The following is a 569,624-nucleotide window of genomic DNA, read 5'->3' on the forward strand; positions in this document are numbered from 1 at the left end:
TATTTTCATTGTCATTGTGGCTTATGAATTCGTTGATTTCATCTTTAATTTGGTCTGTGGCCCAAGTGTTGGATAACAGTGTGGGGTTTAGCCTCCAAGAATGTGTATAGCCTCTGTGGTAACCGTTGTTATTGAGGGTTACCTTTAATTCACTGTGGTCAGATATAAATACATGGGAAGACTTCAATACTTTTGTATTTGCTGAGGTTCTTTGTGTGGGCTATGACATGATCTATTTTGGAGTATGTTCCATGGGCTGCTGAGAAGAATGTGTATTGTGTCTCTGTAGGGTGAAAGACTCTGTACAGATCTATCAGATCTATTTGGGATATGGTGTTACTTAGGTCTTTGGCTCCCTTGCTAATCCTCTGGGTGTTGGATCTGTCTCTTGGAAAGAGTGCAGTATTAAAGTCTCCCACTGTGATTGTGTTTGGGTCTATCTTGTTCTGTAGTTCTGTGAGACTTTGCTTGACATATGTAGGGCCTCTTTTGTTTGGTGAGTATAAATTTATCATAGTGATCTCTTGATTCTGGATTTTTCCTTGTATTAAAATGTAGTGTCCTTCTTTGTCTTTTTGAGTTGATTTTAATGAGAAGTCCAGCTTGTCTGAGATCAGGATGAATACTCCTGCCGTTTTGGTAGGTGCGTTTTCTTGGAAGATCTTGCTCCATCCTTTCATTCGGAGCTGTTTTTGTCTCTTGCTGTAAGATGGGTCTCTTGAAGACAACAGATGGCAACTTTTTGTTTGTGGATCCACTCAGTCAGTCTGTTCCTCTTTATTGGAGAGTTTATCCTGTTTATATTCAAAGAGATCATGGATAAGAGTGTTTTTTCCCCTTCCATTTTCCTGTTAGGCTGTTTTTCCTCTCCTTTTTTTCTTGTCTTTATTAAGCTGCTCTTTCTGTTGGGCTCTGGCTATTGTAGTTTCTTTCTGTTTCTGTCTGGGGGTCCTGTACGTTTTCTGTTGGGTGGGGTTCCCCTCTTAGAATTTGCTGTAAGCCTGGTTTTTTATTCACATACTCCTTTAGATCCTCTTTGCTCTGGAAAGATCTGGTTTTTCCCTCGAAGTTGAATTCTAGTTTTGCTGGATATCTAATTGTGGGTTGGCAATTGTTGGCCTGGAGGACTTGGATTGTGTTCTTCCACGCTCTTTGTGCATTGTAGGTTTGTGTGGAGAGGTCTGCTGTGATTCGGATCCTTTTTCCATTGTAATATAGATCTTTCTTCATTTTGGCTGCATTCAAAATTTGCTCTTTATTCTTGAGATCTGAGGTCTTGATTATTATGTGCCTGGGTGAGGATTTTCTAGGGTCTGGTCTGCCAGGCGTCTTATAGGCTTCGGTTACTTGGGTGAGGTCCCTTGTGAGATTGGGGAAGTTTTCTGCAATAACTTTATTGAAAATATGTTGGAGCCCTCTGCTCTGGTATTCAGCTCCTTCATCTATTCCAATTATGTGCAGATTATATCTCTTGTCTTTGTCCACTAACTCCTGGATTAGTCTGCCCTGGAGTTTAACCGTTTCTTGGAGTGTGGTAATTTTCTGGTCCTTATCAGCTGCATTGTCATCCAAAAGAGAGATTCGGGATTCGATATGATCAATTCTTTGTGATGTGGCTGACAGCAAACTGTTTATGATTGCCAGATCAGCTCTCATCATAGTGAATTCTTCTTTTAAAGAGTTGTATTTTGAGTCTATTTTTTCATGCATCTCGTTTCTCAGGATGTTAAGATCTTCTTTAACGGAGAAGTGCACTTGTATCCATTTTTGCTTCCATTTCTTTCTTGATTTCCTGTAGATTTTTCGAGACTTCCATTCTAACCTCTGTATCTGTTTTCTGAATTTGGTCCTGAGGCTTTTGATCATGTCTTCTATCTTATTCTCATTTGTTCTTTTATTCTCCATCTCCTCTTTAGTCATACTACTTTTTGGAGCTGGCGAGCTGGCATGACCTTTCATGAAATTTGTAATATTTCTTTGTGATTTGTGCATCTGGAGATCTGTAGGTGGCAACCTTGGCTTGGCTTTGTGCTGGTTCCTGCTGGTCCATCAGTGGAGACTTGTTTGTGTCCTGGCTCTGGGTTTGAGTTTGGCTGTTGAACCTTACTGCCCAATGGGTGAGCGTGACCATCTCAGTTGTTGCTGATGCAATGCCCCTCACTGCACTTGGGGGTGGGTAGGTTCTGTGTCTTTCTCTGCAGGACTGTGCCCTGCCACTGTGTTGTGCTGACCCTAGTGTGTCCCTTAAGGGAGTTTGCAGGTTGCTGATTCAGCGTGACATGGAGACTTTTCTCTTCTTTGATTCTTTTCCCACTAGGTGCCGTGTTCAAAAGAGCTCACCTCTCAGATTGAGAATTGCCGCTGAGAGGCGGCTTGCCCACCTGTGCAGAGTGCTCCTGTCAGAGCAGGTATTGCTGTTGAGGGGTGGCCCACCCACCTGTGTGTAGCACACCTATCAGAGCGGGGGGCCCTGCCCACCTGTGTGGAGTGCACCTATTAGAGTGGGTGTTGCTGCTGAGGGGGCAGCTTGCTCACTAGTGTGCTCCCGCAGGGGGGTTGGGCAGGGGCTTCTCCTGCTGGGGGGCTAGCATGCTGACCCATGCTGGACCTCCGGGGGGCGCGCGTGTGTGCACTCTAGTGCTTCCTTTGGGGGTGTGCTGCCCTGCGTTGTTGGAGGGTGCTTGTGCCCTCGCGAGTCTGCTGTGGGGGGGCGGTATGCGTGGGCCCCAGCTGGTTCAAGTGTCTGGGCGCGGGTTGGTGCACACAGACTCTCTGTGCCTCTGCTGTGAGAGGGGGGGTGTTCGGGCCCAGGCATCCCTGCTGGGCTGGTATTGCACACCAGCAAGCCTGTGACTGTTGTTCAAAAAGTCCACGTGGACCAGGTGCCTCAGGTGGCATTCCAATGCCTACCAGTCCCCGGGTCCCTGCTGGGGGGGGCTGGTGTGGACAGGTTCGGGCCCCCCAGCTGGGGCTTTGGGGGACGCCTGTCTAAGGTGTTTCCCAGTCACTTTGTTGGGCACTGCTCCACCTCTGCTAGCTCCCGTGTCCCCCAGAGGCTGTAGGGTCCTAGAGCCACAAGATATGGGGCTCCTTTGTTCCCTCGGGGTAGGGAGGGGGAGGGAGGGAGCTCTAGCTTCTTTGTAGGGTTTGGGTCTCTGCTAGAGCTGGTCTCTTGTTTGTGGGGAGCAATGGGGAACTTACTGGTCCTGGATTGTGTGTGTGTCCCACGCTGCTGTGGGCTTTTCGGGGCTGGGGTGCTGGGGTGTGGCGATTGGTCATTTGGTGGTGGCGGTCCCGGCTTTCCCCGTCCTGCTCCCCCAATCTGCGCCGCCCCATTCCCCTGCTGTTGTTATCTGTTCCTGGCCATTCGGTCCCACACCTCTGGTCCCGCACTGCCGTCTGTCTCGGTTGGTCTGCGCTCTGTCTGGGGCCCGTGGAGCTCCTGCTGTCTGGACTCTGCACTCCTGGCATGACTTTTTGGCTGTTGCTTCTCTGGTCGCTGACAGTCTGCGGTCCCATTTACCAGTGCCCGGTCCCCTTTCCCAGCCTGGCCCTGTTTGGGCCGGCATTGGCGGAGGAGCGGGGGAGGGGGGTGTACCCCAGAGATTTTCCGACTCCGTGCAGGTTATAAGCTCTTCTTTTTTTCTTCTTTTTTTGTTTCCTGTGTTTCTCTGTTGCTTCTGGTTGTTGGGTTTGCTGGGTTCTTGATGGGGTGTTGGGTGTTGGAGTTCCCAGCTCACTATTCGGTTGGAGCGAGTTGGGGTGCCTCCCTATTGTGACGGCGCCATCTTCCTCCCTTCTCCTAAATGTTTAAAAGTTAATTTATGTCCAAAATGTCATCTGTCTTACAGAAAGTTCTATGAACTTCTGGGAAGAAGATATATTAATGACTGTTGGGTAGAATAGACTCTTAATTCCATTTATCTACAGGATCATTTAATTCTGAAGTTCCTTTGTTGATTTTCTTAATCTGGATGATCTATCTGTTTGGTAAGAGTCGGGTATTGAAGGCACTCACTATCCTTATATTAGGATCTATGATTTTATGTCCAACAGTATTTGTTTTATGAAATAAGATATGCCAATGCTTGATGTATATATGTTTACAATCATTGTGGATTCTTCTCTTTGCCAACATGAGTTGGCCTTTGTCTCCTATCACTAATATTTGTGTAAAGCTTATTCTTCCAATAATGAGTTCAGCTATCTTACTTATTTTGGGGGCTCCACTTGCAAGGAATATATTTTTAACAACCTTCACCTTAAAGCTGTATTCGCCTTTGCCAGTGAGGTTCATTTCTTGTAGGCAACAAACAGTTGAGTTTCATTTTTTTAATCCAATGTACCAGTCTGTGTCTTTTAACTGCAGAAGTTGGACTATTACAATTATTGATAGGATTGTAATTCCTATCATTTGGGAGCAATGTTTGATTCTTAAGTCTAATTAGCTTATCTACTCTTCTAGTGAAATTTCTTCTTTCCCATATATTTTTGTGTGTGTGCATACCAATCCTGGGACTTGAACTCAGGGCCCAGGCATTTTCCCTGAGCTTTTTTGCTCAAGGGTTGCATTCTACCACTTGAGCCACAGCTTCAGTTCTAGCCTTTTGAGTAGTCAGTTGGTGATGAGTCTCACGGGCCTTCCCACATGGGGTAGCTTCAAATGGGGATGCTCAGATCTCAGCCTCCTGTGTAGCTAGGATGACAAGTATGGGCTACTGGTACCTGACCTCTTTCCAATATTTTTTATAATTGGAATTTATCTTCCTATTCTGTATATAGGATTCGTTAAATATGTGCTGTGGTGCTAGTTTATACATCATGAGTTCCTTTAGGGTTTTTTTTTTTTTTTTAATCATAGAAGGTTTTTCTTTTTCCTTTAGTCATGAAGGATAGCTTTGATGAGTGGAGTTATTTGGGTTAGCTTTTATTTTCTCTAAGGTTTTCAAACATGATCATTTCATAGCCTCCTGGGTTTTAGAGTTTCATGTGAGAAATCTGTTACTCTGCTGAGTTTGCCTTCACGCCTGACTTGGTCCTTCATCCCTCTCTGTCAGTCGAATAGTATGTGATATGGCTAACCTGGGGAATCCAGCTCAGTACAAATGTGTGCTGTGCTCTTGTATGCCTGTGTCTCTCTTGTCTTCCTTTTGGCACTAGGTTAGCTCTTTCCTATTATTAATGAATCCCTTCATTAGAGGCCTTGGGAGGGCTGTGGAACAGGGAGAGGAAGCAGAACACCCACTCTCCTGTGGGTAAGAGGCAGGGCTTCATAATACAGGCAGAATGACTTCAGCCATTTGCAGGTCAGAAGAATATTATTCACAAAACAGGAAACTGGGGAAGAAACTCCAGCTTCATCACCACCCAGCATCCAGGCCAGTGCACCACTGCTGAGCCCTTCCTGGATTTCTAAGGCTGGCCTCATTGCTCCTTCTCTTTGTGTCTTTCCCACATATATGAACCGGCTCCTGTTCCTGATGCTCCCAGGAATCCTCCTGGTTTTGTGTCAGCCTCACATGGAAGGTGAGTTCTGTGATCGAAAAGCAAAAATGGATTGGGACAATGGGATCTGGAAGAAATGAACCAATTAGGAAGGGCAAGAGCAGTGGGAGCAACGCTTGTGGAAGCCATGTCCCCGAGCCTCAGCTGGCACAAATACCCTTTCCCCACCAGAGCTCTTCCTGGGACCCTTCTGTCTAATAACTCCACCAAACTCCAGCTTTAGGTTCCACAGCATTATCAACAGGGTTCTTGATGAGAAAGGTAATGAGAATAATTGAGGGAGGAGGTCTAGAAATGGGTTGATAAAAGAATAATAGCACCATTCTCCCCCAATTAAATCCTCAGCTTTGGTTTAAAAAAACAACAACTCAGAAGGGAGATCTTCATTCCTTGTCTCTGTTGGACCCTCAATCTCCTCTCCTCCTTGCCCTGCAAGGACAAAGAAAGGAGCAATGATAATCCCACACTGGCAGCCCCTTCAGGAACTAGAGCTACAAGCTGAGCCTGTGGAGAGAACACAGCTTCCGAGAAGTCTTAAGACTCCTAAAAACACACTCCCCCAAAAGCTGGGCCTCTCCAGGAGACACACCTAGAATCGACAGACTCTTGGCAGCCCAGGGACACAGCCTCCAGTCAGACACCTGTATTAGCAACTCTCCCATCATCCCTCTCACTGGTTTGCCTGCCCTGTTCTTTCTCGATGGTTCTGATGTATATCTAGATCCTCTGAAGAATTCCATCATGTGCACCTCCTGTGATGAATTTGATAAAAATGTCTGCAAAAAGAATTTAGGTCACTGTGAAGCCCGACATCCTGACTTTGCATGTCAGTCTAAAGAAGTGTATACCCAGCATTTGACTGGAGGTAAGGAGACTGGAAGAAGGGAGGGAAGGGTGCTTGACTTTATGATTTGGCCTGGAGAGGAAAAGAACCCTGGATTCAAAATCAGAAGTCTCCCATCCCACAAGCTCTGGCATTCACTTAGCCAAATTCTCATCTGTATAGGAATTTTGGCTTTTACTTTTGAATCCAGAACTCTCATTATTTGTATGTGCATGTATGTGTATGTATGTGTGATGTGTGTATGTGTGCCTACGTATGTCAGCACTGATGTGTGAACTCATTTTTCACTCAAAGCTATTATGTTAAAAACAAACAAAAAAAAGCATTTGGTTTCAATAAGCAGCCTCCAAATTCCTACCCATCTCTGATATTCAATGGTTTAAGTCCTAATAGATAATCAACCCTGCTATAAATGAGTGTGTGGGACACAGGATGAGTTGCCCTGGACGGCCTGCTTTTTGTGGAAAGGTTTTCAGGTCTCAAGCTCTTCTTCAGAGAATGAGAGAAGGGAAGTGAAAGGAATGACAGGTTAGCCACTTTCTCTGTCACTGATCTAATCTGGGCTCTCTCTGTTACTCCTCTACTCTCTACAGAATATGAGTACAAATATTCCATCCTGGGCTGCCCAGAAAGATGTATGGAATATGTGCGCATCTCTAACTGGGAGAAAATTATCTTCAACTGTTGTCATGACAACTACTGCAACAGCTTGCCGATACAAGATACTGTCCAGAAAAATCCCTTCTGGTTAAAATATTTTCCCAGCATTACCAACTGATTTGCAAGGCCCTCTTCTTGGCCTGGTGCTACTCTTCCTTCTTCATAATCTTGAGGTTTGGAAATGTCTTCACCCCCAGCCTCTGCCCCCCTCCTGTCTCCTCTCCTGAAAGTAGTGGACAAAGAACTTGGTGGATCATTGAAACACCATCTAGGCCTACATCCGATTCACCAGACCCAGAGTCTGGGTCTGCTGTTCTGGCTGGGGACCAAACTCTGGGTCTAGATGGGAGTGGGAAGGGTTAGGCTGTGCTAGGACATTTGTAAGACCACAAATGCTTTACAAAGAAGCTGTAGTTAATAAAATAATAATAATAACAACCACATGGAGAGGATTCATGGGCAGTTTCTACAATGACTCAGAAAAAGAAGATATTCTGTCCAGAGAATTGTCTGACAAGTCTCTGAGCTAGCTAGAAGCCAATGGCTCACACCTGTAATCCTAACTACTTGGGAGACTGAGAGCTGAGGACCTTGCTTTCCACAGGGCTCTTCTGACTTCTGGTTGGGATAGAGAAGTGTGATGAGGGCAGAGGAAAGGAAAAATTTCTGGCAACTGTAGGGTGTAACTATTAAAGAGAAGAGTTTTTTTTGTTTTTATTTTTCCAGTCCTGGGGCTTGAACTCAGGGTCTGAGCACTGTCCCTGAGCTTCTTTTGCTCAAGGCTAGCACTCTACTATGTTAGCCCCTTCCCTTTTTTTTTTTCTGTTTATGTGGTACTGAAGAATCAAACCCAGGGCTTCATGCATGCTAGGCATGCACTCTACTACTAAGCCACATTCCCAGCCCCCTCCATGTGACTTTTGTACGTACATCTGCCGTGCCTTGTTTGAATCCATCCTCCTTAGCGTCCTCTCTTTTCTTCTCTTCACTCCTCTCTCCCTGGTGCCTTTCTCTCCTTATTAGCCCCTCTTCCATTTTCAAATTTTACATTCTATGTCAGAAAACATAAAAATGTCTTTCTGAGTCTGACTACTTTCTTGTAACATGATCAAGAATTCTGTTCATTTTCTTTTGAATCACATGTTCCCAATATTCTTTGGGTGGAGCCAGGATTGGCACTCAGAGCCCTGTGATTGCTGGGCAGCCACTCTACTACTGAGCCATGCCTCTGGTGATTCTATCCTTCCTTATGGCTGAACATTGTTGCGTATGCATAAACAGAAAATAAATATAGCATATTTTCTTTCCCTTTATTTATATTTTATGGTACTGGGGTGGAACTGCTATGGGGTTCAAGGGAGGAGATTCCCTCTCCCTCCAAGAGTCCACCACTCAGAGACAGTCTCAAGCAAAAAGATGGATTTATTGGGGAAGCATAAAGTGAACTGACCAGCCAGGGATGCAGCACAGACTCAGGAGCTGAAACTGCGACCCCTAACAGTCAGTCCTTGAGCTGGGGTTTATAAAGGAAAAAGCGTAGCACAAATGTGGGAGGTTGACACACAGGGTAGAGCAAGCAACAAACAAGTTAAGCAAGCTATTTACAGAAGCAGAATTTTGTGGTCAAGTTGAACTAATATTTAACTTCATTTTAACATTTGCTACCATGTTTCCCTAGTCAAGATGGAGTCAGCTCTACTCCCTCCAACATTTGCTACCACGTTTCCCTAATCAAGATGGAGTCAGCTCTGCTTCCTACAGCAGAACCCAAGGCTTTCTGCTAACTAGACAAAGGCTCTACCACTTGAGCCTTGTCTCAGTCCTTTTGTCTTTAGTTTGTTTTTCATAGAGGGTCTTTATTGTGTTCACTTTGCCCAGGCTGGCCTCTAACAATGAGCCTCCTACCTCTGCCTCACAAGTTGCTGAAACCACAGTTATGTACCACCATGCCTTGCTTGTTTCTGAAATAGGATCTTGCTAACTTTTGCCCTGTGTAGCCATGATTTTCTGATCTCTGCCTCCTGAGTAGCTGGAATTATATTCATGTACCTCCATGCCTGACCTCATGATTTTTCTTTATTTATCTGAGGACAAGTACCTAGACTGATTTCATAACTTAACACTAGTGAATAGAGCCATAAAAAATAAACATGGATGTGGATATATCAAATAGGACAAATTCTAGAAGAGATTGCCTGAATATGGAGCCTATGTCTCCCTCTTACGAGTCCTAATGAACAAGTTTTTTTTTTTTTTTTCATGATTAGGGATCTCTTAGTTTTGTTCAGGTACTATGAGACCAGCACATCAGGATACAGTTGCCATTGGAAGCATAGCTACTTAGTTTTCCAAGAGGAGAAAAATCCCCACACCAGGTAATCCCACACGTGGTAACTAACACCAGGGTAGGCCGTGGAGACAATGTAGGCAGGCTCTGGGGTCAGCAACAGGGTAGATGGGAGCAATACCAAGTCTACTCTCAAGGACTAGGTAGAAAGGAATGACAGGTGATTAGAATGCAGTGTGATTGGTGAAACGAGATGGACATGGAAGTGAGACTTGGGAGTACCAAGGGGAGTCCTGTAGACAAGGACTTTTCCAGAGTAGCTGGAAGAAGCAGACACAAGTCTGATTGCCATTGAACAAGTTGAGTAGATGTCAGCTGGGTGGAGGATCAGAAATACCATGTTTATAGACCCAAGGGTTCAGAGCCTTTCAACTCTGAACAGCAAGGTTGTTGGAGGTCAGGAGACTCGTGAAGGGGGTCTGTACAATGGTGGAGAATTGCTAGCATGCATTCAATTTCCTGTTTGATCATAGAATTCTTCAATCAAGATGACATTGTGACAAGCCTCACAGCTGGTCCTCAATGGACTCATTTCCTATCTTAAAGGGAGGACTTGGTTTGAGTCCTAGAAGAGAAGTGGGAAATTCCACAGCTCTCACCAGAGTGCTGGGTGTACTGGACAGAAAACCCCAGCTTCGAGTGATCGTACAAGATTCGCCCTCCTTAGCCAAGCATTCTGTCATCTCCTTCTCACAGACCAGATTTCTGTATACATCACATTGTCTACACAGGAGAGCTGAGGCTGCATGGAGAACAAAACTGTGCTGAGAGAAGAAGAGATGCGTTCCTGTCACTTCTCATGGGGTACCTAGATTACCTGAGCTCCCTCACGGTGTAACTACACCAGAACTTTGTCTTAGGGCTAAGCTCCCAGAAACAGTGACTTGAAACAATATACTGAGCTAGAAGAAGTAGGGAGATTAGCTAATTTTTTCTCAACAGTAGTCAAGGGAGCAATTGACCAGCAAGGAAAGAAGATGGGCCATTCTACACAATCATATTATTCAGAGTTCATTTTCTAGCTCACCCCAGAAATTACACACAGAATGGAGAGCACAGAACACTTCTTGGGTTATCAGATCTTGAGGTGTGTTTAGAGTGGATGATCCTCGGGCAGACTGGGAGTCCCTGACTCCTCATTCCACAGAGAAACTATGGTTTAAGGAGTATAGAAAGCATTCCATATCCCAAGGGAAGCCAAGATAAAAGCAGCACCGAGGAAAGCAACAAAATGGAAGAAGTCAGGTGGCCAAGTATAGAGTCTTTTCATGTACGGCATTGGATTCCATTCCTCAGAAGCCCAGATGTGTTTCACAGACCCAAGGAAGTGGGGGAGATGCAATAGGCTAAGCCAGTGCTCCTACCTTTACTATCATCAACCACTACCAAAGGGTTTACCCATTTGTATGTAGAGAAGAAAGATAGGCGGCTTCCATAGGTTCTTCATTGCATCTCAGCCCACTCCTGAAAGCAGGTGGTGTCAGAGACCAGGAACATTTGAGATGGATGATGGTGGAACAGGACAACCACTGCTGTGACCTGCCCCAGTCTTTTAACAATAACACTCAGACCATGGTGTTTGTCAGTAGGTAGGAGAAGCCAGATGCAGGTTGTTGGGGACAGCTGTGCCTTTAAGAGGCCACAGCTGGCTTTAGTCTGTCCCCTCCCCTTCCACCTTTAACAGGAAGAGAAGCCCCCATCCCTGGGGGGCGAACATGTGCGTGCCATCATGGCAGGGACTTCTACAGAGACCTGGCCCTTGGTGGATTGTGATCCCCGCCCACAGAGGAAGTTTCATGACATCACCTGATGGGCAGCCCAGTTCAGCCAATTAGCTAGTCACCCCAAGTCCCTCCCCTTCCACCTTTGTCACCGTAATAAATTCTTCTGCCCGCCCCCTGGGCGGGCGAGACCCGTTCAACCATCAGGCTGTCTCCCCAGAATTTCCTTCCTGCGTCGGACATGTGAGGGGGGCTGATGGGGAAGAGGATTTCGGCATTTCTCCTCAACTCAGCAAAGTCCACAAAGATACGCCTTACTCCTTCTGCCAGTGGGAGGGGGTAGGGCTGAGTGTCTTTCATAGTTTGGGTTCAGGCATTTCCCCCTGGAGATAGGGGAAAAGGGGGCCCAGAGCCCACCAACAGCAGGTCTCAATCTAGACCCTTGCACCGATGGCAAGGCTCCAGGGGCCCTTTCCCATTGCCCATTTCTTACTGCATTCTTCCCTCAGATTGCCTTGCCCTAGGTAGCTCCAGATAGAGATAACAGAATGGGTTATCTCACCATCAGAAAATCTGATACATAGCACGTGAAGTAGGTTCCATGTGAAGTAGGTTCTTCACTGGCCCATGAAGCCTATGGGCTCCAGAAGAGAAATGCAAATCAATTCTCTTCTCAATCATGCAACAGAATGGTCACAAGGAAACAAAATGAAAGATCAGGTGAGAATCAAGCATCAACATGAGGGGCATCCATGAGTCTCTTTCTTGTTGTCCTAGGGATGTGCTGAACTATTAGGGTGGTCAAGTTAAAAGAGGAGAAGACAGTGTTTCCAGTGAGATTCAGCTATCACTGGATACCAAGCAGGAGTGGAGCTTATATCAACTATATGATAGACCTCGGAAGCCATAGAATCATCTGCTATGTGTTTCTTTTTTATGTGAAAAATGCTACAGTGGGATCAGATGATTTTGAACTTGCAATCAGCCTAAAAACACACTCTTGTTCTTGCTCCTTGCCAACCACACATCCATTCTCAAAGAATTGAGAACAAGCTATCCCAAAACCTTTCTCACTTTGCTGAATCTAAGATTAGGTTGACCCTCAGTGTGAGTCAGGAATGAATGAAGAGATTTCATCCATTTATACCCATCCTGGTATCTCTGTGGATCGTCAATAGTCTGTAATTCTCTCATTTACTACTCTTCCCTAGTTCGGTCAAATCCTGAGGTCACTTGTCTTGTCCTCCAGTTATCCTCTGTCTATGCTTCTTCATCATCTGAGGGGAACTAGATAGCCTGACACTTATCCCCTAAGGCCCTTAGAACAACTCCACGTCCCAGATCAAGTAAACTACTCAGGAAAGTGGTTGACACTTTCCCAAGTCTGAATGTTCTTTGCAGTTGTACAATCATAAGAGGAGGTGATAAGCAGGTCTTTCTACGGTGAAAGTGCTCCATCCCCATCAACTTATACCTTATAGCTGAACCACTCTAGGAAAATCAAGGTTAAGGTTCATGGATGTAGCAGACACTCCATAGGTTACGTGACCAAATGTAGAGAATAATGCCATGAGAATAAAGAGGCAGACAGATCCAGGACTGCACAGTTTATTAAGGATTTGAGGGACAGAAACATATCTTGGATGGAAGCCAGATTGGAGGCTGGAGGTAGGAACTGTTTGTTAGTTGGATAAATGTGGGCTGTGATTAACTGCCATGCAACTGCCCCTAAGATCAGTTACTAACAGGCCGGGCAGCAGAGACCAGCATGCCACGTACCGATGCTTATCTTAATCATTTTGTTTGCTCATGACCAAGATGACCAGAAGCCCTGAGCTCCTTATAATCCAGTGTCTCCAACCTATAGCTAAAACCAAACAACCGGTACCCTGATTCCTTAGTTCTAGAGACTAGTGCAACCAAGGCTTTGCCAGACTCTTGGCAGACCTCATAAACACACTATTTGTGAACTCTCTGAGGATCTGATTTTGGAGTGGACCCTGGTGGCACAAACGTGGTCTTAGGTCTGGAACTTGATGGAGCACCATGATCATGAGTTACACTGCCTCACAAGGAGAGACAGGATATCCTGAGCTATATGCAACCCATTGATGTAGGGTCACTGCAGGTTTTAGGTTCCAGGGAGTTCATGCACATGTAGCCCTCATCAGTGCTCTTCATGCCAGCAATGGACACAGCGTGGGAAGTGGGAAGTCTTCCCATGGCAGCCTTTTGCCTCAAGAGACCGGAGCTGGGTGTGCAAAGGATCCTCCGAAGGGAGGATCTGGTTCTGAAGGGAGATTGATCTAACCAGGTTGTGATCTGAGTCTGTGTGGAAGTCAATGATCTGATTTCATTCTTGCCTGGTTTGCTTAAACCATCCACAGGCTGGAAGGTTCTTAGACAATTCAATGTGGCTTTCCAATATGGTTTCAGTCATAAATCCTCTATGGGTGATGGAGTAGGTTGGTAGAATTCCCTTAGCAGTGGTTTAGAATATCTCTACTAGAAAATCTTGCATGAAAAACTGTCATGGAGATGAAAATGTGATAGACACACACCTATGCACATGATGTATATTTATATGTGAATGTATCACATTTTCCTTCCTATGGGAAAACATTGACATAAACATATATACACATATATGTACATATATGTGTATATATGTGTGAGTATGTATCACATTTTCTTTAGGCATGTGCCTAGGCAGATTTCACAATATGACTATTGTGAATAATGCTACTGTCAGCAGGTATCAGGTCTCTCCATAGTAAGCAACTTTGACTCTTTGGGGTATATACCCAGAACTGGTACACTGAACAACATGGTAGCTCTACTCTCTGTATCTCTTTCTTTCTCTTTTTTTTTTTCTCTTTCCTTCCTTCCTTACTTTCTTCTTTGTTTTTCCTGGTCTTGGGGCTTGAATTCAGGGCCTGCATGCTATCCTTGAGCCTTTCTGTGTTCAAGACTAGTGCTCTACCACTTAAGCCACAGTGCCACTCCCAGATTTTTCTGAGTAGTTTATTGGAACTAAGACTCTCACGGACTTTACTGCCCTTGGCTGGCTTTGAATTTCAGTCCCCAGATCTCAGCCGCCTGAGTAGCTAGGATTACAGGTGTGAGCCACCAGTACCTGGCTACTTTCAATTTTTTTTAAAGAACTTCCATAGTGCTTTTCATAGTGGCTAGACAAGGTTACATTCCTACTGACCACGTATAAGAGTTCCTTCTTTCTGACACACATTCTCATCAGCATTTGTTGTTTGCTTTCTTGAAAATAGCAATTCTGAATTAATCATCCACACTAAGGTAGTTCCCGTATATTTAAACACAGAATAATACATATACTAGTTAAATCAGGCTAATAGCAATCTCCCTCTCCTTAGCATTTGTTCATGTTGTGGTCCTGTGTTAGTCATGGCTAAGAGAAACCATTTAAAAGGAAGAAGATTACTTTGGCTCATAGTTTCAGAGGCTTGGTGGTGGCTTCATTCCAGGCCTCATGAACAGTGTAATCGATAGAACCATCATCACCCAATGCACCGTAACTTCCAGCCATAGGCCTCTATTTAGATCTTACTGTTTACAACTGAATTCATGTTTCTCTGTACTTCCATTATGATTTTCAGTTAGTAATCAGCCAATTTTAGAGGTGGAGGCTTGCCAACGGCTCCGGAGCGCACAAGGCTGGCCGCGCGAGCGGGGCTATTCCTCTCTAAAAACAGGCTTTATTTTCAATATTATTTTCATCTTCTCTGAGGCTGACAATAGTCTATTCCATATGATAAGGACACATTCATCATCTGATATTTTTAACAAGTCATGTATTTTATTTTTTGTGCTGCTACTAGCTATTGAACTCAGGGCCTGGGCACTCTCCCTTAGTAGCTGTTTTTGTTTTTGTTTTTGCTCAAGATTGGGGTTCTATCACTTGAGCCAAAGTACTATTCTGGGTTTTAGGTGGTTAATTAGAGATAAGAATCTCACAGACTTTCCTGCGTGGGCTGGCTTTGAGCTACAATCCTCAGATCTCAGACTCTTGAATAGCTAGGAATTACAGACCTGAGCTACTGGTGTCTGCCATTGACCCCAATTCTTTTTTTTTTAATGTTTTTAAAAAAAATTTTATTATCAAACTGATGTACAGAGAGGTTACAGTTTCATACGTTAGGCCTTGGATACATTTCTTATACTGTTTGTTACCTCGTCCCTCATTCCCTCCTCCCCCCTCCCCCTTTCCCTTTCCCCCCATAAGTTGTTCAGTTCATTTACACCAAACAGTTTTGCAAGTATTGCTTTTGTAGTTGTTTGTCTTTTTTTACCCTGTGTCTCTCGATTTTTGTATTCCCTTTCAATTTCCTAGTTCTAATACCAGTATACACGGTTTCCAATATACTCAGATAAGATACAGAGATAGTGTAGGTACAACCACAGGAAGGGGATACAAGAAGATCATCAATAATAGAAGCTACAGTTACACATAGCCCGTTGAAAGTAGTTACAACAGTGATATAACAATCGTTTCCATAACATGGAGTTCATTTCACTTAGCATCATCTTATGTGTTCATAAGAGTATAGCTATTGGGCTCTTGTAATCCTCTGCTGTGACTTGCCTAAACCTGTGCTAATTATTCCCTATAAGGGAGACCATAGAGTCCATGTTTCTTTGGGTCTGGCTCACTTCACTTAGTATAATTTTTTCCAAGTCCTTCCATTTCCTTACAAATGGTATTAACCCCAATTCTTTGTGATTCTCTCAACTCTGATGATTTCTCTGAAGAATAGTAGTGATGATGTTCTATTGAAATACATTGGAAGTAGCAGCTCAAATACAAAGCACATTACTCAAGAGGTGAGACAGTACATATACACAAGACATTTCTTGAAGCCCAGATCATTCTATTCAGTCTTGTCTCACTCCCCTTGACACAAATCTTTGAGGCAGGGGCTGGGAATATGGCCTAGTGGCAAGAGTGCCTGCCTTGTATACATGAAGCCCTAGGTTTGATTCCTTAGCATCACATATATAGAAAAGGCCAGAAGTGGCACTGTGGCTCAAGTGGTAGAGTGCTAGCCTTGAGCAAAAAGAAGCCAGAGACAGTGCTCAGGCCCTGAGTTAATGCCCCAGGACTGGCCAAACAAAAACAACTTTGAGACAAATATTGCCTGACCTACTCACCTGTGGTTGCTGCACTTCTCTGGCTTCCTCCCTGGAGTGTCACTGGGATTTGGGATACAAGACCTGAAGACTGCTGTGAAAGTAAGGGACTCACAAGGGCTCTGCTCTGAGGACTGTGAAATTAATTAGCAAAAGAAGTAAAATCATGAAATATGAATTGTTAGAACAATGGTAAATCATGAACAAGTGAATTTCTTCACATTTGGGAGGACCCTTCATTTGGGGCATGCCTTTGGATTATTCTCTGTTCTGAGCAAATAGAGCTGGCCATTGAATACTTCCCTGATAACTATTCTGGGAAAGCATGGGATAATTAGATAAAGATCCTAGCTCACACTAGATACTCAACAGTTCAGGAATGTGAAGTATCATAATGTCTTATCATCAAACATACCTATCAGCTGTAGAAATTTATGTGTATTTTGGCAGTTGTTAGATATGAGGAAGTTGAAACCCATAGACAAGCTCTTCTGAGACGGATCTCAAGCTGCCTCGCAGTCTCATCTTCTTCACTTGCTTTGGCATTTATATCTAATTTACATTCGAATGTAACTCTTGCCATTCAATGCACTGGTGGTTATTCGCTATGACATGGTGCCACAGTACTTATCATGGAAAGTATACAATAATTCTTTTGGATTTCTCCAAAAGAACTCTCCAATTTCACAGATTACAGTGATACATTTGTGCATTAGGCATGCCACTACCTCTCTTATAAGTCATGAAAGTACTGATTGAAAACAGGAGCCACCCAAGTGCATGTTTTTTGGGGAAAGACAACAGATAGGAGACCACGGGCTGTGTGGGCATTGATTGTGGCCTAAGACAAAGGAAGTTTCTGAATCAGGCCCCATGACTCCAGGAGCTCAGTTGCTTGGAAAATAATCTTCTCCAGGAAGTAAAAGTGACTCAAGTGATAGATAACCAGCCTTGAGTGAAAAAGCCAAGGGAGAATGTGAAGAACCTGACTTTAAGCCCCAGTACTGGTACAAAAAAAATCTTCTCTTAGCATAGTTTTTAATGTATGCGTAAACCCTCTGTTCAGCCATGTTTTGTTATGTCATTATGCAGCGGATTCCACGAGTCCCTTTTGAACTCTGACAGGTATTTCAGATCATGATCTCAACGGTTTTCTTCAATATGGCACACATATTATATAAAAAGAACTTGAAATGTAACTACTGTGTTTGTGCTGTAAAAGTTACACCTTTCAAAAACGGAAGTCTCACAAAAAGTTAAAAAAAAATCTTCTCCAGAATGAAATTGGAATTGGGCAGGATTCCATGGACTAACTAGGGATGTTAAGTGTTCTTTATTGAAGCTTCGTAATTATTAAATGTCTCAGAGGGCTCATTGCAAAAATCATGAGAATCACAGCAGAAGAGCAGCATTGCAGCGTTATTCCATGTATCATAAATAGGATCACAATTCTCAGTACAGTCACTATGTCCCAAGGTTGGGTAAGACCCTGTGAAAGATAGAAGGGGGAAAATGATACCATTTGAGATGAAAGCAACTAAACCCAAAAACTATTCTAGGGTAATTGGGTGCCAGTGACTCGTGCTTGTGATCCTAGCCTCTCAAGAGATCTGAGGATCCCATTTCACAGGCAACCAACTAATGAGCAAAACCTGGAGATGTAGTTTGAGTGAAATGGCATCGCCTTGAATGAGAAAACTGAACAAGAGCTCAATATCCTGAGTTTAAGGTCCAGTACCAGCACAGAGGGGGGAAGAGAGAGAGGCAGGGAGGGAAGGAGGGAGAAAGGAAGAGGGAGAGAGAGAGGGGGAGAGGGAAAGAGAGAGGGAAGCAGGGAGGAGAAAAAGAGGAGGGGGGAAGGGGAAGGAGGAGGAGGAGGAGGAGGAGGAGGAGGAGGGTGGGCTCTCTCTCTCTCGACTTCCCCTCCCTTGGGGGGGGGGGAAGGGGCTTGTCCGCCCCTTCCTGGGTGGTCCTTTATCGCTCTCACGTGGGAGCGATGGCCACAGGTAGCCTCGGTGGTGTGTGGTTGCAGGGTGCCCCAAAACCGCCAAGAACGACATGGATGAGTGGGCCCCTGGAGAAAAACCTCTAGGGCTTCTGTTTATTCAAATGAGGAGCCTCCCAGATATACTCCAAAGGCGGGCACAAGAGAGGGGCCCCTGATTGGTCCCAAGGAGCTGTCCCTCAAATGATGTCAGGAGACTTTCTTTGTTGGCAGAGGTCCAGCCCCCTATGGATGGGCCCCCTGGGGTACCCCTCCGCCATAGCACACGTGCTAGCCCCAGGGACAGGGGCTTCTCTTCCTGTTAAAGACAGGAAGGGGAGGGACAGGCTGAGGTCAGCTGTGGCCCCTTAAAGGTGCAGCTGACCCCAACAGAGGAAGAGGAGGAGGACAAGGAGGACTAAGAGGAAGAGGAACAGGAGGAAAAGAAAGAGAAGGAGGAGAAGATGGAGATGAAGGAGGAAAAGAGGAGGAAGAACATTTTTTTCTAGGGCAATTCAAGGATATTTTAAGAGAAAAGAGATCTCTATATCCCACTACAAACTCCAATTTAGCTCTGTTAACATGTCCCGGGAAGGAGAGCATAGTTCCCAATCAGGCAGTCACAGAACACTTACTGAAAACCTGCTGAGCTTTGGACCATATTAGGGACCAGACTAGAGTTTTGAGCAACAGAGTCCCCCATTCACATTGACCAAAAGAATGTTAGGGAAATGACAGGAAATTAGAACCTGCCATGATGGAAGAAATGAGATGGGCCTGTGAGGGAGCTAATGGGAACACTGAAGAGGTGCATGTGGCCATGAAAGGTCAAAGAAAGGCAAGCAGCCCTAGACTGAGACTGAGTTTGATCAGAGTTACACAAGCAGAGAAGACAACAGAATGGAGTGTGAGAAATGGGACCCTATATTTAAGATCCTTTAGATTCTAAACCCTCAGTGGGGGTTCTCAGAATATTGTTATGTTATAAAAGGAAAACTTAGGTCATTGAATCCTTCTCTGTTCTTAAGGTTCTCAATCAGTACAACCCTCTTCTAGGTTCATCCTCCATAGAGTCCTTGCAATCAAACAGGATGGTTTAGAAGATGCTTTGAGCCCTGAAGGAACAGGGGAGAGATGCATTTAATTCATCACTACAAATACTTGCGTAAGGAACTTACAGTTATTTAGATGAGACATTATGTGACTCCTACAGACTTGGCCCTGTTCAGCAGTGCATATTGTGGCCTCCTCCACACAAACTCCATGAAAGTATTCACTACATCTCTTACACTGGAGGGCTAAGGCATCAGGAAGAAAACCTGTGGAGAGAAGGAAATTAATATGGCCATTTTCCAAGGACAGCAGAGATCACCCAAACTGCCTGGGGAGCAGGCAAGTGTTTCAACTATGAGGACTTAATGTATGCAAATGGGTATGGCTAGAACCTGAGACTAAGAAGAAGGAAATAAGAGACATGACCTAATTTCCCCCATGTTAGAAGACTAGCCACCCAAAACCATGACTTCTGTCCTAAAAGCATCTGCCCACTGCAGTGAGCAGCAAGCATCCAAATTGCAGATAGTACTGGGGTAGCAGAGCCCAGGCAGAGGTGAGAGGGATGTTTTCATAGCAGATGGTTCTCAGGCTAGCCAAGAATACCTCATCTTTACTCTACAGCCTAGCCACAGTCAAAGAAGGCCATGAAGTTAAGAAGTCAGAACCTGTTCCCAGTAGAGGTCAAGAAGGACCCAGAGACTAAGGATGAACCCAGCAGGATGACTAGGAATGAAGTCTTAACTTATTTGAGAGAGAGAGGAGAGAGACAGACAGACAGACAGGCACCAAGAAGGGCTCCCACACATCCTGTAATGGAGCCCTGTCTAACTCTATGTCCATGTTAATCAAAATCATGTTAAGCGAAAGAAGCCAGGCTGAGAACAGCAAATTATCAAGGTATTTTCTCCTGTGCAGATGTAAAAGAGGTTCTTTTGGAGGTGGATACCAGCAGGAAGGGGAAAGGGAAGGGAGAGGGTATAGGTTGAAATACATTATACACATGTATGAAAACAGAGCAATGAAACTTAGTGAAATTGTTTTAAGAAGAGGAAGAGAAACAAGAGGAAATGAGAATGGAAGACTTAATTGGGGTATGTCATATACATAGTTGGAAAGACCAAAATGATAACCCTTTGTGTAACTAATATTCAAGTTAAAAATAAACCAATTAAAATATATAAATGGATAATACAGACCAGCATCTGTGGCCAAAGGATTTACCAATTCCTATGCAGAGCAGAAAGACACCCAGCCTCAGTACTTGTCCCATCCTGCTTGGACTGACTCTTGCTGAGGATCTGTTAGAGGCCATGGGGCTCTTGATCAAACTGGTATGGAGCACTGAGCTTCATTTAACCTTCAGCCAATTTATAAAATCATCAGCCAAGTATACTGACCAGTCAGGACTGGAGAGACAGCTGCACACACTTGTCTAAGCCAATCCTCCACATCAACGCTAAGATCCCTCCTCTCCTGCCCATTCCTCTTCCTCCCTCCTGCACAGGATTCTAATGATCAGGAATCTAAAGATCATCTTGTGTCACCAAAGTCTGATGATTAGCACCTTGAGTGTTCAACTCCCCAACCCAGGTGAGGCTGAAACATACCAGATGAAAAATATTCCCTATGGATGAGTGGATCCAAAAAGCTATGGCAGCTGGGGATTTAGCTCAGTGGAAGAGCGCCTGCCTGGCGAGTGCAAGGCCCTGAGTTCGGTCCTCAGCTCTGGGGGAAAAAAACCCAAAAACTACAAAAAGCCATGGTACCTACACACAATGGAATCTTACATAGCCATTAGAAAGAATAGTATCATGTCCTGCACAGGGAAATGGATGGACCTGTTAAGTGAGGTAAGCCAAACTCAGAGAGACAAATAGCACCTGTTTTCTCTCATATGCAGAAGCCAGACCTAAAATACACTGAGACATGGTAAATTATACAGGACTGTAGGCATTCACACACAGTGGGACCAAAGGAAGATATTCCTAGGCAAGGAACACAGAGGTGCAATGCCTATGTGCCTCTCATCATACAAGACAATATTTAATGAAATAAACTCCAGGAAAAGGCAACAAGAGGTTTTGTTCCCTCAATACTGGTTTTGTTTGCTTTTCTTTGGGTCTTGATTGTTCATTTATCTGTCTTTGGGAGGGTATGGGGAGGTACAGAAATGGACTCTTTGTTTTCAAAGAGTGAAAAATAATGCAGCGGTAACACTCACTAGACGCTATATTGAAAATGAACCACACAACTTTTGAGTGGGGAAAACTGGGAGAGAGTAAGGGAAGAGGTGATATTGCCCCCCCCCAAAAAAATATTCTTTACACGACTAACGTAACTGTGACCCCTCTGTACATCACCTTTATTTATTTATTTATTTATTTTATTTATTTTTGGCCAGTCCTGGGCCTTGGACTCAGGGCCTGAGCAAGGTCCCTGGCTTCTTTTTGCTCAAGGCTAGCACTCTGCCACCTGAGCCACAGCGCCCCTTCTGGCCATTTTCCGTATATGTGGTGCTGGGGAATCGAACCGAGAGCTTCATGTGCAGGAGGCAAGCACTCTTGCCACTAGGCCATATTCCCAGCCCATGTACATCACCTTTATTATAACAATAAAACAATTTTAAAAACACTTTACTCCCTGAAAGCAACTCATGTGAACCCTGGGAGGAAGATTACAGATTGACCAATCACTGCAGTCCCCACTGTGTTTGAAGTCTTTGTCTATCTTTTCTATCTTCATTTACACCTGCTCTGACTCAGCCCAATCCCCAAGTCCTTTCTGCTCCACTTCAGGAACAGTGATAATAGAAACGAATCACCCTTTTGAGAGGAACTAGATGTTCTGAACAGATACCATCTCATCCCATGCCCCGAGTGCAACTCTTTATCAACCTGAAAAAACGGTTTCTGTAAAGGGTTAACCCTTTCCTGAAATCCTAGGCCTTCTCTGCAGTTTAAAGGATAGTATAGGCTAAGTGCATGACAGAAGTAAGACCATATATGGGTTGGTCTCAGATCAGAGGTCCTGAGAGCAATCAAATCCAAAGAGAGACCCAGGTGGTGACATCCCTGGCCAATCACAGATCCCTCAAGAAACCTCAAACACCGCTGGCTAGTCATTCATCAAGACCTTCTTGCTTTTCATCATCACGGAGGAAGAGACTCCTTCAAGTGTCCCACTCACTGTGATAACACAGCCAGCACTGAAACGAAGGTATACAAATGAGGTCAAATGTGGAGGACAGGTGGTAGTGGTCAAGCTTGTGATCTTAGCTATTCAGGAAGCTGAGGTCTGAGGATTATGATTTGAAGCCAGCAGGGGCATGATAGTAAGACTCTTACCTTCAATTAACTAACAAAAGCTGGAAGTGGATCTGTGGCTCAAGTGGTTGAGTGAAAAAGCCAAGCCAGAGGATGAGGCCCTGAGTTTAAACTCCAGTACTAGAATCAAAAGAGAAGCAGAGAAGCTTTTATTCTTACTGTAATAGTATTCATGCATTGTCAAAGTGTAGAATTCAGTTAGACATTAAAAATACCATATGCACAGCACTGAGAAATCCATTAATGGATACATATACAATTAATGCCTAGATGATTTGAGCAATGTAAGCCAAGGTCAACAAGGAGAACATTCTGTTTATTTTTCTGTTGTCAATGATAATTTCTTTGTGAAATATTCTCATTGCCAAGTAACAAATTCTATCCATTCAAACTTAGAATCAATATTCAAAATTCTTCAATTACTCCCAATTTGTCTCTAAAACCAACTGTGCAAACCGGGAACCAATGAGTTCCAGCATTGCCTCTGATTATAACGTCCTTACATTATCTCCAATAGAGTAGACTCCTGTTTTCTCCTGACAGAAAGCTCTATAGCCTTGAACTATCTGGATGCTCGTGGTATTTCTTCCTCCATCTTCTATTTCTTTTTAAATAAATAGCTATAGGAATGTTTGTGTCAAGTTCATTCTTCTTTTTTGGCCAGTCCTGGGCCTTGGACTCAGGGCCTGAGCACTGTCCCTGCTTCTTCCCGCTCAAGGCTAGCACTCTGCCACCTGAGCCACAGCGCCCCTTCTGGCCGTTTTCCATATATGTGGTGCTGGGGAATCGAACCCAGAGCTTCACGTGTAGGAGGCAAGCACTCTTGCCACTAGGCCATATTCCCAGTCCCAAGTTCATTCTTCTTGACTGAAGTGGGTGATATGCATTTCATATTGCATAACATAAATTCCCGCCTCATTTGGGGACAAAGATTTGACACTAAGATTAGAACCATCTCTGACTGAGAACAATCCTTAAAGGAGCCAATATTGCTTCCTCCAGAGGCAACTTTCATAAAGACAGCCAATCAAAGAGGGGTAGCCTCTGCCAACAGAATATTCCATGCATGGCCTCTGACATTAAGAAAATTGAGCAGGTGAGTGGGGTTGGGAGGGATAATATTCATCAAGATGCATTATACGCATAAACTGACATGTTAAATGGTCACCCCTACTTAAGGATAATAAAAAATGTAATTTATAAAAAGAAGGGGTATCCAGAGGAGAATCTTCCCAGAACTTAGGGAAGTAACACAATGCAGTACAGAATTCTGAGGAGACTCATTCTGAGTTCTCAATTCAAATGGGAAACCACAGTAATACCAGGCAAATACACAGAGAGCAGCCACATCAAGATCAAATGTGTGCCAGCAGGTGGCAGAACTTGCTACTGCTGCCCTCTACTAGAATCAGCATGGAAAGCAAGAATAGATCTCTGGTGCTGTGTCATGCCATTGTGAAGCAAAACAACTGGGCTTGCTGGACCAATGGTTTTCTTTACAGTGTTTTGCTATTATTCAGATTTGCAGATACCAACAGAGCAGGAGGCTATTGCCATTGCAAATAGTTTGTTATTCCGTTTCCAACAGGAGAAAACTTGCCATACTATGCAAACCCACATGGAATGTCACTAGATGAAGTGAGAAAAATAATACAGTGTTTCCCATGGGTAGGCTGATCAAAGCAGGTAAGCAGGTTTAGGAATGACTAGTTTGAAGTTTTTCAGGAAACACAATAGCCCTGGAGAAATTAAAGCAAGAAAACAGAGGCTTAGGATGTAAAAATTTGGGGGTGGGATGTAAGGGCTCCAGACTGGTTGTTTTGCAGATGAGAGAGGCATGCTTGGAGATGAGTTCTATGCTATTTCTGGAAATCTGTCACCCCTATGAGGTGCAGTCTCTCCAGGGAATCAAACTATAAGGTTAAAGCCAGGTGCTAGCGGCTCACGCCTGTAATCCTAGCTACTCAGGGAGATCTTAGGATCATGGTTTGAAGCCAGCCTAGGCAGGAAAGTCCATGAGACCCTGATCTCCCATTAACCACCAGAAAACCTGAAGAGGTGCCGTGGCTCAAAGTAGTAGAATGTTAGCTTTAAGGGAAAAAAAAAAAAAAAGCTTAGCTAAGGCTCTCAGGCCCTGAGTTCAAAAGAAAAAAGAAAACTCTAAGGAGTCTAGATATCAATAGGGAAGGAAATCACTGTTTACAAATAAAGTGTCCAGTTTATAATATAAAGGGCTATGGATGAAATTTCTTTTGATCAAACAGGAGTCAAAATTGCTCCAAAAATAACAGCCTTTACCAACCAGATTAAGCATTCAGTGAATGTATTGTCTATTAACAATGGTATCATAAACAATTGATGGAGGTCTTCCTGATTGGATGAATCTTGAAACACCAACCTAGTACCTGTGATTTCTCAGTCCCATTTTCACTCATGACAAAGTCTTCCAGATGTCTTAATTTCATTCATGGTAATAAAACAGCTGTAGCAGTTCCAGGTCTCTAATGTAAAAATCTCTCTTTCCATGGTGAGAAAGTGTATATTTGGGAAAGATGACTCTTGCAAATTTTGATAATTTGATCTATCAGTAAGTAGAATTACTATACTGATATCCAGTGGAACTTCTACACAAAGCCTTTAGCTGGATATCAGCTGTAAGTCTCAATTGTGCTGGAAGCCCTGGTATCTGACTTGAACTAATCTCTCTGGTATCACGCAGGACCTTTGAGGAGGGAGAAGGGGAATGAATGCTATCTAAACAATGGCTAGTTATCTAGTAGAACTATGTTCTTAGCGCTATCTTAGCACTTTTGCAGAAGAAAAGTGTCATGTAACCAAGAGTTTTTCAAAGTACGGCAGTATAATTACCAAATGAATATCTTTACAGTCAGCCTTGACTCTCCTTCTGGCAATGATGTTAGGCTACTCCTGTAAGTAGCAAACACTTCTTTCTTCTCAATTATAGTCTAATATACATACCATCACAGGTGTGACTCATTGCTAGTTTTAGGGAAAGGCATCTTAATGTCTGTCAAGACTCCTGGTGGGAAATTCCTCACAGCTGTGTGTGCGATGGGAGCAGAAACCATTAGAAAGAAAAGAACAGGAAGATGGGACATACACAGCATCTCCTTTGTGGTATGATTCCAATAGAAGGAGATTCATTCCTATTAGCCATCTTATTTTCACTTCTTTTTACCTCTTCCCATGCAATGGATGCATATGACTTAAAATACCAACGTACCTATTATGGTTCTGATACAAGTTGCTCCTAAAAGGAGGCTTTATCCTCAGCTGGTAGAGCCAATCACTGGAAAGTGATTGGATAATGAGTGCTCCGGCATAACCAATGAGTTAGTCTATTGATCAATTCAAAAGTTGATGGAAATAGGAGGAGGTAGTGGAAATTTTCAGAGAAAAAGTCAAGGGATGTTACTCATTATGGGTGTGTCTTTGGGGCCTAGTTCTTGTATTTGGCCCTCTCTCTTTCTGGTTCCTGGCCATTAAAAGATGAATAACTTTGATCCATCACATATTCTTGTTGCCATGATGTTTTATCACACTACTGGCCTATAACATTAGTGCAAGTCACAGAATCGTACGGAATCATGAGCCAAAATAAATCATTTATTTTTCCCTTCCCTTACATTGTTTTTCTAGGTATTTTTCAAACAATGAAAATCTAGCCAGGTGCTAGTGGTTCACACCTGTAATCCTACGGAGCTGAGGATACCAGTTTGAAGCCAGCCCAGGAAGAAAAGTCCAGGAGAGTCTCATCTCCAATTAATGAGCAAAAGCTGGAAGCAGATAGAGCTCAAGTGGTAGAGCACCAGCCTTGAGCAAGAAAGCCAAACAAGAGTACAAGGCCTTGAGTTCAATCTCTGTTCCCGCACCTCCCCCCATAACACACACACACACACACACACACACACACACACACAACCTAACAATGAAAATCTAACAGTTTCTAAGAACATGTTGTATGTGAATTCTAGTTATCTTGTTCATAACTTGATCTCCTCTTTATAAGGTGTGATAGTTTTTGTCTTTTTCAACTTTTGAAATGACCGTTGCTATCATTTCTTATTGAAGTAATAAAAGCACTGATGGAAACTATGGATCAGCTCTCCATGTTGATCAGGGTAAAACGATAATCATCAGAAGTAGGTTAGATGACCACTAGACTAGCAAAAGATCTAGGAATTCTCCCCCACTTCCCCATCCCTCATCATGTTCCATGACACATTGATTTCTGATGCCTGGGAAAACCTAGAGTTCAGAGTTAAAATGCAACTTGAGGGAGGTTCAGATATGAGATGAGAGGGAAAGGAGGGAAGTGGTGAGGGCATCTGAAGCTAACTCACACTAAGACATAATCGGTGGTATAGTGATGTCATTGCAAAAGTCCTGCTTGCAGCAGTAAGTGAGCACTGTTCCAGAAGCATTAGAGCGCTCACTATTTTGGCAATCTTTCATGCACTTGGTCTCTCCATAGTGAAACTCATTCCCTGTGGAAAAGAAAAGCAGAAACAAGATGTTATTGGTGGGGCTGGGAATGTGGCTTCACAGTACAGTGATTGCCTAGTATGCCCAAAGCCCTGGGTTCGAGTCCTCAGCACCACATAAACAGAAAAGGCACTGTGGCTCAAAAGGTAGAGTGCTAGCCTTGAGCAAAAAGAATCCAGAGACAGTGCTCAGGCCATGAATTCAAACCCCAGGACTGGCAGAGAGAGAGAGAGAGAGAGAGAGAGAGAGAGAGAGAGAGAGAGAGAGAGAGAGAGAGAGAGAGAGAGAGTATGCGCTTAATTGGAGATAAAAGTTCCACAAACATCCCTTCCTGGACTGGCTTTGAACTACAATTCTCAGATCTCAGACTCCTGAGCAGCTAGGATTACAGGCACCGGTCTTACCACCAGCTCCTGGTACAAGATGTTTTGTGTTTGTTTTTTTTTTAATATATATATATATCCAAGATATAAGCTCCAAATCTAAGTATAGATGAACCAAAAATATATGAAGTGAAAGAATACTCTAAAGCAGTAGTCCTGACACAGACTCCTAAGCCATATTTAGCACAGTTCCCTTTCCCAGGAAACTTTAGACTTAGGCTATACACACTTGATGGTGAGCAGAAGTTCTAGGTATTGAAACACCCAGCATTTCCTCCGTGTCAGGCAAACAGGCACAAAGAACTTGCTGAACATCTGCTGGCTTTCCAGGCTGTGGTGTAAGTTCCCAAGGTGGATGGAGAGCAATACCAAGTCTGTTCTCAAGGACCAGGTCCTGGGGAATGGCAGATAGTTAAAAGGCAGTAGGATAGATTTATTGAGCTGGCCATGGCAGGTATGCTTGGGGAACAAAGAGGGAGGTTGTATGGATGAAGAAAATGATTACTGGGAAGGTAACTAAGCCAAGACCAATGATGAGCATTAGAAACAAGCAGCAAAGATCCACTGGATAGAGTCTCTGAAATGGCATATTTGTAGAGATTCAATGGTTTAAAACATTTGGAACTTGACCAGCAGGGATGTTGGAGTTTAGGAGATGGATAAAGTCATCAGTACAACGGTCGGGGAACAGACCTAGTCCACTCAATATAGTCCTTAGCTTTAGAATTCTCCAATCAAGTTTTAGAATTCTCTGATTGCCAATCCTATTACAAGGTCCAGGGTCTCATCCTTGGATACTGACTGACTCTTTACATATGGGCACTACATCTTAAAGGCATTTTATTTGACTCCTTATGAATAGAGATTTCCAGGCACCAGGTGCTCACATCTGTAATCCTAGCTATTCAGGAAGCTGAGAGCTGAGTGGGGATTACAGTTCAAAACCAGCTGAGGAAAGAAAGTGTACCAAACCAACCAACCAACCAACCCAGAAGTGGATCTTTGGCTCAAATAGTAGAGCACTAGCCTTGAGCAAAAAAGCTCAGTTACAGTGCCCAGGCCCTGAGTTCAGGCTCCACGACCTGCACACATAATAGGGATTTCCACAGACTTCAGCTGGTCATTGAACATACTTACGGTCTTGTACAGGGAGGTTTCTACGGATCATACAAGATTCATTAGTTCCTGCATAGCACGTTTTTATATCATGCTCACAGACAAGATCCACGAAGTGAGAGCATTGTGTACACAGGAGAGCTGAGACTGCAAGGAAGAGAAAAAGAAAACTGTGCCGAGAGAAGGGAAACGTCACTGCCCAAAGCGAGCAGAGATCATCCACACTCCCTGACAACTTGGCTACTTAAGGTTATACTCCAATCAGTGAAGTTTTAATACCTTATACTCCACAGGAAGGAGGGAGATGGTCTACTTTTCTTCCTACAGTAGACAAGGATAATAACTGACTGGCATTCTATACAACCATATTGTCCATAGTTTATTTTCCAGCTGACTACAATAATCCATATAGAATGGAGAGTCCAGAGCATTTCCTGGGTTACCAGTTCTTGGGGTGTCATCAAGGAGGGGGAAAATCCTGGGCTTGACTGAGAGTCCCTTGATTCTCCATTCAACAGGAAAGCCATCTACAGTATGAGTATTTGAAGGTTAGAGGTCATGCCAGACCTTCAGTGGGGGACAGGACAAGGAGGAGGTTGGGAACCCAGGAAAGAAGAATTTGTGCAGCCAGGGGTGGAACCTCTCTATGTGTAATACTGGACTTTATTCCTCAGCAGCCCAGTTGGAGCTCACAGACCTATGGGGATAGAGGAAACACAGGCCCAGCTTAACCCTACGGCAGGAACAAGCTTACACTTTCACCATTACCATCATCAAATCACTGCCCAAGGATATACCAGTTTCCATGCAGAGGATGAAGAGAGTCATCTTCAGTAGGTTTTCCTTTTCTTTGGTCATATTCTTGCAGGGAGCACTTAAGCTGGACGATGGTGTAGCACCGACTGCTAAGATCAGCCTGCGATGATTTTAATTCAGTCACTACACTGACCAGAAGAGATCCCAATGCAAGCCCTTCCAACACTAGCAATATTCCAGATCTCTTTTTTGAGACACATTTATTTTCTAATCCCTCCCACAGACTTCCTGTTCTAGTGTTCCCCAATGAGACATTACACAACAGGTAATCTTGCCATCAGAAAAATTTCATGTACAACTTGCTGAGTGGCTATCTCATTGAACTAAGGATGTGTGTGGGTTTGGAAGAAATACATGAATAATTAAAGAAGACCTCAAAATCAAGGTTAAAAACCCTGTATATACAGGCAAAGCCAGAATGGTCTTGATATAGCAGGGGTGAACTGGGCCTTGGAGGTGGATGGCTTTAAAGAAGGGAAGTCAGTATTCCTGAGATTTCAGTGGGGATCAAGAAGGGGTAGAGATTACTCCATAGGAACATGTGATGTCCTTAGAAGGCCAAAGAATTGGTTGCCTTCAAATATATACCTCTCTTGTACTTGAAACATACCACTACTGGTATCAATTTATTTTTAAAGAAACATTCACGTTCCTGTTCCTGCCACTTTCACATCTATTTTCAAATTTGAAAGCATCTCTACTCCTGTCCCGTTGTCAGGAGTACATGGGATTGTGCCAAGAAGCACTGGAAGACAGAATTGAGCTAAGAAATTTCACATGTGGATACCACCTGTCCTAATGTCTAGGATTCCACAGCCTCCAATTATTTTTCTTTATCTCCCGCTCAGAATTGTATTAGGAACTTAGCTCTCAAGAAAAGATTTTCTAAGAAGATGCCCACATATCACTCAGGAAGCGATGTCTATCCCAAAAGATGAACAAATCTCATCTTAAAAAACACAAGAAGCCGGATGCTGATGCCTCACATCTATAATCCTAGCTACTTAGGAACCTGAAGTCTGAGGAAAGTGATTCACAGCCAGCAGGGGAAGAAAAGTCTATGAGACCCTTATCTCCAATTAACCAACAGAAAGCCCAAAGTGGAGGCATGGCTCAAGTGGTAGCGTGCCGGCCTTGAGTAAAAAGGCCAAGCAAGAGCATGGGACCCTGACTTCTAGCCCAGTACTGCAGAAAAACACCCACCAAACAATAACAACAGCAAAAACAAACCAAAACCAAAACACCAGAAGCATAAAAAAAGAAAATATCCCCATTTCAAAAGTATACAATTTTTTAATAATAATTGAATCCAAAGATTGAAATGCCAAATTATTCAGAAGGCAGATCTACCATATAATCTAACTATATCATGATCCTAAATCTGAAACCAAAAAGCTCAAGCCCTCAAGTTGATGCCAATTTACAAATAAGAGCAAGGTTTAGGGAAAAGGGAATTTAAGAGTTATTACTTTGGCAGGCAGATAAAAGAAGTAGTAACTCAAATTTCAAAAGCTGCCATTCTGCTCCTAGGAAGAAAATGTCTTTCAAGAAGAGGATTTTTAGAGCTTTTGAGAAGAGGCATAAGAATTTGTTCTAAGGTCTGTAACACAGGACATGCCTACAGGGCAAATAGCACAGGTACAAAGCAGGGGCTGGGTGTCCAGTCCAGCTTTTGCTCTTAGTTAATTCATAAGTTCCCACACACCAAACAGAGCAGCTTTTAAGTTGCCTCTTACGAAAGCAAATTATATCCATGTATGAGAGTGTCATACTGCAACCCATTAACAAAAGTTCAAATTACAAACCTCCAGGTCTCAGCCTCCTGAGTAGCCAGGATTACAGACATGAGCCACTGGCACCCAGTTTGTATTTTGTCTTCTAAGAACAGCCTAACAGCCTAAGTCTCAGGGCAAGGAAAAGGAAGTTCTAGGCTACCCTAGCTGTCATGTTCAAGGGCAGTGGGGTAAGTTCCTATGAAACTGAAGAAAATACCCAGAGGCAGCATGAGGGACGTAATGTTTATTGAAACTTAAAACAGAGAGGATCCTGTGGCAGTTGGTTCACAAGCAGTGCTCCTTTCCTGTCTACAGCACTCTGTTTATGGCCACCACTGAAGGAAGAGTTTTCAAGAAGAAACGACAGGAAGTAGAGGCATGGCTCAAGCAGTACAGGCCCAGCTTTGAGTGAAACAAGCCAAGTGAGAGCAGGAGGCCCTAAGTTCAAGCCTCACTACAAGCACAAGATGAAAAGGCAAAAGCATTGGTGGTGTTGTCCTTCTTCCTCTTGTGATCAGTGTTCCCAGGAACAGCTGCCGTGGGTGTACATGCAGGAAAGCAGGTTCTGGGTTTCTTCTTTCAGAAAGCACTTGCCCACACAGTATCTGATGTACATGTGGAGAAGTCATGCTTCTGTGGATTAACACCCCCAGGACAGCCCAGCCCTACATCTCTCACATCCTTTGACTTGGCCAGAGTTGTGGCCATCGAACACAGGGGGTTTGCAGAGACATGGTATTGAACATTGTACACATCCCTTCCCCTTTTTATCTTCTTGCAGCTTTGGGGATTGAACCTCAAAGGCCTTGTGTATACTAGGCAAGGGGCTATGCTACTGGGCTACACCACCAGCCACCCTAGCCCTCCATCTTTTATAGGAACCATACACCAGTCCTGGTTATTAATTCATCTCTTAGCCAATGCCAATCACAACCCCTTTCTTGTTTACTCTGGCCAGCTCCTCCCACAGGCAATCTCTAAGTCATTCTTCACATTCTCATTACCACAGACAGAGACACAAAGGAATGCCTGAAGTTTGGATGGACCTCTTTCCTCAAGGGTCCCAGTGATAGAAATTCATCAGGAATTCAATCACATCCCAAGGTCACAGCATGGTGACCCTTGGGGAAGGGAACCAGAGCATTCTCTGCTAACCTAGGACAAAGAATGCAGATGTTTATGCAGAGCAGCTAAGTGCTCCTGGCGTCTCCTCAATCCACTATAGAGCTGAAGCATCGGGGGCTTGCTTCTGGAGGTTGGCTTACATGGGGGAGCTCAGCTCCTTAGGGCCCTGGACATATCCAAAGGCAGGTAGCTAACCTGCTCTGCTAAGTCTTGGGGAGTGGAGATGCCCTCCAAATTCTCCTCTCTCTGAGAGAAAGGTGGATTTTGGCAATATCTAAGTTCATCTAAGACAAATCCGGGTCTTGCAGCCTTGTCACAGGCCCTAAAAGAACAGTTGACCCTCAGTAGGCACATTTTGTGTCAGCCTAAGTATGTATTCCATTTATATGTGTGTTTATATGTACATATGTTTATATGTGTGCTTATATAGTTATGATGAAAAAGATGGAAGGCATATGTCACAATAGAACTGTTTCTTTCCAATGATTATTGTCAGAAGTTTTTGCAATATGGTTTAGTTTTATACTTTTTTTTTTTGGTGCCAGTCCTTGGGCTTGAACTCAGGGCCTGAGCTTTTGTGCTCAAAGCTAGCATTACTACTTGGGCCACAGCTCCACTTCTGGGTTTTTGGTGTTAGCTAAAGTCTCAGTCTTTTCTGCCTGGGCAGGTTTTGATGCTCTGATCTCAGCCTCTTGAATAGCTAGGATTATAGGCATGCGCCACCAGTGCCTGGCTGGGATTTCATACCTTTCTAAGACTGAAAGGAATCACACTGTAGATCTATACTGCCTTGTTTTTTTCATTTATTTGTTGATCGATATTTGGACTGCTGCTACCTCCTAACTATTGTGAATAATGTTACTGTGACCACTGAGGTATGAATACCTCTTTGAGATTCTGCTTCCAACGCTTTCAGGTATTGAAGTAGGATTGCTGGATTATACAGTAACCAGATTTTAATGATCTCAGGAACTATCCTGCTGTTTTTCAGAGCTGTCCAGTCATTTTCCACTCCCACCAGAAGTTTACAGTGTTTCTACTTCTCCACCTCCTCACCCACCCTGTTTCCTGTCTTCTTTGTAGTGGCCATTTAATGACAGTCAGGTGGTAACAGGGGGATTAAAAAATAACTTAAAGCCTTCTCATTGGTCCTGCCTCCATCATTATGATCCAGCCACAAATCTTTCAGGTAAGACCAGACCTAACTCTACATAATTTAAACCTGGGCTTGAATATTTAGGTTATTATTTTTTTAAATCACTACTGATGGAAGTTTCATGGTTGCTGCTGCTTTAGCATTTACTAACAAGGTTAAGGGGAAAATCTATAAAAGAAATTTAAAGTTGACATTCAGGAAAAAAATACTTAGAATTTTTTCTAATAAGTTGGAGAAAGTTTGCTACTGCAATTCACAGAAATTAATTTATTTTGTTAGGGTTTTTTTTCAACAGAACTACAATGTTCCCTTTACTATGTTTTAAAGTATAAGTGGGAATGAGTCAATAGATGATTCAAAAGAGTAAACAATAATGTACATTTTCCATAGTAGACTACAGCAATAAAAAGTAGGAAATAATTGGGTAAAGATAGATGACAGAAGTGAACATAAGGAGCCACACATATAAATATAGAAGAGGAAAAGGTGTCTAAATATATCTTGAGAAAGATAATAAGATGATGACAGATTTGAACACACATAGTTCAAAAAAAGTTAGACTTTTTTTGTTTTGGTGCCAGTCTTGGGGCTTAAACTCAGGGCCTGGGTGCTATTCCTGAGCTTCATGTTACTCAAGGCTAGCGCTCTACCACTTGAGCCACAGCACCATTTTTTGCCTTTTTCTGAGTAATTTATTGGAGATAAGGGTTTCACAGGCTTTCCTGCCTGGGCTAGCTCCAAACTGAGATCCTCAGATCTCAGCCTCCTGAGTAGCTAGGATTACAGGCATATGCAACCAGCATCAAGCCGAGTTCACACATTTTTAAAAGGTGAAAAACAAAAAGAAATAAATGTCTCTTGGTGTAAAGAATTAAAACTCTCTTCTTGAAAATAACAGCAACCAAAAAACAACAAACTCCTCTCATCCATTCTTCCTAATTTTCCCAAAGAGCCACGCAAGCCATCATCTCCTTATCTCAGTCCACTCCTTTTTCCGATGGTAGCATGACTTCCATCCCAGCTCTCCAATAAAGCTGCTTTGCCCTTAACCTCCACCTTGTCCCAGAAAAGTGATGCAGTTCCCTCTCAGATCCTTTCCTACTGCTCCAATCAACATCCGTCAATTTTCTTCAGAGTGACCTTCACCCACACTATGGTCAACACCTGTGACTCATCTGCTTGTGGTCTCTCTCTCTCAACCAACTGGTTGAGGCACTCTTTTGAGTGTCATAACTCAGCTACCAGCAGGTTCTAGCTATGTGTCCAATGCTGCTGATCCAACTTGCCTACCTCAGGCCTTCACAGCTTCTTGAGCATTAGGATTGCTCTGTCTCTCTGTCTGTCTGTCTGTCTGTCTGTCTGTCTGCCAGCCAATTGGACATGTTTTCCACTGAGCCCTGCAAAACTGCTGCTGTATAAAGTGAAATCTATATTTTGGCTGGGCACTGGATAGTCACTTCTAGGTTGGGGGAACTAGAAGTTAGACAGTCACCCAGAATAACTTTGACTGTGAAGGATGGGGAAAGGCAAACAAAGGAAGAGTAATGGAGATTTTAAGATGACAGTAAAGAAGGGAGTGAAAACAAGGGTGAACTGAGAACAGGTGGTGTCAGGAAGGAAGGAGCCAGTGGCCAGGAGAGAGATAAAGAGGGAAAGGTGGGAGTTGTGTGATGAATAGAATACACTGCAAGGGGAAATGGACTAGAGATGCCAGAGACAGATAACCTATAGAGGAATGGATCACCACTGCCACAGGAACTGGCAATTAGTGAGTATTCTTCTCCACTAGTCTTCCTTGAAATTTGTTACAGAAATTTCTGTTTTTACAGCAACTGGTCAGTATCTTCAAGCCTGAATAGAATGTATGTTTGGGTATACATTCAGAGTAGCAGTCCAATTCAGTGTAGGTGTGCATCCACTCACCTACAAAACAAGATCATTTATACTTAGTATCAGAAACAAGATGTGGTGTGCACATTCACAGTGAGGAAAAACTTCCACCAACACCAAGCCTGTTGTCCAGAGCAGAAACATACCAAGCTCCCTACAAGGAGAAGCCACAGACTGGCTCAAAGCATTACCTCTCCCTGTGAGAATGAAGACACTGCTGGTTCTACATTCAAGACCGGAGCCCACAGTGCAGTTGCCGTTGCCTCTCAGACAACGGCCTTTCTTAAATGATTTGCAGACTATGCACCTCAGGGCTTCAGCTATGGAGAGTAGAGAGGTAGAGTAAGTCAAGGGTGGAGGAGCTAGTCCCAAGACAGCTAAGCATCCGTGAGGTCCCAGGAGGTCAAACACAAAGCATGACTCAAAGGAAGTCCATCAGTATAATCCTAGGTGCTGGAACAGTCCCTCAGATTGAGTCTATGGACTCAACGGGGAACTAAGGAGTTGACAATGAAAATTGGATTACACTGATAATTAAAGATAGCCCCTTAGATATGATGCTGCGTACAATGCACAATAAAGGATCTACATACAGCTAACCTAATGCCACAGCACCTTAAAAATGGATAGGACACTATATCTATATCTATATACCAATAAAATTTTCTACTATACACATCCTCCAAAAAAGGAACCTCATATCCAAACCTATCTAAGTGAAAATGGTATCTTTGCTATGAAACACTAGTTTACCCTTTAGTTATCTCTTGCTGCTAGATGATTGCCCTAGGTAGCTTCCATATAGAAGGCTGGAGGATTATTGGCTGCCACTTGGGGTCAGCCAGGCAGACTCAAAGCCCTAACTAGCAACTGAAACCCAATAGTTCCTAAGAAGTCACTGACTCAGTTTAATGTGGGAAGAGAGCTGAGATCTTACCCTAGAAGGGAGACAGAGTGGGCTCAGAACAGAGCCTTCCAAAATCCTATTTGTCAGATCATCCTAAAACCCTAACCTAAACCTCGCATGCTAATTCACATAATCATCTCAGGTCTGCTCGCCAACAAACTCTAGCCTCTGAGTTTCCCTCCAAGTTCTCACCATCACCTTGGAAGAATACAAGAGGAAACGCCACAAGCAGCAGGAACACAAGCCAGAACTTGTCCATCTCGGACTAGGACGGCAGATGATGCGGCAGGGGCAGCTGAAAAGGCCAGGATAAGGTGCTCTCGCTAGGGATGAGTAGGCTGGAGAATCTGTTCAATGCTGCTCCCAGAGTGTGGACAGGAACTTCCTTTTACATATTTGCCAGTGGGTATTTCTCTACTAGCTAGGTTCAGCAACACTTCTCACAGAGCAACCCACTTTGGCGCTCCTAAAGACAGAAGAACTCCCCAGGGCCTGTCCTATTCCTCATGAATGCAGCCCAGGATGTTGTTTTTCCCTTTCTAACCCCTTTAAGGTTGAGCTCATAGTCAGGATCATGGCTCTCCCACTCCTTCTTGGGCTTAGCAATGCATAAGGGAAGTTATAACAGCAGACATCAGATCAGTGTCTCCTATAAACCAAAATCTTCATCTGCTATACCATACAATGTTTCATTTATTCATGCTGGATCTTCAGCTTGTCAGAAACACATCAAGTATGTGGCAAGGACCATCCAAAGAACAAATACACGCCTGGGTTGTTATCTCATAGCAGAATATCATGTATCATGCCTAGATTTCTGATGGACTTGCTTTATCTCCATAATGCTTTCTGAACACATTTCTAAACTTTTCTATATCAGCTTATACAGAATAATTTTAAATGCAAGAGCTATGATTCATGGTCATGAATAAGAGATTTTACAAGATGTGTAGATAGTCAGAAATAAAGAAATTCCATGAAGAACTGAGAGCATGATAAATTCTGTATACTGAATTTGTCATGGGCTCATGAGGGTATTTCTTCAGACTTCCAGATTTGGGATATTAACAGTTCTATTTCATGATACCATTCCTTTTGCTCCACCCAGACAAAAACCATAAATAGGCCAAGGAAAGCTCTTCTAGTTGGAACCCTTAGTTGGCACCCTTGGGCTCTTAAATTCCCAAGGACTAGGGGATTGAATTGGCATACTCAAAATTTTATGTCTTGGGCTGGGAATGTGGCCTAGTGGTAGAGTGCTTGCCTAGCATGCATGAAGCCCTGGGTTTGATTCCTCAGTACCACATACACAGAAAAAGCCAGAAGTGGCACTGTGGCTCAAGTGGTAGAGTGCTAATCTTGAGCAAAAGAAGCTCAGGGACAGTGCCTAGGCCCTGAGTTCAAGCCCCAGGACTGGCAAAAAAAAAAAAAAAAGTTTATGTCTCTAAACTCTAAGAGTGCCAATAGGCTTAGAAGCCAGAGACTTAGGGCTCTAGTTACCCAGATTAGAGGCCTATTGCTCTGGGCTTTAGCCACCAGTAGCTCTATAATCTTGCAGCTATTGTAACCTTGCTTCTAGCAGCAGTGAGAAGCAGTAAACGGCAGTATGTTCTATAGTTTCAGCTCCTTAGATAGGACTCTGGTAGAACACCCAACTCCACAGTGGCTAATGATGTAGCCTTCCGGTCTAGAGTGTTAAGACCTTTGGCCTCTGGCAGTAGCAAGTATTACTAGTTCTTGGCCCCAGGGTGTTAAGACCTTTTATTCCTTACGACTTGACAGCTCCTTGGAATTCTCTCAGCAACTGGATCTCAGAGCTTCTCATCTGTGCTCATTGCTTCAGTTCCTCATCGTTTTCTCCCTTGGGCCCTTCCCTGGAACACTTCGACTGCCCTCTCATCACTCTACTACTGCTGCTCCCAACCTCATCAGCACTATACAGCATTTCCTCTGTCTCCTCTTCAGGTTACCAGGTCATCCCAGTGTAGTAAAGACAAAAAAGTATTCAGGAAAGATAACTCAAGAGAAGGTTTTTAATGGAGCTAATGCTTCAACACGAGGGGGCAGTATAAGAGAATGTATCTTGGTTGACTTGGAAAGTGAGCCAACCTACTTATATAACTAGAGGTGTGGCAAGGGTATTTGTACCAATCATGGCACAGCTCTTCATGTCAATGAAGAGTTATGCTTGCACCAATCACAGGCCTTCTGTCTAGTCACCAGGAGAAGTGCTCTCCCTCTTGGCATGGGTGAAAATTACTACTACCGTTCACCAAGGCTTATATGGTAAAAGGCCTGATAAAACTGTTTGAAACAACATGGCTGAAATAACACCTTAGGTGATAAGGGCCATGGACAAGCTGCCAGTGCTGGGAGCCATTTTATTATTCCTGCAGGGTGAGTTTTGAATGCTAGAAGCATGCATGTAGGTTCCCTAGAAAAGTATATGGGCTTGCTTTATCTACCATAACAAAATACAACAGATCTGTCTATATTTTTGTACAGTTCTAGAGAGTGGAAGTCTATGATCAAGGTGCTAAAGGGGTTGTTCCTAGTAAAGCTGTTCTTCCTGCTGTGTAGGTACACTTTCCTTCCACATCCTCACATGATCTCTTCTTGGTGCACAGGCAAAGGAGACAAGTCTACTGTTTCTTCCTCTTCTTATAAGGACATTAGTCAAATAGAATTAGGGACCTACCTTGACGGCTTTGCTTCACTTCTTCCTGGCTCTCTCCTGCCTTAACTGCTCCTGGTCTCTTTCGCTCATCCCATGAACACTGATGTTCTCTGATGTTTTTCTTTCAGTGCACAGCTTTTCTCATATAGTTCACTGAAGAAAAGAAACATTAACTCTTGTAATGATACTATTGGGATATTTTTGTAACTATCTATTATATGGGTGATAGCCCCAAATCCATAGTTCTGACATCTTTGTGGATCCTTAGACTCCTCTATTCCAACTCCTTGCTGGCATTCCCCTCTGGATTTTGCTCTGGCTCACTACATTCATCATGTCTAAAAGAAAACCAACCCACCATACCTCTAAGAAATCTATTCCCCTATGTAAATTCCCCAGCCTAAATGCTTCCAATGGCCATAGAGACAGAAATCTAGGAGTTCTGCCACTTCCATATCCAATCCAATTAACTAAGGGGGAAGACCTGCCCTAAATATGGGTAGTAACAACCCAGGGGGCTGGATGGAATCAAGGGGAAAAAAGGAGAGCCAGCATTCTGTCTTTCTTTCCTGGTCACCATGATGTAAGCTGCTCTGTTCACATCTGGGAAGAGTGATAACACAGGTATTGAGATGCCCTTCATCTTGAAACAGAAAGGGGTGCCTAAGATAAGATTTTGCAAGAAAACAAGCAAGGAGACAATGTGAACTCGCATTTGTGGTCTCTCTCTAACACTAGAAAATGAGGATGTTGGCATTTTTGGGTTATGTGTGAGAACTGCAGGCTTTCTGGCTTTCACAGGAAGTGCATCACTGTAAATACCATGTGCTGCCAAGACAGAGACTTCTGCGTTGAGTTTCAGAATTAGGCTTCAGCTCCCTCCTGGCATGAGGGTTCCATGCTCTGTGTATGCTCTCTGTATAGTGGGGTGAAGTGGAGTCGTTCTTCTACCGTGGGTCCTTTGAGATGACAGGGCTTTATTGCAAATTTCTTCTCTGGTCGTCAGATAGAGCCACTTGATCTCTTTCCTTCCCCCTTACACATCCCTTCTTCTTCTTTTACTTTCCTTAATAAAACTCCTGGATAGCAAATGCCATAGGTTTATTTTGATTTACTAATTGCCCTCCAGTCTGAGTCATTGTGTATCTAGCCTGTCTGCTTTAGGCTCCAACTGGAAAGAATAGGTAATAAATAATAATAATAATAATAATAATAATAATAATAGAGAGGAAGAGGTATGCTAATAAAGAAGTTTGTAACAAAAGAAATAAGGACGCCATGGAGATACGACGATGGGCTGAAGTTTTCACAAAGTATGGGGAGAGTCAGCTGAGAGTCATCAAAGATCCAGTGGATGAAGAGAAATGAGCATGGCTCAAAATGTCTAGGTTTGCTGGTATGGGATTTGGTAAGGGTAGAAATCCTAGCGCTCTCAAAAGAATAGATGTCTATTAGGATCCTAAAAAGGATAATTATTGACATGGGATGCTTACCCAGCAACCAGCCTAAGTCATGACAGGAAGAACTGATTCTGAGACCTGCTCCCTCAAACACTTAAGTCTTCTCTAAGAAGCAGATGTTATAACCAGAAACGTTTCATCAGGGACTCTCATACATCAGGGAAGCACTGAGAGGTACAGGCTCCTCTAACAGAAATGAAGATTCTCCTCAGTCTTGCCCTAGATGCCTTCACAGATTTGGCTTTAGTAAAGCTGAGTATGAAAAGAGCCTTAGTGTTGGGCAAGCTGTTGAAGTCCAATGAATAGGCCAAGATCCAGAAGGGACAGTAGGGCTTACCATAGCAGTGGGGCCTTAGGAGGCATCCTCTCTCTTAGAGAAAAGAATTTCCTTGATCAAACATATAATAAGCCTAGCACAGCCATTACTGTTTAACAACTATTAATATTCTCCACCAGGGATAGGTACAGCTGTAGTCTCACAGTTCTGTCATTCACAGGCTCCTATGCCCTAGCTTTTCTTTCTGCTGGTCACACAGCCAGTTGACTGAAGCCTCTTGTTGGTCTCCTATAAAGGAAGAGGTTCTATTTCACATGGGGGGGGGGGAGAATAACAACCTGCCTAGGGAAATGAGGGTCTCTTCATAGTTCCCATGTACCATGGATCTGTCTCTTCTCTTTCTGCATCTCCACAGGGAGGCTTGCTCACATTTCACCTTCTGGAGTTGGTATTATGAAAGTAAATGGCTTGTTTTATTTTTTCAAAAGAATAAGTTTTGCAAATCACATTAAGTGAGGCAAGCCAAGCTCAGAGAGACAAATGGCACGTTCTTTCTGATATGCAGAAATTAGTTCTAACATACACTGGGATGGGATAAATTATATAGGATTCTAGATACTCACATACAGTGAGACCAAAAGGATACCTTAGGAAACATAGGCACAATGCCTAAGTGCCCCTTCATATTTATATAAAATAATATACATACTAAAACTACAAGATATGGAGACTTATTTTTCCGTTCTTACTTTTTTTTGAGTTTTTGATGATTTTGTCTTCTTTACCTATGTATGGTGTAATTAAGTGTACATCTTTGGAAGGGTTGAGGGGAGGGTGCAGAATTTGAAGGAAACGGTGAAAAAGTGCAGCAATGGAGGGCACCGGACATTGATGAAAGTGAACTATACCACTCATGGGTGGAGACAGGAGGGAGGGACTGAGAGAGAATGAGGGAACAGAAGACACTGTATAAAAGGAAATATAGGGGCTGGGCCTATGGCCTAGTGGCAAGAGTGCTTGTCTCATGTACATGAAGCTCTGAGTTCGATTCCTCAGCACCACATATATAGAAAAGGCCAGATGTGGCACTGTGACTCAAGAGGCACAGCGCTACCCTTGAGCAAAAAAGAAGCCAGGGACAGTGCTCAAGCCCTGAGACCAAGCCCAAGGACTGGCCAAAAAAACCCAAAAAAACAAAAAGGAAATATGTTCATTACCTGACTCATGTGATTATAATGCCCCTTACATTACCTCTATAATAATAATTAATAATAATAATGTTCTAATGGTGGACTTTGATCTAGAGGTTCAGCCCTTTACACTCATTTGTACCCATATTCTCAGCTTTGCTACCATATTGGTAAGTTACGAATCAAGACATCCCTCACTGATATATTTACTCTGCCCCTTTCTGTGTCGATTCATCTGCTACCCATCTGAATTTACCATCTGAATTTAATCATGACTGATATAAGTCTACATGAAAAAGATTAGACATAAGTAGGAGAGGCTGGGGAATTTCCTGGGGTCTGAACTCGGGGCCTGAGCATTGTCCTTGGCTTCTTTTTTGCTCAAGGTTAGCACTCTACCACTTGAGCCACAGTGCCACTTCTGGCTTTTTCTCTATATGTGGTGCTGAGGAATCAAACCCAAGGCTTCATGTATGTGAGCCACTAGGCCATATTCCCAGCCCAGGGTTGGGGAAATTTTAAAAGGGAATTTGGGGCACCCAAGTTTTAGCAACAGCAGAGACAATTATTATTCCTAAGTTAAACAGGGGAAAGAAAACTTCATTGAAAGTCAGAGTCACAGGAGAAAGGTCACTTTACGTAAGCTCTGTAATGTAAAAACCCAACCAGTGCAGCAAGAATGAAATAGGAAGATTAAGAACAATGGAAGGGTAACCTGTATTCATAAATTGACACATTGAACTGAAACCCCTTTATACAACTGCTTACAATTAAAAATTTTTAAATAAAAATAAATTTTAAAGAGAATAACCCCCCCCCCCCCCCAAAGTCAATCTGAAGCCAAACCTAACCATTCAGGTGATGTCAGCAGAGATCAGCCCGGGATTATAGACTGGCCATGGAAGGCTGGTTTAGAGAGCCAAATAGAAAATAACCAGTCTATTACACCTCACTATTAAGAATATTCTAAAATGAAGTGATGTCCTTTCAATTTTGCTACAAAGAACACAGGTTTTGGAGTAATAATTATCTTAAGATAGAGCAAACAGTCCCACACTATCCTACACAAATACTCTTCGCCTTCAACAGTGGCACCGGTCATGGGTTGTTAAAGGCCAATCTGCCTGAACAGGCCTCATTAGGGCCTCAGAGTACAACCCATTGTGAGGAAATATGGGTCGGTGTTCCTCAAGTTCTAGAATTCCCAGAGGCTCTGATTCAACATTGGGAGCTGCTGCCTAGTTTCTTCCCAGCTCTTGGGTGCTCCACACTAGAGATCCTTCTTTTCCTAAATCCAGATGAAGGAGTTAATCTTACTAATAAGTCTTTATCTGCTTGGATTGGCCAGAGGTGAGTCTTCTTTCTAGACATCTAGACTCTTGGATGATAGCAGAGGGGCCTCCTTTAAGGTGTTCCTGCACTTGAAGGAGGAAGACCAGGCTCCTTGTGGTAACCAAACCAAACCAAGATAATTCATTAATCAAGAATAACCAGGGGCTGGGGATATAGCCTAGTGGCAAGAGTGCCTGCCTCAGATACACGAGGCCCTAGGTTCGATTCCCCAGCACCACATATACAGAAAACGGCCAGAAGCGGCGCTGTGGCTCAAGTGGCAGAGTGCTAGCCTTGAGCGGGAAGAAGCCAGGGACAGTGCTCAGGCCCTGAGTCCAAGGCCCAGGACTGGCCAAAAAAAAAAAAAAGAATAACCAAACAGTAAGCCAAGCTCAGAGACACAAATGTTTTCTCTCATATGCAGAAGCTAGATCTAAAATATAACTGGACATGATAAATTATACAGGACTCTAGGCATTCACACACAGCGAGACCAGAGGAGGATATTCTTAGGAGAGGAACACAAAGGTACAATGCCTGTATGCATTCGATCGTATGAAATACTTATCAAAATGAACTCAAGGAAATGGAATCAAGTGCGTTTTTTCTTTGCTGTTGCATTTGTTCTTTTTCTCGTATTTGGTTATCTGTCTTTGAGAGGGTAAGTGTGGGGCACAGAAAAGGAGGGACAAAGGGTGAGCAAATGCAACAGTGGTACCCACTAGACACTATATTGAAAATGAAATATACAATTTGTAGGTGAGAATGGGAGGGGAAAACTGGGAATGAGGGAAAGAGTGACACTGTCCAAAAAAGAAATGCACTTTATCTGATTTATGTAACTGTAACCCCCTTGTATATCACCATTATAATAACAATAACTTTTAAAAATAACAAGACCAGTTCAGAGAGCTCCTGAACAAGTTGGTTTCCCCACGTTATGGCTTTGCAGAGGGCCTAATGGACTCGCATTCTTTCTGATTTTAGCCACTTAATATTTAAAGCTGGTGTTCTGTAAGGTAGGGTAGGACTAGGGGTTCATGCTAGCCCAGGAGTTTGTCTTCAGCAACTGAATAAAAGGGATCTTTAGGAAGTTAATGTGACAAGAAAAGACAGAAGCAGATGAGTGATGTGCCTAGAAACTCATGTCAGAACACAGTAAGGCTATGATGTAGAGAACTGATAACCCTCCTTCATGGATGTGTTCGCCCAATTTTTGTTATGTTGCTTTTGGGGCTCCCTATTCATGGAAAACTTTGTTTCCTCTGGCCTCCTACAAAAAAAGAAGCCATGGGTTCTGAGCTATTGGTGAAATGACGAATACTTTTTGGCAATGCTGGCTTACAGTGGTTTTGCTTTTTGATTTTGTTAAGATACACAGTGATTAGATGTGTTAGTGGTATAGTGAGTGGACTGCAAACTCTAGAAATTAGCATTCTTTTGTTCAAGCCTTTTTTGTATCAGAAACATCTCATTTTAAAATTAACTGTTAAAGTCAGGCAAACAGGTATTTGTATAACAAGTTTCCTAAAATCTTATCAGATCTTACCATTGTTTTAGCAACATATTCTAACTCTAGTTTCGTAGACTGTTGTTAGTAATTACCTCTTGCAGGATTCTTAAAGCTAATTGTGTGTGCGCACGAGCACATACTAGTCCTAGTCCTTGAACTCAGGGCCTAGGCACTGTCCCTGAGCTGCTTTTGCTCAAGGCTAGCACTCTACCACTTAAGCCATAGCTCTATTTCTGGCTTTTTTTGGTAGTTTAGTGGAGATAAGAATCTTACAGCCTTTTTGGCTGGGGCTAGCTTCAAACTGTGATCCTTAGACCTCAGCTAGGATTACAGTTGTGAGCCACTGGCACCTGGCTGAGCTAAAGTATACCTCAGCCTAAAGATCTGGCAGTTCCTTGCAACTTGGGGCTAGGTTTAACAACTCAGTGGCTCTAGGCTGCTCAGAATAATAATCAAGTGGTTTATTTGGTGCTCCTATTTAACTAAACCTGGTCGTACATAAAGAATATCTGATAGTCCTTAATGAGATGGATTAAAGGGAGAATAGTGGCCAGAGAAGGACGATCATCTACAGATTGTATAATTTCTAATGTAAGGCAGAGAGGAATTTGAAAATTAAGTGAGCACATAGGCCATGACAACTCCTAATAACTCCATGAAGTGTTGCATAAATGGTATGTCACAGAAACCTCAATCCAGAGATATATAAGAGCAATTTTTATTTTATTTTATTCTTTACACCAGGACTGAACGTCTCAGCTGAGTTCTTTGGAGTTTTTGTTTAGTTTTGTTTTGCCCAAGGCCAACAAACTTTCCTGCCCAGGCTGGCTTTAAACCACAATCCACAGATCTCAGCCTCCTGAGTTGCTTACAAAGAGCTTACATGACAGGAATTTTTTAATCTAATAATTTATAGCAACTCTGCTGAGTCCCCAAGTCACATGGGTTAGAGTGTAGAAAAAAACATGGCCTTACCAAATAAAGGTGACTAATCCCTTGTAACTTTTATAGGCTCATTAGGTACCCATCATTTAGTACAAAGGTTAAAACAGCCCACCGATTGTCCATTTTTTTTGTTTAAGGCCCTGAGTTATACACTTACACTTACTTACACACACACACACACACACACACACACACACACACACACACACACACACACACACACCCCCCGTCAGTTTAGCTGAGATTACTCAGTTATTATAAACTGTTTTGCCTTCTCTCTCTCTTCTTCCCTTTCTGGAGGTAAGGTAGATGGCAGATTTTTGATGGCGTAAGTGAAGGTCCATTTATTCCTGATGCTGGATTGTCAGGAAGTTAATTCATTTCCCTCAGGTGCTTTTGGTACCCAGATGACTGAATCTCCTTGTACAGTTTTTAATATTATGCACCTTCAAATCCTTCTCTTCCATCCCAGATGTAATCCCCCACTTTTCACATCTTCCCTGATCTCTTGGAATAGTTAGTTGACTTCAGCCAACATTTGTGCTATTTTTTCAAATGCCTGCTCTAGAACCCCAAGAAATCCAAGAGTCTCAATTTAACTCACTTCAGGTGAGAGAATAAGGTGTCAGTCTTCACCTCATTCTTTCTCACCTTCCCCATCTCTTTTCTTCATCCCAGAAGCATCAGGCAAGCCTGATGTGTCTCTCGGTTCTATGGCTCACCAAGCTTCAATTCAGCAACTTTCAGGTGAGTACTTCTCACTTGGCAACCCTTCACACGTTGATGCATTATATGAGACTTCAGGCAAGAATGCTTTGAGTGAGCACGGCTCCACTGAGCATGCTACAATTGAGCATGGTTCCACTGAGCATGCTACAATCGAGCACGCGTTTACTGAGCGCGCTACAATCGAGCACGCGTCTACGGAGCACGCTTCAAGTGACCAACCTTCAGGTGATAAGTCTTCAGTTGAACACATTTCAAGTGACCAGTCTTCAGGTGAACACACTTCAGTAGACCAGTCTTCAGGTGAACACACTTCAGTAGACCAATCTTCAGGTGAACACACTTCAGGAGACCAGTCTTCAGGTGAACACACTTCAGGAGAACAGTCTTCAGGTGACCAATCTTCAAGTGACCAATCTTCGGGTGAACATTCTTCAGAACAATCTTTAGGTGAACAGGTAGAACAGGTTACAGGAGAAAAGGTTACAGGTGAACATGGCTCCGGTGAACAGTCTTCAGGTGAGCAGTCGGGTGAACAGTCTTCGGGTGACAAGTCTTCGAGTGAACAGCTTTTGAGTGAACCACCTGCAAGTACACCACTTCCAAGCACTTCAGGTGAGCCACAGTGGGTAGTCATTGAGGTACCAGTCGTTGACTTCAGGTGGGAAGTGGGGAACACATCAGGAAAATCTAATTCTAGAAAAGAATTTTAGAAGGAATCATTAACATGTCACAAATAACTCTCCAGGTTTCTTTACAATAGTACCAAGAGGCATATTCCATGTTTTATGGGGCCCTAAAGACTACCTAATTTAGAGACACTCTTTTTAAGTAACACAAATACAGACTGCCAATAGCTCCCTTCAATTCCAGAGGGGTTGTCTAGCATGCATGATGCCCTGCGTTAGATTCCTCAGTATCACATAAACAGAAAAAGCCAGAAGCAGCACTGTGGCTCAAGTGGTAGAATGCTAGCCTTGAGCAAAAGCAGCTCAGGAACAGCACACAGGCCCTGACTTAAAAAAAAAAAAAAAAAAAAAGTATGCAGACTCTTTTGCCTGCTCTATACAAAGTTCCCGGGGCTGCTGTGATTCTGAGACTCTTCATTAAAAGGGACTGAGGAAGGGAGGAAAATGAAAATGAAACCCAAAGTTTGATGTCACAAGGTATTATTCTAACTGGTCAAATGCGAGGAAGAAGTGAGGCAAAAGTAAAACCCTCAATGTCCGTCACAGATGTATAAAGTAGAAAGCCTAGGATTCTGTCTAAAGCATGTATTCTTTTTGTCACCACCACCCACCACTTCTCTTATGTTTCCTGACAAGGGATCAGCACTATAGACATATAAAACAGCAATATCAAGAATGCCATAAGTGACCTTCAATAAGGTCAAGTTGAAAATGGAAAATAACTCAACATGGAAATGTTCCAACATGATTATCAGCCAAATTTGACCCCAAGTGTTTTTTGCCTGGTGGGTGAGAGTAGGACAGGAAATAGGAAAGGGAAAGGGGCACTTTGCTTCTATGGAGTAAGATATGGCAGAAGGACATCTACTCATCAAAGTCTAGGAAGCCAAGAAAGCCAAGAAAGAATAAAAGTATTAGATAAATTCAGAATTAGCAATGAATTCATAAAGTATAACTATGCTCTGTCACACAGAAGGCTTTCAGATACCCCAACAAGAACTAAGAAGTGTGTTGTATACAGTCTATTTACTAAACATCATCCCTCCCCCGGGGTGTCCATATGGGAGCTCATCAGGGTTCTCTTAAAATTTCAGGCTCAGTGTTAAATTGCCACACATGTGCTTATATGAATGAGCAAGGAAAATGTCTTCGTGGAGAAGGAATATGTACCACTCAGAATTCCCAGCAGTGCATGTTAAAGAAGATCTATGAAGGTATGTAAGAACTTCCTGGAGCAATCTTTGCCAGAGAACATGTCAACTAAATTCTAAGTATTAATGAGCAGTTGGGAGGATAAAAGAACTTGGAGATTCAGAACCTCATTCTTTCAAATATTATGAAAACAATTCTAGCTGAGGGCCAGTAGCTCACACCTATAATACTAACGACTCAAGAGGCTAAAGATCTGAGGATCACATTAAAAGTCAGCCCAGGCAGCAAAGTCTGTGAGACTCTTACCTCCAATTAACCATCAAACAGAGCCAGGAGTAGACCTGTGACTCAAGTGGTAGAGTGCTAGTCTTGAGCAAAAAAGCTCAGGGATAACACCCAGACCCTGAGTTCAAGCTGTAGGACTGGCATACATGCATGCACAAGTGTATGTGCACACACATATGTACACACACCAAATACATACAAGAATATAATGTCAGGTCCTGATGGAGAAGGCCTTCCCAGCAGGCCTGAAGACTTCTAAAAAGAAGGCAAGGAAACTGGTTGTCTCTTCTTACTAAAGAAACATGTGAGTTGGTTGGCTCATGCCTGTAATCCAAGTGTCAGGCTGAGATCTGAGGATTAAGGTTTGAAGCTAGCCCAGGCAAGAAAGTTTGTGAGACTCTTATCTCCAATTAACCACTAAAAAGCCAGAAACAGAGCTGTGGCTCAAATGTTAGAGTGCTTGCCTTGAAAAAGCTAAGCGATGGGCTTAGCAGTAGAGTACTTGCCTAGCATGCAATGAAGCCCTAGGCTCAATTCCTCAGCACCACATAAACAGAAAAAGCCAGAAGCAGTACTATGGCTCAAGTGGCAGAGTGCTAGCCTTGAGCAAAAAGAAGCCAGGAACTGTGCTCAGGCCCAAGCACCAGGACTGGCAAAAAACAAAAACAACTAGGTTTTGAGGGGGAGAAGACCAAACTGAAGATAAATAAGAGAAGTGGCCAAGGGAGGAGGGAAATCTCCGGGAGGGCAGACAGAATGGAAATAGAAAATATATAGACATGGAAGTCTTAGCCATCCCTGCCTGGGTACACAGTAGATCAAGGATAATGGCTAATGTTGGGGGAGGAAGCTTTCTGCTAACTCCAGGTCTGTCTCTGCTCCTTTCAGCTGGAAAACTCCAATTCATGGTTCAGGGGTGTGAGAACATGTGCCCATCTATGAACCTCTTTTCCCATGGAACAAGGATGCAAATTATATGCTGTCGGAACCAGCCTTTCTGCAACAAGATCTAGAAGCCTGTGCCCTGCTTCTTGCTCTCACTCAGGCAGCAAAAAGCCTCCATCACCCTACACAGCTCAATTGATATTCAGCTTCTATAATTAACTATATCTGCCTCTGCCTGAGCATTAGACAGGATGCTCAAATATATTCCCTCTATTAGCCATTCTCTGCCCCCTCCCTTCCCTCACCTTCTCCCTTTCCTTCTCTCCCACCTTCCTTTCTTCTTGCCTCTCTCTTCTCCCTCCCTCCCTCTCTCTCAAAGATTTTTTCAATAAATTCCTCATGGTTAAACAACACAAGATAAACTTCTTTTCCCATCAGTCCGACTGCAGTCAGCCCTGTTTCCTTTACCCCCACTACAACAAACACTTTCTATAACCACTCCATGATCATGAAAATGAAGAGTGGCCCAAGGCAGACAGAACAAAGAGGCATGCAAAGTAGGTACCAATCTTTCATAGTGTCAATCTTATGTTGTAGTATACTGTACTCAACACTTACTGAGAGTTTTCAATAGTCCACTACGATAATAGAATGATTTTTTATTTGCTGTATAAATATGTGTAAATATGCATTACTGAACTTGAATGTTTCCTTTGCCCTTTAGAAGCTTTTTAGTTTGAACCCATCCCATTTGTCAATTCTTGCTTTGATTTGGTAGCCTACTGGAAACATTGCCTGCATCTATGTATTACTCTTTCCTGTTTTCTGTTAGTAGTTTCAAAGTTTCAGGTCATATATAAAAATCCCTGATCCATACTGGTACTGGTCAGAGCTGATCTATCCAAATCTAAAAGCTGAGGTTTTCCCCCACCATTCTAATACAAATTCCAGCTGCTGAGTTTTCTATCCACTCATTCCCCTCCCTACTTACAATGGTGCTTTTCTCATCTAATATTTAATTATATTCATCTACTTTTTGAATATTTTACACATACTATATTCCATTTGCTGTTTTACACATGGGATATACAAGAGTAAACACTGAAGTTTAAGCTTACATTTTAGTTGGGAAGGCAGGCTATAAAAAGGTCACTTCAGATAGTGACTAGTTCCATGAAGCAAAGAGATGACAATAATACAATATGGGCCAGGTATGATAAAAACATTTGAACTGAGATTTGAATAGCCAGTCATGGAATCTACTGGGAGGGATTCCAGGTAGAGGGAACAGTAAGCATCAAGGCTCTTAAGAAGGGAAAGTACCTAGGTATATTCAATGCACAAAAAGAAAGCAACTGTCTGGAATGCTATAAGCAGAGGCCAGGGGATGAACCATGAAGGGCTAAGTAGGTCAAAGTAAGAGTTTATGGTCCAGTTTTAATGTAATAGGAGGAAAGAGAGGGCCATAGTACAATTTATATTTAAAAAGGAATAATTTAGGGCAATATAAAAGGATTAAGGCTTTAGAAAAGGGCTAGGCAATGATCAAATCCAGGATTGAAAGAGCTTGAACTAGAATGGCAGTAGAAGAAATAAAGATGAACAACTCCCACACTTATTTTAGAGTAGGTAAGATCAACCCAAGGGTGATTTCTTTGTTGAACAGATGTTTATTGTATGCCATAATTTATTGAGCACTATTCTAGGTACTAGACATACAAAAAACTGATCACACAGGAACCATGACCTCAAGGAGCTTCCATACTATATATTCTGAGAGAAATAGATATTTAATAAACAAAAATATCCCACATCATGGGCTGGGGATATAGCCTAGTGGCAAGAGTGCCTGCCTCGGATACACGAGGCCCTAGGTTCGATTCCCCAGCACCACATATACAGAAAACGGCCAGAAGCGGCGCTGTGGCTCAAGTGGCAGAGTGCTAGCCTTGAGCGGGAAGAAGCCAGGGACAGTGCTCAGGCCCTGAGTCCAAGGCCCAGGACTGGCCAAAAAAAAAAACAAAGAAAAAAAAAAAATATCCCACATCATGACTGGGGATGTGGTTCAGAAGTAAAGTGAGAAGTCTCGGGTTTGCTCCCTAGCACTGAAGGAAATAATAAAGTATTATGCTTATACTAAAAAGTAAAGAGAAGGGGCTGGGAATATGGCCTAGTAGTAAAGTGCTAGTCCTGCATGATGCCCTGGGTTCGATTCCTCAGTACCACATAAACAGAAAAGGCCAGAAATGGCGCTGTGGCTCAAGAAGTAGAGTGCTAGCCTTGAGCAAAAAGAAGCCAGGGACAGTGCTCAGACCCTTAAAAAAAAAGCAAGCTCAGGGAAAAAAGACAGAGTAAGGGCTGGGGATATGGCTTAGTAGCAAGAGTGCTTGCCTCGTATACATGAGGCCCTGGGTTCAATTCCCCAGCACCACATATACAGAAAATGGCCAAAGTGGCGCTGTGGGTCAAGTGGCAGAGTGCTAGCCTTGAGCAAAAAGAAGCCAGGGACAGTGCTCAGGCCCTGAGTCCAAGCCCCAGGACTGGAAAAAAAAAAAAAAAAAAAAAGACAGAGTAAGATAACTTTAGTGTTGACAGATTGATAATGGCTGCCACAAAATTCTCAACAATTTTCTCCCCCTTTCTTAAGAATTTTTTAATTCAATTACTGGAAACCCTCTAAATAAACAGAGAGGTCATTATTATTCTCCTGTGCAGATTATAGTAATACAATGTGTCAGTATACACTAAGATGGGATAAACACTGTAAATGTATTTTACTTCAGACTAAAATAACTGATTAAATTCATAATTTATCTAGAAATAGATATAGATTCAAATTTAATATGAACTTGTTAGAAAAGGTTTTTAGTAAGGCTAGTGAGTAAAGGAATGAGGAATCAGACCTATCTTTATGATACCTTCCTTACTCCTCTCTCCCCTTTCATTCCTTAATTCCTAAAAGTTTGGTCACCAATAAGATCACAGAGCTAGATATTCATTTTCAAAACAGAATTTATTTCTACAGTAAAGAATTAAAATATGGCCATGGAAGTAGAAAATAATATAGAAAAATATTTAAGATGTGCAACAGTAATTTTTAGAGTAAAGTCAGTTAAGCCCTAGAATATGCTCATCATCTTGAGGATTAACCAGTATTTTATATTTAACTAGAAAGAAAAAATACCTACTTGTAGTTTTAATCATTCTAATAGTTTTATATTCCTGGTCATATGCTTTTGAAAATGTAAGCACAGGGCCTGCTTGAGAGCACATTTACTAAAATTGAAAATCTGGGATATTATGTTGTCACAAAAGCTGGTTAACTCAAGTAGGTAGCTGATGATAGATACATGAGTTTCAGCCAGATGGGTTTCAAATTCATACACTACACACACTGTTCTAATGAATTTGATCCAGTATTATAGATATTATTTATATGGAAAATGTGCAAACAATTGAGTTTTGGACAGAGGGAATGAAAACTCTTCGGGAGCTACTGTTTGCAGTCGGCATAATAGAATGATCTTCTCTAGGAAGAATAATGTCAACAAAGCAGCACTATATTCACCAGGAATCCCCACAGCAAATGGATCACGTGACAGGAAGCCAAACCTTCTGGCTGCTCACAACATCACTCAGCTTCCCTTTTATCTTCAGGAAGTGTCTCTTGAACTCCAATCCATCACCCTGTATAAGGAATAATATATTAAAACAGGTGTCAAAACAAACTGTGCCTTACTAGTAAGTAGAAACAAAGATCCCAGATATGTCCAGCTATAATACCCTTCTGATTCTCTTATTCTTTGGGTGTAACTGGCATTTGAACTTCAACCCTTGTGTCAGCTAGAAAGGCACTCTACCGATTGAGCCATACTTCGGTACTTTTTTTTTTTTTGCCAGTTGTGGGGCTTGAACTCAGAGCCTGGGTGCTATCCTGAGGAGCTTTTATTCAAAGCTAGCATTCTACCACTTGAGCCATGGTGCCAATTCCAGATTTTTCTGAGTAACTGATTAGAGACAAGAGTCTCATGGGCTTTCCTGACTGGATTGATTTAGAATCGCCATCCTCATATCTCAGCCCCCTGAGTAGCTAGGATTATAGATGTAAGCCATCAGCAGCCAGCTAATACTTTTTTTTTTTTTGAGGCAGTCTTCACTATGCAGCTCATGCTAGCCTCAAATTTAAAATCTAGCCATCTCAACCTCTCAGATGCTAGGATTATAGGTTTGGGTCACCACTAGATTCATGTCTTTTTATAAGGATCAGATATTCTGATATAGGAAATAGCTACATAAATAATTGTGGTAAGTCTTTGAGTTCAAACTCTACAAATACTAAACAACAAAAAACCCCAAAGAAACAAAACCAATCGACCTTTTTTCATTGTTCTCACCATTCTGAATTCAGAGAGCAGGGAAAAAAAAGGCATCCTGTTTCAAGGTTAATATCCCTAGACCTAAATCATTTTTTAAAATAAGTGGTAGGAGGAGGCTAGCTATAATCGGCAACAAAGCCAAAAGATTCAGTTATGAGAAGTATTTCATTGCAGTAGGATCCTCCACAATCTAATTTCATAGCAGCATCTGCAAAACAATACTGTTTTCAATCAAATATTCAATCTAAAAACACCATAATTAGTCCTTCAATCTTTAGAGCCACATATACAATTTCTCAGAAAATACAGAAAACATTATTTAGTCTCAACTATCAAGAATTAAAGAAACAGGGCTGGGAATATGGCCTAGTGGCTAGAGTGCTTGCCTCATATACATGAAGCCCTGGGTTCAATTCCCCAGCTCCACATACACAGAAAATGGCCAGAAGTGGCGCTGTGGCTCAAGTGGCAGAGTGCTGGCTGCCTTGAGCAAAAAGAAGCCAGGGACAGTGCTCAGGCCGAGTCCAAGGCCCAGGACTGGCAAAGGAAAAAAAAATAAATTAAAGAAACAGAAATGTGAAGAAAAATTATTAACGATAAAATTAATATAAACTAAGGTCAGATTATAATGTATGGACATTCTTATAAATCTTAATTTTTATTTCAAAGACATACATTTGTATGAACCAAGAAAATAAGCAAAATGTTTGAAAATATTAAGGGTGCCAGGCACAATGGCTCACATCTATAATTCAAGCTACTTGGGAGATGAAGACTGAGAGGGTCATGGGCTCAGGCCAGCCTGAACAGAAAGTTATCAAGACTGTACCTAGACACAAAAGCTGGTGCTGTGGTGCATGCCTGTCATTTCAGCGGCACAGGAGCAGGGGGCTAAGTAAAAAGATCCCGAACCAAGGCTAGCCCAGGCAAAAAACAAAAACATGGAATCCTACCCCCACAAAAAAACTGAAAAAGGGCTGGGAGCTCAAGCACTGGTTCAAGTATGAGACTCTCAGTTCAAGCCCCAGTACTGTATAGTAAGAAATTAACAATGGCGAATAATAAAACAGTAAGTTTTACTTGAACATATAGTATGATATTGTAACACTCAATCTGAGAAGCAAATCAGCAGACAAGTACTACATAACAGAAATCTACATGTAAGATTTTTATGCTTAGACAGGATGAAGTGCAGCAGTATAAGAGTTCGTCATGCTACTCAGAACTATAATCAACTGAAAACTAATGAGTTATTTCTGGAACTTTAATATTCTTAGACTATATATAGATGACCTTAGTAACTGAAACTATACAAAGTGAAAGTGCAGATGGAGAACTCTGCACAAAATATAATGACATTTTAAAAATCTAGCTGGGGGCTGGGAATATGGCCTAGTGGCAAAAGCGCTTGTCTCGTATACATGAAGCCCTGGGTTCGATTCCCCAGCACCACATATATAGAAAATGGCCAGAAGTGGCGCTGTGGCTCAAGTGGCAGAGTCCTAGCCTTGAGCAAAAAAGAAGCCAGGGACAGTGCTCAGGCCCTGAGTCCAAGGTCCAGGACTGGCAAAAAAAAAAAAAAAAAAAAAAAAAAAATCTAGCTGAAAGCATGGCTCAAGCACTAAAGCAGCTGCTAACCAAGTGTGAAGCCCCAAGACGAAATCATGATACTGCCAGAAAAAAAAATTAAAACAAAAGAATCCATAAAGAAATATATATATATATTGCCATTCCTGGGGCTTGAACTCAGAGCCTGGGAGCCCCTCTGTGCTCAAGACTCACATTCAACCACTTGAGCCACAGTGCCACTTCCGGCTTTTTCTGTTTATATGGTCTGAGGAATGGAACCCAGGGCTTTATGCATGCTAGGCAAGCACTCTAACACCCCACGTTCCCAGCTCCATAAAGAACTAGTTCAGTAAAAAGAATATTAAAAAATACCTTAGAAAGCCGGAAGTCAACCAATATCTTCTCATCCATTTCTACCAAATTTATTTTGAAAATCAGTTTATTGTTTCTTCTATCAGTTGTTGATACAGTAACCTAAGACAAAAATAAGGTCAAACTACATTTGTAAGGAAAAAAATATTCTAAATAAAATCCATATCTCAGGATAACAATACTTCTTAAATAAAATTTTACAGAATACTTCGAGTAGGCTGAAAATCTCATTCAATGTGCATATCCAGCCCAAATTAATCTGTAAGAATATGAAATCGTGGAAGAGAACCAAGTAGATGTGGGATGATAAAGGTGCGATAATGATAAAAGGGTGTCTCTGATCAAAAAGCACTGGACAATTATACCAACATGTTAAACTGAAATCAAGGATAGAAGCCAACCACATGGCAGAAAGTTCATGAGATGCTCATCTCCAATTAACTATCAAAAAGCAGTAAGTGGAGCTGCTGCTCAAGTAGTAGAATGTCATCCTTGAGCACTAAAGCTCAGTGAAGCACCCAGACTCTGAGTTCAAGTCCCACAACGGACAAAAAGACTGAATTGTATGAGCAGACTTTAGTTTCCTTTAGTACATAATAATCCCCAGCATGTCTTCATGACATTAATGTTTTTTAAAAGCCTAATTAGACTGTCAATGAATGTAACTATACTATAATAACAGAAACAACGAAAATTAATAAGGATCAGGAGAGACAAACCCCAGTACTGGCAAAAAAAAAAAAAACCACCACCAAAAAACAGAAAACCAGCATACTGAAGTTAGGTTGTTTTTTGGTTGGGGGTTTTGGGGGATTTTTTTTTTCCAGTCCATGGTCTTGAACTCAGGGCCTGGGCTCTGTCTCTGAGCCTCTCTGTGCTCAAGGCTAGTGTTCTACCACTTGAGCCACAGCACCACTTTCAGCTTTTTGTTTATGTGGTACAGAGGAACAGAACCAAGGGCTCATGCATGCTAGGAAAGCCTCTACCACGCAGCCACATTCCCAGCCCCACACAGCTAGTTTTTGAAAAAGGTTATTTCTTAAGATAAAAATCTTATTTAGCTGGGTACCAGTGGCTCACGTGAGGAGTTCTAGCTACTGAGAAGCTGAGATCTGAGGATTGTGTTTCAAAATCAGTCAAGGCAGGAAAGTCTGTGAGATTCTCATTTCCAATTAACTGTCCAAAAGCCAGAAGTAAGCTGTGCAAGCCTTAAACAAAAAGCTAAGGGACTGTGATCAGACCCTCAGTTCAAGTCCAAGTACTAGCAGAAAAAAAACAACCCCTCAAAAGACCATATCCCTTATTCAATGCTAGTTTTTACTCAGAGTTAATATTCTTCCCAATGACATAATTTTCTTCAAAAAGACACAATGACAATCAATGCAACATACCTGGTTCATACAACTCTTCTTCCAATGATAGCCCAACTTCTCACAAGTCTCTTTCAGGCACTGATAAGATTTGTCTGCATCCAATTTGGTAAAGAAACGTGTCATTCTTTTCACCAAGCGCTGCCAGGGATTCTAAAGCCAAACAAGAAAGCTAAATGAATCCACTATAACAAAAAAATAGTCCTACCATGGCTATTTACTCTGGAATTTCCCTGTTGTGACTTAGGATTATTTTTCATGAAGGCTTCTTAATGCTTCCTTATAAAAAAAAAAACCTTATAAATTAAAAGTATTAATGCTGTATACTTAGTTTCCACATAAAAAACAAAAAATAAAGAGAAAAGACTTGAAATAATAAAAAGCATCAGGGCTGGGGATATAGCCTAGTGGCAAGAGTGCCTGCCTCGGATACATGAGGCCCTAGGTTCGGTTCCCCAGCACCACATATACAGAAAACGGCCAGAAGCGGCGCTGTGGCTCAAGTGGCAGAGTGCTAGCCTTGAGCGGGAAGAAGCCAGGGACAGTGCTCAGGCCCTGAGTCCAAGGCCCAGGACTGGCCAAAAAAAAATATAAATAAATAAATAAAATAAAATAAAATAAAAAGCATCAGCAACCACTATTAATTTGGAAAATTAAATTTGGTTACCTGTGAGGATCCTGGAGTACCAAGCAACTGACTATTCAGAAGCATATGATCAGGACATGCGGGCTGGGAGAAACTGATCCCTTGTACCAATTTATCGATGTTTGAGGGACTGGAATCCCATAAGGAAAGACCTGTCCGTGGTTCTGGCTGGGAACTAGAATACTTCACATTTTCTTCACTAAAACATTAACATAAGGAAAAAGGTGTTATTAAATATGTTTTTAGTTTTTGGCTTCATTTTTTAAAAATTATCTTGAAGAAGTTGTACAAAGGATGTTGTTTTCTGAGTACACATCTTGATCAATGTCACCCTTCCACTGTTCTCCCAACCTTTACCCACCCTACCTATTCCCTCAAGTTATCTGGTCGCATTATCACCCTATGTACATTGACTACTGGCTTTTTTTTTTTTTAACTATTTATTTCTTTTGTTTTTTGAGGCAAGGCCTTGAGCTCACAATTCTTCCACCTTGGCCTTCTAAATGGTTGAGACTAGAAACATACACCACTGTATAGGGTTGAAAATATATCATGAAGTAAAGCCAATCAGACCTTTCTCATACCACACAATCATTCTCAGTGATAAAACTATGTTCATTATGAAGAAAAATATATGCTATGTTAGTATTTGTGGGGACTATTACATTCAATAACGACTTCATCTTTATCAGTCTTACCTGGAAGCATTGTGTGCTGGAGAGAAGTCCAAATTAGAGTGAATGTGCTTGGAAAGTCCACTAGGGGACTCTGGCACACCTCCTGAAGTGACTCGGGGCCTCTTTGCCCCTGAAAAATAGAACAAATACAAATGGCTTATGCAGATATGTTCTGACTAGCCCCACTGACAACTTGAATTCATAAACAACATCCAAGTCTAAATATTAAACATGGAATAGTTACATAAAACAGAGTTGCTCTTTGTACACAATTTTATAACAAATGTGGTCCAGTAATAAATCAAGATTCACTTGTCAATTATAACACCCCAAACTTGTTAATTACTCCATAAATCATGGCTTGTGTGGTTCAAGTGTAGGGTTATAATGCTAAGGCCAATGTTTTTTTGGTGTTGGTCCTAGGGCTTGAACTCAGAAATTGGGTCCTTTCCCTTTCCCTGAGCTTTCAGCTTTTACGCTAGCACTCTATAACCTGAACCACAGTGCCACTTCTGGCTGTGTGTGTGTGTTAGAAATAAAGAGTCTCATAGATTTTCCTGTACAAGCTGGCCTTGAGCCATGATCCTCAGATCTCAGCCTCATGACTAGCTAGGATTACAGGTGCAAGTCACCAGTGCTTGGCAAGGTTATGATTTTAATGGCATCTTTTACAGGTAACACAACAATGTTCTATAATGACAAAGATCTAGCTATAAATAACCAGACTTTTTTTTAAGAATGTCATTACCTTGGCTTGAAGGCCTGAGGTACCTTGGCTTTCTCATTCAAGCTAGCTATCTACCACTTGAGCCACAGCTCCACTTTTGGCTTTTTGATAGTTAACTAGAGTTAAGAGTCTCACATACTTTCGGCCGAGGCAGACTAGCACAAAAGCTCAAGAACAGTGCCTAGACCTTGAGGTCAAGGTGCAAGCCCCAGGACTGGCATAAAAAAGGAAAAAAAAAAAGAGGAATGCAAAAAAAGTCATTCAGAATGACTGGTCTTGGAATTTTAGATAGGTAAGGATGAAACCAATGGGTGGAGGGGTGGATAAAAAAGAGAAAAGATAGTAAAACTAATGGATTTACATCCACATAGTTCAAAGGATTAGTGAAATCATTAGAGAAAGAAAGTAAAAAATAAGATATACTGGCAATCTGAGCACAAAGGAGAGAGAGAAGTCAAAAAATTATGAATTCAGAATGTAGAAAGGATCAGAGAAATAAATATTTAAATTGTCAAGAACCAAGGCAGGGGCTGGGAATATGGCCTAGTGGCAAGAGTGCTTGCCTCGTATACATGAAGCCGTGGGTTAGATTCCTCAGCACCATATATATACAAAAGGCCAGAAGAGACGCTGTGGCTCAAGTGGCAGAGTGCTAGCCTTGAGCAAAAAGAAGCCGGGGACAGTGCTCAGGCTCTGAGTCCAAGCCCCAGGACTGGCAAAAAAAAAAAAAGAAAAAAAAAGAACCAAGGCAAAGTGGACATGTGGTACATGTCTATACTCCCAGCACTCCACTTTCCAGTTGAGGCAGGAAGATAGCAAATTTGAGGTCAGCCTGGGCTACATAATGAGAACCTCAAAATTAAATAAGAAATAAAAGACAAAATTGTAAGTCATGTTGGGAAGAATGATCATTTTAATTCCCTAATTCATTCAGTAGGTGATCATAAGAAGAGAGTATGAGTGATAGAGTCTGCTCTATTAGGTTTTAAATGGAAGAGGGATGAATGCAGGAAGACAAGATAAAGTGACAAAGAAGAACAAAGAAGATATCAGCCCTGCCTCCAGACCCAAGGACTAGAAGAAAGAAAACACTATAGCTTAGAGCAAGTGTCCTCTGGGGGGAAGGGGCCTTCAAAGAGAACAAAACGATAAAAGAAACAGAGAAGAGTTAAAAGTTCCTCACTGTCTCTAAAATCCCATTCTCCCATTTGCAGTCCTCACATTTCACATACACTTCAGTGTGCTCCAGAATTAACTACTTTCACTAAAACTGTTCCTAAGATCATTAACAAACCACCAAATATGGAATCCAATGGAAAATATTCTCCAGATGTTCTTCCCCCACCACTTTTAAATACTTCCTCATTCTCAATTTCATTTACTATGATTTAAAAGTCCTAGAGCTTGCCTCTTGAATTCACATATACACACAAACACACACACACACGCACACACGTGCACTCATGCCCAGTTCTAATGAGTAGTTTTTACTCAGGTTCTCAAATTTAAGATGTCTAAAAACAAACAAAATTTCCCCTTACATATGTTTCTCCTCCTAGTTATCAGGAACAGGAAGTGTAAAGGATAAACCAGTCCTAGCAATTCAAGTTCTTAAAATTGCTTTGGAAGAATCCACCTTTTCTTCAATGCCAGTATTAACCATGCACTACCAGCTCCCATCTTCTCACATCTAAGCCACTACTGTAATACTATAAAAGTACCATTCATTCTCTTCCTATGCATTAAGAAACAAAAAGCAAATCCTGGCACTAAATTTGTTTGTGGCTTATGCTGTAATTCTAGCTTCTTAAGGAAGCTGAAATCTGAAGCTAAAGGTTCACAGCCAGCCTGGCTAGACTCATCTCCAATTAATTATCAAAAAGCCAGAAGTGCGGGGCTGGGGATATGGCCTAGTGGCAAGAGTGCCTGCCTCGGATACACGAGGCCCTAGGTTCGATGCCCCAGCACCACATATACAGAAAAACGGCCAGAAGCGGTGCTGTGTGGCTCAAGTGGCAGAGTGCTAGCCTTGAGCGAGAAGAAGCCAGGGACAGTGCTCAGGCCCTGAGTCCAAGGCCCAGGACTGGCCAAAAAAAAAAAAAAAAAAAAAAAAAGCCAGAAGTGGAGGTGTGGCTCAAGTGCCAGCCTTGAAAAAAAACCTAGCAATAATGCAAGGCCCTAAGATTGCACACACTCCACAATGATGATAATGATGATAAAAGATTAGCAGCCAAAAAGATCTTTTGGTCAGCCCACAGGGTTTGAACTCTGGGTCTGGGTGCTGTCCCTGAGCTGTTTTGCTCAAGGCCAGTTATCTACCACTTTGAGCCACAGCACCACTTTCAGTTTTCTGGTAGTTAATGGGAGGTAAGAGTCTCACAGACTTTCCTGCACCGCTTGGCTTTGGTTTTGAACAGCAATCCAGAAATCTCAGCCTCCTGAGTAGTTAGGATTACCACCAGTGCTTGGCTTCCAAAAGACCTTTTAAAACGAAATATATGACCATGTCATTTTTAATCTTCCAATCTCATATTTCCTATCATTTTCTCAAGAAGGAAAGTCTTTTTCCCTTAACACTTGGTCACACCTTTAGCTTTAGTATGGTAACTTTCTCCTTTATAGTTATTAATAAAATTACTTTTTCTATTTGTTTACCCTACCAGAAATTGTACTTTCATCATCATCTTTTTTTTTTGCCAGTCCTGGGGCTTGGACTCAGGACCTGAGCACTGACTGTCCCTGGCTTTCTTTTTGCTCAAAGCTATCACTCTTTAACACTTGAGCCACAGTTCCACTTCCACACTTTTTTGTGTATGTGGTGCTGAGGAATTGAACCCAGGGCTTCATGCATGCAAGGTGAGCACTCTACCACTAAGCCATATTCCCAGCCCCCAGAAATTATACTTTCCATGAAAACAAAGACCACTGTTACCATAGCTTGAGAAAAATGTTTTTAAGAATATTACCTTTCTTAAAAAAAAAAAAAAAGGAATATTACCTTTCTTAAGTGACTTGTTGTACCATCTATCTTTTTTGATGTCCAGGATGGTAATTCTTGCTGTTGGATTCTCCACTAGGATTTTATGAAGCAGAGCTGAAAATGAAACATAAGACAAAATTTACAAGAGTGAGCTAATTAGGAAGGTCTATGGCTTATAGTAAGGAATGCATTCTTTGTATATGTATATTGTCATGGGACCTGAATCAAGGCTAGTGCTCTACCACTTTAAGCCACAGCAACAGTTCTGGTTTTCTGGTTGTTAAATAGAGATAAGAGTCTTAAAGATTTTCCTGCCCCAGCTGGCTCTGAACTGTGATCCTCAGATCTCAGCCTCTTGAGTAGGTAGGATTACAGGCATGAAGCACCAGTGCCCAGGTGGAATACATTCTTTGTTGGCCTAAGTCTACATATGATTTCTGGAGAAGGGAAAGAATAAAGTTACCATATTGTTTTAATTTCATGGAGTTGTTTATTGCTGCTGTCTCTACTTTCAATAAAAATTTAATATAGGGTGGGCATGCTGGCCCACACCTTTAATCTCAGTACGTAGGAAGTAAAAACAGAAAGGTCAATTTGAGGCCAGCTTGTATTACACAGCAAGTTCAATGCCAGCCTGGGACTCATAGTAAGACTCTGTCTCAAAAATAAAATTAAATTTAAAAATTCATACCCTCCCTGAAGGACTTGCCTCTCCCCTCTGGGCTCATTCTTTCTATGTATTCAAAGATAGAATATGAAGGATTGACCCCCACCCAGTTTTCCCAGGCCCATATAGGTATCAGGCAAAACCCCAGGTATTAGCTGACCTGTGCTTTGATGTGCAGGCAGAACAATTCACCTAAGCCCAGCTGTAACCAATCCATTGTGGGCCCAAGGAAAAGCCACCAACTTCCTAGACCTAGTGGTGCTTTCACTAACCTGTGCTTCCTTGCTCAGACCCCTTATAAGCCTGGTCCCAAATTCACCCCCTCACACAACCTCCAATCCCACTGGAAGGTCTGTGCCCCTCACTGTGCCTCAATAAACAGTCCTCGACTATTGATGATCGAGTCCGGCCTATTCCTTTTCCATTCTCTTCCATTTTCCCAACACTCCCCCAAACCAAAATTATTTTCTTTCTTTTTTTTTTGCCAGTCCTGGGCCTTGAAACTCAGGGCCTGAGCACTGTCCCTGGCTTCTTTTTGCTCAAGGATAGCACTCTGCCACTTGAGCCACAGCGCCATCTCTGGCCATTTTCTATATATGTGGTGCTGGGGAATCGAACCCAGGGCTTCATGTATACGAGGCAAGCTCTCTTGCCACTAGGCCATATCCCCAGCCCAAAATTATTTTCTAATACACTAAAATTTTTAAATTTAAAAATACTACATTAAAACAAAAGAAAACGTTTTTTACGTATAATATTAGAAGTAGAAAACAGGATAATATAGTTAGAAAAGGATAATGTAGTCAGAAACCAAAAATTACACAATTATTAATTTGAAAAATACGGTACTTCTTCAATAACAAATAAAATGAAAATAAGTTATACATTTTAGAAAATATTTTATAACAAATGCTGAGGTCAAAAGATACAAGCCCTCAAAGGAAAAACAAACCTTCTTGCTGAAATTAAGAAAAACTAGCCAAAAAAGAAAAAAGGGAGAATGCAACTTCATTAGTATTAACTTTAAAGTAAAATACAAAAACAGTACCATTTAAAGCCTAGTAGACAGTAAACCTTTTTTTTTAAATGTAAACTGGTAGATGCATGAAATAATACACATTTTTAGAACATAATTTAGTAAGGTAAGCCAAAATACTTAAAAACTACATATACCTTTTATCCTACAGTTTTGCTTCTGAAGACTCAGATTAATGGATGCCTATCAAGTCTCTTTTCTAAATGAAAATTTGGGGGGAAAAATCTAAATCTCCAACAGAATCAACTGGAAAAGTAAGGCATATATATACATGCCAGAATGATGCCTTTAAAAACAATGGATACCTATAATTAAAGACATAGGAAAATAGTCACAGCATTAAAATAAAAAAATATAGTTTATAAAATACATTCAGTAAGATTTTTTTTCTAAAACACATGTACTTACAAATACATATTTAACACACAGTTGTTATATGTACTTACAATGAAGTAGCAGAACACATCAGAATATTCTTAAAAAGCTATTATTTCTGAGTGCTAGAATTATGGGGTCTTCTTAATTTTTATTTACATTTTCTAAAAATTTTAGGTACAAAAACAGGTTATTTTTCTAACTATCTAGAAGTTAAAACAGAAAAGGAATGTTAAAAAAAATTCAAATTGCATAAGGCTTCATTATCTAAGACACCAATAATTTCAATAAAGATAACCCAGTTACCCAGAGGAGCAGAATCGATTTTTTTCCAAGGGTTGAGGTATGTCTTTTTTTCTTTCCAATCAGAATATTCCTGACAACTGTCACTGGGCTGGTCCCATGGAAGTTCTGAAAAAGAAACAAGTGTGTAAGTGTACAGTAAACATATCAAGGAAAAACAATTATACAAATTCATAAAAGGTTGCTTCCAACCAAATTCAGTATGTTTTTTGCAATTAAGAAGCTCTATTTCGGGCTGGGGATATAGCCTAGTGGCAAGAGTGCCTGCCTCGGATACACGAGGCCCTAGGTTCGATTCCCCAGCACCACATATACAGAAAACGGCCAGAAGCTGCGCTGTGGCTCAAGTGGCAGAGTGCTAGCCTTGAGCGGGAAGAAGCCAGGGACAGTGCTCAGGCCCTGAGTCCAAGGCCCAGGACTGGCCAAAAAAAAAAAAAAGCAGCTCTATTTCACAAAACCTTGGTGACACTCCAAAGACAGATGATTCACTCCTCACCCTACTGTTTCTAAAGTGTTTACATGGAGCCCTGGGGAGTAGTAAGTGGTAGCTCAGTAGCAGTGTTTGCCTAGCATGTGCAAGACCTTAGGTTTGGTCTCCAGAGGGCTTGAGGGGGATGTTACCTTAAAAGAAATAGCCATTGTAATATTCATTTCATAACTATACCTCACTAAAAAAACTATTAGGAGGGGAAGATAAAGGAGACTGATAGAAAAGATAATGGTGAAGGGTTGCATTGTATACATGCATGGAAATATAATGAAACCTTCTGTACAGCTAAAGTATGTTAACTTTTTTTTTTTTTTTGGCCAGTCCTGGGCCTTGAACTCAGGGCCTGAGCACTGTCCCTGGCTTCTTTTTGCTCAAGGCTAGCACTCTGCCACTTGAGCCACAGCGCCACTTCTGGCTGTTTTCTGTATATGTGGTGCTGGGGAATCGAACCCAGGGCCTCATGAATACAAGGCAAACACTCTTGCCACTAGGCCATATCCCCAGCCCGTATGTAAACTTTTTAATCTCGATTAAAAGCAAGTAAATAAACAAAAACCCCTGGGAGTTATGTTTCCCTCCCCTCCTTCAACTTGTGGTGTTGAAATTTTAAAACACAATGGGATATGTGGAGGTATCTCTGGGAGATGATTAGGTGATAAGGTCCAGGGTGTCTTCATAGATGGGATCTGTTCTCTTATGAAAAAACACTACAGAGCTTCCCTCTACTCACTCTGCTCTATGTCATATGAGGACCCAGTAAGATGGCCTTCTGCAGCCAAGAAGAAAGTTACTAGAACATGACCATGATAGCAACTTCATCCCAGATTCCAGCCTCCAGAATTTGTAAAAGACAAATCTATTTCTTACAAACCATTCAGTCTGTGATATCTTGTTCTAGCACCAAGGTGATTAAAACACTATTCAAATACTATTACATAAATATGGATTTATTTTGGTATAGTAAGTCCAACTTTTCTTAGAAGTTTAGCAATAATTAAATAGCACTTACCTCCAGCCAACATTGCAGTAAGTACTATTCCACAGGACCAAACATCAACTGGTTCTGCATGAAATTCTTTTCTTTTCAGAAGTTCTGGAGCAACATAAGGTAATGTACCACACATCTTTGTCAATAAACGCTCACGATTATTATGCCGAAATACTGTGGCCAAGCCAAAGTCAGAGATTTTGAGGTTATCTAAACAAAAACAAAACAAACAAAAAAGGATATAATAGTGGGTAAACTGATTTACAAATACATACTTTACAAGATTGTTTTGTTTGAAGAACTTCTCTACCTGAAAATGACCAAACTTAAAAAAAGAAAAGAACAGTCTGGTGCTGGTGGTTCATGCCTGTAATCCTAGCTACTCAGGAGGTTGAGATGTGAGGACTGTGATTCAAAGTCAACTGAGGTAAAAAAAATACAGACTCTTTTCTGCAATTAATCAGCAAAAAGACAGAAGTGGAGGTGGTAGAATCTCAGCCTTGAGCAAAAAAGCCAAATGTGAGCTTGAGTTCAAGCCCTAGCAGTGGCAAAAAAAAAAAAAACAACAAAACAAAAACCGAGGAAACAACTTGTTTGATCTTTCCTTAGTCATCTAAATTCTTTCATCCAATAGATATAGCTACCTGTGTGTCTGTATAGAAATGTAGCAATGACAAAATGCTACAACTTACCCCTGTCATCTAAGAGGAGATTTTCTGGCTTAATATCTCTATGAGTTATCCCAATACCGTGCAGATAAACCTAAGGAGAAAGTAGAAAGACATACTAGAATTTGGCAACTTGCTTTATTTATACTAATGTTAAGGAAAAGAGGCAACTGTACCTACCACCCCTGCCATGAGCTGATGGAAGAATCTCTGGGCATCTTGTTCAGGCATGCCTATGTCGGGCTCTGCAGGAATTTTGAAAGTTAGCTTACTGGAAAAATATAATCAACCACAGCTTCTTAATCTATATCTAGACATTTATGATTGTACTTTTGCAACAAGTTATACTAAAAAAATGACTCCAGCAACTTAACTCATATTTTCCTGTCAAACAGGGGAAAAAAACTAACACCATGGGAAAATTCTTAACAAACTACCATTCAAGTCAAGAATATAAGGCATATTTTGTAAGCTATTTTGTAAGCTCTTAGGACTGCACTGCTCTACTTAGTAACATTCTTGTTATCTTTCAACCCTTATGCTACTATGTTTCTCAATCTTGAAATATAATTGCCAATGTGGCACAGAATGAAAGTTCATTTTTAAGAGAAAGCCATGAATGCCTGTGAAGTCCTTTTAAGAAAGTTTTATTCAGAAATGTTCTGTGAGTTACTGGGGTTTTTTTTTTTGTGCTTGTCTTGGGACTTGTCAGTCTTTGAGCTTTTTTTTGTTCAAGGCTAGTAGCACTCTACTACTTGAACCATAGCTCTACTTCTGGCTTTTTTTGGTAATTTATTGGATATAAGATTTTCCTGCCCAGGCTGGCTTTGAACTGCCATCCTCAGATCTCGGCCTCCTGAGTAGCTAAGCATTATAGGTATGAGTCACTAGTGCCTGGCTTATCAGTTACTTTATAATCTCGAATTAACTCTTGATCACTTTTACCTCTCAACTGTCTCCTGAAATTCACATTAGATTCTAACAGTATTTATTTATTAATTAATACAAATAGAAGCTTTAAATACTTAAAGCTAGGCAGGGTCATACTCATTGGTTCTGTGGTAATCCAGTGATCAGGTGGCTATAGCTAATGAACTATGAGTTTGGGTTCAGCCTAATCTACAAAGGGAAGCTATGTCTTACAACATAGTAACTTTTGACTGGAAACATGGCTCAAGTGTTAGACTGTTTGGCCATCAAGCACAAAGATCTGAGTTCAAAATGGTAACATCTATAACTGCCATCAAGCACAAGGATCTGAGTTCAAAATGGCAACATCTATAACTACTATTGTTATTATTATACAATATTGTATTTAAATCCACAAAATGTGTACTATGTACGTCTCAATACTGTTTAATTAATTTTTAAATCTTTAAGCAGCACAATAAAATGTTCTTAAAGCAATCCTAGAAAAGTCTCAATTATTTTGCTTAACCAAATAAAAGGAAAATATAAGAACATGCTATTTTTTTCTGTAAACACAATTTCATGAAACTAGAAAGTCTAAAAAGAAAAATATTACTCAGACAAATGATGTTTTTAATATATCACCATGAAGCTAGTTTATCATTCTTAAACTCCATAAAACTGTAATCTGGAACAAAATCATTAAAGTTATACATAACTTGAGAAAAGTTTTCTTTATGTGCCTATTTTCTTTCATACTAGTACAAGTTGCAAAAGCAAAAAAAAAAAAGAATTTATCTCAATTTTACTGTTAGCTAAGTATTTCTAAACTGACCATCTAGCTACCTAAGATTAAAAATACAAATTCAGAAATTTTGGTTTAACAGAAAATTTACTGAAGTAAATATTTAAATCTCTTATATCTTATTTAAATTCAAAAAAATTCCATACCTATTCTATCAAAAAGCTCTCCACCACTACAGTACTCCAAAAATAGATACTGGATATTGCCTTCTCTCCTGTGACCATAGAATTTTACAACATTCTCATGGTTTAACATTTTATTAATGCAGATCTCTTTCTTAATATTTTCCGGACAGTCTACGGCCCTCTTCATGTCTACAATCTTCACTGCAACAGCTTCTTCAGTTATTCTATTCACAGCAAGCTGAACTCTACAAAAAGAAAAGGAAAAGTTATAACATTTCAACATGTGAATTCTACTTCCTTTAACATTTCAAATAATTAGTGATGCAGGCTTATAACCCCAACTTCAAAAGATTAAATGGGGTTCCCCTGTAACCTCCAACACTCAAAAGTTAAGATGATCCAGGTCAGTGAGCTACAAAGTGATAAGCTACCAAAACAACAACAACAAATGCTTTAAAAGACTAACTGTGACACATCCCAAACTATTTTATCTGTACTATACTACTTTGTTAGGAAAATGGAAGATAACTGAAAAGGAATAGGCCAGACTCCATCATCAGCAGGGGAGGGAAGAGAACTGAAAAGGAATAGGCCAAATAGGCCAGATTCCATCGAGGGGCACAGGGGCACAAACCTTCTGGCAGGATTGGAGGTTGTGTGAGGGGGTGAATTGGGGACCAGGTTTATAGGGGGTCTGAGCAAGGAAGCAGAGGTTAATGAAAGCACCACTAGGTCTAGGAAGTTGGGGATTTTCTGGCCCACAAAGGATTGTTTACAGCTGGGCCTAAGTGAATTGCCCTGCCCGCACATCAAAGCAGGTTCTCAAATTGAGGTTTTGCCTGGTGTCAGTATGGGCCTGAGGCAATAAGGTGGAGGTCAATCCTTCATTGTCCACCAAAAAAAACCCAAACAAACAAACTAGGAAATTATTTCTGTCATGTTCTTAACAGATACTATTCCTTTCTCAAGTAATAACTTTATACCTAAAACTCGAAAAACTATACACTCAAGTCATTTATCTCTGATAAGAGATTACACATGTATGTATACATTACATATATACATGTTCTCATCCAGCAGCATCACTTAATACTAATTTCATGCTACAGATGGGTGGGTTAACTATTCTAAGCACCTCAGGCACAAGGTACTATTTTCCATACATGAGGAAATAGAAGCACACAATGACATCAGAAACTTTGTGGAGCATTACAAAACAGGAGACAGTGAGGGAAATCAAGGCAGGTCTTCTCTAGAGTCTGTTCATTTAACCACCAACACCACAAAACAATGCTATCAGAAAAACCATAGCTTCAACAGACCTTTGGCTTTTTTAACAAGGACTATGAAAACAAACACAAGAGCGGAGGAGTAAAAAAGGAAGAAAAAGTAGGAATCCTCAACGAAAATTGTGTAACTTCACAAGCCAAGTCAACTTCCAAGAGTAAATATCTTTCCCTTATGTTACCATTATGTAATCTACAACTACAAAACAAATACATAGGGAGACAGTAGGCTGGAAAAGCAAGCATAAAGGCAGGATAGAATCAGGACTCAAACTTACTCTCCATAGGCACCTTCTCCCAGGGTTTGCACCAAGTCCCAGTCTTCCACAAAGGGCACTGCCATGACTCCACCAATCAGCCCGGCTATAAAAGGCAGCAATCCAGAAAAGAGGAAGGCGTGTAAGTGCCTACCACCTGTAAAGCCACTACTCTGGGTCTCAACACGGGATCCTCCACAGCTGCTCTAGGTTTGTATTTACACCTCCTATCCATTTTATTCAAATCCAAGCGGCATTTTTTGTCGTGTAAATCTTAATCCTCATTCGCCCACAGCTAAACTCGTCCTTCCCGAGGGCTCCAGGGAAAATGAGTAGCTTGGCCGGGGGCAGTGGACGAGGCGAGTCTGGCCTCAGGGCAGGAAGGGGAAAGACTCCGGCTGCTGCCGCCCCTCCACCCACCGGGTCCTTTCTCATCCTCACCCCAGTGCACCAGTCCCGGGGCCCTCAGGGACCCTAGGCGGGGCCAAACTGCAATGAGAATCAGTAGAGAAGGTCGGGGCTAGAAAACTAACGCCCACACCCCGGAGGTGCTCAGCCGGCCGAGGCCCGGCGGCCTCCACTCCACAATGGGGACCCTCCCCTCTGTCACGCCCATTCCTCTCCGAAACTGCCCCCTCCGCCGGAGCCTCCCATCCCCGGCTGCCATCACGCCGACACTCTCGCGTGCCCTTCCGCGCGAATCCGGACCTTTCACTAGCTCTCCAAGGGCCCTGAGGACCCCACCGGCCGCCCATTCTTACCAGACTTGTCCTGGGCGCGCCACCGCGCAAATCCAACAGCAGCGATTTCCCCGCCAAAACCCGCTGGCGTCACGCTGCCGCAAAGGCGCGCGCTCTTGCCGTAAAGCAGGCCGGGGCGGCCGTCGCGCTGAGCCCGCGCCGCCGCCGGGGAACGTGCTGACTGCGGCGGCCGGAGAGCTGCCGTCCGCGCAGGGTCCCGGCACGGAGGGCGGCGCCGAAGCCTCCACCCGAGGCAGTGCTCCCAGCTGCCTGGGAGCTGGGAAAGCTGCCTTTAGAGCCTGGCAAGGCGGCCCGCCGGTGGCCGGAGCTCCAGGCCTGGCCGCCGGGCAGCCCAGACCACGGCCGGAGCATCCCGGAAGGTTGGGGCGCTCCGCACGGCACTGGTGCTGGGGACACTGAGTGACGCGCCCCAGAGGGTTTGAATCAGTTCCAAGTCGTGCCGGGTCGGTACTTTTGCCTTGTGTGTGCACAAAACGCCCTATACTTCCTTCAACCTCGTCTTTCTGTAGTTGGACCGTTTGCCCTGGTTCCTAAAGTGCAAGCAGCGGGCCAGTGCTCGTGTGGCTCAGTGTGCTCGTGCGGCACAGCGCCTCCGCACAGCCTGTATCTAATCAAGCCAAGAAAGCCGACAGGCAGCCAGACCCCGCGTCACTTTATAATGCAAATTTTCAACTAACCAACTTAAATGTTAGCGAAAAGGACCTAAGTATGGGGGAAACTGGCAGAGGTATTCCCAACAGCTAACACTGAGAACTCACAGGTAAGACCATCCCCATTAAAATTTTACCATCCTCAAAACTGTGCTACTGTGCTGTTAGTAATAAAGCTTGTAACACGCACAAACACATCTGTCTAAAAGAAAAACGCTGGGGACAAAAATCAAGATTGAGGGCGAGAACGTGGCTTAGTTGTAGAGTGCCTGCCTTGCATGCATGAAGCCCTAAGGTTCGATTCCTCAGCACCACATAAACTGAAAAAAGCCTGACGTGTTGCTGTGGCTCAGGTGGCAGAGTGCTAGCCTTAAGCAAAAAGAAGCCAGGGACAGTGCTCAGGCCCTGAGTCCCAAGACCCCAGGATTGGCCAACAAAACAAAACAAAAATCAATATTGAAACGTCTATAAATGCTTATTATGTATGAGGTTTCCTTTTAGAATTTGTGTAATAAAACAAGATATTTTAAATAACTACTTCTGTTATTTTCTACTTCCCTGGGTGGTGAAAAAAATATGAAGACTTGCACAGTTCCTAGATAGCACATTTAAGAATATATACTCTTGTGTTTCTGAAACGTTTTGTGCCAGTCCTGGGGCTTTAAACTCAGGGCCTTGACAATGTCCCTAAGTGTTTTTGCTCATGGTTAGTGCTTTACCATTTTTGGTGCTTTACCAGAGTCTCAAGGACTTTCCTGCCACGGCTTTTAACTGTGATCCTCAGATCTCAGCTAGTATTACAGACTAGCTTTTCTTTTTCTAAATTGTAAAAGGTCAGGTGTTAAAAGACAGTTATCTTCCAAGAATAGAGTGGGGAAAAGTGTGGTCTTTAGATGAAAACTACATGAAATTATTTAAAGATGAAACACAAAACAATGAGAAAGCCGAAAACTTAATTTATATCAACAGGTTGAAATTGATCTGGTGATACCAAACAACTCTAAATAGGATATTAAAGGGGGGAAAAATAGAGGGTGAGAGAGGGTAAAAGACTATAAGAAGCAAAATGCCAATAGGGGCACTGATGGCTCACACCTGTAATTCTAGGTACTTAGGAGGCTGAGATTTTAAGATCAAGGTTCAATGCCAGTTCAGACAGGTATCAATGAGACTCCAGTTAACCACCAAAAGCAGGAAGTGAAGCTGTGGCTCAAGTGGTAGAATGCTAGCCTTGAATGAAAAAGCTAGGGGATAGTGCCCAGGACCTGAGTTCAAGTCCCAGTACACACACACACACACACACACACACACACACACACACACACAAAGTAATACGATAGTATAACCCATTGGTGCCATTAACACACATTAAGAAAAAAAAAAGACAAAGTAAAAAGGCTGAGATGGAAGATGAGCACAAGAGGGCAGCAACAAAAGTATAAATGTGGATGAATATGGCCCATCTACTTTAGTTGGCACGTGTGACTGTCTTAAAGGGAGAGAGAAATGGGAAAGAGAGATAAGTTTACTGGAATACATTGTTTACACTTATGATCAAAATGAATTCTCCTCCCCCAGTACAACTAGAATATGGGAACATTAAAAAAAACAAAAACAGTAAATTTAGCGAAGAAATGCTCCTTCCCAAAGCTGGTATAGATTGAGAAGGTAAATACCTACCTGTACTGGAGAAAACAGGCAGTTAAAAGCTTGGATACCTGATGTCAAATGGAACTGAATTTATGCATATGCACTGAAGGTTGAGCCCGTAGACCTTCTTTCCCTACTCTACTTACAGAAAGTAAAAGCCTTGCTAGTACCTGTTATAGCTATGTAAACCCTGAGGGGATCTTACCTGTGTAAGAGAAAAAACTTAGATACCAGTACCAAAGACTTTATAATAGTCCACCAGATTATAAGAGACTGAAAAGCACAACAAGCCCCTACCCCATAGCTCCCCTTTTTGCCCACTCTTTAAAAAGTGAGCAATCAAGCCATTTGAGAAATTGTAAAGATGTGAAAACAAAGCAATATTCAATAAAAACTTTTGGGCATTAAAAACAGGAGGGGGGGAACCCTATCTTAGAAGATTGGGCTGGAGGTATGCCTTAAGTGGCAAAGCACCTGCTTAGCAAGGAGGAGGACCTGAGCTCAAACCCCAGTACTAGCAAAAAAACAAAAACAAAAAAAACACCAAAATCACCCAGCAGAAGGAAAAAGTTGGAAAATAAAAGTAAATATAAGAATATTAAGAATACTGACTCAGAAAATCTAATATCCAAACATCTGAACCTATCAGAAAGACAAGAGATGGTTGGGGGAGGGGAGGAGTGTCTACACATCCACAGGAAATACAATGGATCAGTGCTCTCACAGTCCTAAGGAGAAAACAGTCTGGAATCCAAGTATACTTTTCAATTAACGGTGACAAGATAAAGTCTATACAACTTTATCTTCAAGACACACTCTCCAGAAGGTTCTTAGAGGTGACAAAACAAGATGTCAAAAGAATACCACAAACATAATTACAAGGATACAACTCAGAAAACTTGGGAGAGCAAATTGACTAGAACCAGAAGATCCCAAAACAGAAAGCATCAAATGTGTCTGAACATAAGAGAAAGGTTGGCATAAATGAAGGAGAACTGAAGAGCCAAATTAGTGATAAATACATGGAAAAAAATAAAACAAAATGTTCTAAAAAGTTATGCATTAAAATAATAGTATAGGGCTGGGAATATGGCCTAGTGGCAAGAGTGCTTGCCTCCTGTACGTGAAGCCAAGGGTTTGATTCCCCAGCACCACATATATAGAAAACGGCCAGATGTGGCGCTGTGGCTCAAGTGGCAGAGTGCTAGCCTTGAGCAAAAAGAAGCCAGGGACAGTGCTCAGGCCCTGAGTCAAGGCCCAGGACTGGCAAAAAAAAATAATAATAATAATAATAATAATAGTAGTATATAACACATATCTTAGTTGCAAATAGTTAGAAGGTAATTGGTAATTATAGAATATAACTAGGATTAGAACTGCAATAGAAGGTAGTAAAAATAGTTGTCCATAAATGAAAAACAATGGTGAAAATGTGCTAAACCCTGTTTCTGCACCAAAGGTCAACAATGATACCTACCATTGAAACACCAAAACACAGTAAGGTAAAGTCATTTTAATGATATGGAGGGAATATGAGAAGCAGCAGAGTTGGAAAGTGGTTGTAGCTGGAAAGTGAAGAAAGGAAAACTATTGTTGCTGTTTAGAATTGATTTTTTTATATTAAATGTACTATAACAGTGAAAACAAAACTAGATTTTATAAAAAGATAGCTCTGTGTAGAACTAGAAAGTAACAAATTCCTAAGAGAATTATGTAACAAAGGTAATCTCATTGATACTACAGAGGAAGCTTATTAATGATCTCTAGTATTGACTGCATTGAAAAAAAGTCAGAATAACCTTTCACTAGGGAATAATTCTGTATATAAATCAAGTAATGTATTTACATAGAGGAAATCAAATCTATTAAATCTAAATGTCAATTACAATTGAAGTACATCGTACATAAATTAGCTTGGAGGGGAAAACCCTTAGATATACCCAAGTATGCCCAAATATATCCATTATGAATACCACTGTGACTTACCTAAAAGCCACACAATTCCTCCCTGCTTTCTTAGGTATGTTGAACTAAACAGGTACCGTATATTTTTTAAGACTTAAGGTTTATGTACACCAGTCTTGCAGTCAGGTTGGCAGTGCTCTTAAGATGACTGTTAATGTCAATGCTTCTAATGCATCTCCTCTTCTAATTAGCTTATTTGGCAAGGCCTTCAAAACCAGGCAATCAAACTAGAAGAGGTCATGTAAAAACAGAGAGCCCGAGACTAAGAATAAGAAGCTCCCTTTAAATAACTGGTTTTTGAGAAGTCTAAAGCCAATAAGCAAAGAGCCAGCTATTTACTGACAGTATTGAAAAGCTAAATTTCAAACTAATATGTATAGTTATATTTAAGCCAAGTCAGTAACATCTGCTGACCATCAAGCTCTATGTACAATGTTGGAGGAGTTTCTTCCTCCCAACTGATAATAATTTCACTGTTTGAGTCTTTAACATTGCTGGCTTAGTCACATTTTATTCCTCCTCTTAAAAACTCACCCTCATCCAAAGAGTTCTGGTGAGATCAGGTCTTGCTAGCTATTTTCTGTCCTATAAAGTCAATGAGCCACTAAGGAACAAGAGACACTGAGAATAAAAACATAATAATAAGGAAACTAACTTTCCTGCCCAGAAATAGCACTCCTCTGGTCCCACAAACATTTATTCATCATTCAATAAAAATTTATTAAGCACCCACGATGTGCAAGCATTGTGCTGGGTGCTACAATACAGAAAGTATGACAAAGTTGTTTATATATGTAGAGTCAGAGCTAGTCCTTGGTATTTTTCCTGATATAAGAAAGAATGCCCCTACTTGGTTCATTTAAGGAGCTAAAGGCATTGAGAAGGTATGTTGCATGTCCTTCTATCAGCCCAGCATAAATGTTTCCCTTCCTCAAATCAGCCATAAGTCAAAACAAATAAGGCACATTTAAAAAAAAAAAAAAGTCCCCCCTTTCATTGACCAAAGTAAAGCCATGACATTTCATTTGGTAACTTGCTCAGAATTATAAAAATCATTCCATTGGCCCAGCCCATACTGTCCAGGGCAAGACTTCAAGATAATTCTAATCCCATTCGGCTCTGTTCTTATAAACTGCATATAAAAAAATCTTCAATGTCCTAAATATGACGTGCTCAGTACAAAGTATATCAGAACTGGATGTGACATTTATGTCCTTGACAAGCCTCGGTTATCCAGGTCCTTTACCTGCAACATAAAAATGTCAGTTTAATATTTATAATCAGACCAACTTTGGAAAACGCTTCTACTGAAATGGGTTCACCCAAACTATGACGCATTATACTAGTTTCTGTTGCCTCATTTTGTATTTCGAATAAATAAACCGAGTATGAATCAGAGACTAGCTACTCTCTGCTAGCCTTTTGAAATGAATAACTCTGTGAGGAGCAGTGAAAAATCTTTCACTTGCATCAGGAGTTCTCAACCTTTTGTTTTGGGGACAGTGTCACTATGTAGCCTAGAATTTGAAATCCCCAGGCCCCTGCCTTCCAAGTACTGGAGATGTAGTGGTGCAAAACCATAATCTTCTCTTACAAAAGAACTTATGTAATCCATCCCTATGTGAGGCCATGTAACTCTCCTAAGTTCTTCAGTAAGAAAGAAGAATGTAGTTCAGAAAAACAAACTTTCTCTTCTTCCTCAAGCCCGACAATCACTACATACTGCAGCCCCAGCTACAAAAGGATTACTGCAATAACTGCCAACATGACAGGCAACGAAGATGTGTCCTTATAACAATCCAAAATAGAAGAGTAAAATTTAAAAAGTGAGTTGCAAGCTACTTTTCAGATACAAATGTCATTACAAATGCCACTATTTGAAAAACACGTGGCCTATTTTATTAACTACTGGAACTAATATGCAACTATGTGAATTGCTTTGTGAGACATGTAAGATCTACTTACCTTATATATCCTCACCAGCCAATGTTCTGTGGTATAAGCTTCTTCCAGGACATCAAGCTCAAAATCTTTATTCCCAATCTCAGCATTTCGAACACGGTCAAAGCCTGGTGGACGCTCTAAAGGGAGAAAAAGAAAGAAGAACACTTTTTACAATGCTGATTTCTTAAAGTGACAGTAAGTAAATGCTGTACATTATTATTTGTGTTATTATCTAGCTTGTATTTTGGTTCATCTTAAAAAAAAAAAAGGCGTTGGGTAGTAAGAACAAACCAAATGTTACCCTAAATGAAGTTTTGTCCAAAATAATGCTTAGTTGAGTCCATGAAGCTGATCTCTCCTAAGAGATAGGAACTGACAAGCCTCTGAGGATTGCCATCCAGAGGCCTCTGTAACACACTAGAAACCCTTCCATGGATCAAAGAAGAGAAGGTCCTGCATCTGCTTCAAAATCTCTCCCTAACACAGAACCCTGAGAGTGAAAGCCAAAGTGAAGACTTCACCTGATTAAATCCCTTTCAACGTATTCATCTGAAGAAATGAAGTCCTTTGCTTCACTCTATCTCTTTATTCCTTTCCTCACTACGCCCTTCTATACTGAAACACAAAATAAGGGAGTATTTTAAAGCACAGAACCTGGAGCCAGACTGCCTAAGTTTGAATCCTAACTCTAGCACTGGTGGTGTAAATGTTGGCCAGTGTAACATCTCATTGATAACTCAATTTCTTCATCTATAAAATGATGCTAATATATATTAGTTCTTTCTTTTAAGTTGCTCTAAGTTAACTGAGTTAACAAAAGTAAAGCAGTTAAAGCAGTGCCTGCACAACAGTATCAACTGTAACAGTTATTACTATGTTTTGAAAATTATAAAACACTCACTGGCTTCTGTGTAGACCTGACCAAAGCGGTAGTAACACATCTTGTACATGAGGCAGTTGAGCAGTACTGGAGACCCCTCTCGGTCCACACGGAATTCTCCAGTTGGAGTATAATAGTCATTCTCCTTGATATGTTTGCCTGTATCTGTGCTCCCTCCAATCCGCACCATCCAAAGAAACTTGTTGATATCTAGAGGAAAAAAAGGAAAGAGTAATATATAGGAAAGGTTACTGGAGCTAAGTAACCTAAGGAAAAAGGTCAGTATTTCCAAGAAAATTTCCCATATGTTTTCTACTTGGGACTGATATTACTTAATTAAAATGAAGGGAAAATGGTCTGAGTAAAAGATTTTTCCTCAAAAACTGTTCTTAAGAATTATCAGGGGGGCTGGGGATATAGCCTAGTGGCAAGAGTGCCTGCCTCGGATACACGAGGCCCTAGGTTCGATTCCCCAGCACCACATATACAGAAAACGGCCAGAAGCGGCGCTGTGGCTCAAGTGGCAGAGTGCTAGCCTTGAGCGGGAAGAAGCCAGAGACAGTGCTCAGGCCCTGAGTCCAAGGCCCAGGACTGGCCAAAAAAAAAAAGAATTATCAGACTCCTTAGCTGGGTGTGATGGTGCATCTCCTACAGTATTTCCAACTACTCAGTAGGAAGAGGCAAGAGGGTTGCAAGTTTGAGACCAGCCCAAGCACATGATTTTGAAAACACTTATCTAAATTTAACCAAGAGTTGTAAAATATATAACTCTTGGAGGAAAAAAGGAGAAATAACAAACAAAACTATTTACCTAAGAAGTTGATAGAGTATACCTAAAACTGATCACTACTAAATAGCAAAACATGAGGGGTTAGTGTTACTGCATAGCTTAGCAGTAAAGCACTTAGGGGCCCTCAAATCAAAGCCAGTAGCCCCAAAGAAAGAACCTAAGCACTAAAAGATAAAATGAAGAAATTACTGCTGGAATTTACTGGAAATTGTAGAGTCTTAACAGGAGGAGATCACCATTTTTTTTTATTATAAACCTTCAGAATGGTCGAACTTTTAAAAATATAAATAGGTATTGCTTTAATTTTGTACAAGCTTTTTATATATTAATAGGATTTATATTGTATTTTCACATGAGAAAAATATAAGTACATTAAGAAAAATATAAGATGACTTCATAAGTATGTAAACATATGTGTGTGAGAAAGATGTGCTTTTTTCTTCTTTATTGTCAGAGTGTGATACAGAGGGGCTACAGATTCATATGAAAGGCAGTGAGTACATTTCTTGTTCTACTTGTTACCTCCTTCCTCATTTCCCCTCTCCCATGTACAAGCTATTTTTAAGGCAATGAAATTCTACCTGGATGTTTCTTCTACAATTATCTTTTTGCCAGTAATCACAGAGAACATGGTAACATATGCCTCTTTATACACTCAGTTGTCCTGCTATATCCATGGGGAATTGGTTCCAAGACACCCCCTATAGACACCAAAATCTACAGATGCTCAAGTCCCTTTAAATAAAATGGAGCTGTATTTGGATATAACGTAATTTAAGGGCTGGGGATATGGCCTAGTGGCAAGAGTGCTTGCCTCGTATAGATGAGGCCCTGGGTTCAATTCCCCAGCACCACATATACAGAAAATGGCCAGAAGTGGCAGTGTGGCTCAAGTGGCAGAGTGCTAGCCTTGAGCAAAAAGAAGCCAGGGACAGTGCTCAGGCCCTGAGTCCAAGCCCCAGGACTGGCCAAAAAAATAAAAAAATAAAAAAATAACGTAATTTAAATCTTCCTATATATTTTAAGACATCTTTAGATTGCATATAATACAAGCTAAGTGCTATAGAAATAGTTTTATGATGTACTACACTGAGGTAATAGTGACAAGGAAAAAATTTACATTTTTAATACAGACAATTTTTTCCCCAGAGTATTTTCAATCTACAGTTGGTTGAATCCATAGATGCAAACCTATGGACAGAGAGACAGATGACAGATGTACACATGTACATACATACATACATATATTATATGTTGTAAGATGGCAGATTATATGGCCAGAATCCAGTAAACAATGCTAATTCTTAGCTGGGAATGTGACTTAGTGGTAGAGTGCTTGCCTAGCATGTATGAAACCTTGGATTCGATTCCTCAGTATCACATAAATAGAAAAAAGCCAGAAGTGGCGCGGTAGCTCAAGTGGTAGAGTGCTAGCCTTGAGCACAGAGAGGCTCAGGGACAGCGCCTAAAGCCCTGAGTTCAAGTCCCAGGACTGGCAAAAACAAAACAAAACAAAACAAAAAAAACACCCAAAAAACAAAGCTAATTCTTAAGTTCACTTTCCTAAGCCTTAGGTTCCCTGCTTTACTACTTGTGGCACTACTATGTCCTTAAGACAATCATTTATGTCAACCTATGTGAAAATTATTCACGCTGTTTTCCTGTTTAATGCAAAAACATCAAAGTATCAAAACCTCAGGCTACAAATACTTACGAGCTTCCCAAATAAGAATAATATATCTTGGTAAGCTTAAAGGACAACAAAATAGGAAACTCATTTAGTTTGCTCACAATCTATGCCCTAAACTGAGAAATAAAATTAAGTATATTACCATCAGAAGAATATCCAGTAAGGCCTCCAAAAATGACTAGCACATAGCTGACATCAAGTTCCCTCATGATCTCATAGGCTTTTTCTTCTGTGGACGCCATTGCCTAGAAAAATAAATGGACATTTCTCAAAGCATAATCTCAAATCCTATGTTTCTCTCATAGACTTTACATTACCAAACACTCTGAGAATTCCTCCACCTTACCTGCCCTACTCGAGAAATATGGGTATTATTCCATGTATTATTGTCCACTAAAATTGTCCGATTTGCCATAGCTGTAATCTGGTAGCCATAATCCCACCATGACATGACTTTTGCATCCTGAAACAAAAATAAAAAATGAACAACACTCTTCTAACTGCCCCTAAAATTAACTGCAAGAGTGTATGGGAATCTTTGATCTTACAGGAAGGCCTAGATAATCAATGCATTCACAAAGTTATAAAGTTATTCACACTTAACAAGAAAAAAATTTCTTTTTAAACTGAAGGAGTTAAGTTTTATATTTTTGGACTTAGATCAGAAGCAATTTTATCTGTATGTTCTTGTTTAATCTTTTTGTAGAAGGTTTTAATTCAACCTATCAGATTCTGAGTAAAGAAAAAATCTGACAGCTACTCCACCATTTATATAGTCAGAAAACTGCAGCATAATTCATACACAATCTCTATATTTTAACCCCTCTACCTTTATCTAAAGAACTATAATAAAGTGAGAACTATACAGACTGTATATTTAAACAAATGTACAGTATCATTGGGTGATTTTATTGAATGACCTCTAACAAAATTCTTTCTCATGAAAATGGAAGAGGAAATGAAATTCACAAACATTATAGACAAAGATTAAGATATCCTAAGTTTGGGAGCTACAGACAGACATAGCTCAGTTGTAGAGAACTTGCCTAGTAAGTGCAAAGTCTTGGGTTCAATCACTGCACTACAAGATTTAGAAGATTCTTACTTCAGATACTAAACAGATCTGACTCCAAAATACTATCCCCAATAGGAACTGCAAGAAATCACTTCAGAGCTCTGGAGTACTACAATGTTAGCAACTAGAGGTGTGGCTCAAAAAGCAGAGCACCAGCCAGCCATAAACAAAAAGCTGAGCAAGAGCCCTGATTTCAAAGTAAATAAAATACAAAAATAAACTATAATGTTAAAATAATGAAATATCTCTAAGTAACTAATGTAAGCTAATTAAAAACAAAACAAGTCGTTATCATAACTACCAAGTGCAAGGCTGAGTTCAAACTCTAGTATCATGAAAAAAAAAAAAAGTACAGTCATCCCTTGCTAGATCATGGTTCACATATTGAGGCTTCACTGTACCACAGATTTAAAAATACAATTAGGGGATAACTTAATGAAAAGATTTGTATTTTCTGATTTTCCTCTAATAAATGTATACTACTTATTTGTATCTTTTTTCTTCTTATAAAACTGAAATGTTCTCGGATGAAAACTACCATCATTACAAATGCAAATGTCTAAACAAACCTTAAAATACTTCAGTAAGTCCCTATTAAAGAAATCTCAAAACTGAACAAAAGCAGATTCTTTAAAGCTTATTTAAAACTAGGTGCCTAAAATACTAATTTCTCAGACTAGGGGTGCAGATCAAGTGATAGGTTGCCTGCCTAGTGAGTACTAAGGCACTGAGTTCAAAACCATAGTACAAAAAAAAAAAAAAAAGTACCAACCCCCCCACACACAAAAAAATGGTAAGAAAACAAAATTGCAATTTTCTTATCCATCTGAAAGCTACAAGATTCACTAGCATATCAAATGCCTCCCCTTTCGCTCCTACCCACAAACCCTCTACTCCCAAATTTCACCTCTGGAGTATTGTGACGAAGCCAGTAATATGCTTCTCGGAAGTCATCAAAAATGATCCTACTGCCATCTCCACCACGGGCAGACAGTACAATGGAGGGAGAAGAGTAAGCCTCACTGGTCACCCAGGTTGAATGGAAAGTGTAAGTGATGAGAAAGAAAGCCATGACCAGTATCATCCCACTTGCCACCTATAAAAGAATTGTGCATTAAGCCACACTGAATTTATACCACATACAAAAGCTTCTTATAGTCAATTACACAAACTGGATGAATTAGTCAGAGTACATCAGTTAACACCACTGACTTCCTATGACACTGCTGTTTTACACCCTCACTAAACATATATGCACACATGCACACACATTCACACAGTTCCCAAAGCCTGTTAGGATTGCTTAGTTCTCACTTCATTCTTAATGGGGTAGGTGGAATCCTGTTGCTTCTTGCTCTTCTTGTCTGGGCGACTTATGTCCAGATTCTTCATATATGTGGAAAGCACCTGGGAAACTCCAATGCCAGAAAGAATGCACATAACAGGTGCCAACACTAGCATTAAACGCACCTAAAAGAGACAGTAATCGTGATCAGTGTTTAACAAATTACAGATTTATTAATGGACTATGATGTCAAGTTAGCCTTTCAAACATGATTTTTCTAGAACAGAAAATACTTAGTATGGCTATAATAGCATATATGTCTTAAACTTTGTTGCATTCTACGTGGGTACATATGTATGTGTGTCCAGAATAATGGAGCAAAATATTTCTTGGCCCTGTGGTGGCATATGCCTGTAATCTTAGCATATGGGAGGCTGAAGCCTAAAGACCTGAAGACTGAGCTAAATGTGTGCTATATAGGGGGCACCCCAGGGTATACAGTGATACTGCCTCAAAAAAAGTATTAATATACATATATACATATATATGCACACACATACACACACATATATTTTTTATCTGTGAGAATCAAGAGTCTCTAATGAGATAATCTTCCTCTGTGGTCCAAGCTAACCTCAAACTGGAGACCTCTCCACCTCTACCACCCAAGTGCTGGGATTACAGGAATGATCTAGCCTATTAGACTAAGATGTATTTCTTAATAGTGGCTTAGAATCAAAATAATATGACTATCTTTTTTTTGGCCAGTCCTGGGGCTTGGACTCAGGGCCTGAGCGCTGTCCCTGGCTTCTTTTTGCTCAAGGCTAGCACTCTGCCACTTGAGCCACAGCGCCCCTTCTGGCCATTTTCTGTATATGTGGTGCTGGGGAATCGAACCCAGGGCCTCATGTATATGAGGCAGGCACTCTTGCCACTAGGCCATACCCCCAGCCCTATGACTATCTTAATACATCATATAAAGTCCCTCCTCTCTTAAGAATCTAGCAATCTACTCCCAGGCCTTCAAGAATAAAATTAAAAATCACCTCTTCCTCTGGGAGCAATGGCAAGTGAGTTGAACTCAAAAACCTAGTGCTTGCTAGGCAGGCAGTCATGGCACCTGAGCATCAGCCCCCCTTTTCCCAGGCTGACTTCAAGTTGTGATTCTCACCAAGTGCCAGTGGCTCACACCTATAATCCTAGTTACTCACGAGGCTGAGATTTTAGAATCACGGTTCGAACCCAGTCAGAGCAGACAAATTGAAAGTCTCTTATCTCCAATTAGCCAACAAAAAGCCAGAGGCTGAGGCATAGCTCAAGTGATAAGAATGCCAGCCATCATCAAAAAGGTAAAAAACATAAGCCCTGAGTTCAAGCCCCAGTATTGACACACAAAACAACAGCAAGCAGCTTCACAAATCTACGTACTCACAAATCTACGTACTCAGAAGGAAATAGCTACATAGTCATCCTTCCACGTAGAAACAAATAAAAAGGCACCTCAAAGGGAGGGGTGGAAAGTTTTGCCAGGACCAAGAACATGCCTCACCATTACAGCTGAAAAGTACATGCTGGTCACACCATACATGATGATAAAAATCCGGGCATCAGACAAGTTGCTGAAGCAGTAATAGAGGCCAACTGCAAAAGAGGAAAGAAGTAGAAAGCAGCGAAGCCCATTAGACCCTTGTCTCTTTCTTGTATGACTGGATGACTTCACAAATTTAATCCAACAATTCCACTTCATAGAATTTATCCTAAAACAACAATCTAAGTAATGTGCAAAATGCTTACTACAATCTTCTATATACTAACAAACACATGTCTACAGCAAAGAAAAAATTGAATGATCTATCTTAACTATTTCTATAAAACACAAAATAACAGAATTTTTTTCTTTTTTAAAAAAATAGTGCTGAACCCAGGCATAATGCAAGCTAGGCCGGCAATCTGCTCTGACTATCAAGCTGCAATCCCAGCCCTATTATAATTCTTTATGCACAGGGAAAAAAACTGTATGCCTAAATCATATAAAACAAGTGGATGAATACATATATTAAAATGCTAAGAGTGGCTAAATATAGGTGGTAGAAGTTCCTGTAACGTTTACCTTTTTCACTTTACTGAGCTTTGCTACTTTTATAATATGTACTTACTTTCACAATAAAAATAAATTTTAAAAAAGTTATTTTTTTTAAATCCCTAAAACTGGAAAATTCTAAGGTTATTATCTAGACTGACCAGAAGACAATAAAGAAACTTCACTTGCAGCATGCCATTATAAAACTCCAATAGTGCCAAAAAGAAGTCATGGGGCTAAGCAGGGGGAAATACAGTACAAGTACTAAATAAAAATTGGAATTAAAACTTATATTGAGTTCTATCAACAAAAACGAAGAGAAAATTGTGAGCTAAGACTGTAACCTCAACTTCTATACGGCTTCACACATTAAAAAATTATGCTTAGCCACCTTCTGTCCTGCACAGCAAGAAGAGGCAAACAAAAACAAGGATGAAGGCAGTTGATACATTTGGAATCAAAAGGTGATTCTGACATAGGCGGCCTCTTCAGAACACAAGGCAAACAGACCTGGAAACATGAAGACGAGGAGCTGTAGATCAAAATAGTAGGATGACCAGGTTGTGGGCTGATGCTCAGACACAGAAGCAATGATGGGGATGTTGTTCTTGGCATAAGAAGGATCAAGCAGTGAGTAGAAACGCCCCGTCCAGGGAGATATTTTTCCTGGCAACCAAGAGGTAGTATATATGTCACAAATATTCCCAATACAAGCATGTTATTATCTTAACTAATCACAACAGTCCATTTTGGTGATTCCCAAAGATCAAAACGAATCTGTTTGCTTTAACGGCAGTAACTCTTATATTCACGCCTTCCCTTTTAAACTTGGGAGTACTCTTATCAACACAGCTACAATACAAGTGAAATGTAGAGGGAGACTCAAAATAGAGGGAGAAAAACTTTCTGGAACGTTTTAGGCCTGATTTTGTTGAATAAAGGCCAATTTTAGACATTAAGAACATTTTCTCGTCTTAAAGTAAGCAATACATTATTTCTACAAAAAAAAACCACAACAAAAAACAGACTAGGAAACAAAACGGAGAAAGAAAATGTGGCACTCAGATCAAACTATAAATAGCCATAATTTAGTTTCTACAGGATTAAACCAGTGTCATGACATAATGGTACAACAAGGAATTTAAGGATTTCTATAATCCAATATGCAGGAAAAGAAAAAAGTAAGTAAAAAGATTATCAAGGTGAGATACAGTCTTTTCACTGGGTATGATTTAAGAACAGCTCTAATATACAATCTGCTACTGAATCTAAATCTTGGGTTGACAAGCAGATTAAGTGTAATTTTAAAAGAAAGAATTCAATGATTGAAATAAAAAAGAGAAACTGAAAGAAAATACAGTTTTCTGTGGCCAGGACATATCATCAATATCCACTTTGTATTTAATCCTAAAAGCTGTGATTGTTCTCACCTGTCAGCATCAGGAGAGCTCCCACAGTCAGTAGGACAAAGCCTACCAAAGAGATAACACTTCGGAAAAGAACTTCAAATTGCTGTGGATTCAACTTGCTACGCAGGTAATCCACGAAAGCATGGATTTGGCAGAGACCAAAGACTCCAAAGGCTGCCATGTGCTCTGATGAAAGCACAGGCTGTAGAGGAGAAAAAATGCATTATGTATAGCAATACTTTAAACAATAAAATATAATGAGTTTATCTGAGACCTGCATTATCCTGATCTAGTGCAGACTAAGGTGTCACATGAGCACTGAGGTTCCTGTAGAAGTCAGGACCAATACAGAAGACATGGAGTCCCCCAAAGCAAACCATATGCCACCATAATCACCTTTCGGTCAGGCTATGCATTAACTTAGACTACAATATCCACCAAATTCCATATACTGAAGACATATCTGACAAACCATATGCTACTCCATGTGCCAGGCACTCTGGATCTCTTCCAGAACTTGAACCAGATGTTCTCCAACTCTAGTAGGAATTGTTGTCAGTGGAACTGGGAGTGTTGCAACAGGTTGCTGAGCCTACTGCATGGGTTATTGATTGGGTAGCTGTGTTAGGGATCTACAATCTGTATTTCTAACAAGTTTCCAGACAATTCATGTCTGTAAACTACTTTTCAGAATGACAATAATTTAACAGAGGTTACAGACAACTGTATTTATTTCTTTCCTCCAAACAAGACTAACTTCTTTAAGGGCTATGGAATATTTTCATTCTACATTTCCCAGTAGTTAGCAATTACATACAATCAGCAAAGAAATAATCTCTGAATATTCTACTTTCATTAGCATTTTAAAATGAGATATCAAATATACCATATGATTCTCTAACTTAATAGTTGTCTGCTTAAAAGATATTTGTTCTGCTTCTTGAAGAACTTCCACATTAGGTCCCATTAAGATCAGGATTTACTGTCATTAATGGTATCATTAGCATTAGAAAGGACTAGAAATTATAATACTTTTGTAAAGTTGTAATTTTGTTAAATTATCAATTTTTTTAGTAACTGGGACAACACCCATCAAAACATCCTCCTTATCCCTCTAACCTAAGCCATTTAGGTAAGAGCCATTAAACATCTTCAAGCAAATATGAACACATTCCTGGAAGCAGGTTTTAACAACCAATGATTCTATTGCTGCTTCTGTTGACATAAGCAGTCCAGGATCAAAGATCTAAGACTTATTCTTCTAAGATAAATCAATCTAGTCAGAACTGCTTAGGAAAAAAAGAAGAAACTGAAAACCCTACTCAGTCTAGGGCTCACCTGAAAACCCACAAAGGAGATCTGCATGGAAAGAATGGTGCCCAGGCAGTAAACAGTGCAGTAGGCCACATAGATGCGATGGGAGAAACGGCCTGTTAGCATAAGCACCAGGACATGGAGAGGGATCAAGTTTATCAGGAACACATAACCTCCCCATGAAGAGACCTATGAGAGGAAAGAAAAAAAAATTAATATATAGAGGGACTGGAAGTAAAGCTCAGCGGCAAATTAATTGCCTAACAAACATGAGACCCTGGGCTCCAAGAAAAGTACTAGGAAAAAAAAAAAGACTTGGGGGAGGGAGGGAGGGAGGGAATTCACACACAAATATAGTTACCATGTAGAAATATGCAAGGGCGCACTTGGCAGCCCAATAGATGGAACCAGTCTTTACTGCCTTGATCCACATGTAATAGGTGAGCAGCATACAAAAGATGGCAATCCCTGCCAGGGAGGAAAAAAGCACACCAAAAATTAAGAAGAGACCATGTTAGCATAATGGCTGGTAACACTATCCTGAAACAGACTGCCTGGATATGTATTCTTAGCAGTACTATTAAGTAAAAGTGTAATTTTAGGCAGATTACTTTACTTCCCATTGTCTGTTTCCTGCCAAAAGTCTAATTGTATCTGCTTCATAAAACCACTGTGGAGACAATTGTCATTAATGTACATCAAACAGATGGAACACTAGCATATAGTAAGCATTTAGCCAACTATTATTATTTCCAGGTATTAAACTTCCTGCTAAGTCCTACATGCAGCACATACTATCAGGTACCATCCCATCTATAAATGTTAACAAAGCTAGCCCACAGTCTCTGGTTGTTACTTTCTTTAAATATTTATTTAATGATGTTCAAACATCAGGGCCCACCTCAACTCCAATCACTTCCAAAAGGTCTTCCTCAACTCAAAACTTAACTCTCCTTACACTGTATTTCCCAAGTACTCCAATGACAATTCTATCATGGTAACAGATCAATATTTGCCTTTTATTGAAAGAAGGGAAGGGTTGTTTAGGTAGTTTTTGGAATTTCTTTGTTTTTACCAGGAAGTGGTTGTCAAATCAGGATCTTTGTCCTACACTTGGCTTAACATAGGCTTAAAATTATGATCCTTCTGCCTCACCCTTCAAGACTCTGAAATTACAGATACACAACTTTGCACCTACATTTATAGGTTTATTTTTATATCCCATAATAGAATATGTGCAATGTAAATTTTATTTACTAGCAATCCCTTCAACTTAAATATGAGCTAAAAGGAGTTTATTATCTGTATGACACTGTTTTCTCAGTAATATTCCCAAATATATGTTGAACTGAAAATAAAGCATGGTGGCGCATGCCTATAATACCAGCTACTAAGGAGGAAGAGACTGGGAGGATCCAATTTCAAGGGAAGCCCAGGCAAAATGTTAGGCAGATCCCATCTTAACCAGCTGAATACTGCAGAGCACATCTGTGGTCCCAGTGACACAGGAAAGGTAGGGTAGCAGGATATTGGGCCAAGGCTACCCAAGACAATAATGTAAGAGTCTACCTACTTAAAATAACTAACCGTCAGGGTGCACTGCACTTACAAACTCATTTGTTGAATGGTAACCCCTTTGTATACTACTTAAAGATGAAAAAATGATAACTAAAATAAAGTAAAAGAACCGCCAGACACCCATGGGTCACATCTAGATAATGTCTATTCAGAAAGCTAAGATTTGACAATCAAGGTTTGAAGCCAGTCCATACAGAAAAATCCTCAAGATTCTTATCTCCAATTAACCAACAAAAACACAGAACTGGAGATGTGGCTTAAGTGTACAGTACCATCAGTCAGGAAAAGAAAAGGGCTAGGAGCATGGCTCAAGAGTGGAGCACCTGGGCTGGGGATATAGCCTAGTGGCAAGAGTGCCTGCCTCATATACACGAGGCCCTAGGTTCGATTCCCCAGCACCACATATACAGAAAACGGCCAGAAGCGGCGCTGTGGCTCAAGTGGCAGAGTGCTAGCCTTGAGCGGGAAGAAGCCAGGGACAGTGCTCAGGCCCTGAGTCCAAGGCCCAGGACTGGCCAAAAAAAAAAAAAAAAAAAGAGTGGAGCACCTGCCTAGAAGTTCAAGGTTAAGATCAAGCCCCAGTACCACAAAACAAATGAAATATAAAGTAAAATATCAAGAAAAGTAATAACTTTAAAGATATTTATACTCCTTATCTGGGAAATTCTTATTTTATAGTTTTTATATTTTCAGTGCTTTGTGCTTGCTAATAAGGCATTCTACCACTTAAACTATACCCAAAGCCCTTAACTAGGAAAATAAAGCAAATGATCAACCTTACTCTAGAGATGAAACAAAAGCTGTTAAGGAAAGTTCTCACAGTTAGGTACCAGAGCACAAGTGGCATATGCCTGTAATCCTAGCTACTCAGAGGTCTGAGATCGGAGGATCACAGTTCGAAGGCAGCCCATGCAGACAAATCTGGGAGACTCATCACCAGTTAAGCAACAAAAAGTCAAAATGGAATTGTGGCTAAAGTGTTAAAGAAATCCAGCATTCTGTGAGAAAAAAAAAATAACAGAGCAAAAGGCTCGGTCACAAAATTCTCACTATGTTCCTAGAAGAGATGACAGAAGGTGAATAAAACATTCCTGAGAACTCTTCCTGTCCATTTCAGTTCTACCCATCAGGTACCATTTTTATTATTACTAAGGATTATTATTATTGCCAAATACTACTGTACTTTAAGAAGTTCCATTAGATAGTAACAGATTTCCTTCAGCAACTTAAATCTTACCTTCATTATCATATGATCCAGCTACAGATCTAGAAATATATCCAGGAACTACAGCAATCATGGCAGCTGCAAGAAGCCCAGCCCCTGCATCCTGTAAGGAAAGAGCAGTACTAAGGAGTTAACTCCAACACACCTATGAAAGAACAGAACACCTAGACTGATCAGTTTATAATGGACCTAGAGGGAGTCCAACAACTTCCCAGGTAGATGTGACAAATGCTTACAGAAAAAAACAACCAAAAAAACCCCACCAAAAAAACCACAAAAATTTCACAATCAAGTCTCCATTGTGACACTAAATCTAAATTGAGTACACATACATTTAGGATAGACAAATAATGTGAGCTTGTGGGAATGAGGGTACATGCCCACAATCCTAGCAGGCTGATGCACAAACTCAAAGCCAGGCTGAACTACATCCTAAGATCCTGTCTGAAACAAAGAGAGAGATGGATACAGATACACACAGACACAAACATACACACACAGAGACGCTGAAAACATCAGAATTTGCTCCAGAATGGGCTACTGGTCCACAAAAACTCCCAGGCTTATCAGTCCTTTCCTTTAATATTGATGTACAGCACAAGAACACCAGTCACCAGCAAGGCATCAAAAAGGCAACATATCAAAGGAAGAAAATAATTATCTAAGTTAAAAAGCTAACAAAGATAGCTGGGCATGATGGCATAAGCCTGTAATGCCAGCATTCAAGAGGCTAAGAGAAAGACTTTGCATTCAAAGCTACATACATCCCTTGAGTTCAAGGAATACAAAGCAAGACTCTATCTCACTTGGACTGAAAATGCAAAGAGCTTAGGTAACCTTTGAGCTCAGCAAAGAAACAAAATATAACCCAGACTCCAAAAGACTTATTAGGTAGGCACTGGGGAGGCTGAGGCCAACCAGAGCTATATGGCAAGTGAGAGTACACGCACGCACACACACACACACACACACACACACGTTTGTCTACTGATAAAGAGTTAAATTCAGGACAAAGGCAACAAACAAGGAAGAGGACAAAAATTTTTCCAAATTAAACCCAGATTTCCCAAACACTCCTACTAGTCTTGTCTCCTGTATTTCCATAACACTATAGCCAAAGATGCAAAATAGCTTTCAGGAAACCAGGATCAGCAAAGCTGAAACCTGGGTGGAAAAAAGCATGATCAAGTCAATTACAAACCTTGAGTGGCTTATGAATTTTGAATGAATGTTTTTAAAAAAATGAATAAATAATTGTTAAGTGATTCTTTTCTATAGAAATAACCACTTTGCAAAGCTTCATGCAGTTTTTCCCCTTTTCCTTACATTAATAAAGGTTTCAAAATCTAAACCTACTTTGAATTTCAAATGATTTTTTTCTTTATAAAGAAATTAACTTGATTTTCAAATACCTTTCCTAAGGGAAAAAAGTTGATAATGATTTTTTTTAAAAAGCATACATGCTAGGGAGGAAGAGGAGAATGAAATTAATTCAGCCCAGTAGATGCTGTCATTAGCCTCTATCTTTCTGCCCTTCTAAGCCTCTCAGTCCCCCATCTTCCAGCATCTACTAGGGAAGTTCAATGACACTCATTCCCAAGCTTCTTGTCACCCCAAGTCCTTCACCTTGAGTTCTTTGGTAAGGTGGTATGTTACAATGGTGGTAAACGAGGAGAAAAGAGGAGCCAGGAACACACAGACATTCCGGATGTCAATAGTGATGTGGAAAAAATGGAGCACATGGTAGATTGCAGCAGACGTGATCATTAGGCCTGTAATAGAAAGAAGAAACTCATTAGGTTGTCCTGGTAAGACAAAGAACTTGAGAGAAAGGGCCAATCCAAGAACCCAAAGAGTGACTAGAAGGTCTTGACAAACCACCAGGGAAATACTAGCACAACAAATGTAGTCAGTAATCTTCTAAATATCTCTCCTAGGAATTTAATCACAAGTTCAGAAGGTATGAAAAACCACCCATCTCCATTTCTTCCACATACATTCTCCTGTCTTATGTAAGATACACTTTGGAAATCTATAATCAGGATAAAACTACTGGTGTTACAAAATGAAACTATGAAAAATAAACTATTCTCTATCATTTACATACTATATTTACTTTTTCATAATCCTTTTCTCCTCACCTGGATATATTGTTCCTCCAATAATTCGTCCCAATGGATACCAGGCTCTGTCATCAAACCAGTTATGGAATTTATAAAATCCCTCCTCAGCCAGGAAGCGAGTCGTCCGGTAATTAAAATATCTAGAGGAAGAAAAAAAATATAACTGTCTCCTCTTCTTCCTATTTAGTTACTTTCACTAATGTGTAGTGAATATTTCTCCTTATTGAGAAATTTACCATTACTTGGATAAAAGTAAGTTTGGCATCCAAAATTATCCCGTGTTAGAACATTAACATAAATCTCCTACTTATTTCTACTTCGTGCTTGTCTCAAAGTGGGACACTGTTTTTCTCAGAAGGAAGTGAGATCTTAGTATTATCAGAAAGCACTCAAGTGTGATATTTTCCCAGGCTGGGATGTGGCAGGCAAAAGAACCAGTAAAAAAAGCTCAAGGAATCAAAAGATAAGACCACTGAAATGTAAACTCTGGTAGATTTTGGGTCTTTTCAAGTGACAGAAACACATTTTTTAAAAAAATTCTGTACTACATACAAGAACCCATAGATAACACCAAGTACTGAACATCTTCACACTACTTGTATAAAACCATATGCAGGATGAAAAAATTCCAACCCACACTGTAACAAAAACTTAATGAGTCTTAAAACCTCTAACAAGGCCTCCTCATATTATTTCAAATAATCCACTGACATTGTAGCTTAAAATTATAGATTACACAAAAAATATGTGACATGAAATGCTTAGGGCCACTGTTCTAGGTTTAAGCAATCCAAGTCCTTCTTTCCTGTTTCTCATTTAAAAAGAAACCGGGTGGGGGGGGGGGTAGGAATGTGGCTTAATGGTAGATTGCTCACATTGCATGCATGAAACCCTGGGTTTGATTCCTCAGCACCACATACACAGAAAAAGCCCGGAAGTGGCGCTGCATCTCCAGTGGTAGAGTGCTAGCCTTAAGCAAAAAGAAGCTCAGGGACAGCACCCAGGCCCTGAGTCCAAGCCCCAGGACTGGCAAAAAAAAAAAAAGAAAGAAAGAAAATAAATGGGGGTGGGGGGCGGGGGGTGGAGCGTGGAGGCAAAAATAAAGCAATATATAAATGGGTATCAAACTAGGATGGTTTAATTAGCTCAGATAGTCAATTAATCATCCTCTGTGCCTGCCTCCCTAACCCTGTTTTCTCCTTGGTCAGTCAAGTTTTGGTAGCTGAAGTAAGGAGAAGCAGCAGATGGCAGAAATCTCTACTCATCACAGATGAGTGTTATTTTGAGAACTGTCAGAGACAGAGGGATACGGAGAAAGGGCAGTCAACATGTGTATAAATGATGCCCTACCAGTACAAGGCACAGTGAGACAAAGGAAGGATAAGTAGGTCTGATGGGACTTATGCTCCAGGGCCCATTTCCTATTCTACAAAAGGAAAAGACAGGACACATAATCTCTACGATCCCTTCCAGTTCTATGATTACACAACAGATACCTTTGGTTTGCTAACCACTTCATCTCAGTATTTCTCATCTAGAGAGTCTAAGAAAGAATCCCTAAACAGTCGGATTAAAAAAAAAAAAAAGGAGAGGGGATTGGGATTGTGGATCAAATGGTAGTGCACTTGCCACAGCATGCATGAAGCCATGGGGTCAATGAAAAAGGGAGGAAGAGATATAGACAAAGGGTGAGAAAGAAGAAAGGAGGTAGGGAAGAAAAGGAAAAGAGGAAGGGAGGAAGGAAGGGAGAAAGAAAGGGAAGAAGGGAGGGATGGGAAGAAAAGAATATGCGTAATACTTCAAAATCCTTTAATATAAGTACATAAAGCCAGGCACTAGTGACTCATGCCTGCAGTCCTAGCTACTCAGAAGGCTGAGATCTGAAGATCACAGTTTGAAGCCAGCCAGAGCAGAAAAGTCGATGAGATTCTCTATTTCTAATAAACTACTCTGAAAAAGGCAGAAGTAGTGCTGTGGCTCAAGTGGTAGAATGAAGCCTTGAGAAAAAGAATCTCATTAACAGCGCCCAGGACTGATGTGTGTGCTCACATACACACATCTACATAACAATATTAACATACCAGGCACGTACCTTAAACTTTTTAGTCAATGCTCTAAAAAGTAAAAGTGTATTTTTTTTTCATTTTTAGAACTACTGGAATTTGAACTTAGGGCCTCATACTTGCTAGCTAGGCAAGCACTTTACTACTGAGCCACGCATTCACCCCAGATAGGATTTTTAAAAATCACTAACCCCTCTGAATAATAATAATTAAAAATTTTAAGCTAAATAAGCCTTTAATATTTCCAAATACAAATGTACAGAATCGAATAGGCTATTCTTTATAGTACAATAGGCTAGGCGCAGAGGCTTATGCCTGTAATCCAGCTACTCTGGAGACAGGGATTGGAGGATCACATTCAAAACTAGCTCAGGCATAAAGTTAGCAAGACCTCAACTCAACAACAACAAAAAATGCTACGTGTGATTCATGCCTGTCATCTCAGCTACACAGGAGGAATATGTAGGAAAGTGTAAGCCCAGGCCAACCTGACAAAACAAATGCAAAACCCTTTGTGAAAAATAAGCATAAAGGGTTGTGGACATGGCTCAAGGGGTAGAGTGCCTGCCTTGCAAGAACAAAGTCCTGAGTTCAAGCCATAGGACCATCAAAAAGAAAAATGGTATAGATTAAAAAATCATGATTCTAGGAGGAATCTAGGAGGATTCTAGGGAGGAAGGAAGAGTGACAGGTTGAGACTAATTGGAGTAGAACACATTGTATACATGATTGGAAATGTCAAAATGAAATTCTGCCATCATCCTCCCATAACTGCCAAAAAACAAATAAACAAACAAAAAACCTCCCCAAACTCTTCCTAAGCCTCAACTTCAGGCAATATAACAGTGAAACCAGCCTTGAAGTTAAGACAATATTACAATCAAATCTTGGCTCCTCTACTTAAATGTCTAACAACTCCTGAGTCTCCTCATTAGTAAAAAGAAGTAACAGTAAGTATATCTCATACAGTTGCTGCAAGGATTTAGACATCATCTGTAAAATAGTGCTTGGAGCAAACTGAATGCTTAATAAATGTTAGTTATTAATACTGAGGATCCATATCATTTTTAATCTAATAAACAGAATCCTTAACCAAACTCATAGGTTTTATTTCTTATTGTTAAGACAGGGTTTCACTACTTAGCCATAGCTAATCTCACACAATCCTCCTGACTAATTCTGCAGTGCTGGGATTACAGGAGCACACCAACACATACCCAGCTCTTAGTTTTATTATTTCACACCACCTTAGGACTTAATAAGCTAACTTTCTATAAATGATCAAATCAAACTTTAAAGTCCTGGATCTCTAATTCATAACTCTGTGATTCCCTTTAGAGTCCTGAATATTCTTCTCCTTCCCTCACTCTGAAACACTATTCTTGACCAAAGGGAAGCCAGACTACTCTCAAGTCTTGCCAGACCTTAAGGGATAGGCAGGCCTAATAGCAATAATCTGTCACATTTTATGAGTGCACAAGACTCATTTGTTTAATTCCAACAAAGAGGAGATAATCATCCCCTTTGGAAATCTCAAAGGGTTTTCCTAAATGTACTGACAATACATTATCACTGAGAATTGACTGGAAATAGAATCTGAAACCGGTGAACTTAAATGACTCCCAAAGGAAAATGCAGTAAACGCTTATGCTTGGTACCGTGGGCATCCAGTTCCAAGGAGACTGCTGCTAAGGAAGAACTTCTAAAGCTCAGGCCATGGAGAATTCAATACTGTACTGGAGACATATGACTCTTTTTTTCCTATACCTATACCCAACTTCAATTTCCACTAAAAGCCTTCAGCCTTTCAGCAAATCTAAAACATTCACTTTGTCTTTTAAAATATATTATGTGTTTGGCTTGGGAGAGTTATCCTAACTTTTACCTTGCTTTTTAGGCAGCAGTTTGTTTGGGGGAGGTATATTTTCACAAAATTAAGAACAAAGAAACAAACACTCAGATCACACAACAATTTATAAACTCATGATAACATAGAACTAAGGGCTTGCTTACATCAACTGAGTTTTTGAAAAAAAAAATTTTTTTTTTTTGGCCAGTCCTGGGGCTTGGACTCAGGGCCTGAGCACTGTCCCTGGCTTCTTCTTGCTCAAGGCTAGCTAGCACTCTGCCACTTGAGCCACAGCGCCACTTCTGGCCATTTTCTGTATATGTGGTGCTGGGGAATCGAACCTAGGGCCTAATGTATACGAGGCAAGCACTCTAGCCACTAGGCCATATCCCCAGCCTGAAAATATTTTTGAGAAACTTTTTTTCCTTATGGAATTGTTAACTCTTTGTACAACTACTTAGTAATAGGAATAATTTTTTAAGAAGAAGCCAGGCACTGATGGCTCATGCCCGTAATCCCAACTACTCAGGAGGCAGGGTTGGAAGCCAGTCTAGGCAAGAAAAATCCATGAGACTCTTATCCCCATTAACCACAAAATGCTGGAAGTGGAGCTGAGGCTCAATTGGTAAAGTGCTATCCTTGAGCAAAAGACCTCAGGGACAGTGCCCAGGCCCTGAATTCAAGCCCCAGTACCAGCACACATATACACATACAAAAGAATTAGAGCAAAGAAAAAAAGCTGTTTTTTTTTTAAACTGCATTTTCTCAAAGACACATGAAATAAATCTAGAAATAAGGCGAGCTTATTCTAATAGTAGGCCAAGCAAAGGTACTTACGGATCAAACTCATGGATAACACTTTCAAATCTCAGGACAGCAAAGAGACGAGTGGAGAAAGCTGCAAAAACCAGAGAATTAATATTTTAGTGACAATGTGCCATGAAAGAACAACAGAAGAACAGTAAATAGCCTTATAGAAAAAAATGGATTCTCCAACACACCAATCTCAGGAAATGCTGGCTAAAGTCTTTTTCTAGCTCCTCAAACATAGAAGAAACAAAGTTAGACTACAGCATCTATATTTCCAACTATATAGCACATATATATGTGTGTGTGTGTAGCCTATAGCATCACATCTGCTTACACCGTACTGAACTTGGGTTATCTTCTTCATAAACTGACCACACAAACTAACCATAATCTTAGAGCAAACTAAGAGGTATGTCAACCTGTATTTACAACTCATTAAGAGCTAGAAAATCTGAAAAACGGTAACTTCTCAAGAGAATTTCAAAAATACTAAAGTTACAAAAAAAAAGTCACTGAGGTAAGTACTGAGTCCTTTATAAAATTTAGTATCCAATGGTCATCATTTCTGTTTCAGCCCTGAGGAAAGGAACTGGTATAGTACACTTCCTATTTTCCTCCTATGATCACTAGCCTTGATTCTTACATGCTTTTGTGTCTTATTTTGTCTTCACCAAACTACAGTGAAGAATACCAACCTGCTAAAATAAGGCATTTTAAGAAAAGTATTTTCAAGGTTTGTTCCTTCCCATCCCCAAAGGAAGAGGGCCATGTGAATACTCACATAACACAGCAGCCATTGACAGAATGAGAAGTTTTAGAAGTGTGTCCTGCTTCTCATAGGACAACCGCAAAAATCCAAGTTTAGTCATCTTGACACCAATGGGTCACACCCGATAATACTTTAAATAACTAAAACACAAAAATCAACACCATAGGATAATGAATACCCTCAATTTAGTTAAATTAACTTTAATCTTCCACAATGAGAAAGAATCTGAATATACATATGAGTTAATAAAAATACCAGGTAATACCAAGACCCAAGCTTTGCCAAAAGCAAAGCAAAGAAGCAGACACAATCAGCTCTACAAGTTAGGACTAAAAAAGGTAACCAAAATTTAATAGCAAACATGCTGTAATCCCTGCGAAACTAACGCAGGAGGATTACAAATTCTAGGTCAGCCTGGTTATCTTGGTGAGACCATGACTCAAAATAACATTTTTTCAAAGGGGCTGGAAAAGGTCAAATGTCAGTGGCTCAGGAGACTGAGAGCTGAGGAAATAGGTACAAAAACCAACCCAGGCAGACAAATCCAAGACTCTTTAATTCAATTAACCAGAAAAAAAAGCCAAAATTGGAGGTATGGTTCAAGCATAGAGCACTACCCAGGAGTAAAGAAGGGAAATGAGAGTTCAAGGCCCCGAGTTCAAGTCCCAGTACTGGCACTTGTCTAGCACACAAGATGCACTTGGTTCCACCCTCCAGAACCGTATTGAAAAAAAAGAAAAAATGCTACTCATAATTCTATTTCCCACTCATTCCTTCACAACCAGCAATATTATTGTACAATAGGAGTAAAGCAGAAACATAAAACTAAAAAACATGGTGGAGGGAAGAGATACAACTAAGATGGCAAACAACAACAACAAAATTAATAAAATGAAGAAAGAAAGAGTTTGGGAAAAGGCATGAATGTATAAAAACAAGTAGAGAATGAACATTAAGTAGAGAAGTGAAAATTGAAAGAGGAAAAATAGAAATCATGACTGAATACACACAATTTCCAGTTCTAAACTGAAGTTTCAACTGACTGCCTATGAGCTTCTATTTCAAATTCCAGCAGAGGTTGTATTAAGTAAACTGGATGAGCAATCACCAATTTGGGTGCAATCGTGCAATCATGAAGATTCACATACAGAGACCACTGTACACTAAATCCCATAATTCACACTCTCAACTGCTATATATGTATTTCCCTTTCAAAGCAGATTTCAAGGCATCCTATCTTCATAATCGACCCTGCTGACTTAAATGATTCCATGATACAGAGACAATTCATGGCACCAGATGATAATCTAAAAAGAAAAAAAAAATGCTTCCTACTGAACCAGAAAAAAGGCCAGAGGAAAAAAACTGGATTAAAATGTCCAAGGAAGCAGTTGGTGCACTGTTTGTTCTGAGTGGTGTTCACTTGATGAACAGTTACATGTACCAATTTACCACAGCAGCTGCTGGTGAAGGACGAAGGGATAAAGAACAAAAGCTATGTTAAAATTATTCAAAACTATACAGAAATAAATTAAAAGCCAGCAATGTTCTTCATCTTTTTCCTACTTTTATTGCAAAGGGGGAAAAAAGTAACATGGAACTAGGTGGAAAGGTTGAAGAATCATACATTCCTCATTCCAACACCACTAAGTCTAACAGGTCCAAAAGGACATTTTTAGATGTGTGTGTCTAATTACAATTCCAAAAGGAATTCTTATCTTGCACTGAAGACCTAAGAAGTCAGTCCTTTCTCTCAGGTTTGCAGCTCTTTTTTTTCTAGAATGACTAAAATAGAAACAAATTTAACACCACTGAGTTTGATATGATCCACACCACGCACTTGAGTAAGTAAGAGAAAATACGCATGAGGGATCTGGGCTTGAAACCTGAGTAACGGCGGTAATTTAATCTGATGGAGTTTTTATGTCCCGGGCCATTTTCTCACACCGCCAAAGCAAATAAGGGCAAAAACCATTTTCTTCAAAATATCAGCCTCAAGCCGAGTGACAGTGGCTCACACCTGTAAATCCTCGGGAGGCTGAGATCCCAGGATACAGGTTCAAAGCCTGTTCGGATCCGGTAAGACCTTTTATCTCAACTCAGCCACCAGAAAAGCCAGAAGTGAAGTTGTGGCTCAAATGGGTAGAGCCGTCAGCCCCGAGTGAGGAGCTCAGAGACAGCGCCTAGGACCTGAGTTCAAACCCCAGTACATGCACATGCACATACACGCGCGCGCGCGCGCACACACACACACACACACACACACACACGTTCAGCATCTGCTTTTTCACATTAACTGTGTCCGGCAGGCATCGCCATGCTGTCCCACCCTAGCTAGCTTCTGAGGCTGCCCTCGTTTTCAAACCACACATTTTTACACCCTCTCTCACCACTCCACTCTGAACACCCCTCATCCCCACCCCGCAACCCACGTCGGCCCTGGCCTCGCGTCCCAACCCCTCTCCTTCCCTCCCCACCCCCAGGGCTGACCACCAGCGACCCCACCCGCCGCGGAACCCCCAGCTTCACCTGGGACCTCGGCATCCGACGTCGTTTCCGCTCCGAACTCGTCCCAGGACCGCTCCGTTCCCACGCCCCCCATCCACGCCGCTCCCAGCACCGCTCCGCCGACCCTCCCAAGCTTTCTTTCCATTCTGGGAGGCCCCCCCACACCACACCCCACGCCCCCCTCCACGGCAAAGCCCCACGCTCCGCTCCCCACCACCTCTCAGAACCCTGCCTCCTGCACTTCGTTCACACCCGCCATACTCCTGAACTGCACCGGCCGCTAATTCTCAAGTTTTTCCCTAAGGCCTTCTCACCTGGCCACGGTTCCTTGAGAAGCCGCTCCTCTCCCTCGGCCATCCGTTCAGATGGCGCACCCAACCCTGGCAACAGCCGGGTCCCGCCTCTCAGGTCGCTCCACATTGGTTGGCTCTGAACCAAGACGACACTTCCGGAGAACGATAGGCCTATAGCGCTATCCGTCAAGTTGGGAGGCGTGGACCCAGCCGCGCTCCCACTTCTTAATTGGTAGTTACAGCTATCACTAAAGAGGTTAGAGGCGGGACTACGCGCTCTCAACGAGCTGTCATAGGTGGGCGCATGAGAGCGACGAGCGCGGAAAGAACGTGCTCCGAGGGGTTTGGTTGAGCGCCGAGGAGTGACGTGTCGGTCTGCGGACCGGAAGGAGACTCGGTGGGGAGGCGTGGCCAGTTTACCATAGACACGTGACCAGAAGCGGAAACTGCTCAGAGAAACTGGCCCAACGTACATATCCTAAACTACGGGTACTGGAGACTGCTCGTGGGCGAGTTTTTAAGGTACTACGGACCTTTCTCTGATAAAAAGCTTAAAGGGGAGGAGGGAAGGATATCCTACCTGTTTTCAGTGAGAACCCATCTTGCTAAGGATTTGTCTGCTAATTTGTTCAAGAAATAGCTTAAAAAGCTCTGATGACTACTATTAAGGGATCCCTGACAGATTTCACGAGGCATTTGCCGTGGCTTGTGGAAGTGTGCCTAGGCCTCGAAGGGTTGTTACGGTTGTGCTGGCAGAATCGGCATTGCATGGCGGTCACCCGGCAGTAGACCAGGAGGGCTGCCGCGCCCTGCTTCGCCAACTCACGCCTGGAATCTTAGCTACTCATTAGGTTGAGAGCTGACAATCTAGGTTCAAAGCCAGCTCGGGCAGGAAAGTTTGAGACTTTTATGGCTAATGCCCGTACACCCCAGCTACCTGGAAGGCTGAGGCAAGAAAACCACAAGTTGGAGACTAGCCTGACAACTTAGACCCCATCACAAAACATAACAGGGCTGGCTGTAGCTCTAGAGGGAAGCAATTGAGTAGCAAGCACGTGACCCTAGCCTCCGTTAAGAAGGGTGTGGGGGTGACCTACGAGACTGATTAAATAAGTAGCCTCATTTCTATAACTTAAAGCATTTGCTTTTCAGTTCCAAGTTGAAGAAATACTGTGATCTTTTTCAAACCATCCTCATAACTACCAGGAAGTAGTTCTCTGTGGTACTACTATTAAAAGGCAAGAGGCACTAGGCTACGGTGGCACACATGTAAGAGGTTAACCAGGGATACATAGCAAGACCCTGTCTCAAAAAAAAAAAAAAAAAGCACATAAAAGGCAGTCATTCCGCATTTAGAAATGCTGGTAGTAAAACTTAATTTTTTTTTTTTTAGTGGTACTAGAGTTTGAAGTCGGCTCCATACTCCTTCTGCTTGCTTGTTCAGCTCATGCTCTACCACTGGAGCCATGGTACCAGCCTTTGTTATTTTGGAAATGGAGTTTCCAAGACTTGTCTTCCCCGGGTGGTTTTGAACCTTGATCCACCTCATTTTAGCCTCCTGAGTAGCCAGGGTATTATAGGTATGAACCAACAGCACCTGGCTCAATCTTTCAGTTTTTTTGTACAGTCTTCAATAGTGCTCATTTCCAAGATAGCGACGTGTGTGTATCTCTGTGGCAGTTAGTGAGACTCCGAATCTTGCAAGGCTAGTGGCTTGTGGCTCTACCATTTGAGCCACACCTCCACTTCTGGCTTTTTGCTGTTTAATTGGAGATAGTCTCTTGAATTTGTGTGTCCAAGCTGTCTGCAAACCTTGATCCTCAGCTGTCAGCCTCTTGAGTAGCTAGCACTACAAGTGTGAGCTGCCCACTCCCCCAGCTCCAAGATGCCCACTATTAAAAATCACCACTAGCTGGGCATGGTGATTCACGTGTAATCTCAGCACTCAAGAGGTGGAGACTTGGAGACTATACGTGTAATCTCAGCACTCAGGAGGTGGAGACTTGGAGACTATAAATTCAAGGGAAACATGGGCTATGAGACCCTGCCTGAAAAAATAATCCTCTTCTATCACCTTCATAAGCACTTCAAATTTAGATGCAAGTCCCTAGCAATAATTTTTAATTCCTATTTTGTTTTAGAAATAGGAAAGGTAATAGAACATTAGAGCCTGCTAAGATTATTTTGGGAAGCAAGAAAGAGGTGGTGAGAGTGATTGGAATACTTGTAAACATGTGGAAGTGGAACAATGAAATCCTCTTATGTATAACTAATCTAAGATTTAAAAAATAAAGGTTTCTGTAAACCAGATGTCTAATTTCTTCCTTAGACTTAACAAATGATATGTTTAATACCCTGAAACTTAGGATCTTCCTCCCTCCCTAAATACAAAGCACAGATGTATATACACACTTTAAAAGAATTCAGCAATCCCAGTCTTTCATAAGACATATATATGATTATAATCATGTAACAAAAACATTCTCACAAAACTTTTCCCAGAGTGCATCTCTCAAAATTATAATTCAAGACCACGTCTTGTGCTCTAAGAATACATAAATCTTGAGATCATGATTTGTAAATTCAACCATTACACACTTGTGGGAAACCAGCTCACATTTAATTGTGACACTTTAAAATTGTACAAGTTTTGACATCTGCCCTCCCACCCCATATTTAGTCTCCTAAAATGACAGGAAAACATCACCAGTCACAGGCTTAATGGGTTTAATAAGTTTACCTCTTCAGTTCCTATTTGCAGCACCCATAATCCTTTGAAATACCAGTCTGACCTGGCAGTGGCCAACAGTAAATTTCCATTCTCTAGAGGAAAAGTTCAGTTTCTCTGAGCATTCTGTGTTGCAGTGGCACTTGTCCAGAATTGGTACTTCTCCATAGTTAGGGAACTTTAAGTACCAGTGGAAAAAAAAGCTTTTTCCCCTTCAAGGGGAAGAAAGAAAGGTATTCCTCAAAAACAGCTGATCTGGCTGTGAGGTCTTTCCTTCTGTCCCATCTCTTCACGCTCTTTTGTTTTTTCTTTCTTTTTTGCAGTAGAGCAAGAGAGACCAAAACCTAACCTGAGTTACAAGAAACAAGACAGTGATGGCTATAAAAGAAGTATCTAGGAGCAACTGAGATGCTCCTATACCTCCCACATCCAATATATGTGCTTCACAGAAAAACAACAAAAACAACAAATCCACAAAATACAACAGCTAGAATTACAAAACCCATTCATCCAAGGGTGCTGGAAGGCAGGAAGGAAAGGTGGGAGGGTAAATGGCACAGACAGGAAAATGAAGTATTCAAATCATCCAGGCACAGGGGCTGGCAAATGCTAGAAAATAGCTGTGGTCCTTTCAGACTCACGATGGTGGTAAAAATCCACATACTGGTGTCAAGAAGATTCTGCCCTATATGCACCAGAGACAAAAATTCAAACTCCACAAACAGAAGAGACTATGCAGAGGGCCCTTGGCAGAGTGGGTCCTGCCTTCCCTGGCAGGGGGAGGAGAACAGAGAAAAAAGAGCTGCCACGGCTTCCATCCAATCCCACCCATCCCTTCTGAACAGCAGGTGACTCAGTGGCCTACAGCAGCCTTCAGTTTGGCAGGAGATGGATGAGGTGAAGGAAACTTCTCTGCAGAGGTTGAGCTGCTCAGGGCAGACTGCAGGTAGACTGTCTTGTGGAAGAGTCTGTTGCTTAAGAAGACCACCAAGGAGAAAAGGCGCAACTGGAAAAGGCTAAGGCAAGAGACATAACTTGTTAGCTCCCCAGCTAATCAAAATTAATGTTTCAATTATGCCATCAGTTATTTGACATGTATAACTATACTAGAAAAAAGTAACTGAACCTTGATAAGTAAGTACAGATAGCAGACACAGCAAAGGAAATGAACAGGCAACTAAAGAATGCACTTAAGCAGGTGATGTAACTCATGGGCCAAGCACTTGCCTAGCACTCAAAAAACCCTGGGCTCAGTCTCCACCAAGGCAAAAACAGAAAAAGAATGGCACTTAGTTTTGCCACTTCCATGAACATAATGGATTCTAATTTGAAAGGTATTCTCTATGTGGCTATATCTTATATACCCATTTTATTTTTTTTCTATAATTCTGGTACTGGGGATTGAGTCCAAAGACTCCATTGGTCCCAGCCCTTTTGTTTGTTATGCGGCGCTAGGGCTTGAACTCAGGGCCATGCACTTTCCAGGCAAGTGCTTTGAACCATTCTCTAGCCCTTTTTGTATATATTATTTTTCAAATAGGGTCTTGTATTTATGCCTAGACCAGTCTGGACCACAATCCTGTTTATGTTTCCCAGGTACGTAGGATGACAGACATGCACCACCAAGCCCTTGTTTGTGTTGGTTGAAACTCGGTAGGAAGGGAGGTACAATGTGAGCCAGTGGACCCAGCTTTTATTTTCTTTTTGAGATAGGTACTTACTTTGTTCAGACTGGCCTCAATATCATGATCCTCCTACTTCTGCCTCCAGAGTAGGTAGAATTACAGATATTTTTCTCTTTTTTAATAATTGGCCATTGTTTTCTTTAAAAAAAAAAGCTTTATTCATTTACAAGTGCTTGTATCCAGTGAATTCTCTGTGTATGTGTCCATATTGGGGCTTGAACCAAGGAGCTTATGCTCTCACATTTTCTGCTCAAGGCTGGAACTGTGCCACATTAAGCCACACCTCCAACTTGCAGCTTTTTACTGGTTAACTGGAATTAAGAGTTTCAGACTTTCCTGTTTAGTCCGGCTTCAAACTGCAATCTTCAGATCTCAGCCTCCTGAGTAGCTAAGATTTACAGCTGTGAGCCACCAGCACCCAGCTATTGAGTGAGTTAAGTATTAAGAATATGTTTTTTTTGTTTGTTTGTTTGTTTTTTGTCCTGGTCTACTGCTTAGAACATGGCAAAGAATATGTTTTAAGAGTACGTATGGGCTGGGAATATGGCCTAGTGATAGAGTGCGTGCGTTGTATATATGAAGCCCTGGGTTTGATTCCTCAGCACCACATATATAGAAAAAGCCAGAGGTGGTGCTGCGGCTCAAGCGGTAGAGTACTAGCCTTGAGCAGAAAGAAGCCAGAGACAGTGCTCAGGCCCTGAGTTCAAGCCCCAGGACTGGCCAAAAAAAAAAAAGAGTATGTATAATAGGCCAATCTGTAATCCCAGCATTGAAGAGATCAAAGCTCCTCAATAAGGAGGGGAAAAAAGTATGTGTAATATTGTCTATTGAGAAATATATACTAATATAAGTGTACACTTAGGCAAAAAGGTTTGGGATATGTCCCAGAAGTGTTTCTCTCTTTATAGGTTGTTTGGATTTTTTCTGCAATGTAAGAGATTACTTAAAAACAGAAACAAAACCACACACACAATCATCTTACTGACATAATTGTAGGGTTATGGCTCTCTTTTACAGAGAAAGAACTGCATTGCTAACTGATACTTACTATGCTTTTCCAGGGGTCTTTGCTTCATTGGCGCTGATAATGAATAAAGGAAAGAGGATAGAGAAGAGGCAGCCACTGTTTAAAAAAAGAAAGGAAAAACATAGTCACATTCCTCTCAGCTATAACTTTAGAGAAGATATTAGAAGCCCAAAGTTCTTTTTCCTACAGTGCAAACACTGATTTGATGAAATCTTAAAATAATCAAACTTTTTTTTTAATCAGCACTGAGATTTGAACTCAGGGCCTTTTGCTTCCTAGACAGATGTTGTACTACTTGAACCATTTATCTGGTCCACAAGCACAGCGTTTCTGAAGGCCAGAAGACTTTCCTAAGCACTGAATACATTTAACACTGCTCCAAGAGGCAACACGGAAGAATATGGAATGTGGAGGGCCAGGCAGACTAGATTTTAATGCTAACCAATGTCAATAACCATTAAAAAGAAAAGCCTTTCCATGTCATATCTGCTAATGGACAAGTAATATCTGCAAATGGACAAGTAATATAGAATAATTGGCATAAAACCAAGCAAATAAAAAATGCTTGCTCTATGACATTTTATTTCTACTAGTCTCTTTAAAATCTCTAGCCTAGTTACCTAATAATGTATGAGGACTGCATTGCTGTGAGGAAAGCCAAGGGCAAACCAAATCCAAAGTAGTAAGGCCAGTTCCGTTCTATGTTTGACAATCGCTGGTGCATTTCAATTCCTAAAACAAGAAAAACAGTATAATTAGGTTACAAATTTTATTTTAGTCAAGTGACTTATCATGGAGGATATATTATCTGAGGCTTAGGTACATGTCAGCCATTGAGGACTACAACATGTTCAATAGAGTTGTATAAATCTGATATAAAGCTTGTATGCAGAGCTTTAACAATTCAATAACCTCAATTTCAAGGCTGACAGGCTAAATAAATCATGAATTTTAGCACCAATACCCTTGCCAGGACTTCTAGACTATCTAGAAGAACCAAATAAAAAGAATGTCCTCCTATAGAAACCATTTAACATCTTTCAACTAGACACTGATGTGAATATAACTGTCAAAACTTCAAATTGTTATAGAAAGGGATTACACTTTAACATGTCCATTTAGAAAGTGATTTCTTGATCAGTCACTCCTTCGTTCTCTTCCATATCATCTCTGCCCCTTACCAATGTCTAAATATACTGTCATCTATGATGTGGGAAACCATGAACGCAAAGTCGGCCTTAGAGAATTGGAATGCCATTCTCTGTCCCTCAAGGCTGAGGGTAGCCTTGTCAAGACTGTGCTTAACATTACAACGGCCACAGTCTTCACCCTCCTGTTAATCCCAAACATCAGAAGACCTTGGAGGCAGGAGGTGGCCTATGCAAATTGGTTGTTTTCTTGTTTACGGGTAATTGCCAATCCTAGAATTTATTCCCCCGCAACAGATACCCTTATCTCTTTGATGTAGCCACCTTCCTGTGTGTACTTTTGTCTGATAATGAATAAAAACCCTGTCCATTGGACCAGTGGCATCTGATGATGGAGAGAGGCAGCAGGTCCCCTGGCACCCCAAAACCAATTCCATGGTCCAGTCTCCATCATTGCTTTGCTCCTGGCCTTGCTCCTGGATGCAGCAGGACAAGGTGTTTCTCTAAAATAATTTATGCTCATTTACTATATCACTGACAAAGTACAGAGACACATTAACCACAAACATTCCACAAACCCATTTGCCCCAGCCTCATAGTTAAGTGTTAAATTCACTAAGCGGTCCCCCTTGCCAACAAAGCTACTTCTTTTCAAAGATCATTTGCCAAGCATTTGAAATTTTCCAAACTGTGCCTCAACATTCTTAGTTCTTTAAATGGACTTACCTTTATTGAACCAACGATATTCAAAGCAGTACAGTGAGTAGAGAAGGGACATATGCAGCAGACTAACCAGCTGACCAACAAGATGAATGGGAAAGAGACTCACAAACATCCCCTGAAGAGCAAATATGGCAAATTTTAATTCCAACGCTCCAGAGACCTAGCACACTAATTCACCCAGACCTCCCAATCATTACTGCCTGTACAGTTTCGGAGCTGTGTCTTGAATTTCTAAGTTGGAGGAGTAGAGAATACTCAGGGTGGTGGGAAAGATCAGATTAACTCATGCTTATAACTTCATAGATAAATTCCCTAGCTGTTTCTGTGAAAAAAATTAGTATTACCTTTCACAAGGCATAAATACATGTACTTGTGTTTGTGAAGCTCCCTGTAGGTAAGCGTTTTGTTTTTTAATTTCCCCACTAGTGTAGATAACCAGCCTCACCTGAATAAGGAAGAGAGCCTGCAGCAAAAGGTTGAAGAGCATATCAGCGATGATTTTGCTGACACTAGGGAATGGATGAGGCTTCCTCCCTGATACCTCAAATGCCAGGTCAGCAATATCCTGAAACAGAGAAAGTAGCACCAAATATGAATTAAATAGCCTCAATACCCACCCCCAAATCTAAGGCCACTGGTCTACTACTAAAACTGCCAATTAAGAAAATCCCTTGGGGCTGGGAATATGGCCTACTGGCAAGAGAACTTGCCTTCTATACATGAAGCCCTGGATTTGATTCCCCAGCACCACATATATAGAAAACGGCCAGAAGTGGCGCTGTGGCTCAAGTGGCAGTGCTAGCCTTGAGCAAAAAGAAGCCAGGGACAGTGCTCAGGCCCTGAGTCCAAGGCCCAAGACTGTCCAAAAAAACAAAAAACAAAAAAATCCCTGATACATCTATCAATAAGATGCTTCAGTGATTTCAGATAATGTTAGAGCACAAAGATCACCCATTGGCAGCTTTGGCCAAGAAGTTAAGCATGAGATATAACAGGGCCCTATATGGCCACTAAGTTCACAAGCTGAAACTTGTCACTTGCCAAACCATGCTATAGGACCCAGACTCAATTCAGCCCTGGACCTACCTGAAACCAAATGGCATTCACAACTTTGCTAAGCACAAACAGGGGGAGCACCCAAAGAGCACTGAAGATTGATGTGAGGAAGAACTCCAGCCATGACCAAACATCTCCATGTAGTGATGGATCACCTAAGGAAAGGGAATAAGAGTTACTAGTTTGGGAAGATGGAAAACCAGAAGACTCCTTCCTATTTGTGACTATATGTTTTCCCCCTACATAACTATTTCTTACCAGTATATATTACACCTAGTTTCCAACAAGGCTTTGTTTATAGACACACCATAATTCCAGAGTAACTACAGATAGGTGCTGCTTATTTGGAAACCTGGTTACAAGGGTGGCTGAGATGCCCCAGTGATGAGCACTGCACAATTAGCGTGAAACCACTTGGGTTTAAATCGCAGCTCTGCCATTTACTAATGGTTTAACCGTGGTAACCAGTTTCCATTTCCTCATGCACAACATGGATAGAACAAGAATGCCTATCTCAAAGGGCTACTGAGGAGTCTGAAAATTCCTGTCTACAGGAAATATTCAATAAACTGATGATCTCTCATCTCAATCCCAGAGGTTAGCAAGGAGCTAGTATGTACTTACCAATAATTCGGGCTGTTACTGACTGGAGCACAGGAATAAAGACTCGATAAAACAAGAGAAGACTGAACTAAGGGGGAAAAAGCAGTAAGATAAATGTCAAAAAACCCCTCTTTAAAACAACTTCAAGTTTGTTTTATGATTTTAAAGATTGGGTGGCCATTACAAAATAAGATCCCCTTTTTTTCTTTTCTTTTTAAGTACTAGGGTTTGAACTCAGGGCCTCACACTTGCTAGGCATAGGATGTACCACTGTAGTCATGCTCCCAGCCCCCAGGTCTATTTCATTTTCCCAGTACTCCAGTGGTGCAAACCTGATGCTACCAAACAGAGAAATTTGCAGAGCATAGAAGAATATTTCAAATAGTATTCAAGCAAAAATAACATTTACCAATTAAATCCTAAATCTGACAACATGAAATGTTCAGATTAACACAAATTGAATGACATTGATTCCAAGTCAAAGGAAATATTTGCCCATTCTTCAAAGGTCTCAAATTTCATTAAAAACAGTGCTAGTTCCAGTTGTAAAACCTCTTCTCTGAAAAGGTTTCCAGAATGACCAATTCTAGTCAACCACTATGACTTATCCAACCATATATATCTGTCCTCTCTTTGGATCCCTATAGATCTTATAACCAAAATGTCTATCTAAGAAGTACCAAGAGGTACTACTATCTAGATTAATACTAAACCCCATGACTGACTAATAGGTCATTGAAAAAAAAAAAGAGCTACTGTATATTTAGGACCATCCCTAACTACTGTTTATATGCAAATGTTCTTTCTTTTTTTTTTTTGGCCAGTCCTGGGGCTTGGACTCAGGGCCTGAGCACTGTCCCTGGCTTCTTTTTGCTCAAGGCTAGCACTCTGCCACTTGAGCCACAGCGCCACTTCTGGCCGTTTTCTGTATATGTGGTGCTGGGGAATCGAACCCAGGGCTTCATGTATAGGAGGCAAGCACTCTAGCCACTAGGCCATATCCCTAGCCCCCAAATGTTCTTTCTTGAATCACCAGAAGTGCACAGAACCTGAGTGGTAATCTTAAGTGTACATAAGCAGCAAAAAGCTGTCTTCATAGCAAGACATTGAAGACCCTTAACATGGCAACTGGAATTTGATGGGACAGAACTCACCCAGAACACTCCACCATTCCAAGCACAGCATTGGAAAATTCTACTGACAATGCGTGGCTCACTGGAAAAGACCATATATATTTAGCTGATCACAAATACAGAGTTTTTCGTAAATTGTCACCCAGTAGCTCTCCATTTTGTATCTTTTTATTGATGCCATATTTATTATTTTCAAGTATGTAATGTTCTCCCAATGTTCTAACTCAATGAGAAAAGGCTAAAAATATGACTCAACTTTTTTTTTCATCTATTTTCTGAAATTTGAGACTGATAATTCAAAGTAAAAAGCTAGAGTTGAAACTGTTCTATCAGATAAATCCACATAGGCTTTCTTACAAATACTCATCATTTTTTCTGGTTCACTGCTTGCATTCTGACTTTTTTTTTAACATCACAACATGATGAGCAAGGAAGGGTCTTAGGTTACAGCAATGTGTCTGGGGAAATCACCTATAATATTTTTGTAAGAGAAAACAACAACACATAATGTAGAGAATTTACACCAAGAACCAGTTACTTCCTATGCCCCTCCTGGGGAATTGGGTGCCTTGGGACTGCACTCCTTACCTCTCTTGCTTCCGCTCTATACTCTGGGCTCTCCTCTGGGCCAGGACACTACTTGCCCTTCTTCGCCGCTGTTCCTCTCTCTTCTGTTGGATTCGCGCATCTAGCTTTGAGATGGTACAAATACCCCAGATGGAGTCTTTGATTCCCTATAAACAAGGATTTTTTTTTGCTTATTTTTTCTTCCAGGTGAAGGGCATTTTGAAGAACAAAGGTTAGAGACTTTCCAAAGTTATGCACAACAAAGTGAAGTAACAATGGAAACCATAGTAGTGTTCTCCAGAGCTTAAAGAGCCTTCTGATTTTTCCCCTAATGCTGGTGATCAAAACCAGGGCTTCATGAATTCTAGACAATTGTTCTACTACAGAGCTATACCCTGAGCCTTAAACTTCTTTATCTGTTTAGTGTGTGTGCATGTGTTTATGCACACACCCACGCACATGCACACATGCACAGGTCCTAGGGTTTGAACTCAGGGCCTGGGCACTGTCCCTGAGCTTTATTCTGACACTACTACTTGAGCCACAGCTCCATTTCCTGTTTTTTGGTGGTTAACTGGAGAATGACCACTATTTAAAAGTCTCATTAGCTTCCCTGCCCAGGCTAGCTTCCAAACATGAGCCATGACTTCTGAGTAGCCAATATTACAGGCATAAGCCACTAGTGCCCAGAAATTCCTACAAGGGCTGGGAATGTGGCCTAGTGGTAGAGTGCTTGCCTAGCACTCATGCAGCCCTAGGTTTGATTCTTCTACCACATAAACAGAAAAGGCTGGAAGTAGTGCTGTAGCTCAAGTGATAGAGCACTAGCCTTGAGCACAGAGAGGCTTTGGGACCAAGCCCAGGCCCTGAATTCAAGCACCAGGAATGGCAAAAAAATAATAAAATTATTTCTACCCGCCCCCCTCCCTCGCAACAAAACCCCACTTCCTAACTTACAGGATGAATTACAGGCATAATGGAGAAATTCCAAATATCTTTCATCAAGATTTACCAGTTTAATATCTTGCCACACTAAGGTTTTTGAGTAGGTTGCTTGTTTTCTATTTTTAACTTTGTATGTCCTAAGAACAATTTTTTACAAAACCACATGATAATTATCAATTCAAGTATTTAATACTGAAGTGGTGCAGTGCCCTGGCCCAGAATTCAAGCCCCACAACTGACAAAAAAAAAAAAAATCACCCAAATGCTTGAGGCAAATCAAATTACTATTTTTACTCTTTATGGGGCTGGGAATATGGCCTAGTGGCAGAGTGCTTGCCTCACATACATGAGGCCCTGGGTTCAATTCCTCAGCACCACATATATAGAAAAAGCCAGAAGTAGCACTGTGGCTCAAATGGTAGAGTGCTAGCCTTCAGTAAAAAGAAGCCAGGGACAGTGCTCAAGCCCTGAGTACAAGCCCCAGGACTGGGGAGGGGTGGGGAACAAGCTGGGCACGCTGGCTCAGTCCTGTAATCCTAGCTTCTCAGGAGACTGAGATCTGAGGATCATGTTCGAAGCCAGCTCAAGAAAGTCTGGGAGACAGTTAATCACAGAAAAAGCTGGAAGTGGTGTTGTAGCTTAACAGCCTTGAGTTGTTGAGTACCAGCCTTGAGCAAAAGGAACTCAGGGACAGTGCATAGGCCCAGAATAAAAGCCCCAGGACTGGCACCAAATGAGGTGCCAGACTTTGAAGTCAGGCCCCACCACGTGAACCCCATTTTAGAATCGAACCCTGAGCCAATCAGATTGGTACCTGTGTTCTAATCTTGCTTGCACAGCTGATTGTTGTAACCTTGTTCTTTGCCTTTATAAGCCCTGTGTAATCACAGCTCGGGGCTCCCTCCTAACCTCCGCTGTGTCGGTGGGTAGGACGAGGCCCGAGTTGGCAGCTCGTTAAATAAACCCTTGCCTTGCTTTTGCATTTCGGAGTGTCTGAATCTCGGTGGTCTTCTTGGGGGTGGTCTTGCAACTTGGCACAACATTTGGGGTTTCGTCCGGGATAGCCCCAGAGACCCCGAGATCCCAGACTCCGAAGGTAAGAAAACAGCGCTGTTCATTTGTCTTGTCCTGTAATGTGCCTGTTTGTTTGTCTTGCTTTTGCTTATTTCTTGAAGGGGTTGTCGAAGCAGATGTACTTACTTGACAATCCTGGTGAGACCGGGGGATGTCCCAGACTCTTCACCCTTAAAGGGGGATCTCTGGAGCCCCGCTTTCAACTTGAATTCACTCTTTCTGCATCCTTGCAGGGGGATGTGTGGGCCAACTTGGGAAATCTCCAGTTTTTCTTGTTCTTGATCTTGCCTATGTTTTTTTCCTTCTGTATTAATTGTTTTGGTTTCTTTTCTTTTGTAGCCTTTTGGACTAAACATCTGATCAGAGCTATGGGTAACGTTCTATCTTGGGGTCCTCCATCTAGCCCCCTAGATTTGACTCTAGTTCACTGGAAGGAGATCAAGGAGATAGCTCAGAACCGAGGTGTGGCCCTTAAGAAGGAAAAGTGGATTACCCTGTGCAAGTCAGAATGGCCCACCCTTGAGAGAGTTAATTGGCCACCTGAGGGAAGCTTTGACATCATTAAGATCAGTACCTTACAAAGCCTAATCGAAGCCCCTCGTTCAGGCTATATAGACCAGATTCCTTATATAGACACCTGGAAAGAACTAGTTGACAGGGACACTCCAGCTTGGGTTCGGCCTTTCTTACCAACTCCCTCCTCCACTCCTTCCCCTACCCCAATATTCACTCAAAAAACACGGGGTGCCAAGAGAGAACCTAAGAGGGGAGAAAAGAAATTATATCCACCTGTCCTCCAGGGAGGAAGCACAGAGGAGGAAATGCTTCCCCCTCCATACGCCCCACCCCAGTTAACTCTCCAAGAGGAGGACTCTGAGGAAGATGTTTCAGCTGTGCCCTCCGCCCCGGAGGGCCCCGCTCAATCAACTCGCCGGCGCCAAAGAATTACATCTCTTCACAAATCTACTACCCTTCCCCTACGCCCTATAAGTCCTGTGGATGCGGACGGTCGACAACAATTCCAATACTGGCCATTTGCTACTAGTGATCTTTACAATTGGCGTGCCCAAAATGCCCCCTTTTCTGAGAAACCTCGGGACTTAATTCGCTTGTTTGAAACTATACTTTTCACTCACCAGCCCACTTGGGATGATTGTAGCCAGCTTTTACAGGTACTTTTCACCAATGAGGAGAGAGGTCGTATTCAAGAAGCGGCCCGGAGACTTATCCCTGGCCCCAACGGAGCACCCATCACGGATCCTGCCTTGATTGATACCTATTTTCCCCAGACCCGACCAGCATGGGACTACAATACGGCTGAAGGTAGGGAGCGACTCCTTGTCTATCGCCAGGCTCTGCTGGCAGGTCTCAAGGCGGCGGCTCGCCGACCTACAAATATGGCCAAAGTTTATGATATCAGACAGGGAGAAAGTGAAAGTCCGGCAGCATACCTTGAGCGTCTTATGGAAGCCTTTAGTCAATACACCCCATATGATCTTGAGACCCAGGAATCTGCTCAGATGATTATGTTTGCCTACGTAAATCAAGCCGCACCGGATATAAAGCGGAAATTGCAGGCTCTAGACAGGCTTGGGGAAAAATCTATTAGGGATCTAGTAGCAGTGGCGGAAAAGGTTCATAATAAGAGAGAAACAGGAGAACGAAGACAGGAAAGGAGTCTGGCTAGGATTTTGGAACAACAACAGAAGGAACTCAGGGAAATCCTGACCTCTATGCAGGCAGGAAACTTTAGACAGTCCTCCTCTCCAAGTAAGGAGCAAAAGCCCAAACCCCAACCAAGGATGGGGAAGAATCAATGTGCTTATTGCAAGAAGGAGGGGCATTGGATCAGAAACTGCCCAGAGCTAGCCCAGAAAAAGGAGGAAAAACATAAAGTAGGATCAAGAGTGTTGTCAACCTTAGAGATGGCTGAGGACAGTGACTGAGGGAGTCGGGGTTCAGATCCCCTCCCTGAGCCCAGGATAACATTAAAAGTGGAGGGGAATCCAGTCATGTTCATGGTAGATACGGGAGCAGAAAATTCAGTATTACTAGCCCCGAGAGGGCCGATGTCCACTAAAACAACATGGGTCCAAGGTGCAACGGGCACTAAACCCTATAAATGGACTACTCAAAGAACAGTGGACTTGGGAGCGGGCCAGGTAACCCACTCGTTTTTAGTCATCCCTGACTGCCCCTATCCATTGCTTGGACGTGATCTCTTAACGAAAATGAAAGCTCAGATACAGTTCACAGACAGTGGGATTTCTGTGACGAACTCAAGAGAAAAGCCTGTTAGTATACTAATAACTAGCAAGTTAGAAGAAGAGTATAGGCTATACCAGCATCTCAAGCCCGAGTCTCCAGAAAATGAGTGGCTACGGGCGTTTCCCCAAGCATGGGCAGAAACTGGGGGAATGGGACTGGCAAAACATCGTCCTCCAATTTTTGTGGAACTTAAAGCCGGAGCTGACCCAGTAAGAGTTTGCCAGTACCCTATGTCACTAGAAGCAAAGAAAGGGATCACTCCTCACATCAGAAAATTATTAGATTTAGGAGTTCTGAAGCCCACCCAGTCAGCCTGGAATACTCCATTATTGCCTATAAAAAAGTCTAATTCCAATGATTATAGACCAGTGCAAGACTTGAGAGAAGTTAACAAGAGAGTAATGGACATTCATCCAACAGTCCCAAACCCATATACCCTGCTGAGCTCCCTGTCACCGAGCCATGTGTGGTATACTGTGTTGGATCTAAAGGATGCTTTCTTTAGCCTGCCCTTAGCCTCACAGAGCCAAAGCTACTTTGCATTTACTTGGCACGATCCTGAAATCGGGATAAGCGGTCAATTGACCTGGACCAGGCTGCCTCAAGGATTTAAGAATTCGCCTACAATCTTTGATGAGGCGTTACATGAAGACCTAAGTGAGTACCGCTCCCAAAATACTGAAATAAGTCTATTGCAATATGTAGATGATTTGTTAATAGCTGCTCCAGACAAGGATAGTTGTTTAAAGGGAACAGCTAGGCTCTTAAAGACTCTTGGCAATTTGGGCTATAGGGCCTCCACTAAAAAGGCACAAATTTGTAAACCTGAAGTCACCTATCTGGGCTTCATATTAAAAGAGGGCAAGCGTTGGCTGTCAGATGCACGTAAAGAGACTGTGCTAAAAATTCCTGTGCCTAAGTCAGCGAGACAAGTCAGAGAATTCCTGGGAACGGCGGGTTTTTGCCGGCTGTGGATACCTGGGTTCGCTGAGATGGCCAAGCCTTTATATGAAGCCACCAAAAACCTCCCAGAATTTCATTGGACTGAGCAGATGCAAAAAGCCTTTGAGGCAATCAAGAAAAGCCTTCTAGAAGCCCCAGCCTTAGGCCTACCTGACGTGAATAAACCATTCACATTGTTTGTGGCCGAAAAGAAAGGAATAGCAAAAGGGGTGCTCACCCAGCCAATTGGGCCCTGGAGACGACCGGTCGCCTATTTGTCAAAGAAATTGGATCCTGTCGCCGCTGGGTGGCCTCCGTGCTTAAGAATAATAGCTGCAGTAGCCCTCTTGGTAAAAGATGCAGATAAGTTGACTCTGGGACAGAATCTGACTGTAGCCACTCCACATGCTCTAGAGGGGGTGCTAAAACAACCACCTGACCGATGGATGAGCAATGCCCGCATGGTCCATTACCAAACGTTGTTACTTAACCCGGCACGTATCAGCTTCTGTGTACCAACAGCATTAAACCCAGCAACTCTGCTGCCGGATCCGGATCTGGAAGCGCCCCTGCATGATTGTGACCAGATCCTGGCCCAAACACATAGCCTCCGGCCAGACTTGCTGGATTTGCCGCTATCACATGCCGAGCACACCTGGTTCACCGATGGCAGCAGCTTCATTCGAGATGGAAAAAGGTATGCGGGTGCGGCGGTTACTACGGACACTGAGATATTGTGGGCAGAGGCACTCCCTCAGGGGACTTCTGCACAAAGAGCAGAACTAGTGGCACTAACAAAAGCTTTACAGATGGGAAAAGGAATGAGACTAAATATCTATACGGACAGCCGGTACGCTTTTGCCACTGTACACATCCATGGAGCCATTTACCAAGAAAGGGGGCTACTGACAGCTGAAGGAAAGGCCATTAAAAACAGACAGGAGATTTTAAGCCTCATCCGGGCCCTATGGGAACCAGCAAAGATTGCCATTATGCATTGCCCGAGTCATCAAAAGGGAGTTGATTCGGTGACTAGAGGGAATAATCTGGCTGACCAGGCAGCTAAGGAAGCAGCCCTCCATCCCAGAGCAGAAGTATTGACTGTAGTAGACCCAGGACCACGAGCTTTGCCTCCTGTACCCCAGTATTCCCAGGAAGACTTGGAGTGGATAAAAAAAATTCCCATGACCCACAAAACCCTGGACAGAGAAGGAAACGATGACTGGTGGAAAACTGGTGAAGGGAAACTTATCTTGCCACAAAGGCTAGGTAAGGGGATCCTTAAAAGAATCCACCGAGCTTCTCACATGGGAACCCGAAGAATGCAGGACTTGCTCCGACATTCCAAAGTAAAAATTAGACAAGGAGATCAACTTATTGAAAATATTGTTAAAAATTGCAAGGCCTGTCAGCTTACCAATGCCCCCAATCAACAAGTTACTAAAGGAGCTCGCTTCCGTGGGGATAGGCCAGGCGTGTATTGGGAAGTAGATTTCACAAAAATCAAACCTGGAAAATTTGGATACAAATATTTGCTAGTTTTTGTAGACACCTTTTCAGGATGGGTGGAAGCCTATCCAACAAAGCATGAAACTGCGAATATAGTGGCTAAGAAGATCCTGGAAGAAATCCTACCCAGGTATGGCTTCCCATCCACCATTGGGTCGGACAACGGACCGGCTTTCGTTTCAAAAGTAAGTCAGGGAATAGCCGCTGCACTGGGGACAGATTGGAAATTGCATTGTGCTTGTAGACCCCAGAGTTCAGGACAGGTAGAGAGAATGAATCGGACTCTAAAAGAGACCTTAACTAAATTGGCCTTAGAGACTGGCGCAGACTGGGTGTCACTCCTTCCATTTGCTCTATTTAGGGTAAGAAATTCTCCCTATCAACTTGGCTTTACTCCTTTTGAAATAATGTACGGGTACCCTCCGCCCATTATCCCTAGCCTTCAGACTGAATTGCTCACTGATTTGGATGATATTGAATTTTTGTGTAAACTTGATTATTTGCAGCTCGTGCACAAGAAAATGTGGCCCCAACTCAAGGCATTATATGATTCTGCTTCTGTCCCTATCCCCCATTTATTCAGGCCAGGAGATTGGGTGTTCGTCCGGAGGCATAACTCCAAATCCTTAGAACCACGATGGAAGGGACCCTACGTGGTGCTACTGACTACTCCCACGGCCCTTAAAGTAGATGGCGTCACCACTTGGGTCCATTGCTCCCACGCCAGGCCAGCTGACCCCTTTGCCCTGGATGACAACTACCGTGATGGAACATGGGAGGTCTCCAAGCACCCAACTCAGCCGCTTCGCCTTCGCCTCAAGAAAAGAAAGTTAGACTGAATATTGTTATAATTTTCTTTTTGCCTTCTTTCCTTACTACCCTGGCTAGTGTTGATGTCATTTTGGCAGCTCACTCCAAAGTGAGGTGACCCCCTTATTTTAGGTAGTTTTGGGCTTGCTCAGGAGTACGGCTATAGCCACCCGACCCTTAGAGCACAGTTGAGAAGTTTATGTATTATTTTGTTGCTTACATTTGGATACTAAACACTATAGAGCTAATGGTAAGTCTGTATAGCTGAAAGTTAATTTTCAGTTTGCAGTAATCCTGCAGTCCCTTGGAAAAGTAGACTAAGGTTATAGGTTCCTGGCTAGGTAAGGTCAACGCCCCTGAGTCAGCCTGAAGAAGTTACAGAAGATGGATGATCTTCACCCATCAGCCCCCCTTTAAAATCAAGGGACCAGAGTTGTTTTTGGGAAGATGAGGCAGGATAAACTAGAGACATGCAGAACAGAGGTACAGAGAATATTCTTGTAAGAAATGGTGACAGGCCCTTTGGTTACTACATTGGGCCCTACTGGCCCATGCCTTACCTCTATATCATCCCCTAGACATGCAAGCCATTGAAATGGACAGAATGGAGCCATGATTGGCTCCCAAGGTACCAAAAAGAAAAAGGGGGAAATGAGGTGCCAGACTTTGAAGTCAGGCCCCACCACGTGAACCCCATTTTAGAATCGAACCCTGAGCCAATCAGATTGGTACCTGTGTTCTAATCTTGCTTGCACAGCTGATTGTTGTAACCTTGTTCTTTGCCTTTATAAGCCCTGTGTAATCACAGCTCGGGGCTCCCTCCTAACCTCCGCTGTGTCGGTGGGTAGGACGAGGCCCGAGTTGGCAGCTCGTTAAATAAACCCTTGCCTTGCTTTTGCATTTCGGAGTGTCTGAATCTCGGTGGTCTTCTTGGGGGTGGTCTTGCAACTTGGCACAACACAATAAAGAAAAAAAGGAAAAGCTGGGCACTGATGGCTCACGCCTGTAATCCTTATTACTCAGGAGGCTGAGATCTGAGGACTGTGGTTCAAGCCAGCCTGGTCAGGAAAATTTTCTGAGACTCTTATCTCCAAATAACCACCAGAAAACCAGAAGTGAAGCTGTAGCTCAAAGTGGTAGAGTGCTAGCCTTGAGTAGAAAAACTCAGGGACATTGCCTGGGCCTTGTTTAAGCCCTAGGAGCAGCATGTGCACCCACACATGCCAAAACAACAAAAACAGAGGCAGATAGTATCTTTTGCACCTGTAATGATGTTTTTACATGCCCAGCCAATGTACTATCCAGCTTCTGCCAATTTGTTTTCCTATGGCAACTAATCAACATTGTGAAACCATGCAAATGTCCTGCCCATCAAGTTCTAAGTTCTCCTCTCAAGATTTAGAATCCATTTTGACAATTCTTGCCTGAGTCAATCTTGAATAACTTGGTCACATGGTAGTATTCTAATATCTCCATACTTCTTAGTACTGTAAAGCCAAGCTAGTGTCTTCTAAAGCAATTAAATACATGCCTACAGTGATATCCAGTACTAAATACCTACCTATATCCTGTACTAAGAGATAAAGGATAAATAAAACACTGATTTCTAAAAAGGATTAAGGGTTGGGAATGTGGTAGAGTGCTTCCTTACATACATGAAGCGCCGGTTCTATTCCTCAATACCACATAAGCAGAAAAGGCCAGAAGTGGCACCGTGGCTCAAGTGGCTGAGTGCTAGCCTTGAGCAAAAGAAGCTCAGGGACAGTGCCCAGGCCCTGGGTTCAAGCCCCAGGATTGGCAAAATAAGTAGGATTAAAGCTAAACCAAGGTAGGAGAAAGACACATAAAAAATAATTACTGAGCTGGGCACAGTGGCACACCTGTAATCCCAGCATTCCTGAGGCTGAGACAAAGGCTGCAGAGGCAGGCTAGTTTTGAGGTCAGCCTGCGCTATAAACCAGATCCTGTCAAGGAAAGAAAGGAAGGAAAGGAGCAAGGGAAGGAAGGAAGAGGGGAAGAAAAAAGGAAGAAGGGAGGGAAGAAAATACTGTAAAGAGACAGAATTATTCTGAGATATGGCATTCTAGTATAAGAGAACTCTACATACGGTAAAAGCTACTTGGTAGTGTAACTGGAAAACAATATACGTAATGGATGTATGAATTGGAAGAATGGTTGAATCTATAAAGACAGTGGCAAAGCTGTAAACACCAGAATTACTTCTCACATAGTTCAAGGAACTACATTCACTTATCTGACCAGTCACTCACCCATCTACCCAACCAACCTCACATTGACTAATGTTCAGGGAACTAATCACTAGTCACATGGAAGCACTCAACAAATTTACAACTGAACAAAAAAATACACAAGACTCAAAAAATTGCATTACAGTTTAATAAGTGCCACAACAAATTTACATCCAAAGCAGAATGGTCAGCTTTTATGAAAGGCAAAATATGGCAAAGAAAGGAACAGCCAAACTAGATTCAAGGATGGCTTTCTCTGGGCTGGGAATATGGCCTAGTGGAAAGAGTGCTTGCCTTGTATACATGAAGCCCTGTACCACAAATATAGAAAAAACAAAACAAACAAACAAACAAAAAACGGCCAGAAGTGGTGCTGTGGCTCAAGTGGCAAGGTGCTAGCCCTGAGCAAAAACGAAGCCAGGGACAGTGCTCAGGCCCTGAGTCCAAGCCCAGAACTGGCAAAAAAAAAAAAAAAAGGATGGCTTTCTCACTGCCTGCTATTAGCCAAAATAAATTTTAGAAGTAATAGCCAAGAAGGCTCAGCAAGGTGCCCTACACCTATAGCTTCAGCTACTCAGAAGGCAGCAATCAGAAAAAGTTGCCATTCAAAGCCCAATCCAGGCAATAAAGTTAAGACTCCTTCTCAATCAGCAAGTCAGGACTAGCGGCACATACCTGACATCCTAGTGCTTGACTACCCACCTCTATACAGGAGGACACAGTTGGAAGGACCACCACCCAAGGTCAGCCGTAGGCAAAAAGCAAAACACTTTATCCAGAAAAACAACTGAAAGTATAAAGGGCTGGAGGTTTTGATCAAGTGACTGTGAGCTTGTCTAGCAAGCCCAAGGCTATAACTCCAGTGCCATCAACAAAAAAAAGAAGGAAAGCAGTAATAGCTAGAGGAGACAGAGAAGTGGCTACATTAATATATGGCCCACTAAGTAGAGCATAAATTGGCGCTGTGCAACTGACCTGTTTTGTTTTAGTAATTTGGTCTTAATTTAATTTTAACTTTATTTTTGGCTTGGTTTAATTTGTGGTAAGGTCTCACTACACAAGGGAAGCTAGCCTCACTCTCACTACTTACGATTCTCCAGTCTCCAGCCTCGGTGCTGGGATTACAAGAATGTACTACCATGCCTACCACAAAATAGAAAGGTAAATTAAAAAAAATAGTTCCTTCAGCAGAAAGGTCAAGAAGGCTTCAACTCAGGGGCTTGTGCTTGGTGCTTATACTTGGTGCTTACACTTGGCTTTTTCAATTAAGGTTGGTCTTGTTTTTTGCTGGCTTATGGGATAGGAATCCCATGGACTTTTCTGTATGGGCTGGTTTTCTAACTTCAATCCTCAGGTCTCAGCCTCCTGATATCTAGGATTACAGGTGTGAGCCATCAGAGCCCAGTTAAGAAACAAATTATACTTACCCTGCCAAGGTCCTGGAGAAAGGTTTTGACACTGTCAGCCATCTCCTCACCACCCAGACTATCAGCTACACAGAGAGAGAAGTACCTCAAAATCTCTCATCATGAAGGACCTGGAAACAGATGGTAGTATAATGGAAGAAAACATTACTGTAATGGTAAGTCACTTCAGACACATTTCTAATGATGGCACATTCTTATACTTCTAATTGGAGAACAATAAGCTTCTAGAACACAATGAAATAAGTAAAGCTATCCTTGTAACTGCTGAAATATAAATGCCTTAATGGGCTGAGGATATGGCCTAGTGGCAAGAGTGCTTGCCTCATATACAGGAAGCCCTGGGTTCGATTCCCCAGCACCACATATATAGAAAACGGCCAGAAGTGGCTCTGTGGCAGAGTGCTAGCCTTAAGCAAAAGGAAGCCAGGGACAGTGCTCAGGCCCTGAGTCCAAGGCCCAGGACTGGCAATAAAATAAAAATAAATGCCTTAAAATTTTGCTTGTTTTTTGTTGTTTTCCTAGTATGGTTTGAACTCAGAGCCTGGAACTCTCACTCAAATTTTCTTGTTCACAGCTGGTGCCCTACTTGAGCCAAACCTCCAGCTTAGCAATTTGTTGGTTAACTGTAAATGAAGTCTTATATACTTTGCTGCCCAAGATGGCTTCAAACCACAATCTTGCAGGTCTCAGCCTCCTGAATAGCTAGTATTGTAAGTATGGGACACTGGGGACTGACTGGCTTTTTAAATTTATTTTTATTTATTTTGCCAGTCCTGGGGCTTGAACTCAGGGCCTGAGCACTGTCCCTGGCTTCTTTTTGCTCAAGGCTAGCACTCTGCCACTTGAGCCACAGCGCCACTTCTGGCCATTTTCTGTATATGTGGTGCTAGGGAATTGAACCCAGGGATTCATGTATGGGAGGCAAGCACTCTTGCCACTAGGCCATATTCCCAGCCCCTGACTGGCTTTTTGTTTTGAGAAATTCTTGCTATGTTGCCCAGGCTGGTCCCCCATATTCCTAGACTCATCTTACCTTTCCTGCCTCAGTCTCTTGGAAAAACTGGGGAAGGGCTAAGCCTATAGGCACATTTACCTGGCCTGTTATATTTTTTCATTTTTTGTTTTTTTACAACCATTCACCACACTTTCACTAAATATGCTCTTGGACAAGTGTCCCCTCTGTGCTTTGGCACTCCTATCCCTCACACATTCCAAGTACTTTTGAGGATCTGAGACAGGTGACAGTAACATTTCAATATTCTCTTAAGCACATTGTTTCCTTACCTATACATACTCAAACATTTGAATGAAAATATGAGAGCAAGATAAGAGTTCTTCAGAAATTACTGAATATGCTCAGTCATTTATTTATTTACTGCCAGTACTGGGGCTTGAACACAGCCTCTTGCTCTCACTTGGCTTTTTCACTCAAGGCTAGTACTCTACCAACAACTTTTTGCTGATTACTGGAGATAAAAGTCCCTGGCATTTGTCTGTCCAGACTGGCTCTGAACCTTGATCCTCAGATCCCAACCTTATGAGTAGCTAGGATTCTAGGCAAAATAGTGAATTTTAAAGTAGGCCAAGACTGGAAGCATAACTCAATGGTATACAGTCCATACTTAGTATGCATAAGGCCCTGGGGTTGATAGAGACAAACACAAGCAGTTGGACTCTTCAAATATGTAAGTTGTTTTGGTTTGTATTGGGAGAGGGAGGGAGGTACTAGGTTTCAGCTCAAATTTTGTGCTTACTAGGCAGGCACTCTCACTGCTTGAAACCCCACCTCCAGCCCTTTTCTGCTCTAGTTAATTTGGAAACACGGTTTTGTCTTTTGCCTAGACTGGCCTGGACCTCAACAGATGTGTTCTACTCAGCCCAGTTATAGGTTGAAATAGAGTAGTCTCCCAAACTTTTTTTATGGGCTGGCTCCAAAACACATCCCCATCAGCTTTCAAAACAGTAAGACTTTCTCAAATTTTTATTTCATATGAATGGGAAATCTAGACTCTAAAATTAAGAACTTGAAAGTTCAAGTGTATGAATCTCCCCTAAAATATTAGTCTCATTTAATTCGTTCAAAGTGAATTCTAAACATGGTGTCCGTTGGCTCATGCCAACAATCTGCTTCTCAGGAGGCTGAGATCTGAGGCTCACAGTTTGAAGCCAGCCAGGGCAAGAAAATCTGTGAGACGCTTATCTCCAATTAGCCACCCAAAAGTGGGAAGTAGGGCTGTAGTTCAAGTGGTAGAGTAAAGCCCTGAGCAGAAAAACTAAGAGAGGGCTGGGGATATGGCCTATTGGCTAGAGTGCCTGCCTCGTATTCATGAGGCCCTGGGTTCAATTCCCCAGCACCACATATACAGAAAATGGCCAGAAGTGGCACTGTGGCTCAAGTGGCAGAGTGCTAGCCTTGAGCAAAAAGAAGCCAGGGACAGTGCTCAGGCCCTGAGTCCAAGCCCCAGGACTAGCCAAAAAAGAAAGAAAGAAAGAAACAAACAAACAAAAACTAAGAGACAGCATCCACACCCTGAGTTCAGACCTAGCACACCCATAAGAACTAAACTGCAAGACACTTAACAAGAGACATTACCTTAATATGACAACCTCATAAGCAGCTTGTATAAACCTCAAACTTCAAAAAATAAGCACACTTCCTTTGACCTTTAACCACTTAACCAAACAGCACCTCAATGACCCAACTGGAAGAATGCCACTGCAAACTGGAAAATCAGGGAGTGCAGGAGACAGAAGGCAACCTACATAACACCCTATGTACCAACTGCTCCTCTGTAGGTCAAATCCCATCCAATTGTGTCCACTTCAGGTAGAGTTTCTATGTTAAGAAACATCTGTTAATACTCCCACTCTTGCCTCCTAAAAACAAACACTTCAGAGTTACAATAATCACATGAGGACAGGTACAGACACTGTTCTGAAGGCTGCATTGAAGACAGCCCAGAGACAGAATAAGTGCCCTATGATAAGCAAGAGACTAGTTTCAAGGACTATGATTATCACACATCAATTTTTTTTTCTAACTAGCTACTACTTGATCATCTACAAATTAGAGCACTAACATTTTTCACACACTTTTGAGCATAGAATGTCTAATAGAATAAAAGCAAAAACTTGACCACTCTGTATAAATACAATCCCACTAAAGAAGGGGCAGTTTGGAGATTAAGGAAACATATTAGTCTGGATCTCACAGGACACTGACAGCAGGCCCTGTCTATCCATCCCAGGCCACAATGGCTGTGGTGTTTTATTTGAATCTTAGTGTGATTAATACCTGGCTTCTGCATGTACCCACCTGCAGGGCACCTACGGACCAACAGTGGCCTTTGAAGGGCAAGTCACTTTAATTTCATACTGAGATCTTAACAGCTTCTTGCAGGAATACTTAGCATGAATTACTATCCAGTTTGAAAAGTCATGAGAGCTTGGATTAAAAACAAGTTGCCACAATTTGAGACCACACAGTCAATGCCATAAACAAGCCCATCCACCGAAGGAACTCAGAAGCATCTGACTTACAACAGGGTACCAGTTGAGAAACTTGAATCTCCAAAGTTAAAAGACTTAAACCAAAGTCACAGCAAGCAAAACGCAGCCAGGGAAAATTTAAGAACCCTAAAGTTCTAACCCTTGAATAGGGGCTTTTATTTTTCCAATTAAGCTTTGCAATGAAGATTTTCCTTGAACCTCTGCATCCCATAGACAAATAAATATTGTAACCTTTTTTTAAGCCTTAAAATAACAGCCATTAAATTGCTGAGGGGTTAAGCATCTACTAAGGCACAGTCTCAGGCTTTCATTTCTAAGCCACTAAGCCCAAGTCTTGGAAATCAGGAGCCTGGCATCCCCCATCCAGGTGCGGAGATGGTAAATATCCTCCCTTCTCACCTGGGCTCCACCAGCTGCCCGAATTCTGGGCTGAACTCGGACCCAGTCTCCTCCACAGCGCTCGGGCAATGGGCAGAACACTGGTCTCCCTCCCCAACCCCAGCGGCGCACGAGGTGCGGACCTTGCTCACCTCGGGTCACAGGGGCGGCTAAAGATAGCCACGCCGCCCGCACCTGAGAGGGAAGGATCTCCGCTGCGACCCTCGCCGCGGCCTGGCCGGGCTCCCCGGGTCTCCCCGCTCGGAGCCCCTTCCTGTCACAGTCCCGGCCCGGCTCCCCGGGTCTCCCCGCCCAAGACCCCTTCTGTCACGGTCCCCGGGCTCTCCGGCCTTCACCCCCAGGATCCCTCCAGTCTCGGTTCCCCGGCCGGGTTCCCCGGGTCTCTCCGCCCCAAACCCCTTCCAGGCTCGGTCCCCGGCCCGGTTCCCATAGTCTCCCCGCCTGGAACCCCTTCCCGTCACGGTCCCCGGCCTGGCTCCCCGGGTCTCCGGCCCGGACCCTTCCCGTCACGGTCCTCCCCGAAAATCTCACAGACCCACTCTCCGGCCCTGCCTGTCCTCACACGCCCTCGCGGCCCCCGCCGCCCAGATCCACGCCGCGACCGCCCCGAGGCCCGGCTCACCGCACCCCAAACCTACCCCCGCAGCCCCGCTGCCGCGGATCCGGCCCCGGCGCTCGTCCACTCCGGGGGGCCCGCTTGGTTCCCCTCCGCGCCCGGCCGGCCGCCCGCTCCGCCGGGGCGCTCCCAGGGCCGGGGCCGCTGCGCCCGCACTGGGCATGCCCGGGCCGCACGGGGCCGCTGGGAAGTCAGGCGGGCACCCAGCCGGGCCGCCAGCGGGGGCGGGGCCGGATGGGAGGGGGCGGGGCTCTCCGGGAGGGGTGGGACCTGCGGACGAGGGCGGGGCCGGGGAGCCTGGGAAATGTAGTTGGCGCTGGGCGAGCGAAGAGGGAGGTTCGGCTCCCGGCTCCGCCTCCTGGCGGGGATGACCGCATTTCCCGCCTGCTCTCCTGCTTCCTGGTAATCAATTTCATTCTGCTCTTTGCTTTTCCCTCACCCCTGCAGCCATGCTGGACTTTGTAAAACCTTGTGAGGCCTATCAACAGAACAGTAAAATAGGAGTCACCTTGATTATTTGGAGTCTTTTGTAATTAACAACTACTAAGCAGTGCTGAGTCTAGGTCGTCCGAGTCTGTTAGCATTGTTATGTAGTAAATTACCTGTGAAGCCACATTTTGAAGGATGGAATCTTGGAGCCTTTATTAGAGCATTAGCAGTGTGCGGGCAGCCAGTTGTGACAAAGGCCTGCAGCCCACAAATACCCTTAGCACTGTTAGGAAACAGGCCAGGAAGGAAAGATAGAATATAAACAATACCAACAAACCAATTCATTTCCAGTGGGGGGGGGAGGGGGTTGACTTAGGACGCCACGGTGACCAGAGACGAGACAGGACACAGGGCACAGACATGGAGACACGTGACATGGCATGATGGCGCCTGAGCTGGAATAGGGTCAGGTGGGGGGGGGGGTGTTTCACAGGAAGCTCCCAGTTCCAAGCACTTGACAGACAGGTCCAGTAACCTATAAGCCATGTGCCCACCCTGTTTCTTGGGAATCAGAAACACCCAACACCTGGGGATGGGACTTCCTTTCCTCTAGGAATCCAGGCACACTCATCAAGATAAGATGTCAGATAGTGCAACTCACCTTGTGGCCAGATCTGACCTCTACCCTACACCCTTCCCTCCACATCAGGCCCTCAGCTCCTCCCCCACTTCATTTCCTGGGGCAATGTATAGCCCCCCAGTTGCATCAGCAGAATGTCCCCCACACACATTTGAACTCCATCCTGCCCTAGGACTCCCCCCAGGATTGGTGGGCACTCCCACTCTCCACCCAGACCTAGCTGCACCCGCAGAGTACCTCACACCACTAGCTACCCATGTTATAAGGACCTACCTGGATAGGAAGCAGGAGCTGTAAGTCTACCTCTCTCCTGGGGAAGATGGCCCCACCAGTAAACCTTATAAACCTCCTTCTCCTGTACGGTGACTATCTTGGTGACTGTCTTGGAGTGGTCTCTAGGGATGACGTGGTTGCACCAAGTGTGTGTTCTGGATAATCCTAGCTATTTAGGAGGCTGAGATGGGAGGAGACCGACTGAAAGCCAGCCCCTGGGCAGGAAAATACTGGATGGAGATTCTTTTTTTTTTTTTTGGGGGGGGGGGGCCAGTCCTGGGCCTTGGACTCAGGGCCTGAGCACCATCCCTGGCTTCTTCCCGCTCAAGGCTAGCACTCTGCCACCTGAGCCACAGCGCCCCTTCTGGCCGTTTTCCATATATGTGGTGCTGGGGAATCGAACCGAGAGCTTCATGTGTAGGAGGCAAGCACTCTTGCCACTAGGCCATATTCCCAGCCCTGGATGGAGATTCTAATCTACAATTAACCACCCAGAAGCAGGAAGTGGAGATGTGGCTCAAGTAGTAGAACCAAGCTTTGAGTGGATAACTATTTTCTTCTGCACCCATCCAGTTCAGTAGTATGAAAGGGAAGGCAAATTCTTGCCATGAAACTCTTAAGGAAAGCAAAATTTTACCTCCACGCTGAAATAACAGGCTAACACCAGAAAAAATGCAAATTATTCAATAGTTTTTATGCAACAGAGGACCCCTGAGTAGATGAAAGGAATGTAGCCATCCAGTAGAGCATGCCTAACATGTCTACATGTGCAATCCCCCCACCCCCACCCCAGCTCCCACACCCCCACCCCAGCTCCCAAACACTATAAACCTTAAAAGTAAAATAACAAGGAAATGAACATCGAAACCCAACTTCTTTTGTGTCATATTGAGCAAGAGTCAATTATGAGCCTGACACAGATAGCTCATTCCTGTAATCCTATCTACTCAGGAGGCTAAGATCTGGGGATCACAGGATTTGAAGCCTGGGCAGCAAAGTCCTTGAGACTGTTATCTCCACTTAACTACCAAAACAGCTATAAGGAGCTATGGCTTAAAGTGGTAGAGTGCTAACCTTGAGCTCAGGGACAGTGCCCAGGCCCCCAGTTCAAGCCCCAGGAGCCACACTGAGTAGCTAAAGAAAACAACTATTTGTATACATATACAAACTATTTTAAACTATTTGTACATACATACAAACTATCTTAAATGTTTGTATGTATCTGTCAACTTTCTCTTCTTGATGTTATTTTCCTCCTAGTTAGACACAACTCCTCGTTTTCAGGAAGAAAAAGAGAAGGGTAAGAACACTTTTCTCATTTGCTGGTACCAGACCTTGAAATCAGGACCTAGTCCCCCCCATCCCCAAGTCGTACTCTACCACTTAAATAACACCTCACTTCCATCCCTTCCCACCCACCCAAAACCTTGATCCTCAGATCTCAGCCTCATGAGTAGCTAGGTTTACAGGTGTAAGCCACCACTAGTATCTGGCTTCTAACTCTGGTTTTATGATTCAACGAATCCGCATTCCCTAGCTTCCAGACTAGATGCTTCCAAGGAGAAACTATTACAATTTACTAAACATCTATGTGCCAGGGATTTCATATTTGTTATTTCACAACCTTTAAAAAACAAGCCATTGTAAGGTCCATGTAGATGCTCCCACCTCATTAAGTCTACACCCAGTTACCTGGGTAACCAGCAGACCTGGAGACAGTTACCTCCCCTTTCCCTGAGGTCACATCCTAATCCACCTGGCCATACCCCTTGCCCCTGCCCTAGATAAGGCAGGGCTGGGTGGGGGTCATCCCTTCTCTCCCTTCTCTCCAGCCATGGATCATCTCTGCCACAGGCTAGCAGTTCGGTAATAAACTTTCTCTCCTGCCTGAATACCTCATGGTTTTCTCCTTTACCGGCTACCTACTTTAAAAAACCTAACAGTCATAATTGATTTTTAAAATCCAGATAGTATTATCTGATAGCCAGTATCATGTTTCTTTTTCTTTACTACATCTGTCTTCTTTTCCAGATTACCACTAAGCTATATAATCAATAAAACAGTGCTCCTTTGACTATAGTACAAGAGTGAATCACCTGGAGACCTTGCTCAATAGACATTCTGATTCTGTTGATCTGGGCTAAGGGCTAAGATTCTGTAGTTCTAACAAATTCCCAAAAGATTCTAATAAACATTTGCTGAAGGCCTGTTATCTATCTTGACTAGGTATTTGGAGCCCAAGATGCTTTCAACTTCCAATGGGAAAACAAAGTAAGGAAAGGTACTAAAACAAAACCTTGAGTGACAATGAAGTTAGCACAAAGGAGAGAGAACAGGAAGGGAGTTCTATGCTGAGGGAACAGCACAAACAAAAACTAGCTATTTAAAGCACTATAATTTGTTTGGCAGACTTAAAATTTGGAATTGCAGGAGAACTGGCATGAAATAGACTTCCTATTAATTGCCAGGCCCTGCTTGCCAGGTTCTTTTCAAATAATAGGCTTTAGTGGTAAGCAAGACAGACAAGATGTTTGCCTGACTGGAGTTCACATCCAAGTAGGATGATAAAGATAAAGTGAGATAGAATAACATAAAATGGGACAAAACAGCCAGGTGCTGGTGGCTCACACCTGTAAACCTAGCTACTCTGGAGGCTGAGATCTGAGGATTTGTTTTGGTTTTAAGCCAGCTTGGGATGGGAAGTCTGTGAGACTCTTCAATTTACTACCAGAAAACCAGTGTGTGTGTGTGTGTGTGTGTGTGTGTGTGTGTGTGTGTGAATGTTGGGTGGGTGGGTAATGGAAGTAAAGCTGTGGCTCAAAGTCGTAAAGCACTATTCTTGAGCACAAAAACTCAGGGACAGGGGCTGGGAATATGGCCTAGTGGTAGAGTGCATACATGAAGCCCTGGGTTCGATTCCTTAGCACCACATATATAGAAAAAGTCAGAAGTAGCACTGTGGCTCAAGAGGTAGAGTGCTAGCCTTGAGCACAAAGAAACCAGGGACAGTGCTCAGGCCCTGAGGACAAGTCCCAGGACTGGCAAAAAAATACCCAAAAGCCTCAGGGGCAGTGTTCAGGCCCTGAGTTCAAGCCCTATAACCGACCAAAAAAAAAAAATAACATAAGATAATTTTCAATGGTGATAAATGTTGAAAAATAAAACATGGCTGACCAAGTGGTTGCTAATTGGCTACCAGAAGAACAGGAAAGGAAAGCATGTTTTGAACAGCTGAGTTTGTGTTGAAATCTGAATGAGCTAGGCACATAAAGATCTGGGAATAGAAGGTGGATATAAGCTTATAAGCCTCAAGGCAAAAACTTCCATGTGTTATGCCAAGTGGCAAAAAGACCACCAAGAAGGCCACTGAGACTCAAACATTCCAAAATGCAAAAGCAAGGCTTTATTCAGGCAAGCTGCAACTTGGGCCTTGTCCTACCCACCGACACAGCGGAGGTTAGGAGGAAGCCCCAAGCTGCGATTGCACAGGGCTTATAAAGGCAAAAAAAACAAAGTTACAGCCATCAAGTGTTCAAGCAAGACAAAAAACAGTTACAGCAATCAGGTGTTCAAGCAAGACAAAAAACAAAGTTACACCAATCAGGTGTTCAAGCAAGCAAGATTAGGACACGGATACAAATCTGATTGACTCAGGGCTTGAGGCATTCTGGGGGCGGTTAGAGTTCTTGACCAGCTGGGCCCTAATAAGCTTGCCCTGGGTTTTCTCATAGTTTAAACAGACAACAAAACGGGGGCTGCCTGAAAATGGGGTTTACTTTAACTCTTCATTCCCCCCTGCACATGGTGTATACCAGGCGCAGAAACAAGGACAGTCCAGTTACAAATGTGACTCATTCAAGTTAGGCTTCCTCCTTTTCTCTCACATCAAATCACCAAGTAGTTTTGACCTCATAACCTGAAAAGAAAATAAGCCAGACACTGGTGGCTCATCCTGTAATCCTAGTGACTCAAGAAGTTAAGATCTGGGGGATCTTGGTTCCAAGTCAGCCCAGGCAAAAAAGTTTGAGAGACTAAACTCCAATGGAGATGCACATGCTAGACGAGCGGATGTGACTCACAGCCAGATGTGAACAAGAAAGCTGACCGAGAGCTCAAGGTCCGGAGTTCAAGCCCTGGTAGCAGAAAATAGTAAACATAAGTAAAAAAAAAAATCTCAAATTCCTCCCATGTGTTTGTCTTCAATTAATTAATTATTTTAGAGACCTGGAGCTTTCTATCTATCCTAAAGCTCATCTAAAGCTCAAGAACCTCCTGCTTCACCTACTCCCCCCAAGGGGTGGGAGTCACCAAATTAGTTCCCATCAATGCCTTTCTCTTAAATTATTGAAAGTCTTCCTGCTCCCACCAAGACATCTTTAACCCATTACCTACATAATCGACACAGCTTTAAGAAAATATGGTCTTTTTTTCTGTGTTAAACCCTTCTGTGGCTCCCATCACTCTATAAGAGTAGTCTAAACTCATCCCTATTATATTTCTCAATGGCTCTTGAGGGTCTTTATCCATATACCCCTCTACACCACTCTATATCTCAGTCATACTTTTCTAAAATGTGCCAATGTTACTTTCTCGTAGTGTTCTTGTGGTATTCCCTTTGCCCCCTTCCACCTCTCCCTCTCATACACCTATCTCTTGATCAAGTTCTACTCTTCCATCACATGCCCTGTGAAGCCCTTAACTACCTCCCCATTCTTCCTTTGAACTGCAAGAATATGTGGAATGTTCATAGAATGTTCTGTAACTAACTGGGCACTAACTCGGCAGTCAATGAGTGAATTGCTTACCTGTGCTGATCAGCTTTAAGCTCTGGAACCAGGACTGCAGATACACAATACTACGTCTGGCCACAGTCAACTTTAGAAGACTTATATAGTCTAAGAAGGAATCCCCTACTCATTGTCACTCCTTCCCTTCCTATTTCTCCCAAACCCCTCCTACCACCATGACCATCATTGGAGGATGGATGAAGGTTTATCTCATGTAAAATCACAAGTCCTTAAGATCCACTCTCAGAAAGCATTTCAAGGCATTTCATAAAAAAGGAGTAGCTCCTAAAGTGAAAGTTTTAGTAATGATCTATTTTAGTATAAAAAAGTTAAAGCAGGAAGAAATTATGAAGAGAAAGTCTTCCTCCTCTTCATGCAGGAAAGGGAGTTAAAGGCTCAAAGCTTCAGTCCTTACATAGCTTTTTGTTTATTTGTTTTGTTTTTGTTGCCAGTCCTGGGGTATGGGCTCACGGCCTGAGCACTGTCCCTGGCTTCTTTTTGCTCAAGGCTTTATGTATACGAGGCAAGCACTTTACCACTAGGCCATATTCCCAGCCCCCTTTACATAGCTTTTATACTTTCTGAGCTGGGAGAATACAAGTGGTCCTGTCTTCTAGCAACTCCTAATCCTTAGACCAGGTTCTGGATAGATGAGAAAGGTGAGGTGCGCCCAAAATACAGGTAACCTTCAGGACTTCCCTTTTGGAGACAAGCCTTAGATCCTTTTTCATCCCTCATCCTATGAAGAGTTTCCACATTTTTTTCCTCTCAGAAGGGAGATTTAGACAGTCCTACTAAATCTTTTTATCCTCAACACTGAGAAGTAGGTGTGGTGGGAGGGGAGCTTAACTGCCTTCCCAAATGCTTCTTGCCTGCCCCCCCCCACCACCCCAGCCTTTTTGCCAGTCATGGGGGCTTAGACTCAGGGCCTGAGCTCTGTCCCTGGCTTGTTTTTGCTCAAGGCTAGCACGCTACCACTTGAGCCACAGCGCCACTTCAGGCCTGCTTGCTATTTATGTGGTACTGAGGAATCGAACCCAGGGCTTCATGCATGCAAGGCAAGCATTCTACCACGAAGCCATATTCCCAGCCCCCTGGCCTTTTTGATTTTTATTAAAAATACATAATTTCTCAATCTTCTCATCCATCTATCCTGTCTCAATCTGACACTTAAAGATTCAAACCACCTGTATTTCCAACCTATCAGCTATAGACTGGGAGTTCCCATGACACTCTAGTCAGGTTTGGTCATTGCAAAAATGGCTTGAAGAACTCAGGGGAACCCTTACTTGTGTCCGCTGGCTTATGATAAAAGATACACCTTAATAAACGGAAGAGATGTCTAAGGTTGCTTGAGTTTCTATACCACTTCTAGGGCGCCACCTACTGGTACACAGATGTATTCGCCACTTAGAAGCTCTCCAAACCGTGAAGGTTTCATTATATGGGGTTAGTTGATTAAATCATTGGTCACAAGTAATTAACTCAATCCTAGACCCTCTCCCCTTCCCTAAGGACAAAGAGTACTGTTTGGTTGAAAAGTTCCAGTCCTGTAATCATGATTTAGTCTTTTTGGAGTAATTACACTATATATCTTGTTATGCTATGTTAAATTTATGCCTCCTTTCTTCTCTCCCTGCATTTTTCCCTCTCTCTCCCACTCCTTCCTTTCCTTTGCCTTCCTTTTGACAGAGTCAAACTTGTCATCCTCCTGTCTCAGCTTGTACTGGGATTTCAGGCAATTTGCCACCAAGCTTAGATGCCTCATTATAGTCCGTGTGTGTATGTGTGTGCACACCAATATTGAAACTTGAACTCAGGGCCTCTTCTGCCCTTTTCTGCTAGAACTAGAAATAAAAGTCTCCCAAGGATTTTTGTCTTCCTTGGCTGGATTCAAATGAACTATGATTCTTAGATCTTAGCATCCTGTGTAGCTAGGATCACAGGTGTGAGCCACTAGCACTCACCAGGACCTGGCTATTTCATGTGTATGTGTGTGCATGTGTGTGTGAGTGTATGTGTGCAAGCATTCTTGAGCAATGATCCTAGGGCTTGAACTCCGGGTGTGGGCACTGTCCCTGAGCTTTTTTGCCCAAAGTTCGCGCTCTAACACTTGAACCACAGCTCCACACTTCCAGCTTTTGAGCGATTAATTGGAGATGAGTCTCATGGACCTTCCTGCCCTGGCTGACTTCAAATTAAGATCCTCAGATCTCAGCCTCCTGAGTAGCTAGGATTGTAGGTACATGCCACAAACGTTGGGCTTTTTTTAAAAAAACTCTTAAAACAAAACAAACCCATCACTAGGTTTCTTAGGTCCTCCCCTGGAGGGCTCCCTGCAGATGCCCCCCCCCCCACACACACCTGTTTAAGTCTCCACCCAGTTACCCAGGTAACTGGCACACCTGGAGGCGCTTACCTCCCACTTCTCTGAGGTCATGTTGGTATCTACCTGGCCACACCTCCCTGCCCCTGCCCTTGATAAGGCACCACCTGGGGTCCACCACAGGCCTGCAGTTCAGGAATAAACTTTTCTCTTCTGCCTGAACTGTGCATAGTGTTCTGTTCATCGGATACCTACTTTAATAACTCTTACAGTGTCAAATTCAGTTAAGTGCTTGTTCACTGAGATACATGCCAGCCTTTACTGATAAGGAGCAACTAGCCAGCCTAGAGTGAAGGGGAAATGTAAAGGAAACTAAAAATAGAAGATGGGATTGATTATAAGGCCTATAAGAGAATATTGTAATTAAGCTCTTTTTTGTTGTTGTTGTAATTAAGTTTTTCAACGAGCCTTGTTGGTTCACCAAGGCCATGGAATGGCTCAAGATTTTTTTTTTTTTAATTGAGCACTCTACCCACTCTAAGGTGGTATTCTATCTTTGAACCAACCATTCCTCCAGCCAATATGCTACCCACTCTAAAGATTACTTTAGGCTTCATTATTCTAGCTTAAAGAGGGACAAAGATTAGTTTCTAAAAGAACAGATCTTACAACCCAAGTCTCTAAATGCAAACTTTAGAGGTCTAATGTAATTCAGTAAATGCACCCTCCCCCACACCCTGGGAAACAGAAATTCTGCCCCTTGGGCTGATCATGGAGAGAGGCTTAAGCTCCAAATCCCTTACACTTCAACAAAAACTTGTCCTGGGGTAAAAATCATTGTCATTTTCCCCCCTAGAGATGAAACACTTTCGGTACTTTCCTCATTAACTTTCCTATCACTTTCACTATGTCTGTGTATTGCTTGAATTCTTTTGTTGGACTCACACACTGGGAATGATTAAACTACAATGACTTTTAGGTTACATTTGCCAGACCTTATATTTTACAAAGTACTAGAAGAAAGGAGTTTGAAGATTCCCAACACAAAGAAACAATAAATGATTAAAGAGGTGGAAAAGCTAATTACTGGATTTGATTACTGTATATGTACTTACATAAATATCACACTGTATTGTGCAAATATGTATAATTATTCTGTCCATTTAAAATAGAAAAGAAAAATGTAAAAACTGTGGGATTTTTAAAGAGATAAATATTTAGATTTTGGAACTGTGACTTTTTTCTTATTTTTTATTTTTACATTGAAATTATTTATATTTTAATAAAACAAACTTTGGGAGGTAGGGGAAGAAAAGCCACAGTACAGACTAAGGTAGTCTATGGAATACCACAGAATATCAGATGGTGAAAGGCAGGTTCTATAACAAGATCATCAGCTGAGGACAAAATGCATGCTTGCATTTTGTCAGTTTCCTGGCGAGATAAAGAGCCCAGATGTATTAGTTATTTACATATTAACATGATCCTTACAATGTGGTGTCTATTTGGACCCCACACTAGGCAAAACAATGTACTTGAACGAGTGCCAGGCGCCTCTTTCTCTAGGTTTAGGGAAAAGATGACTTATGCAGAGACAGCAAGATTTGATCCAAGGTCCAGCCTGGAGATTTGAGAGCTCGACTAGATTCCCTCTCCAACAGCCTCTGTCCCTCCTGTCTTTGTTTATGTGTTTTCTTTACCCTAGGAGCAATAATGGTCTCCCTTCTCCTTGGGTAGATGGGGGCTGCCTATGGGAATGCACAGCCCTTCCCAGTAACCATGGGAACCTTATTGGCATGGCAACTGCAGGCAGCCCTGAGAAAGGCAGCCAGGGGGGTGGAGGGGAGGAGAGCAGTGGGAAGTACTGTAGTCCTGGGGAAGAGAGGTGATGTCGTTTTTCATCCTGCTGAGAGAAAGAAGAGGAGGAAAGGCAGCCAGCTGGACCTTGAGCTCTTCGACTGGCACAAGCCAGAAGTCCTGCAAGACTTGAAATCTCAGGGCGATAACCCGATCTGGGCACAGAGACCTAAAGCTGTCAAGGTTTTTGGGTTTTCACTTTTGTTTGTTTGTGTTTTTGATCCAGCTACACCAGGAAAGGTCTGGGGGAGGGGGGGGGCTAAAAGATAACGATCTCACAACGAAGGAGCAAATTCTGGCACTAAGTTTGAATTCCAGGCAAAACACCACTCTGAGCTTTTGGGGAAGCTCTGGGAACCAGAACATGGCAAAGTGCTGGAGTCATGATAAGATACTATCTTTTCATAACTTTTCTTTTGTCATGCTGAGATGAAATATACCCTCAGTGTATTTCATACTTCTGTTGACAAATAAAAGGCACCTTTTTATAAAAGATGTCTAGCAATGAGGACATTACCAATTAACATTTCCAAATAAAAGGTATCTTCTATTAGAGATGCCTAGCAATGAGGAAATTCCCCATTAAAATTTGCAGAGCTTAGAGCAAGAAATAAATCTTTGCAATAAGTTCAAGAGTGGCTGAGGCTGGCTGGGAATGTGGCTTAGTGGTAGAGTGCACGCATGCATGAAGCCCTGGGTTCGATTCCTCAGTACCACATAAACAGGAAAGGCTAGAAGTAGCGCTGTGGTTCAAAGGGTAGAGTGCTAGTCTTGAGCAAAAAGAGCCCAGGCACTGTGCCCAGGCCCTGAGTTCAAGTCCCAGGACTGGAAAAAAAAACAACAGCTAATGATATACAAATAACAAAAATATAATGGGACCAAAAACCCATCAGCATAATATAAACAGTACACTGTAAACATTTAAGCCATAGTAGATAAGAAAGAAATCTTACTTGAACATACACAGAGCCTTCAATCTTCTGCAAAGAAATGTCCTGATTGATAGAAGGTTGACCCAGATTGCACAAAAGCACCTTAGGGAACTCTATCCAGAAAAGAGATTGATCTGGGGGCATCAGATTAGAATTCTCCATTCTTTCCTACAAAAGCCTTAATCACTATCCCTTTTACTATAAACAGTGAGATAAAACATTTTTTAAGGGGCTGGGGATATAGACTAGTGGCAAGAGTGCCTGCCTCGGATACACGAGGCCCTAGGTTCGATTCCCCAGCACCACATATACAGAAAACGGCCAGAAGCGGCGCTGTGGCTCAAGTGGCAGAGTGCTAGCCTTGAGCGGGAAGAAGCCAGGGACAGTGCTCAGGCCCTGAGTCCAAGGCCCAGGACTGGCCAAAAAAAAAAACAAAAAAAACATTTTTTAAAAACAGTGGTATTAGGTGAAGTTCTTTTCATAGTAAGTGTACAGTGAGTCATTCTCTTTAATTTGGAGGTGTCTTTTGAAAGGCTTCATTTAAGTAGTTATATAGTAACACCTTTTTGTTTTCATTTGTATTCTTGTTTATTTCTACTACCAGTGCTGGGCTTGTACTTAGGGCCTGATTCTCTCTTGCTCAGCTTTTTCTGTTCACAAATGCTGCTTTGTCTTGAGCCACTCCTCCAACCTGATCTTTTGCTGATACGTTGGAGAGAAAAGCCTCACAAAGGCTTGAGGTCCTCAGCCACGGTCCTGACCATGTGGGTTGTGTACTGTGGCACTGGAGGCTACAAGCCCAAGTATCTCCATCTTATGAAGAAACTGGAAGATGAGTTCCCCAGGCGCCTGGACATCTGTGGCGAGGGCACACCACACCACAGGTCACATTGGCTTCTTCCAGGTCATGGTAGCCGGGAAGTTGGTTACCTCCAAGAAGAGAGGAGATGGCTACGTGGACACTGAGGTGAAGTTTCTGAGGCTGGTGGCAGCCATCAAAGCTGCCTTGGCCCAGGCCCCTCTGCCCTGCCCCTCCCTGCACGCTTGATGACAGGAAGGACTGAAATGTCCACAGACCCCTGGTCCTTCCTCGATGTTCTTGCAGCCTCCGGGTGGGGCCAGAGATGGATGTTCCTGGGCTTTGCCACTGCGTGGGAGAGTGAGGACTCCTGGTCACCTTTGCCTGCAGCCCCTCTTCTGACCCCCCAGTCCCATTTCCCCCATCACCCTCTTCTCCCCTTCTTCCACCCCCCACCCCACCCCCATTTTGTCTGATGGGAAGCCTGTGGCTCCTTCTCCATCTGCTACCATAAGCAACAGGGCAAGCGTTCAATAAAAAGGCTCACAGACTTTTTTTTCCTGGTCTAGCTTTAAACTGTGGTCTGAAGAGCTCAGCTTTTTGAGCAGCTAGGATTATAGGTGTGAGCCACTCCTACCTGGCCTGCATTGATATTTTTTAAATGGCACTCCTTTGGGGGGAGGAGGGAGGGAGGCAGGATTTGACCTTGAGCTGTACTGGCCTTGAACTTGAAAGTCCCTGCTTCATCCTCTCAAATGCTGAGATGGCAGATTTGTGCCCTCAAACCAGGCCAAAATATCATCATACGATCATACATCATACCTTTTAGAGTGGGGGGGTGATGAAGTTTGAACTCAGGACCAGGTAAGCAAGGATTGTACCACTCAAGCCACAGCTCCAGCTAAATTCACACCTTCAAACTGTAAAATCCAGTGGCTTTTAGTATAGTCCTCATGGTTGTATAGATATTTTTACCATCTATCACTCTCTAATTTTAGTACTCTTACATTATCCTCCAAAAAAAACTCTAAGGAATACACATACATTAGCAGTCACTTGCCTTAGCTCTTGGCAACCACTAATCTACTTTCTGCATCTATAGGTTGGCCTATTCTGGACATTTATTTTTTATTATTATTTATTTTTTATTTTTTTGCCAGTCCTGGGCCATGGACTCAGGGCCTGAGCACTGTCCCTGGCTTCTTTTTTTGCTCAAGACTAGCACTCTGCCACTTGAGCCATAGTGCCACTTCTGGCCATTTTTTCTATATATGTGGTGCTGGGGAATCGAACCCAGGGCTTCATGTGTACGAGGCAAGCACTCTTGCCACTAGGCCATATTCCCAGCCCTATTCTGGACATTTGTATATGTAAATAGAATCATATATGTCTTTCTGTGTCTGGCTTCTTTCACTTGGTATGTTTTCAAGGCTCATCTATGTCCTAGCATGTGTCAGTTCTTCATTCTGTTTATGAATAAATAGTCTATTTCACAATTTGTTTATCCATATGTCCCTCAAGGCCCTTTCCACCTTTTTTTTTCTGGCCTGGGGCTTTTGAACTCAGGGCCTAGGCACTGTCCCTGAGGTGTTTTTTGTTGTTGTTGTTTTGCCAGTCCTAGGGCATGGACTCAGGGCCTGAGCACTGTCCCTGACTTCTTTTTGCTCAAGGCTAACACTGCCACTTGAGCCACAGCATCACTTCTGGCCGTTTTCTATTTATGTGGTGCTGGGGGATCGAACTCAGGGCTTCATGCGTGCTATGCAAGCACTCTACCACTAAGCCACATTTCCAGCCCTCCACTTTTTTTTCTTCTATACTGGTACTAGGGCTTGAACTCAGGGCCTGGGTGCTGTCCTTTAGTTTTTTTCACTCAAGGCTAGCACTCTATGGCTAGCATCACCTAAGCTACATCTCTCCAGCATTTTCTTGGTTAATTGGAAGAGAAGAATCATTTGTGTTTGTCTGCCAGTGCTAGCTTCAATCCTCCATCTTGCTCTTTGTTTCTTAGCCTCCTGGGTAGCTAGGATTATAGGCATGAACCACCAGTGCCTTGTCACCTTGTTTTTACTTTTTAATATCCTAAATAAAGTTGTTATTAACATTTAAGTACAGATTTTTGTGTGCATATACTGATCAGGTCTTATTTATAACATAATAAGCCCTATGGTTTATATGATAGGATCTGGTAAACCTGGGAAATAGAAGGATTTTAAATTTCCTACTTACCATACCTTCCTGTATTCCCACAACTCTTCTTCTTTCTCCTCAGAATAGTCTGGTCAGTATCATGTAATATCCAGGTATGGTAGTGTAAAATGCTGTTCCCATTAAACAAAATCTTATCCTTTCGTGTGTGTGTGTGTGTGTGTGTGTGTGTGTGTGTGTGTGTGTGTGTGTGTACCAGAGATTGAACCCAAGGTCTCTAGCATCCTAGGCAAATGCTCTGCCACTTGAACCACACTCCCAGCCCTTTTATTTTTATTTGTTGGGATAGAATCCCACTAATTTTATCCAGGCTGGCACTGAACTCAGATTCTCCTTCCTGTACCTCCTTAGAAACTAGGATTACAAGCATATACCAACCACTCCTGGCTTTAAATTTTTCTTAAAGTTTACAAGCCCTGGTGGCTCACTCCTGTAGTCCTAGGAGGTTGCCATCTGAGGACTGTAGTTTAAAACCAGTTTGGGCAGGAAAGTCCATGAGACTCTTATCTCCAATTAATTACCAGAAAAACAAGTTGCATTTTAGCTCAAAGTGGTAGAGACTAGCCTTGAGCAAAAAGAGCTCAGGAGTAGCACCCAGATCTGGAGTTCAAGCCCCATGACTGACCAAAAAAAAAAAAAAAGATATTGGAGTGTGGAAGGAAGAAAGGAAGAGGATAGACAATGCCTCATACACGCAAATAAACTACTTTGACCATATTCATGTTTATTCACTCTCTTCCTACCCCCTTCCCCTGCACTGATACCAACTTTCCCAACAGAACCTACCAATGAACACATTTTTAACCTGAAAAGAATCTGGATTTATTTGAATATGCAGATTTTGAACAATCCTGGATTGCCAAGCTTTTCAATGCTTCTAGTTTCTTATTCATCCCATGCCCGGCTGTTTTCTGTGTTTCTAAGACAGCAGTCAGTACTCCGTCTCACCAACTTTTCTCACACCCAGACAGTTGATCAATAGCCAAGAGGGAGGATTTTTTTCCTCTTATAATTCTCCAAAAACCAGTTGCCAGCATCATGCCATGTCATGAAATTGGTAGGATATCAAGTGATATTAAGTGAATGATCTAAGAAAATATTATTGAATGATACTTGTAAGGCATAGCAAGGCAGGCTTTATTCAGAACCATTATAATAAGTGGACCATTGCAGTGAGATTTTTGTAGTGGGGGAAAGAAGTTGAGATCAACTCCAAATACAGCATTACACTATTTAGAATTTCTAGCTGATGAGCATGGTAGAGATAGTGGGTGGGAAACCATTGAGAAGAAACATTAGGAATAAGGGGATTCTGAATAAACTCACCTAAAGGAGGATTTGTGGCATGTGTGTTTACACACATGCATATGTATGTGTGTGTGTGTGTGTGTGTGTGTGTGTGTGTGTGTGTGCCAATATTGGAGCTTAAACTTAAGGCCTGAGCACTGTAGTTTAGCATCTTTTTGCTCAAGGCTAGTGCTCTACCATGTGAGTCAATACCTCTACTTCTGGCTTCTTGGAGGTTAATTGAGAGACAAGAGTCTCATAGACTTCTCTGTCTGGGATGGCCTTTAAACCTCAACCCTCAGATCTCAGCCTCCTGAGTAGCTAGGATTATAGGCATGAGCTATGGATCTCAAAGTCCCAACAGGATTCTTGCTGAAGACAAGTCAAGGTGCTCTGATACCAACTGAGGCATAGTAGGGATAAGAACCTTGATTAGTTATCATAGTTGATCAGATATTAAGGATTGAGGGGGTTGTCAATAAACTGACTTAACAGGATTCTTGCTAAGAGTGGATTTTACAAGGAAGTGCACAATAGGGGTAAGAAAAGGTTTAGGAACCTTACATATCACCCACACAGTACACCTCTTTTAGAATGTTTGGAATTGAGTATTATGGACTTCTCACCTTGTAGAATGTGGTATCCTGAAGAAGTTGGCCCATTCAAATCTTGGCTCACGTGACTTTCTGAGTAACTGAAATTGGGACTTTGGTAAGTCACAAGGATGAAAATGGTGTCACATTTCAGAACTGAAGCCTCAGATGGGACAGCCTGGCCTAAAGCAGCATGTGCAAAGCATGCTGGGCTCTGAGAGTTTGTTGGTTTTGAAGTGACAGTTATTTAGCTTGACTGGTTCAGTGAAATGACAGTGTTCTTTAGCATTATCCTTTCCTCAAGTTGTTTTCTGAATTACCACATTTTCTAGTTCCTGGGGATGCTAAAGATAGCACACATAGAGATTTGAGGTTGAGGGGAGTGGGAGTTTATGTAATGAAGTCCCTATGTGAACTGGAGGTCTTGAGAAGGACCCAAATGCAACCTGAAAGTGAGATGGCAGAGCTGAATCACCTGCTAAGCATCCCTCCTCCCATGGCACTGTTGTCTGGTCTTCCTATGGATAATAAGAGATGACAATCACAGCCTAACTGGTCCCTTATTCACACAGGGCATAGACTAATAAATCATTCCCTGGACACAAGAATGGGAGGTTGATTTCTCTCTTGTTTGATCAGTCTAGATCCAAAAACTTCCCACACAATAGAAAACTCATTTTCCATTTCCAGTTAAAAATGAATGGTTCTCCTTTCTTTCTTCTCTCCTTTCTTCCCTTCTTCTCTCCTTTTTCTCCTTTCCTTCCTCCTTCCCTCTTTTCCTACCTTCATCCTTCCCTCTCTCCTCTTTCCTTCCTTCCTCTCTCTCTATCTCCCACCTCCCTTTCTTCTTCCTAATTTGTGGTTCTCCTTTATTCCTTCCCTCCCTTCTTCCTTCCTACCCTTTCTCCCTTTCTCCTTTCCTCTTCCCTCTTTCTTCCTTCCTTCCCTCCCTTCCTTCCTTCCTCCTTTTGATTCTTTTTCTTTCTTGAAATATCCAATTGTCTTCCTGTATAGGAATGATTTTATTGCCTTTGCACTTCTGGGGATTTTCACTTCATTAGGGGATCTCATTCTTTTACTTCATTTGCCAACTAGTTCATGTATTTCATTTTTTAATCAGGAAACAACATGGGTATTCTGGTATTTGTTCTCAATTTTTATATTATTACCTATTCTTATTGAAGGTTAAATGGTCTTGTTGCTAGTATGTGTGCTTTGTGAAAGGGAGAAATTACCTGCTGGCTAGGAGGCTATAAATAGATTCTGAATCTTGGGGAATATTCCATTTCCCTTGTGATAGCAAATCAGGGAATTTAATCAACATGGGAGATTAAGAATGGCAATGAATATAGACTCAAATTAGATGTTAGAATCAAAACCAGAGATGGAAAAATCAAATAGTCTGACAATGTTAGCAAGTATGAGCTCATTTTTATTTTCTTGGCTGTGATTCATGTAGGCTTTCAACAAAGACTTCCAGAAGGTCATGGAAAACTAGCTTCCTCAAAAAGAATCCTTCCAAGGAAAGTAAAATATAATGTTGACCATATATATGCTGTGATCATTGAATCTCTCATCTTAAAAATCCATTTCCAGCCTGATGCTGGTATCTCACACCTGTAATTCTAGTTATGCAGGAAGCTGAGATCTAAGGATGGCTGTTTGAAGACAGCCTGGACAGAAAAGTCCCTGAGAGTCTTATCTCCAATTAAGCACCAAAAAAGCCAGAAGTGGAGTTGTGGCTGAAGTCATAGAATACTAGCCTTGAGCAAAAAGGTCAAGAACAGCAATCAACCCCTGATTAAATCCCCAGGACCCTCCTCAAAATTTCCAGCTTTGAAAGCCATTTTTTGGAGGTAATGAGACAGATGTGTAAGTAATATAAGGCAGCATTGTCTAGGAGGGACATTGATCATCAGGTTGGTGGTTAGACATTTTCTCTATATTCTCATTTGACTCTTTTAGAGTAAATCAAGATTCATTGAAATCAACTTCTAGAATTATGTGTGACTCCAGGATCTATTATTTACTCTTGTTCCTATGCCCAGCCTCTTCCTTCCTTCCCTCCCTCCCTTCCTCACTCCCTCCTTCTCTCCTTCTCCTTTCTTTCTTCTCTTTATTGCTTTGTTGTCAGCCTCAGCTTTTCTTAACAGTATCTTGGCTTATTATTAGGTAGTAACTGGATATTAAGCACTCTGTTAAGGGATTTAACCTTCACAAAAACCCTAACAAATAGAAAATATTTGCGAGATTAAGAAACATAGCTAACTACCTGCAGAGTCAAGGTTTAAACCTGGTCATTCAGAGCCACCGTCTAACTTTCCTTTTGTTATGTCTTGTATCATTCACTTAAGACTTCTTTGAATGCCTACTATCTTCTGTTTCAATATTTCAACCATTGTTTCAGATAACTAGCTTCTCTGTAGAAGATACATTCTTTCTTTCCTCCTTCTCTCTCTCTCTCTTTTTGGCCGGTCCTGGGGCTTGGACTCAGGGCCTGAGCACTGTCCCTGGCTTCTTTTTGCTCAAGGCTAGCACTCTGCCACTTGAGCCACAGCACCACTTCTGGCCGTTTTCTGTGGTGCTGGGGAATCGAACCCAGGGCCTCATGTGTACGAGGCAAGCTCTGTTGCCACTAGGCCATATCCCCAGCCCTCCTCCTTCTCTTTACTCTTCCCTCCCTCTTTCCTTTTATTCTTTTTATTTTCAGTACTAGCATCTGAACTCAAGACTTTGTGTTTGCTAGGCAGGTGCTCTATCATTTGATATCATTTGCTCTATCATTTGACTCCTTTCCTTCCATTCATTCTTGTAGAGGTCTCTGGGACTGCAGGTGCATTTAACATGTGTACACTTTTCCTTAGGATATATTCTCTCTTAACCAAGACTATAGTATTTAAGCCTATTAGAATAAAAGCACTGGGTCTTTTTAGTTATAATTTGTTTTATTTATTTTGAGGCTGAACTTGTTCTAAACAGTTTTGCATGCATTGCATTATTTAAGCTATATAATTCTTTGTGGTATATCTATCTATCTATCTATCTATCTATCTATCTATCTACCCATTGTATGTACAAGGGAATATGCCCAGAGAGAGTGACCTGCACAAGGTCACCAGAACACTAGGCTCTGAATGGGAGTTTTCTCACAGACCAAGTTATTTATCATTTGCAATAAGTCCTCACAATCCTCTCTCAAGATGGACTCTCAAGATCTCTGAAGACCCAGAGGAGAAATCATCTCTTGTCCTTGTTCGCGTCTGCTAAGGAAGAGAATTAGCATAAACACTAGTACATGTAAGCACTTTACATATATTAATTCCCTGACTATCACAGCCCCAGAATCGGCTGATTATCCTCATACTGCAGATGAGGAAATGAGGAAAGGATAACTTACAAGGTAACAAAACCAGGTATGATGGCAGAATAGTAGACTTACAATCTTTTGACCACCTACTGGTCTTCCTTTCTGACAAGAAGCAATCCTCTGGTTAATACCATCAAAAGGACAAAATGGTGAAGTCTTCCTCATAGTTCAATATTTCCTTGCTTCTTCACATCCTCTTAAGGATTTTTGATATGGTCTCAGAAAGAGTGCCTAGATGAGCAAGGAGAGGCCATCTTCTTCCCCTTTCAGTTCAGCTGAGAGGTACTCTGCCATCAGACAAAATTGGAGTACTCCAGATTCTTTCTTTATGCCTTCTTTTCCCTTTATTGGGAGGGGGCAGTACTGAGGTTTGAACTCAGGACAGGGCTTTAGTGTGTGTGTGTGTGTGTGCGCGCACACACCAGGACTGGGGCTTGAATTTAGGGCCTGATACTGTAGTTAAGCTTTTTCACGCCATGTTGGTGCTTGACCACTTGAACCACAACTCCACTTCCAGCTTTTTGGTAGTTAATTGGAGATAAGAGTCTTGTGGACTTGCCTTCTCCAGGCTGGCTTCAAACTGCAATCCTCAGATTTCAGCCTCCTGATGTGAGCCACTGGCATTCCATTTAGGTCCTTCCTTCCTTCCTTCCTTCCTTCCTTCCTTCCTTCCTTCCTTCCTTCCTTCCTTCCTTCCTTCCTTCTTTCCTTAGTCTTTTTTTTTTTTAACCAATCCTGGGGCTTGAACTCAGGGCCTGAGCACTGCCCTGGCTTCTTTTTGCTAAAAAAAAAAAAAAAAAAAGTTAGCACTCTGCCACTTGAGCTACACCACCACTTCCTGCTTTTTCTGTACATGTGGTTCTGAGGAATCGAACCCAGGTCTTTATGTATATGAGGCAAACACTTTACCACTAGACCATATTCCCAGCCAGGTCAGGCACTCTTAACACTCTTAATGAACCTCCCCAGCGCTTTTTTTTTTCTTTCTTGAATTAATTTTCAGGCAGGGTCTCAGGTGTTTTACTAGGGCTCACCCTGGGATCATAGAAATCCTACCTATGCCTCTCTAGGGATTATGGGAATGAGCCACCATGCCCAGCCTTGTGCCTTGTTTTCCTGTATTCTGTCTTCATTGTCCGCATTATTAGGATTATTAGAACTATTAGACGTCAATGGGCAGCATGTATAAACACAGACTTAGGCACAGTACACCAATGAAAGACCTGAACTTGCACAAAGGCCCCCGGGGAGCCTTTTCCCGTACTACCTGAAGTCCCCCGGGCCTGAAACTTTCACTCAGATGCCTCAGCTTCATCCAGCTCTCATCCTGCAGGTTGGGGTAGAAAACAAGCCTCGCTGTCCCCCTCACCTCTGTCTCGAAGTCTGAAGCCTTTTGGGGGTGGGAGATGGCCTTGCCCATCCAACCCCAGTAGAATGGAAAGGGGGGAGTCCAGAAAATACCAGAAGCTCTTTTGAATGTGTCTGCGGGGCATCTGGGCAAAACCGCCTACCCACGCAAGCCATCTGCTTACATCTTGTGGGGAACCTCAAGTGTCAGGCCCTGGGAGTGAGATATCCACATTGGTAGTCGCCGCACGCGCACACGCGCCCATCTCGGGCCTCCTGAATATTCATGAGTTGGAGCAGAAGGGCCGGTGTCCAAAGAGGGGTGGGGGAAGAAACAACCATCCATGAATATGAATGCGGGCCGGCGCACGTGCTGCCTCCCCGGGAAGGCGATGACGTCCAGGCCCCACGCGCGTGGCCGCGGAGGGGGTGCGCGAGCGCGGGCGCGTCCCCGGGAGCCCGGGCGCGAGCGCGGGGAGGGCGGCGGGGTGGAGGCGGAGAGCGGAGCCGCGGAGCCGCGGAGCAGCGGAGCCGGGCGCCGCGGGAGCCGCGGAGGGGAGGGGAGCGCTCGCTGCTCGCCGCCCGCCGCTCGCTGGCTCGCTGGCCGCCGCGCTCCCGTCCCCCGCTCGCCCGGGCCCCGTGGATGGGGGTGTCCGGCTGAACCCCGAGATCCGCCTCCCTCCGCCAGGACCCGCACAGGTGCTGTCGCCTCTTCGCGCCGCTCGGGGGACGGTCGGGCCGGGGTGGGTGACGGAGGCCCCGTGGATCTCCGACAGGACAGTTTTGGGGGTGCCGTAGCACCTTCCCCCCTCCCCACCCCATCGCCCGGGTGCCCGTCGTCTTCCTGCCCTTCTCTTTATGGGGGGCCGGGGAGATGTCAGACCTCACCTCCAGCCAGGCCTGGCGATCGTGCATGTGTGAGTGTGCACGGGTGTGCGTGAGTGTGCATCTGTACACGTGTGAGTGTGTGTGTGCGCGTGAAGGGAGGTGGCGGGGCCCGGGGGCGGGGGAGAGCCTGGGGATGCTCCCCCAGTGGAGCCGTGCGGGACCCCGACCTCCCTCCAGGACCGTTATCTGGTCGGGCTCCGAGAACCCGGCCCGGAATCATGGCTGTGCGGAGGATCGGGACCCCGCGGCGGGCCGGGCCCCTCCCCAGGGCGTGGAGCCTCGCCCGAACCGGGCCCGGTGCCTTCCGCCGGGGTCGGAACCGCTGGCCGCGGCTGCCGTCTCTCCGCTACGGGGCAGGGCGGAGAAAGGACGAGAGTGGCCGTGTAGTGGTGGTGGTGTGTGGATGTGTGTGAGCGTGTGTGTAAGTGTGCACACTCGGAACCGGTTGTCCACCGGGCCCAGGGCTCCGGAGATTGCCAGCTTGATTGACCCTCGCTGCTTCCCTCTTGCGGTTCCCTGCCTCCTCGCCGCTGGACACACGCTTGTCCTCCAGTGTCCCCCTCTTATTTGTCCCAAAGGGGCTGCGGGAGTGGCGTGGGGCCTGCCTGGGATTAGCAAGGCTTCCTTGGAAGCGCCAGCTATTGTGCTGCTTGGAGGAACCCTTTCTTCACCCCAGCCGAAGGGGGAGAGGAAGAGAAGGGGGTGCATATGAGATGGAGGTGAATGCAAGAGCAGGAGTGGAAAGGAGGGGGGGTGGGGAGGGACTCAGAATCACAAAGGGGTGGCGGATTCAGAAATGACAATGAAATACTATTTCGTCCCAGACGGGAAAGCTGCTGCAAACGCCTGGGTTTTTGCTGAAGGTGGATGAGTGGAGGACAGGCTGAATATGGAAGCGGAGGAGGAGCAGGTCATAATTGACCCTGGAGCAAATAGTAGGGAGACCCAAGGAGATGCAATGGGGCTTGCATGGTGGTGCAGAGGCCCAGCAAGTGGGGGGGGGCAGGGTGACATTCCCACAGCTTCCATCCGGGATTCACTGGGCTCTGATCAGCAAAGCAGGGACCACTAATGTTTACTGCAGTCCCAGGCTGCAGATCCTGCATCATTTGTGCAGCAGGGAGAGGCTTATGTGTTTCCTACTGGGTCTCTGTTAAGCCCTTTTCTTTTCCAAACCACACCATCTATTGGGAGCCCAAGTGAATGGAATAAATTATAGGACAGTCACACTATAGTCCTGCACTTGGTTCCACCATAAAGAGGAAAAGAAAGCATGGGGCTTTGGGGCTCACTCCTGTGATCCTAGCTGTCCAAGAGGTGGAGATGTGAGGATCATGGTTCAAAGCTAGCCCATGCGGGAAAGACTGATAATCCTATCTCCAAAAAGTAGGAAGTGGAGCTGTAGCTAAAGTGGGCAGAGCATCAGCCTTGAGCGAAGACAAGGCCCCGAGTTCAAGCTTCACTACTAGCACCAAAAAAGCTTTCCACGATTCCTTCTTTCTGCCATTTCTTCAACTTATTTATTTAAAGTGTGGACAGAGTAGCTCTTGTATTGACATTGGCATTTGGGGTGGGGTGCATGAGCTTGGGGATAGAATCTAGGGCCTCACACATTTAATGCATCACTTACCCTAAGTGTGTGTGTGTGTGTGTGTGTGTGTGTGTGTGTGTGTGTGTTGGAGCTTGAATTTAGGGTTTAGTCACCATCCCTTAGTTTTTTTACTCAAGGCTAGTGCTGTACCACTTGAACCACAGCTCCACTTGCAGGTTTTTGGTGGTTAATTGGAGATAGGAATTGCAGACTTTTCTGCCCAGTCTGGATTTGAACATGGATCTTTAGATCTCAGCCTCCTGAGTAGCTAAGATTACAGTCATGAGCCACCTAGTGCAGGCTTTTGCCTTAACTTTTAAGGGGAGAAGGCTCTGAGAGGAGCTAGGATAAGGACAGTAGCAAGCTTGCCAGGATGGAAAAGTAGAAAATTATTTTCAGTATTTTTGTTGTGAAATGATCACACCCTAGGAAATGAAGGCACTCAGGAAAAAGGAGAGCAAAAGAATGGGGGCTAATGAGACCTAATTAAAAAAATATCATGGGGTAAAGGAGGAATTATGTGATATTATTTCAAGACATGTGCCAATCCTAACTAAAGACCCCATCTTGAGGCTGTGATTGGGCCAATTAGAATGCCGGAAAGTCCTTTCTCTGCCACAGTCTTTCTACAAATGAAGTTGAGTACCCTGTAATTTCAGACTCCCAATTTGGCAATTTGGGTTTTTAGTTTTGACTTCATGTCTATCTGATCCTTTATACAGTGCTTCTTGATTCCTGAGGAGTGAGTGAACAAAAACCAATCAGCATATATTATGGGTTGTTTTGAATAACCATATGTCTGGACTGTAGCTTGATATTGACTTCTTCTTTTTAGATGAATCTGTTTTCTCTAGAGCCTTCCTGAACTTTCAGCATCTTTTCCTTTTGATGCAGTAAAAACTCAACTTCAGTCCTAGATTCTGACTGAATTGGTCCTTGTTGCTGGTTAGTGGGGTAGACTGTGCGGTTTCAAATCAGCATCCTTGCTAGTGATGCCTTCCCATTCCAGCTCCCAGTGATCCAGGAACCTTAGCCAAATGAATTGAAAAAGGCTTTAGAAAAAACAAAACAAAGGGGCTGGGAATATGGTCTAGTGGCAAGAGTGCTTGCCTCCTATACATGAAGCCCTGGGTTCGATTCCTCAGCACGACATATATAGAAAATGGCCAGAAGTGGCGCGGTGGGTCAAGTGGCAGAGTGCTAGCCTTGAGCAAAAAAGAAGCCAGGGACAGTGCTCAGGCCCTGAGTCCAAGGCCCAGGACTGGCAAAAACAAAAACAAAAAAAACACAAACAAACAAACAAAAAAGATGTCGACCTTTTTTGGGTAATAGTTCTTTCATTTGATAAGCATTTGAAAGTATCACACATGGACTGTTATGGCAGAGATAATTTTTCTTTTGCTTGAAACATGCTCATACCATACATCTATGTAAGTTATTCTGATTTTTTTTTAGCCTCATTGGATTTATCAAACACTTTCTGAATTTTTTTTTTTTTCTTGCTGATCCTGGGGCTTGAACTCTGGGCCTGGGCACTGCCCTTCACCTCTTTTTGCTCAAGGCTAGCACTCTACCACATGAACCACAATGTCACTTCTGGCTTTTTCTGTGAATAATTGGACATAAGAGCCTCATGAACTTTCCTGTTCAGACTGGCTTTGAACTGTGATCTTCAGATCTCAGCCTCCTGAGTAACTAGGATTACAGGCACGAGCCACTAAAGATGTCATTGGGTTCACAAAATGACCTTCAAGGTAAGCACTATTTGAAACCCCATTTTATAAATGAGAAAGTTGAAGAACAAGGAAGCAGATAATTTGTCCACAGCCTTTCAGCTAGGAGTGATAGAACCAAGACTGGAACCCTGACCCTGGGCCCTTAGCTAGCTCAGTACTGCCTCAATGAACAAATCCCTTGGCTACCTTTCCCTACTCTCAGTTGCCCCTTAAGAGCTCTTCTTCCTTGCATTCCTTCATTTTCTCTTTCCCTACTTCCTTCCCTTCTTCCTCCCCTTTCTTCCTTTCCTTTCCTTTTCATCTTTTTTTTTTTTTTTTTTTGGCCAGTCCTGGGCCTTGGACTCAGGGCCTGCGCACTGTCCCTGGCTTCTTCCCGCTCAAGGCTAGCACTCTGCCACTTGAGCCACAGCGCCGCTTCTGGCCGTTTTCTGTATATGTGGTGCTGGGGAATTGAACCTAGGGCCTCGTGTATCCGAGGCAGGCACTCTTGCCACTAGGCTATATCCCCAGCCCTCATCTTTTATTTTCTTGAGATGGGGTCTTACTATGTATCAAAGGCAGACTTTAAACTCTCTATCCTCCCAAAAATAGCTCACTTTTTTGGTGCTGATGTCCTTCTCTAAAATGAATTTCTCCTCTACTTCCTTCTTCTCCTTTTTTCTCTTCCTCCTCCTCTTCCTCTTCTTCCTTTTCTTCCTTGTTTCCCTTTTCCTCTTCTCTCCTCTTTTCCTCCTCTTCTTCTTCTCCTTCTCATCTTCCTCGGTGCTCTTGTCCTCTTCCTCTTCATTTTCGTTTCCTCTTCCTTTTGTGCTATGAATTCCTTTGGTAGTATGAGAAGACCTAGGATATTTATTCTCTGAATAATGTTTTAAAACCTATTAAAATACTTAGGTTTACAAAGGAAACTAATTTCATTGAAATATAGATATAAGGGGGTGCACTGGGCACTGGTTGCTCATATCTGTAATCCTAGCTACTCAGGAGGCTGAGATCTGAGGACAGAGGTTTAAAGCCAGCCCAGGCAGGAAAGTCCATGAGACTCTTATCTCCAATTAACCACCAGAAAACTGGAAGTGGTGCTGTGGCTCAAGTGGTAGAGCACTTGCCTTGAGCTGAAGAGCTCAGGGACAGCACCCAGGCCCAGAGTTCAAGTCCCACTACCAACCAAAAAAAAGATTGTTATTACCTTTTTTTTTTTTTTAACTAGTCTTGGGGCTTGAACTCAGGGCTTGAGCACTGTCCCTAGCTTCCTTTTGCTCAAAGCTAGCACTCTACCACTTGAGCCATAGAGTCATTTCTGGTCTTTTCTGTTTATGTGGTGTTGAGGAATTGAACCCAGGGCTTCATGCCTACTAGGCAAGCACTCTACCGCTAAGCCACATTCCCTGCCCCTTGTGCATTGCTTTTAAGCTGTGTTGAACAAAGGAGTGGTGACTAGCCATGTGTGCCTGTTGGATACTTGAAAGGAGACTAATTTGAAGATAGACTGTATATGTAAATTACACACTGGATTTCCAATGTAAATTATCTCATTAATATTTTAATATGAATTACATTGACATATTAATACTTTATACTGGATTAAATAAGTATATAATGAAAATATATCTTATCATTGAAATTATTAAATGAACTTGAATTGAAATGATTAAAATGAGCTTCCCAGAGTTTAAGCTCTATATGTAACAAAGAAGCTCTTCATATAACAAATGAGGAAATACCCAGAATACCAGCAATAACAGGACCGATGGCTTCTTCTCCTTCTCCTTTTTTTGTGGGGAGGACTGATTTTTCTAAGATATGGGTCTGCCTTCATATCTGTTTGTATATCAAGATTCTATCATATTGTTTTTGCAAACTGTAAATGCTCAAAATGTGTGTTGCGTGCATGTGTGTGTGTGCGTGTGTGTGTGTATTTTTTGTGCTACTACAATAGCTTGGACTTAGGACTTGTACTCTGTCTTTCTTGCTCACAGCTGTTGTTTTTACCACTGGAGCCACACCTCCAATCTATCATTTTGCTGGTTAATTGGAGATAAAGTCTAGTAAGCTTTTCTGCCCAGAATGGCTTTGATAATTATGATTCTCCAGATCTCAGCCTCCTGAGTAACTAGGATTACAGACAAGTGTGATATGAGTCATCAGTGCTCAACTATTTGTTGATGCAAGGGTAAATTACTTTCTCATAGCTTAACCCAAGTATGAATTGTCCCACTTTCCATACTCAATATGCCCTGTGGCTTGCTTAGGGTTTCAGTTTTGTGAAGGAGTGGGCTCTGGTAGGGCAAACCCTATAGCTCTTGCTGTCTGTTTGGCTTTTCTCAGCTTGTGGTTCCAACTTAAGCGCGTAACTAGATCCACGATCCTACAGATTGGGAGAGAAAAGTTGGGTTGCCTTTTTCTGTGTTACAAGGAAGGAGGCTGAGCACGTGTAGAAGAGTGTGACAGACATTATTGCTTAAGGGAAACTGTAAGTGGAGGCAGAAGGGAATTTTTCAATGAACACACATTGATTGATTGCTGGCCACAGGGAAGTTGGCATGCTTGAAACCATGGAGGACATCCAGAGGCTGCTAATGTCCTTGAGGAATTAAAATTATAATTGAGAAGGAACCTGGATATAGGCACAGATGGATAAACCATTATTGAAGGTGGTATATGAAGAGAGATGGATGATGTGTGTGTGCACATATGTGTGTAAGAGGTTCCCAGAGTTGCTGGAAAATGGGAGGCATCCCGAGTATGCACTGCACAAGATGGAAGTGGAGTTTGGCTTTGTAGCATTTAAGTGATCGGTTATTTCATACAAGGTAACAGGTCATTTAGTACATTCGAAGGCATATGTCCTGCATTTAAGTAAAACTCAGGTGTTAATGGGAAAGTCTGTTTGTCTGTCTGTCTCTGAGAAAGTCTTTCCATGTCGTCCGGGCTGGCCCCAAGTGCCTAGGCTCAGGCAATCCTCCTGCCTCAGCCTCCTGTGTAACTGGGACATCATTACAAACAACACTGAGCCTGGCTGAAGTTTCTATTAGTGTTCTGCTATCTTATTTATGCATTTATTGCCAGTACTGCAGCTTAAACTCAGGTACTTTCCCTTAGCTCTTTTGCTCAAGGCTGGTGGCTCTACTGTTTGAGCCAAAGCTCTACTTCTGGCATTTTGGTGGTTAAGTGGAGCTCAGAGTCGCATGGACTTTCTTGCCTAGGCTGGTTTCCTACCATGATCCTCAGATCTCATCCACTTGAATAGCTAGGACTATAGGTGTGAGCCACCAGCACCTGGTTTCTATTATTTATTAATGAGAGGATAAGGACTGTGATGCATTATCTAAAATAGTTAGGGCTGAATTTGTTTCAGAATTTATATTATTTAAAATTTTGTTTATTTGTTTTGTTTTTGTTGCCAGTCCTGGGGCATGGACTCAGGGCCTGAGCACTGTCCCTGGCTTCTTTTTGCTCAAGGCTAGCACTCTGCCACTTGAGCCACAGCGCCACTTCCAGCTTTTTCTGTGTATGTGGTGCTGAGGAATCGAACTCTGGGCTTCATGTATACGAGGCAAGCAAGCACTCTTGCCACTAGGCCATATTCCCAGTCCTTATTTCAAATTTTCTAAGGCATTAACAGAGCACCTATTTTGCATTCTGTTCACTGTGGTCTGGGGTAGCAATCGCTTTCCTTATTTATTTATTTAATTTATGCTATAGATGGAACCCAGGGCCTCATGCATCTCAGGAACGTGGTCTACCACTCTATCACTCAGCTACACCACAGTCTCTTCTATTAAGAGAAAACTACAGGAAAACACAATAAGTGCAAACAATTAAAATTACAAGCAACTTTATATTCAGTTTGGGTTTATTTATTTATTTAGAGATAGGGTCTCTGTGCAGCCCAGGCTGGATTTGAACTTGAGAGATCCTGCTTAACCTTTCAAATGCTGGCTTCATAGGTGTGCATCACCATGCCTAGGCTCTGCCAGGTTTTATTGGTAAAGAACTTTAGGTCATGTCAATTTTTCTGCAAAACAAGTTATAAAATTTATAGCTTTTGGAGCACCTAGTTAGGGCCTGCGGGGTACAATAGTAGTAGTGAGAGAAAATGTTGAACAATATTGACTTTTGTGATCTTCTAAACTTTGACTTAAGCACTTATCTGCTTATAGCTTTAATCTTGTAAAGTGCCTTTGAAGTAGTCCTGCTGCTATTGTGTGTGTGTGCACGCGTGTGTGTGTGTGTTTGTGCCTGCCAGTTCTAGGGCTTGAACTCAGGGCCTGAGCTCTGCCCCTCAGCTTATGTTCAAGGTTAGCACTCTCACTTAAGCCACAACTTCACTTTTTCAGCTTTTTGGGGTAAATTGGAGATAAGAACCTTACAGACTTTCCTGCCCAGGCCTGTGATCCTCATCTCTCAGCTTCCTGAGTAGCTAGGATTACAAGTGTGACCCACCAGCACCTATCTTACTATTGCTTTCTTGAGAAGAATAAAAGGAAGTACAACTGGACGTTGCTGGCTCATGCTTATAATCCTAGCTACTCAAGAGGCTGAGATCTGAGGATGGCAGTTCAAAGCCAGCCTGGGCAGGAAAGTCCATGAGATTCTTATTTCCAATTAACCACCAGGAAACTAGAAATGGTGCTGTGGCTCAAGTGGTAGAGTGCTAGCCTTGAGCTGAAGAGCTCAGGGATAACACCCAGGCCCAGAGTCCAAGCCACATGACTGACAGAAAGAGAGAGGAGGTGGGGTGGGAGGGAGGGAGGAAGGAAGGAAGGAAGGAAGGAAGGAAGGAAGGAAGGAAGGAAGGAAGGAAGGAAGAAAGAAAGGAAGGAAGGAAGGAAGGAAGGAAGGAAGGAAAAAAGAAAGAAGGAAGTACAGCTGAGTTAAAAATACTTGCTTAAGGTCATAGGAGGCAGGATCTGAATAGGATTGGCAATCTGGCTCAGAAGCTGCCTACTTTACCACTATACTTTGGTTTTGGGGGCAGGGAATTAGAAAGCAGGCATGTCTCCAAAGTTCACGTTATTTAGATAATTTATTAGCATACACCACAATATTTTGAAGTCCTTAAGTGCATAGTAGAGGGGAAGTACAGACACAACTGATGCCAAGAAAAAGAGAATTTTTATTTCCAAGGGATAGTGAGTAATGGAATATGTGATTAAAGTTTCTCAGGAGAGCAAGCACAAAAACCCAGCCCCAGCTCACACTGTCCTATGTATTTCTTCCAGGGAGACAAACCCTGAGAATTGCAGTTGTATCTCAGTGCCAGGATGGAGGCCCCACTGGTGAGTCTGGATGAAGAGTTTGAGGACCTGAGGCCCTGCTGCTCGGAGGACCAGGAGGAGACGCCCCGGTGTCTCTATGGCTCATCTCCCCACCATCTGGAAGACCCCTCCCTCTCTGAGCTTGAGAATTTTTCCTCTGAAATCATCAGCTTTAAGTCCATGGAGGACCTCGTGAATGAATTTGATGAGAAGCTCAATGTCTGCTTTCGGAACTACAACGCCAAGACCGAGAACCTGGCGCCTGTGAAGAACCAGTTACAGATCCAAGAGGAAGAGGAGACCCTACAGGATGAGGAGTAAGGAGTCTCTCTTGCCCTCACCTGCCTCAGTCCTGTAGTCTGACCTCCTTGACTTAGAACTCGTTTCTGTCTAGCACAAGGTTTATGGTAATTGTTGGCATTGTTCTCTGGTTGTCCCTACTGTCACCTGCAGAATGCTTTCTTAGATTGAAAACTTAGGGAAACGGAGGATTTAGCTTTTCCTCATCTCAAAAGAGAATTCAAGGGGCTGGGGATATAGCCTAGTGGCAAGAGTGCCTGCCTCGGATACATGAGGCCCTAGGTTCGATTCCCCAGCACCACATACACAGAAAACGGCCAGAAGCAGCGCTGTGGCTCAAGTGGCAGAGTGCTAGCCTTGAGCAAAAAGAAGCCAGGGACAGTGCTCAGGCCCTGAGTCCAAGGCCCAGGACTGGCCAAAAAAAAAAAAAAAAAAAAAAGAGAATTCAACACTTCTTAAAATTGCTATTATAAAGTGATGTACAGAGGGGTTACAGTTGCATAAGTCAGGTAAAGAGTACATTTCCTTTTGAACAATGTCAACCCTTACAAAATAGAATTTCAGGAGCACAGAAAATGTGAAGATCTTGCCACTTTTGTGTCAATGTAATATATTCAAAATAGAAAATAATCAACTGTGATGGAGAGATCAGTCATTGATCAGTTTGCTCTCAAGAAACACCAGAAATCTGAAAAATTAAGAATTAAAAAATTATTTCCTGGGCTGGGATGTAGCTCAGTGGCAAAGCGCTTGCCTAGCAAGTGCAACGTCCTGGGTTCGATCCCCAGTACCAAGGAAGAAAAGACAAAAAAAATTATTTCCCATCTCCCCATTTCTGGAAAATTATGTACAACTGGTTACTCAAATAAGAAAGTTTTCATCTAGCTCGATGCCAATGGCTCCTGCATGTAAGCCTAGCTACTCAGGAGGCTGAGATCTGAGGATCACAGTTCAAAGCCAGTTTGGTCAGACAAGAGATTTGTCCCAAATTAACCAACAAAAATCCAGAATTGAGCTGGGCACTGGTGGCTCATGCCTGTAATTCTAGTTATTCAGGAGGTTGAGATCTAAGAATCACAATTCAAAGCCAGACCAGGCAGAAAGTCCATGAGACCTTCCTTCCTTCCTTCCTTCCTTCCTTCCTTCCTTCCTTCCTTCCTTCCTTCCTTCCTTTCTTTCTTTTTCTTTTCTTTTCTTTTTTTTTTTGTCAGTCGAGCGCTGTCCCTGGCTTCTTTTTTGCTCAAGGCTAGTGCTCTACCTCTTGAGCCACAGTGCAGTTTCTGGCTTTTTCTATATATGTGGTGCTGAGGAATCGAACCCAGTGCTTCATGTATGCGAGGCAAACATTCTACCAGTAGGCCATATTCCCAGCCCGAGACTTTTATTTCTAATTAGATACCTCCAAACCTGAAGTGGAGCTGTGGCTAAAAGTGGTAGAACACTAACCTTGAGGACAAAAGCTCAGGGACAGTGCCCAAGCCCCGAGTTCAAGCCCCATGACCACCACCACCACCACCACCACCAAATCCAAAAGTGGAGCTGTAGCTCAAGTGATAGTGCACCAGCTTTGAGTTAAACTCAATAAGACAGTGGGCTTCAGTACCAACAGAAAGAGAGAGAAAAAGAGACAAAGAAAGAGAGAAGGAAGGAAAGAAAGAAAGAGAGAGAGGAAGGAGAAAGGGAGAGGAAGGAAGGGAGGGAAGGAAGGAGCAAGAAAGGAAGGAAGCAAGCAAGCAGGCTGGGAAAGATGGCTTCAAATTGAACTGAGAACTACCCTGAACAAAGTAAAAGTAGAAACTAAATGATATGGTTTTAGGGTTTCACTTATTAGCTACCTTCTAGGGTCTTAGCAGAGATTAAGACAACAAAAATCTGAGGAAAAAATACTGTTCAAGGAGGGGCTAGAAAGAGAAGTGGGAGTAATTGTATAAATTAAACAGGAGTGTTATAGGCATTTAGAAAAGTATTCATGAATGCCTCAAATATGTATCAACTCTTCTTTAGGAAACACACAAATAATATCCAGTACTGGTCATGAAATACTGGAGCAACTGTGCTTTTGGTTTTTGTTGTTTTGTTTTTCTCGGACCATGCCGGGGTTGGAACACAGGGCCTTGTGCATGGTAGACAGCTGTCTATCACTGAGATCTGCCCTCAGTTCCCTTTCACTTTTCATGAAGTTGAGTTGGTAAGGTTGCCCATAAGTAGCTAGGTAAGGGGCTGGGGATATGGCCTAGTGGCAAGAGTGCTTGCTTGCCTTGTTGTATACATGAGGCCCTGGGTTCAATTCCCCAGCACCACATATACAGAAAATGACCAGAAGTGGCGCTGTGGCTCAAGTGGCAGAGTGCTAGCCTTGAGCAAAAAGAAGCCAGGGACAGTGCTCAGGCCCTGAGTTCAAGGCCCAGGACTGGCCAAAATAAATAAATAAATAAAAATAAATAAAAAATAAATAGCTAGGTAAGAGGTGTGTCCTAGAGGATCTGACTGGATTTGATGTCGTCTAAGGCTATGAGTGTAGAACCCATACGTCTACTGTCTTACATTACATTCCTACGATTTCATTCCGTATAGTAATACACTGTTTAATACAATGTGTAGTAAGTGATCAAGTAATGTTTTAGGATGAAAATATGCATTGGATGAGTGGTAATCACAGCCTTTCAGGTCCATGTCATGGATTTCTAGGCTCACAACATTTCCTTCTTTGTCTTTAATTAATACTAGCCTTGAGGGCATGACTATAGAGAGCATGTCAGCTTGGTGACCGGTGCCCAACCATGTTTCCATTCAATTTCAAATTTCCAACTGATTCTTTTCAAATCCTAAACTGGTTGTCATTTGCTCAACCTCTGTAAGTCAGAAAAGAATGGCTCTAGGGCTACATTATACGGAGTATTGTTTTTCACTCCAGTTCAACAGGCAATGAGCTAGAAACACAAAGATGATGAATTCTAGTTTTCCTACTCCTCTCACTAACTCACTGGGTGAACCTTGGGCAAGTCACTTAACTCTAGCTGATGGCATGGGTCCTCATCTTTGAAATCTCACGAGCTCCATCATGGTGAAATAGGGCTAAGGACTCACAAAGAACCCGTTTTTTTTCCCAGTCCCAGGATATACTCTGCAAATGACCTTTTAAAGATGCACCCCATTTCCTTGGCTTTTAACAAGTCATCTCTCCTCCCCATCTAAGCACTCCCTGTGCCTCATTAAGGGTTAAGGCTCAATGAGCAGCTTCTTCATCTCTCCAAATACATTCGCTGAGGCCACTTAATGTTAATTACTGTCACAAAGCATTACCAGGCTTCTCCGCCTCATTTTCCTGCTTCATTGACTGCCTTGGCTAAGAGACTGAAGGCTAGATCATTTCCTAGAGTCAGAGTAAGGACCTTGTATAGGGAAGCGAGAAATAGGTACCATACTTTCTAGATACTTGGTGTCTCTAAAGGCACTGTACATCTTTTTCGTTTTATTTCATTTCATGTCATTGGCTTATCAGTTATACAGGGGGAGGGATTTCATTGTTATATCTTGATACATGGTGATGCTATATTCCAATCAATTTCACCCTCCCATCACACACTCGACACCCTTCCCTTCCCTAAGACATTGAATATCTTCAAGTGAAACTTACATCACACACTAATCCAGACCTTTCAGCTGTGAAATTATGACTCAGTAAAGGAAAAGGGTCATTTGAGATCTAACTTGGTTGCAAATATCCTTTAGTGTTATTATGATAAACCTGCTCAGATTCAGTATCCAGAGAGATGTTTCATCCACAAAATGAATTGAAAATGTTTTTTTGGTGTTTTTTTTTTTTTTTTTTTTTGCCAGTCCTGGGCCTTGGACTCAGGGCCTGAGCACCATCCCTGGCTTCTTCTCGCTCACTAGCACTCTGCCACCTGAGCCATAGCGCCCCTTCTGGCCATTTTCCATATATGTGGTGCTGGGGATTTGAACCGAGAGCTTCATGTGTAGGAGGCAAGCACTCTTGCCACTAGGCCATATTCCCAGCCCCTTGAAAATGTTTTGACTGGGGTTAGAATTAAATGATAGAAACATAAAAGAAAAGTGGGGGAATTATTGGCTCTGTAAAGATAGCAGAAATCCTAAGGTAAAGGCAATGATTCCTTTGGAAGGTTTTGGTTTTTTTTTCTCCATCCTTATTTGGAACTATTTGGCCAATTGGGAGTTGACTGGGATGTTAGCTTATCTCTGATTTCAGGGCATAAAGGCTGTAAGATGTTGAAGGGCAGTCAGATTGGAATACCATATTTACTTTCTGGTTTTGAATTCAGGATCTCTTTGTGTATGAGTGGTCACCTTTCTTCCTTGTGATAAATGATAGGACCTGACATGCCAAAAATGGGGAATAGATAATCCTCGCTCTTCCTCCCTCACCATGGGAGGAAGCCCTCTTGCAGGTACCCTGCAAATGGACGGGCCAGACATTTGGGACTCATGGCTATTTCAAATAGAAAGAATGGATTAAAGATGATGTTAAAGGCTACACGATAAACAAACATGATCATCAGACATACTTTACTTACTTTTGAGACAGAGTCTTGCTATGTAGCCCAGGCTGGCTTAGAATTTGCCATCGGCCCTGCCTCAGCCTTACCACCATAGCCAGCTATAACAGTGCTTTCTAAGAGAATTTAATTCCCTTCTTAGAGGTTCATTTTCATCATAGGAGGCAGAAATAGTGTTGAATCTTTTTCTTTGGAGTGTGTGTGTAGGGAGGAGGGAGAGTTGAATTCAAGGTCTTATATTGGCCAAGCAAGTGAGCCAGTTCTTGAGCCATGATGCCAGTTTCATATTTTTTGCCTGGACCGGCGTTGGTCTTTCATTTACCTACCTGTGCCCATATCAAGCTGGGATTACATCGGTAATCCACTATGGATTGGGCAGTACTATGCCCAAAAAGTTAATTGAGATGCCCAGGCTAGCCTTGAACCAGGATCTTCCTGATCTCCACTTCCCAAGTAAGAGGATTATAGGCATAGACCACCAACTCCTGGAAAGATAATGTGATTTCATTTGGAAACTATCTGTAAAAACTTCGACAAGGGCATTCACATGCTAATTATTGCTAATTTCTAAACATGAAGTGCAATGAAAAGAAAGAAAGAAATAGGGTTGGTATGGTATGCCAACCCAGGAGCAAAAGCAATCATCAGATAGCAAGTTTAATTCTGGATCTTGGACAATTAAAAAAAAAAAGAAGGAATCAAGAAGATGCAAAAGTGTGTGCATGCTACTTAAATAAAGAAGTGCAGACATTGGCATGACTGCACATAAAGTACTGGGCCAGGGAAGAAGCCACCTGAAGGAGAATGAAGGGAAATGTTTCAAGTTGGAACTTAATTAGCCCTTTCAACTGCTTACTATAATTGTCAGAAATAGATGCTCAGGTGTGTGTGTGTTCCTGAAGCCTGTATGCTTGTCTTGGCACAGTCCATTCTGTTGGTTTTGCTCACACTCCAGCATCCTTTTTCCAATGCCCAGCCCCTCTGTGGCAAAAGACAGTTTTGTTTGCATAGCAAGAAAGCCTATGCTACAAAATATGCAGTCCCATTGCCTTTGCTATGATCATGGAGACTAAGACCCCAAAGCAAATCTCAGATGTCATGGTAGGAATGGAGGCAACTCCTTTAATCTTGCTTCTTTGATAAATGACAGCATGGATCACTTACAAAGTCTTTCTGCAAGACAAGAGTAAATAGCATAGCTAGGTTCCCATGGCTCTTGTCTGTAATCCTAGCTACTCAGGAGGCTGAGATCTAAGGATCTTGGATAAAAGGCAGACAAATCTATAAGACTCTTATTGCCAGTTACTTGCGAAAGCCAGAAGTGGAGGTATGGCTCAAGTGAGAGCACCACCAACGTCGGCCAAGCAAGAGGAAAAGGCAATGCCTATGTGTGTATATACATGTATGTGTGTATTTATTTGTTCATTTGTTTGCAGCTCTAGAGGATCACACCCAGACCTTGCACATGCTGGCAAGTGCTCCTATCACTGAACCCATCTCCAAGAAGTGAGATTTTAGAATTCCTCTCCAGAGTACTTAAAAAAGGAATACATCTCTGGGTGCTGGTGGCTCATGCCTGTGATCCTGGTTATTCGGGAGGCTGAGAGATGAGGATCATAGTTCGAAACCAGCCCGAGAAGGAACATTTGTGAGACTCTTATCTCCAATTAATCACAGAAAAATCCAGAAATGGAACTGCGACTCAAGTGGTAGAGCACTAGCCTTGAGCAAAAGGAGCTCTCAGGGACAGTGCTCAGGCCCTGAGTTTAAGCCCTGGATTGGCTTCCAAAAAAAAAAAAAAAAAAAAGAATTTATCCACTCCCAAGATAGACTGAGAACAAAGCCTTTCCCATTCTCTTCCAAACAAAAACCTTTGTTTCCCCACCACTGGCTCCTGAGTCCCTGTGGCTGCCTTTACCTTCCTGGGCTGGAAACCTAGAGAAAAAGACACTCCGTGCCCTGTTACCCCTACAAGCCTTCCTTCTACAGTCTGATGAAAGCACAAAGGCTAGAATAATGTGGGGTTTGCACATAGAGCCATTGTCTAAATCGCTGTTCTAGGCTGTGATTTGGATCTTGGTATATTATTCAGATGCTTATGCTAATGGAAGATGTGGAGCAAATCATAAAGAGTTGGAACCTTGCCTGGGTTCAAAGCCACCTCTGCCATCCTTGGCTGTGTGAATTTAGGCAACTGATTAACGTCACTGTTTTAGATGTGTTTCATAAGCACCCACTTTGTGAGTTGTTGTTGTGATGACTGCATCAGAAGACATAAAGAGCTTCGAAGAGCATTTGGTTCCGTAAGCAAGCGTCCACTCTTGTTGTGATTGTTAAATGGCTACTGAGTAGACATGGGAAGGGTATAGAAATGAGGAATGCGGCTTGAGTTCCATGATGAAATTCAGTCCACAGCAGTAAATCTCAGATGAGAAAAGTAGGTGTTCACTCCCTAAACAATGGGAGAGAATCCTCAGTTGTTACTTGAAGCAGTCTCAAGGTCATTGCAAAGTGTACGGTCCATTAACGTCTCAGCTTCCGTCCAACTTTAAGGAGGTACCAAAGACTCCAGCCTATTTTGGTCTCTGCTGAGTCTCTCTTTTTCAGGAGGCAGGGACACATCTGAAGGTCAGTTCCTGCACGAATGTCCACAGTCAAAGCAGTCAGTGAATGTCGTGTCATACGGTGTTGTGAAGAGTCCCCACGAGCCTTCCGGTGGGCACAGTGGAGGAGGGAGCAGTGAGTTAGACATAGCAAACTGCATTTGCCTCTTGGCTCCAGAAAGTGAATGGATCTTACATTTAGAATTAGCCAGGACAGATGCAGTTTTAATAGTGCCCAGTGGAGATGGAGATATCACTATTTCCAAAATAGGCTATGATCACTAGCACCAGTGGCTCACGCCTGTAATCCTAGCTACTTGGGAGGCTGAGATCTGAGGATCATAGTTTGAAGCTGGCCTGGGCAGGAAAGTCTGGGAGACTCTTATCTCTAATTAACCAGCCAAAATCTGCAAGTGCAGCTGTGACTTATGTGGTAAAGCACCAGTCTTGAGTAAAAAAGCTAAGGAAGAGATCCAGGCCTGAGTTCAAGCCCCAATATGCATGTGTGCAGATTGCACAGACACAAGATTCTGGGCACTTGGTGAGTTAGTTCTCTCAAAGTGTTTCCTTGTAATTATAGAAAAGTTACAAGCAGACGCCAATAAATCATGCTTTCGTGGGCTCCTTTTATTTGTTTTATCACTATTCACATTCATTGGAAAATCTCTTTGCTTATATGCATTTATCATATATATGCATATATTGTACACTGACTTTATGTTGATAGCACCTCCTACATTATTGCTATATATCTGATCTCAAGTTTGTATTCTGAGATATCTAAGTAGTTTATACTTGTCTATCTAAATTTTACACTTACCTTTCAGCATCTTACAAGGTAAAATTGGTCTGTATCTATACTTGTTTGCTCATTAAAAATAATTTTATTCTTACTATTAATGTGTTGTACAGAGGGGCTACCATTACATACATGTCAGGCAATGAGTACATCTCTCTTTTATTTTTGGACAATGTCAGCCCTTCATTTACTTTCTCCCCCAGTTTTCCCCTCCCATCTCTACCCACAAGTTACATAGGATATTTTCCCACATAGTGTATGCTGAATAGCATGATTGCGTTTGTTCATCCTCCCTCCCTCCTTTTCTGTGCTTCCTCTTTAACCTTCCTCAGAAGAGCAAAAAAATAAACAAAACAAAAACAAACACCACCACCAACAATAATAACGATAAATGATTTGCTTATTTTTAAATGATTCTTTTATTAGATTCATATATTTAAATTAAATGTACCTTCTCATATCTCAGTATTATGAGTGTCAGTCATGTTGACAGACACCTGCTTTGTCCTATAGAATATCTGTCTTTAACTACTATGAACTCTAGCATTCCTGGCTTTCACCTGTAACATTATTACAAGCCTGGATCACTGATTTACATGAATATCTTGGTGTCTACTAATTTATGCATTTTCTTGATTTGTAATTGTGATTTCAGAATATTTCCCAATCCTGCTTTTTTTTTAAATGGTGGTAGAGATCTAACCCATGGCCTTGCTCATGCTATACAAGTGCTCTACCATTGTCCAGTCTTTCTGAGATACATGAGGCATGTGGTAGCATTTGTAGGAAACTCTTAATATTTTTATTTTATTAATTTTCTATTATTACTTTTTTTGGTGGTACCAGGAATTGAACTCGAGACTGTATTTTCTGGGCTTGCTTGGCTGGTACTCTACCACTTGAACCATACCTCCACCCACATATCAGTATTTAAAGAAATGTTAACCAAAGTAATCTCATTTTCCCCAACTAAGAGCTAACTATATAGACAGAGATTTATCTTAGAGTGTCCAGGGAGACAGGGCACACTCAAACTCAACATTACTGGAGGATTTCATTATGTTTTCTACAACCTCCCCAGCAACATTTTGGGTAATAATAGTGGTCATGCATGACATTGGCAACTTCCGCTTGCCTACATTACAGGTCAATGAATTAATTTGTGATTGTGCACTGCAGGCCTTTGGAGTTGAGAATGTGTATAGATTGGATGATGACTCTAATCTTTTTGGGTTTTTTTTTGGTGCCAGTCCAGCGGCTTGAACTCAGGGCGTGGGTGCTGTCACCGAGCTTCTTAATGCTCAAGACTGGTGCACTACCACTTAAGCCACAGATCCACTTCTAACTTTTTTGTTTTTTTGGTAGTTAGTTGGAGATAAGGGTCTCACAGGCCATCCTGCCTGGGCTGGCTTTGAATCTCAATCCTTAGATCTCAGGCTCATGAGTAACTAGGATTACAAGTGTGAGCCACTGATGACAGGCTCAATAACCCTCTCAAAGGGGTTCATCCAGGAAAAACTATCCGAAAACTCTCCCTCCCCATAGGAATAGGAACAAGGGTACTTCTTAGGTTCCGAGAATGAATTATTTGGTTGGAGTGCAGATTCATTTCTTGTCCTGCTGGAGCGGGGCAAGGCTCCATGCCCTTGGCACTTTCTCCCTCTGGCACGCCTCTAATTCCATTTTCCAACTGCTACGCCTCTGCATGCTGGAAGGCAGATGATCTCAGCCCAACACACACAACAGCCTCTCTCCTGCCCCGGCCCCAGCTCTTCCTTCCTCCAGGCAGAGCCAGGCCACAGATGTGTGCTAATGAGAGCTTCTCTTTGTTTCCAGGGTTTGGGATGCTCTGACAGACAATTACATCCCTTCACTCTCAGAAGACTGGAGGGACCCAAACATCGAGGCTCTGAATGGCAACAGCTCTGACACTGAGGTATCTTTTTGCCATCACCACCCCCCTCCTTGATTTGGAAGGGTTGGGGAAGATGTGGACTCCAATTAGAAAAATATCCAGTAGCTCAGCAGTCCTCTGCTGCAGTAGCTCAAAGTCATTATTGGGAAAGTAGAATCACCCAGAGCTCAATGGGTCTGAAGAGTTGTGTGGAGCAGGATGAGAAATAAGGTAAGAGGGACCTCCACAGTATTGAAGGTGATTGGGATGGTTACCTGTAAAAAGTAAAAATGTAAGCACAGATAACTTCCAATTTTTTTTAATGCTAGGGATTGAACCATTGTACATGCTAAGTACACACTCTACCCCTGAGCTGTAGCTCTTGTCCCCTAGATAACTTTTTGTTGTTGTTTGTTTGTTCTTCTGGTCCTGGTGCTTGAACTCAGGGTCTGGGCACGGTCCCTGAGCTTCTTTTGTTCAAGGCTAGTACTCTATCACTTGAGCCACAGTGCCACTTCTGGCTTTTTCTGTTTATGTGGTACTGAGGAATTGAACCCAGGGCTTCATGCATGCTAGGAAAGCACTCTACCACCAAGCCACATTCCCAGCCCACCCTAGATAACTTTTATAGCTGATCTAGACAACACACCTCCCAAGTATGATGATTTGAAATAAGAGTCAGAATCAGAGAGTGACCACTACAGACTTTGTTTGCTTGTTTTGCGCTGGGACTGGGGCTTGAACTCAGGGCCTGTGTGCTGTTGCTTAGCTTTTTTACTCAAAGCTGATGCTCTACCACTTGAGCCTCCTCTGCACTTCTGGCTCTTTGTAGATAATTGGAGATAAGTCTCACAGACTTTCTTGTATGGGCTGACTTTGAACTATGATCCTCAAATTAGCCTCCTGAGTAGCTAGGATTACAGGCGTGAGCCATAGCTTCCTGGATCAAAGGTTTCTTTGTGCTCAGATAATAGCAAATGGTTTTGTTTTCCCCCACTAAGTGCTGGGGTTGAACCCAGGGCTTCATTCATACTTAAACAAATGTTCTCCTTGCAGCTATATCCAGGCCCAAAAATTCTTCATGAAACTTGACCAATGGGACATGTTTATATCTAAACTAGAGTTATAATCTGAGGGTATTTTTGCCAAGAGACCAAGTAGTCCAAGGACTTCCTATAAATAAGGAAAATACTTATTTTTCATTGATTTGCATACCCTATAAGGGGGTAGCTTTTCAGAAGGCTCAGATTGTCCCTTCTGGTTGAAACAACATATTGAATGGATGGTGTCTTAGAATAACAGAATATCTCAGACATTTGCTTTCCACAGTACTGCAGATTGCAAGATCAAGATCAAGGCTGATTTGAGTCTGGTGAGGGTCCAATTCTTGCTGCATAAATGGCACTTTTTACTCTGTGTGTGTGTGTGTGTGTGTGTGTGTGTGTGTGTGTCCTCACATGATCAAAGGCACAATTGAGCCGCCTTTGGTTTATTTCATAAGAGTACTAATCCAGTCCTTGTCATCTTAACAACATCCCACAGGCACTACCTCCACCATCATTTTGGAGGCCAGGATTTCAGCCTAAGGATTTGGTGGCAAAACACACGTTCAGCCCATACCAAAAGAGAAAATCATGTAATAATGTCTCTGCTAAAAAGCCAATTTCTGCCTTGGTTAGTTTTCTTGTTTTAGCTGTTAAGGAAATTTGACAATTTAGTATCCGGAAGGGCTAGAAAGCCCTGTGGAGTCAGCAAATGATGAAGGGGAGATGGCTGGAAAGCCATTTGTGAGGTGTTCCAGAATTGAATCCAAGTAGAAGAGCAGAAAATAGATTCTCCTGACTGCGCAGCACATCTGCAGATTATTGCCCAAGACAGAATAGCATAGAGATCAGTGTTTGGCTGACTTGCTGGAGAGTGTCAATATGTCCGTCTTGTCTTCTAAAACTCAGACCCTCAAAGCTTCATTGACTGGGGCATTCAGGCTTGGAGACTTCAGATTTTCTGCAAACCTCAACAGAGACACAGGAGATTGAATCTCAGGCCCTATTTTGAACTTGTCTGTTCATTTTCTTTGTTGTGTGGTGCTGAGTACTTAGCAAAATGCAAAGGAGGAGGAGGCAAGAATGGAATAAATGTAGTTATAGAATTTAAAAAAAGACCCATCATGGTGCAAAGGGCAGTTTTGGCTTTGTTATGTCTTTGGCTTCTTTGTGGGTGGGAACCAAGGGCATGTAGGATAGCTTGTCCTTCCACACAATTCTAACTTATCTTCATTTGCAGATTTTCCCACAGAGGACTGATATTTCAGGGAGAACCCAGTGACTCTAGGAAGAATGATCTCGAGCTGTTCTATCTAACCCCTGGGGAGAGATCAGGGAAGCAATAGTGGATGGAGGAAGGCTATTTCATTTCATCCTCCTTTATTATCTCAATTAATTACAGTAGAAGCTCTTTAATCGACCTCAGTTTCAATGACTTAGTAGGTTAAGCAGTGCCCTGGATTTTTGCTATAAAATATACCAACTGAGCAGCCTTGGCATGCTGAAGGCTGATTCTACTTGGCACAAGCCCCCACCCATATCATCACTTCACTGTGTTCCATCGTCAAGATCAGTGGTCTGTTCCCCAACCTGGTTGTGCTTGTCTTTATGACTATAACTGAGTAAGTCAAGGAAATATTGTACACACTGTTGAACTGCAACTGCAGTACGAGTCATTCTTGCTTTGTCAAAATTAAAGTAACACACATATACAATTTTCAGAAAAATCAAATGATACTATTCATTTGACATATAATAGCTCCATGATGAGCTGATAGTTGTGCTTTGTTTTGTTTTTTGCCAGTTCTGAGGCTTGAACTCAGGGCCTGAGCACTGTCCCTGACTTCTTTTTTTTTTGCTCAAGGCTAGTGTTCTACCTTGTGAGTCACAGCGCCACTTCTGGCTTTTTCTATATATGTGGTGCTGAGGAATTGAATCCAGGGCTTCATATATACGAGGCGAGCACTTTACCACTAGGCCATATTCCCGGCCCCGAGCTGACACTTTAATCATTATGTAGTATCAGAATTCTCCTTCTCTTAAAAATCTATGGATTTTGTTTATTTGTATGGTGTTGCTGGAGTTTGAAGTCAGGGCCTAGTGCTAGCTAACCAGGCATTTTACCACTTAAGCCACTTTTTTGTATGAATTTAGCCACTCTAGTTTCCTTCTTTCTTTCCTTCCTTCCTTCCCCTCTCCCTCCCTGTCTCCTCTCTCTCTCTTTCTTCTTTCTTCTGGCAATACTGGGGTTTGAACACTCCAGTTTTTTGGAGGTTTTGTTGTTGTTGTTTTTTGTCAGTCCTGGGGCTTGGACTCAGGACCTAAGCACTATTCCTGGCTTTTTTTTGTTGTTGTTGTTGTTCAAGGCTAGTACTACCACTTGAGCCACAGCGCCACTTCTGGCTTTTTCTGTTTATGTGGTACTGAGGAATTGAACCCAGGGCTTCATGCATGCTAGGCAAGCACTCTACCACTAATGTACATTCCCAGCCAAACTCCAACTTTCTTATGCATACTATTTATGCATAGTTTCTTTCTCATGCGTACTTTTTTATGCATACTATATATTTTGGTTTCTCATTCCTTATGTAGATCTGTTGTATTTTCTTTGTGAGACAGTGTTTTACTAGGTATCACAGGCTGGCCTTGAACTCACCATCCTCCTGTCTCAGCTTCCCTAGTGCTGGGATTATAGGCATGAACCATTATACCCAGCTTTAGATCTAAACAACTTTTATTTTTCTTTTTTTGTGTGGATCTTGGGGCTTGAACTCAGGGCCTGGGTGCTGTCCCTGAGCTTTTGTGATCAGGCTAGTGCTCTAACACTTGAGCCATATCCCCCCTTCTGACTTTCTGCAGGTTTATTGGAGATAAGAGTCTCATGGACTCTCCTGCCTAGATTGGCTTTGAACTGTGATCTTCAGATCTCAGCCTCCTGAGTGCTGGTTATGATAGGCACCTAAATGACTTTTTACATTTCTCTTCAGCCTCCAAAACTTTTTTTTTTCTTACAGGATTTCTTTTTTTTTTTTTTTTTCTTTTGGCTAGTCCTGGGCCTTGGACTCAGAGCCTGAGCACTGTCCCTGGCTTCCTTTTTGCTCAAGGCTAGCACTCTGCCACTTGAGCCACAGCGCCACTGCTGGCCATTTTCTGTATATGTGGTGCTGGGGAATTGAACCCAGGGCCTCATGTATACAAGGCAAGCTCTCTCGCCACTAGGCCATATCCCCAGCCCCTACAGGATTTCTTATAGGGCTACAGGTGACAGATTCTGCTTTCATATAATTTGTGGGGTTTCCCCTTTTTTCAAGGATCACAGCCTTGCACTGCCTGTATCAGTGCCTGAAAACAATTGGCTCATAGATTTTGTCCAGATGTATAGTTGCTAGGGCAGGAGGGATGTCTAACTATTATTCTGAAATGCCTTGAAGATTCTGTCTCTTCTTCCTTCCTTGCTTGCTTCTTTTGTGCCAGTGATGGGGCTTGAACTCAGGGCCTAGGCACTATCCCTTAGATTAGATTTTTTTTTTAACTCAAGGCAAGTGCTCTACCACTTGAGCAACACTTAAACTTCTGGCTTTTTGGTAGGTAATTGGAGATAAGAGTCTTATGGACCTTCCTGCCTGGGCTGGTTTTGAACAACCATCCCCAGACTTCAGCTTCCTGAGTAGCTAGGACTACTGGCATGAGCCACTGGTGCCCATCTAGTAGGTGTGTTCTAAGGGTGGTTGGTGTTGGGCTCTCCTAGCAGGCTGTAGATGGAGAGCAGGACAGTCCTGACATCATATAGGGAGGATCACTTCTCCTTGAGGATGTCCAGGAAGATGTCGCCTTGGGTGTCCACACTAGGGTGGCCGCTGGGAATGAGGAACTAAAGTACCTCAGGGCTACCACGTATCATGCCAGCTTTCAGTGGAAGGTTCTCATCCATTTCAAAAACTTGTCTGATTCAAGAAAGGCAGGCATTCCTTTGCCATCAGACATCCAAGGGCCATCAGCTCCTGCTGTAGCTTCTTGCTAAGTGTGTGTGGTAGTGGTGGGGGAAGCACTGTCAAGTAGACAGGAACTCAGAGAATGGCACTGGCACTGCCTCTGCATTCATTGGAAGCTTTGAGCTACCAGGTGACACCTCTGAGGCTCATCCTTGCCCCAAAGCAGGAGAAGCATGCAGCTTGCTCACCTATGTGGTCAGACCCCTTTCTGGATCCAGTTCCTCTCCATCCTGGCAAGTAGGGACTGGAAAAAGAGGATTTTTTCTTAGAAAAGACTAGTAGTTCACTTTAACCATATGGAAACAATGAGCAGGCTTAGTCCACCAAGGAACTTGGTCCCAGCGAAGTGCTGGTGGCTCATGCCTGCAATCCTAACTACTGTGTGGACTAGAATTCAAAAACAGCCCAAGAGAAAAGTCTGAGAGACTCTTATCTTTAATTAACCAGAAAAAAAAGCTGGATATGGTAGGGAAAAAAGTTCAAGTGGTAGAGTGCCACCCTTAAGTAAAAAAGCAGAGCAAGTAAGTAGGTAAATAAATAAATAAATAAGGAACTTAGCTCCACATGACCTGGCCTGAGAATTGTGTTCTGTATCCAGCTTTCCCTTAAGCACACACAGGCCAAGGAAACTCTCAATGGCACTTTTCATTTTTATGTCACATTCTAGGAATAAAGCACTCATCTGCAGAAGCACTTTGCTGTTTTCAAAGTCCTTCCTGTCTGTGGTTCTTTTTTTTTTCTTTCCCAAGACTGGGATTCAAACTTGGTGCCTGATTCTCTTTGCTCATTGGCTATTGCTCTACCAACTGAGCCATGTCTTGAACCTCGTGTCTGTGGTTGTTAGTTCTCCTTCCGCTTTCTACTCTGCTCAAGATCCTGTCCTGGTAGAGCGGGGAAAGTCTGGGCATCCTCTGTAAAAGGAAGAAAGGTTTCTGAGAAATGACAAAAACAAATGGATGAGAGCAGCATCTGGTAGGATTGAGAGAATATACAGGAGCCAGAAAACCAGGATTAGGTAGACCTCTTTACCTTATCCTGACAATTCTGACCTGTAGGCATTGTGCCTATGAGGCGGATGGGAGAGAAAGCTCCTGCAGCCGCAGCCCATGCTCTTAACCTTTGAACAACAGGAAGAACTTTTCCCTAAAAGCCTCCTTCATGCCTGGACTTTGAGGAAGAAACTTAGGAAGGGAGGTGATGAAGTTGAAAGGTGCATTATTAACAGTCAGTGAAGTAAACCCACTAAAATTAGCCACATTTCAGACAATGCAACCATTCATTTGTTTTTTGTTTTCCTTTTTTGGTAGAGTTAGGGATCAAACCCAGGACTTTTTACTTTGTCACTGAGCTACATCCCTACCTCTTGATTCTTTGAGATAGGGTTTCACTCTTAGCCCAGGATGGTCTTGATCTTCTGATCCTCCTGCTTCTACTTCCTGGGTCCTGGTATTATAGGCCTGCATCATCAGGCCCAGATAAACTTTCTTTTTTGTTTTGGTGCTGGTCCTGGAGCTTAAACTCAGGCCCTGGGTTTTGTCTTTGAACATCCCCCCCTCCCCCTCAGGTCTAGCATACTACCACCTGAACCATAGCTCCACTTGCAGCTTTTTGGAGGTAGAGTCTCATGGACTTTCCTGCCCAGGCTGGCTTTGTACCATGATCCTTAGATCTCAGCCTCCTGAGTAGCTAGGATTACAGGAGGAGCCACCAATGCCCAGCAAACATCCTGTATTAAAAGAGCCCAATAGCTATACCCTTATGATCACATAAGATGATGCTAAGTGAAATGAACTCCATGTTATGGAAACGATTGTTATATCACAGTTGTAACTACTTTCAACTTCCCATGTGTATCTGTAGCTTCTACTATTGATGATGTTCTTGTATCACCTTCCTGTGGTTGTATCTACACTATCTCTGTAATCTTATCTGAGTATATTGGAAACCATGTATACTGGTATTAGAACTAGGAAATTGAAAGGAAATACCAAAATTGAGAGACACAGGGTAAAAAAAGAAAAACAACTATAAAAGCAATACTTGCAAAACTGTTTGGTGTAAGTGAACTGAACATCGCATGGGGGGAAAGGGAAAGGGGGAGGAGGGAGGTGGGGTATGAGGGAGGAGGTAACAAACAGTACAAGTAATGTATCCAATGCCTAACATATGAAACTGTAACCTCTCTGTACATCAATTTGATAATAAAAATTTGGAAAAAACAACAACAACAGTATTGTTATTATAAAGGTGATATACAGAGGGGTTACAGTTACCTAAGTCAGATAAAGAGTACATTTCTTTTTGGACAATGTCACCCAACATTCTATATTTTATAGACAACACCAACCTCCCATTCTCCTAAATTCTGATGAAATCTAATAGCTGCTGCCAGAGGCTTCTTTTCATATAGCAATCCAGAAAACCAAAATCTCCAATTCCTAGTAAGAGCCATATTCCTACCCCAGGATCGTCTGTCCCGTGGGAAGTTGTGACACTTGGGTATAGTTATGAACAAAGTGTGACAGCAAGAGTTTTGTTCTGCCTGCTGGGGAGCCGTGGAAACCAGGTGTCTACGGCAGGTGGCAGACTTGGCAGAGATGTAAGCATATGGGTTCCACAGCAGAAATAGATGTCACCAGCTGGCACCCTGGCCCCTCGAATGACTCCTTCACCTCCCCGTCTCACCCCTTCTCCAGGGTGAACCCAGATGGCATTTAAGACACATTTTTTTTTTTTTAATGTCTCAGTTCTGGTTTTACACAGCAATAAGAAGGGGATTGTCAGGGCTATCTGCCAAGGTAAGACTTCAAGGAAGGAAGTCATTTTTGAGGATAAACTTCCATGGACCTGACTGCTGGCATGGAGTCTGAGCTGTTTCCTGATAGAAAGGGAAAAATGTGAATCCCCAGGGAGGCTAAGCAGCAGGCTAGCTCTTGGAGAGCAAGCAAAATGGATTCCTCCATGAGAGATGGCTGTGCAGACACGTTTTCTGAAATCTTTTTTGTTGTTATTGTTTTACTTTTCAGTTGAACTCAGGCCTTGTTTGCTAGGTAGGCACTCTATCACTTGAGTACTGGTAGTCCTTCCTAGCCTGTATATGACTTTTTTTTTTTTTTTTGTCAGTCCTGGGGCTTCAACTCAGGGCCTGAGAACTGTCCCTGGCTTCTTTTTGCTCAAGGCTAGCACTCTACCACTTGAGCCACAGTGCTACTTCTGGCATTTTCTATATATGTGGTGCTGAGGAATTGAACCCAGGGCTTCATGTATACAAGGCAAGCACTAGGCCACATTCCCAGCTCCCATATACGACTTTTAATTCAGACTTATGGAAATAAAGTGTCAAGTGGTTAGGTGATTAAATTTGCAAGATCTGAATGTAAACACAAGACTGACTGTCACAGTTTGGGATAAGGCCAAGAATATTTTGTTGAACTTAAATATTGAGTCTCAATGGTTGTGGATTTCTAGACTTTTAGAAATATGAATTTAGAGAACACAGAGCAAGTGGACTAAATGCATTCTCTTTTCATCTTATTTATTTATTCATTCATTTACTTATTTATTATTGTGTGGGTACTGGGACTTGAACTCAGGCTCTGAGAACTATCCCTTAGCTTTTTCATTTAAGGCTGCTACTCTGCCACTTGAGCCACATTTCCATTTCTGACATTTTGCTGGTTAACTGGAGGTAAGAGTCTCCCAGATTTGTCTGCCTGGGCTGCCTTTGAGCCAGTATCCTCAGATGTCAGCTTCCTGAGTAGCTAGGATTGCAGGCGTGAGCCAGAGGCACCTGGCTCTTTCACTTTTTCTTGTTGCTTAGTTATGCTTCAGTCCATGTGGCCTGCTTGTTCAGTGGTATGCCACACGAATCATCACATCACATCACATTACATCACATCACATCACATCACATCACATCACATCACATCACATCACATCACATCAACAGCCCTGACACCATGCATGGATTCCAACTACAGGGTTGTCTTTCATCCAATTCATAAAGCTGTGCCTGTTTGAACTGGAACATCTCACCCCTTAAGTGTCTAGTACGATAAAATCTGGATCCTTTCCTACCTCACCCCATACTGAATGTGTCTTTGCTGCAGGAATTGGCTGCTTTGTTGCTAGCCTCACAAAGGGTGCTGGTTTGCACAGGGATGCGTGGTTACAGAATTCAGATCCACTGATCCTTTCCAGCCAGAATGATGCTAGCTGCTCTTTTCCCATCATCCCTTTCTGGCCGTGCTGGGCTTGATGATATCTTCTGTGCCACAGGGGCACATTTGGAACTAGATGGAACTCAGACTCCTCTAGCTTCTCTCTGAAGACAGTGGGCTGGGCTGGCCTCTTGGTATCAGAGTCCTAGTCCTGCTGGTGGTCAATGTCCCATCTTCCTCTCCTCTCCTCCAGATCCATGAGAAAGAGGAGGAAGAGTTCAATGAAAAGAGTGAAAATGATTCTGGTATCAACGAAGAGCCCCTGCTCACAGCAGATCAGGTAAGAGTATCGCTTTCAATTCTTGGGAATTAAAAAAAAATTATCTTTAGTTGTACAAAGGATCTGTCATTTAACAAAGCAGTTTATGAATACAATATATCTTGATCAATGTCACCCTTTTCAAAGTTCCCACCCTTCCCCCCTTCCCACCCTTCCCTCCCCTTCCCTCACTCTTCTTAATTTTGTGGGATAGCCATTGGATTCTTGACTGTATTCTCCTCTTCTTCTGTTCATTCATCCACCCCTTTTCCCTTGACCCCACCTTGGTGTTTTATTTGCTGAACTTTGCCTTTCTAAGGAATTATCCTATTTGAATTCTCCTTTGAACCTAGCATATTTCAGTTAATACATTTCTACACACTTGCATACCACCCAACGTATTTCCTTATAAGTTTATAAGCTAAATCTAGCTAGTTCTTGGGAAATTTTATTGTTCTGATAAAGAGAAAACTGTAAGAGGACATATGTCAATGGCTACATCGCCTAAGACAGAAAGTGCATGCTCTTTTGGTTGCTGAGTTGATGCCTCAAAATATCTTTCTTTTGGGGGCAGTGTGGTATATGGGGCTTGAACATAGGGCCTTAGACTTTTGCTTGGCCTTTTCATGGCCAGCACTCTACCATTTGAGCCACACCTCTACCTCTGGCCTTTTGTTGGTTAATTGGAGAGAAGAGTCTTGAAGATTTGTCTGGTTTCAAACCTTGATCCTCAGATCTCAATCTCTTGAGTAGCTAGGATTACAGAGGTGAGCCATGGGTTCCAGAAGCAACTTATCTTTTGATAAAGGGTTTAATTTTCTTTATGCTTCTGTTTACCCACCTGTAGAGAACATGAAGGTACTTCTTGATGCTTGGATTGGTTGATAACTGAGACAGGCCTTGTCTTTACTAGCTTCAGCTCCTGCTAAGTCTCCCATAATTCCTTGTACATGGAGTTAGAACACTTAAAGGAACATCCCAAATACCCTTTCTTCCAAAACTAGAAGTGATGGTAATTATACTTCTGTGTGTGTGTGTGTGTGTGTGTGTGTGTGAGAGAGAGAGAGAGAGAGAGACGCATGTTTTCTCACATATTCATGGAACAATGAAAACTTTTAGCCTTCCAAAGGCAATCTCAGAGTTACTTTTCTCCTTGAGAATATATAGTGTTTCACTTTTAGGATTAAATTAATTTAAATATTAGTTTGAATCATTTGTTACTTAGTACAGATGTTGAGTCTCTGGATTTCTGATTCAACTTTGTGTGTGTGTGTATGTGTGTGTGTGTAGGTACGTCTGTGTTTGTAATGTGGCTTGAATTTCTTTGTTCTAAATTGGAGCTCTACCACTTGAGTCACAGCTCCACTTCTGGCTCTTTGTTTGTTAATTGGAGGTAAGAGTCTAACCGACTTTTCTTCCTGGGATGGATTTGAACTGTGATCCTTAGGTCTTAGTCTCCAGAGTAGCTAAAATTGCAGGCCTAAGCTACTAGTACCCAGTACACTCTCATTATTTATGCAGAGGCTTGATTTCTGTCTTTTCTTTGTGTGTAAGCAGGTAACATGTCCTTAACCTTTCTGGCAGTTGCCAATCAATGTGCCGGAGCTGTGCCCACTCCATCATTAAGATGAGAGCTGAGGCTTTCTCCCCTCTCTCCGCTCTCCAGACCCCTCTCCTCTTTTAATATTTTACAGTACTTATTTTTACTTCTGGCCCAGCACCACTCATTTCTGTCTAGGTGAATTCTGAAGAAACAGTCTTCTTCTGCCGCATTTTGACTTGTTTTGGGAATGCTTTCTTTTTTGCTTTTGTTTTTTCCAGTCACATGTTTTGTGATAACTAATGGAGTTTGTTTTGGGGATGTCATCAAGCAGATAAAATATTTTCCCACTTAGAAATAAAATGCTCAGCAAATTGAAGTAAATGCTCTCTTCCAAACAGCCCTGCCTCCATTTCCTGAAAGAGTAGTTTATTTCCAATAAAACATTCATCTAAATGGAGCTCTTGGAAGAGATTTCACATGAAGAGTGCTTTACATTAAAGAAAGAGTATGTGTAAGCCTTTGCTAAGGTCTATTTTTATTATTATTCAATATCTATTAAGAAATGGGCTTGGTGGGGTCAAGGGCGGGGAATAAATGACGAGAAGGGAGGAGAATGCAATAAAGAATTTTGTATATCTGGGCTGGGAATGGGGCTTAGTGGTAGAGTGCTTGCCTAGCATGTATGAAGCCCTAGGTTCAATTCCTCAGTACCACATAAACAGAAAAAGCCGGAAGTGGTGCTGTGGCTCACGTGGTAGAGCACTAGCTTTGAGCACAGAAAAGCTCAGGGACCGAGCCCAGGCCCCGAGTTCAAGCCCCAGGACCAGCAAAAATACATAAATAAATAAATAAAAACAAATTTTAAAAAGGAATTTTGTATATCCTACAAAATGAAGAAAAGTGAGGGAAGGGGTGGGTTGTGTGGGATGAGTGAGAATGTTGAAAGGGGTGACATTGATCAAGAAGCATTGTAGGGGTTGGAGGCATGGCTCACTTGGTAGAGTGCTAGCCAGTGAGCAAAAACATCAAGTACATAGTCTGAGTCCTGGCCTCAGATCTGAAAAAAGAAAGGATGCATTATATTCATAAACTGCTTTGTTGAATAGCAACTGTTTTATATGACAACTAATAGATAATAAAAACATTTTTTAAAAAAGAAATGGACCAGGTGCTGGTGGCTTACTCCTGTAACTCTAGCTATTCAGGGGGCTGAGATCTGAGGATCGCAGTTTGCAATCTGCCCAGGCAAAAAAGTTCATGAGACTCTTATCTCAATAAACAACTCTGAAAAAGCTAGAAGTGGTGCTGTGGCTCGTTTGATAGCATGCTAGCCTTGAACACAAAGAAGCTCAAGGACAGTGTCCAAGCCCTGAGTTCAAGCCCCAGGACTGGCCAAGAAAGGAAGGAAGGAAGGAAGGAAGGAAGGAAGGAAGGAAGGAAGGAAGGAAGGAAGGAAGGAAGGAAGGAAGGAAGGAAGGAAGGGGAGGGAGGGAGGGAGAAAGGAAGGAAGGAAGTAAAGTAGGAAGGAAGGGAGGAAGGAAGGGAGGAAGGAAAGAAGGAAGGAAGGAAGGAAGGAAGGAAGGAAGGAAGGAAGGAAGGAAGGAAGGAAGGAAGGGTATTGATGCAGGAATTTTACAGACAGTAACATGAGACTCGTCCTTATCTGACTAAAACACACGCTGGTACTACTCCCCCTCTAGCAAGAAACAGTTCCACATTTTCTTGTGCACTTTCCTCAGGTAATTGAGGAGATAGAGGAAATGATGCAGAATTCCCCAGACCCTGAGGAGGAAGAGGAGGTCCTGGAAGAGGAGGATGGAGGAGAAACCTCATCCCAAGCAGACTCGGTCCTGCTGCAGGAGATGCAGGCCCTAACACAGACCTTCAACAACAACTGGTCCTATGAAGGTGAGGGTCCTTGAGTGGGCAGGGCTCTCCAAAGATGGTGTACTTATCCAATGCCAGGCAACTTACAAAAGGCCCACTGTGGGCTGGGAATATGGCCTAGTGGTAAAGTGCTCGCCTCGTATACATGAAGCCCTGAGTTTGATTCCTCAGCACCACATATACAGAAAAAAAGCCAGAAGTGGAGCTGTGGCTCAAGAGGTAGAGTACTAGCCTTGAGCAAAAAGAAGCCAGGGACAGTGCTCAGGCCCTGAGTCCACACCCCAGGACTGGCAACAAAAACAAAACAAATAAAACAAAAGGCCCACTGCCCTGGAGCAGAGGTTTATAGATCCAGCTCATGGACAACACCTTCCCTACTTGGTATCTGCAGAGAAGTTATCAGCCCCCCCCCCTTTTTTTTTGATGGTCCTGGGGCTTGAATTCGGAGTCTGAGCATTGTTCCCAAGGTTTTGTGCTCAAGGCTATCACTCCCTCACTTGAACCACAGCTCCACTTACAGCTTTCTGGTGATTAGTTGGAGATACAAGTCTTGAGGACTTTCCTGCCCAGGCTGGCTTCAAACAATCCTCGGCTCTTGGCCTCCTGAGTAGCTAGGATTACAGGGGTGATCCATGGGCACCCAGCAAGAAGTTATCATTTTTGGCAAACAGACAAACAAAAATCAGACAAAACACGCACACACACGCGCGCGCACACACACACACACACACAGAGGAAAATTTAAATGACAAAACCAACTAAACCAAAGGAAAAAGACTAAAACAAAATAAATGGGAGAATCTGAGGGCCACTATCCAAAAGCAATGAGGGATACCACCATAAAATCAATGAAACAAACAAACAGACTGTAACGATGATAGTTCATCATTCTAGAATGATCTGTCTTTGTCAGATCCTATCCTATGTATCATCTCCCAACAACCACACACCAGCCCCACTAGGATGGCGTTAATTGTCTTCCAGAGGTTAAAGGACTGGTCCAAAGCCACTGTTGGAGAAATTGAATAGAAAACAAAATCTCATCCCCACCCAGAAAAGCCTTACCACCAAGGTATTAGAGGAAGAAAGCAGCTTTATTATTAAGTAAACATTAAAGGGGGTGGGGGTGGGGGTGAGTGTGTGTCCCAAGCAGAGGAAATCTCATTCTCCCATAGCCAAGGGGATGGAGCCCATCATGCTGAAGTAGCTTAGCGATTGGGAGCCAGGTGGCTGACTTAAGCCCCTCTGCTTCTAGAACAGTGGGAGTTTAGGCCTCATCTTCTTGGATGATTGTATTTCGAAGCAGGGAGTCCCAGGCCTCTAAGGAAACTTTCCTGAACCATGGAGACCCTAGGAGGCTTCTTTATCCATTAAAAGACCAGACAGACATTTGAAAAAGGACAAAGAAATTCTGAAAGAAAAAGGAAGTGGAGGATAGGCAAGAGCTCCCCTTCCCTTTCTTCCCCTCCCTCCTCTCTCTTCCACCTCTCCCTTTCCCTTCGCCCCTCTCCTCCCCTCCCCTTTCCCCTCCTCTCCTTTCTTACTGACCCTTCCTCCCTCCCTCCCTCCCTTCTTTCTTTCTACAGTGCTGGAGATCAAACCCAGGTCCTCACACAAATTCTGCCCTTGAGCTACTGCTCCCCTCACCCCAGCCCTCTTCCTGTATTTTCAGTGGGGAGAGGCTAAATTCTCATTTTAAATCTGTATTTGCCCTTGAACCAGTATCTCATGAACCCTCCCGAAACCCCCGAACCCTCTCTTTTGACAGAGAGGTTAACTCCATCATCCAGTCTCTTTATCTCTGAAGCATAATAACTCTGAGCACAGGTTTCAAAGGAAGGGCTGGCTGGAGGGTGAAATGAAAAAAAGAAAAAGAAAAGAATCACAGCAAAAGCAAACTAAAAGGAGTAGGTCCATCCATCTGCAGGAGGGTCTCTTCCTGGAAGGGGTCCCCACATGTGGGGATGGAGAAAAGATAGGTGGGTCAGGGGGCTGGGGATATAGCCTAGTGGCAAGAGTGCCTGCCTCGGATACACGAGGCACTAGGTTCGATTCCCCAGCACCACATATACAGAAAACGGCCAGAAGTGGCGCTGTGGCTCAAGTGGCAGAGTGCTAGCCTTGAGCGGGAAGAAGCCAGGGACAGTGCTCAGGCCCTGAGTCCAAGGCCCAGGACTGGCCAAAAAAAAACAAAACAAAAAAAAAAAAGATAGGTGGGTCAGAGTAAACAGGTTGAAGGGCAGGTAAGAAGTAGCCAGACTCTTGCCTGGCATCCTGAGGACAACCTCTAAAGGGCAGAGAGAGACGGGGAGGTGGATGGTGCAGAAAGCCGCCGAGGTGATTGCCTGGCTGAGTTCACTGCCACCCCAATCGGGCCATTCTTGGCCACACAAAGGCCCCACACATAGAAGTGTTTGCTGGGAAGCAGAGTGAAATGGCAAAATAAAAACCCCACAAAAAAACCGAAGGAGGAGGAGGAGGGCGCCAAGGAGCAAGACAAAGGGGAAGGTTGAACTGAGTCAGCAAGCACCCAGGCAACACAGGAATGGGGTGGGGTGGGGAGGGAGTGGGAGGGGAGGGTAACAGATTCTAAGGTTAAAAAGGAAAGGCACCATTAATCAAAGGTGAACTTTCAAAGATGGTCTCTAAATCTCTTTTATTTAGTTCACTAATACTTTAAGTGGCTCATACTAATGGAACATATTTATACAGTCTAGCATGGCATTTCAATATCTAACTGTGTGTAAATGATCAGATCAGGGTAAGTGGGGCCACTGTTACCTCAGACATAACATTTCTTTATCTTGGGAACTTTATTCCCCCTCCACACCACCCAGAGGATTATAGACACAATCATCGTAGCTAGCTTGTTAGTTGAGATGGGATCTAACCAACTTTTAGTCTGAAGCATGACCCTCTGATCTTTGACTCTCAAGTAGCTGGAACCATAGGTGTAAGCCACCATGCTTGCCTGTCAGCTGCATGTTGTTTAGTTCTTGGGGGAGGGTTTGAACACAGGCTGTTCACCCAATTAAAACATATTAGGGTTTACACTTCTCTACTGCTTGAGCCATGCCTCCGGCCCTTTTTGCCCTGGTTATGTTTTAGATAGGGTCTTGCTTTTTGCAAGGACTGGCTTGGATCCTGATCTCCCTATTTAGACTTCCCACTGTAGCTGACGTGACAGGTGTATACCGCCATACCAAGCATTTTCAGATGAGATGGAGTCTTATGATTTTTTTTTTTTTGGTCCAAGTTGGTCTAGTGTTGGGGACAGCTGTGCCTTTAAGAGTCCACAGCTGGCTTTAGCCCGTCCTCTCTTCTTCAGCCTTTAACAGGAAGAGAAGCACCCACCCCTGGGGGGCGAACATGTGTGTGCCATCATGGCGGGAACTTCTACAGAGACCCAGCTCTTGGGGGGCTGTAGTCCCCACCCATAGAGGAAGTTCGTGGCATCACCGTGACGGACACGGTCTTTAGCCTATGACTGGCCCTTTGGCCAATCCCCCTCCTTTCCCGCCATTACCGTTATATACCACCACCCCCCCCCCCAATTAAATCCTGTGAGACCCGTTCAGCCATCAGGCTGTGTCCCCAGAATTTTCTTCCTGCGTTGAACACGTGAGGGGGCTGACGGGGAAGGGGATTTCAACATTTCTCCTCAACTTAGCAAAGTCCACAAAGATACGCCTTACTCCTTCTGCCGGTGGGAGGGGTGAGGCTGAGTGTCTTTCATAGTTTGGGTTCAGGCATTTCCCCCCGGGAGATAGGGGAAAAGGGGGTCCAGAGCCCCCCAACAGTCTAGAACCATGATCCTTCCAATCTTAGCCTCCCATGTAGTTGGGATGACCAGCATGAGCCACCAAGTTCTGCTTTTTTAACCCACATTTTTCTGTACAGAGTCCACATGCTTTGTTGGGGAGCTGTTTCTTCTTCCTCTTCATGTGATCTCCTTTCCTGTAGTTGATATGGGGTCTCTTTCTTCTTGTCCTGTCCCTAAAATGTAGTCCTCTGGGGGCCTCTAAGAGTTGAAAGGTTTCCCTCTGAGGGCAGTCCATCTCCTGAGGGCTCAGGCCTCTCTTTCCCTGCAGGGCTGAGGCACATGTCCGGGGCTGAGCTGGCTGAACTGCTGGATCAGGTGGAGGGCGCCATTCGAGACTTCTCAGAGGAGCTGGTGCAGCAGCTAGCCCGCCGGGACGAGCTGGAGTTTGAGAAGGAAGTGAAGAACTCCTTCATCACGGTGCTCATTGAGGTTCAGAACAAGCAGAAGGAACAGCGGGAACTGATGAAAAAGAGGAGGAAAGAGAAAGGGCTGAGCCTGCAGAGCAGCCGAATAGAGAAGGGAAATCAGATGCCTCTCAAGGTATGTAAGCAACCCAGTTGAAAGACTGGGCAAGGCCAGCTTCCAGTCCCATTATGGATCTCAACACCCACCCTTACTGAGCAACAAAACTGTGAGCAGATGCCTATGAGGGGTGTGGGTCAGAACCAGGGAGAAGACAAGCACTTGTCTCCTGGATTCCTACACAGGCCCCTGCTCTACTGGAGTAGACAGGGCGTCCACATTGAAACAGTTGAAAATGGCCTGTGTCTAGGCTAGACTTCAGGAAGTGAGGGAAGGCATTCAGAGTCTTTGGATGTCTACCACTGACATAAGTTGTGGTCCTGCCTGCTTGCCTTAGAATGTATGTAAGGTTTGATGGAGTGTTTCTGGGGCTGAAAAGAGCCAGATGTCTTATTTGTCTGTTGACAGCATTCTCCAAGCCAGTGGTTTTTAATGGGGGGGGGGGGGAATCTCAATAGGATCAACTAAGTAGCTGTGTCAAAATGGTTTTGCTTATCCCTGACCAGTTAAATTAAGCCTACGATGTATGCATTTTGAAAACAAACAAGCAAACAAACTCCCCAGAAAAGGACAGTGGCTATGTGTGTGTGTGTGTGCGCGCGCGCGCGTGCGTGTGTGCGCGCCAATCCTGGGGCTTGAACTCAAGGCCTGGGTGCTGTCCCAGAGTTTTTTTTTTTTCCCCCAGACGAGCACCTGACCACTTCCAGCCCCATTTCTGGCTCTTTAATGGTTAATTGGAGATAAGAATCTCACAGACTTTCTTGGTCCTGGCTGGCTTTGAACCTCAATTCTCAGCCTCCTGAGTAGCTGAAATTATAGGCATGAGCCACTGGTGCCCAGAAAGGACAGTGGTTTTAAATCTGCCCTCTCTGATGGCAAAATAGCAATGTAAGGCAAGGTAAACCAAGGTCTTACATTGACTCAGGTTACCATAGGCCATTTATCTGATGCAGCATGGTAGCTATGGGTCTCGGTACTTTATTTAGGGCACTGAGGTCCCTGGAGTGTTGGCTGTGGAGCAGGGAGCCTTTGCCCTTCTTGAATTTCTCTCTCCCACAGCGTTTCAGCATGGAGGGTATCTCCAACATTCTGCAAAGTGGCATCCGCCAGACTTTTGGCTCCTCAGGAACCGACAAACAGGTAGGTTTGAGTAGTTTCCTTTTTCCTTTCTCCCTCCCTCCTCTATGATCTTGCAACTAGATTTTCCCAACCAGGTGTGTGTGGGGTGACCCAAAAGAAGCATTCCAGTATAGCATTTGGGCAAAGGACATTTTCTCCCACTGTTGAAGAGGGAGAGAAAGTGTTTTCCCAAGGTGAATTTTTTCTTTTTTAGATATTGCATCCTAAGGTATGAACAAAACTTTAAACCCAACACTGATATGTATGAATTAAGTTTGCATTAGAAAGGAACTGGCACTGGCACCAGGCACTGGTGGTTCACGCTTGTAATCCCACTTACTCAGGAGGCTGAGATCTGAGGACCGTGATTCAAAACTGGAAGTGATGATGTGGCTCAAAATGGTAGAATACTTGAGCAAAAGAGTTCAGGGACAGTTCCCAGGCCCCAAGTTCAAGTCCCACTACCAACAACAACAATGAAAAGAGAAGAAAAACAACAACAACAAAAAAAGAGGATCTATTTCATAGCCGATCCCATCTGAAAGTTTAACCAAGTCTATCACATTTGATCTCTAGCTGGGCCAACGGCCTCCATACTGCCCGTTCAGCTTCCTGGCTCAGATTGTATGGTGTCTCCTTGTTGGCTCCGTTTTGTTAATAACTAGCCTACTGTATTAGTTGGCGTTGCATTGTTATAATACATTTCCTGAGGCAATTAGCTTTATAAACAGTCAAGTTTTATTTAGTTTACAGTTTTAGAGGTTTAAGTGAAAGATTAGGTGGCTTTATTAGTTTGATGTCTGGTAGGGGTGGCACATCATGGAAGAAGTATACATAGGAGCAAACAGTCCCATCTTGTGCCTGGTAAGAGAGGGCTCCCTTCACTTCTTTTGAGGACACACCCCCAATGACCTAAGGACCTCCCATTAGGCCTTTCCTCTCCAAAGTCCACAGCACAAATGTAGTCATGGTATTCAATATACACTATATAAAAAAATGAACTATGCTACTTGTGGACAAGGATGGGGGGTGGGAACTGGGGGAAAGTGAGAAGGAAGGGGTGACATAGTCCAAGAAGAATTGTACTTGTTTCCTGTCTTTATGGAATTGCAACCCCTCTGTACAACACTTTAATCCTAACAATATAATTATATTAATTAAAAAATATGCACTATCTTCTAAAAGTACAGCCTTGGAGACTAAGCCTTCACAAATGTACCTCTGGGGGACACTCAAATTACACGCAAACAGTAGCATTGCAAAGTGGCTTAATTTCTGGTTATTAGGATGGAGTTCAAATTAATGCTATGTTAAGTTGCTAGGTCTTCAGGTGCAAAGGCAAAAAACCCTGGTCCCTACCCTTTTGAGGTACAAATCTAATGGAGTTGGTGGTATCAAGTGACAATTTGAAACTCTGGAATAAATACTCATGAAATGTCTATGCCTTTTAAATCCTTGTGCTAAGTCCTGTGTGTTAGAATTTGACACAGGCACCATGGGGAGGCTTTTGGACTGTATAATTAGCCTGCTCCCTCCACAGCGGTGAGAGCTAAGGCTCAGCATGATGAGGCAGTCTCCCAAGGCCTCACTGCCAGGGGCAGGGCCAGGACCACAATGCAAAGGTACTCGACTTTGTACTGACCACTTTAGGCACCCTTAGGGTCTGTCAAGGTCTCTGGAGGGTCCCCTTCTCCCACCCCCCTCCCGTCCCTCACTCCATGCTGTCTTTGTTGCAAGAGCACCTCACATCCAGCAGAGGGAGCAAATCTAACATCCAAGACCTTGGGTGGGGATGATTTGTCATTTTTGACAAAAGAGAAAGAGTCCTTTCTCAATTTGCACTGCAAAGGAATTTTTAAAAAAAGAACCTTGGGGGAATATTGTCTGTTCTCAGCTTGGAGGGGGACAAAACTCCCCAGATTCCCTAGATAACCTAGAAGTTTCTAGTACAGGAAGAATGTAGCTGCTGAGATGGAGCAAAGTTTTTCCTGGTTAATATGAGGAAAGTCTTACTTTTTAGAGACAGCCCCAGAAGTTGTGGGATGCAAAAGAGTCCTGAAATAGCAGTATGCTAGTGACCTTGAGTGTTGGCAGAAAGGTTGATTTTGAGAGACCTTTGTGTCGTAGGGAAGAGTACTACACTCATGCAAATTGTCCACTGTGCCTTAACCGTTGGGGGACCGTGTCTCAGGCACTACATGCTTGTTTGTCTTCCAGTATCTGAACACAGTCATCCCTTACGAGAAGAAATCATCTCCTCCCTCTGTGGAAGACCTGCAGATGCTGACAAACAGTAAGTTCCTCGTCCCAAACCTTAGAGACTCCTTGTTTCCCTCCTCAGAACTGCATGGGGCACTCCAGTGTCTTAGGCTGGAGAGTTGCTAGGTCAAAATACGCTCTGTATCATGACAGCACATCCACCTAGCCAGGGTACAATTAAAACTTCTTAGTGGTACATACCCAGAGCTCCTCTCTTCTCCCCTCCCCTCTCATCTTCTTCCCTTCCCTCTCTCCTCTTCTCATCTCCTTTCCTTTCCTTTTCTTTCTTCTCTTCCCCATCCTTCTTTCTCTTTCCACCTTTCTTTCTTTCCTTCCCCTCCCTCCCTCCTTTCCACCCTTTCACCCTTCTTTCCTTCCTTCCTGTACTTGGGCTTGAACTCAGAGCCAGAAACACTCTCCCTTAACTTTTTGCTCAAGGCTGGCATTCTACCACTTGAGCCACAGCTCTACTTTTGGCTTTTTGCTGGGGCATTGTAGGTAAGAGCTTCATGGATTTTTCTCCCTGAACTGGCTTTTAGCCTCAATTCTCAGATTTCAGCCTCTTGAGTAGCTAGGATTACAGGTGTGAGCCACTGGAGTCAAGCTTTCTCTTCTTGCCTTTGGTTCTTCCAGTAAGCAAAAGACATGCTGGTAGGAGGGTGTGAAGTGGGTGTGGAAGAGATTTTTGTGTTCCTGGTTGTTCTCCAGGTATTGTCTTCGCTGCCTCTCTGGTTCACTCCTACCACTGGAGGTTGCCTGGTCCACAGATGCCTTAGCAAGGAGCTGGGTCTGCAGTCCTGATTGTATTTATTTTGTTTGTGTGTGTGCATGCACACGTGTGTGTGTGCGCACACGTGCCAGTTCTGGGTTTTGAATTCAGTGTCTGGGCACTGTCCCTGAACTTTTTTTTTTTTTTTTTTTTTTGCCAGTCCTGGGCCTTGAACTCAGGGGCTGAGCACTGTCCCTGGCTTCCTTTTGCTCAAGGCTAGCACTCTGCCACTTGAGCCACAGTGCCACTTCAGGCTGTTTTCTATATATGTGGTGCTGGGGAATTGAACCCAGGGCTTCATGTATACAAGGAAAGCTCTCTTGCCACTAGGCCATATTCCCAGTCCTCCCTGAACTTTTTTGCTCAAGACTAGCACTGCATCTCTTAAGCCACAGCTCTACTTCTGGCTTTTCAGTAGTTGAAGATAAGAGTCTCACAGACTTTCTGTCCAGACTGACTTTTAGTTGCAATCCTGTTCTCAGATCTTAGCTTCCAGAGGAGCTAGGAGTACAGGCATGAGGCACTTGTACCCAGCTGTGATTGCACTTCTAAGAAGCAAAGTTTCTTGGGTGAAATAAGAAGTAAAGCTGGTTGGGAAGAACAGAGTCCATTTTTTTTTTTCCAGGAACTGACTGCTTCCTCTCCTCTGCTTTGGCTGTATTGTCCTATAGTATAACACATATTCTGAGATATGGGGAAAACAGTAATAATGAGTATTTTGTAGGAATAATCTATTTGTGTGTGTGTGTGTGTGTGTGTGTGTGTGTGTGTGTATACACACACATCAGACCACAACTCTCAAGGGACCAGGGCACTTGGCGTCAGCCAGCAGTGTCAGTTTGGCTCTCTTAGGAAGAGAAAAATCCTAGGAGACAATGTGATGACAGGCTCAGTGGATCTGAGAGAAGTCACATTTCCCTGGCAACCATGCATGCAGAATGATGGCTGCCTTGGAGGGAAAGACCCAGGGTGTGGGGGTGGGGGCTATGGGACACCATGGAGGAAGGGAGAGGAAGGCAGATACCTCTTGGGCCCTAGGCTAAAGGTATCCAAAGGTCTACATTAAAAAAAAAATCAATTTGGAGACTGAGAGCAGGAGACTGTTGCAAATGGAAAATTTCCTCATATCCACAGATACTGTGTCCTTGAGAACTGTGAATTTTAAATTCAAAACATTGACTTGCTTTTAACTCATTTTTAAACTCCTGTATTTGCATAAATATGCACTAAGTTTTGTTTTTTTCTTAAAGGAAACAGACAGAAATGCATTTGTAGGGCTAGGGATGTAACTCAGTGGTAGAGTGTTTGCCTTGTAGGAAAGAGGTCTTAGATTCAGGTCCTAACATTATATATACATATATATGTGTGTGTATTTACTATAGATAGATATTTCTTGTAAGGTAGAGCTATATTTTCATAATAGTAAATATCTGGAAAATAAATTGGACAAATTACAAAGCCTGATAAATGTGAGGTCTTAAAGCAGGGAAGAACTAGTTGTTTATTGCAGCAACCCATCCAAGAACTGAGTGTGTAGTTCCTTTTCATTGTGGTTCAGAAACAGACTTGCTTCTATTCTGAGTGGATTTGTTTACATTTTTCACATTTTTAAAAATAATTCCACCTAATATATCCATCATTAGAACACTTTGGATATGTGGAAAAGTGAACATAACAACTCGATAATAATTGTGTTAGTCTTATGACACTGTGTCAAAATACCTGAGAAAAACAGCTTAAAGGAGAGATGGTTTATTTTGGCCAATAGTTTTAGAAGGCTCAGTCCATGGTTGCTTCACTTGTTTCTGGGCCTGTGATGAGGTGAGATCATCATGGCCATAAAGCAGCAGAGCTGCTCACCTCATGGTGGCCAGAAAGCAGGGAGAAAGAGAGAGAGAGACAGATCTAGGGATTATCTGTCTAATCTATCTATCTATCTATCTATCTATCTATCTATCTATCTATCTATCTATCTATCTATCTATCTATCTATCTATCTATCTATCTAATCTGTCTATCTATCTATCTATCTATCATTTATCTCTCTCTCTCTCTATTGATCAAAGTTATGCTCTCAAGAACTCACTGCCCTCACTGCCCTTCTTACCTCCTAAATTGCCCTCACCTTTCCAAAGCCCATCATATTACGAACCCATCAATGGACCAGTCCATTTGGTGAGGTCACGAACATCACGACCCAATCACTTTCCCAAACAAAGCCTCACCTCTAAACATTCCTGCACTGGGGAACCAAGCCTTAAATACCTGGACCTTCAGGGGGACATTTCAGATCCAAACTCGTTTAGTATGTTAGCCATAATATTTTGTATCTTTTCTAGATAGTCACAATTAAACCAGCGATAAAATTTTGTATCATGATTTAAGTCCCACCAGTTGACATTTTGTTAACATTTTTATGGCTGTCTCTTTTATTATATGGACATATCACATTCTGATATTTTATACCTCTTAATAGAAAGATTTCTAACTTCTGTCTTCTCTGAATACCAATTCTCATAAAGATTATGAAAGCGGTTTTTTTTTCTTCTTCTTTTATTGGTAGATTCTTGCATGGACAATGTCTCCTCTGTCTCCTCTATGTCCTTTAATCAAGGACAACACACAAAAATGCTTTAGAAAGCTCCTTTCACTGGATAACTCATATAAAATTGGAACTTGGAGGAAAACCTAGAAACTTATTGGCTGAGTGCCATCATTGCTCTTTTACTGCAATCTTCTGGGTGTGGCATTTAGTTTCCCAAGTTCCATTGCAAATAGCATGCATGTCTAGAAATACAGAAAGCAAGAAGAAGAAACAAGGACCATCAGCTTCTAGTTGAGTTGAAGTGAACATTTGTCTAAAAAATATAGAAGGAATTCAACAGGAAAGGAGCAATACCACAGTGTGGGACTTTCTTTTTCTGAACTTAGCCAATGACACAGGCCCATCGGTGAGTTCTGTTCCTTGCCCACTCCTGACTTGTGGCTCCAAGTTTCATTGCCCTGCTTTGCAATCAGGAAAGCTGATCAGTGGAGTTCAAGGATGTGGAAATGGACAATGCATACAATCTCTTTTCTTTTTTCCTTTTTTTTTTTTTGTGCTGGTCCTGAGGCTTGAACTCAGGACCTGGGCTCTGCCCCGGAGCATTGTGTTCAGGGCTAACACCCTACTACATGAGCCACATCCCCACTTCTGATGTTTTGGTAGTTTATTGGAGATAAGAGTCTTATGGGCTTTCCTGCCCTGACTGTTTTTGAACAGTGCTCCTTAGATCTTAGCCTTATGTGCAGCTATGATGACAGGTGTGAGCCATGAGTATCTGGCTTCGCTTTCGTTGTTTTATGAGGCTATATAAGACTACATACAATAGGCACACAGTAGTTGAAGGAAGAATTAGACTAGCAGGATATAATTATGCTTATAATCCCAGCACCTGGGAAACTGAAGTTGGTGGAGGATGAGTTTAATGATTAAATAGTTTTTTTTTTGTTGTTGTTGTTGTTTTTGTTGTTGTTGTTGTGGGGCTTGAACTCTGGGCTAGTCTGGGGTGCTGTCCCTGAGCTTTATTGCTCAAGGATAGCACTCTACCATTTTGAGCCATAGTGCTACTCCCAGTTTTCTGGTAGTTAATTGGAAATAAGAGTCCCATGGACAATCCAGCCAGGGCTGGCTCTGAACCATGATTGTCAAATCTTGGCCTCCTGAGTAGTTAAGATTTTAGGCGTGAGTGACCAGTGCCTGGCCTGGACATTTTTTTTTTTTAATATTATAAGGTCCAGCATTTTCTTAAAGGATTTTCTGTAAGCTTTGTAGAAAATCTCAGGTAAATATGAGAAATATTTAATATATTAACAGAAGAGCTTTTTGATTTGTAGTGCTGAGATTGAATGACATAGGACCTCATACAAGGTAAGCCAATACTACCACTGAGTTACATCCTCATCCCTAGAAAAAAGCTAGTCTTAAAAATTTATAAAGAGCTTCTTGAAAAAGCCTTTAAGTGTCAAGGGCTTCCCTGTTGTTTGATTCATATGTAGATGGCACAGTGCTATAACATGTCTGTGAGCTCCAGAAAGAGTCCATACATAATTCTTCCTCATCTTCCCAAACTCTAGTTGTGTAATGGACAAAGCATGGAATAAATATTTATTGAGTTAACTTGTTACTTGTTGTCATAGGGTTGGAGGTGAAGATGATTGTTTATGTGAAAAGAATGTCTTTAAAACACTTTTACAGGTGATTCAGTAATGTGACAAGTATTTTCTTTTATTTTAAAAATTGATTGATTGCCAGCCATCAGTAATCCTAGCTACTCAGGAAGCTGAGATCTGAGGATCATATATGGTTCAAAGAAAGTCTGTGAAACTCTCTTCTCCAATTAACCATCTAAAAAAACCTGGAAGTAGAGCTGTGGTTCAAGTGGTAGAGCACTAGCTTTGAGAGGAAAAAAAAAAAGTCAGGAACAGTACACCAGCCCTAAGTTCAAATCCCAGACCAGTCATAAATAAATTATACATTTTTATTACTGAATTGTACAAAGGTGTGGCTCACTGTGACATTCCCTTACATGTCTACATTTTATCATAGTCTCACCTCCTTTATCACTCTCCCTCAATACCCTCCTCACCTGTCAGTTTTTATTAATATTTAGATTGACTATATTGTGAAGATTCTTTTTTTTGAATGACTGCTTTATTCTTATGATTATGAAAGATATGTACTTAGTAGATGGTATGGAAATGGTGGAAGTCACTGGTCAGTCTGGTTCCCCAGAGGCACCCCTGACTGAACTCTTGACACAGATTCTAGAGGTGTTTCTCAGTGGGGCAGTGGGGGGGTAGAAGGGGGGAGTTGTTTGACTCTGGAAGCAACTTTGTTTCCTTGATGATATCTCAGCTTATCTCTCTCTCTCTCTTCTAGTTCTTTTTGCCATGAAGGAGGATAATGAGAAGGTGCCTACTTTGCTAACGGACTACATTTTAAAAGGTAAGAGCAGCAGTCACCTCCTGAATAGAAGTGGTCAGCTATGGAGCCCATTCTGAAGCCCTGGCAAGCAATCATGCAGACAGACCCAACAGGGGTCTCTGTGGACACTGACAGGCCTTCATGGTAGCAGGTGCTGCTAGAAGGCCTGAAAAGGTGGTTCCATCACTTATTCCTTGAAATGTATTTGTTGGGGAAATTAGGCGATTTGTCCTGTAGAATGTCCTCATCTTGGATTTTTTTTCTAACTTCATCTCCATGTTACACTTTACTATGTTCATCTATTTCCCCTGTGAATTGATAGTATAAGAGGCCTGATCAGCTTCAACCTTAGATCTTTTAAATTATTTATTTATTAATTATACAGTGCTGAGGATTAAACCTAGGGCCTCAAGCATGCTAGGCAAGTGCTCTACCACGGAGCTATGTCCCCCAGTCCCAGTCTCACATCTTTTTTTTTTTTTCTTTTTTTTTTTTTTTTTTTTTTGGCCAGTCCTGGGCCTTGGACTCAGGGCCTGAGCACTGTCCCTGGCTTCTTCCCGCTCAAGGCTAGCACTCTGCCACTTGAGCCACAGCGCCACTTCTGGCCGTTTTCTGTATATGTGGTGCTGGGGAATCGAACCTAGGGCCTCGTGTATCCGAGGCAGGCACTCTTGCCACTAGGCTATATTCCCAGCCCTGAGTCTCACATCTTTTGATAAGCACTGTTATGTGTGGTTCTAGACTTCCATCAAGAGACACACTCTCTGCTTGTCTTTCTTTTCAGATGTCAGTGGCCACTGAAGAGCATGCATGGTCTAAATTCATTACTGGGTTTGTTTTTGCTCTAGGTGCACACAACACTTTACATAGTTTCAGACTGGTGGAACCTAGGGTAATACAACCCCAAACTTCTTCCTGTAAGAATCAGAGAGATTAATCTTACATTCTCGCAGTTAACTATTGGGAGGAGCGTGTGACCCAAAGATTTCTAAAAAGAATGACAGATTTCTCTGAGGAGGCTTATAGAAATAGTATATATATAAGTTTGAGGGCCTGAGGGCTAGATTTTTACCCTTTTTGATCCACTAAAACGATCATATTCTACATGTCTCTCAGAAACTCTGTAGGGTAGGCACAGATACAATTTATTGCATGGGTGTAGAAACAAGTATGGCTAGGTGAAAGCATTTCATGATATAGCAGGACTCAGGTTGTGTGTGTGTGTGTGTGTGTGTGTGTGTGTGTGTGTGTGTGTGTGTGTTGGTATCGGAACTTGAACTCAGGACCTGGGGACTGTCCCTTAGCTTTTTTGCTCAAGAGTGACACTCTCAGTTGACCCACAACTCCACTTCTGGCTTTACTGGTGCTTAATTAGAGATGAAAGGGTTTTATGGACTTTCCTTCCTAGGCTTATTTGGAACCTTGATCCTCAGATCTCGACCTTCTGAATAGCTAAGACTATAGGCATGAGTCACCAGAGCTTGGGCAGGCAAGTGGGTCCTAAAGACTTTATGTTTAATCATAACATCACAGCAGAAAGAGACCTACCATTGTCTCTTCCTGCTCCTGGTAGGATGACAACACGGGACTTTCATGACTGCCCCATCCTGGGAGAGTATTCTCTGCTAGGGAGCTGCCGTGACCACATGACCTGTGACCTCTTTCTCTTCTCGTTTCAGTGCTCTGTCCCACCTAACTTTGCCTTTGGAGCAGCCTGGCTGCAGGGAGGTCACTGAGCAAGAGTCATTCCATCACAGGGACTGCATGACATCACGTAACCTCCGACGTGTATTTAAACATGTATAGCTTAACTTGGATTAAACACGAGCAATCGCGTGCGCGGGGTCCTTTGCTGTTGGCTTCTAGTGCTAGTAATCATTGGATGCATGACCAGGGCACAGGGCCGGTGAGGCTCACTGCCTCTTCTCCAGCCATGTCGGGGAAGGCAGACGCTCATTCTGTAGTCTGGCTCCAGCCCTCAAAAGAAAAAAAGAACAGCTTATACTCTTAAGACTAATTTTGAAATAAACCTTCATTTAATTAATATTCATTGCTTTGGAGTATGCTTCAGCCCTCTACTTCACACCCTCTAGAGAAAATGCGCGTGGCTGCCTTCACACGCTCTCCTGTGGCCCTGCCCTTGGTGGGTCTCGGTGGGGTGGTGAGAAACAGAGGTAGAGCCACACGTGGGGGAAGCCATACACAGACTCCCAGGTTCTTGCTACTTGGCCATATTAAAGGGAGCTGCATCACGTGCAGTCAAAAATAGGTGGTTTTCAGAGAGGGCATCAAACTAGGGCAAAGATAGAAAGGGAATGCCATGGAGAAGCCAGACAGATGTGATGCCTCTTGTTGGAATAGCCAGGTTGGCTTCTGGAGGCCTTGAGGATCCAGAGATCCGCTGAGCTCACCCAAGATGGCTTCTTTCCTGTGCCAGGACACTACTATTCTTTCTCTGTGCCCCTGTGACTTTACTATGTCTATCCTGCCTTTCCTGCCCCCCAAAGGTTGCAGCAGTGCTGGCTCCTACACGCACTCTCTGGCACTGACAGCTGGCATCTGCTGGTCTTGACACACCAGCAGGCGAAAGCTATCCTTGTATTCCAGATGCTTCTCTGCTTGGCTACATTCTGAATTCCATTGGCGTCTGTGTTCTGAAAGGTGTTAACCTAGCCAATTCCCACACTTCTACTCCTAAAACAAAACCCTGTTTGGATCTATTGTTACAAACCCACCATTGGTCTTATCTCATCATGGCCTCCAAATACCATGAGTAGGTACAGGTATTATTTGAATTTTTCTAGTAGAGAGAGAGAGAGAGAGAGAGGGGTGTCGAAATGAGCTGGTGGTGCATGTCTGCAACCTTAGTTACTTAGAAGGGCTGAGACCTGGAGGATCATGGTTTGAAGCCAGCCCAGGCAGAAAAGTTCACAAGACTCTATTTCCAATCAAACAGCACAATGTTGGACTGGAAGCCAGGCTCAAGTGGTAGAGCACCATCCATAAGTGGAAAAGCCAAGAGAGGAAACAATATAATGAGAAAAGCAGAGATAGCCCTATGCTGGCCCCAGGCTGCATAGGAAGTGGTAGAGAGAGACTGTCAGGTCTGTTATCCAATTAGACATCCACTGCTGCTTAGGAGTGTGGCATTTGCTTTCACTGAGTGTGCGACATGGAACATCATGGTGTTCAGAGAAGGCCACAGTGTTGATACAGGTGAGAATAAGAAGACATCCTGGTTGCTTTGCCTCTAACTTCCCAGGCCTCCGCTGGACCTTGAAGTCCCCATACAAATCTACAGAGTCGATCAAGTGACATCGCTGTTTGTCCTTTGACACAGAAGGGATGAGTTCGATTCTGCTCCTGAGGGGGCACTGAGGCAGAAGGCAGGAGGGGTCGTGGGTGGTGTGAGGTCACATGGGCAAGTGTCACACTTGTCAGCTGCCGATTTTTCATCAGTGTCAGCAGAGAGGAAGCGATGAATCCCCAAGAGCCTTTCCCCGTGCCTTGTGCTTGTCAGATCTGGGTCAGCCACTCCTTTCCCCCAATTTATCCTGCCAGCAGGTGTCTGAAGCAGCAGAGACAAGCTAATCAAAGCTGCCGGTGGTTTAAAAATAAATCTGAAGTGTCAGGGACACACTTAGTCCAGGAGGAGGAGGTGAGCTGGAAGGGGGGAGAGCAGGGGCTCTTCTTTCCTCTGGCCTTTTGTCCACATCAACAGTTTAGAGGGAATGTGAAACCCTCACCTCACAATTCTGCATTGTCCTTCCCTCAATTCGTGCTACTCAAGGTGTGATGACCAGCAGCAATGTCTACACTTAGTTGCTTATTCGAATGCAAAAATCCCAGGTGGGCCCCCAGACCTCCCAAGTCAGAGTGCACACTCAACAAGTCTCCCTGGGACTAGAGTGAGAAGGCTCTGCTCTAAGTTTGCAGAGTTGCTGTAGCTCTAACTTGGGACAGACGCAAAGGAAACAGGGATCATCTTACTATAGGTACACCCAGCTTTCCCCTCTTATCATTCTAGACAGTCATCCCAGTGGTGACTGTGGATAGTTGAGGGTCTGGTTAAACTTGATTACAAAACTCAAGTACATTCTAGGATGACTACACTCCCTCACTGAGGAACAGTGGAAAGCTTCAGGGAACACTTTTAGTAAGGTCAGAGGTCAGCTGGCTAGTAGGTCCTTTAACTGGGTTGTGTTCTTATTTATTAAAGGATTTTGTTGCCAGGCACTGGTGGCTCATGCCTGTAATCCTAGCTACTCAGGAGGCTAAGATCTGAGGATTGTGGTTTGAAGCCAGACCCAGCTTCTTATCTCCAATTAACAACCAAAACGCAGAAGTGGAGCTGTGCGGCTCAGAGTGGTAGACACTAGCCTTGAGCAAAAGATCTCAGGGAGAACACCCTGGCCCTGAGTTAAAGCCCCACCAAAAAGGGTTTTGTTAACCTTAGTCTGGTTAAGTCCAGGGAAGAAAAATCCCTGTGGTGCCTTTATTTCTCTTGAGTTATAACTTGTGATCACAGGGACAGGCTGTTTTCCAAATGGAATAACTCCAGGTTCTCTATCCCAGCTATTTCAGAATGGGATACCAATGTGGTCTGCCAGGAAAAAAAGAACCCAAGGGAAAGGTTTTGTAGCTTCTCTACCCCCAACTTTGAGGGACAAATTGATTTTTAAAATGAAATCAACTGGCTCATGCTTACAATCCTAGCTACTCAGGAGGCTGAGATTTGAGAATCATACTTTAAAGCCAGCCTGGGCAGACAAATTCCTAAGACTCTTATCTCCAATTAGATTGCAAAAATAAAGAAACAAAAAAAAAATGAAGAAAAGACATGGAGATATGGCTCAAAGGGTAGAGTATCAGTTGTGAGTAGAAAAAGCTGAAGGAAAGCTTGAGGCCCCGAGTTCAAGTTTCAGTACCAACACACACACACACACACACACACACACACACACACACACTGACCTCTCTTCATATTCACTGGAATAACATTTAGAATATGAACATCTTCTTCATTGGCCAGAGAAGAAGAAATGAAGACAACAAACAGGCATGATCTATTGCCTTCTTTTGTCTCTTGGGTTTTTTTTTTTTTGGAGCTGGGGATTGAAGCAGGCCTCTCACATGCTAGGTGTAGGATTACCATTGAGCTACACCCCCAGTTGTCTTAGAATGAACTATAACCCATCTTCATGCACTTGGCCAGGTCCATTTTTTGGGGAACTGTCCTGGTTCAAGGCCTTCTCTCCACAGCCCTTCAGGGAGAGCAAGGGCATTGTGGGGGCCACTCCAGAGGGCCAGCTTTCCCTCTAGCAGAAGCAACTGCTGGGGAGAGGCAGCTAGGATCCCAGAAGCCAGGAGAGGTGACTCTCCACACCTAGCCAGCCTCTGTGATTAGTATGCATGGAGAGGGGAGTGATTACATGCAGAGACACTCCCATTCTTCACGGTGCCTGCTCATTTCTTTTGAGGATCTGAGGCTGGTCGTTTGGATTTCTGTCTGAGCCAGTGGTTCCCTCTCCTCCTTTCATTAGGAGGGGGAAGCACAGGACACTCTGCTGACCAGAGAGGTAGCCCGGCTTCTTAATGCCTTTCTTCTCAAAGAACAATGAGCCACCTTAGCCTAGAGCCTAGCAGCCCCACACCCCCGCCCAGGCCCTCATGCATATTCATCTTGCTTCAAACAGCACAGCATGGTATATGCAAATTGGCCAGGCAGGAGCTGGTTGGCATTTTGATAATAGCTTTGTCTGAAAAAAACCCCAGGGACTCTTGCACATCTAGCTTGCATGCTCTCTCTCTCTCTCTCTCTCTCTCTCTCTCTCTCTCTCTCTCTCTCTCTCTCTCTCTCTCTCTCTCTCTGGTCCTATGTCCAATGCTCTCTCTTTCCACTCCCAACCTGCCCCAGGAAAATGATTTACAGAAGAAAATGGAGTAACCAGATATTCAAGTCTAGAGTAGTCCCTCATCCTCTTTTCCTTGAAGAGATTGAGATTCCCCCCCCCCCCACTACCCCCATCAGTGTTGCTGGGTCTGCTAGTTCCCCAGGGCCCCAGGCCAGACCCCCTGCTTTCACTTGACACTCCTGCCCCCATTATGGCCTGCTTGCTCAACTTCTGTCATCTCCTTCCTTCATCTTCCAACCCGGTTTTGTCCTTGCTCCCAGTAGCCAAGCCTAAAACCCTAAGCACTTGGCCTCCATCTCCAAACACTAGGGAGAACAGAGGAGGGCTGGGAATATGGCCTAGTGGTAGAGCGCTTGCCTCCTATACATGAAGCCCTGGGTTCGATTCCTCAGCACCACATATATAGAAAACAGCCAGAAGTGGTGATGTGGCTCAAGTGGCAGAGTGCTAGCTTTGAACAAAAAGAAGCCAGGGACAGTGCTCAGGCCCTGAGTTCAAGCCCCAGGACGGACAAAAAAAAAAAAAAAAAAAGACCAGGCAACCAGGCATGACTAGAAGCTGTCATCACCGACATCTCACTTAGACTCAATAGTTGCTAACACACACAAGTCTCTAAACCACAAGTGCACCACCATCAGCTACGGTGTGGCTGATGGACCCTGGTCCTCTCCTCCATCCCAGTCTGTAGTTCCTCCAAAGATGGACTTCCCCACCCCTCCTGGAGCAGAGTTGTCTGGAAAGTACATGGAGTGGTTTCTGAAGTTCCTAGGACATGGGTTGGATGGATTCTCGACGGGGGAGGTGTCTTGCTGTGGGGGTGGGGTGGGGCAGGAGGGCTGAGGTTGTGTTTCAGCTCTGGATGCTGTTTTGTGAGGGGGCATTAGTGGGGGAGCAGTGAAGGTAGGTGCATGGAGCAGGCCCCTCCCAGGGCTTCTGAGAAACAGTCTCCTCCCTTGACTCTGAAGGCCGGTCCTGGTGGACCCGAGGCTTAGGGCGACAGACTATGGCCAAATAGGAGTGTGGGTTTAGGCCTTGGATTCAAATTCTAGCTGTACTACCCATGAAGCCAATTACTTTTCTATTCCGTCCTGGGGATTAAAACCCAAGGCTTCACACAGGCTCAGCACACGTTTTAATACTGAGCTATACCCTCAACCCCAAATAAATCCATCTCTGAGGGGAAAAAAATGCTTAATTTCTCTTAGCTTCAGCTTTCTTGGTTTGAAAATGAGACAATCGGCCAGGCATTATGATAGGACTGTAATTCCAGTTTGTGAGGAAGAGATTGGGCAGATTGTAGTATGAAGCTTGGTGGGGCAAAAAGACCCACCCCCACTCCCAGCATCTTAACCAACAAGCTGGGTGTGATGGTGGGAACCTATAATCCCAACCACACAGGAGACATAGAGAAAAGGATCACCATTTGAACTCAAGTAGTAGAGCACCTGCCTAGCAAGCCAGAGGCCCTGAGTTCAAACCTTACTACCACCAAAAAAGAGACTGGTAATATTAATAACAACACTAATAATTCTTCTAAGGTTGTTTCAAGGAATCTTAGTATCTATGCCATGTGCTCAAGAAAGTATAACTTCTAGTTTTACTAGCAAATTTTGTTTGTTGTGCCAATTTGGAGCTTGAACTCTGGGCCTGGATGCTGTTCCTGAGTTTTGTGCTGGAGGCTGGCACTCTACCACCTGAGCTCTACTTGTAGCTATTTTTGGTGATTAATTAGAGATAAGAGTCTCACAGACTTTCCTGCTTGGGCTGGCTTCAAACTACAATGCTCAGATTTCAACTTCCTGGGTAGCTAGGATTATAGGCATGAGCCACCAGTATCCAGCTTACTATCAAACTTTGATGAACATAGTAAGGGCAAACAAGGCCTTGTGGCCTTTCTAGCCTTCAGTGGTCCGGGCTGAAAACAAAACCAAAATGGCCAGCAGGACAAGTGCAGCCTGTTCCTCTAAAGTCAGCTTCACACCTGCACGCTCTCCTCCTGATATCCTGCTTTGTGGTGGCTGGTGGCCCAGGGCACGCAGAGCTGCTGATTCCAGAACCCCAGACTCCAGCTTCTGAGGATGAAGGAAGAGACAAAGGAGATGCCCAAATTCGGATCCCTCCACCTGTTCCCTCAAAGGACAGCTGGAGGAGGGAGGGTGCAAAGTCAGATTTCATTTTGAGCTTAGAGGATAGATTCTATTTTCACTGGCGAGGAGATAGGGGAGGTGACAGAAGAAATTCACAGACCAGCCCAGAATCACTCAGGGAAACTGCTTGAGGGTAGTTATGATCTGGTGGGAAGCTGAGGATGAATTCCAGAGAGTCTAGAAAGATCCACAGGTTACCTGCAGGGCTGCTTGCAGACACATAACCCAGGAGCCCCAGACTGCACAAATGACAAGAGGTGTTGTTGCTGCGGAAGACAGAATGCAAAGCTGGCCTTAATGGGCAGGAGGTGAAGCTGTGAACAGTCTGTGGTTCTGTGCTGGGCTGGGATGCCCTTGCTATGAGTAGACTGAGAGCTTTCAGTGAATATGACTACTGTCCTTGCCTTGCTTGGTATCTTTGTCTTTTTTTTTTTTTTTTTTTGTCAGTTGTGGGGTTTGAACTCAGGATCTAGGTGCTGTCCCTGAGCTTTTTCACTCAAGGGTAGTACTCTACCACCTTGAGCCACCATACCACTTCCAGTTTTCTGGTGGTTAATTGGAGGTAAGAGTCTCATGGGGACTTTCATGCCCAGGCTGTGTTTGAACTGTGATCCTCAGATCTCAGCCTCCTGAGTAGCTAGGATTACAGACAAGAGCCACCAGTGCCCAGCTGTCTTTGTCTTTTGGTCTACCTAAATCCAAGGAGAATCTGAGAAGAACCTGCAAAGCAGGGGGTCAACTTCCCCAGTAGGAGTGGAACTTGCTGAGTGGTCCCCTGGAGTGTCATGAATAGCATCTGTAAGGGTTCCTAGACACCATCTCCCCAGTGCACATGCCAGGAAAAGTTAGCCTCCATGGTTGCTGTGTGTAAAGGGAAGGTTGTGACTGAGTCTTAACCATACCCAGAGGAACCCAGCATTCTTCCTTTCCATGCAAAGGAGTCATAGGAGACCATGGCAGGCAGAGCTGGCCTTAACTAAGTTTGGCATAATAAACATTTTGCAATACAATGATGCAGACAATCGACCAGAAATTCACTGGAAATAACAGCTGAATGTGAGATACATACACCCGAAGCGAGTTCTCTGAATACATAACATGAAAAAAAATAGAAAATGAAAAGAGATAATGAGATACCCACAACCAAAAGGAATTGTCTTAAATGGCTGATTGTAATGAGATGTACATAAATTGTAAGGCTTGTAATGAAATGAAAAAAAAATATTCTTGCCCGATCATACTGGGTATGTAACATCTACACCTGAAATAAGGCATCGCAGTGCATGGAGTATAATGAGATGCACATAATTTTAAGAGTGTAATGAGATGAAAAATAAATCAAACACTTGTCTTAAAATGAAAGATGTACTAAGAAGCACACACCTGAAGGGCATTGTCCTAAATGGGTTCAACTTAATGAGATGCATTTAATTTGCAAAGGGGCTAAATGAGATTGGCCCAGAGAGAGGCTGAGATATATAAAAGTAGAAGACACACTTGAAAGTGGTATAATAAAAGCTGCCTCCTCTGTGAGATGGAAATAAGATGTCAAAGGAGAAACACACCAGCATTTTGCTATCAACAGTCTTCCAGCTGGTCCTTGGTACTTAGCCCCTTGCTCCTGATGCCCTGCAAAGCTGAATAATCCAGTGAACCCAGGTTGATGCCAGACACAGAGTTAGGCATCTGCGAGAGCTCATTGAACAACTGGATCCAGCTGGGACAGTGATGGGGGGAAAGGAAGTGGGAGGCAGCAGCCATAAAGGAAAGACTTTCCACTGGCAACTGAAAAAAATCTCTTCCTTCCTCCTTATCTTAAAAATGAAAGATGTATAAGGAAATATATACCTGAAAGACATTGTCCTAAATGGGTCCTCATCCCGAGGTCCCAGGTCAAGGAAGTTCACGGTAGCCCATCAGCTCTCATCACTAAACCCACAGGGTCAGGTACAGAGGTTACTCTGAACAACTTCCTGTTTGCACTTGTGAAATCCCTCTGGCTCCATCTCTCTTATGACCATAATGATGATGGGACATCTTCCCTGCCTCCTCAAAACATAACCACCCCATCCCAAACCATTTAGGAAAGCTGCCTTTGATTGGCAATGTGGCTTAAAAAAAAAGCACAGAACTCAAAATATAAAACAATTGACTCAATATATAAAACAATCTAGGGGAGGGGAGAGGCTGAGCTGGCCACAATGTCATTTCTTTAGAATAGTATTCCTTAAAGTGTGTCTTGCAGAATCTCAACGAGCTATTACTTGAAATAAACAAAAAAGAGAAGTGACAAATCTGGGAAACAGAACAAGGTTAAGCAAGTTTCTTTCCTATAGGACTTTTGGGAGTTGTTAGTGTGCTGAGGTGCATTTTTAAGTTTTTATTTATTTATTTTTTATGGAAGTATAAGTATTCTTTTATCTTGATAGACTGTCCTTTATTGATGTACTTGTTTGGAAACCACGTCTTTAAACGACAATGCAGCCTTGCTGCTGCTGCTGGGAGGTAAAGTCTTAATGAATTAGCTCCTTGTTCATCTTGACTTTCTTCTCTGTCTGCAGAGGAGAGTCTCTGCTGAGTTTGCAGAATTCTCCAGGTGGTGGGGGTGAGTTGGTGCTGGGATCTATAAGAAATACAGTGACCCAAGCTAGGTGCTAGTGGCTCACATCTATAATCCTAGCTACTTAAGAGGCTGAGATCTGAGGGTCGTGGTTCAAGGCCAGCCTGGGCAGAAAAGTCAGTAAAACTCTTATCTCCAAATAGCTGAAAGTGGAGGTGTGGTTCAAATGGTAGAGTGCTCACCTCAAGCACAAAAGCTTAGTGACAGTACCCAGGTCATGAGTTCAAGCCTCCATAGTGGCTGGCCACACACACACACACACACCACACACACACACACACACACACACACACACATAGGTCTCATGGAACTATCCGGGTGATCCCAGGGGGCCCATTTACATGTATAGCCACCCTCTTCCATCCATCTTCAGCCTGGATCTACCTTAGATTCATGGGGCTGTGCAGACTCTGCACTCTGTAATTATGAGCAAGGCTTCTAAGCAGAAGGTCTAGACATAGCAGCAACAGAGCCCAAGTCAGGAGAGCTCTGGTCTGAGGCTGACAATTGTGTGGGAAAATGAGCTGCCCTGGAGTTCTTCTTTCCCCAGCGAACGCAGTGCTGACTGGCCCTTGGGTGGGATTCCAATGATGGCTCCCTCGGGACACAGCCCTAGAGTTAAAGCTGAAGTTCAGGCTCTATCTCCTTCTAGGATCCTGGGACCTTTCACCCATGAGACAAGGCAAGGTGCACATATGAGAGTAAAGTGTGGAACCTCAGACTGGATGAAAATGCCCAGCCTAGAGTAGAGATGAGAGATGAGATGAGGAATATGAAAGGCTTTGAGGATGGTGGTGAACCATGGAAGAAAGGTACCAGAGATCTTCTCTGCAGTGGGGAGAAACTGCCAGGAGAGGGCAGTAGAGAGCTTCCTCTGTCTTCTCTCTAATCTCTTTGTTTTAGACCTAGTCAGTCAGGCACCAGGTAAGCATGCCAAATTGACCATAACTGAGGTCCCTCCGAGAACTACTTTGTTCCTTCCTATTGGTAGTCAGTTCAATGAAGGTGGACGCTGGCCCTCCAGATTCTATCTGGCTTAGGGTCCATCCCACAAAAGGAACAAGGGGCTTCTTCTAGAGATCAGCCATCAGAAAAGCGAACTGCACACCAAAATGATGGTTGGTAATAAGATTTACTGAAAACTTCTCGGCCACATTCAGTTTGGTGGATACATCAGAAGGAGGTTGTATAACATTAGGCAGGTGGAGGGGGCTAGGAGGAAGAGACGTGGGCGTGTGTGTGTGTGTGTGTGTGTGTGTGTGTGTGTGTGTGTGTCTAGGGGAGGGTATTTGTGCAGGTGGGATGCTTGTCAAAGTGGTGAATGGAAGAGGTGTGTGTGGTGTGTGCGCATGTCTGTGGAGAAGAAAACTGGACCAGAAGAGGAAATATACTTTACCCCACTGCACACCGTGAAAGTCTCACGCCCCAAAAGCATAGACTTTCCTCTAGCCATGGCATCAAAAAGGGAGTAAAAAATGATTGGATCACCCAGATTATAAATAAGGTTATTTGTTTCTCAAAAATCCCTATTAAAACATTAAATATCAGCTCTTCTTCTTTTTTTTTTTTTAGGAGGGGGGGAGGAGAAATACATTCATTTCAGGGAGACCTTAGGATAGGGATGATCCTTTTCTTCACCCAACCAGACAGGAGAGGGAACCCCAGAGAGCCCCGAGGTTCTCCTCCAGCTAGTCAGGTAAGCCCACCACTGAAGGAGAGGGCAAATGCACAATTTACACATGAAACTGCACGTCCATTAAATTAAACCCAATGGAAAAACACACGTGGGGTCAGGCCTGCCATTTACAGCCACAGGGTTGGGAGGGAGCAGGAGAAATGGATGCCAATCATGGGGCTTGGAAGTTGGGCTGGGAGGGTGTGTGTAGGGGGTGGGGCGGATGGTAGCATGTCCCCCTCCTCCCAGGATTCCTAGTTTCTTCCAGCGTGGGGTAGAGTGGAGGTATGCAGATCGGCGAGGTGGGAGGGAGGGCACTCCTGTAGGCTTTTCGGAGCTGTCACCTCCTGCCATTTTGGATACTGATGGGAAGAAGGTTGTAGCACTTTCTCCAAATCCTGCCTTCCCATGGAGTGGATGTTTCGTTTCAAAGGTTCTTCTGCTTTCTCTGGAGGGTAGAATGAAGGAGGGAAATTGAGGTGCATGGTTCCAGTTGGAGAGCAGAGGAATTCCACGGGGACCTGTGGGTGGGAAAATTCCTACAGCCACCCAGGATGCACACCTCTGCAGGTCCACAAAGAGCCCGGGGCATCCAAGGAACTCCATCTTAGGGCGGAGACACGTAGGGTAAAAGGCCATTGTCCTGCTGTTACAGGAGCCGAGCCATGACAGGTGCCGTCTCCAAAGTCCTCTTCATATGGCTTCCCCCATCCAGATTCTGCCACTTCCTGGCTTTCTTGAAGCCAACCCAGATGGAGAAACTTCTTTTTTAACATCTTACAAATTGAACCCACCAGCTGACAATATATTTCCAAGAGGGAGAGAGAAAGAGCGAGAGGAGACTCTTCTGGCTTTCTTCCCTCTCTCCCAAGTCCACATTGCTTCATGCCAGAGCCCGGGAGAGCTGAGCCGCAGGTCCCGCTCTGATCTGTAGGGGACACTGCTACCTCGAGGGCCCTCCACTCCTCTGACCTCTGGTTATATTTTCTGTCTCTCCCTTCTCTCCCAACTCTGTCCCCTGGCACAGGCCCACTCTGAAAACAGCACCTTATCCACCTCATGGTGCTTGTAAACAACTCAAGTCCTTGTCTGGGGACCTGGGGTGGGAGGGGCATCTGTTCTCAGGAAGTTGATGAGTCCAGACCTCACTTCTGTCTTTCCGTGTAGGCTGCTGAGCAGCCCTGCCAAACAGAGTCCTCCACAGTCCTAGGGAAGGAGGGGGACTGGGTGCTCACGGAAGCTTGGTAGTTGGGAAGAAGCAGGGTAGCTCTTCTGCATTTCCTCGAGCTACTGATTTGGAAGCCAGGCCCAACTTCCTCGCTGGTGCCCGCCCGTATCCCCCCCACCCTACCCTGCACCCTCCTGATGACACGCCGCGCCTGCTCAGTGACCAGTGCCAGCTGGGCTGTCCCACTACTCCAGGGAGTCACTGTGTTCTAAGCCCAGGTCACTGACATTTGTCGTCTGCAGCTCATCGGCCTCCTCTTCCAGCTCCTCCTCCTCCTCTTCCTCCTCCATCTCATCCTCATCCTCTTCTTCCGTCCCGTCCAATGAGTCATCATGGGCGGCCATCATGGCCTGCTGCATGGCCATGGTGGCATTGTCTGAGGATAGAGACTGAAGGTTGTCCAAGTTGATAGACCCTGAGGGAGAGAGGGCAAAGGTCAGGGCTGGGCAAGGGCCGGTGGGCAGGCCCAGCAGTGTAAGTGTTGGACAGAGATGGATGGACTGGTTCTTGGGGTGGTGAGCTCATGGTTCTAAGGGTGCCCAACCCTGAATAGGACAATCCCCTGACACATAATCTCCTCAGCTCCCCCCCCCCTCCCCCGGCCCCAGCACCAAGGCTCTGCTCACTACCACCCGTCCCTCCAACTGTGTGGAGCCCTTTTGACTTTCTACCAATTCTGCATGGCAGAAGTTACTATCCCCTTCCGAAAGAGGAGATTTAGTCACAACCAATTAAGCCATGAACTCAAGCGGACACCGTCAATGATGACCAAATTGGGATTCTTCCCCAGGCTCATCCAGCCGCCTCCCCCAGTCCCCCCCAATCTAGGGGCTACCATCTACCTCTTAGAATGGCCACCCATCCCATAGGAGCTTGTGAACAAGCATATGGGTGCCCGGAAACAGGAAGGTATGTGTGCACACGTGCGTCGTCTCCAGCCTACTGCCCACACAGCCATCCTCACACGCCAAGTTCTAAAATGTCTGGCTGATTGAATTATTCATGGTGCACTAGGCGACTGGCAATTAGGAGAGAGAGAGAGAGAGAGAGAGAGAGAGAGAGAGAGAGAGAGAGTGTGTGTGTGTGTGTGTGTGTGTGTGTGTGTGTGTGTGTGTGTGTAGGGTGTGATGGGGAAGCGGGGAGAACAAAGCTCCTCCTGGCCCCTCCGTTCACAAGCCAGCTGCCTGCCTTGGTATTTATAGATGGCCTTAGACTTGGGGGAGCTGTGCAGACACGGAGTGCGCGGAGGCACCCAGAGGCTTGTGGGAGCGAGGAGGGGGCTCTGTCAGCAGCCACTGACTCAGATGACCGCGGATGCCCACTCCTTTTTGTGAGCTTGCTCTTGGCTGGTTAACACGTATACAAGGGGACAGACCCGGATAAAAATGATGTTAAGTGAAAGAGACAAAGGGCGCATGTTTCCTCTCCCAGGCACAAGTTAGAGCTAAATTATAGATCTATGTGAACATATATAGGATCACATGCACATATACACCAACAGAGAGAGAAAGGTCCACTTCTTTAAGGCTCTGATGGGCAGCTGGGAGGACGTTCATTGTGAGGGACCCGTGGGAATGGGGGAAGGAGACTGCCCACCCTTGCATCTTTGCTTCCAGGAGCCCTTGCAGGCTCTCACCTAAGGAGACCTCAGCCTCGGCCTTACCGTCGGGGTTCGTCCCTGGGGCGCCACCCTGCTGCTGCAAGACCCCCGCAGCAATAGAGTTGGGCCAGAATCTTTGGGTGGGCCGGTGCTGAGACTTGATCTTCTTGGCTTTGGGGGCAGGGTCTGGGTTGCTGGCGTCCAGCATGGGCTGCAGGATGCGCCTCCGGGCATTGATGAACCTGCCAGGGGTGCAGGTGGAGACTGGTTAGGGAGAGGGAAGGGGAGAGGAAACGCAGCTGCCCCAGACTGCAGCGGACAAGGCAGACGGGGCCTGGACGTGGTGGAATCCCCTGGAGCTTGGTAACCACAAGGCTGCTGGTGAAGAAAGACAGGGCAGGAGTCTGAAGTTCCTACTCCAGCTCAGGATGGGACAGAGGAGGAAAAAGTTGTAGTGATAGACACCAACTTCTGGCTCTGTCTCTCCAGATGTTGAGGGTTTCAAATGGGGGAACCTCAAAACTGGGAGGGACTTCCACCTAGCCAGACCTGGCCCTCTTGAGTTTGATAGGACAGCCGGAAAGAGAGAAGGGGAGAGCAGAGATCTCTGTGAGGTCCAAACGGCAAATCTTCCTCCTCTCCAGCCTTTGTGGAGTGTATGCGTGTGTGTGTGTGCATGTGTGTGTGCACACACTTGTACTGGGGCTTGAACTCAGGGCCTGGGCACTGTCCTTTAGCTTCTCCCCCCCCCCCCAAATCTGGCTTTACTACCATTTTCAGCTTTTTGCTGGTTAATTGGAAATTTGGGTCTTACGAGCTTTCCTATCAGGCTGATTTCCAATTGCGATCCTCAGACCTCAGCCCCCCGAGGAGCGAGGGTCAAGGGCGTGAGCCACCAGCAGAGGGCGGTAAGAAGCCACAGATGAAGCCAAGGCCAGTGTTGATTCTGGCTCTGCTTCCAGCCCCGTTGGGAGCAGGGCTGCCCTGGCAGCTGGGCTGAGAGCGAGGCAGGCCTGGGCATTCTCTCTCTCCTCCCTGCTACCCTTGCCATGCCTGTGCCCCTGGATCTGAGCTCTGTGAGGCAGATGATATTAACTCACCAGTTGTTTACTTGCAGGAGCGTGAGGTTTGTCTGGGCTGCGATCTGCCTCTTCTCATCCTCCGTAGGGTAGGGGTGCTGAAATGAGAGGGGAAGGGCTAATAAGGAACAGGCCTGCAGTCTCCCTAAACACCATACCCAAGACAAAGGCACAGCCCTGGGCCAGGCAGCCCTGGTGGCTTAGGGTCCCAAACTGGAGAAAGGCCCCCAGTGGGGCCGAGGGCTTGGACAGAGGCTGCCCTGTGCTCGAGGCTCATGTTTTGGGCCACATGGCTGTCAGCCTAGTCTTACAGTAGGCACCAAACTGGTTTCTGGGTCAGTTCAGCGTTTGTAGAGACTCTAAGTTTTTCACATCGTTCTCACTTATGCAGGAGACAGGCATTCATTCTCAGTGCTAGGATTCACAGCTGCCTCAGAAACCCACAGAAGGAGGTGAATGGCGTAAATGAAATGCTTTAATCGAGATGAACTGATATTTTCTGAATAACTGCTAGGTGTCCAGATGTATGCAAGGCCTCCATAAGAGCCAGGCAGTCTTCTGTTGGCATAGGACTTTATAACCCATGAAATCCCTTCATAACAATTTGTTTCATTGAATCAAACCTACCCTTAAGACTTTAGCCAACAGAGTTGGGCACTGGTGGCTCACGCCTATAATCTTAGCTGCTCAGGAGGCTAAGATCTGAGGATTACAGCTTGAAGCCAGCTTGGGTAGAAAGGCCTGTGAGACTCTTATCTTCAATTAACTAGCAAAAAAAGAAGCCAGGATGGAGGTGCGGCTTGAGGGGTAGAGGGCTAGTCTTAAGGGAAAATGCTAAAGCAAAGCACCTTGGCCCTGAGTTCAAGCCCTGGTACCAGCACACACACACACACACACACACACACACACACACACACACACACACACACAGCTTTAGCAGTGAGGCATTATATGTTCACTTTATAGATGAAGGAATGGAATGACTTCTTCAGTGTCATTTCATGACTTAGTCAACTGTCGCCCAGTCATCTTCATGGTGCTAACTTTCTAAGACTGAGTCAGTGTCTCTGGGGAGAGTCAAGTAGTGTGGGTGTCTCCGGTACACTCAGACACTTTAGTCCTTGAATTGATTACATGTTTGCCCCCTCTCTGAGACTGGGACTTAGGAAGGCATAACATACACTTTTGATCCAGGTACGGGTGGCTCACACTTGTAATCCTAGCTACTCAGGAGCGTGAGGGCTGAGGATTGAGGTTCAAAGCCAGCCTGAGCAGAAAAAGTCTGTGAGACTCTTCAATTAACCGGGGAGTCGGGGGGGGGGGGGGGGGGTGGAGAAGCAGAAGCAGAGATGTGGCACAAGTGTAGCACAGCAACCTTGAGTGAAAAAGCCAAGCAAGGGCATGAGGCCCTGAGTTCAAGCCCCAGTACTGGCAAGCATGTGCACGCACATGTGAACACACACTTGCTAATGTATCCTCCAGTGCTTTCCACATATAAGTGACTGCTGACCAAAGAAGGAGATGCTGTAGCTTGGGCAGTGAGCACCATGGAAGCTTGAGGAAGGTAAGTATGTGGTAGCCAATGGGGTGTCACAGTAAACAAAGGAAAAGTCTGGGGAGGAGGGCTTCCGGAGCACATTGGATGGTGAGCCACAGATAACCGAGTCTACACATTTCCACATCTCTCTCAGGATTCAGCACAGTGCCTGGCAACGGTAGGCATGGGTGAATCTGAATAGGTCAAAGCTCTGTCCTGGAAGTTAGGGGAGACCTTGGAACTTTAAGGGAGGGTGGCTAAGTCCCCTAGCATCCTCAGACCGGAATTATTTCCTTTTAATTGTGTTCCTAATAGAAAGTGAGTCTTGGGATTTCTAGAGGTCCAGAAATTGGAACACACAAACTGGCTGTTGTGACTAGCTGTGAGATCACAGGCACGCCACTTCACCAGACATCATAAAGTCATCTGGCGATGAAATGAAATTATAACTGTAAAACACTCAAAGGTAGCTCTTCATCCTGCTATTCTAGGGTGATGTGGGCCAGGTGTTTAAAGCTCTTGAAGGAAAGAGTCTGAGATCAACGGTCTTGGGAGAACTCTCATTAGCAGTGACAAAGGAAAGTGACCTCTTTTCTTCCACTGGCCTTAGGAACACCACCCCCCCCAACCGACTGAAGCACTCGGGATCCTGTGTTGTTTTAATTCACACCTCTGACCCTGACCGCCACACCAGGGCAGCTGGGACTTGTGATTCATACAATATTAAGATTCTAACAAGAAGACAGCACATCCGCGTTACCGGAGCCAATTTCAGGCTAATTGGAAAGAGCAAAGGATGGCTGGATGGAGAGATTACAGGCCCCAAAGGGCAGAGAGGTGGGGACTGGGGACATCTGGGGAAGGAGGCGTGTCCTTGGGCTCCACAGGGCTCCAAACTCCCTGGTCATGAGAAACAGCCAAGCAGCCTCCTGTCCATAGCTAGAAGCCTATGAACAAAGTAGATTCTCCTCATCCACAGGGGACTGGCGCCAGCATCCATGGAGATTCAAGTCCCTGTAGAAGATGCCATCGTGCTTGCATAGAACCTTTACATGTCCACCTGCATACTTGAAACCATCTCTAGATGACAATGGACATGCTATGCAGATGACTGCAATACCATATTGTTTAGGGAATAATAACCAAAAAAGATCCATGCGTGTTCACTATGGAGACCTATTTTTCACTAATTTTTAATCCAGTTTGTCAAATCCACAGATGCAGAGCTCATGGATTTGCAGGACAACCATATGACCACAATACAACAACCTTTAGACCTTTATGTCTTGTACCTAAGACTCCCCCAGGTGGCCAAGAAACTGCTGTTGGGCAGAGACCCAGTCCCATTTGTCCCCGTCTCTCCACTGTCCAGATAAGTGACAGGCAGAGGTCATATTTAAGCACGGAGTGGGAATGGGTGAGGGAATACACATAAAACAATGAAGATTGCTTTTCTGAGAAGAGCTGAGCTGGTCTTGCTGGCTTTGGGGGTCATCAGCCTACCGAGGCCGCGTGTCCATGTATCTTGGGTGTTGGAAATGAGAGTCACCTAAAGTTAAGTACTCAGAACTGAGATGGGAAGGAAATGGGGTAGAAATGACTGACTGATGGATGCTTGATTGATTGTGTTAGTACTGGCCCTTGAACTTTTGGCTATTTTGCTCAAGGCTTGTACTCTACCACTTGAATCATACCTCCACTTTGGACTTCTTTGTAGTTAATTAGAGATAAGAGTATCTTGGATTTGTCTCTCTAGGCTGGCTTTGAGCCACAGTCCTCAGATCTCAGCCTTCTGAGTAGCTAGGATTACAGGCGTGAGCCACCAGTACTTGGTTGGAAAGTGTTCTATTAAAGGGTCTTTGCTAAGTACCCCTTGAGTCACAGGAGGATGGACTTTGAAGCATAGCCTGGCCATTCCAGAAAGGAACAGTTCCAAGGGCAGTTCTGACAGAAGTCTTCCCAGGGAGGTGTCCATGGGCCCCAACTGAATGGATATCACAGACTCCCAGGTCAGCATGTCCTGTCCAAGGGAGAGAGAGCTAGAAGACCTACGCTGCAAACTGGCTGGTTGCTCTCTTATGGATCAGGGCATACACTCCTCATCTTCCCCCCCCCCACCAGTCCGACCCCCTCCCCTTGCTGGATTCGGCCCCTCAGGAGGTGTGGAGGCTGTGGGTGAGGAGTAGCCTTTCGTCCTACTCTGGGAACAGGTGTGTGGGCCAGAACATTCCTGGCCCTATGCCCCAGTGCTCATAGGAACAGTCCAGCTCGTACATGCCTCAGACCACATGATTCCTGAGGACACAGTCAAAATAGTCCTGGCTCCTGGACAGACCGCACGAATGGGTCAGCGCTACTTTTAGCACAATTGGAAAAGCTTGGGGCCAAGGACAGGAGGAGGAATGCGATGAGATCATGCGAAGCCATCAAGACATGCTAGTTGCTCCTAGATCGAGATCTGGTGGAGGGATATTCCTTTGCAGGGTCCCCATAGACAATTTTTTTCCTCTAAAAGAAGGTAAAAGAACAGACCAGAAGGTTCCAGATACCTTCTCAGGACCAGCTTGAAGAATCCCATGATGGGACAAGAGCTCTTTTCTACCAAGTAGGGTAGGGACGGGGTTCAAGTCTGGCCCCGGCATTTGGTGGTTGTGAGATCTCGGCTGCTTGCTTTATGCTTTCTACCCTCAGCTTTACATGGAAATAGCAAAAGATCGCCTGCCTGTTGGACTTGAGATGAGTTAGTGAGTTGATGTAGTCATGTGTGTTCATCGACTCACTGTGTGCTGTGTACTGAAACCCCCAGACAACACAGAGTTGAACACTGAAGGTTTGAAGAGAAGGGAATTGAAATGTTTCCATTAAGTTGTATTTCACGACATCATCGTTATCACCAAGAAGTTCCTCTGACATGTGACTTAAACTATAGTGATAACTATGTTCCTTCCTTCTATCCTTCCCTCCCTCCCTTCCTTCCCACTGTTCCTTAGCTGTTTCTGGCACCCTACCACTTGAGTCACACCTCCACTTCAGGCTTTTTGGTGGTTAATTGGAGATAAAAGGCTCACAGACTTTTTCTGACCAGGCTGGCTTTGAACTGTGATCTTCAGATCTCAGCCTCCTTAGAGTAGCCAGGATTTCATGCAGGAGTTACCAGCACCGGGATCATCCTAGCTCTTTCTGACTCTTCCCTTCATGGCCCCACAGCTCCAAGTCTCACTGGAAAGCAGCTTCCAGTTTTGAAGAAAAGAGTTCTTCCCAGAGCTGGTCAGAAGAATGTTCCTAGGTCTCTGACAACTGCCATCAACTCTCTCCCTTTGATTATCCTTCCACTTCCTACCCCAGGCAGATCACCCCACCAAGCTAGCCAAGTCACCAAGGGGCAGGGCACCTGGAGAGAAGCAGCCTATGGGTGTGAGCAGCTCTTGTGCTAAAGCTGGAGCAGGGCTTGGTGTTTGACTCAGAGCCAGGAGCTGCCTGCTTCCACTCCCAGCATGGTGTCTGGGTCACCACACACTTCTTCCTTCTTCTGCCCTCCTGATCATTGTCATGGCCTGCTTTGGGACACCACTCTGTGGGCCTGGTGCTGCTCAGAAGGGTCTGAACCGCCCCCCCCCCCCAGAGGCGGGGAGGCAGCCAGCAGGGTAAGGACCCTGAAGGGATCACATCTAAGATGCCAAAGATGAAGGATGCACCCTGACTTCCGAGATGCTAAACAGAGTGTCAGGGACGGGGGAGGCAAGCCTTTTAGAATAAAGAGAAGTATGATTAGTCACCCAGGGAGTCTCTCTTTTTACTATAATAGCCTTTGTGCAGACTTCCCAGTCTTTTATTTTTCTCTTCCCCCCCACTTTTTTCTTAGCTCTGCCTCCCCTGAAATTACGCACATTGAGAAAAGTACAAAAAATGAAAATAGATAGTGTCATGTATTAACCCAAAGCAAACACCCATGTAACCAACCCCCATGTCAAAAGACAGGAGACTGCCAACACCCCCTGGAGCCCCCAAGATTTCCACCCCCACACCTGACTTTTACCATAATGACTTTCTTCTTTGCTTGAGCAAGAGCTTCTACCGCTTGAGCCACACCCCAGGCCCTTTTGGTTTGTTTTTCAGATAGGGTCTGGTTTTTGTCTAAGGCAGGCCTTAGACCATGACCTTCCTCCCTGTGACTCCCAGCTGGGATTACAAGTGTGCCTCACCAAGCCCAGCTAGGTCACTTTTTTTTTCCTCTTAGAAAAAGATCATGTCTTTCTTTTGTGCTTCCCTCATGCGTTCTGCCCTGTGGAGAGTACATGGCTTATGGTGAGTTTTTAGCACACATGTGTTCAATGAATGAATGGACGAAGCAGTACCCATCACCTTTTCATTTCTATGTCACAGCAGGCGTTAAAGAAGAGTAAACGGGACAGCATCAGTGATGCTGAGCCCCAGGAATTCTACCTAAAAGTAGACTGTCTTATTGTTAATACTGTTGATCCATCTTAATTTATTATTATTTTTTAAAATATTTTGAGGCAGAGTCTCACTACATAGCCCAGGCTGGGCTCAAACAGGAACCCCTCATGTCTCCAGTCTCCCGAATGCTGGGGTTACAGGCATGCCCTTCCATACTTAGTTAACTGACTGACAAATGAGTATTTGTAAAAAAGACAGGAGGGGATCTGTCAGGGTCTTTTGAGGCCCCCGAACTGTCCTGATCAAGGGATGAGGGAGGTGTCACCGTGAGAAGCAGGTGGGAGGCTGGTCTCCACAGTCAGACAACCCTGGTTTGCATGCTGGTCCTGCCTCCCCAAAGCCCAAGACCTTGGTCAATTTTCCTCTTCTGCGACATGGAAATCATTCTACCTGGCTCCAGGATGTGAAGGAGATGAGCAGCTCATAGTATTTGAAAGGTACTCCGGTCAGCATCCAGTACACACGAGCATGGGTTAACACATGTGTGGGGAAATCAACCTGTGGCTCGATGCCTAAGGCTGTCGCTCTGAAGAGGCTCTGGGGCATTGCTGGCAGCTGATGAGCACTTAGGAGGGTCACTGCGCTCGAGGGTTTCGAGGGTTTTCTGCTGGGTTTCCTTTCCTGCAGCCTCTGGGGCTGCTCCCTGCCCTGTGCATATGCCAAGCACGCAGAGCACATATTTTCTCCTAACCCAGTTCTCAGGCATCCTGAGGATGCTGGGAGGTTGTAAATCAACTATGACAGTTTCAGAGGACTCTCTGAGAGCCGAAGGCTCCCGTGGGGGGTCCTGGGGCGTAGTATAGCCCAGCCTCATCCCTCTCCTCCGCTCAGATATCAGACTCCCGTTGCTGACTTGTCTGCCCTGCCTTAGATGGAGATACACCACGCTTCCTCCTTCCCTGGAGATGCAAGATCTGTGTGGCGTATACTCTTTGGCCTTGAGTTCAAGCCCCAGTACCGGGACAAACAAACCAAGAACAAATCAGCCTTCCTAAGCCATGTTCTTCTTCTTCCAGGAGTTCCTCCTCCTCCGTAGATGCCATGGAAGGGGCAAGGTTTCTCTCAGCCATCCCTAAAATGGGTACTGGGCAATGGGCATTGCTGTGTCCTCACTGCCAGCCTATGAGCTGGGTATTGGGACCTCACTATATGGCAGAGGAAGCTGAGACTTAATAAGGGCCAGCAATTCAAGTACATGTCCCCCAACAAGGTGGAGGGGTCCCGCCACCAGGCATCCGGTCCACAGCCTGCATTCTTTCCTTTTGTAGGAAGGAAGTCAGGTGGGCAGGTGGATCTTGTTAGTGAGCCCTTGATAGGGGCAGATCGATGTAATTCCTTTCAAGGCTTAACACGGGGCCCTGCAAAGGGAGGGACAAGGCACGTAAAGAATGCCTGTGGAGAGACTGGAGGGAACACCAGACACAGGGGCAGTTAGCAGGGTTGCATCCCACGTGCCCTCTTCATCCAGGGACCTCTCGCAGGGCGCACGTTGTGCCCAGGGTTCTGTCTCTTTGTTTCCCTCAGCTGGGTGAGCCCAGCAGGAGAGGCAGGGATGTTGGGCAAGAGGGCTGGGAATCTGACCAAGTGTGAGATGAGGACTGACCCAGAGATTGTGCAGAATACACGGTTTGCAGCAGGGTTGCTCAAAACCCACAAGGCGGAATCCACCCAAAGCAATGCCTGTGGACCGACGGGAGAGAGAATCCAGATGTGCTCAGCCCCACATGATGGAATTTGATTCAGCCACACAAGGGGAGGATGTACTGGAACACACGGCCACATGGCCCAACCTTGAGAATGTGATTGCTCAGTGAACGAAGCTACCCCATAAAAGATCACACGAGGCTGGGCCCTGGTGGTTCAAGCCTGCATTCCTGGCTGTGCAGGAAACTGAGATCTGAGGCTCGAGTTTTCGAGTCAGTGCCAGGCAGGAGAGTATATAAGACCCTTATTTCCAATCAACCAGCAAAAAGCTAGAACTGAAGCTCTGGCTCAAGTGGTAGAGTATGAGCCTTGATAGAGTAAACTAAGGGACATCACTCAGGCCCTGAGATCAAGCTCCAGTACCAACACACACACACACACACACACACACACACACACACACACACCCCACAACCCACTGAGCTGTACAGTTAAAGGGAGAATTTGATGGGATGCGAATCATGTTTTGATTTGAGAAGTCACTCGGAGCAGCCCTTGGTAACTTTTGCATATTCCGCCTTTTGACCACAGAAGAACTCTCAGGAGGAGCAAGGCCCTCAGCTCCTGGTGGCTAGAAGGAGGGGATGGGAGGGAATGGCTGTCAGCAGGGCAGGGCTGGACCCTGGCTGGTTTCCATGCCAGGAGGATGGAGGTGATGGCTGGGGAGGGGGCGAGGGAGGGAAGCTAAAAGGCAGTGTGACTTCACCTATAAATGTCCCACAGGTCTCATGGGACAGGGCTGTGTGGCTCTGCTGAGAGTTGAGGTTCCATGTTTCTCTACTTAGATGTTGTGTGTCAGTGTGAAGGAGGGTGAGAGATTTGAGCGTCAGGTCAGTATTCTGGGTTCAAATCCTGTGGGGCTTTCTTCGTATGATCTTCCCTGACCCTGACCTTCTAGGGTGTTGGTGTGGTTTCAGTGAGTCAATGCGCTGAAGTGCTGAGTGTCGGCCCTGGCACGCGGCTGTAGTTGGCACATGGGTGGCTGTTACGGTGGATGGCAGGGCCCACTTGAGCCTGGGTTCTTTTCTAAGACCTCTGCGTACACAAACAGACAGCAAGCTGCTGCTGTGCTGGGGTGTGGCTGCCTGGAGAGCCATCGCGTACCGAAATAGAATCACCTGACAGGTCGGGCTGACACTGAGATCTGGGGCTGGGCTGGGGAGGAGGGGGCTCAAGCTGGGGGAGGACAGCAGCTCTTCCTCCTCCTTGCGTGACCCTGCTGCCAGGCCTTCTTGCCTGACCTGGGCTTGCTGTGGAGTGATTGTTTCCAGCAGTTCAGCCTCTTCCAGCCACAGCATTAGAGCAAGAAATGTCACTCGATTCTTCGGGGCCTCAGGAGGAAGATGTGAACAGAGGACACTGTTCTGATCTCACTGCTAAGAAGGCTCTGTGAGTTAACCTCCTCTGATCCTCGTGCAACTCTGTAGCTGTTAATGCCGAGGTGGAAATGACACAAGACACAAACAATAACACAAATATGAACTTCTGCCTGAGGGGAAGAACAACCACAGGAGAAGCCGGCATTTAGCACAGTATCTCTTCAGTGAATGTGGCTGATCACAGAATGGCAGCCGTCAGACTCTGATGCTACAGAGGACCATAGGCTGCTTTGTGGATCTGCTTATTAGACAGATGATCTGTTTTTCAGAATCCACCATGTTTATATACAGATATGTGTTATTGTAATTCTGTAATTTAATGGATGATATATGAGTGCAAAAAGAAAGACTTTTTTCACCCATTCATTCATTCATCCATCCATTTTATGCCAGTACTTAGGGCCTGGCTCTCTTGCTTAGCTTTTTTGTTTGTTGTCCCTCATGGCTGGTGCTCTACCATCTGAGCCATGCCTCTGTTTCCAAGAAAGACATCTGGTTGAGAGATCTAGGTAGAGAAGGCTTTGGGAAAAACTTCAGCTTCAATTTTGTTTTAAGTGCTGACTAGCTAGGATGAGGTGAGACAGAGATTGGAATCCATAATAAAAATCCAGAAAGATCCTATAGCCAGATCAGATCACAAATGTCAATATGTTTTTTATATTCCCACTTGGAGTTTGGAGACATTTTTATTATAGGAAAAGGCTTATGCAAGTAAAATGATAAACTTTAATTAAAAAAAAAAGGCCTTGGCCCTATATCAAGAGATTAGCAAATGAATAAATGTATATCTTTTAAATGAGAATATAAAGTATCCTTTAAATGGTTGTTCCTTTTTAAAAACGGACTTTGCAAATTAACCAAACCACTAAATAAGTTCCCACTGCATTGGGTACAGAATGCCTCTGGTGTTCCAAATCCTTTTCTTCCTTCGTTCCTTCTCCACTTGCCTTTCCTGAAGCAGAGTGGGAATGTCTGCTTAGGATGTGGCCTGTGACCTTAGATTTCCCTACAGACTCAGAGCAAGCATGACAAGAGCGATTCAGAGCCGCCACGCCTTACCTGTCCCACAAACTCACGATGCCAGCTAGAGCACTAACACTGGAGAAACGACTGTGTTTTGTGGAATCCAGATTTGCTCAAGTGTTTCATTGGAGAACCTCTTTTTGGCAGTAATAGCAATGGACATGCTTGGGAATTCACAGATAAATAATAGATGAGCCCCATTCTTGTGACACTTATCAATCAGAGATACAGGGTATATACCTAGACACAGTACACAAAGTGAGTGGGTGACCCTATTGGTCATTTTACTCTTAAGAGACAGATAGATGATGGAAAAATCAACAGCTACTGCAAATCAAAATGACATATCAGATATCCATTCCCAAGTAGTTTTTATAAATTCTGGACTTCAGCCTCAAAACTTTCCTCTAAGCCTGGTAGAGTATCACATTCCTGTGATCCCAGCAGTTGAGAGGCTGAGGCAGGAGGATTTCCAGTTCAAGGATAGTCTGGGCTACATAGTGAGACCCTGGCTTAAACAAATTAAAAAACAAAAACAAAAACGTATTCTTAAGCCAGGCACAGGTGGCTCACACCTGCAATCCTGAAATCCTTGCTACTCAGGAAGCTGACATCTGAAGATCATGGTTTGAAATCAGCCTGGGCAGCAAAGTCCATGAAGTTCTTCTTTCCAATTAACCACCAAAAAGCTGATTGTGGAGCAGTGGCTCAAGGGGAAGAGCACTAGCCTTGAGTGAAAAAGCTCAAGTACAGCGCCCAGGACTGGCACCAAAAAAACAAAAACCAATAAACAAAATCCAAACCCCTTATTCTAGAAAGTTCAAAGGAAACATTTCTTAAGTTGTTGTTTTTGTTGGTTAAAGATGGGGTCTTGGTACAAAGCTCAAGCTGGCCTGGAACTTACTGCATGTCTCGGCTGACCTGGAACTTGTGATTTTCCTGCTTCAGCCTCCCAAATGCTGGGATTACAGGTGTATATCACTACACCCAGAAAACAATTTCTTAAGTGCTGATCACTATGCTAGTTCTGAGTCTTGATGTATGTCACTTAACTTCATAGCCATTGGACAAAAATGTTAGCTTATTGGCCCCCCCCAAGGGAAATAGAATCAGAGTAATCAGAAAAGGAGAAACTCAATTCATACCTCAAATGGGCTTGATCAGCCAAGCATTGGGGTAACCCAAATCCCCAGAGTTGGGTGGCTCCCCATGATTCCTTTGATTTCTCTCCTCTCTGAAGACAAAAGGCCTTGCCTCCTCTATTGCTGCAATTTTCAGCCCAGTGTCCCAAGTCCCTTTGTCTTGTGTCTGTGTCAAAGTGTCCTGATGTATCAGGAAAAAGCCAGAAGGCTGCTAGAATCTCTTTTGTAGACACAACATCACACACACACACACACACACACACACACACACACAGCACCTTTTATTACTGCAGCCTGTAAGATCAGTGCTAGGGGATTATAAATCTGAAGTCATTCCTAATATCCAACCAAAGGCTCATACAGCATACAAACACTGAACCTACTACCAAACCTTATAAGAACTACGATGAAACCCATGGCATTGTACCATGTGCCCTAGAGCTGGGCTGGCTAGTGAAACAGCCAGATTACAGCTGAGACTGCCTGAGAGGTGCTCTCAACCTCCCTGGCCTACACTGCACCTCACCAGACTGCTCAGATCCGGAGGGAGACATTTGTGTCTACCCGTGTCTTCCCCAAGGAAAAGAACACACTCCTCTGCATCAGGCTGGGTGGGCATGGCTTCTGGCAGAAGAGCTCCATCCCTAGCTCCTTCCTCTGTTCACAGCTTCAACATTGCACCTTTGCCCAGTACATAAATCTCTTCTGAGTGTTGGTCACCATTACCTCCTGAGGCGTCACATTATTATTATTATTATTATTATTATTATTATTGGCCAGTCCTGGGCCTTGGACTCAGGGCCTGAGCACTGTCCCTGGCTTCTCTTTGCTCAAGGCTAGCACTCTGCCACTTGAGCCACAGCACCACTTCTGGCTGTTTTCTATATATGTGGTGCTGGGGAATCGAACCCAGGGCTTTATGTATACAAGTCAAGCACTCTTGCCACTAGGCCATATTCCCAGTCCTGGCGTCACATTATTTTTGAGGCGGTAGCAGTGTGCCAGCTTTAGGCCCCACTCAGGCTTCCCCTGAGCTGGCTCCTAGCTAGTTCTCCTAACACAGTGCTCTCTCTCTCGCTCTCTCTCTCTCTCTTACTCTTTGGCCACACCCCCTGCAGATTTGGCAATGACAGCAGAGCCTGGCACCCAAGCTGTGGGTTTTTTCATTCCCCCACTGTGCCCCCACACCCCTAGTATGCACGCACACTCACCATGAGATGTTGGAAGAGCCAAGAACGCATTATATTGGTGGCATGCTTGGGCAAGACTCCTCGTTTGTTCTTGGACTTCTTATCCTCATTGTCCAGGAGGGAGGTGAGGTCAAGGTTAACCTTCAAGGGGCACGTGGAGAAAAAATCAGCATCAGCAGCCTGTGAGGCTAGCGGCTAGGGACCTGTTGTCATAGTGACGGCAGGCTCTGGATGCCAGCCCCCATTCCCAACTCATTCTTAGGGCCCTGGGGAGGTCACCTTTCCCTCTCACCCCACATGGGGCCCCCTCAGAGAATGGAGATGAGGCTTAGGGGTGAAGGGAGGGGGAAGGAGAAGGAGGAGGAGGAGAGGAGGGAGAGAGGGGATGGAAGAGGAGATAGAGGAATTAGTGAGATTCATGCAGAGAGTACTGAAGATAGGAATTTGCCATAAACCATCTAACAGTTATTAGCATTTCTGTGATACTTTACAGAGTACAAACCATTCTCCTATTATCACCACAGTTAATCCTCACAACAACCCTGTAGGTTGGTTGGGCTGTTTGCAAGATGGCATTAATCCCCCTTTATTGATAAGAACTGAGGCTCAGAGAGGTCAGGAGACTTATCCAAGATCACAGAGTTATTGTCAGATCTCAGGCTTCTGGCTGCAGATCTTTGTATAGATCTGCCGTTTATTTATCACCCAGATGCAGAATGGCTCAGTCTGGAGAGCAGGAATAGGAAGTTACAGGATCCTTTGATAGGAAACTCAGGAGGCAGCCAAGCCTCCAGTGTTCATAAAACCCAGCCAGACCCAGCTTCTTATCTGTAAAGAAAGGGTCACGCTGCCTCTTAGATGATAGTGAAGATTGCATGAATGGCTACATAAGTGCCTCGCAGGTAAAAAGCAATCACCAGGACCCTCCCCCATACCCATGCCCAGGCGCACACACTCCTACAGACACTCACCTGTGTGTTCTGGATCTGGATGGCTCCCTGGGGGATTGCTTGGGTGACCACCTGACCCTGGGAGGTTACCATGGTAACGGGTTGGTATAAGGCTCCACCTGAGGAGACAACCAGTTTTGGGGTTCCCTGCCATGGTGGGAGTGGGGGAGGGGAAGGAGACAAGCAGGGTCCCCAATTTTCTTGGCATTCACATGTGATGACGCTGGGGCTCCGGAGCACTGAGGTTGGGTCTTCCTCATCTAGAAGAGGAGTGGGTGGGGGTGGGGGATGGTATCCAGAGGCGAGCAGAGGCCCTGGTGGAAATAGCTGGGGGGAGTGACATAGCTTTACTTAGTCTGGGTGGTATTGGAGGGGGTGTGTGTGGAAAGGACATCCTGAGAATTTAACTCAAATTTGTGCCAACCCACCACAAGCAAGTCTGGGTGCTAACCATTTGCAGGATGTTTTACTTAAGCACCTCAGCCCAAAGATCCCTCCATTGGAATGAAGCCATACTCTGGTCCCCCGATTTCCTCAGGTGGCCATGCTTTCTTCTTCCAGGGCCAATTCCCCTCCCCCAATCCCAACACCCATTCCCTGCACCGACCTGACACGACTTGTGAGTTGACAGTTGTCATGGCGATGTTGCCCTGTTGGAGCGCTGAGGCTGGGACCACAATTCCCTGGGGGTTACTGGAGACTCCAGACATGGAATTGGGGGAATTCTGCAGGAGGTCCTGGCAGTAAGGGAGGTGTGACTTGTGACAATGTCCCTGCAAACCTAGATGCTACAGCCCCAAAGTCCTTCTCTCCTCTCTCCCTTCTAACCTTCCCCCCTCCCTCCTCCTGCTTTTCCTCAGATCTAAATCCAGAAAGATGAGTCTTGTGGCTTCTTAGAAAGGATGAATAAGAAGACTCAGTATTAAGAAAATAAGCAAAACCCAAACCAAAATGCCAATAATAGCTGTCCACTTGATTTCCATTCTCCAGTCAACTCAAAGCACAAATTATCCCCCAAGTCGCAATGGATCCAATCCTGGCTGTTTTGGGAATCTTCAAGAATGATGCCTGAGTTCCAGTCTCAGAGGCTCTTCTTTATAGGCCAGGGGTGTGTCATGGACTTTGGAGTTCCATAAGTCCCCAGGTGAATTCTTGGTGTTGACCCTTAGCTTTTTCGCTCAAGGCTGGTGCTGTATGACTTGAGCCACAGCTCCACTTCCAGCTCTTTATTGGTTAATTGGAGATAAGAGGCTCAATGGGCTTTCCTGTCCAGGCTGGCTTCAGAAGGGATCTTCAGATCTCAGCCTCCTGAGTAGCTAGGATTATAGGTAGTTATGGGTAAGAGCCCCTGGCACCCAGCTCTTCTGGTGATTCTGATGTGTAGAGACCTTCGCTTTACTTGCTCAGAGTCTACTCATCCCGCAGACTCATGGGCTCCAGCTGTTTTTCTGTCCTCCCCCACCTCGCTTTTCTCTTTCATGTACCTCTGTGAGAATCATATGTATTATACCCCACACCAAGCACAGAGCAACTTCCAATTAAATCCATGGTGGCTGGGTGCTTGGAGCATTTGTGAAAGAAAAGAACTGGGTGTGTGAGAGGTCAGTATCTCTAGGTTTGAAGCAAGTAAGATAAATAGTGATATATATATATATATATGCACATACATACATATGCACAGATATATGTGTATATTTATACCAATGTATTAACCCCCCCCACCCAAGGTTTTAAGAAACGAAGGCATAGATGGCAAAGAGATATTATAGAAGGTTTGAGAAATGAGCCTGAATGTCAGTGGCTCATGCCTGGCATCTTAACTACTCAGGAGGCTGAGCTCTGAGCACTGAGGTTTGAAGCCAGTCCAGACAGACAAATCTAAGAGACTCTTCTTTCCCAGCAAAAAGCCAGGAAGTAGAGCTGTGACTCAACTGGTAGAGGGCCAGCTGTGAGCAAAGATAGCCGGAAAGAGTAGGAGGCTCTGTGTTCAAATCTCTTATACCCGCACCAAAAAAAGAAAGAAAGAAAATCGGATTTGAATCAGTAACTAAATCCAACAACTACTTAATTTAGGTGGAGATTGCAAAACTCAAATGCTGAAATAATAAATGAGGTCTGCTCTACGAGGGTTTAGAGACAGGTAAATAGTCAAGAAATTAGATTAAAAAATGGAGAAGAAAGATGGCCCAAGCATTCTAGTTTTGGTTAGGGCTTGAAGAAGCTTTAGCTTCCAGGCAAAGTTGAGAGACTGAAATGAGGAGACTGTGCTTAAGAAGAATCCTGGAGCCAAGACTTCCTACCTATAGATGCAGACCGAGGGGAAATGCCACAGCTCGCGAGCACAGCCCTAGTGAGATCTCTCAACCCCTGGCACCATGGAAACTGGCAGAACTTTTTAGGAGTGGAAGTCCCGACACTGATTTGCACATCTCACTCAATTATGCTAATTAAATCCCTATTGGTAGCTCCTCCCCAGCTGCCTTTTTGTGTGTGTATCCTTTGGGATGGTCCCTAGTCCCAGTAGCACCTATAAATAAGTAGCACCCAGGGACTGGAGCAGAGCCCTCCTTCCTCCTGCCTGCCATCACGTGCCACCTCTGGGTGGGTGAGGTGGGTGGAGGCTTTGCTTCTATTCTTGGTTCCTCTCGTGTTGCTGTGACCTTGGGGATGAGAGAGGGCAGCTCTGGCCTTGGCCTCCCATCTCTGGGGCTCTGAGGGCTTTGTAGCCCAGGAGGTTCATTTGGGAGCAGGACTTTTGACCTGCCTGTTCAGGAATTGAGCATGGCGTGCAGAAGCCCACACACTTCAAGAGCCCTTTCAAAGCTGCCACAAATTCCTGCTTCCTGAGGTATAAGTGAAAAATGGAGGCTTAGGGGACCCAAGATCACTCGATTGGTTTTCAACAACAAGAACAGAATTCAGATCTCCACAAATACTAAATACACACCTTGGGCCATGTTCTAAGCTACACAAGGCTCCTTGCCTAGTCATTGAAGGCGAGGTATAGAGAAAAATAGTCCAAACTCACAAGTCCAGATTACCTTTCTCTGGGCCTCTCCTCCTTGTTTGCAAAGGATGTTGGTCTTCTTGTCCCTGCCTGCATACAGAAGCCCTGGAAACCTGTATCTTCAGCCATGAGGCTGTCCCAGGGTTCTGGCTCCCCTCATTCCAACATCCCAGCCAGACATTCTCATAGGATGCAAAGCAGCACTGATATTAACTACGGCTGAAGCAAACATACAAGTTCATTTTATTAGGGGCAGGGGACCTGCATGTCATTTGCCTAAAACCGATGGGACAGGTTGCTCAAAAATCCCTCCTTTGCCAGGACTGGTGGTTCATGGCTATAATCCTAGCTTTTAGGATAAGATCTGAGGATGGCAGTTCAAAGCCAACTCACAGCAGGAAAATAAGTGTGACTATTATCTTCAATTAACCACACACACACACACACACACACACACACACACACACACACACACGAAGCCAGACGTGGAGCTGTAGCTCAATAGTAGATTATTAGCTTTGAGCAAAAATGCTAAGGGATATAACAAAATTGGGTGATTACTTGGCATCTGGAGATTTGCACTTCAGAGTATAAATCAGTTTTTATATCTGAGTTCAACTGTAGGAGGAGTAAAGAAAATTCAAAAGTATCTAAATGATTAATATGGTTTTCTTTTTGTTCTACAAAGATTTGAGAATATATTTTTATATTAATATACAGAACACCTAGACAATTAGAATGTAACAAAATTACTATTTCTATAAAGTTTTTGTTTTTTAAACTTTTTATTTCTAAAAATATGAAAACTTTAAAATAAATTCTTAATTAAAAAAAAAAAAGTGAAGGGACAGTGTCTAGGCCCTGAGTTCAAACCCAGTACCAACTCCCTCCTTCCCTCCCTCTCTCTCTCTCTCTCCATGAAATTCAGGAATAAAGAGTTGTACCAGGTGTCCTCCTCACTCAAAGTTGGTAATGTAAATATGAAACATTGGGCTGGAGGCATGGCTCAGGTGGTAGAGGGCCAGCCAATGAGCAAAAGCATCATATACCAAGTTTGAGTACAAATTTCAGAAAAAAAAACCTATATGAATATGTATGTATATATGTACACATATATGTATATGTGATGTGCCCTGTGGGATTTAACTGACACACCCAATTTCTAGCCAAAGGCAGAAGGGTGAGATAGCATCTGGATATATCATCTGCTTACTCAGACTGTGGCTGCTCCTCTCCCCCGTGGCTTGCTTAGTCTCTGGGCCATCCCACTGGTAACGAAAGGCAATATATGCATTGGACTGGATCTCTCCCCCTTTCTGAGGCTTTGCCTGGGAGGTGCAGAGGAGGCCAAAGGATAACAGCCAAAGAATGGAATGGAAAGTTTCAGAGGAGGAAATAGATCATGGGCAAGGCCATGGGTGGCCACATCTTAGCTGGGGCAATAACAAGGAAGCAAGATCCCGAGGCATGGCTAGCGTCTGGGAAAATGGTATCCATCTCCTACATCTGCAAATAGGAGTTGTTTCACAAACGTCCAGAGCACTGGGATGTTTCTGTAAAGACACAGATTCTCAGACCACCAACCATGGTGTGGTTTCTGCTGCTGTTTTTGGAGGCAGAGTGCTATGTAGCTCAGGCTGGTCTTGAATTGCCTACTTCAGCATCCTGAGTGTTGGTATTATAGGTATATGTCACCATGCCAGGCTCTATTGTGTTGTTTCAGGTTAGCCTCATCATAACCTTGCAGGAGGCAGTAGTAGACAGGTTATTCCACTTGCCTGAAGAGAAATGGAGATCCAGAGAATGGAGTGACTTCCCAGAGTGAATAGCTTTGCCTTAAATGTTGGTACTGTATCTCTGAGTGTAGGATGGAGAGTCACAGGGCCAGGAAATGGGTTTTGGGGTCAGGAACACAAGCTGTTCAGTGCAAGCACACGCCCTGGCACTTTTAGCCATCCAATAATTTATTTCCCACTTCCTTTGGCTGAAGTCACTCCACTAGGGATTAAAAATCTGTCCTCGAAGTCCTGCAGCCACTTGGATTCTTTACTTAGCAACAGAAGAGGTTCAGCTGAGGTTGCACACCCAGTCTGAGTAGCACAAAACTTTGCCACACTTCCTTTGGTCCTGCCTGATGCTCGTAGACCACGGTGCCAAGCCCTAGAATTCTAAGCATAGGCCCTATCTGACTAGTGCCAAGACTCCAGCCTTAGGCTCTACTTCTATAGAATGGGAACAAGGCAACTCTGAGACTCTGAGGGTAGTCTAGAATCCTCGTCTGAGTTAGTAGCCACCATGGCAGCAGTGGCTCCTGGGAAGAATCTGTGGGCCCAGCATGCAGTACTATTACCTCCTTTGATAAGCTTCCTTGGGGGCTTATCAGATTCCATGCCTGGGTGTGTGGAGATCTAAACAAAGCGGCTTCCTTCTAGACTTGTTACTAGGTTTGGTGCCATTTTAGTGACATTTTCTAGCATCCAGAGTCTCCTATCCCATTTCTGGTTATCCAGACCAAGAACTCTTTGTTGTGTCCCATCAGGACCCCTGCATGGTGTTCCTCTGGATTGCTGCCTGACGTTTGGAAACCCACAGGAGGCACGTGTGTCCCTCTCCTGAGCCACTGGTCATCGCTGTTAATAGAGAAATGGCCCAGGAAGCCCCAGGGAGCCCCAGGGAGACGTAATTTTTACCCAAGGAAGACATTTTTGGAAGAAAGTGCACTGGGATAAATAAATGAAGGGGTGAGGGAAAGAAATTACCAAGTTTCCTTCAAAGCTATTTTGAAATAGTGGGGATTTTTATCTTGTTAAGATACTATGCAACAGGAAAGTGAACAAGATGGCCTTCCAAAGGCTCTTGCAGCCAAGGATGGTAGGAAAAAAATTCCAGTGCTATTTCCTAGGACTTATTGTGTGGGAAGGTGGGATAAGGGGAGAAGTGGGGGACCATGTAGCAGAGCCAGCCTGAGCCGTCTGCTTTCTTCACCCTGGCCACTAGGGGTCTCTATAGATCCACCTCCTCTGTGGATCAATGGCCTCCGACAAACTTAGTCTTCCAAGAAGACAGCTAAGGCAGGGAGTAGGGTGAGAGTCAGTTATGAGAACCCCACTTCCACCTGAGAGCTTGTCCCCACCGACCGAGGGTATACTTAGGGCTCATGATCTTGACTTCAGTGCTTCCCATCTTCCCTGTGTACTGGGCACACAGCAGAACCACTGGTTCTCTTGCTGTGCAAGTGTCCTCTTGACCTAGCTTGGTTACAAGTTTTTGCTTGTGTATTATAATTTTGTGATATGTTTGTTTTCTAGGTCCTGGGGTTTGAACTCAGGGCCTGGGTGCTGTCCCTGAGCCTCTTTGTTTCTGCTCAAGGCTCCACCACTTGAACCACAGCACCACTTCTAGCTTTTTCTGAGTAGTTTATTGGAGATAAGAGTCTCACAGATTTTCCTGCCTGGGCTGGCTTCCAACTGTGATCCTCAGATCTCAGCCACCTGAGTAGCTAGGATTACAGGCATGAGCCACTGGTGCCATGCTTTGCTTGGGGAATTTTATGAGAGTAAGTTCTCTCTCTCTCTCTCTCTCTCTCTCTCTCTCTCTCTCTCTCTCTCTCTCTCTCTCTCTCTCTCTGCCACTCCTTGTGCTGGAACTCAGGGCCTGGGCACTGTCCCTGAGCTTCTTTTGCTTCACATACTGCTTAGTGCATGGTAGGGTGTTTGGTAAGTGTGTGGCCCGACTGGGCAGGGGCCTGGACTGAGGGTGTGTGTGTGGAGGGGTATGCATGTGTGTGTGTGCCTCAAGTGAGTGGTGGGTGTCCCCGGACACCCTTCCTGGCAAGTTCTAGCAGAAGCAGAGTCTGGTCTTAGACCAAGAAAAGCGAGATTTACAAACTCAAGGAAACCAAGCACATCTAAACAAGCCGCCTAATCCTGTCCTAGTTCCACTTCTGCTGGGGGCTGTGGCCTCAGGGGAGCTGGAGTTCAGATCTGTGGGGACAAGCAGCAGCTGCTGCTCTTAAAGAGCATTCCTTCTCAGAAGGAGAGAAGCTCTCTGGTTTCGCTGGCCTGACGGTTGCAGGAACAATCACCCTCTTGGTCTTCTGGGCCCCGTGGCTAGGAGTAAGAACCTGAAGAAAGACAGCTCTAATGCCTATGACCGGAATTAGGCAGTGGGAACTTAACCTGGTCTCTTCTTTCCATCTAAGCAGTGACTCTTCTAAGGTGGGTTACCCGGCCCCACCCCCACTTGATTTTATAACTCACAAGTGAGGCTCAGCCATGAGGCACAACCTCTAGGTCCCAGCTGGACTGACTGACCGGCCTCCATGACGCTTAGCCTCTGCCAATTGCTTGGAAGACAGTGGCCTCCCCCGCTCCCCACAGTCCCAGGGAGGGATGCATGGAGGATTCACTCCCTTCCTAGTCCGTTGGGGAGTCACAGAGCTGAAGAACAATTTCCCTTTGTATGCTACTAAGCCCAGCAACTCAGAATTGTGTTTGCTTTGGTTTCTCTTCTCCCCAATTTCCATTGTTAAGTCTCTCTGAATGATGAGCAATAATCAGCCAGGTCATTTCTCCCTACTGGGAACCCAGGACTTCATGCTCTCCTTTGTCAATGTTAACTGCTCCCACCCCCCCACGCCCCACCCCCGCCCCCCAAAAATCACCAAATCATAAGAAGAAGGTAGGCTCTGGATTAGCCCACTTCAGAATGTGCCACGTAGGACATGTGTGACTTTGGGCCAGTGTCTTGCTTTCTCTCAGTGTAAAAAGGAGAAAGTATTGTGTTCGTTGAAGTCTTATTACACAGAAAGCACCTAATGCCTACTGTGTTTGAGAAAGGAGCATTCAATGAATGTGGATGGTCTCTGTCAGTTCATCTTTCGGCCATACAAGATGTGGCTATTCCATTAACTGGGTCCCCAATGTGTTTCAAGCCCTTACCCCTACCTTCTCCATCTCCTTTAAAATCTTTACCAGTTGGCCACCATGATCAGCCCCAAAATATATCACCTCTCTCATAAATTTGGTTGCAAGACACTCAGTCATTCTATTTTGAGGTTAGGGACACATCTATGTTTAAGCCATAAAACTCAGAAGGCTCCATGGGTATTTCAGTGAAGACACAATGCAGGAATGAATGATCCACTCTGCCTCCTTCTCTCCTGGGATTCTGAAAGGCATGCTTCCTCAATTTTGTACAGACTTCTTTCTGCACTGGGTCACTCACTTTTAGACATGTCACTAATTCCCAAGCCTGCCTGAAAGGCCTCCTCCCCTAGGGAAGTCCTCTCAAGGCCAATGAAAAGCAGCTCTTCCTAATGCAATGTGTAGAATCCTCCTGCTGCCCACCTAATCCATACTGGTTTGTCCATCCTGACTTAGGGCAGGAACAGACCTGGCCACAAATGTGCGCAGGCTGGATCTCGGGCCTGGGCTGTGTGAGGTAGAAAGAAGCATGGGTGTGAGGTAGGAAGAAGCATGGTCAGGACAATCTAAAGCCACACATATGGTTTTCTCTGTCCAGAACCCCTTCCTGTGGTCCCTCTTCCATTTCTTTAGCTGCCCCTCTTCTGCCCTGCCTCAGTCCACTGGTTCATGAGCATCCTTTGATTGGAATAATTTTATCTTGATCTTCAGATGTGACTCATAGCACCCCCTCCCCTGGATGGGGAATTCCTCCTGGATATTTACCTGTGTTGTCCCAGGACCTAGGACAGTGCATACAAGCTAGGATCCCCACATGCTTTGTCACTGAATCCAAACTGTGTCTCACCAGGCACCTGTGGTTCATGCCTGTAATCCTAGCTTCTCAAGAGGCTGAGGTCTTGAGGACAGAGGCAGTAAAGTCCATGAGGCTCTCATCTCCAATGAACCACCCAAAAAGCTGGATGTGGAGCTGTGCCTCAAGTGGTAGAGCACCCGCCTCGAGCAAAGAAAGCTAAGAGACAGAGGCCAAGGCTCATATTCAGCCCAAAAGCAAGCGAACAACGAATGCTGTCTCAGTTCTATTTGCCTGTAAAAGTAGGGAGTCTGAATCTGCACAGGAAAGAGGGAGGACTTCTGGTCAAATTAGTTGTAAGTGAGCAAGGCAGGAGTGGGTTCTCTGTAGTGTGGGGTCATTTAGTTAGTGGTCTCTAGGAAGGATGAGAGAACCAGAGCTGAAGCCTAGGATGAGTGTGGTGCTGGGGAGGCTGTCCCTGCACAAGTGAAGGTTACTGTGTACAGGCAGGACAGAGTGGCTTTCTAAGGAAGCAGAGAGACCCAACTGTGCCAAACTAGTTCAAATCTTTGAAAGTTTGTTGGTTTTTTAGTTCTGCATGGTAGAAGCAATCTCCTTTGTTTCCTCCTTTCACTCCACTCCACAGAGAAAAACCCACATATAGAACTGGAAGGCCAAGCCAGAGGCCGGTGGCTCACACCTGTAATCCTAGCTACTCAGGAGGCTGGGATTTGAGGAGCACAGTTCAAAGCCAGCCCAGACAGGAAAGTCCGTGAGACTCTTATCTCCAATTTCCAGAAAACTGGAAGTGGTGCTGTGGTTCAAGTAGTAGAGTTCTAGTCTTGTGCTGAAGAGCTCAGGGATAGCACCCAGGCCCAAAGATCAAGCCCCACGACCACCAACAACAAAAGAACTGGAAGGCAAATCTGGGAATATACCCAAACCCCACAGAGCAAGCTGGAGAATACAACAGAGCATCTAGGAGTGGGGCTGTTCACTGGAAAACAAACATGTGCCCCACTTTGCAACACAACACTGGATGATGAATACCCAGGGAAAACCATGAGCCAGCCGTTTACAACAAAGCTGGCGCGCAGCCAGGACGTTGATCTGGAGGATCATATTCCAGAGGGGCGACGCCCTTCCTCAAGCCAGGCTGGTGCTTAGAGTAGCTATTTCAGGCTGGGAGGATTAAGGTCAGATGGACCGTGACGAATGTACACACACACACACACACACACACACACACACACACACACACACACACACACACACACACCTCGATTCCTCCTTTCTCTTTTCTTCCTTATACTGTCTCCTGAGACCTGCCTCTTGCAATAAAAGTCTCTGGTCCCAGTTCCTTGGCACCCAAGGGTCTCCTTCCTGGAGGAGTCTGTACAAGCCACCTCCAGCCCCACTTAGTGAGACAGGGGGCTGACTGGGATCAAGGATGGAGACAGCACAGGACACTTCCTACCTACTTTCTCCTCCTCCAAGTTCACACTTAGAATACCCATTCATTGTCTTCCTCTCCCTTTGGCGGCCATTTGTCTTTCCATTCCATCTGTCCCTATGTTCTGAGTCATTGGTCTGTGTCTTGCCCTATCTCTTTCTCCTTGTTGCCATTTACCAACAATACTTCCACTTCTCTACATCCTGAATGTTGATCCTCTATTTTTGTCTTTCCTTCCCTTTCCTTCCCTTCCCTTTCTTTCCTCCAACTTCTCTTTTCCTCTTTTGGTCTTCTCTTGTCTGTCTGTCTGTCTACCTGTTTATCTGTTTCTCATTCATCACAGTACTTCTTTCAACCAGTAGCCTATAGCCACTGATGACCCAAGACCTTTTGAGCACAGCTATAATCTCGAGGGAAAGGACAAGATTCTGAATAAAAAACAGGCCTATTTTAAGAGAATATTAGCAAACAGAAGGCTGGGCAGTTGCTTTTTACTTTTTAGATCTGAAATAGAGTGATTCAATGATTTCCAATAGAAAATGTCTTGTCCACTTGGAAAAAAAAAAGTGTTATTCAGGAGAGACCAGTGAGCCTGATATAAAGGGTGTCCTCTAAAGTCACTTGGGATGCTTGCTGCATCAGTGGCTTGACCATCAGTTGGGAGAAAGAAAGGCCTATTTTTGTGGTCCTGGGATTTGAACTCAGGGCCTGATGCTTGCTAGGCAGGCACTTATCACTTGAGCTATGCCTCCAGGTCTGAATGATCCATTCTAGACAGGGGGGTGTGGGTGGAGCTCTGTGGGTGCACTGACTCGTCACTGTTCTTGGAAATGATTTGACCCTGAAGACAGGTGTGGTTAGTGCAGGTATCTTTGGAATAGTAGAGCCTGGAGGAACGGCTGTGGCCCCTTGACTAACCTGACTGGCCCTGGAAGGGAGGCTGAGAGCAGCTAGAAAGAGGCCTCAAATGTCAGGTAGGCAGGTGTAAAAGCTCAGGATCTTTTAATGGAATGACCTGCATAGGGCCTCTGGAGGAAGCTTCAGTCAGCTGCAGGAGCTTAAGAGATGAGTGGGTGTGGATGGAGCATGGCTGAGGGAGGGTTAGGGAAGACAAGAGGCTGGCCAGGAAGCTGCTGAAGCAGCCCACGTGCAATTACCTTATTTACCTATTGAAGCCTGAATGAAGGAGGCAGGGAGGGAGTGACAGGAAATGAAGGGGAGAGTTTGGATAATACTAAATAGGAATTACCTTAGCAGGTGTCCTTTCATCTCTTTTTCAGTGTCTTTATCTTTACCCAATGATGTAAGTTCCTCTTTCCCTGTGGATCAGAGGTCTTTCTGCTGGGGTTACCCTGGGACCTGACCCCAATCTCAGGCAGGGGTAGGAATGGAAAAGTTCTTCCTTCTTTCCTCAAAGCTCAAAGGCACCTGAAGGCTGGCATTCCCTCAGGAGAGCTGGCTTTCCCCCTGCACCAATCAGGAGACCCTGAGCCCTCTAGAGCCTACATTACTTTCCCCCGCAGAGCTTGCTCCTCCAGTGACCCTGCTTCCCATAGTCGCACTTATCAGCACCAGACCCTCATCTCTGAGGGGCCACTGTGGCTGGGATAGCCATCTGCCCCTTCTTCCTTCCTTCCTGCTACCTCGGTAGATTCCCAACTCCAGAGCTTAAGGTAGAGTCAGAGAGCCCAGGAGGGGGAAATCCAGTGCCTCTCTAAGGACCTGATTATTTCCAAAGACTTGTGCTAATTTTCTGATATGATCCTCACATCTCTGGGAGGCACTAAATCCTCATTACTTTTCCTGACCGATGCATTCTAATTAGATCAACACTTAAAAAAAATTCACAATAGCCACAGGATGGCTTTCCATCTCATTAACTCCTTACTTATTATTTTCATGAAAATTACTGATAAAAATGTGCATCTCCATTTGGTGAGGCCTCACAGCCTCCTCAGCTCCTATCTTCCATCTCTCCCGTCACCAGGGCTGCACAGCGTCACCATGGTAACCCACAATAATAGAAACTAATAAATTACAAACGAGATGCTCGTTGAGCAATTATTGTCCTCTTTTATGCAAGTTTCTTGCTAATTTTGATCATAAGGGAAAGTACAATAAGACTCTGAAGGAATGAGTCTATTTCAAGAGAATATTAGCAAGCAGAAGCCTGGGCTGCTGTTTTTAGATCTGTAATAAAGTGACTTGGTGATTTCAAGCACTAGGATGAAGAAATAAACTTCTTGCCCTGTGTCCTGTGAGGCATTCACTCTCAAGTTCCACAGAGATCCCACCAGGGTGGGTTTGGTGTGGTATTGAAGGGGAGCTGGAGTTTCACGCTGTCACAATGTGCAAGGCCCTGGCTGGCCATGTCCAGGTTAGCCTGTCCCACTGCTGCCCTCAATCAACCTCCAGGTCCTTGCAGGTGAGAGCTCAAAGTGGCACAGCCTCCTAGGCATCCTTTACAGCCATTCATTCTTATAAAGTTTACCTGTTTCCCACACCTTGCTGCCTAACAAGCAAGGCTACTGTGAGCTGTCCAGGGGTCTCCATAGGTATCATTTGGACTCAGAGAAGTCCAGTGTGAAGGGATGAAAATGGCAACCTTGCGGTTTACAGCGAGTGTGGGAATGATCATCCAGTAGCTTTCTCAGTTGGTAGGTTCTGGGAAAACATTCTGTCCTAGAGAGAAGTTCCATTCTTTCCCACATCCCATAGACACCATTTCCTCCCCTCCCAGTTTCTAGGATGAAGACAGCATTTGGGAAGGCTGCATCTTGGAAAGGTGGTGTGTGTGTGTGTGTGTGTGTGTGTGTGTGTGTGTGTGTGTGAGAGAGAGAGAGAGAGAGAGAGAGAGAGAGAGAGAGAGAGAGAGAGAGAGAGAGGTGGGGGAAGGAGGGGAGCTGACATACCATTTGCAGTGGCCCTGAAACTTAGCAAGCCAGAGGTGCCTGACAGGGTAAGAAACGAGAATGATCAGGGAGACGGGTCTCATGGATGCCATCTCCATCTATTAGGTGGGCAGGATTTGGACCAGGACCACTTTCCCTAAAGCCTCCTCAGGAATTCGGAGTTCATTATCCAAGCCCTTGAAAGAAGCTGGGAGGATGAATCTCCTCCCCAACTCTAGGCAGCACCCCATCTTCTTAATCATGAGGACCATTCATTTTGCTGGGAAAGCTTGGGCTGGGAAGTCAGGTATTTCTTTGGACATTCTCCCTCTGATACAATTTCTAAGATTTTTTTTCAGTTCTAGAGCAAGCTGACGCCCCTGGCTTCCGTGGTGGGATTTGTAGATGAAAGGGACTATGCTAGCCAGGTGTAGTGGTGCCTGCCTTTAGTCGCAGCACTAGCCAGGCTGAGGCAGGAGAAATGAGAGTTGGATGCCAGTTTGGGCCTATCTCAAAATTAATCAATCAATTAATGAATAGTAGGTTCATGGGGAAAGGATCCAGTGAGTTGAACTGCCTAGGTCACACACCTGGCTCAGAATGTGGAACCGAGTCTGTATGTATTACCTGTGAGTGAAGGTTTATGGAGGGCTGGTTGGGGGAGTAGGGCCCCCCGAGGTCATTCCTGAGCAGGTTATCACTGTGCATCTTGGTTTTGAGGCAGGTGATATAACGGTTGCAAAAGTCCTTGCAGAGTTCATTGACTTTCTCCAACTCCAGCAGGTGGATCCTCAGGACCTGGATTGCCTTCACCATCTGGGGAGAGGGAGGAGTGGTAAACCCAGGTGTCCACACCCTTTTTCCCCTCCCCACTAGGAGCCCCTGGTCCCAACCACAGTAAAGAGAGAGGAGTGGATATCCTGCCTCATGCTGGTTGCTCTCTCATCCACATGGTTTACATTCTCCTTACGGCCTCTTTGCTGATTATTCGCTTGCTTGGAGCCCACAGTTACACAGCTGTTTCTGAAGCGATGGTGCCATCGTGAGAACAGCGTTGAACTTAGAGACAGAAGGCCAGGTCCAAGCTTCTGGCCTCCCATTTATTATCTGAGTGACCTTGAGCGACTTGCTTAAGCTCTCTGCGCCTTAGTGTCTGACAAATGGGGATAATTATACCCTCCCTGACAACTTTACAGGTTCATGGAAGGGATCATAGGAGGGGGAGTCCATGATGGCTCACTGTAAAGTGTGAAGTACTGAGCAAGCAGAAGGAAGACTGAGATCAGAGTTTCTTGTAAGTGCCTCAGAGGTCAGGGACTGTCTGTTCTTAAACTTGTATTCTGAGCACTTCATGTGATGTGGGCTGCCTGGTGGACACTCCATTGATACTTGCTGATGGACTGAATAATCCAGTATGCTTTAGCCAGGCACCAGATAGCAGCGGTCTGCTTTCTGTGCCCTTTGGATTGGTGTTGCTGAGCAGACTCTGCCTCTTGATGAGGATGTTCTTAACCCTAACATAGCAACAAGTGGCTTTGGCATTTATGTTTGCACTTTGTTATTATTATGGAAAGAAATAGGATAGGAAGTTATGGCAAGCAGAGGGTTTAAAAACAGAGCAAAGCAAAAATCCTGTCTTTGACCCAATCACCCTAAAAGAAAGATTTCTACATGGACATAATTTAACTTCCTTCCTTCCTTCCTTCCTTCCTTCCTTCCTTCCTTCCTTCCTTCCTTCCTTCCTTCCTTCCTTCCTTCCTTCCTTCCCTCCTTCCTTCTTTCCTTCCTTCTTTCCTTCCTTCCTTCCTTCCCTTCTTTTCTTCTTCAGTATTGGAGATTGAACCCATGGACCTTAAGCTTTGATTAACAGCTCTTAGTTTTAATTTAACCTACTGTTAATAATCTTGTTCCTAAAATTCTGTTTGCTGATTTTTTCTTAGCTGATCAAGTGGATTTTTCTAAATGTCAGAATTGTTTTCTTTTTTGTCTTTCTTGGTCCGGGAGCTTTGAGAAGGCAAAGGTGGCATCTAATTTGGCCACCATGTTATCTCTAGTACCAGTGAATTATTTGCTGAATGGATGAAAGTGAGTAAACGTTTTTTCAGATGATATATATTATTCCATGTATGTGCCTTACTTAACCAGCTATCTGTTGTTGGGCATTTAGATTATATCCAATTCTTCAGTTTTCAAAATAAGAGTCACAGAGAGGTGGAGGCCAAATTCAGTAGTAGAACACTTGCTTAGTATGCATGACATCCGGGTTCAATCTCTAATATACCACACAAGAAGAAACCATTTTCTAAGTATAAAGTCCTGCTCTCCCTCAGGCTTCAGATTATTTCCTTAGGATAAACTCCTAGTAGTGATGGGGGGAAAACTCTAAACATTCTTTTAGAGCATGATAAAACCAAATTGTGCCTTTTTTTTTTTTTTGCCAGTCCTGGAGCTTGAACTCAGGGCCTGAGCACCCCTGGCTTCTTTTTGCTTGAGGCTAGCACTCTACCTTTTGAGTCACAGCACCACTTCTGGCTTTTTCTGTTCATGTGGTGCTGAGGAATGAACCCAGGGCTTTGTGCATGCTAGGCAAGCACTCTACTGCTAAGCCACATTCCCAGCCCCAAATTGTTTTTGAATAGGGGTTTGTTCAAGTGGTGCTGAAGAATTAGACATCCATAGACAAAAACAAAACAAAAGCAAACAAATAAAGTTAAACTTCACATCTACAAAAATTTACCCAACACGAGCCAGAGATCTAAATGTAAGAAATTAAAGTATAATCCTTTTAGAAGACAAAAAAAATCCTCAGAAACTATGGTTCAACAAAGAAGTCTTAAACCTGACACAAAAGCCATGATTCAGATATGGAAAATATCCTACTCTTCAAAATTAACAAGGCTTTTCCTTCAAATATCCTGTGAAAAGCCAAGCCAGTGGCTCATGCTTGTAATCCAAACTACTCAGGAGGCTAAGAGCTGAGGATCACAGTTCAAAGCCAGCCCAGGCAAGGAAAGTCTGTGAGACTGATCCCCAATTAGCCAGCAAAAAGCCAGAAGTGGAACTGTGGCTTACATGGGAGAATGCCAGATTTGAGTGAAAAAGGTAGGGGACAGTGCCCAGGTCCAGAGTTCAAGCCTCAGGACTGGTACCAACACACAAAACCCTGTGCAGAGAATGAAAAGACGATGGATTGGGATAGAATATTTACATGCCACATAGTTGACAAAAGGCCTGTATTTAGAATATATAAAGAACTCCCCAAACTAAACAGCAAAATAACAAGCAACTTAATTAGAACAAGGGCAAAAGACAGGCACAGACATTTCATTGACGAGAGGTGCAGATGGTAAATAAGCTCCTGAAAAGCTGTTCAATGTCATCAGCCATTAGGGAAATGCCAATTAAAACCACCATGAGATATCACAGTGTACCCAAAAGTATAGCTACAATAAAAATAATGCTAACCCGAAATGCTGGAGAGGAACTAGAAATCTAGGTCACTCATACACTGCTGGTGGGAATGTAAAATGGTACAACACCTGTGGAAAACAGTATGGCAATTTCTTACAAAACTAAGCACATGCTTACCACATGACCCAGCCAATGCACTCTTGTACATTTAGTCCAGAGAAATAAAAATGGACACCCAATAAAAATATGTCCATTTATTCACCAAGTACCCATACATGAATGTTCAAAGTAGCTTTATGTTTAATCGCCCCACACTAGAAATAACCCACCTATAGTTCAATAAACGAAGAAATGAAGTCACTATGGTAAATCCATGCCATGGAATACAATTTAGAAAAATAAAAAGGCACGAACTAGCGATACGGTTAACAACTCCGATGTATCACAAGGGAGTTAAGCTGAGAAAACAAAAACCAGTCTGAAAGAATCCTATAATAACTACATGGTGCCACTTATATACCATTCTTTTTTTTTGCCAGTCCTGGGCCTTGAACTCAGGGCCTGAGCACTGTGCCTGGCTTCTTTTTGCTCAAGGAAGGCACTCTACCACTTGAGCCACAGCACCACTTCCAGCTTTTTCTATATATGTGGTGCTAAGGAATCGAACCCAGGACTTCATGTATATGAGGCCAGCATTTCACTACTAGGCCATAGTCCCAGCCCCTATATACCACTCTTGAAAGGACAAAAATCATAGGGACAGTATATAGTGGCTGATAGGTGGCAGAGTGGAGGAGGGAGGGAGGGACTCTGTGCTTTGACTGTAATAATGTTTGCATGAGTCTAAATGTGATCAACTTGCATAGTTACATCAACTTACACCTATGTGTACACACACAAGTGCATGTAAAACTGGTATAATTTGAGTAAGGTTGATAGCGTATTCCTTTTTAAAAAGTATTTAAAGTAGTTGTACAAAGGGGTTTCAATTCAATATGTCGGTTTATGAGTAGGAAGCATTTTGATCAATGTCACCTCTTGGTGTCTTGGTGTCTGAAACTGTGCAATAGTGAGAGAGAAGGGAATAATGATCTCTCCTTATTAATTCTTACAACTGCATGTGAATTTATAATTATATCAGAATTAAAAAATAAAAAGAGGTAGAGGAAGGCTTATTGCCTTTCTATATCTAGTTATGTTGACTCGGGCAATACATGGGGGTCTTTGTGTAATCCCTCTCTCCCAGTATTTGTTAGTATCTTGACGTCTGTGAAAGAGCTCAAGCAGTATGAAAACAGAAGCAGAGAAGGAAATCTCTCCCAGAGAATTTGGGCTATGAGGTATGTAGAGAGCAGTGTGGCTACAGGCTGGAATCTCTCTCTTCTCTGAGTCTCATTGACATTTCAAGTTGAGAGCTTCTATTCCCTAGGCTGAGTTTGTGGGCAAGGATTGAGCTCCATTAATTAAGGGGTTTTGGAGTATTAAATTAGACTAATTATGGAAGTGGAGGCGTGCCTCAAAGTGATAGCACACCTGCCTTGAGTGAGAAAGCCAAGTGAAAGCCTGAGACCCTGAGTTCAAGGACCAGTACGGGCACATAGAAATACTGGATTTATTGTTACTCATAAACAGAAACTAAGACTGGCAGCCTTTCATACAGAGCTCAGCTGCCAACTCTTATCCTGTGGAGAAAGGGGGAGAATGGATGGATCTAGATAAGAAGGAAAATTGTGACATCAGTATAGATCATTTGGAGCAAAATGTGAAATTAGATACTCAATAAGCATTTGCTCTTGTTTAAATTTTCTATTTGACTTTGGTCATGACGATTTTGGTGGATGCCTCTCTGACTAGCATAAGGTGCTTAATAGATACTTGGTGATGGATCAATAGCATCGCCTAAGGTTTTGCTATGGTGGGACCAGTCAGCCCATCCCATGCCTCACCCTATTTATTCCAGACAACCACCTTGCAGGTTGGTATCCTTATGGTTCATATTTGAAAGGTAAAGAAATTACAGTTCAGAGATATTGAGTTTTTCTTCCTTAAAGTCACATGGCTGGTAGGAAAGCATATTGCCTCCTACCAGAGTCGGAGTCGACTCACCCTTACCCAGACTCTGAGGATTCGTGTAGACAGAGAAAATGGTGAGGTAAAGGGTGGATGGGTTGGGGGAGACAGAGGAGCAGGGGGTAGCTGAGTGTCAGGGAGTGTGGGGTTCTAGCAAAACCAAATAGCTTTGGGAACATTAAAGATTGGTTTTCCCAGTGCTGGTGACCCAAACCAAGGCCCTATGAAAGCGTTGCAAACACTCTACCACTGAATACTATCTCCAGCCATTCTGTGCTCCATTTTTAATCAGTATTCTATTGATTCATTTATTTTAAAATCTTCTTGTCAAGTAACACACCCTCATACACAAATAGATGCAAATATATTCACACACAGAAAAGTGAGCAAACAGCTCTCTATACTTATTTTAAGTACATAGCCAATAGCTACTTATTAACAAAAATGAGAAAATATAGCTAAGTTAAATGAAATAAAAAGTAAAATATACCCAGAATGCTTTGCTTACGTGCAAAACATGCGCGGTGTGTTTAAATTAGACTTTGTGTGCCATGGTCAAAGTGGACCTATCTCGGGTCTGACGAATGCAGCTGAAGGATTACTTTTTTATGGGCTAATAGAATTGGTTTAAAGATTTAATAAGGTAGAGTAAATCATAATGGTACTCTGAGGCAATGAATATGTACGACCTCTTCAATATTAGAGAAAAAGATGGGTAATATCATTCAATTGTGTGTAGGGGGTACACTGCCTACTTAGCAGAAAGCCTGTGGGGCACACTGCCAGACAGGCTGGGTGCGAGGCCAGGCCCACTGTGTGCTCTTTGGGGGCCAACAGGCAAATTCTATTCTTTCTCTGAGCCTCGGTCTCTTCATTTGTAACATGGGGGTGGTGAATATTTCTGACTCACAAGACTTAATAAGGGCTATCCGACACCAAGGTGAAAGTGCTTTGTAAGTCTCAGGGAACTAAATGGATTTTTCTGAAAATATATCTTTTAAATAATTTCTAATGTTTCACTGGCTTTTCCTGTTGCTCCTCTCTTCAATAATTCCCTCCTTCCCTTGCCCTGTGTTTGTGTTTAGTAATGCATCCTCTATCCTGTATGTTTAAATTTTGGATTTTTGGCTCTACCTCAGAAAAAAATATGTTGATTTAGTTAACAAAATTTCTTTTCTTTTCTTTTTTTTTTTGTCAGTCATGGGGTTTGAACTCAGGGCCTGGGTGCTGTCCCTGAGCTCTTTTGCTCAAGGCTAGCACTCTACTACTTGAGCCGCGCGCCACTTCTGGTTTTTGGTGGTTAAATGGAGATAAGAATCTCACGGACTTTTTTGCCCCGGCTGGCTTTGAACTATGATCCTCAGATCTCAGCCTCCTGAATAGCTAGGATTACAGGTGTGAGCCACTAGTGTCCAGCTTATTTAACAATATTTCTAAATGACTCAGATCATATAAAATTTATTCCAGAGCAATAACAATGCCACTTAATTTTATATAATCACCAAGTGCGATGATGAGTGTGTCCTTAATTTCTCTGCCAGATTTTGCTCTATCTTTCAGATTCTCTATCCCCTCCCCACTTTTTTCTTTTTCATATGATTTCTTTTTTATTGTTATTATTAAGGAGTTGCACAGGGGGGTTGCATTTCCATAAGGTAGGTTATGAGTACAATGCTTCTTGGGCAATGTTATAGCTTCTTCTCTTTCTAAATAAAGATCCAGCCTTCCTCAGGCACCAGTAACTCATGCCTGTAATCCTCGCTACTCAGGAGGCTGAGATTTGAGGATCACAGCTCGAAGCCAGCCCAGGGAAGGAAAGCCCTTTAGAGCCTGATCCCTAATTAACCAACAAAAAGCTGGAAGGGGAGCTATGGCTCGAATGACAGTGCCAGTTTTGAGATAAGGGAGACTGTGCAGATCTTGAGTTCAAGCACCAGTACTGGTGTGCACACATGTACACACACACACACACACACACACACACACACACACACACACACAAAACCCTGGACTTCTTCTAAGAGGTCCTCTTGAAAATAGCAAAGTAAGATGGAGCCTCACAATTTCATGACACAGCACTGTGTAAAAATCCATAGTTCCAGGAAAGTATCAAGAGAGGGGCTTCTTTTTTTTTTTTTTTTTTTTTTTTTGGCCAGTCCTGGGCCTTAAACTCAGGGCCTGAGCACTGTCCCTGGCTTCTTTTTGCTCAAGGCTAGCACTCTGCCACTTGAGCCACAGCGCCACTTCTGGATAGGGGCTTCTTATTTTCAATGAAATCACGGTATGATGTCTTGAATCTATTATTTGCTGTCTGGGCATTTTGGGAAAGTTGCTTAAATTTTATCTGACCAATTTAGGAGGATGAAAATACCTACATGTTGAAGTTCTTGTGTGGAAATTTAAAAAGATGGCGTATGCAAATGTTCTGGTCATACCGTAGGGCCCTCAATAAATGCCGATTCTTCTTGCCAATGTGGCCTCCCTCCGCTTCCATGCTCTTTTCTTTATGGTTGCTTCTGTGATAGGATGTGGCCTTTTGGCTTGACAATAACTCCTTACCTTCCCAAACATTTGTATACATAGCACTTTACAATTTACAAAAGGCTTCTGTCTCCACGATCTTGTCTGCGTTTCATCACCACCGGGATACAGGCAATGTTGTCAATCACTCTTCTAGCGATTAGGAGATGGAGGCTCAGAGATTAGATAACCTGCTCGGTTCCTTGCCAAGGGAGCAAATTCCTCCCTTCTTCCCACCCCCCTCTTCTGCAAATTGAGAAGCTGGGACTATTCTCCCTCACTTACAGGAGAAGGAGTTTATAAACATACATTCCTTAATGTGCTCTGACATTTCCTGTGTGTCACTGGGGAAGCCAAGCTAAAATCTAATCAGGAATTTTTCCAGCCTGGGCAAGCTTGGCTTGACCCAGTTGGAAATGTAGGGTCACTGGGCTAAAAAGTGGAACACGGAAGCAAGGTGGACGCGGACTGGAGGACAGCCACAATGGGACGGAATGAACATTTTACAGAAACTTCATGCATGACAAGTCAAACCAGTTTGCTTGAGTCAAGAACCCAGAATTTGGAGAAGCAATCGAGAGTCCTGAGGACAGAGCCTCAGCCTTTTGGGCATTGGATTCATGTGATTCATGTCCTAGCTATACAACTTACTGTCTAGAGAAACCTTGGCCTTTTATTTCTTCTTCTATCTAAGAGCAGGGACTACTGTGAGAATCAAATAGCCAAGTAGGGTAGCCAAAGAAAATGGGCTTTGGAGGCTAAGAGTCTTTTAGCCTTTCATTGTTCCACAGTGATACCTTAAAAAGTTCACTACCTGTAAAGCAGGAAAATGCCATTGACTTTTATGAACTGTGTGGCTCAATGGCAGCCAGCTTGCCTAGCAGGTGCAAGGCCGTGGGGTTGACCTCCAGCACCAGTAGATAAAGAAATAAACAAACAAATGTAACTCTTAGGTATATCTGCTTAGGTATTCCTTTAGTTGTTGCTGTAGATTGAACCCAAGACTTCCAGCATGTAAGGCAAAGGAAGATGGGGCGTCATATTAATGCACGCTTTGTGGATTTGCAAAGCGGCTTAACTAAGTGTTTAGCTTGGTACCTGGCACCTGGTAAGTGCTCTATAAATGTTAATTATTACCAGCATTGATTATTTTTATTTCCCTTCCTTCCCCTGGTGTCAGTAAGATCTTTAACTCTTTTCTACATTTAAAAGAATAAAGCCCGCCACAGGGCTGCCCATGGTCTCAGTGGGCCTGGAGCTCTGGGCTGGCTCCTTCATGTGCCTTCTCAGTCCCAGCTTCCAGACACTAGCTCTGCCTTTTCAGAGTGGACCCAGAGGCCTGGGGAGACCTCCGTTTTGGAGCTGGCTTTGTGGTCAGGCGGCAGCCATAATCTGTCCCTCGAGCCACAACCAGAGCCTCATTAAAACATGCCCATAAATGTTAAAAAATTTACACATAAAAAAATTCCATGCATGAAACTGAAACCGTACGTTTTACAGCTTTAGTTTGAAATCTTGCATAATATATAAAACCTTGGCCCTGCACCAAGGGCCCATAAATCAGATTTTATAAAACAAAAAGCTTTTACCTTTCAAAGGGGTTTGGGGAACTTGCAAATTTTACAAACTTTACCAACTGCCAGTCAGAGGCTGCTGAGGGGATCAGGGGCCCAGGTAAGCGCTGGTGGTGTGGGCAATTGGGAATGACCTCTTTCTGGAGAGCCCCCAATGGGAAATTCCAGCTGAGTCACCGGAGGGTGGGAAGGGGCCATGATGGCATGGAAATGGGGAGGTGAAAAGGGTGAGCGGTCGGGATCCAAGGGGAGATATGGGTGGTACTATTTTGTTTCCAAGTGAGTTTTATTGCTGCCGGGGAGAAGGGAAGTGTAGCCACCGCAGAAGGAACACAAATCAGGTCCTGGTTGTGACAAGTCACATCTCTCCTGTGGATCTGTGGATGCTCAGGCCCTAAGCTGTAAAAGGTGGAGTGGGGCAAGAGAGGGGGGGGGAGCCTCGAGGTTGGGGGAGGTGGATTTGCTTCTCCCATGTCTTAAGATTCCACATTCCACCCTGTAGGGGCGCTGTGGAGCAGCAGGTGTGCAGGGGAGAGGGGAGCATGGGAGGGTATGATGGGCTAAGTGGATGGGGATGGAGAGGACCAGGCTCCTAAGATAGGAGAAAGCAGAGCATGGGGCTGAATGGGGCTGGAGAGGCCGGGATCCGGATGTGGGGAGATCTTTAGAGAATCACAGTTTGGGGGAACTGGTGTGCCCTCCTGACAATCCCGTCTATGAAAGTCAATATTCAAGGGCAAAGGAAAGCCACCCTGACACACACATATATAAAAAATAAATCTCTCAATTATCTCAGCTCATTTGCTTGGGGTCCCTCGTTTTATGTCCCTGCTCGGCTGCGCAGTATATCTGTCCGGAGAAAGAGTTACAGTCCGTTGGGCTACGTGTGCGGGGTTGTAAAAAATACAGATGCCAAATTAACTGGCTGTGGCACTCGGCAGCTGATTGAGCTGGTAATAACGTGATCTGACCTTTTTCTAATTTCTAATTACGTGCATCTCGGTTGTGCTGGCGACATGGTTCTTGTTCTAATGATGGCTCCGACGCCGTCATCTCCTCTGCCTCACACAGGACTAAGAACAGGGCCAGCAAAGGGCACTAATTTCCAACACCTCCCCTCCCTCCCCCCCAAAAAGTTCCAGCCACATCTTGCTAGTGGCCAGGAGATGATGTCAGAGAGTAGGAGCACCTTGCATTTGAGATGAGTCCTCAGATGCAAGACATTTTTAAAGGCCAATTCCATAAGCCAGCTCATGGATTAAGTTTTATGATTGTATGAAATAGGTGCATTAGCTCTCCAGATGAGGAAACCGAGCTTCAAGGGCCTCTCAGCCATCAAGGTCACACAGATAATAAATGATGATCCTAGGTTCAGGCCTTTTTGTCTCTAGGTCTCTTTCACACTTTCCATTTGCATAATCAATCAATCCATCAGTCTTTAACTCATTAATTCATTGAGTGAACTTACTTTGGTAAATCAGGTCTACGTGAGAATGGATGGATGGTCCAAAGATTGCTCCATCAACTGGACCATTCCTAAGCCCATCACCTGAGACAAGACCAGGGGATACTAGATACCTGAGGCCCCCGAAGTTTCCACAACATCTACATCCTCAGGTCAGACTCAGCCCACAGCAGGCACCAACCCAGTGTCATTAGATTGATTGGAGAAATCTGGTTACTTAAGTGATCAGAACCGGGAGACACCTGGGCAGGGCTATCAAGGGAAGAACATAGCACTGGACACTTGTTTTTCTTTCAAGCTGTGCTGGAATGGGAAATTGTCTCCAGTGGCTCCTCCACAGCTCATATGGTAGGTAAGAGTAGGCAAGGCAGCTGAGGTTTGGTTCCCAAGTACCTCCCAAGGTTTAAATTTCTTCACAGTATTAGGTCTAATTTTAGATCTTTCCTTACCAAGGTAGGTCTCAGTTTCTTTCTGTGTCAAGTAAAGCCCTAGCCATTCAAGTTCCTGCATACATGGCTGCTTGGATCTGGGTTTCTGAAGATCTGCTTCTTAACTCTTGTCTGATTCTGATTAGTCAAAGAGTAGGGCAAGGCCAGACCAGCTTGCCCTTAAAAATAATCAAGTAGAGAACCTGCTTTCCTAAGGAATTCCAGAGATGGTGGGCTGGCTTCTTGGGCAGTGGGGGCTGCGCAGCCCCTGCTGGGAATGAGGAAAAGCCAGCAGTGGTGGAGTTGGGGATGTTAATGCCTGTACTAACACTCCTGACAGCCAGCAAGTGTTTATCCTCTGCCTGAGGTCTGCCCTGCTCTCTAAATGATGGCCCCATCACAGCCTTTCACAAATTTCCAGGCCACATGAACTTTCCTAGTCACTAGCTTTTGGACTCCATAAAGGACCACATCCAACTCAGAGAAGCAGTGGTGTGGATAATTCACTGCCCAGAATAATCCCAAAGTCATTTACATCTGTTCCGCAGATGCATTCTGTGTGTGTGTGTGTGTGTGTGTGTGTGTGTGTGTGTGTGCTTTTTTTTCTTTCCTTTTTTGCAGTCACATTTGCTTTTCTCATTCTGTTCTCCTTTGGGGAGCAGCTACTGCCTAAAACTCTGGGTGTAAGAGGTCAGCATCGTCATCAATCAATGTGTGAAAGAGTTTTGCAGAGTTTCCAAATTTACCGTACATAATCAGGGCAATCCATCCCCACAAAAATCAGGAGCTGTGGTTAATAATTCCAGGAGGACTAATCAGGGTTCACAGAACAGCCTTTCTACACTTTCCCACAGCAGAATTCCTAGGGGGTTACGTTGTACATTTGCCTAGCAAGCACAAAGCCCTGAGTTCAAATCCTAGGGTTGCAATAACAACAAAAATTCTCTGGTCTAAATGAGAATTTCCAGATACCATATAACCTAAAGACCACCAAACCTAGCCAAAGACTGAAGTTAACCAAGGAGACAGAAATTGCAGATTCACATGTGCCCTATGAATTGAATCACAATTCTTCGGTGTGTCCAGGAACTGTGTCTTTTTTTTCTTTTTTTTTCTTTTTTTTGCCAGTCCTGGGGCTTGAACTCAGGGTCTGGGGTTCTTTTGCTCAAGGCTAGCATTCTATCATTTAAGCCACAGTGCCATTTTTGGCTTTTTCTGGGTAATTTATTGGAGATAAGAGTCTTACATACTTTTTTTTGGGGGGGGGGCGGGCCAGGGCTAGCTTCAAATTGCAATCCTCAGATCTCAGCCTCCTGAGTCGTAGCTAGGATTACAGGCATGAGCCACCAGCGCCTGGCTGCAACTGTGTCTTTTAAGTTGTAGGGATGATCTGAGTGGCAAATAGTTTGAGAGCCACCAGAGTGAACAGGCCCTCTGCTGGACCTCCTAGCATGACTGTGTCTCCAGATCTTTCCACTTACTATCCTGCTCAGGAGTGTCTGTTACCCGACCCTCTGCACCGCAGCACATCACCACCATCTTCTCCAAGAACAGTCCTAGGCTCAGAACAGCTGCCTTCTGGCTGCTGTGTCATCTTTTCCACTTGCCTGTACCGGGAGCTGGGGAGGAGTCAGGTTGGTGGGTCCATTACGAGCAGAGACAGGAAGCACAGGGGCAGCAAACACCTATGCCTAGAAGGCCTGGTTTAAGAATTTGGAAATGGCTCTCAGCTGTACAAGGCTTCACAGTGGGTACTCAGAAGTTTTCACTGAATAAAGTAACAAAGGAAACATTTCTAGGGTGTTTTTCGGGGGAGATGAGCAGAGGTCAGGAAGGCTCTAGCCAGGGGTTGGGTTGAGGGGTCTTTACCAGATTGTCCAGTTCTGGGTCATCACTGAAGAAGGGCTTGTGCTCCTGTTCCTGCTGGTGGACAAAGTTCTCGATGTCCACGTCAAAGCTGGCAGAGGTGATGCACTCGGAGCCCTGGGTGGCCTGTTCACATTTCTCAAACAGCAGCGTCAGGAGCGGGAAGAGAGGGTGCCTGCGGGGACATCGAGAGCTCACACATGCGCACACACAGAGACGGCACTGCTGGCTGGGCTGCAGTGTTCCCTCTCCACACCCCCATCACTACTTCTCCCAAGGTCCCACTCCTCGAGAATGGCCCCAGTGCCTAGGGTGAGCCTAGCTGGCACTATTTCCTTTCCTGGTCTCCCTCGGGATTGTTTGGAGAAGTTCTTACCCTTCAAAGAAGTAAGAATCCATCTCTTTTTCTTTGTTGTTGTGGGGCTTCAACTTGGGGCCTAGGTGCTGTTCCTGAGCTCTTTTGCTCAAGGCTAGCACTCTACCACTTGGAGCCACAGTGCCACTTCCAGTCTTCTGGCGGTTAGTTGGAGGTAAGAATCTCACGGACTGATATAAGTACTTTGGTTCAGATATATATCATAGAACCACACACTCAAACACACTCACATATTGTCTGGAGCCAGCTGAGGGCAGCGGATGTGCACAGAATTTGTGCACTGGCAAGTGTACGCAAGGGGAAAGTGCACAAGCCCGAGCGTCCATCCACGCACAGTGGGCAGATCTCTCTACTTGTCTGGTGTCAAGAAGCAGACTCAGTTGAGGTCAGACACCCCAACAACAAGCATCACATTTCCCACCGCCAAACCTTAGCACAGCTGTACTTTGAATCATTATTTGTTCAGTGTTTTCCTCCAAGACGTTCTCTCAATTAATGATGGTTGAAAGCCTAGAATCTTATACGCTCATACCAGATATTCAAACAATATTTGGTAGCCCATTGACTAAGGCAATGAATGGAGTGTATGCACGTTGGCGTGTGTGCACACGCACGTGCACATGCCATGTGCACGTTCCTACAATGTGGCTCTATGAGTGCATAGAGCATACCACCATCTGGAAGCTTCTCTGAATGCCTCCACCTCCAAACCTAAGCCCCTCATCCTTGAGTTGTCTGTCTTGTTATATGCCTTCTTTACTAGGTTGAGAAGGAATGAAGTCCACTTCAGCCCCCCTCCCCCCTCCCAGATCCCAGCAGAGGCCCATGGACCCCCCTGAATATTTGTTGAATACATACACGATATGTATGCATACTTATTTACATGTACACATGGATATCACATTTATTTCTGTAGCATGGCTCATGCGTACTCCTGGGGTGTTGGTCCTGGGGTCAGAAAGCCCCCGTCTCCTCTCCCATGACTCTAGAAAACAACCACCTGCATATCTGTCTCTGGTCTGTCTCCTTAGGCTCCTGGGACCACAACATCTCAATTCTTTCTTTTCTATGAGGTGTTCCTTACAGGGAGAGGAGAAATGTATGTGGGGCCTGGTCTCTGGGATCTGGCCTGAGGGCTGATCTAGCCCGCCCTGTCCATAGGACTTTGTGCAGTGATGGAAAGTGCTCTGAAATCTGCACTGTCCAATACAGTAACCACTAGCCATGTGAGGCCAATGAACACTTGAAATATGGCTATTGCTACTCAGACATTGAATTTTTAATTGTATTGAAGTTTAATTAATTTTAATTTAAATAGCCACGTGTGGCTAGCGGCTACAGTTTAGAGACCAGAGCTAACCCTACAAAGGAAAAAAGAGGCCATGCTTTCTCCTGAATGCACAGTGATGGAACACAGCGAGAGGAGAGCTGGCTAAGCCTCTGCGCTTGCAGTACAGGGCGCAGGGGTGGGGAGGTGGAGGTGAGGGGGGGCCTAGGTGCCTGTCCCATTCTGGAATCCCAACAGTTCTTAGCAAAAAGGCACTTAGAGTACTCTGGATATTGTATATAGGTGTGTTGAAGCTAGGGAAGGGAAAGGGAATACCAAAATGGAGAGACAAAGGATAAAAAGACAAGCCAATGCAACAGCAATACTTACAAAACTATGCGGTGTAAACCAACTGTACAACTCATCGGGGGGAGGCGATGGGGAGGGGAGAGGGGGGGAAATGAGGGAGGAGGTAACAAGTTTGATAAGAAATATACTCACTGCCTTACATATGAAACTGTAACCCCTCTGTACATCACTTAAACAATAAAGAAATGAAAAAAAAAAAAAAAGGCACACAGGAGGCTAGGTGCCAGTGGCCTGTTCCTGTAATCCTAGATACTCAGGAAACAGATCGGAGGGTCTCAGATCGCAGCCAGCCTAGACAGGAAAATCTGTAAGTCTCTTATCTCCACGTAATCACCCCAAAGCCAAAAGTGGACACTCCAGTAGTGGCTCAAGTGGTAGAACTCAGCTGTGAGTAAATAAACAAACACTAAGGAACACTAGTCCCTGAGTTCAAGTTCAAGTTCCAGCACTACCCACACCCTCACAAAAGACACCCCACCCACATTCATACTAGATACCCCCCTTCTTCCTCAGCTCTAGGGAGAGAGGGGTGAGAAGGGATAAAGGGAGATAAGCTCTGCTTCAAACGAGCCTTGGGGCAGAAGGCACTTTCTCCCTGACAGGCCCATGTTTGGGGAGCTATTTTATAAACTCCTGGGGCTCCAAGACTGTAGCAGGTGGGGTGTCTTCTCTGCAGGAAAGAGGGTCAATATTTAAGAGGGGCTCATCTGCAAATGGTCAGAAGATCTATTGAGCTCTGGCAGAGCAAAACAATGGGTGAGTTCAGCCATCTGGCTGAAGACAAAGACAGTACCAGGTGAAGGGGTTAAATTCCAGTGTAAGTCTTCATTTGCAGCCAGTAATACTGCAGCATATTATAGTCTAATCTAACCTGATCCCAGTTTAATGCAAGATTCTCCTGGCCCTGAGTGGAATACCAAAGAAAGCCTCAGTGGCTGTAATTTAAGCAGAGCCCTGCAGTGGTTTAGCTGAGGGCCATGAAAGGCAAATTCCAGACGGTGTTATGAATTATTGCGCCTTATGAACCTTCCTACTCTCAACAGATGCCTGCTGCCATTTAAACAGCCACTAGATCAATTAGGAATGAAAGGCACAAATCGACTCTGTACAAGGGCACTAAATTACCAGGAACTAATAATCCGCAGCATCGTGCCAGGTGGTGGGGGTGCAGCCCCCCGCCCCAACCCACGGCAGCTACGGTCACCGCACAATTCCTTTCTCAATGGCGGGAAGATGGGCAGGCAGCTGCCAGAGAGGCGATGGTGTGTGTGTGTGTGTATGTGGGTGTGTGCAAATGCACATGTGTGCACTGGAGTTGAATGACGGCTGCTGACAGAGTAGGGGGACGAGGGTTGTGTGGTGCCCTGTGTCTTTTTCATTGTGTGCACATACAACATTGTGTGGGTCTTGTATGTACACATGTATGCACAGAGGGCTGTGTGCATGCAAATGGACTTAGGACGGGTTTGGTGGTGCCATGAAGATGGTGTATGGATGGCTCTGCCCTAGCTGTATGCAATGTATGTGGGGTTATGTGTTCTGTGTGCACAGTATAGGTGACAAGTGGGGTGCCCAGGTGGCACCTGCGGGAATTGAGTCCCTCAGCTTGAAGCCCTAGCATCAGAGAGAAGAGGGTGCCCCCTGCTTCTGTGCTGGTCCCTGCGGAGGGCGAAGCTTCTCTCGGAATGGTCACGGAGGGTGTCTTTGAGGAGGTGACATTGTGGTTAAGCTTTGCACGGTGGGAAGAACAGCCATAAAAAGTGCAGGGGGTAAAGCAAAGCGCTTGAGATGGGGGTGAGCTTGGCAGGATTTGGTACAAAATGAGCTGGGTGTGTTGGAGTGAGGTGGGCAGGAGGGGTTGGAGGAGATAATGCTGGAGAGGTAAACGTCAGATGATGAGGTGCCTCTCGGACCTCAGACACAGCTGGGCTTGTAGGGTTTGGGTGGGACAAGGTTCACCTCCTGCGGAGAACCACCTGGGTCTATCTTACACATCTTGCATTCTTGGGCATCAGAACTCCCCAGAATGGATATGGGGGGACATAGATGGACCTTTTCTTTTTTTTGTGTCAGTACTGGGGCTTGAACTCAGGACCCTGAGCTTTCAGATGGCTTTTTCATTGAAAGCTGGTGCTTTCCTGCTTGAGTTATATCTTCACTGGCATTGAAGATAAGCGTCTTAAGTACCTTCCTGCCTGGGCTGGCTTTGAATTACCGTCCTTGGATCTCAGCCTCCTGAATAGCTAAGAGTTACAGGCGTGAGACTAGCAGCCCTGGCTCATATAGGGGTCTTTTTTTTTATGGTACTAAGGCTGGGACTTGCACGTGCATAGGCAAGTACTCTACCACTCAACACCCTGTTGGTGTAGTTGCTAGTACTCATGGATCACTCAGAAAAAGGGAATCTGCCACCTGTCCTTCTCCCCAAGTTGGCTAAGGGGCCATGGAGCACAGGGTGGACTTCACGGGGATGGCCAGGCCCCCTCCCTCCCCCTCACCTGACCATTGGGGGCAGTCAGGAAGGAAGGGCAGTGAGCAGTGTTGTCAGCACTCCAGTCCTTTATCCTCTTTCCCCATTCTCCCTAGGTTCCTGCACTTAGTTATTTCCATGGACACCAGGAGGCCTGACTGTCTATTGAGCTCAGACCACAGCTGAGTTTACTGACAACTTTTCACACCAACTGTACCAGGCCATGGTAGCTGCCCCCACTCTGGTCCCCCATTCTGTCCTGGATCATGGCTACTTGCTTAGCTGCCACCTTGAGAGTTGACTGAGACTACACTATTGTGGAGCTAGGCTCAGTTTCCTAGTGAGTTTCCTTGGATCCTGGGCCACAGGTATTGGCCCTATCCCTAGTCCTTAGCTCCTTAGCTCCTTCTCCAGCTCCCCAGCCTACCCTTCACTAAGGGTTAATTAATATTTCCTATGCTATCTTCCCTGCCTCCCACCCCATAAAGTAGATAAGACAGCAAGCCCTCTGAAGGAGGGCTTCCCTTCCCTTCCTTTTCCTTCCTTTCCCTTCCCTTCCCTTCCCCCTTCCCTTCCTTCTTTCCTTCCTTCCTTCCTTCCTTCTTTCATTTTTTTTTCTTCTTTTCTTTCCCAATCTTGGGGCTTGAAATTGGTCTGAGCGCTGTCTCTGAGCATTTGTGCTCTGCCACTTGAGCCACAGTGCCACTTTCTGATGGTTAATTGGAGATAAGTGTCTCATGGACTTTCCTGCCTGGCTGGCTTCGAACCGCAATCTACAGATCTCAGCCTCTTTAGTAGCTAGGACTACAGGTGTGAGCCATCAGCATCCAGCTTGAGAAGTCTTGGTGGCAGGTCCAGGGGCCCCCATAAATAGTGCAGGGTGTGTGAGAGTGGTATGGATGTCACCTATGACAAGGATGTCCCTAGTTGAGGCAAGGATAGGATAGGGAGAAAGATTTCCCATTAGATGTGCGACCTTGGCTTTTGAGAGTTTCTTTTTACCCAGCTGGAATATTTTTTGAGGTGAGGGATGGTTATGGGGATCAAATCTAAGGCCTCACACCTGCCAGACAAGCCCTGTGTCACTGACACTCCCTCTCCCATGCACCTTGACCCAAAACATGGCTTTTAGGGGCTTCTCTTCCCTCTGCCCAGGTCTCTTCCATGTTGGATCACATCCTTTGGGAGCTAGAAATAGGAATGCAGAGCCAGGTCTCCAGTGCCCAGAAGACAATGAACAAGATAGGAGAGATGGTCATTAGACTCTCCAAAGAGCTGAGGACTTTTAACCTCCACAAGAGCTCCCTTCTTCCTCCGAGAACCCTTCCCCTGATCAGCTTCTCTCCAATCCCCAACCACTTCCCATGTGACTGCCCCCCACCACCCCAATCTCTCTTAAGCCGTTCAAAATTTGGAGGAAATAAATCTCACTGCACTAATTCAGTGAGAGTTTGAGCCTCGTCAGTGCAGAACAAATAAAAGGAGTGAACTGGCATGACATTTTACTGCAGAAGAGAGGTCGTTTCCAGCCACTAATAAAAAGGATTTGACACAGACTAATAAAGAGAAATGAATTTCTCTAATGGCCTAATTTAGCACATTCAGCACTGTGCCTCAGTCTGGGTGCTGGGAGCATGGACAGAGGCGGGAGGGAGGGCAAGACAGGCTGGGCTTGGGGAGATGGGGAAAGAAGAGATGATCTCAAAGAATATTTTATTATTTCTTTTCCCCCCCTTTCCTGAGTCCCCCACCCCCGTGCCCCACCCCCCAACTGCATCACCTCCCCCCAGGAACATCAGAACTAAAATCTAACTCAAGATATGCAGTTCCTGTTAACGATCCAAAGAAATAAAGAAGCCCTCTCCATAGAATTGCAGCCTTGTGCTAGCTTAAGCAGGTGATTAAACCGGATGTGTTGATTTCTACAGGGGTTTAAGCCATCGTTTGGTTTAATTACTTCTGACATTTCTGCTTTCATGTTTTCTATATCACCCAAATTTGTTGGCTTGGAGTGCCCAGTCTGGGGGCTAAGCTGCATGGGGCCACCCCTAGGAAAGCAGATAGAGCAGAGATGGGGGCTGGATGATGGCTGTGGCCCTGTGCTGGAGTTCTGGCCATCCCCGGGAACACTCTGTCAAAGTCGAGTTTCTTCAGGTCAGGCATCTGTGGCTCGTGCCTGCAATCCTACCTATTCAGGAGGCTGAGATCTGAGGATCATGGTTCGAAGCCAACCCAGGCAGGAAAGTCTATGAGATTCTTCTCTCCATATAACCACCAGAAGTAGAGCTGTGGCTCAAGTGGTTGATTGCCGGCCTTTGAGCAAAAAACCTCCTAAAAGCTAAGGAACAGTACTCAGACCTGGAGTTCAAGTCCCAGTACCAACATGCGTGCGACACACACACACACACACTCACACACACTCCTTCAGTTTGAGGGGGCTTCTGGGCATCCTCTTCAGGAGAGCTAATTTCATTGTTAATTGCTGGCTTCTCAAAGACCATAACTTTCCCGGTACTTATGACATTCACATCTAACTTGAAGTTAAATATGAGCTGTGTGGGTGGAGCTCATGTCCTTTCAACCATTTCCTTTCCTTCTTCCTTGGACAACCATATTGTGTTTTGTTTTTAATGTAAAACATTTCTTCCTGCTTAGCGATGGAGTAGAAAGGCGGGAGGGGGGCGAGGAGTTGGAAAGAATGCAAAAGCATTGGGCTTCAGAGAGGCTACGATACCAAGACTAAGAGTGATGGAGAGAGTAGGCATGTAGTCAAGAATAAGTGACCACAGACTAGGGAGAGGGTGTGGGCATGGTCCCAGGCAGGGGTACAGGAGTGTGCAGAGCTCTTTCTGGGTAATAAACCTTGTGATTCATGCCATTCTGTCCCTTCTGAGTCTCTCAGCTATCCTTTTCCTCGTGACCTTGGCCATGTTATAGACCTCAATTATGAGTCCAGCCAAGTGTGTGGTCGCCTGCCTGGGCTGTCCATCTTGTCTCCCTGTGGCTGCCCTTGGCACCCCTAGGTTTTCCCTGCACAGATTCATCCTGCAAATAGATGGTGGAAAAAGGGAGCCAAGAAGTAGCACCTTTCCCCTCCTAGCACCTCTGAGTATCTTTGGGGGGGGGGCACTCATAAAGTATTTAAAAAAAATTATTTGCTTACATTAGTTATTCAGAAGGCAGGTGTCATTGTTACATTTCTCTACGTTTACAATCAACCAGTCTTACTATCTCTATTTCTCTCTCCCTCCCTCCCTTCCCCTTTCTGGGTTCCTTCTGAAGGGGACTGAGGAGGCAGAGCCCTTCCTAGTTGGGGCAAGGATGATGATCCACAAGGTGGGATATACTTACAGAAGACAGATTTCTAGGTGGAGATTGTGTGTGTGTGTGTGTGTGTGTGTGTGTGTGTGTGTGTGTGTGTGTGTGTGTGCGCGCGCGCATGTGCATTCGTGCCAATCCTAAGGCTTAAACTCAGGGGCTGGGCACTGTCCCTGAGCTTCTTTTGCTCAAGGCTAGCTCTCTAGCATTTGAACCAGAACTCCATTTCTCTCTGTGTCTCTGTGTCTGTGTCTGTGTCTCTGTGTCTGTCTGTCTGTCTGTCTGTCTGTGTGTCTCTCTCTCTCTCTCTCATAGTTTATTGGAGATAAGAGTCTCATGGACTTCCCTGCCCAGGCTGGCTTCTTAGCACCCAGATTTCTGGGTGCAGATTTCCAGGATGACTCAGTGGGGTCAGAGGTCTAGTCATGGTGAGTCCTCTCCAGAGGACACTGAATCTGTTGGCCAGAGGGGTGGATGAAGGGATGTATGCAGGGGTGGAGTTGTGCTCCAGCTACTTTACTCTCTGCAGACACATAGTGGTTCTCAAGGCCTGCCTTTCCGAGCTCTGCCCAGGGGCTGCCATTTTGACCCTTTATTTCTAGTGCCCCAGGCCAGAGGCAACTCAGATAATAGAAACAGACAATATCCTAGACCCCACTTGCCAGGATAGTCCTCCAACACTTCCTTAACATCTTTTCATAGCCATCCCGGGCAGGAAAGTCCCTGAGACTCTTATCTCTAACAAACTACTCAGAAAAAGCTGGAAGTAGTGGTGTGGCTCAAGTGGTAGAGCACTAGCTTTGAACACAAAGAGGCTCAGGGACAGCACACAGGCCCCGAGTCTAAGCCCCAGGACTGACCAAAAAAACCCCAAAAAAACAAACAAAAAAAACCCCTCAAAACTTAATTTTCAGCCAGGTGTTGGTGGCTCACAACTGTAGCAGCTCAGGAGGCTAAGATCTGAGGATTGTAGTTCCAAGCCAGCCCAGGCAAGGAAGTCTATGGAGACTCTTATCTATAATTAACCACCGGAAAACCATGAGTCACCCTGTGGCTCAAAGTGGTAGAACACTAGCCTTGAGAACAAGAGTTCAGGGACAGTGCCTAGGCATGGAGTTTATGACCAATAAATAAATAAATACCACTTCGTTTTCTTTTAATAAAGAAAATCACTGCCAGTAAGAATTAATTTTATTTGCTTAGGACACTTACTACATCTTACAAACCACAGCTGCTTGAGCACAGATCTGTCTTCCTCACTACAAGGTAACTCTAGTCCATGACCCCATCTGATCTCTATCTGAATTCCTAGGAATTAGGCACAGTGTCTGACAGACATCAGAGGCTCCACAAAGGTTTGATGGATCAATGAATGAAAATGAATGAATGCATGAAACAGGCAATGACTACAGGGATGGAGGCTCTGAGACACCATCCCAACATTGTTCCAAGCCTAGAATCCCTCCTTACTGTGGCACCTGCATCCAATTTTGCCATCTGCCAGCTTCTAGCCTCAGTTGCCACAAAAGACCTCTCTGCTCAAGGCTCTGCTGCGGAGCATGTGAAGAAAGGTGCCTGCCTGGACCCCCATTTCCCCTCCCCTCAAAGGCACCAGATGGAGAGAACAGAGTGGGATAGGGAGAAGAAGCCAGAAGCCCCTGGTTGGATGTATTTTTACTTCAGGTGTGACGTTGAAACCAGGCGGGTGTATTTTTAGTCCTGCCCAGTGGGCGGTATGTTCTCCTGGGTTGCCTTGGAGAGGACGTCTTCGTGTTGCTAAATTGGAACTGCATCTGTTAGGGTTCCTGGGCTCCAACCCAGCTTCCTTCCCCTGGGTGGGTAGACAGGTCCACTCCTAGGAAGTAGGGGGCCCAGGCAAATCACAGCCTGCTCTGTATTTCACCCCTCATTCATAAGTATGTATGTGTGCGTGCGCACACACACACACACACACATACACACACACACACACTGTTACATCAATGTGAATGTTAAGGATGGTCCATAAAGGCAAAAATACAAGAGGCCTAACAGGAGACCTGGTAGAGATCTCCAGTCCCTTCATAATAACAAGGAGAGGTAACAGTCACAGAAAATAAGTGCCTTTCCCTGATATTAGCGAGCTCATGAGAGGGAGTCAGGGCTCCTATCCAGTCACTAGAAATCCAGCCAGTGCACAAAATGAATGTCCTACAGGAGAGGACACTGTCAGGGATTAAACAGGCATGCCTGCACGCACACACGGTAAGATGATGAGATCTCTTTTATGTACTTATTGCATGCGCACACACGGTAAGATGATGAGATCTCTTTTATGTACTTATTGCATGTAACACCCCAACAACGTTATCATGCCCATTTTACTTATTTGCATACTGACATGTTGAGTAGTTAAACTGTTTCCTGAAACTAATTGAGTGAGTTGAACTGCAAAGAATCCCTGTGATACCTTCTTTTGTAAATTCTGTTCTCCTCCCACCCACCCTCTACCCCTGCCCCCCACCAATAACCCTCTAGTAATAATGCTGTATAATATTCTCATTGAATGTCTACTTTGTAGGGAAGGAAGACTTATCAAAAGCGTATGATTTCCCATTTCCCCCAGTGGTAGAATCAGATCTCAAACAAAAATCTTAATGTATAGTCTTTCCACTTGATGGTGAAATGGATCAGTGCCTGGGAAAGTACTCTTGCAACAGAGAAGGGTGCCATGGTTAAAAGAGAGGCAAAGGCTTAGCAGAGCCCAGGAAAGAAGGTAGCCATTGGCTGTAGGAGCCTGAGCGGCAGTAGGCTAACTGGCTTGTGCTGACTCTGCCCCATTCCATTGGCACTAGCTGGGAGCCCTGTTGCTGACTGCCTTCTCTTTCTTCAAGGGGCCAGATTCAGTGTAGGACTTAACACAGATGCAGCTACCATTCACTGGGATCCTTCTATGGGCCAGGCACTATCAGCAGTTAGCACTAACAGTCACATGACATCAGAGGGACGTGCCATTGGGCTTCCAGATCTTCCTGGATCTCTCAGCAGAGAGCCTGCCCTTAGCAGGGACCCCGGATGAGTGGGCCCTATGTAGGCCATGCCCATGAACTGTGGAAGGAGCAGGACCCACCACCACCTTTGAGTACACCTGCTCCACAGCAACCTTCTTACTTGCCATCACACTCTTCTTACTTACAGAGGCTGGGCTTGGGATTAGGACCTTTGGGTGCTGGAGGGAAGGGCAGAGAACAGTCTTTCCATGGAACTCAAGAAACCTAAGCTTAGTTTCACTGTTTAGACTGTGGCTCCAGCGGGTTCCCTTCACACCCCCACCCCACTGGCTATAGCCACCAGCCATCTTTGACAGAAATAAATCTGGCTACTTCAAAAAGCAGGGAGCATCTGTGGGCCCCCAGTGTGGAAAGCCTGGTGAAGGACACAGCTGGAAACATCTGCTCACAGCATTCCAGAGGCCCTAGCCTGGAGCTCTGGTCCCAACTTTTCCCTTGGAATGGAGACATTTCTCTCACACCATTCCTGGACCACCTCACCCGGCACATTCCAAGAACCAAGCTCGTTGCTAGCAAAGGCAACGGGTCAGCCTCCCAGGTCGCCTTGATGGAGCCAAAACACCCTTTGGTCACAGGGTAGATGAGTTCCCTCAAAGACACTTCATTAGAAAGTGCCAGTTCCCAGGGTCCCCACCAGGCAGATGCTAGAGGACAGGCACAGCAGGGCCCAGAACTGTGTAGCCCTGAACTTGGAGTCATTTCTCTCTGAACATTTACCAGGCTAGTCCCAGGAAAGGCAGCTTGGCGGTCCCTCTCTTGGGGTTCATTTTCCTTGGGAAAAGCAGCAGGACTGGGCAGATACTTTGTAGTCAACTACAAATACGTTTTAAAGCCTTTGATATGTGCCAAGTTTATTTCAGCTACTTTCTATGTTGATCTTCTTCCTCCCCACATTTCTTCTTTATCTATAATGCCTTCCAGAACTTAACACAATGCTTTACATCCACCTGGTAGTCTCCATAAATGCTTAACTGAATTATGGTGTGAAGATCACTTGACTGGGGGACACCCCCCTCCATTTATCACACCTGTCACTCACCTCCTAGTCTCACCAACCTAGCAGGTGCTTACCACCTGCCAGATTCTTTCCTAAATGCTTTGCATGAGTTCTCTCATCTCATCCTCATGGCAATCTTGAAGAAGAGACAGTATTATGTGAAGTCCCATTTTTATTTATTTATTTATTTATTTATTGCCAGTCCTGGGGCTTGAACTCAGGGCCTGAGCACTGTCCCTGGCTTCTTTTTGCTCAAGGCTAGTACTCTGCCACTTGAGCCACAGCGCCACTTCTGGCCATTTTCTGTATATGTGGTGCTGGGGAACCGAACCCAGGGCCTCATGTATATGAGGCAGGCACTCTTGCCACTAGGCCATATCCCCAGCCCGTGAAGTCCCATTTTACAGACAAGAAAATTGAGACACAGAAAGGCTTAAATGCCCAGTGGTGGACCCAGAATATGAGCCAAACAAATTTAAGCTCAAAGACAGTCCCCCTAACGCCGAGGACCACCACCTCACTAAATGTACTAGAAGCTCAAGTCCCTTGGTTTAAGAAACTCCAGTTGTCTTTACCCCCACTTACTCTGCATGCCAGATAAACCTGACATTATGTAATTTTATTCTGCTGATTAGAGTTTTCTTTGCAACTGTGGAGAAAATCCAGCCTCTAGGAGATTAACTTGCCCAAGGTGAGAAAACGAGTTATCACCATGGCTGTTTTTGAGAGCTCTATTCTGACACCCACTGCCCAGCACAGCTGCTTGGCTGTATTTGCACCTCGAGTTAAAGGACTGTCAGGGTCAAGCTGGTGGCTTCAGTCACCTTTAGCATGGTCTCAGGGGGAACCTCTGAACACTCTCAGCCCTGTTCTGTCCTGTTCACAAATAGGTGTGGATTAGAGAAAAACCCCGTTGAATGGAACAGATGTGAATGTACTATGCACATGGCTTTAGGAATGCATATTGCTTTCTTGAGCTGAGCTGGACATTGGTTGTGAACTCTCAGGGGTAGCACACAGCTGAGGAGAAGCTCTGAGCACGTGGTTTATGGGGAGCTAGGGGGTACAGGTGTGGAATGGTGAGGTCAAGCTGGGAAAGCTGAGATAAGAAAGAGGAGGCAGGAGAAGGGTTTGAAGGAGGATTTCTGAAGTTGCCAGGAAGCTGTTCATTTACTGATAAGTCAGGAAAGGCCTGGAAGCAACTTGGACACAGTGGAGAAGCTTAGGAGTGAAAGCTTGCTTTGCTCCAAAATATGGAAAGAGATGCAGTGGACAGGAGAAGATTCAGTGTCTTGGGGTTCTGGAGGACCGTCTTCACTTCAGAGACTTACAAAGCATTTACTCCGTCCGCATTACTGTTCTGTTAAGTCACGAAGAGAGAACATTTCAAATTAAGAACCCAGGTTTAGACCAGAGAGGATGATGAGAATCAGGAATCATGGCTAAAGGTAAGATCATTCTAAGGAATCAGCATATAGGAGGGCTCACCTGCTTAAAAACAGGGACTGTAGCTGGGACCCAGTGGCACATGCCAATAATCCTAGCTACTCAGGAGGCTGAAATCTGAGGATCATATTTTGAAGCTAGCCTGGGCAGGAAAGTCTGTGAGAGCTGTGTGGCTCAAGTGGTAAAGTGCTAGTGGGGGGGGGGGGGAGAGGAGAGAGAGAGAGAGAGAGAGAGAGAGAGAGAGAGAGAGAGAGAGAGAGAAAGAGAGAGAGGGGCTATACACTTACTATTTGGCTCTACTTTAGAGCTGACCATGGATTTCTAACTGCTTTGTAACACATGTTGGCAGTTTGGAATGGCCCATCATAGGAGGATTTGCATCCCAGAAATCAGCAAAACCTATAAATCAGAACATCAAAGCTCCTAGAGCTTTTGCCAGCACATCAGCCTAGAACTACAAATGAAGCCACTCAACAAGACTTTCAACACCTACTTCACCTAAGCTGCTGACTCTAGGAAATGGTGTTAAGGTGCTGGGAACAAGGCAATGAGAGAGAGAGAGAGAGAGAGAGAGAGAGAGAGAGAGAGAGAGAGAGAGAGAGAGAGAGAGAGAGAGAGAGAGAGAGAGAGAGAGATAACAATCTATAGTGGGAGAAACAACAATAATGTCAACCCAATTAATTTTGTCATGATCAACGCCACCAAGGAGGAATACAAACTGTATGCCCCCCCCCCGCCCCCATCTGATCCTGCAGCTTGATTTTCCAGCCTTTTTAATAGAAAAACAAAGCACAGGTCCTGGCTGTTTCCTCACTGTGCATACACCTCCAGCGTGCGTTTCCTTATCAATAATAGGTAAGTTCTGCGGTGCGGCTCGGGGTGAGCCGCTCTCCGGGCTCTGCCCTGGGGGAGGCAGTCAATACCTCAGCAGAACGGTCTTTGCAAAAAGCGCCCTCCTCCCCCACTCGCACCTGGCCAGCCCTGCTCCCTGCCACTCTTCTGCTCCCCAGGACATCATAGTTTCCATGGAAACCCACTCACTTCAAAGGGGGAACCAGGAAGGAGACTGGAGGGGAGGAGGGAGAGCAAAAGCTGGATTAACTTCACCCTCCTGGTCCATCTCTGTGTAGCAAATCTAATCCCTGGTTCTCAAGCAGCACCTGGCACCTGGCCGCCCTCCGGCAGCCTGGGCAGGTAGGGGGTGTTGTGGTCCAAGTTAAATTTGAACATCTTGGGTGTGTGTGTGTGTGTGTGTGTGTGTGTGTGTGTGAGGGTGGAAGGTGGGGATGAGGCCGGAAAGAACTGAGCACTGTCCAACCCTAACCCTACTCTAGCTCCTCCCTACTCTCCTGCTTCACGGGCCTCCACCTCCTCAGATCCCTCTCATCATTGCTCCTGGGCCACAAACACAATTACCCAGGATGTGCATCCAATCATGGGATCTGCTCAGATTAGACTGCAATCATTAATCTGAGCGGGAGCTCCTTGTTGCCTTGCTGATTAGCCCAGATGATGCTCTGGTATGATCCAATTAAAGACAGGCCCTGCTCTCCCCACCCCCAGCTCCCACCTCCGAAGGGCACCAATACATTTCATTAACACATCCTCATACACAAATAAAACCTCGGGGACACTGGCAGGCGCTCTCTCCTTTGTTACCCCCTTCCAGAAGGGGTAGAGACGGGCCAACCCCATTTCCTTCACTTATAGTTCTAGGAGGGGGCCTGATGGGGGCTTCCCCAAAATCTGTCAGTGCTAGGGCCCTGATTTGCACAGAAAAGGTCTCATTACATTTATTGACATGAATCTTGGCCTCTCTGATGCCCTAGGCTGGCAAATGTAATTAAAATTACCAGACCCTACAGGAGGCCGGTCACCCAGGCAATGGCTACAGAGAGGGTGACTGGTATTAATGGGAGAGGCGGGGCTGTGGGAGAGAACCCCTGTGGCACAGGGGTTGGGAGGCAGCAGATACAGAGGGCTGGGGAACTGCACCATGGTGGTGCAGAAGTGTCAGCTCAAGCCCATCCAGCCTATTGAGGTGGTCAGTACCATAGAAGAAGGTTAAACTGAGGAGTGGGGTGGACAGGAAGAAGCGTTGGCTGAAGGAGGGTCTAGGCTGTATCTCAAATGGTATCATGGTAGACAGCTCTCAAGGGACAGTGACCCACCTTTTCTGAATATGAGCCTGGGGATCTCCAAAAAAGACTTTGAAGCCCATGGAACTCACTGGAAGGATCATCTGCTTTGTGCAAGATGTAGTGCCAGGTGCTTATTCCATTTGAATTGTTACCAAATCCTTTGGTTCTGCCATCAGAGAGACTAGCACTCAGCAGAGATAGGACATAGGCTTAGAATTCCAGAAACTTCATTACACTACTAATTAGAGGGTCTCTCTTGACCATGATCCTATGCTCGCTGCTGACCTTTGCCCCTAGGGTAAGATGCCCAGCATCAGAACCCAGAATGCATGTGAATTACCTGAATCCTGAGGGCTGGGTGGGCCCTGAGATCCTGCCTTTCTAGTCAGCTCCACATCACAGAACGCTGCTGGTCCATGGACCAGACTTTGAGAAGTAACTATCTGGAGTACAACGATGCACCTTCAAGTCATGCTACTGTATTCCCTTCTCCCTTCTTAGGCTCCCCAGAAAAGCACAGGATTGCCACACAGTTCCCAGTCACATTTACAGGTGACTCTGTAGCCCCATCTCTCCATGGCTAGCCACTCTGGCCACACACTAGGTTCCACACTGGCTGGAGGATCTGTCTCATCTCATTTTTCCACTTGGTGGAATCCCTTTTGGTTGTTGGTTGTGAGACTTGAACTCATGGCCTGGCCACTGTCCTTGAGCCTCTCTGTGCTCAAGGCTAGCACTCTACCACTAGAGCCACAGCACCACTTCTGGGTTTTGAGTGATTAGTTGGAGATAAGAATCTCTCGGGGACTTTTCTTCCCGGGCTGGCTTTGGACCATGATCCTCGCATCTCAGCCTCCTGAGTAGCTAGGATTACAGGCGTGAGCCAGACGCCCATCTGGAATCTCTTAACCTTGAAGAGCAGACTCAAACACTACCTACTCCTGAACTCTGCCCTGTTGTCTTGATCACAGAGAATTCGTTTTTTCATTTGCATATCTGTTGGTTCCTGAAGAGACAAACTCTTTCCCTGGGGTATAGCATAAGGCTTTCAATGTTAATAGTAAGGCTTGAATAGAAAAGTATGAAGGCAGGAGGAGAGAGAAGACAGGCAGACACATCCCGCAGTGGAAGGTGTATCATGACCACTACTGTGACCAGCTTCTTTAGGCAGAGCTGCATCACAGGTAGCTGGGCCTAGCCTGTGCATTGCAAGGCATAGGGCCAGGTACTGTGTTTTGTCCTTCTGTAAGGCCTAAGAAGGACTCTGGTGCCAGGATCCATGGGTCAGGCCATTGTTCTGGACTCTCAACTATCGGCATTAGAGGTACTCAGCTCATCCAAGTAATTAACCAGTACTAATGACCACCATTACCCTAAAGACACTGTCATTGGAGATGGGGGAGAAGTGAAAAAGGAATCCATCTTCCTCTACATTTGTCTTCCCGTTCACTTGTCTGAGGTACAACATTCACCCCACAGGCTCGAGCCATGAGCTACCATGCATTTCTAGCCAGGCTAAGCTAGAAACTCACACAGCGAATGTTCAGCTGTGACAGTGGGGTCAGACTTAAGGTAGCCACTCCTAGTCATGTGGGTCCCCCGGGAACAAATGATGACAGAGCTTCCTTCTGGAATCTCAGCCAAGCCTGATGTCAGATGACCGCATCTGCTTCCCCAAACCATATACATAAGAACTAGACTATCCCAAGGCCACTAGGTACATATTTCCCTGAGCCTTACCTCCCCCTCTGTGGCATTAGGATCAATCAGGCTCGGGTACATGGAGCAGACACAAAACAAGACACTTAGTTGCTTGCTCTTCTCCCCATTTTGGATACCAAGTTAAAAACGGTTGCATCATCTGATGGTCCAGTGCTCTGATAGGCTTGTTGGAGTGAAGGTGACATGGGGGAAGGGTGAGGAGAGGGTCCTAGAGTAGCTGCCTGTGGGCTGAGCTGAGCATTTCCCATGCTCCTTAGGGCTCACCTCCTCACTTGAAGTGAGAACGGATTTCTCTGGAAGACACTGCCCAAACCCTCCTATCTCTCACTAGACATTTCAGAAGAGTTAGAGTCAACTCACATTGGACAGTTGGTGTGTGTGTATGTGTGTGTGGGGGGGTGTTCTGGGTTGCCTTGCGAGAGGGAAGCTGAGGAAAGGCTTCTGGCCATTGCTGCTGACAAGCCCCCCTCCCCACCCCCACACACCATGTCCCCTCTGGCCTGTGTTCTTCTCACCACTGCTGAGCTCCACCCGGCATGGCTGGAGAGTCTCCTACCTGTACACAGCTCGCTTGTCAGCCTCCAGCTGGGCCTGGGGGTCAATGGGGGCACTGGGCACAGGTGTGCTGGCGGTAGCCGAGGACGCGGAGATGTGGACGGCCTGGGCCTTGGAGGGCGGCTGGGCAGTTGCCGTCATCTACAGAGGGAAGAAAGGGGAGGTGGCAGATTAGCTGGACAGGCTCCCAAGCTGGAGTGGGAGGTCTTCCTTGGCCTGGAAAAGAGAATGTGGGCAAGAGAATTGTGAGGGAAGAAGGAACATCATGGGCACATAGGCTACATTGGGAAGAAAAGTTGACCTTTCTTCAAATGAGAATGTTCTAGAAAACAATTTAGGGTCCATCCTATACCAAGGAATGTGCAGCATACTTTGAAAGAGATGAGTCTTCTTAGTTGTGTGTGTGAGAGAGTATATGTGTGCCAGTAATGGGACTTGAACTCAGGACCTTGTGCTCTTACTTGGCTTTTTCATTTAAGGCTGGCACTCTACCACTTGAGCCACGCGTCCACTTTTGGTTCTTTTCTGGTTAATTGGAGACAAGAGTTTCACAGATTTTTCTGTTCTGGCTAGCTTCAAACCATGATGCTCTCAGCTCTTAGCCCTTGAGTAGTCAGAATTATAGGCATGAGCCACTAGAACCCAACTAGTGATTCTTAAATGCTGTGACTTTTGCCCAGAAATAGAAAGTACAGTGAACATTTGAAATTATGCTTATGAGTCTTTTGGATAGTAATAAGTTTGATGACTTTGAAGAACAGCTTAAAAAGTAGTTGAATCAGTTCTCACTTGAACAGCAGTTTACTTATTCACTTTAATACAAGCCAAGAGCTAATGCTTCTAGTGGTTTTGATTGAAGAGTGAATAGCTCTCCAAATTTGGTTTACCTGGCCACTTGAAAATAAGGTTTAAATGGGCAGACTTCTGTTCCTGGCCATAACACATATTTAGAGAAGTGGTTTTCATAATATGCTATAGGGTTTGGAAGTTATTCCAAGGCCTCCAGTTTTGTGCCAACTCCTTTTAATGTTATATATTGGAATTTCTTTCTAAGGTTTTATTTAAAGATATGGTTCTGTGGCTTAAAGAAATTGAAGTTGGGTTCTAATGGCTCCTGACTGTAATCTTACCTACACTAGGAAGGCTGAGATTGGGAGGATTATGGTTTGAGGCCAGCCTGGGCAGACACACAAAAACCCTTTCTCAACCAATAGCTGGGTACAGTGTTGGGGCCTGACATCCTAGCTATGGGGGAGGCTGACATGGACAGGACAGGGGGTCCAGGCAGACAAGGAAGAAAAGTCCAGGAGACTCCATCTCTTTTTTTTTTTTTTTGGCCAGTCTTGGGCCTTGGACTCAGGGCCTGAGCACTGTCCCTGGCTTCTTTTTGCTCAAGGCTAGCACTCTGCCACTTGAGCCACAGCGCCACCTCTGGCCGTTTTCCATATATGTGGTGCTGGGGAATCGAACTGAGAGCTTCATGTGTAGGAGGCAAGCGCTCTTGCCACTAGGCCATATTCCCAGCCCCAGGAGACTCCATCTCAATGGGAGGAATGGCATAGTGGCACATGCCTGTCATCTCACCTTTGATGAGAAATGTGGATCATGGCCCTAAGCATAGGCCTTGCCCCCAAATAAAACCCTATCTAAAAAATAATCAGGATAAGGGCTGGAGGTGTGGTTTAGTGGTATTTTACCAGCCTAGAAAGTGTAAGGCCCCAAGTTCAAATCCCAGTACTGCCAAAAGAAGGCAAGTTGAAAACCATCATTGCAGCACTTAATGCTTTTATAGGATATTGGCTTCAGTCAAATAGATCCCCAGGAGGACCAGTGGTGACACATGTCCATCCACTTGTCCCCAGCACCATGGTAGCTGTTGTCATGCTGTGTTGTCTTCCTGAATACATTCATCTGTTTCTTGCCACAAGCTTTGTTTACTCCCCAGCACCCAAATGATTGTACTTAACAAAAGAATAGATGCTTAACCAATTATTTGGTGAGAAAATAAGTGAATGAATACAAGACTCAGGTAGGGAGGAATCGGATAGTTTACAGCTGGAAAGCTCATCAGAGGATCTAGGCTCCTCCTTCCTAGAAGAAGTATTGTATTTCTGTGGAGACAAGCATATCTCCAGGACATTTGCATATTTTGTTTGCTTCACTTGTAGTTCTGCTCAGGTGCAGCCCAGCCTCTCTGCCCTTCACTTCATTTCCTGCTTAGTCCTATATATGACTGAATGCTATATGTCTATTTATTTGCTTATTTATTATTTCCCTACTCCTGTCTAAAACTTAAAGTAGAGGAAGGCCCATAATAACTGTATTCCTAAGGTCTAGAGACTAATACTAGAAGTATTCAATAGATAGCGACAATGGGTGGGATGAGGTTGAGACAATAAAAGAAGTATGTTTTATCCAGGTGCCAATGGCTCATGCCTGTAATCCTAGCTACTCAGCAGGTTGAGATCTAAGGATCCCGGTTCAAAGCCAGCCTGAGCAGGAAAATCTGCGACACACTCATCCCCAAGTAATCACTAAAAAGCCAGAAGTGGAGCTACACTCAAGTGATAGACCACTAGGCTTAAGTGCAAAAGCTCAGGGATAGCACCCAGGCCCTGAGTTCAAGCCTCAGGACCAACATACACACACACACACACACACACACACACACACACACACACACACAGGCATGTTGTACTATGCTGTGTTACATGTGACAGGAAGCAACTTCCTTGTCACCCCTGGCTGAGTTAGGGGAATGTTCCTAAGCTCAATATGTAAGAAGCTTGGCAGAACATCCTGGTGCTTTGATCCAGCAGTGGACAATTTTTGAATCCTCCTGTCTCACTCTATTAGCCTTTTGACCTTGGGCAAATCCCTTAACTTTCTTAAGCTGCTATTTTCTCATCAGCAAACAAATTGATGACCTTTTAGGATTCATGGGTAGGAAAGAGCTGCTGTTAAAAGGAGCGAGGAGCCAGCCGTGGTGTGCCAGTTTTCAAAACAGCTGACCTGAGTCAGAGTAAGTCATCAGTTTACTCACGAAAGCAGCTGCCCATCTCTCCAGAAGCAGCACGAGTCCCGGTCACGACCAGGCACCATGCAAAACCCTGGGCTCACAAAGATGAATGGTTTCTATCATGGAGTTCCATTGGCAGATTTCTTTTTGAGATAAGATCTCACAGTATAGCCCAGATTGGTCTCAAACTTGTAATCCTCCTCTCTCAGCCTCGGAGTGTTGGAATTACAAGTGTACAACACCACGCCTGGCTCAATTGGTGAATTTAGTGTGATTCTTAATCTAGTAGATGAGAAATATGTAGTATAATTGACCTGGGTGAGGTAACTCCCACAGGGAGACCAAGGGAGATGTGGTCTGAACGGTTGCTTGAATTAGTAAAGCGCATCCCACAGACGACAATTAAAGAGCAGATGTCAGCTCGGGGGAAGGTTTCCAGGGAAGGGTCATATATTTCCCTGGTGGTCCTCTTCTTTAATGTTTTATCAGTGAATTAGACAATGTCTGAGTAAATGCGCCATGAACTTATGGGTGGCATGAAAATTAGATCCAAAGTGTGTGTGTGTGTGTGTGTGTGTGTGTGTGTGTGTGTGTGTATGTATGTGTTTACAGATTTTGGCAATAGTCTAAACCTAATAAGATTAATTTTTCATCTAATATGTTAAAATTGGACACTTCTACCATTTGGGCCAAAAATAATCAATAATGTAAGTGCAGAACAGGGAAGAGATGCTTGGAAGCAGTGCTGTAGTTGATAGCTGGCTTGATATATGGAAAGTATAATGTGTTGGCCCCCAAATGAACCAACACGAAGCAATGCTGTCTGAGGATGCATTCATTAACAGACGCAAAGGTCAGAATGAGGAGGCCTGAGCCTGTTCTATTCTGATCAAACAAGAACACGCAAGCACATTAGGAGGAGAGGTGACCAGGATGCTGATGGGATCCTATAGTATCTCAGATGAGGACAACTTGAAGGAAGCTGGAATGTACAAGTAAGACTCAAGGAGCAGGGAGACATCGGGAGACCTAAGAACCTCCTTTGCCTATCTGAACAAGAAGATTAGATTAGATCGGGTCTGTGCTGTGTGCCTCACAGGGCCACGCCACAGCAGAGTGTTAAATGTATAAGGGGACAATGGGGCAGGGTAATACAGCCATACTATTCGATGCATATCCTCTGCAATTAGGAAAGTTGGTGGGAAGTGTGGGTCTGGGAGGGATGGGAGAGAATGACAGAAGGGGTGACACTGACCAAGATGCACTGCACTCACAGACAGACATGAACTATAACCCCTTTGCACAACTACTTAAAGATAATAAAAATATAATTTTCGAAAAGCATTGTAGGGTTGGGAATGTGGCTTAGTGGTAGAGTGCTTGCCTAACATGCATGAAGCCCTGGGTTCCATTCCTCAGCATCTCATAAACAGAAAAAGCTGGAAGTGGCGCTGTGGCTCAAAAGGTAGCATGTGAGCCTTTAGCAAAAAGAAGCCAGGGACAGTGCTCAGACCCTGAGTCCCACCCCCAGGACAAACTGACATGTTAACTTTGTACAAGACAAAGACAAGACAAGACAAGACAAAAAAAACTTTGTACAAAGACATATGTGTGTATGTGTGTGCACATATATACTTATATATGTACACACTTAAAGATATACACATATAGACACATATACAGAGGCCAGGCTCTGGTGTTGAAGTCCCCTCCAACTCCAACACTCTTCTTTTCTTTTCTTTCACCAGAGTAAGCAGTGTGGCTTTTTATGTTGGTTATTCTAGGGGGGCAGGCCCACCGGATCTGGTGTGACTGTTCTTAGAGTAAGGGAGAGCAGTTGGTATTTGTGAAAACTGTTCTTTCTCTTTTGCCCTAGGGGCACTTTGCCCCCAGGGGGCGCTTGGCAGGACCTGGAGCCATTTGTGGTTTTCACACCTGGAGGGCGTTGCCTGCCTCAGGTAGGCCTGTTGTCCACAACGTTGGAGCCAAACACTTCCTCTTTTTTTTTTTTTTTTTTTGCCTGGGCCTTGGTCTCAGGGCCTGAACCCATATGTGGTGCTGGGGAATCGAACCCAGGGCTTCATGTATACGAGGCAAGCAGTCTTGCCACTAGGCCATATTCCCAGCCACTCCAACACTCTTGAACACTCTTGAACATACTCTTGAAGAGTATGTTTTTTTTTTTTTTTTTTTTTTTTTTTTTTGCCAGTCCTGGGCCTTGGACTCAGGGCCTGAGCACTGTCCCTGGCTTCCTTTTGCTCAAGGCTAGCACTCTGCCACTTGAGCCACAGTGCCACTTCTGGCCGTTTCCTGTATATGTGGTGCTGGGGAATCGAACCCAGGGCCTCATGTATACAAGGCAAGCTCTCTTGCCACTAGGCCATATCCCCAGCCCCTTGAAGAGTATGTTTTAATCATAGCCAACCACAGCCCAGGGGTGGCCAGAGGCTGGGCTAGGTAATGCATAGAATGTAAAGGGGCTTTGGAAACCCAGAAGTGTTTCATAGATCGGAAAGGTGGTTGAGAATACTAAACGCGAAAGTTTTGGAATGAGCTCTTGTCACAAAGCAAGGCACAGCGACCTCCTCAGCACGCGTGCGGTGGAATGCCAGTGGGTTGGTGTACTCTGCTCTGCCCATGAAGTGACTTCTGTTCTGTCATTAAAGGACTTCACAGGGGCTTCAGTGAAGATGAGTGTCTAAATAGAAATAGACAGACCTACTCCTTTGCCCTGTAGCTGCCGCTTCTTTAGGGAAAGATGGGTGCAGAGAAGGGAAAGAGACCTTGCTGGGCCACAGAAAAATACACAGGGGGAAAAGAATCACAAGCACTCGTTTGTATAAATCCCAAGGGGCCCCAGCTAGAGGCTGGGACTCACAGGGAGGGTGGGAAGAGAGCAAGAGCCCGTGGCAAAGAAGGAGGAGGATGACTCAAATTTATGTAGCTCATGGGGGCCGATTCAGCAGACTTTGCAGTTCTTCCAGGTTTGGAAGATGAATGCTTCTCTCCAAATAGATTTCTTTTTCTAGCCCCGAGACCTCCACTTCTCAAGAACTAGAGCTCAGAGGAATAGGACCTGCAGCTGTCCCGAGGGTCTGAGAGCCCTGTAGAGGGATGGGGGTAACTTGAGGTCAGTTTAGGGGGGAAGCTCAGATTAAAGGGTGGGAGTCAGGGAGGAGAAGCTGGGTGGAGCAGGGCAGGGGATGGCTATTAAATGACTTTATGGAGCTGTCTTGTTCTGGCCTGGGAATGTCAGTTGTTAAAATGTTCAGGAATTTCCCAAGCTGGTTGGTAATAACTGGGTTTCTCCACATAGGCAACAGTGGAAGCCTTTACCTCAAGGCCTTCTCCTCCTCTACCCAAGTGCCATTACTAACACATCACTATTCTCAGGGGTTTCCCATGTGGTTTTCTTCCATCCTCCTTCATGTGACATGTGAAGGGAGGCTGTCTGCAGGGGGGGAGGGGAGGCTCGCATGCAGACTTTTTTGGACACGTAACTTTACCTTCTTTGGTTGCCTGGGAACAGGAGTGTTGATTCATTGTGTGTGTGTGTGCGCGTGTGCATGTGTGCATGTGCATGCGTGCATGCATACGTGCGTGCCAGTCCTGGGGCTTGAACTCAGGGCCTAGGCACAATCCCTGAGCCTCTCTGTGTTCAAGGCTAGCACTCTACCATTTAAGCTACAGTGCCACTTCTGGCTTTTTCTGAGTATGTTATTGGAGACAAGAGTCCCATGGACTTTCCTGCCCTTGGCTGGCTTTGAACCACAAGCCTCAGATCTCAGCCTCCTGAGTAGCTAGGATTACAGGCTGAGCCACCGGCGCCCAGCTAGGTGTGCTGATTCTTACCTCCTGCCTCCTCCTGCCCCTCTGGGAGCAGATCAGTTCTTTTGGTGGATGCTGGCAGAGCACCTGGCATGGGCAAACCCCGCCCCCAACACCCCATGCTTCTGTAGCTTCGCCACAGGAGTCCGCTTGTCTGCTTGCTTCACTTTCTCTCCCCTCACGCCCAAAGGCGCCAAGACCTATGTGCCTCTGATCACATAAAATACTATCTGTTGAAATGAACTCTAGGAAATGGAAATGAGAATTTTTTCATCATTGCTGTTTTTCTTTTCTTTTTGTCTTGTTTGATCATTTAGCTGTCTTTGGGAGGGGTAAGGAAGGGCACAGAAATGGAAGGAAAGGGGTGAACAAAGGCAGCAGTGGTACTCACTAGACACTATGTAGAAAATGAGCTGTACAACTTGTGAGTGGGGACAGGAGAGAAAAACTGGGAGAGAACGAGGGAAGGGGTGACATTGTCCTGATTTGTGTAACTATAACCCCTTCTGTACATCACCTTTGTAATCACACACAAAAAAATTAAAGGAATAAAATGGGCTCTCTCACTGGTTGCCTGTGTGACTTTGGGCAACTTACTTCAACTTTCTGATCCAGGGTCCTTGTCTATATGATGGGGATAATTATAACTAAGGCATGTGTTGTGGGGATAAAACCCTACATCCGGTCTTGCTCTTTGTGACTATTAGGGTTACCTGCCTCTCCCAGGTTCTTCCTCCCAACCTTGGATGACTTATGCCTTTCAGCAGGTAACTTCTCCCCTAAGCCACGCCCCAGACGGAGGCCCAGTGAGAACTGACCCATCCCCACAGAATCCCATCAGGGACTGCTCCCCTCTGCCCCCCTAGGGCTTGCTGAGGCTCCAGCCAGCAGTTGGCACTTCCTCTAGTACCAGGCAGGCCAGCACTGGTTCGTTTTCCTGGCACAGAAGGCAGTCCAAGGACCTGCGAAGAGGTCAGGGCTGGAAGCCATTTGGTAAATAACAAGTTTGGCCTGAACAGGTGAGAGACAGCAGTAGGCATGGCCAACGGAGGGGAGGGAATGGAGGTAGGGGTGCTCCAAGCCTAGGCCTGCTCATTACCCACCCCTCAAGGGGGTACAGGCCGCCTCCGCTTATCCTCACCCCATCAGACCCCACTGTGCTGGGCTGCCCTAGCATGCCCGAGATCATTCACATCTTCCTGCCTTTCTTCTCACATCAAGCTCTGCAAAAAAAAAAAAAAAAAGAGTCCTCACTTCCCCTCTCAATTGTCTGGAGTCCTGACTCCTGAGAAGAAGCATTTCCCATGTTTCATACTACCTGGAGTCAGGGAGCCTTGGTCCCTGGATCCTCTGTGTCTGTGTGAGGCTGCCTGCTCTTTATTTTCCCCTCTGTGTGAGGGGATAGCTTTCCTGGCTCTTATGTCTGGGTCCAGTGTGTTTGTTAAATGACTGGACAATGCATGGAGGAAGGGAATGAGTGACCAAAGAGCTGAAGGGCTCAGAGAGGAGACAAGCTGAAGAGGAATCCTCAAAATACCCCCAGTCGAGATCAGGGACAAGGATTGGCAAAAGATCCAGGGCCGCATGAGGGGACTGGAACACATGCCGATGTCTGTGTCCTGGGGCCTACCACGGAAGAGTTATTGAGTAGGCATAATGGCCACCTCAGTTAATTAATAAATGGCACAAGGGCGTGTGGGCCCTTGTAGGCCATGAGTTTCCAAATGAATCTTACCAAATGTGCCCTGGCCTTGTATCCTGAGGTCCCAGTGACCAGAGCTGACCACAGGTCACCTGAAGATTTGACTTGGAGCCCAGTCACTCATAACAATGCATTCCTGAGAACTGACTACTATGTACCCAAACTGTCCCTTTTCAGAGGCCCCTTCCCCACATTGTCCCAAACCAATGATTTCCAATGGGCTCATTGGAGGAGGTAACTAACTTTCTGTGTACACAGCTCTCTCTGTGTGTGTGTGTGTGTGTGTGTGTGTGTGTGTGAGTATGTGTGTGTTCCTGGCTAGAAAGATGTAGGTGATATGTCTGTTGTGTCCCTAATGAAAAAGTAATTAAAGTTCAAGCTAATCTGGGCTGCACAAGATGTGCAGAAGAGCCAAAAGTCAGGTTGGGGTGTGGGTGAGCAGAGATTGAGAAATGCCATTCACCATCCGCACTCCCACTCCCAATGATGCTGAGGCAGGGAGGGCCTGTGCCCACTTCAGAAACAAAGGCCTCAAACAGACTATCAGCTCCTGAGGGCAGAAGCTCTGGCTGATTTCGTACCCTCTCTTCATCCTCCCATACACAGCACAGAGTCTGCCAGGCCCACAGGAAGCATCCAGCATTCACTCACTGAATGGATGCGTGACTGGAGGAAACAATGCTGAAATCACTTGCCTAAATTTGTTATCAGTCAGGAAGTGGAGGTGTGCCTCAAGAGATAGAGCACCAGCCTTAGCCAAAATAAAAAGAAAAGAAAAGAAAAGCCAAGTGAGAGTACAAGGCCCTGAGTTCAAGTTCAAGTGCCAGTACTGGCACACACAATTGTATACTGAGCAGTGGTGCAGGAGGGCCTCGGATTCCTGAATTGCTGCAATGTTGAGTCACCTTGCTCTTCCTCTCCACACCATCAACTCCAGGGGCAGGAGGCGACCCCAGCTCTTACCCTACCTGCTCCAGCTAGGCCGCACAGACACTGGGGCTCCTGGAGGATGGTACTGGATGGGAATGGGGACACAGGCGTGCACACTGCTCCTCACACTCGCTGCTGACTGGCATCACCTGTTCCCTGATTTATTTTCGGCTTTGTATCTTTGGTCATTAACTATTTTTGTAGCTGTTTAAGGCACTTGTCCTGCTTGGGGATGAGAAGGTAGACAATAAGATGACTGTGCATGGTTTCTTTTTGGTTTGGTTTGGTTTTGTAATTACCTGAATGTAGGTAGTAAGTTCATCCATGGGATAAACGGAGAGAAAGTCATAAACTGCAAAGTCCCGGGGCTAAATCACCGTCTCCTCCATAGGAGCAGAAAGGTTATTTTTGCCTTTTACACAATGAAGAATCCAGGTTTCAAGACAAGCTGGAGTTGAGATGCATTGGTTTAAAGACATGGGTGGTCCAAGCACAGGGGCGAAGGTTACAGTGCACAAAGGGGACAGAGGCCCCGTAGAAAATTAAGAAAGAAGGAAAGAAAGAAAGAAAGAAAGAAAGAAAGAAAGAAAGAAAGAAAGAAAGAAAGAAAGAAGAGAGAGAAGGAAAGAAAGAAAGAAGAAAGAAAGAAAGAAAGAAAGAAAGAAAGAAAGAAAGAAAGAAAGAAAGAAAGAAAGAAAGAAAGAAAGAAAGAGCGGGAGAGAGAGAGAGAAAGAGAAGAGTCTGTTTTGATGAGTCAAAGCAAGGGAAGGTGCCTCTCCCTTTCAGTGGTTCCTGGGGTGTTGCCCCCAGGGGCAGAGAGAGCCATCAATCACAACTTCAGAAAAGGCTTAGAGAACTTCCAAAGCAGCTGAGTGAACCCTATTGGCTGCAGGGTGAATGAGTTTCACAGGCAGCTGGGCAGAGGGCCCTGCAAGGCAGGGGGCTCCAGGTCTTAAAGAGATGAGAGGAATGTAAAAGAGTGGGACAACATCTGAAGCCTTGCTGGCCACAGCTGCATGCCTGCCTGGATGGAGGCCATTCACAGCCAGGGGCCCTGGCCACCCTTTCTACCTCCCATTAATGAAACCAGCATGGGGATCCTAATGACTGATCAAAGGCCCAGCAAGCTTCCTCAGGCCGCTCCATCCCTGACCTGGCCTGGTGGATGGTGGTAGAGTAGGAAGAGAAGGTACCCAGAGGGGAAGCTAACCCAGCCTTGCTGTCCCCTTGCACAGTAGCCCATGGAAAGGCAGTCTCCATGGAAGTGCACCACTTGCTTTACACCTGAGGATGGCTGGAGGAAGAAGCAAGTGATCCTGCTTTTGCTAAAAGACCTCAAGCAAATGCTTAACTCCCTTCTGAGCTGAGCCTCTGGTACTGGTCATGAACTTCTGGTTCTGACTTTGCCAGTCTTGCTCTCTCTGGTCAATACTGAGTGCCAGCATAGTGGCCACTGTCAAGTTGTACTACATCAGTGCTTATCGGCTGTTAACAGTTGACACAATTCACTGAGTGCCCACCTCTATTGGGGTTGGGCCAGGTGTGTCAGACCAGATTTGCTGAGATTTCTGCTTGCTGGTCACATGCTTATGAGGCAGCCCAACTTACTGGGGGCCTGCAGACAGAAGAAGATGAAACAAGGCATGCATGCACCAATAGACCAGATAAAAGATGTATCCTGCCTAGACACCAAGGGCAAGGATGTTCATGGAGTAGCATGAGGGTCTCTGTTTGAAGAATATTCAGGTAGAGGGTGCTAGTAACTAGAGTCTCTTTTATGGAGGTAGATGAAGGTAGAAAATATGTCACAATAGCTTCCTGGGGTGGGTTGCTGGGTGGTGGTGGGGGGTGGGGCTGCAGAAGGATTTTTCCTGGAGGAAGATTTTGCATGGGGACTGTGAACAGGAAACAGAAAGACTTGGATGTATTTCGGAGGTAGACAGAGTGCACATGAATGAGGAGTATATGTGAGAAGTGGGTATTACCAAGAGGATGCTAGTGCCATTCCTGCTGGGATTCTAGGCATGTCAGAGAGGAGAGGGACTTTGACTTGACTTTGAGAACCCTAGTACAGTCAGTAGAGGTGCTGGAGTACAGGGAGGGTGGGGCTGGGAAGGTGCAGGTGGTCGCAATGGCTGGGGTAACACCACAGCCGAATTGTAGAATAGAGAGGGAGTGACTCAGGAATTAACATAGTGCATTGAACTAAGGGACAACACACTTTGATTGTTTCCCTGGAAACAGTTATTTTTGTCAGACTATCCTGGCAGAATTCCACCATTCCTACTGACTCACATCTATCTCTTTAGGGCATAAAAGGAGGGTCCAGATCCAAGACAGCTACAGCATGCTGGAATTGATGCTCTATAGTTAGCCAGTAGAGGGCACTGCTACCCTAGTAGAATTTAACAGGAAGCCGAAGGAAAGAGGAAGTAGTCCATGGGAAGGGTTTCACTGGGTGGTTGCTTTTGCGGTTTCTAAATGCACAATCAGTCTTCCGGGCACACTAAACAAGGCAATGTTCTTACGAATAATCAGTTTCCCCTAGATGAACTCAACACAGTTCTGAGGGGCTGGAAGCCACTTCACCATTGTACTACTTTGGCTCATGAACAAATAGTGTGGGGCCATAACCATTAATGCTTCTCTACTAAAATGAGAAGGGGGAAAAAAACTCCCTCATTTTTTAATAACTTTATTCCCCAAACTTCAAAAACGAAAATTGCCAAGTTAAGAATTTGCCTCGAAAAAAATTTCTAATTTATTATAAAGAAGGTCTGAGGCTTGGGAATTTTTTTTTTAATGCAGATTCCTAATTTTCCAAAGTGACATTCTCCTGTGCATTTGAATAGATTATGCTCGGCACTGCTAGCCCTTAGCACAAGGGGAACATTATTAAAATGGCTGCACGGGGTCTCAGAGGAAAGGGCTCTGCTTCTCGTTTCCTTTTTCATTTGGAAACTCCATATCTGAGACTGCCCATTTCTTGCCTGTAGAGGAAACTGGATTTCGGAGGAGATGGCAGACAGATATGGTACACAGGGGGCAGACGGCAGGAGATTAGACTTGAAGTAATCCAGAGACACAGGGTCTGCATTCCTAGGAGCCCCATGGAGGACGTGAGTGCCCTACGTGTCTGACCCATGTCCCTATTAGGCCTCACTGTACTGAAGACACAGTGTCAAGAAGAGTCTGTGCTTAGGGCAAGAATGTGATGGGAGGAAACAGAGCAGAGCTTTCCTCTGAGGAACTGGGCTCAGCTTTTGAGACACAAGAGGAAAGAAGACTACTACAAGGTCTCCATACTGAATGCCAATGGCCAGGCCCCCATGAAAAAAGAGGTACCTCAGTCCTGAAGAATGGGGGAGATGCCCGCCCCCAGCAAGAACTCACTGGCTCTAAGGCCAATCCTTGGGAGAAGATCACCTTTATCCATGAGTTAGAAACTTCTGTTGAGAGACCTCAGCCCCTGCTTCCTCCCATCTATCTATTCCATCCTGGCCAGACTCTCCTCCCTTAAGTCCTGATCCCTACCACTTTACTCAGAAAGCAGCTTAGCTCAGGGAAGGCTAGGGGCTGGCAATTTAGCATAGGCTGGTGGCTTTGCCTAGGCCACCCCCCAAATCCTGGCCAATTCCCTACGAATACTGAGACCTCGTGGCAGATACTCCATTTCTGGGCCTCTAGGGCTACCAACAGATACGCAGCTTTCCCAGGGCGAATTGCCTGTCTACTGTAAATGTGAATAACTTCCACATGAAGTCCTAGTGGACGCCCACAGAGCCCAGCCTTGAGACAGTCCCTGCATCTGACTGCTGCTTGGAGACCTCCTCCCTCTGCCCCCTCCTCACCAACCCCAGGGGTTGGAGCAGCTCAGTGGAGGCATCATTGGGCTCAGTGCCTTAGAACTGCAGCCTCACCTCTGTTCCCAACCTCAGCAGCTGGGGCTTATTCGTCTGGCTGTGTTCTGAGAATTCAATTTGGTTCCTGGATCTGCATTCTTGGACAACACGGGGCCCTTGCTGCGGCTCCCTGCTAATCCCCAGGCCAAGCCCAAACTTCTCCCAGCTGCCCAGAAAAGCCAGCAGGCAGGGAGAGGAGGCAGGAGGGAGGAAGCAGCTGTCTCCAGCTGTGCCACCCACAGCTCCCTGACCTCTGGGGTCATTGCATTTCTCCCTAAGCCTGGGGTGTGGGCCTTCATACCTGATACCTGCTAAACACAGGCAGGCCTCATCTCCGCTCCACAGGCCCACTCTGGAGTTCGGAAAGCAGGGTCCAGAAGCCCAGCTCTTCGTTCCCCCAGTGTGGCTCAAGTGGCTCCTCTTCTTCGTCCCTTTTTCTTCTTCCCCCACCCCCAGTTGAGGGCTACTACAATATAATGATATAAAGTTTGAAATCCTTTAACAGAGTTAAGGGGCATAGTGCTGAACCCAGCCTTGTGGTCACCTGTGGAAAGCTACTGACATGGGGGGGTGGGGGATGGATGGCTTTGTGGTTTGGCTGGGGAGGGCTGGGGGAAAGGGGGTGAAATTGCTGTCTGCATCTTACTGCCTGCCGTGTGTGTGTGTGTGTGTGTGTGTGTGTGTGTGTGTGTGTTGGTTCTGGGGCTTGAACTCAGACCATTAGTTTTTCTACTCAAGGCTGATGTTCTACAACTCAAGCCATTCCTCCACTTGTGGCCTTTGTGCTGGTGAGTTGGAATCTCACAGACGTTCCTGCCTGGGCTGGCTTCAAGCCTCAGTCCTCAGATGTCAGCCTCCTGAGTAGTTTAGGGTTGCAGGTGTGAGCCGGCCTGGCTTACTACCATTTGTGTGCTGCACGGGTCTTATTGGGTCTCTGAGGAGGGCCACATCTGAACTGCTGCTGCTAGGGACGGGGCAGGGAGGAAGCCAGTGGCTGGAGAAGAATGGCTGGCGCACAGTAGGCGCTCCCCACACAAGGCTTGCCTGCACAAGTACATGTCACATGACAGACGTTCCATATGTAATTATTGAATTAATATTGATTTCTTGCAAGGCCAGCGGGGAGAAAATAGGAAAGTGCATGGGGAAAGGTCAGAGGAGGAAGCCGCCTGGTGTGAAAACTTAGCTACAGAACTCACAAGGATGGAAGAGGAGAAGGGATAAGTATCTAGGACTGCAGGAACTCCACTCACTCAATCCTGGAAACTTCTAGGAGGAGTAGAAGGCACAATGAAAGCACAAGTAAGAGGCTACCCAGGTAGTGCTGGACAGCTTGCAGGATTTTGAACTTGGGGATGAGTCCCAGAAGAACTGGGGTAAGCTCAGGAAAAAGAGAGCATGGTCTCAGAAGAAGAAGCCCGCTTCGTGTAGTTCTAAGCCCAGGTGAGTCTAGATGAGAACAGAGATTTTCCCAACAGGGAAACAGAAGAGGATTGGACAAAGGGCTCAGGTGAGGATGCCCAAAGCAGAAAGGTTCCCAAAGACTCAAAGGCAGACCTGGAGTGTTTGTACCTTACACCTTGTACCCAGATCTCGAGTGTATATTTTGCCTCAGTTGTGATACAATTTGTGTTTCCTAATGACCAAGGGCTGGTGGCTTCAGGACAAATCTGTGAGCACTATTCCAGGCGGATGGTGGTTTTGATGACAGAAACACTTAAGTAGTGTCTGAAGCTCAGCATTTGGTCTAGTGAAATGACACCCTTTCAGCACCTGTGTTCCTCAGACTGCCCACACCTGATGAAGCAGAGACCTCAGCCCTCTGTACTACGTGGGGGCCCTGCCTAATGCCCCCCGAATCATGGGGTTGCCAAGGCTACCACATCCCCTCCTTCCCCCCCACCCCCTTTTCCCTGGCACACTCACCTGTGGGCTGTCCTGGTAGGGTGGGGGAGGGACATTCTGCGTGGCCATCATTGTCAGAGCTGGGGCTGGGGAGGCATGTTGCATCATGGGATTGATTCACATCGAGGATCTGTGGGCAGGAGAAAAGGGAGCCGCACTGTTAATACCACGGAGTGCCGGCTGTCCTGGGGACCAACCAGCTCCACATTTTGCTGGACCACCTGGATTGACAGGAGAAGCGGGGGCTGGAAGCTCTTTAGAGGAACAAATGAGAACCAAGGGAGAGGCCTAGATGCCCATAGGTTGGCTGTGCTATTTTGACTTGAAAGAAACAGTATTCAAATCATATGTAAAACAACGTGTCCCCCTGTGGTGATGCTTTGTTCAGCATCAGCTCTGGCCTGGTGGGTGGGGTGTGGGATGTGGAGGGTGGGGGGCTTGACTGGTGGTAGCCTGGCAGGATTGGAGACCATTTGGATCACTGTCCTTGTTGGCCCATCCTGGGAGGGTCCTGAGCTTCTTCCCATCCCTGGTCACAAAGGTATTTCGTTCTCCACCATTTCCCAGGCAACCTGGAACAACTACCGCCTTCACAGGGACAGGAGGCCCTCAGGTCCCACATATCCCTGCTTCAAGATCTCCCAAGATCAGTGTCACCCTCCCCAGTGTGCTCACCACACCCCCTAGTGGTGGCAAAGGATTGTGGGATGCTGGCTTCTCCTTACACTGCAGCCCAAGGGGAACTACTTGGAGAAAAGGGGAACATTCTCTCTTCTCTCTCTTCTCTTCTCTCTCTCTCTCTCTCTCATTCTCAGCATGTGTGTATATATGTCTCTGTCTCTCTCTCCCTCCCTCCCACTCCCATCTTTTATGTGCATTCTGTGAGCCCAGGATTTCTTTTAGTCTTGGTTTAGGGAAGAGTGACAGGCATATGGCTCCTTGATGGGAGAAGTGTTACACTGCCTCTTAACAAGAAGGCCGAGTGTGTGTGTGTGTGTGTGTGTGTGTGTGTGTGTGTGTGTGTGTGACAGAGAGAGAGAGAAAGAGATATTTTCAGGTCTGCCCTGCTGTATCTCACCCCCATCTCATCACCAATAAGTGAGCTGGGACTCAAAATGTCCCCTTGAACTAGACTGTGGTGCAGTAAGTGCAGACAGCCTGGCAATGCAACCCAAAGAGGCAGAATGCCCACAGAGCTGTGAGCTACAGCAGGTGTCCTGAAATATTCAGAGCCACAAGCCACGGGCTAGTTGCTGATACTGGGCTGTGTGGTATACAGCAGGGGAGATACCTAAGAATGCCTGGGGGTGCAGAACTGGTGTCCTGAGAAGAGGGCACCAATGAGCCAGGGCTCAGACCCCCTTCCCCTGCCCCAGACCCCTCAGGGGACCACCCTTCTCCAGTCTGATGCCCATTCTGCCTGACTCTCCCTAAGGTTCTCTAAAATTTCCACATATCTGAATTCTGTGGGAATGAGGGTGTCTTAGAGCTACCATTTAATAAAGGGGTAGACTTCCAGGGCCGTGTGTGTGTGTGTGTGTGTGTGTGTGTGTGTGTGTGTGTGTGTGTGTGTGTGTGTGTGTGTAATGTGTGTTGTTCTTTTAGTTTTTCCACAAGAAGGGAAGGAAAGATCTCCCCTGGCCTGACCCAAGTCTCCAAAGCACCAGGCATGCTTTGACCTCAAGTGCACAGGCAAAGCAGTGGAGGTTCATGTTTCATTTAATAGATGTTTATCACGGATCATGTCTGTGCAGGGAACTGTGCTAGGGGGTGAGGCCAGGTGGATGAATGAGGCCAGGTCTCTTCTCCAGGGAGTGTGGTTGGTAGATGGAGGCGATAATGTGGCAGGAAAATAAGGAAGATAAGGTGAGGATAGAGCAAGGAGTGATGGCATTTCCTGGGCAGGGCACCACTGCCTGTACTTCTCCCACCCTGGCCTGAGATCAGTCAAACCATCAAGACATCTTTATGATAGAGGTACATGGCATCTTGTCTGTCTCACACAAGATGGGTACCCACACCTAGATTTTCCTTTGCACAAGGATTCAGCAGGGAGCCATGAAGGATTCTATCTCCTGGGGCAGAGTAATTATCCGGACTGGTCATCATGGCTAGGTCTTTGTGCACATGGGGGGTGGGGTGGGGTGGGGACGGCAAGCCAAAGAACAAGAGCAGAGTGGAGAGGGGTTCAGAGGGAGAGGATACAGAATATTCTTTCTCCTCTTCCTCCTCCTCCTCCTCCTTCTCCTTCTCCTCCTCACCCCGCCTCCTCCTCCTCCAATAGAACGCAGGACCTTTCCAACGTTAGGCAAACACTCGGCCAGATGCGGAAAGGACTTGCAGAGTTAAGACTTTCTGGGATCAATGTGGAAGTTTAACCTCTCTTTTGAAACCTGGGAAAATAAGGAAATAGGGGCATTTTGAGAATGTTGGGTACTCTGGCAGATAGGGCAACTTTGGATGGGGGCTAAGGGTCAGGATGGGGTGGCAGAGTGCCTTTCTGGAGGCCCAGTGTTCCCGGCAAGGGGGGCGGTGCTCACTGGAGGGGAAACAGCCAGGGCTGCAGGGCTGCAGTCCCCGAATCTTCCAGAAGAGGGAGCACAGGGGCAGAGTGAGAGTGGGAGCGGCAGCATGCAGGAAGGTTTTCCTCCCTGGTCAACTGGTTCCTTTTCACGCAGGGTTTTGAATCTTTGGGTAACTTCGTGCCATAATGAGAAATTCATAGTGAGGGCAAAGCCAAGGAAATGCAAAGCGGAAGGTTTATGCTAAACGAAGGAGTCTTTAATCCCCGGTCTTTTGTTCACTGTCCAATGAGGGGAGGCAGGGTCAGCTTAGCAGCTCTGTCCCTAGGCATATTTAGAGCTGCCTTGTCTGGGGACAAGGACGGACAGTAAAGAGACAATCACCCCACGTGGCTGAGACACTGGCTTCGTCCTGAGCCTGCTGGGTTGGGGCAGCAGGCCCCGCACAGCCTCAAGCAGAGGAAGAAGAGACGATTTTCTAAGGACCCAGATGGCCTTCGCCCCTCCCCCATTCTGGGGTCAGCACAGGCCACTGGGCCACTGCCCTCTTGCCCTCTAGGGGCCTCTCCTGAAGGAGAACAGGCGGCCTTAAAAAGCAGGGGCTTCAGTTTCTTTCTCTGTTCTTTACCCAGGTAAAGAACCTTCTGGAAACTTGATTCTTGGGAGCTCGGTGAACGTAAGACCCCATGTCCACCCTGGGACTGCCCTTGTAGCCTTACACTGTCCACCCTCCACCCCTGTCGACCCTCGGTTCTCCTAAGGGGCCACTTGCCACCATCTTGAGGAGAAATTTAGAGATCTGACTCATCCTGTCAGGGACTTGGCTGTGACTCTGGGGCTTGGGTGTGGGGGGACATCCTTGAGCAATAGTTGGGAGCCAGCCCTTTGGAGAAATCGGCCCTTTGGGTGCTTTCGTTAGAAGCAGGAGGGGCCCAGGCCCCTCCTGAGTTTTTGTCGGGGACTCTGGGAGGCTGCGGGCCCAGCGCAGGCCTCTCTGCTTCTGTCACCAGACACCAGAGCATCGAAGGGAACACAGCTGAGTCCGAACATGGAGGGGACCCAGGGAAACACCCATCTGGAGAAATCCCCCTCCCTGACCGGCTGACATTGGGAGTTTTCTTTTTCATGCTGTAAAACTTTATTCTAAGACAGGTAAGAGTATATGTGTGGGGGTGTCCCCATTCAAATCCACAAAGATATTCAAAATCTGGGTCACTGATAGGATGGTATGGAAATGCCGAAGGGAGGTATAGGGGCATGCAAGGGCAGCCTTTTAGGGAACAGGGCACCCATCTTTCTGGGTCTCCTCCCTAACCCCACAGCCAGGCAGCATGACGCCCTCAGACCGGGAGAACAAACCCCCAGCAGCGTGTTGACAAACACAGGCTTGGGGAGGGGGGGGAAATGCCAAGCTCGTTAGAAGGAGCTCATTAGGACTTGTTGACATGAAACCCATTAGACCAATTAACATTCCATTAACGGTCTGGGGCTCCAAGGGGTTAATGCTGCCGGGCAGTAATTGGGCTTGGGTGCAAGGGTTGGGGGCTCAGGGCCTTAAGGATGAGAAACAAACTCTAATTGGGAACTGTCTGGCCAGCTGGCCCAACAGCATTTGTTCCTGGCCCCTGACCCTAGTGGGGACTAAATTGTATCTGGTGCTGAGGTGGGGGGGGGGATGGGAGGGCTCAGCTTTCCTTTGGCCCCTCACTGCCCCACAGGCCCCCTCCACACTAGAGCCTGGGCCCACAGTTGGCACAAGGATGAGGGGGAGGGGCCATGTCTCCCCTGTGACTCTGATTGTTCTGTTTTCTTCATTAATTGCTCTGCATCACTCTGCCTTCTGGTAATAGTTTCTTTCTTAGCCTCTGGGAAGTCAGAGCTCTCTCTTTCCCCTCTTCCTCTCTCCACCCTACTCTGGTACTCTGTGATGTTACTACTCTTAAAAAATTATAAAGAAGCTGGAATGGTGCAGCCGGGGAGGGTAGTCCTGGTATCTCTGGGTCCTTCCCTTTCTCTATTCCACAGCCCGTCTGTGGTTTTCCTCAGAGTCCTTCTGTCTGTCCGTCCCAAACACACATTGGATTTTCGTGCTGTTCCTTGCTCTGCTACTGTAGAGGATATGGAAGTCTCATTCCCTGGCTGCGCCTCCATTTCTCCACCTGCAAACTCAATTGGACAAGAGGATCCCAGAGTTCATTCTCAGGTCTTGGGAATTGAGAAGGCCTGTGCTTCTGGTCTCCAAATCTGGATCCCACTCCCAGCAGAATTCACCACTGATCTGTGGTTTGTGCAAGTCACCTCCCTCTTGGATGGAAGAAGGAAGGCATCTCCCTCCCCACAAGAACATATTTTCAGTCTTTGTCCTCTCCCCACACCATTAGCCCTTTAAAAAAAAAACAAACTCTTTTGCCAGTCCTGGAGCTTGAATTCAGGGCCTGGGCACTGTCCCTGAACTTCTTTTGCTCAAGGCTAGCACTCTACCACTTGAGCCACAGCACCACTTCCAGCCTTTTCTGTTTATATGGTGCTGAGGAATTGAACCCAGGGCTTCATGCATGCCAGGCAAGCCCTCTACCTCTAAGCCACATTCCCAGAAGCCCCCCACCCCCCGCCTTTGACACGTGGTTATTGAACTGAATGCAAACTGTTGGATTGAAGCTTTGTTTCATAAGCTAAGCAGCTTGCCTTCCTCCTTGATTCATTTCTAAATGGAGGTGAGGGAACTCCTGAAGCCAGGGAACCAGGAACCTTCTACCACCACCCCCTCCCCAAAGCCCAGACACCCCCAGCTTATTCCTCCACCTCCATCCCTAAACCTTTGGCTCTGAGCAGCTGCCCAGCCTGGAGTTCTGACGTCTAGACAGATTTGCAGGAGGCTGAAATAACACCGTGAACTCAGTAGGAGGGGTGAAAAGCTGCATTAGTAACCTGGCTGGCTTTAGCGTCTCCCTCTGGGGCAGCTGCCTCAACCCTGGCACGGTCCTCTCTCTTTTCCTTCAGTAGTTTATGCCTTGGCCTGAGCGGCTCTGCTCCAGCCCCCTTCCCAGAAGTGGCCTGTAGGTGGCGTCACAGGGCCCTTCTTTAATTGCATTATATAATGTAACCTGTTTACTAAATCATGTAATCAGTCGCCTTAGGATTTACAGCTTCAGATGTGTATGGAGAATTGGACTTTGAGTCAAATTTAAAAACAAATAAAAATGAGAGGCAGCTGTTGCTGATAGTGTGATATTCATCTTTTGGAAACAAATTCACCCCAGTGCTATAAATTATGCCTGGAAAAAAAGTGTTGTTGGTGGGAAGGAGTTGGCTGGGTCTCCTCTGCTGGCAACTCAGAGCGATGAATCTTGAAATAACGGTGTCAACCTGTCACTGATTTCATGTGACTCTGTGGATTTATCTAAAGAAATGCAGGCGTGTGGACACACACACACACACACACACACACACACACACACACACACACACACACACACACACACCCAGGCCGCTGCAAAACCCAGGCAGAGCTAGAAATCACAAGCCCAAAGCTGAGCGTCTACTGGAACTCCACTCCAGATTCGCACAGGGGACTGGATGGAGGAGGGGAGTGGGGACAAGGATGAGGCCAGTTGGGGCGGGGGAAGTAATGGGGACAGGATGGGGTTGATCTCCCAGATGGGCTGGGAAGCTTTAAAATGTGGGTAGGGATTTCCTTTCTCAGGTAGCCTTTCTAATGAAAGTGCTTCCAAATGAGGCGAATGTGAAGGGCCATTGAGGTAGGGATTAAGGAATGGTGGGAAGACAGGCAGGCACCCCAGAAAATGCTGCACCTCAAACTCATCAAACACTATTCCAGTACTGCGGGGGGTGGGGGGGCGGGCAGGAGAAAGCTCAAGGGCCTGAGGGCTGAAGGAACAAGAATGCCAGGGTCTCTCTGTCACTGTCTCTGTCTGGCTCTGTGTCTGTCTTTCTCTCTCTGCTTAATTTAGGGTGCTGGAGGCCAGGTAGTCAGATCAGACTTTGATGCAGGGATATAGCTATGTCTCCATTACTGGCAGAGGACATCAGGATTCACATCCAGGTCACATCCTGCTCACTATATCCCAAGGCCGGTCAGCTCCAAGAAGTCAAACATGAGCCTCTGCTCAGGCCCTCCACATCACTCAGGGTCCCAGGACACACTGCCCCTGGCCCAGAGCTCATGGTTTCATACGAATGTGCTAGCCAGGAGGCCCACTTCCCAGATTCCCCCCAGCTCCTGAGGGGACAATTCTCTATCAACCTCAGAAAGAAGCAGAGATACCACGAACCCTTGGGCCACACGCCCTCTCACAGTACCAATGGGCATTTGCAGCCTCCCCAGGGTGCCCAGCTTCGGCCTGGTATCGTGATGCTGGTCTCTAGGGAACAGAGCAGGGGCAGAACAAATGCCCTGCCCTTGGCTGCCTTGTGGGGTGGATGGGCTTCGGAAGGAGATCCTGCCCAGCTCCTCAACCTAAGCAGTGGCCTGTGTCTTATGTTCAAGGGCCTCTACCTCCTCTGCTTGCTCTACCCCTGAGGGCTTCACTGCTACCTCTTTATCTGGAGTAACAACAGGTCCCTGGGTGGCTCAGCCGACAGGGCATGTCTGCACTCTAGATGTCGTTTGTGGCCCAGCCTGGACCTGAGCACTAGTTCTAGAAATCAGTCTCAGGGGGTGTATGGGTGTCGTACACCCCACCTCCTTGTGTCCCAGTCCAGTGGGGAGGGGCTCTGATCACTAAGTCGTGTTTGGGTTTGCTCCGCCCCACCAGCCTGGGCTCTAGGCCCTGGTGGCTGTTGGCGATCACAGACCCCCATCACTGTGCTCAGCCCACACACCCCACCCCACTCCTCTGTGGACAGAACTCACCATCCTCATCCTGCCCGTATTTCCCGAAGAACAGCCCTGCCATCTTGCCCCATGGCTGTCTGGCACTTGGTTCTGACTTGGGGATGGATGGGGTATGGGGAGAGGTGGTCCTAGTTCTTTGGTGTTCAGAGTTTGTGGGCTACCACCTTCCCTCTGCTACTCCTCTAAAGCATCACTTCTTCAACTTGGTATAAGAACACAGGCCTGAGTCTTTTGTTTGTTTTGGTCCAGTACGGGAGCTTGAACTCAGGGCCTGGGTTCTATCCCTTAGCTTGTTTTCTTTGCTCAAGGCTAATGCTCTATTATTTGAGTCACATTTCCACTTTCAGCTTTTTCTTGGGGGGGGGTGGCTAATTGGAGATAAGAGTCTGACGGACTCCCCTCCCTGGGCTAACTTCGCACTGGGATCCTCAGTTCTCAACCACCTGAGTAGCTAGGATTACAGGCACGAGCCCTGTGCTCGGCTTCCGGCCTGAGTCTTGAGTCTTTTTTCCCATGGTGGCTCTTGTTTTAACACACAGGGTCCAGACACGGGTGGAGGTGCCGCTCGCCTCCCTCCCTGCTTAGCTGTCACACCTTCCCTGGCTTCAAAAAGCTGCTGATATATTTTACAAACTGAAACAGCAATTTAATTCCCCCTGATAGCGGCAATTGTCCATTAGATCTTCCTACAGAGGAGCTTAACAATAATTCCTTTCATCCAACCGCTTGCTTCTTCTTGATCTGAGAATCAATCCCATAAATAGCAGGCAAGAGTTTTCACATTACTCTCCCCCTCCAGCTTTTAGCATTTTGATGAAGATTCTCATCTCTTCTTTAAGCACTTTACAACTTGGCAATTTTTCCCCCCTGTGCTTCCTTTAAACAAAATAAAACAAAAAGAAAAGCAAGGTGGGAAAAAAAAAGAAGCAGATTGGCTATAAGGGGAAACAATGCTCACTTTCTCCTGGAAAGAAGGATTTTCATTTTCCCCCATATGGAGGCGGGGAATGGAGATATGGTGTCCTCTTACTCTGCCCCCAGAAAGGTATCTTTGGCACTTTTTTTCTGGTGCAAGCATTTGAACTCAGGGCCTTGAGCTTGCTAGGCCACTCCAGCTACTCCACCAGCTCTTTCTGCGTTGGTTATTATTGTTTTTAGATAGGGTCTCACTTTATGCCCAGACCAACTGTGATCCTCCTATTGGTAGTTCTCTGTGTAGCTGGGATGTCAGGCATGTACCATTGCGCTCAGCCATTGGTTGAGATGGAGTCGCAGAATTTTTTTTTATTTTTATTTTTTATTTTTTGCCAGTCCTAGGGATTGAACTCAGGGACTGAGCCCTGTCCCTTGGCTTCTTTATGCTCAAGGCTAGCACTCTGCCACTTGACCCACAGCGCCACTTCCAGCTTTTTCTATATATATATATATATATGTGGTGCTGAGGAATCGAACCCAGGGCTTCATGTATACGAGGCGAGCACTTTACCACTAGGCCATATTCCCAGCCCCAGAAACTTTTTTTTTTTGCCCAAGTTCTCCTGGAACCACAATTCATTCACTCTGCCTCCCAGGTATCTAGGATTATAGACTTGAAGCACTTCTCCTGAACATCTTTTAGCATCTTAATCTCCATGCTCACTCACAGTTGGGCCTTGCTTTTGCCAGTAAGGCCCAACTCACAGGATTTATTTTTCCCCCAGGAGACTTTTCCCCTGATTGTGCCCCAGAAGTGGAGACCAGGAGCTCCAGCTGCCTCTCTGGCTGCTGGGGGTGAGGAGAGGACTTCCCTTGACCTATGATCTCAGTTTCTCACCCATCACTTGGGCCACCATCTCCGGTCCCCCCTTTCTATTTATTCCAAACAACATGAGTAGAAGAGACAGAGGGAGGTGCGGAGAAACAAGAGAAGCGTGAGACGCCTTTGATTCAATTGTTTTCTTTTCTTTTGAACCTCCGGGCATCTCTAGTGATTCAGAGACAGAGGAGCGCCTTCCTGTCCCTCCTCTTTGGGTGACAGGCAGGGTGGATTGCCAGGGCACCCGGAGCCCCATCACTCCCCTGAGATACCACCACGTGCTCTCCTGTCTGCATACACTCGGAGAGAAACAAGTCTAAAGATGAACCCAGGGACCAGAGTCCCCCTGGACAAACCCGATTCCCAGGTTTATTATTATTTGTGGAGAGCTGACAGCAGCCGCTGCTCAGGAACAGAGCTGAAAAAAACAACGTGGGCCTGGGCTCTGGAGGCTCACAACTCACCAGAGACAGACAAACAGCAGACACGGGGGATCCGAGGCTGAAAGTCACCTTCCTGCTGCCATGTCTGCCTCCTGTCCCTCCTCTGGTCTCTCTTCTTTCAGGCAGGTATGGGGGCAGGCAGTCCCTAAGAGCTGGGAAGAGGCAGGGCCTTAGGAGAACAGTGTGGGAGCTATGTGGAGCTGCCATGAATGATCTCAGAATTTTCTGGAACCAGAGGCTTCTCAGAGGATCAGCCAGACTCTCATCCTCTCTTGAGAAGGATTGGACCATCTCCTGTGGTACCTAACACCCAAAGACAAGTTTTAAAACTTGTCTCTCGGAGAAAATGAGATGATTTGGGGGCTTAGGTTATCACTCAAAATCTATTTGTGGCTGGGAACTGGTGGCTCACATCTATAATTCTAGCTACTCAGGAACCTGAACTCTGAGGATCTGGTTCTAAGCCGGTCTGGGCAGGGAATTCTGGAAGACGCTGTTGGTCAAGTGTTAGAGCATCAGCCTTGAGCAGAAAAGCTAAGGGACAGAGTCCAGGGCTGAAGTTCAAATCCCAATACTAGCACGTACGTGCGCGCGCGTGTGTGCGCACACACACACAGACACAGACACAGAGTTTGTGTCCAGCCAACGGGTGCCCTTCCCTGGGGCATTTGGGGTGATATCAGTGTAGCTTACAAGAGAAAAGGGCTGGAGGTCAGGGTCAAGTCCATGGTTACTCTATTAGTTGCAGAGGACAAGGCTAATCAGACTTGATCCTTACTCCTGTTGGAACAAAGGCAGGTATGTTGGTCTGTTTCCTGATCTCCCCAAGAAAATCAGCCCCTGAGGGAAGGGCAGATAACAATTGTGATGTGAGAGGAAGGACATTGGGCAATGAGCCCACCCTGGAATCCCCAGACTCATGCCTCCATCTCCCACCCCCACCATGGGAAGACATACCCCTGTCACCTGACCTAAAATGTGTCCTGCACACTTCTGGCTGCTTCTTGCCTGTTGTTTAGGTGTTCCATATCATACAACCATGTCTTTTCCCTCAGTCTCATGGAGTATTACTCCAAACCTTACTCACTCATCCACCAAGCTTTCCACCCCGACTGTACTGCCATTCAGAGCCTTGCCCAGGTGGGGGCGCTATTGGAGGATTGGTCGTTGTGCATGGTTCTATGCTAAGGAAAATGCCTTTCTCATCCACACGTCCCATCTGGCCCATGGCTCTCTACTCCCCAGAAGACAAGCTCATGGCATTTTCCTTCTATGAGGCAAAAAAATATATATTTATGCTATCAGACTTTCCAGGGTTTCTTTTCTGATGGAGCCTGGAAACATACCTGCATAGTTAAGATTCAACTTCTTTGGTTCACTGTTGAAATGCAAAACAAATAAATCTAGGAAGGATAATTCTATAAATCCCAACTGCTACTTCGAGTTCAGTAAGCATAATTTGTTAGTCCCCTTCCTTAGAGTGGATTTTGATTAGGAGTGAAGCAATAATACAGAATGAATAAAAATGGACATTCTAGAGAGCACGTTTCCTTAGTCTTCTCTATGGAATCTGTATCATGATTGTTCCCATTCCTGGATGAGAAAAATTGAGGCCTAGGGAGGCTGAAAGAGTTTCTGTATTACACACAGACTGCTCACAGAGGCTGATGTCTAAGGATGAGAGTGGGAAATGCCGAGGCAGCGAGAGACAGACCCCTAGAAACTAGAGATGTCTCTCTCACAGAATCAATGGACTGTGTGCTCAGTTAAAAAGGGAAAGACTGGCATTAAAGAATAAGCATGAGCTGGGCACTGGTGGCTCATGCCTGTAATCCTAGCTATTCAGGAAGCTGAGATCTGAGGATCGTGGTTTGAAATCAGCCCAGGCAGCATAGTCTGTGAGACTCATATCTCCAGTTAACCCCCAGAAAACCAGAAGTGGAACTGTGGCTCAAATTGGTAGCTTTGAGCACAGAAGCTCAGGACAGCACCCAGGCCCTGAGGTCAAGCCCCAGGACTCACCACCACCACCACCACCACCACCACCACCACCACCAAGACGAATAAGCATCACCTGATGGATATGATCAAAGATTGCAGTTCTCAAAGGTGGTGTATAATTGACAACCGGCCCTTGTGTTCTAGCTCTCTGGGAAGAACTCTGGGACTGAATGGGGTACGTATGAAACCAGGGCTGCTTATCCCTGACCTTGACCTCCACTGTTCAAAGCCAGAGCTGACTCATACTGACCAGCTTCTATCAGCGTCTCCTCCTTCTCAGCCTGGGCTGAGGAGCCCTGCAGGTCTCAAGTGACGTGGGGTAAGAGGGATCATACAGCCTGCCTGTTCTCTATGACGCTCTCCACTTGGCTTGCTTTCCTCACTCCACCCATAGCTGCCTAGAGACCACCCACAGCTGCAAAGAAGTCCTTGTCCTAAAATGAAATCCGCCCACGACTCACAGGCAAAGAGGCACCTGGCAGTCTCTTTTGGAAAGTCCAGTTGAGAAATACTAGTTGTTGTTGTTTTTCTCCCCCAAATCAGAGCACTCCTCCTTTTTGCAGAAGCCTTTTGCTGATCACTTTTTTTTTTTTTTTGGAGGGGGGGTGCTGTTACTGGGGCTTGAACTCAAGGCCTAGGTACGTCCCTTAGTGTTTTCTACTCAGGGCTGGTGCTCTACCACCACTTCTGGTGGTTAATTGGAGACAAGAGTCTTATGGATTTCTTGTCTGGGACTGGCTCTGAAGCCTGGTTCTCAGATCTTAGCTTCCTGAGCAGTTAGGGTTACAGGCATGAGCACTAGTGCGTACCTCCTAGAAGACAGTGGTCTTCTCCCAGCTCAGACAGATTGCAGGCAGCAGGTTGCAACCAATGAAGCCATCTTTACAGGTCAACAATGGTGTTATTACTTACAGCCTCCAAAACGGGCAGCCATTAGACAGAAGGGCAAAGGCACCAGAGCTGTGTTCTACCTCCCAATGGCTCCTGGATGCCTCCTACCAGCTCCTAACTTTACCACCTCTAGCCATGGGAAAGGGGTCTGTAGTGTTTTGGCTTCCACTGGGAAAACCTTTAGTCATAGAATGGCCCTTTTGGTTGCACTCAGACCCAAAGAAGAGAATCTCTGTGTGTGTGTGTGTGTGTGTGTGTGCGCACACACGCCTATATGCTGGTACTGGGGGTTGAACTCCAGGCCTGGTTGCTGTCCTTTAGCACTTTCTGTTCAAGGCTAGTGCTCTATCACTTGAGGCACAGCTCCACTTTCTGCTTTTTGAGGCTTAATTGGAGGTAAGAGTCTCACTGACCTGGCTGCCGGCTGGCTTCAAAAAAACTGACTTGGCTGCCAGGCTGGCTTCAAACCCCGAACCTCAGATCTCAGCCTCCCGAACAGCTAGGATTCCAGGTGTGAGCCACCAGTGCCAAGCTAGCAGCCAGAATCTTTGAATGGTAGCAACTTGCCTGAGTAGTATCCTTTTGCAATAACTCATTTCCTGTCATTATGGTGTTGGGTGGAAAAGCAAGAGACTTGCCTTCAGCACAGAATCTTTGTGGGCTTGAAATGCAGGACGGTACCTCTATTTTTCCTGTAGGTCATGCCAGGGCAAGGACCAGGAAGTGGAAGAGAAAGGATAGAAGAGAGATTGGCACAGTGATCCTCAAAGACCAATTTAGAATGCTCTGACTGAGAAGACATATTCATCTCCTGGGATCTGAGTATTTGTCTCTCCAGATGTTCCAGAGTCAGGCTGCCCAGGGAAAAGCAAGGGGGAATCTTGACCCCTAGATCTAGAGGCTCTGTCTAGAGGAGACTAATGTGAGCTGGCAGGAACACTGCTCCAGAGATGGCATCCTCATCCAAGAGGACCTGCTAGGATACCAGCTTGCCAGGGCTGCGGCAAATCTCTGCTATTTGCAGGCCTCTCTGTGTTTTCTTTTCTCTTTAGGGCCCGACTGTCTCCAGTCAGAAGCTCTGCTATGGGGGACTGGGATGAACAGCTGGTGGTCACCTTTTCCTAGAGTTCATAAAGGATCTCACTTAGTGAGACCCTCTCATAACCAGGATTATTTCTCTAACACAAGCTGTGTGTGCATGTGAACTGAGAAGTGTAGGGTAGGCAGAGAAGGAAGAAGCATTAAGGAAGCTTGTTTCAGTATGACTGAGGAGATTGAAGAGAGTGGTCCCCAAGGTAGGTACAGATGCTGGAGAGATGGGAAAGTCTCCAGAACAATCCACAATGGGCTGCCTGATCTTCGCCTTGGTGCTCCCTTCACTTCTTAAGAAACTGTTTCTTATCTAGTCAAGGGAAAATGGGGATCTAAGCCTCTCAGACCACCACTAGAGAACCAGCAGCACAGGAAAGGCCCTGAGCAGTCAGGAGATCTGATGTTTTCCTGGACCAATGAGGAAACTCGTTCCAGGTCATACAGCAATGTTGATGATAGGCCAGGTCCAGGTAGTCAACTATGATCCGTTTCTGTGTGCTGTGTACTATGCTTGGGAGGTAACAGCTGCAGATGGAGAAAACAGACACTACAGAGGAGAAATCAAAATGAAAATTCTCCTGGGCTGAAATATAAAAGGAGACTATTTACCTGGTAGTGTTGGGGTTTGAACTCAGGGCCTTGCTCTTCCATTTGAGCCAGGCCCAAAGTTCTTTTCTGCTTTAAGTTATGTGTGTGTGTGTGTGTGTGTGTGTGTGTGTGTGTGTGTGTGTGTATACACATGTATATAGCTCCCCAGGTAGGGTCTCTTCTTCTTTTTTTTGCCAGTCCTGGGGCTTGAACTCAGGGCCTGAGCACTGTCCCTGGCTTCTTTGTGCTCAAGGCTAGCACTCTACCACTTGAGCCACCCCAGGTAGGGTCTCATGCTTTTAGCATGGGCCTGGTCTTGGACAAGGAGCTTCCTACTTAGGCCTCTTAAGTGGTAGCTGGGATAACAGGCATGTGGTATTTTGCCTGGCCAATAGATGGCTTTCGATTTAAGAGGATTCCAAGGAAAGAAAAATGAAAAGAGACAGTGTGAGTCTGAGATAGCAAATAGTGATAACATTTCAGTACTTAAAAGAGATAATGAAAAGAAACTGAAAGTTCCTACGGATTCTCATTGCATGATGGGAAATGAAGAGTCAATGGAACAACATGACAGAGTTGGGGGCAGGAGCTTGCTGGTAGTGTATTTGCCTAACATAGGAGAGGCTGTGAACTCCAGGAAAAGGTTTTGAGCCTGGGATTTTGCATTTAGATCATTAGCCAAGTGTGAAGACCAAAAAAAACCACCATTGGGCAAATGAGCACTTGGTGTATTCTCACTCATCAATATAAAAAAATACCTAGAGGTGATATTCCAGCAAAACAAACCTGGTGCTACAGGGAAATGCGGGAGGAGGGCAATATATACACAAGCAAGAGCTGCAGCTCCGTGTACCCAATGGAAGGGGACAATGCAGAGGGAAGGTGAGGGTCTCAACACCATGGTGCTCCCCAGGCTTGCCCTAGCTCGGGATCCCTCTTCTGCCTACAGCCAACTCACACTCTGTGGCTCTGTGGTTGAACAGTATTTTCATACCTCAGTGGGTATAAAATGCCTGGCAGTCTATTTCCATTTTCTAATCAACCTCTAGTGAGCATCCAGAGATAGAAACACCAGAACATAAAGCTTCTAAGCCAGAGCCAAAAAAGTAAATAACATACTATGATTATATTACCTGATATGATATAGCATGTAACATATATAGTAATAACAATTATGTTATATAACATATACTTTATATTATAGAATATCATATATTATAAAATTATGTGTTATAGAACATATATAATTATATTATATAATTATATAGCATGCCATATAATTATATAACATATATAATTAAGTAATATAACATTACAATTATATATTAACAATGTTAACAATATTAGTTAATTATATTAATAATATTAATTAAATCATGTATTATACAGTATATGATATATATAATTACAATATGTAAATTATATAATTATAAAATGATTATTATATAATGATTATATATTAGATATTAGTTAATAATATCTAATATATAATAAGCAATGGCTAAATAATTATGTATTATATATCATATGGACATTGGATACATGTATATATCATATATAGGACATGTATAATAGCATAACATTTATAGTGTTATATATTATAATAGCGTATAATATATAACTATATGCATTTCCATGGGGAAGCCTTAGAAGAGCTCAGCCCTGTGGGGAGGAGGGGCTGGGCTTTGAGGGGAAGCCTGTTAGGAGCACACCAGCCCCCGGTGCTTAGTGTCCATTGTAGCCAGAAAGAAACAGCTTTATTTAGTATAGGCAGGAGGCAACGAGGGGCTGCTGCGCTGGCCTGGGACTGGAGTTGGACTTTTCTAAGCATTTCTCACGTGCTAGACCTTGTGTGAGGTCATTGCCCCGGCAGCCCTGTGAGGAAACAGGAAGGTTTTGATGGGCTGGGCAGGCTGCCGCATGCCTGTGAGCATCCTGGTTCTTGTGGGGAGCTGAAGGAGAATCATTAATTCAAGGCTGGCCTGGGCTACATAGTGAGACTGTTCCTCAGAAAAGAAAGTTGCTGGGCGCCAGTGGCTCATGCCTATAATCCTAGCTACTCGGGAGGCTGAGATCTGAGGAGCTAGGTTCAAAGCCAGACCAGCAGGAAAGTCAGTAAGACCCTTATCTCCAAGTAACCCCCAAAAGCTGGAAGTGGGGCTGTAGCTCAAGTGATAGAGCACCAGCCTTGAGAGAAAAGGCTAAGGGACAGTGCCCGGGTCCTGAGTTCAAATCCCAGTAACACACACACACACACACACACACACACACTATGGTGGAAGACCCGAGTTCTAGAACTTGCTCAAATTCCAAACCCAGCAAATGGCAGAGCTAGACCCTAAACCAAGGCTGCTCTGGATTCAAAGTCTGAGCTTAGGCAGGGATCGGAGTGCATCAGAAAGCACAGGCCAACTTCTTGGTAAGAAGAGAAAGGTCTTTCCCAACTGGGCAGACAATGCATGCTTGCTTTCTCCTTGAGCCTTGAATGAAGAATTGGTTTCTTTGAAGAATCTGGGTGCTTTGATTGCCTTGTGGGAACTAAGACTCTCATTTGCCCAACACCACTTCAAAGTTCCCCCTGGGATGGTATTACCCACTGAGGGAGGGGCCTCGCTTTTTCCACAACCCTGTTCATTCACTGGGCCTCCAGAAAACACCAACTAGCTGGGCCAGAGCTCAGGGAGAGGGCCAGGAAGAGGAGAGATGCCAGAGCCCAGAGTTCTTGTTTTCCACGTCTTCTCTAAGCATCCTCAAAGGCACCTTAATGGTCCTGGCCACCCCTTGGCTCTGAGTTGGCCCCATCTCCTTCCTGTGTCTCATGGGAGTTTCTGCCCTGACTGAGCCTCTGGCTTGTGGGGGAGGCAGGCAGGCAGACCCGAGAGAATATGTATGTCAGTTAAGGTTTGTCGTTTACACGTGGAGATCATTAACGAGACTTATTTTTAAATTGTAATTGCAAAATGTAAATGCTCCCCAAACTGATGTGTAATTGCTACCCCCTCCACCCCAGCCCTTCCCCTCTGGTGCCAGCTTTGCAAGGAGAGAATTAGAAAATAAAAAAGGGGGTGGATTATGTAAGCAAAACGATTTTAAAAAGGAGAGAGAGCGAGCGAGCTAAGAATTGAAGTGAGACAGCTGGCGGCTTCTCTGATTGCCACACTTCCAGCATTAGCTGCAAAAATTGTCCTTGCCAGTTGCACCCATCCAAGGAATAGTGTCAGCTGTACTAAGTCCCCAGGACAGGCCACGCTGCCTGTCACTCACTTGGAACCAGAGCAAAGGGTCAGCAGGTGTGTACATGTCCAGGAGCGCAGGGGACAGGGGTGGGGATAATACTTGAGTTTGCTTCTGTCTAATCCACATTCCACCACCACCTAGGTAATGGAAGGGGGGACCCAGAAACCACAGCTTTTACCTGGAGAGAGTAGGGTTCTCTTGGAAAGGCTGAAGGATGAGGCTTGGTTCCAGTCCCATCCCTAAGAAAGCCACTGCCCTTGCACAAGAACACACTCAGTGCTGGTTGTGCAATTGTGTAAGCCTTGCCCATACTTTCTCATTTTACTTGCTCTCCCTCCATCCTCTAGCCAGCTGCACGGGCAGGGAGCTGTCTGCAGTATCATTGTGCATAGGCTGCAAATGATAAAGGTCAACCTGTCCCTGGGGTGGAGTGGCCCAATCGACAAGGGATGGCTTTCCTCCCAGGAGGAGGAGCCAGCCTAACTCTCCCTCCAGTGATGACCACATAGCTCCTTAGACAGGAAGCCACTGTCCCAGCCGCCTGCTTTGGAAAATTGGAGTGAAACTTGCACCTGAGTGGCTCTCCCTCCCTCTCCCTCTCTGCAGGGACTGTTTCTATGAAGAATTTGGCAATGATAACCACCAATTTCCTGTAAGATCACCCTGCCCCTAAAAAGACATCTAGGAAATTTACAAAATCCTAGATAAGGTCCTTTGAGTTGGGGCTCGATCTTTTTGTAAGAGAGCCAACCTTTACAGTAGTATTAAGAAGGAAAAACAACAACAACAACAAAACAGGGAGCCAGGTGCTGGTGGCTCATGACAGTCAATCCTAGCTACTCAGGAGGCTGAAATCTGAGGATCATGCTTGGAAGCCAGTCTGGGCAGGAAAGAATCCCCGAGACAGTTGTCTCCTGTCAACCAGCAAAGAGCTGGACATGGATCTGTGGTTTAAGTGGTGGAATGCCAGTCTTAAGGGGGGAAGAAAGCCAAGCAAGAGTATAAGGCCCTGAGTTCAAGCCCCAGTACCAGCACAAAAAAAAAAAAAAAGAAAGAGAGAGAGAAAGGAAGAAAGAAAGAAAGAAAGAAGAAGAAAAAATTTCTTTCTAAAAATTAGGAATCTAAATCCCTACTATACGAGCACATAACTCTATGACACAATGAAGTTACTTAAGAGAATTAAAAGAGCCAAAAAACCAGTTGAACATGATGGCTCACACCTCTAGTCATAGTTACTTGGTGGTGGAGATCAGGAAGACTGAGGTACAAGGCCAGTTGAGGCAACAAACAAACAAACAAAAAAAACCACCAAAAACTAAAACAACAACAACAACAAATATAAAGAGGCCTCATCTCAACCTATAAAAGTCTGGGCTTGGTGGGACTGGCCTAACGTAAATAGGAGACTCACAATCCAGGCCAACCAGGCACAAAGCAAGACCTTGTTTGAAAAATGACAAAGCCCAAAAGGGCTGGGGATGTGGCTCAGATGGTAGAACACCTGCCTAGCAAAGCATAGGCCCTGAGTTCAACCCCCAGAACTGCTAAAAATCCAACCACCTACCCAGATATGATCAGAGAGTCAAATGAGATTCTCTGTTCAAAAGGCTCCATAGTTAAAGAGCCTGTGTCTCCAAGCCCATCGACTGATGAACACCTGGACACAGTGCCTTCGGTGTACACCCAGAATCACTGGGGTACAAATTTGCAGGTCTTCACCTCAGCACACAGAATCAGAGTCTGTGGCTGTGTGGTCTAGGGACTGCATTTGTCACCAATGCCCCCTGGCTAAAGCTCAAGTGAGAACAACTGTTCTAGAGAGTTGTACAAATGTACACAACATCCTTCTCTCTGTACCAGCAACGCTATGCTCACAGAACACGTGAAAACTGAGAACACAGGGACAAAGCATGGCCCTTGTTCCCAAACTAAGGCTGTAACACCAAGACACGAGACACCCACACGGCATTTGCTATCTAAGGTAGTCTATGCTGTGTTGACATGGCTCAGGTAGACGGTCAGCTAGCGCTAGAGGCAGAAGGCGGGCTGCCTGGGGGACCATCCTACTGTGTTCAAGGACAGAAAAGCACTTCTTACTGTTGGGTGATCCCGCCGTCTCTGGGATCTTCTTCTGGGGGGTGCTCACACCCCTCTTCTCACTTCCGCTGAACTAGAAAGGCTTCCTGTCTCCGGGAGCCCAAGCACCTGTGTGGAAGGGCAGAGCAGTTCTCAGCAGGGGCATCAGACGCAGAGGCCTCCCGGCTCTGTTCCGCTCTGTTCACAGGCTCTTCTCTTCCTCCCGGAGATAGATTCTATCCTAGAAGGGATGCATGCTATTTCCTCTGCTCCTATCCCTACCATATTTACCATTCAGCCCTCTCTCCTCAGCGTGGTTGCTGAGGCTTCCCACCCCACCCCCCTTCCTCCTCCTGGTTCATCTGGAGCCCAAATCTTGTCACAGGTTGAAGAACTCTGTTGTTGCCTGCATGATGGTTTCCTGGGGCCAACGGTACTGCAGCCTGTCTCTGGGGGTGATTATGGGCACTGGCAGAGCAGCAGACCCCTGTTCTAGAGTTTCTGGGGAAGTTAGAGGAAAGGGGCGTGGCTGATGCCGATGGCAGGCTTGGCTAGGGCATCTACAGGGACAGCAATGGGGTGGGATGGGAAGCTGTCTGAAGGCATCAGGGGAGAAAAGCCAGGAAGAGAAGTGACCAAAAAGCAGGGAAAGACATCCTTGCGGCCTAACAGTGGCTTTGACCACATGACATTTTAATTTAGCTTTAGGTGAAAGGGTAGTAATTTTATCTTCTCAGTACTTGAGATGAACCAAGGTGTGTGCGCTTGCAGTCTGAGTAGCCAGCCCTGTTATGAGAGACAAAGCCACATCCTTCCTAACTGTCCCTCCCTTTCTCCTTGTGGATGAGTTACAAATTTGACTCCAACAAGTCAGGATGGTGGGGTGGCAGGAATAGGGGTCTGCTCCCCATCTCAGTTGTACTTTGGGGGGCAGCATTGGGCAGCATCACCAGCCAAGAGCCCCAGCCCCGCACCAGAGGGAAATGCATCTTTAACATTAACAGCTCCTTCCTAGTTAACACCATCTTAGTCTCCTTGTAAAAACACATTTGCACCTCAGTAAAGAATGTAATTAACGAGTGACATGACAACAGGAGGAGCTAAGCAGTAGCCAGGCTAGGAGTAGCACTGAGGAGATGGAAATGTAGATGTTCACCTGAGCTTCAAGTGTGCAAGCACACGCATGCGTGTGCAAACTGCTGGGGAGGTGAGGGTGGTAGAGAGTTAGCATCTGAGATCCTAAGGGAGGTTTGAATTCTCAGTGGCAAGAGAGAGGAAGCTGGGTTCACTAGCATTCCCTGAAAGACTTTCCAGGGGTGGACAGGTAGCTATGAGCAAATCCTCCCTGGATCGAAACCACACACTCCTCCCAAGAGGAGATGAAGGATATAGAGACGCCATTTGCAGGTCCCTTTGTCCATTGTCTGATCTGATCTGATCTGAGCCATACAGAAGAATCCAAGAGATCAAACCAATGGAGTGAGTAGGTGCAGTGACTTCCCAGTTATTCCTGTGTCATTTCTCCTCTCACACTGCTGCTCCTTCATGATGACCTTGTCCTTAAACTCTGTGACAATTCTCAGGTCTCTGGCCACACAGACTCCAAACCCAGGAGATGTTTCTGGTCTTTTTATTTTGCAAGCCCCCACCTAATATTTTTACTCTCTACCAGTTTCTCTTCTCTTCTCTTTCTTGCTTTTTTTTTTTTTTTTTTTTTGGCCGGTCTTGAGGCTTGAACTCAGGGACCTAGGTGCTATCCCTGAGCTTCTACCATTTGAGCCACAGCGCTACTTCCAGCTTTTTTTAGTAGTTTATTGCCACTGACTTTTCTGCCAAGGCTGGCTTCCAGTGGTAGTCCTCAGATCTCAGCCTCCTGGGTAGCTAAGATTACAGGCGTGAGCCACCAGCAACCAGCTCTCTTCTCTCTCTCATCTGGGCTGAAAAGGTCTTTCTTTTCCATTCCCATGAAACAGCCTAACTAGGGACCAAACCAATCATGATCTCAGTCCCTCTTCATCCATACCTTCGGCCTCCCAGTGATTTGCACACTGCGTTTGAGCAGGTGACTTCATCGCACTCACTGAGGACTCCGGGCCTGCCAGACACAGCCAGAACAGCAGTGAAAACTCACTGCCCTTCACAAGCTTACAGCTGGCTCGCCACCTTCTCCAGGACTTCCAGGAACTCGTTGCTCAGAGGAGGTACTCACCAAACACCTGTTAATTGCCTTAGAGCAAGTACAGCCTTCTGGATGTCTATCTCTCTTTCTACACTTATCTTCCACGGTACTCCTTTCATGCAAAAACACACCTTTCTATTCTCCATACCTGGCCAGTTTCCCACTAAGGCTCTCGTTCTGCGTTGCTAGCTGCTACATATGCTTATTATAAGAAATAGGTAGATAAGTGGAGAAAGTTAAGTCAGTCATAATCTTGCAGTTCAAAAACAACCACCATTAATATCTGGAATAAAAATATTCCTAAAAATAGTACCAAAATGCAGCAGTGGCACTCCCTAGACACTGTGTTGAAAATGAACTATACAACTTTTGGGTGAGGGTGGGAGGGAAACCTGGAACTGAAGAGAAGAGTGACATTGTCCAAAAGGAAATGTACTCAAAACCAGACTTAGGAAACTGTAACTCCTCTGGACATCACCTTTATAATAACAATAAAAAAATGCCATACCATTCATACTATTCAGTATTGCCATATATGTATTTTTCATATATGGGAAATGTGTGTTGTAATAGGAATGGCTTATGGCATTGTGTTTATGACTATACCCAGCTAACTTTTTAATCACATGTTGTTTAGATTTTCAGTGTTTATTAACATACACAAATCACAACAATTCTTGTTAGCTGACATTCGCTGAAGACCTGATCATTTTCCCAGGATAAATGTTTAGGTGTGTAAGCTTGTCAAATTCAAAGGTGTGCTCGCTTCAAAGAATTTCTACAGATTTCTTGTAGGAAGGTCACGTGCCTTTACCTCCTGCTAGAAGCCTATGAGAAGCACCTCTTTGCTTGCTGTGTAGCTGTTTGCGTTTTATAGCTCTGTCACAGGAGGCTTGGGGAAGTCAAGCGCATGCTGGGAGTATGCTCAAGTGACAGAGCTCTAGCCTAGCATGCCGAGAGTTTCTGGGATCGATCCTTAGTACCACAAAAAGAAGCAAGCATGGGGCTGACTTAGGAGAACAGCAGTAAGTGGTATATCCTCTGACTCCAGCTATTTTATTTTCTACCCTCCTCCTCCTCCTCCTTCATTTTCTCTTATGTTTCTTATCAATTCAGAGAGCACTTGCAGTTGCTAAGTGCTAGACTGCTGCTGGACACATTGAGGTTGATGTGCCTGGAGAGGCAGCTAGGGCCATTCCTGAGAGCCTTCCTGCACCAGCCTTGGCCACTTCATTTTCCCAGTGCTTAAGGCCCAGGATGTGGCAGGTAAGAGGGCGGTTTGGTGTTTGGTGCTCATAGTCCAGTTGGAAAGATATTGAGAAGGACTTACTTGTATTGTCACTTGCAGTGTCAGTATGTTGCTGCTACGGGCTGTTGGTCTCAACTCCCCTTCTTTGGTCAAAGGCCCCAAGGACAGGGACAGAGTTGAGGCTGGGGAAAGGAGGGAATGCTGCCTACTTTATGTGGCCTTCACTCTCCATCCTTCCTGTGGCCCTGGGGCACTAAAGCACCCTCCAAGGGTCTGCAGCATCCACAGATCCTGTCTTTCCGCTCTGGCTGCACCTCTGCCCACCCCTATCTTCAGATGGCTTGGCACAGAGGAGCTGAGACCAGTGTGAGGGAAGAAAAGCCAACCAGCTTCCCACTCAGGGATTAATAAAAATACACATTAGCAAGAGGAAGGACAATCGGAGCTGACACCAGCATGCTCGGACACAGGGCATTGCTTCAGGCCTACAAGAGACTTAGATTTCTCCTATCCCAGAACTGACAACTAGCTACTTCCACTTGTTTCCTGCCAGTCTGAAAAAAGCTTGGAGGCAGAAAGGGAGCCTGTAATCTCCTTTCTGTCACAGGCAGAGATTCCTCTGGGCATAAGGAGGGCAACTCACATGTCAGAAAGAATGGAGGAGGAGGGAAAACAGTCCAGGGTAGACGAGAGGAGACTGCCAATAGATGGTGGCCCTCTCTCCTACCTCAGCCACCATGCACCATGTACCTCTTTGCCATGTATCCAAGGTTCATGCCAGTAATCCTAGCTACTAAGAAGGCTGAGATCTGAGGATCACAATTCAAAGCCAGGCCAGGTAAGAAAGTCTATGACCTTCTATCTCCAGTTAATTCACCACCCCCCAAAAAGCCCAAGTGGAGTTATGTTCAAGTGGTAAAGCACCTTCCTTGAGCCATAAAAACTAAGGAACGAGTTGGGTGCTGGTGGCTCATGTATGTAGTCCTAGCTACTTACAGGAAGCTAAGATCTGAGGAAGGTGGTTCAAAGTCAGCTCAGGCAGGAAAGTCTGCAGACTCTTAACTCCAACAAACCTCCAAAAATGCCAGAAGTGGAGCTGTGGCTCAAATGGTAGAGTGCTAGCCTCGAGCCCAGAAGCTCAGGGACAGCCCCCAGCCCCCTTAGTTCAAGTACCAGGATGAGAATCAAAAAATAAAAAGGACAATAAGGGGTAGGGATGGGAGGGGAAAACTGGGAGAGTATGAGGGATGGGGTGACATTGTCCAAAAAGAAATGTACACACTGCTTGACTCATATATCTGTAATCCCTCTATACATTGCCTTTATAATAACAATTTAATTTTTTTAATGAAGGGACAGTGCCCAGTCCCTGAGTTCAAGCCCTAGTACTGGCATCAAAAAGGAAAAGCCAAAAAAATGTCCCTTTCACCCCTCCTATATTCCCAAGGAGGTTAGGAACTGGGGGTGAAGTCCTCTGCCAGTCCCTCGCTATCTGCCCACATCCCAGTTACCCGGACAGCACTATGAGCAGGAGCGGAGAAACCTGAGTCTCCTTTGCCAGCTTGCATTTAGACTGTTTGCAGATAAGTAGGACCGTGGGCAGGGTGGATTGTCTAGACTCTCTAGACACAAACCTAAGACCTGTCCCCTCCATATTGGGAAACTTGCCATCTCTCACCCCAAATAAAAGTGCCAAGGTCTCTGTTATCAATGGTTCACAAGCCACAAAAGAGAGCTCATTCTGGAACCCTCTGAGGGGGGCCCTTCTTGGCACAGTGATGGAGTATGGTCTGTCTGTAAGAACCTTCTAGTATTTCCTCTATGGTGGCCATCTGTGACTATCTTCGGTCTCCTCTCACCCCTTTCTTGGGGTGGGCAAGCTAAGCAGGCATAGCAACCATTGCCGGCTCTGCCACCAACGTGCTTGGTGATGTCAGACAAAATCCCTTGCCACTCTTAAATCCGTGTGGTCATCATCCCTATCATTGCTCTTCGCCATTGTCATCTGTAGACACAAAACTGGGCCTGACACTGACATTTCCAGTTCACTGTTGTCTCAGAGGAAGCCTAGACTTTCACCCTTCATCACACTCTATTTTCTGAACTTCTGCTCTTTTTGTCGAGCTGAATCTTCTCAATGGCATCCTAAACCTGGGAGGACAGACCTGTGTTTTTATTTTCTTACTTCCTGCAGACACAGCTAGGTTAGGTCTGTGCCATGTGGATTCCTGTCACACGAAGGGGAGCTCCTTCTACCAGACATGAACTCAGATCAATGCTGAATCCATTCAGTTGAGAGTTTGCCTGTTTAGTTATTTGTTATCCGTTGCCAAAGGCATTGCAATTCTCTACACTTCAATGTGTCCCTAAATTGGGAGCTTTTGATTGAATTGAGGATTATTTCATGTATACCAATATTAAGCAAGTGTGGCAGAAATAGTACAGTGGATGATGTCAGTTAAAGTTGGATTTAAGTGTTAGGCTCTCTCTCTCTCTCTCTCTCTCTCTCTCTCTCTCTCTCTCTCTCAAACCTCTCTCTCTTTGTGCCAATCCTGGGGCTTGAACTTAGGGCCTGGGCTCTATTCCTGAGCTTCATTTGCTCAAGGAGAGTGTTCTACCACTTGAGCCACAGATCCATTTCTGGCTTTTTTTTTTTTTTTGGTGGTTAATTACAGATAAGAGTCTCATGGATGTTTCTGCCTGAGCTGGCTTCAAACTGCGATCCTCAGATTTCAACCTCCTGAGTAGTTAGGATTGCAGGTGTGAGCCACCGGTGCCCTGCCTCTCCCTTTCCTGCTGCATGAATTGTAGAAGTCTTACAGTTATCATTTCCCTATTTCTGCAAAATTGGAACAGAAATACCTAATTTACAAGCTTTCTTAGGATTTTATGCTAATAACATCATACATAGGATGTGCTTAGTGAGTAGTGGAGGGCTGATAGTATCATGAATCAAAGCTGTAATAATAGTGACCATTGTCATTAATACCAATACTATATTCATTCTGCTTCAAGATTTCATTCCCTAAAAGTTTTCTCTCAAGGCCCCCTTCCCCATAAAGGGTTATTCATTCCCTCTTCTCTGTTCTTCCAATAACAGGGACCAAGAGAAAGTCTGAAGGTCTCGGCTATGAACTGTAGGCTGTATTGTGGAATCATTCCCATCTGTTCCCATCTGTGTTCTTATTTGAATTCTGAGCTTCAGCAAGCAACGACTCAGTATTCTCCAAATGGGGCTACCATCTCTGGCTTAGCATCCGGCTCAATGGGTGTTTCTGAGAGGGAGTGGATGGATGAGCAGAAATGCCCAAAGCAGTCAAGAGACCTGAGCAGAGTTTGACCAGACACAAATTTTATGTCTGGAGAAATGGTCTAGAGGAAGACACTGGTAATTAAAGCACCCTCGATGAGAAAATGTATGAACTTTTTAAGTTGGCCAGAAGCAGTCTGCCCCTTTAAAAAAAAAAAAGTATCTTAAATTGCTCAGGAGGGTTTTCTTTCTTGGGGGGAACCTTCAATCATCAGACTTAGACATTAAAAATCTACCTCTCTTTTCCAGGGTCTCCTTCTTCCACACGTCCACACAATTTCTTTCCCTGAAGACCAGACCTTCCGATCTCTGGGCCCCTGTCCCCTCCTCTCCTTCTCAGCCTTCAGGTTGACATTGGTTCTGAGGCAGCCTTCTCCAGAGGCAGGAAAAGATAAACTGCACTGTCACACCAAGGTACCAATGTTTTCTGCTTCGACTTCAGCTATATTTCCCTCCTTTCTGTTTCCATAACACCTTAGCTCAGTGGTAGCCTTTAAATGGTCTCTCTTTAGCCTTCTGCATCTTCTGTGTGACAGCCTTGAGGATGGTTCCAGTAGCTTAGAGCCTCCTTACTTATGCCATTTGATTATCCTAAATGAAACCTCACACTCATATATCTCCCCAGAGTCTAGTATATTGTGTATATATTAGGTGTATCATAAATAATTGTTGGATAAGGAGCAAATAAATAAGGCTCAATAATAGGAGACTGGGCTGGGGATATGGCCTAGTGGCAAGAGTGCCTGCCTCATATACATGAGGCCCTGGGTTTGATTCCCCAGCACCACATATACAGAAAATGGCCAGAAGTGGCGCTGTGGCTCAAGTGGCAGAGTGCTAGCCTTGAGCAAAAAGAAGCCAGGGACAGTGCTCAGGCCCTGAGTCCAAGCCCCAGGACTGGCCAAAAAAAAAAAAAGAATTAAAAAAAAATAATAGGAGACTTAGCTGGGGGCCAGTGGCTCACACCTGTAATACTAACTACTCAGGAGGCTGAGATCCAAGTATAGCAGCTCAAAACCAACCTGGGCAAGAAATTATCTCTAATTAACCAGCAAAAGACCTGAAGTGGAGATGCAGCTCAAGTGATAGAGCACTAGCCTAGAGTGAAAAAGTTAAGAGATAGCATCCAGGCCCTGAGTTCAAGTTCTAATGTCAGCACACACACACACACACACACACACACACACACACACACACACACACACACACATAGTTGAAGACTTTTAGCACTCCAGTCTCACCAATAGACTTGCCACCCAGATTTTTTTTTAAGTCAATGAAGAAATTTCAGGAGTAATGGATAGCTCAGATTAAATGGATTTAATAGACATCTCCAAAGTATTTCATCTGGCAGCTACACAATACACATTCTTCTCAGCAGCCTCTGAAACTTTCTCCAAAATAGATATTTTAGGACATAAAGCAAGTCTTAACAAAGACAAGGAAATCAAAATAACCCCTTATATTCTATCAAACCACAATAAAATAAAACTAGAAAGCAACAACAAGACACTACAGAAAATATTCAAACACATGGGGACGGAACAATGCATTAAGTGACCAGTGGGGTCACTAAAGAAACAGGAGGGAAATTTAAAGCATTTTTAGAGTCTAATGAAAATGAAAAGACAACTTTCCAGAACCTCTAGGATATAGGAAAAGTAGTTCTAAGAGAAGAGTGTATGGCTATGAACACCTACATCAAAAGGAGATTTCAAATAAATAGCTCAAATTATGCTCCTCAAGCTCCTAGAAAAACAAGAAGCTAAACCTGAAATTAGCAGGCAAAAAGAAATAATAAAGATTAGGGCAGGACTGAATGGGTTCACAGCTAAATTCTACTAGAACTTTAAACAACAACTATACTCCAATCAAATAGAAAAAGAAAGAATGTTAACGCAGTCATTCTAGGAAGCCAGTGTAACCCCAATACCAAAACCAGATAAAAGCACCACAAAACAAGAAAATTATAGACCAATTTCTTGATGAGTGTAGACACAAAGTTTCTCAATAAAATATCCGCAAGTCGAGTTCAACACACACAAAGCATATAACATACCGCACGCTGTTTACAAGGAACTACACTGTGCAATTTCATGTTTATTTCTTGTAAGTAAAAAAAAAAACAACTTTATGAAGTAGCTACTATTCATCTCAGTTTTAGAAAGGGGAAACTGAGGTTAGAAAAGTCACGTAGTCTGATTGTTGGCAGTGATGGTACATGCCTATAATCCCAGCCACTTGAAAGGCTGAATTCTATTTCAAAAGTAGGGGTGTGGGGATGAGGGGATGGGGGATGTAGACTGAGTGGTAGACAACCTTCCCAGAATGTGTGAGGCCCCGAGTTCAGATCTTAGCACTGGGAATTGAGCAAAGCTTTAGCCTTAAAGGGGAAGGGGAAGAGCAGAGCCGCCCCTCCCCCCCGGGTTTTATTGCGGCCTCCTTGGGTGCAGCTCCTTGGCACCTGTCCACCTGCCCTCCCCCTCCCCTGCCCACCTGCCCTCCCCCTCTCCTGCCCACCTGTCCGCCTTGCCGGGAAAAAGATGTGCAGAGGCTGTGCGGCTTCACTTCTGCCTCGCTTGGGAAATAAACAAGAAGAATTTTTCTTCTCATCATCTGGTAAGTCGGTGACATTTCGTTTGACAAAGAATCGAGGAAAAGCCTCTCCGGGGACTAGTTTTGGGACCAGGCTCTGATAATATTGCTTTATTGAAAAGCCATGCTAGGAATTGAGCTCCGGATGGCCTTTTTACATGAAGTAAATTATGCAGGAAATGAAATATATATATATATACTTTAAAGAAACACCCAGCGATCTATACTTAGTTATTAAGATGGCTGTGAGGACAACACGCACGCACACACACATACACACACACACAATATCCCCCCTTTAAAAAGAAAAACAAACCACTATCACAAACACACAAAGGCACAGATTCCAGCTCACATTCACAGTCGCGAGCCTGATACAGTAAGATAGGCAGCCACAGGCACGCCCCGTGCTAAACAGTCTTCATAGCCCTGACTTCCCCTCGCATGTCTTCCAGGAGAAATTGCAATTTTCCCCCCACATGTAAATTTCAGTCATTAAGGAATGCACAGGAAGCATGGCCTTGAAGAAATTAATCTCTCTGTGCCTCCCTGCTCTTCTCAAGGCCCTGCTACCTCCCTCAGGGTCACACTTAACAGAGACACGGTGCCAACTCAATGACCTGCTGCCCCAGGCCCAGCTCCCACTCAGGAAGATTTATACCTTGTGCCCTACGGACGCTTTAGCATCACCTGCTCTGCGGACAGCGGAGGAGGGATAACAAGGAAGGGAAATGAAATGTCTATGAAACTCATTCAGATGCTGCTCAGAAACAGACCTCTGAAATGGAAGGGATGGCGAAAGGATTTCATTTAAAATGCCTCCCTCCTTTCCTCCCTGGGCTGCTGGCGAAGGGGTGGAATTTGCAAGGATGTCAGAAAGCCAGGAATTCCCTTCCAGCCACAGTGATTTTGATCAGGGATCAAAGCAAGAGCCCAGGACTCCTGTGCGGAGGGAATCCGGAACCTGAAGAACTCAGGAGCTACCCCGTGAGCCAGGACAGCTGTCTTCTATCCAGAACTCCCTCGTGTCAGTGTTTCCTCCTGCAAAGGAGAAGGTTGGGGTTGGGTGGTCACTTTCATAGCAGGGTCTGTATCAGTGGTCAGCTTGCTCTGCCCCTGCCCAATGTTAGTAAGATTTTACGTATTTCAGAATCTGCAGATCTTATACATCACAAAGCATATCAGGCACACCCATTAGCTTTTTGATTAAGCCGCACCATAAACATATGGGGCTGATAATGCTGGAATCAATACACCCAATGTACAGGCAGGGTAAACCAACTACACTGAAGTGTCTTGAGTAAGGTAGCGGTGGCTCACACTTGTAATCCTAGCTGTTGAGGAAGCTGAGACCTAAGGATTGAGGTTCAAAGCTAGCTCAGGCAGACAAATCTGAGACTCTTATCTCTAATTAGCCAGCAAAATGCTGGAAGTGGAGGTGTGGGTCAAGTGGTAGAGTACCAGTCCTGAGCAAAAAAGCCAAATGATGAGTGCATAAGGTCCTGATTTTAAGTCCTAGTATTGAACACACACACACACACACACACACACACACACACACACACACACACACACTCACTGTTGACTCAGGTTACATGAAAATATGCCTTTTGTTGTGTGGTTTCATGTGGAAGTTCCGTGAAGATTTCCTTTCATTTAGGAAAAAGATCCAACTCTCTTTAGGCATATTAAAATAGAGGACAAGTGTGAGAGGGGAAAGAAGAAAGAGATATAAACGGACAATCATTCATTATTGTGTTCTTGAGTGTTTTCTATGTGTCAAGAACTGTCCACAATTGGGAACAGAAGTTACACAAATTCTAACATTTGTGAGGTTTATATTCTGGTGGGGGGTGGGGAAGGTAGGGAACAGTGAAGACAATTACAAGATAATGAGCAGATACTTAGATAAAATGCCAGCCATTACCCGTGCTCACACCTATAATCCCAGTTACTGAGGAGGTTGAGGGTCTGAGGATCACAGTTCAAGGCCAGCCAGAGTAGGAAAAGTCTGTGAGACTTTTCTTCAGTTAACCACAAAAAGCTATAAGTGGAGCTGTGGCTCAGGTGGTAGAGCACTAGCCTTGAGCAAAACAGCTCAGGGTCAGTGCCCAGACCCTGAGTTCAAGCCCCGGGCACAAGAAAGAAAGAGAGAGAGAGGGAGGCAGGGAGGGAGGAAGGAAGGAAGGAAGGAAGGAAGGAAGGAAGGAAGGAAGGAAGGAAGGAAGGAAGGAAGGAAGGAAGAAGAAAGAAAAAATATTGAGTGTCTTATGATGACAAGAATGAAGGAGAAAAGGTAAATTAAGAGGAGTGAAGTAACAGAAATTTAAAATCCTGACTAAGGGCTGGGAATATGGCCTAGTGGTAAAAGTGCTCGCCTCGTACACATGAAGCCCTGGGTTCGATTCCTCAGCACCACATATATAGAAAAAAGCTAGAAGTGGCACTGTGGCTCAAGAGGTAGAGTGCTAGCCTTGAGCAAAAAGAAGCCAGGGACGGTGCTCAGGCCCTGAGTCCACGCCCCAGGACTGTCAACAAAAACAAAACAAACGAAATAAAATCCTGACTAACTTTAAAATAGAAAAATAGTCTACGGGATACAAAACTCAGAGCAGAAAGGTCTCCCTCCAGCAACAAACTGGTCCTGGCACTAAAAGGAGGCAAGAGAGGCACTTGTCTTGGGTGCAAAGTATAAGGGGCCAGGAGTGGAAACCAAACCAGCAATAGTGACCGTGGCTTGCTGACTCACAGTGGAGCCCAAGGCTGTGTACATGTGTCAAAACATCACATTGCACCCCGTAAGTATATGCAATTATTATGTGTCAGTCAAACATTTGTAATGTTTTTCTTTGGTATTTTGTAGCTCATGCATTTTTTTAGTCGTTTTTCTTTTTAAAACTATTGCATTGAAGTTTTGTTTTTTCCCCACTTAATCAGTGAGTTTGGGGGAGGTCATCTCCTTCAGTTTGAGGCCTGAGGTCTCCTAGCAGACCTTGCTCAGCGTCCTCAGTAAACATGTACACGTGGAATGGCTTTGTTAGGAAAATGAAGATGGCCATAGCCGTGAATGAGGAAAGCCACAGAACGAGTTAGGGAGGTCCCCATGTAAGACAGAAGAAAGTTGAATAGGATGTCTTCTTGGGGCAGAACCCTGGAACCAGAAGTTCACAGAAAGAAAGAAGCTAAGTACCTTTCCTCTCCAAGTGGATCTATTGAGATGCTGCATGGATGGAAACCCATTCAGGTTGGTGGGCTTGGGAGATACGAGGGCGAATCTATGCTTGCTGCAATAAAAGAAGGAATGTTTCTGGACTGAAGCTAGCCACAGTGGTGTTGTTTTTTAAGAGGAGCAAGCTGAAATGCCAAAGGTTGGAGGAGCCATTGGCTCAATGGAGAGAGAGAGCTTGGAGCAGATGATAGCTTTGTGTTTGTGTCAGTGTGATGGCATCCTCAGACACACACAAGCCAGGAGTCCCTAGGACACCTTGGTAATCCCTGGCTCACTGAGGCCATCATCTTCTTCCCTCTGGCCCCGCCAATCCATCCTCTCAGCTGCTTCTTCTCCTCCCATCTGGGCACGACTCTTGGTATGAAGGCTCTCCTCCTCATCACAATGTTGGCCTCATCATGACAGCCTGAACCAGCTGCTGGCTTAGGAAAAAGAGCCAGCTCAAGGATGATAAGTTTATTTTTGTGAGTTCTCAACTGAGACTGAAGACCAGGTGATGAGAACTTAGATATGTACCTCCCTTCATAAGGCTCCAGAACGTTCTATAGATTTGGGCTCCCTAAAGTATGAGATGGAAAACAGCCAGGGATAGAGGACCCGTTTAACATTCTTGGCACTCCCCGGTCTGTTCTTCACTAGACAGCCAGACAGCCCTCCCACCCCACCTCAGACTCCCAGGGGACACAGAGGAGCCTCTTCCCTTCCTTGGCTTCTCTCTCCCTCCTCCCTCCCTCCCTCTCCTTCTGGCTGTGATTTGATTGTTCTCCTCCAAAACTCATATAAAAATTAAATTAAGCTGGGTAGCATTGGCTCACACCTGTTATCCTAGCTAGTCAGGAGGCTGAGATCTGCGGAAGAGAGATTCCAAGCCAACAAGATAGAAAAGCCTACAAGATTCTATCTTGAAAATTACCAGCAAATAGCAGGGCTGGAAGAATGGCTTATGTGGTTTAAGAGCCCGTGAGACTCTTATGGCCAATTACCAGCATCAGCGGAGCCAAGGCAAGAGAGCTTGAGGCTCTGAGTTCAAAACTGAGTACTGTCAAAAAAAGAGAGAGAAGGAGGGAAAGGAAAGGAAGGGAAGAAAAGGAAAGGGAGTTACTTTGGCCCCAACATCAAGGCCTTCTCAACCACTGGACTGAGAAGCAACTGGCTCCCAGCTCCCCAGCTGGCTCAGCATAAGTGGGGAGCAGGTCAGCTCACCCTTTCAGATCAAGAGAAAGATCCACAACTCCTGTTCACTTAGCCTTCCCCACCCTAGCATAGGGGTGGCCTGGTTACTGCACCCCAAGGCGAGGCTGAACAGAGGGGCCCCCAGCAGGCTCCAGGCATATGGAAAAGCCAAAACAGCTGACTCAATGGTTGCACCAAGCCTATGTCCCATGAGGAGGTGGGCCAATAAATAATAGAAAGGCCAAGCGCCTGAGAAGGCATTGCCCTTCATGGGGCTGGGCCTCAGGCAAGATGGTAGAACAGACCCACCAGGTCAGGAGCACAAGGATTAATAATGCATCAATTTTAATGCAGGAAGAGAATTTTTTTCCCCCTGCTTCACAAACAGCAAAGTGAATGTTTGAGCATCCTGGCAGGGGGTTAATGAGGACTCTGATTAGTTATTCGGATTTCTCCACACTGCCTCCATCCATCCTACTGGGGAGGATAACTAGAAGGCAGGGTGGAGGGGAGGGCCCCACAGAGGGCCTGGGATGAGACAGCCTCTGCTTTTGAGCAGCTTTCAGGCCCAGGGAAACCAAAGCCCAGCCCTGGCTTCCACCCCGAAGCCCACCCTGTATATACTGTGGTAGAACTAGTGGTAACCAGAAGGGCAGGTGACAACTGGGGGTTCCTCCCTCCAATTCCCTCCCTTCTCTCCCTTATCCCCCCCACCCTAAGTGAATATTTCTTTTAGGGAAGCTGTAGATCAGGGACTCTCCTATTCACCCAGGATACTGCCCTGTGGGGAAGGGGCTAAGAAGCATTCTCAGCCAAAAATCTCTCTTCCCTCTGGCCCTGGGTGGGTGGGTGGTTGGGGGGGGTGCTTTGCAAATCAGTGCAGGGCAGAGGAGCTGCAGGGAAGGCAGGGGCTACTGTGACCACCTCTGAGAGCACTCCAGGGCTCTGCAGGTCTCAGAGCACCCCAGTGTTGTAGTGGCTCTGCCTCTTCTGTTCCCAGCTCCGGTCATCTAACCTAGCTAGACACCTCCACACCTCCTGCAACAATTCCTGTCCCCTCCTACTGTGTGCAGGTAGGTGACAGATCCTGCTCATTTGGCCCCTGACATGCAGGGCACAAAAGAGGGGCAAAAGCATGTGGATAAGCAGCCTGGTCTCAGGGACAGAGCTGCCGGGCCATCTGGACCCAAGCTCCAAATCTTCCCCATATTCTGTCACAGATGGACTTGTAAACAAGAGTTCCACCACCCCTGCCCACCCCAGTTCCCAGGCCATCTGCCACAACCCAGGCTCCAGAACCAGATCCAGAATGGCTACCAGTGATGTCATAAATAAGTTACATCATGGTGAAGTCATCCTCCTACAAGTGCCGGAGATCACCTCAGGGTCATTGGTGTCCCATGATGCCTCTCTCTGGAAATTACGGAAGACCAGCCCATCTACCAACCCCAGATTCTCACACTGTAGTATGAGGGTCCTTTATCAGGCCTCACCCCAAGCTCAGGGTAGGGCTCTTCATACCCACAGGCCCCTGTAGTCCTGAGCCCTCTGGGCAGTTATTGATGGTACTGTGTTCCTCAGCCTCGGGAGGGTTTCCTTGAGCTGGCCATCTTGCCCAGTGTCCCTTCCCCCCCCACCCCGCCCCATTTTCTCTGGGCTCAGGACACCTTGTTGGGCCCGTCTCCCCTCATTCCACTTCCGCTAGTGCAAGAAAGGTGCTGAGCCACATTCCCGATTCCCCTCACATCTTGCAGGGAGGAAGAGGAGGAAGAAGAAAATGCTAGGCAGTCATGGCGTATTCCTGTAATCTTAGCAACTCATGAGATTGAGATCTAAGGATCATGGTTTGACTGGTTCAACACATGCAACAAACTAAAACTAGATCCTTATATATCACCCTGCACCAAAATCAATTCCAAATGGATCAAAGACCTCGAAATTAAAACAGATACCCTGAAAACACTAAAGGAAGGAGTAGGAGAAACACTTGGGTTCCTTGGCACAGGACGGAACTTCCTTAACAAAGACCCAGAAATGCGACAAATCAGAGAAAGGATGGACAAATGGGACTGCATCAAACTGCAGAGCTTCTGCAGAGCAAAGGACACAGCTCGCAAGATAAATAGAAAGCCCACAGATTGGGAAAAGATCTTTACCGGCCCTACAGAGAACAAAGGCCTCATATCTAAAATATATGCAGAACTAAAAAAATTACATTCTTCCAAAACAAAACAGCAAAGAACCAATAGCCCCCTCAAAAAGTGGGCTAAAGACTTAAAAAGAAACTTCTCTGATGAGGAAATGAGAATGGCCAAGAGACATATGAAAAAGTGCTCTATATCACTGGCCATAAAAGAAATGCAAATCAAAACATTGAGATTCCATCTCACCCCAGTAAGAATGTCCTATATCAAGAAAACTAACAATGACAAATGTTGGAGGGGATGTGGCCAAAAGGGAACCCTACTTCATTGTTGGTGGGAATGTAAACTGGTTCAGCCACTCTGGAAAGCGGTATGGAGATTCCTCAGAAGGCTAAACATAGAGCTCCCCTATGACCCAGCAGGCCCACTTTTGGGCATCTACCCAAAAGTGCACAAACAAGAACACACTAAAGCCACCAGCACAACAATGTTCATCGCAGCACAATTTGTCATAGCTAGAATTTGGAACCAACCCAGATGCCCCTCAGTAGACGAATGGATCAGGAAAATGTGGTACATATACACTATGGAATTTTATGCCTCTATCAGAAAGAATGACATTGCCCCATTTGTAAGGAAATGAAAGGACTTGGAAAAAATTATACTAAGTGAAGTGAGCCAGACCCAAAGAAACATGGGCTCTATGGTCTCCTTCATAGGGAATAATTAGCACAGATTTAGGCTAGTCACAGCAGAGGATCACAAGAGCCTAATAGCTTTGCCCCTATGAATGCATAAGATAATGCTAAATGAAATGAACTCCATGTTATGGAAATGAGTGTTATATCACTGTTGTAATTACTTTCAACATGCCATGTGAAACTGTAGATTCTATTGTTGATGATCCTCTTGTATCCCCTTCCTGTGGTTGTACCTGCACTATATCTGTATCTTATCTGAGTACATTGGAAACCGTGTATACAGGTATTAGAACTAGGAAACTGAAAGGGAATAATACCAAAATCGAGAGACACCGGGTAAAAAAGACAAATGATTACAGAAGCAATACTTGCAAAACTGTTTAGTGTAAATCTAATGAACAACTCATGGGGGGAAAGGGAAAGGGGGAGGGGAGGGGGAATGAGGGAGGAGTTAACAAACAGTATAAGAAATGTATCCAATGCCTAACATATGAAACTGTAACGGCTCTGTATATCAGTCTGATAATAAAAATTAAAAAAAAAAAAAAAGGATCATGGTTTGAAGCCAGCCTGGGCAGAAAAGTATGTGAGACTTTTATCTCCAAAGAAGCATAAAAAAAAAAGCTGGAAGAGGAGCTTTGACTCAAGTTGTCCCTTGAGCAAAAAATGCTCAGGGACAGTGCCCAGGCCCTGAGTTCGAGCCCCAGGATTCACACCCAAAAACAAAAAATGAAGAAAGGAAGAGGAGGAAGAGGAGGAGGAGGAGGAGGAGGAGGAGGAGGAGGAGAAGCAGGAGGAGGAGGAGGAGGAGGAGGAGAGGAAAGGAAGAAGGGAGGAAAGAAGGAAGGAAGGAAGGAAGGAAGGAAGGAAGGAAGGAAGGAAGGAAGGAAGGAAGGAAGAAAATATCCCTTAAAATTATTTTTTCCTTCTTGTCTCCATTTCCTGGAGTTCATTTTGATACATATTATTTTCATATGATCAGAGGCACATAGGCATTAGGTCTTCCTGTTCCTCCCCTAAGAGTATTCTCCTTTGGTCTCACTGTGTGTGAATTATTATAAAAAGGATTACAGAAGATGAATAGGTTTGGCGAGGGTGCCGATGGGTTTATTTGATGGTGCATTGTGTTGAAGATTTCGATGGGACTCTGGATAGGGCAAAATACCTTGAAATGAGTATCTGGGACTATATTCTAACTGCAGTCTACCATGTGATCTAGCCATAGAGCTAGCTATTGTTTCCCTGCTTTCTTCTCTCCATCTATACTTTCTGATGGTCTACTTAGATTTCCATGACCACTTCAGGTACTACGGACTTCATGAATCTGCTCTGGATCTTCAAGGCAGACACAGTCTTATCTCCCATTAGGTTCCCATAGAATTTCATATATTATTCTAGTATTCTGACTATCATTCTGCCTAGGGCTAGCGTAATTTGCATGTGTACAACCACCATGGAGTCTAAAGAAGGGGCAACTCTGGTTTACTTTTGTATCATTCACAATATCTTGGTGTTATGCCTTAGGCATAAGAACAGATTGAAAAAATATTGGTTGGGTTGAATTTCATTGTAATCTGTTTCTAAGGGATGTTGGCGAAGAGGGTAAGGTTTAACCCCTGCCTTCCTAATGGTGGACGAGAAATATAGTGGATATCACACCTCCCTCTGAATCTTCATCTTCAAATCTGAATTCTCTAATGATTTAAAAGCACATGTGCAAAAGCTAGAAAGGGGATTTAAAACTAAGAAGCAACAGAAAGGGGTGGCTGGAACTTGTTGGGAGTGCAGAAAGGAAGTCAAACACTTCCACCACCAAAGCCACACATTCTCTTACTCTTTCTTCTCGCCCTGAAAAAAAAACTAAACTTGAAAAAAGGAGATAATTTTTTTCAGAGAGAAAAAAAATTAATATTAAGGCATGGAGACTGCCCAAGGCAGATATATGAGGTTAGCAGATGACAGAAGGAAAGCAAATGATTTAACTCCCATTTTGTTGTAAGCTTTTCCAAGGACATTGGTCATCCAAACAGAGAGATAATTTTAAAGGAGTTCCAGTTTGAGACAGGTGAGGGGGTAGGAAACTGCATCTCTCATCCCCAAATCAACTAGGCTGAGAACACCAGCAAATTGCATCTTAGTGTGGGAAGAACTAAAGGTAACACGATAGAACTAGACACGATTAGCTATCAGTGAACTGAGGCCGGGGGTGGGAGGAGGATGATGTTTAGAGACTGAAATAGAAAAAAGTTGCCTCTAGTTTCATAACAGGACAAACATCAGACTCAGGAGCTATCTGATAGTGCTCAACATTAATTGCTAACAAAAAGTTCTAGACTGGAAGCCAAGTGCCAGTGGTTCACACCTGTAACCCTATCTACTCAGAAGACTCTGAGATCTGAGTAAGGATTACAGCTCAAAGCAAGCCAAGGCAGAAAAGTCTGCGAGACTCCAATCTTCAATTAACCAAATAAAAGCTGAAGTAGAGCTGTGAATCAAGAGGTAGAGCACCAAGCTTGGGTACAGGTTGGGTACAGGGACAGGACCTAGGCCCTGAGTTCAAGCTTTAGTACTAGCACAAAAAGAATTCGATTTGGTTGCTTAGGAGTAGAGAAGGAATGTCCAAGACCAAAATAATTTTACTGAAGATCAACTATGCTAAGCTAACTTTATTTCCCCTTTGAGAGAAAAACAAGAAAATAATAACACACACACACACACACACACACACACACACACACACACACACACACACACACACGAGACCTGGGCATGGTGACATAGACCTTCACTCCCAGGTACTCGGGGGGTAGACATAGGAGAATCTTCAAGGATAGCTAGGGTGAGACTCTATCTTGAAAACAAACCAAAAATAAAAGTGTCACTGGCAGCATAGCTCAAGTGGCGAAGCTACCAAGTGTGAAGCTCTAGGCTTGATCCCAAGTGCCACACAAGAAGAGAAAAAATCTTCAGAGAATTCCATGGTTGGTAGATTAGGAAGATACTGAGGAGTGGCCTGATTTCAGTGAGCAGTCAGTATTGAGGAAATTTCAGTCTGGAGGAAGGTTTTCATGTTCAAGCAACGAGTTATACACCTTGGAGCAAAGACCTGCATACACTTGAAATTCTACTGTCATTTCACACACTGGAAGGCACAGTTAATACATCTAAGGAGAAAAAAGACTGAGCACAAGCTTGGGAATCAGGAATGATGGGGATATGGTAGCCAGTAGAGATGAATGAATTCACATTGTTAAAGTAAAATACAAAATACACAAGCGAATAGATAGAGCTTAAAAGCATTTGGGGCAGAAAAAAATAACAAGCAAGTCTGAGTTGAACACTGGTTGGAATGTATTTGCCAAACAAACAAATAAATACATAGAGAGAAGGAAGGTAATTGCAATCTTAGGCTCATGACTTCGATGCTGTTATCCAATGAAGAAGGCCATGGTTCAGATCATAATAAAGAGACATAACTTTTATTTTTGTTTTCCAAAATAGAATATGCCCACACTTCTTTTTTTGGTGCTAGAAATAGTGCTTGAACTAAGGGCAGAGCTTTTCCACTTAAGGCTGGTTCTTTACTACTTGAGCCACAGTTCCACTTCTGGCTTTATGGTGATTAATTGGAGTTATGAGTCTTACAGACATTCCTGCCCAGGCTGGCTTCAAACTGTGATCCTCAAATCTCAGCCTTCTGAGTAGGATTACAGGCATAAGCCACTGGTGCCTGACTATGCTTATGTATTTTTTTTTAAAAAAACAAGACATGGTAATGCACATATTTATGGGGCACATATGATGTTTGAATACATCATCTTCCCAAATATTTATTGTTATTTATGAGGAAAATATTTAGAAGGCTTTCTTCTTGCTTTTTGAAATACACACACATAATTATTACCTCCCGTCATCTTACTTTGCAAAAGCATGACCGTCAGACTGGCTTACTCTAACCATAACTTAGAATTCATTGGTTCACCTTTCCTCATCCTTCTGGCTCCTCAGAGGAACAGGTTTATGTCCTTGGAGGGAACCTGAAAGGATGGGTGGAGTGCATTTGGGGAGGAAGGCTGGGGTGCAGGAGGAAGGAATCTGTGTGTAGAACAGAAGTCCAGGGGAAGGAAGGACTGCCATGTTCAATCCTTAGAGTGCAGGAGAGACGTGGAGCATAACAGAGAGACAAATGTTCCTTTTACATGAAGGAGTCCTAACCAGTGAGAACTGCCCCAGAACGGAAGAGCTGTCTGCACCCGGAGCCAAATAGAAAGAGAATGAATGCTATCTGTTGGAAACATCCTCTTGGCATGGAAGGTCAAACTAGTTGATCTCCAAGGTCCCTGAAAGCTCTAGGGTACAATGAGACCCCCTGAGTGAAGAAAATGTTTCTGATTGTTGCAAAGCCTCCCCCAGAGTCCTTCGACTGCCTCACAGAGGTCACTGTCTCCTTCACCATCTTCATAAATTTCATGCTGCATTTGGGGGGAACTGCTCTTGGGAGACAGAGCAGTGGCCATGACATGTAGCATTAGGAAAAAGAGCCAACGGAACCCTCTAGCTATTCACAGAGATTTTTTTTGGGGGGGGGGGGTGTCTCTCTTAGCATTTTCTGGAGGAATATGGCTCCTACTTAATCTTCCCCTATCTCCAGCCCAGGCACTATCCAAAGAGCCGACCCTGTGGTCCAACACACTTTCCACAAAGAAGAAGATGAAGAAGCAAGAAGCAGAAGCAGCAGCAACAGGAAATGTCTGGGGACAATCATCCCACAGCCATGGTCTCAACATCCACGAAGACAGTTAACTAGCTGTGAGGGCTTCTGTTCCTATTAACTCTGTGCCTTCGCCTACACTGGTCCTCCGTTTCAAAATGTTCCCTTTCTCTCCACAGTTGTGTTTTTGAGTCTTCCTCTTCCTCCCAGGCTCATAGCCTTTGTGCTAGAGCTTTTGGCTCTCCAAGTTGAAGTCATTTTCTCCTGTAGCACAAATGTGTTCTGTCTAGAACTACAGTGAGATGTGTTTGTGCCTAATATGTTTCGTCTACTATGGAGGAGGCTCCTGGAGAGTGGAAATGCATCCCAATGCATATGATTAACATATTTGTATGTTAGTGACAATGTGGTAGCCAAGAGAGCATCAGAATGGCAGTTCTATAGGCTTGGGTAGACACCAACTTCTTTAGGCTTTTTCTTCCAGAAGAGGAAAATGAATACAACAGTCTTAGATCCCTAAGGCCCACTCAGATTCACAGACTTATGGTTTTGTTTAATAAATATTGTCTTAAGATATTTGCCTCGGGCTGGGGATATAGCCTAGTGGCAAGAGTGCCTGCCTCGGATACATGAGGCCCTAGGTTCGGTTCCCCAGCACCACATATACAGAAAACGGCCAGAAGCGGCGCTGTGGCTCAAGTGGCAGAGTGCTAGCCTTGAGCGGGAAGAAGCCAGGGACAGTGCTCAGGCCCTGAGTCCAAGGCCCAGGACTGGCCAAAAAAAAAAAAAAAGATATTTGCCTCATCCTGTTCATCTTATGCTCTGATTTCACCTATGGATCTTTTCTGTCCATCCATCTATCCATCATCCATCCATCTATTCATCAGTCCATCCATCCGTCATCCATCCATCTATTCATCCACCTCTCCAACCATCTAACCAACCAGTCATTCACCTACTCAACATCCAGCTACACACATCCTTACCTCTAATCATCATTTATTGAATATCTACTTTGGGCTAGGTCAACAAAGAGACTAAGATGTTCACACTGCTTTTGAGGAAAACACAGTTATATCAAGGATCCTGGATATGACAAATAAATAAGTACAAGGCGGCAAGTGCTGTAGCAGGAGAGAAAGTAAAGTGTGCTGGGACCACAAGGAGGAAAGAGTGGGAAGAAGAACGATGGCTAAACTACCAAAGCCTCTCATCATCCTTTCAGCCCTATTTATGACCACCCCCCTCCCCCAGGCCTTGAATCCTCTCTCTTGGCAATTTCTCCCAATATCAATATAGCAGAAAGATGGACTTTCCATGAAATGGAAGCAGAGGGGAGTCTAGTCTTGTGGGCCCCAAAGACTCCACACCATGCTGGTGTCTCTAGGGTCCTGAGTCTGCATTTGCAAGCTACTCGCCTGTCCTCCAGCCCCAGTGCAGCTGCACACTCGGCGAGTCATTTATTCCTCCATAACATTTGCTCGAAGGCACGTTACCGCTGAATTATAGCTGGGACCATTATCTCACAATAACTGTCTGGGAAATGTTAATGTTAATGCATGGATCATGCAGAATGCCACATTAGGGGTTTTATGGTGGACATAACATTTTTATGAACTTTTTCTCTGGTAGCACCAGCCTTTGATGGAAAGAGAAGAAGAAGAAAAAAGAAGAAGAAGAAGAAAGTATGGGAAGGAAGAAAGAAAAGCCAGCCCTGGGATCAGAAATGGCATTTGATAGCCTCACAGGCTGAGTCACTGAGTACCACATCCCACCCCTCCAAAAGGGGGGTGGGCAGGCCCACCCTGGCAGGGCTCCAGTGGCTTGAATATCTTTAGCATTAGGTATTTGTGAGAGGGGAGCAATTGGCCAAATTGGCAACCAGTGGGAGACAGGGTCTGCTGGGGCAGACCCATAAAACTTTCCAGCCACCTGCCACTGAGGGGTGTTCAGTGCCAGCGGGGGCCAAAGGGAGGTGTGGGAGGCTTGGTGGGGGACCACATCTCCGTAGTGAGAGGAGACGGTCCCTGGCAGAGCCACTTTAGGGGATCACCTTGTGGGAGAGTGATGGCTAATGGCTTAAGGAGATTTTAATTTTTGCCACTAAAGAAAGAAAAAAAAAGGAAAAACACAATCTTGGGAATGGCAGTATTTTATACCTGGCTTTTAAAAAGGACCAATAAAGGAAGTGTTTAGCATTTTATATCCTTGCTTAAAAATAACGATCTTTGGTTCTCATCTCAGACATATTTTAAGTGAGCTTGTGTCTCCTACCTCCAGAATATTCTTTCAGGAAGCTGGATTTATAGCTCTGTTCTTTACCTGCCCTAGGCTCCAATTTAAGTCTCATAACCACCACATTTCGGTCAGCTGGCCTCTTCTCCCCTCCTCCCTTCCACCTTTGCCGTCGCCCCCAGTGCTGTTACTGACATTTGTCTTCCTGACAGGGTGCTGTTTAGATCCTGACCTGCGAGACACCTGTTTACAGCCATTCTTCAGAGCATGGTAAAGTGTGGCTAACTAGGGGTGGGGAGTGGTGAAGTTGCCTTCTAGAACAAAGGTGTGTGTGTGTTCGAGGAGGGAGGGAGATCCAGGAGACAGGTATTGTTCAGAAAACAAAGACTTGTGAATGTTTTTTTTGGTCAGTGGTGGGGCTTGAATTCAGGGTCTGAGCACTGTCGCTGAGCTTTTGTGCTCAAGGCTAGCACTTTGAGCCACATTACTACTTCTGGTTTTTGAATGGGTAATTGGAGATAAGAGTCTCATAGAGACTTTATTGCCCTAGCTGGCTTTGAACCATGATCCTCAGATCTCAGCCTCCTGAGTAGCCAGGATTACAGACCGAGCCACTGGTGCCTGGCTAAAACAAAGACTTCTGACCCTGGGCGTCAGGATGATGTCCAGGGTGTTTCTTGGCTCTGAGGCACAGAGGACTGGTGGAGGCTGGCTCTTTCTAAGAGCCGTATCTGTGCTTGCTGTTGGCTAAGCAAGTTATTGTAGCTTGATAGACACCTGGAGGTCATAGGTCCAGGTTCCAGTTCTTCAAGTTGATGTAACTTCAGACGGGTTATCAATCAGATCTCCAGTAAAAGGCTGAGGCCACAATGGCAATCTCTGAGAGCATGGTTTCTCTCATCTGTGGTAACTAGAATGTGTGCATAACTCTACAAGCAAACACACTGGATGGTAAAAGACAAAAAATACACCAGAAGATGATAAGTTATACAGGTCTCTAGATATTCACACACTGAAACCAAAGGAGGATATTCTTAGGAGAGGATCACAAAGGCTCAATATCTATGTGCATATGATATAAAATGATATTTATCAAAATGAACTCCTAGAAATGGAAATAAGGTTCTTTTTTCATTATTGCTGTTTTTGTTTTCTGTACCTTTTGTCTTGCTTGTAAGTTTATTTGTTTGGGGGCTGGCAGGGAGGCACAGAAATGGAGAGAAAAGGGTGAACAAATGCAGCAGTGGTACTCACTAGACACTATGTTGAAAATGAATTATACAACTTATGGGAAGGGAGGGGAGGAAAAAACTGGGATAGAGTAGGAGAAGGAATGATGCTGCCCAAAAAGAAATGAACTCATGACCTGACTTACATAGCTGTAACCCTTCTGTATACCACCTTTACAATAACAATGTATGTGCATATATATGGTATTTTAAAATTTGGAAACAACGTGTGGTCCCAAAGCATTTCAGATAAAAGAAGATGTGTCTCCTGATACCTGTAGCAGTTTCTTTATGTATTCCCAGATGGGACTGTAATACTCAGGACAGCATGTGGCACATAGTAGGACCTTAATTGCTATTTGTGAGTGCAATGAGTAACCATAAATACCTAGCTCACATATATATATATGCATATATATATGTTCCTAGATATTAGTTCTTCAGTATTCCCACTCCACATGATTTTCCCTGAAACTCTCTAGAGAAGGCACTGTCCACGCTATGGAGCTTTTCAAGCCTCTGGACGTTAACAGCCTGACTTAGAGGACACTTAATACATTCACAACCTGAAAGGAGCACGGAGTTTGCACCAGTGCTCACTTCCACTCCCTTCAATACTAAGAGCAGGTGCGCTTGGACCAGGCGGCAGGCTCAGAAGCTGCCGTTCCAAACACCCCGTTCCCATGCATCCCAGGCTGCTCCTCCTTCTTGGGCTGCCACACGCTGGCTCCTGGGGACCCCCTGCCATATGTTGCATTCCAGTTCTAAACTGCATGCTAATTGTTCTGAACGAACAGCTCCAGCTGGAAAAGCAGGCAGGCCGTTTACAGACCTTAAGATAACACCCAGCTTCCCGTAAGCCAGGCAAGGGGAACGGAAAGTCTTCCTTTCAGGGCCAGAGCTGAGCAAGATGGGCCCCTGGTGCTGGGGTTGCTATTCAGAGCATCGCCTTTGCTTGGGCTCTACCCAAGTGGACTCATTTCAAAGTGGCCCCACCTGAGCAGCCTGCTCTATGGAGGCCTGGGGAGGGGGGCGGTTTGCTGGATCTGGCAGGCTGCTGAGCATCCTGGATTATGGAGGACCCCTTGACAACAGAGGCCTGAGCTCCAAACCAGAGCACCCTCCCTGACTGGTGTCTGGTGGGGGGGGGGGCGGTGAAGGGTCAAGAAAGGACAGACAGTAAAATACCCATTTACATAGCATGAGCTGGAGGTCTCAGATGGCTCTTGCCCTGGAGGGTGCTGGGCAGCACTGGTGGGTTCTGCCAGGCTTTTCACAAACTCAGACATTCCCTACTTTCCCCCTGACTTCCAAGGCTGTACTGGGAGGAGCGGTAGAGAGGGCATGGAGGAGTTGGGGTAAGGGTATAGCCTTCCTTTGAGGGAGTATCCAGCTAGCACAGGAAAAGTTGTATGGGCTGGCAGCCATCTGCCCACGAGGATCCAGGCTGGCAACGAAGCCTCTGCTTCCTCATCAGGCACTTGGAGGTTCATGAAACCAAAAGCTCCTGGCAATAAGGTATGGAGACAGCCTTGTCCTAAGTACTCTGACCTTCTCTGAGGCCTGATTCAACATCCCAGGCCTCATAGGCCCACCAGTGCATGGGGCTAGCCAACAGCTCCCAACAGCCAGCCTCTCTCCAGCCAAGGCAGGCCAGCAGGGTGGTGAGCCAGGGCCTGGCCTCCTCTCTGGAAGCCTGCAAGCCCAGCTGCAGTACTGGCCAGCTTACTGATGTTGCAAGAGAGAAGCCATTGTGGGAGCTGCACAAGAGGACAACCACACCTCTACCAGCATCAGAGGAGAGTATGGAAGAAGGATGTCTCATCAGACACAGCCTTGGTGCTGGGACAGCTTAGGGACAGAGAAGTGTCTTGGGTCCTCTCCATTTCTCCAGGTACGGTGGCTGAATGTGGCCTTTGGATTTATGTCCTGTACACTGTTCACTTTGTAATGCTTTTGCTCTTGACCACAGAGTTGTCTACTCATCCTTCCTTTAGGCAGCAGGAATACCCATCTCTGAATCCTCCAGGCAGCGAGAAGGTGAGGATGAAGTTCCAAGACATTAGCCAAGCATTGGGCTCCCAGCAATTTTCAGTAAAGTGCTTGCTAACGCATATCACCTTCTCAGCACACAGGACTTACACATAGTAGGTGCAAGTAAGTAAGCACAATGTCAGGCAAGTAAGTGATGGAATGCTTTTCCTGGCTTCAGTGCTGCTTGTGAAATCAACAGCCAGCAAGGGAGACCTGGAATGGCACTGGGCCTCCTGAAGTCTGCCCTGGAAAATACTATCTTCCTCTTAGAGTTTCTCACTGCCCATCTCATGCTTGAGCCCCGAGCCCACCAAAAACCCAAACTGTTTTCTTATCAACGATGAGACAATAGATGATCTTTTGACATTTCCAGGGCTGCTTGAAGAGGGGAAGATAATATGTAATAAATTCATATACTTCTGTGTGTTTCTTGGCTCTAGCCACTAAAATTTCCATCTCTTTATGCAGGAGTCCTGGGGAGCTGAAATCCTTGATAATGCCAAACAATTCAACACTTTATTCTCTCTTTACTCTGCCTGCACCACAGAAAAATATCAACGTGATGCTGCCAGCTGTGGGAAATGAGATCAGATGCTACACTTTTTTTTTCTTTTTGCATACAGAAGTCCAGCCTGTTTGAAATGCCTTGATTGTACACAAGGGTCTTTGGGGGGAAGGGGAGTTTAGGATCCTGGGTCTGATCTATCTGATGCAAAGAGCAGTCTAATTCTACTTGCAACCAGGGTTATAGGCTGGCTAAATCTCGCACACCAGAGACGCTTTCTTTCTGCTCTTCTGCCTCCCTCCACTGCCCTAGCCTTTCTCAGATAGTCCCAGTAGTGGATTGGCAGCCTCTGATCTCAGCCACAAACAATGCCTCCTAGGCCAGAGCCAGCTCAGTGCCCTGGAGGTTACAAAGGCAGGGACACCTTCAAGCTCAGACTGTCAGCTCAGGCAGCACAATGCAGCCTGGGGCTGAAACAAGTCTGTATTACAGCACCTTTATTCCTGGGAGAGGGGACTGAGGATAGAGGTCAAGGTTTGCCTGGGGCCACACATCCCAGTCTTGTGAGAGCTTGAAGCTCCATCTTCCAACCCCTAGGCCAGAATTGATCTATTTGTCCATCTATCTCTGAAGTCTGTAAAAATATTAAGTGCTTGCAATATAACAAGTGTGGTGTCTAGGCCCCAAGTCACTTTCCCTGGGCCTGGATAGCTCAGGGACAGCACCCAGTCCCTGAGTTCCAAGCCCAGGACTCACACGTGCACGCGCCCACACACACACACACATGCACACACACACACACACAAATAAAAAATAAAGAGTGTGGTCTTGGTTTCTAATCTTGGTTCTATTACTTGCTAGCTGGGGAACTATGGGAAATTGCTTAACCCCTCTGTAACTCCATGGCTTCATCTGTAAAATGGGGATGGAAGTAATCACACTAACATCCTAGATGTGATTAAAATGGGATCGTTTATTTATGCGTCTAGCACAGTATCCAGCACATAGGATTCAAACACTTTAGCTTTTGTTGCTATTATTCTTATTGTAACCTCCTCCTCCTCCTCCTCGCCCCCCTCCTCCTCCTCCTCCTCCTCCCCCCCCCCCTCCTCCTCCCCACCTCCTCTTCCTCCTGACTGAACCCAGGGCCTCATACACGCTATGCAAGTTTTCTACCAATGAGCTGCATCCAATGCTTATAATGATTAGGTTAGTAAGTGGCTACAGAGGAATAGACCAGGGCTGACAGCCCTTTCTAGAGAAGGAATCATTCCAGATCTCAAGCCAGCTCATCCCCAGCACAGCACTGTCGTGAGGAAAGTAGAAGGCGAGGCTCAGAAACACATGGAGGAACGGGAAGAGACCAGCTGTTTCTGGACCTTTTGAGTTACTGCCACAGACTTTGAGGAGTTCCATGGTTGCTTCTGGCTCAGAACTTGAGCCCTGAAAGCAGGGAGCCCAGGTGGGAAGATCTGCACTCATAGGTGAGGGAGTCAGGAGTCAGGAGGTAGTGACTTCAGATTTCTCTCAGTGGCATTTGTAAAAACACACATCATTTAATTGCTTTCAACAATCCTTTGAGATCAACATGGCAGATACTATTGGGTACATATCATTGACATACATATTGAGGCTCAGCCATGCTGACTGGCTTGCCCAAGGTCAGGAGGAAGTGATATTGCCAGGATCATCCTCATTCCTTGTCAAGTCCACCTTCCCACCACTGCTCTGCCCTCCCCTTGCCCCTGGTCAGCTCTCCATTTCCCCCAAGGAGAGAGCTGAGGGCCTCATCCAAACTGGGTTTCTCATCTAGCGCCCAGTGAGGTAGGCCGTCATGGCTGAGTTGAGAGCGTGCTGCTGAGGATGCTCACAGAAGTCTCTTGGGTGCTGACATGATAGCCAATGGACTGACAGGGTCTGAGAAAGGGACCAATAGGACTGACCCACATGGACATGACGCCTGGACGAAGGAGACTCTGGGAAGGTATAGAAAGACCTCCAATTGGAGACATACATTTGTTTTTTTTTCTGACTTCCTGGAAGCTTAACTTTCATTTATTCATCCATTCTAAGTGTTTTATTCTTGTTTTTTTTTTTTTTTTTTTTGGCCAGTCCTGGGCCTTGGACTCAGGGCCTGAGCACTGTCCCTGGCTTCTTCCCGCTCAAGGCTAGCACTCTGCCACTTGAGCCACAGCGCCGCTTCTGGCCGTTTTCTGTATATGTGGTGCTGGGGAATCGAACCTAGGGCCTCTTGTATCCGAGGCAGGCACTCTTGCCACTAGGCTATATCCCCAGCCCCTATTCTTGTTTTTGACACTGGGCTTCTGCTTAAGCTGTGTGGGGCCTGGAGATCTGCCTGAACCTGGCCCCAGGCTCCATGCCCCCAACAGAGCTGAGGGAACCTGAGAAGGACTAGTAGCTGCTCCTTTTCCACCCTTCCCACTCTTGCTACAGAGCTCAGCCCACTTTTAGGAAGAGCCCCCCACTCGGGTGCATACCTGAGCTGAGAGATAAGCCAGTCCTGATGTGCAGGGAGGGTGGCCGTATACTAAACCCAAAACTCGGTGGCCAGCCCGCTGCTCCTGAGATAACCCATATGGCCTCTGGCTCAGAGGACTCATATACAGGATGGCCCATGAGCGTGTCTGTCAATGGAATGCTTTGCTTCTCTAACTCTCCTGATGTCCAGACCCTGCCGCTGCCTGCCCTGCCCAGTGGCTCTTCTGCCTATTTCCTCACCACCATCTTCACTGCACCACTCCCCCAGGGCCCTCACTATGGATTTTCCCAAGCCTAAAAGCCGCCTTCTCTCATTTAGCACAGGCTCACTTCCATCCAACAATCATATGTCTTGTGTCCACTCTGTAATAGGTCCCCTGGTATCACACACTAGCAAGAACAGAGGCGATTAAGACTGTTCGCAGAGGGGTGATGGTTTGCAGGGAGCTCTGGAAATGTGCTGATGAGCTGATCTAGGGGAAAGGTAACGTGAGGCTCAAGGACAGGCACAAGGTTCATCCTGAGGGAGGAAGTGACTCTGAACTGAAGCTCAAAGAATAAAAGTGTGGTGGGGAAAGGGGAGAGTGTTCCAGACAGAGGAAACAGCGTTCGCAAGGGCAGGAAATAGCATTGTGTAGCAGGACATGGTAAGTTTGTGTCTATGGTGATAAGGGCAGCATTAAAGAGGGAAGGGGAGGTCAGAGAAGGACTTTATATGCCAAAGGGCTTGCTTTAGTCTTTATCCAGGCACAGATACTTTTCAAAAAATGCACAGTACTGATTCATAAAGAGTCATCTCATCAGGCACCAGTGGCTCACACCTATAATCCAAGCTGCTCAGGAGGCTGAGATCTGAAGATCGCAGTTCAAAGCCAGCCTGGGCAAGAAAATCAGTGACACTCTTATCTCCAATGAACTACTAGAAAACCAGAAGTGATGCTGTGACTCAAAGTGGTAGAGCACTAGCCTTGAGCTGAAAAGCTCAGGGACAGCATCCAGGCCCAGAGTTCAAGCCCTACTACTGACCAAAAAAAAAAAAAAGTCATCTCAAAGTTATGTCTAAGTATTTACATCCCATGCCCGGTCTTCTTTGATTTTTTTTTTGTAGGGGCTGGGATTTGAACCCAGGCCTCCAGTAGGCTAGACAAGTATTTTACCACTGAGCCACATCCTCAGTCCCTTTGCTGGACTAGTATGTACATACTCTATCCTTTTTTCCCATTGCTCCACGCATTTGCATAAAGGGCTACTGCCATCACTAGACTGGAGATTCAAAGTTGTTTTCTACCCAGTTTTAAACCCTCAGAAACTAGTGAAGTGTTAGACACAGTCAGATGTTGCACAAATGGTCTGAGGATGAGCCAAACATTGGTGGCTCACACCTATAATCCTTGTCACTCAGGAAGCTGAGATCTGAGGATTGCGGTTCAAAACCAGCCTGGACAAAAAGCCTGTGAGAATCTTATCCCTATTGAACTACCAAAAGGCCAGCAGTGGAGTTGTGGCTCAGGTGGTAGAGCACCAACCTTGAGCAAAAACTCCAAAGCCCTGATTTCAAACCCCAGTAGATATGTACATACATACGTATACACACACACATACACACAGTGTACATAATGAGAGTAAATTGGTGTTATTGATCTACTCATTCCCTGATATCTGCTTCTATTCTGAACTGGAGGTTAAATAAGTAAATATTGATCTATATTTCTATTTGTGCGATTCCTCATTTACATTATGAGAAGGGTAATATAGTCGACAGTCTGCCTCAACAAGTTTACATTCATAGATTCAATTAATGATGGATCAAAAGTTGTTACACAGTGGCTGATATATGCTTCCTTGCAAGTTCAGCCTGGATGATAGCTAGTTGTGCGTGTACTGAGCATGCACAGATTGTGTTCTTGTCATTATTCCCTAAACAATACAACAGAACAACTACTTACATCGCATTTGCATTGTATTAGGCATTACAAGTAATCTGGAGATGACTTTAAGTATATGGGAGGGTATGTGTAGGTTATATGCAAATGTTGTTTCACTTTACACGAGGGACTGGAGCATCTGCAGATCTTAGTATCTGAGGCTAGTCCTGGAACAGATCCCTCGGGGATACTGGGGGATAACTGTTTTTCCAGGATTGTTATGAGGGGAAAATGATATCAATGAAGATATGAAGGCACAACTTAGCATGCAATAAACACCCTGTAAACGTTAGCTTCCCTTGCCTTCATTCAGCCATGTTTATTAAATTGCCTACTGTGTGTCAGGCACCTTCCTAGGGATTGGGTTCGAAATGAAGCAAACATGTATCTTTGGTGGACATGCTTCTGATTAGGTGAGGTAGGTCAAAAGTAAATGCACAGATGCCAGATACAGAGAAGAGCCACGGAGAAAAAAATAAGGTAGGATGAAGGGCAGTGGCAGAAGTCAGGGCAAGATAAAGCTTGCTCTTCCATAGAAGGCAGTTTGAGTATCTTGCTGGTTAGATAACAATTGAGCAGAGATGTAATGTGAGCTCTGCTGGCACCAGGAGGAAGCAAGCTAAGGCAGAGGCAATGCAAAGTGTGGCTGCAACAGTGCATGCTGAGATGTGGAAAAGCAGGCAAGAATCTGGATCACAGGGTCAGGAGCTTTTGAGCAGCAGAGTGACATGATCTGGACTGTCATTTCAAATGGAGACTGGAGGCTGGGTTGAGCCTGGACTGACAAGGGAAGGGTAGAAGCAGGCAAGAGGGTGGAGTTTGCTGCAGTAATCCAGGCAGGGGCTTTGGCTAGCTTGAAAGCAGGGGAGGTGGAGGGAAGTCATGCCTGGTGAGCTTTCTGAAGACACAAGTGGAAGTTGTGAGTTAAAGAGGAGTGAGATGACCCCAACAGCTCCAACCTCAACAACTGGAAGCATGGATTTGCCCTTTGTTGAGATGGTGAAGGCTTCCTTCCATGTGCTGACTGATGGGAGGTAGAAAGAACAAAAGAACATTCTCTAAGAGTGTTGAAAGAAAAGTAAGAGAAAAAAGTGCTGAAAGTGAGAGAGAAGAAAGCATGGTACATACTGGGGGAGAGCTGAAGACAGTCACCTAGTAAGGAGTTACCAGCTAAACCCACACTCCAACACACTCCAGACAAGAGGTTACTGTGGCTCGGGTACAGCTCAGTAGTGAGCATATACTGAGTGTGTGAAGACTTGGGTTTGTCCACCACTGTTACTGAGAAAGAGAGACAGACAGACAAGAGACAGAGACAGACATAGAGAGACATAGAGACAGAGAGACAGACACAGAGAGACAGACACAGAGAGGCAGAGAGAGAGAAACTCAGAGACAGACACAGAGATAGATTGACACAGAGACAGAGAGACAGACAGAGAGAGACAAAGAGATACATAGACACACAGAGAGCTAGAGACAGACACAGTGAAACAGAGAGATCAGTCACGAGGAAGAAGAGCTATTCGTCAATTTTACGTTGGCTCAAGCTCTGAAGCCTCCCCCTTTGAAGACCAACCACCTCTTGCCAAATCCAGTGACCTTATCTCAAACCTCACTTTCCTTTAGCTCACTGTCACAGCTGACACCAGGAGCTGCCCCGTTTCATATGACTGTTTCCCAAAGCTTTCTTGCTGCTGCCTCCTCACTGACCACATCCTCCAGTGCACCGTGTCCTTCTCCCCTGACCACTGTGTCACCAAAGGCCTGTGCCGAGCCCTCGCTCAGCACTGGAGTTTATGCTCCCCCCACCACTGCACACAAATACGTATGCACACACAGATCCCATCCATGTGAATATGTGACTCTGAACTCTATATCTATAGGCCTGACTGCTTTCCCAAGGATTTTCATCTCACCTGGACATTTTCTTTGGTATTTAGCTGCTACCTCCTATTTGGGCTGTGCCCATCATTTCCACCACCAGTTTCACATTGCTTATTTTTGTCAGTGGCATGACGGTTGTCACAAGCCTGGCTCCTAATCTTACATTCATCTGTGGCATGGTCCTGTATCTCATGCTGAATTATCTGTACCACTGTGGCCCTGCCTCTGGCTGGGTATAAAAGCCGTGGCCAGATTGATCGAATGCATGGCCTTTCCCATTTCACTTTTCTGCTCAAACACTCAAAATTCCAAGTGGGTTCTCGTACCTAATCAGGAGGAGTTCCAGCTCTTCAGACGTGTTTTCTTTTTTTCACCTCAAAATAATCCTATCCCACTTCTCACTACTAGAGAACCCCAGTTCTCCACCTAAGGCTGATGGTAGAAGGAGCAAACAATTCCTGGGAATCTAGTGTATGCTGGTCCTTGTCTCACATAACCACATGACAGCCTTGCGCTATAGACTGAGACATGATTACTTTGCACACTAAGAGGCAGGCTCAGTAAGAATGACACCTTGGAAGTTACAGGGCTGATAAGCAGATCAGGAAATGATGTTCAGGCCTTCCTTCCTTCCTTCCTTCCTTCCTTCCTTCCTTCCTTCCTTCCTTCCTTCCTTCCTTCCTTCCTTCCTTCCTTCCTTCGTCAGTCATGGGGCTTGAACTCAGGGCCTGGGTGCTGTCCCTGAACTTTTTCACTCAAAGCTACCACTCTACTACTTTTTTTCCCCCCACTCTACCACTTTGAGTCAAAGCACCACTTCCAGTTTTCTGGTGATTAAGTGGAAATAAGAGTCTCACAGCCTTTCTTGCCTGGGTTGGCTTCAAGCCATGATCCACAGATTTCAGCCTCTTAAGTAGCTAGGATGACAGGAGTGAGCCATAGGCACCCAGCTCTATCCGACTTTCAAGCTCACAGGTTAGGCACAAACACATCTCACTGTAGTTCTAGACAGAACACATTTGTGCTACAGGAGAAAATGACTTCAACTTGGAGAGCCAAAAGCTCTAGCACAAAGGCTATGAGCCTGGGAGGAAGAGGAAGACTCAAAAACACAACTGTGGAGAGAAAGGGAACATTTTGAAACGGAGGACCAGTGTAGGCGAAGGCACAGAGTTAATAGGAACAGAAGCCCTCACAGCTAGTTAACTGTCTTCGTGGATGTTGAGACCATGGCTGTGGGATGATTGTCCCCAGACATTTCCTGTTGCTGCTGCTTCTGCTTCTTGCTTCTTCATCTTCTTCTTTGTGGAAAGTGTGTTGGACCACAGGGTCGGCTCTTTGGATAGTGCCTGGGCTGGAGATAGGGGAAGATTAAGTAGGAGCCATATTCCTCCAGAAAATGCTAAGAGAGACACCCCCCCCCAAAAAAAATCTCTGTGAATAGCTAGAGGGTTCCGTTGGCTCTTTTTCCTAATGCTACATGTCATGGCCACTGCTCTGTCTCCCAAGAGCAGTTCCCCCCAAATGCAGCATGAAATTTATGAAGATGGTGAAGGAGACAGTGACCTCTGTGAGGCAGTCGAAGGGCTGCACTCAGCCCTGACTTCTTCCTTTCCATTTATATGTCAGTTCTTTCCTGTACCTCTCTGCCAACCACCTAAGTATAGAATGTTCCAGAAGGCTGAGGCTCAAGCCTTTTAGTCTTGATCTTGGGGATCATAAGCCCTAGAAGATCAGGAGTTTATCACAAGCTTCTTAGTACTTTATAGTTGACTAGTACCCCAAAGTAGACAATCCATAATTTCTCTTGGCAACAAAAATATGCTACAAGTAGTTCTTTAACAGGAATATTCCAAACAGCTTTAAGCAGGAATTGTTTGTATTTGTGTTTAATGTGTTGATTTCCTTGAGTTAACATGGAAATCATTGCCTGAAATTACAAGTTAAGTAGAATAGGGAGGTTAGGAAGCTTTGTGATTTAAGAAAAATATTATTACAACATCAGTAGCAGTGAACTTCAGAGTTCCACTGAGGAGGCAGCTTCCTTCCTAACACACAGTTCTCAAAGTGTTTTGGAACATTCGGATTTTTCCCCCCTCTCACCAGGAGCAATGAGACTAAAGGTAACAGCCATATCCAACTTGAAGACTTCTGAATAAAAGGTAAGGGAAAGGTAGGAAGGGAGGTAAGAGGTAGGAGAGATCATTTCCCCTGCAGGCCTAGATGCCTACAGGGTAAGGTTAAGAGGGCAAAGACACAAAATGCAAGGCCCCAGGCATTTGTCTGGGAAAACAAGGAAATAGATTGTTTTAAAAGGAAGCTCTCCCAAGGAAGAAATCCACCCAAGACCTAACATTTGGCTGAGTGCCCCAGGGACAGAAGAGCTCCTCTCAACAGAAAACAGAGAAATCAGGTGAAGGAGCTGCTGTCACTCACCTAGCACTTTCAACACAGTGGGTTTGAGCTAAAAAACAATACGTAAAATGGGCTTTTAAAATTTGGTCATTAGTGGGCTGGGGATATGGCCTAGTGGCAAGAGTGCCTGCCTCATATACATGAGGCCCTGGGTTCGATTCCCCAGCACCACATATACAGAAAATGGCCAGAAGTGGCGCTGTGGCTCAAGTGGCAGAGTGCTAGCCTTGAGCAAAAAGAAGCCAGGGACAGTTCTCAGGCCCTGAGTCCAAGCCCCAGGACTGGCAAAAAAAAAAAAAAAAAAAAAAAAAAAAATTTGGTCATTAAGAACAAAGGATCAAGAACCTAAACTCACCCAAGTTCCAGAGGCTGAGATCTGAAGATTGAGGCTTGAAGCCAACTGGGAAGAAAAGTTGGTAAGACTCTTATCTCTATTTAATCACCAAAAAAAGCTGGGAGTGGGGCTGGGGGTGTGTGGCTCAAATGGTAGAGCACTAGCTTTGAGTGAAAAATCCAAGTGAGAGGCCCTGAGTTCAAGCCCCAGTGCTGGTACAGACATGCACATAATGTGTATAGGTATGTGTGCATGTATTTATGTATATGTGTAAGTATATGTAAGAAAAAGAATCACTTGTATGTATGTGTTATGTATATATGTGTCTCTCCTACTTTTGACTCAGTCCCCCAATCTTCCTCGTCACCCCCAGAGACAATTACTGTTGTAATGTTTATGTCTATTTGCAGGGATATTTTATGCATATATAAACACGTGTTTTTATTATAAAGGGTAGCATATTTTATTGCTGTGTTCTGCATCTTACTTTTTCCCTTTGGTATCATAAACAAGCTTGGGGGGTGGGGGGGTAGGGTAAGTTCACCTCCCTCCATCCACCACAAGAAACCAAGCCAAGTAACACCCCATTCAACTGTTGTCTGCTCTGGCTCACCTTGAACTTGTACTTCCACATTGTACTTCAAGAGCCAGCATATGCCTCAGCTCTGTGTGTGTGTGTGTGTGTGTGTGTGTGTGTGTGTGAGAGAGAGAGAGAGAGAGAGAGAGAAAGAGAGAGAGAGAGAGAGAGAGAGAGAGAGGACCTGGGGATGGAACCCAAGTCTTCATGCATACAGCGCACAGGCTCTGTGGCTGAGGACATTCACAGCCGGGGGTCCTCATTCCTGAGCTGATGCACGTCTGTCTCCCCTTTACAGTAAGCATTGCTCACCTCTACAGTGCCCCTGAGGACTGCAAACCTCCTGATAGACAGCAAAGGGAAGACAGAAAGAGGGCCGCTGCTGCTTCCAACCTCATGAATGAAAGCTGCCTTCCATCTCATCATGCTAAGTCCATTAGTCAGGACTGGAGTGCTTGCTATGTGTCAGCCTGTAGTGGGAGCTGAATCCCATCTTTAATGACTACAGAACCAGAGCCCCCTGCCTCTCCCTCTCTCTCTCTCTCTCTCTTCTCTCTGCCTGTCTGTCTCTCTCTCTCTTAGACCACCATCATTTCCAGAAAGAGGTCCTTGAACCTGGATCGGATAGGACCAGCCCCTCACCATCACCTGTCTCCTGAGTACCACACACACCAGAAGGGGCCCAGTGGGGGCTGGCACTTACTCATCTCCTGCTGCCACCACTGCCGCCCCCAAAGAGCCTGTCATTAAAGCTTTGTCCCAGGCTCTCTGATTTACATGTACAAATAATCACTGTCAGGGGCATGAGCCCCAGAGAGCAATAATAGATTCTGCTGGTAGCAGATGCAGATGCAGGAAATAAAAACAAAAATGAAACACACAGCCTGGCAGAACTCGACACTGAGAGGAGTCCTTAGTGGGGGAGCACAGCCTGCTGGGGAGGAGGGCTGGAGGGGGAGGGGCATTGGGAAAGTATTGGCTGCTGTGTCTTTGGCAAAAGCCAGCAAGGCTTTAAATTGTGATATCATAGACACCTCAACTACACCACTTTAGCCAGTTTTAGGTGTACAATTTACAGTCATACTGTTGTGCAAACATCTCCACTCTGTTCTTCAAACTTTTCTATCAGAGCCAGGTGCTGGTGGCTCACGCTTATAATCCTAGCTACTCAAGAGGCTGAGATCTGAGGATCACAGTTCAAAGCCTGCCCAGGTAGGAAAGTCTGTAAGAGTCTTATCTTCAATTAACCATCAGGAAACTGAAAGTGGAGCAACGGCTCAGGGGAGTAAAGTGGTAGCCTTGAGCAGAAAAGCTCTGGGATCAGTGCCCAGGCCCTGAGTTCAAGTCCTATAACCAACAAAACAAAATCTTTTCCATCACCCCAAACAAACTCTGTGCCCTTTAAAGCAATAGGTCTCTAACCTTACTGGTGCCCAGTCCCTGGTAACTCTAATCTATCTCCTGTTGACCAGCTAGCCTATACAAAAAGTAGAATCATACAGTATTGGTCCTTTTTGTTTAGTTTATTTCTCTTAGCATAATATTTCTGTATTCTTCCTTCATGTTGCAGCCTGCTGATAGAACTTTATTTCTTTTATGGAAGAACAATGTTCTATTGCATAGTATGCTATGTTTTGTTTATCCCTTCATCAACGGATGGACAGTTGGTTATTTCTACTATTTGGTTATTGTGTCTAATGCTGCTGTGACTCTGTGTATACAAACATCTATATGAATCCCTGTTTTCAATTCTCTGAGGATATATGTACAAGTGGTATGTTTGGTTCCAATGGTAATTCTATGTTTAGGGGTGTGTGTGTGTGTGTGTGTGTGTGTGTGTGTGTGTGCGTGCACATGCTGTCACTAGGGCTTAAACTCAGCATGGGAGCTATTCCTTAGCTTTTATTGCTGGTGCTCTACCACTCAAGCCAAAACTCCACTTCCAGATTTTTTTGTTGTTAATTTGGAGATAATTATCTCATGGACTTTCCTGCCTAGGCTGGCTTTGATCTATAATCCCTAGATCTCAGCCTCCTGAGTAGCTAGGATTAAAAGCATGAGCGGCTGGTTGCCCGGTTTATGTTTAGTTTTTGAGGAACCATGGGACTATTTTCTGCAGTGACCAGCCTAAGATGTAAGACTACGACTCAGCCCCTGCTCAGGAGACAGAGCTCCCTGTATTTTGGTTCTAGAAGGGCCACGCAGCACACTTGTGGCTGGCCTTACTAGCCAGGAGTGGGTAGAAAGACAATGAGTTGATGCTGAGGGCATCAGAGGAAAGTATGGTTGGCCTGGGTCCCTCAAGCTCCTACCAACACTCTCAGCCAGCTCCTGAGAGCAGGCTGCTCAGGTTCTCTACCCCATACTTCAGGGAGCAAGGAACCCTAGGATTCACCCATGTCTCTGACAGATGGACCCAGATTGCTAGGGACTCCTGTCTAAGGCTCCTGACCCCAGCCTTTATTCCTTATAATGTACTATCTTGACAGAGCTGGGCAGGGAAAAATAGGACTGCTCAAAGCAGGAAGAGACTTAATGCTTTACCTCTACAATTGCAGGGCACTGGTGTTTAGAATTTTGGTCCAGGTCTGCCTTGTTGCTCTCTCCCAGGAATCTCCTCTTCTAGCTGCTTCTCCTGGCTCCCTCTTACCTGCCCTTCTGAGCTCAGCTCAGACATGTCATCATCCCTCCACACTGCCCCCCACTGTCTCCTCAGGAGAACTGGATGGTCCCCCAGGTTCCCACTGAGCCCCAGGAACTCTCTTTTGAAACCATCACTCAGTTCTTGCTGTTTTCCCCACCACGCTGTGAGTGTCTTGAGGGCAAAGCACGAGTATGTTATTCTGTATCCATGGCTCTAAAACAAGGCTAGCACCTAGTGTTTGTGGAAGGAATACGTGGATGAGAATAAAGAAGAAATGACTAAACCAGGCTCTGGTTGCTTGCACCTGTAATCTTAGCCATTCAGGAGGCTAAGATCTGAGGATCACCAACTGGGAAGAAGAAAAGTCCACGAGGCTCTTACCCTCCCGTTAACTTGCAAATGCTAGAAGTAGAGGTGTGACTCAAGTGGTAAAGCAGCAGCCTTGAGCAAAAGAGCCAAGCAAGAGTTGTTAGGCCCTGAGTTCAACCTCCAGCATTGGGAAAAAAAAAAAAAGAATGAATGGACCACGTGACTTAATGAATGAATGAGAGAACAAATGGGATCCCAAGGACTGAGATAAGCCTGGAGAAGAGACGCTTGGCCCATAGCCAAGCCCTCACACGCTCACTCATTCATTCACTTTCTATAGCATTACTATGTGTCTGGTTATATTAGGTACTGGGCGGGAGGGGGAAGGAGGAAGCGGGGTTCAGATGCAATTAAGACTCAGAAAGTCCACTGAAGAGCAGACAGAAGTAAACAAAAAAATGTGCTTCAAGCTACTCCATCTCCCTCAGAAGCACACAAGGGCTTTCATCACATCAAAAGCCTGACCAGGGCTGACTGGACTCTACCAGTTGCTGGGCACAGCTGGCTGTGGGGGGAGTGGCCGATTAGCATGCCAGACACACCTGTTCAGGCTGTGCCAAAGATCCAGGGGCTGTAGAATTAACGACCAGGAGGATTTTTTTTTTGGTGGGGGGGGGTGGGGGGAGGAGGGGAGCTCCCAGAACCCAGCCCAGCTTACTTCAGAGACCTCGTTCCCCTTCAGGGATTCATTCGCTCTGCACAGCTGGTTAAATTTTCATCAAGGGGAGGGAGGGGTGGGGGTCGGGAGAGAACTCTGATCCTCTACTCTTTCATGCTAGAGGTGGGAGAGAAACACAACATCCTAGCCATTTTATTTATTTATTTATTTTTATGAAATAGGAACAGATTGTGGTTGCCAGGCAAGACCTAGCCCTCACAGGGTTTGGGCTGCTGCTGCTGCTGCTGCTGCTGCTGCAGGCTGATTAATGGTTATTGGGAAGAGGATAAAGCATCCAGACAGCACAAGCCTTTGGTGAAGGTGCTTACACATGTAATGAGCACCAGGTGACACACTAGTAGTGAGCAGTAACTGTTTAAGGAAAGTGATTGAGGGTTCTAGTCTTCTATCCTTCCTTCCCATTCCAGTAGAGTGTGGCTAAGCCGAGTCCCTGCTCTAGCCTGGGTAACGTATCCCATGTGCTTCTTTTGTGTGTTTGTTTCTTTTTTTTATTTTTTAAGTTTTTATTATAAAACTGATGTACAGAGAGGTTACAGTTTCACACGTTAGGCATTGGATACATTTCTTGTACTGTTTGTTACCTTGTTACCTTCTGTCCGTCATGGGGCTTGAACTCAGGGCCTGGGCACTGTCCCTGAGCCCATGTGCTCAAGGCTAGGTACAGCTCCTCTTCTGGTTTTTAGGTAGTTAATTGAGGATGAGAGACCCACAGCTTCTCTTGCCTAGGCTGGCTTTGAACTATGACCCTCAGATCTCAGTCTCCTGAGTAGCTAGGATGACAGGTGTGAGCCATTGGTGCCTGGCTTTGATCCTATACCTTAAACAACCAATACCTAGAAATCACCTGGGGGTCTTGCTGAAAGGAAGGCTCAGATTCAGCAGGTCTGGACTGAGTAGAGCCACATGAAGGTATTTCTCACAATTTTCCAGTCGATGCAGATGCCACTGGTCCTCAGACCACAGGCTGAGCAGCAACCTGTGGATGGACCACATCCTGAGACCTCACGGGGCAAGGGAGGTCTGGAAGTGACTCAGTCCAAGAGATGTGTGTACACATGGTTTGGAGGAAGGGAGGGACTCTGTAGCAAGTGAAACAAGCCATGTTGAAGACAAAAGGTGACTGCCGTCCTCCATAGGCATGCTGCAGGGCTGGTGGGTCTTGGGGACACAGGAGAGAAAAACCATCATGGGACGAGACAACAAACTCTGGGGTGAGAGCAGGAGACAAGAGTCACTGGTCCTGACCACCGTGGCTACTTTCTCAAGTGGAAGTGTTTATAAAGGAGACGTCCAGCTGATCTCAACCTGGGGCAGCCCGTGAGAACATCTGGGAAGCTTTTAAAATAAAACAGTGCCTGGCCTTCTTCCCAAAGAAGTTTTATGTAGTGATCTGAGGTAGGGCTCCAACCCAGGTACCTTTAAAAAGTTCCTGTGCAGCCTGGGCTAAGAATCATCATTCTAGATGACCTCTACGTCCTGCCTTACTTCCTGGTCTGTTTCATCTGGATCAAGCCAGGGCCAGGACTCTCAGCTTCTGTTCCTGGGCATGGAGCCTGAAGCAAACATCAGGATCAGAGGAGTCCAAAGAGAAGAGTCAGAACTCTGCGCCAGAACTCTGAGCAACGGTTCTGTGGAAGAAGCCATCGGTCCTCTGACCATCTGGTTTCCATTATCCCAAGGCATGTTTCACATCCTCAGCAGGTACTTGGAGCTGAGAACAGCCCCCTGGGTGGCCTTGGGCGGGGGGCCTTTCAAGCCAAGCCCTGCTGACAGGCTACAGAGCTCTGTGGGGGCCCTCCTGGCTTCCAGTCACTTGTTTCCTCTTGGGAGTAAAATCCCCCAACAAATAAGAAACCAAAGGAGGCAGACGCAGAAGCCTGGCCTTCCTTTCATTAGCAGTCTGTCACAGAGCGTGAAGGACTCCCATAAATTCTGTAGCTCGGCAGCTGCCTGGGAGATTGGGGGGAAGAAGATTCATTTGTTCCCCCTGAAGACTGAAGTGTTCAGGAATTTCCAGCCTGTCTCCTCCCCCACCCACTCAGCCAGGAACCAAACCCCAAAGCCACATGTTTGCTCAGGGCTTTGCCTGGTGATGCTCAGGCTTTGTAGGGAGGTTCTTCAACAGAGAAGGGGAGGGAGGAGGTCAGGGCATGAATACCCCTTACACTGCAGATCTGGGGTGGAGAAGTTAGGCTTTGTCGCCACATGACCCCCAAGAGCGTTTGACTACTCAAATGTCCCTTTCCCAGATGGCCACTGTGGCGGGTCTGTGCAAGGGATTGGGCTTTGCTGTGTAAGTCATCTATCAATCCTAGTTAAGCTAGTGGGGTTAAGGCCACATAGGTGCCCTGAAAGGCTACTGCCCTGCCCATGCCCACACCTGAATCCATCCCAAGGCCTTGTTGCTTCCCTTCCCTCTATGGGCTGCTACCCAAGGGGGCACAGTGTTGTGGCTAGATGTGGGCTCAGAGTCACGTAACCCTAGAGCCGAGTTCCAGTGTCACCACTCACTGGTTCCTTGAGTAAGTTAATTGGCCTTCGCATGCTTTTGGTTTTTTCCATCACTAAAATGGCGATAAAATATGTACCTCATGAGGATTAAGTGGTTCCTGAGAGGACTTCCTCTCAGCCTGGCACTGGTGGTTCATGCCTGTAATCCTAGCTACTCAGGAGACTGCGATCAGGGTTAGATACTAGCCTGGGTAGAAAAGCTCTTGAGGATCTTATTTCCATTAACCACCAAAAAGCTGAAAGCAGAGGGAGGTGTGGCTCAAGAGGTAGAGCACCAGCCTTCAGTGAAATAGCTGAAGTTAAGGGAAGAGTACAAGGCCCTGAGTTTAGGCCCTAGTACCATCACATACACACACACACACACACACACACACACACACACACACACACACATCAAGGGCCTTCTTTCATTGGCTGGCAAGTTCACAGGGGGCGCTCCACCCCCACCCCCATTCCCACAGGGGAAGGACTCCAAAGTGCTTGCTCAGCAGGAGCCCATACGCAGAACATGAGTTCCAGGATGAAAGTCACAATACCACCCTCCCTTTCCAGAAGGGACACGAAGAAGCCAAGTTGTGCTCTGCCTGACACTCGGCATGTGCTGTCCTTCCTGCCTGTTCTGACCAAGTCTTCCTTGGGAGGTTCTGGCTGAACAGCAACGCCAGCCCCTGGAACAGTGAGAGACTAAACTGCATGGTTACAGATGTCCCCACAGTTGGAACTCAAGGTCAGGAATGCAAGGAAGGGAGGAGGAGGATGGATGCAAAGCACTGTCCTGGTCATTTATCTGCCCAGCCCAGCAATCCAAAACTGGGAGGTTTGACAGATTTCAGGCAGGCAATTCAGGCCCAGCAGTAGAAAGCAGAAGCTCAGCATCCCTCCTCCCCACAACCTCAGCGGGCAGCAAGAAGTGATATAGAGCCAGAAAGCGGCTCAATACTGTGTGTGAGCCAGTGAAACTCGCTTTGAAAACTGGGATTAACAATCTATTTTGTCCCAAATTCCAATGCAACGAGAAACTATGTCCCCCAAAGATTCTTTCCTGTACTACATTCTTTGCCCAGGGGCCTTTGCACTGGCATATTCCTAAATACCTTTAAGATATGCTTTGACCATTTAAAATTTAGTTCTTTTCTTTCTTTTTAATGCAAGTGTGTTTTATGGGGCACCGTGGCACACAACTGTAATCCTGGCTGGTCAGAAGGCTGAGATCCAGAGGATTGTAGTTTGAGGCCAGCTCAGTCAGAGGAGTTCAAAAAATTCCATCTCCCCAAAACAACCAGCAAAAAGCAGGGCTGGAGGCACTGACAACTGAACACCCAGCTCTTACAGGTAGGCAGTGGCTATCTGTAGCACCCCCATGGCCTGAGGCCTAACTGCTGCTAGTGTAGGGAACAATATCAGGCTTAGCAAGTGAAATGCAGACTTTCATTTACATCTCACAGCAAACATAGACGTTGAGTCATTTATTACACACACACACAGAGTCTTACACAAGAGGACCCCTGATGAGTCTACATTGAAACTTAGGAAATCTGATCATTGACAGTCCAAATCTAAACACTTTAGTCTGTCAAGACTCTATGAGATTTTCTCCACATATTTAGTTCCATTTCTTGTTTTTCATGTTGGAACATTATTTTTATTCACTTATTTGGGTTTTGGAGGTACTGAGGTTGGAATTCAGGGCCTGCTTCATGTTTGCTAGAACAGTGTTCTGCCACTTGAGCCACACACACTTATTTGTGGCACTGAATTTGTGACACTTTCAATGCTCTTATCCACAATGAGGCATCAGGAGAGAACTGGGAATCTGTTTGATTTCCCGATGCTCCTTCTTGGTCAAGTAGAAGAGCAGGCATAAGAGCACCAAGCAAGTCCTCATTTTGGCTTCCTCTCTGAGAATGTGGACAAACCACCCTCCTTGGGCCTCAAGCATCCAGTTACAGAGTAAGGGGAATAATAGTTTCTGTGGTTTTTTGTTTTGTTTTTGTCTGAGACCAGGACTCAAACTCAGTATCTAATTATGCCCATCGGCAGGTGCCCTACCACTTGAGCCATGCTTCCAACCTGTCTCCACTCTTGATGAATCACTCCAGACTTTTACCCACCAGTCCACAGAAGGACAAGGGGGAACCATGACACTATGCTCTTCTCTGGTCCCGGCTTGCTTCCAGGCAAGGCTATTTCTATTGTTCTTAGACTTGTGCATATATCCAACCCAGCCAGTCCTCAAGCAGAAACACATGGGTACCTAAACAGCTAGACCACGAAGTGCCTTCACAGATGTAGGAGAAGGGGGGACCTTAGATGTGAAACAAGCCAGACATGAGGAATGGCTTAGGGAAGGCTGCCCAGAGCTGGGGTAACGGCTGACAGGGGAGCAGATGACCCTTAGGAGTCCCAAGGGTAGAGGTTAGCCTTGTGGGTTTCCTGAGCTAGATTGATTCCAGGCCTAGAATCTATCATTTCCTTCATAATACAAATAATCACCAAATGCGCTCAAGCACTCGGTAGCCTGGATATTCACTCTAGCAATTCTCTGTGTGGACGGTGATTAGACCATCATTATCTTAATGCTTCTTAATTTATCTTTCTGATTAGCAACTTACCATTTTATTTGCAAAAAATAGCCTTCTGCTGGGTGGAAGCCAGCCGAGCACAGCAGCTGTCATTTTCTCTGTACTAAATCAGGACAGGCTTAAGTTGGTTTTCTGGTGATACTATTTCTTGTGTCTTGGTGCTACTGGGGACCACAATCCATCATGGCTGTTGCTGTGTAGCAAAATTACACTCCTCTGGATCGGGGCACAAGTAGAGAGGTCACCTCTACCTAGGATAAAACACACTTAGGGAGAGGATCTAGAATCTGAGCCCTTGTACTAACCCTATGAGACAACCCAGGGGTGAGGCAAGAGGCTGCCTGCAGAGAGGAGAGGAGAGGTCAGGTGTGGAGGTGATATAGTAATAGCTGCCTTCTAAAAAGCACTTGTCATTCTACAAAGGCATTGTGTAGAGTACTTGAGATCGAATATCTCATTTACTTTTCAAAACAGCCCCTACAGGTGTGTGCTATTATTATTTCCATTAACAGATGGAGAGATGGAGGCTAGAGAGGTTGCATAATTTGCCTATGGTCTTTCAGCTCATAAATAGCAGAGCTAGTTTTAAGCCACATCTTTATGACTCTCAGAATCAGTGATCTCAACTGTCATATTATGTCACTTTCTCTAGCACAGTAGATACAACATGAGATGAGAGATGCTATGGTAAACACTGTCAGGGTGGCTTGAATAGTATAACATTTCACTTGTTTCCTATACACACAGACATGTCTTCTTCTGCAGGCCCCTTCTCTATCCTGACCACAGATAATCATTTTTTTTCTTTCCCATTCTGCGCCACCACGAGGAATGAATTAGTTCTTCTCTTTCCATTTGTTACTAGCTGTCTAGCCTTGGGTCACATAATGTTTTCCTTCTAACCAACCCTCCTGTTCTTCCATCATCTAACCCTGCCAGATGACACTCCTTTCAGATTCCTACTGTCTTTTGGAAAGTGCCTTTAATTTATTCTTTCCCTGAAATGTCCCCACACATGTCTACTAGCAGGAGGTATCACTGTCTGTTTATCTCACATGCACATTAGACACTCCATTTCTGTATTTCCATCATTCCCATATCCACCATATCTAGATATTTAAGAATGTGAGCCAAGGTTCATGGGTCTGTGCCTAAGGACTTAAGAAGGTCAGAGCATACACTAAAGGAGTAGGTGGCTGCAATGGTGTATTTTGGTCCCAAGCTCAGTTCTTCAGGTGACATCCACTTAAAACATTCATTTCCCTGGTTAATGGATGTCTCTTCACTAAGCTATGCCTATGAGATTGTGCGTTGTCCAGTGCCATCAACATTAGGTACATGTGCCTATTTACATGTAACTGTGAAGTGCAGTTCTCCATCAGCTGGCTTCATTTCAAATGTTCAGTCAAAGCATGTGGCTAGCATCTAATAAAGTGGCCAGCACTGAGAACATTTCTATCACCACGGAAATCTCTCTCGAACAGCAGGAAACTGAACTCCACCACTTAGAAACTTTCATAAATAAATAGGGATACCTATCAGGTATCAAAGCGAATGGATCATGGTCAAATATTTTCCTCATTGGATTGTAGATGCCAGTGTTTGGACCAGTAAAATCACTTGGGAACTGGTTCAAAATGCAAATGGGTGTTGAAACAGCCCTTTCTGGTGACTCTGGTGCCGGCCATACCCTGGTACAGAGAGAGTCCTGGTACTATTCCATGATTGGGACTGCTTAATCACCACCATCGTGGTGGTAAACATTTCATGGGTATTATCTCATTTAACCCCCGCAGTGACATGGTGTGATAAACAGTATCTTTGCATTTTACAGATTAGGAACTGAGGCTCTGAGTTGGAAGTGACAAGACCAAGGCCATATAAAACAGAGCCAGGTTGCAAGCCTGGTTTTGCCTGACTCCAACCCCTTGGCTTAGAATTGGCAGAGAGCATCTCTCTGCCGGAGTCCTCTGGAGGGACCTGGGAGATCTCAATTGACAAGCTCTGCATGGGGACCCACACAAGGAAAATGACATGCCAGGAACAACAGCCAACCTGTGGACAGCAGCAAATAAATACCCTCTGTCCTAAGTGAAGACATGAGCTGGACTTGGGGAACTCAAAGGCCATGACCTCTCTCACTGAGGGCCACAGTGTTTTCTAAGTTCTTTCTAGTCTAGTCAGGCACATGGGCATCTTGTTTTAAGGGTGTAGGGCTGATTTTTACTAAAAATAAAATTCTCCCCTGGATACTATAGATTTGCTTTTCTTAAGAGTTCAGAAAACCTCCAGTGATTGTATTAGGGGATTAGAGGGAGAAATTGCTGCTGCTGCTTTAATCTCTGCAGTGGTCCCTAGGCTGGCAGGCTGGATTTCACAGAAAAGGCAACACACACTTTGTTTTATATAAAAGTTGTGTTTCCAAAATAGTCAACAAACATCGATTGAGCACCTACGTTATCCAGCCACTTCCCTGGGTCATTCCATTTAATCTTCAGAACAACTCTCTAAGGACTTAGGATTTAAGACAATAGCTCTTATTCTTCCCCACTTGACAGATGGGGAAAAAAGAGGCATTCAATGGGTAGGTGACCAGGCGAATTCAAACCCAGATCTGCCTATGGCATTCATTCTCCCCGTTTACTATACCGTGCAGGCCTACCTTGACTAGCACTGAGGTGAATTCCAAGAAATAGCTGGAGTGAGAGATCAGAAAAAGAAAGGAGCTCCATGTGTTGGCACGCCAACTTACCAGAATGATGTTGAGGGAACATTTTTGAGAGTATTTGTACAGCTAAGTCTGCATTACATATCACCAGGGTCAGGTGGTCACAACACAGGTCTATAATCCAGGATTCCAAACCTTCTCTCCATTATAGTTTTAAGCTGGTGCTGATTAAGACTTTGTGGACTAGAAGGTTAGCATAACCCCCATAAGTGGCCTGAACACCAAAGGAAACTGAACTTCAAGACCCTGGAGTGGTCAGCCCTGGCCAGTAAGGGTTGAATCAACTCTGGGATGCAATCAAATGTGCTTTCACAGAAGCTTGTTAGTGAGTGCCTAGGAAGCTAGTGCAGTCCTGTTTTGCTTCTCTCTCTGTTTCTGTCTCTGTCACTCTGTCTCTCTCTTTAAAAATTCTGGTACTGGGGCTTGAACTCAGGGCCTGGGCACTGTCTCTTAGATTTTTGCTCAGGGATGAAGCTCTATCCCTTAAGCCACAGCTCCACTTCCACTCATTGGAGATAAGAGTTGCATAGACTTTCCTACTCAGGCTGGCTTCAAACTGTGATCCTCAGATGTCAACCTCCTGCGTAACTCGGATTACAGCATGAGCCACTAGCAACCGGTATTGCTCATTGCACAACCTTCTGCTTGGAAACCCCTCAGCTTCCTGGCCTACCACACTGTCCTACCTTTTTGTTCCACTTGGAAAGCAGGAGACAGGAAAATTCCTTGTGTAACTCAGCCAGATATCCATCATCCTGGCACTCCATACTTGGGCTACCACTGATGGGCCATGTAAGACCATGTTAGGCTCTGTCTGAAGCCTAGACTTTCTTTTTTGGAGGACTGCACAAACTCATGACAGAAAGCTCTATATAGAAACATATATTGGCCCTCAGATTGCTTGTGCTTCTCCAAAGGAATCCCATTTTAACGTACATCTAGCAAGGGTTTCCACAGGATACTTTGGTCCTCTCCAAATCATGGGGAAAGTTGGAGAAGATCCATCCCACTCTGTTTCTGAGTTGGGCTATCTCATGCTTATCATTTCCAGGAAGTCCAGTGGAGAACTCCTGATTTCATGATATGTGGCCTCTCCTACCTCTGTGTGAAGCTTCTGCCCCACCTCCTCCGGCCTTGGTTTCCCATTGGAGATTCCCCATGGGCATCCCCCAGATTCATTCAGGTTAAGGGGGCAGCAGTCCTAAGCTGAGCTTCAAAAGGCCCCAGGAGTCTGGGTGCAGGTTCAGGCTGTCACGAGGTGCATATCAAAGCCGGAGTTTAAAAACTGTACTGGGAATAGTGCAATTATCTCGCTTCACCACATTTCTCAGCCCCGACTGAGGTTTAATTAAAGCCAAGTAAAAACACAAAGTCGCCATTTCAGATATCACCCCACTGCACGCTGGTTAAAAAAAAAAAAAAAAAAGGGGAAAGGAAAGGGAAAAAAAAATCCTTTATCAGGGACTTAACATTTTTTCTGTGAGTATCTTCCAGCTCAGTTGGATATTATTCCCTCATAACAGTTCCTTTAAAGAAAAAATATATATTTAATATATATGTATAAAATGAGTTAATCCTCCATAATCTCCTTGAGTTGTACCTAAAACACAGTTTCTTGCAGGTGACCTTTTCAGAAGAGGCTGTTACTATGGCAACCGCATTGTTTGATTCTGTCAAGAGAAAAATACTGCATGGAAATGTATTTAATTTTGCTTAATTTGATGCTGTATTTAACACTTGCACAGGCTGAAAAGAGACAGGGACTGGAGAGTAGGAGCCGGCTCACCCTGGCTATGTTCACTGGGATTCTGGACATCCCCATTCATTAGGTACCTGCCCCCTCCTGGACCAAGAATTTGAAGGACTGAGTAGAGCTCTGTTCTGTTGCTCCCATTTACTCCTCATTTGAATATGAAGTAATGGAATCCAAAGACCTCTATCACTAAGCCCATGAGGCCTGGGCACAAGTGTGGTGTCCTCATAGATTTTGATCTTCATGGAAGCTGTGCTGGGCTCAGGATACTTGGTTAATGATTTATTTATTTATTTGGTCAGACAGGAGGCCACTCCAAGGGACACCATAACCCAGGCCTGAGAAGTTTGGGTACAGCCTTACCCACTGCACTGCACAGGCTACAACCCCTCCATGTTGCTACACAGGCATAACCACGATCATACATATGGAGATCCTAAAGCCAGATGAGCTAGAGCACTTGACCAAGGAGTCATAGGAGGTGACAGAATGGAACAAATATGCTTCCCAATGGCCCTTCCAAGCCAAGCTCATGTCTTATTGGGATCAAGCATGTTGAACACAAGGTGTGTGTGTGGTGGGGGGTAGGGTCTAGGCAGGCAGTGTCCTCCTAGCTCATCCAGTCTGGGGAGGCTGACTTCTCTAAGATTCTTGCCCCTTCTATCCTGTGATACACAACCACAGGTTCATGTATGTACCTCTGTTCTAAATAAACTTAGTCGCCCGAAGAACTAAGACAAATTATTTGATCTCTCTGGGTCATATTTTCTTCATCTGGAGAACTTTTAAAAGAATTGGCTAGAGATATCTAAAATAACTTTCTGACAATTCTAACATTCCATTACATATGCCAATACCTAACATTCTTCCAGGGTTGAGCCACCCACATCTTCAGTCACCACACACATCATACTCACTCCAATGGGTCCCTTTTGTCCAAGTCTTCAACTGAAGGCCCCACATCTCCATCATGAACCATGACCAGCCATCCAAGTGTCCTCAACCACAGACTGCTATGCCTTTAAGAATGTGCCCTCAAGTCAGGCATAGGTGGCTCACACCTATAATCCTAGCTATTCAGGAGGCTGAGATCTGAGGATCCCAGTTCAAAGCCAACCCAGGTAGGAAAGTTCGTGAGACTCTTATCTCCAATTAACCACCAGAAAACCAGAAATGGTGCTGTAGCTCAAAGTGGTAGAGTGCTAGCCTTGAGGTGAAGAGCCAAGGGACAGCATCCAGATCCAGAATTCAAGCCCCAGGACGACCACCACCATCAACAAAAGAATGTGCCCTGTTGTGCCTCTACTTCCTATTCTTCTGAATTGCCTTCAGGAGTCCCAACTTCCCAGATTATGTACCTCAGGATAGACAATCAGCCCCATGCTGCCTCTCTCTTCCTTTGACCATGCCCCCTGGAGATCTTAATCCTCTTTGAGTCTCTCTCTCTCTCTCTCTCTCTCTCTCTCTCTCTCTCTCTCTCTCTCTCTCTCTCTCTCTGTCTGTCTATCTAACACAGCAGCTACCCTCTCTCAAACACAGCAGCTTCCCTTAGTGGAAGCAATTTTGTCTCTTGCATCCCGGATATATCAGAACTAGGAAGTATGTGTCTTCCTTCCTCCCCACTGCAGTTTTTGAGCTATCTCTCTTTCTCCTTTCAAAGTTCAAACTTACTTGAAGCATGTTGATCAGATCACATGACCCTTTTTTTTTTTTTTTTTTTTTGGCCAGTCCTGGGGCTTGGATTCAGGGCATGAGCACTGTCCCTGGCTTCTTTTTTTTGCTCAAGGCTAGCACTCTGCCACTTGAGCCACAGCGCCACTTCTGGCCGTTTTCTGTATATGTGGTGCTGGGGAATTGAACCCAGGGCTTCATGTATACAAGGCAAGCGCTCTTGCCACTAGGCCATATCCCCAGCCCTGATCACATGACCCTTCTATATATACACAGCTGCCATTCATTGGGTAACCTTCCTAGATATCCTGCTTAGTCAATGGATTTATTTAGCACCTAAATCATGGTCCCTCTCCACTATTATTCCTGGGATCATTGTTGGAGATTTCAATATCCATGATTTGGATCCATCTTATTCCCTGGCCTCCAGTGAGATTTTGTCCCACCTACCTGCCCATTCCCTAGACTTAGTCACACCAATGACTAAATCAGCTACAAAAAGTGGATTTCCAACATCTTCCTTTCTGACCATCCTGCCTTCCTTAGAGCTAGCTTACTCCAACCTCATTTCATTACTAATCACCCATTATCCATGACTATCATCCCCTACTTGCATTCATTTCCTTCCTTATCCAGCTCTAACTACATAATCCAATGCAAAACTATCCTCTTGCCAAGAACCTGACCTTCTTGCACCTCTTCCTATATTGTCCTAGCCCAGAAACTCTAGCTTTGCTAATTCTACCCACTTATCCTGTGCCTGCACCAGAGAAGCTGAACACTGCTGGAGAAAAAAATGACACAAATTTGCTGAGTAGACTCACTATACTCATGACCACAAATCTTACTCAACAGTGTCAGAAAAGCCTACTGTCATTCTCTAGAAAATTCAATTTCTCCATCTCTGGGGGAAAACTATCATACTTCCTTTTTTCTCCCCAGTCTCCAGTATTCCCTCTCTAACCCCATTCCCAGCTGATGACCTTGCAGCATATTTCATAGACAAAATAGATTTCTATGAGATGGGAACTATCTGATTTTCCCATCAATAAGTTATTTATTGTATCTGCCTCAGAACCAATGTACTCCAGCCATTCCACACCCCCTCCCATTACAATAAAAAAAGCTTTCTGACTCCTATCCAAGGTCAGCCCCTTCACTACACTCTGAACCCATTCTTCTTGCTACTTCAAGGCCTTCCCCCCCCGCCCCCTCCCATTGCAACTGTTCTATTTCTCCTTGCATTATGTTTGCTGGATCTTCCCCGAGCACATGAAACAACCTCCATATAGTCCTCTTTTACGTATGCCCTTCCTTGACCCCATTGCTCTTACGCCCATTTTTCTACCTATTTTTAAGCTCTCCTTGCCAGCAAGTCTGTTTAAAGGAGTTGTCTATATTCACCATGCTCACATCCTCATCTTTTGTCTCCTCGGCCCACTCCAGTCAGGTTTTATATCCACCACTTTACTTACAACCAAAATGATGAGCAACGACCCCATGCTGAAGCAAATGGTCAATTTTCTATCTTCATCTTCATGTCTCAGCAGCATTTGGCACTGCTTGGTCAATTGCTGCTTTTCAAAAAACAAAAACAATGCAAAACAAAAAAACCAACTTTCTCCTCCAGGTTCTGACACCTTTGATTTTTCTCATCCTTCACTGGCACTTCTTCTCAGACTCCTGTTGGCATTTTCTAAAAATACTGGAGCACTCTTCCCCCTCTTCATTATCTCTCCCCATGTGATCTTATCTAGTCCCGTAGCTTTAAATGCCTTCTCACACTCTCAGGTCTCTCAGATTGACATCTAGCTCTTCTCCTTCCCAGGTCCCCAGACATCTGTATTCACCTGTCTATGCAACATCTCTGCTTGAGTGTCTCAGAGGCATCCTAGACTTAACATATTCAGAACAGATTAATTTTCCTCTTCAAGCCTGTACTCCCACTTCCACCAAGCCTTCTCTACCCAACTCAGAAGTGCATTCTCCACCCTGCTAGTAAAAGCCAGTCTTGGTTCCTTCCACATTCTATCACATCCCCTTTTTCAGAAAGTTCTCTGGTTCCACTCCCATAATAAATGGGACTCCAACAACCATTTTCACTGCTATGGGCCAACGTCCAGCTACAGAGCCTGCTGGCAAGTCTACAGTCACATGGCAGCCAGAGAGGTGTTTCTAAAGCACAGCTAGCTTTCCTTAGCTTCTCTCTTATAGCTCTCCGTTGGCTTCCCACTGAAAGTAAGATAAGCTCCAAGGCTTTTCTCCTCTTATTTCCTGGCCTCATTCCTCTTCATTCTCCTTCTTAACATACAAATTTCCCAGACATGTTGGTCTGGGTCTATTCTAGGCACTTTGCTCTTTTCCTTCTGCTTGGGATGCTCTCTCCTCCTGTTTGCATATAGCTGTCACTTCCTCATCCATCAATTTCGATCCCAAACCCCACTGTCAGACTTCCATCCACCCCAGGCCAGGTATTCTCCCAAAGCATACTCCTATATCTTCTTCACTGCTTATACCAAGAGTGAGCATTTTCTTATTTCTGAATTTGCTTCCTCATGTAGTCACTTTCCCTCCCCTACTGAGAATACAAACTTCCAACAGCAGCAATACTATTCAGCAGAATTCCTTGCTCCTACAAGAAAGATGTGCACATAGTAGGCACTTCATCGTTATTGATTGAAGGAAGCAATTTTTGGCTACCTGTGCTGCTTTGCTTATCTCTATGCCCCAGGATTGGTGTCTACCCAATATATACTCATGGATCTGCATGATCCTAGAAACTGAGTCAAGGTCTCAGAAACTCATGGATCTGCATGATCCTAGAAACTGAGAGCAGCAAGGGCAATGGCCTATAGAGTCCAGGCTCATCAACAAGTCAAGGCAGCCTTACTGCAGACAACTGGTTCCTGTCTGTGTGTCCGTGTGTCCTTGTCTACCTTCTTGGTAGGTTGTTGCACAGCTTGGTCTTTAGTTGATTTGTTTGTTTATTGGGATATGGGAGTTGAATCCATAGTCTCTCGAATGTTGGATAAGTACTCTACCATTTGAATCATGCCTCCAGCTTGTTCTCTAGTTTATTCAAGAATTGAGAAACATCAAAAGGCCACCATTTCATGAATAGTTGTCCTGTATAAAGTGACAGAGTTCCAGTGCTCAGGGCCAATACAACAGAGAAGAGGGAACCCAGCGTCTGAGCCCGAGTGCTCTGTGTTTTGGGGAGAGACAAGATTGCCTCTGGGAGGAAGGATTTGGGGGTTCAAGTCTACCACTGTGAAGTATCATCCCCCCTTCTAGGTGCAATGTGGGCCCTTGCATCCTTTAGATCTAAGTTAGGTAATCATGGATATGTCACCTGAGCTCTCTGATGCTCATGTGAAAGACAATAATAGAGGCCTACTCACTGTGTCCACTTTCTCATTTTCCTTTCTCTCCTCAACTGACTCCATTATTCACACTGCACTGATGGCCAATTACCAAAATGGCACAAAAGATTCATACAAAAGTAAATGAGATAATGAATACAAATGCCCAGCATGTCTCTGGGTACAGGGAAAACACTAAGTACATTATAACTCTCATACCTATTAGGACCCCCCTGGCTCTAATCCATGGCTCCAGAGCCAGCCTAACACTACCTGTGAAGGACGCTGTCAGTGAAGAAAGGAAGCCGTCCCTCATTTGACCCTGCGCTGATATCCATGAGGAAAATCTATCATAAAATCTATCAAGACTCGTATTCTGTTGATTCCTGCTCACACAACTGCCTTGTCACCCATGTGTCTCAGCAGACACACTCCCGAAGGGCATTAGCACAGTCCAACAAGCAGTGAAATGGGCATCCTAGTCTTTGCTGATGATCCAAAGCAAAAACCATGGTGTTTGATCTGAAAGGGTCTCCCCCGACCCCTAAGTCATCTGTACCAATCTTCTCATTTTGCTAATCAGGAATCTAACAGCGCCCAGATGAGAAATCTAACCATGGTCATGTAGTTACAGCTGGGTCAGGAACTTAGCCCTCCTAACTCATAGGAAGAAGGCACAGGACCCAAGCCCACCCTCGCTTCCATTCTAGAAAATAGTGGACAAAACACCAGATCACAAGGCATTGTCCACCAGAGTCGTCTGTCTGGCTCAAAGCGGAGAAGCATGTTCTTTCCTCTGCTTTCCTTAACTCCCAAGGAGGTAGAAGACAGAGCGGGAATCTTCCAAACAGAGCAGACTAGGAGCCATGCTACCTGCACCTACTCCTCCTGTCCATGGCCCTCTTTTCACTTCCCCCTTCTCTTCTTGTTTTGCCTCCCTGCCTGCCTTTTCTTCTGTTTGCTTAGAAGCTGGGCTCTGTTTGCTGATCCTTTTATTCATTTTCATATTGCCTGGGATATTTTCAGCTGCTCCTCTGGGTTTTTAGGAGAACTTCATGTGGTGAGAAGCATACTGGGCTGCCAAGGGAAACATCTGTCATGACCGGTGCCCTGCCCAGGGAATCCCTTCACCTTGTCAGCTGCCCTCCTGACCCACCAGGCCACTCCTCCTGACCAGCATGCAGTCTCTCACAGTCTTCCTGGGGGAGCAGAGCATGCTTTCTCACACTGAAGCCTGATGTAGCAGACTGGCTTGTTTATGCTAGTGAGTGAGAGGCAAAGATCTGAGACCCTTTGCCCTGCCTGCAGTTTTCCTCTGTGTGCAATGTGGTTAGAGCACAGACAGCACTTCTCAATAGCGCTCTGTCTCCCCCCAGAAACAAGGATCAAAAACCAGCTTTCAGAAGGCATCGATTCCTCGCGATTCCTTTCCTATGTACAGCAGAACCTATGCTAAAGATATTGGAAGTCAGCAGATGCTGGAAGATGCTTTGAAGAAGGCTGTTCCTGTTGGAGGAAGCTGAGGAGCTGTTCCCATGTCCTCTTTATTTAACACCATCAGAACCTAAAGCACAACTCTTGAATGTTCACTCTGCTTTCAGGGGAAAACAAGGAAGGCCTGAATTCTCTCTACATTGTGAAGAGGACATTGGAGGAAAACAGAAAGGCAAAGAAATATGATATATAGAATCTAAAGCTGAGCTTGAATTTTGTGTCTCATCCACCAGTCAAAGGACTTTGGCAATCACTTAAACTCTGTATCTCAGCCATCTCCATTGTAAAACTAGGACAACAGAATCCAGATTGGACTTAGTAGTTAATTGGTGATTAAGGGCTTCCTACATGTCTTATTGTTATTACTCACCAGATCAGACATTCTAGTGGTGGCTCAATCACAATGGACCCAGGATTGGCCACACAGTGAGGCAGAATTTCAGAAAAGTACTACAAGGTGGGCATGGTGTCACCACTTGTAACCTCAGCACTCAGGAGGCTGAGGTAAGAGGCTGTCAATTTCGAGGGCAGCCTAGTGCTACCATGGCAAGTTTAAGGTTAGCCTGAGTGCCATTGTAAGTGGAAGGAAAGAAGGAAGGAGGGAGGAAGAAGGGGAGGGAGGGAGTTAAGAGAGAAGTGGAGGGAGAGAGGGAAGAGGAAGGATGAAAAGAAGGAAGGAAAGAGGGAAGGAAGGAAGGAAGGATGGATGGATGGAAAAGGAAAGAAGAGAAGAAAGGAGAAAAGAGAAAGGAGGGGGAGGAGGGGAGGGGAGAAGAGGGGAAAAAGGAAAAGAACAAGAAAGACTTGGAGAGCTGTCCTAGCCCCACTGCTCCGGAGGCCCAGAGGCGCCCATTACCAGCACTCCTCCCCATCTGAACTACTCCTCATCCAAGCTTCCATGTAATTTATGCCAAATGTTCTAGGAGAGCAGGCAAGAAGCCTGGGTTATTGGATATTTGTCAGGTTCAATAAATGGCACTCAGTGGCTCCAGGCTTGTTGTGTTCTCTGGTTTGTCACGGTAGCGCTTATCGGCCATGGCTCTGCCACTGCAGGCCCTGGACATTAGGAAAACAAGAGCAGGTTTTATTAACCAAGAAAAAGCATCCTAGGGTGTGTGGGCCGCTGGGGGTTGGGCAGATGTGGCTTCCCTATCAGAGGTCAGGCTTTGCCAAGGCTCCTACTGGAGTCATGTCATTTCTGGGCTCTGTGGGCTGATCAGAGCCAGGAAATGGCTCTGGGTTATGAGCTGCACTGAAGCCCACAGAGGAAATGTTTCTTTACCAAGCTTGTGGGATTATTTTCTTCTTCTTCTTGAGTCATCAATTTGCTGTCATTCCTCCCTTAGCTCTGCTATTTTCACAACAGGATTCTTTTTAGCTAAAGAACTAAGCAGAACTGAAACCAGAGCTTTCTAGAAGACAGGAACTGAGCCTCCATTGAATTCAGACATAGTCTGAACGATCCTGAGTGAATGAAGACAGCGGTGGAACTGAGAACTGAACCACAGATGAGCTCTGGTTTAGATGGCGGTAGGAGTTGGAAAGCAGCCCAAGAACAAATATGGAAGCTCTACTCAGGAGAGAAGAGCATGGGATATGGTATCGAGTAAGTATTCAGCTTTGGAGAAGTCCAGAAATGAGAGTGCTCATGAGATTGGACATGTTGTACAAATGGGAGCTGAAGTCCATTTTCTGAAAATAGAGCCAAATGACCAAGGTGAACCTACAGCAGTGTGTGAAGACTACTCCGGGGCTCCTGAAATCCTCCTAACAAAGGAGTTCACATTAAATCCTAGATCCTACGTAGGACCAGTTCTGTGGCCATTTCTACAGAGAGGAAAGGTTGGTAAGGGCAGGGAACTGAAAGGTCCTTCAAAGGACCTTGCTCCAAATCACTAGACAGGATCATCCCAGTGAAAGATGTAGAGATCAAGTCACAGAGATTTATATCTACACAGCCTTCTGTGTCACTCCTCAAGGCAGCTGGCCCTGATCCTGTTTGAACCTAGCCAAGTGAGAAGGCCTTCAAGGGAGACGTCAACCTCTAGGTATAGGCCCTGATCTAGGATACTAGGTCAGGAAAGGAGACTGGGTTGCCAGTTATGATTTCCATGTTTCTTCCCATCATCCTATTTTGGAAGAGTTGAAACTCAGACAGCACTAGAGTCTCTCTGGAAAGGTGGGTTGGGAGCCAGGACCATTTGTTTTAATTTGATCCTCAGTGAAGTTATGGGCTGAGGAGACCACATTGGCCTTTGGAGTGAAAAGTGGCAAATTGCTAATTGCCAAAGAAAGATTTTTTTTTCCAGGGTACAAGTCTTCCCTTCATTAGTTTCGATCTCCTGAAACAATTAACACGAGCCTAGACCATCAGTGAATAGGAGGTTTTTAACTTGAGAATCCACATTGAATGACATCAGGCTTGGGGACAATTATAGAAGATATTCAATGGGGGAAAAGCTAACACATTTCAGCTCACATTAAGGCTGAAATTAAAACCTCACGGCTTCAGCTAAAAGTCACCTTGAGGTAACACATGGCGTGCCATAGTGTGTCATGGCAAGATCAGCAGTTTCCCAAAAGAGCATTTTCTCTAGCTGCCGTGGGAAGATCACATTGAGCCAGGAGAGGTGGATGTTGATGCCAGTCCTTTCAGTTTTGAACCATTCCCAGGAGAAGGTGGTAGTGGTCATTTCCATCTCATTTGCAAGGTTGTGCTAAGCCCACTGGAAGCCATAAAGCCAGGAAAACTGAGTTATTCAGACATTATCCACGATTCCCTAATACGGATGGAACCTCTATGATTGATTCCTTAAGAAAGCTAGAAAGTAGCTGGGTACCTGTCATCCTATCTACTCAGGAGGCTGAGATCTGAGGATCCCAGTTCAAAGCCAACCAGGACAGGAAAGTCCGTGAGACTCTTACCTCCAATCACTTACCACTAAAAGCCAGAAGTGGAGCTGTGGCTCAAGTGGTAGAGTGCTAGCCTTGTGCAAACAAGCAAACAAACAAAGAAAAAAACCTCAGGCCCAGGTCCTGAATTCAAGCCCCGGGACCAGCCCAAAAAATAAGTAATTAAATAAGCCAGAAAGCTTAATGGGAGAAAGACAATGAATAGAAGCAATGATGGAATATGGATGGAGATATTCTCATCTCCAACCCCTATCTTATTTAGTGTTATTGTCTCCAATGCCCCTTACGATGTCCAGCATATGTAGAATACTCGATACATATTTGTTAAATCAATGCATATCTGAAATGTAACCTTTTAGAACTTGTGTCTATGCCCCCAAGCCTGTTCTTTGTGAGAACTCACTAGAATTCCAGGGACAATGGCCATCATCACCACTCTCATGAGATGTAACAAATGGCTCCTTTCTGAAAGTGCTAGCAGCTTTTTGGATGCATGTTACAAATGTACTTGAAGGGGCCTAGAACTGCCTCCCTTTCTGCAGAAGAGAGCATTGTTTCCTGTCTAGTTCCTAGACTCACTCCTAGCCCCCACTGGACAGTAGGTGCCATCTGCCTCCATCAATCTAATGCACACAAATAACAAATGGCCAAAAACCCAAGGAAGTGTCAGTGTGAGGAACCCTGCCTGTCTCTAAGTGTTAACAGTGAGGCTGGATTCCCCGGCCCTGGAATTAATTGTAGCTTGTGTGCTATGATTGGAATTAAATGACATGCCAAATTAAAGAGTTATTTTTTCTAATAAATATTTTGCATAGGATGTGTTTATAATGGCATTAATTATTTATGCTGCCATATAGAGAAAGCATAAATATAAAGAGAGAGAGGGGGAGAAAAAGAGATCAGACGGTTCCTGTAGGAGAAATAAAATGAAAATTTCCATCAGGATGATGAATACCTGCATTCTAACTTTGGGACTGAGCCCAGGGAGGTTGGGCGGGGGGGCGGGGGGGGGGGGTGGCGTGCAGGAGGGAAAGCAGAGAGACAGGGACATCTTGAGAACAAATCCGACAAGCATTATCGAGGCTTTTGAGGGAGGAATATGTTAAAAATGAAAGTGAGTACAGAAAGTTTAAATATTTAATACCTGCATTAATTCTAATTCACACTTTCTTTATTTTTCAGATTAAAAATTTACGAGAATTCCCATCTCTTTCATCCTTCTTCCCCCCAACCCCTCCCCACCTACCCATGGGGGGCACTTGGCGGTCACTGTACCAAGAGCTACTTTTAGCAGCATTTGTGTCACACAGAACACAAGAACTGGAGCTTCCCTTCCTCCCTCACTACTGCCTCCAGACCCCCCTCCTCAAAACTGTCCCCCTTCCCCACTTCCCTCTTGGGCCTCTCTGATGAGACCCAGTGTCTCTAGCCCACCCTGAAAAGCTTGCAGAATCTGAGCTGGCCCAGCCAGGCTTCGGGTTTAAAGCACTCACCCAGATCCAGAACTCATGAGCACAGGTTAGACCCATCCTAAACTGAGGTCTCCTCCAAGCAAGAGGTTCCTCTTACACCCAACCTTGGGGCTCCTCTGCCCTCCCAGGCTTTTAATTCTAAAGCTGCCAAACCAACTGGTTAGGCTTGATCGGTTTTAATATCACTGCCAGCCAGCACTAACTTGGATGCAAGGGAGAACTAACTTCCTGGCGTCACCCTTGGGAGAGGGACTTTTGTAACCCGCCAGGCCCCAGCTCCTGTCATTCCAACACTAAGCAGGTGAGCAAGCTCCCATGTACTGGCAACAAAACTCAACATCTGCACTCTTTACTGGGTACTTTCTCATGCCACACTGGCCCCCAGAGTCAGGGAGTGATTACCAGGTTTTATTTGACACACAGGAAAAACCAGGTCCCAAGAGGTCATGTGACCAATCTAAGACTCTCATTATTTCAAATTAGAATTCTTTCCACTGTCCTAATGTGTGTGTGGGGGGGGGGGTGGGGGGGTTGGTTGAGAAATGCTTTCTGACCACTTTTTGGCCTGTCTGCACGTGGAGAGGAAGGATCGCTCCCTGAGCCGGCCGGGACTTGAGTGACCTGAAGACACTGCTCTGTCCTTGCTCCTGTCTTTTCTCTGAGACCTTGGGTGATCCTCAGGCCAGAGACCTTCAGAAGACCGCTGTTAACAAAGTCTGCTTCGTGTCCTAAGCATTGTTTGGACCCCTCCCCCATGAGCTTTGAATTATCCTGTCCTTTTCTCCCTGCTCCTCTTCAAAGAACCCCTCCCATCACATACTACAAATTTCTGCACAAAACACCTTCATAAATAGTGCTGATTAAGTCCTTGTTCTAATCAGGTCCCTGATGACAGACAATTCCCTGCCCCCAGCCCACTTCTGATCCAGAGTGCTAATAAAGCAGTAGTAGGAGAGAGAGAGAGAGAGGAGAGAGAGGTAGAGGAGAAGGGAGAAAGAGAGAGAGAAAGAATCAGAGAGAGAGTCTTGATCCATCAGAAACCTGGGCAGGAAATGTCACCTGTGGTAGAGATCTAAAATTCAGTCTGTGGGAGATGTGCTTATTTGCTGTCTTTACTCCTAGATTTCTACTGGAATTGGGCTGTGTCTTTCAATGAGATGAGCAAAGCTAAAACCTGTCCCACCTCAGCGCTGGGAGAGCAGTACTCTCTTCTCTTGTCCACAATTCAAACAGCCTCCTAGTAAAAGGTTGCAAAAGAGGCCAGTCAGGAGGAACAACTGGGTGAACTTAAAAACAAACAAAACAAAACACAATTTGGCAATAGCACATCTCCTACTAAGCCCTCACAGTCAGAACGTTCTCTCAATCCTTTTATTTGCTCCAGGTAAGAGCATCATCCAGAAAGCTAGGTACCAATGGCTTAAGCCTGTAATCCTAGCTACTCAAGAGACTGAGATATAAGAATTATGGTTCAAAGGCAGTCCAGGCAGGAAAGACCGTGAGACTCTTAAATCACATGGTCAGAGAGAAAGTAAAGGAAGGGGTGACATTATTCAAAAAAAAAAATAGTGTATTCATTACTACTTATGAAATAGTAGCCTTTCTGTACAATACCTTAATAGTAACACTAAATTGTTTTTTTAAAGCACATGGTGATGTTTGTTGGACCAGTTTAAGCTTCACCAAACAACTCTATCCAGTTTCTGTGGTTGTAATATGATGTAAATGATGAAGAGAAGAAACATAGTCGAAGGAAGGAAAGAGATATAGCTGAAATTTACTGCTCTGCACTGTGGTTGATGACAGTCATAGACACAGGGGGACTGACTTAGTACTCATCCCTTGCAGGGATAAAAACTTCCTGTTCCCAACAGCTCTAAATGGCCTCTGTGTCACCCACAAAAATATCAAAAAGGAGACATGATGTTTGTAGAGGAAGGGTCTGAAGACCCTAAAGCAGTGCACATGGGGATCTTATATTCTCAGGTTTTCTCCTCATTTCTTCCCACTCTTTTCTCAATTCCTTGTACTACATAAAATGACTTAAAAACCTGGGACAGGGATTTAAAGAAAGTTAAATCCTTTCCTGAAGATCTTATATGGTGCTACATAAAATGACTTAAAAACTTGGGACAGATGGGCTGGGGATATAGCCTAGTGGCAAGAGTGCCTGCCTCGGATACACGAGGCCCTAGGTTCAATTCCCCAGCACCACATATACAGAAAACGGCCAGAAGCGGCACTGTGGCTCAAGTGGCAGAGTGCTAGCCTTGAGCGGGAAGAAGCCAGGGACAGTGCTCAGGCCCTGAGTCCAAGGCCCAGGACTGGCCAAAAAAAAAAAAAAAAAACTTGGGACAGGGGTTTAAAGAAAGCAGTTAAATCCTTTCCTGAAGATCTTGTATGTTGCCTGGGTTCTCCTTTTACAAGAAAAGGTGCTTAGGGTGATGATGCCGTACTCCGAGTACAGAATGGGAGGTACTTGATGGCAGCATGTAGAGCTCATCTGAGTAGCTAAAAGGGGGACCAGAGTGATGAACATTTCATAAGGGATGTGTGTGTGTGTGTGTGTGTGTGTGTGTGTGTGTGTGCTGGTACTAGAGCTTGAACTCAGAGCCTGGGCACTGTCCTTTAGCTTCTGCACTCAAGGCTGGTATTTTACTAATTGAGCCACACCTTCATTCTCAGGTTTTTGGTGGTTAATTGGAGATAAGAGTCTCCTGGACTTTCCTGCCTGGACTGGCTTCAGATGTCAGGATCCTCAGATCTCAGCCTCCTAAGTAGCTAGGATTATAGGAGTCACCAACACACAACACAATTCCTAAGTTTTAATTTGCATGCTGCTCTTAGCTGCACGATGACATTTTTGCTGTCTTGCTCTGTTCCACCCTCTTTGACTAATGTATCCATGCCGTATATGCTACCACCCTGTTAGTCACTTCGTTTTCAGACGGATTGTTATGACAACTCGGTGCTATGTTCGAGTAATCTTTATTTTAATTATTAATGGCCCCCAAAGTGCAAGAGCAGTGATGCTGGCAATCTCATTATAGCATATTGTTAAAATTGTTCCATTTTATTATTGTTGTTAATCTCTTACTGTGTATAATTATAAAATTGAATTCCATCATAAGTTTGGATGTACAAGGGAAAAGCCATAGTAAATGTAGGGTTTGGTACTGTGTGCAGTTTCAGATATCCACTGGGAGTCTTGTGATCTATTCTCCAAGGACTGGGGGCAGGGTAAATATTCTCCCTTCTTTAGTGGGAAGAGGACTTTATGAACTAAAATGAGATTGTCTTAACCTACTATTACTTTTTAAAAATCTGTGTGTGTGTGTGTGTGTGTGTGTGTGTGTGTGTGTGTGTGTGTGTAAAGGAGTGAGATGGGGGAGGGGAGAGAGAGAATGAGTCCTAGGGCTTGAACTCAGGGCCTGGGCACTGTCCTAAGCTTTCTTTCTTTTTTTAATTCTCAAGGCTAGTGTTCTACTGCTTGTGCCACAGCTCCACTTCTGGCTTTTTTTGGTGGTTAGAGATAAGAGTTTTCATGGACGTTCTTAATCCTCTGGGCTCAGCCTTCTGAGTACCTAGGATTACAGGTGTGACCCCAAGTGAACATCTATTTTAAAATAACTTATTCTTCTTTCCCACATCCACACACCTTTCCAAAAAAAGCAGGTCTGTTTTCTACCTCTCTCATACAAGCATTTTACTTGTTCAGGAAGGGTGAACATTTTAATATACCTTTTTTTTTTTTTTTGCCAGTTCTGGGCCTTGAACTCAGGGCCTGAGCACTGTCCCTGGCTTCTTTCTGCTCAAGGCTAGCACTCTGCCACTTGAGCCATAGCGCCACTTTTGGCCATTTTCTCTATATGTGGTGCTGAGGAATCGAACCCAGGGCTTCATGTATATGAGGCAAGCTCTCTTGCCACTAGGCCATATTCCCAGCCCAGGGTGAACATTTTAAGAGTAAAGGAAATCAGGGCTGGGGGTGTACCTCGGTGGTAGAAGGCTTGCCTAGCATGTACTATACCCTGGGTTTGAAAATAAAATAGGAAATAGAAAATTACACTTGCTAAATACTTTAAATGTAGAGCAAGACACACTTACTTCCAAAGCTCTGAAGCGCTTCCCTGTAAATGAGATAAAGAGGGAAAGCTCTGTGCAATGTCAAACCAGGGACATGTTTGAGCTTCAGTATTCTCCCTTCTAAAACAGAAGAAATCTTCCTCTATTTGGAGGTTTAATTCTCCTCCACCATGCTTACAGAGCTCCCCTTGCATTCTAGCCATCTTTACATTTATCTCAACATTCAATTCTGGGGAGAAGGAAGTGTTTGTCCCTCTAGAGGTAAGCAGACAGTTCTGGAGATGAACAGACTTGCCTAAGGGCAGAGACTTGGCCAGCTATGGAGCCCGGAGCCCAGGCTGGGAGTCTCTTGCCCAGGTAAAGGATGTGCCAGGCCTTTGGGGACATTTAAGAGATGTGTGTGAAGGGTTATTTCTCTGAGAAGTTGGATGGTAGGGACGGAAGAGGTACTTTTCCTTTTTAAGTTCTTCATTCAAGATCCTCCTACTGAATGTTTGGCAACTACAATATTCTCCTCTCTTACTCCAGAGCCATTGTCCCATCAGAACAAGCCACAGAGGACCGACCCATAAGCCTCCAGGAACAGTCGGGGTGCAAAGCAGAGCAGTGAGGACCATGGTAAAGTGAAAGGCCTGGGAAGGCTCCATAGAGACTGATGTTCACCAGGGTGGGTTTGTTTATTGGATCCCAATGAGCTGTCAGGGTCACCTGTGATGAGGAAGTCCTTGGTTGAACCTGGGTTTCTTCAGGGCTGTACTCTTCAGAGTGTCTGAGATTGCCGTGAACCCTTGGAGCGCCTCAGGAGCGGGTGTTCCCTGCAGTGTTTCCAAGCTTTGCTTGGCTTTGAGTCTCCTCCTTTATCTCTCAGAGTCCTCTGCGCTGTGGAACCCACAGTGGGAAGTGTTCATCGAGGGCTGCCCTCCCATTTCACAGGTGGAGCCAGAGGAGGAGGGAAACCCATGCTGCTTCCAAAATTGGCCACCTTCCTGAGTCCCCCTCATTCCTGGTGCGTGTGTGTGTGTGTGTGTGTGTGTGTGTGTGTGTGTGTGTGTGTAAGAATTACTCCACACCTGTTTCCAGGGCTTAGAGAAATTGTGTCTGGCTGCAGCTGTGGTGTATGGTAGAAAAGACATCTGTCCATTTTAAGAGACCGGGGGTGGTAAATGGGGTGGGATGGGGTGGGGAGGAAGGAAGAACTAAGCCCCTGGAAAGTGAGGCACTCTTTAAGAGACTAAAAGATCAAGACAGCTGGACAGGCCACCCCCCAAAAAATTGTATGCCGCCTAGGTCTTAGTAGGGACCACCCAGTTGGCTTTTTAGGAAGCCAAATCCCAGCCTCAGTGCTCAACCCTGTAGTAATTAGGGCTAGTCAGGCACTCTCCTTGACCTCCATTTTCCCATTTACTAATGGGTCCTTTCTGGACAAGAAGTCCTGTCCAGTGACAAAATCCCCCACATCTCAGGTTCACAGTAGCCCAACTATATTCTAAGGGAACCAGGGAGAAGATTTGGCACAGGCTACAGCTTCCTGGTGACACACAACTAAGGCCCATGGCCAGGAGTGGGTCCCGAGGCCTCCATCTCCAGTCTGCAGGTATCCATCACCCATTGGACATCAGTTTCCCAGCCAGAGAAAGGACCACACTCCCCAAGGCTCCGAGAATGGCTCCGACCTCTTGGTGAGACCTGACTGGAGATCCATTCCCCACAATAAGAATGGGGGAAGTGGGGCTCAAAGGGTCCTGAAGGTACAATGGAAGAAGGGGGTATAAAGATGGAAGTCAGGGGAAGCCCCTGTCCCCAGCACTCATGGGCGCGCGCGCGCGCACACACACACACACACACACACACACACACACACACACACACACACACACAGTACACCATTCCAGCACTCCCTCCGTCCTCCCAGCTCTGAGCTCAGCCAAGCAGCTGTTGTCCATATTCAGACAAAGACCTGAGATGTCTTCCAGCCAGGCCGAGCTGGGCGGTCTGTGGATGGGCGGTGGGAGGCAGGGGGTGGTACAGAAAGGAGACCAGGGACCAGCAGGATGCATAGAAAGTGAGTAGCTTCAGCGTTTGATCCAGTCCCCGTGCAGAGGGAGACAAGACTGAGATAACCACGGTCTGAGGGTGCCAAGAGGGGGGTCCTGGGCGCCCTCTCCCCCTCCCGTGCGGCTCCTCAGCCACATGCCCTTGGGCTGAGCTAAGTCCAGAACCCGGCTGAGTAGGGGAATTGTTCTGAGAAAGTGGCCCGTTGGCTGGTTGCTATGGAAACCGACATACCACAGCGCTGACCCCAGAGAGGTTTAGCACGCTCCCCCAGCGGGGATGCCAGCAGCTGGACTGCAGCTGTTACTGCGTAAGTGGGGGCTGGAGCCGCAGCCAGCAGTCCCTGCTGTTTGCCTAAACTAGGCCTGGCAGCAGCGGCAGCAGCAGCAGAACCCCAACATGTGCTCCACTCCAAGCCTCACACTGTCCCCCTGCTCAGCCAGGAAAAGACTGCACAGGCGATCCTGGCATGATAGGGGTGGGGTGCTGGCGGAACTTGATAGATTGTGCTAGAAGATCTCCTTTATCAAGTGGGGCACTTCCTTGAATGGTAGTGTGACCTCCTCCCCATTGTATCTCTGAGGAAACTGAGGACCCAAGAAGTGGAGGAATTGGTTCCCAGCAGGGAGCTAGACCTGGCCTACCCACCTACCCCCATCCTTGCTGTACAGTTGGCCCTCCATGACACAGCTCAGAACCTTGCTCCAGAGCCACCTGCCAGCACATCAGACCCGAATACAACCAAAATAACTGAATGAGGAAAAGGTAGCCCCCCCCCAATCTTCCTAATACAAAGAGGAATTGACAGTGTGGATGAGTTTACTGAGTGGGAGAACAAGGCTGAGTTGAGAAAAGGCAGTGAGAGTTGAGAAGTGAATTAGTACCAGAAAGGATGGAAGGGAGGTTGCGCGCGCCCCTTCCAGCCCAGCAAAGCCTGTGGATCTGGAGGATTGCATCAGAAAACAGAGGCAAGAGAGACAGGGAGAGAGGAGGGGGCAAAGGTGGAGGGGCTTGGAAATCGGTTTCATGGAAGCACCTCCAGCCATCCCACAATGCCTTGAGCTCCCCAGGAGGCCTAATGCAAACAGCCAGCCTGCCTTCCTCACCTCAGTGTGAAGCTGCAGGACGCAGGCCTGACTAATCTGCAACAGGAGGCTAAGCAAACAGCCCCTCAGCCTGCGAGGTGCGATGGCTCCCCCTCCCAGGGCTGCCCTATCAACCCGCCACCCTCCCTTCCCCAGCGGCCAGAACACAAGCATCTTTTCATTTTCATCTCTGTGGTCTGTTCTGACCCTTAACCCTGCCCCTCAGGAGTCACCAGTCCTGCTCACCCAAGGAGAGATACAGTGACGAAAGGACCCCAGGGCTGCCTACACACACACATACACACACACACACACACACACACACACACACTCACACACACTTTCTGGCCCTCACCCTTCCTCCCTTCCTTGTCTAGAATTGGGTCTGATGTCAAGGCCTCTTGTGAGCAAGCCTGTGCTCACTGCCCACAATGAATTAACTTCCTTTTTAACTCTTCCCCTCCAGCCACCTTAAGCTAGTTAGTTACAGGAGACTGGAGGCCTCCTCTAATGCTCCTGCCTTTCTGAACCATGGGTAAGTTGTTCTGATGGAAGCTTTGTCCCATGGACCTGAGAACAGCTTTGGATATGCCAACACCATTACACCCCTAACTGCCATAGATCCACAGATTTTGTGTGTGTGTGTGTGTGTGTGTGTGTGTGTGTGTGTCCCATAACTGGGGCTTGAACTCAATGCTATCCCATAGCATTGATGCTCTACATGATCACTTTACCACTTGAGACACAGCTCTACTTCCAGCTTTTTGCTGATGAATTGCAGATAAGAGTCTCATGAACTTTCCTGCCCAGGCTGGCTTTGTACCATACTGTGAAGAACTCAGCCTACCGAGTAGCTGAGATTACAGGTATGAGCCACTGGTACCCAACCTGCTTTTGTACTTACACCACCTTTTTGACAAAAATTTAGTCTCATGAGCCTCATTTCTTTTGTTTTGCACATCCGACAAGAACAGCCTTGGAGCAAAAGCTCTGCTCCTCTAAGGAAGCACTTCTCTTTTTCCTTTGAGCAAAATCAGCTGGTCTGTGTCAGACTCTTAGCCTTGACTAGAGAAAGAAATGCAGTAACTGAAAGGATTATTGTTGCCTGCTTCCCCCCCACACACACACACTGTGAGGACATCAAAGGCTCTTGTTGAGCAAATTATCCCCAATCTCACACCTATGAAACATGGGTGTGGGAGCAAGGAGGGGGCAAGAAGCCACCAAGGACCTCTGACCATAAGTTAGCGGTCTTAAAGAGACACAGTACAATCTATCCCACAGGTTGAATCAGTGCTAAGCAGCAGAGATCTCTAAGTACTAGTAAGATCACAGTCAGGGCCTGGCATTGTCTCAGAGAAATGTTGCTCTGCCCATTTCTCAAGGCAAACTGCAGTGCCCACTGGGCAGTCATCAGGTCAAGTAAAATAAGGAGGTGAGGGTGGATCAGATCTATGGAACCATCCCAAGGGCAGACTGTAGCCAGAACTACCCATTTGTTGCTCCTCTTTAGAAAAAAAACAAGATCCAAATCTAGGGAGCAACAATACGCCATCCTAACAGCAAATATTTTTCCACCCCTCTAAGATAAGACATGAGCTGGGACCCAGGACCAAATTGTGGGTTTGGAGCCCCGCCCCCCCCCCCGTCCAAATTACTTTGAGACTTGGTATTGAGTCAATCAATAGCTCATTTAAATCCTTACTGCACAATAGGTGTGGATTCTTATTTTTATGTGATAAACGAGGAGCAAGAGGCCAGGGGAAATACGATGCTCACCTGAGCTCACACAGTGTACATTACCACCTCTGAACTTTACCATGGGCCCCACTGTGGGCAGCATCCTTTCCCTTTGGTGCCAGGCCTCTCTGTTACTGCTTCCTAGTATGTGGCAGACTCTAGCTTGTGGCACTTATTCAGTAATATCTCTTGTACAATAGGAAGTCACAAACTTTCCCTGAAAAATCACAAGATGTGTTCAGCTCTGTGTATGTGTGTATGAAGCGGGGGGGATACAAGATTCATCAATTGTGGGATGTCACTTCCCCCAAAACTGAGCTGCCATTTTGAAGAGATGTTGGCAAAGGCAATTGAATTAGCTTTGATTAACTTCTAAAATATCCTCAAAATCCCCAAACTGTGATATATACAATGGAATTCTATTCATCCATCAGAAAGAATGATACTGTGCCATTTGTAAGGAAATGGGAAAACTTGGAAAAATTATATTCAGCAAAGTAAGCCAGACTCAGAGGAATATAGATTGCATGGTTTCCCTCATTTGTGGTAGCTAGAATATGCCCATAAATTTACAAGTAAGTACATTGGATGGTTAAAAAAAACACACTGGGACATGATAAAGTATACAGGTCTCTAGGCATTCACACATAGTGAGACCAAAGGAGGATAGTCTTAGGAAAGGATCATAAAGGCACAATACCTATGTGCATCTGATCATATAAAATAATATTTATTTAAATGAACTCCAGGAAATAGAAACAATGGGTATTTTTCTTGGTTGTATTTTTATTTCCTTTTGTTTTGTTTGTTCATGTATCTGCCTTTGGGAATGTAAGAGGGGGCACAGAAATGGAGGGACAAAGGGTGAACAAATGCAGCAGCGGTACTCACTAGACACTGTGTTGAAAATGAATGATACAACCCTTGTGGGTGGGAATGGGAGGGGAAAACTGGGAAAGAGCAAGGAAAAGGGTGACAATGTTCAAAAAGAAATGTATTCTCTGAAGACAAGGGAAAGGGGAAGAGAAAAAGGGAAGAACCAGTCCATAGGGCTACCTCATTCATTTTGGAGTTGTACAGTATTACAAGATTGAGTCGGCCTTTCTCCTATTCCTGGATAGGGGAACGATAGGCATGCCTGGGTAGGCATCTCTAACCTTGTACACAATGAATCAATGCACAGCCTGCGCACGTGCAAGCTACAGGTGTCACCGCCACACAAGCTAGATTGCTGAATCCTAAGAGTATGCATTTTCAATAAAGTCTCAAATCAATCCATAAAGTTAGTAACAGTTGGCACATGCCCTCCACATGTGACAGTAGCAAGCTGCTCCCTGAATCAGGGAATGGCTGCAGAAAGCCCCATGGGCCTCTGCTGCCCACCTACCCATCCTAGCTAGCAGTGCACATGAAACATCACTTGGAAAAGAAAGGGGGATTGCTCCAGCAAGAACATTTGTGAGCCACACCTATAATGTTTGTGACTCACACCTATCATCCTAGCTACCCAGGAGACTGAGATCTGAGGGTTACAGTTCAAAGCCAGCTTGAGCAGAAAACTCTATGAGACTCTTATCTCCAATTAATCAACATAAAACTGGAAGTGGTACTGTAGCTCAAAGTGGTAGACCACTACTAGCCTTGAGTGAAAAAGCTCAGGGACAGCACCTATGCCCTGAGTTCAAGTCCCATGACTGACCAAAAAAAAAAAAAAAGAATGTGCCAGGCATGGTGGTACACATCTGTGATCAAAGCTAGTTGGGAGGTGTAGACAGGAGGCTCTCTGTCCAAAGTTAGTCCAGGCAAAATTGTAAGACCCGGGGCTGGGGATATAGCCTAGTGGCAAGAGTGCCTGCCTCGGCTACACAAGGCCCTAGGTTCGATTCCCCAGCACCACATATACAGAAAACGGCCAGAAGCGGCGCTGTGGCTCAAGTGGCAGAGTGCTAGCCTTGAGCGGGAAGAAGCCAGGGACAGTGCTCAGGCCCTGAGTCCAAGGCCCAGGACTGGCCAAAAAAAAAAAAAAATTGTAAGACCCTATCTGAAAAGGAAAAGAACTGAGTTAAAGGCTTAAATGGGGTAGAGTTCTTGTAAGTACAAAGATCTGAGTTCAAACGCTAGTACTGCAAAAAAAAAAAAAAAGCCCATAATGCACTGAATAAACCCTAAAGCTCCTTTCACCTGTATTGTGTTTTTAACAATGAGGAAGAAAAAAGTTATTTTTATTTTTATATAAACCTTTCCAGTCATTTTGAATAAAACTTTATTTTCCATGATAAAAAAAAAGAAGAAATGTATTCTCTGGGCTGGGAATATGGCCTAGTGGTACAGTGTTTGCCTTGCATATATGAAGCCCTGGGTTTGATTCCTCAGTACCACATATAAAAGCCAGAAGTGGCGCTGTGGCTCAAGTGGTAGAATGCTAGCCTTGAGCAAAAAGAAGAAGGGACAGTGCTCAGGCTCTGAGTTCAAGCCCCAGGACTGACAATAAATGAATGAACACATAAATACATAAATAAGTAAATAAATATTGGAAGGGATGTGATAAGAGAGATGAGATTGGTTGGCTAGTCAGCTCATTGGTCACACACCAGTCTATACATGAGAAGAAGGTCAATGAGTGGATGACATAGAGGCCAGACAGGCCCCAGACAGTGTGTGTAGTACTGAAGCTAGTACTGGGGCTTGAACTCAGAGTCTGAATACTGTCCCTTAGCTTTTTCACTCTAGGCTGGTGCTCTACTCTTTAAGTCACTCTTCATTTCTGGATTTTTGGTGGCTAACTGGAAAAGACAGTCTCACAGACTTTCCTGCCCTGGCTGACTTTGAACTGCAGTCCTCAGATCTCAGCCTTCTTTTTTTTTTTTTTTTTTGGCCAGTCCTACTGCTTGGACTCAGGGCCTGAGCACTGTCCCAGGCTTCTTCTTGCTCAAGGCTAGCACTCTGCCACTTGAGCCACAGCACCACTTCTTGCCATTTTCTGTATATGTGGTGCTGGGGAATCGAACCCAGGGCCTCATGTATACGAGGCAAGCACTCTCGCCACTAGGCCATATCCCCAGCCCAGATCTCAGCCTTCTTAGTAGCTAAGATTACTGGCATTATTCACCAGTGCCTGGCCAGAATTTTTTTTTTTTTTTTTTTTTTTTTTTTTTGCCAGTCCTGGGCCTTGGACTCAGGGCCTGAGCACTGTCCCTGGCTTCATTTTGCTCAAGGCTAGCACTCTACCACTTGAGCCACAGAGCCACTTCTGCCTTTTTCTATATATGTGGTGCTGAGGAATCGAACCCAGGGCTTCATGTATACGAGGCAAGCACTCTGCCACTAGGCCATATTCCCAGCCCAAATTTCTTTGAAATGTTGGAGCTGGTAGGAAGTTTAACGGCCATTTGTATGTGTCTTTATATATGCCTAGCATCTACATCACGCTAAGTGCCCCCCAAATACCCTCTCATTATAGAGATAAGCAGAACTCTGAGGCCTATAACCGATACATGTAATAATGTGCTAAGACCCTGAGATATTGGCAAGCCTCCTAAATCATCCAGGAGAAAACTCGACTCCACACACTTATCAGCTGCCTTTCAGTGCTGGCTTTGACACAGGCTACAGCTACAGTGGTTCCTTGTGATCAACCTGTATTGAGATTGTACTATGTAGGCACTGACACTGTGCATACATTCTTCCCTCCATTTTCCATGGCAGACCTTGATGAAGTGGGCTGCTGCCTTCCTCGCCTCCAATGTTTACGCTGCTATTCTAGTTCACGCTGAGGCCACAGTGGGAGTTCTGCTAGCCCCAGAGGAGGGACACGGTTGCTGCATCTCCTGTAGTCCTGAGCAACTTCTAGCTTGGTTAAAAAGGATCTGAATGACCCTTCCGATCTGTCCTCACATCCCTGGCAAACCGATGGCAGAAGGGGAAGGGTGGAGAGTTTACCACAGTGCTTGTCTCCCCTGCCATTTTCTCTTCAGCTTCCTTGCTGGCCCTGTTTTTCAGACCTCTAGTAATAAAAACAAGCCAATAAAATGAACATGAAAATATATTCATTAGGATTTATAATGCTCATTAAAACTGCCTGTGTACGAAAGCATGACTTAGCTTCATATAAGTGGGGAAAAAATGCAAATTATACTGCATGCAAAGAAGATATTTCCCTAATCGTCCAATCAAATGCCAGCCCAATTATCTGTGGCCAACCCAATGGGTTAAAATTATACTCTCTTTCCTTGGACACAGTGAGGCGCCTGAAAGTGTTTCATTTTAATAAAAATGAAATCTGGACCCTGCAGAAAACCAGCTTCACTAATGACGTGTTTACACAGAGAAAGACAATTTCTAGTTAATGGTGATTACTACCGAGAACAAATTAAACTTCCTGGAGTATATGGGTTAGAGATAATGGGAAGGGGGGGGGAGTTATGGTTTTAGTGTGTGTGTGTGTGTGTGTGTGTGTGTGTGTGTGTGTGTGTGTGAGCATGGAGGGACAGGGTGATAGAGGAAGAAAGAAGCTAAGGAAGTCCAGAAGGAAGTTAAGATGCTGGGATGCTTGGAGGTACAGCAGGAGAGCTACAGTGTCTGATGGTAGCAGAGACTGGCAGCAGCTAGCTCTGGGCTCTCAAAATCCCAGGGCCATCTACCTGGGATTGGGACAGGGCTGGATTCTTTCTGCATGCTCAGGCCCCCTGGAATCTGCCATTCTGTTCCCCGGCCTCGTTGGGAAAGCAGGTAACTGATTCCTACCATTAGCAGTCATCAGGAGCATATGGAAAGTGCTTCTTACTCCACTCCACTGGCTCAGTGATGAGACCAGAGGCAGGCTCAGGTCTCGGAGCGCTCACACAAAACCAAGTGAGCAAGCGAGCTAGCTCCAGTGGGTAACTCCAGGAGAGAGAACGATGCAATGACAATTATGATAGCAATGCCATCATCACTTTACTACCTGCTATCGCTTGGATATGGTCTGAATGTGTCTCCTAAGAGTTCATGTGCTGGAAATATGGATCCCCATGTGATGATGTTGAGAGATGGAGGCACTCTGAAGAAGTGGAACTAAATAGACACGGTGGTTCATGCCTGTAATCTCAACCTTGAGAGTTGAGAGCTTGTCTGGGCTACAAAGTAAGCTTGAGGTCATCCATCCTTGGGCACTGTGAGGCCCTTTCTCGAGAGAGAAGGGGACATAATAAATCATTGGGGGCATGGCCCTTAGGTGGGGATTAAGAACTGAACACGAGAGAGCAATGTTCTAGTGATCCTAGCACCTGACTCTCTTACTTTCTGTCCAACCACCGTGATGACATCTGCCAGAGGCTCTCACCAGCACTAGGCAGAGGCCAGGACCGTTCCCTTGAACATCCAAAATGGTGATCTACATAAACCTGTTTCCTTTATAGAGTAGCCAGCCCCACGTATGTGTTATAGTGCAGAAAGAAGAGTAATACATTACTCCTAACTAAGTCCTTACCATGGGCAGCCACTATTTGAAACTGTTATCCCTTTATCATTATCTTCCTCATTATCATCCCCATTTTTACATCAAGGAAATTGAAGCTGAGAGAAGGTGTATAAATGTCCAATGTCAGAGGCCTAGTAAGTAGAGAAATTGAGTTTCAAACTTGTATGTGTCTGATTACAAAGTCCAGGCTTCTAATCATTGCTGAAATGAGCATGGTGCATTATACTGTTGATATTCCACACTCTATAAAAACAAAGCCAGGCACTGGTGGCTCATGCCTGTAATCCTAAATACTCAGAAGATTGAGATCTGAGGATCATGGTTTGAAGCCAGCCCAGGAGGGTAAATCTGAGGGATTATTATATCCAATTCACCAGCAAAACACCAGAAGTGGAGATGTGGCTCAAGTGGTAGAGTGCCAGCCTTGAGTGAAAAGGCATAGCAAGAACATGAGGCCCTGAGTTCAAGAAGAGGAAAAGTAAATCTCTAGCTCCCTTTCCAGCCAGAGTATCAAACTGCCTTTCTACCGGTTGGCCATTGGAAGCCATGCAGAGGCTCCTTCAATAGGAAAAAGTACCACATCCCTCTGGACCTTATCTTGCTTCTCTCCTACCTCCTATTTCCAGGTGAGTTGAGGGCAGGAAGCAGGGATTTCTCCAGTGCTGAGTCTTAACTCATGTTCTTTTGTAAACAAGAACAATCATTTGTGAACAGGCCCAGATTTAAACAGTCCCCAAATCAGGAATTCCAGCTCAGAGGCACAGAATAATACAGCTTTGGGGAAGATTTAATAATAGTAAAATTAAAATTGTATCTGAAGTATAATGAAGAATGTGGTACAAATAGGCACTGCAAAGGAAGAATGAGAGAGAGAAAAAAAAAACTTACACAGATACACAGATTAGCCCCTATGGAATAGTGATTGGTTGAGAGCAACAGTAAACAATGCACAGAAATGCAACTTAATTATCTCTCAATCCTTAACATTCTACCAAAGCCTCATGGAAAGCTTTGATGTTGGCAGCAGAGGCAGCTGCGGGCTGTGGCAGTAGCATCTCCTCTCCCTGCTCCTGGCTCAAGATCTTGCTGAGAAATCTGCAGCCACAACAGCAGCCCGAGCCAGAGAAGAGCAGCAGGATCCATCTGCTGGAAAACCAGGAAGCGACCAACTACCTGAGAAGAAAGCATGTCTCGGGGACTACCAAGCCAGAGAAAAGGTGGTGAACGAGGGAGTTCTGAGGATTAGGGGTCCAAGGATGAGAATATTAGCAGGAGGAAGCTCAGAGGACCACCAACCCTCAAAGCTAGGTGGAGAAACCTTCTTGGGGAACCCAAGGCCTATCGTACTCAGCACTGGTTTAGCCAGCACCAGTACTTTCTAGATGGAATCTGGATGCCCTCCTTCTAATTTTAAACACACACACACACACACACACACACACACACACACACACACACACACACACTTATAGCATGGGTCTGGTGGAGAAAGGCTTTTGTTCCCATTCTATTCCTGAGGGGCCTACCCAGGACTTGGAACAGTGAACAAGAGACTCAGAGCAAGGTAGACACTTAGTTCTGAGTTACAAGTCTTTTTTTTTTGTCGGTCATGGGGCTTGAACTCTGGACCTGGAGGCTGTCCCTAAGCTCTTCAGCTTAAAGCTAGTGGTCTATCACTTAAGCCACAGTGCCACTTCCAGTTTTCAGGTGGTTAAGTCTCACAGACATTCCTGCCTGAGCTAGCTTTGAATCACAGTCCTCAGATCTCAGCCTCCTGAATAGCTAGGATTACAGGCGTGAGCCACCAGCGCCCGGTGAGTCACGGGTCTTTTTTAAGGATGTTCCCAAAAGACTTCTAGAGATGCAGAGTTGAGTGGATGTCAAATCCAGAACCCAGCTCCTAGAGACTCTGGGGGCCCTCTCATCTCTCTTCCGAACCTCCCCAGGAAAATGAGAATGTGGCACTCCAGCCGCCTATCCATTCCTTCCTCTGGGTGGGTAATCTTAGGAAAAGGGAGATTTTCATGGTTGGGTGATTGGGTGGTAGGTTAAATGCAGTCCTGCCTGGAGATAAGAAGGATGGAAAAGATCATCCTTTCAAGGTTCCAGGAATGTGGGAAACAGAACTTGTAGCTCATGAAGTCCCTGAATCGCAAGTTCACTCAGATCTCCCCCACTTTTATCTCTGCATGTCCAACTCACCAGGCAGGCTCCTAGCTTTGTTAGTTTGTTTCCTGATGAGCGATTTAAGTTGTTCCTGGATCCAGGAGGCCCAAGTCTCTTCCTTGTCTTGGGACTTCAGGGTACCAATCTCAGGCCCACTCACTTAGAGGCTCACCTGGTGAGGGGATGGGTACCAGCAGCCCTGCCTGTAAAGGAAGCGACACTTTTCCCTGCACCAGAATGGGGGTGCTGCTCTCATCCCCCAGTGGTCGCCCCTGCCCTGCAATGAAATACATCTTCTGACTCCTCAAGACTGGAGGCTTCACAGGGAATCTTCATATGAGAAACTTCTGACCTCCAGATATGAGTGACGCTGGGGTTCAGAGCTATGAGGGAGGTCACATGGGATCCTAGAAATGTTCCTGGGCTCTGGAAATGGTGGAAGCAGGTTAGAACTCTTCACTGGATAGTACCAGACACGGATTAGAATCCTGGGCATGTTGTACTTCCTTTCCTCTTCCCAATGCAGTTTTTAATTCTGCTGGGTTCACCAACTGACTCTCTGACAGCCATTTTTCTTTCTGAGTGGCTTTATTTTTTTCATCTACAAAATGGAGACCAGTGTCCACTCATTTCTTGTGGAATGTCTGTTGGACTACATACTTGGAAGGAATAACACCACAGACTGGTCACTGCTACAGCCTCGGTCTTTAGCTGGGCACATGGTAGGTTCTTTCTCAATAAATACACAAGTATACAAATAAACAAAATGACATTTTGTTTGTTTGTTCTCGTGGTGTTGTAGATGGAACCCAAGGCCTAATGCATGTGAGGCAAAGGCTGTACCATTGCTTGATCTATACTTCCAGCTCAACAGGGTGACATGTTGTCTAGCTTCATTTTAGGGTTCTAAGACTTCTTGCCCTATTCTGCCAATTAGGTGAGCCAGTTTTCCATGTCCCTTGAGCTCAGGAGGTCTAATTGGTTGTATCAAAAAGCCCTCATGGGATTTCAGACTTAGAATTCACCTGACATTGTCTTTGGTGTTATGAAAAGCAACATTCATGTAAGGGCTGAGCTCTGGAACAGGAGACAAAGAGAGCTACTAGCCCGGGCAGAGACTCCATGTCACTCACTGGCAGACACAGCTCTTCCTTTCAACTCTGCTCTGACCTGAAGGTTAGGTACCCCTCTCCATTTAGGCAGGGCCTACCTGACGACTCACATCCTTTGAAAGATGTGATAGGCTGACTGAAGCTCAGGAAGGGAAAAACACTGACCCAAAGTCACACGAGTTATTTGTGACCAGGCCAGGCCTCAAAACCCAGACCCCAGAACTTAAGTACAGTATACTTGTCCTTTGGTAGCCTGGGAGATTCGTTCTAGGATTTTAGGATCCTTCATAGTTACTCAAATCTGTAGCAACTCTAATCTCTTATATAAATAAAATAGTGTAGTATTTGCATATAACCTATGCACATTCTCCTGTATACTTCAAATGATCTCTAGATTGCTTATAATACCTATTACCATGTAAATGCTATGTAAATAGTTGTTATACTGTTGTAGGCTTTTTAAAAAAAATAATGGCAAAGAAGAAAAAGAAGTTTATGTGTTGGAGCAGAGACCCACTTTTTTTCTGAGTATTTGCCGTCCTTGGTTACTGAAAGCTGCAGAACCTGTGGATGCCAGGTCCTGACTGTACTTCCTTCCTCCCATCTTGGCCCCTAGCTGTTCTCTCCAGGTGCCTTGGGACCATGGCAGAGCTCTGACTCCATAGGCACTGGAGAGAATTGTTGAGGAGGTGACTCCCTCCCTCCGGAGGACAGAATCTTCCAGCTCCCCACATCAGTGTTGGAAGAATGGCAATCAGAGAGAATGATTTGAGGTTTGGGGAGACAGAACACCCATCAGTGCTCTTTCCACTTGAGTATTTAAAGACACGATTTATTCTTTGTAAAAAAAAAAAAAAAAAAGGCTGCTTGGAAATTGCCCCGGCGCTACATTTTTGCTGAAGACGTCAGATGTGTGCACCTCTTCACTCCAGTTGTCTAATAGCGCAAGTGCTGTGTCTCCAGCTCCATTTGTTTATTTCCTTGGGGTGCGTTCTCTCCCAGTCTCTGGGAGGCAGAGGAAGCCTGGTGTGTTACATAAGCACCTCATCAAAACAAACATCCAGCTAGACTCTCCTCCTCCAGTCCTCCCACTCAGGCTCAGAAGGAGCTCTTACCTTGGCTTCTACAATTTCCCAGGGTGCTGAAAGATTTTGTTCCAGATAAGTGCCCCCTGATTGCTAAGCAGACCCCTTGGGGTCTAACCTGTAGCCTACCTGGGCAGCTGGATTCTCTGGTGGTGGAGATGGGAGTTGGGGATCTTTTCCTTTGACCTGTAGAATCCCCCTTAAGCATCTAGACCTGCTTAACAACATTTATTTATTCACAGAATACCTAGTGTGTGCTAGCCCCTATTCCGGGCATCCAGGCTACAAAGAAGAGGCAGCCAAGCTCCCTTCCTTAGAAAGCCAAAGTATAGCAGAGGTGACAGACATGCAAAGAAATAACAGCAAGTCAGCAGGGCTCTAACTGAGGAAGGTGTATATTCTGGAAACCAAAGGGAAGGAAATACTAACTTGGGAGGGGGAGGGGAGCAGGCAGAGCCTTTGTGCAGCACCTAGAACAACTGTCAGCTGGGATCTGCAAAGCAGGGACAGAGCCAAGTCCCTCTTCTGGGCCTCAGAGGTACCCAGGCTGGCTCTGGACTGACTAGACTCCCTCCTTCCCTTTGTTCTATGAAGGATACTGATGTCCTTGGCAGCTTGCTAATTTCTCCTTGTGCCTCAGTTTCTTCATTTTTATGATAGAGACAGTAATGATGACATCTGCCTGATAAGATTGATATGAGAGCTATAAATTATAGATACTGTACGTGATCACACGAATGGATGCCTAGAAAATAGTAGGCCTCCATCAATGGGAGTTGGGCTGTCATTTTGATTTCTGTTATAGCTGTTGTTGGCAAGCTTCAAAGGATCCTAAAGAAAATACCCGAGACATAAGGACATATCTGATTGTATGGAAATTCTTCACTTCCGACATAGTAAGAACTTCTTCCTCATCCAGCCTCTAAAGGAAGGGTGGCTACTTTGAGCAACATTCATGGGCATTGGCAGATGCCTTGCTGTTCCATATAGATACTCATGCCCTCTCTCCCTCCCCTCCACACTGCCATTTCTCCATCTGGGCCCCTCATACATTGACACAGTGTCTATATTCAGTCTAGCCATCACTCTTTCTTGCTGCCTACAAGGTCTCTGGGGCCTCTTTTTCTTTTTTTTATTTTATTTTATTTTATTTATTTATTTTTTGCCAGTCCTGGGGACTGGACTCAGGGCCTGAGCACTGTCCCTGGATTCTTTTTTTTTTTTTTTTGGCCAGTCCTGGGCCTTGAACTCAGGGCCTGAGCACTGTCCCTGGCTTCCTTTTGCTCAAGGCTAGCACTCTGCCACTAGAGCCACAGCGCCACTTCTGGCCATTTTCTGTATATGTGGTGCTGGGGAATCGAACCCAGGGCCTCATGTATACGAGGCAAGCTCTCTTGCCACTAGGCCATATCCCCAGTGGGGCCTCTTTTTCATTGTCTTTCTCCAACCCATTGTACATACCAAAGCCATCTTTCCCAAACACAGATCTGTCCAAATCAATCCTCAGAACTCTTACACATTCCACCACTTCTCCCTCAGAAGCGTGGCCTTCAAGACTCTCCTTGATCTCCAGCCCTACCTCTATCCCTGACTAAGCATCTGCCAGATGGAAAATTTTGCATTTCCCTTCACCTGCCAAGCTATCTCTGGCCACCAGGACTTGATTCATGAAGTTCCCTCTGCCTGAGGTTCTTCCACCCATTCCTTCACTTCTTGGCTAACTCCTGATCCTTCAGGTATCAGTTCAGACCACTCTGCTTCGAGGAGCCTCCCTACATCCCGAGAGACTTTCTGAGGTGCCCTCCTGGCTGCTCAGAGTGTCTGCCTGTGCCTGATTACAGCATTTAATGTATTGTAGCGGAGGTGCCTGCTTGCAAATCATCTGTTTCTATTTCTCCAAAAGGGCATATCCTCAGCCTGAATAATGCCTGAACACAGTGTGTTAAAAAAAAAAAAAGTAGAATCTGTGCTGAACGAATGACAAAAGGACAATTAGACAATGAGCAAATGAATGAAGGAATAAATGAATGAGCCAGGATAGAGGAACTGAGAAAGACCTGATTCATACAAAATAATGCATAACAAGGGGGCATCCCCACAGCTGAATCTGAACACATCCTGCAGAAAGCAGAGACAGGATAGAGGCATGAAGAGGTTTAGGGGGTGAGTCCAGCATGCACCAAACAAGAGAGTAAGGGGTGGGGACTAGCAGAAGGGCAGTGGGGACTTCCAGCATGGAGGGCCCTTTTCTACCCAGATCCCCTGTGCCTCATTTGCATGAGTCCTAGCAACCTGAGAACAAAGTCTCTTCAATAAGGGTACTTCTCCTATTTCATAAACTTTCTTTAAATTAAAATCTAAGAGACGCACACACATACACATATACCCCACAGACATCTTCGTCGCTGAAAAGTTGCTCCCTATAAAATAAAAGAAGCTGTTTAAATGTCTTCCTTCCAAGCTAGCCCCACAGAGCTGGAGCTGAGAATACATTAGCCTTTAATGAAGTGAGACTCTCATCTTGCAGGAGACACCTCATTTAGCGCAATTGTTTCAGAGCCATTACAGAAAGACAATTACAAGGAAGCGGGGAGAGTAATTGGAAATGCTGGCAGGAGTTGGGCGAAATGATAATAAATAAAAATATTCAACCTAATAAGCTTCCAGGAGGGGGTGGGATGAAGAAAATCAACATAATTAGAACTGAACCTTAGCAAGGAAAAACAGACAGCAGGGTGGCAAGTGCTCAACTTGTACAGGAAGAAAGAAGTCACATGCTGCTGATCGTGGGGTGGGGGGGGGACAGGGGCTGAAGGCAGATGGCCCCTCCCAGAAGCTTCCAGAGAGTGGAAGGGGAGCCCACAGGCCAGAGCCCATTGAGGGGACACAGAAATCTGTATGCATGGGGAAAAAAATGCCCACTCTGGCACAGCCAGAGGTTCCTCATATGTTGAAAGGAACAGCGGGAAGAGCCTCAGCCAGGCCGATTCTGCCACTACTGGAGTCTGCTGGTATAAGGGTAGACAAGAGACCCAGCATGTTCTTAGCTCTCTCTGTTGTCCTGTCTTCCTCTCGTGTTCATTCCTTATCTGATAGGTCCCCTTCTTTGGTTCTGAAATTTCAACAAGGGAGTCTAGAAGTTAAGCTTAGCAACTCAACCTAAACACCCCTGCTATCAAATCATTCCTGGCCTTCTCTCCTTCCCCCCAGGGAGTGTGGCTCTGCCATTTCTGTCTGCTCAGTTCCCATACCACAACTGCATTTGATGAGAGGCTTGCTTCTTCCTAAACAGCCATGAGCATGGCAGTATTTCCAGAGGAAATGATATGAGGCCTAGGATTGGTTAGCAAATGACCCCATTGAACAGGGGCTGGCTGATGGTTACCGAAGCAGAGTAATATATCCATAGAGTTCACGATATACTGTTTGTTCTAGTTTGTTTGTTTTTAATCTGTTTGAAAATTTACACCAGGAAAATGTCTGGCTTGCTTGTTTGGGGGTGGAGGAGAGAAAGAAACACAAGTAACTTGAGATCAAACTTGTTACTTCAGTACCTAAGGCTGAAACACAGTTATGTGGGCATATATTTATTTATTTGCCACATGATGATTCTCTAGTAAACTTATTAAGCATGCTCTTTGGAAGTAAATACTGGAGGATTAAACTAGAACCAAATTTGAAAACTTTAAGAGATTTTCTAAGTTCATGCCTGTAATCCCAGCTATTCAGGAAGCTGAGATCTAAGAGTCACAGTTTGAAGCCAGCCCAAAGCAAACAAATCCATGAGACTCATATCTCCAATTAACCAGCAAAAGGCCAGACATGGTAGTGTGGCTTAAGTAAGTGGTAGAGGCAAAGAGTAAAGCAAAAGCATGAGGCCTAGAGTTCACACACACACACAGATTCTTCATTGGCAAATGCACCTGCGCGTCCATTAGAAGCTTGGGGCAGAAAACTCATAAACAATAGCCAATGTACTCAAATTTGTGTCTTCCTAGTCACACTTATTTGTGAGTGTCAGCCATATGCCAAGCCCTGGAAAGTCAGGAGGAGTAGGGTCCCCCCCACCCCCACCCCGGTCAGTTCCTTTCCTTAAGAACTTTGCCATTCATTGAGATGCTGGTTATAAAGCTTTCAGGCTTGAGGTGAGTTCACACAAAAAAGGTATTTATCAGAGACACTAGTCTTACCTTACAAGTGTGAGCACAGGACTAAGTCATTGGTGGCCCAGTGATCTAAGTCCACAGTCCTCAAACATTCTTACAACGATGGCAGTAAAAATGTTTAACACCCGCCTCCAATGTGTACACATATAAACATCCATGTGTATGTGTACAGATACGGATGTACGTTCACACATACATATATTAAACCCACTAATCTACCAATATATAGCATACTTTTATGGAACATGTTCAAAAACAGAGGGTCAAACAGGTGGGGTGCTGGTGGCTCACACCTGTAATCCTAGCTACTTGGGAGACTGAGATCTGAGGATACTGGTTCAAAGACAGCCCAGGCAGGAAAGTCCCCACAAGACTCTTATCTCCAATTAACCACTAAAACAAACAAACAAAAAACAGAAGTGGAGCTGTGGTACAAAATGGTAGAACACTAGCCTTGAGCAAGAGTTGAGGGACAGAACCTAGGCCCTGAATTCAAGACCCATGACTGACCAAAATATAGATAGGTAGGTAGGTAGGTAGGTAGATAGACAGATAGACAGATAGAGGCCAAACAGGATGAGTTGTTGTTTTTTTTTTTAATACACATAAAGTTGAACTGTTTCTTATTCCAACGTCCTATCTTGCTTGGTTTTAGAAGTTTTGTTGTATGTACATTATCAGTATCTTGGGATCTGTGAGCACACACACACACACACACACACACACACACACACACACACACAGTAATTCCAGTTCACTTGGTATACTAAGCAGAATTTAACACCTGGTTTTCTGTTGCTGGTCAGAGGATTCCATTTCCAGCAACCGGTAGCAAAGGCACCTGCAGGTCCATTAGAGGCTTGGGGCAGAAAACTGAAAGCCAAGAATGAGAGAACTCAGATGCCTTCTTCTCAAACAAACTAGGAGTAGCCACCCTTCCATTAGGCAAGCACGTGTCACCAATCAGAATGTGGTGGGCTATTCTAGGTACAGTGAGGGCCACAAATGCAGCAGCACGGACCCTGCACTTCCCAAGTTTGGTGAGGAAGGACCAGAAGAGAGCCACCTGGGATGCCGGTGACAATGTTCAGTAGGTGTTCCAGAGCTGTGAATGGAGAAATGCTTTCTGATTCTGCAGGAGGTGACAGGGTTGCTAGGAAGGACTTGGATATGAGGAGAATAAAGAAGGACTTTGGAAAAAGGAAATGTCTTTGGCAAAGGGCACAGAGAGGGCCAATCTTCTCTGCCTCTCCTGCTTCCAGATGAAGATCCTGTATCCTGAGGCTGGATGGGACAAAATGAATACTTACTAGAACAGCAAAAGAAGAGGCAAATACAAAAAGAAGGGATCACAAGATGGAGCACCCTGGAAACTAAATATGGAAGCTGTACTTCTGACCCTATCCAATATCCCCAACACCCAACATCCCCTCCAGTAGTGCAAGAAGCCACTAAAATGGTCAAACCAAACAATCATTCATCCAGCACCAATCCTGAGAGAGGAAGGCAATTCTAACAACAAAGTCAGTACCATGTGGCCTATAAGTGAGACATGAGTTGACTGACTGGGCCCAGAATCCCATAGCTGTGTTTCTGGAAACCTTTACTAGAGTTGAGACATCACTAGTAAAGACAAAATTGAAACCTGGAGTGATGACATCATAGAAAGATGCCAAGTTACACACTGGGCATTCATCAAAGATAAATCACCACCAGGGGCATTCACCACTGTGAACATGGGTTCTCACGAGGTAAATGAGAGCAATGGAGAGCATTTGGGGCAGACAGAGAAGCATGAAAAGGTGTGATCCTCCCAGAATCCTTCTGGGAGTGGTTCTAGAATCTGACAATCCCAAGGAAAGCAGTAAGTGATGGTATCCCAGAAGACACAGAGAGGCCAGAGAGAGCGAGGCCCTGGCATGAAGGGTCCTTTTGGGCTGATCTTACAATGCCTAGCAGTAGCACTAAGTGCTAGGCACAGTCAGACCTATTAAATGTGTTTTGATTGTAGATCGTTATTTCTTGGAAGTAAGGGCTGGGATTAGCAATTCATTCTTATAAAGCCCTAGGCAGTGCCACATGCTGAGATGCATTTATTAAAGTCTTTTGATGAGAGAGGGAGGGAAGAGACAAGGGAAGGGAGGAGGGAGAGTTGAAACCAAGGGGTGGGGTAGCCACCCTCACTTCCCAACACCGCTCAGTTTGTAGAACTAAAACCTAAGACCTAAGAGGATAAGGTGAAGTTAGGCACTGGTGGCTCACACTAGCTACTCAGAAGGCTGAGATTTGCAGATGTCAATTATAAGTCAGCTCAGGTGGGAAAGTTCCTGAGATTCTTATCTCCAATTAACCACCAAAAAACCAAAACAAAACAAAAAGCAGAGAGGCTGGGAATATGGCCTAGTGGTAGTGTTTGCCTCGCATACATGAAACCCTGGGTTTGATTCCTCAGCACCACATATACAAAAAGTAGCCAGCAGTGGCGCTGTAGCTCAAATGGTAGAGTGCTAGCCTTGAGCAAAAAGAAGCCAGGGACACAGTCCAAGCCCCAGGACTGGCGAGAGAGAGAGAGAGAGAGAGAGAGAGAGAGAGAGAGAGAGAGAGAAAAAAAAAAAAAAGCAGAAAGTAGAGTTGTGGCTGAAGTGGTAGAGTACTAGCATTGAGAAAAAGAGCTACCAGGCTCTGAGTTCCAGCCCCAATACCTGTACATGTACACATAGAGAGAGAGACAGACATGGTGGATAGAAAGAGGCAGTGAAAAAGACTGAAATGCCACACAGAGATGTCCTAAGGGTTGAGCATGTCTCTCGTTTCCTTTAATTTCACCAAGGCCCTATGAGATAAGATTATTGTTATTATTATTTCCCACATCCTTAACTGATGGGGAAAACTAAGGCTAAGGCCAGGATCTATCTGATAGGAGGGAAGAATAAGAGAGCAAGGACTTGAGCTGGAATCCATTGCGCTTGCACTGGTTGATCTTGCTTCAGGGAAGGAAAGGAGAACAGGCACCAGCAAGACCTCAATGGCCCACGTCCAGGCGCCTTCCTGGATGTTCTGCCGAGGCGCATCTGTATATGAGATCTAGGAGTTGAAGAGAGCGCATTTCCAGGATTTAGGTGGCTTGGGGCCTGGACTGAAATAGTGGTTGCAACTCTAGGACCTGGAAGGTTCTGTGGAAGGCAGTTCAGAAGGATCTTACTCCTGGTTTTATATTTTGCATCTACAAGAGCAACGCCCATCTTAAAACCTGGGAGCTCTAAATCCCAGCTTGACCTCTTCTACAAAACCTATTCTGTGTCATGCACATTGTTGCTTCCTCTGAGCCTCAGTTTCCCCATTCAGTGCTGAGAGATTCAGTGATCAAGAAGACCTTTTGAGTAGCCTGTAAGTCCCTTCTTTAATCTTCAGATATATTTCCTTTTCTGTCTGGCCCAGCCTGCTGATCCTCATTATTCACAAGAAAAAGCAAGGATTTCTTTCCTTTAGTGAGTTCACTGTAGACTGAGCTTGGCCATCACAGGATTCCCCAGGAATCCAAGCCTAAGCCATCCTAAGAGTAGCTGGGCAATTGTAGAATCAGGTCAGAGTATACAGGTTGGAAAGAGAGAGTTAGGAAAGACAGTAAGGATTCCAACTCACAACCAATCCCTCATCCAGCTACTTAAGAGGCAGAGATCCAGAGGAACAACATTTGAGGCCAGAGTGGGCCAATAAAGATCAAAAGATTCCCATCTCAATCAACAAACATATGGTGGTATGCTCTTTTAATTCCAGTTATATGGAAGGCCACAGGTAGGAGGATTGTGATTCCAGGTTGGCCTAGGGAAAAAGTATGATCCTAGCTGAAAAATAACCTAAAGCAAGAAGACTAAGAGGCATGGTTCATATGGCACAATGCTTGCCTAACAAGGGCAAGGCCTTGAGTTCAAATCGTAGCACCTTCAAAAAAAAAAAAATCACAATGGCATCATTTGAGAGTAACATCCCCAGGGCAGGCGAATACAGTCTTTGGAGTCATGGAAACAGTCCAAATCCCATCAGCTTCAGTTTGGGAGGAGGGGGGGGGGTGCAATCCAGGTGTGTCACTTGAGTGTGATGCACTTAAAAAAAGAAAAGAAAAAGGCTGGGCACTGGTGGCTCTTGCCTGTAATCCTAGCTACTCAGGAGGCTGAGAGTCGAGAATTGTGGTTCAAAGCCAGCCCACACAGGAAACTCTATAAGATTCTTATCTCCAATTAATCACCAGAATACCAGAAGTAGTGCTGTGGCCTCCAAGTGGTAGAGCACTAGCCTCACTACTGACAAAAAAAAAAAAAAAAAGTTGGGTTTAAAGAAATAAAATTTAAAAAAAAAAGAAACAAAATAATGACAATAAACTGCTCTTGTCTCTGCAGGCATTTGCCCCCAGTGGGGACCAGGGACATTCACTAAACTTGCCCAACTTCCAGGTAGCCCTGAACCCTTATATTGTGTCTCCCACCCCTCCTCGGGGTCTTAGCTCCTGACAAGCCCAGCACCTGGAGAAGGATCCGCCTTGTGGGCCAACCTCACAGGCACCCCGCCCTTCCCCAGTCGCCCACCCCAACCTAGCCTAATTCAGTCCTAAGTATTCCTAAGGTGCCTTCCAATTTCCCGCTGTAATAAATGGCACAGAATGCAAATGGAGGTGGATGTGGGACACAGATGTTTGCACTAATTTAATTGAGGGAACACCTTGGATTAAACACTTTGCAAAACACTCACAAATAGGTTCAGTGCATTTGGTAATGAAAAGCCTCCCAGCCCCCTGGCACTTTGCTGAGCTGCCTGGGGCTGGGAGTGGGAGGGCATGGGGGGAGTGGGGAGGCAGGGAGAAACCCAGGGTGGGCAGGAGCAAGAGTCTTGAACCCAAGGAGAAGGCAAAGGAGCCGGGCCTCTGGAGGGGATCTTCCAGCAGATCCTCTACCAGCTGGAGCCCACCCCATGAAGAGCCAGAATCTGGAAGGGCTGGGGAGGGGGGAGGCAGCATCTGAGTCCTCAAGTGGGCAGCTGCTCACCTAGAAGGGTCAGCAATAGGCAGGTGCTCCCCAAACACAGGGTACAGCCACCACTCAGAGGCTCTGCCCAGCCAGCAGAGGCCAGTCCCCCACCTCGAGAAGATTCCTGTCCCCAGCACCTGCATGGCGGTGGCGGGTGAGGTATAGACTATAATCTAGGTACAGTGTGATGAATGCCCTCAGGGAGGGGTATTTGGGAACTTAGAGATGGGGCAGCTGCTTGGCAGGAGAGGGAATCAAAATACCAGTGGAAGCTGTATGAGGTAGATCATGCCTGTAATCCCAGCACTCAGAATATAGAGGTAAAGGATCATGAGTTCCAAGCTAGCTTGGGCTATATAATAAGACCTTATCCCTACTACAACAAAGAAAACAACAACAAAACAACAACAACAAAACATTCTTAGCAGGGGGAAAAGCATATGCAAAGATAATGCTGCCAGACTAGAGAGAATATTCACATAGTCTGTGCCCCCTTGGGGAGATAGGTAGGATTATTGATGGGCCACTTTCCCCCAAATCCTTCTTCTATTCTTCCATCTCAATGACAACCAAAAGAGGGCGAGGATAAGGGTCTCTAGACCAAGCCCCCTGGCCAGCCCTCCCCACCCTCCCCAATTTCCACAGGCAGGCAAGTTTAGAATCAGTGCCTCTAATGATAGCTCTGTAAGTCTCAAGAGTTCAAACCAGGCCTGCACGCTCTTTTTTTTATTCCTGAAAACAGAATCCTTAATTTTCAAACACAGTCATCACTTCAAGTGTAATAACCGCTATAATAATAACCTCTTCTCCTTGTACAGTGCTTTATAGTTTATATAAAACACTTCCTCATATCTCTTTAATCCTCCTCCATAACCCTTCCAGAAAGACAGAGCAGGGAATGGAAGCCTTTCTGCGTCCTAGAAAACAATGAAATTCTTCCATCTCCACTAAGTACATAGCAAAGCCTACAGCTCACACCCAGCCTGTCTGACACCAGAGCATTTGCTTGGTTCAGTCCTGCACTGGTACCTGTGCTGAGTACTTGTAAAGCACCTGCAATGTACCTAGAAACACTGGACTCAGAGCATAGCATGGTCGTGATACTTGGATGATCCTAAGTCTTGGATGAGGCGACAGTCCCCTGACAGATATCTCTGGGCCAAAAGTAAAACATTATAACTAAAAGCTAAAATCAGGTCAGGCGCAGGTGGCTCATGCTTGTGATCCCTAGCTATTCAGGAGGCTGAGATCTGAAGATCACAGTTCGAAGCCTGCCCAGGAAGCTAGCTAGGCAGGAAAATCTGTGAGACTCTAAGCACCAGAAAACTGGAAATGGCACTTGGGTTCAAAGTGGTCCAATGCTAGCCTGGAACACAGCGCCGAGGCCCTGAGTCCAAGCCCCAGGACCAAAAACAAAACAAAACAACTCCCTCAATCACACACACACACACACACACACACACACACACACACGAGCATGAAGATGTGAGCCATTTCTCCTGATCTAACCCTCGCTGGCACGGGACACAAACTCCACCCGCACAATCCCTACACTAACTGGGCTACAGTCCAGAAGAGCCTAGAAGCTGCAGCTGCAGGCTACCCTTGGGTCCCATACCTCCCTCCAGAACCAACAGATGCAGGAACAGACCTGCAGGAAGCCTGGCTCACATATGAGCCCTAATGTCACAGGGAATAAGGAAATCCTTTTTGTCTTTCTGCAGTGGCTCTGGGTGAAGTCAGGATGGATGAATGGATGGTTAGCTGGTCAAAGAGGGAGGGGGAAAGGCTAACAGCAATTCACATTCACTTCTCTACAAGAAGATCCTTGGGAGGCGGAGGGGGGGCGGAGCATGGGCCAGGCTCTCTAATGAGGTCAGAGAAACCTCTGTTCCCTCTCCTAAGTGGACCTTGCAGGGCCACATGGACACGTGTGAAAGGAGACGCGGACCACTCCGGGCACAGGACTCAGTACAAAGGAGATGGAGAAAGGAAGTGCTTTTCTATCTATGAAGTAAAGATAACGGAGAGGCAGGTGACCCTGTATGGCTTGAGCAAAAAATCAGCCTTGTGACCAAGAGTAACCTCCATCTCTCCACTCTCTTTCCTTGGCTCATCCTTTTATCCTTTCACTCAACTAAGCTTGTAGGGAACCTGTCACAGCCAGACATGAATCTAGGTGCCAAGATTAAGGAAGAATGAGATTCTGTCCTTCACATGGATAACTGTGGTCCTACGATATCTGCAGGGAAAGAAAGGGTACAGGCAGCAGTGTTGGAGGAGGGAGTGCAAGGAAGACCCATGAGGTAGTAGTCACAAAGGCGATATTACAGAAGTAGCAGGGGTTGCCCAGGTTAAAGATACTCCAGAGAAGCAGCACAGGCAAAGGCACTGAGGCATAAAAGTCTACAGAGCCCTGGACGGAAATGCGCAATCTGGCCTAGTTGGGATCTCAGGTATATGAATATGCCTGCCCATGTGCCTTGAGTGGCTGGCTGTACGTGTAAGGAGGAGGGAAGGAGATGAGCTAGGACAGTGGTTCAGGGCTGACCTTCATCCTGTGAAGAATTACAAAGACCACTGGGGTTTTCCAGAAATAGAGTAGAGTGATCCTGCATTATCTATGGGAATCCATGCTAAGACACCTAGGAAACACCTGCAGTCAGGAAAAGTACCAAATGTAGTTTATAGTCTATGTTTACCTGACTATACACACCCATGAGGAAGCTTAATTTATAAGAGAGATTAATAATAGCTGATAATAAAATAGAATGATTATAACTTTATTACCATAGACTGTAATAAAAGTCATTCAAAACTTACGAGTTAAGCTAGGTATAGTAGCGCATGCCTGTAAATCCTTTCACTCAGGAGGGGAAGGCAGGATGAACTCAAGTTCCACAGTAGCCTTTCCAAAAAAAAGTTACAAATAGTTTACTTTGGGAATTTCTTTTTTCTTTTTTGCCAGTCCTGGGGCTTGAACTCAGCGCCAGAGCACTGTCCCTGGCTTCTTTTTGCTCAAGGCAACACTCTGCCACTTGAGCCACAGCGCCACTTCTGGCCATTTTCTGTATATGTGGTGCTGGGGAATCGAACCCAGGGCCTCATGTATACGAGGCAAGCGCTCTACCACTAGGCTATATTCCCAGCCCCTACTTTGGGAATTTCTCACCTACCAGTTTTTGGACCACAGCTGAGCACAGGGAACTGAAATCAGGAAAGCAAATGAGCAGGTAAGGGGCAATCACCATCCATACATGTCAGTGGGGTTCCAGCACACACAGGCAAGGACTGGGCTCTGTTCCTGGGAAGCTCTTTTGAGCTAGCACTGATGATGAATGAATCTGACGAGAGTGTCTCCTCTTTGATTCATGCCATTAATTATCTCCAGAGAAATGGCCAATTTAGGAGTACCTTTTCCTCTTTGAAGAGCCAGACTGGCTGGCTAACTGCAAAGACAAGGGGGTCTCCAAACCAACCCAATACTAGCCACACACATGCGCAGTGTGTGCACATGCACACACACACACACACACACACACACACACAGACTGCTGGTAACAACCTTTAGGAACCTTTCAGAACCTTCTTCCAAGACTCCCAGCTCTCACTGGGATTGGGGGAGCATTTGAGAAGGAATATTATTCAGGGGAAAGGTGCCAGAAGCTATCCAAGGAGAGAAAAGAGGGAAATCTTCGACTGGATGAAGTTTTGTGTGTTTTTTCCCCAGCTACATTTGCATTAGACAGAGCAAAAGCACATGGAGTGGATAGGTACAGGCCTGGAGTTTCCAAACCCTGCTTGAAGCAGCAGAACCGGGCTCCTCCCTCCCTTCCAAACCCCTTCTCCAGAAAGGTTTATGGAGAAGACTCCAAATAGCCCCCTCTCCTGCAGGCATAGTCACACCAACTGAAAGGAGATTTAATTAGCAAAATCTCGTTAGGCAAACGAAATTATCCGTAAGACAATACTCTTCTGGACAGGGGGTATGATTAAACAAAGCCATTAATTGAGAGAGTCGCCTTGGCAGCTCTCCGGGATGCATTTGTCTCAAGGCAGGCTCCATCCACTCTGCCTCCTTGGGCCAGGGGAACAAATTTGGCCTCTTCTCCTGCCTGGCCCACCTCTTCCTCACTTCATCTTCTGTCTTCTGGGGAGGGGGTTTAGAGGGGATAGGGGGAGGGGGCTCCAGTTCGGGCTGCCAGACCTTGCAACTCATCAGCGGCCTCTCCCGCAGCCAGATTCCTGCTAAAGTGCCTTGATTGCATAATGTCTATTTGCATAATGTAAATTGCAATCTCCTAGCTCGGGAGGCAGGAATCACAGAACAGCCATTATTTTTTTACCACTCCACAAAAATTTCTACATTTAGAAAGCAGATTTGCAGCTCAGAAAGCCATATAAATCTGAATCCTCCAGAAACGCCATTAAATCACACCAATTAAGCTGGACCCAGGAAGAGTCCCTGTCACAGCTCTTTGTACACTCAAGGACTCTCAGCCTGGACAGAGAGAGGCCGAGAGACACTGGAGGCAGCAGCAGCGAGGCTGGAGGCAATGCTGTCAGAAGGATGAAGGGAATTCGGTCTTACAAACCTGAGTATACCAGCAAGCTCAGGCTCCCCAAACCTGGTGGAGCAAGGAGAGAGGGAGAGGGATGTGGAGCTAGCCGTGTGTGTGTGTGTGTGTGTGTGTGTGTGTGTGTGTGTGTATTTAAGCTGTCTGATTTCTTGTAGGCAGGTGCACTGTCTGTCTGCAGAGCATATTTGAGGATGAAATTTCTCCTTTCAAAAAGAAGATCCAAGCAAGGTATTTTCATACAAAGAAGCTGGTAAAAATCTCTAACCCTTCCAGCTTCTCCTTAAGAACTTCCTCTGTTTCTTCCCAGATACCCTCCGGCCTAGGGGAAAGAGAAAAAGAACGAACCCAGCTCAAACTGGGCTGTGCTGGGTGTATTTTGAGATCCTTTATGAACTGTTACTAGGGGTCACTGGGGAAAAGGGGTGAGTCACAAGGCCTAGGAAAGGAGGCATTGCCTGGGATAGCTGCCTAAGACTCCAGCTTCTTCGAAGTAGTGCACCTGGCTATTCTTTTGCCTCTTTATTGCTTATTCAATATTCATTTGTCAAAGGGCAAGATGCTAATGTGTATTATTAAAATATCAATAGTTTATGAGTGAACTTTTATGGCAAGTACAGTTAAAGGCAAGGCTCTTGACCATCCCTGACAGAAGCAATGATAAGGAGTAACCTTTCTTTACAATTCCACTTTTTCTTTACCTACTGAATGAATAAAGGGCTGAACCATTATTGAGTGCCTACTGCATGCTGGAAATGGTTCAAGATGTCATTGAGTGCCCACAGAAGTCCTGGAAAGAATATATAAATCTCATTTCTCTTCTAGACATGAGGACTCTGAAGGCCAAAGTCACACCCGCAATCACAAAGGTGCTAAGTCTTGAGGCCTCAATTCAAACTTGAGTTTTGGATTCCAAATACAACATTTTCTCCTCAAACTAAAACTTGGGAAATCAAAATGACCTTCATGTATCTATGTTTCCAAATTAGACATTCATTTCTGGAAGCCAAGTTTCATGACAGGGTAGAGAACAGAAAGAGTCATTCTATCATTTCCTAACAGCCCATCTCCACAAAGCGGGAGTCCAGTGAGAAAATGCACCCCAAGTGCACAGCACAGTGCCTAGCATGAAATAAGTACCAGGGAGGATTAGTTACTAATATTAACATTAAGCTATAGAAGAACTCAATACTCTCCCTCCAAACCCTAGCATCTCTTCATCAAGATAAAGACTATTTGCCTCTCTCTTCCTTACTTTCCTTTCTGGCATTAGCTATTCTCAGATCATAGGTCTTTGGTTCTGTCTCTACTGCTTGACTACTTGGATTCATTTCTGTCTTCTTAAATCACAAGGCAGCCAGAGCATTCAGATCATCATCCAAAACTTAACTGTATGTGTATCAAGGACACAGGAAAAAGAAGGGAGCTGGTTTTACTTAAGGGCACAGCTTCCCTATATGAGAATATACAGCAGAGGGAGAAAAAGGAGAACAGAGGGCTTGGGGAGCCAGGGAATGAGGGCTGCCCACAATTTCCCATCCCTAGCAAGACCCTTGTAGACTTTTAAGCCCTGATCTTTGGCTAGTCATACCTCAATATGTCCATGGTGATGGAGATAGGGGTAGCCAGGATGCAAGCAAGGAGTCCAGGCTGTGAAGTCCTCGGTAATAGGTCTAAGATGTTCCAAACCCCAGACTTGAAGTTGGAGGTTTCAAGTAGACTCACGCTCACTGAAGTCAAGGTTTCTGCTCAGCTATAGGGAAGCTCTCCTCCCCCGACCCCCACCCCCGGCCCCCAGCACTGCCATGTTCCAGCCTAGCTTGGTCTGCTGAGGCCCTTTCCACTGAGACATTCTGAGCCAGGACAGTTTTATTTATCTAAAGCACAGGTTTCTTTGCCTCATCATCCCCAAATCCTCCTCACAAAGCATTCATTCACTTCCCTGGAAAATACATGAGCCAGTTAAACTAAACCATGAATAGATATTTGACAAATACTAGTTGTAGTAGATTATTAGTATCTCCCAAGATGGCTACAACTTTAACATATATATATATTAAACATATATATGTTAACATATATATGCATATATATGGATTCCCAAATGGAAAATACCTGAAAAAAACTGTGCCTGTACTGAAACTGTGCAGATGTTTTTCTTGTCATTATTCCCTAAACAACATAGTATGATAAGTATTTACATGATATTTAAACTGTCCTAGGTCTTATAAGTAATCTAGACATGATTTGAAGTATATAAGAATATATGCATGAGTTGTATGCAAATACTACTCCCGCCATTAATATAAGGGTCCTGGCCATCCACAGATATGGGCATCTGCAGGCACTGACACCAGTCCCCAAGGGTAAGAAGAGCTAGCAGAATTATATATCCTGCCCTTCTTCTAGTCTCTCAGTGAGATGTGCTACTTTGGAGAGGCGGCGGTAGCTGTGGAAGTATCTGGCCCAATGAAGAGACTGTGGGTGGTGCAGGTGGTGCTGACTGGCATCAAGGACTAGGTCAGGAAAGCAATGCATCTTCTTCTTTTTTTTTTTTTTTTTTTTTTTTTTTTGGCCAGTCCTGGGCCTTGGACTCAGGGCCTGAGCACTGTCCCTGGCTTCTTCCCGCTCAAGGCTAGTACTCCGCCACTTGAGCCACAGCGCCGCTTCTGGCCGTTTTTTGTATATGTGGTGCTGGGGAATCGAACCTAGGGCCTCGTGTATCCGAGGCAGGCACTCTTGCCACTAGGCTATATCCCCAGCCCGCAATGCATCTTCTACTTGGCTTATTCTCTCTGTCTCTCTCTCTCTGTCTCTGTCTGTCTCTGTCTCTGTCTCTCTCTCCTCTCAATATTTCTTTCCCTTGAAACTGGGAAACCATCTTGTAAGGAAACCTAGACCACACAAAGAGGCCACAGTTGATGGCTCCTGCTAATATCTCAGCCAACAGCCAGCCTCAAAGCCCCCAAATATGAACAAGTCTGCTAACAGTTCAAGCACCCAGCTTTTGAGTGGCCCCAGCTGGAACCGCAACCCTAGTGGTACCGAGAAAAACTGTTCCCATGATGGCCTATCTATATTTCCAACTCAGGTTATATGAGCTGAATAAATATTCAAGTACTACATTTGGGGGTAATTTGTTACACAGCCTACGAATAGACATCATTGGAATTAGATGAGAAAGTTGACTATTTCTCAGTGAAATCCAAGTCTCTCTTCTCTCTGACACTTTGGACTTTCAGACTCTTCTCTTACCTGGTACTCATCACTCTGAACCTATCTCCTCCTCCTTTCTCTCTCTCTCCAAGAAAAGTAGGATCCTTATGCTTGAGGTGGCTGTCACAAACCACACTGCCCGGAGGATCACTTGAACCCTACCCACTGTAGAACCTAGGATCTGAAAAAGTCCACCATTCCAGCTCCTCACTGCAGGTCCAGGAGCACCCCTGTGAGGGGGCTTTCCCTGAGTGAGTGGCCCAGTGCCCAGGAGGTGCCTGGCTGCCCTCCAGGGCCGGGGGTGGGGGAAAGTACAGGCAGATTTCTCCCCACTCTCCGCTCTCATTAAGGTTCACGCTCAGCTTGTTCCTCATACTTGACTTGACTTATGAGGTCCCTCTAACCTCCGGTGCAAGGAGACATCGATTCTCACAAAGGTCATTATCTTCTACTCTGGCTCCCCCGCCCAGCCTCAGCTCCAGCTCCAGGCAGGCTTTCCTGGAACAGGATGGAGGGAGGCACCCTGCCCTGCCTCTCTCAGCCTGGGGATCCGACCACTCCACAGCCAGGGCTGCAGAGGAGGTGCCCTGGGAACCGCAGCCCGTCAATCACAGAAGCGACCAGGACTGAATTGCAGCCATTAGGCAGGATGGCCGGCGCCCTACTCACTCACCAGGCAGCCATCGGCAGGATGTTAGCCGATCGCAGGGCGGCCATTCTTATGATTTATTCAAATACTCATTACAGTCAATCTATTTTTACACAGAGGTGAAGATGTGCACTGATAACGGTTAATCATTTATAATTCCATGAACTGGTTGGAAGCCAATGTACTATCAAAGTCGTAGCAGCAGCAACACAGCCTCAAGGTAGCCCCCAGAAAGCAAGGTGAAGAACCCATGCTGGCACAGGGCAACCTGGCCACCTGCTAACATTCACCAGACCACAGCTAGGCTGTGGGAGGCAAATGAAATGGGAATTCCCAGGCTTTCCCTTCCAGGAGCTCCCAGCCTCCTTAGAATAGTGCAGAATCTCTGAAAAGGGAGAAATTAATTCCAGATGGGGTTACTGGTGGGCCAGGGGGACAGTAGTGGGGAGGCTTCATGGGCAAAGCTGGACTGGTCGGATCCTACAGGTGGACAGACATGTAGAGAGTCAACATGACCCACTGAGCATAAGCAAGAGTAGAGAGAGCCCTTACTGGACAGATAGAGAGCAAGCAACTAGAAGCAGCTCCTTTTTCCTCCTTCATAGCTTCCCAGAAATAGCCAGATGTAAAGTAAAGGCAGGCTCTGAACTTGGCCCAGTTTGGGAATTGATGTTGCTACATCCTCCTTACACGGCCCTCCTACCTCCCCTAAACACACACACACACACACACACACACACACACACACACACACACACACACACAGAGTTCAGTCTACAGGCAGTGTTGGCCAAGGTCCAGATTGACCTTACAAACTCAAGAGCTTCCTTCCCCAGCACTCATGACACAGGGAACACATCAAGACAACCTTAGTGCCCAATCAATACAGTCTAATTAAACAGCATGTCATATTATGGGGCTCCTTTGTCACATTCCGACATAATCTAATTAGAGCTCCACTGTATTTTACATTCTGACTAGCTCATTGTTCAATGTAATTCCTACACAATGCGCGGCTGTTAAAGATCAGGTTCAGGGTTGGTCTTGAACCCTTAACCTTATTGTGTCAGGGTGGAAAATGCCAATCAAAGTTACTTACAGTTCACAGCCTCCTTTTTAGTGAGCAGCATGGAGGATAGAAAGCCTCAGAGTCCTGCTCCGGACTTCACCTGCAAATAAAAGAAAACATCTTTATAGACTGGGTGAAAAGGTGGGGGTGGAGGTGGGTGGTGAGAGCTCAGGGTAGGGATGAGGGTGGGGATCTGCTCACGAGCAAAGCTGAGACAGGCAGCCTTGTGCCCACAGCACTAAATGGAAAAGTTTCCTAGCAAAGGATTCGTAGTACAAAATGATGATTGTTTGAAGAGCTAACCAGCACAGAGACAGTTTCATGCCCTCCTCTATACGCTGGGTGCCTCATTTCTCTTGAATTTTTGGTCCCTCTCTACAGGAAATACAGAGCAACAAGAGTTTGTGGCTGTGTTGCTGTTGAGCGACCCCAAGCTGTCCAAGGCAATCACCATTTACCGGAGCTCTTAACCAGTGTTAGACCTGGTGAGGGACAACAGAGCTGAGCGAGCCCTGTGAACACTTGCAGGCTAGACGAGAGGAGCTAGCCCTGTGAAGATCTTGCTCGCAGGAATAAAGTGAAGAGTCCAATTGTATGGGAAAGAAACTGTGCATGAGAAAGAATGGAAGCCAGAAGAAGAGAAGGAAGGTGCTAGGGACTCACAACTATAACCCCAGCTACCCAGGGGGCTGCGATCTAAGGATCAAAGTTCAAAACCAGCCCACGCAGACAAATTCGTGAGACTCTTATCTCCAAGTGACCATCAAAAAGCCAGAAGTAGAGGAGTGGCACAGGTGGTAGAGTGCCAAGCTCTGAGTTCAAGCCCCAGTAGTAGCATAGGGAAAAAAATTATGTTTCAGATTGTCTTTCTGGGCTAAAACAATTTCTAAAACAGCACATATTTATCAACTGTCTGCTTCTTGAACTGTACTTGCTATACTCAAGGGGAATGAAATCCACAGGACCTGTTACAAAGACATTGCCCCCACTTCCCTGAGGAAATAAGATTGCCCATATGAAACAACATCAGATAAGACATAACTATATAAGAAAAAAAAAAAACTTGTGTTAAGAGAGGCCCATGGTGTAATCTCATTACAGGCCCATGCCTGTAATCTCAGCTATTGAAGTGGCAGAGACAGAAGAATCAGATCTGAAGGTGGCCCAAGCAAAACTTGGATACCCTATCTGGTAAACTAAAAAGCAAACAGGGCATGACTCATGGGATAGAGCACTCGAATAGCAAGCACAAGGCCCTTAATTCAATCTTCACTACTACAAAAAACAAACAAATAAACAAACTGAACGTGGTGGTACACAGCTAGAATCCCAGGTACTTTACACTGTGAGGAGGAAGCCAACCCAGGCAAAGTTAGTGAGCCGCAGCTCAAAAAACAAATACAACAAAACCCAAAACAAGAAAGGGCTGGGGCCATCGCCCAAGTGGTAGAACACTTGCCTAGCATATGTGAAGTTTTGGGTTCAATGCCTAGTATGAAAAACAACAACTGGGTTAAACTGTGTCATAGCGATGATTCTCATTCTCCATAGAAAAATGAGGTTGGCAGGAGTTGAAGCACACAGGGAATTTTAATAAGTAGGTAGAATGTCAGTGAGATCTTGGAAGACTGGATAGGGAAGACTTAGCCAATGGATTATAGGGAGAGGGTGTTGAAAGCGAGGAGAATTCTGATGTTGAGAAGTCAAGTCATATGTGGTGCTCTTGGAAAGTGATGGAACCTTTGAGAGGTGGGTGGGGCCTAGTGGAGGTCTTTAGGTCATTGAGGGCCCTGAAAGGGATTGTGGGACCACCGTTTCTTCCACTTTTTCTTCTGCTTCCCAGCCATGAAGTGAGCGTGTATGCTCATGATTGTTGCTTGCCAGAAGCCCAAAGCAGTCGGTCTAACCAACCATAGCCTGGAATTTCCAAAAATATCAACCAAAGACACCATTTCTCTTTAATTGTCTGAAATTGTATTGTTTACTTTTGCATAACTGTAGCCCAAATACCTGATACAAACAACTTAAGGAAGGAAGAATTTATCTGAGTTCACAGTTTCAAAGGGTTCAGTGCATGATTGCTCAGCTCTGTGTACTTGGGCAGAACATCACGGTAGTGGGAGTGTGTGCAAGACATTTCTTGATAGCCAGGCACCAGCGGCTCATGTCTGTAATCCTAGCTACTTAGGAGGCTGAGATCTGAGGATTGTGGTTCAACACGAGGCTGGGCAGGAAAGTCTGTGAGACTTTTATCCCTACTAAACTACCAAAAAAGCCAAAAGTAGTGCTGTGGCTCAAGTGATAGAGGACTAGCCTTGAGCAAAAAGCTCTGGGAAAGTGCCCAGTCCCAGGACTGGCACAAAAAAAAGGAGAAGAAATGGTTGTTTCTTCACTTCCTGGCTTTACTAATTACCTCTTCAGGAGATTCTTGGAGGGAATCCAACCCTGCTACACCTTGTCTAGCCTCCCAGGTTTTCCTCTGAATTCTCCATGGAAATTTCCCTGACCCCCATAACTCTTATATTCTGCATCATATAAAACCAGCATCACATAGATGCTTAAGCAGTAGCAGGACCCCCGAGACCACAACTGCAGCCACATCTGAGTGCTTGAGTGGTTGTTCAAGGAAAACACTTCACTAGTGTAAACAGGGTGCCCCATCAGTTCTCCCTTCCCAAGGGAAAATATTGGGAGCTCGCAATCTTATACCTTATAACCTATGATTGGTGAGGTCTGGCAGCCATTTCCTGAGATGATCTCAAGGCATCTTTCCTGATTTCCAGTGCAAAGTAAATGCTCTTTCTGTCTCTGTCTCTTTCTGTCAGTCTCACTCTGTCTCTGTCTCTCTCTGTCTGTCTCTCTCTCTCTGTCTCTGTCTCTATCTGTCTCTCTCTCTCTGTCTCTGTCTCTCTCTCTCTCATGCTCACCTTTGCCAGTTGTGGGGCTTGAACTCTGGGCCTGGGCACTGTCCCTGAGCTTTTTCACTCAAGGCTAGTGCTCTATCACTTCGAGCCACCATGCCACTTCCGGTTTTCTAGTGGTTAACTGGAGATCAGAGTCTCACGGACTTTCCTATGGCTTCTTTTTAATGACACTAATCTAGACAACCATACTCTCCCTGTCTACAGCTTTCAGTTCACTTGGTTTCTTGGCTGCTATGACGTGAACTACTTTGTTCCGCTACACAGTTCCTTTCATTGTGGATTGAACCCTTGAAACCACAAGCCAAGATGAATCTTTCCTCTTTTAGGTTTGTTGTTGTTGTTGTTTTAATAGTATTTGGTCACAGTGATGCAAAAGCCTGTCTAATACACATATATTTTTTAATAGTAATGAAAAGCTAACTGGGGGCATGCCAAAGAAGAGGGATAGCTGGGGCAATCTAAGCAAGGGCAGGAATTGGGGGAGTAAGGAGGGCCCAGAGACTGCAGAGGTTGGAGGAGTAAAGGCGGGAGTAATGCCATCTAAGGAAGACAAGCCAGAGCATCCCCGGCTCTGAACATCAGGTAAAAGCAACCAGGCCTAGACCATGAGCTTCAGCACTGCTGAAGGTATTCCAAAGAGTAGAATGGAGCACCCTCTTCCACTCCTTCTAGTATTTTCCCTTTAACTGAGACAAGAAAGGCATCTTGAGAATTTTAGTTAAAAGATTCAGACATAGGGTATGGGGAGATGCACTCATGGAAATGAATTTCCCCTCTTGTTCATAATACATCCACCAGGCAAAGGATCTTCTTTTGGAGAATGTCTACTAATAATTCGTATGATTCTGGTCCATAGATCATGAAGTTAGGTCACAGATAAGACCAGACCAGCCTGCAAGTCACTGAGGAAAAGGACCACATTTTATGCATGTTCATATCCCCAAACCTTAGCAGAGTTCCTAGCATGGACCAAATTCTCAGAATCCATTTAAAGGATGGAGCCAGTTCACTCCAATCAGCACCTCGGAACCAGCCTGGGTGGGTAATAGGCTCCAACTGGTATAATTCTCAACTACATGTCTATTACTACTGAACCGGACATGAACTCAGCACACAGTACACAGTACTTAGTACTTAATCTCTAGATTAAGTTCCACGGCACTGTGTGCTCTATCCTTGAACTCTGGGATTGTCCATCTGAGACATCAGGGAATATGGAAGAAGATATGACAGACTTTCTGTGTGCATATGATAAAAAGTTTGGAAGAGAAGCTGCTAGGCTGGATTTATAATTCAAGATGTTATCATGCCTTTAACTAGCTGAAAGAAGAGGCCCAAACTAAAAACTTCATTTTTTTTTACCTTTACCAGTCTTTATTTCTTTCACACTAACATTGTGACAACCACAAACGAAATAATTTTGAAAACAAGGGAAAATTGCCCACAATCTCATTACATTAAATGATTCAAATTGTATTGTTCCATACAAATTCAGTTTCTTTTACAGTATTGTAGAAGATTTGACAGGTATAGCTATACCAAACCTGGCTCTTATATAGAGTCTCTTTGTTGAAAGGAAAAAAAAACATACCTGGGTTATTTGAGTTAAATAAAAGCCCAGTATACAGTGCCCCAGATAACTAAATGTGACCTTCAGTTGCATTACCAGCCATACAGCATCTACCTGTGGCATGAATGATCTTCTCCATCTTTGACTTAGCAGCCCACATCAGTTCTATGTGCATTTCTGGCATAATATTTTAAGATCTTGGACAGCAATGAGTAGAAGATAGAAGTGAGAAACAATGTCTAACCATTACATTCTGGGTGAGAAATCTAGTGATTAAAAGTGCAAATACTATACAGGTTTCATTCTTAATTTGATGATAGGTAGGTCCCTAATTCCTCCATGCCTTCCTTTTTCATCTGTAAAATATGACTTATGAAAGTTCTCCCTCTGAAGCAACTTTGAGAATTCCATGACTTAATACCATCTACAGTGGTTAGAACAGTGCCTCGAGCCCAATCAGCACTCACTGAGCATTAGCTATTAATGTGTTTGTTATATTATTATAAAGAGGCTAGGGGCGAGGGGTATAGAAGAAACTAGAGCTACACTTTCATTTGTCTTTCTGAATACTATGCATTGGTTCTAACGCTGGTGCCTAAAGCAATATCATCCCTCTCCTGCATGATAGTTTGAATATTTTATAGTATGGAGGTCAGATCTGGCCAGATCCATGTGATTCAAACTATCATGCAGGAGAGGGTAGAGCATGAGACTCTTAATCTCAGGGTTGTGGGTTCAAGCCCCATTTTGGGTGCCATATGTTATATAGTATATGACCCAAGAAGCCACATATTGAAGGATCAAATCTCAGAGTTTTTATTAGAGCATTAGAAGTCTGCTGGCAGGGAGTTGTTACAAAGGCCTGCAGCCCACAAATACCCTTAACACTATCAGGAAACAAGCCAGAGAGAGAAGAATGAATGATAACAATACCAACAAACCAATCCACCTCTGATGGAGAGCTGATCTGGGATGCCATGGTGACCAGAGACGAGACAAGAGACAGGACCCAGGACACGAAGATGGAGACATGTGGCATGGCATGATGACACCTGGGTTTATCTGACCCTAAATAGGGTCAGGTCTGGGGGCTGGGTCACAGGAAGCTCCCAGTCCCAAGCACTTGACTGGCAGGTTCAAGTCTCTTGGGATTCAGAAACACCCATCACCTGGGGATGGGACTCCTCTAGGAATTCAGGCACACCCATCAAGATAAGATGCCAGATAGTACAACTCGCCATGTGGCTAGTGATGGTGCTGGCCAGATCTGACCTCCATATTACAGTTCGAAGGTAGACTTCAGAGTAATAATTGTAGATGCAAGGGTGCCAATCTTTCAGTTCAATATTGAAAGAATTCTCTAGTAATAAGAACCATCCAAACTGAGTCTGGCTTTCTCCAAAGGTAGTGAATCTCAGCTCTGGAAGAAGAATCCTTCATTGAGTGGAAGCTGCTTAAGAGCATGGTTCTATAGGATTGGCTTTCAGCCATTAGCAAAATGTTAAGAAACATTTAAAGACTGGTAGGGTTAATAACTTGCATTTTGATAAAACATTAGTTATGTTTCCTTAAAGTACTATTTCATAAAGTAATTCAGCTCACAAAAGGAGGCCAGAATCTCACAGTGAAGGCTCATTCCTTGAACTTCATAACTAAGGCATCATAGAAAGCAGATCTCTCTCTCTCTCTCTCTCTCTCTCTCTCTCTCTCTCTCTCTCTCATCTTCTCCATTTTGTCCTTATCTTTGACTCCTCATCATGCACCAGTAGAGAAGTCTTCCTGGACTGGCATTGACCTATTGATGCCAAGGGGGAATTGTTTGTGAGCATAGTTTAGGGTCTTCTATCGTGTCAGAGACCTCAAGCTGTGCAATAATACAACTAGAATTAGAACTTCAGTTTGGCTTAGTGTCTGAATCATCATCGATGAGATTAATCACTGGTGTATAGATAGGAGGAAATTTGAGCACTGAGAAATGAGAAGGGAGTTGTTGAATGGTCATGTTCATTTGGAAAACAAGGTGAGGAGAGGAATAGAAGAAAAGTTTCCTCTAGAGGTACTATAAACCCTATAGTACTATATAGAACTTTGCATGTACATCTGGGAAAGTTAGACAGATGGAGGAAGATGATTTGGGGCTTAAACAAGTCATGATCTAAAATAGAGAGCACTAGATAGGTGGGAAAGGGAGAGGGGAGGTCAGTTACACATATACTCTGACTCTGTCATTAACTTATTACTTGACATTGCACAAGGACCCTTAATCACTCAATTTCCCCATATAAAAATGATAGAATTAGGGTAGCTGTTTTATTTTGAAGTCTTTGATCCATTTGGGATTGATTTTGGTGCAGAGTGATATATAACTGGATACTGTATATACTGGTATTAGAACTAGAGAAGTGAAAGGGAATATCAAGAGACAAAGGATAAAAAGAAAAACGACTCCAAAAGCAATACTTGCAAAACCATTTGGTGTAAACCAACTGAACAACTCATGGGGGAGAGGAAAAGGGGAGGGAGGAGGGGGGAATGAGGGAGGAGGTAACAAACAGTACAAGAAATGTACCCAAGGCCTAACGTATGAAACTGTAACCTCTCTGTACATCACTTTGACAATAAATAAGAAAAAAATGATAGAATTAGACTACTAGGTGTCCTTAAAACAAAATTCTCATCTGACATCTATACATCTTTGAGGTTGCCCAGGTTAATCTCCAGGGAGAGCAGAGCAATGAGTGCCTTGCTAAGGTGGTTTAATGTACCACTTTGGTAACGGTAAAGATACTGGAGGCAGAGCGGACACCAGTGGTTCACACTTACCATCCCAGCCACTCAGGAGGCTGAGACCTGAAGATCATAGTTCAAAGCCAGCCCAGGCAGGAAAGTCCATGAGACTTTTATCTCCAATTAATCACCAGAAAACTGGTGCTTTGGTTCAAAGTGGTAGAGCACTAACCTTGGGAAGAAAAGCTCAGGGACAGTGTCCAGGCCCTGAGTTCAAGCCCAATGACCACCAACAACAACAAAAAAGAAGATATTGGAGTCAGACATCCTGCCATTGCTCATCTTCCTCCCCGATCCCTAGAACCTTTCTGAAACACAAACTGGATGACAGTCACTCCTCTTTAAAACCCTCCAAGACTCCTCCGGGCCTGGGAGAAGCTGTTAACTGGCTGGTCTTGATGTTTTCCCCGGTCTGTCCAATGTTTCTTTTAATAAATATTTCCAACATCAAAATATTGTGGAGATGTCACATTTCAAAGCCCAGACCCCTTAGTTTTCACCCAAAATTGGGTAACTTAACCATGCCAATCCTGCATTTGCACGTGGTGATCAGTGGATGATGTTGGGTACCAGCCACCTGCTTTGTTCCCAGGCACAATTTTCCCTGTTTGCCCCCAGAGAGAAAGCAGGGATCTCCAGGAAGTCTCTCCTGCCATAGGGCCAGACACCTAGAGGCTGACTCCCATTGCCTGCTGAATTTCCCATCCAAGGTGACAGCAAGGGATGGTTGAGAGGCAGGGGAGGGGTGGCATACTGTGTTCTCAGCTCTACTGTGCCCAGCTGGAGGCTGAGGGCAGGGAGCAAAGAGATGCCAGCATCACTGCCACCTGGACCAGCCATGTGTCCTGACCTCTCACCCAGCACCATCTTCTCCCCTAGCAAGGGGGCACGGCAGGAAAGGTCTGCCTACAATGTTCCCGGAATGCCAATGGCTGCAGCCGGTGAGGAAGAGACTCACCTCTCTGATTCCTGAAACTCCACCCCTGGCTCCAGCCTCTTCCCCACCCTCACCTCTAAAGCAGCTGCACCCCCTCCCTTTATTTCTATCCCACTCTTCCCATCAAAGCCCTAACAGCACATATTTTGTTAATTGTACAAACCTAATGGGGGAATGCATTGGCAAAAAAGGGTAATGGCCATCAGACCAGCAATAAAACAAAATTAATGGCCCATAGGAAGAAATCATGTCCACTTAATCCTGGCTCTGAAACTCTAATAGAATAATGGAATACCAACCGAGGGTTTTTTTTTCCCTCTCTCTCTCTATGCAGATTGCTTACACCATGTTAATCACTTGCAAAGCAGGCCACATACCACTCTGGCTCACATGACCCTCCAGGGAAAGTAGCAGACCAGAAACATGCAGTTGGAGGCTCATTACTGACATGCACCACACTGCAACACCTTCCCTCCCGCCCCCAGGTGACTCAGGACAGCCATTGTGGGGTGTCATTGAGGGCTATCAGGTGTGGTGAGCCGGAAACAAGACACAGAATACCTAATAACATGCAAGCATTTCTTGAGCACTTACTGTGTGCCAGACCTGAGGCTGGCTAGGTACTTTGTATCTACTGCAGTGCAACGTATCGCCACTCTCATTTTCTACCACTACTTGGGAATATAAGGTGGCCACTAGGCACATGTGGGTCTTGGCATCTAGGTTCTAATTGATTAAGATGAAAAAATTTGATCTCCAGTCTCACTAGCCACATTTCAAGTAGTGAATAGCCACTACCTGTGGTTAGTGGCTAGGGGAACAAATGGGCAACTCCTCCCACTGTGAAAGTCAAAACCAAAGCCCAGAAAGCCTATGTAGCTTGGCCAAGGTCAAACAGCTAGTTAGTGGCCAGAATTGGGACTATAATCCCTGACTAATCGTCCTCAGTGGTCAAGGGAGAGGACACAGTCACATGTACACCACACGAGGCATATGACAGCACACACACCCCCCTTTCCTCCAGGGAACCTCCTAAGGGATAGGCAGAAGGCTGGGATATGAGTGCAGCTCTGGGAAAAACACAAAGGGAAATGTCAGTGGGGCCTAGAACCTGTAACAATTTAAAAGCAGGAGATTTGGCCAGGAGCTGGTGACTCATGCCTATGACTCATGTCTACTCAGAATGCTGAGATCTGAAGCTCATGGTTCAAAGCCAGCTAGGCCAGTGAAATCCATGAGGCTCTTATCTCTAATCACCAAAAAGCCAGAAGTGGAGCTGTGGCTCAAGTGGTAGAGCACCAACCTTGAGTGAAATAATATCCAGATCTGAGTTCAGGACCCAGTACTGGCACACACACACACACACACACACAGAGTAAAATAAAATACAATAAAAGAGGCTTGAGGAAGAAAAGAGAATAATTAAGACTCTATAAAATTATGCCTTCATCTTTATACAACTACTTAAAGAGAAAAGAGGAGAAATAAAAAACAAAGCATGTCTGTACAGGAACCTTGAGGACATGCATATGTCAGAATTCTTCCTTCCATGAATGTACCTTGAGTGAAACAGACCCATCACAAAAGGACAAAAACTTTTTTATTGTTATTCGCAGGGAAATGGTCAGAACTCGAACAAATAATGTTGAGTGAGACAAGCCTAGAACACAGAAAACAAAGGGGCATGATCTCCCTGATATATGACTGTTAACAACGGGAGACAGAGAGACAGTAGAGACCAAATCTGTGAAACCAAAAACTGCTTGTCAAATAGTATTCCCCACAGGACTGGGGCAGCGACCCAACAGTATGTAACTAAAACCAAACAATTACTCAACGTATAAAGGTCAAAAATTGACCTCTCAAGGGAATACAATAGCTCAAAAGCTATGTATGTACGTTCATATAAGACTACTGTCGACATATGGTCTAATATCGACATTACATTTGAAGCCCTAGGCGAACTTTCTTGGGCATGGCCACGTGGCTACTGTATATATTCTTGATACATTGTATATTGTATATATGTCTACCTGACCTAGAGAAGGGATAGGAAAACAGGGCGTAAAATATCACAAGAAATGTACACACTGCCCTACTATGTAACTGTACCCTTTTTGCACAACACCTTGTCAAAAAATTTGTGTTCAATTAATAAATAAAATTAAAAAAACTTTTTTATTCCACAGTATACCTGGAGCAGTAGAATTCATGGATTCACAGAGTAGCATAATGGTGACCAGGATCAGAGGCTGGGGTCATGGATGGGGAAGTGTTGAATAGGGACAGAACTTTAGTTTGGCGGGATGAAAGTGTTCTATGGGTGGATGGTGATGATGGTTATACAACAAAGTGAATCAACCTGTCACAGAACATGCTGTTAAAAAAATGGGTTAGACCTGCTTATCTAGAATTCATGAAGTCCTAGGTTTTATCCCTAGAAACACACACACACACACACACACACACACACACACACACACACACACACACACACAGGTTAAGGTGGTAAATTCATGTTCTGTGTATTTGGCTGCAATATACATAACACTAACCTTGCCCAATTTCTATCAAGGAAAAGAAAGAACCCCAAATCTTCAAGAGTAGGAAAAGGAACAAGTCACCAGCCCTCAAAAGTGGATAAGGGAACTGAGGATCATTGGTGGAGAGAGCAGGGCCCGCCATCCCTGCAGCCATGTAAGGAGAACTCAGAGGCAAGGCCACAACCAAGGATGGGCTAGGCTCCTGGACCATTTCCTCCAAAAGGAGAAAACAGCCAGCCTAGTGGGTCAGTCCAGAAGGTGACTTTCTGTGGTAGCATTCTGAGCCAAGGAGATTCTGGAGGGTTGGTGCTGGAAATACAAATGATTTAGGATTTAACAAGTTGAAAAAGAAAAAAAGAAAGAAAAGGAAACAGCCTGGCAGGGGAGGTAGAGGGGACCAACTCTAATCTGAAATGAAAGACAATCTAGGAACATACCCACAGTAGTAAACCAGGCACAGGAAAACTAAAAGGAGAAAGGGAGAAGCTGAAAGGGGGTGGGGGGTGGGGCGCTAGGGCTTCTAATCCAATGCACCCAAGATCAACTTGGTATGTGGGAAAGGGTTTAGACAGGACCAAGGGAGAGGGCCTTTGCCATCCCCCACCATAATCCTAGACCTTGTACATATGGTCCTAACTCCCTGGACTTTTGTTTCTTCATCTCTTAGATTAAGTGGCTAGACTAGAGGAACCTTAAGATTCCTCATTCGGTATGGTATTTGTACATGCATTTTTCTGAGGAGAGGGTTACAAGTTGTACCAAATTTTCAAGGCTGTCCACCCCTACCCCACCCCCAGAGGTTACACATCAGAGGAAAAGGTATTGGCTAGATTCATGTTAAGCCAGGAGGTCCTAAGATTCCAAGAAATCTTGGATTAAATACCATTAAATCTTTGGGCCTGGGAATAAACCCAAATGCTTATTATTCCTGCGTTGCCTGTAGCACAGAGATATTGTAAAAATGAAATGAAATAGCTACATACTTTGAAAAGTCAAGATTCTGTTTCTTGTGCAAGTAAATATTCTTGTTGTGTTTTGTTGTTGTTATTATTGGTGGGGGTTGGTGGGGGTTGTTTTGGTAGGAAGAAAGATAAAGTCTGGAGCAGATATCAAGGAGAAGGAAAGATGCTGGCTCCTCTTTGGGGGAACAAAGGCTGTGCACACAGGGAGGTGTCTGCCGCAGAATGACCCTTAGCTTTCCTCATTTGGTTAGAAATGAAGAGGCCCTCCGTTCTTCTTGTGGAGAGGGGTCTGGCTGCACAAGAAAAGTAAATACAGCCTACCCAGGAGGTACAGCCCAGGGCAGAACAAACGCATCTCTTTGTGCTAAGACCTCACTCTGCATCTGGCTTTACTTTGGGGGGAATGCTCAGCTTGTGGCAGGGGAAAGTGACAGTCTGAGGATGTTTCAGGAGGAAGAGTAGAAGCACAGAATGGTATTTTGCTACTAGAAAGCAAGACCTAATGGGAAGCCTGAAGTGTCACCAGGGCAAAGAAACATTTGCCCCACAGCCCACGGGCAGAGGGTGAATGGGAGCCTGGTGCCTACTCAGGGAGAGGTCAGTGTTAGAACAGAGCACAATCAGATCTTAGTTGGTGGGGGAGAGGGGGTGGAGGGAATGTGGTGGGATCATCTGGTCCTTTCTCTCCTCATTCCACACTGGAGTAGAGGCATGGCAGGAAAGAGGGGCTTATTCAAGGAATATGGGATCAAAAACCAACCAAGGGGGCTGGGGATATAGCCTAGTGGCAAGAGTGCCTGCCTCGGATACACGAGGCCCTAGGTTCGATTCCCCAGCACCACATATACAGAAAATGGCCAGAAGCGGCGCTGTGGCTCAAGTGGCAGAGTGCTAGCCTTGAGCGGGAAGAAGCCAGGGACAGTGCTCAGGCCCTGAGTCCAAGGCCCAGGACAGGCCAAAAAAACAAAACACAAAACAAAACAAAAAAAAACAACCAAGGGCCCCCTTCATTCATTTATAGAATGGGGGGGGGGGGGTATGATCACAGGGGCTTCAACTTGGAGCCTGGGTGCTATCCTTTAGCTTTTTTACTCAAGGCTGGTGCTCTACCACTTGAGCCACAGCTCCACTTCTGGCTTTTTGTTGCTTAATTAGAGATAAGAGTCTCTTGGACTTTCCTACCAGAGGTGGCTTAGAACCATAATCCTCAGATCTCAACCCCTGAGTAGCTAGGATGGCAGGTATGAGCCACTAGCACTTGGCCCATTGAACAGACTCCTTTTTAAGTGCCAGACCTAGGTGGTGGGTCCATGATGAACACACCATGAGTTAACAGGGGTAATAAGCATAAACCTACAGTTCCGTAGGAACTCCAGGCAGATTCTTCTTCATGATCCCTGAGATTCCTATTAACAGTCACACTTGGGGGCAGGGACCTCCATATAAGGCAGAAGCGTGGGGCTGGCCACTTCTCGGGACAGTGCTGGAAGGAACAGGAAGAATTTCCCAATTGAGTCCAGGCCAAGCCAACAATCATTCACATCTCCCGACGAGGTGCCCCCCAAGTACCCCAGGAGGAAGGAGCCTCAGGGCCCCTCGTACCCAGGGCACAGAGCAGGACCCTCCTACCCCCACCCCAGTTCAGCAGCCTAAGCAGCACCATGGCACTCCCATTCATTACTTCCTAACTTGCCTCCCGGGGCTGGTCCTGAATATTGTGTCATAAATAACTTAACAGGGCTCCAGCTTGTTTAGCTGAGGTTAGGCAGATGTGTTGCACGCTGGCTGATCGTGAGGGGATTTGGCTGTGCTGAGTGGTTGCGGGATGCTGATGCAGTCTCTGTGGAGGGGTGGCTCCATGGAGGAAGCTACCACACGGCTGGTGTCCCCACCTGGATCCCCGGATCACAGCAGGATGCTGAAAGAGCATTTGTTTCCAATTGTTCTTAGCCACTAATTTGGCTCCAGGGTATAACACCAATCTGAGAGCAAACGGAGTAAGAAAACCATGACTTTCCTAGGGAGGCCCAATTTCACCATCAACAGGAGAGGGCTAAGAAGGTTTCCTGAGGTCACAGCACAGGCTCTTGGTCTCCAGGCACGAAGGCCAAGGCCACCGGACATCAAGACAGGGCTGGCAGCTCTACTCGCCAGCCCTGAGGTGTCTGGGTTGTATTGCCACCTGCCAGGCCTCTCACCTGCTCATTGCTCCTCTGAGGTGCCTCCAGCAGAGGACAGATTATTGTGATGGCAGGTAGATAAAAACGGGGTCCCTTGCTAGCAGTAACTACCCAGAACAATCTCTCTCTGCACAGCTGACTGTCTCCACCTGGCACCTGCCAAGGAAAGAGCTTGCAGGTGGCACAGGCTGCCACAGGCAGTTCTACCTATATAGGCAGGGGATGGTGATGAGAGCCTTCTTGAGGCTGGATTTGCTCAGCGGGTCCTCTGTCGGGATGCAGTAAGGTCGGCTACAAGGTCCCCATCAGAAGACACAAATGAAGCTCTGTTTCTGGCAAACTGAAGAGCTAGCCACTCTCAGGGGCAAAGGAGAAGGGCTGGTAAGCATGGCAGCTGCAGCTGTCGCCTGAAGTAGGATGTGCAAGATGGCCAGCACACAAGAGGCCTTTCTCTAGTTTAACTGCCTTCCTGGGGCTTCAGATAACTAAATCAGAGACGTTTCCGTGTGAGCCTCTTGAGAGGACACAACGCCTTCCCAAACGCCCGCAGCTTCTCTCACAGATCTCAGCAAATGCATCATGGTTTCTGTGACCCTTCTCGCCTTGCCAGCCTGTGATTTAGTTGCTCGGTAACCTCATAAATTCAACATCGAGTAAAAGTACCAGAAAGGGAACAATTGTTTTTTTAAATCTCTTAAGCAGTCAAAACACATGTCGCCAAGTCTTTGTGCTGAAGTTTATGAACCTCATGCAGAAGGGCGGCACTCAAGACCCTTCACTCTGGTTCTGTACACATTCCTTACTGTGGTTGTTGTTTTAGGCCAGCACTGGGGCTTGAACTGAAGGCCTTGCATTCTCACTGGACTCTTTCTCTCAATGCTTGTGCTCTACCATGTGAGCCACAGCTCCACACCCAGTTTTTTTTTGCTGGTTAATTGGAGATGACGAATCGTAAAGACTTTTCTGCCCCAACTGGCTTTAAACCTACTTTCTCCTATTGCTGCCTACTGAGCAGCTAGGATTACAGGCTCCAACACCTGGCATCTCCAGCTTCGAGCAGAAGTCATAAGAAAGGAGAATGCATGTGTTTTCCTAAAAAGCAAACTTGGGGTCTGGAAGGTTAGCCAGGGAAAGGGCTAAGAAGTAGTGAGTCATCCAATAATTCTCAGTCACATTTTGGGTAATTCACTTAGAAACAAACACAGGGAGGGAGGCTGTCCACTCAAATAGACACTGTAGAAAGTAAACTTTTCGCTGCATAGAAAACCTCTAACAAGTCTCCTTGTTGGTCCCCAGATTCTGAGTTCTACTTCTAGGCTGCCTTGTGATTTCAGAAGTTGTTTGTATTCATTGCTTCATTCACTCACTCACTCATTCGTTCATTCATTCATTCACTCAACAGTTATTGATACCTGTCAGGGCTGGATCACCATCAACAAGGCAGAAAGAGATGAAAGCAGGAATATCTTTTGGACACGCACGCGCGTGTGCACACACACACACACACATTTCCTCTCTTTGGGGCCCCAAATCACCCTAAAATATGTGTCTGTTTTCTTCACACCCTTGTTAGGTCTCTTCTCCAGATCACTTACTTAGGGAGACAGCCAGCAAACCCCTCAGGCCTCTGGCAACTCTCAGATAGTAGCTGGAGGGACTGGGGGGAACACAGCACTACCATGGTTTGGAGCAGGAAGGTTTTGCAAGACTCATAGGGGATGGTGGGGGAGGGGTTCAGATCCAGTAATCTGTCCCGAAGAATGCAGGTTAATAATTTATAGATGCATTAAAAAAAAAACCTCCTGAAACAAATTGCATACAAATTATGTGACAGTCGAAGGAAATGTGCCCGTGTTGTTCAGTGAAGCGTAATAAATATATGCAGCCCCATAATAATAAGTTACTTAAACTCAGGGCACTAAATGATTTATTAATTGTCTCCTAATCCTTTCCAGCTACAACTAAAACCAAGAGTGTGGTCATATTTCACAGAGGAGCTCATAATACCTCCAACACTAAACAGCACGGCTGCTGCTAGTGCTTCTGTCCATCTTTTATCCTGTCCCTCAACTCTGAAGATGGACTTGGGGTGGGCCAGGAAGCTGAAGAGACTGCTCTCCTAGACCAAGGGGGAAGGTAAGATGTATCCCAAACACACACCTCATCCCACTGTCCCAGGAGTGTCACACGCCTCAGATTCAGGTCGCCTGGGGTTCCTTTCAGCCAGCTTCCTTTCCTCAGCCACCTCTTACTGCCACCTGTCCTTTGATGTCCCTGGTTGGACATTCATCTTGGGAGAGCATAGGCTATCATCTCCTGGGATGCCACAGCCCTAGACACAGCCCCAGAAACTTCTCCAGCAGCAGATGTGAGCCAATGAGACCAGCACAGAGCAGCATGTCCTGGCCTCTCCCTAGGACACGCTGACCCAGAAGGGAATGTGGATTTCTGTTATCATGGCCTCTGACTGGGCCTCCTCCCCATCCCTACTGCCATACACACTCCTAGTGCCTCATGTATCTGCCCAGAGCCAGCTGCAGACTCAATACCCAGCTTACGATTTATACCTGCGAGGCTGCGATGGCAGGAGGAGATGCCACCAGCAAGCTACTGATCTATACCCTTCAGGGCATCCAAATTTAACACAGTGTGGACCTTTGGAGGAATGTCCTCTCTGCCTTGTTACTCAGAAGCACTGCCTCTGTGGAGGGAAGGAGAAATAAGGTTGGGTCTCAAACTGCAGACTCAGTGCAAGTAGACATGATGCTCCAAGGCCTGGAGTCACGACCCTACATCCAACATGCTTGTCTCCAGCCTTCTCATCTCAGACCAACACTGCCTTCTACCAGGTACCACCTAGAGGAGCCATCTCTGCCCTGCACAGTCTCACTCCCACACCCAACCCATGGGGGCTCCACTCCCCACAATACACCTCCAATCTAGCCCTTTCCATCTCTATGGCCATGGTATAATTCTGAGCCCAGAGAAATCAAAAACACCAGCTCTTCTTCAAATTCAGCCCCAGATATTTTGTGGAATTTGCAGGGTCTTTGGATGTTGTTGTTTTTTAATTGTTTTGAAATAGGTAGTATGTAACATGGTCCAAAACTCTGAAAGTATACAAAGATATATACTGAAATGTCTTCCTCCCATTCCTATCTCCCATTTGTCCACATAAATACAAATGTAGGCTCTGGTTTCCCCTTCTCTATATACTCCATCCGTATTTTGGTAGAGTTTTTCCTTTTTATGCACAAATATATTTTAGAGATCTTTCCATACCCATATAGAGAACTCTCTCATTCTTATTCAATGCATAGTATTCCACTTGTCAAGATACTTAATCTGAAAGCAACAGGCCAGCTATTCATGGAACCTCTAACATCCTGAGCCAAAATAACTCTCTTCTCTCTAGAAATTGATGACATGGGATATTGTCACAGCAAAAGAAGCAAATTTACACACGAACTTGGGCCAGGGTCCCAACAACAGTAGAGCATCAAGGTAGAAACTGGATTCCTAGCTACTTCCTGCTATGTGAACAGGAAAGGAGAGGAGAAGAGAGGAGAGGAGAGGAAAGGAGAGGAGAGAAGAGGAGAGGAGAGGAGAGAAAAGGAAAGGAAAGGAAAGGATTCTCCTATCACTCGTGTGCTGCTGTTTGACAATACATGAGTGAGTGTTGCTCCACATCCATGTTGTGTTCTGTGACGTGTATGGTTGTGTATATGTGTCATTGTGTGTGTGGTGGTATGTCTATATGATGGTGTGCATGCATGTGTGACTCTGTGCATGTATACTCATATGCCTGGTTGCACGCGTGCATGCACATATGTGTATTTGAGGAGAACATGCACAGACTGCCTCCTACACACACACACACACACACACACACACACACACACACTCCCCCCTAGCTAAGCATAAACATGCCCATGTGAACTCTGCATGTGGTCAGCAGTGGGAGACCTCACCTCTTAACTGCCTCTAACAATGGCCCCCCTGTTGCAGACCATTCAGCCAGCCACGTGACAGCTGCTGCCCGTCTCTGTTATTAGCCTGTGACTGACCCAGCAAGAATACTGCCGAAGGGGAGAAGGGACAGCCGAGGGATGGTGGGAGGGAAGAAGTAAGGCTGCTAATTTATTCCTAATTTATTCCTAATTTATTCGGTCTTCCCAGGACAGACTTTCTGGAATCCAGTGCATTGTGGCCCCTTCAGTCAGAGAGAGGGAACCCTGGGAGAGGCACTTCTGCCCCTGGGACAGTTTTCAGAAGTGTCCTGGAAACACACACACACACATACAAGCTCATCTGGAAGAAAAGAAATGCCAGAAGCTCTGCTGACCAGCCAGAAAACCAGTGTGGACCAGGGCTAAGGGAAGAAGGTTCCAGCTTGGTTCCCAGGCTTGTCACCTACCAAGCCAGTCCTCTCCAGCCTCCTCCATACACCAGAACTGTCCCTGAGTTCATCTCGATTTCCTTGTCTCCCAAAGAAGCAAAAGTTGTAGCCTATCTTAGACTGACTATAGTAAGAGAAGCCAGGGTTCTGAGAGAGATAGCCCTTGCATATAGTCCCACAGCCTATTAAAAGCAGGGAGACTCAAAGTCACAGCCAGTCCCAGGTCTCCTCTTGGCCATCCACTGCTCTCAAGTCCCTTGACTGCTATAGGATGATCGCTCAAGAATCTTCCCCTTGGGCTGGGGATATAGCCTAGTGGCAAGAGTGCCTGCCTCGGATACACGAGGCCCTAGGTTCGATTCCCCAGCACCACATATATGGAAAACGGCCAGAAGGGGCGCTGTGGCTCAGGTGGCAGAGTGCTAGCCTTGAGCGGGAAGAAGCCAGGGACAGTGCTCAGGCCCTGAGTCCAAGGCCCAGGACTGGCAAAAAAAAAAAATAAAAAAAAAAAAAAAAGAATCTTCCCCTTAAGTAAAACCGAAGACGAAATGCCTACCCTTTCTCTAGACTGGAGAAAAACACCCTGGTACTTACTTAACATAAAATGATTGTGGCAGCTGAGGAAAGCTTCATTTTCTACATACTTTAAATCTTGTAAGGACCCAGGGCTCCCAGATCCATGCAGAGAAGAGACAAGGCAGTTCACCAACCGAAGCAGAAGCAAAGACTGACCCGAGAGGATCTTCTCTTTGGGTACTACAGTTCTCGTCTCTGGTTCTCACTGCTTGCTCAGTAAGGACTCTTACTGCTAAGCCATACTTCCAGTCTGATTTTGCCAGGTCTTACTTCATGCCTGGGTACAGACCTGGGCACAATCCACCTATACTAGTCTTCATGTCTGGCCAGGATAACAGGTATGAGCCAACATGTCCAACTGTCTACTGAGAAGGAGTATCATGAACTTTTCTGCGATGCTCCTAATTTCAGCCTTGCAAGTAGCTTGGACTATCAGTGTGAACTACCTGCTCCAGGCTCAAAAGGCCCTTCTTTCACTACTCCTGTCTTCTTTGAAGTTGACAAAACAAGAAGCTGAATTCAAACAACTGTGTGTGGTATGTGACCACCAAGGCCTAGCAAGAAGAAGGGAAATAATCATCCAGCCAAATACCCTTCACCTCCATCTCCTTGTCTCCTTCAGTTACAGAATAAAGAGAAATGATGGGTGACACACTAGATTGGCCCCTGTGTTTCTAGCTGAGTGAACTTGGCTAAGTCACAACCATTTTGCAGGCCAGAAAAGCAAGGATCAAAGGGACCTCAGGGTCATCTGAGTCACAGAACCATGTCATACAAAGTGCTGTGCCCACCATATCTCCTAGCTCACCGTCTAGACGTTGCACAACTCCCAGCTTTTCCTTTTGATCAGTTACCCCTCTGAGGCCCAAGCCTGTCTTATGGAGGGAGGAAAAACCATCATCTGCTTGCACAGAGCAGGCTGATATTTGGACAATTTGAGGCCCTCTAGACTCCTCCGGAAGACTTAGCAAGATTTCCTCTCCCAGGACTTAGCAATGCTGCCAAAACAAGAGGAGAAAGCTTCCAACAAAAGTTTGTTTTCATGGAGATTTTCTTTCCTTCAAGGAGGCTCTCCCTCCACAGATTTCTCTTTGTTGGAACTTGCATTCAGAAGTCACCAGATACACAGCCCCTGACCCCTGGCCCCCCAGAAACGCTTGCCTTTATCTCTCCTCCCAGGCCCACAGGCTGCCTCCTCCCCCAACTCAAAAGGCCCTTTGAGTTTCTCTAGAGCGAGGGGGGTTGGGGAATGGACAGAACTCCAAACCAAGGTGGGGAGGGGAGAGTAAGAAATGAGTCAGGGGAAAACAGAAGAGAGAAGCAGGGAGGGTGAACCCAACTACATCCCTCTACCCTCCCCTCAAGAGGAGGGAGGGGCTCAGACAGCCCAATCTGTCTCCTCAGGCTCGGCTCAACTTACACAAGGGCAGGGCCAGCCCCTGCAACACTCAAAGGGGCTTCAGTTTGCATCACATGGACAAGCTTTTCCTCCTGGCTCTTTGGAGGATGAGCTGTCCTCCAGGCACATGGTGGAGACTGGACTGTGGCTTGGCCAGTGGATACAAGTCCTACATCCACTGGGGTTTGAACTCATGACCTCTTATTTGCTATGCAAGGACTCTACTACTTGGGCCACCTCTCAAGCCTTCAAATGCCTTCATTATTTTTTGGATGGGGTCTCCCCCTTTTTGCCTGGGCTACCCTTGGACTGTTACCCTTCTACTTAGACCTCCTGCACAGCTGGAATCTCAAGGCTCATGCACCACCATGCCCAGCTCTTTGGTTGTGACAAGGTCTTGTTAACTTTTTGCCCAGACTAGCCTTGAACTGCCAATCTCTACCTTTTAAGAAGATTGGATTACAGGATTCTGTCACCAGTGTTTACGCTTTAAGGGTTTGCTTGAACTTTGGTCCTGAGGAAAGCAAACAACTCATGATTTACTTGTGTTGTTTTTTTTCTTCAAAACTACTTTCATTCATTCCTCAAATGGCCTGACTCCTACTGAACACATGAGAAAATTGAGAGCCAGAAATACAAAGGAGCATTTCCAAAGCCACCTTACAAGTAAAGAAAAAGGTAAGGCTAGAGCCAAGTAACATACGATATCCAGTGTCTAATGCAGGCCCCAACCTCTGTGGTGCCTTGAAAAGGGCAAGGGAAAGTGGCAGGTATAAAAAATTTCCAGGCTTGTCTATGAAGGGCAGCCTCCAAAGAATGAGATCTCTTTGGAAGATGGAAGAGAATACAATTCTAGAGCCTCAGTTGGAAAGATGATGCTGAAGGCAGCTGGGATGGGGCATCTGCAGGAGCAAAGTGCAGGGGAGAGTGGACAGCTTCAATGTCACAGCTAGATTTGGGAGTGCAAGAAACACTGTCTTGTTTCATCTTTGGCTTAAGGATCTGTAGGAGCAAACCCTGGGCCAGGCTGTGGTATAAGAGACTTGGGTGAAGAAGAAACAGAATCTATTGAAGGCTACTTTCCAGGTTAACTTGGCCCAGAATCTAAGTCTATTCCCTTAATTATTCATCTAGTGGAGGTGTGGCTCAAGGAGTAGAATGCCAAGCCTAGAGCAGAAAAAGCTAAGCAAGAGCGAGAGGCCCTGAGCTCAAGCCCTGGTTCCTGGACACACACACACACACACACACACACACACACACACACACACACACACACCCCTATAAGAGCTCAATCACCCAGAATTAGTCAGGGGTTGGAAGGGGCTGGGAAAGCCATTAGATCTGTCTTTTGCTAGGCCTGGGGCTTGAACTCAGGGCCTAGGCACTGTCCCTGAGCTTCTTTTGCTCAAGGCTAGCACTTAAGCCACAGTGTCACTTGGACCTGTCTTAATTACAACTGAGAGGACCTTCAGCTTGGGGACTGGGTCCATGGATTGTGCTTTCTCTCCATCCACATGGTCCGTTAGTGCAGAAGATACAAAAAGAACCATGATGTTACTTCTCCCTCCCCTCTCTCCCTTCTCTATTCAGTGGGGTGCCTTTGAGAATCCCCTCCTTCCCCCTTCACCACTATTAAACTTCTAGGACCAAACTAGGCATAATCCCAGCTGGCCCACAGGATTGGGGTGGCGGCGGGGGTGGGTGGGGTGGGTAGAGTGGAAGCCAAGAGACCAGTAGGGTGACTCCTAGGGGATGGGGGCACACATCAGCCTAGAGATGCTAGGACCTCAAAATCCATGACACCAGCTCCAACAGAATGCTCTTCCAGCCTCCAGGCTCCATGTTCAAGACAGAATCTTTCACAGGAATCCCCTTGGGCCTGGGAGGTGTGGGCGGGGGGGAGCCGAGTCTGTACAGTGAAGTGATTTCAGACAGTCTCCTCTTGCTTTCAAATGTACTTAATCAACATGAATAGGATTGCGAGGGCTGGAGTTCCTACAGGTAGAACTAAGGGAGAAGAATAATGCTCATAAATCATTTAGCATGCAATCCAAACCGGGCTGTATTGTTTTTTCCTTAAAGGAAAAGGTAGTGCTAAAGAAATAAAAGTCATATAAGGAAACCAAATACACCATAACTTGTCTCTACAAGTACAGAGTCTACAAATAGGGCAGGGCAGCTCATTTATGCCATTTTCATCTGCAATCCGACCCCTAGGAAGAATTCTCCAGCTTGACTTCCGCCCCCAGCCCCGAAGCTCAGATCAGCAGAGAGGGCAGCCCTGTGGAAAGACAGCTGATGAAAACAGCTGCATTCCACTAACTCCTTCAGCCCAAATCAGGGACTGGCTGTCTCTCTCCTGAGCAGCTGACTCCATCAGAGCAACTGGACCTGATCTAGAAGCTACAAGAGAAGTAGGAAGGCCTGCTACCTCAAGATGCCTTTCTCTAGGCCCCAGAGAACACAATGTCCATACCAATTACTCTCTTCCACTTTAACCTGCTTTGTTTCCTGTCCCAACTTGGCATTATATTACATAGATGTTTGCTGTGAATTTCCCTCTGCCAAGATGTGAGCTTCATGAGGGCTACATATTTGTATGTTTGACTAACTGCTTAATCTCCCAGTACCTAGCATGGCATCTGACATAGAACATAGGTACTCAGCAAGTATTTGTTGAGTGAATGAATGAATGAATGAATGAAAATGGACCCTTCCCTCTCATGAAGGGAACATTCCAGAGGGAGAAACTCCTTGTCTACTTCAGAGTAAGAAGATACAATCAAGAGCTGGAAGTCAGCTGAGCACCAGTTGGCTCGTATCTACAACCCTAGCTACTCAAGAAGTTGAGATCTGAGGATTGAGGTTCAAAGCCAACCCAGGCAGATAAATCTGAGAGGTCTTTATCTCCAATTAACCAACAAAAAGCCATAAATGGAGTTGTGGCTCAAGTGATAGAGCACCGGCCTTGAGTGGAAGAAAAAAAAAAAAAACAGCAAGAGCACAAGCCCCAGGACCTGCATGCACATGCACACACACACACACACACACACACACACACACACACACACACACACACACAGCTGGACGTCTATCACCATTCTCTTGATTCTGACTGTGACTCTGACCCAGAATAAATAAATCTTTCCTGTTTGTGTCTCCCCTTCTCAATCTGCAGAATGGGTATCACCCTAGCACAAGAAAGGAGTGGGAAGAATGAGAAAGAGAAAATTAACACATTTATTCCTCACCATGAGTGGCCTTGAGAGGCTGATAATGCAGCCCCAAGTTAGAGGTAAGGACACTGAGGCTTACAAAGTATGCCACTCAAGTTTACATACTTTAGAAGTGACAAAGGATTCTGACACAGGTATGACGGTCCTGAATCCATTTTTCTGTGCAACATGGGACTGTCATGTTGCAGTTTATCCTTGACTGGTATAAAGTAGAAAACACAAGCTGTGCCCAGGGAAACTTAGAGATGCTGGCCTCCATTTTTTTTTTTTAGAAGTACGAAGTGGGGACAGTTAAGATAACCAACTTGACCAGTTCTGGTTTATCTGGAACTTTCTAGGTCTTCTGTCCCAGGAAGCTTCCCCAATTCAAGGCAAAAACTATGTGAGATGTAGCCATAGGTAGATCGTAAAAACTCTAAGCGAACATCGCCAGTTTTCTCATAGGAATCCATTCTGCACATCTTCCCCACAGGTGACGCCTATGAGAAGGCCTTCTGGGTGTGGACCATGTGGTGGTGTGTCCACTAAGACACCCTGGTCCAAGCCCACACAGTGCAGAGGGTGAGGCAAGAGTCTGGGAGGCATCATTATTGTCTTCCCTGTACCCTGAGCGCAAGCTTTGGCTTCAGAACAAGAACAGCATGGGCTCCTTCCCCAAAGGGCAAGATGACCTCCCCCAAAACAAGGAGGGTAGATTCCTGGAATTCCAGTCCATGTGGCTGTGGTTTTAGCCAAACACCCTCTGACCCAAAGAGCACAAGTGAGGACTGCCAGTAAGTTGCTAAAGTTCCACAGCGTCTCTGGGATGGACCCTCCAGGGTTCCCAAATCACAGGATTGGGAGGGAAAGGCTGCCTTTGTGGCACTTTCCTTCTAGACAATCAGTCATTCCTCTGTTTTCTGGGTAGGAACAGGAGCAGAACCTGGACCCCAATCTTCACTCTTTCACCTACAGAAGGCTGGCCCGTCTAGGGTCCATTCTCCCTACCTTCACCACTGTCTTGGCTTCATCTTGAGTGACGGTCAGAGTCTACACTGGACATCTCTGACTCTGAGTAGCTATGTGCCTGGTTCTTCTCCTAGGACTCAGTCAGCATAAGAACAAGAAAGATCTAGAACTCTAGCAGAGACCAATTAGGTGGAACTGAGAGTTGTATAGAACAGACTCCTTGTCTTCAAGAATTTGATTTTCAAGCCAGGCACTGGTGGCTCATGCCTGCAATCCTCAGGAGGCTGAGATCTGAGGATATGATTCGAAGCCAGCCTGGGCAGAAAAGTCTGTGAGACTCTTATCTCTAATAAACTACTCAGAAAAGGCTGGAAGTGGTCCTGTGGCTCATGGGGTAGAGTGCTAGCCTTGAGTACAAAGAGGCTCAGGGACAGCACCCAGGCCCTGAGTTCAAGCCCTAGGACAGGAAAAAAAAAAAAATTCTATTTTCAGAGCCTTAGGAGAGGGACCTCCCTGGTCCTCTTGTCATTTATTATCAACAAAGATGATTTCAATCTGTGGTTTTGTTCATTGCTATAAGAACCTCCAGCTTTCCATCCTCCAGTCTACCCCCATTCATATCTCTGTGTGTTGCATGTTGTTTTATGAATGTTTTCTGCCTTAGCTCAGTGTATACAGTGTCTATCAAGCCTGTGCCTTTTCCTCATTCCCATCATCTCTTTCTCAACAAACTGTGTCTTTAACTCCCTCTCTTTCTCTCCCATCTCAAAACACCCCCATCTCCTCCCCCACCCCCATCATTCTACCTTCTCAAGCCTGAAACTTTACTTCTTGATTCTCTGTCTCCTCAGGGCAAGGAATCTACATTATTTGACTCTGTACCTGAAGAGTGTGGAATACAGTAGGTGCCTGGAACACAGTAGGTAGTTCATAAATGCACTAAGCTAAGCTGAGTTCCAACTACCTCAACTGGCTCCCCCATTCCTACCAAGGCCCCAGCCACAGTCATCCCGTATCACCCCAATGCACAGCCATTTCCTTCTTCCCAGAATTCCCTGAACACTTGGAATCAGTGCCACTTAGCAGTTAATTAATTTTGCTCCATTGTGTGACATCGCCTACATTGACATCTCCTTCGGTATTATTTAACTTTTGTATTATTAACTTTTCTTTTCACCAATTGCTTCCCCAATTAGAGGATAAACTCCTTGAAGACGGAAGTTAGGGATGAGGTTTGCAATTGTATTTTTATCTTCCTAAGTGCTTTGTATATCTTAAGTACTCAATAAATGTATGGCGATTTAATTGTATGGGCAGGGTACATTCATTTGGGCTGGACTGTATGTTTGGGGAAGTACATGGGATGAGAGAGGTGGAAAGAAACCCAGGTAGAAATAAGAGACTGCTTAAAGAAACCAAGTATTTGGGGTTTGGGGGGGTCACAACACAGTCTCTGCTGATGCTATCCACTCTCCCCACCCCCACCACACAAAAAAAGAAAATAGAACTGGGAATCTGGGTGCAGTGGCTCAAGCCTGTAATCCTAGCTCCTTGGGAGGAATTGATGGGAGAACCTCAGCTCAAAGCCAGCCCAAGCAAAAGGAAGTTCACGAGATCCCGTTTCAACCAAAGGCTGGGCACGGGGGCACACATCTAACATCCTGGGTTCACCAAAATAAAAACTGAAAAGGGAAAATCCTAGCCAAAGCTGGATGAGGTGGAATAAAGCGGCCGCTGGCTGAGGCCAGCAGGCTTTGACCGAGTGAACACAAAGTCCAACATAAGCCCAGCGCTTCTCTCAGTGTAGCCCATAGACCAGCCTCGTCTGGGTCACACAGAAACCACGGTGGCCAGAATCTCTGCCGATTTCCAAACCACATGTTAACACGATACTCAGCTAACAGGTTTGTATGTTAACAGTGAGAAAATGGCTTTCATGGCCCCTCCCCCCCCCCCCGGAAATCCAACTCCCCAAATCATGGCTATACCTACCCCCACTGGCCTTCATGTGGTGAATGATATTTCCTCTTCTCAGAAAGGAGCGGGCCTTCACTTCCCAGCCCGTCACTGGGCTTCTTTCCAGCGGCAGACTCTAGAATTCATACGACGCTGAGAAGGAAATTTATTCTCCTGACCTCTTTCCAAACCGGCCCCCTCACGCTATGGATCTCTGGCAAAACAACAATTCCAGGAGTTCCAGGCAAAGAGCAGCACACATTTTTCTCTCCCCACACCCCCTCCCCCGAACCTAAGAGCCACTCATGAGCAATGGTTTGTTGAAATGAAGTTTGGGAAGAAAGGAACCAGTGACCCGAGAGATGACACAGAAATTCTGCACTTTGGAGGAGTTTTTATCAATTACTTCCAGGAACCAGGCACTGGGACACACATGAGTCAGCCACACAATAAGTCAAGCTGAACAGTGTGCTGACCCAAGGCATGAACAACTGCAGCACAGGGCTGGGAAAAGACTCAATCTAGTGCACTGAGTGCCGGTGGCTCACCCCTGTCATCCTAGCTACTCAGGAGGCTGAGATCAGAGGATGGTGGTTCAAAGTCAGCTCAGGCAGGAAAGTACACAGACTCTTATCTCCAATTAGTCACCACAAAACCAGAAGAGGCACTGTGGCTCAAGTGGTAGAGCACTAGCCTTGAGCTGAAGAACTCAGGAACAGCACCCAGGCCCAGAGTTCAAGCCTCACAACCACTACCACCACCAACAACAACAAAGAGAGACTCAATCTAGTAAACCTAGTGCTGGGGCTCACATCTGTAATCCTAGCCCCTCAGGAGGCTGAGATCTGAGGATCACAGCTCAAAGCCAGCCCAGGCAGGAAAGTCTTCAAGAATCAGCTTTGAGTGAACATAAACACCACACACACACACACACACACACACACACACACACACACACACACACACACACCAGTCTAACTTGACTGTGAAGCCAAGAAGGAAGGCTGCTGGGGTGTACAGTGTGAAATTGTGAGCCTCTTCTCATTGATGGAGAAGAATGTCTTGCTCTTTTAGTCAGGTTCCAACATTGTACCAATTGTCCTTCTCCTGGTCTGCTCGGTTTTCTCTTTCCCTAAGGGCCCAGGAGGTAGGAGAGAGGTTCAGGAAAGGAGCTGGAATCTCAAGCCACCTAGACTTGTCCTGACAGCCTGACAAGTTAAATAAATTGTGAGTTGTCCCGACAAGTTAAATAAATATTTAGAGCCAGAAGCAGGTCTTAAGCCCTGGGCCTTCCACCTTTTGGTCAGGTCTGGGGATTTTTCTGGGCAATATATTCAGAAGGCCTTAAGTCATGGTTACCAGATACTAGAACATTCCATGTAGGACATAAGGAAAAATTTACCACACTGAATTTCCATTACAAGGGCTGTATATTTAGGGATTGCAAATATTTTACCTCATAAAGAAAAGTTTTTGTTTTTTCTAACTCCCAAAACACTTGGCGGCTAGAATAAGGAGGAGTGAGACAAACAGGAGAATGAAGCACTCATCTGTCTATCTCTAAAAAGAAAAAAAAAATTTACTTAACATGTTCTTGCTTAAAATGTATCATTCAAAAAAGATTTTTAGGGCTGGGGATATAGCCTAGTGGCAAGAGCACTTGCCTCGTATACATGAAGCCCTGGGTTCGATTCCCCAGCACCACATATACAGAAAATGGCCAGAAGTGGCACTGTGACTCAAGTGGCAGAGTGCTAGCCTTGAGCAAAAAGAAGCCAGGGACAGTGCTCAGGCCCTGAGTCCAAGGCCCAGGACTGGCAAAAAAAAAAAAGATTTTTAGCTGGACACCAGTGGCTTACACCTGTAATCCTAGCTACTCAGAAGGCTAAGATGTGAGGATACAGTTTGAAGCCAGCCCAGACAGGAAAGCTTGTGAGATTCTTATCTCCAATGAGCTAATTCCCAATAAAAGCCAGAAGTGGAGCTCTGACACCAGCAGTAGAGCGCTAGCCTTGAGCAGAAAAGTTCAGAGACAGAACCCAGAGCCTGAGTTCAAGCCCCAGGACAAAGAAAGAAAAAGAAAAGAAAAGAAGGGAGGGAGGGAGGGAAGGAAAACCTAAAATCTGGAGATTTCTGTTCAAAGCCAACCTGGGCAGAGAAAATTCATGAGACTCTTATCTTCAATTAACCACCAAAAAGCCAGAAGTAGAGCTATGGCTCAAATGATAAAGAGGATGGGGAGGAGGAGGAGGAAGAAGAGGAGATGTGTGTGTGTGTGTGTGTGCCCCAGTCCTGTAGCTTGGACTCAGGGCCTAAGCACTGTCTCTGGCTTCTTTCTGTTCAAGGCTAGCACTCTAGCTCTTAAGCCACAGCGCTACTTCTGGATTTTTCTGTGTATGTGGTGCTGAGGAATCGAACCCAGAGCTTCATGCATGCTAGGCAAGCACTCTACCGCTAAGCCACCTTCCCAGGCCCAAGAAGATTCTTTGTATAAAGGGATCGGTGCAAACAGAAGTAAGAATGAGGGTGTCTGCCCCAGAGGGATCATCATTCGCTCCCCCAAACACACCACACCCCTAGAACTCTTAAGAAGGGCATCTTATTTCTCAGTCCCTGCACTGCAGAAGGCTGGCTGGAAGGGGAATGGGTGGGGTGGGCCCGCACTCTGCCTGGAAGGCTTGGTGCCGGCTCCAGTCCTTCCCTGTAGGGTCGGGGTGGGGAATCGGCAAGGGGCTCAGGACCACTTGGCTCTGAGGTCACAGTGCACCTGCACATGGCTCGGGCTTCTTGGGTGCCACTCCATCCATGGAGACTGGAAGAAGGTTCAGACTTGGGGGGGGAAAGGGGGGAAAGTGTGGGAATGGGGTCCATAAACTAGCCACCACTCTTCTACCCATTGGTATCTAACAGCTCCCCAAGACCCACAGGTATGAAGGCGAATGCCCCTGGAGGGAAGGGAGGGCAAAGAGGGTCACAGCTGCAGCTGGGCTGGCCCCGGCCCTCAGCCTGTCTAGGGCAAGATGGCAGGGGGGCTCTCTCAGGGATGCCATTCAGACCCTGTCTTTTGGGGGGAAAAAAGCCAAAGAAAAACATGTATTTATAACATGAACTTCCCTCCTCTCCTTTCCCTCAGCTAACTGATTAATTAAATGAATACAAAGGCCGTCTTGTTGGGAGCCCCAGCCGCACGGACCCTCTGTGTTTTCTTTAAGCCAGCCTAGCAAACAGGAAACAAAAGGCTTAATTCTGTCTGGTTTCATGAAGGGGGCTGTATGTCACAGCCAGAGGCTGGGACTCTGCCAGACCCCGCCGAGCAGCCACAAGGCAGCTCTCGACCCCCCCCCCCAAGCTCCTGGCCAAGCCCCACCCCCACCCAAACATAGAGTCTTCCCCAGCCCTGGACTCCAGCTAATCTAGCTTGGCTCTTGGGGGGAGAGGGGGCAATGCCGACAAGGCAAGAACAACTGAAGGGAAGCTGGGAGTAGCCAAGACAAGGCTATGCAAGAAAAGTCATAAGGAAGTGAGATGGAGGAATTTGGTCTCCATGGCCAGGCCATTAATAATAGGAGAGAGGGAAGAGGCTAAGTCAGGGACTTTGCTGACGCTGTAAGATGAAAAATAACCATTTTCCAGCTGTCATACTTCCACCTCCCAGCTAAATCTGTCAGATGGGCTTTAGCTTGGCAGCCACACAGGTGGCACAATCTCACTTTCCTCCCCAAGTAGAGAACATAGCTGGGGGGGGGGGGGGGGGCAGGGATGACAAGTCACATGGCACCATGCCATCCTTGCAACGTCCACCCCCTCCCTCCCTTCCCCAGAGCTTTGCCTACTTTTCTCTGGCCATTCCCTGTGGACATTTCCATGTCTTCTGGGAGTTCCCAGCATGTTGGTAGGCGGAGGAAGGGAAAAGGGCTGCATTCTCCCCATTCCCCTGCCACTGGCAATATAGGAGAAAGTTGGGGCTGTACTGGGTATCTCACAGAAGTGACCAATAGCTCATTGGGTATTGTGTGGCAACAACAAGGCCCCAGTGCCCCTAGCAGGCCTCCATGCCCCAAGTGAACTAGGAATAACACGGAAGACCCTCCCCTTCCTCCTAAAGGAGGAACAAAGATATAATCAAGCATCAACCTGTATTTTTCCCCCCAACGTAAGCTCTCAGAGAAGAAAGGGTGCTTGGAAACCAGTGTCCTGATATACCAGGGAGAAGCTCTGGTGAGGAATGATATCCACAGAAGGCAGCCCCTGGAGTTCTCTACTTCCAAGACTCACAATTCACTCAACAAGGTTAGATGGACAGATGGTAGAATCTTCATGCATAAAAAAGATATATCCCCCGGTCAAAACAAGTGCACATTCTAGAGTATGTGTTTGGGAGGGAGGAGGAAGTCTCCCTTTGAAAGAGAAGCAAGAGAAGACAAGCAATCAAGTACCTTGCCTGGGTCATTTATATATTTGCTCATCTGTTCCTTATCAAGGACACGAGAGATGCAATGAAGACCTATCCAGACCCTGACCTTGACCTCCCAAAAAGTACCTAATGGGCAAGCCAGATAATAAATTCCAAATCATGCAAATAAAGAAGCTAGTGCACATTGTGATGGTCTCGACGAAGAAAATGTAAGGGTGTGCTGGGCACCAATGGTTCATGCCTGTAATCCTAGTACTCAGGAGGCTGAGATCAGAGCCAGCCCTGGCAGGAAAGTCCATGAGACTCTTATCTCCAGTTAGCCAACAGAATAATGAAGTGGTGCTTTGGCTCAAAGTGGTAGAGTGCTAGCCTTGAGCAAAAAAGCTCAGGGACAGCACCCAGGCCCTGAATTTAAGCCCCACAACCAAAAGGAAGGAAAGAAGGAAGGAAGGAAGGAAGGAAGGAAGGAAGGAAGGAAGGAAGGAAGGAAGGAAGGAAGGAAGGAAGGAAGGGAGGGAGGGAGGATAAAGAAAATGGAGGGTATTAAAGATTTCCTGGCTTCAATATAGACAAGAGATAAGAACAAGAGGGAAGCCAAGAAGTTAGCTAGATGTATTGAGGTGGGCTGGACAAGCAATGAGAAAGAAGCAGGCTAAGTGAATGATGACCTGGGAAAAGAAACACGGTCGGGATCAGGGCTTACATTACATCATAGGTCAAACTCACAGGACCTACAAATTGTACTTCATGGAAATGAGGGAAGGGTTATGGATGACAGCCAGGATTTTGGCCCCAGCAACCTGTGAATCCTACTGCTATTTGGTAAGATGGTTCAAATAGGGGAGGCTCAGACTAAGGGGAGGGTAAGGAGAGAACAAGCTACCCTGGTGCTTTCTGTTCCCTCTCCTGCCTCCAACCCTCAGGAACGAAGCTCCACTCATCTCTTCACTTTATGTCCTCATGTGACTAATGACTGGGACAGTGGAGAACGAAATGCCTTTGCAATGACACCCTGTGGCCTCTGCCCCAGCTGCCGTCTAGGAGTCCAACAGCCAGGTCTGGCGTGCATCACTCTCCGCATCCTCAGCCCTAAAAGAGTAAGGGAATAGGGGCTGGGAATGTGGCCTAGTGGTAAAGTGCTCCTCTCGTATACATGAAGCTCTGGGTTTGATTCCTCAGCACCACATATATAGAAAAAGCCAGAAGTGGCGCTGTAGCCCAAGTGGAGAGTGCTAGCCTTGAGCAAAAAGAAGCCAGGGACAGTGCTCAGGCCCTGAGTTCAAGCCCCAGGACTGGCAAAAAACAAAACCAAACAAAAGAGTAAGAGAATTAAGCTGGACGCAGTGGCATGAGCCTGTCATCCTACCAACAGGAGGAAATCTAAAGTAGGCGGATCACATTCCAGACCAGGCCCAACCTGGAAACAAGACTATATCTCAAAACAGGGCTGAGGGCATGGCTTAGCAGTAGAACACCTACCTAGCATGCCCTAACCTCAAATACCAATACATGGGGGGAGGGAGAGTTTGTTCTCTCTGGAGAAAAAAAAAAATTGCTATGGAAATGATAACAGACCATTTGACTTCCTCCATGCAAGGACTCCACTCTGAGCCCTAAACTATTCATCTCTCTCTCTATCTCTTTCCTGACCAGTAGGCATGAGAACCCCAAGTGCCAATCACATGGAATGCCAGGCCTAAGAGACGCTCAGTCCCTCCCCATCTTCTTTTCACCAAATGACCTGTCTGCGTGGACTACACAGAAAACAGACTATGTCCCTGTAATGTGGGTTGTAAGAAAGAAACAGCCACCTTTCCTAGGGCCACCATGTGGCAACCCACAGCTGAGGTGGCCAACATTTATGTGAAGAACAGGTGAAGGGAGGGCAGACATGACCAGCCTTATAATCACCAGATACTCCCAGCTGTCCCTCCTGCTCCGTGTACAGGCAGCTCCAATCTGCTAATTCCAATGGCTGCCCTGTCACAGTCATGGCCTTCTATGGTTTGGATGTATCCCCAAAGTTCCTGTGTTGGAAACTTAATCCTCGATGACACAGTGCTGGGAAATGGGCCTTTTAAGAAATGACTAGGTCAGGAGGTCAATGGGCTCCTCCTAAAAGGATGGATTCTGCACTGTCCCTGGCTTCTCTGCTCTCTGCTCTCACTGTCCCTGCTCTCTCTTGAGTGTGTTAATCTGGCCCTTCCTCTTCCCACCATGGGATGCGGCAGAGAAAAGGCCCTTTTCTTGCAAGATACAGGTTCCTTTCCCTTGGACTTCCAAGTCACTAGGCATAAACAAATAAATCCCTGTTCTAGTTATAACAATAAGACAGTACCTTGTCCCCTGTTGCAAAGTCCTTCCTCCTTTTTCTGATTCCCAGTTCTCCCAGGCAAACTCTCCTCACCTTCTCCAAAAATCTGAGTTTTAGCTGGGCGCTGCTGGCTCATGCCTGCAGTCCCAGCTACTCAGAAGGCCAAGATCTGAGGATCACCATTCAAAGCCAGTTCAGACAGGCAAGTCCATGAGACTATCTCCAATGAACCACCAAAAAAGCCAGGAGTCCAGCTGTAGCTCAACTGGGAGAGTGTCAGCCTTGGGCAAAAAAACCAAAACAGTGCCCAGGTCCTGAGTTCAAGCCCTACTACCAACACAAATAAAAGGAAGAAAAATGAGAAAGAAAGAACTTGGTTGAGCAAGTTTACATTCCCACCAACAGTGTATTAGAATTCCATTTTGGCCGAATCCTTACCAGCATCTATTATTGTTTGTTTTCTTGATAATGGCCATTCTAACTGGGGTGAGGTGGAATCTCAACATTGTTTTGATTTGTTGATTTGATTTTCTTTTATGTCCAGAGACGTTGATTATTTCTTCACATGTCTATTAGACATTTTTACATCTTTTTCTGAGAAGACTCTCTTTAGCCCATTAGCCCATTTGTTAATTGGGAGGAAACTAGATGGAGCCTATGAACTTATAAGTAAATACATTAGACGATATGCAAGTGTATACAAATTTATTAACTGAAACATGCTAGATTCAAATAGTGTAATTCCTTAGGAAGGCAAAATCAAAGTTCAGCAAACTAAAACACCAGGAAGTGGAGACTCAAAAGGAGCGAGGTGAGGTCAAGGGCAACACACTAGATGAATGAAGAGATGAGGGGGGGAAATGCAGACAAGAATCCAATGTATAGTGTACAAAATTAAGAGTGAGGGGAAGGGGTGTGGAGGGAAGGGATGGGTGAGAATGTCAAAAGGGGTGGCAGTGATCAAGATATATTGCATTCATAAGCTGCTTTGTTAAATGCCAACTCCTTTGTACAACTACCTAAAGATTATTTTTTAAAGAAAGAAAAAGAAGTAAAAAGAAAGAAGTCAGGCAGCATGTGGAGCTACAACTCCCACCCTGTGTTACACAACAACTTTGGGCTCTGGGATCCGTGGAGACTGGGTGGCAGAGCTCATGCAAAGGCATTTCCATTTGACTTTGGAAAGCCCTGAGACATCACATTGCTCTTGGCTGTTCCCCTTCCTAGGGGGCCCTGCCAGCAGTTGAGAGCTTGGAATAGCTTCCAGCCAGCCTTTGGATATTGCCTTCCCTTATGAAGAGTCTTTACCGTTATTAGCATGCCTGAAACTCACAACACCCCAGTGAGAAATTTATAATCCTACCCCAATCCTGCAAATGGGGAAACTGAGGCTTACAAAGCCTAGGCGGGCAGAGGGTAATTCATTTCAGCCCTTAATCCTAAATCCCTCGCCAAACCACCTAGCCTTTGTACCCCCACAGTGCTGCCCCTTGCGACACCCTTCATCTTCAGGGTAAGGACCCTGTCTCTGTGCCCAGCAGTTCCACACTGGGCTTGAAGAGTGGAATTCTGGGAAAGGTCCAGCAGCCAAAGGCCCAAAGCAGCCAAGCTTTGGTAATAAGGAAGAACGGGCGATATATTCTGCACACATTTGTACGTTCTAAGCATTGCCGAGAGAGGAACGAGGGACATAAATTAAAGTGGCCAACTTGTATGCACACATGCACGCTGGCACGGACAGAAGGCTGGCTTTAAATGGAAAAAATTAGCAGCTTGAAACAGTAAAAAAGCCTCAACTTTGCCTCAGAAAGATGCAGGGCAACTTCACAGAGTTTTATGTGGCCCATAAATTAAGGCTGAGAAAGGGCCTCTGCAGCATTCCTTGGTTAGAGATGGGGGGCTTTCTGCCTGCAGATACGCCGGGTGGCAGCATTACAAATGTCCCAAGCAGTTTATATACAACAGCACAGCATGAGTTTGCTGGGGGATATTGGAGCTGGTAATTGCTATTCTAAAACTGGCCTTGTAAGCTTGAAGAAATGTTTGGAAGGGGGGAAAAGAGCCAATTTAAGAGCTTTATAAAGCCATAAATGCCTTCGGAGCAAACCAAGTGTAATCCATCTAGAGAGACAGGCTGTCCCTCAAACTCACTGGCAGACCCCGGGAGCTGCACGGTCTGGGCAAGTGGCTCACCTGGGAGGAGACCAGAGCCTGTGGCAGATGAGTCCAGGGTACCCTCGGGCAATCTTCCTTCACACACAGTTCTTGGCCTACTGACAGCTCAGAGCAACTTTCTAGCCAGCCCAACCAGTAAGACCTATCCCTTTAAGCCAACGCCAGGCTCCACTGTGATTGCCAGGTGTCCTTCCCATGCCTAGGAAATGGTGACGCTGGAGTCTTGGCCACCAAGGCATGAGTCCCTCACTTGGTCTCAGTACCCCATCCTGAGAATGAGATAACATCTCCCTTCCAGAGCAATGATTGGAATCAAGTGAGAGAAATGTCCTTCCACATGGCACTCCGTAAAGGAGAGGTGTTCCCACATGTTTCTGTTATTACTTGGGAGGAACAAGATACCCTAAGCAGAGGGCATTTCTGTGAGCCTCCATCTCCCCAAAGCCAGTTCCTGCCAGGATCCCCAGTTAACAGGGTAAGGGACACTGGCCCAGCTCTTCCTGGGAAATGATCACCACTGCCTGTTTCCCGGCTGCATTGGTCCTTATCTCTCGAGGGGACTTCAGACACATTCTTCAGTCACTGTGCCTGTGAGACAGCATACAGCCCTGCTCGGCTGGCACCACCGTGTCTGGGCCCCCAGGGTCCTCTGCCACCCTTGATGGTCAATCAAAGTCTCTTCACGCCAATGGGATGTGCATATTTTCCCTCCAGGTTCCTGGTTAGGCAATTCGGACTAGGAGAGAGACTCACAGAAGGACAAGAACAAGAACAAGGGATCTCTGCTCTGCCACACCTGCCCTCGTCCCTCCCCCGGCCTCCCTCGGGTCTTCTCACAGTGCCTCAGCCACAACAATCCCACTCTCTTTGAGGATGTCGATATTTCATAACGGAAAACAAAAGCCGTATAATGCACAATTACCCACTCTCCATTGTGTTTTAACAGCTCTATTGACGGCTCGGAGCACCGCACAGGAGCCATAGAAAGGGACTGGAGATCAAGCTTCCAGTGAAATGTGTTTTTGGTTAGATGTATTTTCGTAGTTTTTGCAACACCTTATTAAAGTTGAAAGCTATATATAACCGCATTACCGGTGACGTTTTGCAATATCACTGAAGTCAGATTTCATGACAGCCCAAAGCCAACGTGACCAGCTGCTTCGGAGCAGGCATTTCCCATGCCTTATCCCAGCCCCTCCTGAGCTGGCCACCTGCTCCCCACACCACCTCACCACAACTTCTGAACAGAGGCAGCCCACAGATGGAACTTATAGCTAAGGGGCTGGTAGGTAAGAGCCCTATGACCCACACCTACTATTCAAGCCCCAAATCCTAGCCCTGCAGACCTTTTCTGCTTTGCTCCTCCCCCACACTTCTCTCACATAGGAATTATCTTGGCTTCATTGCTGTCTCCAAGGAGGTTTCCAGTCCTGGGACTTTGCTCAGGTCATGCCCCACTTCTTCCCAGTTTACTCATCTTCCTCCAACTTCTAAATTCCTACTCCTTGTTTGAAAATGGATGTAATCCATCACAAAACAAAAGCTGCCCATGGGAAAGAACCCTGGACTAGGAATGATAAGATCTGTATTTGAAGCCTGAATCTTCCACATGTATCAGCCAGGAATCCGAGCACCCTTCTATTTCTCCTCCTCCTCTTCCTCCTTTACTAACTCCTCTTCATCCTCTTCCTGCCCATTCTCCTTTTGCTCCCCCTTCTCCCCTATCTTTCTTTTCTTCTTCCTTCCTCTTCTTTGTCACCCACAAAACAAGAAGTTGATCCATATGACTAGAAGAAGGTTCTTTCTAGCCTGACGTGCCCAACTATAGACCTAGTCACTGTTTATTTTAGACCTACTAAGCACTCAGTGGTGCCCTAAGCTCCTCTCTTCAAAGAACTCGCAATTGCACTGGAGAGACAGGCACCTAAGAACGAAAAGTGAAATTACAGCAAAGACTTTCAGCTCTGGTTCAAGACAGCAATCTATGAAAAGTCATGAGGCAGTACATGATTAGATGCCAAATGAATTGTGCAGGCAATAATTGCTCTAGGCTGAGCAGTTCGAAGGAGGGGAGAGTGCGGAGGGATGGGCTGGTCAAGAACGCAGTGTCTACGAGGTGGAAATTAATGCTGAACTAGAAGGATGCCAACACAGATTTATGTCGATGGGGATACCCCAGGTAAGTGGACCCTCATTGAGCAAATGTTCACAGGTGGCCATCACAGGGCAGAGTCAGGGGACAAACAAGCACAACGACCAATTAGAGTAGAAATGAGACTCCATGCTGAGAAACCAAAAGAAGGAGCAGTAGCCACCAAGGCAGAGACTTAGGTCATCAGTGAGGATTTTAAGTGCCACACTAAGATGCTCGAATGGTATTCTGTAAGCAGCAAGAATCCAATGAAGTGAGCAGCAAAGTGCTGTATTTTGAGAGAATTAATCAGCCACTGATTTGCAGAGTGGATTAGAAGCGAGACACATAAATAAGAACACTAGAGAGAAGGCAATCGGAGTAATCCAGCAGGAGGTGATGGCATTGGAACCTGGGGGGTGGCAGTGGGAATTCAGTAGCATGCCTGACAGGGATGGAAAGGTAGCCTTGGTCTGTGTAGGTTAAAAGCCAGCTGAGCATTTCTTTTACTGTCTGCACTTGGACACTTGAGAGCAGGAAGAGAGCTATTACTGACCACGCCAAGGACAAAAGATAAACTTCAACCCAGGCTGTCCTGGGCAAAGGGAAAAGAGGGAAAGTGACTCCATCAAAGAATAAAAGAGAGGGCTAGGTGAAGGCTCCAAAATTTCAAGGCTACAAGACAGAAACCAATACGGGAGTTGATGGATGAGAAGGAAGACGGTGAAAAGAAGGGGCACTTAGCCACAAGAAATGGGGATCGGAGGAGTTTGTGTCCTTGAGTGGCTAAGCAGATTCTGACTCCTTTTAAGAGAACTCTGTATCCAAATTATTACACAGATATTTGTTAAATGGAATGTAGAACAGAGACCTGCTGAGTTTAATCTAAGGAGAAGGATTGTTGGGGAGGGGAAGGGGACTGGCTCCCCTCCTCCTCCAGCTTTTGTTTGTGTATAAGAGTGTGCTTAGAATGTCAGTAGAGGTCCTCCATGGTGGGTCTGCAGAGAGCCCCAGGAAATCCCATGACCTGATGACTCTAAGATGGGTAATAAACTTAAAGATGGCATCAGGATGGCCAACTTTGGGAGTGGGACTCAGCAAACTCTGCTCCCAGCAGGAGAGAATAAAAAAAGCAGGGAAACAAATCCACCTATGCCCATTCACTCAACAGAAGTGCAAAAAATGAGTCCAAAAGAAAGAGGAAAGTCAATCTTAAGTGTGTGTGTGTGTGTGTGTGTGTGTGTGCATATATGCGGCCTTCCCACAGGGAAAGATTGGCTCAAAGCCAATCTGGAATTCTGGGTGCAGGAGTCCATCCATCAGATTGTCTGCAGAGACAAATGTTGTGTCCTGTTCTTGAGGATTAGCACCCAGCGCCAGAACACAGAAAACCTGAGGACTCCCTCCAATCAAGTTCTGTTTAGTTTTGTTTTTGCCAGTCCTGAGGCTTGAACTCAGGGCCTGGTCGCTGCCCCTGAGCCTCTTTGTGCACAAGGCTAGTGCTCTACCACTTGAGCCACAGCACCACTTCAGCTTCTTTGAGTAGTTTATTGGAGAGAAGAGTCTCATGAGGACTTTACTGCCCGCGCCGGCTTAAACTATGATCTTCAGATCTCAGCCTCCTGAGCAGTTAGGATTACAAGTGTGAGCCACCAGCACCCAGCTTCCAATCAAGTTTTGACCCAGGCTTAGATCCATAATTCTTTTTAAAAGAAGGGAGGAGGGACAGACATACTGTCCAGTAGTTGTGGCTCATGACATGATCCAAAACAAAGTCTCACACAGTTTCTACTGACCCAGAAATTTGAGACAGAAACTAACCACTGGCTATGAATTATGCAGTTACTTGATAAAGCTGATCTCCCTCAAAGTGTGGATTACTCCTCAGTTAATGATAGAAGAGTTTGGGATTGGGACAAGAGTTGCCAGGACCAGCAACCTCTTGCTACACTGAAGAGTATTGAAAGAGCTCACTCCTGAAACCTTCTGACAGAGTCAAATTGACTGATTTAGCCACCTCCACAACACCTAGTAGAGAAGAGCTGTGGCTGACAGAGACACTCCACCTTTTTGCCACTCCCCACTCAGAAGGTTGACAAGAATGGCGAAGTCTTGTCACAGTCATCTCACGGCAGACCCTCACAGCAATGGTTCTCCAATGGAGTTGAAAGACTTCAGAAGAAGTGGGCCTATCTACCAAGCTAGGTAGAGGGTAGCAGTATTGTTGAGAAAGTTTTCCTCAGTCCTTCAGCCCCCCCAGGAGAAGTGCTGATGCAGCTGATGCACCTCACAAAGAAAAGCTGTTCTGTCTTCTCCCCCTTGAGAAGTACTAGGCAGAGAACCAAGTCAGTTTACAAACCAGGAAACACTGCTTACACTGAACATCATAGGAGCTCCTACCAGCTCTGTGAATCGCCTCACCTCCTAGCATTCATTTCCTCACCTCTCACACGAAGTAGGGAAAAGAAAGGGCTCATTTCCAAAAAGGGAAGTTGGGGCAAACAATGCAATAAAAATCGCCACAACATAGTAGGTGCTTCACAAACAATTAGGTTTGAGCTCAGCTGACATTTCTATAGTGTGATTAGTGCTACCATGAAGTTGATACGCTCTCATGAAAGGGTATGGTCTCTGAAGAAGACTCTAAATGTTCCAAACATGATTCTCAGTCAGAAGAAAACCTATCTGTGAGGTAACAAAAACTTAGGGTGCCCCCCAGGCCCACCCAATCCAACCCCTAGGAGGTGCCATCATCAAAAGAGTAATAGAGGGGCTGGGAACATGGCCTAGTGGCAAGAGTGCTTGCCTCGTATACATGAGGCCCTGGATTCGATTCCTCAGCACCACATATACAGAAAATGGCCAGAAGTGGCACTGTAGCTCAAGTGGCAGAGTGCTAGCCTTGAGCAAAAAAGAAGCCAGGGACAGTGCTCAGGCCCTGAGTTCACGGCCTAGGACTGGCCAAAAAAGAAAAAAAAGAAAAAAGAAAAAGAAAAGAGTAATAGACAGCTAACACCGTACTCAATGGTGAGAGACTGAGAGATTTCCCCTTAGGATGAGGAAATAGATAAGATGCATACTTTCATCACTATTGTTCATCACTTACTAGAAGTTGTGACCAGAGTAATTAGACAAGAAAAAAATAATAAAAGAAATCCTATACATATATCAATGCTTAAGGAGATATAACAACAGACTTAAAAGGAATTTCCATCAGGTTCTGATTTCTTCAAATTCAAAGTTTCTTCATTAAAAATTTTCATATACAAAAACCATACAAAATACTTCATCAAATTTCAAAAAAAAAAAAGAAATCCTACCTGGATAGAAAAGAAGTAAAACTATTTCTACCCATAGATGGCACAATCCTAAGTAAGAAAACCCCCAAATAATTTCCAAAAAAGCTACTAGAATATTAATAAACATACTCAACAAAATTACAAGGTATGAGATCAGACACTGAAATTGGTTGTGTGTCTACACACTGGCAATAAACAATCTGAAAATTACAAAAGTAAGTTTATTTACAACAGAACCTAAAATAACAAATATCCAAGGATATATTTAAGCAAAGAGGTGAAAAACTTACATTCTGCCTGCTACAAAACATTGCTGTAAATAATGAAGACCAAAATAAGTAAACTGATACCTCATATTCATGAATAGGAAGACATAACACTGTTAAGATGTAAATACCACTCAAAGCCAGCTGAAAATTGAATAAAATCTCTATCAAAACTTCAGTAGGAAGCTAGGCACTGGTGGCTCACCTCTGTAGTCCTAGCTACTCAGGAAGCTGAGATCTGAGGATCTTGGTTTGAAGCCAGTCCTAGCAGAAAAACCCTAGTGACTCTTATCTCCAATTAGCTACCAAAAACCCAAGTAGAGCCATGGCTCAAGTGATAGAGCACTAACCTTAAGCAAAAATGCCACACACACACACACACACACACACACACATACACACACACACACCTGGTCTTCAACAGACATTTTTTCCAAGAAAATATCCAATAGACAATAAGCATGTGAAAAGAAGATAGTTAACATTCATTATTAGGAAAATTCAAACCTAAATCACAATGAAATAGTATCTTCACCTACCATGTGCAGACACGCACACACACACACACACACACACACACACACACACACACACAATATAATGCATGGATGGTATGCCTCCTCCTGTCCTGTCCTACTTCTGAGACGTCTCACTTGAAGATAAAATGTGTCTAATGTTATAAAAACAAATTGGGAGTGTCAAAGCCAACGTCACGTTCAATGTAAAGCACAATGTAGATAATTTATGTTTTCATTTCCTCCCCAACCCCTTCCTTCTTCCTTGATTCAAAGACTCTCTGCTTCATAGTCCTCCTTAGGACCACCAACAGGGTCCTGGCCCTTCCAGGACAGCCGGAGTTCTGCCTCCCTACTTCTCAGAAGCACCTAACATGGAAGTCCCACCCCATTCTAAGTCCTCAACCAACTATTCCAGCTGTGCTCTACAGAGAGGTCCACAGCTGGCAATCTTCCTGCCCCCACACCTTCCTGCCTCTGAAGGGCACCTAGACCCATGTCTAGTTCTGTGAAGACAACGAAGGAGGTGACAGGAAAGGCACTCACACATATAAACACCTTGCAGAGGCCAGAATAGCACCGGGCTTTCTGCTGTATTCTTTTATTCTCTCTGTGTGTGTGTGTGTGTGTGTGTGTGTGTGTGTGTGTGTGTGTGTGTGTGTGTGTGTAGTTAGCTGGAGATAAAAGTCTCACAGACTTTCCTGCTTGGACTGGGTTTGAACAGGGATCCTCAGATCTTAGCCTCCTGAGTAGCTAGGATTTCAGGCATGAGCCTCTGCTGCTCAGCTTCTTTGTGTAGTCTCATTTGACAGGAGATAGTGTCATCCTGGGGACACAAAAGCCAAGAAGCTATGGCACAAAGAGATGGGAGCAGTGTCTGTGACCACAGGCCACAGGCAGCAGAGGTGGGACTTTGTCCCTACCTGCCTGGCCCAGAGCAGGTGCCCTTGGCTGACACCAAGGACACCTGAACCCTGGAGCAAGGAACATCAGCGACTTTTTCCTATTTACACAGCAGGATTTATAGCCAGGGTGATCAGCCCATCCGTCTCTCTTAGCCTCCTCCTGCCATTTCTCCTCGCTGCTCCCTCCAAATTATCAGATTGCAAAATCCACACAAATGATCTCTGGTGGTCCCGAAGGGAAGACACGGCCTTGGTGTCTTTCCTCAAAAGAAAATGTCAGGTTGACTCCCTTCCACAGAGAGGCAGAGCCAGGTCCACCAGTGGCTTTTCTAATGCCTCCATTCCTCTCCCCTCCCATGGCCGGTGGGAGTCAGAGCTACTGCCCACCAGGGCTTTCCAGAAATCAGACTCTGGTGGGATATGGATGAGAACATCACCAGGTTCCCCAACCTCCCCGCCCACCTGCCCCCCTGCACCCTACGATGCCACCAGAGCCAACCTTGGGCTGCAGGAAGAACTGGAAAGGGATGTCCACATGTTCTAATGGGTCTTTAAGGGTGTGGGATGGTGGACCATTGGATCTGAGTGGGGGGAGAGGGAGTAGGAGCAGCCACTGCGCTCTATGAAGTGGCCTAGATGGGAAGGCATAGGATAGAGCCGGGTCTCTTTGCCTGGGACAGAAAAGGAGTGCCAGGGATGGAGGGAATTGGTTCACCCCTTCTTTGGTGAGAAAGGTCTCACAAGGGGAACAAACCTCAGCATAAGGCCCGCCCAGGGTGACCACAAATTCTGGCAGGGCCGGATTCATAGACAATGCTCTGTATAAACCTCTAGAATGAGCAAAGCTAAGACCAGGTTCAGACCGACAGGACTTGGCAGAGGCCAACATCTCTGCCCTCCCACCCAGGCCCCAGATGGTCCTCCATGCAGAATCCGATGGGAAAAAAAAAAAAGAACATCAAGTAAAAGAATGTTCAGGGCACACAGTAGGCACACAAGCCAGGTCCGTTGACTCTGAGCTGGAATGCAAAATCCTGCCAGGCACTCAGGGATCCCAGAGGAAACTGCTCAGGCCCCAGCAGCAGGGCAGTCATAGAAATCCACCCTGCCAGCATTTAATCACGTCAACATGGTTGTCATCAAGCCACGAGTGAGTACGGGAGGCAGTGTGTATTTGTGTACATGCTCTATTTTAAACTAATAAGAAACATATAGTCCATGCCAAAACCACTTTCTCTCCCACATATTACATGCAAGGCACTGTGGGCGCTTTCGTTTACGTTTGGACAGTGTGTATAATACATGCACGTATATAACTAGCTGCGTCTCCTCCTTGGCTCATCAGGAAATGTCTTTAGCACCAGTTGCTTTGATGTCAGCATATGCTGGGCTTGCTGAAGCTCCAGCCCCAGCCTTTGGCCTATACTCCTCTGTCTGCATCCATCTTCCTTGCTCATCCTGGGCCTACCCAAGCCATAGCCCTTAGATGTCACAATGCCCCAGGAAGAATGAGCATGCAGTCTCAGGTAAGAAGAGACAAGAACCCAGCAACTTTACCTCAAACCCATAGCTCTCTGATGCAGGCAAGCTCATTGGACCCAGAACTATATCTAGCCTACTGTGGGCCTTGGAAAAATTCTCTGGCCTTCTCTGAGCCCCAATGTCTTTCTTAGAAAAGTTCAGCTCAGCTAAATAGAGCTCCCAATTCAGGGCTAGACACAAGGCTAGAATATACCATAAGAGTCTTTGTTGTCTGAGGCCTTCATGCTGGGGTTTCTCATTGTAGCTTCCTGGCAATCTCAGAGCTCTGGGATTGAGCTTTTCATGCCTTTCTGAGTGGATGAGGATTACAGGCCATATCCTCCATTCCCAGAGTCCAGTTCCACCTGGCCAGCCCAGGTCACCCCCAAAGGAATGCTGGAGGAAGTGCCTCTCATCCTGCGGGTGGTGAGGCCCACTCCCCATGATGCTGCCGGGAATGAGGCTCCCTTCCATCCTTTCCCTGCAACCCAATAGAAATGACTGGTCTGAGAGACCAGGATTCCAGCTCCCAAAGGGACTCTCTGATGATCTGGAGGCCAGAGAAGTCAGCGGTCCCAGCTCTCCAGTTTCCACACAGAGACTCCGATACATAGAGTGGCTTCCCTAAAGCAAGACACAGATCTAAGTTCCCTGGAAGCGGACTGCAGGGATGCATCCCTGTGAACTCCCTGCTTTCCTCCAGAATCATCTTACAGGTCAGGAGTACCCCACTAGGAGTCTAGCCAATCCCTTCCAGAGATGGGAAAGCTGGAGTTGAGGAGGATAGGACAAACCTCCCTCTACACTGCTATGGTCACATGGGAGCAGCCTCAAGCTCCTACATCCCCAGGCTGCTAGGCCTGACCTGTCCTCTGTCCTGTCTGAAATTGGAGAACCCAACATGACCCCTCTCTACTGGAGCTCCTCCAAGGCCTGCATCCAAGTAAGAGAGACCTAGCTGCTGCCACACACAACCTTCCCGTCCCCTGCCTAAGTGGAATTAGACATAACCTACCTCTGATTGGCTGAATATCCCAGGGCATGCCATCATCGTAGCCAATCAGGCTTCCTGGTATACCAGAACACACATTTTTAACTTGGAGAGCTTACAGCATCATCAAATAGTAGACCTAGAAGAGATCCTGAATATGAGTAAGAATGCTGAGACTCAGGGAAGTTGCGCAAGGCCACACAGAGTGTTCCCTGATCTGTCTCCTTTCCCCAAGTCTAAGGAACCAAGGCCCACACAGCTCTTGCAGATCCATGAACAGAAGGCTCAGAGTGTGCCTGTAAGTCCTCAAGGTCAGCACATAAGTAGGAATAACACCTGTACCAAAGACCCTGGACACACACAGACTGTGTGTGTGTGTGTGTGTGTGTGTGTGTGTGAGAGAGAGAGAGAGAGAGAGAGAGAGAGATTGTGTCACATACTCTTCAGTCTTCTGGCTCCTTGCTCCTGGACCTAGACCTAAAGTCACTCATGTACAGCAGTTTCTCCAGAGAAGGAGTAGAAGCAGAATCTAGAGAGAAGGAAGCTGTATCAAATTCAGACCTGCTCAGGACTCAGGATGAATATGCACAACAGCAATACTGGAATGAAGACATTAGAGAAGCCAGGCACTGGTGGCTCACACCTGTAATCCTAGCTACTCAGGAAGCTGTGAGGATTATGGTTCAAAGCCAGCCCTAGCATGAAAATCCATGAGACTCTTATCTCCAGTGAACCACCAGAAAACCGGAAGTGGGGCTGTAGCTCAAAGTAATAGAGCGCTAGCCTTGAACAACAACAGCTCAGGGACGGCGCCCAGGCCCTGAGTTCAAGTCACATGATAAGATTTTGATTTCCACCACAGCTCATACCTGTCCCCTGCATTTGCCAGACTAAAGGATGGGTAAACAGGGGGTTGTGGAGTGAGTTGCACTGGTTCCTTTAGAAAGGATTCTCCGAAGAAATGTAGATAGAAATAAGGCAAAGCAGCCCTCAGAGCTAAGCAAGGGACAAAGTCTCTAGAAAGCACAAGAAAGGACCATCTATTCTTGCAAGAGAAAGACCTGGGCTATGCTAAGAACATGATCCACCCACAAATAGGCAGGCACATCTGCATTCTCTTCCTAGCCTACCACTTTTGCCACTCCAAGGCTCAGTTTCTCTTGCCTGTGAAGTGATGGAACCAGAGCCATTTTACCTGCTTTGTAAAGTTAAGAGGATCAAGCAGAAAAGAGCTTTGAGAGGAAAGAAAACTGACATTCATCATGAGCCAACTGTGCATCAACCTCTTTTAGCTAGTTTTTCTAGAGTCTTCACAGCCACCCCTATGCGTGCTTGATAGCAGTATTGTTATTTTCACTTTATAGCCAAGAAAAGTGAGGCTCAGAAAGGGTAAGTAATATGCTCACATAGTTTAGTAGAAGTTGGAATGAGGGTCTGACATCAAAGATTACGTTCCTTTCCAACATCCTTGATTCAACAAAAGGAAATGTTGCTTTTTATGAGAAAGCTAGTGAGGCTTCAGAACAAAAATGTTGCCTTGTAGAGTTAATCTCTCTGGCTAGGACACACCTGTTTGTCCCAGGAAGGCTATTAGGAGGATAAAATCCAATCTATCCTTAAGTCCTCAAGAGAAAACTCAGTGACCAAAGCTTTACCTATAGCCTGAGTCTGTAACTGGGGGTAAGATCTTTGAGTTAGTTTGTCATGGGAGTGACTGTTTCAATGACTGCCCATTTATGAAACAATCACTTGATTCACAGAACACTGAGCCTGAAGGAAATCTCTGCACGTGAACAAGCTCCCCTGTGCTTATCCAGAGAGGGCAAGTCACTTATTTAAGACCACACAGCTCATCAGGGGCCAACTCTGAACTACCATCCTCCTCTGCTCCTAGACAATACCTATTCTTCCCACAATCCCAACCATGCTACATCACTCAGCTTTACAGTCCCAGAGAGGAAACGGCCAAGGTATGGGCCAAGAGTCTTGCTGTCTTTGCTTAGGGAAAGCTGTGTTGTTATCAGGAATGAGAAGTACTTGCTGCTCCCTGCACTAATTCGTTATTCTATGTTGTATCCATTGAGACGAAGGTTCCTATTCCTTTTATGGACATGTTCTCTCAGAAATCCTCCAATGTGTGAGAAAAACCGAATCCCAAAGGTGGTCTCTGTGGGACTTCTGAGGCAGTGCTGGCCCGCATCCAGCCACCTAGGACAGAGAGGAGCCTGAGATCTACCTTGCAGTTCAAGATGCTCCCCCTAGTTCCCAAGATCCCAGAGTATGGTGACTTGAGGTGTCAGCTTTCTGCCCTCTCCCTCCAGTCCTCTGGCGAGTCCCAACCCTTCTCCTCTCCATCTTCCTGTGCCACGTGTGCCTCTGTCAGTTGGCAATTGCTGGGCCCCTTTTCTCTTCCTCTGTCTACGTTTGTATGTTGTATCTGGCTCCCTTTACCACCGCCAGCATGCCTCACCTGCAGCTATCCTGGGGTCTATTTCCTACCATAGCCCTGCTGGAGTCTGCATCAGGCAGGCACCAGTGCTGGCCAGCTCAGTGTCCAAGGCTTATTGATAGGACTTGAGAAATGGCCCACACCCTGTTCTAGGGATGCAAGAAGGAAAAGGGAAGGAAGCTGGATAAGCCATCAGCTGATCCTTGTTCCAAAATAACCTGGTGAGGAAAGCCAGGAATGAATCTCTTCTCTGTGACACACAGGGTGCTAGGGACTTTAGAATTCTCTCCAAGATCCTAGGTGCTTTGTACTGTGCATTTCCAATTTACAGGTGGGGAAGCTGGATCAAAGATGTTAGGCAAAGCTAGATGCTGGTGGCACACACTTATAATCCTAGCTACTCAGAAGGCTGAGGTCTGAAGATTGCCAGACCTCAGATTTGAAGAGATCTGGCTGAAAAGCCCATGAGACTCTCCAATTAACTAGCAAAAAGCCAGAAGTGGAGGTGAGACTCAAATGGCAGAGCACCAACCTTGAGCAAAGAAAGCCAAGCAAGCACCAGAGGACCTAAGGTCCAGCCCTAGTACTAGAACCCCCTCTAGTACCCCCCACCCCAATGTTAGGCAATTTGATCAAAGATGTTAGGCAACTAGAGAGTGAGGCTGTAAATGTAGCTTTGTTAGATGGTCAGGCTCAGTTATCTCTCCTTACAAGCAAGTCTCTTATGGACTGACTTGGCAATCATATTTTCTTCCTTTGCTGCTGGGTACCCTGAGCCTAGGTCTGTGTAGGGCACACAGAAGACTCCATAAGCATGTGCTGAGTAAAGGAACAAAGGAGTGAATGGGGCCTCTCCCCATTAGGGCAGGACAAGGCCTTGTGATGCAGGATTTCTGGGTTCTATCTCCAAAATCTTAGGACATTACTTTCTCTCCACCCCCCACCCTCAAAAAAAAAAAAAAAAAAGGCTCCATAGAAGAAGATTTCCTCCAGAGGCCCTGTGGAGAGCAGCTAGATTTGCCAGGCATGGGAGAATAAACACAAGCACAACTTCCAGGTTCTATGAAGGTAGGGTGACTGAAAGGCCTTCTCCATGTTCTGAGATCTACTAATTCTGGGATCACTTTGTGGCCCCTCTACATCTCACTCCTCCCCCACTGCAGCCTCTCCCCCTCCCACCCCCCACTGTCCCCTCCCCTTGAATGAGTTGCGATGAAATTGGCCACATTCCTACTAGGCAGAGAACTAACAGTTACGACACCCACTCCAGCCCCATCCATCTGAACCCTCAAGAGTCTGGGGGGGGGGGGGAGTGGGGGAGCAGGGCCAGCTGCTTTTCTCCACATTCCAGCCAAAAATAATATGAAGAATGAAGCTGTTTGGTGGAGACTTAATCTAATCTTCGTTGCTTCAGTTTTAAAATATCCTGCCTGGTTTAGGATTTCTTCTTACACACAGGGATGTGTTTTTAGTGAGATAGGTCTTAGCAGAAATGTCCCTTCTTGTAATTAGAAACCTAGGCAGGCAGGGCTGGCAGCGAGGCCATCCAAGCCAAACAGCAGATCCCCCTCCCCACCCCCAAGACAACAAGCTCTTCCCAAGTTCCACCTTCTGGCATAAGATGAACTGTGCTGTCCTCAGAGCTGAGTTCTTCCTTGTTCCTAGGGGGTTCTGGAAGAGTTCTGGAAAGGATTCTACTTTCCAACTATGACTCCTTCTATCCCCATCTTGTGATTCCCCTCTGGCCTGTCACTCTTAATCAAAATGGAGACTGAGATTTTGCCTACCACTAGCTAGCTAGGGGGGAAACAGTGTGGATTTTTTTTAAGAGAAAATTACCTCCCCCCCAAATCCCCAGTAGACTAAGGGAAATTAAAGACAAGCATTCTACTGGAGCTACATCTCTGGTGTCAGGATTTGCTTTTCAAAGCCAGGCAGCCACCGGAACTGAAGAACTCTACAAGCAAGTATGTACTTTTGTACAAGTGCCGGGTTTAATTTGGGGGGCTTTCTGGCCCAGAACTTGCTTTGATCAGCCAGCATGGAGACTGCTAAGCCAGATCCAGACCGTGGTTAAGGCTAGACCAGCATCCATGCTCACAGCCTGACCGGATATCACACCGCAGAGAGAACCAGGCCTCCATTCCCAACAGCATAAAGAGAAAGGGCTGCAGTTCGCAGAAGTCAGATTCTGGGTTCATCACAGGCATGAAGGATATTCCAGGTACCTCCATTAAGAAGAAAAAGGCTAGTTCCCCTAATTCGGCCCCTTTCGGTAAAGCAAATGGTGTGGGGAATCACAGCAAGATTTTTCAAAGGCAAAAATGTAAAGAAAGGGGGCTGGGGATATGCCTAGTGGCAAGAGAGCTTGCCTTGTATACATGAGGCCCTGGGTTCGATTCCCCAGCACCACATATACAGAAAATGGCCAGAAGTGGCGCTGTGGCTCAAGTGGCAGAGTGCTAGCTTTCAGCAAAAAGGAAGCCAGGGACAGTGCTCAGGCCCTGAGTCCAAGGCCCAGGACTGGCAAAAAAAAAAAAAGTAAAGAAAGGCAGAAGTTCTGTCTTTTTTACCAATGTCTAAGATCTCCATAGAGTTGTGGTGAAAGACTTTCCTGCCCAGGCTGGCTTTGAACTGCCCTCAGACCTCAGCCTCTGAATAACTAGGATTGCAGGCTCAAGCCTGTAATCCCAACTCAGAGTTTATAGGAACAAGATTCAAGAATCAGGCAAGAAGAAAGCACGTGGAAACACATGACATCACTGATGAAACTCTTCCCTTTTAATCCTAAGCTTCGTTCATGCCCATCCTTTACTCCTTGCAACTTAGTGAAAATGGTGCGTTCCATATTCTGCTTAACAAATACAGCCCAAGGTCCAGCAGCTAGAGCCAAGCAAATAACAGGACAAAGCTGCCAGAACCCCAAATTCCTGCCTAAAGACTAGCTCAACCTGCTGCCCTCCCCCCACCACCAACTTTGATGATCACTGACCACTCCCCTTCTCCCTCACCCCTTTCCCATCAGGTATTAGATTTAATTAAATTAGCGAAGCCCCGTTGCAACAATACTGACCATGCTGCCTGAATAGAACCCAGACAGCATAGCTCCTCCCTCCAATTCTGCTTCTCAACATAATTCAATCTTCACTAAGTCACGGATCTCATAGAAAGTGTCAGAATACAAAGCGTGGTGTGTTCAGCTTGACTCAAAGCTCATGGTGGCTCGTGATGAGTTCATTTTCCACATAACTTCCTCTGTTTTTCTCTGTGGCATCATATTCGCCCTCTCCCGCCTAGAATCTGTACTGTGTTGGATCCAGACACTGTATTTCACATACCGTCACCTCCAGCCATTGCATCACACACACACACACACACACACACACACACACACACACACACACACATATCTTACAGAGTCAAAGCCCTGTGCCACACAGAATAAGAGGGGGGGGGGGGGAAGAAAACTTACAACAGCATGTCTCACCCTCCTCCAACTAATTTAGAAAATGTGCTCCAGATTAAATAGATGGGGAACAAAAGTCTGAAATCGGAGATCGAATTTCTGAACGGTGGTGGTGAAGGGGTAAGTGGTGGGGGGGGGGGTGCACTAAATAAATAGCAAGGAAATCTTGCAACATGTTGGAAGCCTATAAATTTTATTGGTTGTTTCTTTAATAAAAACAATTTCAATTGCTAACAACGCAGTATTATTAAGTCTCTAACATTTAAAAATCTAATTTGCCCCTGCTCTGGGGCTGTTTATGTTAACATTTACAAATCAGGTAGGGTATGGAAGTCAGGGAGATCACTTTGGTTTGATTCCTAAATCTGGCTAATAGAGACCCCACCCCCTTTAAAACCTAGCCATTTTTGCTTTCTAGGCATGCTTTGGCCTCTAATGAGTTACAGCCCCAAGTTGAAGATGGACATGGCAGAAAGAAATTTAACACACACTGTAGTACACCCATAAACTTCAAGGCCAAGGGAGAGGAGGTATGTTTCCAGTTAAGCTAGAACTCCATGAATTCAGGATTCTCCACTCACAAGACAGTAATTCTCTTTATTTCATCACTAACTTACTTCAAATGTGTTTATACAATTTATTGCTACTGAACTTCCAGGCAACTGGTGTAGAGTTAATGAAACCCAGCTTGGAGAAGCTTTGAGCTTTGAACAACTAACCACAGTTTAAATGGTTATGACATTGCGGTCAAAGCCACAGCCCGGCCTCGGCTGCAGTCTGTGTTAGGACCTAGTTTTAAAAAAAAAAAAAAAACAACCTTGTTGTCTCACCTTTTGTGCCAAACAGATTGGAAGGAAAAAAAAAGTGTGGGGGGGCACTTAAAAAAACAGCCTGCCTTGTTCCTTCTCAGGGTTCTCAGCCATTTAAACACATTTATCTTACTAAATGCATGGCAAAGCCCCTCCTCCGGGGCTCCAGTAAATATTTTAGTTGCCATTTGAATTGGCAACGGGGCTGAAATCTTGAAATCCAGTTTGGGTTGAATGGACCGAGTGAGGCCCATCCAAAGCAAGGCGGGCGGGGGAGCTGTGGGTGCCATCCAGCAACAATTTAGAAAGTCAGGATGGAAGGGCGGCACTGGGATGGGCAGATGAAATTTAGACCGAGAAAGAAGTAATGTGTCTCTCTGGATTACTTGGACATTGACTTTCATTAATCCTCGTGGTGGGGAAGATCCACAAGACCCTCTTTCAAAAGCAGGCCCATTTGGGGGAGAGTAAAGGGGAGGTACTGGATTTGTCACTGCCGCACAATAAAAGCCCCCTTTTGAAAGCAGCACTTTCATTAACTTAAAGCAATCTATAGACTTAAAAGCACCGAGCAGTAAACTCCCAGAAAGGATCATAAAACAGCCAGTCTCAAGTTGGGTACACTTCAGTGCGATTTGTGCTAGGCCCCTTCACGGGGTCCCGGGGCTCGGCCCCCATCTCCCTCCAGACACCCCTGGTGCCTGATTTGCAGCAGCTTCTCTAGCTCCAGGCTTTCACCAGCTCACAAAGGGGAGGCGGTGACCTGGGAGTCTCTGCGGGGTCACGGCTCCCTGCCCACCCCCCCCCACCCCCCCCACCCCCACCCCCCTCCAGCTCTCCGATGGGCGAGCGAGAGGCAGCGAAAAGGAGAGGGAGAGAGGAGAGAGGGAGCGATCACGAATTCCAAGCCTGGAAAACAAACAGCCCGGGAGCTGCGCGGCCCCTGCGGGTCGCCGCGCCCAGCCGCTCCGGCCATTCAGTTCTTTGGTCCGGACTACCCGGGCCCTGGTAAGGGTTGTCGGGCTGCCAACCAGGGGTGCGCTGGGGCTGGAGATGGGTTGGGAGTGAAAGCTTCAGACAGCCGAGGAGGACATCTCAAGCGTTCTATTTCTCTGCGCCTTTAACACCTTCTTCCCCTAGTTGGCCGGAGAATTAACTCCCCTCCCCGGTGGAAAGCTCTCTCTGCACCTCGTATGCTCACATCCAAGACCTGTGGATGCAGCTTGGGGTGGGGGGGGGGGATCACGAGTCCTCAAACGGAGGGCCACCCACTCCCCGCCCCCCCCCCCATATACATACTTCCAACCCCAGGGCTCAGGGCCTCTGGAGGGCTAGCGTGGTAGAGTAAGGGACTCAGCTACGGGTTGGGGGCGGGGGGGGGGGGTGGCTTGGGGGTAACAGATCAGTTGTGTTTGGGGCCACCATCATCTCTCAGACTTGGGAGGTGGGTGAATGTTGTCTAAATCTGCCGAGAATGCGAAGTTGTTTCTTTTTTATTTTTTAAGCATTTGAAATAAAAATAAATAAAAAGCTAATACTGTAGAGGAGAGTCCCAAGACAAGTGGGCTAAGGGGAAGCCCAAACTTCTTTCTCACCCCCAACCCCCACCCTAGGCGGAAAGGCTCGTAGGTTCCCCGGCCGCGCGGGCCGCGGAGGAAGTGCCTGGGGCGACGGGGATTCAGCCTGCCCTGCCCGCCCGAGACTCCCCCGGACCCGACGTGGCACCTCGAAACTCGCGCCCACCCTCCCCCACCCCATCGCAGGCCGCGATCCCCGCCGGCCGAGCTGCGCCTGGGGACCCCGCGGGGCTCCCGGAGCCCGAGCCGCCCAGGGTCGGATCCTCCGATCCACCCCGAGCCCCGTGAGCCTGCCCCGCGGCTTCTCCTCGAACGTCCCCTGGATTTACCCTTTCCCCAGAATCTCTCTCCTAGGTCCTGTGTAACACGCCCCCCCCCTCCCCATTCTCTTTTCTTCCAGGTTCGCTTTGGGGGAGAAGGAACAGATATTGGGGCTCACCCTGACATGGATCCAGTCAACTACTTTCGTCTCCTGCCTAAAAGCTTTTTCCACCCACTCACCATCACGACCCCAACGCACGACCACCCCCCAAATTTCAGTAGCCACGGCGCCAGTAAAGTGTCGTGATTCTGGGATTAAATCCTTAAAAAATAATAATAATAATCCGCCACCCATTCTTCTGATTTTAGTGTCAGATCTAACCTTGGGGCCCAAACTCCTACCTCCAGCCCGGGTGCTCTGGCCTCCGCGTTAACTACTCCGCGGCCCTTCCATCCCGGTTCGGTGGACGGCCTGAGACCTATAACCCAAACTTCAGCTTGCCCCAAAGCCCAGCCCTAATTTCAACCCCCTCAATTCCTAACCGGGGTCTCCCCACCGTAGCGCGGGAACCCCTGGCTCTCCACTAACGAGTCCCCCCGACCCCGCCGCAAGAGCGTGGCCCACTGCGCGCGGTTCTCCTCCGGGTCTGGGAGCCGGGAGAGCCCCTGGCTTAATCGGAAAGAAACGCAAACTTTGCGCGGCCGACTACGGACCCGGCCCCATTCCCGCCCCCCACCCCAACTCCCCAACCTCCACTTTCTGTTCTAGGGTGCTTTCTGCCCCCTTCCCCCCCCCTTACAAATTCTTCTAGTTCAGGAGCCAGGACCTCTGCTGATTTCCAAGATTGCCTCGGGAAGCTTTCCCTGTCTCCCCTCCCTCCCCCAGACTCTCCCATAGCCCGCGGAAAGCCAAGTGGCCCTACAAATTCGCGCCCCTCCCCGGGTTTGGGGCTCCCCGAGCGTGGCTCCTGGGATCCCGGCTTCCCTGACCCCACTCGTGTTCTCCTGTCCCCACGGATCCTCTTGCACACCGTCCACCCGCGCTGCCTCCCCAGGCCCCCGCATCACTCGGCCACCGCTCCTGGACCCCAGCCACCCGGCCCCAGTGCAAGGGCTGCTCCCGCTTCCAGCCGCCCCAGAGCAGCTCCGGGCTGGAGACGCCGCCGCCGGGTACGCGCCGGCTACCGAGCTCCGGAAGCCGGGAGAAAGAGAACCTGGAGCCGGCCGGTGGATCCCAGCCTCGCTCCGCGGAGCGCCCAGCCCCAAGGCGCCAGCCCCGCGGCTCTGGCCCGCGCGCGGCCGCTTCCTATTCTCGGGTCCCCGGACGCTCCCGGCGCCCAGCTCCCAGCCCGCCCGCTACGGAGTCCAGGGCCCCGCGGCGAGCCGAGCCCGCAGCCCCCCGGCTTCCTCGCCACTGCTGACAAAAGCGCGTCCCGGCCCCGGGCCCGAGGCGGGCCAGGCGAAGGCGGGCGGCGGTGGCGGCGGCAGTGGCGGCGGTGGCTGCGCTCAGGCCGGGCCGGGGCGCAGGCGGGGCCGCGCGGCGCTCGCCGCCTCCTCGCCCGGCCTCGCCGCCCCTCGCGCGGCTTCGCTCGGCGCTCTGCCGGCGCTTCCCCCAGCTTCGCTCTGCACGCTCCCGCCGTCCCTCTCTGCTCCCTGCCTCCCTCCTCCCTGCGCCTCCCTCTCTCTCTCTCTCCCTCTCTCTCTCTCCCTCTCTCTCTCTCTCCTCCCTGCTGCCTCCCTCTCTGCCTCTCTTCCTCCTTGCCCTGTCGCAATGAATAATACTCTGGCTTGGGGGACTGGAATAAAACACACGCGCTCTGAGGCAGCCGCCCGCAGCAGCAGCCGCCGCCGCCGCCGCCGCCGTCGCTGCGCCGCCGCCGCCGCCGCCGCCGCTCGCAAAAGCGTCTCTGACATGGAAATGAATGACAGCTTACCTGATGCCAATCTTCATCAGACTGACACCGGCGTGACAACACAGCCTATACTTCCCAGCACTGCTCGGGACGTCAGCGGCACAGGGACCCGCCCCCCGGACCCCCCCCCTCCCTGCACACACCTCCCCTCGCCCCACTCCCCCTCTCTCCCCACCCTCCCCCCCCATCACCCCCACCCGCTCCCGGCCCCAGCCGCTTCCCGGGCGAGGAGCCGCTGGAGTGTCTCCCTCTACTGGAGGATCCGCTCGCTCGGAAGTCGGGGGCCCGGCCTGCTCCTGCTAGCGGGGAGACCGCACGGTGCACAAGGGAAGCAGCCTCCACATCCAACCCAAGGGGTGCCTCGGATGGGGATGGGGTTGGGGGGGAGGGGAGGGGGAGGCGGGGAGCCCAGCCGACTTTGCAAACTCGGGAGCAGCACCCCCACCCAGCCCCCCCATGCCAGGTCCTCCTTCGTGAACACCTGGGACGGAGTTCCAAGTCAGCTGGTTGGTGGTGCTGAGGGCACCGGAATGAGGGGAGCTCTTTCGGTGGACCTCAAGAAGACACCCTCGGCGGGGCGGGGCGGGGGGGGGGACTATGAAACTTAAAAACTAGCAAGAATCTATCCTCCATCATCCCTCTCCCTCCGCCGCATTCCTGCCTGCCTGGCCTCGTTTTTATGATTGCATTTGAATAATTCTCATTACCCTGGCCCCAGAAAAGGTGCTCAGATGACATTCTGGTTAGTTATTCCTAGTCTCAAGAGCTTTACCTTTTTTTTTTTTTTTCCCAGTGGGCTTCCTGGGGCGTTTGGTTCAAGGAAAAGGAAGAGTGAGATGGGGTAGGGGCAAAGGGAGGGCTAAAAAAGGGCAGAGGCCTTGGTTCAGAACTCAGGTAAGCCTGTTCTTAAAATGTATTTAGTAAACGCAGTGAGTTCTGGGTTTGAAGTGCAGTAAAGGAATAGGCCAGGGGGCAGGAGGGCTGTTTCAGTCTGTGTTGGGGAGGATGGTTTTATCTGCTTCAGAGAGGAAACTGGCTCCTCCCTTCTGTAAGCCTTCTGTAGGGTGAGACCAAGTAGATTCAATGGCTTTGTTCACTTGTCATTTTATTCAAGGACTCCATTTATTCAAGGATGACAGTCCTACTAAGTGCCAGACACAGGACCACCTGCAACTACTGGCAGATACCCGCTCCAATGTTTCAACCGCTTAGCACATGGCCCTCTTCATAAAGGAACCGGAGAGCCCCTCCTGACCCTCTAGAAGGGCCATTTCAACCACAGGCAGGCAGGGATTGATCCTCTGACCCCTTGCCAGGCAGGGGCCTGGACAAAGCCTACACAAAGACACCAGAAAGGTAGAAAGGGAAACCTACCAGCCGGGTTTTCAGTAAGGAATCTGACCCAAGAAGTTGAAGGCTGCTCTTTAGTCTATTCCAAGCCTTTGGGTCACTACTTTCCCATCTCAGTCATGGGCAAAAAATTAGAGCTATAAGATTCCATGGCTCAGGGGAGGTAACTGAGGCTTTGCATCCCATCCCAGATTTGCTACTATTCTTCTAGATCTTCCCAGTGCTTCCCACTTCACCCGCACAAAGTTCCTATGGAAGAAAACTCCTCAGTCATGAGACCAGCAATGGAGGGACCTGAATCTTCTCACCTTCGTGTAGCTGCACCAATGACTTCAACTGGTGGATTTATGTCACTCCAGCCTCTGATCTGTGGTCAGAAACTGCAGCTGCTGACAGCATAATCGCTATTATATATTATACATTGTATAATAATATAATAATAATGAATGTACTTGCCCTTTTTATGTGGTACAGAAGCCAGCAGATTCACCAACCCAGAGGCGGGAGGTCAGGCTGCTATAAAGTCTCAGAGGGAAGCCTGATATGGGGAAGGAAAGATCCATTTGGCCATGCCCAGGACCCCTGGAGGGAGCAGTTCTCTCTTTCCCAAAGCTCATAGTAGGTTGCTGAGGCCTGCAGAGACAGACGAGAATCTAACTGCATGTAAATACTTAACCCCATCACAGAGGTGTCAGTAAGCCATAAATATATCACAAATAGTACTGCAGGCAACAGCCATGTATCACCAATTCACACATATCACACCCCTCCTTGTTTGTAAAATCCAGTGCAATGCTCAATTCTTTTTCAAAATACCAGATCCATGGCTATGAGATATTAGTTTCTGGAGTCTTTTCAAATGCTATGATCACCACTAATTCCCTTTTGGTACTTGTTTAATATTTTATTGTTATTATGGTGATGTACAGAGGGGTTACTGTTTCATAAGTCAGGTAATGAGTACTTTTTTTTTGGGGGGGGTGCCTGTCCTGGAGCATGAACTCAGGGCCTGGGCACTGTCCCTGGAGTGTTTTTGTTTTTGTTTTTTACTCAAGGCTAGCACTCTACTGCTTGAGCCACAGCTCCACTTCTGGCTTTTTTTTTTGGGGGGGGGGGGTGATTAATTGGAGATAAGAGTCTCACAGCCTTCCCTGCCTTGGCTGGCTTTGAATCTCAGTCCTCAGGTCTCAGCCTCCTGGGTAGCTAAGATTATAGGTATAAGCCACTGGCAGCCAGCTACATTCCTTTGTGGACAATGTTACCCCTCCCTTTGCTCTCTTCCAGTTTTTCCTTCCTATCCCACCCACAAGTTGTATTGTTCATTTCCAACATAGTGTCTAGTGAATACCACTGCTGCATTTGTTCACCCTTTGTCCCTCCATTTCTGTGTCCCTTTACCCCCCTCCAAGATAGAAAAATGAAGAAACAAGACAAAAAGAAAAGAAAAAGACACAAAAACCTCGTTTCCATTTCCTGGAATTCACTCCCCTTTTGGTGCTTTAAAATGCACCTTGATTTTCAGTCACTATAGCTTGCTTTGAATTGTTCTTGTAATTGGCAAAAGCTTAAAAATGAAGATATAAAATGAGACTATTCTTTTTATAACTATTTATATAATTTCTTCTCCATCATTTAGTAACAAAACAAAACAAAACAGGGTCATCCACCCTAACCTTCTCAATCTCCCTCTCCTGAATAGCTGGGATTTCAGGTTTGAGCTACCATACCCCACCCCCCACCCCCCATGTCTTCAGGATAAGCAGTTCATACAAACCCGGACTGTCTGTCTTCTGGGCTCTAGATATGCATAATCAATGACCCAAAGGAATCCTGTGTTATCCTATAAACTAAAATTTAAGATCTGTCAGTATCATTAAGCTTGTGCTACCAAAACAAAATATCACAGGCCATTTGTTTTCTCACTGTTCTGGAGATTGGAAATCCAAAGTGCCCTAAGCATTGGTTTCTGTCCAGGCCTCTCTTCCTGGTCTCCAGACAGTACCTTCTCATGATGTCCTCAGATGGCCTTTCCTCTGTGCATACAAACAGCCAGAGCTCTATGTCTCTTCCTTCTCTTATGAGGACCCCAGTCCTGTTGGATTGCAGTTCCTGCTTTATGACTTCATTTAAACTTAATTACCTTCTTAAAGGCCTGTCTCCAAATACCGTCACACTGAGGGTTAGAGTTTCAACATGAATGGAGACAGGAAGCACAATTCAGTTGGTAACACTGTCCTGCCCACAAAGTCCCTTCAGTCTCAATTTAATTATTTCAGTGAATCTTGGTAGATTAGGATGTCCTTCAGAATGGGGACAATATCTTGTTTCATTTTAGGATCCCTAAAACCTGGTCCAGCTCCCAATCCAGAATATATATTAAAGAAATGTCATGGGCTGGGAATATGGCCTAGTGGCACCACATGTATAGAAAACAGCCAGAAGTGGTGCTGTGGCTCAAGTGGCAGAGTGCTAGCCTTGAGCAAAAAGAAGCTAGGGACAGTGCTCAGGCCCTGAGTTCAAGGCCCAGGACAGGCAAAAAAAAAAAAAAAAGTCTTGTTGGATGGAATTGGCTACAACTTATTTCTTCCTCATGGTCCCAAGTCTCCTTGAAGGACTTTATACTGGTTGTGTGGAGTATTTTGATTTCCTCCCTGGCCTAAAACCCTCCAATATCTCCATTCTTTCTCTGAAATGTTCTTCCTAAATCAAAGATTGCATCACAGCCCTGATTTCTTCTAAACGTTTTTAGGCTTTCCATGTCCTAGAACAGTTAGCTTAAAAGTTAATAGGGAAAGAATACTACCAAACATTTATGACAAGCTATACCACCACCTTTGTTTATATATTTTGTAAACTGTGAATGTTCCCGATAGGCACATTAACAGTTGCACTTTTGAATGTCCCAAATTTATACTTTAGAAGTAGTAAAGAGAAAAATACATTTTAAAAGTGGATGATGGATAAAGAAAATTATACCCACAATATAGACTACTACTTAGTCATTAAAAAAATAAAAGCATAGAGGGCTATCATTTATGCCAACAGGGATAAAAGTAGAAGACATTAGGCTAAGGGAAATAAGCCAGATACAGAAAGACAGATAGCCAACATTCTCACTTATATGTAGAAGTTCAAAGGTGATAGTAAACAAGTATAGAACCAGATGTGGTAGCATACACCTGTAACCCCAGATGTACGCCACCACACACACTGGTGTCTAAAGCAAGTGAATAGACAGCCTAGGTTATACATCCTGTCTCAGAATGCCAAGGGGGAGGAGGAGAAGCAAGAACAGTGGTTAGAAGGGCATGGGAAAGGCTTGGGAAAGGGAGGAATGAAGAGGACGTAGGTGCCGGGGTGCAGCTGGATAGAAGGAAGGATTCCTAATGTTCTACATTGCACAGAAAGGTAATTATGGCTAAAAATTAATTGAATGTTTCAAAATAGCTAGTAGAGAGGATTTTTAATGTTCCCAGCACAAAGAACTTATGTGGATCTTAGATGGTGGACATACAGATTATTCTGATAAGATGGTTACACATGCAAGCAAATGCTAAAGTGTCACACTGTATGTAATTATGTGTATGTATATACATATATAATCACTATACATCAATTACAATTTTTAAAGGTTTTTAAAAGTTTTGGGGCCATATAATAAAAAGGAGGGTGTTGAATGCCACATTCCTTCAAATTCTTCCTCCTCCTTGGGCCCCATCTCCCCCATCCCATAATCTTCCATGTGCTCACCTACCCTTTTGCAGCTCCACATGGATTTCCTGCCTCAGAACCCCCAGGGCATTTCTTTGTAATTCAGGGTTCCAGGTTCCACTTCCAGAGGAAGTTTACATAGAAAAGGCCCTAGAAATCTGTATTTTAGAAGTCACTGTAATGGAAAGATTTGGAAGACCCATTCATACCCTCTCCCTGGTCCTCACAGGCCTCAGAACATACCACTCTTTGCCTCCTCCAGCACTTAGTGTGTCCTAGTGCTACGTGCACTAGCATTGTCAGTGCTCTCTTCCCACCTTCCCAAATTCTATCTATGTTTTTAAGACCTGACTGAAACATCTCCTCTTTTCAAAGTGTCCTTGAATCTCCCACCAGTTTTGGAGCCACTGGACCTGGCTCAGCTCTCCACTCTGTCACAAAACAGCCCGTGATCTAGAAAGTTATTGATATTAAGTCTCCATTTGTGAAATGAAGATGATAACAGAACCCAACTCATGAGACCATGGGGATTAAATAAAATCATGAATGTAAAGAGCTTAGCACAGTCCCTGGCACATGGGAGGCTCTTCAATAAATGGCAGCCATTAGGTTTAATAGCCCTTTACCCAGGGCTGCCACAGCACTTTGCCTGTGCCTTTATTATAGTGCTTATTTAATTGACCTGAGGAAGGGAGAGCTTGTTTATTGAGAACACTGTGACAAACCCTGTGGGCTGTAACACAGATAGTGGGAGCAAGGGGAAGAAGGAAAGGGGGATACTGGCTCCTACCAGCAGCCATCTTTTTGAACTTGGACCCTCCATTCCTTCCTCCTTCCCTCTCCTTATTCCTTTCTTCTTCTTTCCTTCCAACTCGGGAAAGACCTCTTTGCTCTCCCATTCCATACTCTCTTTTGAAGCAAGGGGAATGAAGCTTGTCCTCTGGGTACATGTAGACAATTAATTGGGTCACATCTTGAACCAGCTTCTCTAATATAGGAGCAACATAATCTCCCAAGTTTAAAAAAAATTTTTTTCCTTATAGTGCTGAGGGACTTTGGGGACATTTCTTTTAGTGCTTCTAATAGCTTCCCATCACCAAACACACATGCATTCATACACATGTGCTGCTCGTGCACACACACACACACACACACACACACACACACACACACACACAGCTCTCAAGTTGAGTTTTCCAGATCTCAGCTCCATGTAAAAGGCTCTGTGAGGCTGGGAATATGGCCTAGTGGTAGAGTGCTCGCCTAGCATCCAAGAAGCCCTGGGCTCCATTGCTCAGCACCACATACACAGAAACGGCCAGAAGTGGTGCTGTGGCTCAAGTGGTAGAGTGCTATCCTTGAGCAAAAGAAGCTCAGGGACAGGGCCCAGGCCCTGAGTTCAAGCCCCAGGACTGGCAAAGATGATGATGATGATGATGATGATGATTATTATTATTATTATTATTTTAGACTGGCACTGGTGGCTCATTCCTGTAATCCTAAGCTATGCAGGAGGCTGAGATCTAAGGATCTTGGTTTGAAGTCAGTCCTGGTAGAAATTGCCATGAAACTCTTATGTCCAATTAACCAGCAAAAACCTAGAAGCCTGAGCTGTGCCTCAAATGTAGAGAACCAGCCTTGAGCAAAAACCTCAAGTGAGAGCACAAGGCCCCGTGTTCAAGCCTCAGTACTGGCACAAAAAAATATATTATTATACTATTTTTTTCAGTCAGAAATTGTGGCACCAGGAGGCAGGGACAGAAATACTAGAAGTCCAAGGATAGTCTGGGTTGCGTAGTGAGTTAAAAGAAAACGTGAGCTACATAGATAACCCTGTCTCAAGAAAGCAAGAGCTTGGAATGTGGCTCAGTGATAAAGCACTTGCTCAAGATGTGTGAGGCTCTGGATTCAATCCTCAGCACTACAAAATGGAGATACACATACATCAGATGCAATAATGTTTTAGATACATGGAATTAAATAAAGTAGGTCATTTAAGCCAGATGCTGGCTGATTCTGGTTTCAGGCAAGCCACTGTAAAAAAAAGTTTACGAGACTCCATTTCAACCAACAGCTGGACACCGTGGGGCCCCTGGTGGTGCAAATCTGTCATCCCAGCTATGGGGAGGATTGTAAATAGTAGGACTACAGCCCTGGCCAGCCCCTTGAAGAGGGGTGGTTAAGTGGGGACAGAAGCAAGGCCATATTCAAAAACAGAAGGGTGGACATGGGAGGGAAAATCTGAAGAAGTGCTAGGGAAGCGGCAACATTGTCCAAAAAAAAGAAATGTAAACATACTTTTTACCCAACTTGTAGAACCATAACCCTTCTGTACATCACCTTTGTAATAGCAATTTAAATTTTAAAAAATAACAAAAGCAATACAGGCCTGGGGGCATGATTCAAGCAGTAGAGGATATGTCTAGAAAGAACAAGGCCCCAAGTTCAAATCCCAGTGCTGCCAATAAATAAATCATTGAAATATTTTCATGTTTCTTTTGCTTTATTATTATTTTTTAATTAATTAATTAATTAATTTTTTTTGCCAGTCCTGGGCCTTGGACTCAGGGCCTGAGCACTGTCCCTGGCTTCTTCCCGCTCAAGGCTAGCACTCTGCCACCTGAGCCACAGCGCCCCTTCTGGCCGTTTTCCATATATGTGGTGCTGGGGAATCAAACCGGGAGCTTCATGTTGTAGGAGGCAAGCCACTAGGCCATATTCCCAGCCCTTGCTTTATTATTTTTTACTATTATCTTTAAGTAGTTGTGTAAAGGGATTTTACAAGATGTCACTTTAGAAGTGCAATGCATCTTTATCAGTGTCAGTTCTTCCATTGTTCTCCTCTGTCTATCCCAACCCCATCCATCCCCTTGAGTTGCTTGTTTCCCATATGTACTTTGAGTATTAGGACTGTATTTTCCCACCATTCTTCTCTTTTCTACTAGAACTGTAATATTTCAGTATGGCTTCCATCTCCTTTAACTAAAGCCCCCTTTCTGGACTTTTGGTCCTCTCAGGACCCCACTCTGAAACCTTTATCACTTAACTATGTGTCACCCCAGCTAAGCAGCTCTTCAATGCCTTCTGCTTCCCACAGCTCCACTCAGGTCTGGCAAGGAGGACATCAGAAAGACGCCCACTGACTCCCTCAGACCGCAGAGGCTGCCTGAGCCTCCTTATCCCTCCCTGCCCCAGGTCACATGGCATTTTGAATCCTCTGCTCTCCCAGAGCAAAGATTCTGGAAGCAGGGCACCGGTGACTCATGCTTGTAAGCCAGGAGGCTTAGATTTGAGGGTCTTGGTTCAATTTCAGCCCAGGCTAACAAATCTGTCAGACTCTTATCTCCAAAAAGTAATGGAAGTAATGGGTGGCACTCTTGGGTGAAAAAAAAAGAAAAAGAAAAAACAAGCAAGGGCTCAAGACCTTAAGGTCAAGCCTTGGTACCAACACACACACACACACACACACACACACACACACACACACACACACACCTCTCTTCTGGAAACTGTATGGGAAGACTTGTCTTAGAAACTCTTGTTCCTGTCTCCTGCAACTTGCTTCTCACCCTCACCATCGTCACCCTGCTGTCACTATCTGCCGCCTCAGTCCTACCTCCAGTCTCACTATTCTTAACATCACCATCTCTCACAGAACCACCCAGAATGTTCTGCTCTCCCACGTCCCCAGGGATGAAGCCTGTGGGCCACACTTGTTGCCTTTGATGCTGTCTCCATCCTCTAAGCCCATCTAAGCTGAGGGTTTTGCCTGGCTGGCTCCCAGCCTTCTTCTAGCAGCCAGAGGCTACACAGGCCAGACTTCAGAGCACACAAAAACTCACAGCAACCTGGAAAGAAGGGTCTGGCAACATTGTCCACAGGAGCTAGGCCTATCTTGTAAATGATAAGGAAAGAATGACAAGGAATGATGAAATAAAGGACTATGATACCCACAGCTCACCTAGCACTGAGAATATTGTTTGCTTAGCAAGGAAGAACAAAACTAAGCAGCTTCAATAGTAATAGCTAATGCATATTGATTATTTCTCAGTGCCAGACTCCATGTGAAGAGTTCATATCGCCACAGTATCCCCATGAGGCTGAGAGAAATGGAGCAACTTGTCACCAGGTGTGAACTCAGACAGTGGGCCCCAGAAGCCGCACTCCTCATGCATCAATTTGTTCACTCACATATGTCCACTAAGGGCCTCTAAGGAACAGCTGGCATCAAGGCTGGCCAGGCATGTGTTAGGCCTGGGGGCTGTTCCAATGAATAAATCACAAATCCCTGAAATCACAGAGAGAGAGAGAGAGAGAGAGAGAGAGAGAGAGAGAGAGAGAGAGAGAGAGAGAGAGAGAGAGAGAGAAATCTTACAGGTTTGCAGAGGCCAAGAGAGACAAACGAAGGCCAATGTGATTTCAGATGTTACTCACAACTTACAGCACAGAAACTAAGGTCCAATCTAAAGGGCAAGAAAGAGGTGAATAGCAAGTCTCTCCCAGTTTAAGACAAAAGTGAGAAGCAACTCAGATTCCCAACCTCACCCAGGAGACTTGGAGACAGCTCATGTCAAGCTTGGCTGCAGGGTGTTCCTGAGACTCAATGGATCTTGTCCTGTTTCATCACCATTAGCTACTATCACAATGGACAACACTCTCATCTGGATCAAAACTCGTCCTTGGAATTGGAAGTGTGGCCCAAGTGGCATAGTACCAGCCATGAGCAGCAAAGACAAGTAAGAATGCAAGGTCTTGAGTTCAAGTCCCAATATTGGCTAAGAACAGAGAGAAAGACAAACAGACAGAGATAGGAAAGAGGAAGAAGAAGAAGAAGAAGGAGGAGGAAGAGGAGGAGGAGGAAATAGGAAGGAAGGAAGAAAGGAAGGAAGGAAGGAAGGAAGGAAGGAAGGAAGGAAGGAAGGAAAGAAGGAAGGAAGTAGGTGTGGTTCAAATGGTAGAGCATCAATCTTGAGCAAAAAAGCCAAGCAAAGGCACAAGCTCCTAAATTCAAGCTCTAGTACTAACACACACACACACACACACATACACACACACACACACGCATGCACACAGAGAGAGAAAGAGACTGTATGGGCTTCATTATTGGTAAACAAAGAGAAAAAGGAAGGAAGGGAAGGAGGGAGGGAGAGAAGGAAGGAAGCCCATATTTATACTAAACAAATTTTGAGAATAGGTGCCCCATTTGCTAAAGAATTCAATTATTCAGTCAATTCTGCTGATGCATTTGGTTTAAACAAACTAATAATATCAAGAATTCATTCTCTGTATAAATGATGTTTAAATCCAGACCTATCCTGTGTCCTTCTGAGCTTGCATGCTCACATTCTTCTACAGCAACTTGTAGGTTGCTTTTTATGTGTCCTAAAATTTCAAATATGGATGCACAAGTTACCAAGAAGCCCAAGAAGTTACCAAGGGCAAAGACTAAGCCCCGCCCCTCTCTGTCAGTTGAACTCAGGGCCTGGGCTCTGTCCCTGATCTTTTGCTCAAGGCTAGTGCTCTACCACTTTGAGCCACAGCACCATGACCAGTTTTCCAGATAAGAATCGCATGGACTTTCCTGCCCTGGCTGGCTTTGAAATGTGACCCTCAGCTCTCAGCCTCCTGAGTAGCTAAGATTACAGGCGTGAGCCACCAGCGCCTGTTCTATCTTCTCTTCTCTTCCTTAAGGCTCAGCATTTTCCAACAATCTCAGCCTATTTGAAGTTGACTAATATGAGCTGATGGTCTAACCTCGTGGGCATAGATGTCACTGTGAGTCTGTGTGTCCGTCTGTCTGTCTGCCTGGGTAATGTCCTGCACTCATGCTTTTAGCAGGCACACATGGATGATTGTGCCAGTGTAAACACATGAGGACACACACGTGAGCAAGTCTGCAGCTATGACTGCTATGGAAGCTTAAATACATCGGCATAATACATCAATTTTTAGGCCGTATCTCTCACGATCATTTCCTGCCAAACCTTTGAGTTGCAATTAAAAAAGGAGATAATTTGAAACATTTTCCTCTGCCTGTTGAGATGGAGTATAATCCTAATTTGATAAAGACTCTTCAGGACTCATTAGCCACCCTTGGCTTCTCCGCAGGTCAGCCAAGTCCTCGGCGCTGGCGGCGGCTGGCAGCAGAGCCGGCCTCACGCTCAGGTCATTACAGTTATTGTTTCAGCAGCACGAAAACAAAAAGACACCACACAGCCACTGCGGCCCTGGAATTCTCTTTCCTTCAGCTCCCAGACGGGCTTTTCTTTTCTTTTCTTGGCTTTGAATAAAGCCTCTAATTTCCTGACAACTAAAACTGTCTCCCCACGGAGGGCCTCCGCACAACGCTGCCCTGCAGTCTCCTCTGCTCAGGTTACGGGGTAAGAACAGGGTCCCACAGTCTGTGTCATACATCATGCCCCCAAGTCCAAAGGACACAGAGTCCTGGAAGGACTAGAAATATCCAGTTATCTACTGGCAAAAACCACATAGTAGTCTTCTTTGGAAAGGAGCAAGGGTCAGAAAGCACTGAGGTAGCTGGGCCTTGGGCCTTGTGTAATCCTAGCTACGCAGAAGGGTGTGATCACGGTTCAAAGCTAACCTGGGCAGGAAAGTCCACCAGACTCTTATTTCCACTTACACACACACACACACATGTGTGCGCACACACAAGTGGAGCTGTGGCTCACATGGCAGAGTACCAACCTTGAGTGAAAAGGCTAAGGGATCATGCCCAGAGTACAAGCACAAAAAGAAAAAGAAAGGAAGAAAGGAAGGGAAGAGAGGAAAAGAAAGAAGAAAATAAGAAAGAGAGAGGGGGAGGAAGGGAGGGGAGGAAGGAAGGTAGTAAGGAATGAATGAACGAACGAACAAATGAAAGAAAGAAAGAGAGAGGGAGGGAGGGAGGGAGGCACCGAGGCAGCTAGTGTGCCAGCCCCCTCACCTCCTGGTAGGCTGGTTTCTCCTCCAGCCCAGAGCTTGGGTGTTCACAGAAGCCACACCCTGCTTTCCCTTGGCTTCCCCACTAGAGAACAGGAGAACTGTGCCTTCGGAAGTTCTGACTTACGTAGACTCCCATGGACATGGGTGTGGCTCAAACACACATACACAGCACATGCTCATCACACTCTGGCAGGGAGGACAGTCACAGTACACTGATACACAAACACTCAGAAGCCATCACACACACAAACATAGACACATCCTCACACAGACCCACAGTTACATGGACACAAGTCTTAAAGACACACAGTCACACCAACACAATCATAGAATCAAATAGACACATAACCATGCACCCACCAAGTCACAAGAAGACACTATCAGACAGACACACATGGATGCAAAGTCACACGGACAGAGAGGATCAGGCAGTCACACTGTCACAGATATGTACAGTCACACAATCACATGGATGCATAGTCACACTGTCATGGATACAGCTTGTCTAAGTCTGTTAAGAGCTCTGTGAATGGCCTGGACCACAAAATCCAGGGTGAGAGGCAGGGAAGAATAAGGAGAAAGGAGGCTTAGTCTTTAGGCAGTTAACAAACATCTGTCTTGCTACACGTCTGTCATGTGCTAGACACCACAGTCAAAATGGTTGGACCACAGGGTTAGAGTAGGATTAGGGGAGTCCCTGGAGTCAGAATTAGCCTCTGAGCTCTACTTCCCTTCCTGTCTGAACTCACTGTGTCCCCATGTCACAGGGTAGGCTTGGGGTGAGATCAAAAGCCTCCCTTCCCTCCCCACCCCAGCCCTCTGTGCTCCATCAATGTGACATGTGCAAGACTCCTGAGGCCATCTTCTCTGCCACCCACTCCTTCCTGCCTAGTGAATCCAGGGAGACCTGAGCAAAGGGGTGATGGATAGTCCTGGCTTATTGTTCCAGACTCTGAATCCAACAGGGCCCTGGGAGAGCTGTATAAATCAAAGCCTGGACTGGGCTCTCTCCCCCACAGTGACTGGACAAGAGAAATGGAAGGCAGGGGACCATAAAATGGTCTATGAGCCAAGTTGCTCCAATTCCAGTTGGAGCAAGGGCGGGAGAAAATGATTGGCTCCTGGGAGAGGGGCTCATTGGAATAGGGCGGATGAACTAGCGGAAGGCAGAATGTCAAAGTTCTGAGAAAGAAGCAGCCTGTGAGAAGCTGGCCCCACTTAGAACACAGACAGCTGTGGAGCCTTCTCTCTGGGGCCCCACTCCCACGATGCAAGAAGGGGCGTGTGTGGACACTCGTGTCCTGATCTGTGAAGATATTTGGAAACATTTGCCCTTAGTAAGGGAGGAAAGATTCTCCTTTCTCCCAGATGGCTGATGAATAATTGTCCTTCTTTTTTTTTGACATTGGAACAGCAGAGGGTGGGGTGAGTTAAAAAAATAAAAATAAAAAAGAGGACAGTGCTGATCAAGCAGAGGCCAGAAAAAGGCATCGTTTCTTTTTCAGTTATGCAGACATTTACTGGGAAGCTACTGTGTGCCAGACACTGAGCCTGGTGCTAGGAGCCCAGAACGGAATGGTGTGGAATTCTGGGGTCCTACTCTGGCCCTGGTCTAGCGGAAGAAGCAAGCAGGGAGCACACACCCTGATCCAGCCATATGATTCATTACTCCTTCCCAGACAGAGTTCCTTCCCGGCCCTGAGAACTCCTAGAACTTGTGACAAACCCCTGCATGGGCTGCTCTGCTTGCTTTTCTTTCCTGGCAAGACTGGGAGCTCATTAAAGAGAGAAAGGTGCCAATTACAGGCAGCCATCAGCAATTTGTAGTCATTTCATCTCCACCACAATAGTACCTGATATATTTGATTACTCTCAATTTACATAGGAAAAGGCTGCTTCCCTTTCCTGAGCCTCAGCACCATCCAGGACCTCAGCCTTTGGTGGGATTTGGGGGGGGGGGGGTTGTTTTGTTTTTTGTTGTTGTTCTTTTTAAGCAGCCACAGCTAAAGCGCCCAGAAAAGCTTTCCTGAGTGGGAAGGAAGGGCTGAAGGACCTGTGGGATTTGTGCTAGAAGAGGAGCCAAGAAGGCTTTGCACAAGACAAAGGCATGCACAGAGTGTATCCAAAGGACAATGACAGGTACCAGAAAAGCATGGAGGCATGAGCTTGTGCCCTGTGCACTAGCACCAGGGGCTCACACTTGCAATCCTGGCTACTCAGAAGACTGAGATCTGAGGATCTCAGTTCAAAGCCAACCTAGGCAAGAAAGTCTGTGTGACTCATATCTCCAATTAACCAGCAGAAAGCTGGAAATGGGGCTATGGTTCAAGTGGTAGAGGGCCAACCTTGGGTGAAAAAGCCAAGGGACAATGCCCAGGCCCTGAGTTCAAGCCCCAGTACCAGTATAGACACTCTTCCCCACCCCTCGAATGGAAGTTCCGAGCACCCCCCCCAAGGGACTCTCAGGGACCCCCAGTCCCTCCCTCCAGAGACTCTCAAAGCAAAGACTGACTTAAGTTGGGCAATGGCGGCTCATGCCTATAATCCTAGCTACTCGGGAGGCTGAAATCTGAGGACTGCAGTTCTAAGCCAATCCAAGCAGAAAAAGTCATGAGACCCTTATCTCCAATTAACCACTGCAAGACCAGAGTGGAGCTGTGGCTCAAAGTAGTAGAATACTAGCCTTGAGTGAAAAAGCTCAGAGACAGTACCCAGGCACAGAGTGCAAGCACCATGACAAAAAAAACAACAGAAAAGAAAAGGCTGACTTACTCGTCCCCTTACATGAAACTCACAAGTCAACAAACCCTGCCCAATTCCCTACCAAGCTTTCAGAATCAATCTTTAGTGCCTACTTCTTAAGTATGAACAAACAGCCAAAGATGACCGATTTTTTTTTAAAGCTGTATATATCATGAAGAGAAACCGAAATAAACAGATGAAAGTAAAACCTGGGGCAATAGATTTTGCAAGAAGCTAAAAGTAAACTCAAAAATGCAATAACACTTCAAAAACTTTTTCATCAAAAGAGAAAGAAGATCATATTGGTAAAACAAGAAGAGAGTATAATGAAAAGGGAACATTTTAATTTAAAAAGCCTCTGGAGCTGTAATCATGTCTGTAATTCTAGCTGCTCAGGAAGCTGAGATCTGAGGATTGAGGTTCAAAGCCACCCCCAGCAGGAAAGTCCATGAGACTCTTCAGTTAACCACCAAAGAGCCAGAAGTAGAGCTATGTCTCCAGTGATAGAGTGCTACCCTTGAGCAAAAAGGCCCAAGGACAGCACCCAGGCCCTGAGTTCAAGCCCCCAAACTGACACACACACACACACACACACACACACACACACACACACACACACACACCATTGAAATTAGTAACATAAATAAATTTATTTGCAAAACTCTAGTGCAAGATTTAGAAGATACAATTCAGAAAAAAAATCTTCTAAAAAGTGAGGCAAAAAGAAAAAGGTAATAGGAGAAAAATTTTAAAAAGTCTTCTAATTAGCCTAGCACAGAGACTGAATAAATATATAACAGTGCCCAGCACCATTGTTAGAATGACATTTTAAAATAAAAGTTGTTTTTAACGAATTTCCAAAACTTTCTAAAGAAATAAATACAGGTAAAAGTGACTAGAATAAAAACAACATATTTTTATTCTTTTTTTATTTGTTTATTAATTGAACATAAATTTTTTTACAAGGTGTTGTGCAAAAAGGGTACAGTTACATAGTAGGGCAGTGTGTACATTTCTTGTGATATCTTACGTCCTATTTTTCTATCCCTTGTCTAGGTCAGGTAGACATATATACAATATACAATGTATCAAGAACATATACAGTATTCACAGACTTGGTCTCTACTGTCTCTCCGTCTCCCTTTGTTAACAGTCATATATCAGGGAAAAACAACATTTTTTAAAGCAACATCAGATGCTAAAAGATAGCAGAGAGATGCCTTCTCTGTTCTGAAAGAAAGTGTTTTTTAATCTAAAATTTGATACCTAAATAAGTTATCAACCATATATCAGAGAATGACATCTCTACTTCTGGCTTTTTGCTGGTTACTTGGGTAAGAGTCTCATTAATTTGTCTACTTAGGTTGGCTTCGAACTGTGATCCTCAGATCTCAGCCTCGTGAGTAGCTAGGATTGCAGGTATGAGCCCCCTGAAGCAGGGTAAGCTCTTATGTCCTTTATGAATAACAAGAAGAGAGGAACATGAAGGCTTCAAACACAAAGTCACAGTAAGGAGATGCAAATGCTAATTACCCTGATTCCATCAGTACATATTGTATACATACATTGAAATATCACACTGTATCTCATAAATATGTACAATTATTATGTGTTAATCAAAAATGTTTAAGGAAATGGAAACATTTATTACTCTAATTTGCTCATTACACACTGTATACATGTATTAAATTATCACACTGCAACCCATAAATTTGTATTATAATTAAGGTAACAAACTTTTGGAAATCAAGGGGATAAACAGGATGATCTCTAAGACCCTTTCGGCTCCAGCCTCTCAGGAATCTGCCTGGAGACCCCTTAGCCTGGGGTCTTTTTTTTTTTTTTTTTTTGCCAGTCCTGGGGCTTGGACTCAGGGCCTGAGCACTGTCCCTGGCTTCTTCTTGCTCAAGGCTAGCACTCTGCCACTTGAGCCACAGCGCCACTTCTGGCCATTTTCTGTATATGTGGTGCTGGGGAATCGAACCCAGGGCCTCATGTATACGAGGCAAGCACTCTTGCCACCAGGCCACATCCCCAGCCCAAGCCTGGGGTCTTTTGAATCTGCTGACTTCTGTTAGTGTTAGCATCCAGGTCTATGACTTGGGAGAAAATAAACTCCCAAATTACATCATGTGCCAAGTAGATTTCTAAAAACTGAAACTGTACTCACGTCAATAAAAGAAGATTAAAAACTGTATTTCAAAAATGAACAACTTAGGCCAGGCACTGGTGACTCATACCTATAATCCTAGCTACTCAGGAGGCTGAGATCTGAAGATTGTGGTTGGAAATTAGCCCTGACAGGAAAATCCATGAGACTCTTATCTCCAATTAACCACCAAAAAAAAATCCAGAAATGGAGCTGTGGCTCAAGTGGTAGAGCACTAGCCTTGAGCAAAAAAGTTCAGGGATAGAGCCCAGTCCCTGAGTTTAAGTCCCAAGGTTGGCACAAAACAAACAAACAAACAAAACTTTTTGATGCCAGGTGTGATAGTGCACACCTGTAATCCCAACACTCTGAAGGCTAAAACAGGAATACCTGGAATTCAAGGTCAGACTGGGCTACATAACTAGACCCTGTCTCCAAAACGGAACAAATATACTAACAGAACAAAAAGTTCTCACCATTTCTGTTTACAGCATGGCATTCCAGACAGAAGAAATCCCCATTGATACAAAAGCTACCTGCCATGATATCACAGGAGATTACAGGTCTGCTTCAATACTAAGCGCAGGTTCAGGAGCAAAAACCATCACATGCCCTGAAACCAACTTGCACTTAGTAGGACTCTGGATATACATTTAATGAATGGATACTATCTTGTTTGCACTGAGCACTGAAGCTATCGTTCCCATTTATCTCCTTTTCCATGCCTAGATCTGCTCTGTGTTATTGCAGGCTTTCAGGAAAGAAGAGTGGCGGAATCCTGTGGCTGAATGGCTGGTGTACTAAGAGAATTATTTAGCAGGTGCTGAGTCCTGAGCTCTGTGTTTTCATCACCCGAAGGCAAATGCTGGGATAACCCTGTTTGATTAAAGAAACTTGTACCCTTCGGTTTTCACCCATTAAATCATGGATGCCAGCCCAGGTGTCCACCCCCATCAGATAATAACAGCAACACCAGCAGAGTATTTCTTACATGGCGGTGGGGGGGGGGGGTCAGATGCTTTACATAGTCTTTACATATATCATAGCAACCCCAGGAAATAGCTACTGTTGATGCCTCTGTAGTTTTTAGGGAGAATCAAGGTACACAGGTGATCAATTAACCTGCACAAGGTCACACCTGCAGGGCCAAGACTGGGATTTGAACCCAGACACGCTGGCTTCAGAATCTATGCTAGGGAATCGATGCTAGATGCACCACTACTCCATGACATTGCCTGAGCAGCCTAAGTAACGTAGCTTCACTTCTGGATAGACATGTAGCCTGAGACCCCGAGCATACCATGATTCCCTCACCCTTAAAGATCTTTTTCTCAGCCAGATGCTGGTGGCTCATGCCTGAAATCCTAGCTATTCCAGAGGCTGAGTTCTGAGAATCATGGTTCAAAGCAAGCCCCAGGCAGCAGTAAAGTACATGAGACTCGGGTTGCTAATTAATCACAGAAAAAGCTGGAAGTGGTGCTATGGTTCCAGTGGTGGAGCAGTAGCCTAGAGCAAAAGGAGCCCTAGGGACAGCACCAAGACCTAGAGTTCAATCCCCAGGACTGGCAAAAAAATAAATAGAAGAAAGAAAGAAAGAAAGAAAGAAAGAAAGAAAGAAAGAAAGAAAGAAAGAAAGAAAGGAAGGAAGGAAGGAAGGAAGGAAGGAAGGAAGGAAGGAAGGAAGGAAGGAAGGAAGGAAGGAAGGAAGGAAGGAAGGAAGGAAGGAAGGAAGGAAGGAAGGAAGGAAGGAAGGAAGGAAAGAAAGAGAGAGATAAAGGGAGGGAGGGAGGGAGGGAAGAAGGAAGGAAGGAAGGAAGGAAGGAAGGAAGGAAGGAAGGAAGGAAGGAAGGGGAAGAAAGAGATCTTTTTCTTTACCCCATCTCCATATCACCCTGGAACTTGAGCAAGAGGTGACCTGGGGAGTCCCCCTACGAGGGCAGGTGCCCATCTGTTCCCACCATCTCCATGTTTCTGAGTGGGAGCCCTGTTGCCCAGTAGGATGGGGGGTGGGATAAGGAGAGGTAACCTCTCTCAGAGACAGCAAGGTCCTGCTTCTAGTGGCCAGAGCCCTGCCAGCCCCAAGCCAGACTCTTTCCTGTAAAGACCAATCAATACTGGCCCATCCCACAACCCCACCCTTTCCTGTTCCTCCGGTCTATAACTGCTATCGATTACAGCAGGGAAGCAAATGCCAAAATATATCAATCAATCAGCAAGGTGGCAAAGAGACTTTATTAAAACCATTACACCTTCTTCTGGGTTCCTGCCTTAGCCCAGCTTCCTTGGCCCAGTGGCCATTGCTTTTGGAAGGCTTCCAGGAACTTTGCAGACATGATCTGATGGCTGGTGGAATTTCCTCTATTTGGGGAAAATTGAGGCCCAGAGTAGGAACAAGAACAAGTCTTACAGTGAGACGATGGAAACCAGGTGTGTGAAACTATGTCTATGTATCTGTGCAGTGTGTGTGTGTGTATGTGTGTATGTGTGGTATGTGTGAAAATGTGCAAGTACCTGTGTTTGTTTAAAGAAAAGCCCAGGACTTAGTCTCATTTCAGAAACATTTGGTAATTATCACTGAAATTTTTACAAATCAATTCCTTCTGGTAGTTTAATGTCCTTCACTAAGTGGTTTAATTGTGAAATTTCACTTTATAATTGGACTCATTCTAATTCAGAAAGAGGTAGATTTGCATAAGCAAAAAACCAACAGTTAACCAAACTCATTAGCAGAGACACAGGAATCTAAAGCCCCTTACCCCTCAGCGGGTCATCAGCTTAGAATTGGAACCTACACCGAGGTTTTCGTCCACTCCAGCCTAGCCAAGCTCGCAGCCCAACTCAGACAGAGTGGGAAGGCCTAGGAGGATTTTAAGTGCTTCACCCAGATACTACGAGGGCAGGAAAATTTTCAGTGTGGCCAAGAAAAAACAAAGCCAAGGATGATTCTTGCTTGCCAGTGTGACTGAAGATGGTTTTTTTTTGCAAGCAAACTCTAGGCCTACTGGGTCTCTGACAACACTTGTCCCAAGCTAAACGAGACCTAGACTCAGAGACTCTGACTCCCAACCTTCATTCTGCCACAAATCAGCATGGACCCTCCTGCCTCAGTTTCCTCCTGCTGTAAAGTGAAGAAGTAAATCAAGGTCACATTTGAGTTCCGATGCTTCTAAAACCCCTATGAGCACCACAAGAAATGGACTCATTCAAACCAGGCGCCAGCGGCTCATGCCTATAATCCTAGCTACTCAGGAGGTTGAGATCTGAGGATCATGGTTTGAAGCCAGGTCAGGCTGACAAATCCTTGAAACTCCAGTTAACTATGGAAAAAACCCACAAAAACACCTAGAAGTGAAGGTGTGATTCAAGTGGTAGAACACCAGTCTTAATCTGAGAATGACAAGCAAGCTTAAGACTCTGAGTTCAAGCCCCAGTACCAGCATAAAAAAAAAGAAGGAAAAGAAAGGGAAGGAAGGAGGGACAGAAAGGAGGAAGGAAGGAAGAAAAGAAGGAGGGAAGGAAAAGGAGGGAAGGGAGGAGGAAGGGAGGGAAGGGAGGGAAGGGAGGAAAGAAGGAAGGAAATTGACTTATCCATTCTCTTACCAAACGCTTCCTGAGCCTCTGCTGTGAGCAGGTACTATGAAAATGAAAGAAGCAGAAGGAAGTGTGATGAAGGTGAGAGGATGAAGTAAGCAGTGGACAGCGCTACCCTCCCCCATGATACGTATCTAATGGAGTGCTACCAGCTGAATTACATTTCCTCATTCACATAGCAAAACCCCTAACCTCCAGTGTGACTGTATTCAGAGACTGCACCTTTAAGGAGGTGAAGTTACAGGAGGTGATAGGGTGGGGCTCCATCCAATAAGACTACTGTTCTCCCAAGACTGAGAAGGGTCTTCAGAGTTGTCCCTCCCTCTCCCTCCCACCTCCCTTCTTCTCCCTCTCCCCACCCTTCCTCCCCTTCTCCCTTTCTCTCCCTCCCTCTTTCTCTCTCTGTCTCTGTGACACACACACACACATACACACACAACCTCTCTCTCTTCCTCTCTCACTCTTTTCCTCCCTCTCTCTCCACCCATGTGCTGAGAAGAGGCTCCTTGAAAGCACAGCAAGAAAGCAGCCATTCACAAGCCTGGAAGAAAGGCCTTGACTAGAAACTTGCCTGGTGACTTAACCTTGCAGCCTCCAGAACAGTGAGAAAATCCAGCTGTTGTTAAAACAACCTGCTCAGGGGATGCTTCTCAGAGCAGCCTGTGCTGAAGAATACACGAATACACACACGGGAGACCCGAGGAGCACACAGTGCTCAGAGGCATAGATTAGGGGCACTGCCCAGTCTACAGGGAGAGGGTTCCCGGAGCACCTGCCACCTGAAAGACTCTGCTGAGGATAAAAAGAATGTTCTGGGTGGAACACCTGTTTGATGGAGCCCACAAGGGGCAGATGAGAGGGGCAGAGCACATTTCCTCTCTGAAGAGAGGAAGATCAGAGGAAGAGAGGCCAGCATGAGGCTGAAAAATAGTCAGGGGAGGGGTTTATGGGCACATTTGCCCCTGAAGAGCTCAAAGGCCATCAAGCCACTAGACCTTCAGGTGTTTTGGACTCACCTCATGGATGCTTTTGATTTTGCTGATCCAGTGTGGACTTGGGTGCCAGTGAACCAGTCAGTTGCTCTTTCTTTCATTGCCAGTCAGATTTCTTACAGACACTCCTTTCTTATGTATCCACAGACGTCCTCTCTGCCTTCCAGAGCGTCTTCTGGCACAATCTCTTCCTGTATTACCTTCAGTTCTGGGAAATCCTTTTGCTTTTTGTTAGTAATTGCTAGTGTTTATTGCATTATTAACACTAACCAAGTACCAGGTGTTGTTTTAGGAGTTTTATGTGCATTAGCTCTTTTAATCCTCACAACAACACCATGCAGCAGATTCTATTAACTCCAGTTTATGGATGAGGAAACTGAAGCACAGGGAGATTAAGTCACTTGCTCAGAGCTGCTCAGCTAACAGACAAAGCTAGGATGAAAACTTGGGGAAGTTTAGCTAGGGGTTATTTATACTCCTAGCCACTCGCTATCTATAGTCTGCTGTGGAAGAAAAGAAGGGAGGGAGGGAACGAGTGAACAAAGAAAAGCCAGGGATGAGTGGCTTATGCTTGTAATCCCACTCAGGAGACTGTGTTCCAAGGATTGCAGTACAAAGCCAGCCTGGGCAGAAAAATCCATGGGCTTCATCTCCAAAATAACCAACAAAAAACTAGGCTGGAGATGTGGCTTGGGTGGTAGAATGCCAGCCTAGCAAGAGGGAGACCCGAGTCTAAAGTTGGTATAAGCAAGAAAGAAAGAAGAGGAAGGAGGGAGGGAGAGAAGAGGAAAGGATAGAGAAGGGAGTAAGAGAGCGAGGAATGTAGAACTCGAGGCTTAGTTAGGTTCCTCTGCCTGGTTTAAGAACTGGAGTCAAGATGACCGCTGTCTAATCTGGGCTCTTATTAGTTGTATTTTTTTTTTTTTGGCCAGCCCTGAGGCTTGGACTCAGGGCCTGAGCACTGTCCCTGGCTTCTTTTTTGCTCAAGGCTAGCACTCTGCCACTTGAGCCACAGCGCCACTTCTGGCCGTTTTCTGTATATGTGGTGCTGGGGAATCGAACCCAGGGCCTCATGTATATGAGGCAGGCACTCTTGCCACTAGGCCATATTTGTTTTTACGTTGTATTTGTTTTTACGTTTTGTTCTGTGTTTGGGGAAGGCACTGTCTTTTTGTTTGTTTGTTTGTTTGTTTGAGGGCAGTACTAGGGTTTGAACTTGGCTTCTTGTTTGTTAAGCAAGCACTGTGTACTTTAATCCAAGCCTCCAGCCTAGAGTCTAGCCTCTTAAACAAGTAGAAACGGTGCCTCTTAGAAGTGGCAGTGTGGCTCATGTGGTAGGAAAAAAGCCAAGCAAGAGCCCAAGGCCCTGAATTCAAGCTCTAGTACCAGTGCAACAATAGATAGATAGATAGATAGATAGATAGATAGATAGATAATAGAATGAACAGGAAGCTGATGGCTTTGAGAGCTACTTGGGAAGTGGACTAGATAGGCCTGTCCTGGGTTAACTGAAGAATTAGAGATATTGAGAATCAGAGCCCCATTTCTGGATAAACTCTGAAGCGAACCCTTCATCATCTTCTGTCAGTCATTCCCTTATTCATTCATTCATTCACTCATTAAGCAAATGTTTATTCTGAATATGCTATGTCTCAAGCATGGGGCTGAGAAGAGCAGGCAAAGAGAGGGAAGTGGATAAAGTACAGAGAAATACCACGACACTCACTAGGCCTTCCCCCTTTCATGCCAGGAGCTCATAGACTTTGCATTCTATAAGATAGGGTTGAAGAATAAATAGACAGGCCAAATTATTACAGTATGGTTGCATTTATAACATCAGTTGGTAGCAGCACAAGAAAGGCAAGCTATTTCACCCTATAAAAATCTGAGAAGCCATCACTCCAAAGATGGTACCAATTGAGTAAGACATGAGGGATGATGGGAATATCCTAGGAGAGTGGTTGAGATCCTCAGAGCTTTCTCAGAAGCTCATTTACAGATGCCTGAACTCCTAGACCACAGAGTCATAGAATTAGAACCTCTAAAAAGACAGCTAGAGGTCATCCCTACCCACAGACAAGCAAGCTGAGCATGGCTCAGCAAAGGATGTGGCAAAATTTCTTCTCTCAAGGCCATGCAAGTGCCAGCCCTGCCCATCAATCCCCAGCACTAGCACTGAGGCAGATACTCAACAGACAACAGTGCCTTGTGAGAATCAGCCATTTCACCCTAGTCTTGCAGGCTTTGTGATGACAGGTTTGGAGAACAAAGGAGAGAGAGAAAGAAAAGAGGAAGAAGAGAGAAGTTGACATTTTTGCTGTGTTTTCTGGATTGTTACAGCTGAAAAAGAATTCTGAATATCCATCTCCACCTCTCTGGAATTTGCTCATGTTCCTGGCTTCCTATCCTTCAGCCTTAAGTTTAGAAATAAGAATGGCTTTCCTACAGCGCCCTTGCCTCTCCTCTCCCTGCTTCCTGCTCTTCCAATTCCATGCTTTTTCAATATTTATTTCAACTGCAGATATTCTGGACAGACAAAACCAGCAAGGGTCCACGTCAAAACAAGACCAAGGGTTGCAGTTCTGCAGTCAGCCTGCAGGGGGCAGTCATACCGCAAGTCTCTCTTCTGCCCACCAAACGGTCCCAGCCCCCAGCACAGTCACAACTCCTTAGAGATGCAAATTGAGAGGCAGCCTCCCTAACCAGAGAGGGTTGCTAATTCTCTGACGAGTATGCAGATTTCCATCCTGCCTTTGCTTGGGTTTATTTGTTTTACTTTGCAATAAATTTAATACAGACTCCCTGAAGCAGAGAGGCAGATGGACTATAAACTCTGCATTTTGAGCAGCCTTAGTTACTAGGTTAGTGTAGGGTTTTTTGATCCCTGCTTAAATTATATCTGTGAAATTTGACATGGATTTGGGTCTGGGGTTTGCTGGCTCTGTGGTGCTCTGGAGCAGCTTCTAGGCAATTTACAAGGGCTGATGTGATTATTGGGACTTTAATTTCTCACAGAGGGCACAACAGGAAGTGGGAAAAGCAAGCAAGTGAATAAGTTGGGATTATACCAGGGCCCCAGTGTTGATGGTACTAGTATTGTTTGCAGGTCTCTCATAGGAAGAGAATTCATGTATACCACTAACCTATAGAGAAGCATAGTCTAACTTCCCCCCTTGAATCTTGCTGTGGAAAAGTGCCCAAAAGGGAGAGGGGGAGATAATCAAACATAGCTGAGGGCTGGTGGTTCTGCCTGTAATTGTAGATACTCAGGAGGCTGAGATCTGAGGATCACAATTCAAAGGCAGCCTGGGTAGTAAAATCCGTGAGACTCTTATCTCCAATTAACCCCTAGAAAACTGGAAGTGGTGCTGTGGTTCAAAGTGGTACAGCCCTAGCCTTGAGCAAAAGAGCTCAAAACAAAGTCCAGTCTGGAGTTCAAGCTCCACAACTGACCAAAAAAAAAAAAAAAAAAAAAATCAAACACACAATGGGACAGATATAACCAAAATGTCTATAAAAAACATTAACAAGAACAGTATAAATTAGCATTATGTAACAATGTAAATTGTACAGGATGTAGCCAAAGGAACAAAATTGCAAGTCTATCCTATTTATGAGTACTTTTACCTTCAGCCAGAAGTGCAGCATTGTCCTCCCTCCCTCCCTCCCTCCCTCCCTCCTTCCCTCCCTCCCTTCCTTCCTTCCTTCCCCCACAGATGACTGAAGAAAAGAGGCTAGAGCTAGGAAAGCTATAACCTGGGTTCTTATGCCTTTTGACAAATATTTAGATCCTATATTTAATTTCTCAGGCTTATTTTCCCCCAGAATCAACTGACTACCATGAGACAAATAAGATAACTTAGACAAGGACGCTGGTCTGCTATAATGGACTGGGCTATTGGGAAGAAATACATTCATTACCTGACTTATGGAACTGTAACCCCTCTGCATATCACCTTTACAATAACAATAAAACATATTTACGTATTGAAAAGAAAGTGTATTATGGCCAGATGCTGGTAGCTCACACCTGTAATTCTAGCTGCTCAGGAGGCTGAGCACTGAGGATCAGTTCAAAGCCACCCCAGGCAGGAAAGTCCATGAGCCTCTTATCTCCAGTAAACTACTCAGAAAAAGCTGTAAGTGGAACTATGATTCAAGTGGTAAAACCCTAGCCTTGAGCATAAAAAGCTCAGGGACAGCATCCAGTTCTTAAGTTCAAGCCCCAGAACCAGCTAAAATTAAAAACAAAAAAAAAACAAAGTGTATCATGGCCAGGAGATGATGGTTCATGCCTAACCCTAATTACTTAGGAGGCTTAGGTCTGAGGATCGTGGTTCCAAGCCAGTCTGGGCAGAAAAGTCTATGAGACTTAGCTCCAGCTAACCAGCAAAAGCCACAGAGAAGATATGGCTCAAGTGGTGAAATGGCAGCCTTAAACCAAAAAGCCAAACAGGAACATGAGGCCCTGAGCATGTACACACACACACACACACACACACACACACACACACACACACACACACACACACACACACACTGTGGCCATACTCCAGTTGTGAAATGACCAGGACTGGCCCAGGAAGGCCTCAGCCAGAGCAGCACCAGGAACAGAATGCCCAGGACTTGTCAGTGAGGCTGCCATTCCTGGGGTGAGTTGGATCCCACCATATGGCACCCTTTGGTGACTTGCTCTCCTTGGCTGTCCTGCGAGCCAGTTCTGCTCTGCACACTTAGACGCAAGCGAGAGGGAGAGGATGGGCTCCTGGGACGTTTCCAGAAAGATGTAGGAGATTCCAGAGATGATTCCTCCTTCTTCCCCAACTCTTGAGGGTGCAGGCCACTAAGACTGAGGCAGGTGATGCTATAGGTTCAACTTTCCCCAAGGGAAATTAGACCAGAGTCCAAAAGCACCCCACATTCTTGAGACTGTAGGCAAGCTGTCAAGAGAGCTCTAAGAAGACATTATGTATTATGTTCCGAAAGAGCCAAGTGGAATAACGATTTGAGTGTGATGGGCAGAGAGGAAAAACTAGAGCAGGTAAAGGAGAAAGGAAAGAGCAGTAACAGGTGGACATTTATTCCTTCAACTTGAGAGAGAATCGGCCCATCAGGAGAGAAGGGAAGAAGGGAGAGGAGGGGAAGAAAACACCTAGTCTTCTCATAAAGGAAGGGGGTGGGCCGCGGGAAGGGGAGGCTGAGATTAAATGGAAATGAGGGGCTTGGTCACCATGGAGAAAGCCGCTAGCCGCCCCGGCAGCAGTGGCTCTGTGCACAGGAAAGGCAGGGATCAAAGAAGTTGCCCGGTGTCTGTACACACACACCACCGGGCTGGGAAATGATCCGCTGAATTCCGCCTGAAGCAGGGGGCTGGGGGAGGGGTGGAAACAACTGGTTGGCTCCTCTTCAAAACAATATGCCCCCCCCCCCCCCCCCGCCCCACAAATCTCCACACTCCTGCCCACTTGGGTCCCCATCCTATCTGTTCCTTTAACAAGGCACAAAACAGAAACTGCTTGTTGTGAAGATTTTGTGAAATTTAATTTGGTGGCTCACTGGATAACCACCTGGCTTTTCCAGATGGAAATTCCAAGTCCTGCAACTGTAATAGAAGGCAGGAGGGCAGGTGGCTCATACCTGTAATCCTAGCTACTCAGGAGGCTGCGATCTGAGGATCCTATTTCAGCTACAGCCTGAGCAGGAAGATCTGTGAGAAAAATCTTCTAGCTTCAATTAACCTCCAAAAAAGCCAAAAGTGGAACTGGGGCTTGAGTAGTAGAGAACCAGCCTTGATTAAAACAAACAACAACAAAACCTAGGGACAGTGCCTAGGCCCCGAGTTCAAGCACCAGTACTAGCACCAACTAAATGAATGAATGAATGAATGAATGAATGAACGAATGTAGGGAGAAGGTAGGTGAGGCCCAGCTCAGGGAAAAGTTGGGTGCAGCAGCAAGAATGAGCCAGCCCAATGTCTTGGTCTTCATATCACACACAACAACTTACTCAGGGAGGGGAAAGAAATGGAAAATAGAAACTGTAAAGAAAATAGAGTCCCCAGGGCCATGCTCTCCAGAACTGGAGCTGTAGGGGGAGTTCAGGGACCCCCCCACCCTTAGGCCCCGTACCAGGTCATTGTTTGATCTGTAAAGAGCTCAAATTAGCTCTCTTCCCTAGGAGTAAGGGATAGGAGGTCTGCTCCTGCTTCTAGAACCCATTCCAGGTGCCCAGGTTAGATTAGGGGTGGACTGTGGATGGGGGGGGGGTCGTGTAAAGGGCTGGGAGGGAAGTAAGTGTCCCTGCAAAGTGGAGGTGGGCAGGTCTAGGGCAGAGGCCCAAGGCTTCTAACCTGGCTGAAGCAGGAAGGGGTGGGTGGTTGAGTGGGGAAGCTCCACTGTACCCTTGCCCTGGCCTGCAAGAGGGGGCAGATCCTGCTCAGGACATGGGTAGAGCAGATAAGGGTGGAAAGGAAATGTCTGTAACTCGACCTCTGTAATAGGGACATGGTGATGATGGTGGTGGTGATGGTGATGGTGGTGGTGGTGGTGGTGATGGTAATGGTAGTGGTGGTGGTGGTGATGGTGGTGATGATGATTGTGGTGGTGGTAGTGATGGTGATGGTGGTGGTGGTGGTGGTGGTAATGGTATAGCATTTGAACTCAGGGCTTCATGCTTGCTTGCTCACTTGGCTAGTGCTCTGCCACTTGAGCCGTGCCTCCAGTCTGGCTTTGGGTTGGTTATTTTGGAAAAGGAGATCTTTCTGCCAGGCTGAGTGATCTCCAGATCTCAGCCTTCTGAGTACTAGGATGACAGGCATGAGCCACCAGCACCCATCTTACTATTTTTTTTTTTTTTGGCCAGTCCTGGGCCTTGGACTCAGGGCCTGAGCACTGTCCCTGGCTTCTTCCCGCTCAAGGCTAGCACTCTGCCTCTTGAGCCATAGCGCCGCTTCTGGCCGTTTTCTGTATATGTGGTGCTGGGGAATCGAACCTAGGGCCTCGTGTATCCGAGGCAGGCACTCTTGCCACTAGGCTATATCCCCAGCCCCCCATCTTACTATTTTTAATCCCATTTATTGCTTATCTGAAGTTCACATTGGACTGGCTAAACCTGTATTTTATCTGGTACCCCTATCCTGAGCTTAAGATCTAAGAGGCCAGAGCCTTCCTGGAGCTAGCATACCTGAGTTAGTTCTCCTAAGACTAGTATGCTCCATTGTGTATGGAATGGTAAAAAGCATCATCATCGTCATTATTATTATTGTTATTATTATTATTGAATTCTATGCTTTAAGAAAGCGTGTGGCCCAAACTTCATCTCTTCCAGTTATTTCACAAGGGAATCAGAACTCAACCAAAAATAAACCTTTCTTCAGAGAAACCTTTCTTCTGCATCTCTGGGAATCCCAGGACCTAGCTAGGTCTAAACTGATAAGAGCGGACTTCCTCCCATGCCACCTTAGATCTTCATGGCTAAAAACAAGAAACGACACAGGACAGCACCAGTCTATCAGCAAAGTGGTGCCATGGAGCACTGTTTGCTCAAGTAGAGTAGTCCCCCTCATGTACGGTAGAATATCCCAACCCCCAGGAGAACAGTACAGGACCTTACTGACTACATGGTATATTTTTTCTCCTAGGTATTCAGCTATGTGGCCACATAGCACCCAAGTGAATCTGCAATTCCTTCTGTGTTTTAAGCCAGCCCTGAAGCCATCCCTACTTGTGCTTTGGGGAACAGCATTAAAAGTAATGGTTCCTAGACCAGCACTGTAAGGAAGCGTGATAACTGAGACATCCCCATAAATGCAGGGTAGGTTCTCTAGAGCAAGGGGGAGCTGAACAGGGGGGCGACCATGACCTGGGCTGAGACTGATGGGAGAACAGGAGACCTGCTTCTTACCAAGGCACACAACTTAAAGCATGGGTATGATTTTTGCCTGGAATTCTGCATTGGGTATTTTCGGACTGCAGTTGGCCACAGGTAAGTAAGCCATGTAAAGCAAAGCCACAGATTGGGGGCGATGGCGGGGGTGGGGGTGGGAACACTTCTGTCCTAACCAGTTCATGTGACAATAATTTCTTCATCCTCCCTCCCCTGAAACTGCAAACTGTGGCTCTTTTAAAATGCCTTTCAGAAGCCAACCTTTAAGATGCTACATTCTTGGGGGGAAAAAAGTAAATAAATACTTATATACAATCAATAACATCCTCCATTAATTCTAACTTGGTTACAAACACAAAAGCAGGGAAACAAAAAACAAAACAAAAATCAATGGTTGCCAGATGCTGAATGATAGACTAAAAGGAAGAATCTTTTATCCGGGAAAACTTTTTACAAATGGTATGACAAACAATAGAGAACAAGATAAAATTAAAACAATAAAAAAAGTAAGAATACCCAGCAGTGTCCTGTTAAATAATTGGATGAGATTCATCAGGGTAGCAACTGGTGCTGAGCGTTTTTTAATTTTCTCCCTGCTGGATATCTTCCTCTCACAGTATCAACAAATAGATTAACTGCTTGTCAGCGATGAGGCCTTCACAGAGCAAAATTGAATTCTTCAGTATTTATTTTCCCTTTATGTCCCCTCCCCAAAGAGGAACATCTGATCTTTTTTTTTTTTTTTTGAAGACCCCAAAATCTAGAAATGATTCATTCTGTCCGCAAGGGTCTGTTGAACCCATTATACACAGGGTTCATTATATTGGAAAAGTTGGTCTAATAAGAATTCCTAGCCAAGAGCCCAGTGGCTCGTGCCTGTAATCCTAGCTACTCCAAAGGCTGAGAATTGAGGATCATAGGTAGAAGACAGACCAGGCAGGAAAGTCTGTGAGACTCTTATAGAACCCAGATATGGAGCTATGCCTCAAGTGGTAAAATGCCAACCTTGAAGAGAAAAGGCTAAGAGATCAATCCCCAGTATCAGCACAAAAACAAACAAGAAAACAAAACCCACCTAACTGGCTTTTCTCTTCTAAAGGCAATAAACTTCAACTAGGCACAAGACAGAGGCACTCAATAGTTAGAGGATGGATTCGTGGCAAGTGAAAACCAAATAGTGTCATTCAGGGTGCTTTAAATGTATGTAGGTTTTTTTTGTTTGTTTGTTTTTAAATTTAATTTATTTATTAATTGAACACAAATTTTTTGGACAGGGTGTTATGCAAAAAGGGTACAGTTACATAGTAGGGAAGTGTGTACATTTCTTGTGATATCTTACGCCCTGTTTGTCTTTCCCTTCTCTAGGTCAGGTAGACATATATACAATATACAATGTATCAAGAACACATACAGTAGCCACGTGGCCGCACCCAAGAAAATTCGCCTAGGGCTTTAAATGCAACGTCGATATTAGACAATATGTCGACACTAGTCTTATATGAACGTACATACATAGATTTTGAGCTATTGTATTCCACTGAGAGGTCAATTTTTGACCTTTATGTGTTGAGTAATTGTTTGGTTTTAGTTACATACTGTTGGGTCGCTGCTCCAATCCTGTGGAAATACCATTTGACAAGCAGTTTTTGGTTTCACAGACCTGGTCTTTACTGTCTCTCCGTCTCCCTTTGTTAACAGTCATATATCAGGGAGATCATGCCCCTTTGTTTTCTGTGTTCTAGGCTTGTCTCGCTCAACATTATTTGTTCGAGTTCTGACCATTTCCCTGCGAATAACAATATTTCACCATTCCTAATCGCTATGTAGTATTCCATTGTGTATAGGTACCATATTTTTTGGATCCTGAATGTAGGTTTTGTAGACATTAAAATACAGAGGAATGGTAGGTCCCGGAAGATCAGGTGGCCCATGTGAGAGAGAGCAGTCAGGACCGTGTGCTCCCCCAGGGCACCAGAACAAAGTCAGGAAAATAACATTATGTTTCCAACTGGACAAATATTGTCAATGATTTTTGTTAGAAATTGGTGAAGCCTTTAATTAACTCTTAGTTAATAAAAGAGCCATCAACACTGGGAAGTTAGAACTATTTTTTGTTTGTATTTTTGAGGTTATGATAGAACTACTTTAGGTCTGGAAGGGTTGAAAGTTGGTCATTAATCAGTCTTGACTGGTGGTGTGGAAAATTACCCACCTAGAACTTGAAAATGCTCTGAGGCCTAATCCTGACATAACCTATTGGACAACTTGGTAAGTTTAGCTCTAAGTAGAGTTCTACCATTTTAGCTCTAAGGAGGAGTTCTATCTCTGACTTTTTATTTCTCACAATCTAATGTGATAGTAGATCAAATGCAGTAATGGATATGGAATCATTACCCCTTCCTTCCTTCTTTCCTTTCTTTCTTTCTTTCTTTCTTCTTCTTCTTCTTTTTTTTTTTTTTTTTTTTGACCAGTCCTGGGGCTTGAACTCAGGGCCTGGGCACTGTCCCTGAGCTTCTTTTGCTCAAAGCTAATACTCTACAACTTGAGCCACAGTGCCTCTTTTGGATTTTTCTGTTTATGTGGTGCTGAGGAATCAAACCCAGGGCTTTATGCACGTTAGGCAAGCACTCTACCACTAAGTCACATTCCCAGCCCTGGAATCATTACCTTTTAAATGTGCAAACTCATAGGTGTTTTTCTACAGTACCATAACACCTGTCCTTCCTTCCTTCCTTCCTTCCTCCCTTCCTTCCTTCCTTCCTCCCTTCCTTCCTTCCTCCCTTCCTTCCTTCCTTCCTTCCTTCCTTCCTTCCTTCCTTCCTTCCTTCCTCCCTTCCTCCCTCACCCCTAACCTCTCCCTCTCCCTTGCACTCTCTCTCTGTCTTTCTCTCTGTGTCTCTCTCTGTCTGTCTCTGTCTCTCTCTCTTTCTGTCTCTGTCTCTCTCTGTCTCTCTCTGTCTCTCTCTGTCTCTCTGTCTCTCTGTCTCTCTCCCTCCCTCCCTCCCTCTCTCTCTCTCGTGTGTGCCAATCCTGGAGCTTGAACTCAGACCTGGGCACTGTCCCTGAGCTTCTTTGTTCAAAGATAGCATTCTACCACTTGCTCCACAATTCAATTTTTGGGTTTTTGCTGATTAATTGGAGAGAAGAATCTCACAAACTTTCTTGCCCTGGCTGGCTTCGAACCACAGTCCTCAGATCTCACCTTCTTGAGTAACTATGATTACAGGTGTGAGCTACCAGCACCCAGCTATACTTGTCTCATTTGAAGCAAGTTGTTCCTGGGTTTGCATGCTTGGATCTAGTATCATCTTCGTCACATTAAGCTAAGAAGACTTCATGGCAGAGAAGGACAGGGATATCCCTGTGAGTCTGTCTTGAGCTTTGGAATCTTGATGATCTCAGAAGCACATCTGAGCTCTCTCTCCACCCTTCTCCAGCAGAGCGTGGGTGTGCTTGATGGCTCTGCCCATGCCTAACTCTGCATGCTTTGTTCTCTGCCCTCCCAGGTTTCCCTTCCGAGTTGGTCTGGGAAATGACACAGAAACAACATTACTGAATGGTGTCTTGAGAGCACAGTTGTCGATTTTTCTTGCCTTGGCCCCTGGCCTCGCTTTCCAATCTGCAGAATTACCTTCGGGATGGACCCAATCTACGTAAAGCCCAGGCAGGTCTAGCTCCATCAGACATTGCAGAGGCTGAGCTCTGTAAAGGGAAGAAAGCAGTAGAGAAGGCCCGGATACACACACACACACACACACACACACACACACACACACACTGTTAGCACAAACTAAGCACTCTTTGGAAAAGAGCATGTGGTATAAAACAATGATTCTTTTGTTTTTGCAATGAAGAGTATCAAACCCAGGGCTTTATGTATGCTAGATAAGTGTTCTATCGCCGAGCTACATCCCCAGCCCTTAAGTTAATTTCAGTAGACAATTTAGGCATTTAGCTTTCCCAGACTACAGTAACAACTTCAGAGGGATGATTTGACATTAAACTTTAAGGGAGCTTCTCAGCCAGACCCGGTGACTCACTCCTGTCATCCTAGCTAGTTAGGAGATTGAGAATTGAGGATCAAAGTTTGAAGTCAGCCTGGGTAGAAAAATCCATGGGACTCTTATTTTTAATTAACTAGCAAAAAGCCAGAAATAAAGGTATGGCTCAAGTGGTAGAATATCAGCTTTGAGAGGAAGAGTAAAGGCTGATCAAATATTGAATTCTTTTGGTACTTTACCCAGTAGTATCTGAAATATCAATCTATCCTTTCAATAAAGAATAAAAATGAAGTCCCTTTTAGAAGTAAAAGGAAATTTAAAAAATCTCATGTACAGGATACCATTTGCAAATAGCAAGGAAACTGTGAGGCATGTGGAAATTAACAAAAATACCCAAGATTTTAAACCTACTAAACAGCATGTGAGAAGGCCCAAAATACATGGAAAACTCTGCCATCCTCACGAGAGAGCTAAGTTAATTCTCCTCATGCCAATTCCCCCCCCCCCCCACACTAGCCTGTAAAATTTAAGTCATTCAAATCAAAATCCCAATAGATTTGTCTGCAGGGAGAGAGAGGACAAAAGCTTGATCAACATTCTAAAAGAATAAAGGTCCACTCTTGCTAAGATGATTTAAAAACAAGAGCAAAAATCAGGAGCACATTACATCAGACCCTGAGAAGATCACAAAGGTTGAGTTATTAGTATGGACTGGCAACATCGTAGGAGCAGGAAAAACCAGACAAGAGAGAATGGACAGCAAGCCCAGAAGCAGATGGAAATGTACTTGAAAACCTGGCATCTAACAAAGCAAAGGGCACAAACAGATGAACGGTTTCATAAATGGTGAGATCAATTTGTATTTCTACCCCACTGTTGAACAGGAAAATAAACTGTCAAGATTCAATTCCTGCATGTGAGAGGGAAAACTATAAACTAATAGAAGAAATTATATGATAGTATCTTTTAACCTTGAAATAGGAAGGTTTTTTCTTGTAAGCGAGATCTAAAAGCAAAACCATAAGGAGGAGAATGCATGGGTTTTACATCCAAATGAAGGGTTCCTGTTCTGTGAAGTACCCCATTGACAGGGTTCACAGACGGGTAATGCCTAGAAGAATTTTGCAACTAATATTGTTCAGGAAATCCCAACAAATTAGTGAGAAAGACTGGAGACAATAGGAAAATTGGGGAGGGGGCTTGGAGGTGTGGCCATATGGTGTAACACTTGCCTAGCAAACCCTTAAGTTCAAACCTCAGTGCTGACAAAAGAAAGGGGGGGGGGGGGAGTATATAAATAGATACAGAAATGGGTGCTGGGAATGTGGCCTAGTGGTAGAGTGCTTGCCTAGCATGCATGAAGCCCTGGGTTCAATTCCTCACCACCACATATACAGAAAAATCCAGAAGTGGCACTGTGGCTCAAGTAGTAGAGTGCTAGTCTTGAGCAAAAAGAAGCCAGGGACAGGGCTCAGGCCCTGAGTCCAAGCCTCATGACCCACAAAAACCAAAACCAAAACAATAACAAAAACAACCCTTCAATGTTTCATTTTACTCTTTTCATGCTCTTGGTTTCTTCTCTCCTCCTCCCCTCTGTGTGTGTGTGTGTGTGTGTGTGTGTGTGTGTGTGTGTGTGTGTGTGTGTGTGTGTGCATGTGTTCAAGCACACACTGGTACTGGAGCTTGAACCCAGAAACTTGTGCTCCCTTAGCTTTTTTATTCAAGGCTAACACCCTATCATTTGAGCCACAGCTCCACTGCCAGCTTTTTGCTGATTAAATGGAAATAGAGTCTCTCAGATTTGTCTGTCCTGGCTGGCTCCAAACTTCAATCCTCATATCTCAGTCTCCTAAGTAGTGAGGATTACAGGTATGAGCCACTGGTGCCTGGCTTGAGTTATCTTTCTGTCACCACCTCACATTCACATACTGAGATAAGGGGACAAAGGATGAGATATCAAGTTCCTGGGCCCAGACATGTGCCAACTGACACCAAAGGGTAGAGGAGAGACTGTATTCGTCATGAGCCTAAAAGGGGCAAGGGCACCGGCTCTGATCCACAATTTACTATATCCTCCATATCTGCTACACACAGCGGGGGTTGAGCCCATTCTTGAGCTTCCATGTTTTTCTCTTGGCCACTGCCAAATGTCATTCCTGTCTTCAATCTACCATTAAGTTAGAGTTCATTGGGTATTTTTTTTGTTTTTTTGTTTTTTTGGGTTTTTTTAATTTAATTTATTTATTAATTGAACACACATTTTTTGACAAGGTGTTGTGCAAAAAGGGTACAGTTACATAGTAGGGCAGTGTGTACATTTCTTGTGATATCTTATGCCCTGTTTTTCTATCCCTTCTCTAGGTCAGGTAGACATATATACAATATACAATGTATCAAGAACATATACAGTAGCCACGTGGCCACGCCCAAGAAAGTTCGCCTAGGGCTTTAAATGTAATGTCGATATTAGATAATATGTCGACAGTAGTCTTATATGAACGTACATACATAGCTTTTGAGCTATTGTATTCCCCTGAGAGGTCAATTTTTGACCTTTATATGTTGAGTAATTGTTTGGTTTTAGTTACATACTGTTGGGTCGCTGCCCCAATCCTGTGGGGAATACTATTTGACAAGCAGTTTTTGGTTTCACAGACTTGGTCTCTACTGTCTCTCCGTCTCCCTTTGTTAACAGTCATATATCAGGGAGATCATGCCCCTTTGTTTTCTGTGTTCTAGGCTTGTCTCGCTCAACATTATTTGTTCGAGTTCTGACCATTTCCCTGCGAATAACAATATTTCACCATTCCTAATCGCTATGTAGTATTCCATTGTGAATAAGTACCATATTTTTTGGATCCATTCGTCTGTGGAGGGGCATCTGGGTTGTTTCCATATTTTGGCTATTGTGAATTGTGCCGCGATAAACATGGAAGTACAAATGTCTTTTTGATATCTTGGGGTTTGCTGTTTAGGATAGATGCCTAGGAGTGGTATGGCTGGGTCATAGGATAGGTCTACATTGAGCTTTTTGAGAAACCTCCATACTGTTCTCCAAAGTGGTTGTACTAATTTGCACTCCCACCAACAATGGAGAAGGGTTCCTCTTTCCCCGCACCCCCTCCAGCATTTGTTGTTGCCTGAGTTCAGAGTATAGGCCATTCTAACTGGGGTGAGGTGGTATCTCAGGGTTGGTTTTATATATCTTCTCTTGTGAAGTCTCTCTTTAGCTCCTTTGCCCATTTCCTAATTGGTTTATTGGGCTTTGAGGGGCTTAGTTTTTTGAGTTCTCTGTAGATGACAGATATCAGGCCTTTGTTGCTGTGCTGGTAAATATCCTTTCCCATATCGTTGGCTGTCTTTCTATTTTGGTGGCTATGTCCTTAGCTGTACAGAAACTTTTTAATTTGTAGTAGTCCCATTTGTCAAGTCTTTCCCCTATTTGTTGTGCCCCTGGGACTATATTCAGGAAGTTCCTTCCTGTGCCTATAAGTTCTAGCGTCTTTCCTACTCTGTCCTTCAGTAGTTTCAAGGATTCAGGTCTGATATTGAGGTCCTTGATCCATTTTGAGTTGAGCTTGGTGCATGGTGATAGGCTAGGGTCTACTTTGAGTTTTCTGCATATGGCTGCCCAGTTCTCCCAGCACCAGTAGTTGAAGAGGCTATGTTTATTCCATTGTATGTCTTTAGCTCCTTTGTCGAATATCAGCTGGCTGTAAGAGTGTGGTTTTATTTCTGGATCTTCAATTCTAATCCATTGGTCTTCCGATCTGTTTTTATACCAATACCAGGCTGTTTTTGTTATGATGGCCCTGTAGTAGAGCTTTAAGTCTGGTATTATGATACCTCCTGTACTACTTTTTTTTTGCCTAGAATTGCTTTGGCTATTCTAGGTTTTTTGCTGTTCCATATGAATTTATGGATTGGTTTCTCTATTTCAGTGAAGAATGTGGCTGGGATTTTGATAGGGATTGCATTGAATTTGTATAACAATTTGGGCAATATGGCCATTTTCACTATATTGATTCTGCCTACCCATGAGCATGGGAGGTCTTTCCATCTCCTTGTGTCTTCTTTGATTTCCCTTATTAGATTTTTATGGTTTTCATTAAATAGGTCCGTCACGTCCTTGGTTAAGTTGATCCCTAGGTACTTTATTCTGTTTTTGGCTACTGTAAATGGAATTGTTTCCATAATTTCCTTTTCTGCTTGTACATTGGGTGTTTTAACTTGAGTCCTTTGATTCTAATTTACTGTTATTGGCCTTGTCTGGGTCTCTCCTTCAAGTAAGAAGCTTGATTTCATTCAGCATCTCACATTTTTGGCTGGTTTTGTTTTGTTTTGCTTAGGCAGGGTACCCCAGGCTGCCTTTGACCTCACCATCCTCCTGCCTTTCTCTGGCAAGTGTGAAGATTACAGGTGTGTGCTGCCATACCTGGCTTTTTAATGTTGGCTGATTTCTAAAAAGTTGATAATAGCTCTTATCTGAAGTTGCCTTGTACCCTGATTTCTGGTCAAGTTGATCAAAATCAATTTCTATCAGGAGCTGAAGAAAGACAATCCAACCAGGGCTTTTCTGGAAAGAGTCCCCAAAGACTTTTTAGATTGTGAAAAACATGTTCTGCTCAAACAGAAGCCCCTAGGCAAATGAAGTGATGAGAAGTAGAGTGTCTGATACTCTTTGTTCTTTCTATGAGCTCCTACCAAAAAAAGAGAAGTATATATAGGAATCAATGTGACCTATTGTTTCAGCAACCTACAGATGTCAGCTGCCAGATCTAGATTAGACTCTGATCATCTGACTATCACACTAAGTTTCTTGGAACATGTGTGTGTGTGCGTGTGTGTGTGTGTGTGTGTGTGTGTGTTTACTGGTAGTGGGCTTGAACTCAAGGCCTCGCATTCTTGCTTGGCTGTTTTGCTCAAAGCTGGTACTCTACCACTTGAGCCAGTTCTCCACTTCTGGATTTTTGCTGGTTAATTGGAGATCAAAGTCCTGTCGATTTTTCTACCTAGGCTGTCTTTGAACCTTAATCCTCAGATTTCAGTCCATTGAATACCAAGGATAATGGACACAAGCCACGGGCACCCTTGGAACACTTCTGATCCCAAAGAGGACCTAGACAAGGAGTGCACATGGTAGATGCCCAATACATATTTGTGGGATTAATGAAAAAGATATTTCAGTGTTCTGCAGTATGCTGCATATTTAGATAACACTTACTAAATGAAACAGATAAGAAAGTAAAATGAGTTTGGCACAGAGACACAGTAAAGATGTACCTAAACAGTAGATAGAAATCACATTTTCTCTTAGCACCCAGATTCTCCATGTGCAATGACTTGGGAGCGAATGTTGGCAGACAGACTGGCATGAATACTTATTTCTAAGACCCTTCAAACCAGTAAAAGTGCACCATATCCATGATTTAAGGGACATGCTAGGCCTGTTTCTGACCAGAAGAAAGAAATGAGAATTCCTGCTCAGGATACTTGATATTTTTGCAGAGCTGAAGAAATTGCTGTTGCTAAACAACTCCAGCTTGATTATCAAATATTAGAATTGGGAGAAACAAGCATTGATGCAAGCAAAAGAATATTCTGCTGCTGATTTAAAGACAAGTGAATCGCTAAATATTTTTATTAGCAGCAAATTTGCTGCTTGCTGGAACTAATTTCACGCCCTGTAGATATAGTACTTAAAGTTGGAAATGGCGTTAAATTGCCCTCTCCCTCCTTGAGGCGGGTTACGTTTTCTGGTGGTGGCAACAACCACTAGATGGTACTAGATGTAATGTAAGCAGCTTAGGGAGCCAATGGTAAGGAAGCCCACAGGAAGTTCCACCCTAGGATTTCCTCCTTTTTTCCAAAGACATTAGAATAATGTGTCCCAACTATTCATATCTTTCTGAAAGGTATTTGTCTAGAAAAAGACTTTACTGGGTTAGGAACATGACTTAGTGGTAGAGTGCTTGCCTAGCATGCACAAAACCCTGGGTTTGATTCCTCAGCACCACAAAAATAGAAAAAAACCCAGAAGTGGCGCTGTGGCTCAAGAGGTAGAGTGCTAGCCTTGAGCAAAAAGAAGCCAGGGACAGTGCTCAGGCCCTGAGTCCAAGCCCCAGGACTGGCAAAAAAAAGAAAAGAAAAGACTTTGCTCCAATGGTTCTTGAATGTTTTCTATTCAATTTTTCCTTTAAACTCCTAACACTTAGCATTTCCAATTTACCAATCAATTATAACTTACATGGGTGTGGTCTTGGTCACTCTTTAAATACACCATTACATCTAGAAAGTAGAGGGTGCATTTTATTGTCAGAATTGGATCTAAAGTGAGCAACTAGGTCTAACTTGCAGAATGGAAGATCTGAGGCAAAAAAAAAAAAATACAAAAAAACAAAACATAGCTCCAAGGATGAAACAAGTTAGATCCATAGCATGACAGGAAGTGCAGAAAACATGGCAGAACTAGACAACTGAAATCAGTAGAGATATGTGAAGTGAAGACCAGTCCATGACTGAGGGTCAGGGGATTGCTAGGATCCGCTATCAGGCTGCAAGCCAGAGAACTTATTAAATAGCAAAGGTCAGAGCAAGCTGTGGGTAAATACATAAACCAACAGAATAGCTAAGAACACAAATGACTAAAAAAAGAAAAATCCAAAGGGTCAGAAATAAAAAGAGAAGCTGAAAACACATGGGTTCATGAAAAATGTTTTGTCCATTTAAGCTCATTTGCTTGTGCACTAGAGTTGTGTTTCTAAGTCTGATTGTGTTACTTTAAAACGTCTCAAGCAGCTAAACCCTTTACTTACAAGATAAAGCCCAAATTCTTCAACATAGCTTTCAAGACCCTGTACACAGCATGTCATCTCTTGATGCTTATTTCCCTGAACCTGCCACTCCATCACCTGGCTTCTGAGCCATCCCAAAGACACTCTTCCATGATTGTGTGCAAACATGTGTGTGTGTGTGTGTGTGTGTATGTGTTCATGCACATGTGCTGATACTGGGTTTGAACTCAGGGCCTGGGTGCTGTCCCTTAGCTTTTTTACTCAAGGCTGGTGCTCTGCCACTTGAGCCTCATGTCCACTCCATGGTTTGTTCATCCTGTTTCTTTACACTGGAATTTCTTCCACATCCATTCTCCTCCTCCCTCACAAAACCCCCACATAACTTTCAAGATTCAACCCAAATGCCCCTTCTTTCATGAAATACTATTTTCTCTTTATCCTGTGAAGAGTTCATCTTTTCATTCTCTAGGTTCTTGTTATATTTCATTTATACTATTATAGGAGGACATTAAATGAAACATAGCATTACCTATTATATTTTTGTTGTTGTTGTTGTTTTGCCAGTCCTAGGGCTTGGGACTCAGGGCCTGAGCACTGTCCCTGGCTTCTTTTTGCTCAAGGCTAGCACTCTACCTCTTGAGCCACAGCGCCACTTCTGGCCATTTTCTATATATGTGGTGCTGGGGAATCGAACCCAGGGTTTCATGTATACAAGGCACGCACTCTTGCCACTAGGCCATATTCCCAGCCCACCTATTATATTTTGTATCTATATCTATCTATCCCATCAATACAAATCAGAGATGGCACACATTTTAACTATGTATATCTACCAATCATCTATCACTTATCGATCAGTAGATATATCTACAGATACCTATATACATGGATCTATCTATATGCATAGATATGTGTCTATAAAATATAAATCTTTCTATATATACATACTATCTATATCAATATACATCTATACTATATATGTGTAATATATAGAGAAAGAGAGAGAGAAAGAGAGTTGGAACTTATGCACATATATTACTCACATCTGCTAAATGTGAGCTCTTTAAAACAAGACTGACATCATCTTGGTCATTTGTATATTCATAACACCTAACACAGAACCTAGCAGATAAGAGATCAATAATATATGCTTACTGATTTCGATGAGAGAAAATTATATTTCTTAAAGGTTCTAGTATTTTAACAGAATATGTAATAAACTTCAGCATTATAATGTTGTCAGATGAGTCATTGAGGCTGCCTGAGTAGAGACTATACTGGAAGGAAGCCTCCACTGCTACCAAGCTCTATTCTACAAAGATATTTAGTGACTTTGATTGAAATATTCAAAGAACATTTATCAAATGAAAAAGGAGCCCCACTAAGATCATAGGAAAGACAGCCAAGACTTTACAAATAAGTCTAATAGGCTGGAATGCTGGGCTCAAATGAACAAGGGAAAATTCCAAGTACATATGATCTCCTGTACTTAGATTTCAAAAATAAATTGCACATATCAGGTATGCTAGGGATTTGACTTGGTAGTCATTAATGTGTAGAGGAGTTAGCTGTTTCCATTAATCAGATGTTTTATAGCAAGCAATGAAATGCAACCGGCATCAAACTAAGTGTCCAGCTTTGCGTCCAGCTCAACAGCAGCAGTAATAGCATGACTGCCCTCCATGTGCTTCAGAGCTTTTGGAAGGATTATGAACAACAATTTAGCACCAGACTTTAAGAGATGCACTAATAAGCCACAGTTCACCCAAAGAGCTGTGACTCGAGTCCATAAACAATAAAATACACAGGGAATGAGGGAGGTCTGTGGAAATGCAGAAAACTGAAAACTAAGGAGAAGATTGACAGATTCCTTCATATATTTTTTAAACAACTTTCTCTGTGTTACTAGGAATAGCCCAACTAGACACAATGAGTGGGAATTATGAAAAGGCAGAGTTTGTACAGTGCACGTGTGTGTGTGTGTGTGTGTGTGTGTGTGTGTGTGTGTGTGTCTGTGTCATGGGGCTTGAACTTGGGTCCTGGGCTGTCCCTAAGCTCTTTCATTCAAGGCTAGCACTTTACCATCTTGAGCCACAGCTTCACTTCTGGTTTTCTGGTAGTTAATTGGAGATAAGAGTCTCAAGGATTTTCCTGCCCAGGATGACTTTGATCTGAGATCCTCAGATCTCAGCCTCCTAAGTAGCAACGAGTACAGTGTGAGCCATCAGCACCGGGCATTTCTCTATTCGTTAACTTAAGAAAGAGACCTCAGAGCTCCTCAGAGCACCTACCCAGCTAATTAATAAGACAAGTGAACCTTAACTCTTCATTCCCTAAAATATTTGACTTGGTACTTCATAATGTTAAGGCTGACCAAGTTCTTTGTCTGAGCAAAACAGCCTTTGGAGAATAAACAAGATAGCTTTCATTTGATGCTAAAGCAACAAGTTGAATTTTCTCTGAAGAAGTTCTCAGAGTTATTCCAATTTGAAAGAACAAGCAACTCAGAAAAAAAAGAAATCACAAGTATGTTACTGCCTCATCCATTTCTGAGTTTCACCAAAGAGAGAATCATCCCCCTTCTCCAACACAGAGATTGGGGGTTGTTGGGGGGAGGCTTTTCATAAAACACAATACTGCAATAATACTGAAGGAAGAGATCCAGGTCTGCTTTCTGTTCTATTGTCTTATTCTGTCAGCTCCCAAGTCCCCCCCACCCCCAAATCCAAGCTTAATAATTTACAGCGGAAAGACATTTAATAAATAAGCAGCAAGATTGGAGCTGTCAGCTCCACACAAAGGGACGGTTTGTATCTTCCTGCCTGGCGTCAGCACCAACTCTCACTGAAACAATCCTTATTTGCTATTTTCATAAAATTAGTTCCTCTGCAGTTTCTATCAATCAGAACATTCTTTGGAGAGAATTATACTGGGATTTTTTTTGTCACTAGCTGAATTCAACCATTCTGTAAGGCTGATGAATTTTTATCATCTGAGTGGCAGAGAGGGTAAAACCTGGGTGGTCTGATGTGGGAAGGCAGAGAGCTCTCCTCTGTTTTCAACTGAGGCCTGACAGACCTGGGAACCTGAATCTGTCTCTTATCACTGCACATGGGCTCAGCTTTCTCCCCCAAACACATCTCTTTACACATCTATAATTCCTAATCTTCTAAGGGTTGTGGATTCTTTTGCAGATTGTATGAAAACCTGTTGCTACACATATGTGCATGTACAATAACCTCACGATTTCTGGATGCTTATAGACACTCCCTACCTCCTTTTTATGCATAGGCTCCATCCCCAGAACCCATAGTAAAAACTGTGAATGCTGTGCTTTTCCAATCTTCTTCACCACCCCAACAACCTTAAACTGGAAGAGAAACTGTTCACCCAGAACTCTTTTGTTGAAAGAGACAACAGAGCAGTGGGGTTTCTTTTGTTTGTTTGTTTTTAAGAAAGGAAGGATGAAGCCAGGTGCCAGTGGTTCAGGTCTGTAATCCTAGCTACTCAGGAGGCTGAGATCTGAAGGAAGATTTCAGTTTGAAGCCAGCTCAGGTAGGAAAATCCATGTGATTCTTATTTCCAGTTAATCACCAGAAACCAAAAGTGGCGCTGTGACTCAAAGTGGTGGAGTACTAGCCTGAGCAAAAGAAAGAAGGACCTGAAAATAGTTTTTCATGACAGCTACTATGGTTTAGTTGTCTCCAAAAGGCCCATATGTTCAACACTTGGTCCTCAGACTGTGGCACTATTGGAAGACTGTAGACCCTTTAAGACATGGAATAAGGGTGGAAATAATGCTTTTCATTGTTGTTGTTGCCTTATCATGATTGTTTAAGAGAAGAAAATTATAATTTAACATAATGATGCTATGTCCCCCAAAGGCCATGTGTTCCAAATGTGGTTGCCAACTATTGGTGGGGCTCATAAATGTACTGATCTCATCAAGGGGTTGACCCATCCATAGGTTCATAATTTGATGGGCTATTATTGCAAGGTAACAGAAACTCTAGGCAATGGGGCCTCATTGGAGGCCTTATGAATGAAATAGAAGATGGTTGGATTTTATTGACTGCAGAAATCAAGTTTATTTTACCATCGTGGCTTCATTTGCAGTTCTATAAGTGAACCAACAATTTCTTGTGTGTTTAAAAATTTGACCTTAGTTGGCCCAGTGAGGTGCTCTGTGGTTAAGAAAGCCATTGTCTTGATTAATTCATTGTATTAGAATTGAACGTTAACTGTAGTTGTGTACTAGTAGACAGTGAAGGTACATAAGAAATGAGGTGACTTTTGTCTTAATGAGCTTCATGTGGTTTTGTAATGTTAGGCTAACAACACAAGAAACACTTTCAGATATAGCAATGGACCAAACCTAATTTCCAGTTAATTGCTTCAAATGATGATAACACTTCCTATTTCAGACCATCCTGTAGTTGTTAGAGCACTTCTTCACTTGTGTTCTTTCCAGAGCATGTGGTTTCTGCTGGAGTCAGTGTGATTTCTTCGTTGTAAAGCAAGGATAATGGTGAGCCCCAAGCATATGGGTAGGATGGGAAAGGTGAAACAAAAGTGGGAGGGAACTCAGAGAGCGGAGATCATTTCAACAAAGAGGCTGAGACAAGAATGAATGCTGAGTATCTGCAAGATAATGTGGAGACAAATCATGGAATGATTGTAACACTGTTGTCCAACAGCCATAGCTAATTCTGAAGCCTTAATGTTTGGATGGAAAAATAGTCAAAAGTTTTTTGAGATTCAGAAAATTGAGTTCCTTATACTTCTAATGATCAAATTGGTTTTAACTAAAAGATAAATGAAAATGGCCAGAAGTAGCACTGTGGCTCAAGTGGCAGAGTGCTAGCCTTGAGTAAAAAGAAGCCAGGGACAGTGCTCAGGCCCTGAGTCCAAGGCCCAGGACTGGCAAAAAAACAAAACAAAGCAAAACAAAACATAAAAGATAAATGAAGAATGAACATGAGAACCAGGCACTAGTGGTTCATGCCTGTCAGCCACTAAAGGAGGCTAAGATCTGAGGATCACAGTTTGAAGCCAGCCCCAGAAAGAAAGTGTGTGAGACCCTTCTCTCCAATTAACCACCAAAAACCAAAAGTAGAGCTGTGGTTCAAGTGGTAGAGTGCTAGTCTTAAGCAGAAAACCTACGGGATAGTGAACAGGTCCTAAATTCAAGCCCTAGTACATGTACACACAGACATACACACACAACACACACACAAAGAAATGAACACGTAGTATTCTCAATTTCTTACACCTCCCTGAATGGAAATAACATTTCTTCTGTCCCTTAAGAAGGGATTCTTCAGCACATGGCTGGTGGCTTATGCTTGTAATTATAATTCAGGAAACTAAGATCTGGAGGATTGAGGTTCAAAGCCAGTCTGGGGAAAAAAATCCTTGAGACTCTAGCTCCAAGATAACCGCACAAAGACAGGCTACAGACATTGCTCAAGTGGTAGAATGCCAATCAAGCAAGCAAGCCAAGCATTCAAGAAAGAGGTCAAGTTCCAATGCTGGTACTGTCAAAGGCATAAAATTAAAGGGATTCCATCCCTAAGCTCCTCTGTGCTCTATCCACCCAATCTCATCACCTAATTAGGAAAGAGTATTCATTTTCTGATGAAAGGATTAAAACTGAAAGAATGCTGACACCCGAACATCTTTTGCTCTTTCTGAATTGAAGATGTTCACTCCACTCTAGATATTATATTCTCCCTTTAAAAGTTGTCTACTGGGCTTGAGGTGTGGCTCAAATGGTAGCCTGGCTCAAAGTCCTGACTTTAAACACCAGTACCACCAAAAAATAAAACAACAACAAAAAAGATTTTATGTTATACAGTGTCTTTCCATGTTGCTCTCCATCGCTGCTGTGTATATTTTTCTTATTTGTATTTGTAGAAAGCACACAGATGCCAGTATGTGGGCATATGTATCAGCCGGTTTTCTGTTGCTGTGGCAGAAAAAAAGATCAGAGAGAAACAAGTTAGAGGAAAAAAGTTCTATTTTGGCTCTGCATTTCTGATGACTCAGCCTATGGTCAACTAGCTCCATTGCTCTGGGTTTGAGATGAGACTATAGCCCAGTGTGTGTGTATGTGTGAGGGAGAATGGTCATCTTACATCATAACCAGGAAGCAGAGAGGGTGGGAATGGTCCAGCCAGGGATTAGGGACAAAACTCTGCCTTTCAAAAAGTATCACGGTTTGAATAAAAGGTGTGCTCCAAAAGGCTCAGACATTGGAAGCTTGGTCCCTTAAGCAAGCAAATGTTCATAAGAGAGACTCTGGGAAGTGATTTGATCTTGAGGGCTCTGACTACATGAATGGATTCATCCACATAAATTCCAGATTTGAATAGACTATTGAGAGGTGGTGGACTTGTGGAAGATAGGACCTGACTGGAGGAAGGAAGTCACTCACTGTAGACATGTCCTAGAAAGATATCCATTGTCCCCCAGCCCCTTCCTGTCTCATTCAGCTTCCAGACTTCAACCGGGGCTCTGAAAACATGAACCCAAACAAATCTTTCCTGCTTCCAGTTGTTTCTCTCAGGTATTCATCACAGCCATGAACTGTTTGGAAGTAATAGGTCACTGGACTTTACTGCCTAGGCTGGCTTTGAGCCACGATGCTCAGATCTCTGCCTCCTGATTCGTTAGGATGACAGGTGAGCCACCAGTGACCGGCTATTGTCTGTTTTCCTGTCCCGCTTCTGCAGTGAGGTATGTAGCCTTTGTTCTCCGCTCTCTGGTCGTCCTGATTGATGGATTTCGTTTGGTACAAAAATCTTGGCAAATTCTGGCCAGGGCAGTCTGCTGAAAGGGGAGCCGCTCTCATTCCAGCTGCCTGGTGAAGGTGGTTTACTTGATTGCTCTGGGGCCTCTCCCCCAATCTGTTCCTGGGTTAGAATGACCATTGCCTCCGTGTATCTCGAAGGCTAAGAAAATCATGCTAAGTAACACGATAACGCTAAATAAAACAGGGAAGGACTCTTCAATCCTGGGCCTGATCGGACTTACCTCCAAAATCCTGCCCCTACAGGACCTAGGAACAGGCACTGAGGTATAGACTGCTTTAAGAACCCCCAGACTTCCCCGGGTTTCGGTAATACTCCTCCCACCGCGCAATCTCCATGGTGATAGCCAGGCCAGGAGAAGCAGCACCACGCAGCCCAACCACCCGCCCTCGGGCTACCCTGGCCAGCGGTCCCCAAGGTTGAGGAGGAAAGGGTGATTGACACGGAGGTAGGGGAGTAGCCAGGAGCCACTATCCAATAGAAACCGAGCCTAATCCCAGGACGCACAAACACTGACCAATCGGAGAGCATAACGGAGGACGGCGTGCCCACCCACCATACTCAGCGCGGCCGGGAGCCTCGGCAAACGTAAACTAATGAGGAGGAAGATGGACATTGAAAGAGCGATGCTGATTGGCGAATCCGAAACAGTTTGAATAACAGCTCACTTGTGATTCGTCTTAAGTACACGGAAGCCCGTGCGGGTTGGAGCAGGCCAGATTCAGGTGTGAGTAGCGGCCGAGGTAACTTGGGGAGCCAAGTGAGGGGAGGCGGTGGCGAGGGGACCCGAGCGCTCGTGGAGACGGCGAAGGGCAGAGCCTGGGGCTGCGGAGCCTAAAAGAAGGAGGGAGCTGAAAGCACGGGGGACCCCACAAACCCCTTGAGGTGCTGGGCGTAAGGCCTGGCAGCTAATACTTGACAGGTGGTCCAGAAGGAAGGGCTGTTGTGTTTCTTGCTCTTGAGAAAGTAAAATGCCTCTGTCTGACTCAAATGCCTGTTCGAAATTTTTAACCTATGTCCAGCTTCTCAAAAGAGTAGCTGAGTGAGTATCCCAATGAGACTTGGCGCTGTCTTCACCTGCCGCCCCTTGGAATGTGCAACAGTTGGAGGAGAGAAGCTGAAGTCCTGGTTGCTAGGTGTTCCCTGGGCCTCAGTACTGAGCTGTGCTCGGTGGTGCAGATGGCAGACCCTGTTTGTTACTAATAACAAAACCTAGTGGTTTCCCCATATTTTCACATTCAGATTACAGGGAAGTGTTTAAAGGAGAAAAATAAATGTGTGAAACTACCCCCCCCCCGTTGGGTTTTTGTTGTTGTTGTTGTTTGTAGGATTGGAACAAGTGATAAAGGAAATTGAGAAGGATTTCCGCAAAAGAGCAAATGTCTCCTGTAACCTGCTGTTTTTGTTTTTCAAGGGCTTTTGAGTTCCAGGGAAAGTCATTAAATGACTGAGGTTTCACCCACCACCAGCACCACTTAAGTCACAGTACCCGTCTCACAGTCTACATTTGTTCTAGGCAGTAAGTAAAGTCATCTTAGTATATTCTCTGTGAGCCTGTTCGTGAGCACTGTGTTTAATCCCATAAACTCTGGGTTGAAGGGCCAGCCCTCTCACCTCAGTGTGTGCCTCTTTCAATTTTCTTTGTCACCTTCAGCAGGAAAAATGCCCTATACACACATACAAATCATTTTTGGCATTGAGCACAGAGGAAGAAAACCAATCCTACAGTTGTTAGCTAGTAAACTGTGCATTCAAATTTAGGTTATTCTTTTCTAAGTGAATTAGGCCACTTGCTTTAAATGTCACGGTGTCACATAAGTGGACTTATTCTTGAAATGAGATTGACTAAACCATCAATTTTCAAACAAGGTTTGAAAAGGTTCTGAATCTTTAAAAACACTTTTTTTGTTGTTTAAATCATACCCGGTTCAAATAATTTTGCTATTCCATAGGGTACATAATCACAAGTATTTTCTCACAGTGAACTAACAAAGCAAAATGATTGTTTCTTCTATAGCACCATTCTATACTATAGCCAACCTCTCCTTGTTATGCTTAGTAAGATGTGTGGTTAGGTTATAAAGTGAAGGACTTCATTATTAGAAGAGTTTGGGGCTAATTAATCATAAAGCCATACCCACTTATACAGAGCATTGTCTCCATAGTTTTAAAGCTTCTATAGGGGGATTGAGAGCAATGTTTTCTTAATCATCTTCAACACCATTGTCCTGTATTCTAGGTATTAAGAGTTGGTTTGGGTTTAACATGTTATGTGTGTGATAGGCAAAACAGTACCAAAGTATCCTTAAATAGTTTTCTTTTGCTTGGTACTGATGACTCACACCTGTAATCCTGACTATTCAGTGGATTTTGAATGAGAGGATCACACTTTGAAGCCAATCCTGACAAAGACCCCCCCCTCTCAATGCACAGCTGGGCACAGTAGCTTGCACTTGTCATCCTCAGTTACACGAGAGAATGAGCTTGGGAGGATCATAGTTCCAGGCTAGCATGAGCAGACAAGTCTGTGAGACTCTGTCTCCACGGTGGGAAGCTAGATGATGGCAGGAATTAGATGAGGTAGTGCTGGGACTATCATCAAATAGCAGGAAGCCTGAAGTCCACAGATCACAATGGATATGCCACTAGATAGAAAGTGAAAAGCATAGTCGGGGGCATGGCTCAGTGGTTTAGTCCCTCCCCAACAAGTTGGAGGCCTTGAGTTTAGTACTATGACCAAAAGAAAAAGACCGCCCCCCCCCCCGCCCCGCCCCGTAAGGACCAGTACTGTCAGCTCAGCTACTCAAACTGGAAGCCTTTGTTTTGTTTAATGCTTTCTCTCTTCTGCAGTTCAGACCCTCACATTTCCCTGTCTGGAGGACTATCATAGTCTAAACAATCACCCATCTCGGCTCTGATCCCAGTACATACGTGTGTGCCCTATCACTGCATACCTCTTTGCAAATTAATAATGATCCCAAACTCTTAAAAACAAGAGATTATTACATTGGGTAGTATGACAAATATTAAAACCCTCCTAAACCAGATTAGTGAATATCAGCATATTGGCCATTGGCTTAACTTTTATTTTGCCTTATTTATCATATGGGGGATCATACCAGGACCTCACAATGCTAGGCAAGTAGTCTGCCACTGAGCTACTCTTCCAGCCAATGCTTTTTATTGTAAAGACCTTAAAATACCACAGATTTAGTTCAGATCCCTTCTTTTCTCTTTGCTGGCCCCATTCTGCTCCACTCCTCTCAGTACTCCTGAAATTATCATATCACTCCTGCACATATTTTTATACTTTTCCTGTATATGTCTATTATAATACATGTTATGTAAAGCTTTTTTTACATTTTAAAATAAAAGTATACTGTGGCTTTCATTTTTGCCACATTTATGTATGTGTGTGTGTCCCCAAGTGAAGAATTGTCCTGCATCCTGTACAACTTTTGAGTCTCCCACAGAATACTTATTTGTCATTCTCCTAGACCCTAACTCCACTTTGTGTATTAACATAATGGTATGGGGGGGGCACAATTTAATATAGTGAAATTTCCAGGAATATAATTCAGCTGAGGAATGTAAATCAAAGAGACATTATACTAATTTGTGGTTTGGAACTTGAACAAGAGTTGTTTGTTACTCTAGAAAAATCCTAGACGTGAAGGCAGCACAGCTCGTGGTATTTGAGTTGCCAATGCAACACACCTGCGGAGTCTGCCTTTGTAGCTTCTGCGCTCGGTGGTGATGCTAAGTTTAGGTGCAAGCATCTGACTACCGTACTTCATTATGTATTCTAGCCCAGTCAGCCTGAATATTCACATATTTAAACATATGCCATTTCATTATGAATTATTTCCATTTAAAATTGGCTTGTGTATATGATACAAAGTAGAGGTGGAGTTTTTACTGTTTTCTGGTTGGGTAATCACTCTTGCTGTCGCCCCTATGTGGCCCCTCTTTTGCCCCCTGACTCAAACAGCCAACGCCTTCCTGTGCCAGATCCTCACAAATGCACGGCTCTCTCTCTCTCTCTCTGCGCTCGGTCCATGTGTCTTTGTACCACTCTCACACTGTTTTAATTACCTTGGTTTTATAATGTGTCTGCAGCAGTTGGTAACAAGGAGGGCAGGTTGCCATCCTAGTTCTCAAAATTGTTTCAGCTATTCTTGGGTCTTTACTCTTCCGTATGAATTTAGGATTCGTTTTCAAGTTCCACAAGAAATTATTTTTAGGCTTTGGTTAGAATGCGCTGAATTGATAGATTAAGAAAAATTGAGGTCTTTTTACTGAACTACCTCACCTAGGAACATGGATTATCTATCTTTCTATTCAGGGCTGCTTTATTTCTCTATCTGGGTACTTGGGGGAAAAAAAGAGTTTGAAGTTTTATAAGTTTGGCTATATGACTCTTAGAAATCCTTTGTTCATATTTGTGTGCACACATATACACAAATATGTATATGTACACATCTTTATACTCTGAAAGTTTCAAATATTCAAAAGTTTAGAAGCTGGATGCTGGTGGCTCACACCTGTAATCCTAGCTACTCAGGAGGCCAAGATATAAGGATCACCTTTTCAAAGCCAGCAGGAGCAGGAAAAGTCCATGAGACTCTTATCTCCAATGAACCACCAGAAAATCGGAAGTGAAGCTATGGCTCAGAGTGGTAGAGCACTAGTCTTGTGCACAAAAAGCTCACGAAAAGGGCCCAGCCACTGTCCTCTGAGCTCAAGCCCCACAACTGACACACACACACACACACACACACACAGAGCTTAGGAAACTGTATTATCAACAACTGCTCACCTGTTATCTAACTTTTGCAACTAATTAATGACCAGTCTTATTTCATATTAGTCCCTCATCCTCTCTCCCAAATAATATGAAATATCCAGAATCATATTTTTGTTCTTGTTTTCGTGTGTGTATGTGTGTGTGTGTGTGTGTGTGTGTGTGTGTGTGTTATAAAGCGTCTTCAGTTCCATTTTTGTGTGTCTGTGTGCTGGTAATGGAGCTTGAACTCAGGGCCTGGGTGCTGTCCCTTAGCTTTTTAGCTAAAGGCTAGAGCTCTACCATTTGAGGCACAGTTCTACTTCAGGCTTTTTGGTGGTTGATTGGAGATAAGGGTCTCATGAACTTTCCTGCTAGGCTAGCTTCAAAGCATAGACCCTCATATCTGAGGGTCCTCCTTAGTAGCTAGGTTTATAGGTATGAGCCACTAGCACCTGGCTCATACAATACCTTTTTTTTATTTTTTGAGTATTTTTCATTGGAAAAAAAATTCCTTAATATCAGACATCTAGATACTGTTTGGATTTTCCTGGTCATCTTATAAAGGGTTTTTATAGTTACTTTATTTGAATCAGGACCCATGTAGTACATGTTTTGTATTTGGCCAATACATTTCTTAAGATTCCTTCTTTAAAACAAAAATTTTAGTCAAGTATAATACACATTAGACATGGTATACAAATTCTAAAGGCATAGCTAGATACAGCTGACCCAAATAAAGCCAGATGAAGAAACAGTTTCAACAGAACTCCAGAACGTGCTCCAGCAAAGGTGTTCTACAAGGTAAACACTCTCTTGCTTCGAGCTTCCCCCCTTCTCCCTGCCAAAGTAGTTTGACCTATTTTTGAGCATTGTTCACACCATACAGTGTGACCTTTTTGATTTTGTTTGGGATATGGTTTCACTGTATAGCTTAGGCTGACCTTGAACTCATGAGTCTCCTCTTTCAGCCTCTCAAGTGTTAGGGTTACATAATTTATGCCTGTATCTTTTATTTAACTTGGTATTTGTAAAAATTCTCCCATTATGGGCTGGGGATATGGCCTAGTGGCAAGAGTGCTTGCCTCGTATACATGAGGCCTTGGGTTCAATTCCCCAGCACCACATATACAGAAAATGGCCAGAAGTGGCGCTGTGGCTCAGGTGGTAGAGTGCTAGCTTGAGCAAAGAGAAGCCAGGGACAGTGCTCAGGCCCTGAGTCTAAGGCCCAGGACTGGCCAAAAAAAAAAAAAAAAAAAAAAAAAAAAAAATTCTCCCATTATTGGGTATGCTTGTAGTTGGTTTATTTTCATTGCTTTATATTAGTGCATTGTGTGAATGAATAGATTGTTGGTAAATATGTGGGCTGTTTCCATTTGGGGGTGCAGTGACCTTTTTGTACCCCTCTTTTGGTGAACTTATGTACACGTTTGTGTTGGGAATACATCTGGAAATAGAAGAATAGAATATTCTACTTACGGTACATACTTGCTAATACTTGGTTGTCTGTCATTTTCCTTTTTGCTTTTCTGGTGGGTATATACAGGTACTACCTTTGGGTTTTCACTTGTAATTTTCCTGATGATTAATGAAGTTTAGTTCCTTTTTATATGCTGGCCATTCAGATATTCTCTTTGTCAAGTACTCTTATTTTTTATTTGAAGGATGTCTTAGTAAATGAGTATATTAAATCACTAAATTTGTGGGTTTATCTATTGAAGTGGTTATATCAATTTTATCCATATATATGAGTTCTTGATGTTAGTTTCATAGTTGTTTTAAATGATATCTTTTTGCTGGATTATTATTTTTGTGACATTCTTGTATTTTTCAAAACTTTACATATATTTTTCTTGATACTAAGATTGCTTTGTTTCACTTGTTATTTTATTTATTTGTTTTTGTCAGTTATCAGCTTTGAACTCAGGGCCCAGGCACTCTCTGTAAGCTCTTTTTGCTCAAGGCTAGTGCTCTACCACTTTGAGCCACGTGCCACTTCCGATTTTCGGGTGGTTAATTGGAGAGAAGAGTCCCATGGGGACTTTTCTACTGGGGCTGGCTTTCAACGGTGATCCTCAGATCTCAGCCTCCTGAGTAGCTACAATTACAGGTGTGAGCTGTAGTGCCCAGCTTTCACTTGTTATTTTCAATTGTAACAAGAAGTATACAATGTCAGGTTTACCATCTTAACCATGTTTTGCTTCTTTGGTTTATTTTTTTGCAGGACAGTGGCCTTGAACTTGGTTCAGGCACTGTCCCTAAGCTCTTTTTGCTCAAAGCTAGCACTGTACCACTTGAGCTACAGAACCATTTACAGTTTTTTCTGTGGTTAATTGGAAATAAGACTCTCATGGCCTTTTCTGCCCAGGCTGGCTTGAACCACCATCCTTACGTCACAGCCTCCTGAGTAGCTAGGATTACAAGTGTGAGCCACCAGCTCCCAGCTCATTTTAACCATTACTAAATGGTTAAAGTATTAAGTATATTTATGTTACTATAAAACAGAGCTCCAGAACTCGTCATCTTGGAAAACTAGAACACAGCCTATTGAACATCTTCCCATTCCCTCCTTCCTCTGATATTTGCTTTGTTAGTAATTGCTTTGTATGTTGTTTTTTTTAATCTTTATTTTCAGCCTCTCTGGTTAGGCAGATTTGTTTGTTTTCGTAGCTTTTGTAAAGAGCAGTTTTCATTTCTTTTAAATTCAATATGAGAATCTTTGAATAATCATATATGATCTGTTTGCATTTACCATGATTGTTGTATTTGTGTTTATATTTACAGTCTTGTTCTGTATTTTTATTTTCCTGGCTTTGTTCACCCACCATCACCCCTCTTCTATTTTCTTTTCTTATTTTTTTCATCCTACTCATGTGAATATTATATGGCATTCATATACATCATTGTCATCATCATCATCATTATTATTATTGATATTACTTGAGGCTTGAATTCAAAGCTTTGAACTTGCTAGGCAGGCACTCTACCACTAAGCTACATCTCTGGCCCTAAGAAAGTGCAATGAGCACTAATTATTTTTGAGATAGTGAGGTGCCAGACTTTGAAGTCAGGCCCCACCACGTGAACCCCATTTTAGAATCGAACCCTGAGCCAATCAGATTTGTACCTGTGTTCTAATCTTGCTTGCACAGTTGATTGTTTTAACCTTGTTCTTTGCCTTTATAAGCCCTGTGTAATCACAGCTCGGGCTTCCTCCTAACCTCCGCTGTGTTGGTGGGTAGGACGAGGCCCGAGTTGGCAGCTCGTTAAATAAAGCCTTGCCTTGCTTTTGCATTTCGGAGTGTCTGAATCTTGGTGGTCTTCTTGGGGGTGGTCTTGCGACTTGGCACAACAATAGGATCCCTTTTCCTGCCGGAGCATGAGCCTGCCAGAAAACAATCCACCTATTTTTGGCTTCCTATCATCGCTACAGTGCCAGGAACACACTGCCATGCCCAGCTTCTTCCACCAAAATGGACTGTTTTGCCTGGGCTAGCCTGGAACCACAACCCTTCTGATCTCAGCCTCTCAAGTAGCTAGGATTGTAGATGTGAGTCCCCAGTACCTGGCTTCCTATATGTAGATCTAGCTATACTAACACATGTATATTTCACTTAATAAAACCTACAGGTTATCATTGACAGTTACCTGCTGGGGAAATTAGAGTCAGTCTTCTTTAATTTAGAACTGTTCTTTCTCATCTTGCATGCAATATTGAGTCATATTTAGTCCTCTTTTTTTTGTAACATCCTGGGGCTTGAACTCAGGGCCTGGGTGCTGTCCCTGAGCTTTAGTGCTCAAGGCTAGTGCTCTACCACTTGAGCACTGCAGCTTTTTGGTGGTTAATTGGAAACAAGAGTCTCATGGACTTAGCTGCCCAGGCTGGCTTCAAACTAATCCTTGGATCTCAGCTTCCTAAGTGACTACGATTACAGATGTGACCCACCAGCACCTGGCTGGCTGTCAAATTCTTTTAAATCTGTTTTACTGAAGATCACTGTGTGTTCCGTGTTGTGTAAGACATGTTGTTGGCTCTACTCATCAGATTGACCAGAAGTTACAGCCATCTTCCTAAGTCTTCGTGCGACCACACTTGATTCTTGCCAGCTTATCAGCACTGCTTTGTGTATTCATCCAAGAGATACTTCTTGCATATAATCTCTGTGCTGGCAACTAACACTACCTGAATGAGAAAGACAAAGTTTCTGCTCTCCTGAGGTTAGTTGGAGAGACAGAAAATAAACTTGTAAGCAAAGGAATAAAAAGCTTAGCTGTAGCTCAGTGATAGCATTTGTTTAGCATTCATGACCCTGGATTCAATCCCCAGTACTGGGAAGAAAAAACAAAACCAGTTAGCTACCACTGGTGAAGAGTACTCTGGAAGAAATAGAGTGATGGAGAGGAACTTTTGGGGGGTTACCTATAGGCAGTATGGGAAGATCTGAGAAAGTGAAGGACTGGAGAAGTGGAAACATAATGAGGTGCAACTAACAGAGGTAGTTGGGGATTAAGGCTTGAATTTAGGCAATAGACACAGCATACTAAGACACAGAGGGAAAATTCATGACATGTAGAATTAGTGAGATGAGCCCATGAGGCTTTAACAAGGGGAGAGTGCTCCCCAGTGAGGCTACAGAAACTAGTGGGAAGCTGGGCGCTGATGGCTTATGTCTGTAATCCTAGCTTCTCAGGAGGCTGAGATCTGAGGATCATGGTTCACAGTCAACCTGGGCAGGAAAGTCCGTGAGACTCTTTATCTCTGATTAGATATCAGAACCGGAAGTAGAGCTGTGGTTCAAAGTGGTAGAGCACTAGCCTTGAGCAAAAGAGCTCAGGGACAATTCCCAGGCTCCAAGTTCAAGTCCCATGACTGACAAAAAGAAAAAGAAATTGATGGGAGCCAGGCCACTCCTAACTCAGCCTAGCATGCACTTGCCACACTGACCCCTTTCCAAGAGTGCCCAGTTCTAACAATACCTTTCTTGTAAAATTGTGGTCTCAAGAACAGTGAGAAACACCAGGTGCCAGTGGCTCACTCTTGTAATTCTAGTTCCTTGGGAGGTTGAGATATGATGGTCACAGTTCAAAGCTGGCCCAGGCAACAAAGTCTGTGAGACTCTTATCTCCAGTGAACCACCAGAAAGCCAGAAGTGGAGCCTGTGGCTCAAGTGGTGGAGTGCCATCCTTGAGTGAAAATCTTTAGGGAAAGAGCTCACGCCCTGAATTCAAGCCCCAGCACACATACACCCCCACTGAAAGAATTTCTGTTGCTATAAGCCACAAGATAGAAAACTAAGCCATACTCCTTTGAAGTTATATCACATGTACCTCCTCCGTTAATCATAATCCCTTCCTAGAAGCTTGAACCCATGATTAAATGAGATAGGTCTGTGAAGTTCTTAGCACATAGTAAATGTTTGCAATTAGTGATAGCTCCTGTTCTTCTCTTAAGGCCTGGAAGTTTTCTCCCTTTTGTGAATAAGAACTGGACAGCAGAGTGGAGAGTTCTGTCTTGTGATTGCCTGGTAAGTCACAGTTCATACCCTGGATTTCACCAAAGCTTCAACTTCTGTTTGGCCTTGGAGTGAGGCCTTGGGCCTTCTACCAGCCCTGGCTAGGGTTTTGTAATGAGGTTCAGCCTTCTACCAAGGGTGGAAGGGAGAAACGCCAACTCAGAGAGCATTCTTAGGAGATGCGTGCAGAGCTGAGAGCAATCTCCCTCAAAGAAAGGTTTTGTGTTCTAAATCTCTAGTTTCTATTCAGGGACTCGGCATCCTGAAAATGGAAGACCTGGAGACCTGTGACGATGCCCCAGTTGCCACATCCCATACTGAATTCGGGCTTTCTGTATTTGTCAGAACACCAGGAGCAGGTGCAGGCAGCCCCTGCCTGGTGCCCTCTCCCCCTGATGGCTGGCACAGTGCTGGGCGTGGGTGCCGGCGTGTTCATCCTCGCCTTGCTCTGGGTGTCGGTGCTGCTGCTGTGTGTGCTGTTATCCAGAGCCTCCGGGATAGCTAGGTAAGGCGTGCTTTCCAGTTGGGAATCCTAGGTAAAAGCAATTAGAGGCAAAATCGCTGATGCTCATTAAACATTTAGAATTCAGAAGATCATTTTTGTAATTACTGGCAGTTTGAACGAGTTGCATTTTAACCTCTTATCATAAGCACTAACTGTGTTATTTATGCTCTGAGGCAGAGGTGGGAGGAGAAGGGAAGTAGGTTTTTCAGTTCTTACTGTGGAGGAGATGGCAGAAAGACAAGAGATGACAAGAAAATCTGCTTTCGCTGCCTATTGAATGTCTCAGAGGACGCACATGGGAGTTTTTCTTAATTGTTGTGATTTATGCCATGTTGCTCAGTCTCTTAAGGCTCTAGGCCTAGGCTAAGTAAAGAAGCATTTGGTAAGTTGAACTGGCCCTCTATACCAGGCACTTGACTTTGGGACAGAGAGAGGACATAAACAGACCCCCAAATAATCCACAGTTGTATTCTGGAGAGAACTTGTCAGTAAAGAGCAGTGAGTTACAGATTCACTAAAATTTTCTGGCCAGAAAAGCAACTAAAGTGGATATATGGGAAAAGGTTTTGATTTTTTTTTTCTTAAACATGACTTTAGGCAGAAGCACAGATGAAAACTATGAGTTCTCATTGTTAGGAGCTTGGAATAACAGGAACAAGCCCAAGCTGGTATCTCTAGGAAGAAAGGCCTTGTGTATAACAGGTGTCTAGACATTGTCAAGGGACCAAAACAGAGAATGTTGACCCCCAGGGAAGAGCTAGGCCAGACCCAACTAGTTGGGAGAAATTGTAAGCCAAGCTTTTAATACTTTGTCTCATTGCCCCAGGTTCTCCATCATTTTTGTCTTCCTTGGTGCTATGGTCATCACATCCGTTCTATTGCTTTTCCCCCGAGCCAGTGAACTCCCAGCCCCGGAAGTCGAAATGAAGGTGAAAACTCTTGGTTTCATTTGCCTCCTGAGCTAAACTGCCATCCTTTCCTGCCGCCCGACGTGTTAGCATTGTGCTGTTGAAGCAGTGTGTAGGGGGAGCTCAGAGAGATTTAAAAAATTTTTTTATCATTCATTGTAAAGGTGATGAACAGGGAGGTTACAGCTACCTAAGTCAGGTAATGAATACACTTCTTTTTGAACACTGTTACCCCCTCTTCCTTTTCTCCCACTTTCAGAGGGAAAATTAAATCTCCAAGATCTTCTGGCCCTACCTGCAAAACACAGACTGAGTTGGTCTCATCTCCAATTTAAACAAAATTCAGTGTTGAAAGGCTGCCCCCTACTATGAGGACAAAGACAGGGAAACTGAGTTAGGAATGGAGAGGCACAGGCCTGCCAAAAAAGTGAAGCGTTCCAATGCGGCAGGTAGCCTTGGCTCAGAACCTCAGATCTGGGGCCAGAATGAGTGTGTTCTCAGGGTACTGAGCCATGTGACTTTCTCCCTGTGGTGGACTTTTTCCACTTGTGATGTGGAGAGAAGTATCCGCACAGAGAAGAGCAGTGGGGAGCGAGAAGCATTGCTATGGGAAACAGAAGGTGAAGACATAGATGAACTCACTAGTAACGATTCCTCTGGTCCTCGTTCCTGGGACCACATCTGCCAGCTGACACCTCTGAAAGTAGATGTGTGTGTGTGTGTGTGTGTGTGTGTGTGTGTGTGTGTGTGTTGGCACTACAGCTGGAGTTCTCAGGGCCTTGTACTCAAGGCTGGTACTCTACTACTTGAACCACACCTCCACTTCCTGCTTTTTTGCTGTTTAGTTGGAGGTAGTCTCTCAGATTTGTCTGCGTAGATTGATTTCAAGCTCTCTCCTCAGCTCTCAGTCTCTGGAGTAGCTAGCATTACAGGCATGAGCCATCAATGCCCAGCTTGAAAGTAGATCTCTGTCATCCCATCCTTCTCTGGAGACCACACATTCTTATTTGTTGCATGCTTTACTGTGCATGATTGCTGTCAGACCCATACAGTTTCTGTCATTTGCCTTTTGTCCATTACTCTTTCAACTTCCACTTTCTTTTTATTTTCCTTTTTTATTGCTATTATTAAGGTGATGTACAGAGAGGTTACAGTTATGTAAGGTAGGTGAAGAATATATTTCTCTTTGGACAATGTTACCCCTTCCCTCTTTCTCTCCCAGTTTTTCTCTTCCTATCCTCACCCACAAGTTGTATAATTCTTTTTTTTTTTTTTTTGCCAGTCCTGGGGCTTGGACTCAGGGCCGGAGCACTGTCCCTGGCTTCTTTTTGCTCAAGGCTAGCGCTCTGCCACTTGAGCCACAGCGCCACTTCTGGCCATTTTCTGTATATGTGGTGCTGGGGGATCGAACCCAGGGCCTCATGTATATGAGGCAAGCACTCTTGCCACTAGGCCATATCCCCAGCCCCGTATAATTCATTTTTAACATAGTGTCTAGTGAGTACCACTGCTACATTTGTTCACCCTTTGTCCTTCCATTTCTGTGATTTTTAAGTGGTGATGATGATAAAGGTTGATAAAGTGATATAGGGATGATAACGGATTACTGTTTTGCCAGGTCATGTGCTAGGCATGTGTGCATTATCTCATTTAAACTTTAGGACAGCCCTAAGTAGTGTATTAACCAATTTTATATGTGAGGAGACCGAGGCTGTAAGAGATTAAAGTAATTTGCCCAAGATCATACATATACAGGAAGAGACATAGCAAGGATTCAAACTGAACTCTGTCTTTAAAATCCACATTTCTGGGGCCTCAGCAGAGTATCAGGGTGAGTCTGCAGAACTCATGCATTATTAATTATTAATGAACACATACTTTAGCTCTGCCTAGGACTAACCATAGCAAAAGGAAGGAAATTAGCTCAGAAAACTCAAAGGAAACTTAAGCTTACCTTACAAATTCATGAAATTACTTCCATGGGTGCCTGGGTTTTTTGTTCACATTTAACAACCACTCTGAATGTATATGGGTGCCATGGCTAGAGTTAGGAATCAGTGCCCACCCTGATATTCTTTTAAGGGGCAAGAATGATGGAAGCTATGGATGTGACCACTGGAAGAAGACACAGAGCAAACTCTGTTTTGAAATCAGTCCATCTCTGTTGTAGGAGTTTCAGACTCAGGAGAGAATGGTGTTTAAGCAAAATCTGTTTGTCAGCATGGCCAGCAGAATTGGAGTTCTCATTTCCAGGTTTTGAGAGCTGGCCCCTGCCACAGTCTGGCTCAATACTGTATCAATAATACATGGGCTGGGCCTTCTGCACCCAAGGCCTGCTAATTGGCTAATTAAAAAGTGAAACAGTCGAACGAGCAAACATGTAGCCCACTAGAGACTTGTTCGGTACCAGAGCCAAGGTCAAAGTTATGTTAAAGTTGTTTTATCAAACTGACCTTTATTGTAAGTTGACTGTTGGGGTAATCTCTGGAGCAGATGGGGTGTCTGCAGCCGCCTCTTTCTTGGTGTCTTTAGATTTCACTGAGCATTTGACAGGCACTTGTTGTATTGACACTCTATTTTTCTAATGCTGCTGTAATACATGACTGCAAATGTAGTGACTCACCACACAGACTTACTATCTGCTAGTTCTGTAAGTTATAAATTCCCCCGTCAGTCTCACTGGTCTCCAATCTAGGGGTCAGCATGGCTGCATTCCTTGCTGGTGGCTCTAGAGGAGAACCATTTCCTCACCTCCTCCTTCTACCCACGCTGCCCCCAGTCCTTGGCCTGAAGCCTCCTTCCTTCATCTTCAAAGCCAGCAGTTAACATCTCTTGCACACTGACCCTCTTTTTCTGCCTCTCTTAAGAAGCACTTTTGTGATTACATTGGGTAATCCAGGCTGACTTCCTATGTAAAGGCAGCTGATTAGGAACCTTAAATCTCCTTTGCCATGTGATTTCACATACTTTGCAGGGATTAAGATGTGCAATGTGTGGGCCATTATTCTGACTGCCCCAGTCACTTGGGTCTTTTGGATTCTCTCTTACATATATGGGTTTTCCAAGGCTTCTGTGAAGTCACTTGAGGTTTTTTGTTGGGTTTGTTGGTTTGTTTTTTTTTTTTTTTTTTTTTTTGCTGCTCCATTAGGTCTATGCATTCAGTTGCTTTTACCTGACCAGTCTTGAGTACCATTGTACTCTGTGGGGAATAGAGCTCTCCCAGTAGACAGCAGACAAGTGGGAAGAGCCAGCTCAACACCAGTTTCAAGTTTCTGTCAGTGAAGACCAATGGAAATGGGGTACCAGTTTTGACTGGTTAGCGGGCAGCCTGCTCCATAATTTGGGGCAAGCTACTTATCTTTACATTGTAGTAACTCAGGCAAGCGGCCATTTTCTCTCTCCCGTGGGATGCTGGGCAATGAACATTAGGGTTTAGAACTCTTTCGATGAAAGCTTTAAAGAGGCACCTTCTTGTTTTGAAAATGAACCTTTCTGAGTAGTAGTGGGTTGATGATTTTTAAGGTTTGGTCTTCTATACATAGAAATTGTGTGTGTATGTGTGTGTGTGTGTGCGCACGCACGTGTGCGTGTGCGTGCCTGTGTGCTCTCATGTTGGTACTAGATCTTGAAATCAGCGCCTGGGCACTGTCCCTTAGCTTTTTCACTCAAGGCTGGTTCTCTACCATTTGAGCCACAACTCCAGGCTTTTTAGTGGTTAGCTTTCCCATCCAGCTGGTTTTCAAACTATAATCTTCAAATCTCAGCCTCCTAAGTAGTTTGTGAACCACTGGCACCCAGCTTGCAACTTGTCATATTTTAGTGTAATTAAGATCCTCCATAATGAAAATTGTTGTTTGGGTTTGTTTTGGGTGCCTGTCCTGGGCTTGAACTTAGAGCCTAGGCACTGCCCCTGAGCTTTTGTGCCCAAGGCTAGTGCTCTACCACTTGAGCCACAGCTCCATTTCCAGCTTCCTTTGGTAGTTAGTTGGAGCTAAGAGTCTTTCCTACTGGAACTGACTTCGAACCACCCTCCTCAGATCTCAGCCTACTGAGTAGCCAGGAGCAACTGGCAATAATGAAAATGCTAACAAAAATAATTCATCCTAAGATCAGGCTAATTTCTTCTAACTCTCTTAGATAACTGATTTCAGAACAGAAAAGTCCTCCAAAACATTTATGCATCTTCTAAATTGAGCCATTTGTTCCTGTACTTTATTCATCCTTTTTTTTTAAAAAAAAAACCTGTGTCTCCAACTCAGGGATTTGAGAAAAAGATTCTCTTATTCATGTATATACAGAGGGCAACATGCTACTGAAAGGAATGCATAGGGGCAAATAAACATTTCATCCATCGTCACAGATTTGGTGTGTTCACCACAGTTTCACATTACAGTGGCTGCTGGAGTGGCAGTGCTTTCATTTTGATGCTCGCTTTCTTTTTCTAGATCGTGGATACCTTTTTCATCGGCCGCTATGTGCTACTGACTCTGCTCAGCATCGTCTTTCTCGGAGGCCTCTTCTTGGTTCTAACCCACCATGTGCTGGAGCCGATCTATGCCAAACCACTGCGGTCCTGATGGTCTTTTCTGAGGAAACCAAGACTCTTCTCCTCCCCTTCATTTTGATGTCATCTTGAGAAGAAGAGGATGGCTTTCGCATCTTCTGACTGGAGGAATATCCATTTACCACTACGACAAAACTCTCTTGAGTTCTGGCTTCCAGAAACAAATCACAAAATTGACCCTACAGGCACAGAGTCCTAGCTGACTTCTTAGAACCTGCACTTCAGGATTTCCATCTGTTTTGAAAGGAAAAGAGTTATGCTGATCTGCTTAGAGTACATTTTCTATCAAATTGTTAGTAGTAGATTTGGGGGAATTTTTTTTTCTTCTGTTGTCCAACAAAAGAACCTGATCTTTTTTGGTAGTTTGTAGGATTCTTAGTTTTAAGATTGCAATCAGGGGCTGGGAATATGGCTTAGTGCTAGAGTGCTTGCCTTCATGCATGCATGAAGCCTTGGGTTTAACTCCTAGCACCACATAAACAGAAAAATGCGGAATGGCACTGAAGCTCAAGTGGTAGAGTGCTAGCCTTGAGCAAAAAGAAGCCAGGGACATTGTTCAGGCCCTGAGTTCAAGCCCCATGACTGGCCAAAGAAAAAAAGATTGCAGTCATCTGGAAAGGAAATGCACTTAAGCTCAGAAGGATATTTTAACTTGGAGCACATGTTTAGAGTTGGTTATTGATCACTGTATGCATATAATTCCACAGAACACTATAAAATCGGTGAACAACCACTGGTGGTCTGAATTGTACTTTAAACTCTTAGCCACAACTTTCTGAAGCTTGTATTTTTTTTTCAAGTTTGCTTGGTGATTAAAGATATAGAATGTTGATTATTTTTTGCCATGTATCTCTGGATTCGTTTTTTTCCAAGATCTGATAACTTCTGTGTACCTCGTTTAATTACCACAAACATCCATTTTAGGGTTGGTCCTCTTTTCATCATTTTTGTTGGTGTTTTGTCGCATTTTTGGTTTTGTTCTGTGACAAAAATCTCACTGTGTTGCTCAGGCTAGTCTTAAAACCCTGCATGCATCCTTCTGGTTCAGCCTCCTGAGTGTTGGGATTACAGGCCTATGTCACAAAGGCTGAGCTTTCAGGCCTCTGTCACCAAGGGGAGCTTTCTCTTTGCACCATTAGTAGCCCTTCTCCAAACCCAGTAAGGCATATGTATTCAGCAGGAAACTATAACTTTACCCCTGACTCCTCTTCCAGACCAAGCAAGATTTGTCACTAGAGGGGCACTGGTCTAGCCTCTACTTTGGAGGTGTCCTCCTGAGCACCTAAAGCTATGTGATAAAGAGTCTTGGCTTAAAGTTAAGAACCGTGAGAATAGGAAAGATGGATTAAATTTGTTCTGTATACCAATTGCATGCTAATTTCCTTGACGTTTATTTAATTTTTGTAACAGTCACTATCAGCCCTATTTTAAAGTAGAAACAAATGGAGACTTAAGGAGGTTCACTTACTTACTGAAGCTCACGGATCTGGCAGACCTAAATGTCGCAGATGCCAGGTCCTATCTCAAGCTGGAAGAAAACCACTAAGCTCTGGATTTTGAGAGCTTGAAGGGGGTCAGAGCCATGTCTTTACTTTCTTGCCTGGACACTATCTTCAGGGTCGAGAAGAACCCTATCCTGCCACCTTTGAGGAGTCTCAGTCCTTAGTGACTGAAAGTCATTGGTGGCTGGTGAGGGCCAGGAGTGGTTGTTCCCCCCCCCCCCCCCCCCCCACTGAGACCATCCCCTTCACTATCGTCTTCCGTTAGGAAAAGCTTTGCAGATAAGACCTTTTAGAAAATTTCAAAGGAAATAATTTCTGAAGTCTAGCCTAGAGTCGTAGGGTAAAAAAAAAAGAAGAAAAGTTCCCTCCAAACAGACTGGAGAAAGGGAGAATGCAGAGCTGGCAATGGAGGTGGGTAGGCTGGGTCATGCTCTTGAGCTGCTCTGCACACCGCACAGAAGCTTCTCGGTGCCTGTGAGCCTCTGTGCAGTGAACTTGAACCAGCAAGTAGAGCATTCTCTCCTCACAACTGCCATTTGCACCCTTCTCCCCAGAGCCTTACTGAGAAAGCTTCCTGACCATCACTCATCTTTTTTTTCTCCCAAAAAGGTGTCCAGCTACTGAGTCAATGAATTTCAGATCTCACACCTATGACTGTTTGACATGGCATTCCTAATTCACAGGCTTTGCTGGAGATGGCTCAGATACCAGCAGAAATCATCTTAGTGTTCCATTTAGCCCTTCTCTGTCTAGTGAGTGGTCTTAGGGTAGATGATGCTGGTCTATTTTCTATCAGGAAACTTATGGTCCAGAGATTTTGAAAGATGAGGAGGGACAGTGAGTCAGGCTTTTATATGAGACAACAGGCTATTTCATAATCTAGTATGTTCAGACAAGCTAAATTAACAGGACCCCATTCTAACTCAAGGGAAATCATTTGTTTGATCTATTAGGTGGTGCCGTGTTTTATCTTAGAACTTTCTCACATCATCAGGACACACTGGGTAACTCGTGGATTTTTCTTCTTCCGGGACCTGGGTTTAAACTCAGTGCTTCCCACTTCCTCAGCTTGCTTGCTTGGCTAGTGCTGTACAGCTTGGGCCACACCTCCAGTCTGGAGTTTTTGCTGGTTAACTGGAGATGGAATCTTGCAGACTTCCCTGCTTGGGTTAGCTTCAAAGTGGGATCCTTCAGGTCTCAGCCTCCCAAGTAGCTAGGATTACAGGAGTGAGCCACTGGTACCCAGCTCACACACACTGGAGAGATAGATAGATAGATGGATACATATATATATATACACATATATGTGTATGTGTATATATGTATATACACACACATATCCAACACACATAAACACACAGACACACACACATGTATATGTGTGTGTAAGTTTCTCCCATCAGTAAGAGGAATGTAGCTCAAGTGGTAGAGGACTTGCCTAACAAGCACAAGGCCCTGGGTTCGATCTCCAGTGTCAGTCAATCAGTCAATTAAAAGGAACTAAAACTAACCTTTTTATGCAGGTTTTTACATGTGAACATGAACTAGAAAAATTACACGCAGTTGTTCATTCAACATTGAGCACCTGCTGGTAGAGTGAGCAATTGAAGGACTGGCTCTGAGATGCCCACATTGTCTTCCCAACTCCATCTTGGGATGCAGGTATACCAGTTGCCTTTAAGTGTTTTTATTCTAACAAAATAATCCATTTTTTGTTCTGTTCTTTAAGACAAACTTATCTGTTAATTCTGTTTCACTGCTGTAGCAGCCAAAGCCTTTCTGTTTTGTTCTCGACATGTAATGAAACGAGGTCTTATTTTACAGATGGGAAACAGGCAGGGAGAAGAGATTTTAAAAGCTCACAGCTGGTTGGTAGTGGCACTCACTTTTGACACACTAGCCCAGTCTCCCAATGGATTCTGCACATCTCATTTTAAAGATTATGTTTGCTTTCAAACCACTCCTGGTTCTCACAGTAGTCAACACTGTATTTTAACTATTTGTACCCTTCAATTCCCTAACCCATATCCAAAAAGGTAAAAGTTCCACGTGGGAGAACTCTAATTAACATTCTAGGACAAATAACAAAAGATTTTGTTTCAACTCTTTGGCTTAAAAGTATTTGGCTGTTGTTATATAGAAACAGATTTCCAGATGTGGGACTCTGAACCGTAGAAACAAATCTGGAGAAGTGTTGATTATCCTCATGAGAGCATACAAACTCAGGATTGGAAAGGAGCTTATAGAGTTCAACCTTTAATCCCTAGATCCAACCCCCAAAACTTGGAAATAAATGTACTTCCCATGTTTAAATCACAATTTGTATTGCATTTAATACACATGAGCCAGGCCTTCATTTTTTTAGTGTGTTAAGCATTGACTCATGTTCTATCACATAGTGTCCCTATGAAATAGATCGTATTAATGTCCCCATTTCACAGATCAGGGACAGGCACAGCCTGCCAAGTAGTTGGCTTGAGATCACTCAGTAAGGGGCAGGTGGGAATCAGAATTTGAGGTCAAGCAGTTTAGCTCAGTGTTTAAGCTTTTAACTCCCTTATATTTTACTGTGCTGTTCCCTAAGAAAAAGAAAAGGGGGGGGGTGGGGAAGACTTGGTTGTCCACTTGGAGAATCAGCTGCTTTTTAATATTCACCCAGAATCTTAGGAACTGGGCACAGGTCTGGGGCAAAGCAGTTAAAAGGTTCCTAAGACCCCAAGCAACTGTACTGATCAACCTTGGGGTTTGGGGTGGGGCTCTGCTCCGGTGGGAGGAGGCTTCTCCCTGGCTTAGACGTACTAGATGGAGCGGCCCCTAGCTGATGCAGTTTTCAAGAAGGATGTGAAGGAAGCTGTATCTAGGTGCCATATGGCCATCCCCCACTTGTTTTAAGTTTAGGGGATTGTGTATACTTTCCAATGTTTTTCTGTCTTTTAACTGATCATACACCCCTTGTACATTGAGTTCGTGTATTTATTTCCTATTGCTAATGTAAGAGATTACCACAAATTTAAAGTAGTTTAGAACAATACAAATCTTATAGTTCTAGAGGTTAGAAATGGGAAGGAACTGCAGTCATGAGTCAAGTGGTAGAAGGCTTACTTTTCCCAGCTTCTCAAAATCACCCATATTCTCTGGTGGGTGGATTCTTTCTATATCTTCAAAGACATAGGGGTAACAACTAACTTCTAACCTCTATCCCTCCTGCCTCACAGATTTCCTTTATTATTATTATTTTTTTTTTGGCTAGTCATGGGGCTTGAACTCAGGTCCTGGGCAATGTCCCTGAGCTCTTTTTTGCTCAAGGCTAGCATTCTACCACTTTGAGCCACAGCTCCACTTCCAGTTTTCTGATGGTTAATTGGAGATAAGAGTCTCATGGACTTTTCTGCCCGGTCCAGCTTCAAATTGCCATCCTCAGATCTCAGCCTCCTGAGTAGCTAGGATTACAAGTGTGAGCTACTAGTGCCTGGCTAGCCTCACTAATTTCTAAAAGAACCTGTGGTTTATATTGGTTCCACTTGAGGAGCCAGGATAATCTCTCCATCCTGGGATCCTTCAGCACATTTCTAAGTTGTATTTACCTTATACTGTAACCTTTTACTGTTTGGGAGAATTAGGATGTGGACATCTTTGGGGAGGTGCTGTATCTATCGCAGAGTATACAGGCCATGTTCCAGCGAGTACCTCCTCCCACCCTCCATCCACCCTCTCCTCACTTCCACAGCTTTATGAACAAGGTCTAGTGCGCTGTCCACTTCTCAGCGTTCCAGGCAGCAGCTCTCTCCATCCCTTCCCTGGATCTCTGTGAGCTGCGTTCCTTCCTTAGCTTCCTCATAGTGCTAAGCTTCCTTTTCCTTTCTTTTTTTTTTTTTTTTTTGCTTCCTCCTCCCACACTAGTCCAACCTCCCAATGGATCTCTAAAGAAACGCAAAGAGTTATTGCTTTTTAATTACAAGTGCTATTGTAGCATCTATAAGGAAGAACATTTTAAGCTTAATTGAGACCAAATGTGAAGTTAAATTAAATGAATAACTAATTAACGTAATGCTCTTGCATTAGCCCCGTGTGAGTGCGGAGGCCCAGAGAGAAGGTAGGTACCAGGTCTCCAGTGAGCAGTCAGTGCCCAGAGCTGTACAAGGTAGGGAACCTGGCACTGAAAGGCACCGCAGAGGGGCACATCTCAAAGCTGGGCATCCTTCAACCTCTGGCATTTTCTCAAATCCCCCACCTAGAGCCCAAACCAGGCTCTGAGCTTTTGTATCTAATGCCACACTCACCTACTGGCAAGAGAACATGCTCCTGACTTAGGAGGGCTTGAGTAGTTAACTTTCTGCCTCATCTAGCTTCTGTGAATTCTTCCTTCACATCTTCTTGCATAATCTTGCTTCTTCCTATTGCCTTGAGGCCACGGGCCGGCCAGCCTCTCCTCCCTTTGTGGCTAATGGATAGCCCTCAAGTCTCTTTTTTCTTGTATTTTTATTTTACCTGAATTATATTACCCAAGGAGACAAGGGCAAGGAGCGTGTTTAATACTTATTTTTGCCCTTTCACTCAAGTTCGGAGGCAGGAACTGTGCCATGTTCAACTTGGAGAAACAGGCGTAAGGCTCGTGGAGAGTGAAACTGAGAATGGAAGGACCTCTATCCATTTGCAGCAGGAAGATGTGTGAGTCTGGAAACTTCTGTTCCTGTCTCCCTTTCTAGAAGCAGGACAGCACCGCAGGCTCACAGGGTGGTGTACCACGGGATTGTGTTGCCACCTAGTGGCTAAGAGCAGCAGCGCTGGTTCCCCTTAAGTAATGATGTCACATCAATCTATCTGGTCTTGGCGAATGCCGAGCGTGGTGCTATATAAAGTCGCCTCTGCTCATGAGGGCTCTGAGGACAAGGAGGACGCAGACAGACTGCTGCTTTCGAGCTGCCGGGAGTCTTCCCTAGCTGTTCCACTGCAGTAAACGCTCAACAGTGGCATTTTGTGTAGGGCTCTAGGCTCCCGCTGTGTTCCCCATGTCACCCATGTCATGAACATGGCCTCTAGGATGCCACCTGTCACCAGCCCTAGCACACTCACCGTGCAGTCCCGGGACACTGCTTCCATACCCCGTACCAGGCCCTAGCAAGGATGAGCACAGGCACGGTTGGCAAATGAAATCTGTATTGATGAGCAGCTCTAGAGGTCAGGCAGAAATGCCAGGAGTCAGGTGTGTCACCACTGGACTTGGGCCAGCACCCTGGGCCCAGGGCAGGCTGCAGAGGGCTCCAGGCAGCTACACCTTAGCAGCTGCTCCAGAGAACCAGGAGGCATTCTGATCCCTGCTGGTCTCATGGCCTCAGCATGAGACTTACACGCTGGGCTCAGGGGGTAAGTCCTTCTGTAGTCTGTCTGTTGTCCGTTCCTGCAGTAGAGCCGGCATGCAGTAGGGACCCAGTAACCATTGGCAGGCATACACTGGTATTTTCAGTCATGCTTCCCCCCTCCCCTCCCTGCCGTGGCCCACTGAGGCATGAGGTGGCTAAGGACTAAGGTGAGGCAAGGAGACACTCAAGTTGGGGAGCACTCACATGAGCCCAAGAAAGAGTGCCCCTTGCTGGTGTTCTGTGCCTGATGAAGCTCCTCTGCCCCACCCTAGTCTTGGCCTAAAAGAGCAGCAATCGTGTTTCAAAGTGGCTGAGGGAGTTTTAGCAACAAGAGCAAATGGAAGGTAGAGGAGTGTCCAACTTGAGAGACACACAGAGAAAACGGAGGCCAGGTACCTTAGAGACAAGTAACATACACCCTTGTAGTATAAGCTGATGACAGAAGTGGAAAAAAATGAACAAGGGAAAGGAAGAAGTGGCCTTGCCAAGCCTTGACCCTTCTGCCTTGGAATTGGAGCAAGCAAAATGAGTTTCTGCTCTGACCCCCACCCCTTCTGCTTGCAGCTCCTGGAGTGCAGGCCCTCAAGTCATGTATTTCTTCATGCATGGTCTTTTCCAGTGGGGAGTCTTCTGTACCCTTAGCAGCTCTGTGGGCTGTGCTGGTTGGAGTTAGATCAGGAGGTTTTGCCTCCACTGTCAGTGGAAGTTTCTGTTGCCTTGCCCCTGAAGGGGACCCAGTGAGGACCCGCCACACTTCTCTTCCAATCAAGTCCTCATATTTCTTTATACCTACATGAAGAGGAGAGATCAAATATCAGAAAAAGACAGCAAGCGCCTACCTTTCATCTCCACTCTCTGTACTTAGGGCTTCCTTTACCTCCTGAACAAGGACCAGCAAGTCATATTAACATGAAAAATGTGGTATTTCTGCCATGTTTCACAGCTTTACAAAGCAGCCTCCCATGCCCCGGCTCTCCTCAGCTTCAGAGGGGGCCATGATGCACCCATATCTGTGCATGAGGATGAGACTCTAGGAGTGTGCCAAGGTCTTAGAACTGAGTGGGCAAAGAGGCCAGGGTTGTCCAGGGATTCCATCCCCGATGCCCAGCAACCGCTCTGCTCCTGTAAGTCACTTCACACCTTCCACAGGCCTCGGCAGCAGTGCCCAGAAAAGCACCAACCCCACAGGCCTCGGCTCTACCACAGGCCTCTCGCCTCTGCCTGGGAGTTCCTGCCTCTCCAGGCAACCAAAAGAAAGGTGAGCTCACTAAACACTTGTTCTTTTCCCTTTGTTTGCTTCCTCTTTCAGTCTCCTTCCAGGCCTGGCTGGGAGAATCCAGATGGAAGGAGCTAAATCATGCCATCGGCCCCTGGCTCCCCAACTCCATAGTAGAGTAAGGCAGGTCAGACCCTGCAAATGCTCCCCCCCTCCCCCTGTGACACTTTCCCAGCGTGGAAGTGTTTCCATGAACCCAGAGGGCTCTTCCTCACATTTGCCATCCAGCTCAGGTGCAGGCTCCAGCCAGCTCCTCATTAGCAGTAGGCACCTGCTCAGGAGGAGAGCCAAGAACCCGGGGAGTACCCAACCCAGGCCCCAGCGGGCAGCCTCAGCCACTAAGCATCTCACGCCACCTCCAGAGCCACCACCACGGGACCGCAGGCAGACAGCACACCAGGCTCGCCACCTTGATTCAGATTTTCCAGAAGCTCTAATTGCTGGCTGATTTTTCTCCCCCCTGAACCCTGAAGGGCAGAGGAGCCAGAAGGTCTTGGGTTCTGGCCTTCAGGGGGCACTTGCAGCCCAGCCTGAGTTCAGAGGGAAAATAGTTCCCCCGGGTCTGGGTCCACCTCCTCTGCCCTGCAGGGCTGGCCCCAGCCATTCTGCTGTCCCGCAGGGAAGAGGCTGCCACCTCCTACCCCTTGGGAAACACTTCCCAAGCACTAGGCTCTGCCCAAGTTGAGTCTCCAAGACCTGGCTCCCAAGAAAACAGAGAAAGTTGGGAAACAAAATCACGCCAGAGAGGAGAGGATCTGCATGCAGCCCACAGACTTAACAAGAATACTCACAAAAGTCATGGGACTGGAGGAAAATACTATCACGGGTGGGTTAGGGCCAGACTAGAGCTACGGAGACACATGAGGACAACAGAGGAAGGTTAGCAGGGCCGGGGCGGGGAGGGAGGGGGGGGTCACGTGAGGGAGAGTTGTTTCCACAGTCCCCCGGGTTGGGGCTGCACCAGCCTGACTGGTCACTGGAGCACTGGATGGATTCCTAGGCGGAGTGAGCTGGAGGGAGATGGGCATGCAGTGCTGGAGGACTCACCCTCTGCTTCTGCCCAGCGCCGCCTTCCATGCCACGATCTCTTTATACACCAGCCGGCAGAGAAGCTGGAGGGAGTCCAGGGCACAGAGAAAAGGGTCAGCCCGGGAGGCAGTCATTCTGAGCAAAGAGCAGCTGCTCCAGAAACCCTGATGTTTTGATTCCCCTCCTACCCCCCAGTCCCTACATGTGTACCCCAAGAACTCTTACCAAACAAGCCAGGATGTCAGCAGAGATGAGCATGTAGAAAACGTTGTTCCAGCCCGTGGGAGAAATAAGCCCAGCCAGCAGAGGCCCCAGCGCCGCGCCTATGGAGAACACGACCCATGAGAGGGGGATCTGCCCGCCTGTGAGTGGATGCCCGGGGCCGCCCAGGCTTTGCTTCGGCCGGCAAGAGCCAAGATGACCCCCACAGACCTATGGAGCCGGTGCCGTCGATGATGGCTGTGACGGTGGAGAGGGCCTTGGCGTTGCCCTTGAGGCTCTTGTGAGTGCCCTGTGGGGAAGAGCAGAGCCGAGCGCCTGAGCTGATCAGCACTGGACTGGGGGAGGGCAGACCCGGGCAGGGAGAGGGGCACCCAGGAGTCAGGGTAAGAGGAAGGGTCATCTGAAGGATTGTAAGGAGCTCATCACTATAGGACAGGAAAGTGGGAAAAGGGATCCAGCAAAATGAAGCTGGAGGCAGAGGTCCTGACTACGCCCCCAGAGTGTCCCCGGCCCCCTAGCCCCCTTACCAAGTCGGCGGAGACAGCCGTGGTGATGAGTGCATAGGGGCCATTGACCAGGATCCCACAGATAATGAGCATCACTGGACAGGGGCAGCAGAGACCGCGCCATTAGAGAGGCAAGGCCCCGCCCAGCCCAGGCCACGCCCCCTCACCTCCCGCGGCCCATACTGCCCCGTCCTCACCTATGGAGCTGGTAATCCCATTCTGGCCAATGTAATTGTACAGGAACATCTGTGAGGAGAGGAAGGAGAGATGCAGTCGTGGTCCAGCTCCCCTTTGCTGGCCTAGAGCCCCCACATCTGAAACCAGCCTTCACCAGCTCCGGAACCTCAGATGTCACTTGGCTCCTCACACCGCACACACCCAGACTTCAGGTAGTTAAGTGTACCACGGATGGAAGTCCAAACTGTGGTCATCTATTATTTCCTGGTCCCCAAGAAACCTCTCCTGTCTAAGCTCAACCTCTTTCCCGTTCTGTGCTCTTCCTCATCTCTACCAAGGCGGAGTAAGTTTAGTCCTTTTCCCAGAGTCTCTGTCCAAAGGGCCTATCCTTCGGCTGACTTTCACTTCTCATCCCATGTGGCACCGAGGTGTGTATGCGTGTGTGCAGAGACAGCTGTGTGCGCGACGCTGAGAAGGCACACGGCTCTCAGAGCACACACACTTTGCCCTGGGGTTACACGTACCATGGGGGCGGCCAGGATCAGCATGATACAGCAAGTGGTGGCCCTGCCATTGGTGTAGTCAGAAATGAGCCCCGCCATGATGCCACCTAGAACATACACTCATCATACACTCCCCGGGTAGAATCGCGCCCCCATCCCCTCAGCTGCTGCCCAGTATAGGCCTGGCCTTTGGGAAGACCGTCCCCCTTTTCAGCCCTTTCCTTCAACCCTCACTACAGGGAACCTGACAAGAGGAGGGCAATCTTTCTTAGGCTCAACCAAGCAGGAGCGAGAGTGCACCAGGAGCTCTTTTCTCAGGGGCCACTGCTCAGGTTACAACCTGCTAGACAGGTTCCTCCTTTCTACAGAAGCAGCCCACCAGGCAGCGTCCACGCCTTACCTATGATGCCACCAACGTCAAATAGCGTGGAAAGGTCTCCAGCCTCTTTGGCACTGAAGTGAGCTGTGGACAACAGAGACTCTGAACATCCACAAGGCCACGGCCAGAAGAAGCCCTTCAGGGCATCAATCCCAGCACAGCTTCCTCAGAGGACCGGGTGGGAGGCCCATGGCGCAGGGATTGGCCACGGCCCACAGGGTGAGTCTGCATCCATTTGGGATACACTGTACTGCCCACTTCCCCTGCAGGATGACCGTGACCTTCAGGGGCCATCATGCCCCTGAAGGACAATCACTTCCACGGAGCCTCAGCCCACCCAGCCACTTGCCCTGCTCTGCTCCTGGCCTGCTAGCTGGCCCAGCCATCTTCTGTCTCTGCTGAGGCGCAGAGCCAGAAGGAAACCAGCAGGAAGATGGAAACTCTGGGTGAGACTAGCGCTGGGTTTAGAAAAGGGAACATCTCTGTAAGTCTGACTTGGTAGCTCCATTTGCGAGGCTGACTCATACTCTGAATTCAGCACCAAAGCCACAAGACAAAGGGTCACAGTGTCTTCAGCCCTGTGTCACACAGGGGCCCCTCACAAGCTGCAGCTGAGACTGGGTGGTGACTAATCCCCACTCCTTTCCAGAGCAAGCACATGTGTGGCAGGGCTAGGCGGGAGTAGGTGAGAGGTGGAGCTCTGGGGCTCCTGGGGTTGGGAGGGCAGAGCAGGCTGCTCCTTAATAGAGTGGCCCTCCCTGTGGAAAAGCAGAGCCCCAGGCCTGAGGGCCCACAGCCTTTCTCAACCACAGAGTGATCTTATGGACATGCCAGCTCCCCACAACCAGTGGTCACCGTGAGGCTGCACACAGGCCAAGCACTGTACAGGACAGGGGCTCTCCAGGCTCTTCCTTGGTCTGGAAGTAAGAACTCCAGGCAGATATCTTTTTGTAATACCTCCACCTACTATTACTTCTTCTTCTTTTTGCCAGTCCTGGGGCTTGGACTCAGGGCCTGAGCACCGTCCCTGGCTTCTTTTTTGCTCAAGGCTAGCACTCTACCTCTTGAGCCACAGCACCACTTCCGGCTTTTCCTGTTTATGTGGTGCTGAGGAATCGAACCCGGGGATTTACGTACGAGGCAAGCACTCTACCGCGAAGCCATATTCCCAGCCCCCCTACCTACTTCTGAACCAGGCAGTCTGCACTCAGGCTGGAGAAAGAGCTGGAGGACAGCCAAACAGAGCTTTAGGCTCCTAATGCCCAACTCAGCTCCAGGGAAGGCAGAGAGGGTTTTAGGGGCAGTGCACGGGACTCAGTTTCCCACGTTGCACAAGTAACTAAACAAATGTACTGAGTAGCTTAACAGAAACTGTGCTGTGTCCAGGAATCACGGCACCAGCATGGATGGCATCCTCCCCCACCAGCAGTCCCCTGGGCCTCCTCGGAGATTCTTACTCCCGGGCACTTACCCACGTTGAAGATGTAGAGGGGCAGCCAATAGAGGAAGGTGTAGCTGACCAGCTTGGCAAAGAGCAGACACAAAGAGAACTCGATCACACCCTGGGGAGTGCAGCAGAGAGAACAGTGGAAAGAGTGCAACAAGGATGTCGTGCATAGTACTCCCATCTGCTACCCAGTGGAAAAATCCAGAGGGCCTGCCTCCACTCTGCCCTCTAATCCACAGACTTCTCACCGGGATCTTGAGGGCTCCCAGGAAGCTGATGGCAGCAGGCTCGGGGCCTGGCTCCTTGGAATAGCTGGCTGATGTCTCCACGCTACTGTCTCTGTTACCATAGGGACTATTCCCAGCCTCCTCTACGTTGTCCTGGTCCTTGTCTTGTTCACTCTAAGCAGAGGAGAGGAGCCTTCACTGTGGGCACGAGCATGCACCACCTCCCCCAGCTGGAGGAAGGATGGCCATGTGAGAGGTACATACACAACTTTGTCTTGCACTCCACTAACCTGCCGGGCCCATTGGGTTATGTGTAGGGAGCGGTCGGCTTGACCTTTTGGCTGCGCTGTCGACTCAAGATTAGAAGCAAATAGCTCGCGTACAAAACAGCACATACCCGGAGATGTTTGGCTATGTTTGCAAGAATCTGGTTTATGTTAGTAGCTCAACTTTATTCCTGTTTTTGTTACCTCCTGTTTTGACTTCAAAACTTCCTGACAAGACTTCTTGTTTACTTGTTCAAATGTAACCCCAAGCAGGCTTCCTTTTGCAAGAGCTGTATATAAGCTGAGATCCGGCAATAAACGGGGCTGCAGTCTTGAACTGTGGACCTCCTGACCCCATCTTTTGTCTTGAGTATTTTTCTTTATCCTCACCCCCTCATTCAGGACTCCTGATCGCTGCCGGCGGATTCCGGCAGTTATGGAGGAGCTAACCCAAGGGCTACGGCTCCCCCATCCCTCTACCCCAAGTCTGTTCCCTGTGATGGAGTGGGAAGGCAGGGGTAGATAGGAGGGCTCACACTTACATGGTGCTGCGGAGGGGTGCAGTCCACATCTTCTGGGTCTGCGGGGGACAAAACCCATCTGAGAAACCCATCGAGCCAGGCTTTCACTTAACTCTGGGCCTGGGCTAGAGCAGGAAGCCAGCCTGACACCTGCCAGCAGGAGGGAGCGAAGCCTGGCTCCTGGCATCTAACTGGTGGTGTGCCTCCTGGACCACACAGTGGGTGGAACCTGGCCTTGCCAACAGACAGGTCTCGGAGAATGGGACCCACCCCGCCCACGGCTCTCAGATCCAGGCAGTGTTGGCCTAGCACCTGCTTTGAGCCAAGTGCTTTTAACTACATTCTCTCCTCAAGCTTCTGATATCCTGGTGTAGATACTATTATGGTGGCTCAGAGTCACACAACTGGTCTTTCAACCCTGTAAATGTCCAGCTGTTTTCGCCTCAAAGCAGACCCGTGGAGCTCGCCCTGGTCTGGGCGTGGGGCTAGTGACGTGTACTCACATTCGATGAGGAAGAGGAAGGTGATGACGCCCACGACGGCAGTGATGATGCCAGGCACGATGAAGGACAGGCCCCACTGGTGGTTCACCCAGACGCCAGCGATCAGGGAGCCCAGGATGTTGCCCACAGACGTGTGTGAGTTCCAGATGCCCATGATGAACCCCCGCCTGGAGGAGAGGGAGGGAAAAGGGTAGAGAATGCAACTACCAACTTCCAAAGCCGTGCTCTCCGCCTCTGGGAGGTGACTGAGACCCGCTGTCAGGCCTTGGCTGATGTTATGCAGGTAATGGCCTGAGATACCCCACCTTAGCCAGCTCCCTGAAAAGCACAGGAAGTGATCACTATTCTGAGTTGCCCTTGTCCATGAGAAAACCAGTCATACTCCTTCATCATGGAAACATTTTCATCTCAGCACGTGAAAGTAACCCTAAGGCACTTTTCTCATCTTTTCCCTTGAGTATGCACCGCAGAGCCATGGGGTGACTCCCTCAGGAGCCCTCCCCCTCCCCCCACTCCTCCCTCAGCTACTCACTTCCCTTTCCCGAACCAGTTCCCAACACAGGTCACCACGGACGGCCAGCCTGTGGTCTGCACAAGTCCATTGCAAATCTGCAGGGAGAGAGGAGGGAGGGTGAGAACAAGCCTGGGCGGGCTCCCGTGCCACGGCCCACGGTAGAGGAGGTTCCATGTCAAAGCTGAGGGGCCCTCCGCACCCCACACTACAAACGCTGCCCTTCCCTCACGTGCATGTCTATACACACCCCAGTGTCATGAGCTGGTTTATCCCCTAGTCCAAGATCACTTGAACCAAGACCAAGCCTCTCACACAACTGAGGTAATCTGGGTGAAATGCTCAAGGCAGGAGCAAGTCAATGATACATGGTTCGGGACCTGGGAGCCCAGAGCCCTGTCTGCTAGAAGCCAGGGGTGGCCAGGAAGGACCAGAGGCCTCAGGGTCCTCTCTACAGTGGGAGCAAAGGCCTCAGGGATGAGGTTCGTACCTGGATGAGCACAAAGTACCAGAGCATGTGGATGTTCCAGAAATATCCCAGGCCAAAGAGGGAGGTGAAGAGGCCACTCAGCAGCATTCCACTTGAAAGGTAGTAACGGAGGGGGAGCCGCTCCCCAAAAATTCCACTAGAGAAGAGGTGGATTCGTGCTTAATCTCTAATGTCCACTCTGTCACTCATCTCCCCTCCCCATGCTGCTCAGCCCCTCAGGCCAAGGGGTCGATGGGCGACCTTGGTGCTGCTCATGTCGAGATGGCCTTTGACCCCCACTCCCCACACTATTCTTTATGGACACTGCTGCCCGTGAGGCTTCTCCCTCTTCTTCAATAAAATGGAATTCTAATTCCTCTTCCCACCATCCTGGCTCCATCCGCCACAACTGACCTGAGAAAAGACCCACCACCCACCAGACCACCCCAGCCAGATCCCGGGAGGGAGGGGGGTCCTCAGGCACTGCATCTCCCCACACCCCACTCAGCCCCCAAGGCCCACCCACTCTTCCCTTCTACCCCTCACATCCTTGTCCAATGTGCCGGTCACATCACCCATTACCACCATGAGAACTTCCACTCTCCTCTAGCTTAGGCTGCCGGCAGGGAGGCCCTTGGGCGTGGCCCAGCCTCACGCCTGCAGTAGCCCCCTCAGATGATGCATCCGATGTAAATCTGGGTAAAATCCTCCAGTGCCCCCCTCCCCCAGCATGCAGCACAGGCCCCATGGCGCAGGCGGCCTTGTCCTCCCCACTCTGTCCCTGTGAATGACGGGAAACCCTATCCCACCCCCCAGGCTGTTCCTCACTTGCCTTGCTTTGCTCCATCTGTGCCTGGATCCCCTTCTGCACCGCATGGAGGGCATCACCTCTACAAAGCCTTCCTCCACCCTCTGTTCTCCCCAAAGCTTGGACTGCACAACTGCCTCACAGTTCCCGCCCCATTCTATAATGGTCACCCACCAGTCTGAGGGACCTACAAAGGCCGCGCCTTATCTATCGGCTTCCTGGCAGTGAGTGCCACACAGAGCTAGTGTAGACATGGAGGTCCCCCTGGCCATCTCCACGGCCACCAGCGCCTCTCGAGTGCATCGACCACAGGGGAGCACGGAAGACGGCCTTCCAGAAGAAAGGCTGCTATCAGTGCAGGCCCACAGGGAGAGCAAGCGGCCTTGATGGCCATGGCAAAGAGAGGCAAGGCCTGGCCCTGGGCTGATGGACTGGCAGAATCTCAGCCTCGTTCCCTCGGGGGGAGTTGTCAGCCTGTCCCCCAGCTCAGCCAGGAGTGGCCCCAGCTCTGCGCCATCCCTGGAGGGGCCTGGGCACTGCATTCTCCTTACCTGATAAACATGCCAATGGCATAGGCCACGAGGAACGCATTGTCCACCGCCCCCAGCAGCTCCTTGTAGTCATCTTTGTCTAAAAGCAGATGCGCAAGACACAGTAGTTTGCTTGACGGAGCCTGCCGGAAGCCCTTTCAGGCTCTTGGGGAAGGAGATGTGGGGTGGAGAAGAGCAAACTCGTTCTTACCAAATGGACTCCAGCTGCACCACGTGGTGTCATTCAAATTATGGGTATCATTGACGGGGTTGATGAGCTCCGAGCAATTCTGGTGCAGACGGCTCTGGCAGGCAACAGCAAGCTCAGGTCAGGGGTCATCCTCCCCTAAATGCCCGCACTCCTGCCTCTCCACCAAGAGCACACGCTCCCCTGGCTGCCGCCTCCGTCAGGGGGGACTGGCCACAGGGGAAGGCCGTCACATGAACACAAAAGCCACAGAGCCCAGGACTTCTCCGCTCTCACTGCATGCATACCCACCGACTCCACAAAAGGATCATCCAGGGAAACATTGCTGGTGGGGGTGGGGGGTGGGAGAGTGGCCCACAGTGGGCGTGGCCAGGAGGTAACCATGGTAACCCAGGATGCTGTCCTCATGCACCGATGAGGTGGAGGGTGAGAGCCTCACCTTGACAATGCTGATGGGCTTCCTGGACATGTGATAGCAGGTGTATATGAGAAAGGTGAGCACCAGGGTGAAGCCTCGGAACCTGCAGAAGAACAGCATCCAGGTCAGCAGAAGTCCAGCCCCAGGCAGCTCACCCGTGCCAGCTCTGGCAGCCCAGGCTCAGAACCAAGGGCCTTTGAGGTTCCTTCACAGCCTGCTAGGTGCTAGCTGGGCATCGCCCTCTTGTAGGACCTGCCCTCTGACTGATGCCTTCCATCCCTCTCCTCCTCCGAGTCCTCCACATGGCAAGGGGGCCTGCATGTGTGGAGGTATGGCTGAGAGGTGGGCAGCCACAAGGAGATGAGGTCATTTTCTAAATATCAGAAATGATGGGCTGAGCTGTGCTGGTGATTCATGAGTGCAATCCTACCTGCTTAGAGGCTGAGAGCTGAGAATCTTGGTTGGAAGCCAGCTCAGGCAGGAAAGTCTATGGGGCTTTTATCATAATTGAGCTGTGGCTCAAATGGTAGAGCGCTAGCCTCGAACAAAAATACTAAAGGACGGCATCCAGGCCCTGAGCTCAAGCCCCAGTACAGGTAGGTAGATAGGAAGGAAGGAAAGAAGGAAGGGAGGGAGGGAGGGGGGAAAGGAGAAGAAGCTGAAGAGGGAGGAGGGTCTGCCTTCAAAGTGATGCTAATAGGCTTAGGCTTAGGACACAGCAGACAGCTCGGTCCACAGCTGGAGATGATCAGCTGGGGATGGGAATCAAGATGACTGCCTCATGTCCACTGGACAGAAAGATCATTCTTTCCAGTGGCTCGCACATCCTGTCATCCTGGCCCCACGCACTTGTCAGATGGAAAGAACAGCCAGACAGCCCCCAAAGTCTCCAGGGTCTGAGGAAGAAGCTTTGTAGCCTGCTTGAGTCACTGTCTGCTTCCCCCAGAAAGTTCAAGGAAAATAGACCTCAGAATGGGGCTGAGGTGCAGCTCAGTGGTCAAGTGTCCAGTGTGCTTGAGGCATTGTTTTCCATCCCCAGCACCTCCAAAAAGAAGTCTCCTCGACTACTAGAGGCCAGAGAGAAAGGGCCAGGTTTCAGGGGAAACAGTGTCTGGGCTCTTCAGAGATCTCACGAGGAAGTGGAGGAGAAAGCTAGGAACAGCCCGGAAACCTCCCCATCCCTCAGCGCCCTGGACCTCAGGGCAGACACTGCATGCTCATTCTCTAATTCTTGGGAATCAGCCTCTGAACCCCAAAGTCACTTCCCTCTAATGTGTCGTTGGGGCCATGCAGGCTACCCCTTGTGAAATAACTGGTATTGCAGCAAAGCCCGAATTGGGGTTGGGCTTTCTCACCCTAGCCCTGCACGTGAGTTTTCTACCTGGGTCTCAGTCGCCATACTCTTCCCCCAGGTTTACCTTATTAAGAAAGGAAGCTGGGGCTGGGGATATAGCCTAGTGGCAAGAGTGCCTGCCTCGGATACATGAGGCCCTAGGTTCGATTCCCCAGCACCACATATACAGAAAACGGCCAGAAGCGGCGCTGTGGCTCAAGTGGCAGAGTGCTAGCCTTGAGCGGGAAGAAGCCAGGGACAGTGCTCAGGCCCTGAGTCCAAGGCCCAGGACTGGCCAAAAAAAAAAAAAAAAAAGAAAGGAAGCTGAATGTGCGCCCTTCTTCATTACTTATATATATTTTTTCACTATGTTATTCACTTCATCAAGAATGAAGTTCCAAGTCAGCTGTGGTGGTACCTGCCTGTAATCCCAGCCCTAGGAAGGCTGAAGCAGGAGGATCACTAGGGGAGACCAGACTAGGCTCCACATTAAGACTTGGTCTACATGAGAGAGAGGGGAGGGAGAAGGAGAGGAAGTGGGGGAGAAAGGAAAGGAAGGGGAGGGAGGGAAAGAGAGAGAGAGAGGAAGAGGGGGGATAGGGAGAGATGGAGGCTCCAATCACATAGACCCAGCTACTGGCCATTAGTCCCAAAGGCTCTCGGCTGGATCACTGAGGTCTTCTAAGGACTTGAGTTTTCCACAAGGAAGCCGGGGTTACCCAAAGAGCTGTCACAGTGATCGGTTCCAGCAAACCTGATGGCAGTAAAGTTTTCTTGCTTCTAAATGGTTGCCTAATTGCTCTGGAGTCCAGGGATATGTGAGATTCAGAGAATAGGAAATGGTGCCCAGTAGGGTTCTTGGTTTTTTTGTTTGTCAATCTTAGGGCGTGGGCCTGGGTACTCTACCTGAGCTGTTTTTTGTTTGTTTATTTGTGTGGCCAGTCCTGGGGCTTGAACTCAGGGCTGGAGCACTGTCCCTAGTTTCTTTTTGCTCAAGGCTAGCACTCTACCAATTGAGCCACAGCACCACTTCTGGCTTTTTCTGTATATGTTGTACTGAGGAATGGATCTGAGGGCCTCATGCATGCTAGGCAAGCACTCTACCACTAAGCCACATTCCCAGTCCTCCCTGAGATCTTTTGCTCAAGAGCTAGTGCTCTACCACTTTGAGCCACAGCACCGCTTCCAGTTTTCTGATGGTTAACTGGAGATCAGAGTCTCTTGGACTTCCGTGCCCAGACTGGCTTTAAACCACGATCCTCACATCTTAGCCTCCTGAGTAGCTAGGATTACAGGCTTGAGCCACTGGCGCCCAATAGGCTTTTTGCAATGAGCAATAAATGCAAGACCCCAGAAATCCTCCGGAGAACATCACCAGAGCACAGCTGGGTCAAGGGAAAGCCCCGAGGGATATTCTCGTTCACATCTGCCTCCGATGTCCTTACTAGCTGTACACAGGTGGAAGCACCCTGTCCATGGCATACGTCAATAAACACAATGTTGCTCCTAGCCCCGCCCCTAGGTCCTGGGCAGTGCCCCCTTTGAGAGACCTCGGCTAAGCCCACCCTGGCTGACCAGATAAGTAGTGCCAGGGCCCTGGCCGGGCTGTATGGCCACGGACCATAGTGACAAACAAGATCATCTCTGAACCAAGGCTCCTGACCAGCTCTGGAGCCTGGTATGGACTGCTATGAATTAGAAAGCCAAGCTATACCGGAGCCTCTCAGGAGCTGGGCAGGGCCAAAGAATGCCCAGATGGACAACTCAGCAGCCCCTTACCTCCCTCCTTCCTTTCTCCCTGCCTTTCCTTATCTTTCCTTCTCTCCGCCTTTGCCTTATCCCTTTCATCTGGAATTTTATCCCTCCCAACCCTGGGTAGGCGTTATGTGCCACAAGACAATGCCTTATGCCCATGTCTAACATCCTGATTCACTTGGCAAAAATAAGACTGCTCCTCCATCTGCCTGTGTGCCTACCATGTGCCCAGCACACACTAGAGACCGAGAGTCAGCGAAAGAAATGGTGCGCGCTCTCAGAGTCAGGCATAGCAGCGTGTGCCTGTAAACCTCTCAGGACACCGAGATAGGAGGATGCAGGCTCTGGTTACACAGTTTGTTACAAGCAAACACAGAGGATCTCTGCCTTCCCGGAGTGCACAGGTCAGTGGGACAGACACGCAGAACGTGTGTGACTGTGCTGTAAGCGAGGCCAAGAGTGACACGAAAGCAGCGGGGGACACCAGGGCCAGTGGGACAGGAGCAGAGTCAGGAAGGGATTCCCAGAGGTATGACTTAAAAAAAATAAACAGGGGGTGGCCAGGGTAGGCAGGGCTGAGCAGGAAGCAGTATATGACAAGGCGCAGAGGCGTGAAATAACACTACCTGTTTGGGAACACTGCATGGGTCAGGATATCTGGAAGCTGGGGCTGCCAAGCATAGGAGGAGAAATGGCTGCCAACAGGCAGAGCCCTGGGTACCAAGCAGGTGCACACAGGCATCTCTTGAGGAGGATGGGAAGCCCCCTGAGGGACCGAGCTTTCCTAGGTCAGGGTGCTGTGGACAGCAGCTGGGTGGAGCTAGGCACAGATAGCAGTTCTCCGCTCCACTGATGAATGGGGGCACGGCGCAGCATAAGGGGTCCCCTGACAGGCGTCCTCACTGCAGGGCAAGGCCAGCTTCCTATGCCTTCTCCATCCTGCCAGCCATTCCCAGGCACGTGGGAGAATTGCAAGCGCCCCTCCCCCGACCCCACCCCAGGTGGTTTATTTCCAGGAGTTGTTACCTTTAAGAGAAAACAGCAGGGACCTAGAAATCAGGCGAAAGTTGTTTCTTAAACCGATTTGCCCCTATGCAAAGCTGATGGATGGCTCAGCACCTTTCCAATAGAACATCTGGCAGGTCAGCGAGAGGAGGAAGTCACAGGACTTCAAGCATTCCTGACACCCAGGGGACACTTACAAATGGCCGCTAATGTTCTTTCAGGTTGTCTGGAGCGAAGGCAGCCTTTTGCTGCTCTGTTGTAAAAGCCAAGACTGGAATCAACCTTGACTAGACCATGGGAGTGCCAGGCCCTGAAAGGTGGAGATTAGAGGCTACCCCCAACTCCCCACCAATCCACGGTGTATACCTGGGCCTACAGGGATACTGCTAGGGCGCTGGCTGTGCCAGAGGCAGATGGAGGGTCTATGCAGGGAGTCTGCCATGATAAAGGGAAGTGGCTCTGGCGGTGGCCCCATTGCTCCCTCAAGGAGCAGACAAGAAGATGAGGAAGAGTCCACACTAGCACCCTGCCCTCCTCAGATCTCAGCCTCCAACAGAAAACCTGACTCCCACCTAGCTCTGGTGGCTCATGCCTGTAATCCTACTCAGGAGGCTGAGATCCGAGGATCACAGTTCAAAGCCAGCCCGAGCAGGAAAGTGAGCCTCTTATCTCTAACAACCACCGGAAAACTGGAAGCGGTGCTATGGCTCAACATGGTAGAGTACTAGCATTGAGCAAAGGAGCATTGACAGCACCCATTCCCTGAGTTCAAGCCCCATGACCCACTACGAAAATGGAACTCTCCCAAGATTAGCAGGGGAACATGATTCCTGGGGCCTAGGGATCCCCGGCTGTGTGGTGTGGTACTGGACTCCAGAGGATCGGGGGAGGAGTTCAAAGTCACCTCACCTCTGGGGCCGGGGCTCTTCGGGCCAGGCCTCTTCCTAGTCCAGCGTTCCACTTGGTCAGGTGCTCTGAGGAGAAGCCTGGGTGCCATTGTTCAAAGCAGCCTGGTGACGTGGGGCCCGTGAAGGGCTGAGCTCACCCTCACCCCGAGGTGGCCAGCTATGGGTTTCACTTCTCCTCTCACGAGCCCTTCCCGCGTGAATCGAGGGGCCTTGGAAGGGAGCAGGGTGCACACTATGTACAGCTCTGAGGGAAATGATGGCAGTCTCCGTGCGGGGCTGGGCCTGGCAAGCAGGCCAGGGGCCAAGGGACATGAGGGGCATGGTGCTTGTGGTTCCAGGTGGGGCCAGATGCCCCATGACCCTCCAAGGCTTTTGTTAGTGAGAGGAGGCACCTCTTAAAGAGTCCTAACCCCCCCCCCCCCATACTGGTTACTGAATAACCAGATGAGATAGCGAGGGGAACTGGCTATCTCTGAACTAGGAGCTGACAGTTCTTACTCTTTGGAAGGAACCCAGTAATGGCCTCATTGACCTTGTTAAGACTTTGCACTAAGAATGCTTCTGCGGTAGGAACAGGGAACAGTGTGTGCTAAATTAGCAACAGATTAAAACAACAAAAACGTCTCCCCCCCTCCCAAGGCCCATCAGTACTACTAGAAAACGAGAGACACACAGCAGGACTCTGGCCTTGTAAGAGTGGAAACGGGCCTTGCCTTCATGGCCGTCCCCAGCATCATCTTCCTTCTTGGCTTTGCCAACTGCTGACTGAGGCTACAGGTAACTTTGGCACTTCCATTATGGATATGAACCTGGTGACCTATTCTGGGGTCAGCAGATTTTTTTAAATTGGTTTATATGAGACCAGATCTCAGCATCTAGTACAGGCTGACTTTGTACTTGTAATCCGCCCACCTCAGCCTCCCAAGTGCCAGGATTACAAGTGTGATCTACCACACTTGGGGGTCAGCAGGTCTGAAAAGGGAAAGTGTTGTGGGCACAATAATAACTGAAACAGTACAGCATGCCTGCCCTCCTGCCCTGGGGGTGGGGGGGGCCAGGCCACGAGGGGGAAATATCCTAGTGGGGAAGGGGTTTCCAGGAACAGATACCCCACAGGCGGGAGTGCTGAGCCATGTCTTCAGAGTACAAGACTGGGCAGAGGCCGGCCGGGTCTCGGGAAGGCTCTGAGGACCCAAGACACAGACTGCTACGGGGGACAGGAAATCCTGTTTGTTGACCCTCTTCACCTAGCTTGGGTGCTTGCTCAGAGAAATGTAGTTGACTCAGAGCTTAGACCCATGCCGCTCTTCAGAGAAGGAACCACTGTGGTCTGGGAGCCACAGGAACCCAGAACTTTCTAGAAGAAGCTCACAGCTAAGATGATCTTTTTTTTTTTTTTTTTTTTTTTAAGATAGAGGAAACTATAGCCTAGATTCTCTTGCTTTAAGCAGCTGTATAGGGAACCCCGCATGCTCTGACCCAGTGGACAGACATGGCCTTGCATTACGTCGTGAGGGTTTTCTTAGGCAACCAAGACCAGTGTGGAAGACTCAGTTCTTGGGCTCAGAAGAGGGCTGGCCAGCAGGTGTAAGCTCCGCTGTCTTCCAAAAGGGAGCACAGTTGGGAGCATGGGGAGCACGGCAGGGCTGAGGTCCTAACCCAGCTCCAGCCTCCACTGCGCCTGTGCACAGGGGACCCAAGGCCAGAGGCGAGCAGTGATTCCACCATGCGCTACTCTTGGTGTCTTATCTTCAATCCTGTTGATACTTAGGGATTGCCTGGCTTGGGCCTCTGCATTCCATGGGTACAGCATGGCTGAAGAGACAAAGCTTTGGGCAAGCCCCTTGGCAAACCCCTTGCTGCCCTCCTAGACTGGTCCATGCAGCCCCACCCAAGCCAGGGGGCTGCACACACAGCTGAAGGAAAGAGGAAACAGCCGCCTGCCTGCAAGAGGAAGTCCAAGAGCTGCAGTCACGGGGTGGGGGCAGGGCCCCCGTGGTCACACGCGCAGTGCCACAGCGCTGGTGTGGAGGGAATGGGGAGGCTCTGGGTCCTTTGAGCTTTAGCGGAGATGTGCTTTAGTAAAGAGGGTTAAAGTAGGGAGAAACGGTGAAGAGAGAAAACTGCCCACCAGACGCCGGTGGCTCATGCCTGAAATCCTAGCTACTCAGCAGGCTGAGATCTGAAGATGATGGTTTGAAGCCAGCCTGGGCAGGAAAGTCCAAGAGATTCTTATCTCCAATAAGCTACTCAGAAAGAGCTGGAAGTGGGCTGAGAATGTGGCCTAGTGGTAGAGTGCTTGCCTCATTTACATGAAGCCCTGGGTTCGATTCCTCAGCACCACATATACAGAAAAAGCCGAAAGTGGCACTGTGGCTCAAGTGGTAGAGTGCTAGCCTTGAGCAAAGAGAAGCCAGGGACAGTGCTCAGGCCCTGAGTTCAAGGGGGAGGGAGGGAAGGAGAGAGAGAGAGAGAGAGAGAGAGAGAGAGAGAGAGAGAGAGAGAGAGAGAGAGAGCACGCGCGTGACTGGAAGTCAGGCTGTGGCTCAAGTGGTAGAGTACTAGACTTGAGTAAAATAAGCTCAGGGACAGAGCCTAGGCCCAGAGTTCAAGCCCCAGGACAGACCAAAAAAAAAAAAAAAAAAGAAAGAAAGAAAGAAAAATTCCTTGCTTGCCATGCAGAAAATAGGAGTTGACTGAATGACAGTTCCTATCTCTATCTTCCGTGTGCCCTCCATCACTTGAGCCATGACCTTCAGATCGCAGCCTCCTGAGTAACTAGGATTACAGGCATGAGCTGGGTAAACACACGTGGCCGTGTCATCTAGCAACTCCTAATCCTTAGACCCCAGCTTTGGGTGGATGACATGGGCTGGGCAAGGTCCACCCAAAATACAGATAACCTTCAGGACTTCCTTTTGCCACACAAGCCTTTCATTCTTTGTTTTTACCCAGCCAGGACCAGTTCCAAGTATTTGCCATTTCAAAGGAGGAGGCCATTTAGACAACCTCCGGTATCTCCTAAACCTACAAGTTCACTTTTACCAGAGGTGCAGGGGGCGGGCGGGGCGGGTGGGCGGGGGAAGAGCTCATCTGCTGTCAGTTCACTTCCTGATTTTGACTTCTGACTTTGTGACAGCTGTTGAATGATAGTTCCCCGGTCTCCTCCTGTATCTACCCCGTCCCGCCTTTCCTTCTCTCAGGAGAATGCGCCTCACAGCTCATCTTCAAGCAGCTTTCTGCTGTCCTTACCAGGGTCTCTGCAGGACTCGGGAGAATGAGAGAAGCTTAGGGAGGTGGCACCCAGGGCCTGCGTGGAACAGGGAGGAGGACGTTCAGACTTAACCAAAAGGAGCTGAGTCTTCATTTTTGGTTCTGCTATCTACTTGGGCAACTTGTTTAGCCTAAGGCTCAAGGTTTTTTTGTTTGGTGGTGGTGGTGTGTGTATGTATGTGTGTCTCTGTGTGTGTGTTGCTGGGTCTTGAATTCAGTTGATGTTTTTTGCTCAAGGCTGGCACTGCTCCACCTGAGCCACACCTCTACTTCCAGCTTTGGGTTGGTTAGATGTAAGAGTGTCACAGACTCCCTTCCCCTCCCCCGCCCCCCAGGCTTGAACTTCCTTCCTTAAATCGCTGTCTCCTGAGTAGCTCAGATTACAGGCCTGAGGTACCAGCGCTCAGCTTGGACTTCTTTGAATAAGAGAATCAACTACGGTACAAGATTGTAATTGGATTAACAGACGTCGTGGTGTGTATTTCAGTGGCTTTCTGCTTCAGCCAACTCCACGGGACAGAGCCATTTGTCAGCCTTACCCAGTCCCCATGGGAAGGTCAGAGTGTGGGAGTTCTCAGCTCCAGTCCCCGTCCAATCTGAGCCCCCTCCACACCCATTCCTGCTTATCCAGCTGCTGTGTCACCCTGCTCCCTCCTCCCACGGGCTTTCTCTACCTTCTCCCCTTCCCCCCCCCCAGCACCCCAGGAAATACACCCCACAAGCAGCAGCTACAGTCATATTTCTGGAAAGTTGCCCATGTTGCCAGCTGCCATCAGACATTGGCACAGAGGCTTTCATCGGGCAGGGCCAGGAAACTTCCAGGTGTTTGGTGCCTCCGAAATGCCATGGGCAGCTCTCTACCCCACACCCCGAGAGCAACCTGTGCGGGGTGGAAACTTGGCGGAGCCGTGGCAGAACTTGGACGGCGCTGCCTCTACGCACCTGCGGCCACCGCCCCCAGCTCCGCTCCGGGGACCGCGTGCCCGCTGGATAGAGTCCGCTCTCTCGACAGAGTTCCAGGCCCACCAGCTCCTCCTTGTTGTCCCGCAGGTGCAGGATGGGTGCTGGACAGACTACCAGGCTTCTCTATGCCTCATTTTACGTATGTGATCTATGGGGGGGAGGGGAGAGGGGAACTTGCAGTTCTATATAAAAAAAATTACAATTGCTAGGAATGGGTGGCTCATGCCTGTCATCCTAGCTGCTCAGGACGCTGAGATCTGAGGATCGAAGTTCAAAACCAGCCTGGGCAAGAAAAGTCTGTGAGATTCTTATTTCCTATTATCTACCAAAAAGCCCTAAGTGGAGCTGTGGCTCAAGTGATAGAGCTTAGTCTTAAGCAAAAAAGCTAAGGGACAGTGCCCAGGACCTGAGTTTACAAATACAACGCAAACAACAAAATAACAACAAAAAATACAAATTAACCATTTCCATTGGGGATGGAATCCCTTCCACCACAGAAATCTATCAGCAGTTAGTAAATACCAAATATGTTGAATGTTAGGCTAAGTACTTTTAATTTCCTTCTTTCCTTCCTTCCCTTGTTCCTTCCTTCCTTCCTTCCTCCCTTCCTCCCCCCCCTTTTTTTCAACTGGGATTTGAACTCAAAGCCTTGTGTTGGCTAGCGGGTGTCTAATCCTTGAGCCAGGCCACTAGCCCCTAAGTAGTTTCTCAGTTAAATCCTCTGATATAGGTGCTCTTTTCCCTTGTCTAATTAACTAGAAATGGACTCTCAGAGATGAATCTGAGACCGAGTGGCCATGCAAGTTTTCCCCAGTACACACTGTCATGAGATCGATGCAATGAGATGACATCATAAGCTTAGGAGACACATGGCTTTGTCCCAAACTCCAATTCCAACACTTAGCAGTTACCCACTATTGGACAGGCCACACAGCTTCTGTGTCCCATTTTACCTGTCTGTTCCACCATGAAACTAGCTTGCAGTTCTATAAAGATTACAAATGAACAATACCTGAGTCATAACAGTAGGAAATGGAATAATAGTCAGTAGTCTGTATGCTTACTAGAAGCCTGGCACCAATCTACATGAACTATTACCTCATTTAAATTTTGCTGAAGTAGGCTTTTTTTTTTTTTTTTTTTTTGCCAGTCCTAGGGCTTGAACTCAGGGCTTAGGCACTGCCCCGAGCTTCTTTGCCCAAGATTAACACTTTACCATTTGAGCCACGGCACCACTTCCAGCTTTTTCTGTTTATGTGGTACTGGGGAATCGAATCCAGGTCTTTATGCATGTAGGCAAGCACTCTACCACTAAGCCACATGCCCAGCCCTAAGAATTATTCCCATTTTATACACCAAGATCCAAAACCAGTGGGCTCTCCAGCCTGAACCCACGCTGCTCTTTCCATGCTCTCTTTGGGGACATGCAAAAGCAGAGTTCATTTCTCATTTTCTTCGGGCTGTACGCTTTCATCCTATTTGTCTCCACTCTAATCAGCATTTTGGTTAGCCTAGGAAATTCAAATGGGATTAAGCTCCATCTGTAATATTATATAATAACGTAGCTGATAATGAGATTATCGCTAATAATGCTTGTAAAAGCCAGCATTTATTGAGTACTTCCTGAATACCAGGAAATTTACACCTACCTATAATCTCTAATACTTCATGTATCAGACATGCTTTTCTTCAAAACCCATTCACCTGACCTTGAAAAGACACAGTTCATAGGAAAGTCACCCTTAAGCCCTTTAACACATATACTTAGGCCTTCTAAACTTGCTGACTTGGTCTGCACTCTAGCTTGGTGGTAGAGGGCTTGCCCAGTATGTGTGAGGCCCTGGGTTCCATCCCCACCATAGCTAAATCAATATAAATTGCTGACTGCGTGTGCACACACACCTGCCTTCTCCAGCTTCACCCTCCGTTCTGAGAAGGTAGGATCATGTCGTCATTGTCTCTACAGGCCTTCAAATTCAGCACAGTGAGAGCCACAATCCAAACCCATGTTCTTCGGGAAGGAAGGGCAAGCAGATCTGTGGAGGGGACCCATTAGGAGAGGAAGTGTAACTATCACACAGACCCTCAAGAACCATCTGTTGACTGATAAGGAAACCAAGGCTCCACCAAGTTCACAGCTGAAGGCACACATTGGTGGAAGGATTCCAGTCCAGCTCTTTGTTGAGTTTTGGAGATGCTGGAGAACATAGTTAATTTAACTCACACTTTTAAAGAAGTGTGTAAGTGTTGTGTGTAGCTATAGAAAGTTGTGTTGTATGTATTCAAGAGCTCTTCTAAAGTGCTGGTGTGTAACAGATAGTTTACAATGATCTACTTTCTCTAAGGCCTCTTTGATCTGAAATGTAACTTTGGTTAAGTTAAAAATTAAGAGCCAGGCACTGATGGTTCATATCTATAATCCTAGCTACTCAGGAGCCTGAGATTTGAGGATCAAAGTTTAAAGTCAACCCAGGCTGAGAGACTCTTATTGCCAATCAAGTAGCAAAAATCTGGAAGTGGAAAGTGTGGTGGTAGAGTGTCAGCCTTGAGTGAAAAAGTTTGGTAAGAGCACAGGACTGAGTTCAAGCTCCAATACTGGAAGATAAACACAAACACAAGTGCACGCGTGTGTGTACACACACACACGTGCACACACAAGAAAGAGCTGGAGCTGTTAGCTCAGTGTTAGAGCACTTGCCCAGTATGTGCAAGGACTGCATTTCAATCTTTAGCTCTATAAATAAAACAAAGACATACTATATATGAATGAGACTCCACTAGGATGAACAGTGGCCGAGAGGTACAATTATGACAACATAGTAATGAGGTGCGTTTTTGTCTATTAAAAAGGGGAAAGAGCAGCTTTGTTCTAAATAACTAGGAGTTCCAGAATAAGATGGGGGGGGCAGCAAAACACAAGTTTTGAGTGGACAAACTGGCCGAAGGCTTATGGAACAGGGGTTTGTTCAACCTTGGATTATAGTAGGTACAAATAAAGGGTCTGAAATGAAACGGTGAAGTGTGTTAAAACTGTGTTGACGCTGGCTCGGTTTTGATGAGTGCATTCATATTCTCAAAATCATAATCCCTGCAAATCAAAGATTTGTTCTTTTACCCCTTAGAAGAAGAGGTGCTGTTGGGCACCAGAGGCTCACTCCTGGAATCCTAGCTACTCAGGTGGTAGATCTAAGCCTAAGACAGTCCAGAAAAGAAAAGTCTGCGAGGTTCCATCTCCAAAATAAACAGCAAAAAGCAGAACTGGTGGTAGAGCTCATGTGGTAGGGCACCAGCTTTTCAAGTATTAGGTTCTGAGTTTAAACCTAGCTTGTTTATCTGGGGCGCTGTATGTGTGTGTGTGTGTGTGTGTGTGAACTCAAGTCTTGAGTGCTGTCCTTGAGCTTCTTTTGGGGGGGGGGGAGGGGCAGTTGTGGGGCCTGAACTTGAGGCCTGGGTGCTGTCCTTGAGTGCTTTTGCTAGCGCTCTACCACTTTCAGCCACAGCTCCACTTCCAGTTTTCTGGTGCTTACTTGGAGATACAGTCTCACAAACTTTCCTGCCCGGGCTGGCATTGAACTACAATCCTCAGATTGCAACCTCCTGAGTAGCTAGGATTACAGGTATGAGCCACTGGCACCAGCCCTGAGCTTCTTTTTCTCAAGGTTAGTGCTGTACCACTTGAACCACTACTCCCAGTTTTTTCCAAGTAGTTTATTGGAGATAAGAGTCTCATGGATTTTCCTGCCTGGGCTGGTTTCAAATTGCAATCCTCAGATCTCAGTCTGAGTAACTAGGATTATAGACATGAGCCACAGGTGCCTGGATATGTTCATTTTTTATATAATTATTTTATTTTTGAAGTACCATACTTTTTAGTATAAGGCTATCTTATTGTGATATTTCCATACATGAATGTAGGTAATATTGATCAAGCATAGAAATAATTGTAAAATTGGAAGAGATACTCAGATTTTAATTTATAGAAGATACTATTTCTATAAACATTTCAGGAAATTCAGAATATTGCTATATTAAAAGCTCAGATCTCTGAATGCCCTCTCTAGCCTTGAAGTTTGAACTTCAAGGTTTCATGATTGCTGCTTGAATAGAAGATCATATGTCCACAGTGTGCCTATTTATCTGCATCCTGACAGAGCTTTGATGACAACATTATTTGTTATTAGTCATGGTTTCAGTTACAACTTAAAATGTTTACCTGAACCCGTGCTGGTGGCTCATGTCTATAATCCTAGCAATTCAGGAGGCTGAGATTCAGGGATTCCATTCAAAGCCAACCAGAGCAGGAAAGTCTATGAGACTCTTATCTCCAATTAACCACCAGGAAATGGGAAATGACCCTATGGCCCAAAGTAGTAAAGTGCTAGCCTTGAGCAAAATAGCTCAGGGACAGTGTCCCGGCTCTGAGTTCAAGCCCCACAACTGACAAAATAAATGTTAATCTGGCATATAACTTTATAAATTTGAATCCAACATCTTCTAGTCCAAGCCATTGTTTTCATCTGTGAGTAGGTATTATTAGAGTTTTACTTAAACACAGATGTTTAGGGATTATTCAAAACTTACTAAATCTCTTTAGTTGACTTTTTGAATATTATTTTGTCTCAGAACTTGGTTATAGCTTAATTTTTTCCCTATAAAAACATGTTTGTCGGGGCTGGGACTATGGCCTAGTGGCAAGAGTGCTTGCTTTGTATACATGAAGCCCTGGGTTCGATTCCCCAGCACCACATATACAGAAAATGGCCAGAAGTGGCGCTGTGGCTCAAGTGGCCGAGTGCTAGCCTTGAGCAAAAAGAAGCCAGGGACAGTGCTCAAGCCCTGAGTCCAAGCCCCAGGACTGGCCAAAAAAAAAAAAAAAAATTATGTCCCTTTTTTTTGCCAGTCCTGGGGCTTAGACTCCACTTACTGAGCCACAGTACCACTTTCGGCCTTTTCAGTTTATGTGGTGCTAAGGAATTGAACCCAGGGCTTTGTGCATGCTAGGCAAAGACTCTACCGCTAAGCTGTTGTCTTCTTTAAAATTAGACATATACTATGTTTTTAGACAATGTCTAAATGATTTCACTGACTTCAGTTTATAGTATAGGAGCAAACAAATCTCATCCAAGATGTGTTTTTGTGCCAGTATCTGGACTTGGCATAGAACCTGGGCACTGTCCCTGGGCTTTTATGCTCACGACTAACAGACTACCATTCGATCCACAGCTCCACTTCTGGCTTTTTGGTGATTAGAATAAGAGTCTTAAAGATTTTTCCAAGCCACAATCCTCATATCTTAGCCTCCTGAGAAGCTAGAATTACAGGTGTGTGGCACTGACACCCAGCTTTTTTGTTGTTTTTTTACACCAAGGCTTGAATTCTGGGACCTCTTGCTCACTCACAGTTGGTGCTGTACAACTTGAGCTATGCCTCCAGCCTGACTCCTTACTGGCTAATAGGAAGTAGGAGTCTCTTTTCAGTTCTAGCTGGCTGCAAACTTCAACCCTCCAAGGTTCACCCTTCTGAGTCGCTAGGATTATAGGCATCCAGAGACATCATTCATTTAAAAAAAATCAGTAGTAAGTTAACCAGAAATTTTTATATGTCCCCCACAGATTGAGTCAGCTATAGGCCAACATGTTTTATTGTTAACAATCATCTCAGAACAGTATTGTACTAAGCACTTACTCTTGAGCATAGGGTTCTAATGAAATCACTTGATCAACTTTGAGAACACAGGGATTGAGGGAGGAGTTTCTAGTCTAGAGGGGCTGGGTTACAGAGACTGCTCACCCTAGATTCCACAGACCAGCAGCAGCTTGACTACATGAACTAGTAGGATATGACTGTCCTTTATGTTCGAAATAGTCCTAGTGTCCCACTTCCAGGATATCAATAGAAAGACCTTACTCTTTCCTCTAAGGTGATCCACAGTACATGGCAATTTAGTGAACTGCATTTTTGTGATGGTACAGGGCCTTGAACTCAGGACCATGAGCTCTCCCTCAGCGTTTTTGCTCAAGGCTGATGATGCTCTACCACTGGAGCAGTACCTCCACTTCTAGCTTTTGGCCTGGTACTTGATGTTAAGATTCTCATGGAATTTTCTACATGGGCTGGTTCTGAACCTTGATCCTCAGTAGGATTGCAGCTGTGAGATCCCAGTGCCCAGCAGAAGTGAAAAATCTTCATTGAGTCTTCTTGATATTCTTGGTAGTATGGCTATATGCAAAGGTTCCAGCCCGCCATCTTTTTTGTTTGTTTGTTTTTAAATCAGGGCATATTTGGAAAAGGTAGTTATATAACCAAGGCCTTATGTGAAGAGTTATATTCGACAAGGATGCCCATTTAATCCAGATGTAACCAGCTCCTTTAAGGAACTAAGCTTTGCTGTACAGAGCCAATAATAATAAAACACTCCCAAGAAGTGGCTTACGGCTTTTCAGCCTCACAGGCATAGGAAGGTCAGTCATTTTTGGCTGGTCCAGGAGCCTTAGCTTTAGGAGATTCTGAAGAGAGGAATTTGCCTAAATTTATAGGTACAGCAGGTCAAACCTAGTGAAGACAGTTTCTTGGTATGGCTTCCTGCTCTCATAACAATAAATACTAAAGAGAAATGCTGTTTTTAAAGCCTAATCTAAGAGTCCATATGAAAACTTCTGGCAAAGTTAGCATGCGCAGTCTGTTCATTAACACTCTTACTGTACCTACGTAAATCATGAGATCAATTCTAATAAGATCAGCTTTACTTTGTGATTTAAAAAAAAAATCTTTAAGAAAGGCTGTTTTTGACCTCCAAAGGAGTCTGTGGAGAAAAAGAAAAGACTACGCACTGTCTAGAGGATACCCCTCCAAGTTTTCTAAACCTAACATTTCACTTATCTCGATTCTAGCTTTTCATGACCTTGAACTATTTCATGATTATTTGAAGTAGTAGCTAACTGATGTCACGTGAAATATGCCCATGAGTGATATTTTCAATAGTCTTCCATCCTAACCTGTGAGGGGAAAAACAGTGTGGCCTCAATGTTCCTGGTCTTTACATGTGTCTTTTGGATTATGTTTTTTAAATTGTGATCAAAGATATATGACAAAATGTATTACTTTAGGAAGTGGTGCTGTAGCTCAAAGTGGTAGAGCACTAGTCTTGAGCACAAAGAGCTCAGGGGCAGCACTTAGACCCTGAGTTCAAGCCCCATGACAAAAAAGAAAAAAGAAACTGTAAGATAGGGTTCCAGCTGGCTAAGGCATAGATATGAGAGCTTATCTCAGAAATAACTAAACAACAAGGGTTCAAGATGTAGATGGAGTGGTTGAGTGCGTGCCTGGAAATCACTAAAGCCCTGAGTTCTATAAAGAAAGAAACTGATCAATGTTATTTTAAGTGTGCACTCAGAGGCATTAAATACATTTGTATTGCTGTGTAATTATCCCCACCATAACTGTAAGCTGAAATGTTCTATGCAATAAAAACACTATCGCCCTACACTTCTCGCTAGATTTTTTTCTTATTTATTGTCAAAGTGATGTACAGAGAGGTTACAATTTCATACGTTAGGCATTGGATACATTTCTTATACTGTTTGTTACCTCCTCCCTCATTCCACCCTCCCTCTCCCCCTCTCCCTTTCCCCTCAGTTGTTCAGTTGGTTTACACCAGTTTTGCAGGTATTGCTTTTGTAGTCATTTGTCTTTTTATCCTGTGTCTCTCGATTTTGGCATTCCCTTTCACTTTCCTAGTTCTAATACCAGTATATACAGTTTCCACTGTACTCAGATAAGATATAGTGATCGTGCAGGTACAACCACAGGAAAGGGATACAAGAGGATCATCAACAATAGAAGCTACAGTTTCACATGGCATGTTGAAAGTAATTACAACAGTGATATAACACTCGTTTCCATAACATGGAGTTTATTTCACTTAGCATTATCTTATGCATTCATAGAGGCAAAGCTATTAGGCTCTTGTGATCCTCTGCTATGACTAGCCTAAACCTGTGCTAATTATTCCCTATGAGGGAAACCATAGAGTCCATGTTTCTTTGGGTCTGGATCACTTCACTTAGTACAATTTTTTCCAAGTCCTTTCATTTCCTTACTAATGGGGCAATGTCATTCTTTCTGATAGAGGCATAAAATTCCATTGTGTATATGTACCACATTTTCCTGATCCATTCATCTACTGAGGGGCATCTGGGTTGGTTCCATATTTTAGCTATGACAAATTGTGCTGCGATGAACATTGTTGTGCTGGTCGCTGGATTTTTTTTTTAATTTTTGTTATTATTCAGGTGCCAGTGGCTCACACTTGTAATCATAGCTATTCAGGAAGTTGAGATCTGAGGATCACAGTTCAAAGTCAGCATGGGTAGAAAAGTCTGTGAGACTCTTATCTCCAATTAACCACCAGAAAACCAGAAGTGGCTCTGTGGCTGAAAGTGGAAGAGTGCTAACCTTGAGTGAAAAAGCTCAGGGACAGTGCTTAGGCCCTGAGTTCAAGCCCCCTGACCAATGAAGGGGAAAAAAAAGTATTGTTATTATAAAGGTGATGTACTGAAGGGTTGCAGTTATGTAAGTTAGGTTTAGAGTACATTTCTTTTTGGATAATGTCACCCCTTCCATCGCTCTCTCCCAGTTTTTGGATTCTCTCTTTGATCTGATGCTAACCTCTTCTAGTCCCTCACTATGAGTGAAATACAGTCTTTCATGGTGCCACTGGCACCTGGCAGCTAAAATACAAATCTTTTAACACTTATTTTCATATTCTGGTGAGACATGATTATTATCTCTTTCTGAAAAAAATTAAAATCTTTTTAACCATTTCATACTCTAGAAGGACCAAGTTAGTACCTAAATGAGTGAAGAGAGTTGGAAATGATAAGCCATGTCACTAATACACTTAGCCTAAAGTCGCCCAATGTCCGGATTTGTCCAGGCACCAAGAGGGGCTGAGGAATAATTGTGTTTTTTTGGGGGGGAGGGGGCATTGTTTGAACTCAGAGCCTAGGGCTCACTTGTGCTTTCCTATTTGAGCCATGTCTTCAGCCTGGAGACTTAAAACTAGGACAAATCGACCACACCAATAGCACCTGCCTCATCTAAACAAGACTCTTAACTCCTACACGGTTGCATCCTCTATTTGTATTTGTGATGTGTGTGTGTGTGTGTGTGTGTGTGTGTGTGTGTGTGTGTGTCTTCTCCCCTCCCACCCCAAGCCAGGCATGCAGCTATTTTTAATTACTTGTAAATAATGGCAACGACTTATTTCAAACACATGGGCAGCCCGTTTAAATGGCTCCAAACTGCACTGAGAAAGAGTGGCTGAACCCTTTCCTTCCACCCACCCCGACACGTGGGGTGGCTCCCACCGTCAGGAAGACAGCCGCTGTGAAGGCTGGCTCACGGGTTTTGGGGGTGCCCACCCATCTGTGAAGCAGCCGAGGCTCTGCTCTCATCACCCAGGAACTGGAACCCCCAGGCCATCTCCATGCCCCCCCCCCCCCAGCTCTGTGTTCTCCAAGGCCACGGTTTCCCCCCAGCCCGCCCGGCCCGTCCAGCGCTCTCAGGTGCTCGGCGACGAGGCACGGGTGGGATGCGGAGAGCGCGGTGGGGAACGTGGAATTGGGGCCTGTGTGCGTTCAGCCCCCCCAAGCCGGCGCGACTGGAGGAGACCCGAGCCCAGGTCCTGGCAGAAGTCCGTGGGGTACGCGGGGACCGCGGCCTGGTCCTCCCCCTCTCCCAGGCGGCTCCCGCCGTGCGCCCGCGCACCCCGGCCCGCCTACCCAACCATTCCCCCCCCCCCCCCCCGGCCCGCCCAACTCACCAGCTGTCCCTGGAGAAGGCGCGCAGGAACCAGATGCCCGGAGCCAAGGAGGAGCGCATCTTGCCCGGCCAGTACCCGAGGCTGGAGTCCTCGGAGCCGGCGTGCGTGTGTGGCCGGGGCGGGAGGGCGGCGGCCGGGTTTAAATGCCCCGCCGGCCGGCCCGCCCCGGCCCGCAGCCCGGGGCCCGGAGCCCCCGCCCCTCGCACCTGACGCCCTGTGGGTCGGGCCCGGCGCGGGGCCGCTGGCCATCCTCAGCCTGTGCCGGCTAAGCACCTGCGCTCTCCGGCTCGGCCTCCCTGCCCGGGCCCGACAGCGTCCACTTCCCTAGGGCTCCTCTTTCGGCCAGGCACATTTTTTTTTTTGGCGGGGGGGGGGGGGGATGTCCTTTCCCGCGGGGAGGGGGAACCGAAAATAGCCACTGCGGTTGTCACCAGCTCAGGGCAGCCGTCGCTTCTGCCACAGCTGGGCCCGCAGTGCCCCCTATCCGGCGAAGCAGTGGCCCTGACAGTGTCCCAGCAGCTCACACCCACGGGCCCCATTCTTGCTGATCTCAGTGTGGACGTCCCCCTCCCTCCCCCACCCCCGTGAGCCCAGGACGTTCTGTGGGGTGGGAGGCTTCGGGTCCTGCCCCTCTGTGTCTCCAGGACTACTTACTGAGCCGGCAGGGAGCCTTCCCCACTTCACCGATCCCACCCCCACCCCCAGTCCTCCACCGTGTCTCCCCTGCTCTTCCTTTCTGGAGGAAGAAGGCCAGGCAGCCGGGAACTGCTGCTGGGCAGGGAAAGAGACTGGCGCTGGCATGAACATTTCAAGGCATGTTTCTACCTATAAAAAGAAGTTATGGGGCTGGGGGTGTAGCTCAATGGTAGGGCCTCTGCCTAATGTATAAGGCCCTAGGTTGATGGGAAAAAGTACTGTGAGAGCCTTGCGAACTAAATGGGGTGGTAAGGGAAGTGTTTGTGTGAAAAATAAACTTAATAAGAACATAAAATGGGAATGTGTCAGCCCTAACTCCACCTGCCCCTCACTCCTAGGAGTGTCTAGGTCTGCAAGCAAGGTCAGGGAAGTGAATCAACAGCCCCACCAAGCAAGGGAGGACCCAGAGGAATGGGCTGGGTTGGCGCCAGCGCTGGCATCAAGCAAAAAGTGGGTAAGCACACTTGTAAAACCCTAGGTTAATGCTAGCAGGCAAGGGCACAGGTCTACTGCCAGAAACCAAGAGGGCAAAAAGCCAAGGACAGCAGTAATGGAGTGGAGAAAAAAAGGCAGTGGACACAAGTAGCAGACTGTGTGAGGGGCTGAAACGCCCAGAGAAGAGTTATCTCGAACAGCAGTTCAAGCCAGATCCTGAACCACTGAAGTCTTTCAAGTCAGTGAGGTGGGTATTACCCAGGGTAGATGACTAGTTTGCCTGGGGCAATCTCAGGAGAGATACCTGCTGATCCGGAATGTATGATGGACACCTCTGGGGTTGGTAACCCCAGGTTAAGCCCACCCCCCCACTTATTAAAGAACTCCAAATACACTCGAGTGAGCTGGCACCCAGCTCAACCATCAAGTTACAGTACAAATGAACCAAATGTTGGGCACTGGTGGCTCATGCTGGTAATGCTAGCTACTCGGGACGCTGAGAATCATGGTTCAAAGCCAGCTCCAAGCAGAAAAAATCCATAAGACTCATTTCTAAGCAGTAAGAAGCTAGCTCACTTTTTTTTTTTTTTGTCTATTGTGGGCCTGGGTGCTGTCCCTGAGCCTCTTTGTGCCCAAGGCTAGAGCTCTACCACTTGAGCCACAGCGCTACTTCCAATTTTTGTATTACACTGTGTGTGTATGTGTGTGTGTGTGTGTGTGTGTGTGTGTGTATTCCTGAGCTTGAACTAAGGGTCTGGGCACTGTTCCTGAGTTTTCTTGCTCAAGGCTAGTGTTCCACCACTTGTGCCACAGCTTCACTTCCAGCTTTTTGGTGGTTAATTGGAGATAACAATTTCACAGGCTTTTCTATCTGGTTGGAAAACCACAATCCTCAGATTTCAGCCTCCTAGTAACTAGGATTACAGGCATGAGCCACCAGTGCCCAGTTCATGTTAGGCCTTTTAATTGATACCAAAAAGAACATGTGCTTGGAGTTGGGCATTTGTGTCTCACATACTCACTACTTCCACAAACCTTAGTTCCCACTTTTTTTTAATACAGGTAATAATACAAGTTGGCTGTAAAGCATTAAAAATCATGTATATAAAAATGTGTAATAGTGGGCTGGGAATATGGCCTAATGGCAAGAGTACTTGCCTTATACATGAAGCCCTGGATTCAATTCCTCAGCACCACATATATAAGAAAAGGCCAGAGGTGGCGCTGTGGCTCAAGTGGCAGAGTGCTAGCCTTGAGCAAAAAAGAAACCAGGAACAGTCCTCAGGCCCTGAGTCCAAGCCCTGGGACTGGCAAAAACAAAAACAAAAACAAAAACCACACAACAAAAAGTGTAATAGTGCCTGGCCATGTTATGTATGTTTGATAAGAATCATTAAGTGTGCATGAGCTTACATAATATATTAGGATTAGCTATGACTACACTATGAGAAAATCCAATGACCATAATAAATGAAAACAGAATATAGGGTTCAAAAGATCAGAGTCCTTAAAAGAAGTTAATGAGTATAACAGGTTTGACTTGCAAAAACCCTTAATAGTATGTGTTTATGTATGTGTGCATAAACAATGTCACTCATTGATGATTGTAAACATGCGTTGAACATAAAAGAAGCCATTGTCTTAAATGCCAGATGCTGAAATTTCACAAGGAGAGTTCCTGTTAAATCCCTCCCAACCAATACAGTCAACAGATAAGCAAGGTGACAATGTATCCAAAAGGATTTTGCTTCTCAATGAATGCTAATGTTCTTAGCCTCCTTGGCAAACAGCTTCAGCCTTGATAGAATTAGCCAAAAATAGAGGTGTCCGCTTACTGAAAACTACAATGATAATTAATAATGGCCTGAAGGAGAGGCATTAAGAGTGCCAGTGATAGAAGGTAAGAAGACAACCTAAAAGCAACCTAAAAGAATGGAAGAGTAGGGATAGGGAAATGGTTAAATTCTAATTTGCCAACGTTTCTTTAGAAGAAAGATGCAAGGGTTATATGGCAATAAGAAAAGTGAAGGGGCCTCAGGCAGCCTCTTCCCACAAGCTGGGGACAATTTTTGGTTGCTCTAGTACTTGAAAGCAATCATCCATTCATTTACTCATTTGATAAATATTTGTTGTCAGCTATGTGCTCAGGATGCAAGGATGAATAAGATAAGCATAATCTAAGTTTAAAGATTAAGCCAAGGGGTGATGGCTCATATCTGTAATCCTAGCTGCTCCTGAGACTGAGATCTGAGGATCAAGGTTCAAAAGCAGCCTGGGCTCACAAATTGGAGAGATTCTTATCTCAAATTAGCCAGCAAAAAGCCAGAAGTATAGCTATGGTTCAGGTGGTAGAACACCAGCCTTGAGCAAATGAAACTAGAGGATAGAACTTTAGTTTTGAATTCAAGCCCTAGTAATGGCACTTTTGCGGGGGGTGTAGGGAGGGGGTTGTGGGGCTTGAACTCAGAGCCTGGCGCTGTCCCTGAGCTCTTTTGCTCAAGGCCAGTGCTTTACCACTTTGGAGCCACAGCTCCACTTCCAGTTTTCTGGTGGTTAATTGGAGATAAGAGTCTTATTTCTGACCTGGCTCGCTAGTATAAAACTGTGATCAGCCTCCTGAGTAGCTAGGATTACAGGCATGAGGCACCAGCACCTAGCACAACTTTTTTAAAGAAATAAATGTAAATTTTTCCTTTCAAAATTAATGCTGTGGAACAGTATGGCCACTTGCCTTTGTCGATTCAAGTTAACATCTAGCTCACTCTTATTGATGTAGCAATCAGTGCCCTATATCTCAAATAATCACAGCTTTAAAAAAAATTATCAAATACTTCCTCTACTCATCTGGGTGATAAGGAGATAGTACTCATCCCATTCTTCAGATAAGAAAATGTAACTTGCAGAGGAAAACAGCCATGCCTGAATCACACAGACAACCATGAGAGAGCAGTACCAGCTTTTCATGGCTCCTCCACTTGTGGAGGAGATTCCTTCTTAGCACCTGGGATCAACTTCTGTCACTGTGGCCCCATTCAGCCGCAGACCTGTGAACTTGCCTTTCTGCCTTACTCTATCACATTCTTGAATCGACAGGTAGGAATACGTTCTTATTGTCACGTTGTGAAGTAAAAGGAATGAAACAGGGAGAACAGGTTGAACAAATGAACATTGGACATTAGGTTCAACAATCGAAAGCAAGGAACTTCAAAAACTAGAATGGTTCCTCATAAACAAGGACTGGGAGGTCTCCAAGGAAGGAGTTTTACTAGTAACATTAAAAGTCTCAATATCTGCCGGGTACCAGTGTCTCATGACTGTAATCCCAGCTACTTAAGGAGTCTGAGATCTGAGGATCACAGTTCAAAACCAGCTTGGGAAGGAAAGTATATGAGACTCTTATCTACAATTAACCACCAGAAAACCGCAAATGATGCTGTGGCTCAAGTGGTAGAGTGCTAGCCTTGAGCTGAAGAGCTCAGGGACAGTACCCAGGCCCAGAGTTCAAGCCCCATGACCAAAAAAAGTCTCAATATACAAAGCAGCCCTTCAGAATAAGGCTGAAGGCATTTCTGCAGCCCCTTGATGTCTACAGGAGCAGTCAGGTTCCAGCTCTGGGAAAACTCTGACCCATTTTTCCATTTCCTCTGTCTAGCAAAACCTTCATCTAGAGTTTCTCCATAGAATTCTCTAAAACTGAATGGTGCTGTGGCTCAAAGTGGTAGATTGAAAACATTGAGCAAAAGGGCTCAAGTACAGCACCCCAGGCCATAAGTGCAAGCTCCAAAAACAAAAACAGCAACAACAACAACAAAAAAACCCAATGAACTTGCCAGGTGCTGGTAGCTCACACCTGTAATCCTAGCACAAGATACTCTTTTTTGATCAAAACTTGGGGAAAGCTGTAGAAAAGTTTTATATTTTAATAGGAAATTCTGTCTTCCATAGAGGAAACTCCTCCAAAGTAATCTCATTTGAAAACAATTTTACACATCTTTATATTGTAGAAAACTAGAAAGAGGCTGTTTTGCTTCCACGTGGACATTCAATTCAGCATTTCTTTATCCACATGTGTGTATTTTCTTGAAATCAGTTAAAATATCTACTTCATGAATAAAACCTTCAGCAGATGTTCATTTTTGACTGGGAGTCATAATTTTTTTCTGAATTATCTCAACAATTATAGGCAATTATGTAGGATAGAAACCTATGTGCTAGGGCGGGGAATATGGCCTAGTGGCAAGAGTGCTTGACTCGTATACATGAAGCCCTGGGTTCCCCAGCACCACATATATAGAAAACGGCCAGAAGTGGCGCTGTGGCTCAAGAGGTAGAGTGCTAGCTTTGAACAAAAAGCCAGGGACAATGCTCAGGCCCTGAGTCCAAGGTCCAGGACTGGCAAAAAAGGAAAGAAAGGAAGGAAGGAAGGGAGGGAGGGAGGGAGGGAGGGAGGGAGGGAGGAAGGGAAAGAAAGAAAGAAAGAAAGAAAGAAAGAAAGAAAGAAAGAAAGAAAGAAAGAAAGAAAGAAAGAAAGAAAAAGAAAGAAAGAAACCTATGTGCTAAATGGCTATAGGTAGACTAGAGAATAGTATGGTTGGGTAGGAGTTAGTGAGAAAGCAGGTAAGTTTTCATACAGCTGGTGGTGGTATTTTGTCTTAAGAGGGAGTAGGCCTTTAAGACTAATTCAAAAGACATTTCAGGCAAGCAAAAGGCCAGTTAATTCTAAGGGACATTCCTGCCAACTAACACAAATGCTAGCACTCAGTTCAAGTCCCAAGGAGAAGCCATCAACCACATAAGACTGAAGCACAGTCAGTACCCAACTTGGAACTGATCTCAGTGAATCTCCCTATAATCATCTTCCCAGGCAAGGCTCAGCTGTGTGAGACACAGAAGCATGAGGCACACTAGATGAGTGGCTCATCAGTTCAAAGCAACAAGTCCTGAAGGGAGTCAATGGTCAAGAAGAAAAACGAGTAGAAAAGGGGGTTCAGAAAGTAGAAAACACATCTTTACTGACCATGTTCCTTGATCAATAGCTATTCCAGGCTGAGCTGCCATAATGTCAATCTGTTAGGGTAATAACAAATATCACTTAAGTCTTCAGAGACCCAGGACTAGCAGCTGAACTGCTGATTCTTCTTGTGTTGCTTCAAGCTTCAGTCCTGCACCACTTCATTCTTTTGACCTTCCATTGTTAATCTCAGTTCCGTTCCTTCCCTGTGATTTCCCCCTCCTAGCCTTGCTTGTCGTAAGTCTCCTTTATTTGTTGCTAATCCTTTAAGAACAAGGGGCTAGAGCTACATGGACAAAGCATCCTGACCTTAAGCTGTTAGAGAGGTGTATCACAGTCAAGTTTTATGTTTAGGATATAAGTCCTAATGAGCTTTACGTATAGCAAATAAGTCCTGAAATAATGTATTAGTTACCTTTATGGCAAATGCTTTGAACTCCTTATAGAAAACCCTATGCCCACCTGGGAACAGAAGGTAGGCCTGCTTTCCTTTGAACTATAAGTCAATCCTAGCAGTATGATAAGGTGGGTGGATCTCAGTTAGATGAGGGTACCTATAGCTTTGAACCAGGAAGGATTTAAACACAAACATCAGCTAACCCTCAGGTTGAGCAAGAGAGCGGCCTGACTTACAATTTAAAGACACACCCATCTATTTGGCAAACTCTTCCCTTAATCTTCACCTTAAAAAAAAAATCTGATTGTACGGAGCAATGAATAAAATCAAATAACCAAATGTAAATCAAATGCTATGCCATTGTAACCTAGGGACATAAAAACTTCTCTTAAGCAGTAAAAGGCCAAACGGGATGTACCTGTGTTCCTATACCCAATTAGCTCATTCCCAGCAAAAATATCTGAGCCAGTAAGGATTCCATGTGCAGCCAATGTAGGAGAAAAAGGCCTCGCTTCTTTAATTATTATAAGAACAGCATCTACAATGACAGGGGACATGAAATGGTAGTGATAATGAGGATGATGCATAGTAGTAGTTCGGATATTCACATCTAACATTTACTGTGCCAAGCATTCGGCTAGCACAGAATTCTCACAGAATTTTCACAACTCTGAATTAGCATTATTAGTCCCATTTTACAAATGATGCAGTTGCAGTTCAAAGACCTTCAGTAACTGGCTTTAAGTCACATAGCTGACACGTGATAGCCGGTGACCAGTCTCTGCGTGTGCGTGTGTGCGCGCATGCGCGCGCACTGCTCCTGAGACTTGAAATCATGACCAGGGCGCTGTCCCTGCGTTTATTTGTTCAAGCTAGCATTCTACCACTTGAGCCATGGCTCCATTGCAGTTTTTTTTTTGGTGGTTAACATGGATTTTCCTACCTAAGGCTGGCTTTGAACCGCAATCCTCAGATCTCAGACCCTTGAGTAGCTAGGATTACAGGTACAACAGCGTCCAGTATGACCAGTCTTAAACACAGTACAAGGTATGTATGGCACAGCTGTAGAGCCTTTGGAGAGCAACAGAAGAGCTCTAATATCAAAGAGCAACTTTATGTGTGTGCTAGTAGCAGGGCTTTAACTCAGGACCAGGTGCTTCCCTCTTAGCTTGCTGAAGGCTGGCACTCTACCACTTGAACCACACTTCTACTTCCAGGTTTTTGGTGGTTAGAGATAAATGTCTTTCAGATTCATCTGTCTGAGCTAACTTTGAACCTCACGCCTTAGGTCTCATCCTCCCGAGTAGCGAGGATTACAGGAGTAAACCACTGTTGCCTGGCTTTCAAAGAACAACTTTCCCATCTCTAGAGATTCTATTCAATGCAAATTTTTTTCTTTTCTTTTTTTTTTTAGCCATTCCTGAATTCAATGACATAAATATACTGTCATCTTAAAGTTTCAAGGCCCTCTATTAAATTACCATTTGTCCTTTTTGTCTTGAATATCTCATGTCTCATGTTCTCTGTGGTCTTACAGCCTTTCTCCCTCTACTTTTATAGACCTAACAATTTTCCAGCAGATATACTTTATAACCAGGAGACAAGCTGCCTATCTGATTACTCTGGGTATGAGCTGTTGGGAGCTTCCACACAGACCATGTCTCTGGAATGAACCTAATTTATATTTCATGAGTTTTTCTTATAGAAAGGTCATAAAATGTTGTAACCTCTAGGTTCAGTTACCACCTAACAATAACTAGGTTAGAAGTCTCAGCACTGAAGAGTAATGGAAGGACAGAGATGTTGGAACAGTCATTCCAGACACAAGGCTTTTTATTTTTATTTTTTAATAAAATGCCTTTACAATTCAAACATACAAGATAGAGTGAACAGTAAGATGAGACCTACAAACTTGTCACCAGAACTATTATCACAATTCTGCTTCACTAACTTCATCTACTTTTTGGTCCCACCTTATTAAAGTAAGTCTCAGGACAGATTATTTCACCCAGATATGTCTTAGTATCCATCTCTATGTAGATGTTTTCTTATGTATAACCACAAGCCATCAGCACACCTAACCAAATAAATAGCATACACTCTATTAAAATTCTCCTAAGTGCTTCCAAGCTAACCTTCCAGACTGCTCGGTCACATCGGGACCCAAATAAGTTGCACACATATTTGGTAGCTATGTTTACAAACCTGTTTTACTCTAGAACCATCTCCCCATTTAAAAAACTTAGGCCATTCACCAACAGCAGAAACTTCATCATTTCCCTAAAAAATGACTCAGGTTCTAGATTTTTGCTTCCTCGGGGTATAATTTACTTCTCCCTTTTCCCTGCAAATGGAATTCTCAAGGCTTTTCTTTTTTTTGTATACTGGTCATCATGTAGACTAGAAAATGATCTGTTTTCTCAATCCCCTCATGGATGGTATAATAAATTCCATTCTAAACAAATAGAAATTAACTTGCCAAACACAACAGACTCCTGAGAACATTAGGGCTTAACTGTCTTCCAGAATCTATTTTTAAAAAGCTGAAAAGGCCAGGCATGGAGGCTTATACCTGTATTCCCAGTTACTCAGGGAGCGAAAGCTGAGATTGGGAGGATAATGGTGCAAGAACAGTTCAGGCAAGAGGTTAGTGAGGCTTTACATCAAACAATAAAGCTAGATATGGCAGCACGCATGTTATGTCATTCCAGCTATTCAGGTGGTGTAAATAAGAGGATTATAGTCCCAACTGGCCAGGCAAAGCACAAGACCCTATTCAAAAATTAACTAAAGCAAAAAAGGGCTGGTGGCAGGCAAGGCCCTGAGTTCAAATTCCAATACTATCTAGAAAAGGATAGGAAGGAAAAAAGGAAAGTTAGCTTAGAGGTTGATCATATTCGATTGCAACCTTTTTTTTTTGTGGGGGGGGCGGTCAAAACCAGTTTACTGAAGGCAAGAAGTATACACCATCTGCCTTTCTCTTTCTCAGTGATGCTAGGATGGATTAGTGGGTTCAGAGAATGACTATCTAGTAAGTTTAGCCACTAATAGATGCTACAGCTGTTTGTGCATGTGTCTGTGACAAGCACTGAGTGTTAACTTCTAACAAAAGTGATCTCATCTTGAGATCTTGGAAGAGATGACTCATGAGATACAACATTGAATTGCCTTAATCAAAAAGAACCAATTTGATGTGTTTTCCTTGACACCTTCCCTTAACAGTTCATTCCCACCTCAAGAAAGCTTTAAAGACTTAAATCAACCAATTTACACTCTCCCACCCAGAAGAAAGGACCCAGTATGCCTGGGAGCACTAGTTTTTATCTTCAGTATTTTATTTCCAAATTGCTCAAATGCTTTTTTGTCTTAAGAAAAAAGTCTCAAAAGCTATCAACCGCTGGCCACCAAGCATACTATGCTCATTACACTTAAAAGAGAAACTGTAGGAAAACTTTTACTTCCAAAAGTGGAGTATAAGTAAACAGAGAAAAATAATATCTGCTACCTCCTTTATTATACCTTAAATGGTTACACAATATGAAAGTAGAAGCTTCTAGCCTGCACCTAGTTGTTGACAAGTCTCACTCCTACCCATTATAAAAGGGTGAGGCCTGGACAATTAAGTAATATACTGAAACAACACAAGGGATAGGATGCAGAAGTTTCTTAAATCAAAGCAACTAAAACAAGCTGACTCAGGTTGGACCGGCTTGGCAAGTGGGTCCTATGTGGTTTTGATGATTGTTAGTACAGAAACCTGGTACACTCGCTACTACCACAATCCTAAATCTGTCTCCATCCCATACATGGCTCCATCACCTGGCATAGATTCTGAAAATGAATAAAGTTCCCTTGTGGGTTAGAGGTAAAGCTGAGTTGTGCCCCCTTAACTCTTGGTCTCCTATGCCCTTCTGTTCTGCCTTCGTGTTCTACCTGGACCCATAGAAGTTGATCTACTCTGATACGATCAGTGTTGGAGTTACGGTAGAGGAGAAAGAACACAAGGAAAACCTACCACTAGTCCAACAAGAGAAATTAACTGAAAAAAATGCGAGCCAAAGTATGAAACAATTAAAAATGCATAATTAAAAATTAGAATGTTAACAACAGTAATACCAGAAATGGAAGTCACTTGGTATAAATGTCTTTTTTTTTTTTTTCAGTCTTGGGGCTTGAACTCAAGGCTTGAGCACTGTCCCTGGCTTCTTTTGCTCAAGACTAACACTCTAACACCTGAGCCACAGTGCCACTTCTAGCTTTTTTCTATATATGTGGTGCTGAGGAATCAAACCCAGGGCTTCATGTATACAAGGCAAGCACTCTACCACTAGGCCATATCCTCAGCCCCAAATGTCTTATTATAGATGAGGAAAGTATTGCCCAAAGACATTATTTGCTGAAATCAACAGTGGCAATGAGCAAATAGAAGCAAAGCACAATGATTCAGAACAGTTTTTCTGAGGAAAGATTACAACCATTAGGCAACACAGCTAATTATACAGAATTACTACTATCCTTTGAGAAGTCCCAACTGCCCTGCTCAGATATGATCTATAGAAGGCTGGGAAAGGCTCTAGATCATGTCTGACTATTATCATTTTGATTCTGTACACTGATTACTGGGAAAGGAACCCTATGTCATTGATTGTGAGGCATGGCCTTCACACTTCAAATGCACTGAAAGCAAACAGACCAAAAATCCCTTTAGGGACTAGGCAATTTAGGAAGAGAAAAACAATCACTAATTAAAATGTATGCCATCCAGCTATAAATGACTATCATGAACAAAAAGTGGAAAAGGAGATAGGGATTACTTGTATTGGGGAGTGGGTGAGAAGATCACATTTTTCAAAGACAATGGAGACAGACATTGGTGGCTCACACCTGTAATCCTAGCTATTCAGGAGGCTGAGATCTGAGGACTGGGGTCCAAAAACCAGCCTGAGCAGAAAAGTCCTTAAGACTATCTCCAATTAGCCAGCAAACTATTGGAAAATAGAGGTATGGCTCAAGTGGTAGAGCACCAGCCTTGAGAAGAAAAAGCGAAGGGAGAGCAAGATCCTGAGGTCAAGCCACAGTAGCAGCGCATGCACGAACACACACACGGATATTTCAGTAAGGACTTGAAGAAGTTAATGCAGAAATGTCTCTAGGCAGAACAAGTAGTAGGTGGAAAGGCCTTAAAGTGAAACTATTCCTGCAATGTCCAAGGGAAAACAAGGTCAAAGTGGCAAATAAGAATGAGCAAAGAGGGGGCTGGGGATATAGCCTAGTGGCAAGAGTGCCTGCCTCGGATACATGAGGCCCTAGGTTCGATTCCCCAGCACCACATATACAGAAAACGGCCAGAAGCGGCGCTGTGGCTCAAGTGGCAGAGTGCTAGCCTTGAGCGGGAAGAAGCCAGGGACAATGCTCAGGCCCTGAGTCCAAGGCCCAGGACTGGCCAAAAAAAGAATGAGCAACTTCTGAGTTATCCTTTGTATTTTGTAATTGTTACTATATTGGAGGCAAATACATCAAGGTTTTATATAGATTTACTGAACAAAGTTTTGAATTAGTGATATTCTGTGATACTAGTCTTCATAATAATTTGTCTTTTAGAAAAAGGTTTTTTTTTTTCTGTAGTAACAGAAAGCAGTTTTGATTTCAAGGTGAAGACGAGGATTTCATTTTCTTTGGTATACTCGAACAACTTTTGCCTTTAAATTTAAAGCAAATGTAAATTTAAATTATTTTTGCTGGATGAAAAAATTCTCGGTAGTAGTCAGCAATAATATATTCATACATTTATGTATATGGAAAATAGTTAAAGAAGATGAATAAGTTTTAAGTTCTGACTGGCCTGTGGAAATACACTCACCCAAAGAGTAGACAGAGAATATTTCTTGGTTGAAATAATTCTTGATTTGAATTATTTTCTCCATAGATTATATTCAGGTAAGACATTAAACTTTTCTATACTCCAAAATACATTTTCCATGATATAATGAAAACACATCTTAATAACCATGGGTACTATTTTTGTATAAAACTAAATAACATGAAATGTTTTATTGTGTGTATTCAACTGTTGATCTGCTAACAATTTCTAAACTTCATTTGGCAATGTTCAGATGTGTGTGCTGTTTTCTAGTATGACTTCAAGAGCTGCTTCTCCATCGTGGAACTACCTTCAATAAATGACTACTAAATTTGGACTATGAAAAAAAGAAAAAAGAATGAGCAAAGAGGCAAGTAGCGGAAAACAAGGCCTCAAAAGAAATCAGCATCAGATTTTGTCAGGCCTTGTGTAATACGGTAACGACTCCAGCTTTTCCTCAGTAAAATGAGTACCAAAAGGAAGTTCGAAGCAGAGTGGCAAGTGATCCTATTCTGAAGGACTGCTTTGAGTGCTGTGCTAAGAACAATCTAAAATCAGAAGGGAGCTATCGCAATAACTTAGGTGAGACACACAACTTAGATCCTGGTTGTAGCAGGATTAATAATGAAAAGCAGATGCATGTTGAGTGTACTATCAAGGTCAACAGACTGACTCCATACTTTAATGATCCAAAAAGTGAGAGGACCGAGTTGTCATTTACTGACATGAAGATGACTAAAGAACATTTATTGTTAATTCAATAAACGAATTATTTATTGGATTATTAGATGGGGGAATAGAGCAGAAGGCTGGTTTGGATGTTAAGTTCAGCTTCTGAAAAAATATGCCAGGTGTAAACAGAGTGATTTCTGAGAAAAGATGGTGGTTTGGATCAGGTATCTGGGCAGTGAAAATGTGAACTACTGGTGGAGGCATGAAGGACGAAACAAAGAGGAACCATTGGTTCTTACAAGGTTTTGGGTCTCACTAACTACAAAGCGGGAATTGCTGTTAACTGACATGGAGAAGATTGTAGGAAGCACAAATGTGAAGGAAACCAACTTTGCAGAAATGCCAACTAGGCACTCAAGATTATAAATCTGGAGTATAGAGGAAAGGTCGGAGTCAGAGAAATAAATCTGAGTTATCCTTATATAGATGATATTTAAAGCCATGAGACTAGAAAAGAGCAAAAGAAAAGATGGGAAAGAAATCCAAGGACTAAGCTGTGGGACATTATATTGAGACAAGAGACGGTAAGGGGGAAGAAACTGGGATACGATGGCCAGTTGGAATGGGAAGGGAAATCAAAAGCTCTGGCAGTGCAGAAGCTAAGTGCCAATATTCTTGAAAGGGAAAAGACAGACCAAGTGTATTTCATTTTTATTAGTGAAGTAAGGTGAATCTGAGAATGAAAATTGGACTTAGCAATGTTGAAGTCACAAGTAGTCTTTTTGTTTGATTATTTTTTGTTGTTTAAACA

At 45.3% G+C, this 569,624-nt stretch overlaps 9 protein-coding genes across 23 annotated transcripts; 3 read left to right on the plus strand and 6 right to left on the minus strand.

The window, feature by feature from the left end:
* Nucleotides 1-35,245: 35,245 nt before the first annotated feature.
* Pate4 (prostate and testis expressed 4) lies at nt 35,246-36,536 on the minus strand. The gene is made up of 3 exons (XM_048340746.1): nt 36,470-36,536; nt 35,562-35,690; nt 35,246-35,403 (listed from the first exon to the last, which is right to left on the minus strand). The coding sequence occupies exons 1-3, from the start codon at nt 36,534-36,536 to the stop codon at nt 35,246-35,248; spliced, it is 354 nt and encodes a 117-aa protein (XP_048196703.1).
* A 9,610-nt stretch (nt 36,537-46,146) lies between these two features.
* On the plus strand, nt 46,147-49,632 carry Acrv1 (acrosomal vesicle protein 1). The gene is made up of 3 exons (XM_048343700.1): nt 46,147-47,012; nt 48,181-48,300; nt 49,412-49,632. Exons 1-3 carry the CDS (start codon nt 46,385-46,387, stop codon nt 49,534-49,536), a joined length of 873 nt encoding a protein of 290 aa, XP_048199657.1. The 5' UTR covers nt 46,147-46,384; the 3' UTR covers nt 49,537-49,632.
* On the minus strand, nt 46,953-70,864 carry Chek1 (checkpoint kinase 1). Of its 3 annotated transcripts, none has more exons than XM_048343699.1 (13): nt 70,056-70,518; nt 68,513-68,736; nt 66,833-66,897; nt 66,677-66,746; nt 66,006-66,194; nt 64,510-64,614; nt 62,144-62,239; nt 58,440-58,548; nt 57,763-57,940; nt 57,117-57,248; nt 55,726-55,827; nt 53,021-53,095; nt 46,953-47,093 (listed from the first exon to the last, which is right to left on the minus strand). In XM_048343699.1, exons 1-13 carry the CDS (start codon nt 70,118-70,120, stop codon nt 47,088-47,090), a joined length of 1,416 nt encoding a protein of 471 aa, XP_048199656.1. In that variant the 5' UTR covers nt 70,121-70,518; the 3' UTR covers nt 46,953-47,087. The 3 variants fall into 3 exon arrangements, with proteins under 3 accessions (XP_048199656.1, XP_048199654.1, XP_048199655.1); XM_048343697.1 differs by having other exon boundaries at nt 46,966-47,093; nt 52,977-53,095; XM_048343698.1 differs by lacking the exon at nt 46,953-47,093 and adding an exon at nt 70,796-70,864 and having other exon boundaries at nt 52,512-53,095; nt 70,056-70,140.
* A 3,729-nt stretch (nt 70,865-74,593) lies between these two features.
* On the minus strand, nt 74,594-100,897 carry Stt3a (STT3 oligosaccharyltransferase complex catalytic subunit A). The gene is made up of 18 exons (XM_048343702.1): nt 100,767-100,897; nt 97,957-98,084; nt 97,203-97,263; nt 92,472-92,593; nt 91,957-92,102; nt 90,343-90,433; nt 87,889-87,995; nt 87,552-87,716; nt 86,235-86,415; nt 85,315-85,470; nt 84,274-84,365; nt 82,754-82,909; nt 82,347-82,535; nt 80,711-80,827; nt 80,507-80,609; nt 77,906-78,094; nt 77,026-77,141; nt 74,594-76,306 (listed from the first exon to the last, which is right to left on the minus strand). The coding sequence occupies exons 2-18, from the start codon at nt 98,042-98,044 to the stop codon at nt 76,268-76,270; spliced, it is 2,118 nt and encodes a 705-aa protein (XP_048199659.1). The 5' UTR covers nt 98,045-98,084; nt 100,767-100,897; the 3' UTR covers nt 74,594-76,267.
* Nucleotides 100,898-103,782: 2,885 nt separating this feature from the next.
* Ei24 (EI24 autophagy associated transmembrane protein) lies at nt 103,783-127,325 on the minus strand. Its single transcript, XM_048343703.1, has 11 exons — nt 127,187-127,325; nt 122,640-122,749; nt 111,437-111,582; nt 110,870-110,930; nt 109,737-109,803; nt 109,143-109,267; nt 108,502-108,621; nt 108,060-108,171; nt 106,806-106,917; nt 106,207-106,281; nt 103,783-104,489 (listed from the first exon to the last, which is right to left on the minus strand). Exons 2-11 carry the CDS (start codon nt 122,679-122,681, stop codon nt 104,327-104,329), a joined length of 1,023 nt encoding a protein of 340 aa, XP_048199660.1. The 5' UTR covers nt 122,682-122,749; nt 127,187-127,325; the 3' UTR covers nt 103,783-104,326.
* A 21,269-nt stretch (nt 127,326-148,594) lies between these two features.
* Nucleotides 148,595-196,064, plus strand: Fez1 (fasciculation and elongation protein zeta 1). The gene is made up of 10 exons (XM_048340956.1): nt 148,595-148,708; nt 157,447-157,799; nt 167,559-167,658; nt 177,065-177,151; nt 180,413-180,581; nt 184,652-184,923; nt 185,965-186,045; nt 188,242-188,317; nt 193,974-194,039; nt 195,698-196,064. Exons 2-10 carry the CDS (start codon nt 157,489-157,491, stop codon nt 195,712-195,714), a joined length of 1,179 nt encoding a protein of 392 aa, XP_048196913.1. The 5' UTR covers nt 148,595-148,708; nt 157,447-157,488; the 3' UTR covers nt 195,715-196,064.
* An 11,676-nt stretch (nt 196,065-207,740) lies between these two features.
* Pknox2 (PBX/knotted 1 homeobox 2) lies at nt 207,741-456,675 on the minus strand. Of its 9 annotated transcripts, XM_048343706.1 has the most exons (14): nt 425,598-425,608; nt 423,825-423,829; nt 401,187-401,256; nt 302,587-302,694; nt 283,087-283,195; nt 267,781-267,920; nt 250,072-250,243; nt 237,362-237,550; nt 224,273-224,402; nt 223,687-223,784; nt 222,737-222,856; nt 210,304-210,380; nt 209,267-209,445; nt 207,741-208,018 (listed from the first exon to the last, which is right to left on the minus strand). In XM_048343706.1, exons 5-14 carry the CDS (start codon nt 283,171-283,173, stop codon nt 207,789-207,791), a joined length of 1,422 nt encoding a protein of 473 aa, XP_048199663.1. In that variant the 5' UTR covers nt 283,174-283,195; nt 302,587-302,694; nt 401,187-401,256; nt 423,825-423,829; nt 425,598-425,608; the 3' UTR covers nt 207,741-207,788. The 9 variants fall into 9 exon arrangements, with proteins under 9 accessions (XP_048199663.1, XP_048199661.1, XP_048199664.1 ...); XM_048343704.1 differs by lacking the exons at nt 423,825-423,829; nt 425,598-425,608 and adding an exon at nt 456,601-456,675; XM_048343707.1 differs by lacking the exons at nt 423,825-423,829; nt 425,598-425,608 and adding an exon at nt 427,610-428,089.
* Nucleotides 456,676-504,205: 47,530 nt separating this feature from the next.
* Tmem218 (transmembrane protein 218) lies at nt 504,206-520,206 on the plus strand. Of its 4 annotated transcripts, none has more exons than XM_048343714.1 (6): nt 504,206-504,272; nt 504,962-505,066; nt 513,783-513,855; nt 514,189-514,348; nt 515,175-515,277; nt 519,702-520,206. In XM_048343714.1, the coding sequence occupies exons 4-6, from the start codon at nt 514,239-514,241 to the stop codon at nt 519,831-519,833; spliced, it is 345 nt and encodes a 114-aa protein (XP_048199671.1). In that variant the 5' UTR covers nt 504,206-504,272; nt 504,962-505,066; nt 513,783-513,855; nt 514,189-514,238; the 3' UTR covers nt 519,834-520,206. The 4 variants fall into 4 exon arrangements, with proteins under 4 accessions (XP_048199671.1, XP_048199673.1, XP_048199670.1 ...); XM_048343716.1 differs by having other exon boundaries at nt 504,218-504,290; nt 513,783-513,856; nt 514,192-514,348; XM_048343713.1 differs by having other exon boundaries at nt 504,218-504,290.
* A 4,588-nt stretch (nt 520,207-524,794) lies between these two features.
* Slc37a2 (solute carrier family 37 member 2) lies at nt 524,795-555,874 on the minus strand. Of its 2 annotated transcripts, XR_007210527.1 has the most exons (19): nt 555,743-555,874; nt 536,704-536,785; nt 536,268-536,361; nt 536,078-536,156; nt 534,740-534,875; nt 534,271-534,347; nt 533,739-533,905; nt 533,257-533,294; nt 532,470-532,622; nt 532,246-532,336; nt 530,796-530,858; nt 530,417-530,502; nt 529,913-529,961; nt 529,737-529,810; nt 529,420-529,498; nt 529,213-529,310; nt 529,006-529,070; nt 526,667-527,471; nt 524,795-524,804 (listed from the first exon to the last, which is right to left on the minus strand). XR_007210527.1 is itself a non-coding variant. In XM_048343718.1 (18 exons), exons 1-18 carry the CDS (start codon nt 555,799-555,801, stop codon nt 527,456-527,458), a joined length of 1,506 nt encoding a protein of 501 aa, XP_048199675.1. In that variant the 5' UTR covers nt 555,802-555,874; the 3' UTR covers nt 526,458-527,455. The 2 variants fall into 2 exon arrangements, 1 of the variants encoding a protein (XP_048199675.1); XM_048343718.1 differs by lacking the exon at nt 524,795-524,804 and having other exon boundaries at nt 526,458-527,471.
* Nucleotides 555,875-569,624: the final 13,750 nt, after the last annotated feature.

The sequence above is a fragment of the Perognathus longimembris genome, chromosome 3 (genome assembly GCF_023159225.1).
Source record: "Perognathus longimembris pacificus isolate PPM17 chromosome 3, ASM2315922v1, whole genome shotgun sequence".
NCBI lineage: Eukaryota > Metazoa > Chordata > Mammalia > Rodentia > Heteromyidae > Perognathus > Perognathus longimembris.

Excerpts from the sequence above, each read along its gene's own strand:
- Slc37a2 (XM_048343718.1), bottom strand. The coding sequence starts at position 555,801 with ATGCGCTCCTCCTTGGCTCCGGGCATCTGGTTCCTGCGCGCCTTCTCC. Across the intron at positions 536,362-536,703 it reads AGCCCATCAGCATTGTCAAG|AGCCGTCTGCACCAGAATTG; the intron begins GTGAGGCTCTCA and ends GTTGCCTGCCAG. Across the intron at positions 529,962-530,416 it reads TGATCCTGGCCGCCCCCATG|ATGTTCCTGTACAATTACAT; the intron begins GTACGTGTAACC and ends CTCTCCTCACAG.
- Chek1 (XM_048343697.1), bottom strand. The coding sequence starts at position 70,120 with ATGGCAGTGCCCTTTGTGGAAGACTGGGACTTGGTGCAAACCCTGGGA. Across the intron at positions 68,737-70,055 it reads GGAGAAGGTGCCTATGGAGA|AGTTCAGCTTGCTGTGAATA; the intron begins GTAAGTTTGAGT and ends TTCTTTTTGTAG. Across the intron at positions 66,747-66,832 it reads ATCAGCTCATGGCAGGGGTG|GTTTATCTGCACGGTATTGG; the intron begins GTAGGTACAGTT and ends CTTTCTCCTTAG.
- Fez1 (XM_048340956.1), top strand. The coding sequence starts at position 157,489 with ATGGAGGCCCCACTGGTGAGTCTGGATGAAGAGTTTGAGGACCTGAGG. Across the intron at positions 157,800-167,558 it reads GAGACCCTACAGGATGAGGA|GGTTTGGGATGCTCTGACAG; the intron begins GTAAGGAGTCTC and ends CTTTGTTTCCAG. Across the intron at positions 188,318-193,973 it reads CCTGCAGATGCTGACAAACA|TTCTTTTTGCCATGAAGGAG; the intron begins GTAAGTTCCTCG and ends TCTCTCTTCTAG.
- Ei24 (XM_048343703.1), bottom strand. The coding sequence starts at position 122,681 with ATGGCTGACAGTGTCAAAACCTTTCTCCAGGACCTTGGCAGG. Across the intron at positions 110,931-111,436 it reads ATAGAGCGGAAGCAAGAGAG|TGAGCCACGCATTGTCAGTA; the intron begins GTAAGGAGTGCA and ends GGTCTTTTCCAG. Across the intron at positions 108,172-108,501 it reads AGGCTCTCTTCCTTATTCAG|GGGATGTTTGTGAGTCTCTT; the intron begins GTGAGGCTGGTT and ends TTTGCTCTTCAG.
- Pate4 (XM_048340746.1), bottom strand. The coding sequence starts at position 36,536 with ATGGACAAGTTCTGGCTTGTGTTCCTGCTGCTTGTGGCGTTTCCTCTT. Across the intron at positions 35,691-36,469 it reads TGTATTCTTCCAAGGTGATG|CTGAAGCCCTGAGGTGCATA; the intron begins GTGAGAACTTGG and ends TACTCTCCATAG. Across the intron at positions 35,404-35,561 it reads CTTCATTCTCACAGGGAGAG|GTGAGTGGATGCACACCTAC; the intron begins GTAATGCTTTGA and ends CTTGTTTTGTAG.
- Acrv1 (XM_048343700.1), top strand. The coding sequence starts at position 46,385 with ATGGCTCACCAAGCTTCAATTCAGCAACTTTCAGGTGAGTACTTCTCA. Across the intron at positions 47,013-48,180 it reads ACCACTTCCAAGCACTTCAG|GCTCAGTGTTAAATTGCCAC; the intron begins GTGAGCCACAGT and ends TTAAAATTTCAG. Across the intron at positions 48,301-49,411 it reads GTTAAAGAAGATCTATGAAG|CTGGAAAACTCCAATTCATG; the intron begins GTATGTAAGAAC and ends TGCTCCTTTCAG.
- Pknox2 (XM_048343710.1), bottom strand. The coding sequence starts at position 283,173 with ATGATGCAACATGCCTCCCCAGCCCCAGCTCTGACAATGATGGCCACG. Across the intron at positions 267,921-283,086 it reads CCTACCAGGACAGCCCACAG|ATGACGGCAACTGCCCAGCC; the intron begins GTGAGTGTGCCA and ends TTCCCTCTGTAG. Across the intron at positions 224,403-237,361 it reads CCATAAACCTTCACTCACAG|GACCTCCTGCAGAATTCCCC; the intron begins GTAATACATACA and ends CCTTACTGCCAG.
- Tmem218 (XM_048343714.1), top strand. The coding sequence starts at position 514,239 with ATGGCTGGCACAGTGCTGGGCGTGGGTGCCGGCGTGTTCATCCTCGCC. Across the intron at positions 514,349-515,174 it reads AGAGCCTCCGGGATAGCTAG|GTTCTCCATCATTTTTGTCT; the intron begins GTAAGGCGTGCT and ends TCATTGCCCCAG. Across the intron at positions 515,278-519,701 it reads CCCCGGAAGTCGAAATGAAG|ATCGTGGATACCTTTTTCAT; the intron begins GTGAAAACTCTT and ends TTCTTTTTCTAG.
- Stt3a (XM_048343702.1), bottom strand. The coding sequence starts at position 98,044 with ATGACTAAACTTGGATTTTTGCGGTTGTCCTATGAGAAGCAGGACACA. Across the intron at positions 85,471-86,234 it reads AGCTCTCCTGATGCTGACAG|GAAAAATATCTCCCTGGACG; the intron begins GTGAGAACAATC and ends CTTGGTTGCCAG. Across the intron at positions 80,610-80,710 it reads ATATTTCTCGAGTAGGGCAG|GCAATGGCGTCCACAGAAGA; the intron begins GTAAGGTGGAGG and ends TTATTTTTCTAG.